A 482,591-nucleotide genomic window follows, 5' to 3' on the forward strand; every position below is an offset into this window, starting at 1 on the left:
GACGGTCAGCCTGCGGGCCAACATTCACACGCCGGTCTTAGTTTGGGATCAAGCAGAACCGGGTCGTCTCTACCTGCAGGTGTATAATCCCTCTATGAATGGAGGAATCTGCAACAGGGTGGCATCAAAAATAAAAACCTCACTGCTTCATCGACTCAAACGCCATATTTCAAATGTCTTCCAGTTTAATATTCTGTACAAAATTTAAAAAACAAAATCTTGTTTGGTCTAGTTTGTGGGGTAAATATCTTTTCACACTTGAAATAAGACAAAAGTAACTCAGAAGCAAGATATAGGAGCTTGTTTTTTATTAATAATTACTTAACGTTGATTTATTAAGCAAATCAATCAATAAATTTCTCTGTTTTAACATGAAAAAAATGTCTTGTTCCAACTGAGATAATCTGCCAATGGAGCTAAAACTTCATCAATATTAAGGATTTATTCACATAAAACTTTCTTGCTGAAAAATTACTTATAATTTACTTTTGTCTTATTTTCGGTGATCTTATATATTCCACTGTAACCTGGTTGTATTTGGTAACATTCAGTGATTTGCAGCGTCGGTAATAATAAAGTTTTTAATGAATGAATAACAAGCTGTGGATGTTTCTCTGCAGTGTGAAGATGGTTCTGCTCTGGACGGTCGGCGACGCCTTCAAGACGGCGTACTTCGTGATGAACGACAGCCCGGCCCAGTTCTGGGTGTGCGGTTCGGTCCAGATCCTGCTGGACGCCGCCATCCTGCTGCAGGTTCTGCTGTACGGCCGGGACGGCCGGGCCAAGCTGGGCTGAACCAGGAAACCAGGAGCTGCTGGTCCAGAACCACATCACATTTTAAACGCTGGAAAACCAAAGAAAATGATTTTAGTGTTTGGTGAAAGAAACTGAACATCTGCATTTTTCTCTATAAATGCATTTCTAGTTATTTTCTACTATTTATTGGAACCTTGAGGATCATTCAGGGAATCCTGGAGGGGAACGTCCAGCAGGAACCAGTGGAACCAGTGAGAACACTGGTTCCACTGGTTCCTCTGATGGACCAGTGGAACCAGAGCGCAGTCCATCTGTCTGACTGATGCGTCATCTGGACGGTTCTTGGCGTGTGCAGCATCATGCTGCGGGTGCCTGCAGCATGTTGATGGTTCTGTTTTCTGTTTGGATCCGGTTTGAATCCGGTTTGGATTCGGTTTGGATTCGGTTTGGATCCGGTTTGGATTGGGTTTGAATCCTGTCAAGAGAAGTGGAGTTTTGATGACTACACTGAGCCCTCTGTGAAAACTGAGGATGAAGAATCTGCATCTTCACATGCCAGACGAACTTCTTCTCTTTCTAGGGGATGAGGACGGCGAACTGCAGGAGGGTGATGGACTCCCAGCATGTGAAAGGTCTGACCTCGTGGAGGGGGTGTCAAGAAAATCCGAGCTCATCCCACTTCCCCATGCTGGAGATTTTAGTTTAACAGTAATAATAAATAAAGTTATCTTTAAAATGAATCACTCAAGTGACATCAAGGCCCAACAGTAGACTTAAGTGTCAATAAAATAAATCTAGTGTGTGTGTTGTTTTTGTCTCAGCAAACTTTGCTTTATTCTACCTTTTTCTATCTAATCATAAGAAATCATAGTCAGTCAGAAGAAGTCATTAAACAGGAAAAGCAGGTTTCCTGGAAAAAGAGGAAGTTTCCAGCCTGCAGATTTATAAAAATAGCTGAGACTATTTTAAAGCATGAAAGTTTTAAAAATTAAATCTAAACATTTTGATAAGATTCAAAGTAAAATACTTATATTAATATTGATTTACTTGTAATAATACACTTATATTTGTGAGAACACCTACAAGAAAAACAAGTAACTGTAACTTTAGTAGTAAATAATTAGAATCATGTATTATTCTTGGTTTCTTTTCAGAAAAACATCTGTAATAACTCACATTAAGATCATAACAAGAGTAACTAATAAGTTATGGTTATAAATCATAAATGAATGATAGATCAGAGAAGCTAAAGAAAATAAATGTGATATAAATGTGATTTTGACATTGAACTTGAAATGGTGTATAAAGGTTATAAAACTGCAATTAAACATCACTGATATGTTGGAGGTAGATGGTAGGTGAAAGGTGACAGGAAGGGAAAAAGGGGAACTAACAGGAGAGCAGAGATGATCAGCACCTTATATGGAAACAGGAGGTTGAGCAGCCCTGAGACATTGGCACAGACATCATGACATGATGTCTCTTAAGACAGTGACGGATATGAGATCATCTGTCTAAGCAGACAGATGAACCCTATATAAGGTGGGTGCAAAAGAGGAACCGTTCGTTGGATCCTCCGGGCAGCTTCGAGCCAAGATCGAGATGGACAAAGAACTCTGCAGCTGAAGAAGAGCCGGGGCCACGGAGCCGGAGACTGTCCTGCACATGGAGACCAACCCGTCTGGCCCACAATCTGTGGCTTCGAATCGCACTTCTCTCATCGGCTGGGTTCTGACCCCAAAGACAAAGATGAAGACAAAGACAAGGAAGAAGAACTGGTGCCTTTTTTCCTGCCAGCACCAAGTCCTGTGTGACCTCAGCATCCATGCAGAGAGGAGGCTCATCAGACCTGCGGAGATCCTGGCCTTCATCGATCAACATCTTCCTCCTGTTGCAACACCTTCTTCATCATCAAGCCAGGTCTGGGGTTCGAGGCGCCAAACTCCGTCCGTCTCTCTCAAAGGTTCCCTTTTTTAGTTCTCAGTGTCAGCAGTAGGGAAAGATAGACTAGATGATTGATTTTACTTATTTGATTATTTCTGCTACTGAATTAAGCTGTACTGACCCTTGCAAAAATGCCTTACTAATAAAATATTTAGCATAAAGAAAATCTAAAAGATGTTGTGGACATTCAGTTAATGAGTCGCCTTAAAGTTCTTTGATGGTTGTAAATAGCTATGATGTTTGATTCTGGAGAGGAAGAGGTGGAAAATGTTTTTAGGTTGCTGGTAGCCCATATTTAAAACATCATCCTTGGGACTCGACCGAGTCACTAAAACCTACCTGGTTCAATAACAAATGCAAGTTGTAAAATAGAGAACGAGCGGACCGTTAACAGGTGTGCTCTGTGAAACTAGTTGGCTGTAGGCTGCTCAGTCTGGCTAATTCACAGGGGAAGAAGGGTGGGACACCTGGATGTAGGCCGTCAGATAACCAGGCGAATCGTTTCTGGAAACCAGCTTAAACAGAGTTTACTTCAGTTCTGGACAGGGTAAATCCCAGCAGATTTAGGAAACTCAACGGACCCGTTAGACGGAGAGCTGGTAGCACATCTCCCCTCTCAGAAGAGGAAGTACGAGAGTGAGAGAGTAGAGACAGAAAGGAGGGGGGGGGGTGTTGCGCAACAACAAGTGGCGCCCAACGTGGGGCCCAGTCCAACGGAGTAGGATGGCCCTATGGCCAAGTTAGTAAAAACAGATGTGAGGATCTGAATAGCTCACTTGGCTTGTTAACTCTTAGGGAATAGAGTTAATGGTGACTGATAAGGCCGTCAGTCACAACCCTTGCAGTAACTGTATAGCATACAGGTGAGGGAAAGCTTCTACTGAGGATAAATCCAAATCTACTGAGGTTTGGATCGGGTTTGGATCCGGCTTGGATCCGGCTTGGATCCGGCTTGGATTCGGTTTGGATTCGGTTTGGATCCGGTTTGGATCCGGTGAAGGTTCGTCCGTCTGCGGCTCAAAGTTCAGAGAATAATTCAGGGTTTTTATCACAATCACTGAACATTTAACATTATTTTTAGTTCCAGGATTTAAAATTTTATGCTGAATTTAAACGTTTTTTAATCTTCGTGGCACTGATATTTTTCTGTTTTAATATTTCATATTTTTTATAGCTTGAAACAGAATTTGGACAAAGTTTAACGGAGTCGGTCCGACTGAATTTAAACCGAAACAAATCAAATCAAAACATTTTTTGAGAAACTGCAACACAAAAACAAAATAAAATTTTAGAGAATCTGAAACTAAAGTATCAATCTGATACTGACTTGGTATCAATAGTATTGATATTTGGGATCGATCAGCTCACCTGTAGCTCTTGTTCTGCGGATCATAAACCGTTTTAATTAGCAATAAAACCAAATCAGAAAACCGTCGCTGTGTGAAGGCAGAACCATCTGTAGCTTTTTGTTTTTTTTAAACTTATACTTTTATTATTTTTATAGAGCGTTAATACATCAATGGTACATAACACAGATGTTCCCATCTGTAGCTTTAAAAACCAAAGCAGTGGAAAATGTTGAAATAAATATTTAGCATGTTGTTTACATTTCTGGGCCATTTGTAGTTTTTCTGTTATATTTCAGTGAATATATTTGTTTAATAAATAATGCTGATGGTTTTCTAAACAATTTAGATTAAAATATTTGAAGAGTTGAAGACATGGCAGCACAATGACAGGAAACAGACATTAATGTTGTTTTTCTCACCTTTCCTGTTTGTTTCCATGGTAACCACGCCGCTGTACTCTGAAGCTATAGTACTGAGTTACCTAGATCTATATCCGCTGTGGGCATTAAAGACGGAAATAATATATTATTAATAATCAGAAGTTCAGCACGTTAACCTCTGACCTGATTTTCTATCATGAGACGATTTTTTATATTTATCAACTGAAAAAAAACCCAATGAAAATGTAAAATATGGTTAAAGTTTATATTTGATGGGTCATAAATTAGGTTTGACGGATTCAGTCACTCGTCAAACGGCGAATCAGCCGCGTGTTTCTGACGCCTCCAGCTGATAAACAAGATTTATTTTTATTAACTTTCAGCCTGAACCTGTGAACTGAACGTCAGATTTAACAGCCAGCAGTTTATTTTTCTCTTGGTGAAAACAGTTAAATATTCCTGAGGAGAATAAAATGTGTTTAAAAAGATTTTCTGAAATCTGTGTGTTTATGGTGTGTTTCTGTCCCTGTGTGTGTGTCCCTGTGTGTGTTTCTGTCCCTGTGTGTGTTTATGGTGTGTTTCTGTCCCTGTGTGTGTTTATGGTGTGTTTCTGTCCCTGTGTGTGTTTATGTCCCTGTGTGTGTTTATGGTGTGTTTCTGTCCCTGTGTGTGTTTCTGTCCCTGTGTGTGTTTATGGTGTGTTTCTGTCCCTGTGTGTGTTTATGGTGTGTTTCTGTCCCTGTGTGTGTTTCTGTCCCTGTGTGTGTTTATGGTGTGTTTCTGTCCCTGTGTGTGTTTATGTCCCTGTGTGTGTTTATGGTGTGTTTCTGTCCCTGTGTGTGTTTATGGTGTGTTTCTGTCCCTGTGTGTGTTTCTGTCCCTGTGTGTGTTTATGGTGTGTTTCTGTCCCTGTGTGTGTTTCTGTCCCTGTGTGTGTTTATGGTGTGTTTCTGTCCCTGTGTGTGTTTATGGTGTGTTTCTGTCCCTGTGTGTGTTTATGTCCCTGTGTGTGTTTATGGTGTGTTTCTGTCCCTGTGTGTGTTTCTGTCCCTGTGTGTGTTTATGGTGTGTTTCTGTCCCTGTGTGTGTTTATGGTGTGTTCTGTCCCTGTGTGTGTTTATGTCCCTGTGTGTGTTTATGGTGTGTTTCTGTCCCTGTGTGTGTTTCTGTCCCTGTGTGTGTTTATGGTGTGTTTCTGTCCCTGTGTGTGTTTATGGTGTGTTTCTGTCCCTGTGTGTGTTTATGGTGTGTTCTGTCCCTGTGTGTGTTTCTGTCCCTGTGTGTTTATGGTGTGTTTCTGTCCCTGTGTGTGTTTCTGTCCCTGTGTGTGTTTATGGTGTGTTTCTGTCCCTGTGTGTGTTTATGGTGTGTTTCTGTCCCTGTGTGTGTTTCTGTCCCTGTGTGTGTTTATGGTGTGTTTCTGTCCCTGTGTGTGTGTGTGTCTGAAATTCCTTCATTTAAACGAACGAAGCTGAAAATAAATCGTGGAAACGTTTGAATCGGCTCAGACGGTTCTGCTGTTGGGCTCCAGAGGGAAATGGAAAAATGTGACACTTTAGTCTGCAGCTGCTGGTTAAACTGGTTTAAACTGGTTACAGTGGGAGATGGGAGGCTCTCTGTGGTTTATTGATGATTTATTGGACGGTCTGGAGCTTGAATTGTTTTCCTACATCAGCTGGTGTGTCTGCAGAAAACCTGCAGCTGGTCTGGTTCTCTGCTGTGATGAAGTCCGGCTGTTTCAGAGGAAACCTGCCGGAGTCACTTCCTGTCCATCAGTCAGCTGATCATCCAACATGGCAGCCGAACGGCGGCCTGGTTAATGATGGATGAGCTGGACGGAAAAAGTTCACCTGCTCTCCAGGTCTCTGGTTGCTCCTCCATCTATTAATAATAATTTTATCGTTTGACCAACATGCAACTTTCCTCCTAATTATAGAGGCAGAATCTTTTTAAATAAAGGAGTTTTTCTCAAGCAGACGCAGCAAAAACCTGCCTGGACTCTCCTCTCCTCTGGAAAAATCGATGCGTCATATTTGATAAAGACTGAAAAGAGATCGCCTCTGCAGTTCGGTTTGATGTTTGTCATCTGTCTCCTAACTGAGCTGCTCACAGCCGACTGACTCAGGCTTTCACATGTCGCCATAAAAAGCTTCAGTCGCAGAAAAATGTTGCTAAATTTGTCGCTTTTTTAACAAAAATACAGGGTTTGAAAAGTCTTTAAATATTGCAACATTGCTACTTGCCCCTCCCCTCATTCCCATAATAACCACGCCCCCAGGGTCTCTTGACTCCGCCCACTTTGGTGGGATATTAGTTTGGGGGCGGAGCCAAACTTTAACTGCGGGGGGGGGGGGGGGGGGGGGGTTAGTTACACTTTAAACATGTAAAAAATAAAAAAAACAACTTTTATTTATTAACAAATATTTCAATTTAAATTCCTGGGAAATTAATTTCTGTAAATAATAAAAGCTAAAATATTTCAATATTTTTCATCCTGAGTGAAGATAAAGATGTCAGAAGATCCTGGACAAACATCGAAGGCAACTTCTGGTTGTAAATGTTGCACCAAATCAAATAAATTAAACCAGAGTTTACTGTTAAATTGTTCAGGTTGTTACCAATAAAACAATCGTTTCTCCTTTTCTCACTAATTAACCCATTAAATTTAATACTTTTTTTACCTAAAAACGTCTAAAGAAAGGATCCTGCTGACGGACGTTATGATGAATTTTAGTTGGTTTTAGTCAAATCTTCAGAAGTTTTCTTTGAACTCCAAATGTTTCAAACTTCAGCTATGAAATAATTTATAACTTTAAGACATTTTCAGTAAAGTTTCACAGTTTGATGTGAAAGCAGCTTTTTACTGGACCCGACTGGAGCTGCTACTCCTGCAGCCGAATCATGGACCGGCGCCGACCCGGCAGAGATTCTGGGTCACAGGTTCGGCTCGGTTGGAGTTTCTCTTCCTCACAGCCGATCGGCCGCTGCTTCAGAGAAAAGTATTTATTATTATTATTATTATTAGTTGATCCTCCCCACCACAGAGGGACGGATTTTTACCATGTTTGGATCAAGTCAGTCTGTTCTGCGTTTGGATTTTATGGAAGGTTTTACTAAATGTTCCTGATGGTGTTAACTTTCTGATCCGGGCCTCCAGGACCTCCACCTCGCCAAACAAAGCTTTAGCTGCTAGCGGATTAGCGAGCGTTTACTGAACTTGTGGAGAAAAAGACAAATGCTGAGGTTGATCCAAAAACAGTCAAGCATGGCGGAGGCAGCATCATTCTGAGGTGTAAAGTATAAGTCTGCAGCGTCGATTTTTAATGGCTGCTGATGTTCTGCTGGTCCAACTGGATCTCAGTGCCGCTTCAGAAGCTGCTGGCTGAAACATTTTACTGCATTCATTTAATTTCATGAAACAGGAGCAGAGATGTTCTTCTGGGTTTCCTGCTCCGCGGCTCTAATGGTTTTTCCAGAACCTGAACTGGTTGCAGATCATTTCCAAACTGTTTGACATGTAAAAACTTTCTTCCTCTCTGATCCGACCGTCTGAATGTCTCTGTTTCCTCTGCTGTTGCCAACAAGTTGATGAAATGCATAACTTGTGTCCTTCAGCTGCGGTAATGAAGAACGTTTCTCCAAAACTAAATGATGTTGTATTTATACAACCTGGCAGTAAAACCAACAGTCCAGATGCGTCTGAAATGTTTCTGTTCGGCCCTGAAAGGTAAAGCTGGGCAGACGACGGATCCATCTGAGCTTCAAACGGCTCATTTTCTTTCATCTATAAAGATATGCATATGGCCGTTCAATTCTTCTCCTTTATTGAGGATTTAATAAAGTGCTGATAGTCGGCCAGAGCAGCAGGGAGGTCAGAGTCATTTCATGTGAGAATCCAGCTCCAAAGCCTGCAGATGGTTCTGAATTGAGGGAAATAAAGCAGCCAGGTGAAGCGTTTTACTGCCCATATCTCACTTTAACACACCTGAAATTACCATTTTACAACTTTTATTGACTAAAAATCCTGTAAAGGCTGTACTGAAACCCTGTAGGAGAAATAAGAAATATAAAACAGAGAGATTTTAAAGTTGGTTTTTCTCCATCCAGACATTTTTTTGGCGGCGGCCATCTTCCTCCTCTGCTTTGACTTCCTGTGTTTTGTTTACGTCTCCGGTCCACTGGAACCCGATTCACCAACCCAGCATGCATTGCAAAGGTGAAAAACCATTTTTGAACTAATTATGAGTGTTTATGTATTACAAACAACAACTTTTAGATTAATAGGAAAGAATATATTTAAAAGATTTCTTGTTATTCGTTATGGTATTTAGTAATTCTGTTTTTCTTATAAAATAATTGAAGCCAAATTGATTAAAATGTGAATGTTTGATGTTTCCTGTGTGTGAATGTTGGTCTGTGTGTGTTTGGTGTGTGTAGATGTATTTTAGGGATTTTACCAGGAAGCAGGCAGATGGTGTGGAGGCTCCATGCGGAGCGAAGAGGAGGACGAACCCGTCAGGATGAAGGTCCAGCTCCTCTGACGGATGAACCGTTTGGGTCTGGCTGCACTTACAGGCCATGCAGTAAATCACAGCTAAACGCTGAGCAACATTTCATGCAGTAATTACAGCCCAGTTTACTGCTGCAGGGTCTCCTGACTGAAAAACAAGCTCTGTCGTCTTTACTTCACCAACTGCTCCCTGTGGAGAGCGCCGGCTCGGCTCTCACTGGCCTTTTTCCATCTGAAGGCAGAAAACCACAGATGGCCAAATGGCTCATTCTTTTTTATTTTCATGGTTCATTTTTATTTTGGATCATTAGCCAAGTAAAGACGACAAATTCTTTTTTTAATCACAGCACAGGCAGATATTTTCCCTCGTTGTGCATTTAGTTAAAGTTCCTGCATCATTTCTATGTACTCTGTGTGTGTGTGTGAGTGTGTGTGTGTGTGTGTGTGTGTGTGCGTGCGTGCGCGCGCGTGCGTTGTTTTTCATTGAATTTGAGGTCATTTAATATTATGTAAAAAATGTGATTTAGGAATTTAAAAGGAGAAATTAATTAAAAATTAAAAATACAAGAAAATTGGGAAATCAGTTTTTAGAAAATGAAAATATTCTGATATAATTTGAGTCATGAGTGGCAGGAATCAATTGATATTTTTTAATAAAGTTAATTACTTTGTTGGGAAATAATTAATGGCATTAGCATGAAGTCTGCTGCTGCTACATGGTTAGCATTGAGATGCTACTGTAGGTTAGCATAGCTTGAACACAGCAGTAGTTCTTTCAGTAGCCAATCAGGTTTATGAAGCAGAAACTAAACAGATTTACAGCGAAAGCTGCAAATCTCCTCCAGGTTCTGGTTCGTCCAGGTTCTGGTTCCTCCAGGTTCTGGTTCCTCCAGGTTCTGGTTCCTCCAGGTTCCTCCATTTTGAGTGGAACCGGATCTTTAATGGGCCGATTATCTGAGCCGATTATGACAGGAGTTCATGGAGGATCCAATCAAAACGTCTCACAGTGCAGGACGGGTCGACGGTGATGAACATGAGGATGATGAAGATGCTGAAATGGGTCGAGTCTCTCCCAGCCGTCGGATCCAAAGCGGTTTGCTGGGCCGGCCGGTTTCCGCTCCATTACTGCGGCTGACAGGTATTGACCTCTCAGTCATTTGCATGTTCTGGTTGATCCATCAGCTTGATTATCTCTTGCTTTATGGCACATTGCAGAGCATCTGGATCTACGGGGTGAACTAAAGGTCACTTGTTGACCTGCGTGCCAAGAAACTTCAATTTATGCAAAGCTTCTCGGAGTCAAGAGTCCAATAATCATTAGTTGTTTATAGGAGGCAGGAAATGAGCTCACCTTGAAATTAAAGTTACCTTTGACTGGAGGGGAGAAACGCTGAGTGTCAAATGTCCGACTGTTACCTTCAGATACTTTGCTGCTGGATTTAAATGCTTTAGATTCAGCAGGTTCAACTCATTCAGGGGAGGAGCAGAAATATATGGAGGAGAGGAGGGGAGAGGAGGGGAGGGGAGGGGAAAGGAGAGGAGAGGAGCAAAAGGGAGGAGAGGCTCATCAACATGAGGCTGCACCACAGATGGGAGGACATGAAAAGTGACAAGGATTTTAAAAAGACTCTGGAGTTCAGCAGGAACATCTCAATATTCCTCAATGTGACGAAGAAAAAGGTGATGAAAATCTTTCAGCATTTCCATCAGTAGATTTAATAAACTTCCTCCTGGAAAAGCAGAGACGGCGTAAAAACAGCCGTCAATCTGCAGCTTCATGCAGTTACATCTGTTTGTTTTCACATTCCCTGTTTGTTTGTTGTTTCAGTTATTGAGACGTTTTTCTGCAGATTATGAATACAGACACATCAGACTCAGTGCTGCTCTGCAACTCCAGTAACAATTTCAGATGATTTTAAAACTTTCTTCATACTTTGAAAATATTTCTGGAAGAATAAAACAGTGACTTCCTGAAAAACAACCCAAAGTTACAGAATCACGTCTTATTGGACGTCTGCAGGTAAAATCCTGCAGGCTACAAATAAAACATCATTAAGTACCTGCACAGGTAGAAGTTACATCACAATATATCCATTGTTTTACCATCAGATTAATAGCTGCAATGTTCAACTTAATAATTATGAGGAAAAACATTCAGTACCATTTGGAAAATTTACCATCAGAGAAAACTACTGATGGTTTATTTTTCAAAGTCAATATTAACCTAAACATCTCATTAGCTTAGCTCAGCTTGTAGTTTACTAACTAAATGTTTAGCTCCAAACTGAATATTTAGTTAGCTCAAAGCTAAATGCGTAGCTCTGAGCTAACAGTTTAAACCCAGATATTTAGCTTGCTAACTAAATATTTAGCTTCAAACCTCCTGCAGTCGTTCTTTCTGCTTCGGACCTGCTGAAAGTTGAAACCTTCCCTCAGACCAGTCATGTTTTTCTGTGGATCATCTGAACAGCTAAAAGGCCATGGAGGAGCCCAAACATTAGCTTGATTTACAGCGGTGGCAACAGCAAAGCGGCTTTCCAGCCTGATCCTGATCAGGACAAAAACAGGAGAGACGATGTTTTACTGTCAGAGGGTTGGAAGGAGAAATGCTGAGTCATGGAAACCATCGTGAGTTACAACCGTTACACAAATGTTCAAAATTACATATGTAATTATGTAATTATTGCTACAAGAACATTTCACCGTGTCAAGTGAAAATAGTTCATCTCATGATTCCATGAATCCAACATAAAGCAGTGGAAATGCGGCGCCATAGTTTGTATTAATCATTATTTTATTACCAGGAGCAAAGATATGCATTAAATTTACTGCAACTCATAAATGAAGACAGAAAATTTCTGCAGAGCAACAAACAGAGATTTTCTGTCCAAACACATTTTATGAAAACATGGATCCACTTATAGATTCACTAAGAGACACATGAAGCTGTGTTACATAGGAAAACAGCAGGCTGAGTCACTGCACACACACACACACACACACACACACACACACACACACACACACAGTGACACGGGGGATGTTCTCCTCTGGTAAACAACCCGTCGACCTTTTTCCAATCTCACATCCTCTGTGTAACTTACCTTCCCACATGGAGTGGTATAAACACGCACACACACACACACACCCCTACATGTCCCCTCCCCCTCACACACACACACATTGTGTCTTTCTGCCGTCACAAGGACTTTGCTTTGACTTCCATTCATTCTTCATTTATTTGTGAATCCTAATGCTGACCTTTAACCTCAACCTAACATGAACTCATTTCTTCAGGTCAAAGTGCTTCACACCATAAAAACACAAACAATAACCAATAAAACAGCAATAAAAATTTTATTTTGTCAAATTAAATCATCAAAGATAATCATCAGATATATTGATTAATGTTATTATTAATCACAGGCAGGTGACAAAAGGCCGACTTTGTTATATTATTTAGTCCACAGCTAAATATTTAGTTGGTTATATGATGTTTATGATGTTTTTTATGTTTTCACTTTGAACTGCCTTGTTGCTGAAATGTGCTAAACAAAGTTTAATATTTAGTTAAATATTTAGTTTGTAGACCAAATATTTAGATTCAAACAAAAAATGTATCTTACAAATTAAATATTTATTTTAATAAATGAGGTGCAACGCTAGATATTTAGCTTTAGTACATATTTAGCCAAATATTTAGCTGAACATTTAGTTTGTAAACTGAATATTTGGTTTTAAACTTACATTTATAAATGAACAAAATGTGAAAATATTTGAAAATGTTCTAGAAAGAGAAAATGCAAAAATCATAATTTTAATCATTATTACAGAACATAAGTTAAAAAACTTACTGAAATGATTTTTGATCCTTTTTCTGATTGGCTGGTCGTCAAATTTAGCTGCTTTAGCTGCAGATCAAATCAAATGTAAAAGATCCCGACTAGAAAAAGGCAAAAGAAAAACTTTTTACCAACTAAAATCAGAAAACATGAGGATCAATTTATACTAAACGAATGTAATAATTACTGAATGGTGAATAAAAGTAAGAAAAAACATTTAAAAAGTTGATGTTTCTTAACAGAGAAGCTAATGTTGTTTGATGTGAGTTTGATTGACCTGAAAACATAAAGAACAGGAAGTAAACCTGCAGACAGATGTTTCTCTGGACGTTTACTTATTTTTTTGCAGCATAAAACCTGATAAAGTTTCATCTGATTAAAGGCGTCGGGGGCAGAAAACCTCAGCTGCTGATGTCATTTCCTGCAGTTGTTTCTTTCCGTTTCTGCAGGTGAAACGGCTGAGTGAGGAGGAGGAGGGCAGACCTTCATCATATTTTCCTGTTCGCAGTGAAATGTTGTGAATCACACATTCTGACAAACTGTGACAGCCAAACGTTTTCCATGCTGCCTGTTGGACTTTTGATTAATTTTGGTTAAAAAAAAGAGACAAACAGTTAAAACTGACAAATTCCTCCGATGTTTCAGTTCGTTCAGGTTTTATTGGTTCCATTAAATGTTTTTATTCAAAACAAAAGGATCCAGTTTTACAGCAGAAAGACACAAGAGGCATTAAATTAACAACCTTTAAGCAGGTAATAAACATATCTCACTAATCCACTTTTCTGATTTTAAAATAGTTTTTTTAACCTTTTAATTTGAAATGCCATGTTCTGATTGGCTGAGTGAAGCAGACGTTTTGTTCCAGGTGGAAATGATCTGATGATCAGAGGATTTGGAGGGATTCAGTCACAGAGCAGGAAAATCCAACATGTGAGAAAAATGCTGGAAAAACTTCAACCTGGAAAAGAAACGGCAGCGTTTGATAAAAAGAAAGAAAAGGAGCCGGTGAGTTTTAAACCTTAATGTCAGACAAACGCTGACATGTTTTCACTCTGGTTGAAATAATGTGACTTAAAATTCCTGTATAGCGGTACATTTATTAAAGTTGAGTTAAAATGTGCATATCTTTAGACTTTAAATACGTTTTTACATTTGAGTTTTTTTGCTGCATTATATTTGATTTCAGGAATAATTTCTGGTTGTTCCAAAGGTTTTTAGAGTTATGTGACAAATTGGGTCACATTTTCCTGAACTTTGTGTGTTTTATTGTTATTTTCATATGTTTTGGTCTTGACAGCTTTCAAAATAAAAGCTGGTCATTGAGTGAAATTCAAAATTGCATTAATTAAATGGAGGAAGGTTCAGATTAGACCCAGAAGGAAATGAAACGCTGCAGCCCATATCCGGGTCAGTACCAGGCGCTTCGGGTCTGAATGAACCAGACAGGAAGTGGGTCAGCCTGATGAAACCTGAGGCCGCCGGCCAAAAAAAAATAATAAAATGAAGAGGCCTGGGCTCAGAGCGTGTTGTTCTGGTTCTGTTGGACCCAGGAGGAACTCGGTGCAGCGCTGCGTCTCTCCTCTCTGACTCCCGGATGTTTGAACGCCGAGCTCTCCACAGGCGGAGGTCAGAAGGTCACGCTTCAAACGGGAAACGCCTCCTCGGCTCGCTCTGAGAACGCATCCATTGTTAAAATAATAAATAAAAAACCACAAAGCTTTTAAAGGGGCTGGATGAGAAAAGCACTAATAAAAGTCCAAATCAAAGGCTGGTTGGTCAGAACAACAGACTATTTTTAATGTTTATCTCACACTGTTATTTAAGTCATTTAGCAATTTTTCAATTGTATCAATTTTCTTTATCTGTTTATCTTGTTCCTTCGTTTCTCCCACACAGGAAACTCTGACCTCCATTCAGCAAACCTGAATTTTACTGATATAATCGGTCAATAATCTGTCAATAATCTTAACCCGGAGAGGTTGGGCAGTAAAATATATTTTTGCTGACTGTCTCCTACATGTGATATATTGAAGTAGATAACATGACCAAATGTCTAAAAGTTATTTCTAATTTTGGTTTGATGCTTTTTAGAGACACTCAGCAGCTAAGGAATGAAAATGAGTAGAAAAGTAAATTATGTGCATGAATTTTGAGTTGAATCTAAACATCAGTTCAGATGGCAAGAGAAACGTAATGAACATGAAGCTGTCGACTCTCAGCTTTTAAAGAGGATTAGAACATCATTCAAGATGTTTGCTTCATTTTACAGATTAAATCTTTATTTTTGCTTAATTATGATAATTTTCTGTTTTCAAAGAAAACAACTTAAAGATGAAATTATAACATCAGACAATAAAAATCCTGTTGGTACAGAAACGTGGAGTCAATGAATTTAGTGAAAATCACTACATGTTACTTGGTTTCAATTTGTATTAATATTTCTACCAATGACACAAATTATGACAAGAATTTTAACCTTAAACTTTTCTAAGTTCCTGCAGCAGATAGCTGTACTGCAGTGAACATCTTAGCTTGTATGTAAACATTTATTTTACAACCATAACTAAAACTTTCTGCTGCTGGTGAGAAGTTGCGGTTAAGTTGCTGTTAAGTTGCTCTGTTGCCGTTGTTCCAGGACTGACCTGCAGATTCATGAAGGTGAAACTCAGATCCGTGTTTTTCCTGTTTGCTTGTGTTTTTCTTTCAGCTCCATTATTAAAAATCGATATCGCAGCGTGGAGGCAGATGCAGGTGAGATAAATTATTCAGTTTGTTCAGGAACTCGCTCTGCTGCACGGCAGCTGATCCGTCATGCAAACGGTTAATTGGTGCCCGTTCTGCTCCAAAAGCTCCAAAAAGAAACGATCCGATTTTCTCTTCTCCTTGCTGGGGAGACGCGTCTCTCCCTGCTGGTTTCACTGGGAGCAGAGGAGGGAATTAATCAGAGCGAAGACTTGAACTGAGACTGACTGCCGGCCTGCAGAGGGATCTGCATCCCTGTACTGAGGAAGTTTATAAAAATGAGATGGAAGAGGATGAGTTGTGTGTGTGTGTGTGTGTGTGTGTGTGTGTGTGTGTGTGTGTGCGTGTGTGTGTGCGCGCGCTCTTTCATATGAAAGATGCATAAACAAACACCGGCTGCAGGTTGACGTTTGAGGTCCGGGTCAAATGCTTGATGACATGAACACGTTCTGTTCATCCTTTATTCCTCCCCAAGGTGAGTCCAGGCATGAAGATGCAGGTGTGTGTTCAGGTGTTCCGCTTCGTGTTCAGTGTGTGTTCAGGTGTTCGAGTGTGTATTCAGGTGTGTGTTCGAGTGTGTATTCAGGTGTGTGTTCAGTTGCGTGTTCAGGTGCGTGTTCTGTGTAAAGCATCATGCTAACACACAGAATATCAACGTTCATTTCAAATGTTCCTAATGAACAAAGTTTTGTTAAATTAGTGATTAATTTTCAGACTAAGAAATGAAAACTGCCTCATTTACCCCATGCTGACTGGATCCCACCACCACCAGTCTAAAAAACTGGTGTCAAACGTTTCTGCTGTTTGTTGGTTTGTGCAGTAAAAAATGTGCTTGTGCTGCTATTGTTTTATAGATATTATTAATATTAGATCATTCATTTCATCAAACCAACAAACAGCAGAAACTGAAGTTTTTCCTCTCTGATCGGAGGTTTTCTTGAGGCTCGGTGGAAATGCTCTGACCTTCACTGACCTGAGCTGCCACGTTTCTTTGGTTTGTCTGAAACCGTTTCAGTGACCGATCGATCGATCAATTGGTTGATCGATTCAGGATTCCCTTCCTCAAAGTCGATGGTTCCCTGTTTTCTTCCAGGTTTTAAGAATCTGTTGGACTTTTCTCGGCCATATTTTAGGTATTTTTTCTTTGGTGCCACAGATTTGACCGTTCCTAAGCATTTTCTCCAGGACCAGAGGATGTGGACCTGGCAGGCAGCAACTCCAACAGGAAACTCATTTCTGCTCAGTTAAATTCAGGCGGTGTTTTTTTTTTTTTTTTTTTGGCCTGGCGGAGTATTGTTATGATTTATGGGACATTTTTTCATGTCATTGAAAAACCAATCTGTGCTTCAGAAAGTTTCAGCCTCGGTTTTTCCTCCATCTTGTTTCCTTCCTGTTTGTGAGGCAGCTGCGCCTGACCAGCAGGTCCAGGCCAAACCAGCAACGTGCCAAGATGAAGGGAACGGACCCAAACTGGTTCCGAGGAAACGTTTGATCCCTTCCTCTGCTTATGAAGTAACTTCTCGACTCTTCAGATGGTAAAACGGAGGCAGCGTCGTTCGATGACTCACCAAGTTGCTCTTTTTGTTGGCGCCATGGAGGCGTTCAGCGAGGAAAAGGCACAGGATGTTGGAGCCAAGCTGTTGATGATGAGGCTGACGGGGGAAAGACACACCAGCCACACTGTTGTCCTAGTGAGACAAAACCAACAAGCTGCTGGGATCAGCCTCACACCAACCAGCTGGGAGTTTACGCCGCGCCGCTGGGCCATGGAGGGATTTAATCAGCCAGACCCGACATCACTTCCTGTTATCTGCTCTAAAGTCCAGCTGAACGTTTGTCGTGTTTTGGTTCAATTAAAATGATTAATTCAGTTAATTTCTGGGTCGGTAGTTAATCAATCACAATCAAACTATATATTGACTATATATTGATAAAATAAGCAACATTTTGAATTAAAAGCCTCCTTTAGCTGCTGAATCATTCGAAATGTTTTTAATCTGTTCTTCATATTTATCTGCAGAAATGTTGCTTTTCCTTTTGTTAGCTGCAAGCAGACTGTTGTAAGGATTCATTTGATATTTTCTCCCAGATCTGTTTAAAGGAAACATGTTTGCTTTTTTATGATGATCATCATCTGTTGATGAACAGAAAAGGTCTTCCTGCTGCTGCTGGATCCGTTCATCAGGATTCCCACCTGGAGCTGCTGCTGCCTGTAACAGGATCTGTGAACCCGAGTCGGTGAGGATCCAGTTTCCTTCCTGTCAGCTGGCTGCTGTTCTGTTTGCTGTGAAAAAGAAACCTTCTGGACCTGATCAGAGCCGGATGGACTCTGAACCCAGATGATAACCTCTCCGGTTTTTCACCATTAATCCAACAAGAGACGGAAACCAAACCTGTTTTCAGAATTTCTCTTTTGTTCTTTGAGTTTTGCAGCAAATATTTAACTAAAACTAGATCTTTAAATCCATAAAAGACACTTTATTTTATTTATTTATTAGTTTATTAGTTCTTCTTGACAGGAACAGACCCACAATAACACAAACTGAATAAATCAGCAGAGCCATGGTGTATTTTGGTGCTAAGAGGAATTAAACACAGCCGACCGGCTTATAAACTCACTGGTTGCCATGGTTACCCACATTTATCCAGCTGGTTTAACATTAGCTAGCATGTTGTCAATGAAGTACAACTGTTTATCACAGCGTGATAAAACAAGTTCTGGTACCAACCTGACATTAGTGAGCCGTTAAAGAGCCGAACGCTGCATGACGGTCAGTGGAGAAATGAAGCAGCTGGACATTACTAGCAATAATAAAGCTAATATTGCTTTTTAATATTAATAACTTTTCTTGATAGGAAAAGTTGGCTAGCTTGACTTTACGGGTTGATGCTGTAGAGAGACGTTTGCACTACGAGAAGCTGCTGCCAAGAAACACAAATTGACTCCAGAAATATCAGTCTGGCTAAAGCTACTAAAAATAGTCTCTGCTAGCCACTAAGCTACAGTTCTAGCAGTAGCTTAGTGCTACTGCAGAATGCTAACTGCTGTTAGCATAACAAACTGACCAAAAGTTCTCATTTCCCTGGACAGTGCTGTAGCTTAGCGCTGCAGCTAGCACTAAGCTAAAAGTAACATTTGTTGCAACATTAACCGAGAAGTTTTGTAGATTTTAAAAAGTGGTCAAGCTTTATATGAAACTATGGAGGTAAAGCGTACAGAGTAAAGCAAGGAGCTCAAAGGGAAGAGAGCCACAGATGCAGCGATGTGATTAACAGGGAAAACGATTAAAAGTAGGAACGTTAAAGAACTTCAACTAAAGTAAAAATGTCACAAGATCTATAGTTAATCTCACAAGTAGCACCATTACTTCCTGTGTGTGTGTGTGTGTACTTAAGTCTTAAATTTGAGTTGGTGAAACCTGCAGAAACCTTCATAAGAGGACATTTCCTTCTAGGTGAGAAATGTCTTCAAAATGAAACGATGTCGTATTTCAGCTTCTCACATTTCCTCCCTCAGATGTCAACAGCTTCCTTTATTGCCATAAAGACTTCCTTGGATGTTAGTCTCTTGTAAAGTGCGGACCCGGTTCTTTGGCTCGGCTCAGAGTGAGGGTTGAGTCGGCTTCCTGCAGAGAGCCTGATATTCCTCAAAATGAAGCAGCTCATTATAGCTCCTTTTATTTTAAAAGCTTTAAAAATATCCAATCAGGAGTCACTGCGTTTGCTTGAGGCTGGAATCTGCTCCTCATGTTCAAATCTGAATCAAATATTAAAGTTGCTTTAATGCGGGGAAATCTGAAATCTTGCTGCTGGTGTAGAAGTTGTAGAAAATGAATGTAGTTGGACTGAATGAGACTTGGCCTGGCTGAAACCCCTGAACCGCGTCCTGCTCTGCCCACCTGGTGGCCCGCGCTACAGGATTCCCTTTTATGCTGGAAGGGATTTTGAAGTCGGTTGGAAGCCTTGCTGATGTGCTGCGAACCTGCTTTGAATACAAATGATTCCCCTCTGAGCAGAGTACACAACGCCGGCTCATTCTGACTGATCCTGCACACTGCAGGCTGCGCAGGTCCTGAATGTTTTTACATGAAAATCCATTCAGATTCTGCAAATCAGCCGGCGCTCGTTGTTGTGAAAGACGAGAGGGTTACGACTTTCTGTTTTTATTGCCACCGGAGCGGCAGAGTTATCCAGTCCAAACAAAGCCGTAGCCAAGCCGGAGTTTAGTTGTTTTAGTTTTCAGCTCTGAAACCTGACGGCTGCCGAACAAACGGAAAATTCTGTTTAGTTTTAAACAACGAAACTTCGACGTTTGTGTAAATATTCTCATCAAGCTCCGGGATGTGTTGTTGAGCTACAGGATGATTTTACAAGCTTTTGACATTCAGTAGAATCACCACCTTAACATGGAGGACATGTTCACCTCATTCATCCTGGAGATGTTGCGCTGGGCTTTGACTAGGTCAAATGGCAAGAGGCTTCAGAGGTTTCACCAGCAAGTCGATTTTTAGGTTACATTCACACTGCCGCCTGAAATGACACAAATCAAATTATTATTTGTGACCTGTATCTGAGTGACTTAATGAAGAACTTTGGATCCTGAGAAATCAGAGAGCTGCTGCTGGAGAGCCTGTTGCATATGGAGGGAGAGCGGCTGAACTTACCTGAATTTACCTGCACCTTAAATCAAAGGCGATCAGTTTCTAAGTTTAGTTCATGACGTTCCAACATGCTGTCCAAGGTGAGAATATACCTGATTATCAGAACCAGCCGGTTTTCAGACACGTCTCTCTGAGTGACAGAAGATGGGTTTGCAAAACAGACGAGGGGTAAAGGTGAACCTGGATCATCTGCATCATATCATCAGGATCTTCCACTGGAACCACAGAGAGTTTCTCATCCTCTGGATGAAGCTGGAATCAGAACGGGCCGAGGAAGCGATCAGAGACCCGATGGGGATTAGGAGGTGGAGTCTGGTCAGCTTATCAATCAACCATGAAATCTGCTGTCAGAGGGAGGTGGAGCAAAATGTCAGATCATCCAGAAAACACAAACTAAAGCTGAGTCAGAACTGAGCCTGGTGACATGACGATGGCATAAAACATCCCAGTAGATCCACCAACGACTGGGACTGAAGAAAAGTCCAGATCTTCCTCCTCCATTCCCTTTATTTACCATCTGACTCTGTTCTTCCCTAAAGGTCTTTGTCTCTTCCCGGACTCCTGTCCGCTGGAGGAAAGGTTCAGTTTTCAGGAGAGAATCAGTTGCAGAGAGAGAAAACTGCTTCACACAGAACCAACTGGAGACACGCTGCAGCAAATGATGAGTTTTCAAACAGCTGAGTAAGTCTTTTCTCTGTGGCTCAGCAGGCCCCGGGCCCCAGGCCCCAGGCCCCGGCTGCTCTCATCCCGTCTCTGCTCCTCCTGCCTGTGAGGGATTAAACCGTTAATCCGCCGGGCCGGCCCCCAGATATCTGTATTTGCTGCTGCTGCAGCTGTGTCAGCCTGATGCAGCTGCAGGCGTGTTGGAGGCAACTTGGGGTTGCAGCAACTCCAAGATCAGAACGAATTCGCTGGTTCCACGTAGGGACGCACAGATCCCCGATTTCACTTCTAATACCGACATCTGAGCTTTATTATCGACCGATCCGATAATCATACAAAATGATTTATTTGTGTTGCTCATCGCTCTCACTTCCACCTGTGAGCCGCTGATGAATGCTAACTGCTGTTAGCATAACAAACCGGACATGTCCGGGTTTTCACGTTTTGCAGGCGACCAATCAAGTCACGTCTGGAAAGTGAAAATTCATCAGTTAAATTTACTAAACATGAAAAGAGAAACTAAAGACTGGAGGTTTTTTTAGCCTGCTGCTTTATCAAATTTCGATTTTTGTGTTTTTTGTCCAGGTTGACTTTAAAAAATGAGTTATTTTTGTTACGGATTAGTTTTCTAAGCTACAGTAAAGTAATTATTAAAGATGCACAGATATGAACATTTGGGCTGTTTTAGCAGAAATTATTTTACTTTTATCAACTTTTTTATTCAATCAGTCGACTAATCATCAGAATAATCAATTACTTAATTGTGAAAATAAGGGTAATTAATAGTCCAATATAGAATTAAACTGAATAGATCTGCCCTATAGATCAGGCACACTGTCAGTGATACCCGATCATTTTTCAATACGGGACCTGATACAGGTATTGATATCGTATCGGTGAATCTCTGGTTCCATGTTTGTTCAGCTCTGAGTGGAAACGCTGTGGCTGACCTGCTGCACTCTGGGTTAATGATGGATTCAACGAGCAGAATGGATATTTTGTTAGAAAACACTCTCATGTGGAGAGACCCCCCACCTGGCAGCTGGGTTTCCATCTCCTCTAACGGTCCGCCTGCTCCACCTGCAGCCGTCCGGGTCGGGACAAACTGTTAGCTCGTCGTTTCTCCCTGAGGCCTAATGAGCTGCTTCTCAAGGACAAACTCAGAGAAATCTGCAGCCCGGATCTCTGGGGGGTCTGCTGAGTTATGGCGCCCGGCCGTGTTTGGTCCGTGGCTTTTCAAAGTCAGCCTGTGACACGGAGACGTGCTGTGATGCAGCTGTGCAGTCAGAAACGCAGCTTCCTGCATCTGAACCAAGATGTTTCTCTCTCAGTGGGAGGTCTGGTGCTGTTCCTGTTTTACAGAAGAGGAATCCCTGAGTACGGCTGATTGCTGTTAAATAAGATTTATGTGGAAAAAATCCCAAAACTGATTTACCAGGACAGATGGGAGAAGAAGACGGATGGAGGACATCGGTCGGATTTTTGACCTGTAATTCTGCACCACCCAGGTTACAGTGAAAGCTTTATACAGTCAGAAATGTCTTTCTTTTTCAGAAGCTACGTCTGGTTGTTTACCACCAGGAGCCGCTCTCTGCTCAGCTTTCTGACCGTACAGTCAGAGATTTAAAGAGCAGCAGCTAAAGCAAAGGAGGTGGATTAGCAGAGCTACTAGCAGCTGATGATGTCATCATGTTACTGTGGAATATCGACTCTGCTGTCTGGATGTTGAGCTGTTAGCATGTTAGCATGAGACTGTCATACAGCAACAGTCTTCAGTCAGAGGCTTATTCAGATACGTTGGAACACTGACTGCTACTGGAGCTCCTTCCTGCCCACCATCCATTCTTTGAAGATAATTGCATAATATGTTACATATCTATTAATTGAAATGAATTAAAGAAAGATCTGCATTACAGAAACTTTTTAAAGGTTTTAGTTTTCTGTTGATGATGGGAACCAGCACCGCACTGGGGACAAGAGTGTTAGAAGATTGATGGATGATGGATGATGGATGGATGGATGGATGATGGATGGATGGATGATGGATGGATGATGGATGGATGATGGATGGATGGATGATGGATGGAGGATGGATGGATGGATGATGGATGGATGGATGGATGGATGATGGATGGATGGATGGATGGATGATGGATGGATGGATGGATGGATGGATGATGGATGGATGATGGATGGATGGATGGATGGATGATGGATGGATGATGATGATGGATTGATGGATGGATGATGGATGGATGATGGATGGATGGATGGATGGATGATGGATGGATGGATGGATGGATGAGGAGGATGATGGATGGATGGATGGATGGATGGATGATGGATGGATGATGGATGGATGGATGATGGATGGATGATGGATGGATGATGGATGGATGGATGGATGGATGATGGATTGATGGATGGATGGATGATGGATGGATGGATGATGGATGGATGGATGGATGATGGATGGATGATGGATGATGGATGGATGGATGATGGATGGATGGATGGATCATGGATGGATGATGGATGGATGATGGATGGATGGATGATGGATGGATGGATGGATGATGGATGGATGGATGGATGATGGATGGATGATGATGGATGGATGGATGATGGATGGATGATGGATGGATGGATGATGGATGGATGGATGGATGGATGATGGATGGATGGATGGATGATGGATGGATGGATGGATGGATGGATGATGGATGGATGGATGATTGATGGATGATGGATGGATGGATGATGGATGGATGATGGATGGATGGATGGATGGATGGATGATGGATGGATGGATGATGGATGGATGGATGGATGATGGATGGATGGATGGATGATTGATGGATGATGGATGGATGGATGATGGATGGATGATGGATGGATGATGGATGGATGGATGATGGATGGATGGATGGATGATGGATGGATGGATGATGGATGGATGATGGATGGATGGATGGATGATGGATGGATGGATGGATGATGGATGGATGGATGATGGATGGATGGATGGATGATGGATGGATGGATGGATGATGGATGGATGGATGGATGATGGATGGATGGATGGATGGATGGATGGATGATGGATGGATGATGGATGGATGGATGGATGGATGATGGATGGATGGATGGATGGATGATGGATGGATGATGGATGGATGGATGATGGATGGATGATGGATGGATGGATGGATGGATGATGGATGGATGATGGATGATGGATGGATGGATGATGGATGGATGGATGGATGGATGGATGATGGATGGATGGATGATGGATGGATGATGGATGGATGATGGATGGATGGATGGATGATGGATGGATGATGGATTGATGGATGGATGGATGATGGATGGATGGATGATGGATGGATGGATGGATGATGGATGGATGATGGATGATGGATGGATGGATGATGGATGGATGGATGGATGGATGGATCATGGATGGATGATGGATGGATGATGGATGGATGGATGATGGATGGATGGATGGATGATGGATGGATGGATGGATGATGGATGGATGGATGGATGGATGGATGGATGATGGAGGATGGATGATGGATGGATGGATGGATGGATGGATGGATGGATGGATGGATGGATGATGGATGGATGGATGGATGGATGGATGGATGATGGATGGATGGATGGATGATGGATGGATGGATGGATGATTGATGGATGATGGATGGATGGATGATGGATGGATGATGGATGGATGGATGATGGATGGATGGATGGATGGATGGATGATGGATGGATGGATGGATGATTGATGGATGGATGATGGGATGGATGGATGGATGGATGGATGATGGATGGATGGATGGATGATGGATGGATGGATGGATGGATGGATGATGGATGGATGGATGATGGATGGATGATGGATGGATGGATGATGGATGGATGGATGATGGATGGATGATGGATGGATGGATGGATGGATGGATGGATGGATGATGGATGGATGATGGATGGATGGATGATGGATGGATGATGGATGGATGGATGGATGATGGATGGATGATGGATGGATGATGGATGGATGGATGGATGATGGATGGATGATGATGGATGGATGGATGATGGATGGATGGATGATGGATGGATGGATGATGGATGGATGATGGATGGATGGATGGATGATGGATGGATGGATGATGGATGGATGATGGATGGATGGATGGATGATGGATGGATGATGGATGGATGGATGGATGGATGGATGATGGATGGATGATGGATGGATGGATGATGGATGGATGGATGATGGATGGATGGATGGATGATGGATGGATGGATGGATGATGGATGGATGATGGATGGAGTGGATGGATGATGGATGATGGATGGATGATGGATGGATGGATGATGGATGGATGGATGATGGATGGATGATGGATGGATGGATGATGGATGATGGATGATGGATGGATGGATGATGGATGGATGATGGATGGATGGATGATGGATGGATGGATGGATGGATGGATGGATGATGGATGGATGATGGATGGATGATGGATGGATGGATGGATGATGGATGGATGATGGATGGATGGATGATGGATGGATGGATGATGGATGGATGATGGATGGATGGATGGATGGATGGATGATGGATGGATGGATGATGGATGGATGGATGATGGATGGATGATGGATGGATGGATGATGGATGGATGGATGGATAGTTTCCTGTTGCCTCCTGATGTTTGTCTACATTTTTATTGCTACTGATTGGAATTTGAGAGGAAACTGCGCCCCCTGTTGCGCGCAACGCGCTGAGGGTAAAACCACCGAACCAACACCTCCTGCGTGTCCTTGAATTTCACACAATCCACCCAGAAGCAGATTTATCCCGCGGACTCCGGAGCCAGCCCCACTGGTTCGGCTGGTTCCGCTGGACCCGTCCACTGGATCTACGCTGCGTGCTGCCGTGACGCTTCCGGTCACCTTTACGCAAACTTGAACTTGGTGAAGCTGCCCGGGGCAGCGCACAGCCCCCTCCCTACGCCTCTTCCTCCTCCTCCTCTTCCTCCTGCTCCCGCAGTACCGCCGGCTGGGCTGGAACTGGACACTTTGACCGAACCTTTACCTGCTTCCCGCACCGCTGCTCCGGACCGCTGCCCGCCTTCCGCCGGCTGGAGGCTGCGGACGCCGGGGATGCTCCCCCGGGATGAGGCGGCTGCTGGCGGACCGCCCGCGGTGGAGTTGAAGAGGTTGCGGTGGGATCACGCAGACAGAGGGGGGTTTCCTTCGGATCTCATCCGGCCATCTGGAGAGGAGTGAGGGACACAAAACGGTAAGCTGCTCCATAAGTTACATCCCGCTGTCCGCAGAGAGGATTTCTGTTGCTTCACCTTTACATTAAATATTCACAACACTCTGGAAAAACCCAGGTAAGGTCAGACTCACTGTTTTATTGAGGAGCAACACTTTAAGGGGGACATTTAAATGTTGAAAGAGTTAAATGTTGTCATTTGGTTTCTAAAGGAATCCCTGTATTTTCTCTGAAGCCATTAATCATAAAAAGTCCTGGAAGTGATTTGTGTTCCAGTTGGTTTCCGTCATTTCTCATTTTTTCAAACTAAGTGATTCGTTATTTTGCCGCCTTCCTTCCAGCTGCAGGTTCCAGCGGATTCTGGGTTTCCTGTGCAGTTTGCTGCAGTTTGCTGCAGTTTGCAGGTTCTTCCTGCACCGCTGCTGCAGCAAACAACCAGAAGCTTCATTACCGTCATTCCTGCAGCCAGTCTGACTTTCAGTGACCTGCTGAAGTTACAACCCATCATCCATCAGCTCAGCTGTCCTTTTACTGCAGTACCACTGACATTATATATGTTCAAAATAAATGAGCACACACACACACACACACACACACACACACACACACACACACACACACGCACAAGAAAACCAAACAATGTTTTGCAACATCAGAATAATCAAAGTTGTTGATTTTCTTTTATTCCCATCTCTTTATGATGCTCATTGTTCTTCAAAATGCTTTTATTTTAGATATATTAGAACAAGTGTTTATTATATTAATAGTTTAATAATATATATCCTTGTGAATTAACAAACTCTGAAAAAACATAATTTTACGCTACATTTATCTAAATCCTGTATTTAACTATTTATCTATATTCTTCATCTTCCATATAATTATTTAGCATTTGTTTTTAATTTTTTGTAAAAATGATATTTAATCTTTAATTCTGTCCTCTGTGTGACCCAAAGGAGCCTAAAAATGGCTGAGGATCGTCTTCCTTATTTAACTTTCCAGTAGAAAACTTCACACAGAGAATCAATGAATATTCTGGTCTGAGTTGGAAACCAGGTGATTTATTGGCTCTCCTGGATCTGAACCAGTGAAGTTGCTTTGTGGTCCATTCCCACTCAAACTCAGCAGATTTGTGTTGATGTAACTAAAAAACTCGTTTATTCTGCAGGTTCCTCCTTTTTTCCCTTCAGTTTGTAATAAAAACGCTGATCTGAAGCTTTTTATTTTCCTGTGATGTGAATGTTTGACTTGCATGGACAAGAGGAACCTGCAGGACTGTAAGTATCTCAGACAACTTGTCTGGGGACTGAGCTGGAAGAGGACAGGATGTTGTCTCCATCAGTTGTGAGTCAGGAGTCACAGTGGCAGATGAGTGTTGCTTTCAGCGCAGGAAGAAGTGCATGAATTTTTAAAACCAGGCATCAGTCTGCAGAGAAGTTCAAGCCAAATTGTTGCACAGCCTGACTTCTGGTTCCTAACTTCATCCTGTTGTGTCTGCTGTAGTCGGTCGCTAAACCTTCCTCTTGACAAACTGGGGAAACAGCAGAGAATGAAATATTAAAGAGGTCAGAGAAAAAGTTTTAAATGTATTTAAAGTTCCTAGAGAGATTTATTTGTTGAAGGGGATTTCTGGGTTGATGTGCAACAGTTGCAGAGAGCAACTCAGGCAATATTTAAGTTATCTGTAAAATATGTGAATGAAAAAACAATTCTTCAGGTTAAAGTGCAGCCTTGCTACAGTAGGTATGTAATTAAAGATAACATTCATACTTTGTGACCAATAACAGTTTAGAGCTTTTTTACAGCCAGGGAGTCTGGGCAGCTGAAACGGCGAGCCGTGCCAATAAGTTTCAGAGCGTTTCTCTTGGCAGCAGAAGAGTTTCTGATCTGTGATTCAGTGTCTGTCTGCAGGAAAGCTGCCACTAATTCACTCTGAGTGTGAACTGCACTAATGTTTGTTCATTTACCAGCTGTCTGACTAAACAAGTCGGCCTGTCTTTGAAACTGATTGGTGTTTAAGTGAATTAGATGTAATGAACTATTAATAGCCGATGCTAACCGTTAGCTGGACGTGACCGTTTGTCTTTCTGCTCGTTCCTCCTCCAGCGCCTGCATGATGCCGCCATGTTTCCCTGATCCGCCTGGCTGGCAGCCATCAGCCTCCAATCAATAACCAATGAGCTCCGAAGGAACCCAGATCCAGTTCTGAACTTGAACTAAAGTCACGAGATAAACAAAAGTTCTTCAGAGAGGCCTTGGCCTCAGACTCGTCCTGTTGTGAGCGGACCGCCTTCCTGATGCCGCCATGCCCATCATCAGCAACACCAACCACGACTTCAGCAACCTGTCGCTCAGCGACGACAGCAGCCTGGACCGCATCTTCACCGAGATTCCAGAGACTGAGACCATCAAGGTGAGCTGAAGTCTGAGTTAACATTGCAAAACACAACCACACACTCCAGTGACTACACTGGTCACACCCATTAGCCAATCACACGACAGCAGCTCAAAGCTGATTGGACTGTCCAAGTTCAAACTGAGCAACAGAGGAAGTGACACTGGAGGCATCGCCTGACCTGCTGGGATTTTAACCCACAACCGGTTTACAGAGAATCGTCTGAGTCTGATGTAGGAGGGCAGGAACATTTCTGATGTTTACGGGTTTTGCTAACTTTGAAAAAGTTTAGCGCTCTTAGTTTCCCCTGAATTAATTTCTCCATTTAAATTCTTAAACAATAATTTACTCGTCTGTTTTGTAAACTTTCAGTTGAATAAAGTTCAGTGTTTGTTTTGAAGTTTTGGTTAGTAACTGATAAAAATTCAAGTGGTTAGATGTTTATATTCATGCTCTTATTTTGAAGTCTGTTCATGCAGCAATTCCATTTCCTCTCCTTGGATTCACTTTTTTTTACACAAACTTTATTGAGAAAGTGGCGTTTATCAATGATTGATCCAATTTTTAGTCATTTAATATAAAAAAAATTACATCATCAGACAAAACAAAATATAAAGTTAAATGTTGGTAGTTTAAGGACCAAAATGATGAAAATTTGCTTAAGCAGCAAAAAATAACAAAATCAGGCAAAATAATAATTTTTCCAAATCAGTTTCTTTCAATAAAAAACTTCCAAAACTTTACCAAAAACTGCAGCTCTGAGTCTGAGTCTGGTGAATTTCAGAGTAAAACCTGTTTGTTTTTTCATCCAGTGGGTAAAAAAATCCAGAAATTTTACTCAAGAGCAGAAATACTTCAAAACAACATTTCTCCAGTGCAGCGCAGTAAAAATACTCCTAAAAGTAACTTTTTTCCAAAAAGTTACTCAAGTAAATGTAATTGAGTAAAGTAACTAGATCCAACCCGACTCTGCCTGCAGCAGCAGATTTCAGCGGGTCGGGTCAGAACTCGGTGTTGTCAGCATGGAGGCTCATGCGTGGCTCTCTCTCCAGGGTGTCTACTACCAGAGGGCGCAGTTGATCCGCAGGCCGGAGGACCTGGTGTCGGTGGACCACGCCCTGCTGGCTGTGATCAACGTGGGGGGAAACCGCTACACCTTCCCCTGGACCACCCTGCAGCAGTTCCCCCTCACCAGACTCGGCCGGCTCTGCGGCTGCCGGTCGCTCGAGGACATCGCCAGCGTGTGCGACGACTACGACGAAACCAGGAAGGAGTTCTTCTTCGACCGCTCTCCGTCCGCCTTCAAGGTCATCCTCAACTTCCTGGCGGCGGGAAAACTGCGGCTCCTGCGAGAGATGTGTGTTCTTTCCCTTCACGACGAGCTGAACTACTGGGGGGTGGAGATGGCGTACATGGAGCGCTGCTGCAAGAGGAAGATGTACACCCGCATCGAGGAGGTTCACGACAAGGAGAGGCGGGAGGAGGAGCGGCGGCAGAGAAACGCCATGCAGCGCCTGCCGGTGGAGGAAACCCGGTACAGGAAGGTGATGAACTGGCTGAGGGACATGGTGGAGAATCCTCAGTCCGGCCTGCCGGGGAAGATCTTCGCCTGCCTGTCCGTCATCATGGTCGCCGTCACTGTGGTCAGCTTGTGCATCAGCACCATGCCTGACCTCAGAGAGGAGGAGGACAGGGTGAGTCCTGAGCTGCGGTGGCCCGCCTGGTGCTCCACCGTCTTCCATCGTCTTCACGTCTTTATTTTTGCATTTTGTGAGTTCAGTGCAGTGGTTGGAGGAAAGGTTTAAAGTTTAAAGATGAGCTAATATTTTTCTGCCTTATTTTACCAGTAAACAAAACATTTTTATGGTTATAACCTCCAACAAACACCACATGATCTAACTGGGGGGGATGTTTCACTGAGGAGGGAACTGGGATCAACCGATCGATCAAGTTTATTAGTGCAGCACATTTCAGCAACATGGCAGCTCAAAGTGCTTTACGTCATAAAAACAAAAATACTAAACTAACCGTAAACAGTAGCAGCAGCGCTCTCCTCTCTGGACGGTTTTTCAAAGCAGCAGCAGCTTCTTCACTCGACTCTTCCTCTTCCTCTACATCTTCCTCTTCCTCCATTTTATCTTCATTTGCCAAATTGAAATTTCTGAATGTTACTTATTGTGCAAAAATTACTGTTAGCACCGTAGCACTTAGCATTCGTCATCTACCCAGGATGCATTGCAGCGTAAACAAGAATATGTGCGTCTGCCGATGCGAGTCGATCAATAGCAGCAGGGCGTAATGAGCCTGTCCGGTCTCTGCATAACAAACCGGGCTTATTGGACCTTTAAAAAGAGGATACTCACAAAACATGCATCACCACACACACACACACACACGCACACACACCTACATACACACACACACACACACGCAGTTCTGTCACCGTAACCAGTAAATCTCTGAATATTGCACAGATTCAGAATCTGGCTGTAGACTCAGATTCAGCTGCTGGTTTATGCTTCATGTATTTTCATTCTGTCCCATAATTAGAAAGTCCTCCATGTTTTTAGCCTCTCCGATGGAAACATGTTAAAAATCTTCGTCCCAGCAGGAAAATGATCATGCAGGTCTGGGATCCTGTTCAGGAACAGCCTGAACCCAAACTCTGATCCCTGATGGTTCATCATAGTTTGGTTTGCATCTGGATGTTTCCTGAACTTTACAGCAAACGTCACATTTTAGTGACTTTCCAGATGTTTTCTTTAGGATAAATATTCACATATTGGAACTCTGAATATTTAAATGCGTTTGCATAAATAAAGCAAGAGTTGAATTTAAAATGAGTTTTTGAGGGAAGTGAAACAACAAATGACCACAGCCCAGGCATTATTCATGGCTGCTCTGGTTTCTCACAAACTTTCAGATCAAAATGTTTGGTTTTTAAATCTCAACAATGATTTTAACTTTCTGCAGCTTTAAATCCAGATCCTGGCTTAATTTGCTCTTCAGAAGCTAAATGATGCAGCTTGTTGCCTCCTGTCTCTTTAAGCATCACAATTATTTCTTCCTGTAAAAAAAGGAAAGTTTTCTGTTTTTGTGCCTCGCCTCTCCTTTGTTCTGCTGTTACATAAGAAGAAATCTCACTGCAGGTGTCCTCAGAGGATCTGATATGAAAATGATCACAAGTACAGAATAATGGCTGAAAATAGATTCACTAGAATCTGTTCCAATAAAGTATGTCATGCTTTTATTCTCACTGAAATGAAAACAAGAATTTCAGAGCCATTAGTTCCAAATATTAAGTCATTTCTGTCATTATGAAGCTGAATTTTCCTTTTTTCAGCCTGGTAAGCAGCAAAGCTTTAGATATGTAACGATTCATAAACGCAGCGTCTGCTTCAGAAGTCATGATGCAAGTATTGATCCGAGCTGCAGGAGAGCGAGAGAGAGCGATGCGATGAAGCACTCAGCCAGACGCACCAGAAAACGTGACGACTTTTAAAACTCCGGCAGGAAATGCCCAGAACTTCCTGAGTCATTAAAATAAAAGCTTTGAATCGGCGCCAGGACTGGGCGATGCTTTTTGTATGAATTATGAATAAAACTGTGGATTAATGGACAGAACTTTGGGTTGGTCGATGTGTCACATCTATTTGGGACAGTTGGTTTGTTAGCAGAAGTTTTCAGGAACAGGAGCTGGTTTGGTAACAGACCTCAGAATAATTAAAGTTGTTTTCATAACTTCATTATTATCATTTTCAAATATTGTTTAGATTTACAGTCTGGATTCTTCTGCTGCTGAATTATGACACGTCTCAGTGAAATGCAACATGAGCGTTCAGACTGCAGACTCTGAAACAATCAAATCTGATTTAGTTCCACATCTGGAAGTGACACAAATTGGGTTTACTGAGGGCTGAACATCTGATCTGGGTCGCTCCACCTGCTGTGGGAGCCGCAAGAAACACTCTCATTATTTCTGTTGCTGTTTTTCTGCTGGGACAAAACCAGTTTACCTCCACCAGCCGAGGAACCCAAACCGTTCAGAGAGGTTCTGCTGATGAAGGTCGGGTCAGAGAGGTTCTGCAGTGCAGGTCGGGTCAGAGAGGTTCTGCTGATGAAGGTCTGGTCAGAGAGGTTCTGCAGTGCAGGTCGGGTCAGAGAGGTTCTGCTGATGAAGGTCTGGTCAGAGAGGTTCTGCAGTGCAGGTCGGGTCAGAGAGGTTCTGCTGATGAAGGTCGGGTCAGAGAGGTTCTGCAGTGCAGGTCGGGTCAGAGAGGTTCTGCTGATGAAGGTCGGGTCAGAGAGGTTCTGCAGTGCAGGTCGGGTCAGAGAGGTTCTGCTGATGAAGGTCGGGTCAGAGAGGTTCTGCAGTGCAGGTCGGGTCAGAGAGGTTCTGCTGATGAAGGTCGGGTCAGAGAGGTTCTGCAGTGCAGGTCGGGTCAGAGAGGTTCTGCTGATGAAGGTCGGGTCAGAATCCCTCCTGAGATGCAGGAGCCGCTGGTGAATTTAGGATTTTTTTAGCATAGAAATGTTTCATGCCTTGATGGACGATCAAATGTTTGTTGTTGGAAACTTTTCTGTGTTTCTGCGTAACGTTTCGTTTGCTTTAGAGAGTCAACAGCAGCGACTCGGTTCCAGAGCGACTCGGTTCCCAGGGCGACTCGGTTCCAGAGCAACTTGGTTCCAGAGCGACTTGGTTCCCAGGGCGACTCGGTTCCAGAGCGACTTGGTTCCCAGGGCGACTCGGTTCCAGAGCGACTCGGTTCCCAGGGCGACTCGGTTCCAGAGCGACTTGGTTCCAGAGCGACTCGGTTCCCAGGGCGACTTGGTTCCCAGGGCGACTCGGTTCCAGAGCGACTTGGTTCCCAGGGCGACTCGGTTCCAGAGCGACTCGGTTCCCAGGGCGACTCGGTTCCAGAGTGACTCGGTTCCAGAGGGACTCAGGTTCCAGAGCGACTCGGTTCCAGAGCGACTCGGTTCCCAGGGCGACTCGGTTCCAGAGCGATTTGGTTCCAGAGCGACTCGGTTCCAGAGCGACTCGGTTCCCAGGGCGACTCGGTTCCCAGGGCGACTCGGTTCCCAGGGCGACTCGGTTCCAGAGCGATTTGGTTCCAGAGCGACTCGGTTCCCAGAGCGACTCGGTTCCAGAGCGTTTCCTCCCACGGAGCCTCAGAGACTCGTGTCTTCACGTTCTGACTGTGTCAGTAGATTCGCTCTCCTTCTTCCTAATTCCTACCTAAGTACTGGGAGTGCAGTATCTCTGCTTCACGGAAACCTGGCTGCACTCGCTTATTCCGGACTACAGCGTGGAGGTTCCTGGATTTTCCTTGGTGCGCAGGGACAGGGACTTTTCCAAGAGTCGGAAGAAGAGGGGCGGCGGGATTGCACTTTATGTGAGTGAGAGGTGGCGTAATCCCGGCCATGTTAACGTGAAGGAACAGATTTGTAGCCCGGACATTGAACTTCTGGCTGTGGGAATGCGGCCGTGTTATTTACCGAGGGAGTTTACGTCCGCCATTTTGATCACTGTTTACATTCCCCCATCAGCTGATGCAGCGGTGGCCTGTGACGTCATCAGCTCTGACACAGCCAAACTCCAGACTCAACACCCAGACGTTGTTATTGTGTCTTGTCTCTATGCAGTAACTGCGAAGTAATTTCCCTGCTGGGATGAATAAAGTACTTCTATTCTATTCTATTCTCTTCTTCCGCTTATCCGGAGTCGGGTCGCGGGGGTAGCAGCTTCAGAAGGGAGGCCCAGACTTCCCTCTCCCCGGCCACTTCTTCCAGCTCCTCCGGGGGAATCCCGAGGCGTTCCCAGGCCAGCCGAGAGACATAGTCCCTCCAGCGTGTCCTGGGTCTTCCCCGGGGCCTCCTCCCGGTGGGACGTGCCCGGAACACCTCACCAGGGAGGCGTCCAGGAGGCATCCTGACCAGATGCTCCTCAACTGGCTCCTCTCGATGTGAAGGAGCAGTGGCTCTACTCTGAGTCCCTCCCGGATGACTGAGCTTCTCACCCTATCTCTAAGGGAGAGCCCAGCCACCACTATTCTATTCTATTCTATTCTATTCTAATTGAGTTTGATGACGAATTGAATTGAGAGTTTTATGTAGAAATGCCATAAATAAATAACCAGCATGTGGACCAGCAGGAAAAGACGCTGGGAGGCTGCAGGAGGCTGGGAGTTAGATAAGATAAGATAAGATTTATTTGTCATTGTCATCAACAGATTACAACGAGATTGAGATTTGCTCGACTTGAGTTAAGGTGCAGGTTATGTGTATATACGTATAGTTTTCTCAGACCGGAGGGATGTTACTGAACCGAGATCAGGCAGCAGCGTGAGGAGAGACGGATCCTCGGTCTGAACTCCAGGAAAATCAGCCGTTTTGTTGTTCATGTCCAGGTTAGACGTGGTAGCAAACAGATCGTTGTGATATTTCCCGCCTTCCCAGGGGAACCAGAAGGATGAACATCTTGAATGACGTGAAATAAGAAGAACATGAGACGTAAATCTACAGGATTACAGAAACGTTTCCAACCTCAGATACTTCCTGGTGGCTGACCGATGCAGCAAACAGCGACTCACTGCAAACGCATGGAAAATACAAACTAAACCCAATAATGCAAAACAAATAACGCTGCAATTATAGAAAATATAAAACCCAACAACAAACAGCAAACCAGCTGTAACCACAGGAAACGGGAGGATTATTTATTCAACTTGCTAAATAAATTCTAAATATTTATCTTGGCAGTAACTATTTAAAGCTAAATATTTAGCTTTAGCTGGCTCACTAAATGTTTAGCAAACAAAATGTTTTGTAAGCAAAAATTAATATTTAGATCCAAAATTAATATTTAAATAGCAGGCTTGCTAATAAAATATTTAGTTCATGCTTGTTGGCAAAATATTTATTCATATTCACATTTAACTTATGAACTGGATATTCAGCTTGCTAATTAAATAGCCACATAGTTTGAAACATTTTCTAAATGAATAAATAAAATGGAGAAAATATGACTTTGAAAAGTGAAGCCAGTTTTTCTCTGACCCAAATTATTGCTGTTCATTTTTAACTTTTGCTTTACAAAAGGAACCCTATATACAGTATTTCTACTTCATGAAAACATGAAGCTAATAAATTAATCGGTTCCAAAAAACAATAAAAACCTCCATCAACTTAAAGTAGCTTCAGTTTTTTGGTTACTAATAATTGTTACTTATGATGTATTTCTCTATACTTTCTTAATCTGAGAGTATCCTGCTGGATTAAAATACAGATTTTTTATAGATCATTTTCATAGATGCTACCTTTGACTTTGCCGGTGTTGCAGATAAAGTCTCTCTCTCTTCATTCTTGTCTTCATCAGGAGTGGGCTGAGTTATCGCCTCAATCAAATTACAGCTCATTTAAATTATGCATAACAGCAAAGTTCATTCATTCATTATGATCACACGGCTTGTAACGAGGAGTTTGACTCCTTCCAGGTTAATCACTGTTTAATGGGGTCAGAGGTCAGCCTGGTCATGATGGAGGCTCACTGCAGGATTTTATAAAGTTACTGAACTAACAGAGAATATCGATGCTTCACCATGACGGCGGCTGGAAGAGGAAGTCGCTGGTCTGATCAAATCTCAGCAGAGTTTCTGTTTATGGACGCATGTGTCCCGCTTCTGTAGGATTCCATTATCAACAAGGCAATTTTTAAAAATGACAGAGAAAAAAAATGAGCCATGTGATTTGCTACCCAATCTCTCTGCTGCCTGGACTTGGCAGCATGAATGAGCGTCTGCCTGCAGCAGAGCAGTCCGACCTGAAGGAGTGTGTAGCGTTAGCGTTGTGTTAGTATAACGTTAGTGTTGTGTTAGTGTAGCGTTAGCGTTGTGTTAGTGTAGCGTTGTGTTAGTGTAGCGTTAGCGTTGTGTTAGTGTAGCGTTGTGTTAGTGTAGCGTTAGCGTTGTGTTAGTGTAGCGTTAGCGTTGTGTTAGTGTAGCGTTGTGTTAGTGTAGCGTTAGCGTTGTGTTAGTGTAGCGTTAGCGTTGTGTTAGTGTAGCGTTAGGGTTGTGTTAGTGTAGCGTTAGCGTTGTGTTAGTGTAGCGTTAGGGTTGTGTTAGTGTAGCGTTAGGGTTGTGTTAGTGTAGCGTTAGGGTTGTGTTAGTGTATCGTTAGTGTTGTGTTAGTGTAGCGTTAGCATTGTGTTAGTGTAGCGTTAGGGTTGTGTTAGTATAACGTTAGCGTTGTGTTAGTGTAGCGTTAACATTGTGTTAGTGTAGCGTTAGGGTTGTGTTAATGTAGCGTTAGCGTTGTGTTAGTGTAGCATTAGCATTGTGTTAGTGTAGCGTTAGGGTTGTGTTAGAATAACGTTAGCATTGTGTTAGTGTAGCGTTAGGGTTGTGTTAGTATAGCGTTAGGGTTGTGTTAGTATAGCGTTAGGGTTGTATTAGTATAACGTTAGCATTGTGTTAGTGTAGCGTTAACGTTGTGTTAGTGTAGCGTTAGCTTTGCGTTAGTGTAGCGTTAGGGTTGTGTTAGTGTAGCGTTAGGGTTGTGTTAGTGTAGCGTTAGGGTTGTGTTAATGTAGCGTTAACATTGTGTTAGTGTAGTGTTAGGGTTGTGTTAGTATAACGTTAGCGTTGTGTTAGTGTAGCGTTAACATTGTGTTAGTGTAGCGTTAGGGTTGTGTTAATGTAGCGTTAGCGTTGTGTTAGTGTAGCATTAGCATTGTGTTAGTGTAGCGTTAGGGTTGTGTTAGAATAACGTTAGCATTGTGTTAGTGTAGCGTTAGGGTTGTGTTAGTATAGCGTTAGGGTTGTGTTAGTATAGCGTTAGGGTTGTATTAGTATAACGTTAGCGTTGTGTTAGTGTAGCGTTAACGTTGTGTTAGTGTAGCGTTAGCGTTGCGTTAGTGTAGCGTTAGGGTTGTGTTAGTGTAGCGTTAGGGTTGTGTTAGTGTAGCGTTAGTGTAGCGTTAGCGTTGTATTAATGTAGCATTAGCATTGTGTTAGTGTAGCGTTAGGGTTGTGTTAGTGTAGCGTTAGGGTTGTGTTAATGTAGCGTTAGCGTTGTGTTAGTATAACGTTAGCATTGTGTTAGTGTAGCGTTAGCGTTGTGTTAGTGTAGCGTTAGGGTTGCGTTAGTGTAGCGTTAGCGTTGTATTAATGTAGCATTAGCATTGTGTTAGTGTAGCGTTAGGGTTGTGTTAGTGTAGCGTTAGCGTTGTGTTAGTATAACGTTAGCATTGTGTTAGTGTAGCGTTAGCGTTGTGTTAGTGTAGCGTTAGCGTTGCGTTAGTGTAGCGTTAGCGTTGCGTTAGTGTAGCGTTAGCGTTGTGTTAATGTAGCATTAGCATTGTGTTAATGTAGCATTAGCGTTGCGTTAGTGTAGCATTAGCGTTGTGTTAATGTAGCGCAGTGCTTCTCAATTCCAGTCCTCAGGCCCCCTGCTCTGCATGTTTCAGCTGCACCCCCATCTCAGAACAGCTGATCCAAATGATTGCATTACCTGTCCTGCAGCCATCAAGTGCTGCAGAAGCCTGTTAATCACTCATAGATTCAATCCAGGTGTGTGGCAGCAGGGAAACACCTAAAACATGCAGGGCAGGGGGGCCTGAGGACCGGAACTGAGAAGCACTGGTAGCGTTAGTGTTGTGTTAGCGTAGCATTAGCGTTGTATTAGCGTTGCTCTGTGTGATTCACATCCACACCTGAGTCTCAGGCCGTAACAAAGAGAGCAAAGGCGTCACAGCGAATCCTCTGATTATTGGTTTGTGTTCATCATGTCTTCTTGATGAGCTGCTGAATCCTGGAGACAAAACAGAATCATTCATCATAGATCCGCTCTCAGGCTTTTAGGAAAGGAGCTGCGAATAAAATCATGTTCTAGTTTACACTTTCTGTATTTGCTTTATGATACTGCTCTAATTAATCAAACATAATGTAGTAAAAGTTTATTTAAATGTCAGGATATTTGCTTCAGCTGAGGCTCACTGTAGAAGAGATTTTATTCCAGAGAAGTTAGATTGTAAAGGAGGAAATGAGAGGAAAGCAGCAGAAAAGCAGCAGATGGTGAAATATGGAGAGTAATAAACCAACTCATGAATAACTGGGTATATATTTCCCATTTCAGCAACACTTCTGCTCACATTTAGATGTGATGCGGCTCAGTTAGCTCTAAAAGGCCTTTTGGGTTTTGAGGAGAAAACACTGAAGGTGTATGGCAAGCTGTTTTTACATAATATCAGCTTCACCACATTTCCATTTCAGATGTCTGGAATTAGTTTAGCTCGACAAATTAAATAGAGATTTCTTAATTAACCGACTATAAATGACGCCAGATTTACTGTTAAGTTTTACGGAAGTTTCAATTTGATTCGATAAATTATTATCTGAAACGTATTTCAGATTTCAACAATTAAAGTAAATCTGAGATATGAGCTTTTCTTCTGTCTACTCATAATTCTAATTAAAGATATCTGGAATGACACCAGTATTAAATGTCATTATGCATCAGGAGATGTATAAGATTTGACTAGTGCAAAATAAATTGTAGATTTCTTGGAAGCAAAACGAATGGATATGTGATTTAGATATGTGGATATCTAGATTTTATATGTAATTCTGACTCATCAAAATTCATTTTAAGAAAACCCAAAATGAATGAGATGTTTTTTATTAACAAGTCAATATGTGTTGGTGTCTAGTCAAAGCTCATTTTTAGAATTCTGGAATGTAATTAATGTAGTCAGACGAAACAGATTTTATGTTAAAACGGCCTGCCATAGAAGGTCAAGAGGAATGATAAATTTAAACAGTTTTGGTATAAAATCTTCTCCCTATGATCTAACAGCTCATCCTGCAGCAGCCGGACTGCAAACGGTTTCACAAACACTCCTATATATTAAATTAGGTGTCATAAAGCAGAATGCTTCCCAGCCGTTAATTAGCATTCAGATGGTTTTCTGTTTCTGTGGGCGTAGATCTGTAGCAGCGCCAAGCAGATTCCACGCCTGTTATCCGCTGCCTTCATCTGCCAAGCGGGATTATTGAAGAGGAGCAGAAATGAGCTGCTCATCATGGCAACGCATCCCGGCAGAGCAGAAAAAAATCACTCATTTTTAAAAACTTTAGAGTCCCATCACATTTCAATTGTTTGTTTTTTCATCATGCTTGAAAATGATGTTTTTACCTAATGTCTTACTATACAATAATCTACATGTTGTGATTTTTGTGAAAAGGTCAGTGTTGACTTTTAGCTTTCTTTTAGTCTGCTTGTGTTAAAAGAAACAAAAGAAAAATCGTTTTTTATCTGAAAATTAGAACAGATGAACAAACGGTTTAGAGAGTGAAAAAAACCTTGAGTGAGACTTTAACAGAACTGTCCTCTAAGTTTCCATGTTCATTTCTGCTGCATCTCAGTTCTCAGCTGTAGAAACATCCATGATGCCTCTGATGAACCCAAACGGGCCCTGAAAGCCGCAGCTTTCTTCTTTTCTTGCTTTTTACATTTTTGGCCACAGTTCTTGTCTTGCTTTCCAATCTTCTGGTGTCAAATCTTCAAAGAAGCGAACTCCTTCTTCAAGTTTTAGTTCTCTTCCAGATGTCGTCTCTCAAGGCTCGTCTCACAAACAGAATGATAATCTGTCTGTCCCTGTTATGCATCTTTCGACCCACTCTGTCGACAACATCAACCTCTTCATCCATCTTTGAAGCCAAATCAGGTGCAATTTTGCCCAGAAGCGCCACAACTTCATCTCGGATGTTTTCACTAGAGTTTTCCTTTTATGCCGAGGCACCAAATCTTTTATGTCTTTCAACTGCATGTTCTCTTTGGAGAGTGTGTCCACTTGTTTCTCCAATTCTATTATTTTCTTTTTGCAATCGTTTAGCTCCTCTGAGTTGAGCTGAACCGATTTAGCAATAGCCGCTAGCATAGCACTGTGCTGCTTCATTTACATGCCAACTTCTTCCATGCGGTCATTTACTTTCTGTCCTAAGGAACTTATAGCTCTTAAAATAGCCTCAGTGTTCATTTGATCCTGGGACGAACCTTTGGTTCTTTTTTCCATGTGTGTGTTTTTTTCTGGAGTACTGGTCGAGGTTCTGGTCGGGGTTCTGGTCGGGGTTCTGGTCGGGGTTCTGGTCGGGGTACTGGTCGGGGTACTGGTCGGGGTTCTGGTCGGGGTTCTGGTCGGGGTACTGGTCGGGGTTCTGGTCGGGGTACTGGTCGGGGTTCTGGTCGGGGTTCTGGTCGGGGTACTGGTCGGGGTACTGGTCGGGGTACTGGTCGGGGTTCTGGTCGGGGTACTGGTCGGGGTTCTGGTCGGGGTTCTGGTCGGGGTTCTGGTCGGGGTTCTGGCTTCCCTTTCCCGTTTGCTAGCTGCAGCTGACCTCATTTAATCTCAGGTCATCTCATTTAATCTCATTTAATCTCATGACCTGATCACGAGATCATTTCAGAGTTTTTAGAAAGCAGAGTCTTGACTGCAGGTGGCAGAAACTTGTTGCTTTTCTTCATACTTCATACAAGCTGAGTATTGATATTACCGATATTTACTAGTAGTTTACTTCATAATTTAACTTAGAGACTCTTAGGGAGCTCAGAGAAACTTGAATACCCTGTCCGCCATCTTCCCAGAGCTTTCTGCTCATCAGCTTCCTTCGTCTGCTGACCGTCTGCTGACCGTCTGCTGACCACGCTTCGCTCTCAACAACCTTAAAATCCATCCAGAGGCGGCGTCCATCTTTACCGCCGTAAACAAATTTCTGAGTTTTTCCTAGCAGATTTTTTTACTTTTGAAACACAGAAATCTCCTTGTCTTTTTTTCTTCTATAATATTGCAGTCAAATAAAAATTTCAAAAATTGAAAAAACCTGAGATTGAAAAAAAAACATGGGATAAATGTTTGACTTTTGAAACATTTTTCTAAATTAATATTTTTGTGCATTTAATTAGTAGCATGAAAACATATCAGAACCTGCTGAGAAGTCGCTTCCTGAAGAAAATGATAAATGTTTTAGTTTCATGTTTTAAACATTTAACAAGTTCTAAAACATGGATCATTTCTTCTCAAAGCCAATGTTCTTTACTTTAATTCTCAATATTCTCACTATATTTGATGACGTCAGAGAAACGTGGCCTTTTCTTTTCCGTGTTGCTTCGCCTGGTCTACCTGTTCAGGACAGACTGATGATCCTACCAAACCGCTGGTTGCCATAGAAACCGCAGAGAAACCAACAGCATGGTAAACAGGTCTGTTAATATTCAGAGACTAATTAATTACCGTGAACAGGTGGGAACGGCGCTGCAGGAAACGCATGGGGACCCCTGGTGGCCTTGTGGGGAACAACAGAGGAAGTGACGTGATGGTCTAAGACTAATTACTCTCTTAAACACAATGACAGCAGCTGCTCTGCTTCTGGAGGTTTCCAGCCAGCAGTTACGTCACAGAGACAAACACACACTGCCCTCTGCAGGTCGGAGTCAGACGCTGCAGGCTCCCAGCCAATAGGATTGCAGCACCTTTTATTAACACACCTGTACCTGCAGACACACTCGCATCCCAACAAACACAAATCAAAATACGACTTGTCGTATTTTTAAAACTCAACTGCATCTAATCACTTGTTCCAATATATTGATCTATTGATTGGTGCAGTTGGTCTTAATGTACTCAAGAGTTCAGATACTTAGATACATTTTCCTGAAATACAACTAAAGTTATGACTAAAATGTTACTTAAAAGTAAAATGTGCTTCCTCAAACTTTGACTTTAAGTAAAAGTTTTAGTTTTTTAAAAGTTCAACTCGTGGATTTCAGAAACTAAATGAGAAGATTTTGGTTCAAACTGTTTTATTTAAAGGAGCGACTTTATAAATAAAACATGTTACATCAGGAATATTTTGGAGGCATTTTGTGACATTTTACTGGGACATGAATCTTCTCTGAGGTTCTCCTCTTCCTCAGAACCAGCAGTTCTGATCTTCATCCCTTCCTGTATCTAATATGTAGGTAATAAATCAATAGTATTTATCGTTATAGAAATTAGATCATTATCAAAGAATATTCAATAATTTCACTAAACTCTGATCCAGAGCCGCACAGCATTCTGGGGGATGTAGGCAGAGGAAAGGCCTACACTACCTGGGTAGCGTCAACTAACTGGCTCACTCTTTGGTTGCCTAGCAACAACCCGTTGAGTAGCTTGCAGTAATTTAAGGTTTTGCCACGATGTCTCATAACTGTTTAAAAATAAACCATGTTCTGGAACTGGAAACGTCACGCCAACAGTTTCAGGATTTCAGAAAACAAAAACTAATCAATAATCATCGATATCCGCTGATGAAACGTTTATATTAAGATACGTTTTCAGTCATGTGGTCCAGCCCTGGCAGTGAGAACCCAGAGACCAGCCTGGGGTTCAAACCCAGGACCTTCTTGTTGCTAGGCAACAGTGGTACTGATCACAGCCCAGGCTTTGCGTCCTGCTGCATGAATGATGGAGGCATGAGAAGGAATCGCCTCACCTCAGATATCACCACAGGCTTTCCTCCTCCTGTTGCTGCTGCTTCCTGTCTGCAGACCTGCAAACCTCCAACCCTCGACTTCATCTCAGGTCATCTCATTTAATCTCATTTCATCTCATTTAATCTCATTTCATCTCATTTAATCTCAGTTCATCTAATTTAATCTCAGTTCTTCTCATTTCATCTCAGTTCTTCTCATTTCATCTCAGTTCATCTCATTTAATCTCAGTTCATCTCATTTAATCTCAGGTCATCTCATTTAATCTCAGTTCATCTCATTTAATCTCAGTTCTTCTCATTTAATCTCATTTAATCTCATTTAATCTCAGTTCATCTCATTTAATCTCAGTTCTTCTCATTTAATCTCATTTAATCTCCGTTAATCTCAGTTCATCTCATTTAATCTCATTTCATCTCATTTAATCTCAGTTCATCTCATTTAATCTCAGTTCATCTCATTTAATCTCAGTTCATCTCATTTAATCTCAGGTCATCTCATTTAATCTCATTTAATCTCAGTTCATCTCATTTAATCTCAGTTCTTCTCATTTAATCTCATTTAATCTCAGTTCATCTCATTTAATCTCAGTTCTTCTCATTTAATCTCATTTAATCTCCGTTAATCTCAGTTCATCTCATTTAATCTCATTTCATCTCATTTAATCTCAGTTCATCTCATTTAATCTCAGTTCATCTCATTTAATCTCAGTTCATCTAATTTAATCTCAGGTCATCTCATTTAATCTCATTTAATCTCAGTTCATCTCATTTAATCTCAGTTCTTCTCATTTAATCTCATTTAATCTCATTTAATCTCAGTTCATCTCATTTAATCTCAGTTCTTCTCATTTAATCTCATTTAATCTCCGTTAATCTCAGTTCATCTCATTTAATCTCAGTTCTTCTCATTTAATCTCATTTAATCTCCGTTAATCTCAGTTCATCTCATTTAATCTCAGTTCTTCTCATTTAATCTCAGTTCATCTCATTTAATCTCAGTTCTTCTCATTTCATCTCAGTCAATCTCATTTAATCTCCGTTAATCTCAGTTCATCTCATTTAATCTCAGTTCTTCTCATTTAATCTCAGTTCATCTCATTTAATCTCAGTTCTTCTCATTTAATCTCATTTCATCTCATTTAATCTCAGGTCATCTCATTTAATCTCATTTCATCTCAGTTCTTCTCATTTAATCTCAGTTCTTCTCATTTCATCTCATTTAATCTCCGTTAATCTCATTTAATCTCCGTTAATCTCAGGTCACCTCATTTAATCTCATTTCACCTCATTTCATCTCATTTAATCTCATTTAATCTCAGTTCTTCTCATTTAATCTCATTTCATCTCATTTAATCTCATTTCATCTCATTTCACCTCATTTCATCTCATTTAATCTCAGTTCTTCTCATTTAATCTCATTTCATCTCATTTAATCTCAGGTCATCTCATTTAATCTCATTTAATCTCAGTTCATCTCATTTAATCTCAGTTCTTCTCATTTAATCTCATTTCATCTCATTTAATCTCCGTTAATCTCAGTTCACCTCATTTCATCTCATTTAATCTCAGTTCTTCTCATTTCATCTCATTTAATCTCAGTTCTTCTCATTTAATCTCATTTCATCTCATTTAATCTCAGGTCATCTCATTTAATCTCAGTTCTTCTCATTTCATCTCAGTCAATCTCATTTAATCTCCGTTAATCTCAGTTCATCTCATTTAATCTCAGTTCTTCTCATTTAATCTCAGTTCATCTCATTTAATCTCAGTTCTTCTCATTTAATCTCATTTCATCTCATTTAATCTCAGGTCATCTCATTTAATCTCATTTCATCTCAGTTCTTCTCATTTAATCTCATTTCATCTCATTTAATCTCCGTTAATCTCAGTTCATCTCATTTAATCTCAGTTCTTCTCATTTAATCTCAGTTCTTATTTCATCTCATTTAATCTCAGTCAATCTCATTTAATCTCCGTTAATCTCATTTAATCTCCGTTAATCTCAGGTCACCTCATTTAATCTCATTTCACCTCATTTAATCTCATTTCACCTCATTTAATCTCAGTCAATCTCAGTTAATCTCATTTCATCTCATTTAATCTCCGTTAATCTAATTTAATCTCCGTTAATCTCAGGTCACCTCATTTAATCTCATTTCACCTCATTTAATCTCAGTCAATCTCATTTAATCTCCGTTAATCTCATTTCTCCTCTGTTCAGGTGTTTCTGGTGAACCAGATGAAGCTGCGTTGTCTTAATGTTCTTTATCTCACCTCGACACCTGCAGCGTTTTCTCTTATTATGTTTGTATCTGGTAACTGGAGAGCAGCGAAGTGACAGATGAAGTTGTCACTTGATTCTCGCTCTTTAATAACACATGAGTGGCTCGACACAGAAACACAGCTTCCTGTTTCCCCCCAGCCGTCCTCTGGTCCCGCTCCGTCTTTCCTTTAATCTGAAAAACAGCGCAGGGAAAACCTGAGAGGATTGTTCAAGGTCTGCTGCAAAGGAAAACTCACTGAGAAGCGAAATGTCATCATTTCTGTTGTTCTCGTTTCCAGCCGGGCTGCTGAATCATCGCAGCAGGTAAAAGAACGAGACGGTGAGGTTCAAGGAAAACTGCGACGGAGACGACAGGAAATTAATCTGGAAACACTAAAACAAACGCAGGTCAGCTTCAGACTGGAACCGCTGCGCTAACGCTGCGCTAACCGGTCAGAGGATCCATGAACAAAACGTCCAGTTCACACAGAACCAGTTCCTGATCAAACTGGTCGATCCAGTACTGGTTTACTGCTGCCAGGGAGGAAGCTAACTAATACTTAAAAATCGATTATTCTGACGATTTATCAGATCACAAAAACTCCATTCTGCAGATTTTTCATTTGAACCTTTTTTTGTTAGAAATACATTAAAAGATGCAAATAATTAATTAACTTTTTAAATGAAATATTTTATTGCTAATAAACAGAATTTGTTTATTAGACTCTTCAGGCTGCAGCTGCAGTCAAATGACCTTTTTCTGAGTCTCCGTTCTCCAGTTAGCAATCGATTATTGATCATCTCAATAATCAATTCATCACCATGAATCTGAAGAACCTTTCAGTTGTAATTATTGCATGTTTGGATGTAAATAAGGAGAGAAAAACTCGACTGCTGAGAATAAAACATGAGAATGTTTTAGGTCAACCTTTAATATGATGTTTGTTTCTGAATCGTCTGTTTTACAAACTATGTTATTATTTTCTTGTAAGTTTAAGCGTAACAATCCCACTCTACTTGTTTTTGCTGTTAAAATGTCTAAATATGTTATTTAGGGTTTTTATGTTGTTAGGTAAATTATAGTTCTGCAATATTTTCGTAGTGCTCACAATAAAACAATAAAATTGTAATATCACACCAACAAAGCCATAACAGAACCAGAATAAAGTCTTTGTTTTCCCAGACACCAAAAATAACAAAAAATTAAAATGAAAAAATGTTGAACATTTTGTGAAGTTAAGCTTCTGCAACAAATAAATATTTCAGCAGGACTTTAAAATGTTAAATGATTATTTCACAGAAAGAACCAGAAGGACTGAACTGTCACCTCACATCTTAATAAATCTTCCCAAACTCCTTTCTCATTAAAATCACTTTTTGCCCTCATAATTCTAAGACTTTTATGCTAATGTTGTGACTTTATTCCTGTAACTTAAAAAATCGTTTTTCTCTTAATCTATCCTTAGTATGTCTAAACAATATTTATTACTAAAATCCTGCAGTTGATGTAAAGAAATGCATCATTTGTTGTGTCTTTCCTAACGTTCTTCCCCTCCTGGTGGTTTTTGTCTTAATTTGACCTTCACACCACACAGGAAGCTGCCTGGATGAAATGTGATGTCACTTCCTGAGGGATTCATCCAGGGGCGAGAAGCTCAGGGTTTGGGTTTGGTTATCATCTCTGTGGTTGCTTTTATTTTCAAACTGGACTGAAAACAGCTGTCAGAGGTGACGAGCTGCAGCCGTAACAAAATGGCCGCCTCTGCAGAGGTCAGGCAAAGGTCAGGCAGCCCTGATGGGGCCTAACGTCAGCAGCAACGAGGGGAATAAATGAAAACGTCTCAGATTAATAGGACGACCTGGCAGAATGTCTGAGGAAAACAACCCAGGGAAGATTGAGGAGCAGAGGAGTAAAGGTTAACAGTTCGGTTTGATTTATGGAAGAGGAAACTATGGAACCTTTAAACCATCGAATCCGTCGCCGTTTCTAAACTAAATATTCCCCAGTTGGTTCCTCTGGAGAAATTTGTTTAGATCTGGTCCGTTTTTCACTCGGTGGGCAGCAGAACCCACAGCGGCGCGTGAAGCAATAAATCCACCCTGACACACGAATGAATCAGAATTCAACTACATTAATCTACAACAACAATTTCAAAATAAACTATAAATCTGTTAATATGAGCAAAGATCAATGTTTTTAGACCGCAGCTGGAAACGTTTTCTGTTTTCCTGTCACCAGAATAGTTTGAAGGCAGTTTTAATAATTCAGACGCTGTTTTTGTTTTGTTGTCATTCATAGAAAAATGATCAGTGTAAATAATTTCCTGACATCGGTGGGGCACTAATAAGGCTCTCCTTCCAGGGCGCTGATCCGTCTGGGGGCAGCATGAGGTGGAGATGTTCTGCTCTGTTCAGTCCCTCCAGGTTTTAGCATAAAATCCAGATTTTTTATGCTAATCCATAATTGTGAGTTTACTGCAAATTTTCTGGAAAATGGTCAAAATCATTGAGTTTTTGACCATTTTAAAAACTCAACTGTTTAAGTTAACAAAAATGTTTAATCTTTTCTGGTTCTGTTTGGACGTGGAGTCGGACCAGCAGTGGTGGGTTGGGATGTGATGCGTTCACTGACTCAGGCTGCTTCCATCACTTCATTATCATCATTTTCAGCCGTAGTTTAGATTTACCGTCTGGATTCTTCTGCTGCTGATTTTGACGCATGTTGGATAAAATGCGACGTTCAGACTGCAGACGCTTTGGAAACTATCGGATATGATTTAGTTTCACATCTGGAGGTTGAACAGATTGGATTTTTATTTGGTGAAAAGGTCAGAATCAGTCCGTTTCTGCTGCAGTGAGAACATTTGCATAAGCAAACAGCAGGCTGGCTGTACCTAATAAAGTGGCAGTGAATGTATATTTACATCCAAAGTTCCCAGACCAGACGCCAGAACAAGAGCGTAAATCCTTCAGAGGTGGAGTGTTAAACAATGTCCTTCGTCCTGTTTTGGATGAAATGTGACGTAACTTGATGTCGTTTAAGAAAACAAACAGATTAATGTCAGCGTTCTGCAGCCATGAGTTGGTCTGCAGAGCTGCAGCAACCGCAGCGTCACATTGAGACGAGGAAACGGCACAGAGGACGAGAGCAGGAGGTGTGAAGAGACGTCTGTTTTACAGAGTGATGGAGGAGAGTGGGCGACCGCAGAGCAAACAGAATGAGCGATGGAGAGGTGGAAATAAACGGAGGGGAGAGGGATGGAGAGAGACGGAGGAGAAAAAGACAAATGCAGGCTGAATGCAATGACAAAAGGGCAGGAAATGGAGGGAGGGATGAGAGGAGGATCTCAGGAAAAAGATTTCAAACTGTGCAGATTATTATTCATATTTTATTTAGAGAACAAACTTGCAGCTAAAAGACACAAAAGATCAGATCTCTGATTATTTTCAGGGCGGCGCCGTGTCTCTGACCCGGTTCGTCATGGACCGGACCTCAGTGGCCCTGAGTGGCCCCTGAGCAACGTAACCCCCGTTGTGCCTTGAATAAATGTGTTTTAATGGGTGAATGTGGCTCCAGTAGTCGTTAACCGGCGCATTCAGACTCACAGAAAGGCCATTTTCTGAAAATAGCAACACATTCAGAGCAATAAGCCAAAGCTGTACAAAATACATATGCAAAGAGTTGTTAACAGGTCCAGTATCTAAAAATAAACTTTACTTATAAGAATGAAAAAAGCACAAATATAAACAATTATAAAACCTAAATATTTACGCTCTGTAAGTTCTTCCACTTGTCTTTAGTTTCTTAGTTTTTACCAAACTGGTGAAATCAGGTTGCAGCAGTGAAGCATTGTGACAAAGTGTAACAATAAATGCAAAACTAGAAACTAGTTTGATGCTTCAAAGCCTAAAATCTTTCATAACTGATGGATTTTATTATTTTGTTGCTGTTCCATGTCAGCAGTCAGAGGGAACCTGACTGGTTGCTGCAGCTTCCACAGACGGCTGCATTAATCTCTGAATTCTTCTCAATTACATTAATGACGGATTGTGTGGGTGTGATGTCTCTCTGCAGCAGCAGAGCTTTGGTAACTCATGATTTATTAATGGATGATTATCTGACCTCAGGACTTTTGTCTTGCTGTGCCCCCTCCATCCGTCTTCCTCGCTGTCGTCCCTGGCTCCGCTCCTCTTCCATCTCTGGATCCTCAGGGCGAATGTTCCTCCAAATGCTACAACATGTTCATCATCGAGACGGTGTGTGTGGCCTGGTTCTCCCTGGAGTTCGTCCTGCGCTTCGTCCAGGCCCGCAGCAAGCTGGACTTCCTGCGCGGGCCGCTCAACATCATCGACGCCATGGCCATCCTGCCCTACTACGTTTCCCTGGTGGTGAGCGAGGAGGACCAGAACCGGGAGACGGACCGGCCCGGCGGAGGTGAGACGGGCCGCCGTCAGGAAAACTACCCAGGAGGAAACCAACAGCCATAATTGGTTCATTTAGCTTTTCTGAGAAAAACATGTTTATTTTTCAAAGTCGCATTTTCATCATCTATAAAAGTTCAATTAATAACCTAAATATTTAATTGACAAACTAAATATTTAACTTTCAAATTAAATATTTAGTTAGGAAGCTAAATATTTAGTTTGCCACCTAATATGTAGTTTCCTAACTAAATATTTAATGAACAAGCTAAATGTTTATTTATCCTGGGAACTAAATATTTAGATTGAAATATTTGGTTTGCAAACTAAATATATTAAATCTAATATTGAAATATATTAATCTAATATAGATCTAATATTTATTCAATCTAAATATTTCAATCTAAATATTTCGCTCAGACTTAATCATTTAGTTAAGAACAAAATCTATAGCTCCAAATTAGATATTTAGTTTGGAACTCAGAAATTTATAAATGTAAGAATAACATGATGCAAATATGACTTTGGAATAATATTTAGTTTCAAAACTAAATATTTAGTTTTTTAAATATTTAGTGTTGTCACTAACATTTATAAAAGTTTGAATTAAATGGTGAAAATATGATTTTGTAAAAGCAGCAGTGACACTTCTCTCTCTAATGGACTAAATAATTAGTTTTCCCTGCTACCTTTCCAAACGGCTCCTCAGGTAAGGGCTACCTGGACAAGCTGGGGCTGGTGCTGCGGATCCTGCGGGCGCTGCGGATCCTGTACGTGATGCGGCTGGCGCGCCACTCGCTCGGCCTGCAGGTTCTGGGCCTGACGGTTCGCCGCAGCACGCGGGAGTTCGGCCTGCTGCTGCTCTTCCTCTGCGTCGCCGTCACGCTCTTCTCCCCGCTGGTTCACCTGGCCGAGAGCGAGCTCACCGGCCCGCACGACTTCAGCAGCATCCCCGCCTCCTACTGGTGGGCCATCATCTCCATGACGACGGTGGGGTACGGCGACATGGTGCCGCGCTCCATTCCCGGCCAGGTGGTGGCGCTGAGCAGCATCCTGAGCGGGATTCTCATCATGGCGTTTCCCGCCACCTCCATCTTCCACATGTTCTCGCGCTCCTACCAGGAGCTGAAGATGGAGCACGACCGGCTCTTCAAGGAGGAGGTGGCAGCTGCAGCAGCCGCCGCCGCCACCGGGGGCGCTGCGGAGCCGCAGGGGGGGGACGCGAGGTCGCCCCCTGCTGGGCCTCCGGACCAAACCAAGGAGCTCTGCATGGAGGCGCTGCTGCAGGAAGCCAACAACCACAGTCTTCCACCTGCGGCTTTCTGAAGGTTCTTCACGAAACTTTACAGCTGCAGTTTGCAACTTTAATAAATTTTTTTAAAAAAGGCTTTGATATATTTGATAAAACTGTCTCCATGTTGTGACAGTAGCTGCGTTTCTATTCCAAATATGAGCTAATTTTTGTCTATATTTTGCTCATGTCGAAAAGCAAAATTTCTCTATTTCTGTGTTTTCATTGAAGCTGCAGTTTGTAACTTTTACATAAAATATTTTATTTGTTGAAACTGTCACCATATTGTGACCATTTCAGACAGATAATCTGTGAAATAATGAAGCTCCTCTGTTTTCTACCAACTTGAAACAACCAATCAGAGCCAGGAGGCGGGTCTTAATGCTGTCAATCACAGTCTCATGTCAGCAGATCCTAGCATAAATGCTAATGCTAGTTAGCTTAGCCATTGATAATGATGGTGCTGTAACTGTAAGTTGTTTTGCCATTAGCACATTTAGCATTGATTGGCAGCGCTAAGCCCCTCCTCCTGACTCTGATTGGTTGTTTTTGGTTAATCTCTGGCAGTAGCAGGTCCGGGAGGAGATGGATCTGTTCAGATTATCAGTCTCATAAACTGTCACGACACGGAGACAGCTTTAACAAATTAAAAAACATTTCTTTATAAAAATTATATACTGCAGCTTTAAATAAGAAATTAAATTCAAATCCTCCACGAATAAGCTTGTTCATGCGATTAGTTGTTAATGGCAGCGACGGATGTAAACACATGAGATATATTCATTATTCAGCTGCTAGAGCTCATCATCTATCAGCCAATCAGAGGAGATGTCGGCGTTTTACTCAGCAACAAGCCCCGCCTACTCGGGAGTGGCTACTTATACAACGTTTTGGGGAAAATTGTAGTCGGCTATTTTACAGGAGAATTATGGATTCAACATGTTGGAACGACTCGACTTTTTATGAACTGATGCTGTTATGCTCTAGTGGAGCTGGCTGCACAAAAACAAACAAAGAAAACCACTTCCTGTTGTCTTCTTTGGCGTTTCTGGCAGTAGTAACATCCGGCTGTTGATCATGTTTTGATACGGCTGAATAGCCTCATCATCCTTGTGCAAAAACGTTTCAGCAAAAACTAGCCTTAGCATTTATGGCTACATGGTAGCATAGCAGAGTGAAAGGCCGAGATTGTGAGCATGAGGATGATTGACAGCATTAGGACCCGCCCCCTGTCTTTGATTGGTTGTTTCTGACTCAGCAGGACCAAATCTTTTTTTTTTTTCACAGATTATCTACCTTATACAATCTGGCAGTTTTAACAAATATGTGAAGAACATATTTTTAATAAAAGTTACAACTGCAGCTTTAAAACACAGCAACTACCAAGGCACTAATACCCCCAAAGCCTAACTGCCCAGTTCTGGCATTCACATTATTTTGGATACAAATAAAAGTTTTTCTTTTTTTAAAAGTATTTCTGGTTTTTGATGCATTGACTGGAAACGTGAAGAGAGACTGGAAACGAACCTTTATACCGGATGGTTCCTGTGAGACCTGAAGGCCTCTGCAGCAATATTCCAAACACGCTGCTTCCATAAACCTGCAATATTAAACCCAAAGTCACTTCTCCTTCCACTGTGAACTGACTGCAACATTATCCGAGTTTTCATTTCTGTTCAATGTGCTGCATAAAGTATGAACTAAAACTGTTTCATACTCAACCTTCCTGCCATGAATGCAAAGAAGTTCAGCTTGTAGTTTATGCATGAGAAGCTTCAAGCCATGTTCTGAGCAGAACTGATAAAATCATTATAACCCAAATGTAATGTATATCTGTTCTCTGTTTATCTGATAAATAACTGATGGAAACATCTGGGTTCAGTTTGGACAGTTACACTGTAAAAAGTTAACGGCAATAGTTTGGAAAAAAGCTCATTGATATTTGTTATAGATTAAAACTAAATATATGATTCACCATTTAGCTTATGAATTAAATATTAAGTTTCTAATTATATATTTATAAATCAATGAATAACATGATGAAAATATAACTTTGAAAAATGAACACCCATTTTTTTATGACAGACTAATTAAATCAAAATATTGCTGTTAATTTTATTGTGTAACTTTACAAACAGCGCCCCATACTGTTGGGAAAAGGTATTTACTCCTTTAAAGGTTTGTTTTGTTTCTGCTTTTTTGTCACAGTTAAATGTTTCAGATCATCAAAACATTTTATATTGAAGATAACCTGAGGAAGCCAGAAAAACGTCTCCTAGACTGCAGGTGAGCCGTCAGTCTGTCTTTAAATGCTGTTCGTTAGCGACGCGACGTTAACCAACAATCTGAATATTTTTATCGCCTCTTCATCCTAAACGATGCGACTTGAGCCGGTTGGTGAGAACGGTTCTTTGTTTTTTATGAGTTCGTTTTTAAGCAGCTCACTTTTTGCTACATTTTGTTTCCATGTTACAAATATCACCAAAATGTTACTAATGCACAACCTTTGTAAAAAGCTACATGATATCTGATGTTTTTGTTTTGAGGTTTTATTTATTAGCTCATTTTTTTCTGGAAGAACCTGCTGCGTTTTTTTTTACTTAATACTGATGATGATGTAACATTTTTGTGAACTTCTTTCACAACAGGAATTGATATAAACGACATTTATTAAGGATAAAATGGCTTTAAAAAACGGATCATTTGAAGTGACGGTTCGGATCCCAGAAGGCCCGCCGGTACCGGTAGCTTTATGGACACACCTTCCAGAAACACTTTCATCTGAACCGTCCAGAGAATATTTTCCTAGAAGTTTTGAGGATCATCTGGATGTTATTGGACAATGTGAGACGGGCCTCTGGGTAGTTTGGGTCAGCAGTGGTTCTGGTCGTGGAACTGTCCCATGGACGCCATTTTTTCCATGTCTGTCTTTATTTAGATGTTTGTTTAAAGCTTTAGATGTTTTTCTGGGTGGGTTGTTGATGATTTCTTACTGTTTGAGATTATTTAACCTACTTTGTGTTGTCATTCATTTCAACTAATTAATTCAAAACTTTTAATATATTAAAAATTTATTAGTCAATTATTCACCTTTTTTTCTTACTGAAGTCCTGAGTGGAACCTTAGTATTTGTGTGTTTCTGGTACGCCCGTAAATCTGGGGCACAAGCTACATCCGCTAACAGTGATGGGTGACGAAGCCGCTTCTCTGGGTTTATTTCTGCTTCTACAAATGATCTGATTGGTTGCTGGAAATGGGGTTTAAGTGGAAAATGTTGCTTGTTTTTTGCTGATTAATTAATTACAGACTGCCTTTAACCTGATTAAATGTTTTAATGGAATCCCTAAACTATTTTCTCGGTCTGACTGTAATCCCGCCTGGGTGAGGTTGGTGAAATGAAGCCATTAAATTTGGTTATTCTTAGTTAATTTATGAATGAAAAAGGAGCAGATTAGTTCTGATTGCTTTTCTCTTAATTAAACCGTTTTTTTTTCTGTCTGGTGTTAAAATGTGATGATCTGAAACATTGAAGTGTGACTAAGAAGGAAACTCAGCAATCTGTAAGTAGATTTCCTGAGCTCTTTCCTGCAGGATGATCCCTACTGTAATTTTGTAATTAGGGATTAAAAGGATGGAGATGAAACAGGGAGTTTTTGTTTTAGACAAGGAGTGTGCGTGAGCACCAAGAACCATGAAATGTACTTTGCGATGCTCCAAATAAAAGCTCTCCTTGTAATCTGACAGAAATCTGTTTTCTGGGTTCTGGTTGTTTTTTTTCTCAGAGTTCGGAGGTTTAATCTTTTGGCTCGCCGCCGATGCTCACTCACATTCCTTCAGCTGGAAAAGAAGAAAGTGAAGCATCTGGCACGCCGGGAGTTCAGTTACATCACCGTCTGGTTCTCACGCAGCGGGTCCGTCCTGCTGGCCGCCGTCTCCAGGGTTTATGGGAAGCTTTCTGTGCCCTGCAGCCCAGTAGGGGGTCCGGATCGACCCACCGCTGCCTTCAGGCTGATCAGATGATTCTGTTTTTCTCCTGAGCGCTGCAGAGCAGGAAGACATGCCAGATGTGGCTGTAATCTAGATTAAAGTTGGGATTATAACCCTCACATGCTCAGGTTTTATCCTGAAACTCGGCTTCATGCTTTTGTTTTGACATCCAAGTGACTTGGGTCCAAACACTGCGGTGTTGGGTTTCATTGGCTCAGCTGTGATGGGATTACTGGGAGCAGTGGTGCAGCAGCTAGCATACGGCACAGTGACGTAATTCAGCTTTTCATGATCAAATGTGACGGATTACAGACTGAGAGTCGGTCTTCATGCTGGACAGTTAAACTATGAAGAGTTCACTGAGGCGCTCAGATCAAAAGGGAAATGAATGATTTTCCGGGTAAAAAATGTTTTTATACGTTTGTTGAAGCTGTCACCATGTTGTGTTGTATGAGACAGACAATCTGTGAAAAAATGAAGCTCCTCTGTTTTCTCCCAGCCAACCAATCAGATCCAGGAGGCGGGTCTTAGTGCTGTCAGTCACCGTCTCATGTGGCGCTGCTAGCTTTTCCCCATTAGCCAATCCTGACTGCTAAGGCTAGTTAGCATAGCCACAGATAAATGTTTTTCCTGTTATGGTTGTTCCACCATTAGCTCATTTAGCAGCGCGTACATGAGGATGATTGACAACGACCCTCCTCTTGGTTCTGATTGGTTGGTTTTGACGGGGCGGGGTGCATTTCCTGGTGACAGTTTTAGCACATATGTAAAAACATATTTGTATATTGTTTTATAGAAGTTAGAACTTTAATAATTGTTCTGTTGTTTAATGTAGTTCTACTGTCACACCAACAGGGGGCAGTAACAAGCAGGCTCTATAAAACTGCTGCAAGTTTTCTTTTTATTGATGATAACGGTAATTTTTTGAGCTTTTTGTTTTTTTAAAGTAAATAAATACTGATATTAAATAATTCATAAATTTATGAAATAAATTTCTCCATGAAAGAAAATAAAACCTTTAGTGAAAAATAAGGGAACCTGTTTAACAAAATAAGCTCCCCCTTAAGTTTTTAAAATATGTTTATTTTATTTCATGGATACATTTATTTATTTAATGGTGTATTTATAAATTATTATTAGCATTTATTTATTTCAGGATTTGTTTATAAATTTCATAATATTTTATTTTGTGACATTTATTTTGTAAATCAACTTAACATATTTTAGTATCTTTTACTTTTTAACTCTTAGATTTTCTTTCAGGCTCGTTATTTAATTTTCTCATATTCAAAAGAGAGTTTTCTCTTTTTGGGTGAGTCGTTTCAGTTTTCATTTTTTTCATTTTTATTTGATGGAAACAAATATTTATTTGAGTATTTCATTATTATAATATTTCTTTATGTAATTTTGAAAATCTCCACGTTCTTGTGTACATTTTCTAATGAACTGCTTGGTTCCTCAGAACCAGGCAGTTCATTTTAAGTACATCTTAAGCTCCTGCTGTTAAAGTTCTGCTTGATGTTAAAGTTATTTGTTGATTTCGTTAAATGGAAAAGAAATTAGAAACTAATTTTTAATCTATGAAAAATTGAATTTGATTTAAAATCTCGTATGTTTCAGTTTTAATTAAAACTATAGTAATGGTATTAGTTCATATTAAAAACTGTTCAGATCTCATTGGGATGTTTTTAGTTTTCCCAGCAGGTCCGACGCGACTCGGCTGAAACGACATCTTCACTTCCTGACCAGAATGCCGCCGACATCCTTCTGGTACTTCAACACAGATTCCTTTAGGTTGGTATTTATTTTCTTTTCAAACTTTTTATGCAATTTAAATGACCGCTGAGCTGGAGCTGTGAAGTCGAGTCATTTATCAACGAGTCAAACATGGCTGCACACATTTCAGCTTCTGTTTGTTGTAGCAGAGTTTAAGAACATTTTCCTCTTTCAAGCTGAATGTCTCACATATTCAGTTTAGTGCTGCTGCTGCTGCACGCCCTCACATTTATGATGCTGATGTTTAGGTGGGAGGATTTCCTGCTCATCGAGACTAGAGGTCAGAGGTCACAGCATAAATATATAGTTCCTGTAATGTGGGTGTAGGGAGGCCCTCTGATTAAGGAGATAAACTTGCACATGTTTGTTGCTTCCAGAGAGTTCCTGCGGTGAAGAGCTGAGCAAACACAAATCTGTAACTGCTGAGTTGATCTGCAGCTGCACTGATTGGCTAAAAGCACCGGCGTCCCTCAGGGCCGTGTCCTCTCCCCTCTTCTGTTCTCACTGAAGGCAAATCAAATTTAAGACTAAATATAGTGGATGATGGGGGATTCTGACAAAAGTTGAAAAATATTCAACTTTCATGTGTCGAGTTGTTAGCCTGTGTGTGGAAGTTAAAACTCTGCATGAATGTCATCAGTTGCTCCATAGCTTAAATCTCCATGACCTGGATCTGCTGCGTCTGTCGCACCACTCAACTACCACAAATCATGACATTTATTCTTCCTTGAGTTTTAGCTTCTCATTGATCTTGTTTTTCTTTTGTCCTTCCTATTTTGAATGCTTGTTGATTTCTTGGTGTTTTTAAAGTGCTTTATGAAAAAGGTGGTACTTGTGGAAGATCATCAAGGCTGACTTTCTCTCCATAAAACTTTTTTGAGTGTCCTAAAAAATCAATCTATATGAAAAGGGAGCAAACATTTCTGCAGACCCCACATATGCTGGACATGAACTGTTCAGATTTGAGAGAAGAGGCAGAGTTTAGCAGCATGGCATGTGATCATCAGGATTATTATAGTTTACTAAAACTAATGAAATAACAAAAACCGAAATTGAGAAAATATTTTCAACTGAAATAAATAATAATATAACTAACTGGAATCAAATTGTGCGTTTATAAAGCTAATTTTTGAAAAAAAAATTCTCCTGTTGAGTATTCATTACCCAATCGATGTATCACAATGTAATACTTTGAGCTTTTTAAGTTCTGCACCTAAAAATTAGCCTTTAGTATGAAAAAACTAAACCAGAACCAAACAATGTTTCCCTAATAAAAACAACCAAACAAACTCTAAAAACTAAAACTAACTGACAAAAAGTTACAAGGAAATACAATTAAACTATAATGAAAAACCCAAAGTTATTACAACCCAGGTGTTTAAAATATTCCCAATTAATGCCACTTTGATAGAGTATAGATATAAAAAAGAGGGAGACAGAAAGATCTGCTGCTTTTCTGAACATTTAGGAACAAAGTGAAGTTTGGTTTTGTGCCGCCTCAGAAGGAGCAGCTAGCTCCTGCGCAGTGTGTCTCTCTGTGGCATACTAATCAGGGAAGGCTGTGTCATCTTTTCCAGCCTAATGAGCATCGACACTGCTTTATTCTCCTCCCTGCTAGCTTTTGTCCACACCGTTTCAGATTTCAACACAAGGTCACAATTATGAGGAAACATCAGAAATGTGGATCTTCACCCAGATTTTAGAGCTTTAGTGTAAACATATTGTGGAAGTGTGTCGAGTAATCTGTTTTTTGTCTGTAATTACTCTTTGAAGTGCTGCCAGTCTGCAACAATCTGATGTCCCAGGAGGAGCGAGAAGCAGCTTTATGCTCAACGTTTAAAATTCACAGCCAGCTTGTCTTTCATCCCGTCTTCCTGGTGGCGGTTCATCTGCAGCAGCTCAGTCTGATCTGAAGGATTCACAGTGAGTCCAGCACTCGACGTTAAGGGTCCTTCAGCCCTGACCCCATGACCTCTGGAGGGAATCGGCGAACGCGCCTGAAGGGAAACGTAACGAAGAGCAGCTGCTTCGTTCCTCCTCAAGGTTTTCTTCTGCTGCTGTTCCAGTTAATATTCAGATGAAACAATAATCCTCAGCAAAATGCAGCTTCAGTGCTGAATTTATACTGGGAATATGGCTCTACACACTAGGAGGCATCACCTGGGGGAGGCATTAATGAAACAGCGTCAATTAGACCCAAACAAGCAAATCTGGTCAGCAGGAAGCAAACCCAAAATATGGTTGCTAATGATGCTGAAGTTTATTCTAATGAGAATAATTATGATAAACTCAAATTCAATCATTGAATTTAATTTAAAATATGTACAAAAATGATCTAGAATGATGTAGAACACAGCTCTAGCATCAAACAGGTTGATTTTTTGTTACTTCTTAACATTTCTAATATACAGTAAATCCTGTTTTATCCATTTTAATCAAACTCCAGTTTGGGGCGGTCTGAATGCTAATCGAACCAACAGAGCGAACTCTGCTCCGCCTCCAAACCTCGGTCTGGGTTCAGGAAGTGAACTCCGGTTCAGTTTGAAATCATGTGAATGCCAAGCGGACCAGAGACCGCTTCAAAAGCAGGAAGTGGACTACAGAGCAGGGCATTCTGGGTAAATACAAACAGAGCTAATGGACTAGCCTAGTGCTAGCGGGAGAAATGGCTTGTGTTTTTTTTGCCTCCAACCGCTAAAATCTGATGCTACTCCATTTTAGTTTACATTTCAGTCAAAAATTAGCAATAATTAGCCTGAGGCTAAATATTTAGCTATCTGACTATATAGTTTCAAGCTAAATACTTAGCTAGCTCACCAAGTAAATATTTAAAAACACGATGATAAATTACCATGGTGCTAATTGGTGAAATTTAAATCATTTAAACTCCTGCATGTGGTTTTCCAAAGCAATAAATCCGATTTTACAGGTGAAAACGATTTCCCCTCGTCTCATGTTTTTCATCGGGAAATGTGTGCAGCCAGGCTCGTTTTGTCCTAAACGTCCTTCGTTTCCTCTCCTTGTTGTGAGATACGATCAGTGTTTGCTCTCCTCTGCTGGCTTTGCACTGGACGCACACCACCAGATTCCTGATTAGATGAGGATCCAATTAAACCACTCAGACACTGACTGTCAGAACAGAAATCCCTACAGAGACCATTTAGATCCAGAGCAGGAGGCTTAAACCGAAATGAAGAATTTACTCAGTTCAATGAATCTCACAGAAAAGCAGGAACGGCCAATTTAAGGAAGTGAAATGAAACGAGAGCTTGACACTTCAGTCCAGATGTTGTGACGCTCCTGCAGCACCAATTAAGAGGAGAACAAAGGAAAACAGTGTCAGAGTTCAGGGGAAGATGTGCAAGTTTGGTAGAAATGTACAAGAACTGAAGCTAGATCACTATAATCTGAGAAATGAGGAGAGGCTGCATGGATTAGCTATCAGGCAGATAAAAGAGGCGGACGGAGTCTCTTTATCTGAAAACATCTGAAGCCAGGAGAATTTTTAGCTCTGTAACAGGATGCATGATGCGTTTGGATTCAGATCAGCTGCTGGCCACGATGGTTTCTCTCTGGCAGCTCAGTTATCTGAGCAGAGAAAACAGAAAGTTCATCTCAACATGAGCAAAGCAAGACATCCGTTATTAACGCTAACAAGCTTGAACAAGAGGATAGAAATGACGCTCAGTAAATGGTAGAACCAGAGAAACTTACAGAAATGGACTGAAATTAGCTTTAGAAAATTAGCCCCTTAAATTTCCTGTGATCTTTATGATGAAAGGTTTCTTAGACGTTTAGACACATCTGAAGGGAATTTTAAAGCTGCAGATTATGTTGGATTGGAGACGTGAAACTTGTTGTGGACCAAATATTTTACTGGAGCAGATTAATTGGACCCTTGTGATTACAGAAGATTGATGTGTAATATGTATTTGTTGAGATTCTGCTGGGTTTCTCTGATTGATTTCAGAGCAGAACCAGATTAAATTAAACAGTTTACTGATGAGGGACATCTGAGATAATCTGTCGGTTCAGTTTTATTAAAAAGTATCAGAGTAAAGATGGAACAATTTTCAGTTTTCACTTGAAAAGAATAAAAGAAAATATCATTTTGTTTTCACTCTGCACTGACGCTCTCTGTATTGATCTATCATACAATAAAATAAAATAAAAATGTAGATAAAAGTTCATGTAGCCCCATCTGTGTATGAATATAGTGGCTTGTTTTTGTTTTTGCAGAATATTGCAGGACGGCTTTATTCTGATCCCTGAAGAGTTAAAATGCTCTCAGCGCATCTGGTGTTATTATTATTCAGTGTTTTTAGCTCCAACATGTTGTCCTTCACCTTCCTTCCTGTTGCCCCTGATGGTGGTGATTGTTAGCAGAAAGACTTTTATTGTTCTGCGGTACCGGAGGGAGAGGACGTCGGGTCGAGGCGGTCCCAATGTTGTTTTCCTCCTACAGCCGAGATAGTAATGGGTTCAGCCAGGTCACTCTCCAGAACCTTCCATCTGTGAAAGGATCTGTTCTCCTTCCATATTCTTCTTCTGGTATTTTATTATAACATCTCATGCAACCAGTGTTTCACCTCCAGTTCTGCTGTTGAGCTCAGAAGCAATTATTGTATTCAAAACTCAACTTTAAACAGACTGATATAGATAATGGTGAAAGGCTGGTGTTTCAGCTGCTCTCTAAAAATATCACAAAACATGAATGTATGATGAGAGGAAACATTTGATTCAGTTTCGAAATGATTCAATAAACTTACTAAAAATAAATATAACTGTGATAAAGAATCACAAGAACAGAAGACAAAACGAAGATGATCTGTAAAATATGATAATTCAGCAGACGCTTCGCGCCGCCACCAATCAGAGACGACGTCCAGCCGGCTCCAATTACCGCCTCATTGTTCTTTAAATCATGACCTTGAATCATCACGCAATCAGGAGACTGATGGTGTCACACACACACACGCACAACCCCACACACACCCCTACACACACACACACGCACACACACACACGCCTGCTTGTTAGTGTTCACAGTAATTATCAGGTTGCTGGAGACTAATAGAGTCGGCCTGTTTGGGTTTGTTGCTTTGAGCTGGTTACATCCTGCAACATGTCAGCATGTGACGTGTTGCTGCAACTGTAAATCAGACAAACATGAATCAAAGCAACGCTCCAGGTTTGGTTTTGACAACCAAAATGAGTCCAAATGTTTTCCTTCAACAAAGACGGGGAAGTTAAATGTGTCTTCTGTTGGTAGTTTTCTCTTTGTTGTGCTGTTTTCCACGTGTGCGTACATTAAAATACCGTCTCCAAGGCAACCTCAGAAAGTTTTAGGTTTCACACAGGAGATCACTTACAAGTCATGTATATTTGTAAATGTGAACAACCACAGAAAAAATAAATGAATTTAAGTGAAAGTCTGAAGTGAGTGTTGAGGCCTGCAGTATGAAAGTCACCTCTGATGCTTAAATTCATTATTAGAAACATCTTTGTTTCTCTACCTGTCACCATTACCCATAAATCTTTAATTGGTTCAGACATCTGTCAAAATGTTTCTGCACTGCACCTGCATCAAAAGCAAGGTTTCTTCTTCTGCAGTCAAAATGATTTAATGCAGCATGGAAACGTCCATGTTGTTCTGAACAATGCAGAGAAGGAGGATTGATTATTTTATCCTGTTTTCCTCATATTTCTGTGTCTGAGTTTCTCTGAGATCTAATGGCTAATCTGAGCCGCCAGACTGATGAATACTGAGACATAAAGTCACTGTTAAAACCTCCATAACGCCGTTTTATGGTCTGTTAAATAGCTTCTTAACAAAGAGAGAGAGAGACATGAGGATTGATGCTCAGTTCTGATTTTCTGCTGAAATCCATTTTTTCTTTTGGACGTTCATTCATACAGCGAATCCAATTCAGTAGCAATAATTGCTTCTGTGAGAACGTCAATGCTGTAAAATGCGACATGAACCGTCAGACTGCAGATGCTTTGAAAACTATCTGATCTCATTTAATTCCACACATGGAAGTGGTGCAGATTGGATGTACAGCCTGCCTTACAGCTCGGCCCCTCTGGCCCGGTTCTGAGCTGCAGAACTGGACCGCTTCCTGTGGTCGGAGTGAAAAGTTTGGGTGGAAACGTGTTGCTGTGGCCGGTTCCACAGCAACATGGAAAGCTAGTTTCCAGGAATTTCTGAGGGCTGTGGATAGATAAAAACACAGAATTGAGTCTTTATCTGTAATATTTAATATGTTCAGCAGAGCATAAAGAACAACGTGCGGCCCTGAAGCTGCTGACTCGGGTTTACATCCAAACTTTGCCCAAAACCTTTGAACTTCTCATAAACTCACCAATCCTGGTAGAAAACACAGAAGTTTGTTGTCAGTTTCCTCAGTGAACCGTGACGCTCCGACAGCAGGACGTTCCAGATCCCAGTTAATGTCTTATAAATGAATGTAAACATGAGAGGAAGGCCATGAACCCTTCAGCTTCCATGAAAATCTGGATCAATAGTTCAGATCAGAAAACATGTTTATGATTTTCTGAATGACAAAACGGGAAAAATCCTGACCAAGGTTATGAACTAAAAATAATAGCTAATAAAAAAAACCAAACTGAAAACATTTCAGTCAACTGAAATAAATAAAAACAGTAATTAATGGTGAAAAACTAAAACTAACTGGAACTATATTGTGTGTTTTTGGAAACCTAACTAAAACATACTGAAGTTATAATTTTTGTTTTCCTGTTATTTATTTATTTTTTAACATTTTGAACTGATGTGAATCTGATCTTCTTTTGAAAGGAGAAGTAAAAAGGTCAGATAAACTAACTAAATCTGTTTTATTTACCTGAACTGGGGGAGAAATTAATCTTTACACTGTAAAAACACAAAAGTGTTTTTTGTTGGGTTTTAGTACAAATATCTCAATACACTTGAAAAAGACTAAATCAGCTTTCAAATAACTTCAAATTAGGTTAATAATTCCTTAATATTGATAAGTATTTTTTTCATTGGCAGATTTTTTTCACTTACAATAAAACATTTTTCCATTTTAGTACCTTATCAATATTAAAGGATTACAGACCTTAAACAATCTCCTATATCTATAGCTGAAAATATATTTTTAAGTTAAATTTGTCTTATTTGAAGTGTACTCAAATATTTACACCATAAACTAGACCAAACATACTTGGTTAGATTTAGTGTTTTTGCAGTGTAAAGGTTGACCTTAATGATGAGGTTTAAACTTTTAATTGTTGGAGCCGTCAGAGATGATAAAACCTCTTTCTCTTGATGTAGACCGTGAATCACACGCTGACTCAATCACACAAGTTTACTCAGCATCTGATGGGACTTTGACCTACGCCTGCATGTTGACAGACCCGGAAATCCTGGGAAAAATGGGGTTCAAAGGTCAGACTTGGCTCACATGTTACATTAGCATTTTATTTAACCGAGTTGTTTCTGTCGGCTGACATGTTGCAGCTTCGTCTGGGTGAGAGACTTCTCTGTAAGCGGAGCCAGGCGCCGAACACCGAACCTGGAAAGCTGACTGCTGCAGGAGCAAGATGGCCGCCAAGTGACTCAACGCCGCAGGTAACCAGGTAATATGCAGATACAGAGTATAAATCTCTCCAATCAGCAGTTTAAATTCTTAATGAAGAAACTCCGGTGCATTCCAAGCTAAATCTTAATTGTTCTCTCTTATTTATCTAAATAAATCTGAATATGCATCTCTCCATTTTCAATTTGGTTTATTTCTGTAGCGCAAATTCACAACAAACGTCGTCTTGAGGCACTTTGCAAAATAAAAAGTCATTCCAGTCAGTGCATTAAGTTTAGTTTATTATTTAAATTAGTTTAAAAAGTTTCTATCTAAAGAAATCCAGCAGAGCATCGAGTCTAAACTTTGTCTATATTCTGATGATGTAAAAAAACAAAATAAATTGTAATTACAGCGTTTCCATTAAATCCGAAACGACATTAAAATCGGATGCAAATAAGTCTGTTCATGTGATAAGTCATTGGAAAAGATGCAGCGCCATCATCCTTTAACTACTTCCTGTCTTCTTCTTCATGGTTTGCGCAAGTAGAAACATCCTGTCGTTGATCATGACGGTTCCCATTGCAGTTTTGTGAAATAAATCTGCTTTAGTGCCAAAACTTTTTTCCAAAAAAGAATGTTTTTTTTTCCATTAAGAAAATTTATCTTTGAAATGTCAAATTGAGCAATTGTGTGATTAATGGAAACGCAGCATTCACTCCTCCTGGACCAGACAATTGCTTGAGTTGTTGTCAACTTTACAGCAATTCCTCATAGCGAGCATGCACAGGGCGACGGTGGAGAGGAAAAACTCCCCTTTAGTGGGAAGAAACCTCCAGTAGAACCAGATCACGGGTCAGTACCGGTGGCCGTCTGCCTGGAGGTCAGAGAAGTGAGAACAGACAGAAACAGAAGAACTGAACCAGGAGAAGTTTCTATGTTAAAAAAGTCAAATGTTAACAGCAGGAGAGGAAGAACGATGAGCTGATGGCAGCAAACAGAACGTCAGACCAGGTGTAGCTTCAGAGAAAACAGCAGAAAACATGAAGTTTACAGTTTAAATAACAACCAATGATGCAAGTTGGAGAGGAAGTTTGTCCTCTAGCAACTTAATGACAGGATAACTTTATCAGAAAGGAAAGTTTTAATCCTAATCTAGAAAGTATTCAGAGTGTCTGTTTGTAGAACCTCCAGAACCAGAAGTCACCCATCTGGTACCGGCAGGTTCTGGAAGTGTAGTGGATAGAGAAACACACTTACTGTTGAGAAACAGAAAAACATATAATAATAATTAATACAAGCCCTATTTTGAATCAGAATTGGTCTTGTCTTTTGTCTTCTTTTTTTTTATGTATATAGTGGTGTTTGTTGTGTGCATGTATCTTCTTGCCAGAGGGGGCGCTCTTGTGCCGCTGTGGGTCTAACAGGGAGAATGAGTTTCCTGGCTCTGCGCATGCACGGCTCAGAATAAACGAGCTCTTGCCAGAGTAACATTGTTTCAACTCGCTTCCTCTGTGATACTCAGATCTTGGTTGCACAGGATTCATCTGCCTGTGCGCCACTTGGTACAGATCAGATCCCACTAGTTCTGGTGCCAGTAACAATTGGGGGCTCGTCCGGGATCCCAAGTGTCTTGCCAGGAGAGGTTGATGTGGAGACGACCAGAGACGGTTCCTGAGGCTTCAGGAAAGGCTGCATTGAGGTTGTCATCCAGAGAGCCAAGGCAGCTGGTGAAACGTCAGCATGGCTACCATCAATTCACGGCAAGAACTCAAATTCAAGATACAGAAAAAACTTTGTACATTGAGTACGGAGCAGCTGCAGACAGTTGTGACCTCGACTGATGATGGAAGTGCCATTCATGTTCATGATTTAAGTGAACCAGAACTGTATGATGTGATTGTTGACTTTGTTAGAAGTGAGAAACTGAAAGCGTCAGAGGATGAAGTCATGGCTCAGCTCCTCCTTTTGGATGAACTGGTTAGTAACCTGCTCGCCGCTGATGTTGGTGCAACTGGAGATGACCCAACCACACTTTCAAGAACTGATAATGTGTCAGCTGGTCGGACTGGTTGTCCTGCCTCTCTTCAGCTGGACCTCATCTATTCAGGTCTGCAGACAGCTACTCCAGAAACAGACATTCCCTTGCAGCCAACACAGACAGCAGGAGGCTCCACTGCTGACATACCACCGACAGCCAGTGAAGTTGGTAAGAGGAGCCCCTCTTCCAGTGTAGGAGACCAGGTGTTGAGGTTAAATGATGTTGCAGTTTTATTTCCACGCAGAGAGTTTAAGCTTCATGGTGGACAAATCTCTGATTTTGGTTCTGATGTGTCATACAGTAATCTATGCAAACAAATAGATGAAGGATTACAGGAAGATTTTACCGAGATGGAGATAATTCGCACAATCTTCAAGATAATGACGCCAGGTACACTCAAAGGAATGTTATCTAACAAATGTGATACCAATATTAGTCAGAACCGCCTCAAGGTAAGATAAGATAAGATAAGATAAATCTTTATTGTCATTGTCACAAGGACAACGAAATTCAAAGGGTGCCATCAGTCGGTGCATATGCCCAAAAACAAAAAATAACTGTCTCACAATTCACACACAACGCAAGAATCAACAAACAACTGGCAAAAAAAAAAAACCTGTCCTCTTTTAGGCAGTAATGTAATTGCAGAGATTATTAAAAGCAACACAGAAGAAAGAAATGGAGCTGATATCACTGCATTACTTAAAGACTCTAAGTGTTACTGACAGAGCAGTCGAGGCTTTGGTTTCTGCCCTCCAGATCTCAACCTCTGATGAGGCTCCCCATTGCAGTGGCAATAAAGGTGTGATCATTCCAGCAGGACATATTTGTGGAGTGGAGTGCAGAGTTGGGGAATGGAAAAGAGGTGGTTCAATGCTATGTCGAGAATAATTGCCCTGAAGGTCTAGAGCTTTTGTTGAGATTCCCAGTGGGTTAACAGCTGTTGTTAAAATCCCCATTCAAAACCCCACTAAACATGACATCTACATTGGTAAGACACAGTTATAGGAACAGTTATGAACCGATTAAATCCTCAAACCAAACACAAAGACAGAATGAATGCCAGAATCATGACAATCTGACAGTTGAGCAGAAATATGAAAATTCTGACGAGGAAGAAGAGCACAGCTATGTCCTCAGAACTATTCCTGTTTATGAAAGGAGGAAATAATCTCCCATGTTCCTCAGCCAAATGTCCAGGGTAATCTCAGAGCAGCAGCTTCAGAGTTCCAGCCTGCAGGACGTTTAACACAGACTGCTGAAATGCAACAGCAAAGTTCAACACAGTTAGTGGTTGTTCCAGAATTTGTACCTCCAGTGGCACCACTAACTGAAGAACTGTGTGGAGAACCATCAATGGAGAATGAGGTGGGATAGTTGCAAACCTGGCATGCACCACCAGAGGAAGAAGTGCTGCCAGTAAGGAGGTCAGCCAGAGCTGTAAAACCTAGAGGTCTTCACATATGACCACCTGGGTCAACCATCCTATCAGCCATTGCAACCTGGAATAAATCTGATGATTGCATGTCTTCCTTGCCTCATACTGTCTTACCGAGCCACATCTGACTGTAGGCTGATATGGACATTTTAGAGCAATGACACTTTGACAAATGACAGACATTTCAAGCAACAAACCTGACTTTTCATGGTTATATTTGTTAGTTCTATTCCAGGTGTCTGCAGACATCTTTTAAAACAGGGGAGAGTGTAGTGGGTTGAGAAACCCACTTACTGTTGAGAAACAGTAAAAAAAAAATTAATACACTCCCTATTTTTGAATCAGAATTGGTCTTGTCTTTTGTCTTCGCTTTGTTCCTCTTTTTGTCTTTTGTATAAAGTGGTGTTTGTTGTGTGCATGTGTAACAGGTGGTATCAATGAGTCTCACAAGTCGTTCAGGTGGGTCTCAACCAGATATTTTATTTTTTTATTCTGGGGGAAGAAGGGAAAACAAATGAACAACCTCCTCAACTCCTTCTCCCTGCACTCCGACTCCACAGCAGCACAGAACACCGCTCTGCGGGAAAAAGGGGGGGCAGAAGAGCTACGAGGGCTGGAGTAAACTACGGAAGCCCAGGAAACACAAACGAGGCGGAGAGCAGAAGGGCGACCCCCGCAGGCAAAAACAACAAAATAAATAAAAATAACTGAATAAGATAAAATTCACAAATTCTCAATATAAAATGAATAAGAAATAATAATTTAACAAAGAAACACATTTGTAACTCTGTTACACTCACCCCCACTGAATTTTATCGAACACGAGCATCAACCACACAGTATACATCATCGGAAATAACATAAATCACAGATCACCTGGGGTCAGCATTAAGAACACAGACAACTAACGTATCCCATAAGGATGAAGTGGTATGAGGGTAGCGCTTATCCCCCAATCCATCAACTGCCTACAGGGTGCCTTGTACACCCCACAAAACCCCAACACACAGTGTAGTACAGGCTCATCACACAATACAAAATGAAAATATCATGTCCAGACAAAACAAAAAAACGTCAGACCCAAGAAGATTATAGTTTAGCTGGCGAAGAAATCAATCAGGAAAGGCCTGGAACATTGATTTGCAAACAGCTTTAACATCGAACTTGTTCTGAACGACATCCTGCCTGGACATAGTCTGTATGAGCCTGTTCACAGGTTTGACTAGGCGACCAAATCTGGACCTAACTTCCGTCTGTGCAGTATAGTCATCACAGTGCACAGTCGAGGTCTGGTCAACAGTATGCAGAATGTCAGAAGCATCATCTGTATGGCCCACAATACGAACGCTGGGATCTGGGTCCCTTACATCCACCGGGACGTTCACAGCGGTCAAGGCAGCAGAGTCACCTCCCACAGATTGACCTGTCGTGTAGCTCACGGGCAAAACTGAGCAGTGTTTGGGACTGGAGGTCATACTCCGTAAGTCAGCTACCTCCCCCACTGATGAATTCGGCTCAGACAGCTGTGTTATCCATTCAATGGTTCTCCTCTCGGAATCCATAGGCGTCGGATCAGGCGAAGGGTTCCCCACCCCTTCCAGAACACCAGGTAAGTCCCCAACACTGCCACAATCAAAGCCAGCACTTGTCTCATGCATGGTGTTGTTGTAGCTCTCATGCAACGTTTCCTCCTCTCCTCCAAAGTCATCTGCGTCTGGGACTGAGGATGCATTAGCAGAGAGTGAAAAGGCAGAAGCAGAATCAGATACTTCACATGTGGGATCCACTGGGAGGAAACTGGCCAGCATCAGCATGTTCCTGTGAACCACTTTTTTCTGTCCAGTGACTGTGTCACAGATCCTGTACGTATGTGTCGTTGGATTAATATCTGTCACAGTGTAGATGGTTGATTCCCATCGGTCAGCAAGCTTCCTCTTACCCCTCTCTTTTTTGTTGGCTAAGAGCACTCTGTCACCGACGGCAATGTCAGTGCCCTTAACTTTCCGGTTGTACAACCGAGCATGCCTTCTTTGTTCTTTTGAAGCATGGTCCTGAGCAATCGTCATGGCCTCCTTCAGGTCGTTGGTAAGACACGCCACATACTTGTCATAGTTCCCCACAGCAGAGTCATCAAGGACAGCATGAAAGAGGACATCGACAGGCAGGCGAGGGACCCGGCCAAACATGAGGTAAAAGGGGGGGTAACCTGTTGTCTCATGAACCGCACAGTTATACATGAAGGCTAGTGTCTGTAAACGTCGTGGCCAGTCAGCCTTCTCTTCAGGGGACAATGCACGGATCATGCCACCTAAAGTGCGATTGAACCGCTCCACACTTCCATTCCCCATCGGATGATATGGTGTTGTGTGTGTCTTTCTGACACCTGAGACCCTGAGGAGCTCACTTATTAGCTGACTTTCAAAATTAGCTCCTTGATCACTATGAATTCTCTCAGGAAAGCCAAAGACACAGAAATATCTGTCCCAGAGAACCCTCGCCACCTGTTTAGCTGTCTGGTCTCTACATGGAAATGCCTGAGCCATTTTTGTAAAGTGATCAGTAATCACCAAGACATCAACAGACCTGTTTCTGGAATCTTCGGCTGACCAAAAATCAATACAGACAAGCTCAAGCGGTCTGGTTGATGTTATAGACTCCAATGGAGCTCTGCCCTCAGGCTCAATGGTCTTACTGACAATGCATCGCTGACAATGTCGAACATGGTCTCTGACATCTCTGTCCAGAGTCAGCCAGAAAAACCTCTGCCTTGTCAAGCCGAGGCTCCTGAACTGAGCCTGATGACCTGCTCTGTCATGAACTCCATGAAGTACCTCGGTCTTGAGCGAGTCAGGTACAATGTACTGGAATCTTTTCGCTTTGGTATTCTGGTCCCGAGAAAGCCTGTACAGCACACCGTTTCGGACAGTTAGTTTATCCCAGTGCTTTAGATACTTTGTCACAGAGACAGACTCTGCAAACCTCTCTCTCCTAGAGGGTCTTCTACGCCTCTCAACATAGTATAGAACACGAGAGAGAGTTCTGTCTTCCAACTGTCTGTCACGGAGTTCACATTCAGTGTAAGCAGGTAAAGTGTCTTGACCAGATGGAATGAGCTGAGGCAGATGATGGACCATTTCAATGGCACGGGTTCTCGCGCCAGCATCCCACTCCACTTGTGAGTGTAACACAGCAGACACATCCTCCATTGCAACAGACTGGGGAAACAGTTTTAGTGGGCTGCATGTTGACTGAGCGTTAACACTCACTGAGGAGGGTTCTTTCTGACCACTGGATGATCGAAAGGCAGTCTGGATTGAGGAGTTTGACACATCTCTAACTTCAGCGAGAAGATTGGCATAGGGTTCAGCGAGCAGCCTGCGGCCAACAGTCTCTCGAACAAATGGCTCACGACTCAGTGCATCGGCCACAATATTCTGCGGGCCTGGGATGTACTTGATGTCAAAGTCGTAACTCGCCAATTTAGCCACCCAGCGCTGCTCACAACAGTCCAGTTTAGGCTTAGTCAGAATATGAGTCAATGGATTGTTATCAGTCCAGACTGTGAATTTATGGCCTTTCAACCAGTGGCTGAACTTGTCACAGATGGACCATTTCAAGGCCAGAAACTCCAACCTGTGAGCTGGGTAGTTCCTTTGTGACCGGGACAAAGACTTGCTGGCAAAAGCAATGGGCCGAGCACGTGTCTCACCCTGCTGAACCTGAGACAGAACAGCGCCTATGCCATCCAGAGATGCATCAGTGGATAACACAAAAGGACAAGTGAAATCTGGGTGAGCCAACACAACGCTTTGCGTCAGTGAGGACTTCAATTGTTCGAAGGCTTGTTCCTGTATCGTAGTCCAGTCAGAGGCTTTCAACTTTCTGGATGGCAGTTTATTCTGATGATGTCTGCCTTTCCTCCTGTCACCCTTTAACAGATCAAACAGTGGCTTGGCGATGGCAGAGTACCCGGGAAGGAAATGTTGGTAGTAGTTTATCATCCCCAAAAAGGATCTTATCCGCTTCTGAGATGGAGTCACGCCATCTGGTTCCATAAGTTGGGCCGCAGTCATGTTGGCGATGATCTCAACCTTACTTGGGTCCGTTGAAACACCATGTTCGTCAACAATGTGGCCAAGAAACTTAACAGATCTCCTCAAAAAGAAACACTTTTTGGGAGCCAGTTTCAAATTGTGGCTTTGCAACCTAGCAAACACCATCTCCAGGCGCCGTAAGGCAGATTCCTCATCAGGCGCAAACACCAACAAATCATCCAAATAGCACAGTAGACTCAGATAGTTCTGGTCTCCGAATATGCTGGTCATCATGCGCATAAAGCTCCCAGGACTATTGCAGAGACCCTGTGGCAGACGATTGTATTCATATAAGCCCATAGGAGTAGTAAAGGCAGAATACTTCCTGTCGTCCTCGTGAAGTGGCATATTATAAAACCCAGAGGTCAAATCCATGGTACTGAACAGACTGTTTCCCCCCAATGCTGCCAGACAGTCTGCCTGATGGGGAAGGGGATGGGCATCTCTCAGGGTTCTCTTGTTCAACCAGCGAAAGTCTGTGCAGATACGGAGATCTCCATTTTTCTTCCACACGAGAACTAGAGGTGATGCGTACTCGCTTGTGGATTTTCTGATAATTTCCTTCTCTTCCATCTCACTCAGGACTTGCCGCAGTTTCTGATACTGGCCAGGGGGCACTCGCCTGTATGGAAGCCGGAAAGGTCGGGTGTCGGAGAGGTTTATACGGTGCACAAACCTCTTTGCTTCTCCACAATCAAGATGGTGGCGGGAAAATAAACCCTCATACTGCAAAACAAGGTTAGCCATTCTTGTTCTGCAGTCCTCAGAAACTTCACAAGACTCGATATCAACATCACCGAGCCCGACTGATCTCAGCGCATCTGTGACCAGACTGGCATCCGCAGTAGGTGGCATTATAGATTGTCCAGAACTAGCAAGTCGAACCTCTGAGCACTCTGCATCATCCATGTCTTCCAGCGCCACAACGGGGTAGACATCAGCTAGCTTTGTGTTGCGTCTCAATAACACAGGTCTTTCGGACATATTGATGAGCTTTAATGGAACCCACCTGTCTCCCCACAATGTGGTCACAAGCTTTGCAACCAGAACACCTCGGGGTGCCGAGCGGGATGACGTGGGCTCTGTCATGATGGTGCTGCCTGGAGAGACAGAAGTGTTTCTGGGTAGTTTTCCCCACACAAGATACTCTCGTCCAGGCTCAAGGCAGGTAGCTGAGTTACACTTTACAGTACCGATTTTATCAGGAGCATTTCCATCCTTCCATGGATTAAGACCAGACAGCATGGACAGGAAACGTTCAGTTTCTGGATCCCCAGAAGGACACGGGGTGGACACCGTCTTCCAGTAGGAATCACACTGCTTGAATTGATGCAGGATGTGTTTTATGACATTAGTGCCCAGTATCAAGTCATCATGCTGGCCTGGAACAACGAGTGTTGGCACCACCATTTTACAGCCATACACTTCCATCTCCACATCAAAAGCACATTTAGGCTTAACACGAAGTCCGCCACATCCAACAAGAACCACATCCACATCAGATATGTTTTGGTCAGTTAACACTCCAGCTTCTTTCAGCTTCATTTCAGCTGCTTCACTGATGCTGCAGGCCATTGAACCACTGTCCAGCATTCCGCCCATTTTAAATGTCCCACCCACGTTCACAGAAGTGTAGAAAAGACTGTTACTGCTGCTAACTCTGTGAATATTCTGATAAATAACAGCTCCTGAGCTACTACATGAGTTCTTCTCTGAAGTGTAAACAGTCTCAGCATCTGACATGTCATCAGTTTGGGAGTCGTTAGTGTGACCTGCACTGCCTCCCTCCGAATACAGGTCCTTTAGTTTCCCTCCGACTGGGACTGGGAAGGATTCTTCATGGGGCAGTTCAGTTTGGTGTGGCCAGGGGCAAAACAGACAAAACACAGCCTCTCAGACATACAGTGTGAAGTAGTGGTGTGACTTGAGTCATTACAAACTTTGCAACCTGCCACTCTGTTGCTTTGTTCACGAGGCGCACGCTGGAACCTCCCACCCCGGGTAGGATGAAAAGTATTGCGTTGCTGCATTCTCTCCATCATTTGCTGAAACATGTCGACCATTCGAGTGAGAAGCCTCTCCTCTGATTGCTGAATATGTTGTGTAACAACTGGCACTGAGTCTTTGTTTCTAGTATCCTGGAGACCACCCTGACAGGAAACTGCTGGAGACTGGCACGAAGAATGATGCTGAGATTGGAGAAAGGAGGGTGAAAGTAATGAGCTAGGAGGAGAGTAACAAGGCTCATAAGCTGCCAGACCAGGTGACACCGGGGTAGGCAGCTCTGGGCTGATGGCAGCAACCTGGCTTCTTAGCTGTGGAACACCAGTTGCTCTGCTAGCTGCCCTCAACTCTCTCTGGTAGTCATCAATCCTTAACTGAACATCACGTGAAGTCCACTCACGAGCTGGCTTGCACTTCAAAATGCAGGATAACTCCGGGTCAGGGCAGTGTTTGACGAACATGAGAGCCACTTCATCATTCATGCTTTCCGTCTGTTTCCCACGCTTACGCTGACCCTCAAGAGCTAAGTCTGCTGCCTTGTTTAGTCTTATCCAATAATCAACAGGGTTCTCCCTGTGTCTGGGCAGAGTAGCATAGAAATCGGCGAGGGGGAGGCATGATGGGGTTTCACTGAAGTAATGGAGAAGAACATCATATATCAGTTCAGGATTCTTTGTAACATCAAGTGAAGGATCACTGCGCAATGCAATCTGCACCACATCCTTTGCCTTGCCCATTAAGTGGCACATGATCTCCTCTCCTTGACCACAGGTAGGTATGTCTTGTTTTCTGAGGTGCATTCTAGTCAAGTCAATCCAGTCACGGATTGAACATTTGTCAGTGTGGTCACCTCTGTATGTCTGAAGTACCCTATCAGGTCTAACATGGACTGTCAAATGAGATGGGTCATGTCTGTCACTGTCACCACGTGAGTTCTGAGTGACACAAGAAGGCTGAGGTTCACTGTTCATATTTACAACACCAGCTGACATTAGTTTAGAAACAATTGATTCACCAATTTGTGCACCTAACTGGCCAACCATGTCTGTAAGGTGATGAAGGGGATCAACATCACTGCAGGGTGTGGAAGTAGGGGGATTCTCCCTCATGAACCCATCAATAGCAGTACAACTTTGGCTCTGACCTAGCCCTGATTCTGCACTAGCATCATATGTGAGTTTTGAATGTCCTACATCTCCACTGTCAGCAGTACGGCTGAACCACACACCCCGACCTTTAGGTAATTTAGGAGTAGTAAACTGATCCATCTCTGATACACCAGTTACCTGTAACCATAAAAGGCACCACAGTATTGTTTCCAATCAAAGAAAAATACCAAAGCAGAACAATCACTTAAATTGGATTAAAAAAAAAGTAGCACACCATAAAATAATTGTTTTTTCTTTTTTTTTTTTTTTATATTTACTCAGTGATCGTAAAAGAAAGTGTTGTAATTCCAAGTCTCTTATTGACCTGACCACAAAAGGATCCCGAACTGCAGATCAGGTCAGGTGCACAGCAACCACGGCGAAGAGCGTCGAGCTGATCTGTAGATCCGAAGGGTCACGGCACCAGTGTAACAGGTGGTATCAATGAGTCTCACAAGTCGTTCAGGTGGGTCTCAACCAGATATTTTATTTTTTTATTCTGGGGGAAGAAGGGAAAACAAATGAACAACCTCCTCAACTCCTTCTCCCTGCACTCCGACTCCACAGCAGCACAGAACACCGCTCTGCGGGAAAAAGGGGGGGCAGAAGAGCTACGAGGGCTGGAGTAAACTACGGAAGCCCAGGAAACACAAACGAGGCGGAGAGCAGAAGGGCGACCCCCGCAGGCAAAAACAACAAAATAAATAAAAATAACTGAATAAGATAAAATTCACAAATTCTCAATATAAAATGAATAAGAAATAATAATTTAACAAAGAAACACATTTGTAACTCTGTTACACATGTATCTTCTTACCAGAAGGGGCGCTCTTGTGCCGCTGTGGGTCTAACAGGGAGAACGATGGCTCTGCGCATGCGCGGCTCAGAATAAACGAGCTCTTGCCAGAGTAACATTGTTTCAACTCGCTTCCTCTGTGATACTCAGATCTTGGTTACACAGGATTCATCTGCCTGTGCGCCACTTGGTTCTGGCTCAGATTCCCCTGGGTCTGGTACCGGTAACAGAAGGAACATCTGGACCAATCAGATCCTCTGATTTTATCCTTTAATTTGGTCAATAATTCTCATCCTGGTATTTATCTAGTTTAATCGTCTATTTAAAGCATCTAACAGCCTTTGCAGCGGTTAATGATTCACCTGGCGTAAATAAAGACGTTTTATTTTGAAATGATCGTTTCCTCTCGCTACGTTTTGCTGCTTCAGCAGAATCCACTTCCTGTTTACACGTCCGCGTTTTTAGCTTGTCTGTAAACTAACTGCCAGTGGAAGAGTTCAGATTGTTCCTGGTGGAAAATTTAGATCTGCTTCGAAAGAAAACCACCCAGGAAAAGAGGAAGAAACATTTTAATGCCAGATTGAATCTCTACTGTGCAGGATAATGACAATAAAATTTATCTTATCTTACTGACATTAATTACATCAGCAGCAGGTTTGAGTTTAAAAATGACTCAAACCTGCTGAATTTGACCATATTCACACATTGATTATTGAGATTTTATGTGACAAACCAATAGAAGGCTGCTCATACTTGTGAAATGGAAGTAAGTGATCCACATTTTTTTATTTTAATAAATAAAAATCTGAAAAGTGCGGTGTATGTTTGTATAGAACCGCCTTTAGCTCCAGTTCTGGGTTCGTCTCCACCAGCGCTGCATGTCTAGAAATCAACTTTTTTATGGATTCTTCCATGCAGAACCGGTATGGACAACATGTGGAGATAAATATTCAAGCCTTGGCTCAAACTCTCTGTCAGCTTTAGGTCTGTACTTTGACTAGGCCCATTCCTCTGTCTCCCTGGCGCTGTTATCGTTTTTCTTTCTGAGGTTTCTGGTTGGAACATGATGATGATGATGGTTTGTGGCAAGATGTTTTGTTTTCAGAGTCTATTACATTAAACATGTAAATATTTTGACTCGAACATCCCATAATCAGCTCCTTGCTGCTCTGCAAACACTCCTGCAACAACACCGTTATTCTGATTACCGTTGCCTGGGAAACCCGTCCAGCTTTTGGAGATGCTCCTGCTGGGTTTAGGTTTGTTTCCAAACAGACAGAAAACACTCGGATCGGCTCTGTGGAGGCTTAACTCTCATTTTTATCTAAAATCTTTTCGTTCGGAGCTGATTCTGTGCAGAACTCAGTGAACTGATTCACACTTAATCTGATTGCATAATAACTCTGAGGTGAGTTCAGAGATCCAGAGAGAGACGGGAGGTGAATGAAGTTTGAAAGTCCTTGCAGGTCATACTGCTTTTATAAATACCAGCCTGGAGGCGGTCCGGTCCGGTCCGGTCCCGCCCCTCGGCCCGCTGGCAGCCACTCATGTGTTGCAGCCTGGCTTGTTGGAGAAGGTGTCCGCTTTCTTCTGCCCCGTCAGCGGGGCGGTCAGATGTCCCTGACAGCCTTCCTCGCTCTTCATTCATAGCTGATGATTTAAAGTTTCTTCTGACACATGGCGACATCCAGAGGGACCAGAAAGGGCCGAGGGGCGTGAGGGGGACACTTTCCACTCAGCGTATTAAAATATGAGGCTGCTGCACAAGAGATGAAGAAATAACATCCAGTTGTTTGTGTTTATGTGTTAAAGTGTTGCAGAAACCCCAGCTGGTCAGCATGGATCCTGCGGAGAAGAGAGGGAAGAGGTGGGACGCCGCGGCGCCCGACGGCGGCTACGCCTGGCTCATCCTGCTCTCCTGCTTCTTCGTCTTCGGCCTGACCTTCGGTGTGATCAAGTCCTTCGGTGTATTTTTTGTTGAGATCCAACAGTACTTTGAAACCACAGCAGCAGGAACATCATGGATCACCTCCATCACCGTGGCGACCATTCACATGGCAGGTAACTCTCCTCCAGCTCCTCGCTTTCCTCCAGGAAACCACTGAAGTTTTCATCATCTGAAAATAGAGGAAAGAATGATGGAGTATTAGGGCTAAGATAGAAAACTAAAATAGGAAAAGGACATTTCTGCCAAAAAACTCAGAAATTTTTAGATTAATCTCAATTTTCCAGAAAAAACTTGGAAATTTCTGAGTTTCAAAAGTCAAAATTTTTTGTCTTTTGAAACTCAGAAATGAATCCCAAAATTTCTGAGTTTTTTCTAGCACATTTTCTACTTTTCAAACTCAGAAGTGTCTTCTTTTTTTTTAAGTTTCTTGGTGAGAATTTACTCCTCCTTTGTTTTCCTGTCTGCAACGTCCCTCAGAGGAAAGCACTGAGGTTTTCATCAATAAGGTCTGCAAATAGAGAAAAGTACAAACGTTTTATTCCATTGTCAACAGAAAAATAGAAAAGGAAGAGTAAAATTCTGCCAAGAACTCAACATTTTTTAGATTTGTCTCAGAAATTTCCTTAAAAAAAAAACACACAAAAAAACAAAGAAATTTCTGAATTTAAAAAATTAAAAGAAATTGATGGAAAAATCTCAGAGATGTTTAGATTATTTTGCAGAAATTTTCTAACAAAAAACAGTCAAAATTTTTTACTTTTAGCACACTAAACGTATTACTTTAGTACACTTCAACAAACGTTTTGCTAAAAGAAATTAGCGAGTTAGCAAGTTGTAACTTGCTAACTAGGAAAATTAGCTCCGCTATTTTAATGTTAGCGGATTAGTTAAAAATTGCCCACCACTACATGTAGTGGTAGTTTATGATGATAAACTACATGAAAAGTTTGTGAGTGAATGAGTTCTTTAAAAGTCTCTGAACACAGAGTTTAACAGAGTCTGTCAAAGTCTAATTTCGGTCTCTTGAAAGTTTTCTCTTCTTGTTTTTTAAAAAGAAAAGCCCAATAAATTTTCTTTAAGCAGAAAATCTCACTGCATTCTTCCTACTATTGAAGTGTAGGCTAAATGTTAGCGTGTTCCTGTGTTTCAGCCCCGGTCTCCTCCGCTCTGAGTGCACGCTTCAGCCATCGCGCTGTGGTTATCTCGGGCGGCCTCGTCTGCAGCGCCGCTGTCGTATTCGGCGCTTTGGCCCGCAGCCTGACTGAACTCTACATAACTGTGGGTTTCCTAAACGGTGAGTGAAGCAAACACAGAAAGATGAGGCCCTGCTCTGGTGGGCTTGGCTCCTGATCCGTTTGATTGCTGCAGGTTTCGGCTACGCGCTGACCTGGACCCCCGCCGTCACCATGCTGGGCATGTACTTCGACAGGAGGCGCCCGGTCGCTAACGCCTTAGCTAGCGCTGGAGAATGCATCCTGACATTCAGCTTCACGCCGCTGTTCCAGCTGCTGATCGACAGCTTCTCCTGGAGGGGTGCGCTGCTTATCCTGGGGGGGCTGCAGCTCAACTTGTGTGTGTGTGGCATGCTGCTCCGGCCCCTGAGGGCCCCAAGAGATGCTAATGTTATCAGAAAGGTCAAAGAAGAAGAGGAGGGCCTCCAGAAAGGAGACCTGGAGGAAACCAAGCTGGGCTTTCGATTGGAAAGTGAGCAGAACGTCCTGGAAATGTCCGATCAGGAGACGGTGAAAGATTGTGTGGAAGTTCCTGATGAGACGTCCAGTGAGACAGGGAACTCTTCAACCGGTCCAAAGAGGACCCAACTGAGGACTAGAGTCCAGCACTATGTCGACTACACGCTCATCACCAATGGCCGCTTCATGGTCTACTCCACCTTCGGCGTGTTTGCGGCGCTAGGGTTCTTCGCGCCGTCGCTCTTCCTGGTTCCGTACGCTCGCAGCCAGGGGTTGAGCGAATACCAGGCGGCGGCCCTGCTGTCCATCTCTGCGGTGCTCGACCTCTTCGGCAGAGTCTTCTTCGGCTGGGTGGCGAACCTGAGGCTGATTCAGACGGTACGCTCAGCATCATGGGACACAAGCAGAAACAGATCGGGGAGGGGGGACACTTTTTCAAATCACTTCTTATCTGTAAACCTACAGAAACTACACTAAATGTTTAGCTCCAAAATAAATGCTTAGTTATAAAGATAAATATTTAATTTGTAGCTAAATACTTAGCTCATAGCTAAATATTTTGGTATTTTCTAACAGCCTTGTCCCCAGTGGGGTCAGGAGGTCAGGAGGTGCTGCTGCCTCTCCAGCTAAAGTTCCGGGCGACAGGCGGGGTCACCTGGACAGGTCGCCAGTCTGTCGCAATGTAAATATTACATTGTGGTGGATACAATGTATATATTTCACACCCGAATGTATGCTCTTATTGTGAAGGGGAGAAAGGTGAGGTGAGAAGGTTGTCCTTCATGGTTATTTGTTATTTGTTCGTCTTTTTCTGCTAAAACAACATATTAAATATTTTATATTTAAATACTAAATATTTATCTTAAAACTAAATTCATAGCTCTAAGCTTAGCTTACAAGCTTAATATCAAGTCTGAAACTAGACCAAGTATTTAATTTTAACTTTAGCATTTAGTTAGCAAGCTGAATAATTAGCTCTGAACTAGCTAAGCATTTAGTTATTCCTGAGCCAGCCAAACATTTAATTTGCAAGTTATATATTTAATTTATAAATTAAATATGTAGCTTTCTCAGAAGATCCAGCTATTATTTACAGTAGCATACTTCCTATTATTGGCAAGTGAATTTGCACCTTACCTAAATATTTATATTTTAGCTAAATATGCTAGCTACATATTTAGCTTGCTAGCTCTGAATTTATGATAAACATGGTGAAAATATAGACCCTTCCTGTTGCAGATTTTACCTTCACATTAAAATGTTTGTATGTGTTAATATTTGCTATAGCTAAATGTTTAGTTAGCAAGCTAAATATTTAGCTCTGAGCTAGCTAAATATTCCACTTCCGGTGTAGCAGATTTTTCCTTGACATTAAAATATTCCTGTATGTTCATCTAAGCGTCCAGCATCATGACAGTAAGTTGATGCGCCTCTGCTTTCTCTCTGACCAGGTCCAGCAGCTCACCGCCACCGTGGTTCTGCTCGGCACCGTGTTGCTGCTGTGCCCGCTGGCCTCCACCTTCCCTGAGCTGGTGGCGTTCAGCGCCGCCCACGGCCTGGTGTTCGGCGCCACGGTGGCCGTCCACCTCACGGTGCTCCCGGAGGTGGTGGGCGTGGAGCGGCTGGGCAGCGCGCTGGGCTTCTTCATGCTGATCCGCAGCAGCGGAGGCCTGCTGGGGCCGCCCGTCGCTGGTAAGCCCCGATGGTTGTCTCCTTCATATCCGAGCTAAATAGTGTTACCTAGTTAGCAAGCTACGTGTTTAGCTCCAAACTATATACTTAGTCATCAAGCTAAATTTTAAGTTGAAGCTAAATATTTAGTTTGCATGCTAATATTTATTATCATGCTAATATAATATTTAGCATAATAATATGTATTATTATGTTATATTTTCATAATAATAAAATAATACATATTTAGCTCTGAGGTAGCTTTTATTTTGGTCGTCCACTTCTGGTTTGGTTGTTTAGCTTCAAACTAAATATTTTGTTTTGAGCTAAATATGTAGTTGTTTAACTTGATATTTAGCTAGCTAATTCTGACATTTATAAATGAATTAACATGGTGAAAATATAACTTTTAAAAATAAACTGGAACGTTTTTCTTGTCACAAGCCAAATAACCTAAATTACTGCTGTTATTTTTTTACTGTGTACCTTTACCAACAGGAACCATAGCTCATCTCCAGTTCAACGTTTAAAGTACTTTGGTCAAACCTTCATTCTTTTACACTCTTTCATTACGTTTTGATGGAGTAAATAAAAGGCTTCGTCCAGCTTTTAGCTTCATCGTCCAGTAAAACTCGATCCTGTCGCAGCTCTGACATGCAGCAGCGACTTTTACTTCATGATTCTGTCAAACGTCTCACAGGATCACAGTTTGAAATAATCAAAAGCTGCAGTGTTAATTTCATGGCTGTTGGCTTTCTAAATGTTCGCTCACACTGCTAAATGGATTTTCCCTCCAACTAACCTTATCAATTCCTTTAATTAGAAGTAAAAGTTTAGTTGGGTTTTTGAAAATATGAAGCAGAAAAAAACGGATGAAACATAATATAAAGTTGTTTACATCCAATAATAACAAAGAGAACATCTCATTGCTCTATTGGAGCAGATTTAATGATATTTAGTATCTTTGTATCTCATTTGTGTTTATGGAGTCACTTTTTATAACTTTAAGCAACTTTAAATTGACCATCTGTATATTAATAAGAAAAAAATGACTTATGATCAACTTCTTCTGCACAAACGCTCTACGCCTGCAGCATGCCGGCCTTACAGAGCAGAAAGTATCTGAATCAAACAGCCGTCATCTCAGCCGCTTTCAGCTGGACTTCCTGCAGAAACGCTTCTGCCTCTCGTCAGTTTCTCCTTATTTTATTGTTTGCTTTGAATTTTTTCAGAAGTGCTGCACACTTTGATATTTTATTTGTGTCTCTTTTGGGTTAAAACTGATTTCAGATTAATCTGATTCTGAAAGACTACAAATATAGACAATGAGTTCCTATTTTTAACTCTGTCTGACACAGAGGCTTGTACTTCTCAGACTTCGAAGACAAGCTTCAAAGTCCTCCTCATTAAGTAGGACAGCTTCCATCTGTGTCCTTTTCCTGTTGGTTAGCAACATTATGCAGTAGGTATATTTGCATTTCAGGTTTAAATAATTTCTCATAAACTTCTTATTTCTGGCCCTTTTCTGCTTTCCGTTCAGGTTTCTTCATTGACAAGATGGAGAACTACGGGACGGGCTTCCTCATGTCTGGAGTGGCCCTCATCGTCTCCGCTCTGTTCCTCCTAATTCTGCACCAGATGAACCGGCGGAGTCAGGAAACGGCCAACGATGCTGCACTCACAGAGAAAAAGAGCTGGAAAAAGTGTTTCTGTTAGAGGGAAAGAGCCAGACATGAAGAACTCTGACTGCGGTTCATGTTCGGCTCTAATCTGCATCCAAAAATCAGCCGGTCAGCAGAGGTCAGAGCCAGTAAATTAGGTCAAGCTAATCATAATCTGCAAGATCATCTCTGTGGTCGGGAATAGAAGATGAACGCTGCGTGAGTCGGTAAATGTTTGGGATTCTTATAAACTCAGCATTTTCTTCTTAGTAATCAAATACTGGAAAGTTTTCATGGTCATAACGGCACGTTCACATGTTTCCTAGTAACCCTGGCTCCACTTAAAGAGAAATAAAGTTACTACAATGAATCATCATTACAATAAAATAATCTACCAGGATGAGTTTATAGCAATACTGTTTCTAAAATGTAAGATCTAACATCAACTTTCATCTGTTTGTAGTTTTTATTAAACAAGTCAAGTTCCCCCTTGAGTTCAAGTTTAAAGAGAACTTAAACTTTTTTCTGGAGCTGAAAAAAAAAAAAACATTTTTATGCTAATTTAAAAAAGAGTTTTGTTTTCTGTCAATTTCATTAAAAGTATACACTGTTTCTTAAAGTAGTTCTTCCTTTGTTGCTTCATGATGGTCGCGGTTTACTAACGTTTGAAGCTTGTCTGTGGCGCCCTCTAGCGGCAGTTCGCTGACATTACAGCATTTCTAAAAACAAAGCTGGAATAATCAAATGATGAAACTCTGATGATGAAATAATCTACTGTACAAAGCACATCAAATTAGGAATATTTCCCATCTTGATGAAAAACTTTATAGATATTAAAGAAAAATTGGATCCTGCTGTTCTGTTTTCAACATCTGGAAAAGTTTAACTTCTTCATCTGATGAAGAGTTTAACATCTTGTAAATACTCTGACCAGGAAAAAGTCTGGACTAGACTGAGCTGCAAACGGCCATGATTTCCTTCTGGTAAAGAAACATAGAAGAAATGTAAAAAATGCTTAGAAAAGATCTGCAAGTCTGAAGATCAATACTTTATATTTGAAATCAATTCAGTTTATTTCTATACTGCCAAATCACAACAAATGTTGTCTCAAGTCACTTTACAGAAAAAATAATTCCAGTTGATTACTAGTTATCAATCAGTGCAATATGTTCAGTTTGTTATTCAAATTAGTTTAAAATGTTTTTAAGGAAACTCGGCAGAGCATCGAGTCGTTGACTAGCAGCGTTCATTCCTCCTGGCCAGCAGGGGGCGACAGCAGACAAAAGTTTGTATCGACTTTACATCAATGCCTCATACTGAGCATGCATGTAGCAACAATGGAGAGAAAAAACTCCCCTTTAACAGTAAAAAGCCTCTAACAGAACCAGAACCTGGATCAGTAGCAGCGGCTGTCTGCCACAACTGACTGGAGGTTAGAAACGACAGAGCAGAGAAACAGAAGAGCTGAACCAGGATTATTTTCTATGTTCATAAAAAGTAAAAAGTTTAAACCAAAACATGTTGAATCTACAGGAGTCGGTCACTGTTGAACTTTGAATGGTGTCAATCCTGAAGGAGAAAGTTAGTTAATGTTGGCTAAAAAACAATACAGCACTGCAAATGTTATAACTGATGAGATGTGAGAAAAGACAAACAGGAAGCTGATGTTTGGAGATAGTAGCATTAGCACACACTGAAACCCTACGAGCTTTGGAGACGTTCCTTCTCTGCAGCTCAATGTTTGCCACAGTCAGCAAAACTTTCATCACTGAACCAATCAGAAGACCCAGAAATACAAATAAACACATCTCTCTGCATAAATGTACCATCACAAACAGTGGCAGGAGGTTCACAGACAGTAGCCCTCCCCCCAAACACACACACTCACACAGATTCATCATAAAGCCAAAGTATTCACTGCAAAAGAAAACCACATCAAAGCCCACAAGGCTTTGATTTATCAGACCGGAACAAAAACGTGATCCATGTTTCATCAAGGCTCTACAGGAACCCCCCCCCACACACACACACACACACATGCACACACACACACACATGCACACAGTGAGCATGCAAGGTTACTGCCTGTTTGAACAGAGAGTTTTTACCTCAGTGAATCTGAGTTTTCATCTCATCTCTTTAACCCAAATGATTCAGAACCCTCAGAGATTCAGGATGTTTCCCTCCTGCTGGTCCGGTTGAGTCGGTTCTATTAGGATCAAACTCCATCATCTGCTCCACCTCCAGCTGCTGTGGTTCTTTTTCTCTTTGCTCTGAGTCAAACCAACCTGTTCCCCTCCTGGCCTGTAGGGGGCGCTGCTCCAAGAACCACTGAAGGCAAATTACATGAAAACCTCTGAAGACACTGAGGCAACTTCCTTCTTCACCAGATAGAAACAAACATGGAGGCGTCAGATTTTAGCGGTTGGAGGATTTCTACTTAGTCTTTGGCTAAAGACTCTGGCTAAAGCTAAAGTCTTTGGCTAAGGATAAATCTGCTAGCGCTAGGCTAGCACGTTTATTTTGGTTGTTTTTACCCAGAATGCCCTGCCCTGTAGTCCACTTTCTGTTTTTGGGGCAGTCTCCAGTCCGCTTGGCGTTCAAACCTGTTTTGGTTCGATGATGTATTCACACCTCTCCGAACCAACGGGACTTTTCTAGGCAGACGGTCTGGAGTTGAGTTATCGCGGACCGAACAGGGCTGGTGTGACTGGTGCTGTCTGAGGCTGAGATTTAAACGAATCAAGGAGTTGATTTCTGATTGAACATTTTCGGTTCAGATACCAAACAATCATGCTATCGTTGCTTCCTGAACAATAAGGCTAAAGAAAAAAATAGGGTTGCAGTCCTTCAGTAGGACTTCATCACTGCATCTCGCTTCTTCCTCCCAAGCTGCAGATAAATTCTTCAAGTCTTTGCTCAAATCACTCCCAACTTCCTCCACTTCTGTGTTACCATCAGCCTTAGCTGTTTACGGTTTGTCTTAGCCACAAGATGGCGCCGGCGTTTGACCTACAGACAAAAACTGACAATCTTCAATTCTGTTTAATTTATGTTATTGTGTGAGAAATACTTATTATTAAAATCCTTTGTGTGTACAGAATGAAAGCACAGCAGTTCATCTTTTTAAATTGTATAAGTGGTTTTTTGTGTCGGAGAGACTTTAGTTGAACTGATTGAAGGTGAACTGAACCGACTGCATCACATAAATATGATGAATTAATTGTTGTAACACTGATCATGGTTTGTTCTGGAGAGTATTTAAAGCTGGATCATGGGACTTTTTATTGAAAAAATATGTTTTTACATATTTGTTGAAGCTGTCACCATGTCGTGACCATATGGAATGAGACATTCATGACAGCAGAGCTGGAAGGGTTTCCCGTTTCTCCTGACCTCCAGGGGTCAAGCTGAGGAATGTCACGGTTACCTGAGTCCAAAGGTAGCAGAGAGAGAGACAGGAGGCAGCACAGTAAGCTAACGCTGAGCTAGCTCGACCGCAGGCCCACTTAAGGAAATCACAGGAGTAGAATCTCAGTTTGGACTTTACCGCCACTGACTTGTGACTTCATTATTATTTAAACTTTTCAACTTGAAAATGGTTGAATTTTTGTCCCATACAAAAAGTATATTTTTCAACATATTTTTTTTGCCATTTCTTGAATCAAATAATGTTAATATTTACTGTGAAAACACTAGTAAATATTAACTAGTGTTAATATTTACACTACGGCCTGCGGTCTTTTAAGGATAAACCAAAACCATCCACAAAGTACGAAGGAAGACCTGCTGGGAACGAGAGCCGCTGAACTCTGCAACAAGTGCCTGGCAGAACAAACGAGCGGACCGCCTCCGCAGCCGAGCCCCGCTGCTCCAAACACAACCGGCCGCTGAAAGACTCGCTCTGAAAATGTTTGTGTTCTGGGGGTTCTGGGTGATTTTTCAGAGCTAAAATAAATAACTTGAGCCAGACTTGGTTAAAAGGTTAAAGAATGTGCAGACGTGGATCCTGTGTTAGTGAGAGACTGCCAGCTCAACGTCAACACTTTCTGAAAAATGGCTTTAATTCTAAAACAGCTGAAAAAGCTGCAGGGTTTTTATCTTAGGATGAAAAATGTGTAAGTGGTTAATGTTTGTTCTGCATTCATTTCATATTTCCTCTCCCAGTTTGCAAAAACAAGTCAAAACACGTCATCAGCTGTTCAAACTGCCTGAAAGTCATTATTACACCAACCAGCTTCAGAGTTTGCAAATTAAACCCAAAGCTGTGAATTTATAGGCTGTAAAAGCAGATCTTTATTGTTTTATTACAAACTCTGAGCATTGACTCAGCTGCTGGTTTCAAATGGATTTGAGACGCTGATGGAGAGGAAATGTCTCTGTTCTCATTTTAAACTGCAGCTAAATTCAGAAACTTCCACAAACTTTATTTAAAATTGTTTGCATTAAGTTCTTTTTAGCTTGTTTAGTTTTGGTTTTGGTTTCTAGTGCAAATATTTTGTTAAACTTGAAAAAAGACAAAACTAACTTACAAGTAACTTTTCATCAAAATATAGGAGCTTGTTTTCAGTCAATAATTCCTTAATATTGATGAAAAAAATAACTGGTTTCACTGGAAGATTATTTCACAGGAAAATGTCTTGTCATAAGTGAAACAATCTGCCAGTGGAACTAGTTCTTTTTTCCATCGATATTAAGAATTTATTTATTTAAAACAAGTCTTGATGAAAAGTTTCTTGTAAGTTAGTTTTGTTTTATTTCAAGTTATTTGTTCTGGAAGGTAGACCAAAAATAGTTGGTAAGATTTTGTTTTTGCAGTGCATTCATTACAACCAATCACTGCTTTTCTCTGACCCTACTCTGACCTTTGACCCCTGCTGGATTTGAGAGGCTTACCTCCAGTCTGCTACCACAGAAGCTGTTAAATCCTTATTTGGTTTGCGTGTTAGCGTTCCAGAATAGCGGCAGCATCATGTCAGACCGATTGTTTGGTTTCTGCTTCCACTCAGAGGAAGAAGCCATTTCTCCAAAAGAAACATAAAATCACTGCAACAGGTTACAGTTTACACCAACACTGTTCACACAGCAAGCACACGTGATTCACGTACTACTCTTAACTTGAAAATATTTTGTTGTAAGTGAAATAATCTGTCAGTGTTACTAGTTTCCATCAATATTAAGGAATTATTGACCTAAAACAAGTTTTAATTTGCTGAAAAGTTCCTTGGAAACTATTTTTGTCTTATTTCAAACATATTTGCACTAAACATATTTTAGTGTAAATATCCAGTTCCAGGTTTAACCATTAGGATATGAGGCTGTAATGTTTTCAACCTTCAAACTGTCTCATACAGATTGATGCATTAGCTGCTGAACATTTTGACACATAAACCTCTCTTGTTATGTCCGATAAATAAATCCCAGCCTGCTTTGTGGTGCGGCGGCCATGTTTTCTGTGATCCACTGATCTGGAACCCGCTGAGGCCTCCAGACATTTTGTTGCTGGAGGAAAAGCTGCGATGCGAGAGGAAAAAACTCAGCTTTCATGTTCAGTTTGTGAAAAGATTTTCCATCTGCAGCTTTAATCTCTGAGGCGTTCCTTTATCTCTTCTGTTTGGCACAGAAACCTGGCTGGCAGCTTCCACTAAACTTATGTCTGTTACTGTAAAACAGACTGAATGTGATTCTGCCATCAGCTCATTTCCTGTTCATAAACTGCTGATCTCAGTTTGTCTGAAACCCAGCTGGGATCAGGAACATCAGGCGTGACTGGAATGTTAGCAGGCTGGGATGTTAGCCTGCTGAGATGTTAGCAGGCTGGGATGTTAGCATGTAGCCTGCAGAAATGTTAGCCTGCTGGGATGTTAGCATGTAGCCTGCTGGAGATGTTGGCATGCTGGGATGGATGGATGGATGGATGGGTTAGCAGAGTTAGCATTGAGCTTCATTTCATGTTTGACATGAATTTTCTCATGATAAAACAGTTTAAAGCTGTAAATCAACCAGCAGCAGAGCAACGTTTTCTGCAGCAGTCATGAACCTCAGTTACCCCACCCCACCTCTTTCTGCCCCCTCACCCCAGCCCCACTCGGTTAGTGGGGGTGGAGCCGGGGCCTCCCAGCAACAGGAGCCCGGCTCCTGGAAAGCTAATAATGACCGAGATTTGTGCAGGCTTACATTCCTTCCCTCCTTTCAGAGCCATTTACTGAGAGCAGAGGGAGGCGGTGGGGGGACAAAACCGAGCTGTGGGGGTAAGAGAGGGTGGGGTGGGTTGGGGGGCTTGTCCTAGTTTTTTAGAAGAAGCAACTTCAGAGATACTAGAGGAGGGAAACCCAGTGAGGCCCCTTCCTCTGAAACGCAGCACATGCCTCCGTTTAGCACGGGTCACTGCAGCTAACCCCCCCATCCAAACACGTTACACAACTGCATGTGTTACCACGGCAACATGCATGTTTTCCTACATATAACTGCCTCTAAATTAGAGCTGTGGATATTTTATGACACAAATCTGGTACATCGGCACAGGTGGAGACAAAGTCTTTATTTTTAAAAAACTTTTCTTTGCTTTTCATTTTTAGAGAATAGCAGCAGATTTTCCACTTTTAACACTTTGGCTCTACCAGGATTCACACATTCCTGTTTTTCTAGAAAATCTCTGAGATCTCAGAAACTTCATTGATAAAACTTTAGGACTTTTGAAACTCAGAAAATGTTGCCTCTGATTTACGCATTCCTTTTTCTCCAAATATCTCCAAGAAAATTTTGAAGTTTTATTGAGTCAATTTCTGAGATTAATTTAAATATTTCTTCTTTTTTTGGTGGAAATTTAATCCTCCATTTTTTTCTGTCTACATTGGCTCTAATGTGCTGTTTTGTTGGAGTTTGTAGTTTTGTCAGTGCTGCTTTTTGATGGTTAAAAGTTAAAAATGAAGACCCTATCTCCCTGGAGACAGGCGTCCAACACGCTGAACTCATGATGTGTCTCCAGAAGCAGCAGCGGTGGGGCGGGTCGCAGTCGCTGCCCCTCCCCAGGTCGCTCCCCCCACTGCGGCTCTCTGATGCAGACAGCTGCTGCTTCATTTCCTCCTCTCTCTGTCTGGACTTTCCCCGTCTCTGTCTCTCTGTCTCTCTGTCTCCGCTCTGTGATTCGTCGCTGCACTCAGGACAGGCTGCAGGCAGCGAGGCCGGGATCCGCCGCTTCGGCTGGAAATTTGGGACGAGGAGGAAGAGGAGATAAATGCATGAAAAGGAAGAGGAGGAGGACGGTCTGAAGAGCAAGCATGCCGGGCGCGTTGGAGCTGCTGCTGCTGTCCCTGCTGGTCCTGTCCACAGGAAGTGATGTCAGGAAGAAGAGAGGACTCTCCCAGAAGGTAAGACAGTAACATCTTGATGAGTGTCACATGATCAGCAGGTGAAAGGTCACCGCACACTGCTGCCTCTGTTCGCTTCACACTTCACCATTTCTCTGCAAAGGTGAAAGGTCAGGCTGACCAAAAAACGACAGAAAGGGTTTTGAGTTGCAGAGATCTGGTTCATCTCAGAGTGAAGACAGGAAATCAGAATCAGGACGAAAAATTCATAAAAGAATTACATTTATTATTTCTTATTTTATTGGAAATATTGCTATTTGTTTCTTACAAACCTTAGAAACCTGTTCATTACCTTTGCCACATATTTTCAGTTGTCTGGACTTTGACTATGCCGTTGTAACACAGTAATAGAGTTTGATCTGAACCATATTTTGGCTGATTTTCTTGCTGGAAGCTGAACTTCCTCTCCAGTCTCAGTTCTTCTGCAGGTTTTCTGCAAAATTCATCTATCTTCCATGTCCCGCAGCATGATGCTGATGCTGCCTGCAGCATGATGCTGTTGCTGCACGCAGCAAGATGCTGATGCTGCACGCAGTGCGATGCTGCAGCATCTGCATCATGCTGCCACCATGATTCACCATGGGAATGATGCTGTTAGTTTTCTGACACAAATAGAGATTTAGATGCACAAAAAAACGTTGTAACTTTTCATCAACATAAAGGAGGTTAATTTAACTAAATAATTCCTTAAAATTGATTAAAAAGTATAAGTTAGATTATTAATGTAGTTAAACAGAAATGCCTGAAGACATTTCAAAGTCAGTGGTCTTAGAGAATCTTTTTCCATGTTTTCTGTTTTTTCTCCTGATTTCTGCAGTTTATGATCAACAGCTTCTCTCTTTAAACTGCATTTAGAATCAGATCTGTATTTTACAAACTAGATGACTTCTGAGTTATTTTATTTCTGTTTTTCTAATAATAATTTACTAAAAATAAGAACAATGTGAGTTTCTATTTGAGTTTTGATGAGTTCAGTGTGTCAGGCTGGAAAAAGCTGCAAGTTTTTGAGTTTCCGTGTGAGTAGCTGAAGAGCAGTGTGTGTGTGTGCATGTGTGTGTGTGTGGATGTGTGTGTGTGTGGATGTGTGTGTGTGGGTGTGTGTGTGTGGATGTGTGTGTGTGGGTGTGTGGGTGTGGGCTTGCGCATGTGTGTGTGCCCTGCTTGTTAGCTCGGCTCATTCTGGCTGATTGATCATCTCTAATAAGCGCTCACTGTAGCGTGCCGCCTTCTCTCTCTGTCTTTCTTCTCCTCTTTTCAACTTTTTATTCCTCAATGTTCTCACTTTCTGACTGGTTTCTGCCCTCGCTGGCCTAGAAAACTGAAAATTTGCCCCTTTGCTCTCTTTTCTGCCCCCACCCTTGGTTTTCTGCTCTCAGCTCTCCGTCTGTCCTGCTGCTTTCAGAACGGACCGGTCCTCATTAAATCTTTAGTGCAGCTGGCGTTTTCTTTATGTTATAATCTATAAATGAGGAAAGTGTCAGTAACTCTAACTCTGAAAAGAAAGAGACAGAAAACTGTAGCAGAAAATTTATTAGGTAACAAAATAAAAGCATTTGTTGCATTTATTTTATTGAGATTATCAGGCAGAAAAGCAGAAGTGTGTTTTATGAATCAGTATTTCTGTTATGTTTTTGTCTCTAGTTTGACCCAGTCAAAAGCAGAACGGTGAAGTGAAGATGATTTCAGTCATGAAAAATAAAATGAGTAGCATGAGAGTAACAAACTAAAATCTGGAGCTCTGAGAATCCAGAGACTAAAAGTTGCTCCCGGTTTCATTTCTGGAAAAATCTTATATTTTTCTCCAAATGTTCAGATTGTTCACAAAGAATCTCAGAGCTGCTAATGAGACAAAATGTTGAGCAGATGACCTTTAGTGACCCTTAGAGAGTCTGAGGCAGGAAAATGGCGGACAGGCCGACAGGAAGCAGAACCTGCCAGCAGCAGGTTCTGCTCCGACTGCCTGCTTTTCCTTTATTTCATGCTGGTTGTTTTTCCGGATAAGAAAAGTTTATGCAGGCAGCCAATCACAGCTGAGCGTCTGCATTAATATCAAACAGATGACAGTAACACGACCAGCAATCTGTCCTGGTTTTATATAAAAATCTGACCAAAGTGGAGATTTGAGAAAACTCCGTGTTTATGTTTGCATGTATTTAGCGGAAAACTAAGATTTATGGTCAAAGATGAATAACAGGCTAATAAATCCACCAACTTGCTTTGACTTGATTCTAATCATCATCATCTTGAGTTTTATTAACTTTATTTTCTAATACAGTATTTAACTTAATTACCTCTCCCCACAAATGAACCTGCGGCGCCATGATGGCAGACATCATCCATCACGATGTCTGCAACAGGATACACAACACAATCCTGATGTGTATCACAACACTGCCCCCTATGGGCTTGGCATGATTAAAACGACCTGCGGGTTCATCTGGATGCAAGCTTTCCTGAAACCAGTCAGGAGTGTGTGATATTTTTTAAACTCTGTGGGCAGGTGAAGAAAATGACCAGGTAGCAGGTGAACTAATCAGAGGCAAAAATCACAAAAAACCCTGAAACTAAGGGAAAAGTCACTGATCCAAGAGAAAGAAATCCAAATGTACGAAGAATAAAACACAAAATAAGACACTAAACACAAAAGAATGAGCTAATAAAACTAAAACCGTAATGGCTACAAATAACTGAATATGTTGAGACTGTTTCTAACATTAATAAATATAAAAATATTTAAAAAAAGAAGACAAAAGAAAAGCACCACCACACATTTCAGGATTACTTAAAGACGTTACAGAGACATTAGTCTCAAGAACGGAGAGCCTGCAAATTAAAGCCCAGTCCAGAAAACTGAAGATAAAGTTTAGTTGTTTTTTTAATTTAACATCAGACCAACCTGCGGCCTGATGTTAAACCTCCTGCAGGCGTAGCGCCACCTGGCTGAGGGACCTGCTGCCAGCGTCGTGGGTTTTCCTGAGCATTCTGACTCCACCTGGTATGAAGACAGAGGACCTGCAGACAGAAACAGAAACAGTTGTGCCTCCCTGTCTTTGTCTGACCAGCTGTGAATCTTTAGCCTTGGGCTAAAAACACAGAGCAGAGAGAACTGCTGGCACCAACAAAGCATCCTGACTCTAACAAATAAATCCTGAATGAGACTTTCCAGGAATCCAGCCTCACTCTGATCTGACTGATAAAACCTGCAGATGAATGGAAACAGACAGATGCTTCAAAGCATGTTTAAAAGTTCCTGATATTTCTAAATATTTTCTCAATCAGGCTTCACAGATTTTTATATTCAAGGAAACCATCTGGCCTGCAGCTTGACAGAGAACTGAGTTATGATGGATGCAGAAGTTGGAGACGTTCCATATGAACTCTCTAAACTTTCTGATTGTTGTCCATGAAATGGTACATGATTGGTTACAGTCCAGTAATAAACTGGAAACATTTAAAAGACTGCAGTTTGTCTGTTTGGAAGTAAAAACGTACAAGAGATGACTGTAGACTGTTGAACTGTTCTCTGCTTTTAGCAAATTAATCAGACTGATAATCTGGATTTTCTCCTTCTGGAAATTTGAAACAAAAGAAAACAGGATTCAGTTCTGTAGTTTTGGTTGTGGCTGCAGTGGGCGGAGCCAACTAAAACATGAACTGCACTAAACCGAAAGCACTAATGATAAATATTAGTATAATAAACAACAGTGGTCCACTGACATTTAGCAGAAGCTAACGGCTCTGTGCCACTAATTCTCTAAAATAACAAAAGCTAAATAATAAAAACATAAAAGTTCTGGATCACTAAGGTCACATTTCTCCATTTGAAACAAAACAGCCTTATTTGTTCATTTTCAAACTTTTTTGATGAAAATAGTTTTTCATATCCGTCCAGAATATTCTTATATAACAAACCCTGGACTGTCTGCCTGTCCACATTTTTAATGACTGTTATATTTAAACTGTGTGTTTTTTTGATCTATCAGTATTTTTGACCCGTTTATCGTAACTCCTTTCTGTTCGGTTTTACTGCTGACCTTTAGCTCTCTGGAAATCTGGTTTCTCTGTAACTGGATGCAAAGGAGCAGAAATTTAAAGCTGCGCTTTTCCTTCTTTAGTGCGAGAAAATCTTTATCTTCTGGTTTAATTTGATTGACTCCGTACTAAACCTTTTTCTTCTTCATTGTTTTTATCCGTTGCTTTTTCAGTTTGATTTATTGTAGGGTGTATTGTGAGATGGATGAATGAATGAATGAATGAATGAATGAATGAATGAATGGATGAATGAATGAATGCAGAAGGATTCCTGCTCTTCCACAAAGGAAGCAGAGACTCTTATCTGTCTGAGATCTCGAGTTGGAATCACAAACGATCTGGAGCCAGTCGGGCTCGGAGGAAAGAGAAAATGACCTGCGGAGATCAAATGTTACAGCAAACATTATGCTGCTGCTTTTAAGAGAGGATAAAAGAAGCTGCAGACGATGAGGGACATGAAAACTGAACAGTCCTGCTGGCGGGGGACGATGAGAGGGCAAGTCGGCAGAACGGAGGGAAAGTAAACACTGAAACATCAGAGAGACGGGAGCCGGATTGTGTGATAAAGCTCCGGATTAAAGCATGGTGGCCCATCTGGCATCCGGCGGCAGGAAAGCCCAGGGAGACACAGGACAGGAATCTTCACAGAGACGTTTAGGTTGGAGGACGGATAGCAAACATGTTTAAAGAATGATGATGTTTCCACAAATCAGATGTTGGATGTGCTGCATGTTGGCAAATAAACACAAACTCCCATAAACAGGAAGGAAACACTTGAGCTTCAGGAAGAAACGGAGAACTGATCGGATGTGAGACAAGCAGAGAGGTCAGAGGTCGTTAAGTTATTAAGCAGTTAGAGCAGATTTTACAGGACTCACTCATTCATCAAACCGCGGTGGTTTCCCAGGGCTTGAAACTGTCAGTGGAGGCTAATTATCAGATACTAACAGATGGTTAGAAGTTATTTTAATATTTTAATTGTTAGTCAAGGAAAACAAACCAAATGTAGCTTATTGATGCTACAGCGGGCAAATGAAATATTAAATAAATCTGATTAAACGTCTAATAGTTAAAAACTGTTTATTTGGTCTTTAGTGTAGAAGAAGCAGAACGCCTTCCTCCGATCCGGATCTTACTGAGACTCCTTCTGGGTTCTGGACCGCCGTTTCTTCACTTCCTGTCTGATGAAACATTTATTTCGACCAGAGACGTTCCTGTTAGCTTCTCTTGAAATCTGAGGTCACTCAGTGTCAGCCGCTGATGGAGACCTGGCTCAGGAAATTTTTCATTTTTAAAAGTGTCACAGTGTGATACAGGAATAATTCAATAAATATGGAATTAATTATAAGGTTAGCCAGTGGCCGGGGCTAACGTAGATCCTAGCTAACACCAGCTAACGTTCTCTGGTAAATTTATTAGAGATATTTCAGACCAAAATAAAGATTTAGAGACTGGAGTTCCTCACCCAGTTTGTGATAAATAAATTAGAACAATTTAAAGAAAAAGAAGCAACCGCAGGTCATAAGTTATTTATTTATTGTAATCTGGCATGTTTTTCCCTCCATATTTAGAAGGTTGTTAAATTAATAAAACCAAACAATCTGATCACAATAATATATCTAATAAAATCCAGATATTTAATAAAGATACTTATAATTCTGTATTTATTCCCAGCTAAAAAAAGTCACATTTTAAAAATATTTCATAAGTTATTTATTTGTTGTAATTTGGCCCATTTCTCTCTCCATAGATAGAAGATTATTAAATTATTAAAAAGATAAACCAATGTGATATCATTTTATCAATTTGTTACATTCTGGATTCATGTTAATGTGCATTTAAAGACAAAACTAAATTAAAAAAAAAAAAAGTCTAAATAAACAGGACTCTGTCTGTCGACCCCGCGGCAGAAGGTCATGACCCCCAGCAGAAGGTCATGACCCCCATGTTGAAGACCTCTGAGGGGTTTTCCTTCAGAACCGAACGCTTCCTGGTTCAGAAACTTCAGAACTTCGTTCCCAAACGATTTCAGCTGTTGTTCGACTTCGTTCAGCATTTCTCGCCTCATGAGTTTGTTGCATAACAGTATGTTTAGTTTCTTACAGCTTGCAGTGGTTCGGGGTTCTGGGATAAACTTTTACCAGCTGTGACTCGGCCACACATGGCTGTGCAGAGGAACCTGAACCTCCTGAAAGGCGCCGGCCCGCTGAGCTGTCAGCTGCCAGGCTGAACCGGAGCTGAACCCACGTTAGAGTCCGTGATGCCGCCGTCGGCGCCAAACCTTTTCATTTCTCTTCGCGGTTTCTCTGGGATGGCAGTTAGTTATCCTGCCTAATAAACGACACACTTTAACGATGGTCTGCAGCCCACAGACTAATTACATAATTACATAAAAAACTAGGATTTCTCTGAGCGAGTTTTTAGGGACTCTCAGTGTCCAAACAAAGGAGGAAAATGATTTTTAATGATTGTTCACATATTTTTAAACAATTTTCCCACCTTACAGCCAAAACCTTTAATTTATTTTTCAGGGATTTTATACCTGAAAAGTGTGGTGTGCATTTGTATTCATCCCCTTTTTTATTGTTTCTCTATCAGCTGAAGTTTCCACCTGTTTCCGATTTTTTAAAACAGCTTCAGCTCAGTTTGGGTGAATGGACAACATCTGTGAACATCAGTTTTAAGCTCTGCTACAGATTCTCAAAAAGATCTAGGTCTGGACTTTGACTAGACCGTTCTTAAATATGAATATGATTTGGTCTAAACTAGCAGGTTTTAGCTTCTCATAAACTGACCGGTTTTCTTGTTCCTGCTGTAGAAAAATCAATTACACAGCATCATAGAAGCATGAAACGTATAATAACAGATTGATTATTTGTTATGCATTAATTTCCTCACCATAATCAGTGGAGACTGACCTGATAGAAACACATTTCTTCTGTTTTAAAGCAGCCACAGTTTCTGAGGTGAATATTTTCAGCAGTAAGAGGCTTGACTCCCTCTAATCCAACGCCTTGTGCTTGGTGCTGCAGTACAAGTCGTCTATTGTTCTGGATTTAACACACATCAATTTTTTAAACCCTGACTTCACTTTTTCTCATGTATTTTTTCAGAAGGTGTCTTTAAATTCATGGAAAAATCTGCAGCATTTTCAAATTTCCATTTTTTCTCCGTTCCATCTTTTCTCCTGTTGCTAAAACAAAAAGAGTAAAAGTTGAAAGTGTTCCTGGTTCCTCACTGGTCTGGTTTAAACTTTATTTCACATTTACAGCCACAAACCTCCAAATGTGCTAAAGTGAGTCTTTGCTTTGGTCCAGGTGTGTAAACAAGTTTACTTTATTTCTCCGCTGCCTTTTGCTGCCCTCTTGTGGTGTAAAGATAAAATGACCAGAGGTCTGAACTGTGGAGCTTTTTATATTTAAATAAAAAATAAAGGAGTTTTGTTTTGTATTCGTCCTCTGTACTCAAAAGTTTTATGTTTTATCTTTATTTTGAAACTTAAAAATAGAAATAAATTGTTGGTTTTAGAAAAATAGTTTTTTTTGTTAAACTGTTTTGTGGCTCTGAATTTGTTTCAGTAGATGGACCGAGAGTCCAAATGGTTGTTTGGGTTGTAAATGTTGCAGATCAGGGACAGTCCGATCCTGTTTGGGTGAACAACCGCACTGTCCCTCCTACACCTGCTCCCTGCCCCACCACCAGGGGGCGCTGACATGCTTCATCCGCCATACCACATCCTCTAAATTAATTTTAATATTTACTTTGAAACAAGTGAAAGAAACTAGAATAAAAGTATAAACACCCACAGACACAAACATATTATATTATGAAGCTAAAACGGTATTTTTATGTTTAATTAACTTTTTTGAGGTTTCCTTCATGTTGGGTTTCCCTGATCACAAACAAACCTGCAGCGCTGCCTTGATTTTTTTGTGCATGTTTGAGAAATCCTTTAATCTCCATGGCAACCATTCAGCTGTGTAAAAACTCCTGGGTGGACCTAGCCCCGTCTTCGAGACGCAGCTCCTCCCCCACTCAGCTCCTTCAGACTAGCCAGCACCAATTAGCAAACAGCTGCTGAGCTCATTATAGGAGCTGCTGCTCAGAGCAACGCTGGTAAAAACGTTAAAGGGTTAAAGAGGAGCCATGTTGGGACGACTTCCTGGAGGCGGAGCTTTCAGAAAGAGCAGGAGTTTCTTAAAGAGACAGAGGCCCAATTTCAAGGCCGTAAGTCATGAAGTCAAATTTCTCTTGTCATATTTGATATATATTACATGTTTTAACTGAAGGTAAAATAGTTACTTAATTATGCTGTAAAATGGTGCATAAAACTGCCTCTTTAAAAATATCCGCTGCAAATACAAAAAATATAAAATCTAAAAATAACACAATTACAATAATTTATTTCTAAATTTAACCAATAGTCAAATATTTATGAAAAGTATACTACCGTTGTGGTGCTGATGTTTTTAAGTGGGCTGTACTGGTACTGAGTTATCAAATAAATTTGTATTTCAGTACATTTATGTTTTAAAAAATAATGGTTTGAGTCAGTTCAGCAGTTTTTCTGTATCAGATTGGTAGCGATTACTAAACTCAGATATCGGTATCAGAAGTGAAAATCGGTGCCGCCCATCAGAAACCGCTACTTCCTCTGACCTAGGGAGGTCAAACCCCGGGGTCAAGGGTCATCATCAAAGACACACACAGCTTCTCAGTCTGTCTGTCTGTCTTTCAGGACTACGAGTACCCGAACCACCCGCAGTCCGCGCAGCACCAGAAGAACGACCGGTGCCCGCCGCCGCCCCAGATGCTGCCGGAGCGGGCCTGCGACGTTCCCGGCTGCCGCTCCGACTCCGAATGCGAGCGCCACAAACGCTGCTGCTACAACGGCTGCATCTACGCCTGCCTGGACTCCGTCCAGCCCCCACCGGGTCAGCATCCTGCAGCTTTCAGCCGGTTCTGATTCACAGTGGCGGGTGATAATCAGCTGTTTGTTTTGAGCAGTTCTGGACTGGCTGGTTCAGCCCAAACCTCGATGGCTGGGAGGAAACGGCTGGCTGCTGGACGGACCGGAGGAGGTTCTGCAAGGTGGGTCCAAACAGGAACACCGCTAACCGCAGTGAAAGCTGGAAAACTGCGTCTGAAACTAACACTCTAACACCTAAACTAACACTCCGTCATGTATTTCAGCTAATAATTTAACTAACAATGTCTTTGCTTTGAGTGAATATATCTGTGGGTCTCATTCACCAGATCTGATTCATTTTTTAAATCACTCTGCATGTATTCTCAAGTAAAAGCTTGTTTTGTGCGTCTGTCCGCCAGCGGAAGCCTGCAGCACCACGGAGGACGGAGACGAGCCTCTTCACTGCCCCACAGGCTACGAGTGCCACGTCATCAACCCCGGGAACCCCGCCGCTGGCGTCCCAAACCGGGGCCAGTGCATCAAACAACGCGCCAACTCCGGTACGACTTTACTGCCCCCTGCTGGCTGGACGGTCGAACTGGACCGTCCAGCCAGCAGGGGGCAGTAGCAGATAACGATATATCGACAAAATAAGCAACATTTTCAACTCAAAAACCAGTTTCAGGAAGCCCTGATCATTCATGGAGCTTCTTTAGAAATGTGGACTGTGGATGCTGACATTAGCATTAAATGCTACATATTTAGCATTGAGATGCTATTGTTAACCTTTCCTGCTCAGTCTTCTGACCGTGGTCGGAGGACACAGGGCAGTTCTTCCTCCAGGGCCGAAGTGAAGTCTACTTCGGGGTTAACTCCTTCATACGCCTTGAACATGAACCACACGGTGGCTGGAAGTTAACTTTTAATAGCGCCAGCTTACAGTTGAAAGTTAACAGACGTTTTTCCTTTAGCCACTGCTCCGGTCGTCGACTACGCTCACCCCCCACATACTGTCTCTTCTTCGCTCCCCCAGCATCCCGGTTCTTCTTGTTTACAGCACGCAGCGCCCCCCTTCGGACCGGAGGACGGCTGCCACGCATCTCGCTCACCTACACTCAACATACACACCACTTACTGAGCTAATCATCTCATACAGTGGAGGCACTTTCCGCAACACTATTTTAGGCTTGAAGCTTCACTGATAGGCTAACTGCTTTTAGCACAACTTGAACACAACGACAGTCTTTTCCAGTCAGATCATTTAGGAGCAGAAATCAAACCGCGGTGCTTCCAGAGAAGCTGCTTCGTTGTCCATCGCTGTTGTTTGCTTGTGTGTCATCAGATTTACGGGTGTACCAGAAACGAGTGAATACAAAGGTTCCGGCCAGAATGTATGAAAAAGATAAAATAAAATAAAATGTGTTAAAGTTCTTAATGTGTTAAAATCTATGTAATTAATTAATCAAAATTAATGCGCTAAATCCTGGCCCTACTTACCAGCTGTTTCTTCTTCACTGATAATAAACATCGTAATTTAAAATGAACATTTCAAAGTAAAAGCATACAAATAAAATCAGATAAAAAGCACATTATGCTTGGTGTTGTGGAGCAAAAAGTTGTTGTTTCTTCTTTTAAATGCATCCAAACTGGAACAACATGGAAAACAAACAACAAGATGAGCTGATGATTGGTTTCCAAAACTGCTGGGAGAAATTTAAAATTCTTGTTTTGAAGGAAAGAACCCCAATATTTCTAATTCTAGTCCAGTACAGGTCATGAATAGAAGACATTTAATACGAGGTTTTGTTTTTGCTGTTTGCCTGCAGATGGACGACGTTTGAGGCACAAATACTTTAAGGACTACAAGGACTACTTGGGTGAGACGACTTAGAGAATTGGAACAAATTCAAGCCGAGAAATGAAGCCGACCTGCAGCTGAATGTTGTTTTTCTGACAGGATCCAGTTCCAACAACGCAGTGGGCTACGACAAGCATAATCACAAGCATCTCGGATGAAGACACGTTGGATTTTATCTTCTTACAGTCAGCATGAAAAAGCTTAGGACCAGGAAATAAAATTACAGTTATTAGTTTGTTTATTGTAGCCATGTTCCTGAGCTTCAAAATGCAGAAACACAAAACAGAGAGAACAAAATACTAAGACCTGTTCATCAGCTGATCAGAGGTTTAGTTTTAAAAATCTCCACATAAATCAGTTGTAATATCTTCTGCTGAAGCGATTAATCAGATTTATTGCAATGAATTTATTATTGAAATAAACGTTAATTGATAATTAACTGGAATAAATAGACTCTAAAAAAGCTGCTTCCTGAGAGAACAACACAGTCAGAGCAGAACTGTACAAAAATATGAACATTTTGCATTAAAGATTAAAAATACTTGCTTTGTCTATAAATCTGTTTTACCCAGAATTCCTCGAGTTGCAGTTTTAGCTTCACCTGGTTCAGATTCGATACAAATATTAGAAGGATGTTTTAGTGATGCATCCTTTGCTACATATGATCAAACGTTTACTGAAGGAATGCTGTTATTGACTTTTAGGTAATAAAATATAGATTTTCTTATTTAAAAAAATAATTTAATTCCTTGCTTATTTTCAGCTCTTAAAGTATTTCTAATATTGTTTAAAATAAGCTTAAGAGGTGAAATGAGAAATCTGCTGATTGCGACTCGATTAATCAAGTGAAACAATTCCAAGAATAAAAAACCTGTGAGCAGCTGATGAACATCCTGTTTAGATTCTGCTTTTTGCAGCTCTTGTTTCAGCTCTGAGATTAAAACCTGTTTATTCCAACCATCACCTCCTCCTGCTGTTAAAACAGGATGTTTGTCGTCAGATGGACTTTAATACGACCTCAGATGCTGACCCGGTCCAGTTTGATCTCCTCCAACCTGAACCGAGACAGATCTGAGGTTTTTTACTCCGCCTGCCTCCTCATCAAGCCGTCTCCTGGCGTCCTGCTATCCAACCAAAGAAATGCTGAAGGTGTTCAGGAAAACAAAGGAGAGGCCCGATGTAGACCAAAGCTGTTCATAAAAAACTTTTTTTGTGTTTTCTCATTTTTCCCCCCCAAAAATCCAAACAAACTGGTCATCAGAGAAAACCAGGACCATGTGGCGCTCGTCCTCGTTCTGCTCAGTTTGTAAATCTGCGAAGCGTTAAACTGACAGCGAGCGAATAAATCCAGCTGCACGGCTGATATTTCTGCTTTACACCCCAAAATGATCTGAGTCAAAATGATTAGCAGAATAAATCCCAGATGAGTTGGAACAGAACAGCTGGGGGTTTATGTCAGTTATTAAAGATTTTTGGGTGTAGTAAATAATAAAATATGAATTAGAAACATGCATGAATAAAAGTTGGCATATATCCATAGTTTTGTTTTAAAAGAAAGTAGGTTGAATTAGTTGCTAGATCAAAACAAGCTGAAGTAATATTTTAACAAACATCTGATCAGTTGTTTACGTTCTAGCAAGGATATTAAAGCTGATATTATTTAGTAAGGTAATAAAACTTCTGACAGTGTTGCTCCGAAATGATGACAGAGCGGAGGGGATTTCCAGTAATAAATCTGAACATTTATTTGCTTTTATTTGCAAACTGAAGCAGCTTTATGCTCTTTTCACATGGTGCTCTGGTTTTTACAGAAGAATAAGCTGAAAACAAATCGAATGTTTCTCTCTGACTGGTGCTGCGTTTTACTTTAATAAACCTTATGACTCAAACTTGTTCCTTTTGTCCTCCTCAAGTTAAAATTAAATCTGTTTTTTCACCTGTTGATTACGTCATTTCTCCTAACAGGGGATCTAAATGTAAATCATATCATCAATCAGTTGTGATGGGCAGGAAGTTCACAGCAGGAATGTCATTTAAAATGAGTAAAACCTGCAAATACCAGCATCTCTGTAAACTTTTTCAGATTGTTGGGAGCGATGATAAGAGTGCTAGGAAGAAGGATTTGTGGAAAAACTACAAGTTGTTTTTTTTTTTTGTATATTATAGTTACAGGAAAAAGAAAATCTGAGCAAAATGAAAGAAATGAAAACAACTTCCTGGAGTTGCTGTGAACAGAGATGGTTATAGAGCTATAGAGGTATCACTCCTTTACTTTCTCGCATGACATCAGATGTTTTCTCACCACATTAGCGTTTATGTTTATAATAATTTGAAAACTGAATGAATAATAGGAGGATTGTGAAAGCCAGGACCTCCTGCTCTCCTGCTGCGGCAGCATGCGGGAAGCATAGACCCCGGTGGGGGGTGGGACTCTCTGTCACACCTGCGTGCACCTGAGCACCTGGCTGAAAGCTGCAAGCTGCGTCAGAGTAAAGGTGAATCAGTATGAGAACGGGTTGCTCACTGCGCCGCTGGGTTTGGGTCCAGCTGCCCGCCGTGTGCCGGTTCTGGTGTCCGGGTTCACCGTAGCTGCGGGTTACCACCATGAACACACCGCGCAAGACAACAGAGAAAAGGTCAGGCGGTTTTTACCTCTTATTTAAGGTTTGTCTTTAATTGGAGGGTGGGGGAAAACAAACTGTAAAACTTTATGCTGATATGAAAATAATTGAAGATGGAAATAATTGTGTTCATGTTAGAGGCTGCTGAACTCGAAACTTCTAGCAATATTCTGTGGTTCTTGAGATTACTCAAAAAATGTGATTTATATCACTAAACTGCTGCATTTAAAGTTTTGGAATTTACTCAAATGTATTTATACTTTTCTGGAATAAACAATGCAGACAATGTAAAAAATTCTGATCAGGCTGTCAGTTTTGTTTTCTTACTTACCAAATAACTCAAATATAACATGATGATAAATCAAAATTCTTATGATATGATTTTCTTTTTCACAATAAATGATACGCTAAATGCTCAATCCTGGTTTATATTAATAACTGAGTCCAGAAGGTGTCACTGTACAAAAACACAACTAAGATCAGTTATGACTCAAAAACTCTAGATGTTATTTCTTTGTTGCTGTTTATTTATTCCAGATGCATGTTATATATTATATATTATACAGTACTAACCACGGAGAGCAGTTTTTCTCTGTAGTTTCTAAAATATAAATATTGTTTCTTAATTCATGTCAGTAAAAGCATGCAGAGACAGTTTTAAAGCAACAGGTTTTGAATCAGTTATTTTATGTTTGCTTCACTGAAACATATTCACCGTATTTTTTGCAAACTCACCGTATGCTAGTTTTTCTTTACAGATTTTCATCAAAGATAAGTTATAAAAAACCAATTTAATTAATTTATTAAAAATTGACCTTGTGTGAAGAAGTAATCACCCAGTGGTGTTTACTTTTTCTTTTCAGTCCACAGAAAATTCTCCCAGAAGTCTTTAGTATTATCAGCATGTTGCTTTTTAGACTGGCCTTTGTGTTCTTTTGGGTCAGCAGCGGTTCTTGTTTTGGAACTCTCCCATTGAAGCCATTTGTGCCCAGTCTCTCTATTTTATGGTTAAATCATGACCTCTGACCCGGAACTTGACCGAGCCTTAGATGTTGTTCTGGGTTCTGGACCTCCTGGATGAGTCGCTGAGCTGATGATTGGTGCACCAAAACATCGATTCGCATAAGGATCCTGATTATCATTTGCTGCAATTTAGAATCAACATAAAATGACCCAAAATTGATGTAAAAAAGTAAAGAAATCCACTTCTTGAATTTTATTGGCATTTGGCAAGAAATGTTTAGGTTGCATTAGAGCCACCTGCTGGTATAGAGTGTGACTCAGAATGTCTTCATTCATACAAGTACTATCATATTATGTCAATCAACTTTGATATCCAAAAAAACCCTAAAATGTGAACACTTTTGCTATCTGAATATTAGAGAAATCCGCTGACTGTCGGCCTCCAGGACGTCTTGACGTCGCCACGCAGCCCGTACAGGAACGTGCGCATGCGCGGAATGCACCACAATAAAGCGGAAACTTAAAAAAGTGACAGATTCCACATTGAGGCCAAACATTTTTTTTATTATCACTTTTATTTTTTTAACCAATTTCCCAGGAAGACCGAGTTCAGCATGAGCTTCACCGTCTTCAAGGTTCGCAAAATGAAGACTGAGCACACCGCTAATAAGCTAATAGCTTAGCTGCGCTACAGCGGAGCTAAGCTAACGCCGTTGCGTCGGTACGAGCTCTGGGGGGCGGGTTGTGATTGGTCAGAAGTTGGTGGCAGAAATTAGCTCAGATAGCAATGTTGACATTAGCGGACAAGTTGTTTGTTTTTAGTAATCTCATTTAAGCATGAATTAATTAAGAATGTATTTATTCATTCATGCATCCATCCATTATCTTGCTGTCAGACTGGTTCAATTGAAGTGATTCATTAATTCTGCAGGGTAGGTAGGTAGTAATTAGGATTATCTGTAACTAGCGAAACAATGCAGTTAACCACTTCTAGTTAATGATTTAACAGGAGGGTTGATCACGTTTTCACAGAGGGGACTTCTGCCTCCTAATAAATAAAATCAACATTTGAAGAGTAGATCTTCTTTTTTACTCACATTATCTTTGATATTAAATTGACTGATTATCTGAAACAGTTGCTTAATTAAGTGAAACTATGGTTTACTTTTTCCTCAGGAATGCCTCCAAACACAAACTGGAAAAGCATTTAAAGGAGAGAAAACTCACATTTCCACTGCTTATCAAGGTACTGAGATTATGTTTTTATATATTTCTTTGTTTACTTCTTCTACTTCTTCTTTTTATTGTTGCCTGTCAAACAGTTTATTCATTATTATAAATTATAGAGGTTGGCATGTTTTTGTGATATTCGTCCCCAAACCGACCAACTCTATTTCCATCAGCAGCTTGTAAAATAAAAACATTATTTTTATGATTGTGATTTATTAGGGACATGTGCTATTCCTGCACCAGTAGAGAGTGGAGTCAGGTTCCTGTTTCTCTCAGAGAGCAGAGAAGTTATGCTCTCTGAGCCCAGGGGTCCTGAGGCCCATGCTGTGAGGGGTCCTCTCCTCTGACACCCAGGCTAACCCGTCGATGAGTCTTCCTGGAAAGTACCGCAGCTTTCAGCTTGTCACTAAATGGAGAAACGCTTTGCAGCAGCACTCATGTGTTTCTAGTAGACATAGACATTAGAATATTGCACAAAAGTTAAATATTTCTAGACAGTCGTCTCAGAAAGTGAGCCTCAGGGTGATTTACTCCACATTTCTGTTTCATAGAAAATGAAAATCCAAAATTCAGCGTTTTAAAAAATTAGAAAACTGTGAAAAAGTTCATTAATGGAAACTCATGGTGTCATTTATTAAGTGAAAACACCTGCAGAGGTTTCCTGAGCCTTTAAACTGACTCTGAGTCAGTCAGGGGAAGACTGCTGACTGGACAGGTGTCCAGAAGACAGACATGGACGTCCTTCACAAGGAGACACAAAGAAGCTGGTTGCTTCACATTTCTACAGGATAAAGGATTAATTCAGGCATAATTAGTGCTACCTAGGTCATATTTTGTTTGTGTGCAGTGTTAACAATTACATAGGGAAAAAATGTTGCAAAGCAATAAAACCAAGCTCTGGCCTTGGTGCTGCTCTGCTAAACTTATAATCTATCTGCCATTTCTATCCTTTGGTCGCTGGCTGGAGGAAAACCTCTTCAAACACACGTTCTCTTTCATTAACCTGAGAACTGCAGCCTGCCTGAGGCATGAACTGAAGATGGTAAAGTGCTCAGAAGTCCTTCCTCACTTTCTAAGTTGGGACATCAATGCATCTGCGTCTTCACAGCATGAAATGCAAGCAGCTGCCTTGAACTGAAGCATCACACTCCTGAAACAATTTTTCTTTGTGTTTGTTGTTATGTAATATGACTCACTGCTGAAACCCACGTTCAGCATTTTAACACCACAATAGGCATAATTCCCTGTTTCAGGACCTGTAGGTATTTTCATGATTTCAACTAATCTTTAAATGAATTTCTTTTTTTCCCTCATTAATTTACATTATAATTTGTCTTAATGCTTCTAATGATGTAGCGCTTATAATGTTTCAGTATCTAATCTGTTTTATGCCCAAAGGGAACGAAGTGAAGCACATTTCGCTAAGCATTAAACATTATACAGTCTCTTATGTTGCCAACGCAAGGGGTGAAAAATTGTAGTTGTATTAACCAGTGAATAAATCCAGATATCGTTCAAGCTTCAAGCATATAGCATGCCGATGAGAGCCGGTCTTCATCATAACATTATGTTCAGTAATGAGTGTATATGTAATAAGCTAAGTTCACACAGCAGATCTTGATGCTTACATCTGACTTTTTATTTTTGTTGCTGAAATCCAAGTTTTTCTGCTTGATTGTTTATGCTGCTAATTAAATGAGGCGGCAGTCGGACTTCTGTGTGAACGATTTCTGACCCCAAAGCGACTCACAGAAGAACGTAAGCGTCCCCCATCAGCGCTCTACTTGTTGTAGTAGTAATGGCTGCCGCTATCTATAAGCAGATGTTAACAATTAATCAATTATTGAAATAACCGTATACTAATTTAGTAATCAATTAACTGTTAACTGGAGTATCCAAACACAAAATGGCCATTGCTGTAAGATCAACACACTGAGCAATAATTAAACCAAAACTGTACAAAAAATTTATATATTTTGCATTTAAGATTAAAAAACTCTGTAAATTTGTTGTATGTTGAACTCTCCAAGTGACAGTTTTAGCTTCATCCGGTTTAAATTTTGTAAAAGATCATTTCAAAAATCTCCTAGTTAGCACCGTTTTCTATTCAGATATTAATCAGTAAATCAATAAAATAATTTACTGATAGATCATTTCAGATCATTTCTACAGTGTATTGATGTTAAGAGAAGCTGAACGGCCTGAGATTTTCACATGTTGATGTAAAGGATTTATTAGCATCCTTGTGTTCTCTACAGAAATGCTGTTATTGCATTTTAGGCAATGCAATGTTTATTTACAATTTAAAAAAATTAATTGAATTATTTGTTTATTTGCATTTTTATCCTATTTATCGATTAAGAATAATCGATTACTAACATAATGACCTATAGTCATGTTTTGGGCTGTGGGAGGAAGGAAGAGTTCCCAGGGAGAGTCAGGGTGGGATTCAAACCACCGACTCCGTAGCTCCAAGCTAGCAGCGCTACCATCTGTTTATTTTTGCAGGCAGCGCCGAGGCCAGCCTCTTGCCCCCCTGACGGTGGCGTGTCGCCCTGTTATTTTGATGAACCCTGGCCTGATAGAGTTACTCATCACAGCTTTGTCCCACGCTGACACCGGACCCTCCGAACTGAAGCGGGTCATTTAGAGGGAGCGTTCGCCTCTGCTGACACACAATCACATATCGGTGTCACCGAGGTTACCGTGGCGACCTCACCGCCCATCAGGGGCTTTTTGTTAACCAGCGACGGGCCGCTGCAGCCGTTAAATCACCTTTCTCCTCATTCCTGCGTCAGTGTGTGTGTGTGTCACAATTTCAAATTTTGCTATGTGATAAATTGTCCCAGAAGTTATTGCGATAATTGATAATATTGGTGTTTGAGACCATTTCTAAGCAATTTAACAGTAATGGCATAAGATTGCAGGAAGACATTCTCAAAGATCAGTAATATTTAGATTTTAATAAACATTTAACTTTGGAACTGGAAGACATTTTAAATATCTAAAATAAATAAACAACAGAAACGAGAAATAAAATGAATGATGAAGTCTCCGTAAACAAACTTGTCCTTCATCAAAAGGGTTAGTTGATACAAAATCCCCCAGGAGACATGAGGGGATTTTTTTTTTGTTTTAAATACCTGGCAATAAGTTTGCATTCCCTTACAATCCTGTCAGTATCTTGTCTTTCTGCTACAATATAATGTTTTTATAAAGTTTTTCCATGTATGTTATTATCTTGTTAGTGAGAAATAGGAAGATTTCTATCTATTTTTTAGGATACAGATGCCATAAACTTATGTGCAAAACTGGTCAGTCGTGTTCTTCCATCTCGTTTCATTCCCTCTAAAACAGAAACAGAAGGAAAGAAAGAAAAATGACATCCAAACTATTTGGAGTATTTTTTTAGTTACTTTCGTGGAGTAATGAAATCATCTGACTGTTTTTATTGTCTTTTTTATTTTGGCAGGCTGACTGGTTAATAAAGGGACGTTTCATGAGCAGTCTCATCTCCACCTTACACAAACAAACGCAGTTAGCAGATCTGTTTCCAGTTTCTGCACCAAGGAGTTGGGAATGTAGAAACGTCTCACTCAGGCCCTTTAAAGGTGCAAATATGTGCAATTTTAAATTGACATTTGTTTTCTCTATGACAGTAGACAAAATAGACCAGGCTGTATTTGCTAATTTATTGCAAAAGAAAACAATCCCCATGTCCCTTAAGGGGCTCCGTAGGTGGAGACCTCAGCACCAAACTGAAGACTTTTATTATCCAGTTTTTGGTAGATAAAGAAAAACAACAAATCATGCAAATGGAAATTACTGAGCTTCTTTTAATTTATTATGCGATTAATTGATTGATTGCCTATTCTGGCAGGCCTTTGTGTGCGTGTGTGTGTGTGTTTGGCCGTGGGTTCAGTTTTAAATAAATTTGTGAGCTGTATTTGTGCCAGCAGAGACGCCTGTGGCTCTATTTTAGCGCCGCCCTCGGCACCGTCAGCGTCGTTTAGTGCGACACCTTCAGGTTGCCATGGCGACTCGAGGACCCTTTCAGCTTGACAAACATTAATTGGGTGTGAGAAGAATGCGGTTTGGACAGCCACCCAGGGAGTTGAGTTAATGAGTGGCTGGCTTCAGGCCGTCGGTTTTTCACGTACTCCCCCATCGCTCTCTCTCTCCATACTGACTCAGGGGCGTTGTTGTGTAATCTGGTCAGATCTAAAATACAGTTATTATATAAAAGGAGCTGACTCAGTTCACTGTGTTTCGTTATTTCCTACAGCATAATTTAAGACTTAACGCTTACGTAACTGTTTTTGCACCTTAAAGCTGCAGTAGGTAACAATTTTACTTATTTGTTAAAACTGTCACAATGTTTTTATGATGTAAAGCATTTGAACTGCCTTATTACTGAAATATAAAGATGCCGCCCTGGGTGGTTGCCCATGTCAGCCATATCAGAAATTGGTGCTAAGCTAAGCTAAAGATAAGCTCTGCTGTTGGTGGAAGTGTCCAAATTATTAGATATAGTGTTTGACCTTTGACATTGTTTCTAACCTAAATAACAGAAAATTATAAATATATTTGTTGCAGAGCTCCTATGTCTATTTATTCAGTAATTTAGAAGTAATGATTTTTGGATTGAAAATGTTGCTTATTTTGTCGATTATATAGTTTTTGATTGACTCCCATCTCTAGTGTAAATTAGCGAAGGGGTGAATTAATCCTAAAAAATAAAACAGATTATTAATTATGGCATTCACATGGTTTAGTTTACATTTACAGCCTGAAATCTGTTTTTAGTTTCAATAATTCACTAAAAGTAATTTCATTTATCATCCTCCCGAACATTAACAGTCTAAATATAGTTAATTTAAAATTGCAGCTGGTGACATTCTTCATGTCTCATACGAAGCAGTTAATATTTCAGTAAAATGTTGGAATAAGATTTAGAAAGTGCTTCCTCCTCCTTCTAGTTGGGTTGCATAACCATGATGAATAATCAGGATTAACCTTTAAGCCGTGCATGGGGGCTCTCCGGCTGGAATTAATTAGTATTTATCTGCAGCATCGCTCTTCGACCCAGAAGAATTTTAGTTTTCTCTTGTTGTTTACATCTGCATCAGATAAACAGCAAGAACCTAAAGCACGCTGCCTTTTGCTAACGCTTCGCCCAGAGACTGTTAGCTTGATGTCCTCTTTGCCTGTGATGGAAGGTGATTGGTTGACAAAAGGCCTTATGAGTGGAGATGAGGCTTAAGATGCTCATGTTACCTGTGTGATCTGGCCCACCAGGTCATCACCCCAGTAAGACCAAAGAGACTGGAAACTCTTCATCACTGGGTTGAGGAAGCAAAGAGGAGGTTAGGGAGTCTGCAGGCTTCAGCAAGTCAAATTCAAGACCTTTTAGACCATTTTAATGCCACCATCAACGAAATTTAAAACAGAAAAAACATAAATGTTGGGGGTGGTTGGGGAATCTTGCTGTATTACAATTAAGCAAAGCAAAAATTGTGAAGGTGAAAGTTTTTCCCACTTGCCTAACCCAAACCCAACAACAACAGCAACAGAAGTTGAACAGTTTTTGCGTTGCGTCGCTAGCCCATGTGTTCAAGTTAATGTGTACGAGCTCGAAACTTCACAGCAAGCAAAGGGACAGGGAGAGCGATGGTCGCCTCATCACAAACGTATCATAGAGACATCGGCTCCCGTTTATCAAACCCTATAAAAAACTAGCTAGCTAGCAAGGTAGCTACCGGTACTGGCTGCTAATATTAGCCTCACCTGACTCGAGTCACAGAACGTAAAGATGTCTGATCCGTGTGACTTAGTCTTTTGCCTGACAGAAATGTCCCTCAAGAAAATCGTTTATACAAATTTAATTAGTTCTCTTGGACAAAATTTAAGACATTTGATTTAAGGCCAATAAATCTTTTTATAAAATTAATTTACAACTTTTTAAGGCCTTAATTTCAGATGCATGAATTTAAGATCTTTTAAGGGCTTCAGTGTTTTAAAACTGCTCAGCCACCCTGTGCATGAGGAATCTGGTGACCCCAAACTGGCCACCAGGGGGCGCTGAGGGGCCTCAGAAACTTGAAGGGAAAATGAGGAAAAGGGCAAAAATAAAAAAAATTATCAAATACATTTTTGATTAGAATTTCTTTTATATCATAAGATATAAACTGTTGTTGAATCATTATTATTAAATATAAGTTAAAAGAACTTGTGTAATAAAATTCATCAACCTGCTTTGATCCTCAAGCAGAAGGAAATGAAAAGTTTCTCACTAGAAAAAGAGCAAAGGAACGTCCAGCAGCAAAATGCTGCAGAACCCCTAAAACCTGAAATCAGAAGTTATAAGGCAAAATAGTGAATAAACGTGAGAAAAAAACAAGTTGATGTTTCTGTATTTATTGTGTAGCGTTGTCTGCGTGTTTGCAGTGAGCTAATTCAGTTTGGGAACCCTGAGGCTGAGATCGTTCTGCTTGGAGCTTCACATTCTGTTGAGGCAATATTTTAACCATTTGCAGAAAAGCCACGGCACATGAGACATAGCAGACATGCCGCGTTGTCATCACCCACAGCGGCCTGCTGATGCATGCAGTCACCTCCATCCTCAGGTTCTGAGGCCAGAGCCGGGGCATTCAGGTCAACACCTGCCCCGCTCCCAGCAGGTGCTGCAGCTGCCACTACTCAGCGCATTTGCAGCAGTTAAACTTTGCTTTCTACACGCGCACCTGCACAGCTCTAGCTCTGAACGGGGTTCAGCTTTGTGACGGACGGGTTCTCTAGAATCACGGAGACATTCTGCGGCCGGCTGACCCAGATATGGGTCCCTGGATCCAGTCTCATTCCAGGAAGGGAAGGCAGCAAAGCCTGGATGAAAGAATGATTAATGAGGTAAGACTCTGATAACTGTAAAGAGAAATACAGCTGACCAAAGGTCAAAGTTCGAGTTGTCCAGGAACTGCCTGCTAACCTTCAAAACACTGAATATCTTCTTGTCAGTATTTCACTTGATTTGAACAGAATATGACTAAATATGATCGTTTAATTTAGTCATGAATTAGCTGCCGTGTTTCAATGACAGCAAACTGTTAGAAATCCTCTGTTTCCATCTGCAGGTTTTTTATTGCAAGATGATTATTGTTGCTTAAAATATTCATGTTTTTAACTGAAACCTTTATTACAAGTAATGCAATTTTCCATAAAACTTAAATATATTTTAAGCTGCATTAATAGTTCCCCAAATAATAATTTACTCACACTGACACTGGATATTTTTTATTCTTATGAAAATGAGGCATTTTATGGTGTAAATATTGACATGCACCCGTCCTAAAGCAACCAAACTATACCAAAGTCATTTTAAATGAATTACTCTACATGAACAGTGGTACTCTGTAAATTATCCTTCCTTGTCTACTAATTTATTTTTAAATGCTGCGTTTAAGTACTCAGGCATTAAACTAACTAAGGAGTGCATAGAGTTTTAACTGGAAATGGCTGATCATATATTTCTGCATCTTTTTGCAAGATGCAGAAATTCATTCTCTGAGCAAGTGACATTTTATACCAGCCTTAGATTCATTTTTGAGTCCTATTTTTATTTTTATCGTCCAGCCATCTGGTAATCAGGGCCACATGAAGCGACCTGTGGCCCAGTTCTGGTTTTTCTGTCAGTCTGGGTCTGAAACAGGAAGCTCTTCTGTGTTCATGGATTTTACTAAACGTGGAATGATGAGTAATGCATTATAGAGAGGATTATGCTCTCTATGTAGGTGGTCCGACGGGTCAACATGGCTGACACAGATACTGCATGTAGTAGTAGGTCAACCTCTGTCTCCTGCCGCCTCCCCGTTTTATAAAAAATACACAAATCCGGTCGGGTCGTGATTTACCTACAGACTGAGAACTGGGTCCAAACAGAGAGAGCAGTAATACTGGCCAGCCGAGTTTATCCATAACACCGCTCAAAGTTAAAGGTATTAATGAGAAAATGAAGGAAAGAATAAAAGTGAAACTTCAGCATCCCTTAAAAGAGAAACATCTAACAAAGTGAGGCAGCGCTTGGTTGCTATTCTCCTTAGATCTGAAACAAACTCCCTGAAAACCTGAGGTGTGCAGAACCTGATGGTTACTGGAAACTGTACAGTTCACTGCAGCTTTCCCATAAAACTCAAAAATTATTTTATCAGATCATTTTATATCAAATCTTTTAGAGGTGCAGAAAAAAAATATTCTATGGACATCCAGAAGTTCTAGTCCTGGGAAATCTGAATCGGCTGAAATCGATTTTGAAGATATGTTGAAGTTGTATGTCTTTGTTGCTCCTATTTGCATGTCGTATTACTCGTCCAGTCAGAAGGGCGTCTCGCTCATCGTATGTATTCTGACTAATTCTTTAGGAATCCTCTATCCATCTGCGATATTGATATTTTTTATTTAAGAAAAAGTCAAGACAGCTAAGCTAACCTAAAACTTGCAATTTAAGTTACAGAGTTGGAATAAAATATAAACTGATGTAATTTGACAGAGAACTTTACAGAATAGTTTTGAATAAATGTTCTGCTTGCTAATACCATCTTTTCCTCTTTTCACATAATTTAAACTGAATCTTTAGACCGTTTGATTAGAGGAATTGTCTCCGAATTGAATTGTGACCTTAAAAATCAGAATTGAATCGAATTGCTGGACACTGAAAGATTCTCTTTGCTTTCCGTTCTCAGTTTTTGTTGCTTCTTGCACTGCTTCGTCTGTACGTCAAACTGAATCTAACGGACTGATGAGCTGCTGTCAGATTACAGGCAGATAAGCAGCATACTGCAGAGAAATTCCTTCATTCCCCTTATTTATCAAACTAACGTCAAACTTTTCTCTCTCTGGTGGAGAAACCATTCCTCATGGGTGCTAGGAAAAGTTGTGGCTTAATTTTCAGCTGCATCCTAAACGAGTCGCAAATTCGCTCAAAATATCCCCCAAAAACCAGACATAATCTCCCACTCCTCCGATGCTGAATACGATGATAACATCTGGGTTTGCTTTAAATTAGGCTGCTTTTTAACAACTTGTCAGACGTTCTTTTGGATTATATGAGAATCTGGGTTGGTATCAGTTTCTATTGTTGCAGGAGTCCCAGTTCCGTCAGTTATTTCCTCACAAATATAAAGTCCAACTGATTATAAACCACTTTGAGGAGAAAAATTAACTGGTTTCCAAAGTGGAGAGAGGATTATTCTTCAGTTCTCTAAAAGGCAGTCATGTGTTTTCCAGGCACATGGTGCCACTTTATAGCAAAATCACATAACTGTGTCACCCACAGTTATTACAAAATTCTGTATGCATAAAACATGACTTAAAAAATGTGATGCCTTGTCAGTGGTGACCAGGCCAGTAAAAATAATGGGGGGGCAGATTTAAAAAAAAACAACTTTCATATGTTGTTAGCTTTTTTATTATGTAGCTTTTATTTATTATGTCTAAGGATTAGTAGCACTGAACTGTTAGCTTCTGTTAACACTTCTGTTGGTATAGCGTTTGTACGTTAGCATCTGCTAAATATTGTTTTGGTAGAGTGCTTAATCTCTCTGGGGGCGCCATTGCGCTTTCTATGAGCAAGCGTTTAGGCGCCCCAATGGCTGCCAGTGGAGATCAAAGGATTCCACAAACATGCATGAAAGAATCAAGCAACACTCCAGGTATGTTTTTGGTTAGGAATGATATTATAGCATGATGTAAAGCTCATCAAAGCCAATTTTACCCCCTCTTTAGACCTAGTAACGTTTTTGGCATGTAGAAACGGAGTAAAACGTTACCATAAACACTGTGTTGGCCTAAGTATAAGAAGCGCCATTAACATGCGAGTCACAATTGATCCTGGGAGTGCGTGTGAGTGTGTCAACTTGTGAACTTGACCTACATCTCAGATGGTGTAACGAAGAAGCTGCTGGGCCTCTAAATGTGCAGATGGTGCAGAACAGCTTCCAGGTCAGGCTGCCCGGCTGCTCCCTGCTGGACAGACGCTGGTCGGGTGGCAGGTTTGGCCCCTGTGACACCTGTTGGCCCGGCAGAACCGCTCCCAGAAGGCTCATCTGGCCCGACGCAGCACGTCCAACCACCTGCCGCGCTGACCTCCTGGCTTACACTCAAGCTTTACTCCTCTCATCCAGGATGTGTTGTTTTTAAAGATAAGCAGTGACAGCATAAAGGAGGTTCTGTCCTACAGCCTGCCGGACCCGGCTGACCGGGCAGTAATGAAATACAAAACACCCTCTGGGGCTTCATGCTACAGAAATAGCAACATTTTTCCTGTCACCAAAACATGTTGATTTACAGATTATATTTTTGGTGGCTGGGTGAAACTGCCATGAGCAAAGATACTTGTGCTTATTTCTGATGTGTCAATTGCTATCAAAACAACGTGTTAAATATGAAGCGCTGCACTTTAATCTGCCCAATAACTGGAGGTTAAACAGACAAGTGGCATTTAGTCCCTTCCAGTTTGTCATTTATTAACCAGCTGAGAATAAAGCTGTAGTGCAGCAAGGGCCGAACTAACAGGATCTGGTTTATTAGCACATTTCAGCAACATGCCACTTCAAAGGACTTTACATGAAAGACATAGCAGTGAACAACCAAAAAAAGAAAACATTACACAACAATGAACAGAAGTAAAAAGTTGTAATCCAGAATAAAATTAATCAATGTTCTAGTTATTATTATTATTAATCTAAGGCAGCTAAAACAGGTGGATTTTTGCATTTTGCGTCCAGGCAGCTAAGCTAACCTAATGCTGGTAATTTAAGTTACAGAATTTTATGCACAAACATATTTTTGTTTAAATATAAACTGATCGAACCGTGTAGAATTGTTTTAATGTTCTATTTGTTTACAGTATTTTCCTGTTGTCAGTTATACATAAACTATCAAGAGTATCTTGACAGTTTGAATAGAGAAATTGGTTTTTGAATTGAAAATCATTTATGAATTGAGTCATAACCTTAAAAATCAGATTTAAATCACTAGACACTAAATCCTAGTTCACACGGTACAATTTTTTGTTCTGATTTTCCCGTTCCACCAATCTTAATAATAATCACTTAAGATGATCATAATCGATCATCCTGACAGTCACTCCTGATCGTCCTAATCCTAACCCTTGTATTGGAACCAGAACTCCATCATCTGCTCCACCTCCAGCTGCTGTGGTTCTCTTCCTCTCTGCTCTGAGTCAAACCAACCTGTTCCCCTCCTGGCCTGTGGGGGCGCTGCACCAAGAACCACTGAAGGAAATGACAAATAGCCTCTTAAGACACAGAGCAAATTCCTTCTTCACCAGATGGAAACAAGATGGAGGCGTCAGATTTTTTAGTGGTTGGAGGATTTCTCTTTAGTCTTTGGCTAAAGACCAGGAGACATTTCTGCTGCTAGCGCTAGGCTAACATGTTAGCTTTGGTTGTATTTACCCAGAATGCCCTGGGCTTTAGTGTACTTCCTTCCTTTAGAGCGGTCGCCAGTCTGCTTGCTTCCTATATGGATTCGAACCAAACCAGAGTTCATGTCAGCCGAACCCAGATCAAAGTTTGTAGGTGGACCAGAGTTTGATTAGCATTTACACCTCAACAACCCAACAGAACCCAGATCAAACAAACTGGAGTTTGATTAAAGCAAACTAAACAGGGCTAGTGTGAATGCACCCTTAAAGAGTCACATCTCTGCTATATACAGAAAATATAATCTAAATGTAACTTCTGTGCGGTTTAAGCCTCACAGTGCCGGTATGAAAGGTGTAGGATGAGATGAGGAGAAGCATGCAGGGGGCGTAGCGTCCCACTAGCTTTGTCTCCAGGATACAGTGGCAAGTGTGAAGGAAGAGGAAAGTTTCAGGCACGTGTTGAGCCACACGGGAGCCCCATTAAAGCAGAACCTCCTCCCTGTCTGACTTCCTCCGCCCCAGGAGGAGCTCACCTGGGAGAGTGATGGGATCTGCACTCCCTCCTCCATCCATCCACCCTAAGGGAAGTACCAGGCCCCTGCTCCTCTGTCTCCGGCTCAGGATGGCAGGACGGGTCCCCAGCTGAATCCATACGTCAGCAGCAACCGCCAAGACGAGAAACACTCCCTCACTGCCACCATCGCTTCTCCTTTTTGTCTGCTTGATGCCAAGCCGTCCGCCTACATCCAGAAACGGAGAAAAATTGTTTGCAAAGGCGCTGAGATGTAGGTATCTATAAATAGACGGTGCAGATGGAGAATCCCAGGAAGTACTGAGGTAGGATCTGCTTCTGTGAAGAAAAGGAGGAGGGAGAGCTTTGTTACATGAAGAGAACCAGAGGAGCAAAAGTTAAATCTCGAAGGAAAAAAATCTGGCCTAAGATTTCGATGACCCAGATCCCGGCTCTGCAGACAACCAGGTGTTTGCTTTACTTCCTCCCCTCTGGCTGGAGATGCTGTTTGGAGGTTGACGTGCCTCTCAGGCTGCGTTGGTGACAGAATGGGGGAGACCCGCCATGTGGGACGACGGGACCTCACCTGCCTGCTGTGGATTTAGGCTCCTCCACTGCTGCTGTCTGGGCCGGAACAGGAGGGTCCAACCGGAGGTACGTATGAAGGCCAGTCCTTATCGCTGAACCAGTTCTTTTTATAGGGAGTTTAACAGCTTATAATCCAGCAGATTCGGTTCTAACTGCTGTGGTTCTCTCTCTGTTCTGAGTCAAACCAACCTGTTCCCCTCATCGCCTGTGGGGGCGCTGCACCAAGAACCACTGAAGGAAACGACACAAAAACCTTTAAAGAAGAAACTGATCAAAACTTCCTTCTTCACCAAATGGAAACTAAATGGAGGCGTCAGATTTTAGTGGCTGGAGGATTTCTCTTTAGTCTTTGGCTAAAAACCAGGAGCCATTGCTGCTAGCGCTAGCATGTTTGATTTGGTTGGATTTACCCAGAATGCCCTGCACTGTAGTCCACTTCTTGATTTTGGAGCGGTCTCCGGTCTGTTTTGTATTCACATGCATTCAAACCGAACCAGAGTTCACTTCAACTGAACCCAGACCGAGGTTTGTAGGAGGACCGGAGTCACTTTTTGGTTTGATTTCTCATTCAGCTGTAGTGAGATGTTTGTTGTCTGCAGCTCCTATCATTGCTGCTCAGGGAACATTTTGCGCTTCCTCATTTAACACGGGCTGCGTGTTACGTGGCTTTATTATATCAGAAATGTTTTTTTGCATTCTGCCTGCAGGGAGCAAAAACACTCCATTCAACCGTACAGGTTGGTGCATAATGACAAATTTGACCCTGTTGAGGTGGATTTACTACGTTACACATGCAAACAGAGAACATGTCTGCATGTTCTCTGTTAAAGACCTAGTGAAGTCCGGATCTGGAACCGGACCTTCTTGCTGCAAGGCAGCGATGCTTCAACTGAGCTGGAGCCGTCTGTTATTAATTCATGTCAGTATAAAGATTTAATTTAGTTTTTATTAAGAAACTTGTGTAATTTACCTGTAGCTGAAAGGTGAAGGAGGAGGGGATTTGTTGTTGCTCATCCCTCAGTGTGACCAGGACGTTACATAACCGCATCATCTCATCAGATTCATCTGCTGCTCCTACTAATCATCACTGAGCTGTTTTCCTCCTGCAGATACAGATTAGTCACTTCAAAACAACTTCTTCCATTTATGTAATGATGTTGGAGTGAGTTGATTGTTTTTCTTGTTTTCTTGAAGCCAATTAGATAAAAGCTGCAGATTGAAAAAGTTCAGGGTTCTGCAGAAAAAGCTTTTCTACTTCTTGGTTCCAGAAAATCTTGACGTTTTTTGCAGCAGATAATAATTATGATGTGGAAGAATTTATATTCAGCCAGCTTTACCTTGATAAATATAAATGTAACAGAATGAAGCAGTGTGTAATTTAATGGCAGTCGAAGCGCAGCTGTTCTGTTTCTGGCCTTGGAGAACAAACTGCGTGTATTTAAAGCGTTTGGACGCAGCAGGAGGATCCGATGAGATCCTCACAGGTGGAGGCTGATTCAGTGATCCGTGCTGCTGGATTTCCTTCTACGTTATGAAACGACAAAATTCTGCTAAATATAGAACATTATGAGTGGTGGAAAACCAACGTGTCATCTAGAGACGGTTTTAGAAGAATAGATCTAGAAAGTAAAGTCTAGAAAAGGTGTTTCTGTTCTATTTTCTATTCTTTCTATTGAGTCTGAGTGCTGACGCATGTCAGGCTTTTAAGATGTTTGTGTAAAAATGTTTTAAAACAATGTATCTTTTATATGGGTTGTCATTTGTAAAGTTATATATTCACAAATTAAAAGCAATAATTAGGGTTATTTAGCATGTACTAAGAAAAAAGGGGGATTTATTTTTCAAAGTCATTATTTCATTAATTTATAAAAGTAGTTTCCAAGCTAATGATTTAGTATTAATTAGTATTTTATTATGATGATTATTATATTTTATTTAGTTTGCAAGCTAAATATTTGGCTAAATAAAAATGTATTTGGTTACAGAATGGTTAGTTAGAACGCTAAATATTTAGTTTGTAAACTTAATACTTAGTTTAATAACTGAATATGTAGTTTGAAGCTAAAACTTAAGTTAGAAAACTAAATATTTTGTTTGGGGCTAAATTTTTAGTTAGCAAAGAAAATATTTAGCTACAAACTAAATATTTAATTTGTAGGCTAAATGTTTAGTTACTAAACTAAACCAAATGTTGAATGTGGACCTAAATATCGAGCTTGCAAATTAAATATTCCGTTTGAAACATTTATGAATGAATGAATGAATAGCATGGTGAAATATGAATGGAAAATGAACCCCCATTTCTTCTGATTTCAGGCTAAATAACCCAAATTATTGCTGTTAGTTTCTGATTGTGTAACTTTACAAACGGCAGCCTTAGCTTTGCTTTGCTTTGTCCTTCAGTTCTGCTTCAGTTCTTCATAAAACTCCCTGATTTTTGCGGTTGTAACTTGATGCACCAAGAACTGCATCCTTCCTCATTGACGTTGTAAGTTCACATTACAACCATTTAAAGATTTTGAAATCAACTCATCGTGTTGATATTTAAAATGTTCCATTTAAAACATGTTTTTACAGCTTTTCTTCTAGTGTGACCATGGATTCAGTTTCCTCCACTGAAAAACATCCAAAATAGCAACAATTTCACAGAGAACGATTAGATTTACAGCTTGACTACATGAGACGCCTTGCTTGGGTCGGAGGCTCTCAGTCATTTTGAGAGCGAACTGTCTGCGTGTTATTTACTGTCTCGGTGCGCTGCGCTCCGTTCCGCGCTGCGCTGCGCTCCGTTCCGCGCTGCGCTCCGGCCGTGCGTCAAGCTCTCCTCTCTCTCACAAAGCGCCTCGGTCATAATAGGCTGGTTGGAGGTGGACGGACTTTTAAAAACAGACCTATATCGGTCCATCCCCAGCTGTCAGCGGGAACCCGAACAGGTGGCTCCTCCAGGCACCCGTCGACAGCTTGTCGCGCTCGCTAATCTCCGCTGTGACGACAGCGCATTACCCGGTGCGCGTAAAACCGGGAGTGCGGGAGGTTTGGGTTGGGATTCTCATCAGTCACCAGGATTTTACTCATCGCTGCAGATTCACCACAAGGACAGATTTCTGGAAAGTTTGCACCTGAGCTGGAAATAATGACTCTTTATTGGATTTTATAAATTTTGAGCTGCCAAGTCTGAGAGGAAACAGCATGTTACCAGAAATAAACAACAAGGTGAGGTACAGTTTAGAACAAACTTTCATGAGTATTTCATGAGAATTTTATGTTAGCTGAAAAGAATAAAGTGGATAGTTGATCATTTAAGAAATATTCCACACCTCTTTACTAAACCTGAGTGGGATGTGGACTGTTTCTGCCTGGATACAGACCCGAACTTTAAATTAATTTTTAGATTAACTTGAAATGACATTACAGCTGGAATTGACCTCTAGCTTTATATTGATCTGATTTGTGGGTTTATGAAGTGAATTCTTGCAAAGTTTGAGAATATTTCTGCTTTCTCCTTGTCGTCCAACCTGCACCCAGATTTCCAGCTTCTGCCTCTTTGCTCCTGAACGCATGCCAAGTTCTGATGAAAAATCGGATCCATTTCTATTTCAGTCGTTGTTTCGCCCCATTTATTTCAGTGTTTGTTGTGCTGACAGATTCCATAAGTCTAAATGTGTTGCGGTGTGTTTTTCACTCCGTACATGGGGACTGATTAAATTTAACCGTTGCTGCTTCGGGATCGCAACGGACTAAAAGTCGTGGTAATTGCTCAGCTTTGTGTTTTTGGCCTCCTGGTTGGCAGGTCAGATCTACAGCAGAGATGACAGGATGTTTGGATTTTACCCTGATAATTAACTGTCTGACAGATGAGGGTGTGAGCGGTTTACAGTTTGTTGATGTTTACTCTGGTTGCTGTTTTATTGCCTCGGTTTGACCCTCTGACCAACTGACCCTCCTGGAGATGAAGCTCCTCTCACACATTTGCAAGGATCAAGCAAAGCCCTGTAGCTGCATGGACAAAGTCAGTGTTACTGCAGGCTTCGGTTGCACTTGTTCTCCGTCGGCAGCTGTGCATCACACACCTGGAATCAGCAACTTGATTTGTTCCAGTTATAAACTCTGAGATCGTTTTTCACTGCTTTTAGCTGCAGACCTCACTTTGGACCGATTTGGTGCTAATGAAGATTCATATCAGCTGATATTTGGTCAAGTTTGATTCACCTGTGACACGTTTTCACCTGTCTGGTGCTCATGAACTTACGGCTGATCTCCACAGCCGGCCTGCCGCAGTGACCTACATGCTGCCACACACTGAACCTGAGAGGTCAGAACGCAACCAAACCGCATGAACTTTAACCTCCACAATTAATTACAATAAAACTAAAATCATACAGGAAAACTCATTACTAAAAAACATTTAAAAAGTGCCTTACAGTCCCTGGCTGTTTTATTAAAGATCCAAACAAAATCACACATCAGAGTGAATGCAAATATCAAAGCTTATTTATTTACAGCAGATTTATAGGACTTACCCATCTTTTCCTCAAATGGAGGTTTGAGTTATAATCTGGTAGTAAATCATAAACAGTTTTCCTGTAAAATTCAACACAACGTCACTTTCTGTTTTCTTCATGTCAGAGACGTCGGGCCGACCACCCGATGAAACGAACAAAATGGCCGCCTGCAGCGTTTAGAAAAAACAACATTATTTCTGTTCAATGTTTGGCTCACAGCTGGAGAACAATCAGCTCAGAAAACGGATTTTAGTTCAGAAATGTTACCTTATGTTTACTGACCACACAAAGACCAACTCTAAGTTAGCTGGTACACACAGTGCTTTATGCCAGTATAGTAATGGAAAGTTGAGTGGATGGAAAAAGTGTGGATAAAAATTGTGCACATGCTTTCATTTAAAACTGACAGAATGAAGAAACAAATCTGAGTTTATTGACGTCTGAATTTTGGATTCATTAGCTGTTAGCAGAGCACCAACTACAATTTTTACCAACATTTAAAAACCAAACCTGCCGATTCCAATTGGGGGTTTTTTTGTTTTTGGTCTGAAAAATTGCTAAATGCAGCCGTCAGTCAACCCTGTGAAACAGCAGAGCAAAAGGAGAAAATCGTTCCCATTTCTAAAGCTCTTTCTTTAGGACACCAGTCACATTAAGAAATGAGTTGCTGCACACGGTGGCTGTATTTCCAAATTTATTGGTATTTGTTGATACTGTAGTGGTGATTGTTTGTCAAACCAAACATCCAATAAAAGTTCCATCAGCCACTATGAGGCACTGGGCTCAAGATTCTTCACGCAGGCAAAAGAAATTTAATGTCCAAACTTGTTGACTGTCTTGGTTGCTTTTATTTTCCTTTTCAGCAATAAATTACAGAGTTCAAACTTTCCTTTGTTTTCCTGTCTACTTCTCTTGCTCTGGTAAAAACCAAAGGCCCCAAACCCAAATGCCTGCTGGTCCTTTACTAAGTGTAGGGACACTTATAGAAAGTGGACTGACCCACATTACTTCCTGTCTTACTTAGAAAACGTAAATCAGAAAAATTATCAAACAAAAGATAAATAGAATCAACAATTATTAACCTGCAAATAAACTCAGTTAATTCTTAAATTTATATTTTTCTTATAATTTACAAACAAAATTCAAATGGATAAAGAAAAAATAGCTCCAACAGATACTTTTATTGAACAGAGGAGAAATTTAATAATTAATTAGAATTGATAACAATAAATCAAAATCCATTTCTGAGGTTATTTTCTGGTTTAGCATATGGCGTCCAGTTTGCTTCGCTCCGGCCTCCAGTCGGTCAGAAATGCTTTGAGATTACAATGTGGAAGCTGCACCTGCAGCCGGCGCAGCACTCATCCTGCTCAGCGCTGGACGGGCTTTACAGCAAATCTGCACCTGAAGATAAGCTGTTATTCAGCCGCATGTTGTCACCCAGCAGAGGCTGATTAATGGAGCAGGTGTAAGCTGGCTGTGCCCTGCATGGCGGCCTCAATCATTCAGCTGTGACCACAACAGGGCTAAACTCTCATTAGACTTTAGTTTTATTATGTTAAGACGTTTCGTCTAATTCATTTAGTTTTAGTTTTTAGAGTATGTTTGCTAGTATTTATTAGTTAAATATGGTTTAGTTTTTACTTAGTTTTTATTATAATAGTAGTTTTAGTTTTTCACACTTAAATTCAAAAAGGTCAAAATACTGTATTATGATTATGTGTATGTCGATTGGGTAATGAAAATATCATTTTCTAAAAATATATTATTGTTGAACTGACTCGTTTTGCGGACTGGCGTTTTGTCGCCTCAAGGTCTGAAATACTTCCAGATATTTTTAAACTGCATCAATAAAGTCTAACTTAAAATACTACTAGTTTTAAGATGACCTATTTTCCTAGACAATGTTATAATTATCTAAATGAATCATGTCATAATTTAGTTAATACATTTTAAGTAGAAAATTGTGTTGGACTTACCGGACGGTTAGCTAGTAGCCACCGTCAGTGCGCCCTCTGGTGGAGTCATGGCGTACAAAAACCCTTTATTTTTATAATATTTTCATATTTTATGAGATTAACTAAATGTGTTATCAGACTGTGTAATGCTATATACCATGTATATTGTCTAAAACATGACAGGAAGAATACGATGTGCCATAATTTGGTAACTGCTGAGGTAAACTGCTTGTGTGGGAGAAAAAAAATCAATTTTACATCAGTTCAAAATGCTAATAAGTAGATTCATAAACACCAAATTTCACTCTGTTTTAGTTAGTTTTTATAAACACATGACATTTTTCCAGTTCCAGTTTTTCTTAGTTAATTACTGTTTTCATTTATTTCAGATAATGAAAATGTTTGCTCGGTTTTGGTTAGTTTAGTTAACTATAACAACCTCGTTGTGCTGCAGCTTTTGTTTTCTGGGACGTTGGGAGTTTTTTGCGTCCTGATCTCCATTGTCCTGCGCCTCCTGCAGGCACGCGGACGCGCACACGGGAGCGCACCTGCAGAGAGGAGGGAGCACGGAGAGCGCCGTTGTTGCTGGGTTTTTGCAGGAGGAATCTATTTTCGGATCAGTGTGCATTATTTTTACTAGCCTGGTTATAACCCAGCTCAGATGCTCAGAGGCTGTGGGTTGCTAAAGAGGCTGGAGAACCGAGCCAGCACAGTTTAAATATTATTTTACTCAGCTGCTTCCAGCACTTGGATTTAGTTGAAAACAGGCCATTAAAGTCGCTATAATGCATCATTCTGTGCAAAAGTAAAGCGATAAAAGTCACATTTCTTTTTTTTCTTTGCTTTCGTGAACATTTTCATGAAATTTGTTCCGTTTCTCCTGCAGGCGTCCCGGCCTGAGGCGTTCCCTCACCCCCACAGACTCCCAGTGGAGGGCAGCCGAATCGGACCAAACCGACTCTGCTCACAGGTCAGCTGCTGCAGCGACGCATCCCCGCCTGATGCTGCTGCAGCGATGCATCCCCGCCTGATGCTGCTGCAGCAACGCATCCTCGCCTGATGCTGCTGCAGCAACGCATCCCCGCCTGATGCTGCTGCAGCGACGCCTCCCCGATGCTAACTTAGCGAGCCAAATACTTAGCTTCAAAATAAATAGTTAACAAAATAAATATTTAGTTTAGTTTAATATCTATTTAACAAGCTATATATTTGGTCAACCGACTAAATATTTAGATTTAGTTGAATGAATTTATAAATTTTTAGCATGAATCTAAATATTTATTTACCATTATGCATATTTAGCATCATGCTAAATATTTAGTTGGACATTAGAAATGTTGAGCTAATATCCACATTCACTTGCTGAGAACCAGAAGTAGACTACCAAAATAAAAGCCTGGTATTCCAAACCTCTTTACAAACTTCATAAAACAGAAGAGGAGCCGTTTTGAAGGGAATGGAGGCGATTTACCGATGAATCTGCAGCAGGAGTTTAACGTTACTAAGAACCTGCTTTTATTTTGATAATGCATTCTGCTTAATTACAAACTAAATATTTAAGTTTTAAACTAAATACTGAGTTAGCTCAGAGCTAAATATTTAAATGGGAGCCAAATATTTAGTTTTAATATATTATCCTGCTATCTAAATATTTATCTTGCTAAATAAATTAATATATATTTTGTCTGAAACTGTGACATTTATGAATAAATGAATAACTTGGTGAAAATATTGTTTCTCTCTTACGACAGGCTAAATAAATCAGATTATTGCTGATATTTATTTGCAGTGCGGCTTCACTGAGGGCGGCCGTAGCGTGGAGATGTGAACATGCTCACGTCTCGCTGCCTCTGATTCAGCAGCATCATATTTAAACGTCTTGTTCCCTCAGTCATGTTGCCTGTTGTGGCATGTGCCTGTGGCTATATTTAGCCTTATTTCCATGCATCATAACCAAGTTAGCAGATCTGCTACAGCAGATCACATCAAATTTAATAATATAAATATCTACTTTATAGAAATGAGTGACTCAGAGCAAAGTATGCAGGAGTTTACTACAACCGCAGACGTTAGGAGGTTTCAGTGTCGTGGGACAGACAGGAGGTTAATTTTGTCCGTCATTGTAGGAACCGAGCGCCGCATGGCTGCAACACGTGTAATCGTGCTGCGAGAGCAATCAGAGTGTCAGGCAGAGAAAAGCAGTTTGCTTCCCCACAAAGACACTGCAGACAGGCCCTGTCAACGCCCGCCGCCGAGGCCCCGTCCTGAGCCGTAATTCCAGCCGCTACCTCCGGGGGGTCCAGGACACCTGAGCCGCCATGACGGGGGTAGAAACTGAGAGAGAATTAACTGATGAGGAACAACCAGAACCAGAACCAGAACCAGACTCCTTATAGAGAGAGAGGAGAAATTCTACAGTGTCTAAAAACAACTGCATAGAGTTTTTCATTTATTGGTCAATGTTTTTAAGTTTTTGCGCTGCGTAAAAGTTTCCCACCATCCCTTTGTTTTTTTGTCACAATTAAATGTTTCAGATGATCAAACTAGTTTTAATAGACAAAGTAAAGGTCAGAGGTCACAATTCAACGGTAAAAAAGTGAGACCAGTCAACAAAATGAGTCGGTTTAATGACGATACAGACATTTACAATTTTACCGACAGCATCAGTTCACCAGCAGGAGCTTGTTAATTAAATATCTAGTTCAGTAAAAGTTTAGTCTTAAACAGTCAGAGTTAATCCCCATTTTTCTTCCTATCAGAGGCCAAATAACTCAAATTATTGCTGTTAATTTCTGACTGGTTCCCAGTACAGAATGAGTTCCAGTCACCGACCAGTGATTCAGTTACAGCGAAAGCAAATCCAACCCATCTGAAGTTTGAGTTGTTGCATTTTTTCATATATGTTATTTTCACATCATGTCTGTTCCTTCTTTTCTGGAACTGGTATAAATGTTTGATTCCAGTGATTCTTAAAGTGAAACCAGTTTTTCTGTGAATTGCAGAAGTTCAGCTCTGGTTTGGGGTCCCTGCCGCAGCTGGAGACCCCCGTGGTCCAGGTTGTCGTCAGCAACGCCAAAAACCAGCTGCAGCAGTCGGACAACATCCTGCCGCAGATCACCAACAAAGGAGGTCAAAACAACTACCAAACGGTGAGCCCGACATTCACAGCTTCACCTGCAGATGGCAGCAGCAGATCCGCTCCAGCACTTTCAACTGACTCGCAGAAAAAACAGAAGGTTTTCTCCTTTTGCGGCAGGTCGAGAGGTCAAAGTCAACTCAGCAGTTCACGATGCGTTACGGCGCAGCGACGGACAAGGCGGCCATGTCGCGTAGCGGGAAGGTTCTTGGAAACAAGATGGAGAAGGAGCGAGCGTACGAAGGACAGCGGCTGCCCATGTCGCCTGCAGGTGAGTTAGCTTCATTAATGTGTAGCGCCGGGTGTCCAAACTGTGGCCCGGGGGCCATTCGCGGTCCCTCTACTGCAGTTCAAGAATAATACAGATTTAGACCCCAGCACAGATGGGAGCTTTTTATTTTTAATTAAAGTGGAACTATTGGAGACAAATCTTTTACAGGGCTGCACCGATTGGAGTTTTCTGGCCGATCGTTGATAACCGATCTTAAAATAACCAGACCTGCCGATTCCGACTTTGGCCAATACTGATATTTTTCATCTGAAATGTTGCCTATTGTTGACATACAAAGATGCAGACATGACCTGGTGGGCGGGGCCACCCCGGTGGGCGGGGCCACCCCGGTGGGCGGGGCCACCAGTCAATCCTCTGTCACAACAGAGTGATTGTAAAAACCATAAACAAAAATCTCACCATGTAAGATATTTTTCTGGCCCTCAACTCCTTTTGATTTGATGATTTTGAGCCATGAGACATAAAGTTTATGATTTTAACGTAGCTCTGCCTCCTCCCGTTTTCCTTCCTCAGAGGCGCTGAGTAACTTCGGGGAGCGGCTGACGGAGTTCGAGCAGCAGGAGGTCAGCGACTACGCCGAGGTCTGGTTCCTGGGTCTGGGCTCGCAGAAGATCGAAGGTTCCCAGGGAGCAGCGCAGAACAACGGATACGACGACGAACACGGGAGCTACGTCCGGGTAAAGCTACCAAAGCTTCGCTAAAGGGTCGTCCACAGGTCAATATGGCCGACAGGTTAGGAGGTACCATTCAGGACGGCGCCTTAGTGTTGGCACAGAATACTGAACGCCGCTCTGAGGCGAGCCTGGAGTCCTGTCATCACACAGAAATCTCGGTTCTGTCCGGCTTTGCTTCTGGATGCAGAACGAGCCTCGCTGAGGCCGAGCGGCTGGACGTGTGACCGACAGCTGGAGCCGCCTGATGATCCGGACTGAACCAGCTGACCCGCTTTGATTTACACTTTCAATGTCAACTAACGTCTGACAGCGAAGCCTGAGAGCCGTTTATCCTGCAGCTGCACCGGCTGAACATGACATTAATATCACTTTACACTTACAGGCTGGAATAAATACATTGTTCTTTGTTTGCTTTGCAGGTTTTGATAAGATTCTGTATGTTTGTTTCAGTGCATAATTACAGTGAAGCTGCAACTTCCATTGATTATTTTAAAAAGCAATAATTCTGAAGATTAAATGATTAATCAAATTTAAAAAAGGAAAAGACAAATTCTACAGATTTTTAATTTAAGCCTTTTTATGCAACAATAAAAAAAATAAAAATCTTTTAATTTCCCTGTGGGATAAATAAAGTATTTTTGAATTTGAAATAAGCAAATAAGTCACTTTTTAAATAAGAAAATAAGCATTTTATTTCCTAAAATGCAGCAACAGCTTCCTGTAGTTTGACCTGCAGCTAATAAAATCCTCCCAACCTGAACCTGTGAGACGCTGCAGCTTTTCTGCTGGACTGAACGCCGGTGGACCGATCTGCTCATCATTTTTATTGATAAAGGGATTGAAAGGCAGCTTAGAATATTGTCTTTGCAGAATCAGAACCAGGAGAAGCTGCAGCTGGAGGATTTCTGGTTAGAACAGATTTACAAACGTTTCTCCTAAATGTAAAATGTTTATATTTTTGTGCAGTTTTGGTTTCATTAATGCTCTGAGCGTGTTGTTCTCTCTGCAAAGGGCTTTTTTAAAAGTTCTCCAGTTATTGATCGATCGTTGTCGCCTCTGCTGCCTCCAGGTGCTCCATGACCACATCGCGTACCGGTTTGAAGTTCTTGAAGTGATCGGAAAAGGTTCGTTTGGCCAGGTCTTAAAATGTCTGGACCACAAGAACAACGAACTCGTCGCCATCAAGATGATTCGCAACAAGAAAAGGTTCCACTTCCTGCTTCTGTTCACTTCATTTCATTTCTGTTTTATCTACCAAACATTTAAAATCCTCTCCTCTCTGCGCTGCAGAATAAACGTCTTGAAGCTAACCGGCAGCCATCTTTTGGCATTTATTCAACATCTGATAGCGTTGTAATATCCTGCCACATGCTTGCACCGTGATCGGTTTACATTTTACGAGTCTGCCAATTTGTTGAGACCAGATTTAGCCTGCTGGAAGTCAGCGCTGCGTGGTGTTAGCTTACCTTCCCTTCCCCACTGAGAGGCACCGTTGGATATAAATGCCTGTTAGTTAGAGCCGTGAGTCTTTGGGGTTTTCCACCACTTCAGTGATGCAGAAATCAAAATGGATGCAAAGTTCCGCAGATTTCTTTCATCAACTTTATCCTAAAACATCCGCGTTCAGGCTCTGCAGCGTTAACTCTGAATAAAACACATTTTTATTTTAGTTTCGGGGTTTTGACAGATTTCTGCTCTTTCCTTTCCTGCAGATTTCATCACCAAGCTCTAGTGGAGCTGAAGATTCTGGAGGTCATAAAGAAGAAAGACAAAGACAACCTGCACAATGTGATCCACATGAAGGAGCACTTTTACTTCCGGAACCACCTCTGCATCTCCTTTGAGCTCCTCGGGTCAGTACCAGCAGCAGATGATCAACTCTGATGAATAATTGATCCTCTAATTGGAGGCATGTCACCTTTAACACATGCAAGCCCCAACCTTGAACCCGACTCTCTGGATTCCTAGTTTCACTGGCAGCTGGTCGGACGGAGGAGCTGAGAGATTTCCTTTGTGTGTAAACCGCTGATCTGCATTTGAAGGGATGAAGTTTTATGTGTGGCTCAGTCTGAGTGACCTTTAGGGGACGCCTTGGACTAGCACCTTGTCTAACATTACTGTCACCGTATCCTTTAGTTAAAGCCTAGATCAGGGCCTGTCTCTTTCCCCATCATGCTTCATGGTGCGAAGGATCCAGTTGCATTTACTCTGAAGAGGTTTATGCTTATCACAAGAAGCAGGAAATAGCAGCAGATCCAGTCTGAGAGGACGATCAGCTCATTTCCAGGCAGGTTCTCAATGTGAGTCCAACAGAAATCTTCAGTTCAGCTTATTATTCAAATTAGTTTAAAAAGTTTCTATCTAAAGAAATCCAGCAGAGCATCGAGTCAGGAGCCGCGTTTCCATTATACATAAATCCAACATGTTTAAGAATAACAAATTGGTGTTTTCATTAAATAAAAATGCCATTAAAATCACTGATGAATCAATCAACCAATTAATTAATCAATCAGTCAAGTTTATTTGTAAAGCACATTTTTGTGTCATGGCAGTAAAAAGTGTTTTACATCATATAAACGTAATGCTAACTAGCCTAGCTGTTAACGACAGGCTATGCCAGCTGCAGTGTAGCAGAGATCAAGGGGTGGGAGCGTGAGTGGGCGAATGATTGACAGCACTACGCCCCGCCTCCTGGCTCTGATTGGTTGTTTCTAGATCACATGGCAGGTGGTGAGGAGCTCCAGTTTCCTTTTACAGATTATCAGTCATTAAGTGTCACAACATGGCGACAGTTTCAAAGTGAAACATTTAAGTTCTTATCTGACTCGCTCCAGGAAGGAATCGCAGCCAATCAGAACCCAGACCAGGTGCAGCTTCTATTGGGACAAGAAAACTGAGAGAAAACATAAAGTGAGCAGCTTAAATAACAGCAAATAATGCAAGTTGGAGAGTAGCAGGAGAAGGAAGTGAGGAAAAGTGGTCAGTTTGTCCTGCAGCAGCTTAACTACAGAGATAACTCAGGGAAACCTCAATCCTCTACATGAGGCATTGTTAACTTTTTACATTCTTCTTTCTGCAGCAATGACGTAAAAAATCTAATTTAAAGAAGTGATTTAATAAATCCTGTGAATGTTCTTCAGCAGCCTGATGAATCCTGCCTTGTCCCGTCTGACAGGGTGAACCTTTATGAGCTGATCAAAAAAAACAACTTCCAGGGCTTCAGCCTGGCGCTGATCCGGCGGTTCGCCCACTCCCTGCTGCGCTGCCTGCAGATGCTGCACCGGGAGAAGATCATCCACTGCGACCTCAAACCGGTACGGAGCTGCTTCACTGTTCAGACGGCTGGGTCTGCGGTGAGCTCCCTCCTGTGGACAGCAGCGGTACTGCATCCATCTGAAGGGTGTGAAAATGTTTCAACAGGAAAACATCCTTCTGTCTCAGCGAGGGCCGGGGAACATCAAGGTGGTCGACTTCGGATCGAGCTGCTACGAACAGCAAAGAGGTAAGAAAATAAAATAAAACATGGCAAAGATCAGAGACACAAACTATTATTTAAACTATTTAAATGGTCACTAATTTATTAGAATAGAAAATAATTGATCAGAATCACTTTATTTCCATTGCCAGCAAACAAGTTCAGAGGCTAGGAAATTGTTTGATATAATAGTCAAAATGAATAATAACAAAATAAAAATATACAATAAGTATACATGCAGCAGGTGGATAATGTGGTTGTGGTATGCCAGAGTCATTCATAATGAAATCTATTTATTAAATTATATTCATTCATATTAAATATAGAATTAAGTGTAATTAACAACCAACATCCCACAAGGATGCAGGGAGTTGTTTTCTGGTTGAAGCAACCAATCACACGCCAGGGTCTCCATAGCAGCAGCCAATCGGATGTCAAGGTCTTGACAGTTTATAAATTAATTCACAATGAGCTTCAGCACAGGAACATAAAACAATTTATTAAATAATTAATGCTAATTTTTAAAATGAAAAAAATGGAGGCACAATTCTATTTTTAATAAATTATTTCTGTATTTTCAGTTTTAATAAATTAATTAAACATTTAAATAATCATGTTGTTTATTCATTGTAATCTGGCTGCAATGTGTCGTTTCTTTCTCTTCTTTCCTCTCTGCTGTCGCCATCGTTAGTCTACACCTACATCCAGAGTCGCTTCTACCGCTCCCCAGAGGTCATCCTGGGTCACCCCTACAGCACGGCCATCGACATGTGGAGCCTGGGCTGCATCCTGGCTGAGCTCTACACCGGCTACCCGCTGTTCCCCGGGGAGAGCGAGGTGGAGCAGATCGCCTGCATCATGGAGGTGGGACCCCAGAAACTAAAACTCTCAGACACGCAAACAAAACCTTTTCACATTTGGGACAAAACTTTCAAACCAGCTTTCACTGATGTGGAAAAGATTTTCTTCTAAATTTAAAAGACAGAAAAACCTGAAAAGGAGGAAAATACTTCAGAACTTTTTACTTCTTGTTGACGTAAAGAGTTCTGGTTTTTGAACTCGCAGGTTCTCGGGACGCCTCCCAATGATTTTGTCCAGTCGGCATCAAGGAGGAAGTTATTCTTTGGTAAGAATTGTATTTCCTCTTCAGTTGAGTCTGTTTTTATTCAGCCAGCTGTCTGACCTGTTCTGTAAGTTATGATGCTGCAGAGCCATAATTCACAAAGCTGCACTGTTTGCTACACTTTAATGGTTGTATTTTGTTTATTGCAAACATTTTCACATTCATACACCTTGATACGTAATTACTTAACAATTTGTTTGAAAAGAAGGCAGGCAAATGTGGAAAATATTAAATGTTAGATTTTTTTTTAAATTCTCCTATGAACTTAAATAGTACGGAAGAAGATTAATCTCAAATTGAGACTTTTTTCTCAGAACTCTGAATTTTGATCTCAGAAGATTAATGTCAGAATATGAAATTTTCTGACTTCAGAAAGTTAAAATCCTGAGAAAAAAAGTGTTTTTTTTTCAGTGATCCTAATCCTCTTCTGTAAAATAGTCACTAGATGAAACAGAGTGTTGGGAATCAAAATTTGCATCAATGTTTGGCTTATGTAATTATCCATCATTATAATTAGTAATTTATTATTAATTAAATGATTAACAATTAGCTAATGTGACATTAACATGTTACTGTGGAATGAATATTGAAATGTTATGAGGGTCTTCAGTCAGAGGCCTCTTCAGACTCCTTGGCAGACAGACTGCTACTGGAGATCCATCCTGTCCACATCATCACTAATGATTTAACTTACCTACAGGGATAAGTGAAGTTTTTTTTTAATTTGAGTTAATTCCATGTAGGAGATGCTTCCTGCTTTTCGTTAAAAATCTAACATTTATCATGAAAATGCAGCTTTGTGAATTTGCAGAATTTGACAGGAACATTCTAGAACGTTGAGAACGCTCCTGTTCACAGTTGATGATAAGTGAAAACAGTTAAGAGCACAATATATAGATAACTATCTTCAGAAATCTTCTCTCCATTCTTAATGTCATCAGCCACAAACAATCAACATCTCTCACAAGAGAAGTTTTCTGTTGCGGTGAATCTTTAGGATTTTTCCAAGTCTGTCTTTTGCAGTTGCTTTTCCTTTATTTGTCCGTTCACCTTGACTGAATCCTGTTTAATGAGTCTGTGTTTTTAAACGCACGGCTGCATTATGACTGCAGACTCCAAAGGAAACCCGAGGAACATCACTAACAGCAAGGGGAAGAAAAGGAAACCCGACTCCGTCGAGATGTCAGCGGCGCTGAAGACCAACGATCCGTTGTTCCTGGACTTCATCCAGCGCTGCCTCGCGTGAGTTTAAACATTTCTGGACTCCGCTGAGCTTCTCTTTGTTCTCTAGATGCGACTCTTTGCTTTGCTTTTCAGTTGGGATCCAGCGAAGAGGATGACTCCCGATGAAGGGCTGCAGCACCAGTGGATCCTGGAAGGAAACTTCAACAAAGTGAGATCCAGAACCAAGCCGACAGCGAAGAGGGGCGCGGAGAACTGCAGCGGCGCAGACAGACAAGCAAACAGCAGGCCTGGTGAGAGGAACGCACTCTGGGGAATAAACGCAAAGAAATGCATCAGGTCACGTGTTTACCGACTTTATTAAATAGTAAAGACTGAAACTGAGAAATCATTTTCATTAAATGAAATAAATAAAAACTAACAGGCAAAACTAAAACTAACTGGAACGACATAATGAGTTTGTAAAAACTAAAACAAACTGAAATTATAGATACAATTTGCTGTTTTTGTGTTTTTTGAATCTATTAGCCTTTCAAACTTTTCCCAACACAGTTTACGTCACAAGCGCCGCCGTTATCCTCCTGGCGGCGATCAGTTCACAAAACGGTCAGTTGGTTGTTCAACAATAATTATGTAGACTTTTTGAAAATGCTATCTTCTGTTGAGTATTCATTACCCAACCAATGCTTCAAATTTATTTATTTTATCTGTAATTTTTTAAAACTTTTCCATACACAAGTCAAAATTAAAGAAAAAAATACACAAAGACGAAATTAGTACAGAAATAGATAATCAATATTTAATGTCCTGTTGTTGTCAAGAACACAAAGTATGGACTGAAAACGTTTAGGTAGATTATCAAACCTTGATTTTGTAAAACATAAAGCAAAAACAAAACAGCAGAAACTTTTCTAAAACATGTCAGGGAATTTCAGCTGAGTCAGAAAACAATCTGTAAAATATATCTGTAGAATAACAATCTATGTATACGTACATAATCACAATACAATACTTAGTGAATCAAACAAACTGAAACTACTAAAACTATATCTAATGAAAACTAAACTATATTTAACTGATAAAACTAGGAGCCACACTTTAAAACTAATTAAAAGTGAATTAGACAAACTAAAAGTTACAATGAAATAAAACTAAACTATAATAAGAAAACCTGGAGCTGTAATAACCGTGGAGTTTGCACTGTTTTTGTGTTTTTGCACAGCGGAGAAGGTCGGCGCAGAACATGGCAGCAATGACAAGCTGAAGAGGGACGGCTCCGAGGCCGGATCAAAGATGGCGTCCGGCGAACGCCTGCGGCCCCTCGGCGCCTCGGCGGAGGATGAAGTGTGTGAAAGCGAAGGCGGTGAGCGGCCGGTCCACATCATCATCAAACCACAAGAAGAAATGAGCACAGAGCGGAAAGACGGCTAGCAGGCCTGGAGGATCGGGATGCGTTCAGGGCCGCTGGGAAATACGGATGTTCTGGTTCGGACTTACAGGAAGAAACCCTGAATTCAGTGAAATGGGTTTTTTCTACATGATGAGAAAAAACATCAACAACGAAGGACATCTTCTGATTTTAGTAGCTGGTCAAATTTAAGTCTTCGGCCGAATTTTATAGAAGTCGTGATTCAGTTTCATGTCATCACATCTGAAACATAAAACTTTATTTGACGCAGGATTAGATTTACAGCAGCATCTGGACCTGCCTGATCATTTCTGGAATCAAGTCTTTGCTGTGCATCGAAAAAATAAAAATAAAAACAAGCTTGACTTTTTAGCTTCAGAAGAATTAAAGCTGGAAAACGTAGAAAATCTCCTGCTGCTTTTTGTTCATTTCTCCTCATGTCTGTGTGAAAATGCTGAAATATTGAGTCCAATAACGGCTGAGCCAAATGATTTTTATCACGACATCAAAGAAATATTTATCAGAGACGTTTTAATCGATTAAGTTGATGTTATTATTTACTGTGGAATAGTTTGTTTCATTGAACTAAACCCTGAAATGTGGATTTTTAAGAGAATCTATTGTATATATTTCTGCTGTCTTATAAATATGTAAAACAGAGCAGATTTTAAAATTAGACAAGGTTCTACTTGTTGTGTTGTTACTGTATGATCACTTTGTATGTCTGTTATTCCTAATATTTTTATATTAGAAGCAAAAAGACAATCCTCTTATTGATAGTTTGTGCCTTGCAGTATTAGAGATCCAGCACTTTATTGTTGTTTTGTTGACATTTCCTGTCCAGATATGATTTGAGCCGTTCTCCCAGGATCCCTTTTATTTAACAAAAAGATTCTCCAACGTTATTGGTTGCAAAGAATTCATTTAAACTGATTTTATTTGTTGTTGTTTTTTACAGATCTTGCTTATAGAAAAGCACATATCATCAAAATATGTAGGCTAAATAATTTAATCCTTAGATGATGTATTGTAGCTGTAAATACAAGAACTCAAAAGAAGTAATTTCTATGTATTTTATGCTGAAATAAATATTGTTTAAAGGACTTCTTGTTTAAATAATTTCACATTTTTCTAACTTGCCTCGTGTGTTTTGCGTCCAGGATTCAACCTGATACCAAATTAAGGTATGTTTCTTTTTCTAGTCTAAGGTTTCCAGGTACTGACTGTAATATTGATGACAAATAAATACATTTATTCAAATAAAACACATGAAAGTGGTGTCAAAAATAATAGAGTGGTGCAAATGTTGCACTGCATTTTGACTAACTGGATCAAAGAAAAAATGCTGTTCTTGTAAAATATGCATTTTGTAACAAAGCCTTACATAAAGTAGAGAATTAAAACATAGTGTACTTTTAACTACAAAGAAGTTTTTTTCCTGTGTTGAATCCAAACCCTTTATGGAGTTGAAAACTTGAAACTGAACAATGTCATTCATTTTGCAGTTTTTTGAATAGTTGAGAAACAAACACCCGTGTTTTAATGGGGCTGTAAAGTCACTAAAAGCTCCAGGTCATCAGAATTAACTGACAAAATCATTTTTTTATTTGGGGTCTGCATCATTTCCACTTCGTTACACGTTATGTAAGCGGAGTCTGAGCAATATTTGGAGCTCAAAATCATACGCAACATCTCCTGTCACATCGACCAGATAAAAACATGAGAACAGTTAAGTGAATGAATAAAAATAAGTCCTAAATTAATGCTAAACACCAGTAATACACTACTAAATATGCGACAGCTGGGTTTGGCTCCTCGTCTCACTTAATTAAAGACATAACCAGCTGTTTGTGTCTTTATGTCTCCCTAACAGATTGTCCCTGTTTTTATGCGACTCTCATTACTCGTGGTGAACGTTCATTCTTTTCACTGATGTATATTTGATAAAGTTTTGATCTATATTACCACTAACTCTCCCGCCGGTGGACCAGAATGGAGCGAACCCCGCATTTGATACGCCACAACATACGATCATTTCATTTTGGCCTACGCGGTTGCCGTACTCGGAAAGATGGCGACCGTAGTGTTGGTTAGCCGTCCTGCGGGTGTCCTTTCAAAGATTTCAAGTGAGTAATGTCACCACAGCATTTAGAGGATTGCACACGCCGTGCAGCTCGTAATATTTGATATGTATTCACGGACCCCGCCGCTTTAGCATGAACGGGCCGGCAGAAAGGACACCCGGCCGCAGTGACCTTGCTAACATCCGCTAGCTGAGCTGGAGCTAATCTGGATCTTTATGTTTTTGGCTGAAAATGCTGCTTTTTTACCCGAGGGCTTACGTAATATAATATAATACAATATAATATGATACAATATAATATAACATAATGTAATGATCCTGAACTGCGCTGGAGTGAAGGCTTGTTTGTCCGAGATTATTTTTCTGCCTTCGGTAGAAACAGATCCTTGTTATTGTCCAAATAAAATTTATTTAGTTAAATAATCGGAGCTAAACTACAGCTCTTATTCTTCAGGTTTATATTACCAATAAGAAGTTTGACCAGCAATATTTTTATGAATATATTTGTTCGGAACAGTTTGTGATTGAAACATTTCAAGTCCAACGTCAAGCTTCACTTTATTCTCCATTTAAACATTTATCATTTAATATTTAAAAGATTCCTCTGTTAAAATAAAATATATAATCTGGAAGAGCAGTTATATATTTTAAATGGTTCTAACACTCCGGTGCTGAGGTTAGAAATGAGGGAAGCTTTCATTCAAATTCAACAAAATAATTGTATTAAAATTCTTATTTAAGATAAAAACAAACACATAATTTTATCACCAGATTTGATCCTTTAACTCAAATATTAAAAGCACTGTGTGAGGTTGCATAGAAATAACAATGTTTCTGATTTGATGTATTTTTAATATTTTATAATACCATGCCAAACTTGTCATTTTTTAGTGCTTTGTAAGTAAACTGGATTCTGAGATCATCAAATATTTAACAAGTCTTTTATTTTCTCTTAAGGTCGTTTTTCCTGCTGTAGAATTTAATATTTTTATCTTGGCAGAGACAGAAAAAATATTCTGCCAGGAAACAAAGATTTTCTCCACATCTTAGATAAATTCTGTAATTGAGATTAAAAGCCATTTATGATGAAAAACAACAATTGTGAATTAATTAAACATCTTTGATTGTTGGGTGATTAAAAATATTAATAACAGATTGTTGGTTAGTTTAAAAAATGTTTTTCGTCTTAAATGAAAGACAGCAAATGGAAATTAACTATAAGAACTGATATTTTTGTATTTGATTTTTAATGCTTTTGTACTTGGTCCTTGTCAAATACATAAAATATAATAAAATAGATTAAACAGTTTTGTTGGACAAAAATGAATTAATAGGAATGAAAAACAACCAATAATCAATAATGCTCTGTTTACTTTATCGTTAGAAGTTGTGTAAACTGCTTCCTATAAAAGAAAATGTATAAATGCATAAATTTCATGATTATGCAGCCTTCCAATACTTTGACTGCAACTATTAAGAAAACAATAAAAAAGTTATTTTAGTGTGTAATGCTTGTCATTTATCCCACCTTCATGTTGGTGAAGGTTTGTTGGAATTCCTTCATTTCCTGTTGGATTTAAATAAGAAATAATAATAAAAAAACCTGTGATGCATTTGTCTCTCTTGTGTTTTTAGTCCTTAGAAAAATAAACTTGAAGCTTCAAACAAAACGCTTCAGCATCGGCCAGTAGAAATGGATTTGGGTCATTTACAGAAATAAAAGCTTGTCTCTGTTGCATTTCATTGATTTTTGCATTATATCATATAGTGTTGATACAGAACCGCCGGCCTGATTGGTGATTGGTTTTCTGCTCCTGTTGACAGGCAGCTGCAGCCAGGCTGCATCTGCAGCTGCGTGCGTCGCCGCAGCGCAGCAGAGGAAGCTGCACCATGCCGTCATCCCCAAAGGGAAGGGAGGACGCTCGTCCTCCAGCGGGATCGCCGCCACCGTGTTTGGAGCCACGGGTTTCCTGGGCCGATATGTTGTCAACAGGCTGGGTGAGTTCGGACCTTTTCATCAAGCTCTCGTCATTTTTCAACATCACAGCTCAGGATTTCATGAAGCTGAATAAAGACACGTTGCAGCGAGAGGCGCGCAGCGTCCCTGCTGCAGGATGAAAAATCCTGCCCACCAACGCAGATGTCTAACATTGGTTTTAGCTGTTAAGTTGTCAAAATAATGAGCTAAATCTTTAATATACACTTGATATACAACGGGAAAAGGGACGAAGTTCTGTGCTATCAGTTGTCAACAATATTACAACTAGATAACAAGGCCAGGAAAAAAAACATAGCAAGGGAGAGGAAAGTAGGTCAGCTATGCTAGCTTGACTATGAGAACTTAACATGTTGATGTTCTGCAGGATTTGATGTTTCGGTTTAATTAAAAAAGGCAACCCACACACCAACTCATCAGTAGGGCAGGTGTTTAAATTAGCTAATGACCATCGCTGTGTTAGCTTAGCTGATAGCAGTAACTAATCTACCACCGCTGTGTTAGCTTAGCTGATAGCAACAGTAGCTAATCTACCACAGCGATCACTTATTAATAATCACAAAATAAACATCAAGCCTGAAAACATGAAGCTGTAACCAACTGAATGTTTTGTGTGGGAAATGCTCGAGTGTGTTTTTTGGTGTTGAATCCTGACATATTAGTGCCGTTGTCTTTCAGTTGCTATGGCAACAAGTCTGTGTGAAGCATAGCCGACACTGAGAGCGAGAAAAAAGGAGGAAACAGGTGGTTCTAAGTTGTTATTTAATGTTTTCTCAGCGTTATTTTTCCCTTTGCTGTGTTGCACTGAACTGATATGAGCTACAGCTCCAGGTTTCATTTTGTTAACAGGATTGTTCTACAGCGACATTCAATGAATCGTCTTTTACCCTCCAGCAGTAAATCTCCACATTTAAACAATGACCTGCAACGTTGATTTAACGTCCCTGAATGTCGCATGCTGCAGGTCGGGTTGGCTCCCAGATCGTGATCCCTCACCGCTGTGACCAGTACGACCTCATGTACTTCAGGCCCATGGGTGACCTGGGCCAAATCATCTTCATGGTAAAAAACTTCTAAACACGCTTACAGGTTTACAGGCAGGATCTTTGGGCCTGAAACTCTGCTGTTTCTGCGTGACAGGAATGGGATGTGAAGAACAAAGAGTCCATCCAACGGGCCATCGAGCACTCCAACGTGGTCATCAATCTGGTGGGCAGGGAGTGGGAAACGAGGTGAGTTAACCTGGAAGAACCAGTAACCGCTCAACTGCACGTTCCAAATCAAATATGCAACAAGTCGGCAAAACCAGGAACAAGCGGCCAGAGCGGAAATGAAGAAAAATAAAAGCCACCAAATTCTGGGATTTTTGATTGTTTATTTTTTTGCAAACTATTCTACCGTAATATCTGGACTATAAGCTGCTGCTTTCTGACATGCTTTGAAGAAGCCGCATATTAGACCATGCGCCTCATAAACGGCTTTTTACCAAGACAAATGACTGGGCCACGAAAGAGAGGAAAGAGTCTGAGGCCAGGGACGCACAAAGACTGTCAGCACCTGATCACACAAATATGTATGGAAAGACAACAGTGCCACAAAACACAACTTTTACCAAGCGTCTGAATAAACACGGCTGAATAAATGGTATAACTTTCAGCGTTTTTTGCAAATGACAGAAAAATTCTACAAAATATAAAGAAGAAACATGAATTTCAGAATGTTTTCTTTCTCACTTTTATTCACTATTCATAATTATCACATGCTGCCTCATACCTTCATCCAGGACATTTTAGTGCTTTTTAAATCATTTTCCTCACCAGTGTTGCTGCTGGACGGTTCCTTCTGTGTTTTTCTGGTCAGACACGTTTCCATTTCGCGCTGCTAAGCTAACTTTAACAGCAAAGCAGCTTCATGAATTTGACTGGCAGCCAGTTGGGGAAATTTTACTCAAGTAGGAAAAATGATACTTCATGATCAAATTAGTCAAGTAAATGTAAAAAGTACAGCGTAGTAAAAATACCCCTAAAAGTAAATTTACTTGTGAATGTAACTAGTTATTATCCAGCTCTGATTAATGGAAACACTGTAAAATTGGATTCTTTCGACATTAGTTGAATATAATCTTTGGAGATGTTGGTATGGTTGCCTCCTAAATGGTTAGGAGCCTTTTTATTGTATTTTTTATTCTTTTATTGTATGAATTGTTTTTCTTTCTTGTAATTTGGGCTTTGAGTCTGTAATGAAATCTATCTGTAAAGTAATTTTTGTGCTCATTTACTTGAGTTTGTTTGTTTTTCTCGTTTTAAAACCAGAAACTATCGCTTTGAGGACGTTTTCGTCAACATCCCTCAGCAGCTGGCCCGGGCCACTAAAGAAGCCGGAATCACAAAGTTCATCCACATGTCGCACCTGAACGCCGACATGAGCAGCCCCTCCAAATACCTGAGGAACAAGGTGAGTCGGCACTTCCTGCACAAATCAAGCTGGCATGCGGGGCGTGACACTGATGGCTTGCTCTGCCACCGCAGGCTGTGGGCGAGGAAGCGGTGAGAGAAGAGTTTCCAGACGCTGTAATCATAAAGCCGGCCGAGATGTTTGGCAGGGAGGACAGATTCTTCAACTATTTTGCCAGTAAGAAGTTAGTGATGATGGGAATCAGCTCAGCTGTTTGTGGGTTGATAGAAACTTTCCTGGGATTCTTTCAGATATGCGCTGGTTTGGAAACGCGATTCCTCTAATGGCGCTCGGGAAGAAAACGGTGAAGCAACCTGTTTACGTAAGTTTTTAAAGCAAGAAGCTCATTTTTGTTTTAATTCTCCTTTACTGCCAGAAAACTGCTGACTTGGCTTTAAGAAGTTAAAGATGTCAATTACTATGGTAAATTATATTGTCATTTTAATTTTCCACCAATATGATAATAATGACATATTAATGCAAATACGTCCTAAAGATCAATGAAGATCAATGTCGATGTCACGTTTACACCGTGTTCCAAATTATTATACAAATTGGATTTAAGTGTCATAAAGATAAAATGTTTTATTGTGCTATTAAATGTATAGATGGTATAGTGATGGTGTCAGGGATCGTTGAATCACTATAGTTAATTTCAGAGAGCTGGTTGATTAGTTTGTCTGCTGAGCTCAATTAAAGAAAATCTACTTTCTGTTAAGATGTTTTTGATTGAAATAGCTTTTGATTTTAGTACATGTGATCACTGAATGCTGCACATTCAAAGAATGACCGTTTTCTGTTCTTTATAGTCCATAAAATGTTTAGAAAATCTGCTGTGCATAATAATTTGGAACATTTTGCATTTTGAGTTTTTATTTTTGAAAAAAATCCTGTTCTCTTTGTTCAGTAAAATTTGATTTATACTATAGTAGTTCATGACTTGAAAATTATACTGACCATCATTTGCATCGAACATTTAGGAGAGAAAATATCACTTGCATAATAATTTGGAACATGCTGTATTTATAAAGAATTTTTAAAAACGGGTTAAACTGCTGCAGAGTTCTGTACAAAGACACAAAAACTATGAAATCACAGCAGAACAAAATGACAAAAACTAAAACATCAGAACAACAGAAAAGTTACAGCATCAGATCCAACAAATAAACTAAAATCAAAAAACTTTAATAAACATTTAGCACTGGAACTGGAAAACATTAAAATATCACAAAATCAATCAATCAAAATAACTATAATTACAATTGATTATGAAGTCTGCTGCAAAAATTAACAATTCATCTTCAACAGGGAAAACAGGCAAAAGCTCAAACTGCCTACTTTATATAGGAGGCTAAATGTTTTTTAATTTCCCAGGTTTTTAACTATATTAAAATAAATAAACTCTCCATCAAACTCATTTTCATTTATCAGGTGGATAATTGATTTATTGCTTCTGATGACAGGCTTACAGATACTGACATTTGTTTGTGCTAATGCATAATTGATTTTATTGATTTAAGTGATGCTAACTCTCGCCAGCAGGTGGCAGTGTTTCTACACTGCTGCCTCAGACTTAATAGATGAGAAGTAATATTTTATCGATCAATATGGCGAGTAAAAAACTCAGGCTTTAAGTTCTTTACAGAATAAAAATGTTTAAAATCAAATTTTCTACATGTAGATTTTGGAAGCAGTTTAATGAGGAAAAAATATCCCAAAAGTATCTCCACAAAATCATTGATTTTGACTGAAAAATGATCACAGAAATAAACGGTGGGTTTCTTCCTCAGGTGGTGGACGTTGCCAAGGCAATCGTCAACGCGGTGAGGGACCCAGACGCCAACGGGAAGACCTTCGCCCTCGTTGGGTAACATAAACAATCTCTAATATGTTCAGCAACGCACCAAAATTTGCACTTTTGTTCATTATTTGTTGCTTATATTGTTTTATATGTGTTTTGGGGGAAATGTGCCTTTGGCATTTATTTGGTTCCGTAGTTCTGGTTCAGATTCTCAGAACCATTTTGAAGAAATTCTGCTGCATTAGCTGACGTTTTGTTTGGTTCAGGAACTAAAGTGAAAGCAGATATTAGTATTTGAGTAATTTTTTTGTGATTTATGTTGATCTTAAATTTAACTCTGAACGTTGCAGAGTCTCTGATGTGGGATGAAATATGACGTTCTGCAAAAGTTTTCATATATCCTGAATTTTTCACTTTTTGTCATTTTAAAACCACAAACTTCAGTTTATTTTTGGCAAACGTGAAAAATGAAGCTCTGCTCAGATCAGATCAAAATGAAGGTTTTGCTTCAGAAATTATTCAGTAAATGTGACAACAAGTGGAAATATTCTTGGGTATGAAAATCATACTGAAATAATTTATGTCCAATAATTCAGCACATAAGCAGAAGCTCCATCAACTCAGATTTAAATCCAGATTTATGATTTCTTCATTGTTTCATTTTAGAGGAGTAATAAGGAAATAATAATACATAAAGTTGATGAGGCAGTTCTTCTGGTCTAAATTAATTTTAAATGAACAGAAAGTAATTCTGCTGTTGACTGAAAACTAGTTTTACCTGATATGAAGGTTTCCTTCTATACAACCACGCTGTTTTAGCATAAAATCAGTTTTATTTTACTGAATGATGATTTAAGATTTCTGCATTTATATTCTGACTAGTAAGAGGAAAAATTGAAAAACAGTCTAAATTTACAAAAATAAATTCTGATATCTAATTTATTTGGAGAAAATTAATTTTTAGTTGTCAAAATTATAGTTCCATATATCTTTGTTAGTTTTGACAAGTTGTTGCACAAGTTGAATTGTATATATCTCCCATCTAAAATACATTTAATATATCTTTAATTTTAAATGTACTTTATCTTTATAATTTAATTATCTGAAATATGTTTCAGATAGTCAGTAATTCTTTGCAGGCATCTTGAATTGAAGCCACTGTAGATCCTAATGGTAAATCTGATGTCATGTATAGTCAGAATATAATCAGAGAAGCAAATTTTTCAGTGGTTAGTGATTCAATTCTGATTTTTAGGGTCACAATTTGATTCAGAAACTATTTTTAATTTAGAGCTATCTATAACTAGCATTTATAACTACTGTATGTTGTAAACCAATTTTTCTATTCAAACGGTGTAGAGATTCTGTGAGGAGGGAAAGAATGTAAACACAGAAAATTTATTTAAAACAATTCTATGATTCCATCAGTTTATATTTAAACAAAACTAAATTTGTGCATAAAACTGTAATTTAACCAGCATTAGGTTAGCTTAAATAAAACAATATACAATAATTATTAAAAATACATTCTGTGGTAATGCAATATGCAAATAGGAGTGTGTATTCTGAACACATTTTAAAATACTTTGACTAGAGAAATTGTGATTCTCTAGTCATAAACTCATTTCATGAATCTGTAACACAAGTGATGCTGATTTTGTGTTAAATCGGTTTGCCGTAGAGGCTGTTTTGCAGCTGATTCTTGTTACCTGCCTGTTTGACCTGCAGGCCGAACCGATACCTGCTACACGACCTGGTGGAGTACGTGTACGGCGTGGCGCACCGGCCCTTCGTGCCCTACCCTCTGCCGCGCCCGCTCTACCAGTAAGCATCCTCATTCTCCTGTTTGTTTTGTCTCACTGATCAGAACAAAGGCTGACATGAAAGCATGAATGTCTTCATTGTTGATGAACTCTGCTGCTGTTAGCGACTGACGTAGCGACTGCTGTCTGCTTTCAGCCTGGTTGCCAGGATTTTTGCCATGAACCCGTTTGAACCCTGGACGACCCCGGACAAAATCGACAGGGTGAGACGATGAAGATGTTTAAACTCAAAGTTTAAGTTGTTTTTTTTTCTCTCATTTAAATCAGTCTTCCTCCAACTGTGGTCCCCCAGCAGTATGTTTGCATTATACTGCATGTAAATAACCATTTATTTGCCGTGACATGAGCTCAAAATGCAACAATTAGCTTACTAAAGGATTGTGTTTAAAAATAATAATGAATAAGTAGCTTAAAACCAGATTACTCCAAAGAATAGCTGAAGATACTGATGGGAAGAAAACAACACCAGGAATACTTATAGACACGTTGCATGTTGTTGTTTACATCCGGGGATTTCGTGCCTGGGCTCAACGCTGGAGGCAAAAACAGATTCTTTATACGGCGCTGCGGCTGTAGAACCTTAACTAAAGAAACTTGGAGATGTTATTAATTCAGGGCAGCAAAGGGAAAATAATGCAGGAAAACAGGTGAACAACACAAAGCCACTTTTTTCTTCCTCTGTCAGCCACGCTATACCGACCCGTTGCCTTAGCAACGGACTGACAACAACTCCACTAGTGTATCAGGATTAAACAACAAAAAACACTTCATTTCCCACAAAAAGAACAGAACATTCAGTCCGTTTTATGTTTTTAGACTTTATGTATATTTTGTGATTATTAATAAGTGATAGTGGTAGATTAGCTGCTGCTGCTGTTAGCTAAGCTAACACAGGGTGGTTGATTAGTTAATTTAAACACTTGCTCTAGTCAGTGTTTTGGTTGCCATTTTTAATTTTTTTTAACTTAACCGAAACGCAGAGAATTCCACGGCACATCTACATGTTAAGGTTGTCATAGTCAAGCTAGCATAACTGACCTACTGTCCTCTTCTTGGTTCATTTTTTTCTTAATTAAAACTTTTTTCTGACATTGTTGTCTAGTTGTCATGGTGTTGACAACTAGTAGAAAAGCACTGCGTCCCTTTATGTTTCATTTCAGGCGTGTATTTAAGAATTAACGTATTATGTTGACAACTTAACAGCTAAAACCGATGCTAGTCATCGTCAGCTAGCAGATTTTTGCCCCCCAGCAGGGAGACGGGGTGGGATTTGTTCAGGTGACGTCACGCTGCAACATGTCCGTCTGATTGGAGGAAGACATCAATAAGAGACTTAAGAGACTAATGTTTTCATTCAGGTGATATTGTGTTATTTTTAGTTAGGAGGTTTGTGAGTGTTTAAATGAAAAGGTTTGGGAAACACAGGTCTACATCTTTAGTAAGCAGAATGCTCTTTGGTTTCCGTCCAGTTTCACACGACAGACATGAAATATCCTGGACTTCCTGGTCTGGAGGATCTGGGCATCACGGCTTCCTCTGTGGAGCAGAAGGCGATCGAGATCCTGCGCCGCCACCGCCGCTTCCGTTACCTGGAGGCCGATCTGGACGAGACCAAGCCGGCCAAGACGGTCAACTACTGAGCCACGGCGCCAAGGCTCGCCTCGTAATTCAGCTTCCTTCAGCGGTATTCTGTACATAAATAAAGAACTATCCTCACTGGGTGTTTCTGCTTCATCACTATAATTCACCTGGACACGTAACTCTAGTTTTTGATTAATAACTTTTGCAGAATTACAGAATTTCACATGAATTCGATTCACAATTAACACAAAGGCATTTTCAAAATCTATAAAAGATTTAAAATGAGACTTTCCTTCTTGTTTCCTGGCATTAAAGCTGCAGTGAGTAACGTTTATGATAAAAATGTTTTTACATATTAAATGTTCTGAGGCAGATAATCTGAGAAGATTGATCTCTTGAGCTGCTATTGCTGTCTAAAGAAATTAACTGACCAAAAAAGCTGTCAGGTCTAAATACCTATTAGAGACAATTTTACACAAACACAGGAAAGACAAGAGAGTTAGATTCTTTGTTTCTCGCGAGGAGAACGGACAGAGATGTGCTTTCAGTTACAAATCTCCAACCGCTCTAAAAAACACATCTCCCGCTCCTCTGTTTTATTGATTTTAGGAACCCTGCCACACGGGGCGCTGCAACTCTAGGGGATGGGGTCAAAGCATTTTAGTTGCAGTGCTACAAGACAATCACTAAACTAAACACATGGTATCTACAATCTAAATCCCTCCTGCTCCAGGCACGGCGTCGAATGGGACACGTTGTATAGCTTCAAAGCAACGGCTTTGTAGCACAAAGAACAAAGCAGAGTTTCCTCCAGGGTTGTAAAACTCAGCTTGGAACCTCCCTCTTCCAAGGAGGGATTAGGAAGAAATCAGAATTAATGAACACACAGAAACATTATCTAAATGTAACTACAAGGCTACATAATGCAACAAATATTTGATAATACTAAAAATATAATTTACCCAACATTTCCCTCCTGTTTATCGAATATTTCGTTGCATGCCCCTTATCCCTCTAAAAACAGTCACTTCAAATGATTTTCAGCTGGGAGATCATGTTTTGGAAAGCAAACATGTATACACTCAGAGGTCACACCCAGTCCAAAAGCCAGGATCTGGATACCTGTCAGAAGAATCCTCATCAGAGTATCCTTTGTCAACGTCAGATTATTTCTCTAATAAAGGATACATCTGTGCCTTCACCTATCACAAGTTGTTAAAACAGACATTACATCATCGACAGGAGTTTTCATTAGCATCATAAACATAAGCACAACACAACATTCTCTAGTGTCATCGTCATTATCAGTGTCAGCATAATCAAACAATGGCTTAACTTAAAGAAAGTAAATTTGCTTTGTCATTTTCCATCAAGGGAATTACTTTAATCCTTTTTATCAAAGAAGCAGACCTTGAATGAGACCACATCCGCAGGGCACCAGGAACTGCAAAATTGTTATGACAAAACAGAGATCAAATTATCCAAAGGCATCAATTCATTCGTGTAGTCATCACAAATATCTTCAATTCACTGTGTCCGAGTGAATTCTCCAACGCTCGTGGCTCTGTGGCTGCTATCGTCAAAACAAGTGTGCAACCGCTTCTTCAAGCAGTGGCACTCTGCCTCAGAGACAACAGCTTGTGTTGCAGAGTTCAGAGTCAGGCTTGGAGCTCAGAACTCCAAGCCAGTCTGTATGTAGTTAGCCATGAGCAACTCATCACGTGAAGCCTTATCTCCTACTTTGTCCAGTTCTGCTCATTAAATGGTGGATGTGATCTATTCAATCCATGCTTCAATTATATATATATATCACAACTCCAACCGATGGAAAATACCAAAACCCTGTAATCACCGGCTTCAAAAGACACGTTTCCAAAGTAATGTTTTGCCAAAATGTTAAACATATGCAGATCTTCCTCTTAAACCAATCTTATAAAATAGAACTAAACAAACAAAACAAAACAAATAAACAAAAGCTTAAAATTCGCCGCAGTTGTACAGTTTACATTTATCATCAAAACAATGAATATCAATGTGAATTAGACAAACTGGATCTTACTGGTTATTTGTCTAAAACATTCAACATGCTTTCCTTAAACAAAATTCAAAAGAGTTAAACCCGGAGAAATTATAATGTCAACTTAACAAATCTAGACATTTTCAAAATCTACCAATTTTACCTAGGTCTTTTACTTGTCGTTGAATTTAAAGTTTTATTCAAAATCGTTTTAAATGGATATAAATCAAAACAAAATCAAGTTTAGAAAAATCACCATAATCCCACCTGAGTACTTTTACTGATTAGTGATAACTTTAATCAATAACAGATTCTTCAAAACATTTCTTAAAACATTCTTGCTCCATTAAATTAATGCTCTGAAAATGGCTAACACAATAATATTTTTAATTTCTATAATTATTTTCCCAAGTTAATTTACCAAAATATGCTTCATTAATCGCTATAAATTTGTTATCTATCGTTTCAAAATACTTTAGCCCATTGTCAAAACATCTTTCAATGGAGAACGACTCAAATCCATTCAAAAGAAACATATTTCACCAGACCATATCTTTCCTTTCACTTTTTTTTATGTATAACACAGATCAAACATGTTCTTCAAATAAAAAATTTTATTTAAGTAATATAAAAGATAAACCTATAACATATTCTCCCCCCTGATGATGCATTAAGTTTCTAACGCATCACAATTTCTACTACTTTAAATAACAATGTTTATGAAACAGGTTTATGATGTTCTCTGAGAAATTCTACCAAATTCAATGCTGCCTTTTTCCCAAAAGGGAAACTCGTCAAAACAAACAAAACAATTTATTTTAGCGTGCTTTAAATCTTCAAGATTACTATTTTTCCCAAAACACTTCACATTACAGTTTTAAAGCTCCTTATCTCATTTTACTCTTATGATTGTCAGATAATTCATTTTACAAACTCCTCAAAAATTTTCACTAGTGTTTGACAAAGCGTGTTTACCAATTAAGACTCTGTGAAGGTTTTGCATAAACCAGCCAGAGAGACGTTGAAGAAAATTCAAAATATAGTCAATAAAAAAAATCCAAAAAATGATAAATTGGGCCCATACTGAAATCAACATAACAAAAACACAATACAGGTAGTAACAGAACAACTCAAACACAAACTGACCTAACACAGACATGAGGGGACATTAGATAATGGCTGATCAGACCATTAACACACACTAAGGGGTAATTAAACACACAAAACCCTAACAAATACTGGTCAGTATATGACTAAATCTACAAATGAAAGAAAGTAATTAGTAATATTTAACAAAATAAAAGCACTGATACTTAAAGTTAACTAAATGAGTGCCCAACAAATAACCAACCAAAGAGTCAGACCAACGAAAACAATTCAAAAATAAAAATCCAAACTACTCACTACTCAATGAGAATTAATAAGGATTTTAGGAGGAACTCTTAATTTTTCTACTGCTTTATTAGGCTTTGACACTCGAATCATCAGATATGTTTTAGTTTCTTCTAATTTTAAAATTTGAACTTAAAAACCTTTCGGCGTTCCACCACTAAAATTGTAACTTATATTCTGATATTTTGTCAGGAGGTACTTTTAGATGATGGGAGAGAAAGTGATTTACATCACACCTTCTCGTTCTGTCTTGCAGAGCTACTGCAAGTGGGGGGAGGCGGGTCTTTACGCTGCCAATCAATCTCATGTAATCGTTGCCAAATGTGCTAATGACAGAGAAACAACTTACCGTTACAGGAAAACTTTTATCTGTCGTCATCTGTGGCTATGCTAACTAGCCTTAGCATTCCTGGCAGATTCTTCTATCAGGAAGATGCTAGCAGAAAGGGGGAGCAGCAGGTATTCAAGCATGATTGACAGCGCTAAGATCGGCCTCTTGGTTTTGATTGGTTGGGTCTAGTTAGCACTGGGTGCACACAGAGGAACTTGATTTTGTCTCATACATGGTGACATTTTCAACAAATATGTAAATATTTTTTTTATAAAAGTTACGTACTGCAGCTTTAACTACTGTAGTTAAATAACATGTACGATAAAAACCTGATCTGTTCCTCTGCCAATAAATTACAAGATTGTGAATAGTTAAACCTATAATTAATAACCCTGGAATAAAATTCATAAACCAACTAAGGAGACTGATGATCATTACTCAGATCTTTATAATTAGTTTCATTAAAGATTTTTGCCCATTTTGATTGAAATTCTGTTAAAATAGAGTAACAAAAATATAAGATATAATCAGAAACAAACCAGGTTGTTTTTACTCTCATTAGATTAATTATCATCTCTAATGGTTTTTCTAAAGTTTCATTTGTCAAAAGCCATATTAATTTCATTCTCTGTAATATGAAAGTTTAAATACAAATTGAAAAAACTCAGTGACATGAAAGTTTTGATCGTGTAAAACCAGTTTTTCATAATAATATTCGCTCATCAAAAACATCAGGAGCGTTTCTGTGATTCTTTCATCCATGTTTGAGAAATCCTTTAATCTCCATGGCAACCATTTGGAAACAAAAATTACAGGTATTTGTTCATATGAGACGTTTGTCTTTAACTGAACATTTTAAAGCTGCAAACATTGTTTATATATAATGTCATTTTAATCATAATTTGTCCTGTATTGTGTTAATGTGTCTCGGCTTTTTAAATATTTGTTTTTTCATCCTGGAAGAGCAGAACTAATCGAGAAACATGGAATCATGTAAATACAGACTTTACTCTAAACCCATAAAACAGTCATCAGTCACATTTTGAGAACATTAAATCTCAGTCCAGGCTTTTACAGTTGCTAATGTTCCCAATCCTGGTTTGGTTGGCAGAATGTAAACAACTCACTGAAAGTCCATCTGCAAGTTAATATTATCTTTCAGATAAGACGCGTTTTATGGTCTGAACTGGAGCTGTGCAGCTGAGGAGTTCCTGCATGGTGGCCAGAACAGAACGACTCTGACTTGATTTTTCATCTGCAGCAGCTATGAGGGCTTATTTTAGAGTAGGAGTGATTGGAGCTTTTTTATTCTTCGTGTATCTAATTATCTTCATGACTGGGTGGTGGAGAGAAGAAAAACCGCGTCAGAAACACGTCACAAACCAGGAAGCCATGAACCGAAAACTGGACAGGATTCAAGAGAGTCTAAACAAGCTAGGTGAGAAAAGATTTTAATTATTTAACAGAATTCAGTCAGTTAAAGCTGCAGTGAGTAACTTTTATAAAAAGATTTTTATTTTACATATTTATTAAAACTGTCACCATGTAATGGCAGTTTGCTGTGAGACAGATAATCTGTTCCTCGGATTTCTCCCAGCACTAACCAGAAACAACCAATCAGAGCCAGGAGGCGGGTCTTAGTGTTGTCAATCATTCTTTTTCTGTTGCGAAGGTTAAGGCTAGTTTGGCATAGCCACCAATGACAGCAGATAAATGGCTTTTGTAAAGGTGAGTTGTTTCTCTGCCAGTAGCACATTTAGCAGCCAGTACATGAGCTTAATTGACAGCACTAAGACCCGCCTCCTGGCTCTGATTGGTTGTTTTTGGTTCATTTCTTCAGATGGCAGTAGCAGATCAGGGAGGAGGTGGAGGAGATAAGAAGAAGAATTACTTTATTCATCCCAGCAGGGAAATTATTTCACAGTTACAGCAAGAATTTTTTATACACAGATTAACACACATGACAGGAGCTGCGTCTGCAGGCAGCCAGCTGAGCCGGCGCCATTTTTGAAGGAGGACATGCGGCAAAGGTCGTCGGGACCGGGAGTCGAACCCACGACGTCCGTGGGTCTAAGGCCTCCAAATGTGCGATATTTTAACAGATTATTTGTCTCATGACAAACTGTCACAACATGGTGACAGTTTTAACAAATATATATATAAACATATATTTTATTAAAGTCACATTCTGCAGCTTTAAAGAGTAAATCCGCAAAGCTCCTTTCTTTGTAATTGCTCCCACTTGGTTTATGCTTAGAAAACATTGCGGTTACTGCCTGACGTAACCTCTAAAGGAAAACTGTGCATACCTTCTGCTGTCTCTGAAATTAAATTATTGTTTTAAATTTCCCCCAAAAAGCAAATCTACTAGAGAAACCTGAAAAGAAAAACTCACCAGAAGAACTTTCTCCAAATGAAAACCAAAAAGAGCCCAAAAAGGCGGCGCAGAAGTTGTACCCAAACTCTGAGCTGTTTGTGAAGTGGGGCGACGGCCTGTCAGAGGAGCAGCAGAAGGAGGCCGTAGCTCTTTTTCAGATTTATGGCTACAACGCTTTCCTCAGCAACCAGATCGCCCTCAACCGGGAACTTCCTGACATGAGAGATCCCAGGTAAGAGTCGCTGAAAACAACAAACGATGACACATTTCCTGATGGAGTCACAGATCTTCTCCAACCAAACACGCAGATGTCTGAAGAAGAAATACCCCAGCGCCCTGCCCAGCGTCAGCGTGGTGCTGATCTACGTTAACGAGGCGCTCTCTGTGATTAAGAGGGCGGTGCGAAGCGTCATCACCAACACGCCTCAACGCCTGCTGAGGGAAATCATCCTGGTGGACGACCACAGCACCTACAGTGAGCCCAGTCCAACTTCAGACTTTTTAAAGTCAAGTTCACAGACAAATGTTTAAGCTTGTATTTCTTGAGATGTTTGAGGCACAGCATCTGAATGAGATCTGGGCTTTGACTAGGCCCTGGGTTTTTCCCAGCCAGTTCTCTGTGGATCTACTGGAACGTTTTGGGTCATCGTCATGTTGCAGGGCTCAGTTCTGCTCCAGATTTTCGTTTTTTTTTTAATAGTCTCATGTTTTCCTCTGATAGAGGGTAAAACTCATGGTGGTTCTGCTGCAGTAAATCACCCCACAGCATGACGCTGCCACCTCAGCATTCTCCGGCCTGGTTCACACATAGCTGGATATCTGGGAAAACAAAAACATTTTATTTGCTTTTGCATTTCATCCACTTGAAAACTCTGCTTAATATAGGGTGACCATATTTTACTTTGGGAAAACCCGGACAACCTGCAGCGGTGTGTTTGTGTCGGGGGTGGGGGGAAACCACAACACGTTGGAGCGGGGGGCTGGAGAGAAAGTCTAAAAGCGGGAAAACTACATAACTGTGCGCTTTCTGATTAAGAACAGAGCTGCCCGCACTGACGCGGCTCAGGGATTACGTAATTTGCAGTTGACCAAAATCCCGGACCAGCGGCTGGGAGCATGCCACTGGAGACGTAGTGGCCATTTTAGATGCTCACATTGAAGCTACAAGAGGATGGTACGCACAAAACACAAAAATCCAACATCTTCTCCTGCTGAGCTGTTTAAAACGTTTACTTTGTTATTTCCTCTGCAGGGCAGAACCTCTGCTGGCCCAGATCAAAGCTGACAGAACCGTTGTGGTGTCTCCTGTGTTTGAAAAGCTCCACTTTGATGATCTGCATGTGCAAAGACACATGTCGTTTGCTCAGGGCTTTGACTGGGCCCTGTGGTGCATGTACGAGTTCTTCAAACCAAACTGGAACGATGTGGATGAATCACAGCCTCAGAAGTAGGTTGGAAAGACCAAACCAGTAATTATTAGATTATTAGATTAGACTCTCAATTATGTTAAGACATGATGAAACCTTTTTTTTCCACCAGAGAGAAGTAAACTATACCAGTGAGATGAAAAATCAAAGAGCCATGATCTTTGTTACTAATTTTTAAAAATGTAACATTTTAAATTATGTCCAAAATGTAAGAAAACAAAAATAAAAACACAAAGAACTTCAGACAGAAATTAGCTAAATGTAGCAAAGTGCTACTAAAGGCGTTTATCAGAATCTGAACCGACCGGATCATCAAAACTTTGACTTTGATGATTTTATTGGTTCTGAGCGGTGAACTAAAGTTAGCTGTGCTAACGCTAAAGCACTAACCATAACCATGCTAATGCTAAAGTAATACACACACGGAACAGAACTTAGCAGAAGCTAATGCTAAAGCACCGACATACTAAATTCAACCATTTTGATACCTTTTATTTTTCTATGTAGAAAAAGAAGCAATTAGTTGCATAAAAATGCTTAACATGCTAAAATATTTATAATTAATTCATCAAAATGAATGTTTCTGACGTTCCAGCCCTAACATTAGCAGGATCAGGTTTCATTTCCTCCAGGAAGCGATTCTTTAGAGCAGATCTTTCACTCATGGTTTCAGGTTTGTCATTATTGATATTTGTTAATTCTGTTGCTAATTTGGTTAACTGACCACAATATGGCTTCAGCCAGGACATCAGCAAATATTTACTGTGGAAGTACAGCAATGCATTCTGGGTACAAAACAAACTTAATTTCCTGCACTTCGTTATGGAGAATATTAGGAGAGGAAACAGAACTGCAGCGTAACGATGTGGAAAATAACTAAGAACATCAAAAAAAAGGTCTAAGTACTTGAAGAATTATTCACAGTAGATAACCAAAACTTACTAACAGATATTAAACTTTAATCAATTGTAAGTTTACAAAATAGGCAAATAAAAATCATTAGAAGTAATTTAGAAGAAGCTAGATGCGCTGAACATATTCAAAGTTAGTAAAAATCCTAAATGGAAAAGTTGCTATGCTATTAGCGGATTGTTTGATTGATCATTACTAGCTGCAATAATAAGGTCATCAACCCAAAAGATCACTCTCTCATGTTCATTTTCTTTACTGTAAACACAATAGTCAGCAGGGTTCTGCACAAAGTTATTTTCAATAAGGAAATCATGTAACATTTTATTCCAATTTTGTCCTGACTGTTTCAGACCATAAAAAGACTTATTGAGCTTACAGACTAATTTTTCTCCTGTCTCTGTTACCACCTCAAATCCTTCAGGTTGTTCTAAAAATATCTCACAATCGATAGGGGCATGTAAATATGTTGTTTTTCCTTCGTCACACCGGCATTTCCAGCCCTTTAAAGATGGCAGCGTCAACAAGGCTGGTTTTTCTCAGACTCTGATCTTTCGTGCAGGAGTCCGTCTCTTATGGGAATCTTTGCAGCAGACCGAGGTTTTCTCGGAGAAATTGGAGGACTTGATGGAGGCATGACAGTTTATGGAGGGGAAAACGTGGAGCTCGGGATCCGCGTGAGTGTTGGAGGCAAAAAAACAATGGCTGACTGGATCAGAGCTGAACTTTGACCCCTGTGTTGGCTGCCCAGGCGTGGCTGTGTGGAGGAAGCGTGGAGGTCGTGCCTTGCTCCAGGGTCGCTCACATCGAGAGAGCTCACAAACCGTACGCACCAGATCTGAACCCGTCCATGAGGAGGAACGCGCTGAGGCTCGCAGAGATTTGGTTGGACGAATACAAGAAAAACGTTTTTATTGCCTGGAACGTCCCTCTGAAGGTCAGCAAAGGTCAAATTCACTTCATTTTGGTAAATTAACAATATTACAGAAAAGAAAACAAAAATACTTCTTTAAAATCCTATAAGTTACCAAAAAAGAAAGACTTTTCTACCATATTCATAGACAAGTACACATACACACATTTATATTTAAATATGTATTTATATACATGGTTACACAACACAGATAATACGTTTCAATGCTCTTTTAAAGCTCACCAAAAAAGCACATAATTTGAAATCATCACTCAATTTATTCCAGTTTCTGAAACTCATCTAGATTTTATTGGGCTTTTCTCTTTAAAATGTTCAAATATTAACAAACCTCATAAATATATTTATTCTCTCTCAACTTAAATCATTTCTGACGACTTTTGTTTAGCGTTTTATGCATTATTTCCAGTATTATTATATGAATAATGTCTCTAAATTTTAAAGTATTACTTTAAATAGTTTATTAATTTGTTCGCAATATCAAACTTTATTAATAAGCATAATTGCTTTTTTTGTAACTTAACTAATATCCAAATAGTTCAGATAGGAAAAGCAAATAAATTTCTGAGCAACATGACAAATAGGCCATAAACAAAGAGGAATATAAGATTTATTAAATCTTATATTAAGCAATATTGGAATTTTATTTCTAGTATATTCAATACGAGGCTTCCAGCTAAGTGTGTTGTCAATATGAGTGAAAGAGAAAAGCTTTATAATTTAGTCTCTTCATGGATGTGTCCAACACACCTGGACACATCTGGACCAAGTTAATGATCTGAAACACACCAGACGACCTTCAGGGTTTCAAACCCCCAACTTACAGTAACCTCAATAATTATTGCCACTCCCGTTAAATTAAGTGCACATATTAATGTTATTTTAGTTGTTATATAAGCTGTGTTCAACCTTTATTCTTTCAATATACACAGATGCATCAGTTAATGTGCTAAAATCGTCATTTACAGCCAGGCTGGTTTACACGTGTAAATTGATCAGGTCAACCAAGGATCCAGCTGTGACAAATATCTGACCCATAAATAACCGATAAAAGGCGTCAGAGGTCTGCAAATATGTGACAACAATCATAAATTTACCCAATAAAAAAACACCTGCACACGTTTTTATCTCTGTCTGAAGTTAATCAGACCAAATTGTTTTAAGTCAGTTAGAATCACTGAAATTATTTCTCTTTGCTCAATGTCAGAAAATGTAGCAAGACTTTCTTTTGTGATTTTTTAAAAACTTTTTTCAAATTCAGAAATTGCAAATTGACTTTATGGTTATTTTGCTCTGACCATAAAGTTTTGCAAATTGAAATTAAAACAAATAAATTTAGAAGAAACTAAAGTTTTTTGATAAAAGTTTCAGCGCTAAGATCAGGTGGGTAATTTAGTTCAAATGAGTGTATTTAAAAAAGCTGCTATTGAAATTTACACTTAAAGTTTTATCAAGATATTCTGTGGTACTATTGTGAAAATGATAATAGTAACAACAATAAATATTAATTACTCATTTATTAGCTAGCACAGCAAACATGGCTCCACAAATGGAAATATTAATTCATTTTATTTAGTTAATTAAAATGAATTGTTTTATTTCAATCAATAAAGTATTTTTGAATTGAACTGAAATGCAATATGTTTCTTAAGGACACCAATAAAGACTCATATTTTAACAAGGATGTAAATAAATGTGTTGAGAGAGTTTTACCTTTTATAATCTGGACTGGAACCGATCCAGCTCTCGCTGGATCGGTTCGCAGCCGAGTGTGAAGCGGCCGGGATGGGGATCAGTGCCTCCAAATCCGAGGCCATGGTCTTGAGCTGGAAAAGGGTAGAGTGCCTTCTCCGGGTCAGGGGGGGTGTCCTGCCCCAAGTGGAGGAGTTTAAGTATCTCGGGATCTTGTTCACGAATGGGGGAAGAAGGGAGCGGGAGATCGACAGGCGGATTGGCGCAGCGTCTGCTGTCAAGCGGGCGCTGTACCGGTCCGTCGTGGTGAAGAGAGAGCTGAGCCAAAAAGCGAAGCTCTCGATTTACCGGTCGATCTACGTTCTCACCCTCATCTATGGTCATGAGCTTTGGGTCATGACCGAAAGAACGAGATCGCGGATACAAGCGGCAGAAATGGGTTTTCTTCGTAGGGTGGCTGGGCTCTCCCTTAGAGATAGGGTGAGAAGCTCAGTCATCCGGGAGGGACTCAGAGTAGAGCCGCTGCTCCTTCACATCGAGAGGAGCCAGTTGAGGTGGCTCGGGCATCTGGTCAGGATGCCTCCTGGACGCCTCCCTGGTGAGGTGTTCCGGGCACGTCCCACCGGGAGGAGGCCCCGGGGAAGACCCAGGACACACTGGAGAGACTATGTCTCTCGGCTGGCCTGGGAACGCCTCGGGATTCCCCCGGAGGAGCTGGAAGAAGTGGCTGGGGAGAGGGAAGTCTGGGCCTCCCTTCTGAAGCTGCTACCCCCGCGACCCGACCTCGGATAAGAAGAAGATGGATGGATGGATGGATGGATGGATAATCTGGACTAAACATTGAATTTTAACTCTAATCTTTAATTAGTGGATAAATAATAATCAAGAAAAAAGGCAAAATGTAGGAACATTAGCTTCACTCTAATGATTAAAATAATTATTCACCTGATTTAGTTTCATCTTCTAACATGAATTTTACCAAGTGTAAAACTGTAATATCTGATGTTTATTGTAATCAGGACCACGGTATCGATATCGGCGACGTGTCCAAGAGGAAAATCCTGAGAGAGAAGCTGGAATGTAAACCTTTCAGTTGGTACCTGGAGAACGTTTACCCGAGTCTGGAGCGATGGGACGACATCCTGGGCTACGGTGTGGTGAGAACCGTTTCAGGAGTTCAGTTACTTCACATTAATATGCTTTTAAAAATACATGAACACAAGACGTACACAAGTCCAATTTAAGACTTTTTAAGACCTTCTTATATCAAAATATGAGTTTTTCTGTAGAGTGCTTCAAGACAATATTTTTTGTGAATAGAAATAAACTGAATTTAAGTTTTTAGTCCCACCTTGATTTAAGTATAAGACTGAAAAAAGCTATAAATGTAAGGATTGTTTGAGGGATCCTGTTGTATGGAAGCATTTAACTGGCAGAACTTGGAAATAAATGTGGGAGCAGTATCTTGTTAAAATGAGAAAACATTCTCATGATAATGAGATTTAAATGTCATTCATTTATTAATCTCATTATTAAATCTTATTAAAACCACAATATCTTCTGTTTTAACTGAGAGAAGTCATAACAGTAAAACAGCAACAACTCAGGGGATTTTTAGACGTCCAGAAGAAACTAGAGTCTCAAACGTCTCAAGCCAGAATGTAAAGCAGACGTCAGCGTCCCACTTAAACCTTTTCTTTACAAAAAAATCCTCCGAGACAAAAAAAGCTACATAAACAAGATTAGCTAATTCTGCCACGACCAAATTTAAGACGTAAACATTAAAAATAGTAATTAAATTATCGCTTTTAAGACCACTTAAACTTTCCTTTGAGTAATTTTAAGACATTTTAAGACCTTAGCTTTAGATAAATGAATTCAGGATGTTCGGAGGGTTTGGTGACCCGGATCTCTGCTCAGCTGCAGAACAGCCTGGTAAAGCAGCAGTGTGTGGATCAGGGAGACGTTCCTGGCAGCATCCCGGTCTTATACGACTGCCACCTCGAGGAACCGCAGGTATCACAGAGAATCATTAACACAAGCTCATACTGAATTAATACAAAACGTGAGCGTGTTTCCGTCCCTGCAGAAATGTTTCTACAACACAGAGGGTGAAATCATCATCGGTGGCCTGAGGTCCCATAAATACAGCCGGAACCGCTGCCTGGTGGATCCGGGCTCCGGAAGCATTCCCACTCTGCATGAGTGCAACACAGCAAGGCTGAACCAGTTACACATGAACTGGGACTTCAGGCAGGTGAGCTGGGAGCAATGGGAGCCATGGGAGTGATGGGAGCTATGGGAGCCATGGGAACCATGGGAACCATGGGAACCATGTCAGTGCTTTCTGTCTGTGATCTGAAATTGTCTCACAAATGAAAACTGAAGTTTTTATCTTTGGACCTCAAGAGGAACAATCTAGAGTCAACACACAACTTCAGTTATTACAGCCAGAAACTAGAGATCAGGATGACCTCTGACCTGAGAATTCAGAGCCACATAAAGACAGTTACAAAGTCGGCCTTCTATCATCTGAATGTCTCAGCAACATCTAGAGAAACTCATCTATGCATTTGTCCTCAGTTGTATTAATTACTGCAGTATCTGTGTTTCCATTACAAATGTGCACAAAACTGTTTCAATATTTTGCTAATGTAAAAATAAAAAAAGCAATTTTGCAGTTGCAGTGTTTCCATTAAACAGGATATGAAATTAAAATCACATTTGAATAATAATAATAATAATAATAATAATAATAATATCCAGCTTGTTCACATAATAAGTTTTTAAAAATAAAGGCAGCAACAGATTTAAACACATGAGCTATATTCATAATTCAGCTGTGACGCCAGCGCTCATCGTCTGTCAGCCAATCAGAGGAGACGTTGGCGTTTTGTTCAGGCATTGGAGCAACAAGCCCCGCCTACCTCGGAGCGGTTACGTATGAAGCGTTTTGGGGAACTTGTAGTCGGCCATTTTACAGAAGAATGTCAGATTCAATACGTTGGAAAGACTCACAACGTTTTATGAACTGATGCAGTGAGAGTTCTGGTGGAGCCGGCTGCACATCCCATAAAAACAAAAACAAACCATCATCCTCCTCCACTTCCTGTCCTTGTCTTTGTCTTTTCTGCCAGTAGTATCATCCGGTTATTGATCACAATGTTTCCATTGCAGTTCAGAAAAATACATCTATTTGAAAAAAGACTTCATCCCTTCACAGAAACGTTTAATAAAAAATCATGAGATTTTTCAAAGTTGCCGTGTTTCCATGAAGTAAATTTATTTTTGTCATTTCAATTTGCTCAATTCTTTGGCAGCTGCTGAGTTCCTTTAAATCCAGACTGAACGCTGAAACATGGACCGACACATTGATAATTTTATCAATGACACTTGACAAAATGTCTGTTACTGGTTTTCATCATCGTTGACTCTATGATGTCTTGTTGCTGAAATGTGCTGCACTAATAAACTTGATTGATTGATTATTGTTCGATCAAATCTTCACAGGGTCGAGAAATAAGGAACAAAGCTACGCGGCGATGTCTGGAGATCGCTCCAGGAGAATACCTGGACTACCAGCTGGTCATCCAGCGCTGCAGCGGCCAGAACTGGACCATCCAGAACCTCGTCACCACAGCCTAGCGCCACTCAGCCACAGCTGGGGCTCACATCATAAAAACGTTTATGATGCAGCAGGAAACGGACAGACGGTTCAGGACGTCACCTGCTTTAGATTTACTGCATCATCTACCTTCACCTGTAGCCAGAACCTAAATAAAGAGGCGAGATCAGATGATCAGATGATCAGATGTCTGCTGGGGACACCAGAATGTCCTGGGGGGCGATGTGTCCTCTGGACGGACGGATGGACGGACGGTGTCTCTGGTGCTATAGTTTTATATTTGTGGTTGTAACTGAGAAGTTAAAGTTGTAGAGAAAAATCCTGGAAGAGTTTTGTAACAGCTGTTCCACTTCTTCTTCTTCTTCTTCTTCTTCTTCTTCAAATTCTTCAGTAAGACACAAATTGTTTTCTTTGAGTCACTCACAGTTTTTCCCCAAATGGTGCAAAACAAATTCTCACATGTCAGAAAAAAATAACTTGCAAATATTTGTTATTGTTTCCTATGTGGTCAGATGCTGAACATGACCTGCCAAATCCTTATGTCATAAAGCAGCAAACTGTGGAATTAATGTGAGTGAAAAAACTCCATCCATCCACTTTCTTTCCACCCTTGACCCTCGTGGGGTCAGAAGGAGCTGCTGCCTCTCCAGCGAACGTTTCGGCCGAGAGGCGGGGTCACCTGGACAGGTTGCCAGTCTGTCGCCGGGCAACACAGAGACAGACAGGACACACAACCACACACACACACACGCACGCACACACACGCACACACACACGCACACACACACACACACACACACGCACACACACACACACACACACGCACACGCACACACACACACACACACACACACACACACACACACACACACACACACACACACACACACACCTTGGGAGAATTTAGAGAATAGACTCATCTAAAGACATTTACTCTTTATTGAACATTAATATTGTGAAGACCAATGAAGAAGATGGAAAATGTTGATTTGTTGTGTTTAGCTGTTTGTCATGTGGCGTCAGTGATGGATTGTGGGTAAAATTTGATCTTTTCAGTGAATTGCTTGTTTGTTTTACAATGAGGCGTTACGCTGCTATACTTTGGCACTTTGTTTGTTATTTGTGAAATGTTATCACATGGTAATAAATGTTTGATCCATAAATTAAAAGTGGTGTAATTAGTTAGTTAATTTATTTAACTACACTGTGTGGAGATCTTTGTTTCATAAGTCAAACTAAAATTACTGCTGCTAAATTAATTGATTAATCATTAATTCATGAGTGAAGCAAAGCAAAACTCAGTGATTGTTACTCTAAGTCAGGTTGAAGCTGCACAATATTTTTGAAAGGTTTTATTAAAGACAGTTAAGCTCTATTTATAAAAACATCTCAAAGTCAGCATAATGAAATACTTTTAGATTTATTTATACTCAACATATCTAAGTTTCGAGGGAACTGTTGACACTAACTGTATTAAGTAAATTGAACAAGTAGTTTTTTGAGTGTAAATGGATATGTCATCATTTTTAGATTTTTATGAGTTAAAAGCATAAACCTGAATGTCCAGCGGTATGAATACTTGTGGGACGAACCCGTCGCACCTGTTGCTTTCTGCGTCATCCTGATTGTTAGAACTGGAGAATGTTCTGCATTATGTTTGTGTGAAGTTGACCAACAGGTTCCAGACGTTTAATTATAACGACTAGGCCACGCCCTACTTCAGATGACGTCACTGTTTATTAGACACACCTGCGCTCCGCAACGCTTTACTGCCAGTCCAAAGCAGCAGCGAGCACCTGCCGAACCTGTCGGTGCAGGAAGCTCGCAGGTTTTACTCGGTGCTGCAGGCTGGATGCTTCCAGTCTCGGTTCGGTTCAGTTCGGTTCGGTTCCATCATGAGAGCGGTGTCCTTCAAGCGGGGGGTGCTAATCGCGGGGTGCGTGGGGCTCCTGCTTTACCTGGGGATGTTCCTGCGGACCGGGCATGAGGCCGGGGAGAGGACCGGGAGGCAGCTGGACCCGGACCGGGCCGTCGGGAGCTTCTCCAACCTGGAGCGAAGCCTCAACAACCTCAGTGAGTTTCTCTCCATCCGCCGGGTTTTCCTCACTGAGGCTGCGCACAACATTCAATCCCAACTGATGACTGGACTTTTTACCTGCTAAGGTGCTTGGAGAGGATTTCCACTTTTTTTTTAAACATCCCATCTCTGAGCAAAAATTACTTAAAAGCACAACTTGGGTATTTTTTGTCTGATTTCTAAAACTGGACTGAAATTAATGTAAAACAGGACTGTGTTCTAAAGAAAGGCAAAAACAGCTTTTTCTAAATCTTTAAACAAAAATGATGAGTTGGATAAATCAGAAGTTTGCCATCTAACTTGTTTCCTTTTCTTGTCAAATGTTTGTAGAAAAAGTTGGTTTTACTACTTTAAATAGTTTTTAGAAAACGACCTAGTTTTAGATTGATTTCAGTCCAGTTTTATATTTCGACCCAGTGCTGAGTCTGCTCTTATAAAAGTTAAAAATTATATTATTTTATCTCCGGACTCTAATAAACCAGGCTGGCGTTGAAATTCGACCGGGACTTTGGTCAAAAGTGGAACCACAATTTTAAAACAACTTACAGGAAATATATATTTATATATATATATAGTTTCTTCTACAATAAAAACGACTTCCTATGTATTTAATAAAAAAACAAACAGTCAATAAACGTTTACTAAATAAGTGTAACCAGTGTAACCAGTGTAACCTGCCTCGCTTGGTTGTCACCTTCTTCAATGACAGAATGAATCACTCTTCACAATGTGACCTTTGACTGCATGGTGGCCCCACAACTGGAAAATAAAAGACTCAGTTAGTGTCGTGACTTGGTGGTCAGCCGCCAACTGGAGCAGCTCCCACTCAGAGGGTCAAAGTTTTCAGCCCAGCCACGTGGAAACTTTACAAATTATATTCGTAGATGTTCTTACAGTATTTTGTTAATTGTTGAACTATAAAAATATGACCCTAAGTAAAAAACAATGTAGTGAAGAGCTGCTTCACTCACAGCTTTCCTCAGGATCCTGGTGGGGAAGCCGGGAGAGCGCCTGAAGGACCCGTTGCATGCAGCCACTTCTATATGCATCAATTAAAAGTCTCATTATAAATACATACTATTATTATTATTATTATTATTTTGGGTAAAATTCACATGCACACTTTTTCTCTGTTACATAAGCAGCTTGGAAAAATCAACCAAAAACAATATTAATATAGACATGGACCAATTGCATAATAAAGTGAATTGAATAATTGATCTGTTTTCAGATCTTAAGAAGTTATTATCATCTTAAAGAAAGATGAGATGCCAACCTTCCTCCTCCTCCTCCTCCTCCTCACTCCGCCATGCGTTACGCTGTCCCTCTTTTACAACTGCACCACCTCAGTTGACTCTGTCCTTATCTGCAACTTAACAGTGATAAACTTTATAGCCCTTTTTCTGAGAATTCAGAGTTATGACACAAATAAAATTTAAAAATCTACTTAAGGAAATCACAAACCATAAAAGAATAAAATGGCATTTTAAATGAATGTATTGTTCTGGAAGACTGGAAATCATTTCCTGTTTGGCCTCATTTGTTTTTTCTAAATTTAAATGAGTATATTTTACATAAAACAGAAGAGGAAGAATTTGAAATAGAATTTTCTTCTGTCTTATTTTGCATTGCTTCTTATTTTTTGCCCTTTACGTTACAGGAATTTCTTTATAACTTTAATTTAGACAGATGAGTTGAGGTAAATGTGCGTTGTGGTTTTCTACGTTTTTTTCCAGCCAAGATCCTGAGAGGATTTGAGCGCAGACAGGATGTGATGCAGAAGATCCTGGAGGAGGACCGAGACACTCAGAGGAAGGTTGCAGACGTCCTGCAGCAGGCCATGCAGATTCGGGTGGGCCAGAAGGAGCAGCAGCACGAAGACGCTCCCGCCCCGCAGAAAAAGTCCAACAAACTGTTCCCCAACTCGCCCCTCTTCAAGGACTGGGGGCAGAATCTGTCCGAGGACGAGCAAAAAGAAGCCCAGGCTCTGTTTGAGAAGTACGGATACAACGTTTTCCTGAGCGATCGCCTTCCTCTGGACCGACCGCTGCCCGATACCAGAGAAAAAGGGTAAAACTGACTTTATCTAGCAATATTAGACGACCAGCCCTGATGTTTTCTTTCATTTTGAGAGTAAAATCAGAATAATATGAGAATACAGTGAAAATAATACAAGAATAAAGTCGTACAATAGTTGAAATACGAGAATAGTCATTTACAAAAATAAAGTGAAAATAATGAGAACAAAATTGTAATAATGGCAGAATGAAGTAGTAATTTTATTATATTTCCATAATAAAATTACGTAATAAAATTAATAATAAAACATAATAAAATTAATAAAATCTCTCATTTATAAGAGAGATATCTATTCATAACACAAAATGTACAAACGCCGTAACAATACAAATGATAAATAAATCCAACTCAATTATTTAAACTAATTAAATGAACGCTGTAAAAGGTTTAATGAAACTCTGCTAAAAACGAGCAAGTTTCATAAAAAATTCATATCTAATAAATACAATAAGGAATATCAAGTTTGGTATTGGTTTTAGAAAGAAGGAAATTATTATTTTTTTAACACATCAAATTGTTATCAGCAGCTGGATTTTGAAATGACAGAGTATTTCCAAGAAACGCATCAAATTTTTATAGCTTTCAAATCTTTTTTGAAAAATTGAGTTTTTTCCTTTAATTTTACGATTTTTTTTCTGCTAATTTTGCATCTTTTTTGGCAAGTATCATAAATTTCTTCTCTGGCCTTAATACTCTGTTCTTTCCACCTGCAATTATTTGACCTTTAACCTTTCACCCAGTTTGCTCACATTCCACTTTACAAGTTTATCAAAACAAACTTTAATAAAACAGTTTGTTGAACACGATTCTCCACCTGAACAGGTGTTTGAAGAGGACGTATGAGAAGGACCTGCCGACGGTGGGAGTGGTGCTGATCTACCTGAACGAGGCCTTGTCCATCCTGAAGAGGGCGCTACGCAGCATCATCAACCGCACGCCCAAACGTCTGCTGAAGGAGATCATCATGGTGGACGACAACAGCTCCAATGGTGGGTTGGTTTGATTCCAGGTTGGGTTGGTTCCGGGTTGGGTTTGGTTCCTGGTTGGGTTGGTTCCAGGTTGGTTTGGTTCCTGGTTGGTTTGGTACCGGGTTCGGGTTGGTTTGGTTCCATGTTGGGGTTGGGTTGGTTCCAGGTTTGTTTGGTTCCGGGTTGGGGTTGGTTCCATGTTGGGGTTGGTTTGGTTCCGGGTTGGGTTGGTTCCTGGTTGGGGTTGGTTCTGGGTCGGGGTTGGGTTGGTTCCAGGTTGGTTTGGTACCGGGTTCGGGTTGGTTCTGGGTTGGAGCTGAGTGGGGGAGGAGCTGGGCCTCGTAGGGGGACTTGGTCCACTCAGGTGTTTTGCAGCTGAATGGTTGCCATAGCGATTAAAGGATTTCTCAAACATGTGTTAAAGGACTGAGTTGGCCACCACACCTTCTTCAAATCAGACAAAATTGCTGGTTGGTGCAGTAAAAACGGGGGTGGGGCAACTTCACTCAGGTGTAGAAAAGAATCATAGAAACGCTCCAGGTTTGTTTCAATGAGAGAAAAACATTAAAACATGATGGGAAGATCAAAAAAGTCGATTTTACACAATACGGCTCCCTTAAAAATAAAATATCCTGCTCAACTTTCACAGTTGTATTGCTGTAAAAACTAAAATAATTCCTTTCTACTGAGTTTTACGAAATGCCGCCTGTTAGTTGATGCATGTTGAAAAGAGAAATGAAAGCTTGTTGCATGTCGGTAAACTCTGGAGAGACTAGAAACGGATTTGTGAGGAGGAACTACTGGGTTTGCATGCCTGTCCTGACTATGTGTTGTGAAAAGTATTAACAAACAAGTGGTTGATTCATGTCTTGCTGTTTGTTCACATTGAAGCGTCATTTGTGTCACTTGTTTTGAATCTGGTTTGCATTCCAGTTCCTCCATTTTCAAAGCTCTTTTCTGTCCACCCTGATTCCTCAACACTCTGCTTTCATTCCAGAAAACCTGAAAGGCGACCTTGATGCGTACATTAAGTCACTGGAGGAGGAGAACCCGGGCCTGCGGATCACCAGGGTGAGGCACACGGAGCAGAAAGGCCTGGCGTTCGCCAGAGCGTCCGGCTGGAGGGCGGCCACCGCCGACGTGGTGGCCATCTTGGACGCTCACATCGAAGTCCATGAGCTGTGGTAGGAACCAGAACCCCAACAGGAAACCACTTTCTGCAGCTGGTCTGCACAGTCTGATAGGCTGTAGTTCTGAATTAACCAACCAGAAGCCTAGAAAGACATGACATCATCATCTGATTTTGTGAGAGACTAAAAATGTTGGGTGAAACAGAAGCTGTTCATCTTTCAATAACCAGCTTTTACCTTTCAGTTACTTTTACTTTAAATCAGACTATAATGAACCAAAATCTGCATTTAATTATTTTATTAAGCTTGACGAAATACAACAAGTATTTCCAATGAGAGAGACCCAAATACTGTTCTTGTGATGAGAATGTACTCAACCTTTGAACATATTTTTTCCAAATAAGTCCCCAAAAATATGCAAACTGGTTTTCTTCCTTTTAATGAGGCAAAAATCCTTGTCAGGTTTAGCCTGAACGTTGCTTTCCTTAAAAAAATGGACTACAATAAAATATTGCACGCTTATTGTTGAGCAAGAAAAAAAACCTGGCAGTTTGTAACTCTTATTTCTAGCTCTTAAAACTGTTATTATTTTTGCCCCATAGGTATTTTTGACTTTATGATTTTGGTATAATCATATGAGAAAAACGTTTTAATATTTCCTGAACAAAGGAGATATCAGAAGTTATTGTAATGTAGCTATTGCATGTAAAATATCAAAATAAAATGAAATGAATGTTGAGCATACGGATAAATAAATTCTTCATTTTTAATCACATCAGCATCAAATTATTGTTAGTAGCAGGATATTTCTCATTAACTTTTAACATCAACATTTATTCTGCCAACATTAGGACTATAATCTTGTAATTAAACAATAAAAATTAATTGCAGATGTAATAATCTGTTCTTCAATGCAGAGAAGGGAGGATAAAAGCCACTTTTTAAACAACTTCTGCCTGTTTTGGGTTTTTTTAGGAAAATGAGGAAAAAAATAGATCAAAGTTGGAAATCGGATCTGGTGTGATAAAAATAAATGTTATTTTTAAGCCATGTGGCCCAGCGCTAGGTCAGAGTGTGCGGTTGTATAACTGCGACTGTTTGCAGCCATTTTTATGTGAATGAAATGTAAATGATTAGCAGAGGGGGCGTGGCCAGCTGCAACTTATTTGCATAAAAGTAACAAAGAGGTGAAAACAGGAACTGAGCAGGTGAAATCTGATAATCTCAAAGATTTTGCATAAAAAATGTAACGAGAACGTTTTGTATCCCATGGTGTCCAAAGAGTGGCCCGGGGGCCAGTTATGGTCCCTGAATGACACAGATTGGTCCCACCGGAGCAGGAGGTTGATGCAGACGTTCTGAGCCACAAATTAAAATCTTCTCACAAATACGTCACAATTTCATGAAGCAGACTTTGGTACACCCAAATCTGCTTTTAACTACATTATTAAAACTTGGCAGCAAGTATTAAAATAAAGAATGACTTAACTTGTGTTTTTGTTGAGAGAATAGATTCAATCTTTTTACATTTTTTTTCAATCAAGGCCAGAGTAAATAAGTGAAGTAACTGCCTTTTTTTGTTAGATAATTATACTCTTCTGAAATGTTAAATCTAGAAAAATTTACACATTCCTTTCCTACAAAAAATGGAATTATTTTGTGTAAAATATTTTATGCTAAGTTTATTTTAGCATGAAGCAGGTAAAACAATTTCAATAGAACTGTTTTTAGTCTTTAAAAAATGTAAATGTTTTGGCCTGCAAGTACTCGTTGGAGTCATATTGGAAACGGTTTGGACCTGTTTAAAGGAACCTTAATGGGTCCTTAAGAACCTTAATGGGTCCTTAAGAATCTTAATGGGGGGGCGTGCTGTGGTGGCGCAGGGGGTTAGCACGCCCCACGTTTGGAGGCCTTAGTCCTCGACGCGGACGTCGCGGGTTCGACTCCCGGTCCCGACGACCTTTACCGCATGTCTTCCCCCCTCTCCTCACCCTCCTTCCTGTCTGCCTACTGTACAAAAAATACGAGCCGCTAGCGCCGCAAAAACTCTTCGGAGAAAAAAAAAAAAAAAAAAAGAACCTTAATGGGTCCTTAAGAACCTTAATGGGTCCTTAAGAACCTTAATGGGTCTCCTCTAACAGTAATTTTGAGGTGAAACTTTCTGCATGAACCTGGTGAGAGGATTTCGTGCTGGAAAGAGTCCAGAACTCGGTTTCATTCAGCATCTGTGGGGTAAAGTAAACACACCCTGTTATTGCCGATGCTGTTGATTACATCCTGACCAGTTCAGCTTCTCTGATCCGTTCAGCTGTTTGTAATGTAGGCGCGGCTCCCACAGACTGTTTCCACCTCTGTTTACCGACAAAGAAAGGCAAGGCCTGCCTGCCGCAGCAAGGCCTGCCTGCCGCAGCAAGATCTCTGCTGCAGTTCCGTCTCTAAAAGCAGAACTATGAAGAATCTGCTGGAGAAATGTTTTTTATGTCTTATTCCGTCCGCCTCTCAGGGCCGAACCGCTGCTGACGCAGATCAAAGCCGACCGGACCACGGTGGTTTCGCCCGTCTTCGACAGGGTGAACTTCGACGACCTGAAGGTCATCCAGTACCTCCCTGCGGCGCACGCGTTCGACTGGGCGCTGTGGTGCATGTATGAGGGCTTCGCCCCCGACTACTACAAGCACAACGACAGCTCCCGGCCCGGAAAGTGAGTTCATCCTTCAGCTCTGCTCTGAGCTTCCAGCAGGATCCAAACTCCTCAACCTCAGAGACGCCTGTCCTCTTAACGGCCGATTCGGAGTCTGTTTATGATCAGAAACATTATAGAAAATGTTCAAATCAAAGCACTAATTCCCAACCTTGATTTAATGTTTCTTATTAACCTCAAAGAAACGGCTGCTGAGGGCCTCCACACCACCAGGGGGCCCCAACAACACCCGTTACTTTGAATAATACAACCTTATTACACATGGGAAAACAATTTCTCTTATTTTTATAGTTGTTACACAGATAATAGGAAAATCTCTTCCTGCTGTTTGTTGCTGCCACTGTTGGGGAAATATAAAATATCAAACTAGTTAACTTGTTTCAGCTGCACTGCAAAAACACAAATCTTACTAGTGTTTAGTATTTTTGGTGCTTTTTCTAGTGTAAATACAATAATACACCTGAAATAAGACAGTTAACTTAAATATCGTTTTAGAAAGATATAGGAGCAAATAATTCCTTAATATTGATTTTATAAAAAGGTACTGGTTTCATTGGAAGATTATTTTATAACGAGATATTTTCCCCAAAACTAAACTACCAGTGGAAAAGTGGATTTTCTTTTTTTAAAATGTTACTGAAGGTAATGCAGAGACTTGATTGTGCTATAAAATGGTTTTGTGTGCCTGGGAAACACATGCAGCCCCTTTAATTAGTGGCATGAAAAGCCTGATTTCAGTAAAGCGGCTGGACTTGAGCATGAAGCCCAGAAGGAAGCATAATTTCATCTGCGGTTCTGCTGTCTTCTCGCTGCAGGAGTCCATCGGTCATGGGGATCCTGGTGGCCGACAGGAAGTTTCTGGGAGAAATCGGAGTCCTCGACGAAGGAATGAAAATTTATGGAGGAGAAAACGTCGAGCTTGGAATTCGTGTGAGTAAATCTAAAAAGTTTGACTGGAGGCGTTACCAGGCTGCAGCGCCTCCTGCTGTTTACATCCAGTAATAATGATCAGCAGATGTGTTTGCTTTCTGTTCTGCCGTTGAAGCGCCGCGTCCCTCAAACCAAACATGAAATCTATAAACTCAACAAACATTTCCACTGATCAGAGACGGGAAAAAATTAAAGATGACTCACTAGATGTTACCACAAGTTACCAAAATAATAAAATGTATTAACCTTTGAAAAGTGCTTCAGTTGAGATTCATAAAACTTAAATATTAGATTCATCTGTATGTCTATTATTTTATACTGCTATCATGTTCCAAATGAATAACCTAGCTAGATAAAATATACAATAAAGTTAAGGGACAGTATCGTGTAAAATTGACTTTTTTATTCTTCCATCATGTTTTAATGTTTTTTACTCATCAAAAATAAACCTGTGGTGTTGATCTTTAATGTTTGAGAAATCCTTTAATCTCCATGGCAACCACTCAGCTGTGTAAAACATCTGGATGGACCTAGCCCCGCCTTTGAGATGCAGCTCCTTCTCTACTCTGTTCCTTCAGACTAGCCAGCAGCAATTAGCAAACAGCTGCTCAGAGCAACGCTGGTAAAAACATTTAAGGGTTAATAGAGGAGCCATGTTGGGACGACTTCCTGGAGGCGGAGCTTCAGAAAGAGCAGGAGCTTCTTAAAGAGACAGAGGCCCAATTTCAAGACATTAAATTAGTAAGGCAAGTTTATTTAGTAATATTTGATATACATTTAAAGTATTTTGATAGCTGACGTTAACATGGTCACATCATCGTTGTGCTAGGGTTGTAATGATACACTCATCCCACGATACAATATATATCACAATATTCAGCAAACGATACGATTTGGTAAATTTTTAAGATTTTTGGAAAGATTTTAGAGGGACAGAGAGATTTTGGTGACATTTTGACTGTCCCATACACTTGGATTTAATTAATTGAACTGATGGTGTAATACTGTAATAAATGTTTTTGTTATACATTTGCTTTGTTTAAATGTTATTTTTGTGGCTTCATGTATTTGGTTATGCAGAAAGTAATGTAATTTATCTTTTTCATTTCATTATTTAATTGTAACTGATTTTTCCATTACATGACATTTTTAATGTACATGTGCAACTGGGTAAAAAACAAAGAGTGATAGTTGTCATCAATTCAAAGTAGGATTTAATGTATCGATACTCACGGATAAAAAAATCGATACTTTGAGGAAAAAAATCAACATCGTGGAATCGATCAAATTCCAGCACCAAATCCCTGGAAAATACATGATACTGCCCCTTTAATAATCTTCTAATATTAAAGAATTAATAACCATTTTTATTAAAATCTGTTTGAGATGATGGACAAATGCTTCTCCAAAGAGGAATTTTAGTTTCCGTATTAAATGAGGATATTTAACGCTTTGAGCCAAATGATCTTTGTTCTTTTTTTAAGATGAAAGAAACTACTTGAGGGCGAGGATTGTGACGTATTTATATCTACATTAGCTTGGTTAGCTGTCTGTCATAGCTGGAGACTCGTATGAACAGCTGCACGACTTTAAGGTTTGGTGTTTAGCTCGTTTTAAATTGTTAATGAACTGAATTCCTCAGAAGCTGCTCTGCAGCAGCAGCAGTTCATATTTATCTTCAGTCTTGTTATCTTAAGTTCAACAACATTATCGTTCAGCTTGACGTTTACAGGTCAGTACCAACTCAAACACAGGCGGTTGTTAAATAATTTTTATGTGTTTGCATTAACGGGTTGAGTTTTGTTTTACAACCTGCAGAGGAAAACTCCCAAGGAGTTGTCAGGATGTTTGACGAGGCAATTTGCAGGTTATTGTTGCTGTTTTCTTTCATTTATGCAGATTCTTCGTTAGTTCTCCTGGACTGGTGGTGATAAAATATACTGCAACGTTCAGAGACCAAATACCAAAAAATATCAACTATAGAGCTTCAATCATTTTTTAAAATGTTCTCTTATCCTTATCTTCCTGATTTAAATCAAGAAACAAGCTGTAAAATGTGTGACATCACGTTTTCAGCGCCGGACTCGCCCAGCAACGCTCAACTCATTGTTAAAGTAGTGATGGCAAAGTCTGCAGCTTTCATTTCACTCGAGAAAATTCTGATGATTTTTTCCACGATAAGCAGGAGGCCATGAGAAATGTTGTCTAGGAGACCTAACAAACCACCACACTGTGATTCATTTAAAAGCTCTTTCATTCCTGTTTTGTTCAGGTTTTCTGCTCTAATATAACAAATGGATTATTGGCATAAAGAAAAATAATTGCACTGTATTTAAAACTGCTTGCATTAGAAATATTTTGTTTGTATTATAATTATTTAAATAGACTAAAATAAGAGTATAGTTTAGAGTAGTGGTGAAATCTGTGGTTGGGCTTCAAGAGAGAAATAATGCAAGATTTTATAACGATTTTTATTTTTCTGGTTGATTTTAGGTGTGGACATGTGGCGGCAGCGTCGAGGTCGTTCCGTGCTCAAAGATCGCCCACATCGAGCGTTTCCACAAGCCCTACCTGCCGGACCTGACGCCCGCCATGAAGAGGAACGCCCTGAGGGTCGCCGAGATCTGGATGGACGAATACAAACACAACATCAACCTGGCCTGGAATATTCCCTTCGAGGTGCGAGAGCCGCAGACAGGAAGCAACGCATGAGCGTAAAGCAAACGTCTCAGAATCATTACACAGATACATTTTATTAGCAATGACTGACAGGCCTTCATTACCTGCAGTCTGACTGGATCAGGTTCGGTTTTCAATTAAATTTTAAAAACTACGTCGTATTAAAGTATCTGAAGAGACGTTGTTCGAAGAATCAGAACCAGAGAACAAACTGCCACCATGAGCAGCGAGTTCTGGTCAGTCCTGCCCAGATTTTATAATATTTTTTATTTTTTGTCCCCCAATCAAAATCACGTTTTGTGTTGCCAGTTTAGAAATATTTGCAAGGAATTTTGCATTGTTTTGCATCCCATCTAAAATCTACATAAACAAGAAAAAACATATAAAAAAATAAGCAGACAGATTGGCCACGTTTTCATTTTTTAAAGGACTTCAGCAGCAGCAGCCTCCTCTTCTCGCCTCGCTGATGACGGACTGTAACTGTGTGTCCAAATGTTTCGGCTCAAAATGTCACATTGCAAAATTTTAATTGTAGTTGCAAAAACAGTTATAAATTGTGAAATAAATAAACATACAATATTTTAATTGAATAAGCAAAGCAGTCAGTTCTGTAGTTCTTTGCTGGATAAAAAAAAAAAGCGTATCCTAAATTTTTTTTCATCTTTTTCTGGAAATGTTCCATTTTATACAAAATGTTTTTTTATATTTAAAAAAAAAAATTTAATTATTTGCTTATTTGCATCTGTTAATGTATTTCTAATAATGTGTAAAATAGATTTAAGTGGATAGATATAAAATATGCAGAATGTGGCAATTTTAAAATCCGATTAATCGTCAGAATAATTGATTAATAATCGATAGTCGGAGCCCTGATTTATTTTTTTTACTTAAACAGGTCAGATTGCAGTGAGTAAAGATTTCAGGCAGACGGATCCGTTTTGTTTTCTGTGCAGAATCACGGTATCGACATCGGAGACGTTTCTGAGAGGAAGAAGCTGAGAGAACGACTGAACTGCAAACCGTTCAAATGGTACCTGGACAACGTTTACCCCAAACTGGACCCCTGGGACAACCTGCTAGCTTACGGCGCGGTAAGCGGCTGCAGCTGTCCTCCGGCAGGATGGAGCCGTGCGTCTTCCTCACCCTCCTCTTCCTCTGTTGGCAGCTGAAGAACCTGGACTCTGAGTTGTGCATGGACCAAGGTCCGGTCCCCGGCGACACGCCCATTTCCTTCGACTGCCATTACTACGGACCGCAGGTAAGAGAAACGGTCGGTACGGGTCACAAACAGCGCTGTGGAAAAGTATTCACTCCCTTACAGATTTTCTTTTTGTTGCTTTTAAATTTTTCAGATCAACAAATAAATTTTAACACCAGAAAAAAAGAATCTGAGTAAAAACAAACATCAGGTTTTTATTAAATGCTATCAAAGTCTTGAGGATTTTCAAGATGTTTCTGGTAAATGTGAGGCGAGTTTTTATGTTCCTTTGGGTCAGCCGTGGTTCTGGTCCTATGGAGGCCATTTTCCCACAGTCGCTTCATGACCTTTGACCTTGAGAGACGCAGTGAGGCCTGCAGAGTTTTCAGATTCAGAACTTTAAAGGGCCCCTATGACATTTTACTTCTATTTCAGTTTCTACTGCTTCTGAAAACAACCAAAGTGCTTAAAAAAGCACCCAGCCATTTTTTGTAATGAAATGTTTGTTTTTGGTGCCTGGAAAATGAGTCCTTTCAAAAACATCTAGAATGTAACGTCACAAATCAGCTGGTTACCTAGCAACTGCAGCAAGTCCCAGCCCGTCTAGCAACCCCAGGAGTTACTCTCGTTACCTAGCAACCCAAGCAAAGTTCCAGCACATTTGTTCAGCTGGTTTTACCACCATATGCGCTGTACAATGGCTGCTGGAAAAGACAAGAGTTTTGTTGTTGACTCACCATCCAGAAACCACCTGCTGCATTCTGGTTGATTGTGCAGGAGATGTCGCTTCTGCTTTTCAAAAATGTACGGTTGTATAACTCCTCATCTGTTGGCAGCCATTTTCCCATGTGTTGAATTTGGGGGCGTGGCCAGCAGCAACTTATTTGGATTTAAAGTGACAAAGGCCCTTAAACAGCTCACAATAGGCAGAACTGAGCAAAGTAAAATCTCATTGTCTAAGAATGACTTTTTAACCCATAGACCGATCCTAACCTGATCAAGGAGCATAACACCTTTAAATGACGGCGGCGGCCATCTTTACAGAGCGCCGCAGGGTGACGGCTACGTTCTTCCTGAGGGTCGGAAACCGTTCAGTCGCATTTAATTAGCAGTGTGAACAACAACGTAAAAAAGAAAAACGGTTTATTGTTTCACAGCGGGGTTAGTTACACTTTAATAATTTCATTACTTAAAAACCACATCTTATTTTTGTCTAATAAAATTAGTTTGATGATCTGAAACATTTAATACTAAACATTTCATCACTGATCTGGTCCTCTCCGTTTCTCCTGTCTTTATTCCAGATGGCCTATTACCGTCAAACTGGTGAGATGTACATCGGCGGCATCAAGTCCCACAAGTACAACGACAACCGCTGTCTGACCGACAGAGGGGAGAAGAAAACCGAGCCGGGTCTGTTCAACTGCAAAGAGGCCATGCAGAAAGGAATGGGGATATACTGGGACTTCACCCAGGTTCGACTTCAGAACCAGTTCAGACTTACTGCACCGTTCAAACGTAAACTCTTAAGTTTTATTGTTTTTGACCCTTTTTTAAATTTTGTTCCAGGGAAAAGAGCTGAAGAACCGTCAGACGAAGCGCTGCCTGGAGATGGTGAACAGGGTTCTGGTGATCCAGGAATGCACCGGCCAGCGGTGGAAGATCCAAAACCTCATTAAAGACTTTTAAACCGACCTGAGGTGCAGCTTTCTGCTCAAAGGCCAACGGGTCATTAAAGCTCTATGCATAAAATGTTAAAGAAAATAATATATATATGTTTTATGAATTTATTTTACTGAATATGAAATGGAAACATTTTGTAAATTAGATGAAGGGAGATTAAATATTTATTTTGTTTTCACATCAATAATGTGAGCGTTGGTGCATATAAAACCCAACAAATGTCCATTTGCAGCTTTTCTTTAATTAACAGCTGGTTTTTTAAGCTGCTGACGGTTTCAGCTGGTTTCAGCGTTTTAAAGGAGAAACCGTTATTCTGACGGACCCAATGAAGACTTTTGTTACAAAATGCTGTTAAAAACTAAAAACAACCAAATACTGTTTGGAGAAGTTAAAGGTGAAAACGTTCGTGCTTTATTACCTGAGATGATGTTGATGGATAAGAAATCTGGCATGTTTGCTTCAAATAACCTTTGTACCTATGAGAAATTTAATTTGGATTTATTTTTATAAAAGCTGTCCCTGATCAGGAACATTTAAATGTCCGCCTCTTTTAATGTGTTTTTGTTTTTTTTATATATAGAAAATATGTCAAAATTTAAAAACTGTAAAGTTGCTTACATGGTTCTGTTAGTTTTGGGTTTTTCTTCTGTTCCTGTCTGGCGGCACAGTGTGGCTGAAAGTTCGGTTCAAAATTATATTTTAGTTCTGTGTGAAAATAAAACTTTAAAAGTTACAGTTTGTTTATTTTATTACTAAAATGACAGCAAAGCTGCAGTTGTTTCATTTTGGAGTGAAAAAAATGTTTTCACAAACTTCAGTCATATGTTTCTGTAATATAATAGTTAAATTGACATTTGTACATTTTTAAGAATTATCACTTTTCAAGAAAACTGAAGTTCAGATGGTGAAAAGACATTTGTGAAAAAAACTAAAAAAATAGGAGGTTCTGATATCAATACTGAAATATCAATGCACATTTCATAGTTGCAACTTAAAATTCAGAAAAATGTTTATCAGAAATATGACTGAAAAGATTCAGAGATATTCTTTGAAAATTTTTGATTTCATATCAGAAAATATTGAATCAAATATTGGAAAATGGATATTTTTCTCACAATTTTAAGACTTTCATATTAGAAGCTTGAGATTAATTTAATTTATTTTCCTGAAATGAATGGAAAATTCTGTTTGTGTTTTTTTATTTATTTTTATTCCACTAATCTGACTTTTAACATCAGAAAATTTCATGTTTTTTGTTTTCTCGATTTTTTTAAAAATCTCAATCTGAGGGTTTTGAAGAACTCATTATAAGGAGATTATTGCCAGTTAAAATGTATTTGTTTTAAGATCAATTGATGGCGATAACAAAAGGAAGTGGGATTTCCAAAGTAAAACATTCAAATAAATGTGCATAGAGAATAGTTGTGAAATTTTTAGGAGTTAAAAAATGCTCTACTACCAATCAATTCAAAACAGTGAATAATAAATGGAATAATATTGTTTGCAGCTTTAATTTAATGTAGACCGCCATGAAAAAATATTTTTTATTTATTGAAAGGGGTAGGTTTTTACTTTTTTTTTTTTCTTCCGGCTCCTTTTTGATTTGTGTACGGTGAGTAATTTAAGAGTAAAATCGGTTAAATCAAGAGAATGAGCTGATGAAATGAACTTCTTCCTTCCTCCAACTGTATGAGTTCTTCCCACACCTGAAAACCGGGAAAACTGAACTTTTACGGTGGAAGTTTTGAGATGTTGTAAAACTCTCTGTCACCCCTAGTGTTCAGATTTGGCCTCGTTGCCCCTCACAACATGGCGGACGCGTAACCGGATACAACGGAGAAGCTGCGGCGTCGTTTTCCGTAAGCTCGTGAATCTCTTGTTACCTAGCAACCAGTTTGTTTTCAGTGTGAGAGAAGAAGGTGAAGGCTGCGTCCGAGTCAGAAATGTTTCAGGTGGAGTTGCCTCGCGAACGAAAAGCCAGAGAGAGCGTGGAGCGGCGCCGGAACTACGAGGCGGACAGGCGGGAGAGGATTTTTAATGATAAATTCAGGACTATTGGGGTGAGTTTCTGCTAGAGCAGAGGATAAAATGGCACCGACGCTAAATATTGACCGTTTTATGGCTTACTGCCCAGGGCCAGAGGGTCTAGGGGGCGCCACAAGCGCAATAAAATCATCTTTCAACTACCAAGAGTCTTGGATGACTTCTGGCTGATAAGGCTGAGTTCTGCTGTATCAAAGCTCCTTATTTGATGCAAAATTAAAAGAAAATTTAACTTTAAATTGACCTTGAAGCTAAATATTTATAGCATTGGATAGCTACACCTTAGATTAAAATCTGGATTAGATTATCATTAACCGCAGGAACTTTCAAAGCTTTGCTATACGTCAGTGAGAACAATGGTTGTTTTTGATGTGTGATGATCCACTGATCCGGTTCACAGGTGGATAAAGAAGCTTTAGATCTGCAGGTGATAGAGAAGCTGAGAAGAAAAGCAGAATTAAAAAATCAAGAAGACGCTCACGGTGAGTAAATGACCTGCTTCAGCCTTTAAAGCTGCAGTATTTAACATTTATTAAATAGTTTTTGCATATTTGTCTAAACTGTCTCTGTATCGTGACGGTACCATGAGCTGCTCTGCCTTCTCCCATGGCGAACGAGAAACAACCAATCAGAACCAGAAGGAGGAACTTAGCGCTGTCAATCATGCCTGTGTGCACTGCTCCTGTGTTTCTCCACCATTAGCACATTCAGCAACACGTACACGGGAATGATTGACAGCACTATGACCTGCCCCGGGCTCTGATTGGTTGTTTTTGGTTGCATTTCTTCAGACTGCCTGTTCACAGAGTATCTGTCAGATGGGGATGATGTGGACTTAATATTTTAAAGATACTATTGATAACGTTAAAAATGATGTTAAAACTATTCCTTATTTCTTAGGTAAGTGTATTAATAGCTGAACAAACACAAATATTGTTCCTGAAAAAGCTCCTGTCTGAAAGAGGCTTCTTCCTCATAGAGTGGTTGATGTCACTAAACATTTAATCAAACATTTAATCATATTTTCAAATTTACTGATATTTTGATGCTCTGGTGGAACAAAAAGTGAAGAAAATAGCAAAAATTAACATTTCTGATCATACTGTCACTGGTTTTTAATTTATTTATCATAACTGAAATTTATCATGACAATGATGAATCAGAATTATTATGATTAATTATTCACAATAAATTAATGCCCCCCATCATCACAACATGGTGATGGTTTTAATTATTATGTAAAATCAGAGTTTTATATTGCAGCTTTAATTAGAGCATATTTATGAAAAATGATTCAATTATGACAGTAACCTTACGTAACGTTTTTGTTTCTCAACAGATGCTGATGTGCAGCAGTACAACCGAGCAGCGTGCCTCCTCCAGAGGCGGCAGGAGAAGGCGGACCGCTCGGCGCACCAGGCCCGAGCCGCGTTCTGGCACCAGAACCAGAATCTTCAGAGCCGCCGCGACTTCGACCTCAACGACCCGGACGCCCTGAAGAAAACCGAGTCCCAGATGGTTCTGCCGGGCCTGTTGGGCGAGGACCCGGAGGCCGGCAGCCGGCAGCAGAGGCAGCAGGAGCAGCTGAGGGACTGGCTGCTGCAGCAGAAGAACGAGCTGCAGCAGAAACGGCTGCAGATGAAGATCGACGGTGAGCGGGCGTTAAGCTGCAGGAGGAAACTTTCAGAAACAAAATACGTTTTTACAGATTTGTTAAAACGTTCGCCATGTCTGGACAGTTTAATAGAGACAGATAATCTGTGAAAAGAAAGATCTCTCCTGAGCTACCGTCAAACAGAGCCAGAAGGAGGGGCTTACTGCTGTCAATCAAACATATATACACGCTGCTAAATATACTAATGATGGAGAAACAACTCACTGTTACAGGAAAACCGTTTATCTGCTGTCATTGATGGCCGCGCTAACTAGCCTAGCATTAGCTGCGCTGCAACCCAGAGGAGAGCAGGAGGACTCACAATAGTAACAGCGCAGCACTATTCTGCAACAGCATCACAAATGATCAATAATGCGTTTGGCAACAGCGTGTCACTATTTGGTGACGTTATCAACATGTTTGACAACAGCATCATAATAATTTCCAATATTGTCACAATATTCTGCAATGGCATCAAAATCCGTTTGGCTGCAGCGATGCAACATTGTTGGTAAGCGCTGCAGCATTCAGCTATTCAGCTGCAGCGCAGGAACAGCGTTGTGCTATTCTGTGGCAGGAATTTGATTGACAGCGCTAAGACCCGCCTCCTGGCTCTGATTGCTTTATTTCCACAGATTATCTGTCTTATACTGATAGTGACAGATACAACAAAAATGTAATAAGATATTATTTGTAAAAAGTTACATGCTGCAGCTTTAAATTGTGCGTTAGCGCGGCGACGTTGACGGTTCTGTTCATCGGTTAGCGCTGCTCGACGACCAGAACAGAGAGGAAATGGGCCGCAGAGCGATGGAGCTCCAGAACCTGGAGATGGCGAAGAGAAAAGCCGACCTCATCAACGACGCAAACTACAACGTAGCAAAGGTCAGACGTCTCCCCTCACTCATGACCAAAGGTGGAAACGATTAACTGTGATTAATTGAATATTAATCATCAACTCATTTAGTCATCGATTAATAATTAACTGGAGTAATACAGACTAAAAACGGCCATTTTCTGAAATACTAAAACAGTCAGAGCAGTAATTAACCAAACCTGTATAAAACTATAAACATTTTGCACTTAAGATTAAAAAACTTATTTTTCTGTAAATCTGCTCTACCTGGCAGGTTTAGCTTTAACAAATCTAAAATTAGTCACATTTTCATCCTTTAATATATTCCTTAGAGTGTATTAAAAGGCTTTATTGGGTAAATAAAAAATGTGCAAGAAAAAATTTCAATTGTTCAACCACTTGAGCTTATTTATATACATTAAGAAAATGCTAACAAACAAATAATTACATAACTTTTTAAACAAGAAAATAAATATTGTATTGCCTAAAATGTAATAACAGCATTCCTTTAGTGAACGTTTGGTCATTTGTAGCAAAGGATTCATCTGCAGAAAAAACATCAACATGTGAAAAGTTCAGGCCTTTCTGCTGGACTGAACATCAGTACAAATCAGAACTGATCTGGTGATTATATTTTATTGATAATTGGATGGAAAAAGGCGCTTAATATGAGATTTTTACAGAATTTGAACCAGGTGGAGCTAAAACTGTTTTTTTTTTCATCTTAAATGCAAAACATGTAAAGTTTGGTTCGCAGTTTTTGTTTGAAAGTTTCAGGCGGAGTTACTTCTTTATTTTCTGTTTTTCTCAACAAGCTTGAGGAGAAAATGAACCGGGAACGGGAGCAGCGTGAGGACGTCGCTCTGAGCGCCCTGAGCATCCCCGCCCTCTATCCCGGCGCCAACAGGAAGGATCCTGCAGAGACGCAGCAGCAGGTCACCCAGTTCCAGCTGCGGCAGGTTCTGGAGAAGAAGGTAGGAACCCGCCTGAACCCGATTCGTCCAGCTGAGGACAAATCGGGTTCAGGCGGGTATCGGATCCGGAGTTAGAACGTGCCGATCCACGTTTTCACTTCTGATATCTGAGGTTTAGTATCGGATCCGATAACAACGGATCCGTTTCTTTGGTCTTAACTAGCCGTGTTTTGAAGAATAATATTGTTTACATTATTGTAATATTGTAGACTTTATGATTTACTTTATTTATTTTGGATATTTAAAATGTTTTCCAGTTCCAGTGTTATATGTTCATTAGAATTTAAAGTTTATTCTTGACAATTTGTTCTTGCATTATTGTGCCCTTTTCCTTAGATTACTGCAAAATGGTCTCAAAAGAATATAATCATTTATCGTAATAACTTCTGGAACAATTTATCGTCCAAAAAAATGTGTAATTATGACAGGCAGAAAGGGAATGTTATGTTAAATCTACATTTTTTTAGCTTCAAGTCAAATTTTAATGTTTTTTCCTCATCAAAACCAAACCTGGAGTGTTGCTTTGATTCTTTAGTCTCCATGGCAACCATTCAGCTGTTCAAAACGCCTCGGTGGACCTAGCCCCGCCTTCGAGGCGCAGCTCCTTCAGACTAGCCAGCAGCAATTAGCAAACAGCTGCTGAGCTCATTATAGGAGCTGCTGCTCAGAGCAGCGCTGGTAAAAACGTTAAAGGGTTAATAGAGGAGCCATGTTGGGACGACTTCCTGGAGGCGGAGCTTCAGAAAGAGCAGGAGCTTCTTAAAGAGACAGAGGCCCAATTTCAAGGTGTTAAATCAGAAAGTCAAATTTCTTTTAAGTCACATTTGATATACTTAGGATTTTTATAAGAGCTGACGGTAACATAGTTTGATTTTGCTATTAAGTGGCTCTATGTGCCTGGAAAACACGATCCTGCCCCTTTAACATCGCGTGGGTGCGTCTGTGCTGCAGAGGCTGGAGATGGAGAGGAAGCAGAGGGAGGAGAACCAGAACCGGCTCCTGCTGGACTCGGCCCGCAGCGCCCTGCTGCTGGAGCGGCTGCAGGAGAAGCAGAACAAGCAGCTGAGGAAACACCTGGACAGCGTCAACGCTCAGCTGGCCCAGATCCGGCTGCAGGAGTTAGTGGCGTCCGCAGAGCCGTGACCGGCGCCTCCTCACCGCAGACTGACGCTTTCTCTCTCATCTCGTTTCCAGGACGCCAGACCTGAAGAGGGGGCGGATCGACGACGTCTTCTTCACCCAGTTCAACACCTGCAGCAGATGACGCAGGATGACATCACAGCACCGCGCGACGATCAAACATTAAACTCAAATAAACTGTTTCCAATTTATTTTCACACAAGAACACTCCACAAAATGTTTAGATCAACTTTACTGCTTTGCAATTAAATAATTCAACTATTCAACAAAATCAGCAACAAAAGAAATTTTTTCTTGCTAAATTACAGATGGGATCTCAACAGCAAAGATACTTATAGTTTTTAATTTGTTCTTCAAACATCAGAGTGGAGAAAAGTTCTATTCTAGTCATTCAGCTTTCCAGAGTTTCTCTGATCATTCATGCAGCGTCTTTAGAAAACCTAGCATAACGTCTCTGACACTCCAACTGCTTTTAGCACAACAATAATCACGACCAGAAAAACCCTTAATACTAAAGTGGTTGAAGGAAAAATCATCAGCAGTGTCAGTGTAGGCCTGTCACAGCAACCAGTCAGTAAACAGCTTGATAAATTAAAATGAGCTTCTTCTGTTGGACAAGAATCATTAAAGATGTGCTGCATCTGACTCCCAGTACAACGTCCATTTTTTCTTTTTACAAAAGTGTTTCCTGCCACTTTTGCCTGTTTTCCCTGTCCCTGTCAAATTCATTAACATTTTTATTTAGTTTTTAAACTTTTACTTTACCAATATAAAAACCCGCTGAGATTTAAAACCTATTTTTAAAGGAGAAGCAGATCTGACACAAAATGGTTAAATGATTCATTTTTCAAACCCAATTTGGGCTACAGACATAATTCATTTTAATTATTTCCTTATTTTTGATATTTAAAAGTTCCAGTGTTAAATGTTCTTCAGAAATTTTACTTTTTCTTACATTTGAGAGGATGTACTTGCATTAATATGCCATTATTACTATAATAGTTGAAATGGTTTCAAAATGACAATATTATCGTTTATTTCTTTTAATTAACTGGAAAATTAGTTTTTGTGACAGACCTAATTAATCATCAGAATAATTGTTTAATCGACAACTAAAATAATCATTAGCTGCAGCAATAGTGCCGGTCCAGGGATCAGATAATCAATAGTTTCACATTTTCTATTGAAAATAATCAATATTTCCCCTGATTTAAATGAAGCAGCAGCTGTTTGGGTTTATTTCTGTAAAAAAAAAAAAAGGATGAATGTGTTGAGGATCATCTGTTTCAGTGGAACAGCTGGAAAAAATTCAATGTGACAGAAAAACGTTCTAGTTGGTCTTCAGAAATGAGTTTTTAGCCACGAACTCGGTCCATCTTCTCTGCCACAGAACCAGCGCCTCTTCCTGCTGCGTCGGAGTCAAAGAGCTGAACCTGAAACAGAGACGGGAAAGTTCAGACCCCGACCGGCAGGCCAAGTGGGAACCGTCCGGGCGGAGCGCCACCTGATGGAGTTCACGGCCAGCTGCTTCAGGGAGCCGATGTGGGAGTTCAAACCGCCGAAACCCACAAACGCCTCGTAGAAGTCGAAGGACAGCGCGCAGGAGCCGAACATGGCCGGGTCGTCGGAGCTGATGACCAGCGGGTGATTCTCCATCATCAGAGCGGCGGCGGGGTGATTCCGCAGATCCTTAACCAGCTTCAGCACCTGGAGGGGTCAGAGGTCACGGCATCAACAGGAACGAACATGCTGTCTGTCTGGAAGCCCATTTCAGAATTTAGAGAGTTAAAATCTTAATTATGAGCATAAATGTCAGGATTTCGAGTTTTAAAGTCATAATCACAAGAATAAAAGATAATAATTACAACAATAAGTCATAATTACAAGTTTTAATTCTTGTAATTACATGAGTTAAACTCATAATTATGAGAACAAAATGCATAGTTATTCCAATAAAACTCATAATTTCAAGTTTTAATGTCACAATTGCAAGAATTAGTCTTATTTTTGTAATTATGAGAGTAAAAGTCATAAGTTTTATTATTGTAGTTATGACTTAAATAATCCAACATCAAAATTCCTGATAAATTTTTCTTTTATGGTTTTAGTTCAGTCAACAGGAATTAGGTCAGAAAATGTATTAATTTCCCAAAAATAATTAATATTTCTGTTCACAGCCTAACCTAAGGTGACCTGAAATCTGATGACAAAGATACTAAATTCACCTGAAAAGAAAAAATTATACATCAATAACCTTCTAATACTATTTCTGTCATTTCAGAAACAAATGTAATTAATTTAAATATCTCAATCTAAAGAGAACTTTGTATAAATTTATTACATGCAGAGATTTTAAGTTTGATTTGAGTAATTTGTTTGTATGACGTTTAAATGCCTGATGTTTTCATTTTCTGACAAACTGAATTTTATCTAATCCTTAAGCATCAAATGTAATCATTCTGTGTTACAAAGCTGGATTATAGGACTAAATTAATCTGAAATGATAATGTGACGTAAAGAGATGCATTGTGGGAGATGTTCAGCAGCAGTACCTGGTTGGAGATGGGACACACCTCCACAGCCACGCCCCTCTTCCTGGACAGATCTTTGGCCACCGGGTGGCGCTGCAGCGCAAACCCGTGGCCGATCCGCGACGTGTTGAGCAGCAGAGCGTCCAGCAGGTTCTGATCCACTTCAGTTCCCTCAACGTCTGCTCACAGCACAACAATATTTCAGTTCCTTCCGCTCTAAATGACAGATGTACCTTAATCTGGACCTGAAGAAACATTCACTCTGAAGTTACTGAATTATTTAAGAAGAATCTCATTTGATCCCAAACTAAATTACAAAGTCAATTACACAAAATATTATTCCAATTATTTTAATTGCTGTATTTCTTTTTAAATGAAATTAAACTTTGTTTTAAAAGACATCAGGTTTTATTTTCTACTTCTTTTTAAACAGCTCAGGTTTATATTAACATGCATGAAAAATAATATCTGCAGGTCAGATTAATTACTGTTTATTCAGCATAAATGAAGTCATAAACCAACCAGCTTCTTAAAGGAGCTTCTCATTTCAGCCACACTAAAAACGTCTCAGATCATTAATAACTATTAATATTGGATAAGAGTGAATAATAAAAGCAGTTTTCAGTCCTAAGATAAAAAAAGAAACCAACTGAACATGTAATCAGCTCTTGATAAATCATGAAATAACTCGTTATTCTCCATTTTTAATAAGGCTGAGCTCAGTGAGCAAGCTGATTATCTAGTTATCAAACTAAACCTTCATTTCAGGGCTAAATATTTTTGATCTAGTAAAATATAACTAAATATTTGGCTCTACAAACTAAAAGCTGTGAGTCAAATATTTAGTTGACAAGGAAATAATTTAGCTTTAAATTAATATATTTAGCAAGTGGCTCAGTGAAATATAAACTAACAGCTACATCTGCTAACTGAAACTGTAGCTAAATATGTAGCTTCAATATTTAGCTAAACATTTAACTTGCCAACTAAATATTTATGTTGAAATTGACCTTTAAAAGTGAATGAACAACATGGTGAAAATAGAAGTGAAAATTTAACCCCTATTTGTTTTGCCCTCTGAAAACAGATTAAATAACCAAAAGTATTGCTGTTAATTTTTGACTGTGTAACAAACTTTACGCCTGTAATTTAGAAACTGCTTATTTACTCAGATTATCTTTATCTATTATTACTTGTTTGATGAATGGAAAATTTTAGCGCAACAAAACAAAAGAAGAAGAAGAATCTGTAAGTGTGGAAATACTTTTTGCACCACTGTAGTTGTGACAACAATTTGTTCGTCTGAGCAACTGAACTTATAAAAATAAACCAACATTTATGATCTGGGTTAAATGAAGCGCAGTCTCGGTTTTCTGATCGGGACTCACCCGTCTCTCCGGCGTGGAAGAAGTACGGCAGCGTCACGCCTTTCTCTGCAGGCAGCGCCAGGGCATCCCTGAAGTACCACAGCGTCCTGCCTTGGTCCTCCCGGCCCACCTGGACACGCAGACATTACAGAACCAGAACCAGCAGCTTTACACTCGGCGGCTCCTGTTGGACCTCACCAGGTCAAAACCGGCCAGGAAGTCAGGAAAGTCCTTCTTCAGCTGCATCGCCTCCTTCACAGCTGCAGCTACCACCGACAGCTTAGCGTGCCTAAAGAGAGAAACACGATCAGCGACAGCAGCAAACGCTCTGACCTCTGACCCTTCAGACATGCTACAGAATATGGAAAATAACATAGTCAATAACTATTACATTTATTTAGCATAAATGCTAACCTCATACCGTCTGAATTTAGCCATGGCTGGAAAAATGTATTTATTAAATTGAATTATTTATTATTATGAGGTAATAAATTATTCTACCAAAAACTGAATGATAAAAGTCTCCAGGCAGCTTCGGTCTCAACTAGCCATTTTCTATTTTTGTTTTCATTTTACTTGTAGTTTCTGTTGTTTAGTTTATTTATTTTAGATTTTTAAAATGTCTTCCAGTTCCAGTGTTAAATGTTCATTAGAATTTAAAGTTTATTGATCTTTATAATTACCCTTATATTACAGGAAAATAACAATATTATCGTTTATCGCAATAACGTCTGGAACAATTTATCGTCCAGCAACATTTGTTACCTACTGGCTGCTGTGCTGGACAACTTTGAAGACTTGCCATGAAAAGTTTCAGTGCCTGGTTCTGGACCTGACGGGTCAAACCTGATCGGTTCAGACTCACCTGTGATTCGTGAAGATGATTCTGGCTCCGTAGAAGTCTGGGTGAGTGGAGACGAACTGCTTGGTGAGGTCCTGGTAGGCCTGCAGGGTCCAGGCCTGGTCGTGGCTGCGGCCGTCCAGCTCGTACAGCTGCAGGTGAAATACCTGGTTAACACCTGGCTAACACCTGGCTGAAACCAGGCTAACACCTAGCTAACACCTGGTTAACACCTGGCTAACAGCTGGCTGAAACCAGGCTAACACCTAGTTAACACCTGGTTAACACCTGGCTAACAGCTGGCTGAAACCAGGCTAACACCTAGCTAACACCTAGCTAACACCTGGTTAACACCTGGCCAACAGCTGGCTGAAACCAGGTTAACACCTAGCTAACACCTGGTTAACACCTGGCTAACAGCTGGCTGAAACCAGGCTAACACCTAGCTAATACCTGGTTAACACCTGGCTAACAGCTAGCTGAAACCAGGCTAACACCAGCTAACACCACCTGGTTAACACCTGGCTAATATCTGGTTAACAGGATGTTAACCACCTGGTTAACACCTGGTTAACACCTGGCTAACAGCCAGTTAACACCTGGTTAACAGCTGGCTGAAACCAGGCAAACACCTGGCTAACAGCTGGTTAACAGCTGGTTAACCATCTGGTTAATATCTGGTTAACAACTAGCTAACACCTGGCTAACATCTGGTTAACAGGAAGTTAACACCTGGTTAACACCTGGCTAACACCTGGCTAATAGCTGGTTAACAGCTGGCTAACATCTGGTTAACATGATGTTAACACCTGGTTAACACCTGGCTAACACCTGGCTAACATCTGGTTTACACCTGGCTAACACCTGGCGGAGTAAGTCGCCATCATGGCGGGCCGGTCCGAACCTGAGGGATTAGCGCGCGCAGCTCCAGGTACATGACATTGTCTGCGTAGAATTGGTTCAGAGCCTCGATGTAGTAATCCCTGAAGACGGGGGCAAAGGTCACCAGCCCCCACAAAGCCCCAAAGGCCGCCTCGAAGCGGTTCCAGACCGCATCCTGGCTGGGGAACTCCGTCTCCGGATCCCGGTCCGTAAACAGCGTCAGGTTACCTCTGATGCTGAACGATGAAGAGGAGAATGATGAAGAATCGATGAAGAGGAGAACGATGAAGAGTCACCAGAGCGAAGGTCCGTCTGGCCCCCGGTACCACCCAAATAAACCCGGTTTATTTGCAGCTGGAATAACTAGAATATTAATGAATATTAACTAATCTACAAGTTAAAATATTTAATGTTTATGTGGCTCCATAAACATTAAATATGTTTATGGAGCCACATAAACATTGAAACATTAAAAAGAATTTTTTGAGAGTAAAATTCTCTCAAAAACATCAATTTGAGAGAATTTTACTTGGACTGGACCACTGTCCTGTTTAAACATGTCTGAAATGAATATTAATAAACAATACAGTTTGTATAGGAAACTGATTGCCTCTTAGTTCTTTTGCTTGTTTCATAATTGATGACCGTACAACGTTTTTATGAAGTAAAGAAATACTGAAATGTTCTATATAAATAAACCTGAAAATAAATGGTAAATGTTTTTTAAATTAAAGTAAAATTTCATTGTCAAATTCTCAAAACAGAAATCCTAACGCCAATAAAAAGAAAAACTGAACTAAAAATATTCCACATTGTTTCTTTCTCAGAAATGATCAACAATCGGATATAACAATAAAAATTATAAAACTGATTAAATTGGAGCAGCATAAACCTAACTGTGAAGTTTTAGCACATTTAACCACCTGATAAGTAAAAATTTTTTGTTTCTAACCCAGTAGGTGGCGCTAATCTGACAACTCCCAAAGTTTTCTGAAAAATAAACATTTTATAGGTCTAGAAACCTTTAATTAGTGATCCTGACTTCCTGCTTCCCTGGGACTCAAACATATTTGCATCCAAATTCTCTTACCACCTCCTAATAACGGGAAAGACAAGCGAACATGTTGTTCAAGTCAGAAAATGTTTGTTAAACTTCATAAGTAGTTAAATCTGCAGTCATCAGAGCATTAATAAAACAGCTTCAACCTCCACCATGTGCAGTCAGGACGTAAAAAGGGAAAGAGAGACGCCTGGTGGTGGGAGTCGGTACTGCCAGTCTGTTTCTGTCACAAACATGCAGCTCAGATTTTGAGCTTCAGGCAGATTCTTCTTACATTGAGACTTCTGCAACGCTTGTTGGGTGAAAAACAGCAAACATAAGGAGCTGCTAAAACTCTGTTAAAGCACGATGGAGGACCTGTGGTGCTGCGGGTCCCTTTTACTTCTAGAAACCTTGTTCAGAAAACCTGTTTTCACCATCAGTACAATAAAAATCCAGCATAATCTGGCAGTAATATTGATCAAAAACATCCCATAATCACAGCAACGGTTGGACAGACTCAAAAACCAAGAAACACTCATTTCTAAAAATTAACTTCTGTAAAAAATCTGTAATAATCTGCGGCAATAATTTTGCCACTCCTGTCTAGTAGCATTGTTTATTACCGTTATCTAACCTCCAAACATTTATGAAACAACTGAAGATTTTAAGCCACTTTAATGGAAAAATATCTGAAGCTAAAAAAATAGAAATAATTTATAGGTTTTCCATCTTTTGCCTGGAATCTGTTGGAAGTCGTGAGTCACCTGTTGTCCAGGTCGGTTGCGTTGCCCGTCTCGGAGCGCAGGCTCTCCAGCAGGACCCAGGGGGAGCAGCGCTCCACAGGTTTGGGCCCCTGCGACGCGAAGACGAACCGGACGGACGCGCTGTCGGTGAAGCACATGTAGCAGTGCGGGCGATACGTCGCGTTCTTCACCAGCCACTCCGCGTCCACCATGGCGAAGTCATGGACGTGAAGGACGCCGCCTGCCAGGTTGGATTAACCATTAATTAGACCAAAGAAACTGATTTTTCATGTTATTTTTATATGCACACATATATTGATTGTTGAATTTACTTTTGAGAGAAGGGGTGGATTATACAAGATTGTTTTCTTCAAACTATTCTTTCTCAGTCAAAATTGTTGTTGATGTTCATTTTAAACTGTAAATGAGTTAAATAAAACACATAAAAGTTTGTTTCTGTTTAGTCGTTAGTTTAGTTTCAGCTGAAAGTAAGTAACAATATTAATCTAAGTGTTGGTAGGATTTCTCCTCTTATGCTGCTGGAGGATAAACTAACCACCTTTCCTCACTTTCTTCTCCTACTACTCTCCAATTTGCATTATTTGCTGCTATTTCAACTGTTAACTTTATGTTTTTTCTCGGGTCTGCAGTTCTGATTGGCTGAGGTAATGCTGTCTCACTCTCCTGCCAGTAACTTTCTGCTTTACCACAGAAAGTTCTCCTGGTTCAGTTCTTCTGATCTTTTCTCTGTTCCGTCTGGACGTTTTTGTAAAATGTCTTGAGATGACATCTGTTGTGCTGTTGGCTCATTGTTCTCATAGCAACTGCCTACCAAGATGGCTGTCAGTAACAAACTTGTGAGTGTGACATCACAGGAGAAGTGAACTTAATGCACTGATTGATATTTCACATCCAGTCAATTGGAATGGATGTGATTGAACTGAAATGAGTTTTTTTTTGTAAAGTGCATCTTGACGATGTTTGTTTTGGAATATAAAAATAAACTTTTTAGGCTCAACTGCAACCAGTTTACATGCAAACCTAACCCACTGTATAACATTAGGAACAATAATTAAATATCGATCTGCTGCAGAACTACCAATGCACATCAACCTTTTGTCACTGGGAACATAAAATCTGAGAACTGACATTATTTTCTGAAACCAGATATGAACAAACACTGTAAAAACTCAGCAAGTCGTTCTGAACTCGTTCTGCTTTTTACCTTTTGGCATCTTCTGCAGCAGCCTGAAGAGGGGACTCGCCTGGATGAGGCGCCGGGCCTTGAAGAAGTGCATGGAGGGAGGGAAGTCTTTCCTGGACATCTCGTCCTGCTTCAGTTTGGCCAGCAGAGCGTCCAGCCGCTGCTCAGCGTCCGTCAGCACCATCCCGCCGCCCGTCTGCATGGACGCCTCCAGCTCCATGAGCTCCTTCCGCAGCCTGGGGTCCGGGCCGCACCGCACCCCGACCAGGCAGCACAGAAACAGGGAGGCCGCCGCCACCAGCCGGACTGCCATCCTCTGACATCCGGAGAGAAAAAATTTAAATAGAAATACAATAATTTCTGTATTTATTGAAGCATTTCAGAGTCAAACACATATTTAGCTTTAACCCACCAGACTGAGCAGAGCTAACTCACAGGTCAAGTCTGCAGGTGTAGCTCCAGTTTTACCCATCAGCCCCTTTGTGGTAAATTTGTCTATTTAATGTCTATTTTAGTTTCAGTTAACTTTTTTTAATCAATGAGTAAGAGCAAAATAAGTCATAAGTAAAAAGATTTTCTACGTGAGACATTGCTTTTATCTGGGGAAAACAAGATAAATGTGTTGCACAAATGAAACATTTTGTTATGCAAATGTTTCACTGTTACAATGACAAAAACATTTCTATTCTGGGATTTCATTAAAAACTTACATTTATCTCAGTAATCTATCCACGGTACTTCACGACCTATTTTTAACCTTTTCCTTTCACTGAACTTTCCTCTCCTGTGCATGGATACAGCACTCTGAACAGTCATCTTCTTTAACAGTCATCGGCTTTAGCTAATATTCTGATCATTTTGTTTTCATTGCCAGGGAGCCACAAAAGCAATCAATAATTAAAATACGTTGTTATTATCAAATTCCAATCAATCAAATTTTATTTGTTTAGGACATTTCAGCAGGAAGGCATTTCAAAGTGCTTTACATCATAAAAACACAAAGTCATGCAACATAGAATCAACAATCAAAACACGACATTAAGTCAAGATCCATCATTACATTCGCAACTGATTACGTTTCAGAATCAACTCTAACCAGGTGGGTTTTAGTCGAGGTATAAAGGAAGTCAGTGTTTCAGCTGTTTTACAGTTTGTTCCAGATTTGTGGTGCATAGAAGCTGAAAGCTGCTTCTCCTCGTTTGGTTCTGGTTCTGTGGATGCAGAGCAGAACCAGAACCAGAACCTGAGGGTTCTGGAAGGTTGATGCAACAACAACAGATCTTGAACGTAAAGTGGTTCTAAGCCGTTTCTTATTAATGTTACTATCATCATCATTATTATTACTGTTTATATTAATATTAATGATATTTATATTATTCATATTCATATTATTATTCATTCTTTTTTCAGACGGTCAGGTCACATTAGTGGGTTTTATTGATCTGGACTGAGGATAAAATGTCTGTTTAACAGTAACGGCAGCAGAAACAAACAGAACCGCTGCTTGTGTTTACGGAACTGGACTCATCACAGAAAAGTTAAATTCTCCTCACATGCAGCAAATAACCAGCTTAAAAGCAGAATCAGCCGATAATGAACAAGTTCAGAAGCTGGAAAGCTGGAGGAAAACGTCGCTGTTTAAAGACACAAAGGGGATAAATAAATGTGACATTACCTGGTTGAGTTAGCGGCTTCTGTCGGGCAGCAGGTGGGGGAACTGAAGCTCCGCGGGAAGCTGTGGGTCACTTCGGCAGTAAAGAGGATTTACCCACGGACACGGCGACGGACAAAGCTGTTTTCTCCACTTTCTGACGAGCGGCCACAAATAAACACGCTGCTAAACCCACAGCGGGCAGAACCTTCGCCCTGAGCACTGACTTCCAGGCATAAAGCCCCGCCTCCTGTGCTGTGATTGGCTGAAAGAGGAAGTTGCTCGCTATTTAATTGGTTCATCTGATGTAAAAAAAAAGACAACGGCAAGAGGAGTAAAAGGAAATCATTTTTGCAAATTATTTTTGTTTTGGTGGGTTTTATTTATCTTCTTAGGTTTTATAATAAATAAAACTGAAAAATGTTTTACATAAAGAGGATATAAATTTTTCAGCACCTGAATGTATCAATTGTGTTTTGTTCGTCCTTTTAAACTGGTTAATTTCTGCCTGGGTGAGGTTTTAACAGGGTGCTGTTGCCTTTTTGAGTCAGACATTTGTACCCACTAACAGCCACTAATGTGACCCGATCCTCTGAAAAAAGAATATTTATAATTATTAATAAATAGGACATTTATTTTATTTTTTTAAAGAACCAACAGTTTATTTCTGTCCTTTGGTTTTATTTAAAAAAAAAACACCAATGTTTTGCAAAAAGAGGATGGAGACATTTTCTTCTGTGATGTCACTGGAAAATTATGTAAAAACAAAAGAAAAATATCAGTTTTCAACTTTATTATTTTTAGCAAATACAAAACCTGCATTTCTTATCAGGGCAGTGTTGTAATTGGTAACATTTGCTTGAGTAACTTTAAGGTTAGGAGTGTCTTAATCTTTTTACTTTTGAGTAATATTATCTTGAAGTATCACTGTACTAAAGTATCACTTTGGTGAAAAAACAGTTAATATAGAAACATTTTAGAATTTTAATGAACAAAATGTGTTAAAGTTTTATATATTTTTGATTATATTTAGAATTGTTTTACAAAAAGGTTTTCACACCTCTTCCCTGTTTTCTGTTAGTCTTGTGCAATATATTATTATTATTAGTAGTAATCTTGTTTTTTGATCAAATAAAAAAACTTTCTCTTAACGTTTGGGTTTTTGTGTGAACCTTTTCATCCGTTTCTGCTGACACACCTTTTTCAGGACAATGACGGCTGTTTATATTTCTATTTCTCTTGATGTTTTTCATTTTTTTCCATGTAACAACTGAACATTTCAATGTGTTCTAAGACTTTTTGTGGGTCACCTGCAGATCTACCTGGACATGGACGTCCACCTGCCTGACAGGCTGGGGACAGAAAGCATGTAGAGCGATCAGCTGGAAAATGTTGCTAAGTTTGAAGCTAAATAGAAAATATTTAGCCTAATAACCACATTTTCAGTTCAAACCTAAATATTTACCTTGCTAACCAAATGTATGGCTTCCTAATTAAACATTTGACATCAAACTAAATATTTTTGAAGATTTAGCTTGCTAACTAAACAGAGGTGGGGACTCGAGTCACATGACTTGGACTCGAGTCAAACTCGAGTCGTTAAAATCCAGACTTGAGACTTGACTTGAAAAAATGCTCAAAGACTCGGACTTGACTTTGACTTTCATGCCATTGACTTGGGACTTGACTCGACTTGAAGCTGTTTACTTGAAAAGACTTGATATTTTTTACTCAAAGTCTTAAAATTTAAAACACATTATTTATAAAGTTGCGTCATTAATTAATGTCACTCATTCCGTATCAATATGCGCAGACCGTCACTATGGTTTTCCTCTCTCCTTATGTATGTATGTGTACGTAGCTGCAGCACAACCAATCAAATTAACAGGATTTGGACGTTTAAAAAAACGCGGCTAAGCTACAGAGCTCAGGGAACGAAATACGAAATAACCGCTCGAATATGCTTCCGCGAGTAATTTCTTTTGGCTACGTAGGTTATGAACTTTCGACTAAAAACCGAACTGCAACTTGTAAAACATGCAAGAAGAGAATATCGGATGGAGATGCCACGACGTCCAACTTTGTCCGGCATTTGAAGCTTCACAAAGATCGGTAGGTGGCGCTTTTCTTTTGCTGTAAGATAGCTGACTTTAGCTAACTTCGTGTTAGCATGTGTACTCCGGGTTAAATTGGTGATGATTTACCATAAATCCGGTCCTTCAAATGCCTCCACAAATAATGTGCACCGTGTTAGCTCAGGAAGCCGGTGGATAGTGAGTGGGGCTCCGGAACAGAAAGCAGATTCTGGACCTGAACACAGGGAACAGAGTCTCTCTGTCCCATCATGATGATGAGCCGGGTCTAGTATCATCTAAGGATGGTTGGTGTATTTGAAGACATCTACGTTGGGAAATTATATTGACAATATATTGTTTTGACAGGTGAGAGAAAAGAGGAAAAAACTGCTGTTATGGTTCTTTGTATTGTGCTGTGGAAATGTCAGCATTTTCCTCTTTCTTATTGAATATCAAGTTTAACAGAACTGGGCAATAAAGTGGTCCAATTTAAAAATGTTTTTTATACTTTGTGTTCAGCTACACATGTTCTATCATTTGAGATAAATACATATTTTAAAACGAACAAATGGTCTATTATTTGAATTTTATGTATAATTGCAAATTATAAAAAATAAAAACGACTCGAAATGACTTGAAATTAAAGGTTCCTGACTTGAGACTTGACCCGGACTTGAGGACAAAGACTTGAGACTTACTTGAGACTTGCAACACAGTGACTTGGTCACACCTCTGTAACTAAATCTACTGTAGAGCTAAGTATTTAGTTAGCAAGCTAAATCTTTGGCCTCAAACTAAATATTTAGCTTGTAAACCCACATACTTATCTTCAAACTATTTAGCAAATACTTTGTTTAAGTTCGCAGCTTTAGCTTGCTAATTACATATTTAGTTTGAAACTGACATAAATGAATGAATAAAATGCTGAAAAATGAAATTTCTTTCCTTTTATGACAAAATTACTGGTGTTAATTTTTGACAGTCTTTACAAACCACATTCTCACATTGAGAGGCTAGAAAGGAGAGTTTCTGTAAATTTGTGGTCAATACTACAGAAACCTGCAAAAACAGATAAAACAAACTCTGAGTTGAGAAACGTTATTTATTTCTAAGACAGTATAGAAAATAATCCATTCCATTCCCAAAATAATCCGTGTCAGTCAGATAAGAACATGTAAACTCCACTTTAGAAACAAAAAGGTACAAGACTTTTTTCCCTCCTCCAAAAGCCGCCAGACGACGGTTTAAAAACGTCACAGGGAAAAAGTTACATTAAAACAAGTCCAAAAATGTACAAAAATTCTTTTATGGGCAAATAAATATGATTCACATTTAATCACGCCTAATGGGTTTGTCGCTAGTGCAGAGATGACAGAAGAGGGAGAATCGGTTCCAGTCAACTGGCGGCCAGTACACACACACACACACACACACATCCACCCCCACACACACACACCCACACACACAACCTGTTTAAATGCTACCTGCTATTTTTACATTTCACTACTTTGATAAAACATTGAGGGAAACTCTCTCCAGTGTTTCCAGACGTCGCATTTATTAAACGACGTGGGTTCAAATGGACTCCGAACAGACTGGAACCAGATTTCCCATCATGCATTGGGATTTAGAAGAGATGGTACACTGATGGGGGAGTCTGGGAGGAGAAGAAATGTACGCCAGCCAGCAGCTAGATGAGGTAGATTCAGATCATTACTAAACCGCACTAAAGACTAAACCGCCACAAGTCACAACGAAAAGCGAGAAAACTAGAATTATCATTTATTTTTATCCAAAATGACTTTTAATCAGCTGAAGAAGAAAGAAGAATAAGAATCAGAAGAAACTAAAACACATTTATGAGAAAAACAAGCAGAAAGTCGGCCGGTTGGGGATAATAGAAGTTTCGACGTGCTGCTCCTTCCTCGAATGATTCACAAAAATACCCGTAATCTGAATCTGTACACCCTGAGGAGAACCTGACCACTAACAGCAGGAGGAAGAGGAGGAGGAGGAAGACACCTGAAACTCTAAACACAAGAAGCTTCGTTTTTGCTGCGTGTTTGACGGATGCGTGTGCAGCGTACCGGCGGGACCTCAGTAGTACAGGACAGATATCTAATCATTTCAGAGGTTCTGAGGAAGGCCACTCAGTTCTGGGGAATCTGGACTGACTGAACTCATAGTGCATAACAGAGAATCACGGAAGCAACCGCTTCCTGTCAGGACATTCGTAAAATCAAGGCAGCGCTGAACAGGTGCATACTGAAGTTTAGAGACGCTTTTAGAGTTATGGGTAGAAATGGCAGGAATCAGAGTCCCTACATGTGCAACTGCAGAGCTGCGCTTGTCGTCTAAAAAATTAATCATACATTCACAAAGAGGAAGAAGGCATCAGCAGGCGGCCGCTCAGGATCCGCCTCTCCTACACCTGAGATTAAGAGACAACCTGCGGCTGCCCGGCGTCCCTGAAGGCAGCGTCGCCGGCGCTGGTCAGGTTGACCTAGTGGTTAAAGGGGTTCCCTTGGTTCCAGGATAAAAGCTTCAGCGTAGGAAGAAACAGTCAGGAGGAAAAGGTTTGATCTCTGTGGCTCAAAACTATTTCACATTTTATTCTGTGTGCTGTGGCAGCTGGTCGGTTGGAGCCTCCCAGCAGGAAACAGCGGCAGTGACTGGGACGGACTTCCTGTCTGTCCCAGCAGTTTGTTGAATCCGTACCTGAAAGGCGAGAATGAAGGTCAGTTAAAGGTCAACTTCAGCAGGTGTTTATAAATTAAAACGAGTAATTTCCTCCATAAATCTCCAGATTGTCGTCAGGTTTTCTACTCACTTTGATCTTCACATTTTTACAGTCCTTGTTTCGCTCCAGCACTTCCAGGTGTGGCCATCATCTGCTGCCTGGAACCATGTGAACTTTGATTAGGACCTTTTGCTCCAGCAAACAAACCGCACGTTAAAACATTAAAAATCACTTTAATAAACTCAAGTTACACCTAGATTTGCTTCTGATTGGTTGATCAGTCCCTCATGTCGACTCCAGGAAGCTGGAGCTACCGAGAGGAGGTCTGTCTAGAATCCTGGGCCCGACCGAGTCAGAACCAGAACCAGCCACCCGGTTCGAACTTCTGTTTAAACCTTTTTTGTTCAAAGCACTTCACCTGGTTTAAACCTAAACTGAGGACTGACTGGCAAACAACTTAGTGGAACATTACTGCCACCTACTGGTGAGAAGTGTGGACTGAACGTCATCGAAAAAAGCAAAACTTCCCATCATCTCAAAACTAGAACGTATTTCTATATTACAGTCTCGTCTTGGCTCAACCAATCATTGAATCTACAACGATTTAAGGAAAGTAAATGATGATGAAACTAAAATTAAATTAATCATCAACATGTTTGATTGAACCTTATTTAAATCCCATCATTGTAATGCTCAACTATTTCATATTAATTATTATTAATGTGGCAATAAACTGTGAGCTGTGATTGGCTCTTGTGTAAAGTTGTTTTTATCTGGCCTTCCTGCATAACCGCCCCGATGAGACGGGGTCCCACAAGGGCCTCACCGGGGGCCTCTTGATAAACCTTTTATAGATTAATAAAGTCAAATTAATTAATTCAAGTCAGATTTATTAATTAATACTAATCCTCAACAAGTTGACAGAAGTAATGAAAGTTTCAGGAGGAATAAATACCAATTTACTTTAAATCTCAGAAACCCTCAGAATGTAGAAGAAGCGGATTAGTTACCCCGGGTGCAGGAAGCGCTCTGGCCCCCTCTGCTGGACCATCATGCCTTGGAAGTGCCCTGCAGCTCTGGGGTGTCGGTACAAGGCCATGCGCATTTGCCCTGGGGGGTAGGGCAGCTGGGGCCGCTGCAGCGCCTCCATCAGGTGTGGGTGGGGCCTCTGGGCAGAGTAGCGGGGGTCCGGGTACGGCTGGCCGGGGTACGGCGTCCCACCGCCCGCCGCCTGGGGCATCATGTGAAGCGGGGGGGCGCCGCCCTGCTGCATGCCGGGGTGCAGCGCTCGGGGGTCATACATGAACCCTGCCGGATGGGTGTGTCGCAGCGGGAGAGGCGGCGCTCCCCGGTGGCGGGCGGCGGCATTGTGGCTGTCCAGGTCCAGGATTTCCTTCGGGCTTTCCGGAGGCTCTGAGCTCTCGGCCGTCTGGTTGCTGATTGGACCGGTTGGCGCCTCGGCGCACCCCCCCTCCTCTGAGCCAGCGGGAGACAGCAAGGCGGCGCGGCTGGAGATCGGCGGTGATGCAGCGCTGTCCTTGAAGTGACCGTTGGACCTGGCGGCGCCCACAGGGAGGTAGGCGTTGGGAGCGTCTGGCTGCTGCGGCCGGTAGGGGGGCTGGTACCCCTCCCTGCTGAGCGGCGGGCCGTAGTAGGCCGGCTGCTGGTACTGATGGGGAGGGAACATGTTCCTGAGCGGAGGGGGCGGCTGCTGGTAGGGGAAGGCGTTGCTGCCCCCCTGCTGGTAGGCAGGGTGGGGCGGGGCGTTTAAGGACTGGCTGGGAAACGGCGCCTTGTTGTAGTGTGCATGGAGGGCGCCGCCCAGGCCGTACTGGGAGGGGGGCGGTGCCGCAGGGCTGTAGCCACCTGGCCCCCTCTGGGCCGCGTTGCTGCCTGTGTTGTCCCCCATGGAGCCCCCCATGGGCGGGGTCTGGCTGCTGAACTGCTTGTACATGCCGGGCGGGGCGGACAACAGGGCCTCCGGGTCGGGCCTGCCGACGGCCTCACAGGGTCGCTGATTGCCCGGCTCCGCCGCGCTGGGCTGGGGGGGCAGCAGCGTGGAGGGGTGGCTGGGCGGCAGGGAGCTGAGTGTGACGCGCTGCGGGGACGGCGGGGGGGAGGCGGCGTGAGGCCGGGCGGAGCCCTCTGGTGGCCCGTCTGCCCCCTGCTGGCAAATCTGGGAACTGGGTGTCCGCTCCGACCCGGTGGGGCGGCCCGATGGACTCAGAGCGGCAGCCAGTTCCAGCCTCATGGCAGGAACGCTTCTTTGTGGCGTTGCTTCATTACGGATGTTTACGTCATTTTTGCTGTTGGACGTTGGACCTGATGGACAGAAAATAGACGAGTCAGCAGAACGTCAAGACAAACGCAGATCAACTTCAGGGCTGAAATTATTCCTCAAAGTCTCATTAATTATCCTGATACCAATACTGTCAGACTATTCAGCGCAGTGGTCTGGCCTGGAAGCTTCTGTTACAAGACAACGCTCTCACTTCGCTAACGGTGTTGATGAGTCTATGCTAAGCTAATGTTGTTTTAGCTACGTAGCATGGCGCTGACCTCAAACGACGTCACTGTTGCCTGGATGTTCGGACAAACAAAGAAAAAACTAAATGGTGACATCTGAAGCGCGTTTAATGTTGGAAGATGTAATAATGCAAAAACACATTTTTAAAGATGAATATACTTTCAATTACATATACATAATAAATAAACAAAACAAAAAGAACAAATAAAAAGAATTATAAAGTCTGTGTAAACAAAAGTATCCCTAAAAAAGGGCTTGTTGAGACCAAAACACCAGACTGACGACTTATTCAGTGTTTGGTAGAAAGAGAGAAAGGAGAAATCGGTAAATCATACAATTGGAAATTATTGAACGCAATTTAATTCAATCAAATAAAACCCCAATAAAATAGATTAAAGTTGGTGATTTTAAAGTGAATACATTAATCGTCAGAAGCTGTGAAAGAAAGCTGGGGAAAATAGGTAAATATTGATGACTATTGATTGAGCGACCTGCTGTGAGCGATAACTAAACAAAGCAGAGGAAGTTCATTCTTTCAGCGTTCAGACGGAAAACGTTCGATTTCATCAAACAGAAATGGAAGAATGAAAGGTCGTGTCTACCTCTGGGCTCCGTGTCCGCCTGGCCGTCTCCAGTCGGACCCAGCAGCTGAAGCTGTTTGGAGGGAATGCTGCCAAACCCTGATGGGGCCCCCGGCTGATGAAAGCCGCCAGCAGGGGGTCCAGAGGAGGCCGACAGCTGCTGCAGGGCCAGCATCTCTGGGCTCTCCAGCATGGAAGACGACTGAGTCCTGCTCGCCGGGTCTGACTGCAGCACCGGGGCCCGCGAGGCCGGTGGCCCCAGGGAGCTGGACATCTGATGCGGTGCGTTGGGGGGGTGCTGCGGGTAACCGGCGGCCTCTGGCCACGGCTTGTGTCCCATCGGCGGAGGCATGCCGCCGTAGCTGAAGCTGCGCTGGTTGGCAGCGTTGGGGTTCAGCCGGTCCTGGCCGTTCACGCTGGGCCAAATGCAGGAGGATGAGCCCAGGCCGGGGGGCCTCAGGCCGGGGTAGGGGAGCTGAGCGGGTCCCTCGGGGCCGGGAAATCGGCTGCCCATGGGGTGCAAGGAGCGCCCTTCGGGGCGCTGGTGGGACGGGTACATGCTGGCTTCGGGGGGAGGGCAGGGCTGGAGGGCCGTGGGGCGCGGCCCCAGGGACGGACCGTGAGTCGGACCGATGTAGGGCCGCTGCTGTGTAGGGCCCCCATTAGGATTTGGCCCCATTGGATACCTGGGGCCCATGTGATGTCCATCAGCCAAATGAGTCTACATAACACAAAAACAGTACTGGGTTAACTGGGCTGACTGGTTTCCATGCACAGCAGGTTTACTGGCAGAGAAACAAAGATTCCTTAAACATGGGGATCCAACATGTCATATTTTATACAGTTTTGTCTTTAAAGCTGCAGTAACTTTTATAAAAAATGTTTTTTCATGTTTGTTAAAGTCGTCATCAGACCGATTGTTATGAAATATTTTGTGAAACAAATCCATCTCCTCCGCCTCCTCCCTGTTACTGCCGTCTGAAGAATTGCACCAAAAACAACCAATCAGAACCAGGAGGAGGGGCTTAGCGCTGTTAATCAACCTCATGTACTCGCATAGTGTGCTAATGGCAGAGAAACAGCTTACCGTTACAGGAAACGGTTTACTCGTTGACATCAGTGGCCATGCTAACTAACCTAGCGTTCAAAACAGGATCTGCTGACAGGGAAATCTGTAGCATAGCAGAGAGGAAGGTAGCGCCAGCTAAACCCCGCCTCCTTCCTCTGATTGGTTGATTCTGGATATCACTGGGAGAAGGTAGAAGAGCTTGATTTTTTTCTTAGCGACGGTTTCATCAAATGTGTAATATATATATTTTTATAAAAGTTACATACTGCGGCTTTAAATACAGATTACCATGAATCCAACATGTAACAAATTGATAATGAGGTGTGATCAAACTGTTTTACTTTATTGATAATTCCATAGGAGCAAAAAAGGGGTGAAAACATGTTGAATTGAGGTGTTGTACCGAGTTACACCACAGGGTGGCGGTGCTTCCTGTGAGACGTTTGGTGCATCCAGGGCCGGATTTACAAGGATGTGGGTCCCTGGGCTGGAAACCGTTTTGGTGCTCTATCCACTAAAGAAAAATTAATTTGCTAATGTAAATTTCATTACATTACATTCATAGGTGAAGTCATACATAACTGATAACTGATGATACCAACTGATGATGGTAAGTTCAATCATCCTTTCACCACTAAAAAATGCTGTAACTCCATAATTTTAAAATACTTCAGTAATGTTTATTTTCATAAAAATCTAAATATTCTTACAACTCACCTGACGCGACTCTTCTATAAAGCACGATGTCTCCAAAACATGCATTTGTCAATAAAATAAAACCTGCGGGGCCCTGGGCTACTGTAATTTGCCCTGATAATTTCTTATTCTCTTTCCTAATTATTGGACAACTGCACATACATGTATTGATTTTATTTGTTTATTTTATTTATTTAAAAAAAATAGTAGTCAAAGCAGTTTAGCTATGAAACCATATTTATCTTTATACTATTTTTAATGCTTACAATAAAACAACGAAAAAGAAAAGAAAAAGAAAAATACTTTTCAACACGTGTAAATGAGCTGATGGTACAGATGGCGTATTGGCAGGGAGCAAGAATTAGAGTCTAAGTCTCACTTTTATTTAACTTTAGGATGGAAAAGTCTATATTTATGATTCCCATAAAGTTTTTTTATCATATAATATTTTTTATTGCATCAACCACTCTTATATGGAGTATGTTTTAAGAGTGTCATAACTGTTCTACTTTACCAGCATTTTGGTGTTAGCATGCTAGCTGCCCCGCTAGCTTAATGGCTAACTGCTAAACAGTTAGTGGTGATTGTACGGGTCGGTATCTGCCACATTTATACTGCATTAATGATGTTTCTCAGTCAGAAAGTTACACTTTCAGTGAGCAAAAGTCTTTAAGTTAAAGGTTCTGCATTTTAAGTAGTCGTGAAAACAAATTTTCCCAGAAGCCCCAGAAGTTATTGCGATAAACAATAATATTGTTTTGAAATGATTTTCAAGTAATATAATGGCAATAATGCAAGATCAATAAACTTTAAATTCTAATAAACATTTTACACTGCAACTGGAAGACATTTTAAATATCCAAAATAAATAAACAAAACAGAAAGACAACAGAAACAAATAAAAAGAATTATGGGTCTCTCTAAACAAAACTTCCAATCAAAAAAGGTTTAGTTGAAACCAAAGAACCAGACTGAAAACTTTTATCATCCACTTTTTGGTAGAAAGAGAGAAAAGAGGAAAATCACTAGATCATACAAAGGGAAATTATTCAGTTTGTTTTAATTTATCATGCAATTAACGTATCTACTGTTTATTGCAGCAGCTTAAATTTTAAGCAAAATAAAACAGTTTGTTTTAGTATTTTGTACTTTTGTATTCAAGCCGACGTTTGAAATTAAAAAACTGAACTAAAGCTGTGTTATTTGTATTGTGCACAGTAATAAAACATGTTTTATGCATATCCAGCTCTCTGTCAGTTTGGAGATCCCAGGCTGAAAAAAGTCAAAGACCTCTGGACTCAAAGTTTAAGTGTAGTCTTTATTATTTTGTACCTGCATATTAAAACTGTGAGGGTAGCGGCTGAAGTTGGGGTCTCCAGGCCTCGGGATGTGGACCGGGTAGCTGAAGCGAGGATCCATGGCCATCCTTTGAGCGAACATCTGCGGACCGGGAGGACCAGCTGGAGGACGGAGCTGACAATAAGACATGGAGACGTTAGTTTTGTTTAGTTTCAGGCTCAGGTGCAGATTCAGGCAGGTGGGGACGGGTCCAGGATGTTCTGTGATCACCTGCTGTCCTGGATGGAACATGTGCTGCTGGTTTGGAGGCAGGTCATGAGCCGATCCATGAGCCGGGCCTTGAGCCGGGCCGCTGGCCCAGTGGGGTGGGAGCTGCAGTAGGGGCATCCGGCTGTCCTCTGCCTCTGCAGGAGCGCTGCCTTTTCCCTGCGGAGTCCTCTTACGCTGGACCTGCTCCGTCGCCCTGATCAAGCTCTCCGGTCCTAAATGTTTACTGGTCCGGTTTCGCTTCTTGTCCTTCCGCTCTCGGTCCTCCCGGCTGACGTGGAACTCCTCGTCCGTGTCGCCATCCTCCGACGGGAAGTGTTTCAGCAGCGCCCGGTTAAAGCAGCGCTCCAGAGATTCGGCCATGACGGTGTATTCTGCAGACAGAAACCAGCCGTCGTAAAGAACACCAGACCTTCTGAACCGCTGAACCTTCTGGGAGGCGTCACGTCTCCTTTCATAAAAATATTCCAGAATAATTTCTAATATCTAGCAGCAATCAATTATTGAAACAAACAACTGGACTCAAAAAAAGGAAGTTTGCTGAAAGAACGGCAAACTTGCAGTAAATAAGCCAGCAATTAAACCAAAATTGCACAAAAAATCTAAACATTTTTGCATTTAAGATAAAAAACAAAAAAATTTTTTGTCTGTAAATCTACCTGTCTATCTTCTCAGTAGTTCATCAGAACCACCCAGAACTCCACTAGAGGAGTACTGGGTGGTTCTGGTGAACCACTTGGTTTTCCATTGGTTCATGTGTGGATCATGGTTCTGCTGAGGTTCTCTGGAGAACCAGAACCTTGGATATGGATCTGTAACTCTCTCCAGACTGATAGATGTTTTCTTTAGAGCAGGACATGATGTGTTGCTGTTTGAGCTCTTCAGGCCTACTTCATGCTGTCAGCCGGGTTCTGGTAGTGATCTCTGGCTGTCATCAGGTAAAATGTAACCATAAGCCTCTTGTTGATGAATTACTCTTCGATACGGGCTTGGATGTCTAAACTCATCATGTTTTTCCTCAGGTTCTCTTTGTCAGATATTTGAATGAGTAAAACAGGGGTGAATACTTTTATACCTTCGTCATCACAGAGCGTATCGTCACTGACCAGCTGGTCTGCTGCAGTCCGCTTCTATTTGTCCCAGCGACCAGGTCAGAGGGCGTGGGTTGGCCCCGTTGGCCCCCCCTGCCTCAGGCCCTGCAGCATCTCTCCTCCCCCGCCGCCCCAGCTGGATGGACGGCTCCAGACAGAGCGCTTAGGGCCTGGAATGTTCCTGTGGCTCTGCAGAGCCCGGGTCCCCTTCAGCACAACTCAATCGCTCCCCATTAATCACTGTCAAGGCTGCCCTCCAACACAGACCCCCTCCAACACGGACCCCCTCCAACACAGACCCCCTCCAACACGGACCCCCTCCAACACAGACCCCCTCCAGCACGGACCCCTCATCACCCCCCGGTCCTCCAACACTTCCCCCATTTCTACAGCAGCTGCAACAGTTCTCCCCTGAGAAACACATCGACACGTCCTTCTCGCTACAAACATGAAACGAAACTGATTCTGGGGCCGGGATTAACTTACTAATGCGTTAATTTTGATTAATTAATTACAAAGATTAATTAAAATGTTAATGCAACTAATCACCCCTTTTTATTTTTAACATATAAAAGGAACCTTCGCATTGCATGTTTCTGGTACGCCCATAAATCTGACGCACCGATGACAAAGCTGCTTTTCTTTTCATACAGCAGTCCCTCATAGCAACAATGCATGTGGCGACAGTGGAGAGGACAAACTCCCCTTTAACAGAAAGAAACCTCCAGCAGAACCAGAACCAGAAACAGGCTCAGCACCAGCGCCCATCTGCCACGACCAACTGAAGGTTTAAAAGAAGTCATTTTCTCTCTACCATCACGTTGCCGTAGTTACACCTAAATCTGCTTCTGATTGGTTGATCAGTCTCTCACGTTGACTCCTGACCAAGAAGCTTTAGCTACTGAGAACAGGTTTGTCTAGATCCTGGGCCAGACCGAGTCAGAACCAGGACCAACTGCCATCTGATTTTTAAAGGGCTAGTATCGAGTCTTTTCCAGACACATCGTGGAATTTTAAAGCACAATCAAGTAACTATGTTAGCTTCAGTTATTATAAAAATGCTATATGTCAAAAATGACGTAAAAGACATTTGATTTGGTAACTTAACACCTTCAAATTGGGACTTTATCTCTTTAAAACTCCTGCTCTTTCTGAAACTCTGCCTCCAGGAAGTCATCTCAGCATGGCTCCAATGTTAACCCCTTAATGTTTTAATCAGCATTGGTCAGAGAAGTAGCTCCTACAATGGCTCAGCAGTTCTCAGCTAATTACTGCTAGTTAGTCTGAAGGAGCTGAGTGGGGGAGGAGCTGCATCTTGAAGGCAGAGTTAGGTCCAACCAGGCCATGGAGACTGAAGGATTTAAAGAATCAAGGCAACACTCCAGGTTTGTTTATGATGAGATAATAACATTATAAGATAATGTTTAGCTCAGAAAAGTTGATTTTACATAAGAATGCGCCTTTCATGAAGTTCTGTAGGGCTCCATTTTTGTCTCTGAATTATGTTTAAACTACAGTCAGTATGATAACGCAGTTAATTGCACTTTATTATTATTTTTTTACATACAAAAAGTCCCAAGCCAGAAGCTTTGCATTGTGTTTCTGGTAAGCCTGAATATCTGACGCAACAGCAACATCGCCAGCATAATTACACAAATCAACTTGATTAATAATTGTAATGGAGTCCCACCACTAATAACTAATAACATGCATGTCTGTGAGGCTGATGGCTTACCGCTGTCTTCTCCGTTGTATTCCACACAGTTTTCAAACATGAGCTTCACGTCTGCAATAAACTCCTCCTTGGCGACGTATTCCCCGTCACCCAGCTTCTTTTCAATGGTGGAGAGGTCCATGGGAGTCTGGCAGGATGAAAGGTCAAAGTATTCAACTAGCCTATAAAAACATCATTAAAGATAAATAATTAACATTATATAAATGAATTTACCTGGATAATGTCATGGTAATTTGGGGCGTAGGAGTCGTCAACAGGCTCTAAGAAAGGCCAGGCGTCTTTGTGAGCTTTCAGGGCCTCCAGCACTGAACACAAGTGGGATCGGGTTAAACTCTTCGGCGCTGATGGGCAGCAGATGAGCTGCATTGTCATTTTATCAACGTACCTTTGTAAAGAGCGGTGCAGTCATCGTCAATGTCGTAGCTGTAGAGGCGAAGATTGGACATGAGAAACACTGAGTCAGATACATGAGCACAGCGCCTTGTTAAACAATGGAGAGAAATGGAAGGAAAATGGAAAAAACTCAAACATTTTGGCAAATAACAATCTGAAAAGTGCGGCAGAATTCAGCCTCTGTGTGAATATGTTACAGAATCACTTTTAGCAGCGAGACGTTAACTTTTTAACCAGTTTTCTAGAAAAAGTTAGACCAGTTTTCTTTCAGTTTTGCTTCAAGCTGAGTCAGACTGGGAACACCAGCTCCAGTTTCCAGTTTGAGTTGGACTTTGACTAGGCCGTTCTAACACATGAAAATGCTTTGATCTGAACTATCTCTGCCTCAATCTAAGGTCTTAATTTTTTCTGAGTTATCCCTGTAGTTATGCTGCAAACTGACCACCATGACTCGCGCTCTTCTCCTACTGCTCTCCAACCTGCATTATTTGATGTCATTTCCACTGATAACTTTATATTTTCTCAGTTTTACGATTCATGGAGGTTGACATAATGCTGCCATCAACTAAACGACTCCATCTGCTGCTGTTAACTTTTTACTTTCAAGTTCTCCTGGTTGAGTAATTCAGAAAAAAATTTAATTTTGAAAACCCTTCATTTTTCTTCCACTATCCCATAATACTTCACTTTGTGATGTTTTTATCAGTCAAAATCTTGATTAAACACATTGAATTTTGCAGCGGCAACTTGAGGAAGAGTTCGATTTGTGTTCTCACAATTCTTTGCTCTTCCGTGTCCGCCTGACGGGGGAAGACGGCTCCAGGTTCAGGAGTTCGGGTGGAAGATCTTTTCCCTGGGAGAGCAGCCAGGCCTTCTCCTCACGCATCTTCCGCCTCTTCGCTCGCTCTGAGGGAAACCAATAAACACACAGTTGAATCCGTTGACCACTTTAAAAACCCACCGCACAGCAGCTTCAGGAAAACGCAGATTCCCCAGGCTTTGAAGTTCAAGTTTAAACCGTCTTTGAGGCAGATAAAAACCAGACCTCAGCTGCCAGAGAGCAGCATCAGCGCCTCCGCTTCAGCTTCCAACATGAAAGGCCGAGCGGCCCACCAGACCCCCTGCTGGGTGGATTAAACATGTCTGACGGAGAATATCTACAGTCCACAGATCCTACTGCTCTACGGCAAGCCGTTTTAACATAAAATCAGATTCACTTACATTCTACATTTCTGAAATGTGATCAAGACTAGACACATTAGTTAATTAAGATATATCTAATCACGATCAGATTAGTAGACTAGTCATAATTCTAATTAAAAATATGTTAAATGTATTTTTAAATTAGAATGGTGCACATTAAGTTTTGGATATTTTGAAAGTAAATAATGACTCAGTAAAGCTAGCTTAGCGATATCTAGAACTGTAATTTTGACTAGTAATGATTCTTTTTAAGGTATGCCAAATAAATTAGAGATATCTGGAACTTTGATGGCTTTACTAGATATGGCAGGCCGTTTTAACATAAAATCATTCCAGATATCTAAACATGAGTTTTGATCAGAGACTATATTGTGACCAAGTGGAATGATAATTCAAGATATCTGCATTTACATGTTGACTAGTAAGACGAAGAATTCAAGGCATCTTAAATCACATTTTTAGGGTTAGGCCACCAAAAATTAAATTTTCAGATATCTGAATTAAGAAATTGGGCTCAAGTCCTCTGGCCTTGTCACTGAGCTGTCCAAACAGTCAGCTGCAGTATTTTGGGTTTCCTGCACTAGAAAAGAACAAAAAAAACAACAACAATAAATCATGCAAACTGAAATTATTGAGCTTGTTTTAATTAATGAGACTAACTGATTTATTGCTTATTGTGACAGGCCTAGTTGTATCTATTTGAAACTCAACCTTAGATATCTGCATTGTAATTACAGATGGTCAGAAAAAATCTATCTTATGCTAAAACTGCCTGCCATAGCTGCTCATCCATAGAAACATCCCTGAAGTTCCTCTGCTGGAGAACAATCAGCAGTTCGTTAAGCCCTGATAGGAGACATCAGAGGCAGGAGGGATCCTCTGATTAAAGGCTTTTCCATCCTGTTCGTAAATCATAAAGCTTCTAGAGTCACTTCGCCTCTCAGGGAGCAAACCACAGCAAAGGAGATGTGAAAGAGTCTGTCACTACAGGATCACACCTGCTGCTGGCAGGTTGCTGATGAGACGATAAAACAGTATCAACGTTCAACAATTACCACCAAACCCTGTTTATCTCAGATACTGTAGAGTCCAGCTGTGAGAAACATCTGGAGCAGAGAGCAGCTCCGCCTGCCCAGCCTCACCTTCCACAGCTTTCATCTTCTCCAGCTTCTCCCTCTGCTGCTCCTCCTGCAGGAGGCGCTCCTCTTCCCGGCGCTGCTCAGCCAGCAGAACCTGCCGGTCCAGTTCTTCGTCTTTCCGCCTCTCCTCCTCTGATCTGGCCTTCAGATTGTCCTGCAGGCATAAACAGGAGAGTCTTACTCTGCGGCGTCAGGAAAACACGCCATGCTCCATGTGTGCATGTCGCACCTCTTTCTCAGGTTTAATGTGGTTTTCAGAGAACCACTGCGAGGTCCGGACTGGCGCCGGGTCCAGTAACTTCTGCTTCTGCTCTCGCTCCTGAAGAAAAGAAAAGCACAAATTTAGTTCTGTTTCTAAAACTCAGACAGGGAAGATTCATTTTGCTCTGACTTTAACTGAACAGTATCACAACTCCTCCTGTTTGCTGATTGGCCAGGATGAAATTAAACCTGGAGAAATCGATCTCAATAGGAGAAATGACAGACAGAGCACTGAAGGGAGATGAGAATCAAGTGGATTTGTGTAGGAAGACGCCAGAAAGGCCAGCATCAAGTGAAACTAAAGTTAAAGTTGCCGGGGTTTTCCTGTGAAAGGGGAGTTTTTCCTGCCCACCATCACCTGCGCTTGCTCAGTTTGTCAACTGAACCCAAGGGTGGATGTGTATGTATGTGTGTGTGTGTGCAACACACGAGCGTATGTGTGTACTTGTTTAGCCAACTAACCAATGTGGAATGAAATAATTATTAATCGATTAATTAACTGGAGTACAGACTAAAAACAAGTCAGAGCAGTAACTAAGTCAAAACTGTACAAATATAAATGTTTCTGTTCCACCCAGAATGCCTTAAGTGGAAGTTTTAGCTTCACTTGGTTCAAATTCTGTAAAAATCTCATATTAGGCACATTCTACGTTCTAATTATGAATTGAAAACATAATCCCCAGATCAGTCCCACACTGTACCGAGTTGAGCAAAAAGGGTCGAGCTTTTCACCTGTTGATGTTAGAAGAATTGTTTTAGCTGCAGCTGACCAAGCGTACACCAATGGATTGATATTTTAGCATTTTAAGCAATAAAATGTTTGTTTTCTTATATAGAAAAAAAGCAACTTAAATATTTGTTTATTTCCATTTTTGATGTATTTCTAATATACAGAAAGACTTAAATTGATTAATAAAAAATCAGGAAGATCAGGCTTAGACTGTACAAATTAATGGAAGTCAATGCAGCTCCACACAAGTATAGTGAGACAGGTGTGTGGGTTTGTGTGCGGGGGTGTGTGTGTGTGCATTCATAGCTAGAAAGTAAAGAGAAGAAGAAAGAGGTGTGAGGGAAAGAAGGAGGAGATAAATGACAACGATGGAAAGAAGAAGAAAGGAAAAGGAAAGCCGTGTTCCCCATGTGCAGAGCAGCAGCCTCTTTAATTCTGACTCATTTCAGTCAGAAACACTGATGAATCCCCAGGATCGTCAGCTCCACCCAGACCAGTTAAACGGCTGCTGACATGTGGAGGGAGAGGCTTCAGCAACCTTAAAGGGCCAGTAACATGTGTATTACAGGTACGTAGTACCATTTCACAGCACAATCAAGTAACAATAATGCTTTCAGATGTTGTAAAAATGCTGTATATATTAAATTTGACTTCCTGATTTAACTCCTGATATTGGGCCTCTGTCTCTTTAAAAACTCCAGCTCTTTCTGGCTCCTCTATTAACCGTTTAACAACGTTTATACCAGCGTTGCTCTGATCAGCAGCTCCTATAAAAGGCTCAGCAGTTCCAGGTGTTTGCTAATTGCTGCTGGCTAGTCTGAAGGAGCTGAGTCTGGGAGGCGGGGCTAGGTCCACCCAGGCTTTTGCAATGCTGAATGGTTGCCATACAGATTAAAGGATTTCTCAAACATAAAAGAATCAAAGCAACAGTCCAGGTTTGTTTTTGATGCCGTAAAGCTCAAAAAAGCAGATTTTACATAATACTGCTCCATTAAAGTTTCAGTTACGTATGTGCTACTCTATTTTAGAGATTGACACTGAAAAACTACAAATGCAGAAATGCATTTTTTCTGAAGTGACTTCAAACCAATTTGAGTTTGAAAGAGATGGACATCTGAACAGATCTGCTTCTTGTTGACTTGGGGTAAATTGTTCAGATAAGGTTCTGCAGAGATTCTCTTCAGTTATCAGCCTCTGAAGCTAAATAACAACCAGATGAGTTTCTGTCAGAGGAATCTGCAGTAAGGGAACCGTGAGTGGTGCCGACGTGTTTCCAGCTCTGACCTTGTGCTCGATCATGCTGCTGATCTCAGGCAGGAAGTTCTGGCTGATGACGCGGTAAAGATGGCGGTCCTGTGGGGACGTTCTGTCCTTGATGCTCTCCGCCAGGCTGATCCACTGCTCCTCCGTGTCACACACCAGAGACCAGGCGCCTCGCTGACGGCCTGCCAGAGGCACAGCGGGGGTTTGATTCAAAGGCAGACATGATGATGGCAAATGGACAGGTGACCTGATCTCACCTGCGCTTGGAGGAAAGTCATCCAGCCCGTTGTCTGACTTCGCATCTGCCCCCTCACTTTCATCTTCACTGAGCAAAACAAATGGAAGGAGATAAATAAACCAATAATCTGCTGGAACGGGGATCTACAACACACCTGGATCAAAAGGCTGAGTCAGCAAATGCTGCCAAGGCCTGGTGATTACAGCTGCACATGTCATGACAGTATTTGTTTTCTTCCAGTGCTAACTAGAAACAACCAATCGGAGCCAGAAGGTGGATCTTAGCGCTGTCCATCATGTCCATGCGGCCACTGCTAACCTCCCCCATCCCGGTCCTGTCCTTGCTCTCTGCAGCACTACAGCTTGTCCCCACCAATAGAGGCTGTTATAAATGCTAAATCTAGCTAGCATAGCTACCAATGACAGCGCATAAAGTTTTCCTGTAACGGTGATTTGTTTCTCTGTCATTAATACATTTAGCAATGTGTTCATGATGTTGATTGACAGCACTAAGACACGCCTCCTGGCTCTGGTTGGTCGTTTTGTTTTTGGTGCATTTCTTTAGATGGCAATAGTAGCTCAGGACGAAGGTGAAGGAGATCAATCATTTCACATATTATCATTCTCAAACTGTCATGACATGGAGACAGGTTTAGAAAATATGTTAAAAAACAACATATTTTTCATAAAAACTACAGATTGCAGCTTTAACCATTCATCTCATTGGTTTTCAGGTAATTTTTATGATTATGTCTAAACCTTGCAAGAAAATCATTAAAAAAATATGAAAGTTCAGCCATGTAGAATGTTTTTAGGACAACTTTAGAGATGAAAATATGTTTTCACAGGTTTTTGTTTCGTTTTATAAATATAACAGACCAGCCACTGAGTGTAGAATCTACTGTTCATGGATTTATTGTTCAGTAGGTCCACATTTCTGGATTAAACCCCTTTGTTGCTCTGATGTAATGTTGAAATTTCATGAAACTGAATTCTGGGTCTGCGATGGACTGGCGACCTGTCCAGGTGTACCAGGCCTCTCGCCCGAAACGTTGGCTGGAGATAAGCACCAGCACCCCTCCGGACCCCGCTAGGGACAAGATGTAAATGGATGGATGGATGCTGGGTTCCCATTCCCTGTAATCCAGTTAGTCTGTGAGAATGAAGCTACATGATTTTGATCTGAATTACTGGAATAAATGTTGATGATAGGATTGATTTCTGGCAAGTAATTTGAATTATTTTCAGACACAGTGAAGGTTTTCCTTCAGGGAAAAACTCAGAGAGTGTAAGAATGATTAAAAACACGACCAACAGCATTTAGAGCTGCTGCGACAGTTTTAAAAAAAGCAGCGCTACATGTGTGCAGAACACGATACTGTTCATATTTACCTTAGATTATTGTCTTCTAGCTTTCGTTTCTTTGGTGGTCTTCCCCTCCTCTTCCTCTCTGGTAATGTTGGATCAAATTCACTGGAAGAAGGAGGAGTTTAATTAGCTCCTGAATGCTTAACGAGCCTGTAAACACGTGTTAACGCCCTTTTCCAATTACACGCTTCAACATCTACCATTAAACCAATGGAAACCTGACTGCTAACGTCTAATCTCACCTGAGACTCTCAGCTTTCCTGTACAGTGGCTCCTCTTTGTACATACGAGTGCCATAGAAGTACCAGTAGAGGGCGCCGTCTCCATCTTGCCCCAGAGGTTCTACCCTCAGGCTGTCTGCATCAAGCCCCTGCAGGAGGAGGCGAAATTCAAATCATATGTTTTGAGCAGTTAGTGATTAATGCCATTCAGTCCTTTGAACAAACCCATTTATTAATCCCGCAGAGACAGGATGGAGTTTTATGGAGAGCAAAGAGTGTCAAATTACAAAAAATAAATAACTTCTGAAATAATTACTTAAATGTGTGATTAATTTTTTAAAACTGAAAATGAAGAAATTATTTATTAAATCATGAAATAATTACATCTGGGTTTTCAAAAAGGAAATCTATACATTTAATTAAGACATGTAATTAATGCAATATTAAATAAACAATTTCTGTATTTATTTCAAGTTTCAAAAAATTTATGGCATTAAATAATTATTTCATGAGTTATTGGTTGTATTTTTGCACTCTTCACTCTACATATTGTCTGTCTGAGAAAAATAATCATAATAAGCCTTTTGATATTCTTATCTTTTATTTATTTTATCTTTTTTTGTTAATTTATTATTTTCAATAAAAATATTACATTTCTTAAATTACATTTTCTTATTTCTGAATACTTTTAGTATTATCTTAGATATATTTCATCACCATAGGCTCCTGAGTCTCTGAATAGGGTAGGGAAGTACAAGTCTTGGCTCCAGCCTGATAATAACCAAATTATTGGTTTGTTTTGTTTTCTACTTTGTAATGTTGTTAATTTACCAAAACAAAGTGAGTCAGAAATCTGAATATCAATACCGAGTTCAAACATAAAAAGAGATCCATTGGAATTTGAATGATTTCAAACTGACCAACTGCAAACATTTGTAGATTTAAAAATAAATAAATAAATAAATTTAAGTTAATGAGGAAAGCCGTTTTTTTTTTTAAACCACAACATGACTGAACGTTTAACGGACCTTCAGCAGGTCGAAGACGTCTGCAGCATCCAGGCGGTAGTCGCAGAGCCTGTGCAGCAGCTCCACCTGAGTGCGAGGGTGGAGGCTGTCGAACGGCCCGTCCCGCAGCGGATTGGGCTTCCCCTCCTCCAGCTCCCACCTGTAGCTGATGATGTCATCCAGGTAGCTGCTAAACGTCTGGGGGCTGAACACAACGGAGGCTACGTTACAGTCTGCCCAACAACTCTACAGAAATATCTAAGCTAGATAATATTCTTCAAATTTATGATGATTTATATGTGATGCATGTTTGAGTTCCTTGTCTTTATTAATATTTAGATTTAAAATAGAAAAAACTGAAAACAAGGAAGGCACAAAACTACTGGTGGACTTGATTAAAAATTTTAACTGAGTTACTTGCAGGATATGTAATTAATTTATCACATTCTGGTTGAAAACTACATAATCACAAATTAAGCAATACTTTCAATTACTGCTAATTAATTGAATAAACAGACATATGATCTCAACATCAAATATATTTATATCTTTTAATCTGTTTTTCAACCATCAGGTTGGAACAAAGTGTTTTTCTATCCATTCATCTTCCCCCAGTTTCTCTGATCATTCATGGAGCTTCTTTAGAAATCTGGACTGTGGACGCTGATATTAGTGTTAGCTGCTACATGTTTAGCATGCTATTTTAGCCTAGCATAGTTTGCTGATAGGCTAACTCCTTTTAGCACAACAGTCTTTTCCAGCGTCCCATCAGATCGTTTAGAGGCAGAAATTAAACCGCAGTGGGTTGAGAAAAGCAGCTTCATTGCTGCTGTTAGCGGATGTAGCTGGTGTCAGATTTACAGGCAAAATAGCAAATGACTGGAAGGAAGCCAAAAAATATTCAAGCTGAGCACTTTTGCATCAGTAGAAACTTTTATGGGTATTTTTAAAAAGATGCCATTTGAAAGCTACACATGCTTCAGCTAAAAATGTAATGTCAGTTTTGTCCTATGCTGAATTGTTTTTACTGTTTTATGATTTCAACTGTGTATGTTTATTGTTATGTATGCTGCTTGGACTTTCTATGTGATCTTCCCTCCCTGCCAGGTTGTTATTGTTAATAAGTATTTGTTTAACCAGGTGAGTTTAGTAACTCACCTGGTTAAATAAAGGTTAAATAAATACATTTAAGACCAGTTATTAACATATTTAAGACCAACTTGCATTTTTTTCTAATGAATTTAAAATATTTTAAGGCGTTGATTTCAGGTACATGAATGTAAGAGTTTTTGAGGATGCGCAGACACCCTGTTAAACTTGTCATGAGAGCTGGGTTTCTGCTGCTGGGTCAGGTATGAGAGATAAACCGGACTTCTCCTCTGCTGTCCTTGGGCTGGGTTTTATCTGAGCATCTGTGAAACTGCAAACAGAAAAAAGTGGCTTATCTTGACAGAACAGCGTGCGTTTTTCACACCGCTGCAGGCTTCCCCGGTCCCTCCTTTCTGCCCCGGCGCCTCCCGCCCCGTGCCCCTCCAGCTGCAGCTGAGCGTTTAGCGCGTGCAGATGAAAAGGGCAGCTCTGTGAAAGGCCGACCCCAGGATGCCAGCGCCTGTCTGCTCCAATAAAGCCGCCTGTCTTCCTGTAACCGGCTGCCTGGGTGGAAAAACTGGATCGGCGCTTGTCGCGGCTCCGCAGCGTTACGCTACTTTCTAACGATGGAGAGGAGTAGGAGGATAACAGATGGGGAATCCCCCATGAGCAGCTAAAAATATCTGGATTTGAATACCAGTCTCTGCTTATAGTCACTTTCTCCCATCATGAGAACACAGGAGAGAGAATGGTTTCAGTGGTTTTGCTGCATTCATGTAGAAATCATCCTAACACCTCACTGTTGTTGCTCTGGTGACTCAGACTTCCTGTGGAGCTTCCTGAGACCTCTGACTAATATAACGTGACATTTACATATGATGACTCAAATTTATCAAAATGTTTATATGTTGTTTTCTGCGAGCCGGATTGCTTACACACAAACACCATGAAAAGGTTAAGACCTCTGACAGATTTCTTCTGTTCTTACGTTTAATATCAGCCAAAAATGGCACCAAGAAATACAAGAACTAGTTTTTAAATCATGATTTCATCTATAAAGAGAGAAAAAAATATCCAAATGTGAAAAATTAAACCTCATAATGAGGTTTTATTATCAGCGTGGAGCAATTCTGGCCGACTCTTCTTTGCAGAATTGTTTTACTCGGCCATCTTGGAGCATTTTCCAACACAGGCGGCATGTTTAAGGTCATGCCACAACATCTTAAAATATGTTTACATCGAGACTTTGACTAGGCCACTCCAGAACTTTAAGGCCCCATTAACACAGAGCTGGTTTTCAGTGAAACTGACATTTTTGTTGCAATCCAGACGCTTGATTACACATCTCCAGCTATCAGAGTCTCTGATACAACCAACTAATAAAACATTACATTGAATAATTTAAAGTTTTATGATTTAGTAGAGGGCTGCACAGTGGCGCAGTTGGTAGCACTGTTGCCTTGCAGCAAGAAGGTCCTGGGTTCGATTCCCGGCCGGGGTCTTTCTGCATGGAGTTTGCATGTTCTCCCTGTGCATGCGTGGGTTCTCTCCGGGTACTCCGGCTTCCTCCCACAGTCCAAAAACATGACTGTTAGGTTAATTGGTCTATCTAAATTCTCCCTAGGTGTGTGTTTGTGTGTGAATGGTTGTTTGTCCTGTATGTCTTTGTGTTGCCCTGCGACAGACTGGCGACCTGTCCAGGGTGTACCCCGCCTCCCGCCTGGAACGTAGCTGGAGATAGGCACCAGCAACCCTCCCGACCCCATTAGGGACAAGGGTGCACGGAAAATGGATGGATGGATGGATGGATGGATGATTTAGTAGAGCCCAGAATGGCATTGACGACATTCTAAGACTATAAAAAACTTCTTTCAAAACTTTATTCAGAAGCAATTCAAATAAAAAAAACAACTATGAATTAAAAGAGAAGGGTTTGTTTAGGAAACTAAAAGTCAGAACAAATATTAAAAACAACTGTACTTAGAGGGATTCATGTGTGGAATAATTGTATTAATGAGTTAAAAATTTGTGTTTTTTTACTCTCTATATTAAATCAGGTGATGAAGATGCGCGGAATGCAGCTGATACCCAATTCTGCTAATTTTTTCTGACAAAAACAGCCAGCATGGCCCCATGTCCGAGTGTTTTTCAAAAAGCATGACGTAACAGCTGATCCTTAACTTCTCCACTCACGTTATATCAGTGCGCTGGTAGCATCCTTGCAACAAGCAGGCAACGAGGTCACCGAGGAAGTCCAGGTCCTGCTCTGACAGAGCCTTCTCCAGCTCCTGGAAAGAAAAAATGGGCACGTTTAATTATAGGTGAAGTACTGTAAATGCAGCAGGGTTCAGCTGCAGCAATAACACTCCCAGTCAGAGAGTGGCGCTAAACTCAACAGCAGCTAAACAACGGCCAGATCAGAAGCAGAAGAAGAAAAACAACAACGCTCATTTTAAAGAAGTCTGGATTGTTTTATCCCTCAGGAAAACCAAAGAGTCAAACAACGCATCCGGCTTGCTAGCGCCCCCTATGAGGCTGCAGGGAAACCTCTACATCTCTGAGGTGAATGTTTCCAGCTGATCTAAACATCATGGGAGCAGAGGCAAGGCCGTCATGTAGACTGGAGCGGTCACAGCAGTGTGTGATTTTATTCTGTCCTGTCGGTAGTTTGACCCGATTAGGGTCACCTGGTGTCCGGATGATCAGATCAATGACGAAGGCAGGATTTAGGTCCAGTTGCTCAGGCGTGATTTAAACACTTCTTCACCCTCCATCTCGCTTTTTATCAGGTTTCTATATCAGAGGAACCAATAATGAACATAGTTTTAATGTTTTTAGAACTTTATAGAGTCAAAGCAATCAGTACTTCCTCATGTAAACACAGAATAAACATCCATGAATCTTGTGTTTAGGGCGGCAGCTAACAAGTATTTTAGTAATTGATTATTCTATTGATTATTCTGATGGTGAATTGCTTAATTAGACAAAAAAAAACACACTGTTGCTTTTTCATTTAACATCTTAAGATTATTTTAATCAACATACATAAGTAAATTCAAACAAATAATTAAATATTTTTTTAAATAAGGAAATTAAGATATTATTGCCTAAAATGCAATAACAGCATTCCTTTTGTGAATATTTGATCATCTGTAGCAAATGATGGATCTGCAGATGAAAATCCTTCAAAATCAACATGTGAAACATTCAGGCCTTTTTCTGCTGGACTGAATATCAATACAGGCCAGTGTCAACATTATATATATATATATACTGTATATATATATATATATATATATATAATTGCACATTTTTGGTTTAGTTATTGTTCTGAGGGTGTTTCTCTTTAAATAAATTACATTTCTTAGACTCTGTATACTGCAATTTATTTAATTACTAAATTAATGGCCAATTATTTCAATTAATCACAACAAATCCGATGAATTGTTTCAGCCGTAGCGTACTTGTGACAGCATGTTGGTGCGGAGCCACCTCTAACTGACTCATCAAACTTTTACCCAGTTGCCACTAAGCCTTCACGTAGCGTCCATCTTGAATCATCTGCCCGCTCCCTCCCTCCTGCTGACCAGAATTTACTGTATTCTGCAGCTTTGTGTGAGAATGAAAACAATCATGTGGAAGAGAAAGGGAAGCTCAGGTAGGACTCTGCAGGTGGACGAGGCGTTGCAGTGGCATGAGTCAACATCCAAACAGCTCTCTGCCACATGCAAACAGGAATATGAAAACTGGATCCGATATGGAAATCACATAAACACTGCAGCAGAATAAGGGTCTTATTTAAAGTCTGGGCAGAGAGAGGCATAGCTGCAGTCTGTCAGCTGTTCAGTCAAACTTCCTGGTTCGCTAGCCGCCGTCGGGCTTCAGAAGCAGCGCGACCTTAGTCGTGACCCCTCTCCTGCTCAGCATTGTGTTTCAGCCTTTCAGGTTTTATGAGGCAGTAGTAACTGGCCAGGCAAACTATAAAAGACCCGAAAGCGCCAAGGAACGATGGCCGGCAGCAGCCATATCCCCCTCTGCTGACCAACCCAGACACATGGCCTCCCAGAATGCACTGCTCTCCTCAACCCAGCCCAACTGGACAAAGGGGGCTTCATCTGAGTCGCCGGTTAGATTCCTCAAATACACAACTGAAAGACAAGGCTTCAGGTTCAAGTCCAAGCAGCTGTGCAGTAAAAATTATTCACCCCCCACAGACTGGATCTTCTTTTGCCGTTTAGCCGTTTTAGCATCAATGTGGATGAACTTTGACTCTGTCTGGTTTGGAGAACGAATTGATATTGAAGATATTTCTAGCATATTTAAGTTCATGCAATATCTTAGCTGGATTTAACAACAGACTTTGAATAGGCCACTCCAAAACCTTCAGTTTGCTATGGTAGCTTTAAACCAGATCTGACTGGATGCAGACTTTTCAAAACTTCCCATTTCCCCAATAGCTGTGGGATTATGGAGTTGAAGGAAAGTTCTCTGCTGTTAACGGTTCTCACTTTGGTTCTCTGGAGTCCAGAAGCTCTAGAAAAGACTAGATCTGAAGTTATAAAAACAATATTACCAGATAAACTCAAATATGTTCTGATAAGCTGTTGCTATTGATATGAAGGTGACTGCTTTATGGTTAAGTTTGGTCTGAGATGCTGGGAGGTTGGAAGGATCATAATGAGATAAAGAAGAGAAAAATGCAGATTTTCTAATATAATATAGCCATAAAACAACCAGTGCTTTTAAATACATTGAAATAAAAGCTTTTCTATGACATGGAAGCATGTTTAATTATTATGCCGTCACATGCGTCTTTGTCTGCCTCTCCCTTCAAGGACCGAGCTTAACTCAGAGGTCACCAAAGGTCAGCATGCACACCTCCGGGCCACGGAGGCTGACGGAAGCCAGGAGCCAACAAGTCAGCACGATGAAAAACATGATGATGAGGAGGAGGAGGAAGAAGAGGGGTTGAAAAACAGGATAAATATTTCTGCTGGAGGTTAAAACTGAAAAAAAGCACAAAAACTATAAACTGATCCTCAGTCAAACTTCTGTCAAATATAGCAGGAGACTGAATGTGAAGAAACGTTTTGCTTTTAGAAAATGTAACCAAATCAGCCACTCCTATCTGATCTGATGAAAATTTAACATCACAGAGAAAGTTACAGGTCTCTGGTGCCAAGTGCAAAACCTGCCCTGATGACAGGAAGTGAGGGAACTACTTCCTGTTTGATTCAAACTCACTTGTTGAAAAACTAATGATGGAGTAGATCTGTTACAAACAAAGATTAAAGATTAAATACAATCACTGATTTATTTGCTTCTGAAAAATCATATTGGAAGTCAATCAAATATTTAAATAGCATTTTCCAACAACACCTTGCATGGCAAGAACTTCACAACAAATACAAAACACAATAGAACAGAAATATTTCTAAGTAAAATGCTAAAACATACAACATTAAAAGAAAGTACAGAAAATATAATGAAGAGAGAGAAGTCAGTCATCAGGTAAAGACCTGCTTCAGTGAAGCTCCAGGGCCCGCACATACGGAAGGCCAACCAGGTCAAAAACACATGACTTTAAAAAATTTTTAAAAATCAGGGTACTGACAAATCATTACAATTAGTCATAACAACTAGTACAGAGTGATATGGCTTAAAACATCATAATACAAGCAGTCAATAAATAAATATTGATTAGTTTTTATTGTTGAAATCCAAAATGTGGCCTTTTGTTTTTCATCCACTGGTTTGTTTCGAGGTGTTGTTCTAATTTTCTCCTTTCACTCTACCCTGACCTCACAATATGAACAAACTCTGACAAATTCTAGTAGTTTCCTCCATTTCTGGAAAGTTGACCAATTTTCTCCACTATATCTAAACTGAGACTCTAAAACTACTTTCATAATTCTTCATTTTCATCCTACCTAAACACCAAAGGTTCCTTTAGTTTCAGAAGGAGTCAGTAAAGTTTCACACAACCAGAAATAAATCTGCTTTAAAGAGCATCTGAATCTGTTCGCCCAGAAATGGAAAACAAACCATAACAAAGAGACAGAACAGCTCCATCTGCTCACTCTGCATTCCCTCATGTGTTTCCCAGCTGCCCGTAAACTTTGATCTGAATATCTGCTGCGTATATCTCTGCCAGCAGGCGCATGTGCAGAGGATGCAGAGATTCTGCACGGCGCTCTTTTCTTCCTGCAGGTCCCCCGCCGGCCAGCCTCTGGGTCACAGTGGACTCATCCATCAGGGGCTGGCTGCACTTCGAACACGCTCCAAAAACGCTGGGGCCACAGCCAGGGACATGGCTGGGTAAGGCGCTGTGCTAGCAGATCGAAGGCCCCTGGATTAACACCAACCTGCTCCAGCAGTCAGGTGGAAAGGTGGAGCAGAGTTAACCTGCTGGGGCTGCTCCATCCTCACACACGTGTTGCACCTTATTCTGCGACCACCATATATTGTGACTGTAGGAGGCGCTGTTGCAGTTTTTCGCCACACCTTGCCATATCTACAGTCACAGAATATGATAGCGCTTATTGTATATTGTGGCCACTCTGTAACTTATAGTAAAATACTAAATATTTCAAATAAATATGTGACCACCAATATTAGGATGTTGCTTTTTATTAATTGGAGGAAGGAGAGAGTTTGCAAAAAACAGTTTGGTTTAAATATTTAGTATTTTAAATTACAGTTTGGTGACATTTTATGCTAAGCAATATTATATTCTGTGTATAGTAATACATTATACTGTATTATTAGTGGTTGTGATGATTATTCAAACTCGGAACAAAAAGAGAACTTTGGCTGTTTGGCATTAATGATCAATGGGGCTCTCAGATAAGGCGGCTGGAGAAGTGATAAGCTATTGATTATAAATCATAGCTGCAGCGTCATTTTCTGGTGGAGACAAAGCGGCTTCAGACCTGCTATCAGCCATTCACCCTGCAGGCGTTTCTCTACCCAGGATCCCTGCTGCTTCCTTCCCCCGGCTCTGCAGCCCAGAACCTGACTGGGCCCCCGACGACACCCTGAGCACCCCACCACCCGCCCCCTTTCCTCTCCCTGTCCTGATCTGCCCTCCATGCGTCGTCCCGGTCAGAGGCGGTCAGTAGCTGACTGCCGTGGCTCTCCTCACATTAAAACTGACTTATTCTGCCTTTTAGTTCAGGTTTCCCTCAACAATTCATTTTCTTCTCCTACTACTCTCCATTAAAATTATTTGCTGGTACATTGTAATGTACCATTACGTGGTAATGGTACATTACATTCGTGAAAAGAAAAAAATAGAATTGTGGGTTGATGATTGAATATTGTTGCTTCCCTTTTATTTTTTAAAAGAAAACGCTGCAAACATTTGTCACTCAGTGCAAAGTAGCTAGTTTGATTCTTTTTTTTTTACTGAAGTCCTGCTTGCCACTTTTGCCTGTTCTCCCTGTCTAAGCACAATGATTCATAATTAATAATAACACAACTTTGCCTACACATGAGTTTTAATTATTGTTGGTTTTAGTTATATTATTTATTTTTGATATTTAAAATGTTTTCCAGTTTTAGTGTTCTTTTTTTTTTTTAGAAATTAAAGTTGTTTGTTTTTTTTTAGACGATGTACTTGCATTATTATTATTACTATTATTATATTGCTGGAAAATAGGGCTGCACAGTGGCGCAGTTGGTAGCACTGTTGCCTTGCAGCAAGAAGGTCCTGGGTTCGATTCCCGGCCGGGGTCTTTCTGCATGGAGTTTGCATGTTCTCCCTGTGCATGCGTGGGTTCTCTCCGGGTACTCCGGCTTCCTCCCACAGTCCAAAAACATGACTGTTAGGTTAATTGGTCTCTCTAAATTCTCCCTAGGTGTGTGTGTGTGTGTGCATGGTTGTTTGTCCTGTATGTCTCTGTGTTGCCCTGCGACAGACTGGCGACCTGTCCAGGGCGTACCCCGCCTCCCGCCTGGACCGTAGCTGGAGATGGGCACCAGCAACCCTCCCGACCCCATTAGGGACAAAGGGTGAACAGAAAATGGATGGATGGATATTGCTGGAAAATGGCCTCAAATTGTCGTTTATCCCAATAATTTCTGGGATGATTTATCATCCAGTAAATCTTATCGTAACAGGCCCGGCTCTGAAACGGCCCTGGAGGAGAATATTGGATTAGATGAGTTAGAAAACTAAAACTAACTCTCCTGTTTATAACTGTCTACTATTTGAACATAGAAAGTTCTCCTGGTTCAGTTGTAACGTTTCTGTTTGTGTCTCTGCTCTGTGTTCTCAAACCTCCAGTCGATAATGCCAGACAACTGCTGGTCCTGAACCAGGTTCTGATTCTGGCTCTGGTTCTGCTGGGGGTTTCTTCCTGTTAAGGGGAAGTTTTTTCTCTCCACTGTCGCTACATACGTGCTCAGTAGGAGGCATTTCTGGGAAGTCAACAAATAGAATGGATGTGTGATTGAGTTAAAATTACTTATTTTCCTCTAAACGAGACGTTTGTTGTGAATATAGAAATAAACTGAACAGAATGAGTCGCAGCAGGACAGACTAACCCAGCGTCTCCACAGAACAAGCTGAACTGTCTCTTTTGTCCGTATAACAGTGTGAAAAGTAGCAGGGAGATGACTCCACAGCCTGAACCGCTCCCTTTCTCCTCCTCACAAAGCCTGTCACACCTAATGCTCCCCCACTAACGCCACCAGAACTTCTCACGGCCCAAAGTCCTGCAAATGGAAATCTGGACAGTCATGTGAATCCACCTTTTTTTTTTTACTGTATTGTACTTTAATCACAGTTTTGATCCTAACGTATTAAGATCCAAACCAGAACAAGGCTGGATGTTTTCCAGATGCACAGTTTGAAAAAACTCCATCCAACACTTTAATATATCTGAACTATTAAATGTTTACTTTCAATATAATTCTATGGTTTATGTTTGGCTGACGGAATATTAACCTACAAAGACCCTGAAATGAACCTTTAAAAAAAGGATAAGTGAAAAGAGAGACAAATATTAGCTCCAATGTAAAGTTTGAATGTTGTTCTACTGGTCTGTCAGATGAAATCCCAGTATAGTGCAGTTAGTGGTGACTAGTCAGGATGAAGACCAATTTATTTATTTATAATTATTTTTTTATTTAGAAAGTATGAAGACCAAATTAACGCTGCATCGTCTCTGTTTTTTATCAGACTGAATCAACAAGCATCAAACCTCAACCACATCTCTGCTGCAGGTGGAAGCCAGGCATCATGGGAAACCAGCTGCTCTACTCACATTAACCACTGAGAGCACTTCACACTACAGCCTCATTCAAACATGAACATATTCATACAGACACAAACGTACTCATACATCGGTAAGTCAATCAATGGCCGACTTGGCGTTAATATATCAATATGTGGTAAAAAGAAGCTGGAATCAAACTCACAACCTTCAAATTTAGCTCAAGATTAAATGTAATTTTAATGAAATTTTATATTTTCAAGACCAGACATATCCACATGGATCTAAATGAGTCATTTATTTGTGTTTTCTAACTCAATGGTAGGCGGAGAACTGGAACCAGAACTGGATCCAGAACTGGAACTGGTTGGGTTTGGTCCCAGTACAGAACAAACATTGCAGCTCTCATTTTCCTTCATGATAAATCCATCTTGACAGCTTGCAAATGATGACAAACATGATTATATTTAACTGGGAACCATTTTGCACTCATTGCATCTGAAACATCATCAGCTGACAAAATCGTACATTAAAGCTCGCATTATTTGAATAAATATAAATGTTTTAACCCGCGATATGATCTATGGTACATGTCAACAGTCTGTTGCTAGCCATTTGTTTGCTCTGAACAATGCTTGGTGGTGGCAAACTTCCCAAATAAAGGAAATTATTTGAGTATTTCCAGACAGAGATCCAACTGTTTTGCATCAGAAAGCACAGGATGAGGGATCATCATGAAAACATGACAAAACCATTTATCTTCCATGAACATGGTGTCAGGACTTTTCATTTCGATGACAGATACTTTCATTGACATAAATACTTGCTTTTGATAAATGAACGATCCTTTTTAAGTAGGAAGCGCACTTCCCTGGGTTAGCTAGGTTTTGCAGTTTGTACTGTTTTAAAAATGCAATAGATGTTTTGCAGATGTTATTGATGTGAGGAATGTACCAAAGTGACTGAGAAAAACTGTAAAACCACAAATACTGCAGATTGTCTGCACTTTAAGTTACATATTATTGTAGATAAACGAACCAGAGTTTTATTAAAGTGGACTAAACATTGCCGGTATGAATGTGACCAAACTCCAGCCCATTTGCCTAGAAAGTCCAGTTTGTTTGGGGAGGAATAAATGCGAGATTAAACTTGTTGATTGAGGAACTACAGAAGAAAACTAGCCTTTATGACTAACTGGCATATTATGCGATGCACATTGTCCCCTTTGAAATAAGCAAACAACTACTACTCTGATGCAGACCAAAAAACAGGAACTCTGTTTGAACAGAGACCTCCAAACCTCGGTCTGGGTTTGGTTAAACTGAACTCTGGTTCGGTTTGAATGCAGATGTAAACGCCACGTGGACCAGAGACCGCTCCAAAAGCACGAAGTAAACTATAGAATAGGGCATTCTGGGTAAATACAACCAAAGCAAATGTGTTAGCCTTGCGCTAGCAGGAGAAATGGCTCGTGGTTTTTAGCCACAGAAAAAAGAGAAATCCTCCAACTGCTAAAATCTGAAGCCACTCCATGTTTGTTTCCATTTGGTGGAGAAGGAAGTTGTGCTCAGTGTCTTCAGAGGTTTTCATGTAATTGCCTTGAGTGGTTCTTGGTGCAGCGCCCCCACAGGTGAGGAGGGGAACAGGTTGCTCAAAGGGTTTGGCTGGTTTGACTCAGAGCAGAGAGAAAGAGAACCGCAGCAGCTGGAGATTTAACAGATGGTGAAGTTCTGGTTCCAACAGAACCGAGTCTACCAGACTGTCAGGTGTGAAAACAGCCAGATTTTCTTCAGTCTACATTCCTACAGTGAGACCGTTTCAGGTCCAGATTTACAATATTTCCTCTTTTAGAAGCTAAAGGTTGTTCATCCCTCAGTGTCTCTGTCCTGTAAAACATGATAAATATTACATTTTGGCTCATATAATAACAGAACCAGCATGTTTATGCAAACAACCTCTGATCTTCAAAGAAGGCTGATAAACAAAAGCCAAATGTACAGCACAGTAAACATGACTCCTGTAATCTTGTGCAGTGCAACATAATTTTGTAGCATTATGGACCAATTATACTCCTACAAAGCTTTAATTCCTCTGCTGCAGTGGGATTGTGGTGAATAATAGGCTCACTTCTCATGTTTGATACACGAGGACCACGCTCTCCAACCACCACGAGACGATTTGCTTTAATGAACCGAGTTTAAACTGATTTGACACCTTAAATTTTCTTAGATCTTTTTTCCTCAAAACTCTTAAAGAAAAAAAGAACAGGCTAATGGAAATTATGATGGAAATATGATGAGAAACAGACACATCCAAAGGAAATTTCAAAGGTGTTACGCAGCAGATGATGTTGGATTCTGGACTTAAAACTTGCTGTTGACTAAATATGTTATTGGAGTAAATTAATTAGACCCTCATGAAAGTAAAAATACAATTTTTGTTCTGCTGGCCTTGTTGTTAATGATACAAGGCTTTGGACGGTGAGTTGGGCATTATTTCGCGTTCCCGTCTGTCCTGTTTTGACAAAAGCGTTTACTGTGTCTACAGTTATCATTTATAAAGACGCACTTTTTTATTTGAATTTTTAGGCATTAAAATAAAGGGAAACACAAACATTTGTATAAAGAGCATGGCTGCAACTGGATGCAAAATTTTGTTTCAAAAAATGGAAGCACATATTTACAGTAAAAAACCTAAACACATATAACTGGTACTTTTTTTGTTTTGTTGTGGAAATTTAATGCAAATTATCCCATTAAAAAAATTTTCATTTGTTATTATACATTTATTTAAAATCAGCTGATTTTAGTCAAAGTTATCAAAGATCCATTGATCGCTAGTGGCTCCGGAGCCTCAGGTTGCAAACCCCTGATTTAGATAATATACGAGTTTCACTTTCTGAGATAACCGACAACAAATATTGCACTTTTACACAATATTCACATTTTTTGAGATGTACTCATAAAATTAGATTAGTGACATAAATTTAAAAACTCATTACAGAACGGCATGAGACCTGAACATGCCTCTGATGAAGAGGAGATGAAGGAACCAGGAGGATGTTGCAGGTCTACCAGGGAGTCGCTGCTCCTCCACCAGTTGGAGGGCGTGATGGAGGCCGGCGGGGGATGGAGGGGCTGTTTGTTGTGTAAAGGCTCCAGTCTTCCTCCATCAGCCCCCCCACTGCCTCACACATGGTTCCTCCAGGAGCCATCATCTGACAACACCCCCCAACCCCCACCAGCAGCCGCCTCCTGCCACATGACAAAGCCAGCCGTGAAACCACAGGAAAACGCCCTCACATCCTCGGGATGTGCAGATCATCTGATCAGATGCTAACGCTGACATCTCAGACTATTGCCTCAATCATCTGACTAACAGCTCCAAACTACAAGGTTTTCACTTTTCAACACCAAACATCTGATATTATTCATTTCATATTGTTTTTTCCGTCCAGCTGTTCCCCGAGCAGCAATCAGATCAATCTGAAGAGCTGCAATCATTTATTTACAAAATTAAATGGAGAGATCTAGAAGCATGATCACACTAAATGCAACACACACACACACTCTGCACTCATTCCACCGTCCAGCGGTTCCTTATTAAGTCAGGATCAGGTGGGACAGGTGGGGGGACGTCAGGACGCTGGACACATCCAAACAGTCCTCAGGCTGGATCAATCACGATGAATTGATTATTGAAATAGTCATCAACTAATTTAGTAATTGAGTAATCATTAGCCAGAGGATTCAGACGCTTAAAAAGGCCATTCCTGAAAAACCCCCCTTGGAGCAGTAATTCATGTTTTAGTTTCACCTGATTCGAATTCTGTAAGGAAAATCTCCTGTTAAGCACTGTTTAATGTCCAATTATGAATCAGTTAATCCAACATAATATGTCTTCTACATTTTTATTTTATTCAACAATAAACTAAAAAAAGGTCATTTTATTCAAATTAACAAATTTGTCAGATTTGTAAATCATTGTAGATACAAACTGCATTTTTCAGAGGGTTCCTATATTTTTGGGGTTGATTGTTTTCTTATTTGAGAATAAAATTTGCTATCAAGGAAAAGGAGGTCGATGTTTGTGGTTCTAATTACTCCAAAATGCAATAACTTTGTTACCCTGAAAGACGAAAAAGGTCAATTCGCTTCCACTACGACTGCAGGCCAGATTCACTCCATTCTAAAATTTAGCGCAGAGGGTCGCCAAAAATCCTTCAGAGGGCTATAAATGGCCCCCAGGCCGCACGTTGGACATCCCTGCTACACTGTGTTGATGTTCAGTTCAGTTCCACTTTGAGGAAACTGCATCATCATCTTCCTCAAATAAAGCCCACTGGATACACTTTAATTTAAAAGAAAACGCCCAGCTAACTTCGGGAAGACGTTATAAACAGGATGTTGCTGTTATTTCAAAGTAAAAGTTTTTTTTGAAACTTTATTTAAGTTGTAATGTGAATATTTCTGTTGGCCCTTTGAAGTCCGGCTGGTGTGACGAGGTCCTGACTTTCCCAAACAGCACAGCAGCTCCCCAGACGTCAGCCCACATGAAACCCCCCCGGACCCCAAGTCCAATTCATCCGAATGGGGCCACATTGTTGGTGCCAACACAGAGATCTCAAGCAGAAAACCCATTTTTATTCTGATCTTTCTCATTCTACCGTAGATGCAGGATTTTCCAGCCAAATGGATTCTGATTTTACCCAATTTTTATTCCAAGTATTAGGGGCGGGTAATATCCCCACACAATATATTTCTTTAAACACCGCAGTAACAATACCACAGAGGATATTAGACATTTTCTGTTTCTTCTTTTTTAAATTGGATTTTGCCAAACAAATATGTAACTTAAAAACTGTTTTTGTTTTACTTTCCTTTATAAACTGTCACCAAATAAAAATATATTTATATCTAAATTTACACAAAAATCACACAATATGTTTAGTGCATCAAAAAATGAAATAGATAAATAAATATAAATGTAAACTAAATTTGGCCAACAAAAACAATCTGAAATCAGCTACTAAACGTAAATACAGTAAAATACTTAAATACACAAATGAGACAAACTGCTGTGGTTCAACAGAACATTAGTTTTACTAGATGTTAAAAAGTGTTTTCCCCTCATTGTGTGCAAAATTAAGAATATTGATTCAATATAAAAGGACATATTCCTTTCATAAATGCTCAACACCAAAACATGTGTCACATAAAAACCTGCATAAGGTAAAATCTTGTGTATGTTCCTAATGCTCAGGATCTTCGTTCATTTTCATTTCTTCCATCTGTCACAGACGTCTCCGTTAAAGTAATGACTGTCAGTGTTTTTATTTTTAGCCTTCATGTTCTCGTTCTCCTTAAGTTTTTTTTTTAAATCCAGCATACTATTAAAAAAAGGAATGTTATGGAAAGTCAACTGACCCTCTTCATCCAAGAGAAAACTTTTTTAAAAGATGGCAGCTTATCAATTAATCGTTAGTTGATCAATCAGCTTTAGATTAACTCATGAAATTGATAACTTGCATCCCTATAAATCACTCAGTGATAAGAGTTTCTAAAAAATAAATGACCCTTTCAATAACACTCTAATTTATTGAATATGAACAAACAGCAGCAAATCCGCTAAGCTAACTGAGCGGGAAGCTAACCGTTAGCGGCCGGCTCCTCCCAGATGTGACCTGGTGAGCATTTCATCACTTCTGGTCTCTGCTTCACATCCAGCTGCAAAGGGCCTCCCTCCTCCCAAATGCCCTCCACCCCCTCAGACTGGAGACAGAGAGTGGGAACCATGGGGAGTCACCACAATGGGTCTGGCAGAAAAATAAGTGCATGCACCACTCTGCCCCCCCCTGCACACACTGCCTATGTGGAACCATCTGATGCATGTACTGCTGTCAATCAGATCAGGGGGAGGGGCGGCATGATCCTCCATCGCCCCCTAACTTAGCATACAAGTGACAACGTATTACAATAGACTTGCAAAAAACTGTTTGATCTTTAAGGGTCCTCGTGGCTCCGGGGTCATTTAAAGCCTCCATGTTTGAACTTCCTCCCTTCCTGCTGCCAGTTCAGACCCATAAACCATTTCATGTTCATGAGGAAGAGTTTGTAAATGTTTGCTTGATTAAACTATATTTCAGTTGATTGTAGGTGTGGTCGCATTTGGGCCAGTTGGCTCGATGGTAAAATAACAGACTAAGAACATTTCACTCTCCCAACCACAGTGAAATGTTTCATAAATAACAAACTGCATTAATCAAATCTGTAATAATACTCTAATTGCAGGTTCAGGATTGACGTGTACATTTTTTTTCACTCTTACTGAATTATATTGGTTTGGGAATCTGAAAATGCTGTTTCTGTAAGGAGACCAGGTCAAAACCTTAACTTTTATGTATCTGTGTAGAGCTGAGTAATTGATATGAAGGTGTTAGATGGTTGGTTGGCGCCCATCTCCAGGGGTCACTGGGCAAGACGCAGGGTCCGCCTTCAGCTGGTCTCCAGTCCAACGCAGGACATTAGGATCCATCACTGAACCCAACAGTCGTGTTTCTGGACTGTGTTAGGGAGAAAATCCACGCAGACTAACTCCATGCTGAAAGATCCCAGGCCAGGATTTGGGTTCGCTACATTTCCACCATTATGAGCTGCATCTACAGACCCAGCAGAGGGAAGGAGGCGCTGGGCCGGGAGGGAGCAAAACTTCAGGCTGCATCTCTTTCTCTCTGGTGATCCACTTGCTGTTTAGACAACAAAAACAAGGATGTGCTCACAGACAGGCTGTTCTTCCTTTTCTGCTACATCTAATAGGACTAAATCTTCTTTCACTATCATCCTGGTTAAAATGCACACACACACCAGGAGCCCCCACACACACACAGCAGCAGCAGCTTTACCCAGTCAGAGTGAGGAGCCTCCACCCTCCAGGGGGAAGCCAAAGAAAGAGCCACCATCTGGGGTTTAGTCATGGTGATGCCAGGGGCTGGGGCGCCAAGCGGGGAGCGGCAGCCATCGCAGACATAAACAGACACCCCCATGCAGGTTCTGCTTCCATCTTCCGTTTTAAAATTCAGGTCAGAACTTATATTCACTTTGTTAACTATAAAATATTATCTTTCTGAACAATCCAAATTGCTCTAAGATATGGAAGATATGGATCTATTATTATTTTTCTGGCTCCCATTGCAGAGGAAGAGGTCATCATATCAGAAGGTCCTTGATAGAAAACAACACCAGTTTGTGGGTCTGCTGCTGATAACAGTAGCAGACCGTAGCAGACAGTAGCAATGGGCATGGAGTCCGTCACGACTCCATGCCCATTTCACCCACTCAACGTCCTGAACACAGAAAACATTAAAAGATTGAACCGAGCCCAAAAGGTCACAAATTCCCGTTTCTGAAACATTACAATATTTTTTAATCTCCAACTCCAGTCCTTCAGGCCACCGTCCTGCAACTTATCCCTGCTCCGATACCATTGGATCAAATGAATGTCTACATTCACACAACACAAGGTTGATGCAACACATATCCAACTTATTCACTGCAGTCTGATCAGCTCAATTCTGATCCTTTCATCCAAAATAAATCAGCTCTGTTCCACTTCCACATGTGGAACTAAATCATCAAGTGTCTGCAATCCGAAAGTCGCATTTTATCCAACATGCGTCAAAATTCAGCAGCGGAAGAATCCAGACGGTAAATCTAAACTACGGCTGAAAATGAGAATAATGACGTGATGAAAGCAGTTTAAGTCAGTGAACGCATCACATCCCAATTGATCACTTCTGGTCCGACTTCATATCCAAACAGAACCGGGTCAGAACTGGGTCAGAGGCTGCAGCTCCACTAGAAGCCGCTGCTGTTAGCTGATAGCTTTCCGTTTATCAGCTTCCTTCGTCTTCTGACCGTGCTGTCGCTCTCAGCAACTTCACAATCCATCCAGAGACCGCGGCCATCTTTACCGCCATAAACAGAGCGCTGCGGCGGCCATCTTTACTGCCGTAACAAAGAGCTGCTGGGGGACGACTGCATTTGCTTTTGGGTTGGAAACCGTTCACACAGAAGGCTGGCTGCAGACTTTAGAACTGCAACAAAAAAAACTAGATAAAACTATATGCATTTCCACAGGTCCAGTGAATATTTTATCCTCAGAGTCGTAGAAAACTTGAAAGATGTTCTTGAGTTGCTGTTGGAAGCAGCCAATCAGACGTTGGGGGCTTCCATAATCCCACCCACTGAGTTTGAAAGGTGAAGCTGACAGTTTAAATTAATTCATGATGTGGTTCAGCAGAGGAACCTAAAATAATTTATTAAATCATGACAAAATTATATTTAGTTTAAAAAAATAATAATAAGACATTTAATTGAGGCAAATATTTAATTCTATATTTAATCAATTATTTGTTTATTTTCATTTTTAACAAATTAATGGCACATTTAAATAATTATCTCATGAACTGTTGATTGTAATTTGGCATTCTTCACTCTTCATAGTAGCTGATTCATTTAAAACCAAAAACTGTTCCTCAAATCCAGTGATCTGTTGTTTTGTTTAAAGATTTTTTTTCTCCTTTATGAAAGAATTTAAATATTTGAGTTTACATCTTTGGAAAAGAATTAAAAACATAAACAATTACAGTCATAACCTTTTAATGATTGCAGCAAAATGCAAGAAGCTTGAAACTAGAATTAATCCCAAGAACTAAACCCAATTGCAGCGCCGCCTGATCTCAGAGGGACGATGACAAGCAGCTAATTAAGATGCGTAGTAAACAGACAACCATGTGCCAAACAAGCTGTCAGCAGGGCCGTACTGACAAGCCCAGGACAGAGGCCCCTGGCACCAGGGCCCATGTCTGGCAGAGAGCGGCGCCCCGCGGAGGACGGCGGGACCTCCAGCATCATCTCACTGATCCACAGCCAAAAGAAACACCAACATGAGACAGAAAGTAAGGGGCAGCGGCGCGCCGAGTTGACCCTCTGCTCTTCCTCTGCATCACTCACCAACACTAATGTGCTTCAGCTTCCTCCCTCTCCTAAGCGCCGTCTCAAGGACACTTCCATCCCCTTCCTCCTCTGCCCTTCCCCTCCCACTCACTGGTTTTCCTCTGCTCTAATCCTCCGGCTCGCTGTCTGGAGTGGGAGGAAAGTGGAAACCAGTGACGGTGAAGTGTGTCACAAACAGAACAATGTGTGAGGGGCTCCTTTGTTGGGAAGCCTGGGTAGAAACTGTTACAGCAGAGCTGCTGGACTGGATCGCTGAATTTGTCAAAAATCCACTTTGGCTTCAGTTTCAAAGGTCAATAAACACCGAGTTCCCAGATGAGGGATTTGTTCATGCATGAGGGGAAAACAAGGGCCTTCACTGGGCAGAATGCTCAGCGTTCAGGGTCACTTTCACTTCCTCACAGATTTATACAATAAAGGCTCCGAAATAGCAGGTTAACATCATTTAGCTTTAGGTGACATTTCTAAACTATTATTATTACTTCATATCGATAGTGTAAAAGCTGTAGCCAAATCCAAAGAGTGGCAGAGAGAGCGCAACAGAAACCTCACATCATTCGCTCCAACTCGCCAACCCGGTTTAGAATCAGTGGGATTAAAATAATTAAATATAACATCAGGAATAATAACCATCAAATATATTTATCAATGTTCTAGTTGTTATTAATCTAAGGTAGCTCTAACCAGGTGGTATTTTAGTCTAGATTTAAATGAACTCAGTGTTTCGACTGTTATGCAGTTTTCTGGAAGTTTGTTCCAGATTTGAGGTGCATAGAAGCTGAATGCCACTTCCCTATGTTTGGTTCTGGTTCTGCTCTGCATCCAGAACCAGAACCAGAAGACCTGAGAGGTCTGGAATGTTGACACAACATCTTTAATGTATTTTGGTGCTAAGCCATTCAGTGAATTATAATGTAGATATTAAGTAGGAGAGGCCCAGGCCTGGTTCCCCACATGTGACTGATGTCTGCTCCAATGAGAGGTTACCTATTGACACGAAACCAAATATTGTATTTTTCTTTTTTTTTGCTGAATTTATGGCTCTGGCAAATTTACAAACTGCAAGATAATCAGAACCCTATGACAAACCTACCTGGGGATGAAACTAAAATCACAAAAACATAATCTGTTTAATTAGTTATTAGGGTTGTGAGCATGATTAAAACAGGCCATCTCTAGATTATTACCTGTGGAGGCATGAACGTCCACTCCCACGGACTCACCGGACACCAGAGGGAAAACCAGAAAGCTGCTCAATAAGGCAACACCGACAGGATTAAAGCTCTTTTGGTTAACAGTGATTCCCATCAGATTCCAGGTTGCACGAGTCCCAAAGACCAACAAGGTGAAAGTTGATTTTTCCAGCAGCGAGGTGCCGTGGTGCCTCCTGTATCAGCACCAGAACTTTTCCTCACTTATCATTTCTCTCTAGCTAACATATGTGGGAAACATGATGTGAATATTTCTGCGTTTAGATGATTTATATGAAAGAGGAAACTGGCCAGAATAAGACAAACAGCAGAATAAAGTGAAGAGTGAACGTTCGCTGGCCACTTCCTGCCTACTAACCTGAACACTTTCCGCTCTAAAGCTGGAGCTGAGTGGCTTTACCCAACTGATCCTTCCAGAAACGAGCTGAAAATATGTGCAATGGGAATATGGAGGAGCAGAAACTGAAATCAAGTTCCTACTTCCTAATAAACTTTCACAACTACTATCTTATTCTCCAAAACGCTGGCAGTAGCCGTGACGAAAGCAGAAGTAGATGAGAGTGGCCAGGCCGGCTTGTCTGGTTGCTGCTATGTGGCATTAAGCAAAACAAACATGTCCGCATGCAGTTTCCTCTCATTTCTGTGACACAACGTCCTCAAAAAGTAAACATGCTGGATCCAAATGTTCAGAATCCCGAAGCTGCTGTGAAACAGTTTGTTTGCAAAAGAACAGCAGGATAAAATAAACAAGTCAGTTTTTAATCATTAGTTCAGCAGATCATGAGTCGTTTCTATCAGTCCTTACTAAGATCATCCTGTTACCATGTTCTTACAGTATCTAAAACATGATATCTGTCCAAAAGTTGGCTTTCCAGACCAAGATATAATAATGCATAAGGGGTAAAAGCAGAACTGTAATCATTACTAAGAAAATGCATTTCATATTTACCCAAACGTTTAACTTTTAAAAAGCATTTTAAAGCATTTAGAGCACCTGCAGCTCAACATCAAGAAGGACTATAGTGGATGAGATTTAACCAATGTTCAACATTTGTTACATGTTTCTAACAGAAATCCCTTATGTTGCGTGAGAAACTACCAGCACTCTTTCCCAGTTCCCCATTTAAGTTTCTGCAGGGGTGCACAAACTATTCTCCAAAGCACTAATCCGTCGAAATGTTTCCATTTGGATCAACAAAATGTCTGTCTCCAAGCTTCACCTTCTTCACATCACAGCTCAGCTTTAAGTCAGAAGTCCAGACCAGAATAAAGAACGAAGCATGACTGAGGATTTTATGGATTCAAAAACTACCGGAAGATTAATCCAGAGCCGAAACAATTCATCAAATGATTCCAAGCAGAAACTGAAATCAGGAAAGAAATGTGAAATGTTTTATTTCTCATCATTTTTTGCACTTGGAAAAAAAAAGTTTTTTTTCATACTTCAAACTTGAGATGAAAAGTGATGTTTGAATTATTTTGCATTTAAGCAATAAAATGTTTTCTTATTAAAAAAAGGAACTGAAATGTTTTTCACCAGTATTTATTCAATTACAAAGCTAAGTTTAAAATATCCCTAATTACTGAAACTGAAACTATTGAAAAATGATACATGTTGGACTTTAAGATTATTAGTAACACAAAGAATTTGCTGTTCAGAAATCACATTGATTTTTCTGACTTGGAATTGAGGAAGTCTAATAACTGAGTCCTTACTTAGCATTTAACTCAGACGCAGAGATACCATTAGAGCGCCATCAAACCGACGCAGTTTGAAAGCCATGGATTCAAATAATCGGCTGAAAGAAACAGAGTTCCAAACTTTTCCAGATATTTCCAGAAGTTTTTGAGACTCACTTTTTGCAGATTTTTCCAGAGACAAATGATAGAGAGGCAGCCACCATTTTCCCACCCAAAAGTGTTTTAATGCAAAGCAGAAACATCTAAACTGCATGCAGAAAAACTGCAGGACCTTCTTCTTTCTTTCTGGTCTCACCTACCAGTTCCAACTATTTCCATTATTCCCAAAGAACTACACCAAATAAAGCAGAAAATGTTGAAAACAGTTTGGAATCCAACTGGAAATTAAACAATTACACATTTATTTAGTCTCCCTAGACTCTCCATTTTAAAAACTGTTGTGAGTTGATGTGTTTATAGACTAGAAGTTGTGGGACTTGGGGGGGGGAACATTGACATCAGACAGCTGTTTACTGTACAGTTGGTAATATAAATGCAACTGCTGGTAATTAAGCGGAGTACCAAAGAGTTATAACCTTGAACACCCCTGCATCTAATTAAGACGTCAAAGTGTGAGACTTCTGCATCAATCTCAATGTGTCCTTGCATCCAGCTGAGGGTGTAGCCACACGTGTGATTTGCTTAGTGATGCAGTTCCAGATGAATGGATTATTCATACTGGGCTGCAGCAGCAGAGCAGCACTGGCAAAATGAATGACTCAAACCATGCCTGACCTGCAAAATGAATCATAAAACTACAAATCAAGGCACTCAGGTGAATAAGAGATGCAGCCTTATGGACTAGTGAAGCTAATTATCTTCATCCCTCTTTCATTCTGAATACAGTCAAATACGTATGAATACCTCAAATGTTAGATGCTACCTGTCTCCATCATACTAAATATATGAGCTTTTACTGATAAACTAATAATCTTAACTCCTGAGCTGGGTTTGCAATAAAAATAAATTTAGGCTTATCTATGTATTCTACTCATGATATGTTAATATAAACAACATGTTTAATTCTAAAAACTATTTCTAATTTTGAGTCTGAAGCTTTTCAGCAACACTGGGCAGCTAAGGAATGGAAATGAGTAATACTAGTATTGATAAGTAGGGCTGGGACTTTAATGCATTCATTTTGAGTTAAAAATCTTAACAATTACATTTTTTCCACAAATCCTGAGCCAGCTCCTTTGTGTTGTGTTTCTGGTACGCCTGTTAATCTGACGCACTGCAACATTCACAAAAAACAGCAATGAATGACAAGTAAGTACATTTTAGAAGTAGTATATACCGTGCATATATTTTGACTATACAACTTTGAATCAAATAGTTACTTGAAACTACAATATAATGCATTCATAATTATGAATACATACTTATTTACATAAGTACATACCCTAATACAACATTTTTATTGTGATTCATGAGATAAAAGATTCTAGGAGAGTACAGTAAAAGGATCTTAATTGATTGAAAATATGTGTTGAAATTCAATTAGTAAAACTGATTTCACATTGTGAAAAAGGGAACTAGCAGCTCATGATACTGTAAATACAGTGGAATAAATACAGAGTTGTACTTATAGCACTGTGATGGTTGTTGTAAAATATTTCAACTAAATTTCAAAGTCTTTTTTGAGCAATAAACAGCATCACTACAATAATCAACATACCTACACTGAAATGCCTGGTGGATCTAATTAGCATCATACCTAAAATTACTCTAATGGTAGATGTAATGTCCACATTTATAATCTCCAATTAATTTAATTTGCAGTAAAAGTTAAAAAACAAAAGTGCAATTAGATATAAATTCTGGCATTAAGTGGATATACATTGAGATATCTGACCTAAAACAAAGTCCCATGTGAAGGAGCAAAAGCAAGCAACAATATGGACCCTCAACTTTCGTGTAAACTGGGCGCAACGCGATCCCCCATCTGGCTCACACTTCGTTTAACAACAAAGCCACTGCCTACGTGTTTTCCTGCTGAAGGGGGTGGGGACGGCTGAGTGATGGAGGCTGCTGATGGCTGATGTTGACCCCACCGATTTCTTTAAAAAGCAATCCATCTCTGCTGGACAGAGCAAACCATCTCCATTAACCAGAGCTTCCTGTTCATACTGTACTGTTGGGCGGAGGGTGGCGAGTGGAGGGGGGCATTACAGTGAGCAGGAGTGGGAGGGAGGAGGAAGAGGGGGGTGGACACCGATGAAGTTGTATTATGAGATAATAACGTGGTAAATCAACTTTTTTTTCCTCGACAAAGAAGCGGGAGCACGTGCAGGACGTTGCCTTGGCAACTGGAAGTGATCGACCTGCGGCGTTTTTTAACGTTAAAAGTCGCCGTTTCTGGCAACAACACGGGGCTGGAGCGAGCAAACAATGCCTGAAAACAGCATCTGCCTCCCTATGGCTACCCGAGCCAGATGGCTGGGAGACAATAAACTCCGAACCTCACACCGTGAACTTAACTTTAGCTCCGGATACGGTGGATAAACGTGGAGCAACTCAACGATTACTGCCAATATTAATACAATATTTCCACATAATGGCGGGTTTAGTTCATAACGTTTTAGAAAACGATGGTTTAGAGTAAATGTTCATGTTCTGGATAGTTTCTCCTCACTTCTCCGTGCACATTTTAACCAAAACGTTGCTCTTTAACGTAACCTGGAGCAAATAACAACAAACATGACCTCTAGTTGTTACTTCTTTTGGTAGGTGACTGTAAATATGTTACAACAGACATGTAAACAATACTAGGAGTAAATGAGGTAAACTTCTTTAAAACATTTTCCAACTTTAAGGAGCCGGGAGCAGCACCTGAAGCTGCCTCCTGTTAGCTAACAGGATTGCCGTTAACGGCTGAGAAGTTCAGAGAAGCCTCCATAAGCTGGTTAACCGAACCCGGCCGGGCTCAAATGCGACCGACCGATCACGTAAGCAGAAAGTGCTGACACAAACAGCTCCTCATTTCCGGATTAAAGGACATCCGTGTGGCCGCAAGCCGCCGCGAACGAACCCTTACCTCTATTTCAAAGTCTGGAAGCCGGAACGCCGTCCTGAACAGCGAGCAGAAGTGGGCTATGGCGGGGACTTCCCACCAGGACTGGACCTCTTCCACAGAAAGCGGACATCCCTGGGACATTTTGGGATCACTCAAAGTGTGTAACGATCCTTCCTCACATAGGAAAGTAGCTTCTTCAGTGACTCGGAACTCCTCCGGAACATTACAAACAAGAAGAAAGTTGTCGCTCCCTTCCTGTTGGAGCGGTTGCCATTGCGACCAGCGGAGCGCTATGATCTGCTTCAATCAGTGTCTCAACGGAGCCGAACAGATGGAATGGACCGTACCATTCTGGCTACAACAGGGGGGGTCGACGAGTCAACTCCAGTTAATAAACTACTTCTAAAGATATGAAGACACCAAACCGGCGGAAGTGTTTTTACTAAACCAGTAACAAACAGAAAAAAAACATATTTACATTTAGATTTGCTTTTTAAAATAATATTAACCGCGAAAATATGACCGGACCCCACCAATTAGATGGTGTGCTCCTCGTTTAAAGGGAACGATAGTAAAACACAGAATGACGAAGAAACTGAAAAAGTTACGCAATGCCTGACTGGTGATTCATTCTAGTTTTTTTTTTTTTTCTTCGGATTTGGTTTCGTCTAAACTGTTATTAAACTTGTTAACGTACAATTCAACAAACGTTACTCTTTTATGGTCTAACTCTGATTTTCTGTTAATGGTCGTTTACTAATGTTTAGGGAAATTCGTTCTGTACAGAATAAGATTCAATAACTTCGGGTACAGGGAGATTTTGTGAACAACAGAAGTGTTGAGTGAAAGTTAAGCTACGCAGGGGCTCCCCCTACTGTTGCTATTAAGTATTGCTCGATAGACAGAGACAGACAGACAGACAGACAGACAGACAGATAGACAGACAGATAGATAGATAGATAGATAGATAGATAGATAGATAGATAGATAGATAGATAGATAGATAGATAGATAGATAGATAGATAGATAGATAGATAGATAGATAGATAGATAGATAGATAGATAGATAGATGTAGGAAGGGGTCAGCATCACTGTGGCTCCAAGCATCCAAATAAATAAGAAAGCAAAACTAACTGTTATTATGTTTTATTAGGAATCTATTACATTTATTTCACTTTTATATGCAATAAGTAGAAAAAGCAGAAGGTTAGTTTTACATTTAAAGGTGTGAACAGTTCTTGTATGGCAGCTTTTGTATAGACTTTACCACTCTAACACTTTGGATGAAGTGTTTTAGATTACTCTAGTCTATTCTGTTGTTTGTTTTTAATATTATTATGGTTCTTAATGACAAAACTGTGGCAATCTGCGATAGGTTTTCTAACAATAGTATCTTTATATTCTACTTTGGGAAAATCTTGATGAGTGCAGACACACTGAATTTTTTCACTCTTATTTCGAATTAAATCTTTTAAATTATTTTTTTGTATTTATTTGAAAACTTTTACAACGCTGCAGCTTTGCCTGTTAGCATTCAGGTTGGCCAGCAGGTGGCGGTAGCTAGCCATGTCAGTGTTCGGCCATCTCTGTTGCTTCAGATTCTGCGGTGACAACAGTTTTACTCTGACCTGGAAGGCAAAAGAATTTAATTTGTGAGGAAACTCCTTCGTTTTTGTTTTTGGCTGAAAATCTTATAAAATAGAGTTAAATTTGTACTTTGGTATACTATTTATTTGCCACAAAGTTCTAATGTTTAGTATATTTTGATCCAAGTACCTAATAAGGTGAAGTCATTGCCTCATGTTTACATTTAATATAGCAGGATAAAAATTACTTTTACTACATACATTTGCATTGAAGTATTTCCTCTATTATAAACTTTCATGAATCAGTAGAAGTCACAAGTCCCAGCGCTGCGTGTTTCATCCCAGCGCTGCGTGTCCCGAGGCCGAAACATCGTCAGTGACCCCTCACACCCCCACCATGGACTGTTCTCCCTGCTGCCCTCTGGAAAGAGGTTCTGCAGCATCCGGTGCAGGTCCACCTGGTTCCGAAACAGCTTTTTCCCACTTGCCATCAGACTGCTGAACTCTTAACTGGACTGCACTTAAAATCTGGTCTCCACTTTATACCTTGCACATGTACAGAGCTAAATAACTTCTATTTCACTGTCATTCCTGCACTTTATATTTTATGTTTATATTTATATTCATATTTTATACTGTATTTTATTTTATTCTGGAGTAACCTCACAACATTGGAACCTCAAACATTATCCTGAGCCGTATGCAACAAAATTTTGTTCTGTATACAACCTGTGCATGCAAAATGACAATAAAGTCAGTATAAGTCTAAGTCTAAGTCTAAGTCTAAAAGTAAGAGTGTACTGTAAATACAGTTCAATTAACTAAAATTAAATAATTTAATTTAATTTAGGTTTACGATTGCAAATAGATTGTAAATCGTAAACCTACCATTGCAAACCAAATAAGACCTTTAAAATGTATACTTCTATAAGCTTGAAATGTTTTGATTTAGTCCAAAGAAGTATTAAACTAGCATGCTTTATAGTGTTCTGCAGGTAAATGATCTGTAGTACACCTGCAATAAATGTCAGATATACTTAATAAAATTAACTTTGACTATAAACATATGTTCTTTATTAATAACCTCCCTGCCAATGTCCAGGCTCCAATTAACCTATCAGAGGACTCCAAACCCATGGCATCACCCTTTGGACTTTCCCAGTTATTTAAAGTGACAGTAACCATACTTCTGATTCTGAAGGCTAATATAAAAAAAAACTCACTAATTCTTTCTCACATTATTTTAAAATGTATCAAATAGAAATAATTTAGGTAATTTTTTTAATCTTTATTGATTCCCAGAGAAGCAAATTTGACAAAACACTCACAATATCATAATGCTAATTCCAAAAGAACAAAAGTAGACCTGTGCATTAAAATAAATAAAACAACTGCTACAACTCTATTTCCTAGGGAAGGATTACAATGTTATGAAACACAAAGCAGAAAGTAATAATAATAATAATTCTTCTTCTTCTTCTTCTTCTTATTATTATTATTATTATTATTATAAATAATAATAATTCTGAGCTTCCTGACCAACTGACAGCAGAGAGTTAGGGTGGGAAAACATACATCCACTGCCCTCAGCCTTAGTACTGGTTCTCCACAGGGCTGTGTGCTGAGCCCCCTGCTCTATTGTCTGTACACATACGACTGCACCTCTGCCCACCACAGCAACACCATCATCAAGTTTGCTGATGACACCACAGTGGTGGGGCTCATCTCAGGAGGCGACGAGTCCGCCTACAGGGGAGAGGTGGAGCGGCTGTTGCAGTGGTGCAGGGAGAACAATCTGCTCCTCAACAACTCAAAGACAAAAGAACTCATAATAGATTACAGGAGGAATAAAACGGACATTACACCACTAACCATTGGGGGAAAATGTGTGGAGAGGGTAGCTGATTTCCGTTTCCTGGGGGTCCACATTGAGCAGGGCCTCACATGGAACATGAACACCTTGGAGCTGATAAAAAAGGCCCAGCAAAGACTGAACTTCCTGAGGGTTCTCAGGAGGAACAGCATCAAGGAGAAGCTACTGGTGTCCTTCTACAAGTGCTCCATAGAGAGCATACTGACCTACTGTATCTGCGTCTGGTATAACAGCAGCACTACGGCTCAAAGGAAAGCTCTCCAAAGGGTTGTGAATACAGCCCAAAAAATCATTGGCTGCCCTCTCCCCTCACTGGAGGACCTGCACAGCGACCGCTGTCTAAGAAAAGCACAACACATCACAAAGGACACTTCTCACCCCGGACCTTCTCTGTTCACACTGCTGCCTTCAGGCAGAAGATACAGAGCAACCAGAACCAGAACCAACCGTCTCAGAGACAGTTTCTACTCGATAGCAATAACAAAACTAAATGCAATCAAAAACAACCATTAATCATCATAAATGATGGATGTGAGAATGTGGCTGTTCTTACTTTTTTTTTCTGCCAGTTGTTTGTTGATTCTTGCGTTGTGTGTGAATTGTGAGACAGTTATTTTTTGTTTTTGGGCATATGCACCGACTGATGGCACCCTTTGAATTTTGTTGTTCTTGTGACAATGACAATAAAGATTTATCTATCTATCTAGATAGAAATAAATAATTAAAATATACAAACTAAGAACATAAAAATAAAACTGGATGCTCTGAGTTAAATTTTTTGGCTGTTTTTTATTTTATTTTATTTTATATGTCACATGTTGCATCCATTCAGTCGTGTAGGGTTGGCCAGTCCTGATAACCAATAACTTTTCTGATTCTGACCGAAAACAGGAGAAGTTTGATCTAATTTAACTTCAGACAAAAAGAGAAAAATTAATATATTTAAGCTTCTGGTTCCATCTGTGTATTTTTATGTTTGGGTAAACTTTTGTACTTTGAACTTTTGTTCCCTAATAAAAATAAAATAGGAGCGCACGTTTGGTCCCAATTGGAAGTCTGTGAACATTGTGGCATTCGGTGGGTCTGTGTGGATATTATGTAACGGCAGGAGAGTTGCACAGTGAGCTCATTAGTGATGGAAAACCTCCATTGTTGGAGCTCAGCTTGTGCAGTTACATTTCTAGATGAAATACACACAGAGGTCCAATTATTGACATCAGTCTCTGCATGTCTGTACACCACAGCTTCTGTTGGGATGTGTTAGTGTAGAGCCGGTAGCTGTGACACACACACACACACACACACACACACACACACACACATGTACCCCCCCACACACACACGCACACAGAGAGAGAGATGGGGGGAAAGAGAAGGAGGGAGAGAGAGAGAGGGAGGGACTTCGGCTGCAGGACAATGCTGGTGTTTGTGCAGCGGCCCCTGAGTGGTGGCTGGCTTTCTCACATCGCTCTCGCTTGACTACCAGTTGCTGAGCTGAAAGGAAAGCGGACATCTTCATCCTGATGAACTGACAGAGGAAAGGTAAGATTTTTTCCCTGAACGTTGTCTCACTGCTGTGCATTTAGGATTCTCTAGTGCAGTTTTTTGTGGGAGCTGGATGTTGGCTTGGTTGAGGCACCCTTGTCTGTGTTTTGGCAGAGTCACTACTGTGTGTGTGAAAGGAAAGTTTCACTGAAAGAGGCTCAGTTAAAGGCTCCACTGGAAAAGACTGAGTTCAGCAGAGAACAATGATTATTATGGTAGTAAAGTTCCTGAAAGAGGAGGTGGCAGAGGCGTTGGGAGGTGATGCAAAGTGCTTGTGTTACTAAGGGATAGAGCGAAGGTTTACGGCGGTAAAAATAGACAGAATGGAAGTGGAAGGATTAAGAGAGGGAGATTAATGAGTGTGAAGGGAAAATAGAAATCAGAGAAACAGATGAAGATAAGAAAACAGGAGCAGATGCTTACTGTCTGCCACGCATTTATTTCTCAAAAAAAGTCTTAAAAACTAACAAAACATGTCCGACTGTTTGTTTAAACCTTTATTTACATGTCCTGGTTGGTTATTTGTTTTAGAAAGTGCAGTTAAATGACAGCGACACACCTTCCATTGCAGCTCTGCCCTCCTTCCCAGCTGACAGATTAGAGACACTAAAGATACTAAAGTTTGACAGGATTTGCAACTGAAGTCGTATGAATGAGTTTCAGAAAGCATAAAAACCTGACGGTACAAACCTGCAGGTAATTAACGGCAGGGCTTTGCAGAACAATAAGTGTGTGTTTTATGTAATCCATGTGACTGATTGTGTTTTGTGCGCCCAGACAGAGAGAGAGAGGTCTGAAGTTGTGGCCAGCTTTTCTGCACCTCAAACCAAATTCAACATCCAGCTGTGGAGCAGCATAAAGGAGGGCGTCCACCCAGACTGCATTTCTCAGCTGAATAAATCAGCTGGGACGGGATTATAGCAGGTGAGAGCTGAAGAAACACCTGGAGGACGACAGGAGGAGCGTTGGAGCTGGGCAAAGAGCCCCGAAACCACCAACATGGGAGACAAGAAGGTCAGGTAAGAAGCTGTCTGCTTTACTCACCTTAGGACAAAGTCCCACAGTGTTTTCTGCAGAAATATACCAAAATATAGTTTATTTTTTCTCAACAATTACAAACTCTATTTCAAAAATCTTGGTACCAAAATAAAGCAAACACGTAGGAAACTCCACCAGAAGTCACCATCACAGCAGCTGCTATAGTTCCAAAGAAATGAGGATGAAATATTAAATCATTTGGATTTTTTGCATTGTACAGTATGTAAACCTTTTAGAAATAGCATAAAAACAGTACAAACGTCTGGAAACCATACCTGTGCAAACACTGATGCAGCTGCGCTAAACTGAAGCAGATTTACAGACGTAGTAGAAAGAAAAGCGTTGGCCTTTTTATCCAACAAAACTGGGGGTTTCATGTGATTTTCTTATCACACTTAATTCAAATTCAAAAATATTTTATTGATCCCAAAGAAAGGGATTCTGTTGTGGCTCATATTAATTCAAATTATTCAAACAGTTATTGCAGATAGTGATGGCTGTTGGCAGGAAAGCTCTTGTGTTGTGATTTATTACAGCAAAGAAATAAACTTCTTTTTACATGTTTAAATTTGTTTTTATTTTTTTCTTAAATATCCACATTTATTTTTTATCCAATTATAAAAGAACACTAAAAACTATTATGTCTGACTCCAATTCAAGTGTATTTTTTAAGAATCCAAAGTAAAGAATAAAAGGAGAAAAATTATAACTAATTTTGGCAAATTTTACTGAAAATAAATTAGAACCAACAAAATATGTACTTTTTTGGCACTACCGGAGCTCCACACGATGTCTTTTGATGAAAGTTACTGATGTCTGTCAGGCAACCCATAAGTGCTTCCTGCTCAACTCAAATGCTCAAAAGGTTTTTATCAGCTTCTAGCCAAAAACCTGTCGTTTCCATGGATACCGAATGTGTTTATGTTCAACTGAGGGAGATGAACCAATGAGTGAAGGGAAAAAGTTAAAATCTGCCCCTGGAACTGGCGGCGTGGCCAGTCTTAATGTTTATACTTTGGATGGTGCCGTCCAAGTTTTTATTTCATTTCTGCATCTGTGTGCGTGTGTGTGTGTGTGTGTGTGTGTGGTTGATCCCTTTCAGTCTCCCTGCTAAGCTGATTAACGGGGGCGTGGCGGGCCTGGTTGGTGTCACATGTGTGTTTCCTATTGACCTGGCGAAGACCCGCCTACAGAACCAGCAGGGCGTCCAGGTCTACAAGGGAATGTGAGTGGGATTTCCTCCGCAGCCGTAATCTGCTCCTGTAACTGATCCGCCCAAACAGACGGAGATGGGTCGCCTGCTTTTACCCAACGGGATGATTTAGTCATTCATTTAACACAAGTCCTGATGTTAAAACAGATCTCTCTTCCTCCAAACATTAACAATATCTGAGCTACATCTCCTCAAAATGATGCCAGACACTTGTGTAAGTTTATAATCAAGCTTTAATTAATTATCAATGTGGATGCCTTTCTGGTAAAGAGGCAAACATGCAAAATACTTTGTACGTTTTGAATTTACAGTGATTTATCCATCGTTTTAAATATTTCACGCTAAGTTTAGTTTTTGTCTAGTTTATTGTGAAGCAGGAAAAAATCAGAGTATAACTTCAGCATTTTCAGTTTAAAAAAGAAACATTTTTGGTCCTCTGGTAGTGATGTTTGTAAAGTTATTCAGTCAAGCATGAACTGATGATTTAGGTTACTTAACCCATCATAAGAGCAATAAAATTAGGGATGAATTTGTCAAAGTCATATTTTCACCATATGATTAATTCATTTATTTATAAAAGATATAAAACTGAATATTCGATCACTAAGCTAAATATTTAGCTTAGTGTGAAGCTAAGGATTTAGCTACTAAATCCAGGACAATCCTGGAGTAAAAATCTGTTAGACGCTGCAGAAGAGCTGAGACTCGGGTTTAGGTTCCCCTTCCAGCAGGACGACCACCCTGAGCAAACAGCCAGAGACATTATGGGACGGTTTGAACCAAAGCAGATGTATGGGTTAAAATGGCCTAGTTAAAGTCCAAGCGTATATCAAATGAGAATCTGTGGAAACTCCTGAAAATTCTTTTAAATCCAGTCTTACTGAGCTTGAGATGTTCCTTCTTCTGTAATAATTCTGTGTTCACAAACACATTTCTGTTTTTATTTCCCAACAAATGTATTTTTCACTGATTTGATTCTGAACTGATTTGATTGTGAATCTGAAGAATGTGTAAACCAATCCTCCGTCTGCAGCGGTTAAAGCTGGTGGAGGTCAGTTTCTTCTGTGGGCTCTGCTACAAATACATGATTACATTCAGGAATTTACTTTGGCAGCAAACCAACAGGTAAATTAGGACAAAACTGTGACTTTTAAATTTAAATCTATTTACGAAAATGTAATAATTTTTTCCCAAACTTCCTGGTTTTGTTTAGTTGTCATGGTGACTGAAACCACATCTATTTAATGACTTATACTCTAAAGCAGTGGTTCTCAAACTTTTTTCAGTGATGTACCCCCTTAAAAATATATTTTTAGTCAAGTACCCCCTGACATGGGCAAAACATTTTTGGAATTAAAAAGGGGTACAGTGCTGTAAAATCACTGTCTGATTTATTAAAGCCAAACAACTTATATCAGTGAACCTGACAAATACATCCATATTGCAAACATTGCATGGTTAAACAAAAAAGAAAAACAGAAGACGGTGACCACCAGGAAGGTATAAAACCAGTCAAACCGTTTTATTTTAAAGGATATTGAAACTAAATACTGAATATAAAATTCAGTGCATGAACACACATTTATATTTTATCGAACTTTTTACAAAATAATTTTTCCCAAGACTTATTATGAGGAGCCTACTGATTTTTTAAAGATATTTTGAAAAGCTTCACGTACCCCCTGCAGTACCTCCACGTACCCCCAGGGGTACACGTACCCCCATTTGAGAACCACTGCTCTAAAGTATGAACTCAAATCTGCTTATATTTGCTGTATTAAAACTTGGCTAAATACAGGAAGTGTTTTCAAATGAAGACTGACCCAAATCCTAAAGAACAGATTAAATAAATGTATTCAGTTTTCTTCAGTTTAGCCCAAAATAATAACTGGACGTCTTTCATTTAAAACAATCCAAAAACTATTTGAAGCTACAATCCTGTTTCTGCAAAAAACAAAAAAATCTTATTTGCTTAATCAAATAGTTCATGCTTGTTTTATTGTTGAGTAGGTAAAAATTCACAATATTTTTTGATGATTGCACTTTTTAAAAATGATATTTTGAGTTGACAATTATGGCTCACATGACAAAAAGTTTGGAAATCTCTGAGGTTTGTGTTGAAGTTTCAAAGGGAAGCTGCTCTAAACTTGGTCAAATCTGTGTTTTTATGATGATATTAAGCTCAGATTATTTCATATTCTCTGATATTATCAGAGGTAAAGATGAGTAGAGAGATAGAAAAGCAGACTCTGTGCTGTCCTTAAGCAGCACAGAGACCCAGAGGTTTGATCAGCTCACATCTGCTGGCCGGGCGTGGCCGTCCTGTTTGTGCTCCGCAGCCTGTGGGTTTCCTGTGACTCATACATGGAAAATATCTGGGATAACTTCTCTGCAACACAGTTAGACACCATTTTCACAACTTCTTCACTTCAAAACAGCCAGGATTGCTTGAAAGCTACCCATAAACCCAAATATATCAGTATTTATGAAGGACTAAGATTGCTAATTCACCCCTTTGCAGAATATATTGTAAAATAAAGTGATGAGAAATTTAATGGCTGTTTTTTGTTGTTCTAAAGGTTTGACTGTCTGGCAAAGACGGTGCGAGCCGAGGGTTATTTCGGATGCTACCGAGGTATCTAATCCACAAAACTACGATGTTGTTGTCCTGCAGAGCTTAAATCTTTTTACGTTGATAACCGGTGAACCATCTGTGCTCTGTGGTGACACCCTAAGCTGCTTTTTAGGTCGGTTTCTATTTGTGGAGACAAACGTTAGCCTGTTTGTTGTTTCCAGGAGCAGCCGTAAACCTCACACTAGTTACACCAGAAAAAGCCATCAAACTGGCCGCCAACGACGTCTTCAGACAAAAACTTTCAAAGGACGGGTAATTTATCTTCTCCTCGTCATTTGATGCATCAACACTGAAACGTTTGAAGGGAATTAATCAGATCAGTTAGCAGGACCTGGAGAAACTGCAAATTTCTAAATGTTGCTTGCAAATTTTTTAATTATGTAAATCTATTTCTGTGGAAGCCCAATTCCACCATGAAAGACAAATAAAAGGAAGTCATAATTACTAGAATAAAACTCATAAGAAGAACTTTTATTCTTGTAATTAGAACTTTAAACTAATTAAAGTTGTGACTTTTATTCTCATACTGATTAATTCTATTCACACAATAAAGACTTTAAAACTGGTCATTGTATATTTTATTCTCATAATTACAACTTTAAAACTCTGAATTTTGACTTTTATTCTCATATATAACTTTTATTCTTGGAATTATGACTTTAAAACTCATAATTATGACTTCCTGATGGTCTGTTGTTTTTTTCTTTCATGGCAGAAATGGGCTTCCATACTTAATGCATGCAGGTTTTGTGTAATTACCAGTCTAAGTGATGTACTAGGAATGTGGTAACCCACTGCTTTGCCCCAGGCATTTGGCCCTGTGGGGGGAGGTCCTGGCGGGGTGCGGGGCAGGGACCTGCCAGGTGGTCGTCACCACTCCCATGGAGATGCTCAAGATCCAGCTGCAGGACGCAGGACGGCTGGGTGAGGCTTTCAGGATTTTCCCAGAATCTGAGGAATCGGAGCCCAGGAGTCTCTGCTCCCTGACCTCGGGTGTTTTCTGTTTCCAGCCGCACAGCGACCCGTGGCGGCTCCGACCCAGGCGGCTGCGGCTCCCGGTCCGGCGCCGTCGCTCGTGGCCCCGGCAGCGCGGCGGCCCTCGGCGACCGGCATCACGGCGAACCTGCTGAAGACCCGGGGCCTGGCCGGCCTCTACCGGGGCGCCGGCGCGACCTTGATGAGGTCAGAGAAAACACCTGCAACGAAACGCTGAGGAAAAGTTTTCACACCCTCACAGATTTCTGCTGCTGTTGCTTCGTTGTCGCACAAAAAAACTGTAAAAATCTGTAAATCTGTTCTTTTAAAGCAAAGTTTACATTTACAGGTTTGTGCAAAATTATTCATATCCCTGCAGATTTAGGTTTAGAATAATCTTCTAAATCAGAGGTCTCCAACATGGGGGTCGCAACACATTGGGGGTCGCAGAGGGACTGGAGAGGGGTCGTAACTGTGAGATTTCTGATTTAGAAATAGTTATGCATTTATTTTGTAAATTCAAAGAATTGTCTTTAAATACATGAAACCAACACATAACACACATCTAAAATGACATGAAATGATGAATTTCAGTCAGAAATTAAGCAACAGTCTCTTCATTATGTTAAAAGTTCTGTTTTTATGCAAAATAAAACAGTTTATGACAGTGTCATTAGACTTTTGAATTCAAACTTATGTTTAAAAAAAACACAAAATAAAGAAGCTGTGAATTACTCTCAAATAATGTAATAAATATCTATAAGCAAATTATATTTCTTATTGTATTTTTTTTCAAACTATTATTCTCTGAGCATCATACAGCTCTGTTGTTACTAATCCAGTTCCTCACTATCTAACTCTGACTGGAATATTCTCTGACTGATCAACCAATCAATACAGATCAATGGAGTCCTGCAGCTATGTCTGCTTGTTACGCTGCTGAACTGGTTCATCTCTCAACTCTCCATCTTCTCCATCGTTTTTTTTCCCAACTTTTCTAATGTTTCTTTGCAGGGATGTACCTTTCTCTATGATCTACTTCCCTCTGTTTGCCAACCTTAACGCTCTGGGCCGGGAGAGCGCAGGCGGCCAGGCGGACGTTCAGGCCCAGGCGCCGTTCTGGCAGTCCTTCGTGGCCGGCTGCGCCGCTGGCTCGGTGGCAGCAGTGGCCGTCACGCCGCTGGACGGTGAGCAACTTTACGCTTCAGTATGCTACATGGACACATATAGAGCATTACAACTTTAAAGCATTTTAATAGGATTTTATCACAAACCAGGTGTGAAAAAGCACATGACAGAAAGTGAAAGGAAAATTATGTTATAGATGAAAATCTGAAAAGTACAGTGAGTATCCATCCCTCGAGTCAAACTTGTACATTTTAATCACTTAAGTACATTAATTACTTGCCTATGTAATTAATTACATATATTTTATTAATGGCATTTCTTTACATAAGAAGGTTCAGACCGGAACTCTTATATTCGAGAGTTTCTGGTACGTCCGTAAATCTGACGCACCAGCTAAATCCTCCAACAGCGATGGACAGCGAAGCTGCTTCTGCTGGACCACTGGGGTTCATTTCTGGTTCTAAACTGAACAGATGGGAAACATTATTGTTGTGTTCAAGGAGTTAGCCTATCAGCAAAGCTCCTCAAGCCGAAAATAGCATCTCAATGCTAAACATGCAGCAGTTAATGCTAATGTCCATGAATGATCAGGACTTCCTGAAACCCTGGAAAACACTTTGCTCCAATCTGATGGTTGAAGAACCTAAACACCAGATTAAAAACTATAAATATCTTTGTTGTTGAGCTCATTTAGCTATTTATTCAATAATTTAGCAGTAAAAACGTTTTCAGTTTAAAATGTTGCTTACTTTGTCTATGTTTAGTTTTGAAAATGTTCATTGTGATTAATTACAAACCCTTAGATTCAAAATGAAAAATACTTTATTGATCCCAAAGGGATATTAACTAAGTTGATTCAAAACTGTAATCAAGTTTCACCATTAATTTTGTGTATCTGTTTACAGATTTTGCATTTTTAGAGACATTTTGTCCATTCTTCTTTGGAAACAGGTCAAGCTCAGTCAGACTGGATGGAGAGCGTCAATGAAGATCAATTTATAGATCTGTAGATTTTTATACTGCAGATAATATAAAACAGAGATTTTTCCTTTAAATGTTCACAGTGATAAAGACTCGTCTGCAGACCCTGCAAAAAGGCGAAGGGGAAGACTCCTACAGAGGAATTGTTGATTGCACAAGGTAAGACTGCAGAGCAAAGAGCTTCACGACTCCTTCCTGCTTCTCTCTTAAAACGGAAGTGACAGTTTCAACAAATATGTAATAAAAATCTATGTTCTCATAAGTTATACACTGCAGCTTTAAGTCGTCCTTTCTATGAATCTTCCAGACGCATCATGAGGCGGGAAGGACCGTCGGCGTTCCTGAAGGGCGCGGCATGCCGGGCATTAGTCATCGCTCCCCTTTTCGGCATCGCGCAGGGCGTCTACTTCCTCGGGGTCGGGGAGGCGGTTCTGGGTTTACTGGGATAACAGCGACTGGCAGCGGTGAAGGAGAACACAAAGGAGGAGAATCCCAGCTTCATTCTCCAGAAAAATTGAGTTTCTCTGGTTTCACCGCCTGGCAGCGAAGTTCTGATGGGTAAACACAGTCCGGATTAACTAACCCGAGTCCAGGTGTTCCCTTCACCTGAGGGAGGTTTCTCCCGCTGGCTGTAAAGAAAGAACTGCTGGATATTTTTACAGCTGATAAACTAAAATGCCTGACAGTATGAGCGTTTGAATTTCAGGAAGTGACCCATTTATTTCATATCTGAAACGACCTGATGCTTAAAGCAGCAGCGCCATTACGCATTCCTCCCACTCCTTCCTGTAGGTCACAGTTGTAATCTGGCCTTCTGCTGGACTGGGAGCCAATCTCTATAAGGTCATTTGTTAATCTGATGGTAATTCCTTTAATCCCTGTAATAGCGTACATTTCAATTTACAACACAGCTCACTTCCTGTTAAAAGGCCACAGGTTAGACTGCAGGACAACGCGCCGCCTTCCAGGGTTTTCACTTTCAATTTAAATAATAATAAAGATAAATTTCCCTCCTTATTTATGGTTTGCTTCAAATAATATGCGCACAACAACAAAGGACAATGCAATCAACGCCTTATCGATCCTGTTAGTTTTAAACTTTACATCTTATAAGATGTTAAAGGATTTTGTTTTTAAAGTGGGATTCTGTACAGAAAATAAAGCAAGTCACTATCTAACCTTAGGACTTTGAAGCTAAAAGCTAATCTGTGGAGTCACAGGTAATTTATGCCATGATGAAACATTTCCAGCATCAGTGCAGTTCTCAAAACCTTCACCTAGCTGGACAACTGGTGCCAAAAAATTCATAAAACAATTCAACCTGTTTTTTTTCTCACCGACATTAAATCTGAATATTTTTTTGTTTTAGGTCAGTTAGGATTACCAACATTATTTTTCTTTTTGCTAAATGTCAGAATAAGGAGATAAAACCAATTACTTTAACAAATAAAGCTGTTTAATTTGGAATGGAAACAGAGCTGCTGTCATCATCCACTTCAAAATAAGAGCATGAATATAAACATTAGTCAACTGAAAGTTTACAAACAACAACCAAATAAATGAACATTTAAAATTTATCCAGAAAGCACTAAACAAAACTAGCTTCATCCAGTTCTGAAAGATCAACTCACAACATTTCAGTTTAAATGAAGGAAAACCAGAGGACGCATTTTAAGGCAGCACCTCAAACGCTCTGCTTCCTTGTTAGACATCAAAAGAAATCAGGAAAAATGTCAGGAAAAAAATTGTGTTTCCACATATCTGGTTCATTGTTGGTCCAACTTCCTGGTGTCTGAAGGTTCTCCTGTTCAAACAAGTATAATCAGCAAAGAAATTGGATGGTAAATATTAAAAATATGCCTTATTTTTCTATCAGATAGCAAATAAAATGTCATTTTGTTAATCCTAACAGATAGAAAACAGGGAAAGTTTACACAGATTAAGTGTCTTTTTACATAAATACCTGGTTTTTACTGTAACGCAAACATGACTTAACCTGAATTAACTCCATTCCATCAAAGTGAAGATACTGACTGCTTGTTACATCTCAACAAAACCCCACTTTAAAACTACCCCATTAGCTGGAAATGGTAATATTTTGCTAGAATTCAAATTTAGACAGGACAGTTTTAAATATTAGACAGAAGCCTGGTAGTAAGGCTCCTCGTCTTACCAACCGCCAATACTTAAAGCCACAAGGTGGCGCCAAGAGGTCGTTTTGTTTTTACATTTTAAAACCAGACAGATGTTTCCATAGCATACTACCTTTGTCCTGTTTTGTAGAGAGAAAATAGATGAAGAAAACGGTTTACACACTGTAAATAAAGAGATCCAACATGTTAAACTGCCTCCAATTTATTTCTTTTGGCTGTTAAGCATCAAATAAAGATAAAAATATTTTCCAACAATATCAGCAGCAGATTTCACGGTTTATGCATCACGTGTCTGCAGATCTCTTTGCGTGAGGTAAGGAGGAAATAAGAGCTACTGCTGGGCTACGTTTAAGTCCAGACGTTTTCTGAAAACACTGATCAGAGTTTATGAAAACTTGAATTGCTCTCCTGCGAGGAAGGTCAGGGGTCACCTTGACGTTTCCAGCGAAGTTCTCCTCAAATTAATCCAAGAATTTGCGGTTGGGGTTGGAACCGAATAACATCTCTCTGATTTCAGGCATCATCTGGAAGGAGAGGGTGTCGCCGTTTCCCACGGCAGAGAGTCAGAAACCAGAGAAAACACTTCAGTTTCTCTTTGTGCTTCAGTAACTGCATCTAACCAACATCATGTGCAAAACACTAATACCAAACAATGAATCAGACACTTAACTCAGAGTATCAGGTTCAGACTAAGAAAAACATAATGTTAATAAAATAAAGATCAGAAAAAAGTTGTAAAATTACAAGTAAAAATGTTTTGAGAAGAAAAATGCTGATAGATTTGTTAAGGTCTGATGTGATTAACTCAGCAAGTCTGCGGTTCTTCCTTCAAAACAGAGAAATTGTTTCAAAATCCTGCAGCTAATATTTTAATGTTAAAGTACCAAAATATAACTTCACAAGATGCTCAACATTTCTCTTTTTTAAAATTATTTTTGTGTAGGAGTTTGCATAAAATTACTACGTTATTCTCCCCAAATTATGATTTTCTTCTGATTACTTTTCATGTTACCAAGACTTTATTCTTGTATTATTATTCCGATTATATTATGACTTTGTTGTCATTTAATTGCTACTTTATTCTACTATGAGTTTTTCCTTGTGTTATTGTGACAGTATTTTTATCATTTAAAAATTAATTTCTTAGCCTGGTTAATATTCCGTCATATATATTCTTCGAAGTTTCTAAAGTGAACGTTTCCAAAACTGTTCGACTTCATCCAGGCTTCACAATATTTTCAACTTATTTTAGAAACATTTTGCAGCTTTTGGGCCAAACAGGAACCGGGTTTCAACCCAAAATGAACAAACATTTCAAAACGCAACAACCTGAAAATGTTCCAAGTTTTCAGGTTTTTCTTACTGATAGTTATGCTGCCCCCTGCAGACACATAACAGGAACTGCATGCAATGATTTTACAAAGTAATCCAAATTTCTGCACTTTGTGTAACGTATTATACCTGCTGTGCTACCAGATCCAGTCTGCTCTCCAGGGTGTTGGAAACCTTAATCTTTCCATTACTGTTGTAGATTTCAACGCCGCCGCAGCTGCAGAAACGCAGGACAGATTTACTTTAACCAAACTCATCTGCAGCAGCCTCTGGTCCGCTGGTCCAGAGGCTGCAGGTTTCAAATCTGCTTCTGAACAGCTGAATTACATGAGGAGATAATTTAATTAAAACTGTGATGGATTTCACCATCTTACATGTCTGATGGAAGGAAGTGGTCCTGGTCAACCCGGACAGTTATGTTGCTCTTCAACGTCTCCTTGTAGATAGAGATGTTCTTATTAACTGCAGCCTGCCGAGTCATAGCACACAGCTTTATTTCACCAACCCAAACCGTTATCATGGAACGATTTGGGTTTTTGGTGAAGCAGAAAAGCTAAATGACCTGAACCACGTCAACATCCTGCTGCCGACAGCGGATGGTGACTTTAGGCTCCAGCAGCTGGTAAAACCCCTAAAATGTAGAAATAAATTTAAAAAACACCTTTCAAAAAAAACTAGAAAATGTTTTGGCAGTGGTGGGAACACTTATGCTAATCTGCTAATAGCCAAGCTAACTTTTTGCTTAGCGCTTTAGCTAACTTCAAAAAGGTTTAGCACACTTAACTTCCTATAAATTAGTTTTCCTGGATAAATTCTAAGTTGCTAATTTATTTGGCTGTTTAGCAAACATTCAGTTGAATAAAGTTCAACATCTGTGTTGATGGATACATATTGTAAGACAGAATCACACTAAAAAACACCAGTGGTATTATTTTAGAAAAAGTCTTGTTTTTCTTTATTTTAAAATCTACAAACAGAAATAAAATTTGGTTCTTTAAAAATAACAACATTTCTGCTATCAAAAAATTTACTTCCCTTTTTTTAACAGTCTTGAAGCATTTACAGCCTGGACTGAAGGTTGTAGACGCCTTTAGCATTAGCAGAACCAATGTTTAAGATTAGCGTTTAAGGTTAGCGCTGCTAACTTTTTTATCTAGGGTCCACTGTTCTTGGCGAAGCTTTTCTTATTATTGTCAGCTTACCTGAAGCACCAGACCCTCCAGCAGCTTGGCGTACCTGTCCGGGTCTTTGACGATGTCGGCGATTCTTTTTCGAGCCTCATTCAGCAGATCCTGAGCATGAACACAAGTTGAAGGTTTTCAGACGCGCTTATCGGCAAATATTGTAACTCAAGCGCTCCTGCACAGGGTTTTGGTGTGAATCCGTTTCTGCATCGGTGTAGTACAGTTGTTCTGATTTGCCGTGAGGTAAGCTCAAACGCAAACAGTTAGGTCACACAACGATGGTGTTGAGAAGTAATTATGGATGAAATCGGGTCACTCAAAAGAAAAACTAAAGATATCGGTGGAAAGAAAACATTGGCAGAAAAGTCAGACCTGCTGAGAGTACTGATGTGTCCTTCACTAGAAATTTGATTCTTTTGAACAGCTTCTATTGCTCTACTCGCACTTATTGTTATTTTTATTTAATTAAAAGTGATTTAATCAGCAAATAAATACAATTGATAAAAATGGGTGTCTAATTTTTATATTTAATAGTACAGAAGGTTTTTGTTTCTGCCAAAGCAACTCAAGTCTATTTTTATTTTACTATATTTCTACATTACAAATAGCCCTAAAATGTTATTAATGCAGAAAAGAGGATTTCTCTTTAGATTTCCATGTGTTTGACGGAACTGAATCCACACTTTCAGAATCTGCAAATAACTGAAAACGCTCCCGACTTAATATTTGCAAAGGTGATTGGCTGTGTGACAAAACAGCATCAGCCTTCTCATTAGGATGAACAAAGAACACAACAATAAGTGAGTTAAGATAATAATTTAATTTCAGGCTGCATATATTAAGATGTTGTGTTATTGCGGGGCAATTTAAGGCTAGCTGAGTTTCTGTTAAATGGATTAAATGGCCCTCAGCCTGAAAAGGTTTTAGGATCTGACCGTCACCATGTCGTCTCGGGCCATCAGCACCTTCAGCCTGGCTTGGTTCTTCAGTTGGGACATCTGGCTGGGGAGAGACGATTCCTGATAAGAACATCGCTCTGACCTCCAGGAGCCAGATTAGAACATAAACCTTAAAAACTCACATTTTCTTATGTTGTTCAATCTGCTTCTCCTTCTTCTCGTAATAATCCATGATTTTCACCCGGTGGGTTTGCACCAGGCGGCCTTTCTCGATGTTAAACTCTTCTTCTCCCTGAAAGCAAACATCCCGGTCCGTTACGGGTCGCTGTGATGGAAGTGGTCGGCCTGAGCTGAACGTCCGTTACCTTCGCTAAGATCTCCTCGACTCGCTCGTTGGCCTCCTGCTCGATGAAGGCCACCATGTGTTTGATCTGCCGCCACAAGACACAAAACAGCTGAAACTCACACAAAGGTTTAACCTCAAGTCTGAATCTTTCATTTTATTCCAGTGTTAGTCGAGTTAATTGAAAACTATCAACGAAATAAGCAACATATTCAATTCAAAAATGCTATTTTTTTCTGCTAAATTATTGAATAAATAGACATAAGAGCTGAACAACTGAAATATTTATAATGTTTAATCTGTTGTTCAGGTTTTTCAACCATCAAATTGAAGCAAAGTGTTTTAAATCCATTCAAGTCCTGATCATTCATGGAGTTTCTTTGGAAATGTGGACATTAGCATTAGCTTCTTCATGTTTAGCATTGAGATGCTGTTTTAGCCTAGCACAGTTTCGCTGATAGGCTAAATCCTTTTAGCACAACTTGAACACAACAACAGTGTTTTCTAGTTTCAGATGAGTTTAGAAGCAGAAATCAGCCGACAGAAGCAGCGTCCATTGCTGCTGTTAGCGGATGTAGCCCTGCGTCAGATTTATGATGTACCAGAAACACGTAGCGTTAAAATTTCTTAATAAGTTAAGGATCTGTCTAATTAATTTACCTAAATTAATGCATTAAATCCTGGCCAAAGTTAAGTTTATTTTATTTGTATTTCCATGCACATCCTGCTCCAGATGGAAACAGGGCGAATAAAAATGTCCTCCAATCTGTTCTCACCCTGCAGAAAGTGAGAAAAAAAGATTTGAAAAATAGCAGAGTCTGAATTTTTCTTTCCAACTCGAACATTTACTGAATGAACTGGAAAATGCAGCATAGGATGACTGTTTCCTCTGGATTTCCCTCAGAAACAGCAGGTCTAACGTCATCAGAGAGGAATAAAGTCAAAGAATCAGACTGGAGGAAAAGTTAATCTTACTGGTCTGGAACCAGGAAGCTGCTCCTCTCTGGGGTTGTCATCATTTAAAACACATGTCAGAGAATTTCCTTTTCTGCATTCTTTCAGTATCTTTGTGTTCAAACTGATCCCTGACCCATCCGAGTATTTATCCTGAAGACACGACTCTGGTTTATACAGTAAGTCTGAGGTGTTGAGCGTGAAAAGGAACGGTGAGAGTACCGTGCCCTGTGGTGCTCCTACGGCGAAGAAAACTCAGGTAAAGTGATGTAGTTGTTGTTTCATTCTTAACGACCTTCTCACCTTCTAAAACCTTTCTTGTTGCTTTGATCAAATGGCACCAAAAATAAAAACAGGCACAGAGAGCCTGAATGCATCGTCTGGAAATGATTAGTCAGCGTTTATTGCAGTTTTTTGGGATCTTCATATTGGATATTGTGATGACAATAAATTTGCAAAGCATAGACCTCATGTGATGTCACACTTCCGGGAACTTTGTAGCTGACAGCCATCTTGGTAGGCAGCCGCAACTAACTGTAATGAGAGTTGATATGGAGTTGCTATAAGAACTCCATATAAAACAGTTGTTATAGTTGTTATATCAACTAGTTCTAGCTGGTTCTAATTTATAAACAATATGAGAACATTACGACTATTACACATTACAATTTTTGAGTACTCTACCAATCCCTGTATAATACGAAAATAAGTATCAGTGATACTTACTGTAATACTCACTGTCAAACTAGTAAAATTAGCTTAGCTAATGTAGCTTTTATCTGCAAGCTAAGGCAGACATGCAGCCTACCAAGATGGCGGTTCTTAGGGAACTAGTAGCTTTTCTATGATCTGAGGTCATATTGAAATTGATTATTGGCTAATTATAATTTTTTTCTTTAAAGTATTTTAAGTATTTTTTTCCCATTTTGTCCCATTTCAGTCGGACTTTCTGCATTCACTCATATCTTCTTCTCTCTCCAATAAACCTTTAACTTGTCAACAGGTTGGTTTATGTGACTCTAAACCTACCAGTGACTGTACAGAAATATAAATACAAACAAAACGCGGATTATTTTGATTATTAATATTGGACAATTATGATTTAACATAACTGTACTGTTTATGGATGAAAATGTAACTTGTAGCATTCAAGTGTCCACATCCATGTAAACAAGTCCTGATAAATAAAACAAAAACTTTCAGAAAAACTGGAAACGGTGCAGACAGCTGTCAGATTCTTACGGTGATCTGTTATGTTGCAGGATGTTTGTGGAGTAAAACACATTTAAAATGGGCCGTTTCATCCTCACCTGTTTCTGGACGTCGGCGTCGGTAAGCGCCATGTCTCTCCTGTTTTTTGGTCAATTTTGAGCCTAAAAAAATATTCACGACCAACTTCTTTACAGCAGAGAAGGAGGCACCGTTACGAGCCCAACTAACTTTTCTCCTCGAGTTTACGACACTGGACTTCCGGTCAAACTTTTTAAATTTGGCAACACAAGTAGAACGCGTTTATGCCCTTGTTTTAATTAAGGATTTATCATATATTTTCCCCCTTAAAGTTTTACATGTTTTCCTTTTAGAGCAACACAAACATCTTTTTTTCAGCAAACTCTCCTAAAAACTAGTTGGAGGGCGTGGCCTTCATAGAATAGAGCGTTAACCTGACGGCCATATTGGGAGTGGCATCTTTGCTGAGTTCTGCAAAAATACAGTTATGCTGCGTTCCATTTACCTCGGAAGTCAGAATTTGGTACCTTTCCAGTTAAAAAAAGTCGAAATTTCAACATGGTAGCACCTATAGATCTCTTCCGAGCACAATTTTAAGCTTTACTTTCCTTATATAGACACCTCTTTTAATTTGTTTAGTTTAGAGTCGCAGGAACTTTCTTGTTAGATTTATTTTAGACGCACTCTTACATGTGTCTGGTAAAACACCTTTCCACCACATCTTACTACTGTTGATGCGAGGAGCAGCCATTTTGAAAAGGGAAAAGCCTTACAAGTCATAATTGTAGGTGGTCGGAGGTGCTCCCAGTTTCCCACTGGGAAATCCGACTTTGGTCCACTTCATTTTTCAGAGACCTTTTTAGGTTATGTACAACTGAAATGCAGCAATTATATGAAGCTAAATTGGGGACATAACGTTTGCAAAATAAAAAAAAATACAACATTTTTAAAAAATAGCAAACAATCTTTGAAATTGAAAATTTATCACACAATAGATAATTTAGCAGATCATCTGTTAAATCATCAGTAACAGATGATTTTAAAAATCCAATATCCAGTGATATAACTAATTACAACTGAATTCCTTACAATGGCTTGAAAGAAACTATTCTTGCAACTTCTAGTATTGTTTCCTTATTTCTATAATAACAACAACAATGACAATAATAATAATAAGAAGAATATTTTGATTTTATTGTCATACAAATACATTTTAATATCTAAACATCTGGATTTTAAAGGGCTTTGTCATCCCTCATTATGAATTTATTATGCCTATTATTATTATTAAGATTACATATCACTAAGTGGTTTGGTATATTGTAAGAAAGTATGAGTGAATTTTAAGCACATTAGTTTTTGTCATTAATGTACTCTCCTATCTAAATAGAGTATTCTACATAAAAGCAATTTATCAAAATCCCTTGAATGTAAATTGAAGTACAGCATATTTGGGTAGCCAAATTTCCAACCAGACTTGTCCAGGTTGCCACTCACACAATGGTGGACGCCCTGACGCGTCTTCTAAATGGGCTCTTCTACACAGCGTTTTAAGGGTCGGGTTTTCACGCCAGGGCGCATTCACTCAGGTCGGAAATATGTGGTAATATAATTTAAAAAACAAAAAACAAAAACACACTGACCTACCAAAGAGCTTTGTGACACCTGATGATGAAAATATCACATTTCTTTTACATTCAGTAATTTAATCAGTATTATTTATGTGGCCATATAAATCAAGCTGGCATCAAAATTCAACACCAAAGATAAAATTGCATGACGTAAATTTATTAAAAAATTAAACAATTCAACTAATAAGAGCAACAAGTCAATGTCTGTTTGAGCTGTACAAAGCTTGGAGTTTTAAGCGTTTCAAAATGAAGACGGTTGAATAGATATGATCATCACTGTTTTCAGATCTTTATTTGTACTCATTTGAATTCCATATAAAATCCCAATGGATACATTGAAACTTGTTGTTGTAATTTGACAAAATGTGAAAAGTTTAAAAAATTCCAACCGTAAACCTAGTTAAAATGGTTAATAACTTTATTTATGAAGCACTAAGTAGGGTCGTGGTGAAATTGAATGGGAGGAAAAGTCGATTCATGTATTTTAAAAGCATTTAAATGTGGATAGTCTAGTGTACGAGATGTACCTGAATGCATCGTAAGGCCGTAAAACACTCTGTAAAAGGGCGATGACATCAGACGGACAGAATAGGTGGGACATCTACACAACTGACATTCACCGGGACCAAACGGTCCGAAAGATCCTCTTTATTTCCACGCATTTCCACATATAAATACAAGCCATACACGCTTTTTTGAGGCAAACGGAAGTTTTATCTTGAAGGATTTCACAGGAAGCCCGGTGTTTTATTCTCGCGCGCTTGTGATCCATTCGGAGCACATTGTGTCCTGGAGTTTGTTGCTGCTGCTGCCAACCAGCGGTGGTCCGCTCACTTCAGATCCCGCTGCTGCCAGGGGTTGTGGCGCACAACAGCGTCCAGCCTGGCGGTTGTCAGCATTTGGTTTCCTTCAGGACAAGGACGGTGAGAAAATGGCTCCCGCGGGACCGTTAGAAAGTTGCATTGAAGTTTTGTAATTTCTTGGCAGTTTAAAGGTGTAACGTTAAGCTAGCTAATGTAGCTTCCAAAGAGACTCCGGGGTTCCAGCAACGTTTGTGTACTAAAAACGTTTTTTTCCTTTAAATATCAGACCTGAGCTGTTTGCATGTTGTTCACCGGATAATATTGATCTCTTATTTGCAGTTGAAAATATTTTACACCACCGTGATCCTGCTGTTTAATGACAACGTAACCTGGGTTGATGTTGCTATAAAAGCTGTGTGTAATCTGAATAAGTCATGTTTTTTAATGTCTAACTGAATTTGGGCAGCATAAAGCAGCATGAGGTTTATTTTGACAGTTACACCGGAAGTGTTGTTATAGTGTAGTTGACTTGCCTTATTTTACCAGTCCGCGTGGTGCCACCTCATTTGAAACTATCATGTAGTTAAATAAGCAATTAATTACACGGCTTCGGAAATAAACATATAAAAGTATGCATTAAATAAATTTGTTAAATAATTTATAGTTATTTAAATGTCCCAGTGCTTTTCAAAAATAAATAATTGTGAAAAAAATCATGCTTTAATATTTAAACTCATTAAATGTTATTTTAAAAAAGGACTTAGCTCATAGCTCAGTGTTGTATTTCTGGATCTGGTGATAATTTAGCTGAAATGATAAACTATCACCATTGGCAAAATAATAAGATGATAGGATAAATATATTGAAATTTGGACGTTTAATAACGTAAATGAATTTGGAAAAACATAAATAAAATAAATACCATATGTGTATTTTTTTTAATGTTTCAGATATTAGCAAATTAAACAATAAGTGAAAATTATTTATATAATTTAAAATTTTTCAGATTATTATGTATTTTTATTATTAGTATTATTTAATTGTTTTTTTTAATTCACCTATTATTAAGCGTAATAAAAATCGTTTCAACGTCTTTTTTTATTTTATTTCAGAGTCCTTTGGTAAATTACATCAATCTCCATGGATTCTTGTGATATTCATGCAATAATTTAAATAAAATTGTAATAAATATGTGAAATTGAGCAACAATTAGATTAATATGTAAATCATTTCTTTAATACAAAATGTCAATAATAATACTTTTTAAACAACCTGTAAACTAATATGTCTGAAAATGTAACTTAATGATTTAAAAAACTTATTTAAGAATTTAATTTAAACCTCTAGTCTGATTGAACATCCTGTGGTTCCTCTCATTGAATTTAGTGGCTAATTCTTGAATAATGTTAAATAATTTTACCATATAAAGGATACAATTTTGAATGAATTATAAATATCCTATTTAGATTTTTATGTAAGTTTCTAATAAAACATTTAAATCATTTAATAATCACATGGAGCTTAAGTAAACACACATTTAAAAACAAACATCTTCTGTGGATTCTTTTCAAATTTTAGACCTTTTTGTTACTGTTATTTAAAACAAAACATGATTATTCAGAAGGATGTATAACTTGGTCTCCATGACAACTTAAAAACGGTTTAATCTTCCCCAGGCCAGTCGTCCAGCTTTGACAGTAAAACTTGATGTTCCTGTGAATGTGAAGCGTTGTGATCATGACGTCCTCCGGTGCCTCGGCCGCTGTGCCTCCATGTTTCCACTACGAAACCAAATACATTGTGCTGAACTTCATCAGAAAGCTGCCTGTCTACAGGTCACGGACTGTAACCACAGAGCTAGGTGAGAGAAACACTTGCTTGTGACATTTATCTTAGTAAACAAGTAATTTACTGACTATTCTGACGAATCAAATGAAAAATAGTCTTGTCTGTTCTGTAGTTGTGACTTAAGCTAGCAGAAGAAATATTTAAACATAAAATGTTGTCAAAAAGCAAATCAGCTCCTTATTGTTTTGTATTTAAATAAAAAATAATTCTGTTGTGTAAAATGCAAAAATGATTCAAACGTTACTTTAAGTCTCAAGTTTCAAGTAGGAAAAAACTTTTTAAAGTTTACAAACAGATGACATAAAACTTTTACATTAACTTTTAAAAATAAAAAGCAAACTTAAATCGAGGCAGTGTAAACCACTCTGCCTTCTTTATTACATTTCACCTTCAGTCTCAAATTTGAAGTGTGAAAACGTATTTTTATTAAAGAGATATTTCTAATCTATTTTTTACTGTTTTTCATCATTACTGATCAGGAAGTACATGCAATGTCAGCCAAAGTGTATTTCCTCGTATAACATGTCAGATTCTGTACTATGAAACAAATGAACTCAATGTATGTAGTGGATGTTTCCCAGACTTTAGGTCTCTAGACATGTTGCATGTTATTGTTTACATCAGTAAATATGAACGCTGGAGGGCAAAAAGACCATTTTTGCTGCGGTGCTGCTGTAGAACAGATCTGTAAAATGAAACCTGAGATGTTCTTCAGTCAGTGCTCTGCGCCGCAGCAAAGGGAAAATGACACAGAAAACAACCTGAGAATAACTCAAAACCACTCGTACTCTTCTCTTCTGTTCTGTATGTGTTGGCTACGCTACACACAGACCCGTTGCCATAGCAACTGACAACAACACCGCTAATGTATTAAGATTTGACACCTAAAACACTCAAACATTTCCCACGGATATACTGTCCGTTACAGTTTCATGTTTTCAGGCTTGATGTTTATTCTGCAGTCATTAAGATTTTACTGTGGTAGATTAGCTTCCGCTGCTATTAGCTAAGCTAACACAGCAGTGGTTGATTGGCTAATTTAAGCACATGCCCTACTGATGATCTGCCAGAGTTGGTGTGTACGTTGCCTTATTATAATTTTTTTTTTTAAATGAACTGAAACACACTAAATTCTGCAGCACATCTACTTGTTAAGGTTTTCATAGTCAAGCTAGCATAACTAACCTACTTTTCTCTCTCTCACTGTTTTTTTTCTTAATTAAAACTTTGTCCTGACCTTTGTTATTTAAATCAGTGTTTCCCAACCCTGGTCCTCCAGACTCACGGCCCTGCATGGTTTAGGTATTTCCTTGCTTCAGTCCAGCTGATTTCAATTGATGACTGATTAACAGGCGTTTGTTGAATCAGGCACAATAAATCAGGGAAACCTCTAAAACATGTAGGGCTGTGTGCCTTGAGGACCAGGCTTGGAAAACACTGATCTAGTTTCTGTACTGTTGACTATTGGTAGCAAAGCATTGTGTCCTTTTTTCTTCTAGATATCACGCATACATTTAAGATCTAGCTCGTTATGTTGGCAACTTCACCGCTAAAACTAATGCTAGTCATCATAGCAGAGCAATTTTTTTGCCCCCCAGCATGAAGCACGGGGGCAGGATCTTGTGTGTGTGACATCACACTGCAATGTGTCTATATGCCGACCTGAACTGATATTTGGGCCGGGTCGGGCTAATAGTGCTTAGCATTCGTCAACAGCAAGGAATTTTAATTGCAGAATTTTCTGAATCATTGCAGCCCTGGTGCATGCTCATGTAGCAGCGTGTAGCCACCTGTCCTCCAGCCCAGTTTAGCTCTCTGGCTTCGGCATGAAACTGCATTCAGTTGACATCTGAGACACTTTCAACTCATCTGTATTCTCATTTAATGTCCAGACTGACAGAAAAGTCTGCTTTATTTATTGAAATCATACTTTGGGATTGCAGGAGTTATTTCGCCCCATTCCTGCATATTTGAACCCAAATCCTTAATTTCCCACTGATGTTCTGGTTGTGGCGCTTCTCCACGTTAAACTGCAGTGAAAGAAACACAAACAGCTGCTTTTATTTTGCTTTAGGTTCATAAATCGAGTAGAAGAGAGGCGGTTTTGAGTTGCAGCACGTTTGAAAAACTCCGAATGACCGACTGATCCCTGCTTTCCGCTCGACCCGGTCCAGTTTCTGACAGCCTGTCATGAGTAATCATCGTAGGATTACTCTCACACCAGTAGACGGGCAGACAGAGCGGTCTGACCGGCTGCCTGCTGAGGCAGCAGAGCAGCCCGGCCCTGAGCCTCCAGGCTGAACGGGACAAAGGGGAAGTAAGGGGGCCGCTTCTGAAAAACAAAAAAAGACAGATTTTATTTATCTTTAGTTTTTATTTTAATTGGTTGCTATTGTCCTTTTGTGTTGGTGGTTCTGATTGGGTCTGTTTTTAAAGTTTTGTTCATTTTCTGGTTGAACTATTGCTGTTTGGACAATTATTATTGGGAAGGATATTTGGTGTGAAACCTCCACGCCTCGCATGGTTGGTTACACCTCTGCTATTCGCCTAGAATAATTCACTCCCACATGAGCTGCGCTCTAAAGTCATTCTGATGGGTTTTCCTCTGTGTTTTATTAGGAGTCAGCAGCTGCCTGTCGAGGTTCTCCTGCCTACAGAAAAACTCACAATATTTGTTTATCAAACTGAGTGTAAAGTGTAAAATAAGGGTGCATCCATCAGGGGCTTTTCCTTCCTACAGAGCTTTGCCAAATGATTCGTCCCTGTTTAAACTTTAAACAGGCATGAATCTCAACAAAATTATTGATTATAATATGAGGAAATGTGAAGATAAATCAGTTTGTCAGACAAAATAATGGAGCAGAAACGAGGAATAAGAGGATTATTAACACTGACCTAACCCCCCTTTAATATTCAGATAAATGTAGGATAATATTTTAGTTGGTAGAAACAGATTTAAAGCTGGTCCAGCTATGATGTGTTAAGGAGACGCCCAGGATGAGTGGGAGAGAAGCAGACGAATGAAGCAGCAAATCGACGAGGAGCTGAAGCAGCTGCAGCAGGAAGTCAATGACTGTAAGTTTCTACTGCCTGAGTGAATTAGGCCCCGCCCCCTCCGCCATCACGCCTCCTACAGATTACATGAAGTTGGTGTCGAACATTTGTTCTACATTTGTGCAGCAAAAATTTTAGTTTTTTGCTCATTTTGAAGATGTGAACAAATGTTTCCAGAGGTCATCAAAGGTCAACCAGCCAGTCCAGATTTACAAAGTCAGATTGAAAACGGTGTCAGTCAGCTGTGCTGGTTTGTGCAACGACAAATCTTTGTTTGTGTCGTTATAATTTTTAAGCTTTTTAAAAAATAAAAGTTTAAAGAAATCAACTTGCCTCTCCACATTAAGAAAATTAATTGTTATGTTTGCGCAGCTAAAATTTTAGCAGCAGAGTTGTATGACACCAAACTTGTTTTTTGTAATTGTGGGGGTGTGGGTGACTGGTTGACCTTTGACATCTAAAGACATCTGAAAACATTTATTAATATCAACACTTTTTGCACCAATTTAGTGGTTAGGAAACTTCTCTCAGGTGTTTTCAATTTGAAAAAATGTCTGAGGTGTTGAACAACTCATTTCAAGTTTTTATTTTTCCTTAATTAACCTCCTAATTTCTGATCAAAATTTCCAGTTCTGCGGCTTTTTCTTCTCGTCTTTATAGTGTTTCCTCCTGTTTTCAGCGTTTTCCGAGTTGGACTTTGACCTGCGCCAGTCGGTGGTGTTCTCCCCGCCGAACCCGGACAACTCCGTGGAGGAGAGCCTCGCCGCCATGGGGCACGGCGTGTCCCGGGAGCTCGGCCTGCACCTCTCCGCCGCCGTGGAGAAACTCCTGTCAGGGTGAGCAGAGCTGTGGAAATATTTACCAAGTAGTTTCACACGGTGAGCTTTCGTTATCGCTTCGTGCTGCTGCAGATAAATCGCTCAGCTCACAGCCAGACGTGATCAGCACAAAGGCTTTAGCTCGGCTTGTTGACATTTTTCAATATTTTTTATGTAAGCATTTATGAGGTCAGATACTGATGTTGGACAAGAATGCAGCAGCAGCTAACAATTATTTTATCGATCGAGTATTCTATTGGCACTGTGACAGACTGGCGAACTGTCCAGGTGACCCCGCCTCTCACCCAAAACGTTCGCTGGAGAAGGGCAGCAGCACCGCTCCTGACCCACTAAGATCCAGGGTGTAAAAAAATGGATGGATGGATTAATCTATTGATTATTCTGACAGTTAATTGGATAAAAAATATTGTACAGATTTTTCATCGAACCACTTAAACATTTTTAGAAGTCCATTAATGGTCCAAATGATAATTCAGTTTATTTTTTAATTTAGGAAATAGACATTTTGTTGCCTAAAAAGTAATAACGTAGCATTCATGTAGTGAATTTGAACTGAGTGAAGCTAAAACTGCCAATTAAGGAGTTTTGGGTAAAACATATTGTTTTTATTTTTTATTTTATTTGTTTCAAACAGGTTTACAAAAACAAGAAAATGACCAAGAACAAAATAATTATCTTTCCACTACTTTTCTGTTTCACTGAGGAAGCAGTGGAACAGTGAACCCTTATTTAATCCATTTAGTCTAAATAGAAATTGATATGTATTGTACAGTTTTGGCTTAATTACTGCATTCAATATGTTGTGTTTTTTTTGTGTGTATTCTCCAGTTAATGATTAATTGATTACAAAATTAGTTGAAACTATTAATCACAATTAATCTGATTAATCGTTTCAGCCCTACTTCTTTTCTTTGCAGCCAGATTTAAGTGAAAATGCTGTTTGGTGTTTGTAAAGCTGAACGTCTGCATGTTTCAGGCCTCTGGACTACCAGAGGTTTCAGAGCGCAGCTCTGGATCTGGCTAGACACACAGAATCGGGCTGGAACAAGGTGAGCCTTTGGTCAGTGCTGCGTCTTTACCTTCCTGTCGTCATGTGACGCAGCTTCCTCACCTTGTTGGTTGTCTCTGACAGGTGTTGGTGTCGCTGCTGCTGCTGCAGGCCCTGCGGTTCGAGGGGAAGCCTCTGAGCACGCTGCTGCAGCTGGGGCTGCGCTGCCTGCAGGAGGACGAGGCGCAGTTCATCATCCAGCAGGGAGGATGGGTGAGTGTTCGATCGCAGAGGGGAAAAACATCTGGAAACTGACCCAAAGGGATTCCCGTAGTCTGGATTTGTGTTGCATTATGGGATGCGGTAGAGGAAATGAACTAAGAAGAGATGGCAGCGAGTCGTTTTCGTAAAGCGTAAAACTTGGAGGACGTCTCCTCCGTTAATATTACCGGAAATAAAATCCAGAAAAATGGTTTATTCCTGATGTTTGACTGATTTTAAAGTCAGAAAACGTAAATGTGTTCTCCAAAAACTACTTCAGTCCAAAGTAGGAGAAGGGCTGTGACCTTTAACCTCCATCATCTGAGACTGAAAACATGAAAACAGGACTTTCTGCATGTTTACATTCAGACCGACATGCAGTTGCTAAATTAGCCACATGAGAGCAGCAGTGAGTCACGTGCTGTTGGTGGAGGCGCTGCAGAGAAAGAGCTGCTGGATTAAGATGCTAAAGCAGGTTATTATATTTTCTGCATATTCTCTTAAACAGATGGAAAGGTCCAACCTTTAATTTGTGATTTAAAATGATTGAGAACCTCTACAAACCATTTCCTCCATCAAAATTGATTAATAAAATGAGCTGCAGTAACTGAAACATTAAGTTGCTGCAGCTCAAATTATTGCTTTGAGTCTTAAAATAATGTCAGGTTCAGTTTATTAACTCAATCGGTAACAATCACTCTGTCTGAGTGTAGTCAATGCTGCTATAGGAAATCAATCAATCAATCAATCAATCAACCAATCAATCAGGAGACATGGAGTAGTTTAACTTAACTTATCACTACAGGAAGTTAAATAAATGTTTGAAAGTTTTTTTTAATCACACATTGGATTCAAATGATTAGATTCCCAAAGTCTTTATTTACCTTTTTAATGGAGTTAATTACAAGGTCTATAATTAATCAATCACATTTTAATTGAAGACTATATGTCAACAAGATAAGCAACAGTTTAAATTCAAAAGCATTATTGCTGCTAAATTATAGAACAAATATCCAAACAGGATCCGTTTCTCCCGTCATTCACAGCAACGAGCAGCTCTGGGCAAGATGAAGAACCTGAAGATTTATCACAATATTGTGAGAACAAGAAAACTGATGGCAAAAACTATTAATCTGTAGGTTTTTAGGAAACTTATTGCTATGACATCATGACTCAAACACAAATCCTGCTCCTGAAAAACATTCCTATTGGTAATGTGCATCTTTAGGTCACCAGTCACATAAATAGAATAGAATAGAATAGAATTACTTTATTCATCCCAGCAGGGAAATTATTTCGCAGTTACAGCATAGAGACAAGACACACAACAACCACCACTGAGTAGCAATTGTAGACAAGATAAAAATAAAATATAACATGCTGTCAATATAAAAAGCAGCTTAGAGCAGTCCTTGCAAGAATTCAAAATGCAGAACAGAATGTATGTAAATATATGTACAGCAGTGTGCCACAGTGCATTGTGTGAAATTGGACTGATTAGTGCAGAACAATGATTTAGCTTTTATTGTACAGTGAGATGGCATGTGGCAGGAAGGATTTCCTGTATCTGTCCCTACGACAGCGGAGCTGGAGCAGCCTATGTGAGAAGGAGCTCCGCTGTCTGTCCACTATGTGGTGGAGAGGCTGCTGTTTATTGTCCATAATAGACAGAACCTTCTTCAGTGTCCTCCTCTCCACCACAGTTTCCAGGGACTCCAGCCTTAGTCCCAGTACAGAGCCAGCTTTCCTGATGATTTTGTCTAGTCTATTAGAGTCACTGGCTCTGATGCTGCTTCCCCAACACACAGCAGCAAAGAAGATGGCGCCGGCAACAACACTGTGATAAAAGGTCTCCAACATCTTGCTGCACACATTGAAGGATCTCAGCTTCCTTAAAAAATAGAGTCTGCTCATCCCCTTCCTGCACACAGCGTCAGTGTTAGATGCCCAGTCCAGTCTGTTGCCGATTACAACTCCCAGGTATTTGTAATCCTCCACCTCCTCCACCACTTCCCCTTTGATCTTTAGTGGCCGTGAAGGTATCTTCTTCCTTCTGAAGTCAATCACCATCTCTCTGGTCTTACTAATGTTGAGCCTCAGGTGATTCTGGTCAGACCACTCCACAAAGCCGTCCACCAGTGTCCTGTACTCCCTTCCCCTCCATCCCCTATACACCCGACAACCGCTGAGTCATCAGAAAACTTCTGTTCCGTTCAGTTCCCTGTGGAGCTCCTACGTCACTGACCACCACATCAGACAGGACACTGCCCAGACGGACAAACTGTGGCCTGCCTGTCAAGTAGTCAGTCACCCAGGAGATCACTGAGTCGTTGACACCCATCCTCCGCAGCTTCTCACCCAGCAGCAGAGGCTGGATGGTGTTGAAGGCACTGGAGAAATCAAAGAATGTGATTCTCACAGCGTCTCCTCCACCATCCAGGTGCGACAGTGCTCATTGCAGCAGGAAGATGACGGCATCGTCAACTCCTAAGTGGGGCTGGTAGGCAAATTGCAGGGGGTCTAGAAACGTCCTCACCTGAGGCCTCAGCTGGGCCAGGACCAGACGCAGATAAAGACGTGTGATTTGTCACTGCATTTAATCCATATTAAAATTCACAGCTATTGATTAAAAACAGTAAAATTAACAATCCCAGCAATATGGACAGTTTTTTTTTAACATCATTAATCGCGATAACAATAAATCAAAATTCTTATGATGAGAAACTGATAAATTATAAACGATACGATAGAGGCCCACACCCACAGAAGTAAGATTGGAGAAGTAAGATTTGGAAGATGTTTTATTTGTTTTAGAGGCTACAGTTATTTAAAAATCGGACTGACTGGTCGCCATCGATGGCGAACGCTCCAGGTCTCGTATCGACACCGTCGTTTCAGCTTTTACTTTAGAGCAGTGAGGGGAGCGCTGCTGGCTGTAAACGAGGTCACTGATGAGGAGTCACGTGACTCGGCACGTTAACGCCGCTTCATTACCGCAGACAAAGCTGCATTCTCCCACAGCGCTGCGTCACAGCTGAACAGATGACGGGATGTCTGATGAAGGGATGAAGAGGAGGGAGAGGAAGGCGGGGAGGGGAGGGCCGAGCGACCGACAGCAGCCAGTGGGAGTAAAGTTGCATCTCTTCCACTTTGACGGCTGCATGCTTGCGCCCGGCTCACTGACTGCGACCTGCGCTCCGTCTTGTGGCTCCTGTCCTGCTGGATCTCTGGAGATTTGTGCGCTGAGGTGCGATCCGGCGCCGCAGGACGTTACGCCGAGGTGAGACGTTTTCCTGTGAAGCGACAAAAACCCAAACTCATTTCCAGATGATGAGAAGGTCTCCTCTTCCTGGCAACATGGCCGCCGCCTCCTGTGGTTGTTTAGGCTTCTTTTTAGGGATGAAACTAACGATTGTTTTTGTAATCAATTAATCTGACAATTAATCAATTAATTGGATAAAAATAGTTGCATTCTACAGATTTTTCATTGAACTATTTAAGCCTTTTTAGTACAATGTTGGAAATGTATAAGCAAATCATAATTTAGGAGTTTTGACTGAAACATACTTCATTTTTGTCTTAACTGCCAAATCTATCTTATTGTTGCAGTTTTGGCTCAATATCTGCTCTGAATGTGTTTTTTTTCCAGCAAATGGCCTTTTTCCTTAGTCTGAATACTTCGGTTTACGATTAATCAGTTACTAAATTAGATGACTATTATTTCAATAATTGATTAACCACGATTAACCGTTTAAGCCCGACTTTGTTTCTCTGCATCGTATTTATTTTTTCGCCCTCCAGATCACGTATTTTCTCTGCCAGGCCGTGGTTAACGTCTCTGAGATGAAACCCGAGCAGGATGCTGGGTTTTGGAGCGGAAAACAATGAGGTTCATTACGAGCCTAATGTGGCTCACAGTCGGTTTGGCAGGAACAAAGCCCGGGTCGGGTTCTGCAGGTCCAGTGGCGCGAAGAATCAGCCGGCCGTCCTTCTCCCTCTGGAAACTGCTGAGCTCAAAGTTGACGTCAGCCATTTTCTCCTGCGGTTTGAGTCGTTTGAATCCTGGAGGATGAAGGTGAAACGCTGTGAACCCGACAGCTGATAGTCAAAGCAGGATATCTAGGAACATGTAAAACATTTCTGAAGCTCCGTTTGTCCTGCTGCAGCCGCCTCTCGCTGCATCGAGCTCCCTGACTTACATAAGCGATTCGCTCACCGGCTCCAGGGTGGAATACGTTCATCACGACCCGTCGCTGTGGTTCTGGATCAGCAGCAGAACCGAGGCGGCGCAGAGCGGGAACAACACTTTTAATAAAAACCCTCAGCAGAGGCTTCACTGGCCCTTCACAGCGGCACATTAACAGTCTGCTGAATAAAGCAGAACCAGAACAGAACCAGAACCGGGCTGATGTTTCCAGTGTGGACAGACCTGAAAACATATTAATCCGTTCATTAAAATTTTTAGTATCTATTCAGAAAAATGAGCTGAGGACTCCGAGAATCTCAGTCTGGAAAAACATCAAATCCGTTCATGAGCATCCAGTTAATGATTAATTTACTAATCAATTTTTGACAATTAATCAGATTTTTAAAAAAATTTCCGTTCTCTTATGTGATTTAAAAGTACATAAAAAATCCAAATAAATACATAAATAATTTTTTTTAAATAAGAAAATTGGGACTACAGCTAACGATTATTTTAGTAATTGATTATACTGGTGATTAATCGATTAATCAGATAAAAAGTCTTTGGTTCTGAAATAATTCAGGTTTGTTATTCTGAATTATATTTTTTAAGAGAATTTGTGACTTTACTTTTCAGTTGAATTTTCAGAACTTATTTGCTCGCGGTGCCAAGATGGTGAACGTATTGATGCGACCCGATCGCCTGGAGCCCAATTAGTCCAATAAATGTTGATTATGTGAGTCTATGAGAACTGCAATTACCAAAACAATGCTAACATGTTTCGTTTTGATGAGTTTAGGGATTTAATTTGGTAATTTCACCCTGTTTATCAACCATCTTGGGCCAAATAGAAGCTGTGGGGGGTTTTGTTGCCCTGCCTGTGCTGATCTCAGGTCAGATTTGAATTTTTAAATGACTGTTCAGTTAGAGTGGAAAACTGAGGCGGCTCTGGCTCCGACCCAGGAATCTGCCTTCTGGGTTTGTCTTCAGACGGGGGCGGAGATCTGAACCTGGCAACAAAACCTAACTGAAGGTTAGTTAATGTTTGGCAGCTGCAGCACAGGTCAAGGACAGCAAAACGCAAATCTGCACGACCGACCTGAAGGTTAGTGGGGATAAAACGGTAAAGCTTCGTGTTTGAAACGTCTCATCTGTGGCTCATAGTGACTTTCTGTTGTTAAACTGCCTTTAAATGTTCGTTAATGTGGGTGAAGAGCAGCTGACTGGCGTTGGGAAGGCCGTTCTGGAGGATTTTGAGAAGTGCTCCTGCTGTTCCACATGTAAAGCAGCTTAGGGAGAATACGGATGTTGGATAACGCTGGAGCGCTCCCAGATTTAATCTCTCTGCTCTTTCCAGCTGACATGCACAGAGAATAACCTTCAGTTATTTTCTTTTTGCAAGTTCTGGATCTTCTTTGGCTGAAAATGAGTCACTCTTCTGTCAGACGCTTTCTGTCTGCTGTGTCGTCAAACCGTTCGCCCTTCCTGTCAGTCAGACGACTGACGCCGCCGGTTAAATCCTGCTCACCATCCACACCGTGTTCCAGGTTTTTATCATCTGAATTATGGAGCAGAAAATATTCACAACCCCACAACTAATCAAAGACTAGATATGAGTTATGACAACATTGAATTTAACTTTGAGCTAAATAAAGTATTTTTGAATTGAACTACTATTTACATGAACGTCATGGTGGAAACAACCAGCGTCTGAAATGAACGTGTTAACCAGACTGAAGCTCTTCTGGATCCTTCACAGATTGAATGATTTCTGTCCTGAACCTTCTCCTCATCTGGGCATCGCTAACTAAAACGTTATCTGTGCTAAAGCACTAATCATAAACATTAGCTGTGCTAAAGCTAAAGCACTAATTAATTAGTGTCAGGAACGGCCAAGCAGAAAAAATTTGTATTTCAAACCAAATCAAACTGGAATTGGGAATCAGAACCTGCAGTGTGAATGCAGTCATGATTTTTCTGGTTCTCATTTGTGTCCGCCATCTTGTCTTCCTGGTTCTGTCCGCAGGGTAAAGTTCTGAGCCTGGTGCAGAACGAGAACGAAGACGAGGATCCCACGGCGGCCGTCGCCGACGACAGCAACGACATCTACATCCTGTCAGAGGAGCAGCAACCCGGCGCGCTCAGCACCGGCGACAGCGGCGAGCCGAGCGCCTGGCAGACGGACAGCCTGCCGGTGTCCCTGGGCGGCCACGAGTCGTGGGCGCAGGTCGACCCGATGGACCCCGAAGACGTGAAGGACCTTCACGGCGGCGAGGGCGTGGCGCTGGTCGAGGAGCGCAGCGAAAACAACTCCTCCAACTCCGACATCGTCCATGTGGAGCGGGAGGAGGCGGAACTCATGGAGGAGGTCGCCGACGCCGACGGCGACGGCATTGAGGAGAGCATGATGAGCCTTCTGATGACCGAGAGCGACCTGGCGGCGCTGCAGGCCGAGTTCGGAGACCCGGTTCTGCACACAGAGCCGCCGTCGTCCCTGGTGCTGCCGGAGGAGCCCGTCGTCATGGAGACGCCTAAGAGTTTGTCCCCAGAAGCAGAAGCCCCGCCTCCTGTTCCTGCAGTAGAACCCGACCCGGACCCGGAACCCGAAGCCACGACTCAAGCCGAGGAAGTCCCACCAGAACCAGCAGAACCTGAAACCCCGCCAGAACCAGCGTCCATCCCAAAGCAGAACACTGAGCCTGAACTGGAACCAGAACCAGAACCGGATTCCTCTGTGACCCCTGCGCCAGAGGTCCTGGCTGAAGAGGCCCCGGTTCTTGAGGTCCCCAAAGAGTCGCCTGAGGCCCCGGCGAAACCAGAACCAGAACCGGCGGAGGAGTTCCCGGTTCTGCTGTATGGCGGAGCGGTTCTGGTTCTGGTTGCCGCGGTGACCTTCGGCTTGGTTCTGTTCAGGAGGAGGAGGTAGAAATATGTCCAGGTTTAAATAAATGTTCTATTCTTGATGTAAAAGCTCCTTGGTGCCGGGTTTCTCTGGTCGGCCCGGTCCAAAAGAACCGGGCCCTGAAGCAGGATCATCTCCTCCTCACTCTGTCTTCTGTCCGTTTCTGTCTCACCTTTCATGATTTTTCTAACTTTTTCAGCAGCAAAATGAGATTTAAACTTTTTGAAAAATGAATATTGATGAAATATTTTATTTTCTGAATCCAGGCAGGAAGTTCTGGTATAAAAATTATCTGTTGCATGTTTTACTGCACATGCAACGTGGTTTTTGTTTTTTATGAATAAGATATTAAAGTTTTTTCCTCCCTAGAGACGAGTGGAAATATTTGAATATGAAGGTTTAATGCGCCGCTTCATGATGCTGCTGTAAAACAGGAACTGAAGGCAGAAATATGGAAGACAATTCCTGCCGTGAATGAAAAAAATAAAAGAACAGGAAGTTGTAACAGAAAATTACAACTTTGAGTTTTATTGATAAAACAGACAAATTTAAAGTAATATTTACAAAAATAAGGTACAATTTTTAATTTTAAAGGATAAGTCACATTTAGAAGAATTTGTCAAATTTGAGTTTGTTGTGTCGTAATTTTTAATTTTATTGATAAAACTTGTGAATATAGTTACAAGAATAAGTTATTGTAATTTTGAATTTTAAAGTAAGTTGTAATTACGTGTTTTAAGTTAGAAGTTCAGACTGACAAAACGCTGCCAGCGTGGGGTCTAAATTATGGGATATGTTGTTACCATGGTGATTAAAGAGTCCTGCTGGCAAATGAAATCAACCCTCATTGTGGATCTCAACCATATTCTTGAATATTATTTACATCACAATCCTCTGCAAGCTGCAGTTTCTGTCTTTTTTTCCTTCCACTAAACTTTCCATGGATGTACTTGCACATAGCGCTCTGAACTGACAGCTTGTTCAGCAGTAAACTTGTTTTGTTTAATTACTGAAATAAATTATTTTTGAAACCTTAGACATTTTCTAAATTTTGGGTATTTTTACTCTAGTTGATCATAACTCATAATTTTACTTTGCTTGGCTAGTTCACTTCCTAAGAAATCTTTTTTTTAAGATGTGATTAATCTGGAAAAATCCCAGAGTTGTAACATTTTGTTACATAACAACCATCTTCCATGCAGAGCCTTCAAAGTAAAACCAAAAGTCTGAGCTGCAAACTTCTATCTTCTGCTAAAAATCTGAACCTGGAACAAAAACAATGAAACCGTCAAGTCAGAAGTTGATCTCTGGTTGTTTATTATTTACATGAATTATAAAATATGAGCTCAATGCAGACGAGAGCTGAGATTAACGTTCAGTTCTGGGTGAACAAGCCTTAATGCACAGACAAAAACAGTTTGATCATTTAATTCAAGTATAGAATATACATTGGCATGCATATTTGATGCATGCTTTAGTAAACAGAAACATGTAAACAAATTCAAGTGTTAACTTTCAGTTCCCTCTTATGAATAATTCTTCAGTTTCCTTTCATCAGTAACGTTCCTACGAACGCAGCTGGGTTGAGGGGGCGGGGCAACACCCTTCAGTCACTTCCTGTGCTGCAGGATCTGGTCCACCGATTGCAGATGAACCGGACGGCCATGTCGAAGAGGCTCTTCAGCAGTCGCGGCGCCTGGATGCAAGCGCCCTTCACCAGGGTCAAGGTCAGGGCCAAGACGACCTGCTCCTGGGGCAAATCCTTCAGAGAAGCCTCCCTGAGCAGCCGCTCCACCTCGTTCACAAGATGGTTCCCCAACTGATGGGCAGCAGACCAACAGAACCGGTCAGAACAGCAAATCAGTGACAAACAAGCAATTAATCATGATTAATCAATTAGTGAAATAATCCACAGCTGATTTGGTAATCGATTAATCGTTAACGGGAGACATACTGACTGGAAAAAACAAATTGCTACAAGAACAACACACTGAGCAGATCTTAAGACAAAACTGTACAAAAATATAGACATTATGCCTTTAAAGGGACAGTAATATGTGTTTTCCAGCCACATGGTGCCGTTTTGTTTATATTTTCTTATTTTAAAAAGGAATCTTTTTATGTATTTCTAAAATTGTATAAAAAGGGTCTAATGAACAATCTGCAGAAGGTACCAGTTCTTAAATCTGATTAATAGTCAGAATAATTGATTAATCAATAACTAAAATAATCGTTAGGAACAGAATTCCCAGATTTCTATGAGTTTTCATTTTAAACTGTTAGTTCTGATTGGTGCGGTGCAGAGCTCACTTCAGAAGGCGACTCGGAGACGTTGCTGGCCAGGTTCTGCGCCGCCCGCACCACCACCTGCAGCTCAAGCTGGGCTGCGATTTCTCTCAGGTCCTGAGCAACGGCCTGCAGGTTGATGACTTCCTGCTGGCCTCCTGCAGAAACAGATAAGAGTCAGGGCATCAGCGCCATCACTTCCCTCCACAAACTGCTGAACGGTCTGGACTCTAATGGAGCTCAAATACCCATCAGGGCTGACGGGACGGCCGTCTGCAACGCCGTTTTCCTGCAGGATCTCCACTAAACTCTCAGGTTTCCTGTGATTTTTGACACCATGTTGATAAAAGCAAAGCTGAGAGGCATTCAGAGCGTCTCCCAGACGCTGGATTTCACTAACATGGGGAATTTGGAAGCTAGTAGATGAAGTCAAACTGGTCATTGTGCTCCTCAAACTATCTGGAATTTTTATTTCCTTACTTGTTAACACTTGAGCAATCTGTTCAACTAATAAAATCATGGAGCAACTATGAGGCAAAAGAAGAAACAGTACAGCATATTTTTGGAAAATCTGGATATTTTTTCTCACAAATGCACTTGGGTTACTCTAATTCAGAGTGATGTCATCGCCCAGGGTGGCCATCTTGTTTGCCAAGCGTGTTTATTAGGACTTTGAATGCAGGTCAACTCTACGACAAAGTACATTTTTATTTATATTTTAACTACCAGAATATAGTCATAACATCAGGATAATGAAGTAGTCATATTATGAGAACTCCAACATGAAAAACAAAAAGCTAAAATGTGGAATGTTGAGAATCTTATGAAGATAATACTTATACAGATAATCTATTTTGAAGAAAGAGCCACGGGAACCAGGTTGGTCACATCAGATCGCTGTAAATCCATTAAAGATTTTTTCTCAAGAAAAAACTTTTGTCTCATAATTTTAAGATGTTTTCTGGAAAAAAAGCATCTCTATCCAGCTAATATTATTACTTTATTCTCTAATAAAAAAAATTTTAAAAAACAACTTGTACCTTTACTCTAATACTTCAAAGTCAGATCCTGGTAGATTTTTCTCTTTAAATGACCTCTGAAAAATTTTCTGTCATTTGTAATTCCTTCCACATGCCCATTATGTTAACATAATTGTTAGTGGTCATAATGTTCTGCCTGATCAGTGGACGTTCTTATATCACATGAACAAAAGGTTTAGATGTAGAACTGAAGGGGAAGTCTAAAACTCCCAACACTATCAGTGTCTGATTTTACTTTCAGTTTCCTGGTTTGTTGTTGTTGCTGAAAATATCGGCTGTGATTCAGTGGAAAGATTTCAACCAGCCGCCATGGGCGGTTCTACACGGGGGCCAGAGCCCTTTTCTCATGAGATAATACTAAATAAATGTATTATGATGATATTAAGTGGCACAGAAACAATAGCTAATTGCTCCTTTTTACTAATTTATTTTTCCCTTCACAGATTTATGTTAACTAAATAAAAACTGAGGTTCTGCAGTTTTAGTTTCAGCTTTGTTGAGACAAGATCAGTGATCTGCAGCTCCAGAGGAAACATTATCATCTGGAGGATGATATATTCTCTGGTGGAAATATTATCCTGTTATTCATTTATTTTATTTTTCTATGCCCCCCTCACCATGAAAAAAGCAGCAGGCCCCAACCTGGCAACCCTGGTAAGTCTGGTCTAGATCCGCCTCTGCTCTCCTGTCTATTGATCATACGCGTGAAAAGCAGCTCTGGCTGTGAAAATTAAACTTATCCTCCAGTTTTTTTGTTGCTATTGTGTGTAAAATTTGACGTCCAGACAGAGCTACTGACCCGGCCCAGGGAGCTCCACCAGCGGCAGGATATCCTCCAAATACCCGGTGATGTTTCCAGGCAGATGTCCATCCGTCTGTAGCTCCCCGTGTTCCTCCGCTTCTACATTGTTTCCATTACCGTTGATCTCCCGGGATGCGATCAGTTCGTTCCCTTTGGAGCAAAGCTCCTTGTTGTAATTCAGGTCTTTGGAGTCAGGTTGGAGGAAGAAGAAAACCACCAGCGCGGCGCTTTGCTGGTCAGCTAGAAACCCCAGGTCGCCCATTGATGACCGGTCAACATCCGCGCTTTTAATAACAGCGAGAACCAGTGAGTTTGAATTGAATGGATGAACCAACTAATTCTGAACACAAGTGAGATTAAATCGATGACAGGCGTTAAGGAAAATCCAGTTAAACTGTTAAAACTTTGATGCTGAATGAGGAAAAACAAGTAGCTTCATGCTAACTTTGATTAGCATCAAAAAGTTGACTTTAACCTAAGCTGCTAACTGCTAACAACAAAACACGAAGCTTCATAAGAGAAAAAAGACTCACGCGCGGCTCCCTGTTGCCTTGAAAACATTAAAGTTAAAAGTTAAGACGGTGATATTAACCGTGGGGCTGTTAACCCGTTAACTTGTTACCGCATCAGCCTCCAGTGTTGAACTGTGGGCCACTTCAAGTCAACAATCTTTAAATGGTGCACGAGGACCAAGTATTACGGTAGTCAAGTTCCAGGCGTAAAAACATCTTTATACGTTTTTCACCCATCCAATTAAGAAAAGTTTATATTTTTCCATTTTGACTTATTTTAATAAAAAAAAAAAAAAAATACAAGCAGCAATATGTCACCTCTAAAGACTTTGTTTTGATCTGGATACCGTAATGATTAGTATCCTACGCTATAAAAAAAAACAAACAACGCATGACTATCAAGGTTGAAAGTTGGAGGGACGCATTCACTGGGCATAGGACTTCTTCCAACCAAAGAGGGAGGCTTGTTTATTTACTGTAGTTTTAATCGCCGGTTAGCTATTCAAATACTAGTGATTATCTAAGATAAACGAGGTTGTAGTTTGAGCTGGGGTGGTTTAAGCAAAATTGTAAAAATGGACCAATATGAAAACGTTGTAGGGAAATAAAAACTAAAAAGAAAATTAAGCCAGAAAAACAAAGACAAGAAAATGTCAAAATATATTTTTGCATGAGTTGTTACTATTTAAAATTAGGTCTGTTAGGAAAAGTTATAGAAATGACTGATGTCAGTGAACTGCCTAACTCGTGACTTTACAGCTGGATGGCTCACACTTCCTAAGTATTAGAACAACCTCTGATAAGAGAAAAATCCCTCCCCCTGGAAAGTCCCTTTAAAATAATAAAAAGCACAACTTGGCAACAAACAAAAAGTGAAATTAAAATAAAAATTCCATGAATTAGAAAGAAATTAAAATGTTTATTTACAATAATAAAAAAAAAGTTTAAAAGTCAAAGACCAGCCAAGTATGTTGGATTAATGCAGTTACAGGAGGTGCAGGAAACAAATGAACCTCTGTGGAGTTTCAGCTCCACAAAAACAGGCAAGACTGAACACGCAGCCATTTCTGCTCACATTCCTGTTACATTGCTTCACTTTGTATTTAGAGCCACAACTTTTAATGGATACATTTCTCCAGATCATCACAAATGTCAGACTCCGCACCCTGGACAATCGAAGCTGACAGATCGAGCAGTTTTCCTGCCAACGAGTTTTCTCCCCGTTCTTGGCACAGAGCTCACCTTGCTGGGAGGTTTCAATGCAGCAGAGAGGTTCTGCTTCGGGGACAACGCCGCCTGCCGCGCCTCCTGGAGCTCCCTACGTCAAAATAAATACAATTAATGAGAAGCATAAAATAAAAGCTCATTTCATCCTAAATTCATGCATAAAAATATATTCAGATTTATCTCTAGCGCCCCCTGGCTACAGTCTGCATCACTTCTACCTGACGCAAACTATGGAAGCCCATTTGCACCATGAGAGAAAAAAAAAAGTCAAACAGGAAGTCGTAATTATGAGTTTTGAAGCCATAATTTTAAGTTTTGTGTGGAACTTGCACAGTTTGTAATAACCGTTATGTATGTTTACAATTTAATTTTATAACCAACTTTAAAACTTGAAATTACATCTTATTCACGTAAATATGAAAAATTCTTGTAATTATAACTTGAAAACTAAATTATGACATTCATTAGCACCTGTTCAGTTTGAAATGACAACTTTTAATACTTACAACTTATTTTCTTGTAATTGACAATTACTTCAATACTCAAAATTATGACAAAAAAATCTGTTATGATTTATTCTTGTAATTACTTTAAAGTTTGAGATTATGACTAAGACTTGGAGTTTTGACTTTAAAGCTTAGTACATCCATTTTTTTAATATCTTTTTCTTTAGGATAGAAAAGCACCACAAACCTGTGATATCAACAGAAACTTTCCATAAGTAGGAAATAAATAAAAATACATCCAAACAATTTGGACTATTTCTGAGTTATTATAATAAATCATCTGACAGTTTTAATTGTGTCTGTTGTGTTCTAGTCTGAATGGTTTAAAGGGCTTTCAGTGCCGTTCCATTTCAGCCCTAACAGACATAAACATGCAATAAATACATTTATTTTCAAACAGTTTTTTGCACCAAACAGTTAATAATAATAAACAAGTTTTCACTGAGGCTCTGCAAGAGCCTTATGAATGAAATAAGTAATTATTGATATGACAGGAGCAGCGGCTTTGACACCTGGGTGGTGGGCGTGTCGATGTGGGCGTGGCCTCACCAGGTATGAATGTGAAGGTTACTGACCTGCTGGCTTTGTGTTTATGAGGAAACGGTGAGCGGGGCGGTCAGTCCTTGCAAAGTTTGGAGCATGATGATCAAAATGGAATAAATCGATAATTGGGACAGAACAAAGAAATGGTTTGGTGTTGATTGATACACGGACAGATGAGATTCCCCGAGTTAACCCAGTGCGGCCCTCTACCATCATTAGTTTGTTGTGTTTTATGATAATAAAACATGTTTATTATTAAAGTCTTTGGTGCAAAAAACTGGTTGAAAGTCGATTTATTCACTGCATGTTTATGTCTGTTAAGGTTGAGATGAAACTGAACATGAAAACGGCCTTTAAACCATTCAGTCAACCAGCAACACAGAGACACAATCAAACTGTCAGATGATTTATTATAATAACTCAGAAATAATCCAAATTAGGATATATTTTTATTTCTTTCCTACTTATGGAAAGTTTCTGTTTATATCATAGGTTTGTGGTGCTTTTCTATCCTAAAGAAAAATGATATAAAACTTCAGATATTTCACAAGGAGATATTAACATTTATGGAAAAACCTCACATAACCTTATATTAAAGCAGAAAATACGGCAGCCACCGTAAGAAAGGCTTACAGGATTCAATTATGCCACATGAACTGATCAGTACAGCATTGCGAGGGAACGCAAAAGTAAATTTTTCCCCATGTCCCCTGGAGGGATCTGTAGAACCACATTTCTCCTCTGTAGTAATGCCAAATCTGACCAGAAGGTGGCAGCCACCCTGCCTCCTTACTTCTCCAGCATGGCGGTCCTGAACTTCTCCACGTTGAGTTCCCGCTGCAGCTGCGCGTTCAGCCGCTCGGTCCGCTTCTCCCTCAGCGCCGGGTGCCTGCAGAGCTCTCTGGCAGACGGACGATTCACCGGGTCCGGGTCCAGCAGCGACTGAGGGGACGAGATAAAGAGACGGACCAGGGCATTTCGACAGGTGGAGGCTCCAAATTCAGCCAGAGCTGAAATTGTTAATCTGATTCATCGTGATGAATCGATTATTCAAATAATATTAAACTTATTTAATCAATTAGTTGTTAACTGGAGCACACAGTCTAAAAAAAAAAAAAGAGATTTTGCTAAAAAGCTCGACCGGATGAGGACAACTGACTGTTGCGTTGTCACTCAAATGAACAGAGAGAGAGATTTCTAAATTAACATTTAAAATAAAATGAATTCCTTTAAAACTTTAAATAATACAATATAAAAACCTGGAAAACTGAGAATCTTAAAACATGTTTGGCTTGAGAAAATATGCATAAAATGGCGTGTTTTGATATGGACAGTTGCCCAGGGCAGCATCACAGAAGGGAGGGAAACCCAAGAACTAGAAAATAAAATGCATCTCATCTGTCAGTTGGTTCTTGAATAAGTCTGCTTTACTTTTATGAATGTGCAGAGGAGTAGCTTTCCCTTAATTGCTGTTGAGTCTTGGGAGACTACATTACCTGCTCTCTCCTGTAAAACAATAAGATCAATCAATAGAATAATAGATTACTAATACCTGAAGTAAGCCTCTGAAAGCGGGAGAAAGCTGCTGCGGCAGCAGGGGCAGCTGCCCTTCTCGGAGCCGGTGCCACTCCTCTCCATTAGGGGGCAGCGGAGCGGCGCCGGCCGCCAACAGCACCGTCAGACCCAAAGCAAACATGTCCGCCTTCGGCAGGTGGGCATAGTTCTGAGGACAAAACAAAACAGGAGCTTAATGGGAGAAAGAACTTCTGGTTTATTGGCTCCACCGCAGCCAGGTTCCCATTACAAATGTTCACAAAACTGGTGGTATTCTGCAAAAAAACAAATATTTTGCAATTGTAGTGTTTTTATTAAATAAGATGGCCGATTAAAATCATACATGAATAAGTTTATTCAGATAAGTTGTTTAACAAATAAAAAACCGAACGCGCCATCGTCTTCCTTCTACTACTTCCTGTCGTCTGTCATTTCAGCTAGTAGCAACATCCTGTTGATCACATGACTATGGTGATCTGAAAAAAGTTTTTCCATTGCAGTTTTGCAAAATAAACCATTTTCTATGCGGCTGACAAAAGATTAAAAGATTTTTATGGTCATACCATTTCGCAATTTTTACTTGTGGTACGAGAAACCACAAGCCTGAGTTTTTGTTTTTTTATAGATTTGTTTCTATAAAGCAAATTTATTTTATAATTCAAATTCATGCAGCTAGCGAAGCACCAAGAAGTTCTTCACCTCGTGCAGAACCTCGTTTGCCAGAAAGCGGCTGTCCCCCTCCTCGACCCAAGGCCGGCTCACTGAGGTCACATGACCCAGGTCACCTGCAGGAAACGAGGACGAAACAGAAAACAAAATCATTAAATCAGAGCTTCCAGTCAAAAAATAACTCATAGTCCTCGCCTTAATGTCAAAGATATGGGGCAAAAACATGGATGATATTTTTATATAGACTGAAAACTCCGTAGTAGTCAGAGTTTTTTTTTTTTAAATTGGCCCACTTAAAGCGCCACATTAAATACCAATTTTATAGAGGACTCTGGCTGAAGAGTACTCCTCATCTTCCTCCTCACTGTCTCTCCCTGTAGCGGCGCTGGCCTGCTGGCAGATGAATATATTACCTAGAGGAGAGAGCAACAGCTTTAGGGAACAGGAAGGCTGTATGTAAAGAGAGAGCTGCAGGTTTGGGGAACAGGAAGGCTGCAGATCCCAGTATGAAGACAGAAGCAGACAGAACGAACTTGGTTTGATGTCCAGGTGGACCAGACTGTAGCTGTGGATGAACTTCAGGCCCATCGCCACCTGCAGCAGCAGATCCTTTAGCTCCGCCTCTGTCAGCAGCTCACCCTGCGCTGACTTCTTCACGACGACGTCACTCAGACTTCCACCTTAAATAAGAAAAATCAATTAAATATTGATTACAGTAACTCCAATGAAAGCAAATCTTGTTTTCTGTAGATTCTCCCCACACAAAGTGGTTTATTTCTGTTTATTTTGAGGATTCAGGCAATAAAAACCCAAAATTCTGTTTCTATCTCACATCAGACCAATAACAGGATTAGCAGTACAGACCGAACTGAACTTTATCAGGGCTTCTTTTGCATGAAGCCCTAGAATTAAATTTATTCAAAACATTGATTCTGTTTTTCACAACAATGCACAACTGAGAGACTATTGTATATGTTCTTCAAAAATGAAAAACCTGGTGTGATACTAACACCAACCCGCAGGTGGCAGTATTTCCTGTGCTACTACACGGCTGCCTCAGCCTGACTTGATGTCCAGTTAGTTTGTGATCAATGTGGTGAGTGACAAATCAAGCTATTTAAGTTCTTTAAAGAATAAAAATGTTTTTATAAAATCTGTCTCCTTGTTGTTTTTTAAATCTATATATGGATTTTGGACAGGTGTTTAATAAGGAAAAATAATATTGTAAAATTCCTTGCAAATATTTCTAAAGTAGCGCCACATAAATCTGACTGAGAGGAAAACAGTCTGTTTTATTTATGGATGTATGGATGTATGGATTAATGTCAAACTGTAGTTATCTAAGGAACTGAATGTTGTCTCTAACAAGACATTTATCACCCCCAGCTCCACATCTCCGACCTCTGACCTCCATGTTTAATCATTCTTGTATTTCCTTCAGGCTCTCACCGTCACAGTATTCGTTCTGGATCAGCATGTGGTCGTCTTCTGCCCAGGCTGAATAATATCGGACAACATGAGGGTGGTGGCCCAGCACGGCGTGAGCGTACACTTCCTTCAACGCCAGCTGCCTGGGAGGAAAACCAAACATGTAACGCACCGACCTGACCCGACCCGACCCGGCGGCGAGCCAAACTCACTCGTTGGCGGAGCCGGCCAGGGGTCGCCTGGAGCGCTTCACGGCGTACAGGCAGCCGTCCAGCCGGTTCACGCATTTATAGACGACGCCAAACTCGCCGACGCCGACGCGCTCCAGCTGCAGGAACTCGCTCTCATAGCGCGACAGCATGAAGGCCTGGACCGCTCGGCGCTGGTGGGACCAGAAAGAGCAAACACTTCTAAAAGCAGCAGAGTATGGAGGGAAAATGGGGCCGTAAAGTTTGCTCCAAGTACAAAAAAAAATACAAACTGAAAAATTTGTCTGAAACTGAAAAAGACACAGATTTGAATCTAAAGATAAAATTTAAATCTTAAAATGAAATTTGAAAAGTGAAAAAAGCTTTGAAACTGAAAAAAACCCATTTTGAAACTGAAAATAAAATTTTGTTCTTATTTTATATTGTAATACTTTTTTACAGTTTCAAATATTTGAGACTGAAAAACGAAAACTACTTTTCAGATTCAAGTTTTTTTTCTTAAATTTTTTTCCCCCACTTTCAAATTAATTTAAGTTTCAAAACTCCCCCCTCCCCCAGTTTCAATTTTTAGGACAAATTTTATGGTCCCAATTTAGCTCCATACAGAGCATCATGCAGAGGAAGTCCTGGATTCTCTTAGATCTCACCAAATATGGTGCTACTTCCTCCCTAAAACAACAACAACAACAAAAAAAGGTGTCTGACAGCATTCAGTTTTCATTTCCCTCAGAGGAATCCCGGAAACAGAACTGGCAGAGAGTCATTTTGGACAAAACGAGGCGCCAGCTGACGATGACGATGACAGAGCCGGTGATGAAGGCACAGCGGAGGAATCTGATAGGCTGGATTATTTTCAGCCGTGGGCATCGATAAAAATAGTCGTACCTTTGGTGGGAGGAAGGCTTCATCATCCTCTTCAGATGACGCCAGGCTGTGCTTCAACCTGAAGGATTTTTAACAGAAACCCCCAACATAATAAAATGAAAATTAAAAAAGAGAAATATCACATTTGTTCCATTTTATCGGTCCCTCATCAATCCAGATAAATCCAGAATATAATTCCAATTCTCCTTGTCACACATAAAAGCCATAAATAACCAGCTCCATCATCCATCACAGATCTGAATGTTCCAGATATTCTTAACTGAATACTCATTTTCATTAAATGATAATAAAAATATGAAAATAACTGCAAAGATTAAAAGAAAAACATGTATCCCATCCCACGTTATAAACAATTCAAATTTTGTTGTGACACGACTTTGTTCTGTGTTTTGTCTTAAATGTATTCATTTTAAAGTGCATCTCTTCTTTGCTTATTTTTTTAATTCTTCGTTCTCTTGATAAACTGGTTATTATTTTGTATATCAATACCTGTTTGTTAGTCTAGAAAAGTTGTTTTACATGTACTAACTGGTGAGTTAATAAAGAAAACTCAGGAGAATCATTTCCAATTCTTCATGGTTACTTTATTTTTTTTCAGAATGTGAAGCTTGAAAACTTTTCCAGCTTTGATGGTAAAAATCTTTAATGAAGAAAAAAAATAAGAATTTTGTCCCACATCAAGATCATGATTGTTTTAAAAGTGTTAAAACATTAAACTGTTAAAAAAATAAATAGCTATCACTAAATAATATATGACATCTTCTCACACTGATCAGTCCCTCCAGGATTTCATGATTGCTTTTGTGATTTTTTTTTGCAGTAAAAATTTACTTTGTGGTAAATTAGAAATATATGTGAGAAATTTTGCAATATTTGACTTTTTGTTAAATATCGCATGTTTTAAACTATGCGATAGGTTTTTGTTACTTAATGTATAACTTGACATCAGCTAAGGATACAGAGAACTAAAAGTAAGAAATACTGCCACCTACAGGTGGAGGTTAGCATCATTTAAACCCAAAGTTTTTGACAATTTTTTGAAGAAAATTTGAAATGAATAATTATGCATTAGTGCAAAAACATGTGGGGATTTACTGAGCCACGATCGCCAAAAACTGGACAGACTTATTGATGTAATTTGTCAGTAAAGAGTTAAAAATGGTTTTGATTTGATTGATAAAATATTTAAGAACACAACTGTTATCTTGAAGGTTATATTTATACGAGGCCATTTCCTTACTTTCTTCTCCTTCTGCTCTCCAATTTGCATTATTGTCTGATATTTCGGCTGTTAAGGTAAGAAAAGGTCATTTTATTTATAAAGAACATTTTCAGTAACAAGGCCGTTCAAAGATTTTTTCTCTCCATAGCAGCTACACCTGGTCTGGTGTTCTGATTGGCTGGGATTCCTTCCAGTAGGAGCGAATCAGCTGAGATAATGCTGCCAACAACGAAACATTGCTACACTTTTACTTCTCATGAACATAGAAAGTTCTCCTGGTTTGTTTGTGTCTCTGCTCCATCGTCTCAAACCTCCAGTCGGTCGTGGCAGATGGTTCTGGTACTGATCCAGGTTCTGGTTCTGCTGGAAGTTTTTGTTATACTTGACTTTTTCCTCTCTACTGTCGCCACATGCATGCGCATTATAAGCCATCAGTTATTCCTGCTGGCTTGACTCCTTCGAAATAACATTTATGCCATTATTGCACATCGGTTTATATTTTTTATATAATTAATGTGTTGTCTTTTAGAACACATAAAAAAAGAAAATAATTGCACATCCCTTGAATTATCTGTTGTTTCTGATAACTGCACAGTATGTTATGTATAATCTTGTTTTTTAATGTTTTTATGAGCTTTTACCTCGATGCTGTTGTTGCACCTGAATTTTCCCCGCTGTGGAAATATGTCTGCACTTTAAAATGTCTAAAAGATGAGAGATGTCCTGGTAAAACACCTGTTGCTGTAATCGTGGGCCTCCTCTTCGTCGCTCCTCCACAGCACCTCGCTCTTTCTGCGGACCATTTCCGGAGTGAAGGGATTCACGTTGACTGAAGGAGCCTGGACCAGGCAGGCGGCAGCGGAGGCGAAACGCAGACTCCTCTGGTGGTGACGGACCTTAATGTTGGAGAACGGCTGGGAGGCTTTGGAGAGTAAACTCTGCAAGAAGAGTGAAATAAAATGATTCAGGTTCATCAGAAGGAGCCGTGGAGGGAATTCACCTAATCAATCAATTATTCAAGTTTACTTGTGTAGCACATTTCAGCAACAAGGCAGATCAACGTCCTTTAAATCAGAAAAACATCATACAGTCACCAACGAAACTGGTAAACATTACATCAAAATCATCAAGACATCAAACATGTTGGTCAATGTTTCATTTATTATGGTTCAAATTCAAATCTATTCAGTGATTTATAAACTACCAACAATGTTTTAATGTCTCTGAGCTCCAGGGAGCCAGTGAAGGACTGTAGAACTGGGTGATGTGCTCCATCTTCCTGGTTTTGGTGAGAACAGCAGCAGCAGCGATCTGGATCGGTGAGGACACTGTTGCACTAATCAATGCGACTAAAGAGGATTCATGGATGAGTTTCTCTAGACCAGTGGTGCCCAAAGTGGGTTCTGGAGGGCCAGCATCCTGCAGGTTGTAGTCTCTCACTAACTACTAACTGGTGGTAGAAACAACCTTTCCAGCATGTCAATGTTCAAAGGTTCTTACCTTGGGAGTGTTGGGCGTTTCGCAGAGTCTCAGTTTCCTCCAGGAGGCGTAAGGTATGGGGCTGGCGCTCTGCAGGGGGGATGAGGAGGAGTTGCTCCTGCTGCTGTGGTGCTGCACCCGGGGCGCCCTGCCGGCCAGGCCGGGGCTGCACACCGGGAGGCCAGTGCAGTCATCTGAAGTGTTGTCGCTGCTGTTTCCCTCCTCGCCGCAGCTGGAGAAGTCCAGCTGCTGGCTGATCTCACCAAACAGAGCCGCGGTGCCCGAAGAATGAGGCTTTGGGAAGGTTTCCTTCATGTTCCTCAACTCTGACCTGAAAATCAAGCACGCAGGCTTAAATACAGGCCTTCTCCTATTCCCCAGCCAAGTGATGCTCAATATCGTTGATTAATACAAACGTTTCGGTTTTATTCATATAAAATGTGACTTTTTTGAGAAATAAAAATAAAACCCCCATATTTATGTAAAAGGCCCCCTAGAAAAAGTAATGTTTACTTACAAACAACACGCCCCGCGCTCCACCACTAACACGCGCACATTTAGCGCCAGGTATGTAAAATACTTCCTGTTTAAATCAATTAGCGCACCGGGGTGAACGCAGCGAGCGATCTGATTGGCTGATCATTTAACCGGTTTTTTCTTTTTCTTTTTATTTATTGAAGATTTAAAAAAAACAATATGACAAGGCATACATAGAAACACAGAATACAATTTGACACGAGAAACTGAGCAAAAGAGAAAAATAAATCAACTTAAGAAAAGAATAGACTTTGAGAATATTACATAAAAACAAAACATGGTAAAAAATAAAACAGAAAATATTACCAATATTTTGAGTCTTAGATTTAGTTCTTAACATATTGATACAAAGATGATTTCACATAATCAATAGAATGAATCTTTATTGGCATTAGAGCAGTCAAACCTTTATTATTTTGAACATTTTTGACTTTACATGTAAATCTGCTACACAATGACAATAAAAGTATTAACCAGTGTAAAAAAACTCATTTAAAATATGAATCATAATATCTTCAGAACAAATAAGAACAATTACAATATGCTAATAAGAAAACGTAAATGTGGGCTGCTAACACGCTAGCCACTTATTCACAAATATGTGACCTTTAACCTGATCTATTAACACTAAATCAAAACTTACATTTAGTAGAGGAAGAACTAACAATTATTATGGTCATTTATCTGATTTTGTTTGTGAAAATGAAAAGTATTTGTAATATTTTAAATGTTATTTTCTATCTTTAATCTGACAAACAAGTCAAATTGGAACGCAGATTAAAAAGAAAAATATTTTTTATAAAACTGTATAAAAAGACTTAGAAGGTAAAACATCAAAGCTGTAATAAAACACTGATTTATGCTCAGAGATGCTAAATAAACAAAAATTAGGTCATGCTATGAAATAGTAATGAAGACACGTGGGCGGAAGTCAGCTACGTCATCACAACAGTAAAAGCAGCCAGTCCGTGGATGTGACACGCTTACAAATCCGTGGAAAACAACCTACATCAGCAGGGAACCATGATCCGGCCCCAGCAGCGTGTTTAACCCGCTCCCTGCTCCAACACCGCCGGATCCTTCGCCGTTCCTCTCCCCGCACCGAGTCCGCGGAGCTGCGGCGTCATGGTGGAGCAGTCGGACCGAGCCCCGCTGCTGGACTGGGAGGAGATCCCACCGCCCGACCCGAACCAAGCGGCCCAGCCGCCGCCTGAGCCGCAGCGGGAGGACGACACCGCCGCGGCGGACAAACGGACACCGATGTCCGGTACGGGGTGGAGCGGCGCCGTCCCCACTGTCCCCACCGCCGTTACCTACAGCCCCACACGGAACATCACAGCTGTGGTTGTGAGCAGAGACAAGCCGACCGGGTGCGGCTTCGCTCGCCCGCAGCCTCCCGGGTCGAACCTGCCGTTCCCCGGGGTCACGGCGCGGGGTCAGTGGGAGGAGAAGGACCAGATCCTGGCTGTTTTTGTGGTGACTTTTGATACGAGATCAGGTGAGCAAGTGGACCATGAAACGACCGTCATGTGATCTCTGCGCTTTAAGCCACCATTTACCGGATTTTATGTGTTCAAACAAAAACATATTGATTAATTTTTATTCAGGAGAAGGTCAGGGGTCAGCGACCTTTCAACCCAAAAGTCAATTTCACCTTCAGATTTATAGAGGCACAGAAACAACATGACTAAAGCAAAGCAGCTTGTTTTTATCATTCCTATAGGAAATTATCTTAGATAGAATTATATAAATTAATTTAAATTTAAATTTTCTCCAATGGGGCATCAATTGTTATTTTTAATAGAAAATGAGGCACAATTTACAGAATCAACCAATCTTCAAAAGAGGATTACGTAACAAGAAGGCAATTCCTTCAACTACTGTATTTATTCTTTCTGGAAATGTTCTGCATATATGCAAGGCCGGATCTAGAAGGAAGTGGGTCCCATGGCCAGTGGTGTCACCAGAAATCTATGAAGTTAAATTGGGGCCATAAAATTAGTTATAGAAATAATAATAATAAAAAATAGAAACTTGAAAAAAATTTCAAAACTACTTTTCAGATTAAAATGAGTTTTTTCAATTACAGATTTTTTTCAGTTTAAAACCTCCTGCCATGTTTGACGTGGGGCGGGGCCTGAAGCACTAGGGGCGAGGTGTGAAATCATAACTCACAGCTCAACACAGCAGCTGTTATATTCAGGATACATGGGAACTGGAAATGTTTTTAAACATCATCAATATTTGATTGGTTTTGAAAAATAACATGCTTCACCGATTTAATCTGCTTATGCTAACAGACGACAAAAAAATATATTTAAAACTCCGCATAGCTATTATTTTTCAAAACTAATCACACAAACATAGAATATCACTTTTTTTCCCTTTAGTTTAAAAAAATGCTCTTAAGTATCAAAATTTTGTGTTTTGAGATCAATTCATGGCCCCAATTTAGCTCCATAGCTCTACACCCTGAAGTTTTGGATCCACAAGTGGCTCATTTAATATGTTCCATGATGAAATATTAGCCTGTTTTGTGTTGTTGTTGTTGTTGTGCTGTGGCCCCACCCAGGCCCCCTGGTTAACCGCCCCTGTGTCTGTGCTATTTTTAAAAATGGTTTTGTGAAATCCTGCAGCAGAAATCTGAACCTTGTTACTCGTTTGGGCTTTTTGTGTCGTTGGACACTTTTGTTTGAATCACCTCTGGTTAGTAGTTTTAATAAAAAACAAGCCATTTCTCTAAAATGTATTATAATGTAAATTAAAATCCAACAGAGATAAAGTTTGAAAAACAGCAGCTATAAAATCATTAAGACTTTGCTTCTGGTTAATGTTTACTCAAAGTCAGAATCTGACTCAGCCTTTTCGTCAGAGGTCATGAACTCTTGAATTTATGAGGAACGTCCAGAATTAGAGGAAGTGTCCCAGATGAAAGTGGAGGCAGGAAGGGAAGTGACATCACTGTCTGTGTGTGTGAATGGCAGGGAATATGGTGGAGTGGTGTCTGCCTCATGACGTCAACCTGGACGGAGTGGAGTTCAAGTCCATGGCCAGCGGCTCCCACCGGATCACCAGTGACTTCATGTAGGTCCAGATCCGATCCCGTCCGTCAGAACCGTCCCCCCTTTTCCACCCCGGCTGATTGTTTCTCTTCTGCTCAGATATTTTCGTAAAGGGAAATACTTCGGGCTGGCCTGCTTTGCCAACATGCCGGTGGAGAGTGAGCTGGAGCGCGGAGCGAGGATGAAGTCCGTGGGAATCCTGTCTCCGTCCTACACTCTGCTGTACCGCTACATGCACTTCCTGGAGAACCAAGTCAGGTCAGGCCGTGTGTGTGTGGGGCGGCGGGGGGAGGGCGTGCACATGTGTGTGTGTGTCAGTGGGTGTGTGTGGGGGTGTGCGTGTGTGTGTGTGTGTGTGTGTGTGTGTGTGTGTGTGTGTCAGTGGGTGTGTGCCTAGGCCCCAGCTTGTCTGCCTTCTTGCTTTATTTAACTTTTTCTTCTCTTTGTGTAAAATGTTCTCATCCATTAAACATGAAGCCAGCGCCTCAGTTAGTGTCTGTTTCTCCAGAGTCTCAACACAAAGCATCTAGAAACCTTGACAGCATCTTTTCTCCTCTCTTCTATAACTCAGATCTTCTTCTACAATAACTCGACTCTCGCTGTGTAGAAATAAAAACAGCTGCAGGGATCCAGCTTCCTGCCTCTCAGTGGTTATTCAGCTTTAGTTTTCTGCTGCACAGGTCCACTGTTGTGTTTTAGGCATCAAGCTGACGCCTAAATAAGCCGTCACAGTCAACGATAAATCAATTAATCGCTTGATAAATTAAAATGGGAGCAATTACTTCCATCTGCATCATGTAGTTCGCTTAATTTTTAGAGATGCTGCCATTTAATATTTTTGAAAAGCAGCCATTTTGAGAAATGCTGCAAACATTTGACACAATGTGCAAAGTAGTTTCCACTTTTTTTGTTTTTAAAAGTCCTATCTGTGAGTTTTGCCTGTCTGAGATGGAGATATGTTTTGTTTTATTGAGACTTCATAATTCAGCTTTTTTATTATTTCAGTTGTTTTGTTCGTTTATTTTGGATATTTAAAATATCTTCCAGTTCCAGTGTTAAATTTAGTTAGGAATTTAAAGTTTATTGATCTTTGATTATCATATCAGTTGAAAATGGTCTCAAGATGACAATATTATCGTTTATCACAATAAACAATTAGCTTTGTAATTGTGGAATGTTTTATAATTTTAACCAAAACAAATAACACACCTTTAATTCTGTTGTAAATCATTATTCTCAGGTCAGAGTGAAATAAATTCAGTCATAAATTCAGTGAACTCTGGACTTTATGAGCTAAAGGTTAACCTGCCTGTTAGCCAAGATCAATGAGGAAACTGGCATCAATGTTTAAAGATGCAAACAACATGGAAACACTCAGGCATAAAATAATAACTGAGACTCTGATAAAAGAATAAAAACCAAATATTCAGAAATGGATGCAGAAAAAGTATTTATAGCCTGAACCTTTTCAAATCACAATGGATTTTCTTATAATTTTATACAACAGACAAACTCAAAGTAAAGTCTGGCTGAAGTGGAACAAAAAAAGGTTTTCAAGCTTTTTTCCAAATAAAATTTGTGATATTCATTAGTATTCAGCTGCACTGAGTCAATACTTGGTGGAATCAGCCTTTATCATTTAGCATTTCTAGTATCTTTAAATATAAATATCTATTGATTCAGTATTACTTTGTGCTCGTTCTTAACAACAAACCATCCAATAAATACATAGACATTTGTTAAAAAATGAGAAACATTTCAGTACTTTTACAGGCAGAGTGTTGCACCATCCGAGTGGGACATAATTTATGATACATTGATGCAAATGAGCTTTGAAAAGGAAAATGATGAAACATTTGAGATAAAAACAACTCAAAACTGATGCAAATTTTTAAGTGTGAACAACTAAAACTTAAAAGACTGAAAAAAGGAAAGAAGCAAACAGAAATGTCTTGTATTTGTAAAATCTAATAGAAAGGGTAGATAGCTGCTGCAGGAAGTAAAACAACACAAACACAAAACACTTAAGATTAAATCTGGAGAAATCCACATAAAAAGATGTGCAAAATACTTTAAATTGTGCAAATATAACCATCAGTTATCTTTTTTCAGTTGTTCTCAGAAGATTTTGTTAGATGTCTTTTATTTTCTCTTCCAGCACAAATTAGTTTAATAAAGCAAACAAACACTTCAGTGAATCATTTTCACACCTACGGCTGTTCGGTGTGACCAGATGCTCCACCTGTGAAAAGATGAATTATTTAACAGCCGTTCTAGCAAGCTTGCTGTGGCTCATTATTTGAATCTGGATGAACTTTGACCTGATTACATCATTTGTTTCCTACTGTTTGCCTTGTAGACACCAGCTGCACTGTCCAGGCCAGTACTCACCGCTGGAGGCCTTTTACGAGGATAAGAAGGCGGTTCTGCCGCCGACAGGAAACGGTTTGGTTTCGTCGTGCCCAACCTGGACCGTCTCCGCTATAAACCGCTGCATGCACCCAGAGATGAAGGTCTGAAAACACCTAAACTCACTCATTTTACCGGAGAAGCTGCTGCTAGATGCATAGTAAGAGAACCTTTTTCCCTGCAGATCACCCACCCGGCTGGCTGCATGTCCCAGTTCATCCAGTTTTTCGGCGAGCAGATTATGGTGCTGTGGAAGTTTGTTCTGCTCCGGAAGCGGCTCCTCATCTTCTCTCCTCCACCCATCGGCGTGGTCTGCTACCGGGGTGAGCAGCTAGAGCCTGAAAACAAGGCCTTTCATGGCCGTTTGTGGTCACAGTCTAAACCTACTTCCTGTTTTTAATCTCTGTTCATCACTAAAGAAATGGTTTATAAATGTGAAAATATAGATGTTCTGTACGGGGTGACATTTGTAAAGTTACACATCAAAAGTTTGGATTATTCTGCATAAAGTAAGAGGAAAAAAGTGGTAGTTTATTTTTTTTATAAACCCCCATTTATGAAATGAGGGTCTATAAAAACCTGTCACAGTTTCAAATTAAATATTTTAATTAGCAATTAGCAAATGCATTATTTAGCCTCAAAACAAATATTTAGTTAGCAAGCTAAATATTTAGTTAGCAAGCTAAATAATAGTTTGTAAACTAAATATTTATTGTGCTAAATATTTAGTTTGGAATTAAATATTTTGTTCAAAATTTAAATAGTTAGCTTTGAACTAAGTATTTAGCTTGAAAGCTGAACTAAATGTTTCACTCCAAACAAAATATTTTAGTAGCAAGCTAATTTAGCTTCAAACTAAATATTTAGTTACCAAGCTAAATATTTATTTTGAAGCCATTTAGCTTGCTAATAAAATATTTAGTTGGCAAATGAAATATTTAGTTTAGAACTAAATATTAAGTTTGCTAGCTAAATACTGAGTTAGCAAACTATTTAGTTTCTTCTCATATGACAGGCTTAATCAGCCAAATTATTGCTATTATGTTTGAGTCTGTAACTTTCCAGTGCTTCTGCTCTTCGTGTCCTTGGATTTGACTGTTCCCTTCTGCTCCTCCAGTCTACTGCTGTTGCTGCCTGGCTAATGTTTCGATCCCTGGAATCGGTGTTTCTGTGCCTGAATTACGGCCGTTTTTCTACATCAACATTGCTGACATCAGCACCCTGGAAACAGAGTTTTCATACGTCGCTTGTGAGTTTCGCCACAATACATTTAAAAAATCCTCTGTGGTTCTTATGTTGTATAGAAATTAGCAGGTTTTTCTGTTTTTCAAGGCACCACAGAGAAGATTTTTGAGGACAAGAAGGAGCTGTATGATGTCTACATTGATAACCAGAATGTGAAGACGCACAGAAGCCATCTGCAGCCGCTGCTCAGGCTGAACGCCGCGGATAAGGAGAAGTACAGGAAACTGAGTGAACAAAGGTACTAAAGTACTTGCTACACAGCTGGCATGTGAAAAAAAACCATTTATTTTTCACCAGAAATGGCTTTCTTTTCATTTAACAGAAAAATTTAACTTCTGTCTAGTTTTTACAGTACTTGAATTTTATGTTTGGAAAACACTGAATGTACGGATGATTTTGGTGAATTTTTCCTATTAGTTGCCATTTTAATTCATTTAATTTCCTGTTTCTCAGACATTTTATTTGTTTTTGACATTTTCCAGACAGATGCTGCTGTACTCTCAGGAGGTGGATGAAAACTGCACAGCGAACGAAGAGGATCTGTTCATTTTGTGAGTCCAAGGAATGTTTTACTTTTCATGAGCAATTTAAGTTAGAAAAGTTTGATAGAAATGGCTAATTTCAAAACAACTTCCTCATTAAAAAAAGTTTTAATGCTCACTTGTGTTGGTTTTTTGGCTTTTCTGAAAAAGAGTCGATGCGTTAACGGGGAGATGGAAACATATTTGGCGTGCTGAGGACTCTCTCCATGCTCCATATTTCTCAGCTATGTGGTTTGCAACCTCTGTTTCCTGTTAAAGGGGCAGTGTGATCTAAAATGGACTTTTTTGAGCTTATCATCATGTTATAAAGTTTTTCCCTCATCAGAATCAAACCTGGAGTGTTGCTTTGATTATTTCAAGTTTGTGAAATCCTTTAAACTCCATGGCAACCATTCAGCTTCGGAAAACCTGTTGGACTTAGCCCCGCCTTTGAGACACAGCTCCTCCCCCACTCAGCTCCTTCAGACTAGCCAGCAGTAATTAGCAAACACTTGGTATTCGCTCATTACAGGACCTACTGCTCAGTGAAACTCTGGTAAAAAGAGGAAGAGTTCTTAAAGAGATAGAGTCCCAATTGTAAGGCATTAATTACAAAGTCAAATTTCTTTTATGTCAGTTTTTAACGACTGAAGTTATTATAGTCACTTAATTGTTCTATGAAATGTCTCTATGTTCCTGGAAAACACGTACATACTTTGAGAACAAATCTTAGATATTTTAATACTGATGTTGTCTCAAAATGTCTGCCAGGTTCTTCATGGAGCTGAACAACCGGATCTTCCAGACCCTGTGTGAGGTGGCGGGCAGCTCTGATCCCACCATCACCGCTGACCACATGAGGGCCATGGGGCTGGACCCCCAGGGGGACCGCTCCTTCCTGGAGGACCTGCTGGAGGTTTACGGCATCGACGTCACGCTGCTCATAGACAACCTCTGCTGCTCCTAAACCCCCCCACCTCCACCCATCGCCTCCAGGGCAGCAGGCCCCCCCACACAGAGCAACACACTGGAAATGGAAACACTGCCCCCATCTGGAGGTTTTAATCCGTTCACCTCTGGGTTTATGGACCCGGCCCACTGTGGGTGGTCTGGACACTCAGTGTGGGGAGATGATTGTTGGATCCTGGTTTGACGGTTCTGAAAGTCTCAGTCGCATTTGGGGGAGAAAAAGTTTCTCCCCCTTTGGAGTTAATTTGTCTACTTGGATTCATTTCATGGGAAATTAAACGGACTCGAACCCCCTCAACGTGCTGAGAGCTTCTGGTTCTGGTAAATCGACTTTATTCTGCGTTTCAGAAAGGAAGCAATACGAGAGTTAAAAAGCTTTTTTTGTAAGCGAGAGTTGGAGAGGGAAACGAATGAGACTGAATCTGCTTTATTACTGGAAGACGTGAATATTATGAAGCTGAAGCACTGATGAGAAATTTGCATTCAGTCATGAAGAGATGAATATTATTGTTTCTGGGCTTTTAATGATGTTTTGACCTGATTGAAAATACAAGATATAATTTCTATTATCTCTGAATATAAAGATTTATTGAGTTTTCCATCATAACACGTCTACCTGTTGAGATGTACAGTACTCCTCTTTTATTTTCCCATCTTTCCAGTCAAATTTAAAGTTGTGGATTTTGGAGCAGAACTAAGACTAAACATAAAATCACATTTTTTTGAAAAAAGATTTTCCGAAAATTACATAGTCATAAACAGAAAATTTGATAAATTGATTGATAATGGTGTTCCAGATCAATGGCTGAAAATCTGTGAAATACTTAGAATCTGGTAATCAATCAACTTGAATGATTTCTACCATATTAGGAAGGAGTACAGTAATTCAGATTCAGTAATATTTAATAACATTTTTAAAGGAAAGCTAATTGTAGCCTCTGACTGTAAAACTGGTATATGATAGTCTCAATATCCATTCAGCAGCTCTGCTAATCCTCCTCATTTGCTTTTGCCGCCTTCTTTAAATATCTTACATTGGAGTTATGGTTTATGATGAATGAAATATTTGGTTTGAACTTCCTCCTTTTTATTTCCTCTTGTTTCCACAGTTTTCTTACTAAAGGCTCTAAAACCAACAATTAGCAAAAGGACTTCAACCGAAATACTATAATTTTTTCAGCCTGTTTAAAAATGAGAAATTCATAATAATTTCACTTTTATTATTAAAAGCCTCAAATTAATATGACCTTCATGACTGTATGTAAACTGCTGTGTAAGAAAGAGAGAGGCTGTTAATAAAAAATGTAAACTTTATGCACTTTCACCACAGGCCGTGTCTGCTGGCCTCTCTCTGATTATCAGACAAAAATGATGGGTGCATTCTGGGAAATGTAGTTTTTTTTTTGTTAAAGCTTCACATTTGTGATATTTGTAGGTTTTCAGTGAACATGCACCACATAATTTGAATGCTGTGCTCTGTCAAACACTGGATTATTTCCTCACGCCCACACACACACACTGTTGTGCTTAACTAACCTTTTATATGATGGGTTTATGATTTAAACTCTTGAATTAGCTGGTTTCAGGTGTTAACCAGATAATCTAACATCAGAACCTTCTTCGCTCATCCTTGTTTTGGGGCTGATGCAGGAACTTTGGCCGCCTCTCCTCCAGCTCAGTGACTTGGACCGGGCTTCGGAGACGGGCTGGAGGAGCTTTCAGTTCTTCGGTCATTTTGATAATTTCAGTGATTTGTTCCATGTTGGAACACAGAAGGCTCAAAATCTGCTTCCAGAAACTGTATTCCAGTGGGATTTCACACTTCTAACAGTCTCGCTATAAACTGTTACAAGCATCGCTTCTGTATTTCAAATATACTGTTTCATTTTTTTAACCTTTATGTGGGATTTTGAGTTGGATAAAAAGGAAATGCACTAATTGCTTGCAGCAGTTAAGCTTTATTTCAAATTTGGGGCCTTAAAATGTGTTTTTTTCACAGAAATGCTTGTCTGTAGTTTTAAATTTTAATTGCTGAATGTCTCAACACCGTGCTTCACGTTAGCCATCAGCAGATTTCCTATAACTGCTTTTGCTCTACAGCTTTAATGTAAAAGGGAATGTATGCACACACACCATGCCACTGAACACATCGCCTTTTTCTGTGTGGAAACCTCCACAGCTGTGGACTGTGGTCAACAAAGCTAACCGTCTCGCTCTCCTGAATGTCAGCAGAGGTGTTGCTCCAGCATCCACACAGAGCTTTTCTTGACTGTATTGTAAATCAGGAGTGTTCACCAAGTAGCAGTGAAGCCTCCACCAGTGTGAAACACACAAAGCCCTGCAGCATGATTACCTGTCGGTTCCACTGTAACACAAGAAAATACTGATTCTGGTTCAATGTTATTAAATCCCACAAGTCTCCCTCTCAACAGTTTGTCGTATTTCTTTCCATAAAGCATCTGATGATAAATTTAGCACAATAAACTCACACAGGAGATACAATAACCTGCTGTCAAAATAGTACCAGGTGTTAATTCGTAAAGGTTCAGTCAAAGATTAACAGCAATAATATTCAGAGAATCTTTTTAAAATTAGCCATATTTCTGCCATGTTATTTATTCATTTATAAATGTTAGTTTCAAACTGAATATTTGGTTAGTAAACAAAATATTTTGATTTAAAAGGAAATACAGACATTTATAATGGATCTATAGTGACCAACAGGAGGTTTTATTATTATTTAGCTAAATATTTACTTTGACATTAATAGTTACCTAAGTAAATATTTAGTTTGGAGCCAAATATTTAGCTTTCTAACTAAATGTGTACTCTGACGCTAAATATTTTGCTTGCTCACTAAATATTTTGTGGGGGAAAATATTAGCTTGACACTAAATATTTACTTTTAAGTTAAATAGTTATCATGCAAACTAAATGTTTAATTTGGAGCCAAATATTTAGTATTTAGCTTGCTGGCTAAATATTTAGTTTGAAGCAAAGTATTAAGCTTGTATATCTTGTTTGTGAGTTAAATATTTACCCTACATTGATAAAGAAGAATAGTTTTCTATTTATCTTCAAATATTGTGAAGCTAAATATTTAGATTCACAACAAGCTAAATATTACATGGACAAAAAATGAACACAGTAAATATGAACCATATCTGGCAGGTAAATAAATCTGAGATCTGCCATCATTAAATCACCTTTGAGCATCACTTTGTGTTTCCCTAAAGAGACGGACAAACGGACGCCTGCAGCGCAGCCTGATCCGACACCATCTGTCAGATCGGATCCGTCCTGCCAAGTGGCTCCTTCTCATCCAAGAGTCGCATTCCTCCTTTCCTCTCTTATTTCAGCCCAACTCCCTCCCAAACAAAACCTCTTCCTGTGTTATCATTTAAATCAGATTTGAACTGAAAGCTTTTAGAACCATCAGATGGACACAAAGATCCTCACACTGAGCTGACAGGGAGACTTTTATATTAGAATAATAGCTGTAAACTATTCTGCAAGACATGAATCTGGGGTACAAACACTGAAAAGCCTTGGTCCTTTTAGATGCAACAGATTTTCATGTTGCCATGGTTACAGTTAGTAAAGAAAACCTCTGAAATAAGGAGCTGTTTGATATTCTGTCCTTTTTTAGTCTTCCTTCTGGGTTTGTTTGTCGTCACTGCGGCTGTGAGATGAGCTCCTCTCTTCGCTCGGCGCTGATGAAGAAGCGTAGTTTCCTAGGCAACAGCCGGACCTCTACGGGCACCGCCTCGTACTCCTCGTTGTCGATATTATAGAAGCCGGCGGCGCCCTGCAGGAAGCGAGGCGCGCGGTTACCAACGGATTTCACAGAGCAGATCAACTAACACACATCTGGTGAGACTCCCTCACCTCCGGCAGCGTCAGCCGGCAAACACTGGCCTCCAGCTTGGTCGAGTTTTCAGTGAAAAGTGTCGGATCCTTCACTTTTTTATTCCTAAGAGAAACAATGTAGAGTAATAAACGTGGAAGTTCATTTAATCTGCTTTTGATGAGGAAAGACACCGACCCGACAGAGATGAACTCGCCCACAGTTTTGTTTCCTGGCTCAGCGCAGATCATCAGAGAGTCATTTATCCGCTACAAATACACACATGAAAATAAGATTTTATTATATTTATAAGAGCAAAAAAGATTGAAAACATTAAAGTAATTTTCTTCTGACCCGCTCTGCTGGGTTTTTGTTGTGGGTTTGGATGTAGAGCTCTGGTGTAGACAGCTGCTGCTCCTCCCACTTCTCTGGCTCTTCTGGTTTCAGAGGCTCTGAGGAAAAAACCAAAACTTGCTCTGTTAAAAACACTAATTTATTTAAATATTTTTTAAAAACACTTATTTAAGCCAGTGGTTTTCAAACAGCACCCATGCCGCCACCAGGGGGCGCTGTAGTGCGCCTCAATAAGTTGGTGGAAAGGTGAGAAAAATCTTAAATTTGTCATCACAATTTTCATTTTGTTTTTCAATTATTTTAAAATAAAATTCAAGTTAAAATAATTGATTATATGTTATTTCTGATGCTCATTTTCTGATTGGCTGCCAGTCAAATTAAAGAAGCTGCTTTGCTCCTCCAGCTAAAAAGAAATGGAAAAGTTTCTGACAAGAAAAAACAAAAGAATGAAACACAAAAAAACAGAAAAACTGTGGGATTAAAATAGAATTTGATGTGATTAATATAAGATATTTTTTATTTTGTAAGGAGATTGCAATGGAAACCATTTATTATCTGGTAATAAAGTACTAATATATCATTATCTGATGATAAACGTTTCCACCACAGAACTCATTGGCGTTAAAACCAGACGGTACAAAGTTAGCATTTATACAAAATGAATGCGATAATTATCCAAGAGTGAATAAAACTATTCTAAAAGTTGATGTTTATTTACATATTTTGAGACATTATCTGTGGGTTTGGAAATGGGGTTAATGTTCTTTTGGGGTGGGAATGTTTGTGAACCCCTGATTTAAACATGAATACATGAAAACTTGCCTTCAGCCGGAGGGCTCCAGTAGTTTTTCAGTCTGCGGATGATGCGGTGCAGCAGATTAGGCCTGGGGGGCCTCTGAGGGTCCAGATCAGGGGGCCGAGGTCTGGGAGCCAAGAGGGACACCGAGACGTCGTGGACCAGAGGCCACTCCTACAAAACATGAACACAACTAAACATGGTGGTGGCAGCATCATGCAGCTCAGCTGATGGGAAGATGGGTGGAGCCAAATCCAGAACAATCACCTTCCAGCAGGAAAATCAGCCTAAACACAAAGCCAGAGGCATTATGGGTTTGTTTAGATCAAAGCTGTTAATGTTTTAGAACGGCCTAGTCAAAGTCCCAACTTAAATTCAATGTAAAATCTGTGGTAAGAGTTGAAAATGATGAGCTTCTTTGTCTTTGGTAGCCATGAAATTCCAGTAAAGTCCATTAAAGGGGACCTATTGTGCAAAATTCACTTTCTGGACATTTTTATTTTTCCATTTTGGTCTCAACTGCATCTGAAAACTAAGTGACTAAAAGAAACATCCAGTCTGGTTTTTTTGGCAATAAATTAATGTTTTTTTGTTAGGACAAAACCAATTGGCGCTGTACGGTTACCTAGCAACCCAAGCTGAACTCTGGCACATTTAGTCAACTGGTTTTGCCACTGTATGCAAATTACAATGGCTGCTGGAAAAGACAAGGGTTTTGTTATTGACTTATTATCCGGAAGCCACTTGCTGCATTCTTGTTGGTTGTGCAGGAGGCTCCACTTCTGCTTTTCAAAGATGTACAGTTGCATAGTAGTTGGAGTCATTTTCTTGTGTAAACGTTGAGTTGGGGGGCGTGGCCAGCCGCAGCTAATTTGGATTTAAAGTGACAGAGGCCTTAAAACAGCTCATTATGAAAGGACCTAAAAAAAGACTAAAATCTTATTATCTAAGAATGATGTTATGCAAAAAAAAAAAGTTTTATAGCCCATAAAAGCATAATAGGTCACCTTAAAGGTTTGTGGTTGTAAAATGACAACATGGGGAAAGTTCAAGGGATTTGAATACATATGGACATGAAATAAAAACACAACCCGGTGAGTAATGCCTAGTTTTCTTCAGCAGTGGTGGAGGCTCACCTTCAGGGTGTGGAACCAATGAGCTGCGTTCGTCTTCAGGGGTCCGAGGTACCAGTATCTACTCGGAGAGAAAAGCTGTCAGGAAACCGTTCCTTATTACCCAAACTCAGAATCTTTTAGTTTATTTAAATGTCTGCATCATTTTACTTGCTGATCTTTGCGGCGACGTCTCTGAAGGCGCCCCAACGCAAACCAATCAGAGCAAACACCGGCTGTTCCTTCTCTCCCTGCAAACAAACAAACATAAAAAAATGTAAATTTACAACAAGAATTATCACTGCAATGTTAAAAAATAAGATATCTTTAATAAAGATTCAACTGGTTGTTTTACAATAGAGTAATATAGCAAGGCTAAGAAAACATTTTAATAAGAATAAATTCTTACAGCATAACTTAATTGTTGTATTATGACTTTATTGTTGTAATTCTACTTAATTCTCATATTTTGACGATTCTCCTATTATTACAACTTTACTCTGGCCAATTTTACGACTTTATTTTTATAATATTACAACTACTTTCGTTACGTTACGACTTTATTCTGGTATTATAATGACTATATTTTCATAGTTAATTTATGTCTTAGAATGACCCTAAATACTCCGTTGAAGTATTTGACCCAGAATAAATTCAGATAAAGTGATGGAAGACGTTAAACTGAAAGACTTCCTCACTTTGATTTGAAGCACGTCCACAGGGACCGTCTCTCCTTTCAGGATGGACAGCGTGGCGGCCGTGATGTCCCTGAACGTTTCACAAGAGGCAGGAAGTTGGAAAAAATGTAGACAAAACAAAATGCTCCACAAGCATGGACAGAAATCAAAGTTGATCTTTTTCCTAACATGCAACTTTTTCTTCTCCACTAAAATTAAATGTTTTTAACATTCCTCCGAATGAGATTATAGAGCTGCATGGCTGCTGATAAGTGTGTAAGGAGCTGAGCATGTATTTCTAGCATGAAGACAACAAGCTCGCCTCTGCAGTGCAGCAGGATAGTGGTGCCACTTACTTGACTTTGTTGTCACTGAGGAAATGAAGAGATGGACTCAGAGAATTATGGGAACCCAGAGGAATGAACCCTATCGGTGTGCTACTGAAGGCCGCCTGGAGTCAGATGAATCATTTCAGTTTTTTACTTAGTGAGGACAGATTTATTCTTCTTCTTATTTTATTAAACCCACTTGGTCCGGCCTCCGCAGTAAACCTGTGATGACCTCCTGCAACGTGCCGTCACCTCCAGCCACGATCAACATGTCTGTCTGCTCCATCAACTCCATCAGCTTCTTCGCCTGACCCTCATAATCTGTCTGGAGTTTGTAACCGGAGAGTTAAACATCTGCTGACACCAACATGTAAAGGCTACTAATAAAAGCTGAGAATGATACCTTCACTACTGTGATTTCCACGCCAGCCAGGTGTAAAATAGGAGCTGCATTCTTTTCAAATAAGTTGTTGGCTTTCCTGAAGAAATTAAATTAAGGATGTTTTAAATGCAGAGTACAGATTTGATTTATGCAATAAAAACTGCGCGGGAACTCTGACATTCTTACCCGTTGGAAGCTGCAGGATTCAGAATCACGGTTGCTTTCTTCAATCTCTCCTGAGGTGCGATCTGCTGGCGTCCAAACTCCTGACGGAGCAACGACACTTAAGGGTTTATGTAGTTGGTTTTGGTTGAGAATTTCAAAGATATTATTATGAAGAAAACTTACTCTGGCCAGTTGGCAGGCCTCTCTGCGCAACACGCTGTCACTAGTAACACACAAGTTACAACCTTTATGCATTTAATTAAACTAAACTCCAGCAGAACTTATGAACGGGTGTGAAACCCACCAGTGTTTACCATACAGCCAGTACCCTCCGTAGGACAGGACACACGCAGCTAACGTGGATTTCTTCCAGTGGTTCCTCAGAGTCCGAAACACTTTAACAACCCGAGCCATGATGTATCAATGAGGTGCTACATGGGATTACTTAAAGGCATGATTGACTGTTTTAACTCAGCGGTCACAGATTCACCGCTGCATGGACATGATGGTGTAACGCCAAAAGAGTACGGACGAAAACCAAGCGGAACTAATGTCACTGAATCTTGTTGCTTGATTTCTATATTCTAACACACGTTTTGTTATTAATAAAATACATTTGACAATAAATAATTATTAAAACACGATCGCGTAAAATAGTATGCCAATTTGAACAATTTTCCGACGTTTAAATTCTATAAACTACAATTCCCTTAGAAAGCCTCTGGGAGTGCTTTCAAAGTATGAAGACCCCGCCTGAAACTTTTAGACAGTAAAACAGACACTTCTGAGATACTCAAATAATGCAGTAACTGAATAAATATTTTCCATCATCTGTCACAAGAATTTTTATTCAAATAATTAGGAGAAAGCATCGCATATTTTCATGTCATATTTCGGACAGGCACAAACAGAAAACCTGCTTTCCGAACACTTCTTACTGCATCATGGCGGTGCCGATGGCGGTAAATTCAGGTAATGATGTTTATTTCAAGAAATTATTTAGTTATGTCTGTTTCTCTAAGCCTACATTTTTATGTCGCACAGTTAGGCGCATAAATTCAAGATTCAGCTCATTGTCTGTTTGTCTGAACATGATCCGCCTGGATGGTTCTGACTGCTAGCCTAGCCTAGCCTAGCTAATGCAATTGAAAGCTAAATAACAGAGTCTTGGAGGATGGACACCAATTCTGTTGCTTTTTCAAAAAATAGATATTGTAGAAAATCACTGTTTTTCTAAATGAAACGTTTTTTCTCAGCAGTGTCGGTTATTGCGTTTGCCTACTTGGGAGTAAAACTGAAACTAACTTATAATACTGTGGTTTACAGTAATTCTGAAATTCACATGAATTTCTAATCTTTAGCAAATTAGGAAGACCTTTTGAATAGAACCGAAATCACGCATGTAGAGCGAACAAAAAACTATTTATATCATTTTCAGATACGAAATTCTGGGGTAATTTATGGCATTAAAACCTGTACAAACTTGCAATCTAAAGCCAAAATATTGTTTATAAAAACGAGAACATTTTGTCCGTTTTTTAATGCTGCAATGAAACGTTTGCTTTTGTTTTTGAGAAATTGCAATAAAAACATTGTCAAATGGATTTCTGATGTTTCTTTATTCAGCAAATGGGTTGTTATTGTTAAAAAATAACATTTTCATTGAGCAAAAATGTTTTTTTATTGAAACATCTTAAAGAAACAAGATTGTTAAATTAGAACAAAAACATTTTAACAATTGGTGTCAAAGTGTTTGAAAATGATGTGTTTTGAGGATTAATGCATAGCTGCAACTTTCACTGCTTACACCTTACATGAAGCAGTAGCTCTGGTTAGACATCAAATCAGTGAATGTTTGATAGAAAGATGCTTTAAAATACTAACATGTTATTAGGTTGGTTTAAAAAAATCTTACCCATTTTAAGATAAATCAAGCACTAATGGTTCGACCTTGTGCCCTGTCACTAATCCAAAGTAAACAAATAGAAACCAAATTAAATCTGGATGTGTTTAAGTTTTGTTAATGGGGATTTTAGAAGGGATTTAGTTCCACATCTGGAAGTCTAACAGATTTGATTTTTTATTTTTTGGGGGGATGGGGTGTAAAGATTGGGCCGTTCTGACTGTTGTGAAAAAAGCCAGATATGTTTTGCTGTCTGTGTGAACGTAGCCATAGAGGATGAACAAAAACGGTGTTTAGCATCATTAAGAGAACCAGCATGTACAACTCAGTGATGAACCTTTGTGCTCACTCAGGGGCCAGTCTGTGGGGGCCACTTAAAGAGCTGTGGGAGACGGTAGACGGCGCCATACTGAGAAGACGGTCAGAAACCGTCCACCTTCTGGATCTACAGCTGAAGAAACACAAACCTCACTTTCTCTCCCTTTTTAAGAATCCGGTGAGGAAATGTCCAAGCGCAGCAACTTTAATTAACCTAATCAGTTTCTAACCCAACAGAAAGTGATAAAATATGTTTGTTTTTAGCCAAAAAGTCCAGAACAGAGAGAAAAAGTGCGTAAAGCCAGCACAGAAGGCATCGCCATCCAGGGTCAGCAGGGCTCCCGGCTCCTTCCAGAGCAGCTTCTGACCGAGGCCTTCATCCTCAGCGATCTGTTTGACATCGGAGAGTTGGTTGCTTTGGAGCTTCTCTTGGCTGGTAATGTGAAAGTTATGTGACCACGTTAACTTAATTGTTGAACATCACTAAAGCATCGCTCCATCTTCACCAGGTGAGCAACAGCAGCCTCATTTTCCAGGCCTGACGCGAGGCCTGGTGGCCGTTCTGCTCTACTGGGACGGGAAGCTGTGCGTCGCCAACTCTCTGCGCACGCTCATCCAGTCACGACATGGCAAGACGTTCACCCTGGATTTGAGGTGAGCGCTGATTGTGATGTTTAATGCTTGACCTCAGGGCAGAAACGATTAATCAAATTATCCTGATGCATCGATTCTACAAATAATTGTCAACTAATTTAGTAATCAGTTAACTTATTAACTGGAGTACACAGACTCCAGTACACACCAAAGGAATGCTGAATTATTCCTTTTTTAAATAAGAAAATGAACATAGTATTCCCTAAAATGCGATAGCAGCATTCCCTTAGTGAGTAAAGGATGAATAAAAATACAATCATCAGAATGTGAAAAGGTCAGACATTTTTACTGGACTGTTCTTCAGTACAGTGTCGTACTGATCTGTTTTATTTGTTGGTGGATAGAAAAAGTAGCTTAATAGGAGATTTATTTACAGAATGTGAAAGAGGTGAAGCTGAAACTGTCACTAAAGAAGTTTTGGCTGAACTACATCTCTGCAAATGACTTCTGTATTCTCCAGTTAACAATTAATTGATCACTAAATTAATTGATAATTATTTTAATAATCTATTGATTGCGATTAACTGTTTCAGCCCTAAACTAAAGGAAGGCTAAGTTACTGCATTTTAGACAATAAAATGTTTATATTCTTATTTAATAAAGGAATTGTTTTTCATTTGCATCGTTTACTGTAGTTTTAATATTGTATAAAAAAGTCCTAAGTGATTAAATAAAAAATCTGTAGAAAGCGGCAATTTTGTTATCTGATTAGTCGCCAGAATAATTGATTATTTAAATAACTGATTCACTCATCTTTTACCTGGTTGTTTTTGTATGACATGCCGTCCATCGTATCACAGTGAAGAGCTGGTTGCCTTGACGACCCGTTTCACAGACGAGCTGATGAGCCAGGGACTGACCAAACGCATCCTGACTTTGGTGTCAGACATAAGTGTGACGCGGGAGTTTGAGCGGCTGCAGAAAGAGCGCGGCTTGGGGAACGAAAAGCACAGAAAGGAGGTGGGAGCAAACATCCTGGATCAACCAGCAGCATCAACAGTTATCCAGCTTCTTTATCCAGATTTGAGCTGAAAGTTTTGTTTTGCTTCAGGTTTCTGACCTCATCAGAGAGTGTCGCCAGGCTTTGGCAGACAGCTTGTTTTCGTGGACCTGTCAGTCGCCGCTGACCAGAGACGACACCTTGGCTCTGATTGGTCACCTGGAGACGGTGACGGCTCAGGCCGACGGCTCATTGGACAGCGTAAACCTGGCTCTGGTCATGGCTCTGCTCTACTGTTTGGACGTCAGCTTCATAGAGCAAGGAACAGAAGACAGAGAAGGTGATGCATGCGCAGCTTGAATGCGACCTGCTGTGGTGCTGCCGGCCTGACCGTGTGACGGTTTGTCCCTCAGATCTGCTCCAGGCTCTGCCGCTGCTGACGGAGAGGCAGTACGTCTCGGCGGTGCACAGCCGCCTGATGGACGGCCAGCCCTGGAAACTCCCAGGGCTGCAGGCCGTGTGCCGGCTGGCCTGGGCTCTGGCTCTCAGGGTTCTGTCCCAGCTGCCGCAGGGGTCAGGTGAGCCTGCCGCGTGGGTCAGGGGTCGGGTGAGGCTTTAAGATCTGGGCTCAAAATGGCCGCTGGTTCCTGGAAAAACGAGGAGGTTGAGAGGTTTCAAGTCTGGTTTAGACATGTTGCAGCGTGACGTCACACACACAAGATCAGCCCTTATTTCTCTTATTATCCCTCCGTCCGTCCCTTATTATCTGTTCGTCTTTTCTTTTCTCAGCTCGTTATTGTGAATTTTTCCATCTTTAATTTTCTGACAACCATTAAAACTTTTGCTACAAATTCTTGCAGAACATTTTGTATTTCTGTTTAAAAATTAGCTAAAAAGCATGAATCGTCTGCAGATGATTGATTTTAACCAGAACGCTCTCCATCCTCAGTCTGACTGCTTGGTGGATGCTGGTTGTATTTCCGTGAGGCTCCAGATTGACCTGATGTGTGTGTGTTTTCAGCCCTGGTTGAATTCACTGAAGCGGACGAGGCGCTGGCCGACCAGGCTCTGCTGGGAGACGTCTTCCTCTTCATGAAGGAGGGGATTCTGGGATGCAACGCTTGTGCCCAGGAAGAGTTTTACGTCCGCCGCCTCCATTCGCTCATCACAGACTTCCTTGCTCTCATGCCGATGAAGGTCAGATGTTCCTCTTCAGACAGTTGTAATTCAGTTTATTCACTAAATAATAAATTTTATTTTATTTATTTCTGCCTTTTTGTGCGTCTGCAGGTGAAGCAGCTTCGTAACCGCGCTGATGAAGACGCCCGTCTGGTCCACATGTCTCTGCAGATGGACAGCGAACTTCCAACTTCACTGCGGAAAGATTTGGATCACCTCATGGTTCTGGTGAGTCGTTGCAGCTTTGCCTGATGACAAATTTGGCTGGACAATAAATTATCCATTAAATAATTGCAATAAACCACTATATTGTTTGACACCATTTTCAAGTATTATAATGATAATGGCAAAATAATGCAGGTAAACATTCTCAAAGATCAACAAACTTTAAATTCTAATGAACATTTAACACCGGAACTGGAAGACATTTTAAATATCCAAAATAAACAAATAAAACAACAAATAAAATGAATTATGAACTCTTTGTAATCAAAATGTCCCTTAAATAAAAGGCTAGTTAAAACCAAAGCACCGGAATGAAGACTTTTATCTACGGTGCACCGATTTATCAGCCATCCGATTTCCTTAATTTTGGGAGATCGGTGATTGGCCGATATTTACGTGTGAAGCCGATCTGATCTCTCTCAGCAAAAGTCTAAAAATCAACCACTGTCTTCTTATTTCTTTCTATATCTAACAACATTGAAAATTGGTTTCAGCCAAAATTGGAATTGGCAGGTCAGAGTTTCTAAAGATCGGCGATCGGCCAGAAAACTGTAATTGGTTCAGCCCAACTTTTGTCATCCAGTTTTTGGTAGAAAGAGAGAAAAAAAAGAAAAACAATAAATCACACAATTGGAAATTATTGAGCTCATTTCAATTTATCATGCCATTAATTCATTCATTGCTTATTTCAACTGGCCACTTTGCCATAAACATATTCATGCAAATCTCAATCATCCTTTCTGAATCCTGTCTCATGTGTTGTGTGTGTCAGATCGGGGAGTTTTACACTAAAGACCCGTTTGGACTGGAGCTGGGTCTGGAGTTCTGGTGTCCCACCGAGTCTCTGCAGCACACCTCGCTGCAGGGCTCGTACCTCGGCATGGCGCTGCAGCGGCCGCCTCATAAACAGGTCAGGGTTTGTTCAGACGCTGAGCTGCAGCTCAGCAAACAGAGTCCTGCTCATGTTGCTCTGTGGTGCAGGTGGTCCTGTCAAAGTTTGTGCGTCAGATGGGAGACCTTCTGCCCTCCACCCTCTACATTTCCTACCTGAGCATGTTGAAAGGCCTCGCCAACGGCCCGCAGTGTGCTCACTACTGCTTCAGTCTTCTGAAGACCAACGGGGCTACACATAGTAAGAAAACACATTTACAACAATTATTACTCTTTAGTAATAACAACAGGTCTGAGACGGCTGCTTTTCAAAATGGAAATCTGTAAAATTAGACTTTGAAGTTCATGATGGTGTAAACAAACGAGCAACGAGGCTGAAATAAATAATAAAGTTAATTCACTTGAACTACTTTATGAAGTATTTCTACTGTTTCCTGAGTGAAATTTCTGGATGCTTGATCCACCGTGGGTAACTTCACTGAATGAAGGACAAACATTCACCAGACACAGGCCTGCAGCTTTTGTTAAACTTTCATAAGTTTTATATTGAAACATTTATTTTTTGCCTGCTTTTTTTATTTTGCAATTATTTATCCTGATTTTTAAAATACCAAAATTTTAACATAACTTTATATTTTGGTCTGTTTGATGATGTAATTTTTAGCTATTAAATGATTGGTGTTTTGATCAGTTACTCAGTACTCGAGTCACTTTTTTATCAAATACATTTTTACTCGTGTAATTTTTTTGGACGGACACTTTTTACTTTTATTTGAGTAAAAATATGTTGGAGAAGTGCTACTTTGACTTGAATACTATTTTTGGTTGCTTTACGGACTTCTGGTTCAAATAAAACACTTTTTGTTTACTTGATTGCTAAATAATCCAATCCAAATCAATATTACATTTATAGACAATGAATTAAATAAACAACTGTAAAACTATGATGTTAAATGTGCAGTGCAGCCAGAGCAAAAAGTTAGTTTAGTTTCCTTCTGCTCTTCTCTGCAGAGTCTAGAAAAGCATGAAAGTTACTATTTTTTGGCTTTTAGACATATTTTCCCAAAAAGAGAAAATAAAGAGTGTCTGATCTTTTTTTCTCTGTCCAGGTGACAACATCCAGGGAGCTTCAGGCAGTCCGGTGTCCTGGGAGCATTTCTTCCACTCCCTCATGCTGTACCATGAGAACCTGAGACGAGACCTTCCCAATCCGGACTCGGCCCACTACCGCCACCCGCCGCTGCGGGGAATCACCCAGCGAGAGCTGGATGGACTCACCGCCTTCCTGCAGCTTCTCACCACTATCATTACCTGGGTACGACATGACAAGCAGCCCTAAAGATGCTCCTGTCCCTTTAACTGTGAAGCAGCAGGGTTCTCTGCTTCCTTCATCTGTTAGTGATGATTATCTTCCTCTGCAGAGTGAGAACGCTCGACTGGCGTTGTGCGAACACCCACAGTGGACTCCGGTGGTGGTGATGCTGGGATTGCTGCAGTGCAGCGTTCCTCCGGTTCTGAAGGCGGAGCTCCTTCAGTCGCTGGCAGCTTTCGGGAAGTCGCCAGAGATCGCCGCGTCTCTCTGGCAGTCGCTAGAGTACACACAGGTAGGACAGGAAACACACAGGTAGGACAGGAAACACACAGGTAGGACAGGAAACACACGGGTAGGACAGGAAACACACAGGTAGGACAGGAGGAAACACACAGGTAGGACAGGAGGAAACACACAGGTAGGACAGGAGGAAACACACAGGTAGGACAGGAGGAAACACACAGGTAGGACAGGAGGAAACACACAGGTAGGACAGGAGGAAACACACAGGTAGGACAGGAGGAAACACACAGGTAGGACAGGAGGAAACACACAGGTAGGACAGGAAACACACAGGTAGGACAGGAAACACACAGGTAGGACAGGAGGAAACACACAGGTAGGACAGGAAACACACTGGTAGGACAGGAGGAAACACACAGGTAGGACAGGAAACACACTGGTAGGACAGGAGGAAACACACAGGTAGGGCAGGAAACGGTGCGGCTATACTGACAGCGCGCTTTTACTCTGACACGCCGAAGGAATGTCCAGAAGCCTTCAGATGTTTCCAGATCAGAACCAGAGCCCAGTTGTGTTTAATTTAATCTGCAGCTGTTCTGGTTCTGGCCCCAGAGGTTCTTTAGACACTCCCTCCCCGGTTTCTTGGTATTTTATATATTTTTATGATCACAATGATTGATTTTTATAAGTAAAGTCTTTATTGTCATTTGTACATTTTGTACCCATCACATAGAAATTGGGGCAGAGTTTTCTCCTCTTTCTGCTTCATTTAACGTCTTGAACTTCACGATGTTTTGTATGTTGAACACTGACTATAACTCGACATTAAGTAAAGCTCAGGCAGCAGTGGAGTAGAAGCAACAGATTCCTGCAGCTCTCCTTTCATGACTCTTGTGTTTTCCAGATCCTCCAGACTGTCCGAGCGCCGGGCCAGAGGCAAGCAGCCGGGATTGAGGTTAGTCTTTGTCTGGGTTTTCACCCCGTCATCAGATCTGGATTCGTCTGATTCTGGTTGTGTTTGGCTCTCAGGTGGAGCTGAATGAGATCGAGTCGAGCTGTGAGGAGTATCCTCTGACCCGGGCCTTCTGCCACCTCATCAGCACCCTGGTGGAGAGCAGCATACCTGGTAATTTGGGGGCGGGGCTTCGCGTTCCCGGCTTCCAGCCCTACCTGAACTTCCTGCGTGATTCCGTGTTCCTCCCGTTCCCGACCCGAGCGTATCGCCGTCCAGCTGAGAAGGTAAACTCACGCAGAGCGTTTGGACGGAGCTCCAGTGTGCAGACTGGTGCTTGATAATTCTGACTGTATAGTTTTGTAATAAAGTGCAATCTAATGTTTGATAAAAGCCTAAAACTGGAAAACATTATTTACAGTTCATATTTTTCTACACCTAATAAAAATAATTTTTTTCTCACCATCTGAAGTTAAATCAGACTAAACTTCTCTTGTTTTAAGTCAGTTAGAATCACCAAAATTATTTAGTTTTACTAAACGCCAGAAAACTTGGTGAGAAATTTTTTTTCAAGGTTTAAAATTAAGGCCTTAAATGGTTTTAAATGGATTAAAAACAGTAAGTTGGCCTCAAATACATAAATCACAAGTCTTAAATTTTTTCTTGGCAGGACAATTTAATTGTACATATTCTATATATTTTATAATTTTTTCACTCTTGGCATTTGAGGCTACCATTAGCTGACTACTAACATACCCTTGCTAGCTTTCTAGCTTTTTTATGTTTATCATGGATAAGTACAAATGTAATATTCATATCTAATATACAATTTTATTGAATTTGGGGGATTTTTTGTTGAATTGGTGTTTTGTAAAAGGTGTGTGAGAGAGAGAGAGACATCTCAAAACAACACTTTGCTGTATTTTATTTGATCTTGTCCCAGCTGTGGAATGTAGAATATTACCACAAAATAGTTACTTACAAAGTAATAAATTATATTAAAACATTCAAGGATTTTTACTGTCTCACCAGCTCATATTTGCATGTTTATGGTATAAAACCTGATAAGTGAAGAGTATGAATTGGTGTATTTGAAAAAAACAGTTAATGTGTAATGAAGCTGTATTAACAGTGGTTCATTTGTTTTTATCTCCAAAGTGTGATAAGTTGAAAACTTACCTTGAGAATGTCTGATAGGTTCTTTAATTTGACTGTGGGGTCAGGATACAAACCCGTGTTTCTTCTTCTGTCAGTGGGAGGTCGCTGACGGCGTCCTGGAGGTTTTCCACAAGCTGCTGCGCGACTACGAGCCGCAGCCTTCGGACTTTGTGCAGGAGACGGTGGAGCTGCAGGGGGAGCAGGTCATCGCTCACAAGCCGCCCGGCCACAGCATCATGTTCCACCTGCTCAACGACTCGCCCATGCTGGCGCTCTGCCTCAGCCTGCTGGAGGAGGGCGTCCGCCAGCTGGACACATACGCTCCCTTCCCCGGTGAGGAAACGCTCTCTGCCTGCCCAAGGTTTTTTTTTTAAAAGAAGACATATTTTGTAAAATTCACATTTTGCACGTTTTTGTACTTCCATATGGGTTTCTACAGCTTCTAAAAACAAAGTGCTTAAAAAAGCCACCCAGCTGGTTTTGGGAGATAAGTTAAAATTAGTTGCGACTGGATTTTGAGCCATTTCCAAAACCTCCTGAATGTAACGTCACAAGTCAGCAGGCACCGCCCGTCACCTAGCAACCCAAGCTGAGCTCCAGCACATTTGGTCTGTATGCGCCTTACAATGGCTGCTGGAAAAGACAAGAGTTTACTATCCAGAAACCACTTGCTACATTCTTATTGGTTGTGCAGAAGGCTCCAGTTTTGCTTTTCAAAGACAGGTTGCATAATTGCTCATCTATTTGCAGCTATTTTTATGTGAGAGTGCAAACATTGAGTTGGGGGGCGTGGCCAGCAGCGGCTCATTTGGATTTAAAGTGACAGAAAACTTTAAATCAGCTGAAAATAGGCAGATCTGATCAGACTACATTTTTGTTATCCAAGGATGATTTTGTGCAAAATATGGACATATTTTGTATAGCAAGTAATCTCTTTGAACCCACCACAGCAGTTGAGCTGATTTAGAAATAACTAATGTTTAACATATTCCTGCTGTGAAAATGCACAAGTTTGTTATGGAATACTTTCATTGCATAAAAATGTTTCTTAGATCTATTTTTCAGTCTTTAGGTTTAAAAGTATGGTTTTTTTGTTTGTTTTGTCTTTCATAATTTTCCACAAATGTCGACATCCCACGGAAAAAAATTAATTTATTATTTTACAGAGTTTTCCGTTTCATGGTTTTTTAAAACTGACAAACAAATTTCTATAGCATATATTTATCTTTTTTTCCCAAAAGGTCACATAAGATTTTCAGCTCTAAAGTTTTGTTTCACTGGACTGAGAGTAAATTTGGCTCTTTAGAACTTTTATAATTTGGAGTTTAAAAGGCCACATAAAAGCGTATGGTGGGCCACATTTCGCCCCCAGGCCTTAAGTTTGACACCTGTGCCTTACAGGTAAGAAGCACCTGGAGTCCGCTGTGCTGCACTGTCTGTGCCTGCTGGACCTGGCGCTGCAGAAGGAGGTGATGTTCATGGACCTGCTGCGGGAGAGCCAGTCGTCTCTGCTCGTCTCCCCCCTGGAGCAGCTCTTCCAGGGGGTCAGTCCGCAGACCAGGAGAGCCGACCACATCGTAAACATCGCCAAGTACGCACCCGGATGTCAGCCCAGTCGCTTTATGTTGTTGCAGGTTCAGATTTTTGACCTCATGATCGGTTTTTGTTGCAGGTATCTTTACCACAGCAGCTCAAACCCAGAAGCTGCTTTCCAGAGCGCCAGGATTCTGCGACGCATCGCCAACTACCCCAACATCCAGATTCGGCTGGTGGGAGATTTCGCACATGACCAGGTCTGCACAGCCCCAGCATTAGATAACATTAGATAAATGTTTTAAAACTTTCAGCTGTAATTTAAATTTAGAGGGATCCATGACTAGTTGAACATGTTGGCCTATATATGTTGTAATCTTCCTCTTAACCTAGAAGTTGTTATTTGTGATGCATAAAAACTCATAATTACTTCAAAAAGTTAGTATCTCTGTTATATTTTTCACCTCTGGAGGTTGCCATTTTTCTGTATTGTGCAATGCATGCTGGGACAACGACCCAGCATGCAGGTCAAAATGGACTCATGTCTATAAACAAAACACAATAAGTCAAAGTGATGGAGGCTGATGAGGGACCACAAAACATCTGGATTGAGGAAAACAGCATCAGAGTTTGCATGTGTTGTTTATATGTGAGATTTCTGCTCAACATGATTGGCTCCTGATCTGATGTTTATCATAATAGCACTTTAGAACTTTAATTATTGTACAAAATAATTACTGCTCTGACTGGATGAAGCTAGCGCTGTAGCACCTAGCATATGTAATCTACCCAGGTGCATTTAAGTGAAAACAACATGGCGGCATCCGGGTGACAATATTTTATTTAAAAAACAAAACAGTCTACAGTATTTTCACTGTAAATATTCTCAAAGTCTGATGTTTAAACTAATGATGGATACTTATGATTTGTTCTCTCTTCTCTAGTTTCAGGCAGAAATCTTTGTAAAGAATTTCAGGTTTTATCTGTTTCTCTTTGTGGTTCAGGCGGTGAGTGCAAAGCTGATGGCTGGATTTGTGGAGTGTTTGGACAATGAAGAGGCAGAAGAAGGAACAGAAGGAGAAGATGGTGATTCATTTCTGTTTTCTAATACATAACAGCTAAATCTGTCATCAGAACTCATTTTGCTGGATGATAAATTTTCCCAGAAGTTATTGCTGTAAACTATGACATTGTTGCTTTGAGACCATTTTCAGGTAATATAGTAATGATATAATAATCCAAGAACACATTGTCAAATATCAATAATCTTTTTCTAATGAACATTTAATGGAACTGAAAGACATTTTAAATGTCCAAATTAAATATACAGAAACAACAAATAAAATGAATTCTGTAAATTAAGTTGTTTCTTCTTAAAAGCACCAAACTGAAAACTTTCATCATCAAATTTTTAGTAAAAAGAAAAAACGATAAATCGTGCAAATAGAAATGATTGAGTTTGTTTTAATTGAAAATGTGGTTATTTGATGATAGGTTTATTTTATGTCCTAACCTGCAAAGAATCAACCAGAGACAAAGATTTACTTTTCTGCAGAAGAGGAGAATTGAAAACAGACGCGAAAAATCGCTGTCAAACACTGTCTGGAATCAACTCTGCCAGATCTTTCTTTGCATTTCTCTTTATTATGTATAGAAAAAGGAGGTTGGGCTTCTTCACACAGTCACACAGAGAATTGACCAACGATCTTTATGTTCTGGAACCTTCTGTGGACATGCCCTTACAAGGGCATGTGGCTGACCACAACTAATCAGTTTCACAGGAAACTGATAACACATGAATGTTTTAACGTTTTTAGCTTCCAGGCAAACATCCTAAACAAAGTTAATAATGTACTACAAAAGAGAGAAGTTAAGTAAACATAAAACAGAATAATAATATAAAAAGAATAATATGAAAACATAACTCGTAAAATAAACTCATAAATAAATGAACCTGGAGAATAATTTTTCTAACATTTGATTTATTGCTTATTGCGACAGATCTAAAAACAGCCATGAGTCCATTTTAAATTCTGTGAAAGATAAACTGGAGGCAGTCAAACTGACCAATCAGAGTTGTTGGTCTTTAGATGTTGATCGACCAAAGAAAGTGGCGAGAATCCGACACGAAACCCAGATCCACATCCTGAACCTGCTCATCACCTCCTTGGAGTTGAAGGCGCCCAACCTGGCGCTCTACCTTCTGGGTTATGAAGTCAAGAAGCCGGTGGCTTCCACCAACCTGCAGGATCCAGGTGAGTGCAGCGGGTCGAGCTCACCTGTTGATGGTTGTGACCAGGTGACGTGAGCGTCGTCTGAACTGCTGCAGGTGTGCTGGGGTGTCTGCGTAGCTGCCTGCACGCCATCCTGAGTCTGCTGCAGCGAGGCACAGAGAAACGGTCTGGACCCGTCCTCACCCAGCAGGCGCCTCACCTGGCGGAGCTCTGCTACCAGGTAACCTTCGTCACTGAAATGTTGTTGTATTGAAATGTTTTGTCTGAGTTGCACAGTTTCTGTGGTGCTTCAGGTGATCTACCAGCTGTGCGCCTGTCCCGACACATCTGGACCCACCATGCGCTACCTGAGGACCAGCCAGGACTTCCTGTTCTCCCACCTGCAGCACCTCCCCTTCGTCCTGACAGGTGAGTTCAGACAACCTGCTGAGATGATCGCAACTTTTACAGCAGTGAAGCACAAAGCTCGTTCAGACGACTGGAGCGCCCCCTGGTGTCAGGAAGCAGATGCAAAATTTTGCTTCTGGATGGACAAACGACTCTCATCAGCGATTAAACTCTTTAAACTTTAACTATTTTTGAATAAAACAATATATTTTTTTTTTACATTTTAACATGCAGAATATCATAAAATGTTTTTTTTAAAGAAATAATTAATTTTCTTCAACAGCACATAAAATTTTTATTGAAAACAATGTCAGAAAAAAGTGCAAATTTGACATAAAAATGGTTCAGAAAAAAAGAATATTCCTTATACTGTTAGTCCATCCATCCATCCATCCATCCATCTTCTTCCGCTTATCCGAGGTCGGGTCGCGGGGGTAGCAGCTTCAGAAGGGAGGCCCAGACTTCCCTCTCCCCAGCCACTTCTTCCAGCTCCTCCGGGGGAATCCCGAGGCGTTCCCAGGCCAGCCGAGAGACATAGTCCCTCCAGCGTGTCCTGGGTCTTCCCCGGGGCCTCCTCCCGGTGGGACGTGCCCGGAACACCTCACCAGGGAGGCGTCCAGGAGGCATCCTGACCAGATGCCCAAGCCACCTCAACTGGCTCCTCTCGATGTGAAGGAGCAGCGGCTCTACTCTGAGTCCCTCCCGGATGACTGAGCTTCTCACCCTATCTCTAAGGGAGAGCCCAGCCACCCTACGGAGAAAACCCATTTCGGCCGCTTGTATCCGCGATCTCGTTCTTTCGGTCATGACCCAAAGCTCATGACCATAGATGAGGGTGGGAACGTAGATCGACCGGTAAATCGAGAGCTTCGCTTTTTGGCTCAGCTCTCTCTTCACCACGACGGACCGGTACAGCGCCCGCTTGACAGCAGACGCTGCGCCAATCCGCCTGTCGATCTCCCGCTCCCTTCTTCCCCCATTCGTGAACAAGATCCCGAGATACTTAAACTCCTCCACTTGGGGCAGGACACCCCCCCTGACCCGGAGAAGGCACTCTACCCTTTTCCGGCTCAAGACCATGGCCTCGAATTTGGAGGCACTGATCCCCATCCCGGCCGCTTCACACTCGGCTGCGAACCGATCCAGCGAGAGCTGCAGATCACGATCTGATGAAGCCAAAAGGACCACATCGTCTGCGAAAAGCAGAGATGAGAAATTCTGTCCATGAAAGTGATGAACAGAATCGGTGACAAAGGGCAGCCCTGGCGGAGTCCAACTCTCACCGGAAACGAGCCCGACTTACTGCCGGCAATGCGGACCAGACTCTGACACCGGTCATACAGGGACCTGACAGCCCGTATCAAAGGGCCCGGTACCCCATACTCCCGGAGAACCCCTCACAGGGCTCCCCGAGGGACACGGTCGAACGCCTTCTCCAAGTCCACAAAACACATGTAGACTGGTTGGGCGAACTCCCATGCACCCTCCAGGACCCTGCTGAGGGTGTAGAGCTGGTCCAGTGTTCCACGACCAGGACGAAAACCACACTGCTCTTCCTGAATCCGAGGTTCGACTATCCGACGGACCCTCCTCTCCAGGACCCCTGAATAGACCTTGCCAGGGAGGCTTAAGAGTGTGACCCCTCTATAATTGGAGCACACCCTCCGGTCCCCCTTTTTGAACAGGGGAACCACCACCCCAGTCTGCCAATCCAGGGGAACTGCCCCCGATGTCCATGCGATATTGCAGAGTCGCGTCAACCAACACAACCCTACAACATCCAGAGCCTTAAGGAACTCCGGGCGGATCTCATCCACCCCCGGGGCCTTGCCACCGAGGAGCTTTTTAACCACCTCGGCGACCTCGCCCCCAGAGATTGGAGAGCCCAACCCAGAGTCCCCAGGCTCCGCTTCCTCAGTGGAAGGCATGTTGGTGGGATTGAGGAGGTCTTCGAAGTACTCTGCCCACCGGCCCACAACGTCCCGAGTAGAGGTCAGCAGCACACCATCCCCACTATAAACAGTGTTGGTGCTGCACCGCTTCCCCCCCCTGAGACGCCGGATGGTGGACCAGAATCGCCTCGAAGCCGTGCGGAAGTCTTTCTCCATGGCCTCTCCAAACTCCTCCCACACCCGAGTTTTTGCCTCAGCAACCGCCCGAGCCGCATGCCGCTTCGCCCGCCGGTACCCATCAGCTGCTTCCGGAGTCCCACAGGCCAAAAAGGCCTGATAGGACTCCTTCTTCAGCCTGACGGCATCCCTCACCGAAGGTGTCCACCAACGGGTTCGAGGGTTGCCGCCGCGACAGGCACCGACAACCTTGCGGCCACAGCTCCGATCGGCCGCCTCGACAATGGAGGCACGGAACACGGTCCACTCAGACTCCATGTCCCCCACCTCCCCCGGGACGTGTTCGAAGTTTTGCCGGAGATGGGAGTTAAAGCTCCGTCTCACAGGGGATTCCGCCAGACGTTCCCAACAGACCCTCACAACACGTTTGGGCCTGCCAGGTCTGACCGGCTTTCGCCCCCGCCACCGGAGCCAACTCACCACCAGGTAGTGGTCAGTGGACAGCTCCGCACCTCTCTTCACCCGAGTGTCCAAGACATACGGCCGCAGATCCGATGAAACGATGACAAAGTCGATCATCGAACTGCGGCCTAGGGTGTCCTGGTGCCAAGTGCACATATGGACACCCTTATGCTTGAACATGGTGTTCGTTATGGACAATCCATGGCGAGCACAGAAGTCCAGCAACAGAACACCGCTCGAGTTCAGGTCGGGTGGGCCGTTCATCCCAACCACGCCCCTCCAGGTCTCACTGTCGTTGCCCACGTGAGCGTTGAAGTCCCCCAGCAGAACAAGGGAGTCCCCAGGAGGAGCACTCTCCAGTACCCCCTCTAAGGACTCCAAAAAGGGTGGGTAATCTGAACTGTCGTTCGGCCCGTAAGCACAAACGACAGTCAGAACCCGTCCCCCCACCCGTAGGCGGAGGGATCCTACCCTCTCGTTCACCGGGGTAAACCCCAACGTACAGGCGCCGAGATGGGGAGCAACAAGTATGCCCACTCCTGCCCGACGTCTCTCTCCCTGGGCAACTCCAGAGTGGAAGTATGTCCAGCCCCTCTCAAGGAGACTGGTTCCAGAACCAGAGCCATGCGTCGAGGTGAGACCGACTATTTCTAGCCGGAACCTCTCGACCTCACGCACTAGCTCCGGCTCCTTCCCCACCAGAGAGGTGACATTCCACGTCCCAAGAGCCAGTTTCTGCAACCGAGGATCGGACCGCCAGGGTCCCCTCCCTTGGCCGCCACCCATCACACAGTGCACCCGACCCCTTTGGCCCCTCCCACGGGTGGTGGGCCCATGGGAGGGGGGGCCCATGTTTCCTCTTCGGGCTGAGCCCGGCCGGGCTCCATGGGTAAAAGCCCGGCCACCAGACGCTCGCCATCGTGCCCCCCCTCCAGGCCTGGCTCCAGAGTGGGGCCCCGGTGACCCGCGTCCGGGCGAGGGAACACCAAGTCCAAGGTTTTCCTTCATCATTGGGGTCTTCGGGCTGCACTTTGTCTGGTCCCTCACCTAGGACCTGTCTGCCTTGGGTGACCCTACCAGGGGCATGAAGCCCCAGACAGCATAGCTCCTAGGATCATTGGGGCACTCAAACCCCTCCACCACGATAAGGTGGCAGCCCATGGAGGAGTATACTGTTAGTTTCATTCTTTATGGAAACGTTAAAGAAATACACATCTAAATCTGCTAATGCCAGCATGTTTTTATTTATTATTTTAGCATTTTTTGCTGACATTATTTGGAGCCACAGCGGCCGGCTGCACACCCCGGATCTGAACCATCCCATAATAACCATGCTAGTGAATGTTGACGTTATTTTCCTGATTGTGATCCGTTTGTCTGCAGAGAACCAGATTGCGGCGCTGTCCCAGATGTCGTGGCTCATGAAGACGGCCGCCATCGAGCTGAGGGTGACCTCACTGAACCGGCAGCGCTCGCACACGCAGCGCCTCCTCAGCCTCCTGCTGGACGACCAGCCGCACCCGCAGCACGCAGGTACGCTACTCCCCCAGTCTGCTGAAGATTAAAGCACAGCTGCTGCTTTTCTTCTTAGTCATTAAAGGAAGTTTTATTCAATATGGTGATTAAAAAACAAAAAGTCTGTTTTAAAATGTTACAATTAGCAGTTCTGTGCTGCATAGTTGACCTCAGCTGTGTTTTTTTCCAGCCGATGGAGAGTCTGGCATGGAAGAAGACAGCAGATCAGTCAGCGGTTTCCTCCATTTTGAGACGGTCTCTAAAGGTTTGTTCCTCATTTCTCTCATTCAGTCTCAAAAGTGAAGCCGAGTCATCTTTAGGTAGATCTGGCCGATGTGGCTTAAAATAAAACCTCTGATGTTTTTCATACCAGATAAACGACGGCGTTTTAGGGCGTTTGGAGATGGAAAGGGAGTAAATTTATACCAAAATCTTCTAGAAAAACCTTGAAAATCGGAGTTTTAAAAGTTGAAAATGTTTAACTTTTGGAGCTCAAAGAATTTCCAGATTTTTCTAGAAAATTTCTGACGTCACTGAACTATGGAAACCGAGGCAGGCGTTCATGGAAAATAAATCCTGATTTTCAAAAAATCGATTAATTCATAAAATCAATTTGACGCCCAGCCCTATTTTCAGGCATGTGTCAAAGTGTGTGAACCTCAGTGAATTTTACTCCTCCTCATGTCGGAGTGTGTGTGTTGGTGTTTTCCTCCATCAGTGCGCAGGAAGCTGCTCAGCGTTCTGGACGCCATCGACTTCAGTCAGGACTTACCGGAGCTGCTGCAGCTGGACTTCTTTGAGCGCGCTCAGATCGAACAGGTGATCTCCAACTGTGAGCATGTGAACGAACAGGGCCACACCGTCTGCAACGTCAAGGTCAGTTTGAAGATGGAGGACGACGGCTTGCTGGTTCGCCTGCTTCTCCGTCTGGATTTCTTCCAGTTTCATTCTGGTTTCCCACTTTGTTCCCAGTTGCTGCACAGAGTGCTGGTGGCCGAGGTGAACGCCCTGCAGGGCCTGGCCGCCATCGGACAGAGACCGCTGCTCATGGAAGTAAGTACACCCCCCATACATCCATCTGATTGAACATCAGTCTATCTGTCCATCCGTCTTAAGTTCTGAACTTTTATCTTTATATTCAGTATAATTTTTCTGACTCTGTACTTCGTTGCTGCGTCGTTTTGTTTTTCCCTCAGGAGGTGAACTCCATCCTGCAGCAGGTGGTGGAGCGAAACCGCGTCCGCCGCAGCCTGAGCGCCAAGCGGCACGCGCTGCAGTCCTGGAGGAGCCTGGTGGAGACGCTGCTGACCGCCTGCCCAGCTGACCTGATTCCTGCTGACGACCGGCAGCTCATCATCAGAGACCTGCTGCTCGACCTCTTCGATAAGGTCACTGACTCGTCTGCATCCGTTATGTTGGTTCAGAGTTTGGTTCAAGGCTGGAAATCCTTGAAAATGCTTGAAAGTCATTTAGGTGTTTTCAAGGTTTTGATTTTGAAGTCCTTGAAAGCGCTGCAGAGTTTTGTAATTAAGTGAAATCAAGTATTTATTTAAAAGCCTAAATTTGGAAAACACTATTTACAGTTGAAACCAGATATTTACATACACCTAAAAAAGACGGAAACATTTTTTTCTCTGTCTGAAGTTTAATCAGAATAAACTTATTTTATTTTGTATATTTAAAATATTTTCCAGCTCCAATGTTAAATGTTTATTGGTCTTTGAGAGGGAAAACTTGCATTATTATTCCATTAACATTATTATTTTAAAATGGTCTCAAAACAACAATATTATCGTTTATCACAATAATTTCTGGGACATTTTATCGTCGTTATGGTGACCGGCCCACTCCTGCTTCCCGTTCCCCAGGTTTTATCAGAGGACGCAGCAGGAGAGTTGATGTCCATCGTTGCCGGCGCCGTATTCACTCTGACCGCCCAGCTCAGCCAATCGGTGCTCTCGGAGCAGCAGCAGGGCGTAGGATCAGAAGCGTCTTCAGGCTTCGCCTCCATCGCTAACTCCGCCCTCCACCTCATCCTCCGCAAACTGCTGGACTTCATCCTCTGCACCGGTTGGTCGTTATTTCCTCCCTGTTTTCTATCGGACAGGAAGTCTGTGATTAAAACGCCATTTTTTCCCTTCTGAAGGAGGCGGATACCAGCGGCTACGTGCGCACCTGTACGGCTCTCTGCTGTATTACCTGCAAATGGCCCAGAAACCAGAGGAACCAGACACTCTGCAGACCGGTACAACTCCAGCTGAAGTTATTGGCGATCTTTGAAGGGAAAGGAAAATTGATCAGAACTTGTCTGTGTTTCTGCAGCTGGAAAAGCCATGTGGGAGCGACTCACGGCTCCCGAAGACGGATTCTCCAAACTGCAGAGGGAGAACCTCGCCATCATCGAAAGCTACGGCAAAACGCTGATGGAGGTCGTCTGTAGGGACGCCTGTGACGGTCACGAAATAAGCAGGGTGAGAGAACTCGCTCCTGAACTCCCACTTTGAGTCATTTTTACCTCAGTATTCTGGTTTTCGACTAAAATGGATGATTCAAGGGTTTTTTCCTCCTGAGAGTCCAGCAGACTGGGTTCTATTAGAACCAAAGTGAAAAAGTGGATCGGTACATCCCACTTTTGTTCCATCTCCAGCTGCTGTGGTTCTCTTCCTCTCTGCTCAGAACATGTAATTAGGATTTCTAGGTAAAGAGTAAAATAAATAATAAAGCATGAGGTGGCTCATATAACAATAGAAATGGACTGAATAGATCTGCCTTATGTTTCAAGCACTTTGCCACTGATACCCGATCTAGAATTTTTGTGAATATTGGGACCGATACAGATATTGACATCAGATCGGTTCAGCTCTAACAAAAACCTCTGAAGACACTGAGAGCAACTTCCTGCTTCACCAAATGGAAACAAGATGGAGGCGTCAGATTTTAGCAGTTGGAGGATTTCTCTTTAGTCTTTAGCTAAAGACCACAAGACATTTCTCCTGCTAGTGCTAAGCTAGCATGTTTGTTTTGGTTGTATTTACCCAGAATGCTCTGCACTGTAGTCCACTTCCTGCTGGTCCGCTTGACGTTCAAAGTAAACGAGTTCATTTCAACTGAACTCAGGCTGAGGTTTGGAGAGCCAGAGTTTGATTTTTAAATTCTTTAGTTGATTACTCATTCACACCTCACAAACGAGCCGGACTTTCTAAGCAGACGGACTGGAGTCGGATTAAAGCGGACTGAACAGGACTGGTGTGAACGCATCGTTAGTTGTTTGTTTCAATAGGATTTGAACCGACTCGTTGTGTTTGTGGCAAACCAACCCGTTTTGAAAGGAACTAGTGAAGCGCTAGCTTATCTTAGACGAGCTGTTTGAGCTTTTCTCGTCCGGTAGCGATCTGCCGCTGATTTCTGGTTCTGTTTCCCTTTGCTTTGGGTCAGATGCTGGCTCTAGCCGTTCTGGACCGCATCCTGTCCATCGATCGTCAGAATCAGTGGCTGCTCTACGTGTGTAACAGTGGCTACCTGCGCTCTCTGGTGGAGAGTCTGCGGCAGGATGACGCCGCCCTGCAGAGCCTGCTGGCGCCGCAGCCGCCCCTCCTCAAGCCGCTCTACATCTACGAAAGCAAGATGGTGAGCGCCGTCGTTCAGACGCTCCAGTTGTTTGCAGGAGAGACTAACAGACTCTGTGGCTGCAGGCTCTGCTGACTCGTGTGGCGAAAAGCGGGCAGGGAGCCGTGGAGTTGCTGCGCTGCGGCCTGGTGGCGCAGCTGATCGAGTGCCAGGTGTTCGACATGGTTCCCGACTCCGACTCCCACAGGTACCGAGCTCAACATGCCTCTGGTACTGGAATAGTTTACTTTACGTTTTTGAACATTTAACACAACAAATGGGCAAATCTTTATAATAAGCTATTTTCAGAGTTCATATTTCAGGTGCTTAAAATGCTTGAATTTCCGGTGGAGGTTTTCAAGGTTTGGAAAGTGCTTGATTTCTGTTTAAAGTCCTTGAAAGTGGTTAATATTCAAGCCGCACAGTTTAGTAAGACTAAATTTGCAAAACATTATTTTACCAGATATTTTTATACACCTAATAAAAATACATGCACTATTTTTTTCTTACTGTCTGGAGTTAAACTAAACTTTCCTTGTTTTTGGCCAGTTATGAATTATAAAAATGATTTCAATGTGATTAAAGGTTAGAAAACCTGGTAAGAGAATTTTTAAAGGTCATTTACCTGAACAAGATTTGCTTGGATTGTTTCAATGTAATGAATATTTTTTATTCCTCATGATTTACATTTTATACATAAAATAAATTATTGAAATTGGGGGATTTTTTTTGTTTGTGTTTTGTTCTGCTACCATTCAGGTGAGAACGTTTTTTATAAGAGACACTTCTAACAATAACATTTTATTATATTTAAATAAAGTTTGAAAATACTTGAAAATGTTATTGTGTAAAAAGAGTATGAGCCCTGATGTCAGCTCAGCGCTAATCCTAATCTGGTATCTCACTGTGTTTGTTGCCATGGTAACTCAGGATGATGAGGGATCCGTCGGGCTTCATCCCGAGTCCGATAGATCGCTACAGGCAGATTCTCCTACCAACTCTGAAGCTTCTTCAGGTCATACTGACGTCTACGTCCATGAACCACCAGCAGGGGGCGGCGCAGGTAAACACAACTCTTTATAAGACGTTAAGTGTTGAGGAATAATTTTAGGGCTGCAACTATTGATTCTATCTGTTATTCTGACAATTAATTGGATAAAAAACGGCAAATAAGATGCAAATAACAAATAATTGAAGTCCTTTTTTAATTAAGAAACACTAGAAATGCTGGAGTTAGTCCATTTTGACATAGGCTAGAGATAGGCCAAATGACCTGAAGGATTGCTTTTGTTCTGTAAATAAGGCCATTACCTTATAAGTACCCTGGTAATGGCCTCAACGCATTTCACAGTTGCACAATTGTTCCTTAGACTTAGACTTAGACTTAGACTGGATAATGCAGCACAACATCATGGATCAGCTGCAAAAGGTCACATCTCTCCAAAAACACTTCATGTATGCTTCAAAACTAGACTGAAGAGCATTACCTACAGGAGATCTGATCTCCTGTTGGTATCATAGATACCCACCCCCAACATGGACTATTCACACTCCTACCTTCTGGCCTGACGGTCAACGACCACATTTACAATTGAAGAATGGATGCTAATTTGAGCCATCAGTCGTTGGTTCTTTTGGCACTGTTTCAGTAAGTCTGGGGAGAAATCGAAAACCTAGTACTCCTAGTTAAGAAAATGAACATTTTGTCGCCTAATATGCAATAACACAGAATTCCTTTAGTGAACCTGAACCAGGCGACGTTAAAACTCACATCAGGAGTTTTGGCTAAAACATATTTACAGACGAAGGTGTTTTTATCTCAAATGCAAAATGTAAGTATTTTTTTTTGTACAGTTGCAAAAAAACTGTACAAATATAGGAATATAGCCTCTATATTCCAGTTAGCAATTAATTGATTACTAAATTAGTTGACCTCAATTTAATAATTGATTCATCGCGATTAATCTGATCATTTGTTTCAGCCACAAATAATGTAAAAGATGCAGCTCTATGTTACGGAAAGGCCTGTGTGCGTGTGGGGGTGTGCGTGTGTGTGTGTGTGTGGGCGTGTGCGTGTGTGTAGGTCCTCCAGTGGCTGATCGTTCATGCAGACACGGTTCAGTCTTTGCTGCGCTGTCAGGATCTGAGTTTGGGATCTTTGAAGGAGCTCTCTCTGCTCACGGCCATCATCAGTAAAACCGCACTGCCAGGTAGAAAAACCTCAACCGGAGCAGAAAAGACCTGTTGGATCTTTTTATTAACTACATTGTTCTCATTTCCCTTTGATTCAGCGTCTAAATGAGGTTTGTGTTCTGCTAGGCGTCCTGGAGATGGGAGGAGACATCAACAGCGCCGCTCTGATGGAGTTCCAGGGTCACATCACCAGATTTCAGGTGAATCACGTCAATCATGAAGCTTCCTGGGGTTCTACCTCCTTTCTACAGACACTAAATTATTTCCAGGTCTGGATGAATCTGGTAAACTGTTTGATTTGAAACAAACTGGCTATAAAAATGTCAAACGAAGCAGATAAATTTTAAAAAGTTTCTAATCTGTGCTTGGAAGCATTTATGTTTCCATTCAAGGTATTTTAAAATCCAACAGAATCTGAAAACACGAAGCCAGTTTCATTTCAGAAACCTGCTGAGAAGCAGAATCAACTATTCAGGCAACTTTGCAGCCAATTCTTATTTTTAATTTTGTCATTAAGTTCTATGCTGGTGTCTGTTCATCTTTAAAGTCTTTTAAATTCATCTTACAAAATGTAAGTGAAATACAGCGTGACTGGGCCTGCCACTGAATTTATTGTTGCTTTGAGATCATTGATTCTGGCATCACAAGTTAAAACTCTTTCAAAGACTTATAAAATCTAATCTTGTAAAATTAAATTATTAAGTTAATAATAATTTTGAATTATTAAGATTAAATCTTCTAAAACTGAGACATATTTTAAATATCCAAAATAAAACACAACAGCTAAAAACAATAAGTAAAACTCAAATAAAACCACACATTATAGAAACCATAAATAAAAAAGAGCCTCAAACAGACCTAGAAATGTCAGACTGGCTAAAGTTCCCCAGGAAAAGGTCGCCGCTGCTGTTACGGCTAGCACTAAGCTAACAACAGCATGTTGTGCAACCAGATGGTGCTTCATGAGGTCAGCACCAGTCGGATTTTGGGATTTTCTTTTGTACATTTCTGTCATGATGCAGGTCTTAAATTTCATTGATAAAAGTCTTGAGTTGTGAAACCCGTATAAAAACCTGCGTCGCAGTAACTGGTGTCTGGTTTCTCAGCGGCTGTGCCTGTCCCTGCTGGGTCGCCTCGCAGGAAGCGAACGGGAGCGGCTGCTGAAGCAGGCGGACATTTCTTCACCCGGAGACTCGGCCGAACGACGGGAGGAAATGGAGGCAGCCATGATGCAGGTCCGCTGCCTGAAGCAGAGTCCGCCTCCTGTCCGGTCTGAGGCCATTCGCTGCTGACGCATGTCTGCTCCATCCTGCAGGTGTGCGCTAACATCATGGAGTTCTGCCAGACGCTGCTGCTGCAGAGCTCCTCCCAGGCCCAGTTCAGCATCTGCCTGTTCAGTCCGTCAGGCAGCGAGCCGGCCGGCCGAGACGGAGCGCGCTCAGGTGGGTCACATCGCTCCACTCACTCTGTCGAGTGTTTGACTTTATGAAATCTGTGCCCGAATCGCTTTATTTTGCTTAAAGAGGCTCTTATTCTTTTTTTTACAGATCTCTCGTCCTCTGTGCCGTCCATCACTCACTCGCGCGTCCCCAGCCTGGGTCTGGTTCTGTACCTGCTGAAGAACAGCGCTGCAGATTTCTTCCAGTTCCACCAGAGCCACAGGCAGAGCCTGGGCAAGCTGCAGAGCCTGGAGCAGCTTCCTCCAGAGGAGCTGAAGGAGGTCAGCAACCAACCAGCTTACAGGCTTACATCAGATCACCGGGTTTCAAACCAAATCAGGGTCAGAAACAGGAAATGCAACGTCAGCCTGTTCTCTGCCAGAACCTTGTCAACTTATTTATATTCAATTATTTAATTCCAGAGGGGAAATTTAACTTATAATTCACTAATTATCCTTTAAACTGAAGGTTATAAATTCAGATACCAGCCATTAATAGACAGTACTTTCATAACAGAAAACAGCAAATTTCTCTAATATGAGCATTGATATAATAAAACAGTCACAAAAGGTGGTGAAGGGCGTGCCGTGGTGGCGTAGGGGTCAGCGCGACCCACATTTGGAGGCCTCAAGTCCTCGACGCGGCCGTCGCGGGTTCGACTCCCGGACCCGGCGACGTTTACCGCATGTCTTCCCCCCTCTTCTTCCCCCTTTCCTGTCAGCCTACTTTATGAAAAGGGACTCTAGAGCCCACAAAAGACCCTGGAGGGGTTAAAAAAAACAACAACAAAAAAACAAAAGGTGATGAAATGAAAGTCAGTTATGGCAAAAATGTAATTTAAGCTTTATAAAATGGAAGAAATCTGTTTTTTGTTGTTGTTGTAAAAAAATCAATTTGTGTTGCTATTTAATAGATATTTTTTCATCTTCCAAAATCTACATGAGAAAAAAAACAAACAAGCAGACAGATCAGACACATTTAAATGGCTCAATTTATTTTCTATACATTTTTTACTCACTATATCTTGGACTTTAACTGGATAGCAATTGATTAAGTAATTTTGTTGAAAATTTACAATAAAGTCACATTTATGAGTTGGTGTGATAAAAATTCAGGGATCTGTAGATTTTTCACAAAAAATTGAAGAGATAAATAAAAATTTAGTGCCTTTTTCAGAATGTTTAAGATGCTACTAAAAAAATGTTTGTAGCCTTTTAAAATCATATTTTCCAGAGTAGCTTTTGTAGCTGACTGTGTGTTTGCGGCTGTGTGTAGCTGTGCCAGGGCCTGGTGTCGGGTCCGGGCGGCGTGGAGAAGATCTCGTCGGTCCAGAGGAGTCTCCTCGCCAGGCGGCGGCTGGTCCAGTTCATCAACAACAGAGCCAAACTGCTGGCCTTTTGCTCCTGTATCCTTCTGGCTTTAGTTCTGTTCACAGAGGAACATTTAGCCCCCCACTACCAAATTTAGAAAAATACAACAAAATGGGCGGAGCCAAGATACAATGAGGGGCGTGGCCAGGCAAGCGCTGTTACAATAGCTGTTAAAATAGTTCCCTCAAAGACCAGTTTAGAGTTCATCATTTGTGAGTTTGGTTGCAGTTTAAATTGAGGATTGTAATATAATCTGAATGATGTGAAATGCTGACATGCAGAACAATCAGGTGATGTCAGAGAAACAGAACTGCTCATAATCTTTTGGTGTAGAAATGCCTTAACTCACCTCTTCCTCAGATGTTATTGAGACCTGCTTGTTTGTGTTGTGGCGCCATCTGGAGTACTACCTACTGCACTGCACTCCCAGCGACCCAAAAGACTCCCTGTTGCCTGGAAGCAGTTTGTTCAGAACCCGGCTGGCGGACGGTGAGACGGCAACATGATCGTTGTTCTGATGTTTTGTTTTAGATTCTGGTTGACGGTTTTGAAATGTTCTAGAAAAATGAAGGTTTTAACTCCAGGGGAAGCAGGTTTTTGTTGTTTTTGGTCGTGTATTAAACTGTCTGTGATTTAATAGACGCTTTAATAAAGGCTTGTTGCTCCGTTTGCACTCAGAGATTTCTGCATCTCGTCTGTTTTTCAGATTCGCTTGGCGCGCTGCAGGCTGGCGGCGGCCGGGGAATCGGACTGTCCAGAGTCAGCCAGCAAGATCTGGATCTGGTAGGAAACATTTAGATCTTTCATATTACTATTATTGTAATGCAGTTTTATTTATTTTTTTATGTATTTGCAATTTTTCTTGCTGTCTGCAAAGCAAATTTCCTCTTGAGGACAATAAAGTTTACCTAATCTAAGATATGGGAAGGTGATGTGTACTTAAAGTTTTATTATGAAATATTGTTGTACAATTGCAATAAAAGTAACTGACAATAAGAAATATTTATTGCATCTTTTTTAGGTATTTTTTTAGGTGACTGTGTGTCACAGCAATTATAACCCCACAAACACAAAAACATCTCTTACAGATCATTTGCATGTAAAATGCTTTAAGGTTTAGGTTTTTTTTCAAAATGATTTGTATTTATTGCTGAACAAACTGGAGAAAATACTAAAACTACCATTTGGAACCATAACTACAGTTTTTGAACATCATTTAGTGTAATTTATTGTGACAAAGTATAAAAATTCTTATAAATGTATCATGGTAAATGATAAACGATACGATAACATGTTCATGACTCCGTTTTTTCTGTGCTGCAGCTGAAAGGTGACATGGCTGCAGGCTTCGGTGAGGCTCTGCAGAGGAAGCTGCTGGAGGTCGAAGGTCAATACAGCCAGGTCCGCTCCCGCTACACCTTCATCCAGGCGCTGGTCCGCAGGATCCGCGGTTTGCTGCGGCAGCCCAAGAGCTGAGCGCTCCGGCGCAAAAGACTGACCCGATGTTTCTGATGCAGCGTCGCTTTGTCACGATTCTAATAATGTCGACGATTGTTTGTTTGAAGAATGCACCTATATTTCTACTGACTAAGAATTTTGATATTCTTCTGGTTTGTCAATGTTTTTCTTTTCTGAAAATAAATCTTTCCTAAATGTGTAAAATAAAATGTTACTTATATTACACTTTAAATTTGAACATGAAAAGAAAAATACATTTTTACAGTGATTAAGTTCTGCTGGAAAATGAAATCACAAAATTGGTGTCAACTCGACTACCTTTTGCAGCAAAACTTTTGTTGGTGCTGCTTTGACTTTGAAGATATGAATGAAAGTTTAAAGGTCAAAAGGTCAACCATTCCCCACCCCACCACTTTTGCAAAATCAAAATTACCTTTAAAATGTCATTCATATCTTCAAAGCCAAATGTAGTCGAGTTGATTGACACCATTTTTGTGTGATTTGAAGGTGGGGGGGGAACTTCACTCGTCTGGGTTGAGTCACTGTGAAAACCCGACAGGAGAAGCAAAACGGGGAACCAAAACCGTGTGAAGCAGCCTGACAAACTAAACAAGCCAGAAATGGCTTTTAAATAATACAAGATCAGCACAGACCACTGGATGTCTTTTATTTTCTTTGCAGGTACACTTTTGTTTCTTTCAGGGTGTAAAGTGCGTAGATTCTCAAATGTTTGGGAAGGCGATGAAGACAGAAGTATAGATTTACATTCAGATTCATCACAGGGTTTGTGCTCTATTGTTTTTGTTTATTTGAATACTGCAGAGGGGAACGGTTCAGAGATGAGCAAAAATAAAACAATTGGCACATTTCCCCTCAAAGTCAATGTTGGCGGCCATTTGACCGGTTGGTTGCTTTCCTCAGCTGACTGCGAAGAAACAAGTTTGTGCTGCATTCAACAGTCCATCATACTCTATAAATTACTTTAAATAAAAAATAACTACAGCAGTAAAAACACATTTACACTTGTTTCATCGGCTGGCTGTGTCTGATTGTGCTGCTTCTCCATCATCACACTGAAACATTAAGACAAACCATTTCTCTCCCTCCAGCCGTGGTTAAAATACTAAACTGCTATTTTGATGCAAACGGCAACATACATTTAAATCAAATATGTTTAATAGTTCTGATGATTTCCCTAAAGGACTTCCTGTCATTTCCTGCCGTCAGTAACGTGGAGATATTAATTTCCGCAGACGTTGCGTCATATCCGGTCAAACGAACGTTTGAGCTAAATCTGAATCGGAGAGACAAACAGGAAAAATGACGTGATCTGCAGAGGTCTTCAATGAGTTGATATTTTACGGTATTAGTTTCAGTGTTAATCTTTAAATAAACATTAACATGAATCCAATAAGGGAGCGAAAAAATATTAAAGTTATGCATTTTATGTGGTTTGTTTACGGCAGTGGCATCATTAGGCTTTTTGTATTCACACTTATGTTTAACATGCAGCCGGGACTTTAACGCGTTAATTTCAGTTAATTGATTACATATATTTGTGCTTTAACATTTTAACGTAATTAATCACTGTAAGGTTTTACATACAAATGTTCCGAGCGGAACATATTTGGTACGCCTGTAAATCTGACGCACAAGCAACGTCCGCAAAACAACAGCGCCAGAGAACAAAGCCGCTGTTCTCGGTTAATTTCGACTAATAAACTGATCTGATTGGACGCTGGAAAATACTACTGTTGTGTTCAAGTTGTACTAAAAGCAGTTAGCCTGTCAGCAAAGTTATGCTAGCCTGAAATAGCATCTCAATGCTAAACACGTGGCAGCAGCACAGACGCAAAGAAAACCAAATCTGATCAGATTGTAAATCTGCATAGATCATAGAGATTAACATGTATGTATAGCTCATACATGTTGAGTTATACATACATGTTAGCTCATGTCTATTTATTCCATAATTTAAGAAAGATTTTGGAGAGCCTGTCTAGTGTCAAAGTGTTGATGTTTTACTGTCTTATCTTTAAGATACACCTCATTAAACGTAAGTAGTGATAGAAAAATGGGAGATTTTACAGTAAAGAAGCTTTTGATTGCAGCAGAAATGTTTATCCTAACATTTTTTCACTTGGATTTTTAAATAAATACAACGTGATTACATGCTTAACGTGAAAATGAGACAAGATTTTAACAACAAAAAAGAATCCCATTTATTTTGCTAATGAAGGTTTAATTATTTAAAGCACAGGTTTACCATGCTTCAAATAATGTGTAATAAATATAGTTTTTAATCTGCATCACATAATTTTTATGTTTGTCTCTTGTTTCAGCAGATTGAGTGAAGAGATGAGAATCCAGCTTCATGTTCTTCGTTTTAAAACCGTCTCCTCTGGCGCTCCGGTCAGAGGGAATACTGTGAATATTTTCGATGATGTTTAGATGTTCCTCTTTTTCATAACAGAAAAGCTTGAGACTGAATTTTTGTACATAAATGAAAAAAGTGTTGTTTTTTTTATATATAAAAAAGCGTTCTGTACAAGAAAGAGATTTACAGCACCAGCAGACGTAGTTTGAGTCCCATCTCCTGAAAGACTGAGTCTGAATGTTCCTTTATATAGTGCTGCTCATCGAGGCAGGAGGTGCGTCTCGAAGCCCCCTGCTCTAGTGTTGATTGTACCAGAAACGTTAGGAATCCAGCACAGATAGCAGGAGCAAACCCTGGAGACGGCAGCTTATCCCGTCGTCCCGCTGCGTCCTGGAGGACAGGACAGAGGACGTCTTTGGGTCCTGGACAGTCCGGCAGCGGGTTGGACACGGAGGAAAGTCCCGCAGTAGGCCGAGTGAGCGGACGACCCTCCTAGGTGTCGTCAGGATTAGCTTCCTGCGCGCCGCTGTTCTCGCCGCCGTTGGTTTCGGGCCGCGCCGGCATCTCTCCGGTCACCGCCGCTCGGATGACCTTCAGCCAGCGCTGCTTCAGCTCCTCGCTCTCAGCAGCAAAGGTGTGGACAAACTTGGACTGGGACAGGCGGAAGCTGGCCGGCGTGTCGGCGTCCTCCACCGTGTAGCCCAGCAGCGGGATGGTGCACAGGGCCTTCACGTCCTGCAGGAAACGCCACAAATATGATGTCATCCAGGGAGAAAAAAAATGCTGTTTTATGCACAAATGCTTTACTAATAATTGACTTCATCTGATCGAGCCGATGAATCGGTGAGAACCAAATGTCTTTGTCTCCAAAGTTAAATTTGCCCAAAATAATTTAATAAAATGCTTTATTTATGATATTAATGTCTTTTTCTTTACAAATGTGCACAAATTTTGTCTATACTGTGCCAATTAAAAAACAACACATTTTTACAATTAAATTAAAAATAAAATCACAGGTGAATAAACTTGTTCCTGGGGTAAGTCATCAGATGTAAAAAGCAACAAAATACAAAAAAAATCTGCCATTGTTGTATCAACCTTCCAGAACCTCTCGGGTCTCCTGGTTCTGGTCCTGTTCTACATCAGAACCAGAACCAAACATGGAGAAGCAGCATTCAGATTCTATGCACAACGAATCTGGAACAAACTTCCATAAAACTGAAAAACAGCTGAAACTAAACTAGATTTAAACTCAGAGCTGCTTCGGGGAAGCCCGCTAAATGAACCATATTAAATGAATCATATTTAATGTGTATTGATGATTTTGATGTAATGTTTGTCCCTGGTTTCTCACTTGTTTTCTTTTTCTTGTGTTTATTTTGTAAAGCACTTTGAACGGCCTTGTTGCTGAAATCAACCTACATTGTTGATTCTATGGTTAAGGGAACTATGTGTTGTTGTGTTTTTGTCACCTGTGGGGCTCCGTACAGGTAGAGCACCAGACACTCTTTCTCTGGGATCACACACCAGACCCGCTGCCACAGCTTGCCTCCTTTCTCAGAGTGCTGCAGGAAGCCTGACATGATGCTGCTGTCTGTGAACTGAGCCGCCTCGATCTGCACACAGGAGGCCAAACAGCTGAGAGTAATCTCACTGAACAACATCAGAACCAATCGGATCCATCCATCCTTACCTCCAGGATGCCCTTCCTTCGGCCCTCGGTGACCCCTTCTCCTGTCAGGATGGAGTAGCAGTCTTTGCAGACTTTGTTCACCTTGTAGTTGTCGTATTCAAGGTGTGCCTTGTTGTCTGAGCATTTCCAGCAAACCACCTGGAAGAACAGATCAGATCTCAAAATCGCTCTAATCGTTACAGTTTATAGTCCCAAACTGCTTACTTATGACATAATGTATCCATTTAATTAGCATTTTGATTCAGAATTTGAAGGTAAACTCAAGGACAGGACTGGATAAACCGAAAACTTTTGTTTTGCAGAATATTCTCTGTTAAAATTTTGATTATTTGAAATGGAACGAAGAAGAAAAAATAGCAGGAGGGAAGCGATAGATGTTTTTATTTTATGCACGACTGCGTATACTCGACTAATAATTTATGTCATCTGAGAGCAATGGAGCTGACGAATCAGCGCCATTGCTGCAGAAACTGTCCAGAACCTGGGCAAACCGTTTAATAGAACCACGTTTCTGCCTTAAAACTCCTTTTATTGTTTCTAGTTCTGAAGAAATGAATTTGGGGTTTTTAATTGCCTGTAAGCCAGAATCTAAACGCCTCCTTTGACTTTGAGCCACTTCTAAAATAAAAACTTTTTCATCTCAGTTTATCTTGAAGATCAGCGGGAAGAGCATCTGTTAAAAATAACGCGCCTTAGCGCTAACTGGAAGTGAAACAGTGACGTTTATCACCAGTCGATCTCTGACACCAGATAATCAGGAAACATTAAATGTTCTTTAACTTTTCCCCATTAACAGTTGAGCTTACATAACCGCAGGCTCTGCAGTGATGCCGCCGCCGTGTGATGGCGTTGAAAGGCTCCCTGCACTTCATGCACATCGTCACTTCATTGTCACGAATCCAGCGAGGCGCCCGCTTCCCCAGCTCAGCTTTCTGCAAAACAAAGCAATCAGCATGACAACCCAAAAATAAAAAAACAACAACAAGGCGTCAGTTCCTCTGAGAATGCTTTCAATGCTGCGCTAACCGAAACTTCCTCCACGTCCTTCAGAGCGTTCTTGAATGACTCGTTCTTCTGCTGGAAGATATCGATGGTCTCCCGGAAAGCCTGAGGGATAAGACAACAAATCAAACGCGAGTTTTAAAAAAGTTAAGAAGAAATAAAGCGGATGAGAGGCGTGTCTGTACCTTGATCCATCCCGCCTTGTCTTGCTCTGAGCTGAGGGGAAGAAAACAGGACAGAATATGTCAAACCAAAGCTGCCCAGAGTCCACAGTCAACTTTATTCATTTTGATATTAAAAACTCGGTAATTTATAGCATATATATGACAAAAACAAACGTTGAACATTTTCACAATATTCAATTATTTTCAGCTAAAAAAGCAAACTTGGAAAGAAGGAAAGACAGAAACGTTGAAGGACAAAATGAAAAGGCAGAAGAGACCAACAGTTTTTCACTGAAATAAAAAAAACATTAATTAACTAGTTGTGAGTTTATTGTAAATTTTCCACAAAAACAGTCACACATTAGACTTCAGTGCAATCTGGTTTAAGCAATGTCATAGTAAATTATGGCTATATAAAATATATGTCTGTGTATTCAAAAAGTGACCCTGACCCTCTATATAACAACATATTGTCATATTCTGTTATTCTAAAAACAAATTATATAATAATCTGAGCAAAAAGGATTTAGTTAGAATGACATTAATAATTATTTTATCAGCAGTGAGAATAAATGTTGCTTTAGGTTTTAAACAAAAGCAACAAGACCCCTTTGTACATTTCCACGATTTGCATTAATTATCATTATTATTATGTAATTACCATGAGATGTTTTTGCCAAAAGGTAATTACACCATAATTTCATGGCATCTCTAAAAATGTGTAAAGGTAACAACCTTCATACATGCAATTCATTAAACCCACATTCCTTATTAGAAATAAAGGCCGGATTTTCACTAATATTTTCATTTACTGAATTAATTACAGCCTGTGTGAGGAGCTGAAACGTTTCGCTCACCCGGCCTGGAGCTCCAACATCCGTTCTTTGCCCGACACCTGGAAGGTGTGAGGATGATCCTCGTTGCTCGTTTCCACAACCTTCATGCCGTCGATCCCGATCCGGGTCCGCACCGTGTATTTGGGTCCACCCAGGCTGAATTTAGGCACGCAGTACAACAGCATGTTGTTGAACTGGAGGCATAAAACACAGATCCAACGTTTCCACTCAGAGTGAATTATTGTTTTGCTAATAACTGCTTCATATCAATAACAGGAACATTTCTGCAGGTTTTCCACACACAGAAAGGAGAGGCTAGCACGAAATAATTCACTTATTTACTTTAAAAGGAGAATATTTTCCTGTTGTACCCATTTTCTAGAATAAACACAGACAGTTTTTCTTTTGTCATCCACTTCATTTAAACAGAATCTTCTGAATGTGTGAATAGAAAATTGATTAAAATCAGAATCAAATCTCTAGACAATGAAAGATTTACATCTCTACTGTGTTTGTGTGTGTGTGTGTGTGTGTGTGTGTGTGTTTCCTCACCAGGAACAGGTATCTGTCCATGGTGGAGGTGTTCCTGGCGGCCAGCTTCATGATGTGGCCCTCCTTGATGAATTCGTTGGACGGATGAACGATGTCCTCCTCTTCACCCAGCATCTCGTAAATCTCCATCAGCTTCTTCAGGTTTTCCTGGACAGTTAAAGGAAATTTGCTTTTGCTCCAAGCTGGACAGATTTTCTACCTGCAGAGGCAGGAAATCTGCTCCGCTACTTACAGATTTCCTAATGGCGCTGTTGGAGTGGGTGGCTGCTGTGGCGATGATTTCTAATGATTCTGGAAAACAAAACTCGCATTTCAATATTTCCTTCTTCTTCAGAAACACATTCATAAATGGCAACAAGGTGGAAGAAACATCTGCTATTAATATTGACCCAGTGTTGGCGCTTCTGCAAAGAACCAATCAGCTGCGACACCAGATCACCTACGGAAGGCAATTAGAGCCACCGAAAAAAAAGACTTTTGATTTTTGATTAAAGTCTTGAAAAAAATTAACATTTTGAGAAAAAAAGTAAAAAATTTGATTTGAAAACAAAATTTTGAAAAAAGCCTTATTCTTGAAATTGTGACTATCTGATAATTATGACTTTGAAAGTTTAAATATTGACTTTAATACTCACAATTAAGACTTTCCATCTTATAAACAACTTTAAAACTTAAAATTATGATTTTCAAAGTTGAAATGATGACTTTTCTTGAAATTATAATTCCAGTAGGCCTTTTATTTTTTCATTTATGGCAGAAATGGGCTTCCTTAAAGAAAATTACTCATCTGGCTGATACCAATATGAGTGCAGATAAAATGCAACCATTGCTTAAAATAATCCTCTGAAAGTGAATAAAGAATCCAACAGAAAAATGTAGAAACACGACCAGAAAGTCTGAAGTTCTGCTGATCAGGACGAGTTTGAATGTTTGTTCACTCGAGAAGATTCCAGCTGATAAATGTGGATTTTAACGTACTTTCTGCGTCGCTGCGGTCCGGGTCGTTCTGAGGAAGTTTCTTCAGGTAATCCTTCAGCAGCATCTCGTATCGGGGAACTCTCTGCACCGGCTCCAGCATGTGATGCTGCAGCGTCAGGCTGCCGCAGATCTCCTGACTCTGTCCACAAACCGACAGGAAGCTTCTTAACGTCAGACAGAAACGTTTCCGCCCAGAGCGGAGCGGCGCAGGTTTACCTGGATCTCCTGAATGATGGCCTTGAACGGCGGCGAGCGGTCGGTCCACTGCTTCAGCAGCTCCATGGCCTTGTCAAAGTTCTTCACGTACTCAGCGTACATTTTGAGGAAGGGGGTGAGTTTCTGCAGGATGTCGCCGATCCGCGGTGTGGACGCCCTGCAGCGCAGCAGGAAGGATCAGATTATCTGACATCATTCAGGAGAACAAAAACTACCCAGAGTTTCTAAAACCAAAGCATTTCCCCCCTAAATTAACTAGATTTTAAAATTGCCAAAAATATGCAAAATTATGTTTTCATATTATTACTTAGTGAAGCTGAATTTCGCTCCAGATCAGATCACACTCAGAGTAATCGAATATATGTTGGTTTGTTTTTTAACAGAAAAATCTGAAGGCCGCCTGTCATTTTGACAGATTACAATTCACACCCCCGACCACCAGGTGGAGACATTTTCACCTTTACGCGCTTCGCAGACATAAATAAATCCGGCGTCATAAAAACTAATATCTCCACCACATTTTGTAAACAAGGGTCTTCAATGTGTGGAGCAGGGGCCATTTGTGACAAAAACTCAAGCACATTTTTTAATTGAGTGAGTTTCAGGGTCTGTAATTAGTTAATCACTTTTTAATTGGCAAAATAAGCAACATGTTCAATTGAAAACAGATTTTTTCTGCTAAATTATCAAATAAATAGATATATGAGCTGAACAACAGAGATATAATTTTTAATCTGTTCTTCAACCATCAGACTGGAGCAAAGTGTTTTTCTATCCGTTCATCTTTACAGAGTTTCATGGAGCTTGTTTACAAATGTAGATGCTAACATTAGCATTAGCTGCTACTTGTTTAGCATTGTGATGCTATTTTAGGCTTATATAGCTTCTCTAACAGGCTAACTCCTTTTAACACAACTTGAACACAACAAGCAATTCTTCCGGCGTCCAATCAGATCGTTTGAAACAGAAATTAACCCCCTGTGGGCCAAGAGAAGCAGCTTCCGGTGCGTCAGGTTAATATGCATACTAGAAACACACCAATGCAAAGGTTCCAAGATGTAAAAAAAAAAAAAATAAGAAAAAAGAAAGGTGATTAATTGCGTTAATATTTTAAATTCCTGGCTCTTGCGTGTCCAGGTCTGTTCAGTTTCCTGTTTTTACACGTTTAGCTGGAACCTACCATTCCCCCATGCGTTTCTCCAGATCAGGAAGCAGAAACTGGCTGTGGAAGGCGTGGATGGAGGTGATGTTGGAGAAGATGTTCTTCACCACATCCAGAGGGAAAGTGCCTTTATTCGCCTCCTCCATCATCTTGGTGCAGAACACCTGGACAGCCATGCACGCGGTTAGGGATCAACAACGTTTTTCTCTCTCGACTGAAAACAGAAGTGGGACGGAGATTTGGGCGAGTTCCTCACCTGGTCCAGCAGGTTGAGTCGGGCCACGTACGCCTTCTCCGTGTGCAGCAGCTCGCTGGCGATCTTAAACAGCTTCTGCTCGTTCGTCTCCTGAGAAGAAAGAAGACATTTTTATTAATAAGGACAGTTTAAACATCACATCCCCGCAGGAACCAGGAAGTAGAATCTGTTTCTGAAAGCGTTGCTGTGAGCCTACAGAACTGAAAGGACCGCCGGTCTCTCCAGCTGAGCTGGCTGCACTGATCAGCAGCCCAATGAGTTCTGGTTCTTTCAGAACAGGAAATGAAAACAGGGAATAAGGGAAATGACACCAGATAAAACAAAAACACCAGTTAACAATGAGTGAGAAGTCAGCTGCTGTCACAGACAACAAGAGAGGCCTGAATGGTGTTGCATTCTGGGACATGAGATTTCATAAGATGCAGAGCCACAAAAGGAACCATCTTCCTTTTAAATGTTGGCCAGAAACCTGAGAACAACGAGCCACACACTTCCTCATAACCACTGGTCTGTCATGAACTCTCCGGTCAGCTCAAACACATTTTAATAAACATATCAGCTGCTGGTTTTATCGTTCAAACAAGACAAAACTGCAGCTTTTCTGCCGTGAAACAGCAACAACTGGGACAGGTTAAGAGTTTTCACATTAAACATGAAAAATATTATCAACGGTCTTATGGCATCACTGCTGTTTATCCTGCTTTGTACATAAATAATCAAAGCACTTCATTAAACACAGCAAGAAATGATGTTGCTAGTTGTTCAGTAAATTCTTGGTGACTTGGCAAATTTACTTTAATAGTAGTAAAAAATGTTGGCTTATTTTAGTGATCGATAATTCGTCACAGTTAGGACGGTAGCAGCATTTCCTCCTGATGTAACGATGGTCATGATGTCCAGACATGCATGTCTTTGTTTCTGTCGATGAGCTGAAATCTTTCTGTGATTCTTTTGGAGTGAGGGATTCTTCCTTCCAGTCAACATCGTTTCTCTGTGGATAATCGACCAGCTGTCTGACCAGCTGCAGCAGCTTCTTCACAAAGTTTTAGCCTTTTGCTCTGAGGTCAATCTGGGGTCACAGGTGGCAGTGAACCTATCAGATGTCTCCAAAGCCATGACATCATCATCCGGGCTTCGCTTTGTTGTATTAAGAGACGGTAATCATTCTGAAGATGTTAAATAAATCTTTCATTATTGTGAAGTTTGGTCTAATTAAACTTCAGACAGTGATAAAAATGTTTCTGTATCTTTTTATATGGTTTTTGTACGTAAACGCTAAAGTTCAGCGCCTGCCTGTGACGTCTTTCACTCATCTGCATCTTTTGGGTGACTTCTCGCCTTTCTGCTTTCACACTTTTTAAACACATTTCTTGTTTTTATACTTAAAAAATACATTTAACCACCATAAAATACAAGCTTGAACAAAGTAGAAGGAAATATTAGAAAATATGACTAATACTCTATGAATTAGGCAAGAAATGTCATCAGTTTCAGAGTGAAATCTGTGTCTCATAATTAACTTTAGAGCCAAGCGTTAACCCAGTGAACATTGATTGACCTCTTGGCTTGGTGCTAACAGGGCTAAACGAATTAAGCCTGTTGTTTACTGTTGCTGCTCAAATGCTTATCTGGTATCACTTCCACACATCCAGGTAGGTGAAGCATGGAGTCTGTTCTGCTGTGAAACCCAGTGAGGTTACTGGTTTCAGGAAGGTCTCCACATGAAATTCACTTTAAATTCACTGGAAAATTCTTCCTTTTACTTGTAAGTCAATCACAGACAATCCTCCCACAACTGGCTCAGATTTGCAGTTGAAATAGTGAAAAATCAGATTTTTCTTCCATAAAAATCTGAATTTCTCCCCATTTTGTATAAAATCAACGTGTTTAAGTTCAAAAGGGGCATCAGTGGAGGAAAACTGGATTAAAGTGAATGTAGGATGTAGGGGTGTAGTATTGTGACAACAATAAAAGAAACAGTAAGAATTATTTCTTACTTATTTTTTAGGTAATTGCAATCACAGCCTCACAAACACAAATACTATTCATGATATGCTTCTTTAGGACACCAGTCACATAAAAAAGTTTGATTTTTTTCATTAAAATGCACAAAATAACAGAATTTAATCATATTTTCAAATGAATTTCTGTTCATTGATACAGTTTTATGGAAAAAAGTGGAGAACAGCAGTAAAACAATAAAAGAACAGTTTTATAGGGTTTTAAACATCAATTGAAATTAATAGTGTCAATGATAAATCAAAATCTTATTTTAATAAGAAATTTATGATGGTTGTTGTTTACAAACGGCCGGTTTGCTGGGATTTTAACCCACAACCATCTCAGGTTTACAGAGAATGAGAACATTTCCAACGAGGTGCAGCTGAGTGGAAGAAAAACGTCTCATTGAGGTCAAAGGTCAGAGGAGAATGGGCCAATCAAGCAGAACCTCTGAAGTTACAACATGTGGAGCCTTGAAGCAGCTGAGCTACAGCAGCTGATGACCTCACTGCTAGCGCCAGGCTAACAGGTTAACAGACGAACACGGCGGGATTTTCAAATCTGAGACTCTCAAATTACAGGATGATAAAACAAATGTTGGTTTCGAGTGACGATGGTCTTCTGCAGAAAGAAGCTCCAACAATAGCAGAAATGAAACAGAGTTCAGCATCGAGTTTTATACTAAAATATGTTTTACATAGTAAAAAAGGAATTGACTGTAATGAAAGAGTTAGCTAACAGAAAGCTGCACTGTTCAAAACAGAAACTGATTTAGGTATAAAACCTGAAAACAGCAGGAACACTTTGAAAAACAAGGAAGCTGCAGCTAGTATAATATTTAACACATTACACTGAGAGTCAAGACAGTAATTATATACAACTTATTTCAAAATGATCCGAATCACTGAACTCAGGTGTTTCGATTGTATAAATCCAGCCTCCAAACACGCAGACGGATCGCTCAGGTCAGAACAGGCAGCAGCACCAAAACTGTTTGAGTTGTCAGACATTTGACATGAAGACCATGAAAACATCCAGAGTAAAGGTCATAGGTCACAGGCAAAGCACTTGGAACCAGAAACAACGAGTCGCTTTGAGGAGCTCAGGATTAGGACCACCTGTCCAACACCTCCAGAAAACAACTTGCTTCTCAAATCGGCTGTTTGTGGTTTTATAAGGAAGAGGAAACGACTGGGTCTCCTAAAACCACAACAGCTGGGAGTCGGTAGCTGCAGAGCTGCAAACGTCTGGATTAGCTCAAGGACAGAGTGCAGGTTTCTTAACAGAATGGATTAAGATGCAGAAAGCACTGGCCTGTCTGCAATGTGTAAAGTTTGGTGGAATGAGGATCTGTTCTTCAGAGCTTAGTCTCAGACTGTTAGTTCCAGTGAAATGAACTCTGTCCAAAAAGTTTCTTCTTGCTGAAGCTTTCAGTTTCATTACAGCTGCCTGCCAACAGTTCAGGGATTCTCTTTCCTGTTCCAACGTTACTGAGCAGCAGAGCACAAAGCCAGACCCTTCAAGACTAGTGAGTTTGAAAAGTTTAATTAAAAACGTTTCATTTTTTAATATCCATCCATCATTTTCTCCTGCTTATCCGGGGTCGGGTCGCGGTGGTAGCAGCTGAAGAAGGGAGGCCTTTTTTAATAAAAGAAATCCATTTTCTTTATCCTTATTTTAAAAAAGCTTGTTCAAGAACATCTTCTAATGAAAAACTGTTCTATTTTCTTTATAATATTATTACTTTGTACTTGTGTCAGCAAACCTTTCTAAAAGAAAAAACTATTATTTTTATTTATTTACATTTTAATGTAAGAACCATTTATTAAAAATATTCTGTTTTTCCCCTATTTTTTATTTTATTAATTTTTAAAACTTGTTTCAAGAACTTCCTTAATGAAAAACAAATTGTATTTTATTTATTAATATTTGTTAACATTTTGGTCAAGAATGCTATTTTAAATATTAAATTTTTTAAAACTTATTTTTAAGAAACAAACTTAAGTTAAAACCTTTTTAATTAAAAAAATACTTTAATTTACTATTTTTTTAACTTGTCAAGATCTTTTAACCGAACAACATCCTATTTCTTTCATTTTCTTTATTTTTTATTATTATAAACCTTATGAAATAATAATTTTTGTTATAACTTATTTTTATTTTACTTTTTAACGTATATCAATAACTTCAACAGGTTGAAAAATCCTGACCTGAAACTGCTAGAAACCAGAGGGATGAATTAAAACTGAGACTGTGAGCCTCATCATCCCACATCAGTGTCTGACCTCATGAATGCACTTCTGACAGACTGGTCGCTCATTCGCCTCATGGAAAACCTTCCTAGAAGAACTTATAGCTTCAAAGCAGGAGCCAACATCCTCTGACCCACTTAAAAAGTTCAATGTAAAGTTTTGTTTAGGCAGCAGAGAAAGAGACGCCTCATATTTCTGCAAAATGCTGAATAAAAAACACAGGAAAGCCATTTAAATACTTAATTATAACTAATTCTGCTCAGATTTCTCAGTTGTGTTTATCCCTGAGCAGCAGATATTTTTAATCTCCTCAGATAACTGCAGGTTCCCGGGGGGTTTGGTTGCCAGGCACAAACTCAGCAGCTCAAATGTTCGACAAAGCAGCCCTTCACCAAACACCAAACAGGCAGCTTCCCCTCAGTCAGAATGACTGACTGTCTGTGCTTAGTTTGTAAAAACAAAACCTACCTTTTGCTCAGAGTGTCCCTCTTCACTCTTCTGCTGAGTTTCTGTTGTTTTCTCCCTGCCCTCATTCTCAGCACCGGTCCTGTCCGAGTGCTGTGAAGCTGAATGATCGTCCACCTCATCTGGTCTTTCCAAATCTCCGTTTACAAGCTCAGTAATCTCTGTCCTCACGCTGTGGTGCGTCTCCTCCTCCGTCTCCTTGTCCTGCTCCATCTGTGCTAGCACCCCGTTGGCCGCTGGCCTCTTGGCATCCTGCGCCGCGGCTGCCGGGGACGAGAACTTCTCCTGAATCTTGCTGATGTCGGTCAGCTGGCAGACGCGGAGAGCCGAGCTGGAGCTGGACACCTTGCTGGTCTGTTTGAGCGCCGAGCCGTCTCTCTTGTTGTCTGCGCTGCTGGAGGAAGAGAGCAAAGGCGAAGGAGGAAGTGTGTCAGAGCGCAGAAGAAGTTATAGAAGGACTTTCATTTAAATAATACAGTCAAAGGAGCCTGTAGACGGCTGTTGGTAGCTGACATTTTCACAGCCAGTGTGGGGCCCGGCGGCGAGCTGCATGAGTTCACACGTGGGAGTCAAGAGTTAAAAATAAATCCAGGAGGTGCACTAACTTCTTGCGGTGGCAGAGGAAGTGTAACAGAGGTACAGTAATAAAGAGGTGTTCCCAGGAGGTACAAGCTGTCCTACATCTACACAGGAAACCTACTTTCCTCTGAGCTCAGAAATAAATGTAGAAAAGGTTTTTAAAAATGTTTGAGTCCAGCTGCTCCACATCCTGCAGCTGCTTCCCTGCCTGAATGAATCACCTGCAAACAACTGCTAAAAATCTCTTCAGATGATCTCAGCTCCTTTTTAAAAACTAAAGTCGCTTTAAACTCCTTTACGTGCGACATAACCTTTACCGATACAACAGTTTCTGTGTTGCAATGAGCATTACTGCTCATGAAAACAGGAAGTGTGTATAAATAGAGGAACAACAGGCGGCTGGTGAGCAGTCTGCATGAATCAGTTGTGTGCTGCATGCCACCTGAGATCTACTACAGTCTGACAGGGTGAAACCAGAGACACAAAAATAAACCAGAAGTATCTGCTGTGGGAAACGTGTGAGATTAAAACATGAGCTCCTCTGCTCTGTGTTTCAAACTGTGGGTGACGGCACCGAAACAAACAAAACGAGAATGAAGTTTCACTTGTAGGTGTGTTAAAAGCAGGTCCGGCCGGCAGCATGTGAATCAGATTAGGACATTAGTGGCTAATTCTGCTCTGAGAAGTTGTGGGTGTTTCCTTTCTTTGTTCTGCAGCGCTGCAGGTAATCCCCGCTAGCAGCAGTGGAAACTGAGGTGATTAACTTCAGGAGCAGAGAAGGTCTGCTGATGTTCTCATAACCTGCAGAAAATAAACAATAAGAGTGATTCATTCTGAAGCTCGTCTGAAAACTACAAGACAGTTACAGGAGAATGAAATGCAGGGTGCTCAAACTGTGCTGCATGTACCAGTGGTGGCACGCAGACTCACGTTAGTGGGACCAAAATGAGGTTTTGCCATTTATACTAAACAACTAAAAAGGTGAATGCAAAACTAATTAATGGTGAAATATTGGATTGGTAATTGTGGGCTGGATACTTGCACCACATAAAACTGATTCTTCAAAAAGATACGGTCTCACATATATTAATAATTTGACATTCTTGTGGTGTAAAATCTTCTTATTGCATCAAGGTGTAGCCCAGCACTGCCCCTCCCCAGCCTGTTGCTGCACAATCCCAACGTTTTACTGTTTCCTCAGTGGTACTAAAGGCACGGTTGATTAATTGGAAATCAGGGCCGGGACTTTGAAGCTTTATCTTTGATGAATTAATTACAGAGATTTAAAAGCGTTAAAAAAACACATTTAGCCATAGTTTGTTTTTGTGTTTCTGGTACGCCCGAAAATCTGACGCACAAGCTAACAGCAGTGATGGAGCAGTGTTAGTAGCTAGCTGCTTCTAGCTACTAACACTCACTCTTTGGTTGCCTAGCAACAACCTGTTGAGCAACTTTGCAGCAGCAATTTCAGGTTTTACCTCATTACTGGTTAAAAATAAAAAACTTAAAAACAGCTTGGAGCAAAAACTGTGGAATAAACAGAAAAACGCCACCAGTTTGGCAGCATTCAGATATTTAAAACAAAAACTAATCAAAAATTACCGATATTGATCGATAGGAAAGGTTTATATCATGATAAATTGTTAACAGTGCAAAGAAAAAGTCTAGATTGGTTTTATGAAATCCAGTTTTCCTTAGGTTCAAAGACATCATTTTTGTCTTTCAGGCAAGTCTGCAGCTAGAATTTAACGGTAATTTACCAAACGCTGGACGTAGCAAAAACTGAAGTCGGAACCAAACGGCCGTTTAGCAGCTACAGCAGCTCCTACCTTCGTCTCCTGGGTTTAATCCGGCAGCAGTGAGTCCTGCTCTCCGCCGGCTGAATGGTGACCAGAGTTTCCCCTCGCCTGAACAAATCTCCTCTCATCCCCTCGCTAACGCTTCGCCTGTCACACAGACTAATCTGCTGCCGTCTGAGCTTCACTCATCCAGACAAGCTCAGGACTTTCATCTGACGTCGTCTGCTTTTCCTTTTCTTGAAATAAACTCAGGCGTTGGGAAAGAAAAACTCTTCTGTCACTTTGATTACGACAGCAACACTGAGGGTTTTTATTACAAAAGCACCAGAGGGGCAAAAATGGAGTTAAACAAGAAGAACTGAGCAGCATTTCTGCTGTTAGATCAGGAATCTGAGGCATTTATTATCCACAGAGACGTTTTTATCCTCATTTTAACTACATAAACTCCTTTAGAGCCACAAATGTTCCCTGATTTATGAAAACTAACAAGACCTTTGGAACCACTTTACAATACCTTATGAATGGCTAGTAAACAGTTCATAGCTGTGTTTTATTTTTTATTCTGTAAACAGTTTATAAAGTATTAATTACAAAACTGTAATTAAACATCTCAGATTAATCTGTTAGCACAATGAGATGTAAAGTGAGGCTGAAATTTGAGGTAATGAAGAAGGAAAACTAAATAGAACGTGTGAAGTTCGCTGATTCCAACTAGAAGATTCACATCTGTGTGGAAACGGCTTGGTTCAAAGGTTTTCTGTTTATTTTGAGCAGATTGAGCTGAAGAAACTGTGACAGATAAAAGATTTTCCTGCTTTATTGCTGGTTTGTTTTTCAAAGTTTTGTTATTATGAATATGTGTGAAATTAAGTAACAGATCTAACCAGTTAAAACAGGTTTTAATTTGTCTGGTGCGACTGGATCAGGAAGCCTTTCGTTCAGACAGTCTTCACTCCTGATCAAATGTTCCCCGATTGCCAAAGTTTGGCTGAAGAGGCGTTTTTAATTCCAGTTTACAGTTTACAGAGCGAAGATTCATCCTCCAGATCAACAGCAAACCTTTGAGAGATTTCCAGTAGGAATTTGAGACGGTGCGTTCAGGCCACAGCAGCTGAAATGTTCATAATTTAATCGTTTATTTCATTGTTATATGTCACTGAGGTCACAGTCAATGTCAGCGCAGAGAAAAAGTTACATTCATTCATCTGCCTGATGTGATGGCACAATGCTGATTCTCATAAATAAATATCAGTTTTACGTAGAACAAAAAGTCTCCCTAAAATTAGCTGTGGATGTTTATGATGGACAACATTTTATGATAAAGTCCTTTGTTTACAAAATCTCACTGTGCTGACAAGGTAATAACTTAGTAAATGTTGAATACAGCAACTGTTTGCCTCGTTATTTGACAAGAACATTTTATTTGGCTCTTAATTAATGCATTATTAATGATTATAAAGTGTTTACAATTTAATTAATAACATATCTGTAAATATGTATTAGCCATTTACAAAGGGTGCTTTATTAAATATCAAACATTTTCTCCTATTTTTAGGTTTTAAATAAAAAAAATACTCAAATCGTTTTGAGGATGGATATATTTTCTTCTGTTGGATGTTTGTGGATAATGATGTAAAAAAAAGGAAAAGCAAGTAAGAAAAATAGATCAAAATTAATATTTCTGGTCCTTTTAGTGTCATAAACTGGTGGAAAACCAGTGAAATTATTCCATAGAACGAACTGGAAAACTGATAAACCTGTATTTGTTATTTAATCTATATTTAAATCATTATTAAGAGGCGTTTTGGTTCCTCCCCCCATGTTAGGGCACTTCCTGTTGAAGCCCAGAGAGAGCAGCGAGTCAGTACCGGTTCTCCTCAAAGCGGCTGATCAGGTCCGACACCTTGGACGGTTTGACCCTGTCGCGCGGCGTGGTGGTCGGCTTTCCTCCTCCGTCCTCCATGATGAATCTCAGCGGGGATTTCTGGACGCTGCCCAGTGGCGGCTGCAGAGGAGACACTGGACTCAGCAGGTGCTCCGGCTTTGGCGGCACTAAAGAAACAACAACAACAACAAAAAAACATGCCTGAGTCCTGAAGGATGCATTCGTGATTTCCACTGGAGGAAATATGAAGCTGCAGTTCCACTCTGAAGCTGAAGAGGGCAGCAAAATCTACCCTATGAGACGACGGGCCTTGCCTCAGATTCTTTTCTGTCTTTTTTTTTTGCCACATTTTAAATACTTCAAATCAAATCAAATTAATTTTAATGAGACAAACATCCAATCCAATTAATTTTATTTACAAAGCACATTTAGAAAACAATATGTTTACCCCAAATGCTGCACATTAAGGACAGATAAATGTTTACATCCATGCTGGTGTTTGCAGAATCACCTGCTGTTTTTACTCATTTTTAAATAACATTTCCACTGTAAGAGCACATCTGTACTGTAAATAGTGTTTTTTCTATGCTTAATATACATGAACATTATAAGCAATTTTTAAAACGTGATCCGACTCAGTTGCCCATCATGAGTTGTATCATGAGCCCCATATGCCAATTTCTAAAAACTGCACAGTACTTCCTGTTACTATCTGTATCTGTACTTTCTGTCTATTATTATAGCATTATTATTACTATTATTATTATTAATAATTTTGTTAATCCTATTTCTTTATATATTGTTTTTAACACTTTCTGTGCTTTTTGTGTGAACCTGTATATCTGTTGCTACACCTGAATTTCCTCCTTTTTATTTCTATTCTAGATACCAAGAAAATAACTGTAAAATAAAAATATTAGCAGCAAAATAAGGTGTACTAAAAACACTAGAGAAATTGTAAAAAAAGAAACAACAAACAAACACACATTGTATGAACAGCCACTGAAATCAAGTGAGTTTTTAAGAGACACTTAAAAACAGCAACAGAAAATGTTTGTCTAATATTTTACTTTAAGAAAACTGGAGTAAAAATGAGAGCAGTTTTCTAATGATAGTTTCTTTTATTAATGGAAAACAAATTTATCAAACCAACCTGTGTTAAAAAGTGTTAAGAAGTTGGCCGGCCCCTCCCTGAGGAGGCCGGCCAACCTGAACCACTCCAAGATCCAGGGCTGGATTTACAAGAATCTGGGCCCTGGGCTGGAATCTGTTTTGGTGCCCCAGTAAAAGAAACATTATTTTGTTAATGTAAATTAGTTTTTGTTCTACAACCAGGTTTAAACTGATGATACTAATTGATGACGGTAGGTTTAATCCGTCCCTTGGCCAGTAGATCCACATTTTTGCAGAATGTCTGCAAAGGACGCATTAAAAAAGAAGGATAAAAAAATCTGTGTGCCGGTTTCTAAAGAGCTCACCAACAAACCATTGTTTATGAGAAACAAAGACCACAATTAAATTAACCAAAAAACAAGGTTGGGTTGGTTTAAAGTTTTTCCCTTAAAAGATTAAATTATTTGAAAACTGATTTTTTATTTACTCAGGCTACTTTCCTGTGATATTAACATTTATTCGAGGATCTGTAGAAGTCAGTTATGAGACAGAAACTATTAGCTCTGTTCACAGGTTTATAATTAGGTTTACAGCAACGAGAAGAAAGAAGTTCTTCATTGTTATCTTTGCAGAATGATTAACTGAAGTCAAACAGAAGAGGTTCACCGGTCTCACGGTTCACTGATTGAAGGACTTATTACACAAACACACTCTGGACTGGAAATCCTAAATCATTCAGCATGATTTACGGACGGCATGCCGACAGGTACCTTGTGGTTTAGACCGTAGCAGAGTCCTGCTTCCAGGTACTCTTCCATTGACCCCTCCCCTCCTCCTGTCAGCTGCCCCCCCAATCGCCCGATTCAGACACTCCTGCAGGATGGGCGAGCCGCCGCTGGCTTTCCTCGGCGAGCTGCAGCCTAGAGCTGAGGGACAAAGAATGCACATCCATCAGGACTTCCACAGACGGTCACACCAAAACACACGCTCATCATGGTGAAGGTGGGCAGTGGTGCTGCTCCAGATGACCACAGCAGCACACGAGAGAAGATTCTGTGATTTATGTTACAGCAGCTTGAGCTACTCAGATGATGCTGAGGCTGAAGAATATCTGCTGAGGTACTTTAATCTCCTGAACTGGTCCAAAGGTCCAGAACCATTATCTATCTTTTTATTAAATCTTCCCACATCTTAAAAGCCTCTCTAATCGTTCTGATTTGTTAAGAAATCTTGACTGTTAGCAGCACACTTTAGCTAATCCGCTAATGTGCTAATAGCAGAGCTAATATTTTGTTTAGAGCTGTAGTGTTTTTGCTACAGCCCTGGTTGTTAATGTGTTTTGTTTTTTGTATTTTCATTTGTTTGTTGAACACTTGCTCAATAAAGTTTCTTCAAAGAAAGACAATGAAACAGAACAAACGTCAAAATAAGAGCATAAACGTCTAACTAGTTGAAGAATTAAAGTTGTTAACTGAAACTTCAACACAGATATCAAACTTTATTCAACTGAAAGTCTACAAAACAGCCAAGTAAATGAGCAAAATTAGGGGAATCCAAGTGCCTTAAACTAAAAAATTATCTCTGCTATTAGCGCATTGGCAGATTCAGGGGAAGCCAAGTTTGATAAATATGTTTCTAAACTTAGCAGAAACATTAACGAGCTAAACTAAAACTGATCTCTGTTATTAGCGCATTAGCAGAAGTGATCCCACTGCTGCATGGAAATACACAACAATGAATTATTTGGAGAATTTCCTCACATTCTCCATGCAGAGAACATTTATTCCATAATGCATCACTGTAGAGGAAATCCTTTCAAATCTTTACGTTCCTGAATGTTTTCACCTAATTTCACCTAAAAGCCTCATTTACAGAGTTGGGTGATTAATGTTTGGTGCAGCTGTACGTTGTGATACTTGTTCTCTTTGTCTGCATTTGGTCTTCATTATTTATTAAACTTTTCTTTAAATGTTGTAAATATTAATGAGCAACATCACAGCTGCACCCTGGGCAGCATTCAGCTCTCCTCTTTGTTTATTAAAACTACTCTTAATTTGTAGAGGAGCTAAAGCTAAACTTTCTGTTAAGATTTCTCAGAGGTATTCTGGATTTTTCCCGTCTGACTGTGGAGATGATGCATTTCTGCCTGGAGCTGTTTGATGGATTCTTCTCCAGGGTTTTGGGTCATTTTTCTGACTCTGGTCGTCTTGGGAGGCATTGATTCTCACGGCCTCCTCAGTTGCAGGAGGGCCTTGAGCAAACCGGATCTTTTTTACCGAACACAGCAGGTGTAACAACTGAAAGTTTGAAAATGACAAACATTTACTGCTCCGCTACAGCCACAGACATGAACCAGATCAAGACCAACAGACCAAATATTGGCCCGATTATCTCACCAATAATACATCTGATGAGACTTTTCCCGACCAGCTGGTCCCAGACGGGCCAGCAGGACTGTTTAGATGGAGCAACAGACACAGACGGGCAGTGTTTACTGGAGACTAAACCAACCTCACTCTGACTTCAACACACACCCCCGCACACACACACACACACACACACACACACACACACACACACACACACACACACACCCGCACGCACACACACACCCACACCCACACACACACACACACACACAGACACACACACACACACACACACACACACACACACACACTACATGTGGCTTTGTCAAGCAGACTAGCAAAGAAAATGTCCTAATAAGGAGTCACATTTCCACAAGCTCTAAATAGTTCCAAACTATTAAGTTTGTTCATTAGTTTCCATTTAAAGGGCCACTTCGTTCAGGCTGGACGCAGACTGTGAGTATCTGATGATGATCAGCCTGAAAAGCCTATAGGTTGATTTCTGCATTATAAATCTATGACTTTGTCTTGTGCATAACTACTCAAAGAGGTTTGTGAAACCGATATGCATTTTCTTCCATTCTTTGTGCTTTATTTAGTGAAACACTCACCGTCTAAACACAGACTACATGAAGAGCTTCTTGTGTTCGCTCTACGTGTGGAGCGCCTCTCAGGATGAAGTTTGTTTGCTAAAAATTGCTAGTTTGGGCCAAAATGGTGCTTACAGTACCATATTTATTTTTCTTAACATGATCTTTATCTGGCCAGCCCTGAAGCATAAAGAGGGAGAAACAACCACAGAATCACATAGTCACAGTTTTAATTTCATACAGTCTGCCCTAAATTAAAGGCAGTAGCTGGAGGAGCTGTCTGCCTGGCAACGATCCCACGCTGCGTTCGGCACGACCACCTTCCTAAAATAACCGATTAATTACCAACACGGCCTTGACAAATTTCTCTTGATAAGCTGGTTGGCTTCCCCTCGCAGCCACATGAAGCCATCACAAGAAAACAGTCAACAAGTTGTGTGTCATTATAGGAACGGAGCTCAAATTCCTCCTGTGAACAGATCGTTTTCATCCTGGAGAACTGCAGGAAATGTGTCCATCCTGAGACAAACCGGAGCTCCAGGAAGTCAGCTTTAGTTTGGACTGAAATAACTGCAGCTGCTCTGATTGCTGCTGCAGATAAGACCAAGGCAAAGAAGTGAAAGTGTCAAAATGTCTGATTATTTTAATCTATCAACATTACAATAATTCTCTCTCCTAACTGGAGTTTGGTGAAACCTGCTGCAGCTCCTGGTCTCACACTTATTCCAGACCGCTGCGTTCAGAGAATTACAGGCCGCCACGCCGCAGAAACGCTTTGATTCTCTGACAACCAGAGGAGGAAAACAGCAGATCCCAGAGAAACGATCAGTTTTCATCTACAGACCTAAAGAGGAACGATCAGAATCAGCAGCAGCAGCTTCAGTTGTTACAGACAGAAACTAGAGAGCAGCTGGAATCTGCTGCAGATCCGAACCTTCAGAGTCACATAAAAACAGTTACAAAGTCGGCCTTCTGTAAAGGATCAGTGAACGGCTCAGAACCTCAATACATTAAAGACCAGCTGCTGTTGCATCAACCTTCCAGAACCTCTCAGGTCTTCTGGTTCTGCTCTGCTCTGCATCCAGAACCAGAACCAAACATGGAGACACAGCGTTCAGCTTCTATGAACCACACATCTGGAACAAACTTTCCTTGAAAAAGAATATTAGCTATCACATTTATTAATAATTTATTTGCATTCATTTTACTTTTGGAGTATCTTTAATCTCAAAAGCAAATCTTGCAGAAATCGTTTTTATTAAGTTTTGTTTCTACAATGATTTACTGATTTGTTTTGTTGATTTCAATAAAATTGTAATTTCATTTCCTTTAATCTATTATTGAGCAGATAAAATAAAGGCTTTAAAAGCGTATTTTAAAAATCTCCGTTTCTCATGGCTGGTTGGTGGATGTGATCACCGCATCCCGCCGCCTCTCAGAGCCTGCAGGCGTCTGCCGATGTTAAAGCTCTGCAGCAGATCTGTGATTTCAGTGAACGGCTTTAGGAAACACTGACGATTAAAATTGTTGCAGCAGATGCATGAAATGTGCAGATCTCAAAGTAAACTTTGTTTTCACAGCTATTATAGCAACCGCCACCACTCTTAGAAACACGGGCCTATAAATACAGCCACGGTTAGAAGGCGCCCGAATATCTGCAGCAGTTCTCACACTGCCAGTAAAACCAGTAAAGAGGAATACATCAGCCCAGCACAAACATCTATTTCTGCAACAAAAAATAAACAATGTCCCTAAAAATAGAGAATTATCCAAACTAGAGCCTGAAATAACCCGCTGAGCCTGCAGAACCTGAGAGCTAATGATCCAACTGATGTCACAGAAGTTACAGTTTCAGTTTTCTAACCAACTTTAGGGAAAAATGACGTTTCTGTTAATAAAAATCTATAAATTTTGATCTTTAACGGCTTTAAAGGTCTGTAGTGACGCTGGCTGGACCCTGAGGATGGTCAGATCGGTTCCTCTTTGCACACAGAGTCCATGTCGCTGCTATCATTTTATTTTTAAGAGCCTGAAACGGTTTTGTTCCTTATACCTTAATCTATGCATCTGCAGCTAAAGATCACATCCTCTTTTGTTTTCTTGCATCTGAGGAAGTTACAGAGGAACCTTCCGTGGTTCAGACATCATCTTGAAATAATTTCAGTTCAGTAAAACATTTTGTTTTCTTTTTCTGACCTGAAATGATCATGTCTAAAGTGAGTTCATAAAGATAAATTTATTCATGTGACATTTTAAAATTCTTCGTCTTTAATGTGAACACCTGCTGGACTCTTAAAGATTTTAATGTTTTGTCATGTTGCAACTTTAAGAAGAAGTTGAATGAAATCCTAAATGTTTTTAAGAATAAAGATCTGAAAAGTGTTTGTATCCAGCCTCCATGAATTCAAACTGCAGAAAACCTTTTAGGGTTCATCTCTACCAGCCGTGAAATCTAACATTTCTACCAAAATGTCAGTTTTCAAGGCCTGTGACAACTTTTCAATTAGATTTATATCTAGACTTTGACTAGGCCGTTATGTGATTGGATGTGCTGCACAGACACAAACTGCTTTCATAATTTCATAATTATAATTTTCAGCCATTGTTTATGTTCATATTTAGCATGTCTGCCTTCTTCTGGTGCAGAATTATAACGAATGTCTCACATCAACGACGTAAAAGTCGGATAAAATGTAACATGACCGTTCAGACTGCAGACATTTTGAAAACTATCAAACACGCTTTATTTCCACATGCAAAAGTGGAACAGATCAGATTTTATTTAGGGTGAAAAGATCGGAACCGGGCTGTTCAGACTGCCAGGAAAAAGTGGGATATGCCACGGCAAAAATGTCCAGTTAAAAACTTCAAAATGTCTTCATTTAGGGTAAAGAAAATTTAAAAAGCAGAGAACAGTTAGAGACCAACAGAAAACTGATGTTTCCCTGAACTATGCAGGTGGACAAGTTTATCTGAGACTCCCTCTCAGCCAGAACATTTTTCAGATACTTCTCTCCTCCCCACCAGAAGGCCAATCATTTCCTTCTGGTAAAATATGTGCTGAAAGTTACGTGAGCGAGAGAAGCGAGTGAAAAAACAAAAGACACACCTGTGTGAGCCGTGTGGCAGCCCAGCGCCGAGCCCAGGAGTGTCAGAGCCTGAAACTAAGGCGTTGTGGCCCCACAGGAATCTCAGGTACAGATTCTCCTCCTTCTTGACAAACAGGTGACTTTTACTCAGTCACAGCAACTTTAATCATAATAGAGTTAATTTGGGCAATTTACACGCTGCCGACAACTGTTTACATTTAGACTGTTTACTATCCAAAAGGGTGAGACAATATCAGCGTCTCATAAATCATCAGATAACATATGAGCAGCAAACTGTGTGAGATTTCTGTTTTCTTTCCAGATACTGAGCAGGTAGTCTGCTGCAGAGCCCAGCTCAAACACAAACGGAGGAGAAAGAAACGTTCAACAGAGAGAATCCCAGTAAATTCACTCACCGCGGGTTTCAGACCGGCAGGACAAACAGATGCAAAGCCATTCTTCAGTAAGGGGACGCTGCCGTTTGCTCCCACAAGGAAGCTAAGTTTAGGCTCCATGCAATCTTCCCAGGCTGAGTGACTCAACCCAGCAGGGAGGCTGAGAGAAACGCACTAAACTCCTCCCTCACACACACACACATACACACACACACACCCCCACGCACCCCCGCACCCCACTTAGGAAACTTTCACAACGACCAACACAAATCAGGAGCTCAAGACACAAACATGATCCGACTGATGGGATAACAGCTGTTCCACCTGCAGACAGACTTTAGACCCAACAGGATGTTAAAAGTTGGACTTTGTGTCATTTTGATGAAACGAGCAAAAAATCTTTAACTTGAGGCCCAATTAGATCAATGCCAGGCAAACAGGACAGAACACTGCAAAAACTCAAAGTCTGACCAGGTAGATTTTATCCAGTTATAGTCCAAATATCTTATTACACTTAAAACAAGACAAAACTAACTTACAGATAACTTTTCAGAAATACTTTTTCACTTATAACAAGATATTATCAAAGCATTCTGCTAGTGAAACTATCTATCAATTAAATTTATTTTAATAGCACATTTCAGCAACAAGGCAGCTGGAAGTGCTTTACTTCATAAAAATACAAAAATTAAAACCCATAAAAATAACATAGAGTCACTATTTAGAGAAACTGGTGGCAAACATTACAATTTATTGAGTGTCAACATGAAAATCATCAAAATACATCAAATATGTTGGTCAATATGCCATTTTCAAAAGCAGCTCTAACCAGGTGGGTTTTAGTTTTGATTCATAGAAACTCAGAGTTTCAGCTCTTTTTCAGTTTTCTGGAAGTTTGCTCTAGTACTTAATAATCATTATTAAGAAATTATTGATCTAAAACAAGCTCCTACATCTTCTTAAAAAGTTACTTGTAATTTAGTTTTGTCTTATTTTAAGTGTAATAAGATATTTACAGTAAGATTTTATGTTTTTGCAGTGTAAACCTGACCAGAGTACATCAGAGCAAACAACTAAAACGGTTTCTGTTAACTTTTTAAATGCTGAATCATTATTCTGTGAAAATCTAACATTATGATGGTAAAAACCAGGGCCAGCATGTACCTTTAACCAGCTCTGACCTGTCCATGTTCTGCAGCTGCTCCTGGTTCCAGTCTAGTTACACATTTATTTAGATAAATTGCCAGCAGACATGGCAGTGCGTTGCCTCTGAGTGTTTTACGAATAAAAAGAAGAAGCAAACCCAACAGCGACGCCCAAGCCGGAAGATTTCACGTCAACAGAAACGACGGGACAGAAAGACTTGTTGTGAAAATCAGCTGAATGAACGTCAGAGGTGTGTGTTTATGCTGCTGAACATTCACATGAATAGTTTTGACACCTGACTGTTCAATGAGGAAGGAATGACATCTCGCTCTCTCAGGGAACCAGTCGGACCAGAATGGATTCCAATCATTAATTTTCCGTCTGAAACCAAAGCACAACGGTCACAAACAGACGGGTGGTGAGGACAAGCAGCTGCGTTTCAAACCTACGGCTTAAAATAACAGAATGATTGAGCATTATTTACTAAAAACACATCATCATCCTCACAACTGTGTGAAGCAACAACACAGAGGTAGCAAAAGTCAACCCTGCACATCCCTGCAGCCGTGCTGTTCTGAAAACAACATGGGTTGCACTTAATGGAGGAAAACTAGTAAAATCACATCTGACATTTATTACAGTTTGAGAACATTTACATATTTTTTCATTAGCGTGACTTAATGCATCATAGCGGTCCACAATAATTAAATTGAATTCTTATATTCAAATCTATCAACATTTATTGATGTAAACAATAGAAAAAAGTTAAAAACAGCAAAAGTAACATTCTAGGCCATTTTGGACTCACTGTGTTTTAATTAAACATAAAATCTAGACTTTTATTTTAATAATTGTTGTTCATTTTAAGCACACATGAAGCACCAGATCATAATAATAGTTAAAAGGTTCAGGTCAGTCATCGTCATGTCCACTGTCGCCTCATGCTTGATCTAAAACAAGCTCCTACATCTTCTTAAAAAGTTACTTGTAATTTAGTTTTGTCTTATTTTAAGTGTAATAAGATATTTACAGTAAGATTTTATGTTACTTTAGTGAGTTGCTTTTTCTACATGAGCAGAAAACAACTCACTGCTCTTCCTTTGATCAATGATTAGATTTTTACCTGAATTTGGATCCAACTGAACCTGAATTATTGTTATTTTTACAGTGAAATTAATAAATATCCCTCGTATTTTAGAGTAAATTTTAAATCACCAGACACTACAGATGATTAAACCTAAACCTGAACCGTTGCGCCTGCATGCTCTGGCTCAGCGTTTGTGTGAATGAGCGCTCAGGCAGAGCGCGGTGGATTGCTGCGACCCGGTCGCTCAGAAACAGAACGCGGCCCAGAGTTTGAGGATCCGCCAGCTGCGGCGGGGCTGTGGTCTGCTGGGAGCGTGGGACACCTCTCTGGCTTTCAGGGCTTCCTATGATGGCTAAGGTGAGAAACTGATGCAGACGAGTAAATAATATGGCAACCTGATGCACAGGACGAGTTCAGGGCAGCTTCAAAGTTTAGAGCTGAGCAAACGTTAGCAGAGGAGCTGCAGCCTGTGTGTGTTCTGCCTGCAGCAACATGCCCAACACGTTGGCTCAGACACAGAAACATCACCCAACGTGTCACCTGACAGCTAGCTAGGCAGCAGCAGCCTTTTAAACAACCTTTCAATGGAAAGTCAGGGTTTCTTCAGGTTTAACCAACTCAAATTTAAGACTCTGTTAACTGATTTAACAGAGTGAAACAGACACGCCCCCTATAAACACACACCTTTGTGATAAAAATAGAGCAGGAACTTGCAGCTTCTGCTTTATTTTTGCAGATGGAGGCAGAACGCCTGGGAGACGAACAATCCTTTCACTTTTCATCCTGCGTTTTTCTCTTATATTCCAGGTTTTAATACAAACATGCCGCCCCCTCTTCCTCTGTGGTGATATCATAAGAGATGCATGACACAAAATAAAGCTTCAAACCTCCCACACTGCAGAACAGATAGAAACTGCAGGAAATTCTCATCGATGTCAAATTTGCATAAAAGTAGCATCTGCATTGCTGAAGATTTCTCCATCTGTATCAAATAAACAACAATTGCCTGCTAGCAAGTCAGGCCTGAAAATGGTTCTTTCAGGGATCTTTCACTGCTTTTTGTGCCGTTATATTCTCAGTTTCAGCTCGTATTTTCAGTAAACTTTAACAAGGACTTCTGCTTTCAGCCGTCTACAGAGCCGGGGGGTCCAGCCTTCAATCACACTGAAGGTTTTACAGAGTTCATGCTCTGAGGCAGAAATAGAAACAGCCACCTTGGATTGTTAGCAGATTTTAAGGTAAAAACAAACAAGGCGATGCTGCTGCAGCTCCTTCAGGACAGGCGAGGACACAAGCAACTTAAACAAGAAGCCTGGAAATTCCTCTAAAGTTTTCTCCAGTCACATCCTTCTGTGGAGACTGTGGTGATTTTATAGAAACTATAAAGCCTAATCACTGTTATAGAATCATCAGATATAGCTTTATTGTAGAAACTCTGTTTTTAACCCCTAATTCTTCTAATTCCCATAAATCTCTCAGTTTTCTATCTGACGGAGGAAGCCTGCACAGCAGGTGAGGTAAACAGAAGCAATGCTTCCTACCTCTGGACTGGTCGATTTTCACCGCTATGCAGGCCTCATCATCAGGACTTCTGGTCTGGTAGCATGGAGTTTTGCCTTTCCTTTCTGCAACAAAAAAACGCAACAAACAGAACAGAGTCATTTTTTTCTTTGTGAAACGTCAAAAATCTTTGTTCTGCAAACAAGGAGCTTAGGACCAGCACCGAGGCTGGGAATAAAGATGATGAGTGAGGAAGGACATCAGAATATAAAACTGACAAATTATAACAGAGAGAAATCTGATGCCAAAGCCTCCAGACTTTCCTTCCAGCTGCATTCATTCAAACCTGGAGCAGACGTTGCTTTGTTTAGTAAATGGAAAGGAGCCTGGCGCCCCTTGGAGACATAAACCCTAATTAGCCTGGATGTGATCTGTGGGGAGACCCAGCAGCCTTTCCACACAGTCGATTAATACGCACATAAAGGATTAAAGAGAAAACAGTAGTGGTCGTAAAAGCAGTGATGAGACTCCACCAATCACACGGCCCTTTAAAAAAAGCAGATCCTCTCATACAGATTAGAGCTCAGATACAACAGAGTGAAGTGGGAAACACCGGAGCTGAAACCAAACGTGTGACAAACAAGGCAGAATCACACATAAACCATTTAACATAAAAATAACTGAAACCGCAGTCCAGATCAAAACTTTATTGATCTAATTTAATCTCTGTTTAGAGGAACAGTGGGCTATCGTGTGCACACTTCTGCTAATCCATTAATAGGGCTTAAGCAGCAATTTTAATTTAACGCTAAAACTGCCTTGGAAATGTTTAACACACTTAACTTCCCCTAAACTAATATTTCCAGATACATTCCTAAGCACTAATCTTATAAATATTCAAATTTTTTCTCACCACCTTTATTTTAGCATTACCGGTATTTCAATAAAAGTCACAACCATTATTCTGAGCTTTCACCTTTTACACCAACAACAACATATAAAAGCTATTTCAGGACATACCAGGAATTAATTACCCAAAAAATAATTGCAATATCAGTTCAGTGTCTTTAATTTGGGATAAAAGTAAATGTTTATCCATGTAAATTGTTTCATTTTGTGTTAGTATTAAAGCTATTTGGTGTATTTGGCAGTGATGTTCACATGTCAACTGATGTGCTAATAGTAGAGCTAATTTTTTGTTTAGCACTTTTCCAAACTTTTAAAAAGAAGCTTTATTGATCAAATGTTCAACTATAGAACTAACAAATTAATGAGCTACACATCGTAGTATACAACAGAACACTTACATGAGATAATACATGCAAAATTTACATATATTTATTTATTTGAGATATTTTTGTTGATACTTTTCACGACATATGGTTGAATTGAACGCTTTAGTATTAGCTTCTGCTAAATATGATGTTGGTATAGCGCTTTATTGTTAGCGGAACTGATGTTGTGCTTTAGGGTTAGCGCAGCTAGCTTTGCAGCTAGCCACCGTTGGTTATCAGTGATACAGAAACTGAACTCTCAGAGCAACATGGCTAAGGCCAGCGGTGAGTTCACATAAAAATAGAACTAATATTTAGCAATAATAATAATGCAAATGCATTTTGTTGCTTTTTATTTCAGACTTGATCATAAAAAAACTTCAGCAACATGATTTGATCTAAAGCAGAATATCTGGTTGGATGTTTCAGCTCGTTGTTCCACTGTAAGGTGAACCTCACCAGGCTCAAATCTTCTGCAGACCGACAAGTTTTCCTCCAGGATGGTCCTGGATTTAGCTTCGTCCGTCTTCCCATCAACTCTGACCAGCTTACCCATCTCTGCTGCACACATTCAGTACCTAATTCATGGGAGGGTCATGCTTTTCTTGACCTGAGCTAAGTATTTAGGACGGATCAGTACGGATGTAACGGTACAGTAGAGCTAAGCTCAATGCGTCAATGATGACATTTAAAGGGAAAGTTGCCTCTCTACCTGGGGGCGGGGGCAAACTGATTCAGTTATATTTGTGTGTGTGTGTGGGCGTGTGCGTGTGTGTGAAGCGGGGGTAGGGGAGGTAATATTCTGGCTCAGGGATTAAAGGAGGGCTTTCTCCACACACCATCTGGAGTCCTCATGGCCGGCCTGCTGTTCCTGCATGCAGACACACCCACATGCAGACATACAAACTCCTTTTATACACAACTCAAACCCAGAAAATTCCTTTTGGACACTTTAAAATATGGAAGCAGCTTATAAGAGTCAGTTCAGTCCAAACCAGACTCAACCTGCCACTCCCTCTCCTCAGATGTGATTCCTCACATCCATTGTTTCCACAACTGGGCTCTGCTTTTCTACGGCTGTACTGACCAACATGCACGCATGAATTAATAACATAAAAAATATCCGTGACACTATGTTTGACGAGCTGCTTAATGATGAGCGATGCTGAGAATCTCCATTTCCAGTGACTCGGCTGACCCAAAAACTTCTTCTTGTCGATTAACTTACTCTTTTTTGTTTTGTATTTTTCAAAATATAACCTCAGCATTTCAATTATCAGCAACGTAAAACAGTGAAAACTCGAACAAAAGGAGAAACTTCAGACATCACGTGCACAAAAGGTTTGAGATGTCGGTCAACATTTACTAACTGGAACAATTTGAGTTTGTCACCTTATTCAGTCGCAAGAAAGAAGGAAAACCCCAGATAACTCCATGGTTCGCAGAAATTTCTATGATGTACGGTAACAAGAAAACACATTTATTCACACTATCAATAGAGGAACTGAAACAATTTTTTACTTTACTGCTAAAATGTCAAGAAGCAAACTGCAAATATGGAAGTTTGATAAGAGGGATGGATGGATGGATGGATGGATGACCAGAAAACACGTTGGACATCAGTAGATTTTAAACTCCTTAAAGTAGAACTACAGCAATGCATTCTGGGAACAGAATAAACATCATTTGCTGCTGCCTTCATCCATTTCAAAATAAGAGCATGCATACAAACGTCTGTCTACTTGAAGGACTCTTAATAGTTGGTAACCAAAATTTGAACACAGATGTCAAAATTTATTCAAATGGGTCACAAACAGCCAAGTAAATGATCATGTTTTAATTTATCCAGAAAAATGAATTTAAGGGTTGCTAACTGCGCCAAACATTTTCAAAGTTAAAAAAGCTAAAGGAAAAATGAGCTCTGCTATAAGCACAATACTTATCTGCTGTCCTGATGCAGCAGATAACTGGAGGTTTTCCCACTTTATTCCAATATGCCTGCACTATACACAACACAAAAAGACACGTCGCTTCACAAAAATCTCTTCTTTTTCATTTGCTTACTCCATGTAAAACATGCTGTTACATGTGTGAACATACGTGTTCAGAGAAGAACCTTTGTGACAGAGGAATCCAGCCTCTTAAACCTTTTATAATGTCTGTTCCTGACAAGTGGGAACAAAAACCGAAAGTTAAAACACACCTCAGCGTCTAGAAACCCGACTCCAAATGTTTCATTGAATTCCTCTCAACATGTACGTCCATCGTCGCCGGACTTCCATGGTTACCGTACAGATTGTTTGTACAGGATAGTCGACAAGTCGTGACTTGTATGAGACTTATTGGATCCTCAGGAGATGTTTGCATGAAACATATTTAGTTTATGTTATCTCATGATCAAAATGTGGTGTGAAGGAATTATTTATTGCAACACACATTCTCTTTGTGGTTATCGGCGACATTTATCAGATTTAGAAGACGGAAAAGTGCGTCTGACCTCCAATCAGCAACATCTCAGATTCTCTGAACTGTAACTTTATTGATGTGCTGAAATTTGTTGAAGCAGATGAATAAAAAAAAAAATACAAGAAATAAACTCAAACTAAATAGTGCATTTTTATTTGGGGAATAAAAAAATGCATCAAACTGACAGTCATCTTGCATTAGACATGGCAAGATAAACAGGCTGCATGTCTAGGATGTTTTACAGGTGACTGCGCTCACATATACCGCCTCACCACTGTGGGATATTTTTAGTTCAGAGCATTTCCGTCAAGATTATTTTCTCACACGACCCTACTTGTGGCACAAAAATAAGAAGTTTTCTGACTCTGTTTGTTTGATCCAGCAGTAAAACAACAAAAAGAAAGCAAAGGAAGTATAGCTACTGTACCTGCATGCCTTCTCTTCAGATCACAGGGTTTCCCCGTCCTATCATCACCACAGCTTTCTTCCATCACATAATCACTTTTTGGCTCACTATTATTAGGAACTACAAGGAAATCGCTGCTCTTTCCTCAAACCCAAGGTTCCCTGTTGGCTGGCAGGCTCAAGTCTGTGTTCGTCATCCAGACAGTCAGCGTATCTGAACGCTGTCACTGCACAAACCGGTTCCCTAGAAACCAGAGTCGCCAGGTGAATGGCAGGGAGGGAGGAGGGAGGCTTTGTCCTTGAAGATGTTGCTGATGACAACGCCTTTATAATGTTTTTTCTTTTTCTGGGGGAGGTGGAGGATTTGCCAGGATTCAAGGGCATCGTCCCCCTGAAGTGGGAGGATAATGAGAAGACGAGGTTTAAACACTGTAATTTTACTGGTGAGGAGACGATGCAGGTGCAACAACAGAGAAGTGAGAGTGATGAATATGAACCAGCCATAGCAGTTAATAACTCAGATTACAGCTGTATTTTCTGTCTGTTCATCACAACTCTGTCTCCTACATATAAACTGTCATGAAGGTCCAGTTTCAGCCGAATCTCAGTGGAAGATGTGGAGACTTTACAGTTACACAAACTAACTTAACTAACTCTTTCTATATAATAATAGACATATTTGCCAAAAATCAAAACAATGCCGTCAACTATAAGCACTAAGAAAAAAGGCTAATTTACCTCTGGTTCATTTGCATAGCTCCCCTGGTTTGAGATAACTGCCATTATTTATATGAAGGTATCATATAAATAATGTATAAGTGGGGGTTGAAGTATTAACATGCTCAGTCACACCCCTTTAATCATGCTAATGTGTGTGTGTAAGCACACGACTGAGGCTTTTATGGTTGGCATTGAAAACATTGGCTGGTCTCAGCGTCCAGATGCGTCTGTCTCTGTTCATTCCTGTCCTTCCAGAAAGGATCATTACCAACGACTGATGGCTTTCTGTCACAACACGTAATGAATCTGTCAGGAAATGCGGGTGGTGAGAGTGGTGAGGCAGATGCAGCGGACCCAGGTATGATGAATTATGATGTTTTAATGAAAATAACTTAGTCTAAACAACGAGCAGGAGTAACACACACTGAACACGAAGAGACTAAACATTGACGACAACAAGGCTAGACATTGACGAGGACCCGACGACGAACAAGGAACACAGGTGGAGTTAAATACACGGGAGGGTAATCACAGAGACGAGACACACCTGGGAACAATCAAGGGGAGGACAGGACAACGAAGAGACTTAACGACACAGAAAACTCTAAATAAACAAGGAAAAACACAGATCATGACAGTACCCCCCCCTCAAGGGCGGCTACCAGACGCCCAAGAAAAAAAAAAACAACCAAAAAACCCAGCAAGGGTGGGTGGAGGGGTGCCGGACGGCGGGCCAGAGTCCAAACCAACAAAAAAAAAAAAAACAACCCACCATCGTGGGCGGAAAAACAAGAAGGGCCAAGAGTCCAAAAACAACAAAAAACTACCCACAGGGTGGGCGGAGGCAAAGGAGGCGGGAACCACGGAGGTGGTCCGGCGGTCGTCCGCGGCGGCGGGAACCACGGAGGCGGTCCGGCGGCCGTCCGCAGCGCTGGAGGCGGGAACCACGGAGGCGGTCCGGCGGCCGTCCGCAGCGCTGGAGGCGGGAACCACGGAGGCGGTCCGGCGGCCGTCCGCGGCGCTGGAGGCGGGAACCACGGAGGCGGTCCGGCGGCCGTCCGCGGCGCTGGAGGCGGGAACCACGGAGGCGGTCCGGCGGCCGTCCGCGGCGCTGGAGGCGGGAACCACGGAGGCGGTCCGGCGGCCGTCCGCGGCGCTGGAGGCGGGAACCACGGAGGCGGTCCGGCGGCCGTCCGCGGGGCTGGAGGCGGGAACCACGGAGGCGGTCCGGCGGCCGTCCGCGGCGCTGGAGGCGGGAACCACGGAGGCGGTCCGGCGGCCGTCCGCGGCGCTGGAGGCGGGAACCACGGAGGCGGTCCGGCGGCCGTCCGCGGCGCTGGAGGCGGAAACCACGGAGGCGGTCCGGCGGCCGTCCGCGGGGCTGGAGGCGGGAACCACGGAGGCGGTCCGGCGGCCGTCCGCGGCGCTGAAGGCGGGAACCACAGAGGCGGGACCCCAGGAGGCGGTCCAGCGGCTGTCCGCGGCCCGGGAGGTGGCGATGATGAGCCCCCCGAGGCAGGGTCTCTGGTGGAGCACAGGGGGTCTCGGTGGGAACGCCGGGGGTCTGAGTCGGAACACTGGGAGTCTTGTGAGGAACGCAGGGGGTCTTGGTCCTCGGGGTCTCGGGAGTCAAGGTCTCGGGGGTCAGGGTCTCGGAGGGAACGCAGAGGGTCAGGGTCTCGGAGGGAACGCAGAGGGTCAGGGTCTCTGGAGGAACGCAGGAGGTCAGGGTCTCTGGAGGAACGCTGGAGGTCAGGGTCTCTGGAGGAACGCTGGAGGTCAGGGTCTCGGGTGGAACGCTGGAGGTCAGAGTCTCGGGTGGAACGCTGGAGGTCAGAGTCTCGGGTGGAACGCTGGAGGTCAGGGTCTCGGGTGGAACGCTGGAGGTCAGGGTCTCGGGTGGAACGCTGGAGGTCAGGGTCTCGGGTGGAACGCTGGAGGTCAGGGTCTCGGGTGGAACGCTGGGAGTCTGAGTCGGAACGCAGGGAGTCTCGGTAGGAACGCAGGGAGTCTCGGTCGGAACACTGGGGGTCTCGGGAGTCGGGGTCTCGGGAGGAACGCAGGGAGTCTCTGGAGGAACACAGGGAGTCGGGGTCTCAGGAGGAACACAGAGGGTCAGGGTCTCAGGAGGAACGCAGAGGGTCTCGGGAGTCGGGGTCCCGGAAGGAACGTAGAGGGTCTCGGTTGGAACACAGGGGGTCTCGGTCGGAACACAGGGGGTCTCGGGAGTCGGGGTCTCGGAGGGAACGTAGAGAGTCTCGGGAGTCGGGGTCTCGGCGGGAACGCCGGCTGATTCGGCCTCGGGTGCGCCGGCTGGAACGCCGGCTGATTCGGCCTCGGGTGCGCCGGCTGGAACGCCGGCTGATTCGGCCTCGGGTGCGCCGGCTGATTCGGCCTCGGGTGCGCCGGCTGGAACGCCGGCTGATTCTGCCTCCGGTGCGCCGGCTGGAACGCCGGCTGATTCTGCCTCGGGTGCGCCGGCTGGAGGTGAGCCGGAGCGGAGCCTCGGTCCGCTCTGCTTTTTCGGAGGGAACCTCACTCCAGCTGGGTCCATAATAGCGAGCCTCACCGTTCGGTCTGGTCGGGTCCTTCTGTCAGGAAATGCGGGTGGTGAGAGTGGTGAGGCAGATGCAGCGGACCCAGGTATGATGAATATGATGTTTTAATGAAAATAACTTAGTCTAAACAACGAGCAGGAGTAACACACACTGAACACGAAGAGACTAAACATTGACGACAACAAGGCTAGACATTGACGAGGACCCGACGACGAACAAGGAACACAGGTGGAGTTAAATACACGGGAGGGTAATCACAGAGACGAGACACACCTGGGAACAATCAAGGGGAGGACAGGACAACGAAGAGACTTAACGACACAGAAAACTCTAAATAAACAAGGAAAAACACAGATCATGACAGAATCGACCTTTTAGAGATCTTAAATGTTCAGAACAACCAGATGAGACTCTGATTATAGACGGGTGCATGGCTCGAAACAAAATCATTTTGATTGAAATTGATTGCTGTTTGATTTTTGCTTTAGTTATCTAAATCCAAAAGGAATTAGAGACATGTTAAATCGTTGATTTAACATGTAGCTATGTTAGATGCGTAATCAAACTCAACAAAGTGAACTCAGGTCTGCCTACAAACCTCGGTCTCAGTTTGCAGGTGGAAGTGAACTCTGGTGCGGTTCGAATGCAAATGTAAAAATATTCAAGAGTTTTTTTTTGCAATTTTTGTTTTTCCAATTTAGTTTTAAAACTAACACAAAAGAAACAAGTTATTCATTTTTTGCTGTTTTATTTTAAAATAATAAAAAAACCCAATATTGAATGGATTTCTACACTATATCACATACTAAAATATCTGAATACATTAAAATGTAACACCCTTAAATGATTTAAGGGTATGATTATGATTTTTACTCTCTGGGCTACAGAAACTATGAAGGACGTCTGACTGGCTGCTAAATGATGCTCTGTGTTTCTAGACGTCACTAATTCTGCCTTCCTTTGTTTCTTGAGCAGAACCTTAAAGGAATTTCACAGCCATGAATCACCTGCTTGTTTGGAGTGCAGACGGTATTAGACACTGATTGAACAGGAGCAGCAGAATCAGGACATTCTTTTGCAAATGTAGCTGAGAAAACATTTTGCCTACAAAAAATCTCATAAAATATGTAGCTCTAGAGCAGATGCCATGCATTTCCTGAGTGGTTACCAGCGTGCTTCTTTCACCCAGCTCAGCATGAGAAGATAAACTCTTAGCATGATCTGAGCATGTTCTCTGGCCCGTGTCTAACAAGGGCAGGCCAGTGGGGTAACTGCTTTAAACAGAGGTGCTGTGATCTTGAACATGCTGAGTGTCTCTAGAAAAGCACCGACACACAGCTGCTGTCCTCCTCTCTCCCTCGCCTGGTTTTCTACCAGCATGTCTCCTCCAACCACGCTGATCAGTCCCTCCACCTTTTAAAACATCACAGCTGCTGGACAGGAGCTCCCATATGTGTCAGTCAATATGCTGTCTGCCTAATTATCACGTCTGACTGAGTCCCAACGCACCGGTGCGTTCACAAACGAGCCACTATGCATTCACAGCAGGCGTTTACTTTAGGAGGCGAACCTGCTCTGGATGAGTGACAGAGACGCACAGATGATACTGATATTTAACAAGTTAATTCCTATTAATTGCATCAATTTAATGAATTTATTATTATTATTATTATTATTATTATTATGTTTTTGCACACAGGTTCCATTGGGAACCTTTGTATTTGCCGTTTCTAGTAAGCCTGTTAATATGACGCACCAGCTACTTCTGCTAACAGCAATGGTGGAAGCTGCTTCTCTCTGGTCCCACTGGGGTTCATCTCTGCTTCAAACTGGTCTGATGGGACGCTGGTAAAGACTATTGTTGTGTTAAAGTTTTGCTAAAGCAGTTAGCTTATCAGTGAAGCTGTTCAAGCCTAAAATAGCATCTCAATGCTAAACATGTAGCAGCTAACGCTAATGTCAGCGATTCTAAAGAAGATCCATGAATGGTAAGAGAAACTCTGGAAAGCCGAATGAATAGAAAAACACTTTGCTCCAACCTGAAGGTTACAGAACAGAAATAGCTTTAATGTTTAGCTCTCATGGCTATTTATTCAATAGTTTAGCAGGAAAAATACAGTCCCACCGTTATTTCTTTCAGATTTTACATATTCCTGACGAAATGGCAGAACTTGAATGTTAATGAGGTGTTTTTTGCTTACTAGCATCTTTTAGCTGTTTACTTTAGAAACTGTTTTTTTAACCCAATACTTCTGCAGAGTATTTTAAATAAAAGCCACAGGTTCTATTAAAACATCCTCTTTGTTCTGGTTTCTGCTAATTTTGCCCTTTTCTGTTTTCTACGTTTTTTTGCACTGGAGTTTTTCTTAAATCTGATCAAAAGCCAGTTTTCTCTACAAAAACAAATAATATCTACGGCTCCTACATGCTATTATCAGTTTAACCTGTCCTGTCACATTAGAACCAGTAGCATATCAAGTTTCCAGATAATAATGTATAGTTAAATTAAAGCACATGATTTATTTGAACATTTTTAAGACTGTCATAAACAAATATTTAAATATAATTTTAAAAAGTCACAGATCTGCCAGGATGTGTGTTTGGTTTGTTTGCAGGAGTCAAGTGGAAGCAGCAAAGAAAGGCAAGTAATGCGAGTATGAATTAGGTAATCGGTGAATGGAGGTAAAAAACAGAAAAACTGAAAATAAAAATAAGAGACTGTACGATAAGAGCAAACTCACAACAAAATGAAACTGTACTGTTGTTAAAAAAGATTCTCAGTTTAAAGTAAAAGTGCAACTACGTAGAATTATTTAAGAAATATGCAAGCTGTGCATAAAGAAATGACAGCAGGCTATTTGCACAAGATGGAAGAACTGAAAATAACAGCTGGGACTTTTGGAGCAGTGGAGGTTCTGGAGGAAGGATCTGCCATAAAGCTTCTTTGTGCACCGGGGATGCAGCTGTCTGTCACTGGAGGAGCTCTCTGGCTCTGCAACAGTGTCATGCACATGGGAGACATTGTCCAACACTGATGCTACAAGCTAATTTTGGAAATGTTTGCACTACTTTATCTAAGTTATTACTATATTTCTATATACTATATACAAATCACAATGACATCATTTTAAAGATATTCTTTGCTGACACAAATGACATTTATTTCAACAAAAGAAACTTAATTATGTGCTGCACAAAGCAAACATTAGCTCTACCGGCAAACAACTGTTGGAAGACTAGAAGAAATGTTAAAGAAAGAGCTTCAAAACAAACTAAAACTAAACCGAACTTTCTGCGTGTTTCTTCAAATATCTCTTTTGTCTCGAGTTGATGAGAGAAAATTGGGATCAGGAGAAATTCATAAGATCTGGCTCACTGCATTACATCTGAAGTAAATGGATGAGGAACATAATGTCAGTCAAACTGCACAGCAACTTCGTTCTCAAACAGCATCTTTGTGCTCAGCATGAATGAGGCCTTCTGACTGAGAGCTGGAGCCATATTCTCAGCACAAGCTGCCAATGCAGCGGCAACCCCGCAATCCTGAAAGTAAGCCTGCAGACGGCTTGATGCCAAGGCTGGAGCAAGCAGTCAGGCAGAAAGAGGACAGCAGCCAATGATTAACATTCAGAACAACTCAAACTTCCTCTACAGCTAAATGTGACCTCTTTCTTCCCCAATTTGGCCTGCAGAAAACAATTTGAACAACTGAAAATACACATGCAGTCAACTTTCATCTTCTGTTCTCATGGACACAGCAGCTAATCTGATAGTGGAATAAAGTGTCAAGCAGCATCAGCATTCCTGACGTGTCAGACACTCGGAACGACAAACCTCAGCCCACAGAGGACAAAATGACAGCATGATCAGCCGCCAAAACCTGAAGGGCAAACCAGTCAGAGGGGGAATAATGAAAACACGTGAAACAGACAAAGTGACGAGGATGAAAACCGACGATGAAGCTGCTGACGGGTAGAATCAATAAAGAGAAGAGATGCAGCTTTCATCGTCAACATCATCCCATAACATGGATATCTGAAACGTCTCCACAGCTTCCTGGAAACAGATGCAGAGACGTTTATTTAGTTGTTGCGAACTGAGCAGTGGTTGTGTCATCTCTGCAGAGACGAGTAAAGGTTTCTTTAAAGGGTGACAGTTCAGACTTTGTGAACAAACTGTTATGATCTGAGATCCCCATAAATCTACCTGTTTGTCCATCTACCTGACTCTCTTACAGGTGGTTCCTGCCGATTACAGCTGTTATTTAAAATCAACTGTACAACAATCCATCACTTAAGTGAGAAGAAATGCCCTATCACAGTGTTATCCTGTTAAAAACAATGAAACCTCTGTATGAAAAAGGAGGAAGTTTCTTAAACGGAAACTTTGCTGGTATTTTTCTCAACCTTTTCTTGAGCTTTGAGGAAACACTTAGCAGAAAACCTAATAGAATGTCAACTCCATATTATTAACATACAAGATAATAACTGGGATGTGTAAGAAAGTAGTGGTCTCTTCCCTGCCTGTGGGGAAAAAATAAATCAGAGGGAAACAGAGCAGAAGAAGCAGCACAGCGATTCGTAAGCTGCTGGTAAACGCTCAGCTGCAGAGACAGGTATTAACCTGAGTAAGTTACAGTGAGGGAATATGAAAAGTAGGGATTCCAGTGGTGGGCAAGCTTCTGCTAACAGTGGAGCTAACTTTTCATTTAGCTCTTTCTTTGAGTAGAAAAAAAGAGAGAGGAATATTATAGTTATTGTACTTTTCATTGTTTTTCCCTCTTATTCCACGACATTGTGGAATAAAATAAAAATTGTGTCAAAATGTCCTGTATGTAGCCCACATCTGCGTGCGTCTGTGGGGGTGGGCACATGTCCGTCCTACTCCTAAATGTTATTGGTCAGTTTACTTTTATTTGGCGGCTTGGCGCTCTTTCTGTAAGTTAAATGTGACTGCAGCAAAGCTAGCTAAAAACTGATAAGCAGACTTTTAACCCCCTGGCAGTTTTTAGAGGGGTGAGTGGACCCCGCTGCTTTTACAAGTTGTTTTTTTTTTGCCGTTTAGTAACTGAACACCCCATCGCTTCTTCGTTGACCGACCGTAACACCTGCCGTGCTCTTCCCCACCGTCACTCTACACTGGAAGAGTAAAGTAGTTCATTCTAGTCAAAATGTTTGTCAAAAAGAGCAGAAATTAAGCAAACATTGTTGCTTCATTTCCTCCTCTGGACGTCTCAGACGCCACCTGAACCTGGGAATCTCTGTCCTCATCCTCACATCACAAGGGTAGGATTTGCTTTCTTGTCTTTATTCATTAGCGGAGCTAACGTTTTAGTTAGCGATGTCCACCACTGAATTCTTGACCACAAGAGAAAAATCCATTTAATGACATATTTAGAAATATCTGGTTCTAATAAAATAACTGCCGAGTAATTTTCTTTGCTTTTTAAAAAGACCAGGAAGTTGCATCCTTCTCTGGGAGATTGTCTGGCTGTTTAAGATGACAAATTGACTTTTAAAATCATAGTTTTGTTTGTGAAAGATCAACGATTAAAGATTGATCCACAGCATTCACACACACCCGCAGAAGCATGTAGCCAAATACACACACATATTTTCCAGCAGCTCAGCCCAGCTGAGGTCGATTACACCAATCGAGGCAAACAGAGTTAACTGAAATCACCAGCCTCTATGTGCAAAGATATGTGGGCATGTGTGTGTGTGTGTGTGTGTGCGTGTGTGTGTGTGTGTGTGTGTGGGCATGTGTGTGTTGCAGCATATCTTGAGATCGACTGCAGCTGATTCAATATCGCCTTAAACAAAATGAATAGTCCTCTCCCACCGGTGCAGAGCTGCAGCTGAGAGGACCCACAGCGCTGCCACAGACACCCACGGCCAACAACGCCACGCCGCGCTGCAGCACCTGCCACATCTGTGGAGAGATCAACGGCTTGTCTTTTGTCTCAGGAGTCCCTCCCTTTGTTACCCTGAGCAGGTAATGTGTTTCTCAGTGAGCAGAAAGCCAAAGCCGACACTTTCTCCCTGTGCAGATGGGGAAAGTAACACCGCCAGGGTTTGCATTGTGCGTCTCCTGCAGCTCACTGGTGCTGGTGGGTGAACAGACGGAGGCACTGACCTTAGCGGAGGTTGAGTCCAGTTTGAGTCCGGAGATGAAACAGAAATCCTGAACCGAGGAGATCTTCCTCTCTCTTCCTCTGCCTCTGTCAGCGTTCTAATGCTCAGGCTGGCAGGTTCAGCCTCATCATGTTAAACTGCTGCCTCACCGCATTGGTTGCATCTTCCCTCCCTCAGACTGGCTTCACACCCACACACACACACACACACACACACACAAACACACGCCCACACTTCAGCAAACTGATAAAGTGACTCGCCCTCAAGCTCAGTTCCTCGCTGGCTTCGGTTTTTCTCTTTATGGTAAAGAGAAAACGATCACATTCCAGTGGAGACGCGGAATAAGGCGGAGGACCCTGGGTGTAAGCTTCCTCTGTGGGTGTGTGTGTGTCTGAGAGTGTGTGTCGCATGGACAAGCAGACCCATTGTGTTGGATGAAGGGGAGGGCTGGGGAGAGAGGAAGTGGCCAATGGCCGAACTCTACAGAGGATCTCGGTTCTGACACCGAGCAACCCCCCCTCCAGGAATAAAGCCGGGTGGGGAGCAGAAGAAAGGCGACGCATCTGGCCAGAGACGTGACAAAGAACTGGTTTCTTTCTCAGAAAGAGAAGCACTGGAGCAAGGGGCTGAAGAATCCCAACTCCGCTCTGGTCATTTTTCAGTCACATCCGGAGCCCAGAAGCCGGTTCTGGACTCTACGGGGATCGAAAGACAAAGTCGCCCACTCTTCTCACAAAACAAATCAGAAAATGTTTCCAAAACAGGAAGGGAAACTGGGAAGTTTTATCTAGAGGGGAAATTTTGAAATCATCATGTACACGACAAATCATAACTCATAACTGCATAAAAAAACATAAATGAACCTCTTTAGTTTATCAAATTAATATTCACAGTGAGCTGTGTAGAATGGTCTCAGAAGGTTTAATATTTGTTGATACAGTAAATTTGACTCTTTCCAGGATCAAGAAGCTGAAACTTTCTTACCCCACACTAATGATGACTCAGCACTTCTCTGTTAAGCTGTTTCTCTTTTAGGCAAGGCGACAGTAAGAGCTGCAGAGGAAACCAGACATTTACATACTCTGTAAAAAGACACATCATTTAATTTTCACTGCCTTGACATTTAATCAAAGTAACCAGTTCCTGTTTTTAGGACAGCTGGGTGTTAATGTTCTGTCTTAAACCTCCAGTCGGTCGTGGCTAATTGCCGCTTGTACCGAGCCACGTTCTGGTTCTGGTCGGGTTCTGCTAGAGGTTTCTTTCTGTTAACAGGGAGCTTTTCCTCTCCACTGTCACTACATGCATACAGAGATTCTGCTGTTGCTACATCCAGGAGGTTCTGAACACTGCCAGTCGTGTTTTCATCAGCAGCAGTTTCCATTACAAATCAGCACAAAACTTTGTTGATATTCTGCTAATGTTGAAACAACACGGTTTTTATTTCATGTTGTTCCCATTAAATAAAAAATAGTTAAAATCATCAATTTATGCAATAAGTCATAAAGAAAACGTGTCACGCCATCATCTGTCTTCCACTTCCTGCCGTCTTCGTCTTTTTCACCAGCAGAAACATCCGGCTGTTGATCACATGACAATACAGCCAAAAAACACCTCACAGCACAAAAACCTTCTATCAAAAAATGTTAGCTTCTTTTTTAAATGACATTTCCATTAAGCAAATAATTTTTTTAATTCCAAGTTGTGTAATTTTAAGGTCAGAACTGGTAGAACTGGGTCGGTTTGCAGGTGATCACACCTTTCAGTGGCTGAGAAACTTTCTGACAGACTTTGACACTTTTAGTCCTTCAGCTGCTAATCTGGAGCTTCAGAAACTAAAATCTGGAAAAAAATGACAGCCAACATTCACAGATAATTTCTCAGATATTTACAGAGACAATAAAACATTATCCACCCATATTCAGTTTAAGACTGAATATGTATCAAATTTGCACCTCTTGCCACATCCCCTAAGAGCGCTTCATTTCAGGAACTAACTTTTTTTGGCTTGATGACATGCATATCTTTTTTAAGTTTCTGAATTCATTTGATAAGAACTCAGATGTTATCATTAAAACATACCCAAAAGTAAAAGTTAAGTAAAAATAAAAAGCATGCAGGGAGGTTGAAGGTTGAGTCTAGTGATAAATAGGTGAGATGAGTTTAAAATACAATGAGCTCATCTGAATCATAGTGCTTGTTGTGGGTGACAAGGGAGGGTTGGTTGGTCACGATGTGTGAAAGAACAGTCAGCGCTTCTTTCCCCCAGCTGAGAAAATGACCTGCAGACATCGGTGGGTGCTAAAGTAGAAGGAAATGCTGCTTTCACAAGCGTCGGTTGAATGTGACGCACTCAAACTCAAACCATGGTGGGAAAAACCCCCAAAAAACAATGTTTAGATGTTTAAACAGACTTGCACCCAAACATTAAGTGATAGCATACAGAAATCGCAGGGTATTAGTAGATCTACTAGACGTTCTTATTTTACGGTTCCATCCAGAAACACTTTAGCTCAAAGTTTTCTATCTGAGAGAGGATCTGCACCTGGGAACTCACTTCCTGTCAATTTAAAGTCTGTAACCAGTTTCAAATGTTCAAAAAACAAACAACTCTGGAACTGTATGCTTAATGTTTTATTCATGTTTTTATATTTTATTGCTTTATATGTAGGATTATGAATATGTAGTCAACATTATGTTGTATTATTTTAAATGACTTGATTCACTTTCTAATATTTTTAGATGTGCTGTTTAAAATTACCTCACGCTGCAGAAACTGTGATACCAGCATGGAATGCTGTTCTGTTCAGTCTGTTAGTGTCTGTTTATATCAAATAAACCGAACAAAACATGCAAATGGTTTCTACTGCAGAAAGGCACCGTTACAGTCCTGACCGTCCTCTGCAACATTTTTATGTTGCAGCTCTCTGCTCTCGTTTTTCATTTTTCACCTCAGCAAATTCAACGTGGATCCAGCGACTCCCACCGCTGCCTTTGTTTGGCCGTTAACATCTAATATTTTCCAGCAGCTACATGAAAGGACTTACTGACTCCCTTAATCTCAAACACACCTTGAACCATGCTGTGAGTGTGGCTAGACCTCACTATACCACACACTAATTAGAGAGTGGAGGGTCTGGAGAGCAATAATAAAACCCCAGCAGCACAATGTGCCATGCACGTGCCGAACTATTCCTGCTTGTTAAGCAGAGAGAAAGAATGCTTCATGCTCAGCTTCCTGTAAACTTTTAGGAGGAAAGGCTACAATTCAAAGTACTTTAGAGGAAAACAAAGAAACAGGAATAAAAACACGAAGCTTCATTTAAAACAGATTAGCTGTCAAACCTAAGACACATAAACATGGTGGTTAATTTAAAAAATGCAGAAAGTTGCTTTTGATGGTAATAATTACAGGATGTATAATAGTCAATTAGTCGATGGATTAAAAGTAGGAAGTGTTCACTTAGAAAAGCAGATTAAAATGTTCCTACTCATGCAAAGAATGGTCATATTTTAAGAGATATTTCAATTAAATTTAAAAGTAAGCAACTTTAGTGATTGTATATAGGATATATTAGGACATTTAATGAATAATTTATGATATTAAACTGTTTTATTAACTCACCTGCTCAGGGACTACAGATGGAAACTAGCTTAAGCCTTTTATTAATGTTTTTTGCACATTGTCCCTGTTTTAAATAAACTTACAAAAAACTAAAGAAGTCATATTTTGCTTATCAACAATAACCCAATAATAAAATATATTAATCTCAAGCCACTAAATGGACACACTGTTTGCTTTGATGAAGGTTCACTCACCACATCATACTAACTGCTTGAAGAGGCTCCAACAGCAGCGCAGCATGACCTATTTTCTGATTAATTCTGATAATAATAAGGTGAAGGGACTTACAGGCTCAGTAATTAACATCTCATCCTCGGATGGTGCTCTGAATATAAAACCTTTCATATATTTTGTGTTTTGTTTTCTGATATATTGTCTGTTGGATTCAAATGTCTGTCGCCTAAATTCAAAAATAGTTCACTGTTTCTATTGATTTGTATTAACAAGACAGTTAGCTTGGTTCTAAGCAGAGTTTTAGGAGGAGCATGAACCAAAAGCTGGAGGAAGATGATGTGAGGAAGATGATGTTGTGATTTTCCTCCGGCGATGATGGGGTGATTCAGCTAAACATCCGAACCCAACATGACGGGTGGGCTCTAATAACACAGAGCAAGTCCCTCTCAGCTTCCAGGTTCCAGAACATGCTACAATATTAAATAATTTATGCCACATTAATGTGACGCCAGGCGGCTTTTATGGGAAGAACCATTAAAAAACAAATTGGGTTCCAGAAACGTGTCGGGCAGCTGGGGAAGGAGAGCACTTCAAAAATAATATTGGCAATAATATCAACTTATAAACCAAAATGCTGGTTGATTGCTATCTGAGGGATGGTCTGTCGTTTCCATGGTGACACTTTTTCATATCTACAGTATTTATTCACAGTCCAGTCTGCAGCGGGAGCCTCATGCAGAGACCCTTTTGCATGGATTACAGGCAGGCAGGTAAACATGCAGCTTAATATACTCATGCTGCGAAGTCCTTAGTGCACACAATAAGAGGAAGGAAATCACACCTGCTATACGATAAAAATAATAGTACGTTTAATAAACATGATGAAATGAAGATGAGGAGGAACAAAGGGATGAAGAGGAGAGTCGGTCAGAAAAGCTGGAGTTTGGTTGTTAGAACTCCAGTTTCTATCTCAAGCTGTTTACAGTTAGCATCAAATCAGAACATTATTACATTATTATAACGGTTTGTTACAAATATGCTTCACTTTAAACATTCATTCATTAACTTCCAATTTGTTCTGATTTCACTTTAGCTCCTGCTAATGGTGTTAGCTCCTGCTATTGCTGCTAGCTCTAGCTAATGTTATCAGCTGCTGTTAGCTCCTGCTGGTTCAGTAAACAGTAGATCACATTAACTTGACGTTTCGTGTTTAACGACACATGGAGACGTTTTGTGGGCGGCGCTGATCAGCCTCCATCACCATGACTACTTCTTTTGTTTACAGACTCTGGTCCACCAGCATGCATTGCACCAGTGAAAAAACAGTGACCTTTGTAGGTGAAAAAATATAAAATATATATTTTATATATATTTGATATATAACTCGTTTCTGATGTAATTATGAGTTTTTAAGCATAGCAGACAACAACTTATAGGTTGATAGGAAAATATATTTAGGCCAACATATTTATATGGTATTTAAAGTCATTATAAAACATTTGCAGAAGTCAAAATTAAAATAAATGAGAACTTGTTTAATTGACTATTGTTTGCACAGAAACATGAAGCAGACAATTGTGCACATAACAGGATGTTTCTGTCAGACATTTGATTATATGCAGAGATTTAATAGAGTCAGATGCCTCACTACCTTCCTCCCACACAAACACACAACCAGTATCACACTTTTTTCTACCTCCTCACAGCCTCCTCTGTCTCCTGTTTCACCAGCCTGTCCACCTCTTTGTCCTCCCACTGGACGAACGTCTGCAGGCCATGACTCACCACCTCCTCATCTCTAATGCACAGTGAACGCCCCCTGCACCCGCACACGCCCCCCACCCACATTAATTAAACCCAGATCATGTAAACTGCATGCACACAATGCATCAGAGCCCTCGCTGTTTTTATTGACTCTCATTACCGACACACATAATGAAATCCAGCGCTGAAGGATTGGTGTTATGTGCCGACACAAGCACGTTAATGTATGCACAAGTGAGATCAAAAGCAATAGGAATGTAACAAACAAGACTCCAGAGGCTGAATCAGTCTGTAAAGAACATTTAAGAAAGGAAACGAGTCAGCATTGAAGTCTGAGTCACTGACCCTAAAATCACCGATATATTAAATAAAACCATGTCTACCTGCTAAAATAAGCGTCAGCTGAATAACGACACTACAAGAGGAATAATGAAACGGCTGGAAGGAACCAAATTGAGTAATTAGTTTATTTAGGGTGAGAAAAGTGCCTGGTCCATTATCCGCCTCATCTTCTTCATCTTTCCTCGAGGTAAACACACAAAACTAATCCGACATTAATCCAACCTGAATTAATAAAATGGCTGATGAGAACCTCCCAGGCTCATTTCAACTGTTTCAACAGTTTCATGTTAATGAGGAGAGACATGAGCGCAAAACATACATAAATATTTGTTGATCTTCTGAAAATCCAGTTCATTAAGTCAAGTGTTCCTGTGATCTACTGGTAATTAGAAAAAAAAAAAAAACAATCTCTGGGTTAGATAATGAAGAGTGTTGTGTAAGCGTTACGTGTTTCCTGCACAGAGTCAATTATCCTGTCGATGCTTCAGCGATCACATGCTGCCTATCAGGATGGATGTTCCTCTTTACATTATGAAACACTTCAGCAGATCTGGACAGGCGCTGTAAAAGGCTGAGGTGTCATTCTGAAGGATTTAAATATAGTTTTTGGTACGTAATCATTTTTGAAGAAGAGTTGGAGATGATATAATAATAGTAACACTAATAGAAGCATTTAAAACGGCTGCATAAATCAGAACACGCTACAATGTCAAAACTGCAAAGGGAGAAAGTTATACTGTTCCAGTTATTAATAAATTAGCAAATCTAATTATTGATGAAGCGACAAAATAGAAAATCTGATTCATATAACAAACTAAAACAAACTACCTGGAAACCAGGTCCATATTTTCAGATGTTTTTAAAACTGAATAATCAGTCAGTAAGCAAAACAACAACAACAATGAGCACCGTGTTTTTTAAATGCACTTTGTTCTGAGTTTAAGGCTGTTTTCACAGTCCAGTCGACCCGGTTCTACTGGATCCAGAACTTCACCATCTGATCCACCTTAAGCTGAGGGTTCTCTTCCTCTCTGCTCTGAGTCAAACCAACCTGTTCCCCTCCTGGCCTGTGGGGGCGCTGCACCAAGAACCACTGAAGGAAACGACATAAAAACCTCTGAAGACCCTGAGAGCAAATTCCTTCTTCACCAGATGGAAACAAGATGGAGGCGTCAGATTTTAGCGTTGGAGGATTTCTCTTTAGTCTTTGGCTAAAGACCAGGAGCCATTTCTCCTAGCGCTAGACTAGCATGTTAGCTTTGGTTGTATTTACCCAGAATGCCCTGCTGTAGTCCACTTCCTGCTTTTGGAGCGGTCTCCAGTCCACTTGGCGTTCACATACACATTCGAACTGCAACTGAACCCAGACCGAGGTTTGTAGGTGGACCAGAGTTTGGTTTTTTGGTCCTCAGAGTTCGATCACTCTCCCCCAAATGAACCAGACCAGACAGATGGACTGGAGGTGGAATAAAGTGGACCAAACAGAGCTGGTGGAAACGCTCTCTGAAAAAGGGCCTATTATTCCTTTTTCAGGCAGCGAGGACAAGTCAAAACATGTTTGTTACATTTTTCTGCAAAAATCTCAGATAATGAGATTTTATCTCCTCAGTTCTGCCTCTCTTGAGGTCCTTTCAGAATGAGCTGCTTTAATGGCTCTGTCACTTTTATGCAAATGAGCTGCTGCTAGCCACGCCCCCTCAACTCAATGTTTACACTTTATGCACATGAAAATGGCTGCAAACAGATGCGCAATTGTACAAACTTTCCAACCTTTGACCGGCTGGGTGTTTTTAAAATTTTTTTAAAAATAATTCTGCTCCATTCTGAAATACTATGCATGTTGCAGAGAATTTCTCAATATCTCAAACAGCATCTGGTCAGACTGTAGCCTGGCATTGCCTATAAAAGTCTCATCATTACAAACTCACTCTTACGAGCTTATTAAGTCGCTCATCTCTAATTACATGCAGTAATTGTTTGTACAAGCTGCAGATTAACAGGTTTCATTGCATCTAACATCAACATATTTTAATCAGCCAAGAACGGGTAATTTAAGAAACAATCTTTCACCTAGAGTGGAGCTGAGTGCATTCTGCAGGCCATGCAGGCGTCACCCTGAACGGCTGCAGATTCTAACATTAGAACCTGCTAAAAATCTCAGTATGTGTCGCTTAACCTGCTCACTTAAAAACAACAACAACAACAAACAAAACTAATATATTTATGCTACATGTCAAATGAAGAACGGGACATTTTTTCTATAAGGCTTCTGAACTAGAGGAGTCTCCCCCTGCTGGCCTAGAGAGGAATCACTCCTCAAATTCTGGTTCTATGAATTAATCTTTAATTAAAACAAAAATCCAAGTCGTTGTAGATAAATTTTTGTATAATTACAGAAATAGAAGCAAATTAAGAAACTTTTTATGTATAACTGCCTGTATGACAGGTAATGAGCAAACAGCCATCTTTATTGGAGCAACACATCGCAAACTGTGTTCCTGTTTGTTTATGCAGCTCTTACATGCATTAACTTTTAATTTACGAAACCCTGCAGAGGATTTCACACACCTGGAACTTTAACCACAAATGGTATTTTAATTGATTGAGATTTCTGTGAAGTGAGAGGAAGTGATCCAAGGTGCTAAAACAAAACGACCACAGGAATAGATTTTGCACACCTGATTCCTCACAGTGACCAATGAAATCACTTTGAAGTGCAGTCACATTCACCCAGGGGTTTGCTTTTTTTATGAAACACATTAATCACTGAAAAATGTAAGAAGACGTTTTTCACAATGACGTACTCAACTAAAATATATTTTTGCACAAAAACAGATTAAAATGCTTGACAATCAGCTCAAAATCAGCTCAACACAGAAATAAAATTTACTGAATTTTTTTACTTTTCAAGATGGTTGTCATCAAAAATTATTTTTACACTAAAATTGCCAATAATTGTATCTTGGTGTCACATTGTACATATTTTGAAGCATAGAAATTCTATATATATATTTTTTGATCTTCTATGTCCTTTTTCTGATGGACATTTTTTAAAATAGCCGCCATGTTAGTAATGGAGAATAAGTTCACTAAAATCAGCAGGAGTTACTAGTCATATGTAACCAAAGAGTTATGTTCACCAACCTGCTAACCTGCAATCTTAGCTCAGGTATTGCTAAACACACAAAAAACCAGCAACAGAACAAAAATTGCAGAAATAAACACAAAAAATACTTAGCATAAGCAAACGCTAGAGAAACCAAAAATTATCAGACACTACCACTAACCACATTAAAAAGAAATTGGCTGAATGACAAGCTAACCATAGAAGACGACAACCTGCGTCACATCTTGTCAAAAATCTCATCAAAATGTAATGTTTGTCACTCCTTTCTGAAATGTCGACTCTATGTTGCTTCTTATTTTGTGTTTATATGATGCAAAGCACTTTGAACTGCCTTGTTGCTCAAATATGCCACACAGATAAACTTGATTGATTGACTGATTGATCATCTCCTTGCAAAACAGCAAAGTCCTCAGTTTCGGTTTTGGCATCTAATTTTTTTAAACATATTATTACTTAAAGTTGTATGAACAGGATAACCAAAGTCAAAAACATATAATGCGACACAAAATTAATCTAAGTTTTGAAAATGGGTAACAATTTATGGCAATAATTAGTTTGAAAGGATGAAAAACGACAGCCATCTTGAAGAATGGCCATTTAGTGGCTAATGGGAAATATAAAAATATGACCTGAAGGTTGAACATGCAACTTTTTATACCGTCTCGAAAGATTTTTACAGTAATATGCTGCACCATCAGCTGAGAATATCGAAACTTACAGAAATAAACAAAAACTTCATACATTTTTAACATTTCCTCACATCAGAGGCAGCTACAGTTGGTTCCTGTAGAAACAGAAAGCCAACCCAACTGGAACGGCGCTGTGTTGGTCTCACGCTGAAACAATGAGCGTGGTGAAAGGACCCGGGCCTTTTCCTTCCTGCCAATCAGGAGGGAGCAAAAAGTTTCACTCCGTTTCCTCCTGCAGGCAAAGGTTGATGCAGCCTCCTTCACCAACGGTGCAAAGCATCTCAGACAACGTAAACGGCTGAAGGCTTTAAACGTATGAATCGCTGTCTCCACTGCAGCGCAGCATGAAAACAGTAAATGGGCCACTGGGGAAGCTGCCAAAAGGCCAGAGCGGTCTAAGAGGGGGAAACGGTTCCCAGGCCTCTGAGAACAGAACAGTCTCTCTCTTTACAGCGTGGCGGATTTAAATTCTTTCTCTCTTGCTGCTGAACTCCAACGATACTGAAGCAGTTTGCTAAATCCACATTGGCTCCCGGGAACAGCCACTGTTTGGGAAAAAAACACAGGCATGCTTCTGCTGCACTCCCTAAAGATGGTAAGCTTTCTACAGCGGGGGCATTTACACAAACCACCAAGCAGCAAAATTAATGGCTTATCAGAAGGAAAGCAAGATAATAGGATTAGAAACTTGATCCAGAAAACAGATGAGCTGAAAGCCAGACAGGGAAGGATGAAAATGCATTTCTGTAGCATCGACTCACGCTTAAAAACAAAACAAAACAAAAAACGAGGAGTTTCCAGATCTTACCATAACAGCAGAGCAGACACATCTTTGAGTTTTTACCTTTCCGGCTCCAAAACTTGTACTTGCGTCGCCGTTTCATAGTCAGTCCACTCAAGGTCAGCTAATCAGTGAACGTTAATTCATTATGAAGTCCAGAACTACCAGCTTCTAACCTACTCAGATGGGAATAAAGGTAGTCCATGTTGTGTCCAAGAGGAGAAGTGAAGGTGTGTGAAAGTCCAAAATACTCCTGTGTTTAGTGAACTGGACTTCCTTCCTTCCTGTCAGAAGAGACCTGCTGTTCTGCTCCTCAGATCAAGTGAAGAGAAAGAATCATCCATCCTGCAGCGTCTTTAGATCTGTCTGTCTTCTGGGGAAGGAATATCCCGGATTTCAAACAGACAAGATTTCTCAATCAGCTTGAGGAGTTTCACTCAAACTTCCTTCTGAACGTGCATCTTGGTCTTTAGCTCAGCTGGAACTCAAAAGGTAAAGGAGAATACGGGAGGTTTCTGGGAAAAGCCTCGCTATCAAACAATGCCAGTCAGGAGAGGGAAGCAACACACATCCCAGTCAGGAAGCTGCAGCTGGCGAATGGAAAGAAAAACAAGTTTCCTTCTCACTCTGCGGCTGAAACAGAGGATCATTTCTGCACAAAGGTGAGCAAAGTATCCAAAGATTTTACTCAAGTTAGGGTGGAACTGCGTCAACAAATATTTACCTACGCAGCATGATAACTAATGTTGCTGGATGATAAATTGTTCCAGAAGTTATTGCGATATTGTTGCTTTGGCAACATTTTCCACTAATATAATGGAATTGACATAATAAATCAGTGTTTGCAGTTTTTAAGATTTTATAGTTGGTGTTCAGGTATTAACCTTCCAATCTTTTAATAACACATAATTATCAAGTAATATTTTCAAATTTCCTGTCAACTTTAAACATTTTTTAACTCAAAAACACGGCAGGCTGCTAGATGAATGACGGCTCTAGAGCCCAACCAGGGAAACCTTGATAACGCAAGAACATATGCTCAAAGATCAATAAATGTTTGTTAGAATTTAAACTAGGATACATTTTAAATATCTAAAATAAACAACAAATAAAATGAATTATGAAGTCTCTGTAAACAAAACTGTCCTTCAAAAGAAAAGGTTGAATTGAGACCAAAACACCAAACTGAAAACTTTTATATCCAGAAAGGAAGAAAAGAGAAAACTATAAATTATGCAAATGGAAATTATTGAGCTTTTTTTAATTCATTATGCAATTAATTTATTTATTGTTTATTGCAACAAGCACATAAAAGAAAAAAAAAGAAATATTTTAATTTAAAAAATTACAAAATAAGCTTTAAGCTGAAATACTTTTCTAAATCTATTTTTTTCAATATGAAATGTATGAAACCAATATATAATAAGTAACATATCTTATGTTATGAAAAGTACTTCAGTAACAACAGTGTTTTATCTTGAAATGCTACAATAGACTCAACAGACAGGAAATAGCAACAAAGCTTGTGCACAAGCAAGAGGTCTCACTTCAACATAAACTGCAGCTGAGCGTCTGTAAGAGGCACATTTTTGTTTGAGAGTAGAATTAATGATAAAATTAAAATATAGAGTACAAAGTAGTACAACTGCTTCTAGAAGTATTTTTCCTTAAAAAAAGTTACTCATGTAAATGTAGCTAGTTTCTACTCAGCTCTGTTTTAGGAACAAGTTAGATAACATTTTAAATCAGACAGACACGACTGTTTTATAGAATGTCTCCAATATTGTAAACTAATAAAACAATGCTTTGCAGCAAGTGAAGTGTTGATGTTTGATTTCGACAAAACTAGAAATAAACTAAAAATTAAGACATAACATAAATACATTTAAAAATGTAATCTAAAAAAAGAAAGAAAAAGTTTCGCATTTTTAAACTTGGGTTCATTTCAGCAGTAAGAAAAAACAACTCTTGGTATTTGTCTCCACCTACTGGAAGTTCCTGGTACTGCTACAGCAACGCCCTTCATCTGTCAGTATTTCTGCATCTTCTGGGTTTTATTACTCAAACAGGAATTCGCCATATCCTGTTACATGCAACTAAAAACCCCACCGATGACCAACTGAGCAGATAAATGACGTCATCTTCAGGTTACACAAGCAGCATAGCTTGAAATATTCCTGCAGGTTGTATAAAGAGAAGAAAAAAAACCACTTCTGCTTTCCTTCATCTAATAATCTGTTATATTTTATAGCTAAAGGTAAAAACTACTGAACAGCTGCTGATTTTATTTATGGACACTTTGAAGATAAATACCTTAAGGAAGTGAACTGAGTGCCTGACCAGAATAGTTTTATAGGTTTGTTCATTTTTTCCTTCCTGGGTCATTTTTCTTCTTCCAACACTCCCTGTGACCTTTAGCATCGTGGCTGCTATCACCTGAGCCAGGTGTGGATATCTATTGAAACTCCATTAAGGAGCAGCTCAGGTATTACATTATGCAAGAACGAGACACCTGGATTACAGTAACCCTCAGTTCACTAAGCCTGAACGCTGCGGTGTGATTGGCTATTTGGCTACTGCTATTAAACTGTTGGACTATAACTAGTTATAAGGTGGCTTGTGAGGATAATAAATGATTTTAAAATGAATGATTTTAAGAGGAAAAGCTGAGAGGAGGAAGTTACCGTAATCTAATCAAGAAGGGACATTGATGAGGACGGCTGTTCTGAGCAGAGAGACGGACGGAGACGGCTGTCGTTCCAAAGACAAAATATTCAGACGGAGGAGATCCCAGAGATAAAGTGCTATTGATGATCCCACAGGGAGAAACTCTGGAATGACTTTAAAACGGTCATATCCTGTTATCTTGGAGTTCCTCGTAGTGCAAAATGAAACTTTTACAGAAATAAGGTTTCCCATATTTGACATGATGGTATAATATGAGACAGATAATCTGTGAAAAGATCCACTCCTGGTCAAGAACAAGCAGTCAGAGCCAAGAGGAGGGGCTTAGCGCTGCCAATCAACCTCGTGTTGATTGGCAGCAGAAAGACAGGGGGAGGATGAAGCAGAACATACACAACGGTGATTGACAGCGCTAAAACCCTTCACCTGTCTGATTGGTTGTTTATGACTGAGTGATGCTTTACTAAAGTTAGTACTGGGAGCACTGGGAGAAGGAGATGCTTATATTATACTGTCACAACATGCAAATGTAAAAAACATATTTTAAATAAAGCTTTAAGGGAGTTTTGACAAAAACATAATTTAATTTCACAGAGGGATCGGAAAGGAAAGATGGTGGAGAGACAGCTGGGTGTCATCTGCAGAGCTGTGAAAACGAACAGCAGATTCTCTGAAAATAAGACCAACTGGGAGGAGATGGATGAAGAAAAGGACCAAGACCAGAACCTTGAGGAACACCGGAGGAAGACTGGGCCTCGACCAAAACCACCAGGGAAACTGACTGTTATTTGCTGAGATGAATTTTTGAACAAACCGAAGCTCAAACACGGAGATTAAACACGTAGCATAAGATTGTATCTATGGTAACAATAAAATGATAAAAATTGTTCTTAAATTTTATCTCCACTGAAAACCATCAAACCAAATTCAACAATATTCTCAAGTTAAAAAAAATCTAAATATTTTAGAGCTAAGGTGTGAAATTCAAACATTTACCCTGACTGTTAGGAAGCTGAATGCAGCGGCTCGGGTTGCTTATGCCTCGGGCCGGCTCGGGTTGCACGTTTCTCACACAGATGAATTATCAAATATAATCACTTTTCAAAGACGTTTCCATCTTCAAAATTAAAATACTGGCACTTCAGAGCCACTTGCTCTGAAATGGTTCAGCAAAGCGGCTGTAGAAGTGAGACACAGAGGCGGTTCTGGTCCAGATGAATGAGCGACAGTGGAGGGAAACAGCAGGCCACACAGCTCCTAATTCATACAGTCCCACTGCTCCTTTCTGAGCCAACAACAAGCAGCTCATTGTTGGAAAACAGCCGACCGTCTTCACAGAAACACCAGCACTAAGCTACAGTTCAAGATCCAAATTCGTTCTCCTGACGTTTCCTGGAAAAACCTGGAAACTCTGAAGATGCTTCAGTTCTGCTCCCCAGGACTCAGAACGCCGGGATATTTTAACACTTTACAACCACAAAGTTCAACATATTTCATTGAAATTTCATCTGACAAATGAAAAGTGGAAAGAATCAAACCTTTCTGGAATCACCTTCACGACGATGCATGTGGCGACAGTGGGAGGAAAAACTCCAGTCTCATCTCTGCTAGTTTTACAAGTTGTGTGAAATTTAACTTCTTTAAGCATCTTAAGCTCAGACAGATTAGATGAGGAACATCTGTGTACATCAGTTTTCAAGTCATGTCACAGATTATCAGTTGAATGTAGGCCTAGACTTTGACTAGGCCATTCTAACACATGATGTGGTTGCCTGAGGGACGGTGAACTTTGACCCCAGTCTCAGCTCTTCTGCTGGTTTTCTTCTAGTATTTAGCTCCATCCATCTTCCCATCAACTCTGACCTGCTTCCTCACAGCATGATGCTGCCTCCACTACCAAACCCAAGACTTTTTATTGCTGCAAGGCAACAGTGCAGCCATCAGCTCCACTTTTCTTCCACTTCTCACTGCTTCTAAAAATACCAAATAAAACTAAATCAGACTGTGGTGAAGTTTGAGGATCATTAATATCTTTATAAAACATTGACTGATCATTATAAAGAATAAAACAAAATTTTACTTTAAAAATATAGCAAATCATTCCTATCTTGATGTCTTACGACTACAATGTTCATTTAGTTACAAACTGCTGAGAAATAAACTTCCAAACATTACAGATAATTTCTGAACAATTCCTGTTGGGAAAATGGGATGAAGACAAAAAACTCCAAACATAAAAAAACGTCTTCATTATAACATAGAATCCAATTAAAGCTTGTTAAACGTAGAGCGGCGTACGGCTGCAGACGATGTCTGTGTCTGAAGGAAAGCCGGATCATCCAGCCGTGATGAAAGCTCTGCATCGTTACGAGGCGCAGCGAACCGAGACAACGACTGCAGCAGAACCCAGCGCTTTGATCCAGGAAGTTCAGGAACGTCACAGAAACATGATCCATTTTATCTACATGGAGGCACAAGAACGCTATGAAGATAAATCCAACAACAACACTGCATGAAAAGAGGGACTTGAATCAGTGTCCAGAACGAACAGAAATGATTTAGACGTTCAGATGTTATGGATTCCTGCAAGTTCTGGAACTGAAGGAACTGAAGTAGCTGATATCAGAGCTGCTGCATGTCCACAAAACCAAAACAATGACTGAACAAAATGACTGCTTAAGATTTAGATCCATAAATCAGAGATCCACATCTTTTGGTCAACAACAGGGGCGTCAATAGCTTCTAAGGACACATGGGGGCCTGGGCCCCAGAATATGAACAGGATGTGAGCAAACGTAAAAAATTCTCAAACAGCAACAAAAACAGACAAGTTACTTTTCCAGTTTTAAAATATTGTTTAGGGAAATACAAAGATCTTTCTACAAAATATTACAAAATAATAATAGCAGTTATTTGCTATTATAAAACGGTTTCCTAGCAAACATTGCTTAAATAGTTATAATTTTCTATGGCTGCACTTTTGAAGAACATTTGTGCAAAGTTTTAAGCTTCCATCATCTTCCAAGCAATTCCAGCTATATTTTATAACCATTGCCCAAAATATTATGACATGAAGTAAAGGGAACCTGGAACATTTGCTATCAATTTTGAGTGAAAAATTATAGTTTATATGATTTTTTTATTTAAACTTCAGCCACATTATTTTGAATTTGTTGGCAGTTTTTTGTAACAACAAAAAAAAAACAAAGAAACCCATTCCATCGTCCATCTTCATATTAGTAATACGGTAATAATAATAATAATAATAACAACAAAAAACCCCACCAAATTATTTAGGGGGCTTGAGAATACTTTATGGAGGCTTCAGCCATCATAAAGTATTCTCAGAGGCAGATAAAAAACAAGCACAGAGTCTAAAGTACCAGGCGTATTACATGCTAATGGTGCAAAACAGCAGCTATGCTGATGAACGCTCACATCGGATGATTCAAGGTGCGACTCTACCTGGGAGTGACCCGGAGTCTACCTCACTTCCTGAACCAGTTCATAACCTGTGACTGGAGCTGACTTTATGAAACCGCCACCACTATTATATGAGCTGAAGTGTTACCTAGTGTGAACACTGCCCCCACCAAGCACAAAGAAAAGTTCAAGTCTGACTGAGAGCGCGGCTAAGTATCCCCAGCAGCGTGTTTACACAAGTAGCATTTCCAAGATAAAACTCTTCCTGCCTCAGACAGTCAAGCCCAAACAGAGCAAACAGCCTGAACATGGAGCGGGTTCTGAGAAGACTTTCTGACTAAATCTGCAGCTGCATGTTTGCAAAGATCCATTATGATATGGAGTGCCATTTGTGACAAAAACAGTCAAAAATTACCCAATAATTTGGGTTATGTAGCCTGTCAAAAGAGAGAAAAAAATGAGTTCATATTTAAACAAAGCTATTCATTCCTTAATAAATGTCAGCTTCAAACATTTTAATTTGCAAGCTAAATATTTAGCTCTGTGCTAGCTAAATAATTTACTGGCTCAGAGCTAAATATTTAGTTTGGAATTAAATAGCTTTTTGATTTCATATTTTTTGAGCTAAATATTTAGTTCAGCAACTATTTAGCTCAATTTAACTAAGTATTTAGCTTCCTCTGAGTCACATATTAAGCTAATATGCAAATTCACTTGCCGATAAACGTTAGTGGACTATCAAAATAAAAGCTGGTTCTTAAGAACTTCCATATAAATTCCAACTAGCAGATAGTCACTGTTGAACATCTGCATTGCCTTAAAAAGCTCATACTTTAATTGTTTTGAGCTGAAATGTTGTACAAATGGACAAAAAATCCTAAACAGCAACAACAAACAAAATATTTAATTTGTAGCTAAATAATATTTAATAAAATATTTAGTTTATTAACTAAATATTTAGCAAACTAAATATGTAGCCTGCTAAATAAATATTTTGCTTCAGGATAAATATTTTCTATGAAACCTGATCATTTATAAATGATTGAATAACATGGTAAAAATATGACTATGAAAAATGAATCTACATTTTCTTTCTCTTCTGACAGGCTAAATAACCCAAAGTGTTGCAGTTAATTTTGACTGTGTGGCACCCCATATATCACAGCTTTGAACTGATGTAAACTGTTGGATCAGTTTTGATAACTAAGGCTGAAACAAAGAGCTGCAGTAACAGTTCCTCCAGTAGAGCCGTTCATCTCCTTTACATTGGAGGAAAATGTTGCCCTGCAGCCACCGATGCAGCCAGCAGGCTGGGACTTGTCTCTGACTTGTCTCTGACTTGCCTCTGACAGCAGCGATGATGGGTAAACAAGGCCTGCAGCTGTCTCCAAGCTTTCCCAATCACTTTGAGGGAAACACGTGAGCGCCAACCCAACATTAAAGCCATACAATGGGATAAAACTAATTTATTCTGGGGGATTTTAGAAATGCAGTTGGTATAAAACGCATGAAACCAGAGCAGAGAGGCAGAGTGAGAACATGCCCATGAAACCCACCTGTAGCGCGTCCATGCCCCATGTCCAGACTGCGCTGCTTCCTCCGAAAGGCGACCCGGTTGAAGCTCTCCATTTTCTCCTCATCCATGACCCGCTCAATCATTCAGACTGACCGATTCTGAGGATTTCACTGTAAGGTCGAACAAAGACCGAAAATAAAAGTATGTTTTCAGAATCGCGCTCCCTTTTCCCCAGCAAATCCAAAGCCGAGCAGCGGCGGCTCCATGCGCGTCCCCGTCACTGGTCCGCGGTCCGTTCGGGTCCGCCCGGGTCCAACCAGCGGCACTCAGGAGCTCAGGGAGCGGCTTCCAGCGGGCCAGCTTGGTTCTGGTCTCCCTCCAAAGTCACCTTGATGGGGGTGTAGCTGTGAGCCCGGCCCGCCCCTCACTGGTTTCTGTTTGGGAACTTTTCCAACATAAATAATCAGAAGTAATTACTGAGTCTGCAGGCTTTCTGCTGAAACACAACAGCTTCATTAAACTTCAGCCTGTTTTTCTGGGGTTTGAACTAAATTTAAGGTTAGAGTTGTTGTTTTTTCTTTTTAAAAATACATTTAAATCAGGTTTAGCTCCCATTTGTTACATTTCTTTCAACTGTAGTGCAACCTGTCAACTTTGAAACCGCATATAGGGAAGTTTAAAGTAGGTTAATAAACTAGTGGAGGTATTAGATGATAATTTTTAATTTAAATCTAATTGCCAGATCTGTAATTAATTGAATTTTAGTCGAAAGTTATAAATAAGCAACATTCTCAATTCAAAAAACTTCCTTTACTACTAAATTATTGAATAAATAGAAATGTGAGCTCAACAATAAAGATATTTGTTGTTGAGCTCTTTTGAGCTTTACTTTTTTCCTTTTATGGGGGAAATATTAGAGTCAAATATTAGTGCTTGGACCACATCAGCTCATTTTCTATAGCTGAAAATAACCAGGAAGGCAGAACCAAAGGAGAAATGTTTTATTTGCTTGTGTATCCAGTTTAACACTGTTTCAAATGGTGGAGAAACTGTAAAACCCACAATATCCCAGCATACTGCAAGCATTCCTGTCAAACCACGGCTTGTTTTCAGGAACCCGGTTAGTCTCTCCGTTCAGACCAGAAGTTAAAGAGCCAGCACAGATCCAGCTGCTGCCTCTTCATCACTCTGTAGTTGCAAAAGTATCAACCTGTGGTGAACCAGTGAACACACACGCTGAGCAGGACGTCCACTCAATGGTGTCCTTAAACACACCAATACTGGCTGTGGAGGTTCAGGTTTTAAATCTTTAACTTGGGACATAATAATTATGAGAATGTTGGAAAGGTGCAGAAAAATGAAACTTTCCTTGCAGTTGCCACATTTTCTGCATCTCAAAAAGAGACAAAACTTTAGTTTAGTAACAGAAAAGGAATTCTTCTCTTATCTGGAACTCTCTGTTCCTTTAACCTTCCCACACAGTTTACTGGCAGAAATGTTTCACCCAGATCAACCTGCGATTGCTGCTGCTGTATTGCTCAAACGCATAGTGCAGAATTGTGCTTGTGCTGTACTGCATTCTCTCTGGGGAAGCAAAGGGAGACGGCAACACGGAGAGGCTGCGTGGGGAACCGCTTCTAAAGTTACTGTCAAAAATTAACACAATTATTAGATTTATTTAGCCTGTCATAAGCAAAAAAACATGGCTGTTCACTATACAAAGTCATATTTTCACCATGTTATTCATTCATTTATAAATGTTAATATCATATATTATTTAGCAAGCTAATTATTTAGTTGACTAACTATACATTTAGCTCCAAGCTAAATATTTAGTGAATTCTTTAGTTGAATATGTAGTGATCAAGGTGCATATTTAACTTAAAACTAAACTAAATATTTGGCTTTAAAGTAAAAACTTAGGAAGTAAGGTACACATTTAATGTAAAACTAAATATTTTGTTACCAAGCTAAATATTTAATTTCAAACTAAATATTAAGCTAGCTCAGTGCTAAATATTTAGTTTTGGGCTAAATATTTAGCTTGCTAATTAAATCGTTATTTAGCAAGTTAAATATTTAGTTGTCTCTGACCTAACTATTAAATTTGGAACTAAGCATTTAATTTGTAAATGTTTAGTAACAGACTAAACTAAATGTTTAGTCTGGAGCTAAATATTTAGCTTCTTAGTTAAATATTTAGCAAGCTCAGAGCTAAAAGTTTAGCTCCAAATTAAATATTTTGGGTTAAGCTAGCTACCTATTCAGTTGTAAGCTAAACATTTAACTTGTTGGCTAAATATTTAGTTTAAACTGTGACATTTGTAAATGAATATATAACACGATGAAAACAAGCTGGTAATATTTGACTGTGTAACTCTAAAAATGGACCCCAAAGTGTGGAGCTGCAATGCTTTTTTCTCTCTGTCACAATGAGGAAAAGAATCAGTAGCATGACTGGTTTCTACCACAGCGAGAAAGTCTGAAAATACTCAACGAGGAAAATACAAAGAGTAGATAACAGAGACCTTAATGCAGCAGTAAGAGTTCATTTAAACCTGTAAATTCAAAATGAAAAGCAGCTCAAAATCAAATCCACTCAGTTTCTGAGAGCTGAGCTGCAAGCATCACCAGGACCCACTGTAAAAAATGTGTCTAATAAATAAACAAGTGATATAAAACAGTCTTTGTGTATCTAATTTAAAAATGTTAAAATAATTCATAAATAAGCATTGCAAGAAAAACCTGTGAAAGAAAATCAGCTGAAATCAACCGTCACAAACACGAAACCTTTTCCTGTTATTAGTTCACTGGAACCGCCGTGCCAAAGTGTCTAAGAGCTACTGTGTAAAAAAAACTCCATACATGATTTATTTGGTTGTTATTCTCACAAAATTCTATATGGTTTAACTAGATACGCTTTTTTCTAGAAAACGTCTAAATCAAATGTTTATTTTTGTTGAATTTTTGATGGAAGAACAAAACAGACTGTGTTGTGAAAGTGAATCTGTGAAACCGATTACTTCGTCTCCACAGCAGGAATGAATTCTTATAAAAAAACATAAGACAGAAGAAAAACATACAAGGATTATTAAATCCTGTAAATAATAAATAGTCAATAAATTATTAATAAATAACAGTAAACTAATGGAAAGATTCCAGTTCAGCGTCAGCAGCATTTCTGCCGGTCAGTCCTCCTGCAGGAAGTCGCATCCAGAAGACGGGGAGCGCGTCCTGCCTCTCTTCTACGACCCAGGTAGTGGGAGGCCCACCAGAACCGGGCCAGAACCGGGCCGGGTCCGGCCGGGGTGGCGGACAGAGTCCAGTGAGGGAAGAGGAGGCCCCTCCCTCATCTACGGAGTGTCTGCCTCTGCATGGCTCCTTTGGGTCCGGGCCGGGGGCGGGGCTAGGTGCCGGGGGCGGGGCTAGGTACCGGGGGGGGGGTGGGGCTGGTGGGCCATGCAGCTACGCGGGTCGCACGGCGAGAGAAGGCTGCGACTGCTGGACAGGGCCGCTTGGTATTCCTGGAGGTCTTCCAGAAATTTACGACTGAAAAAAAAAAAACGAGAAAAACTTTTACTGAGCAGAAGGAGGATAAAAACGGAAAAATGTGACATATTTAAAAAAAAGGAGCAGTTCACTCAGGAAAACTGAAACATTTTGGGAAAAAGAGTTTAGCTTTCCTGTAAAGAGTTAGTTTGCTTGCAGAAAACAAAGTTGCTGGCAGCAGCTGGGTTTGCTGAACAAAATAAAAATCAGCAACGTCTGCAGATTATTAACACAAATCTGCACAAAATGCTGAAAATAAACCAAACCTGAAGCATAAAGACAGAACCTCAAAGCATTCAGACCCCGCGGACATGAAGAGAAATTCATACCAGGTTTGCTGTATATTTTTAAAATAAAAATCTAAAGAAATGTCACATGCAAAAGTATTCAACCCGCTTAACTCAGGCTGACCTCTATATTTCTCCTAGGGTCAAAGTTGACCTTCCAGCAGGATGACCCCACAAAGCACACACCCCAAAAATGACCAATAAGAAGCTGGTTCTGCAAAGTATCAACTCAAAGCGACTTAATGCAGATTCACAACAAACTGTAGTTTGTTTCTGTTCTCACAGACAAAAAGAGGAGTGAATACTTTTGGAAAACTCAACAGTGAGGCGGTTAGTCAGACGTACTGGCAGCATCATGCTGAGAGTTGTGCCAGATCTTCTCCTTTCAATCAGGAAAAGAAGCTGAAAAATGTGTCTTTCTAAAATCAGACATTTCCTTTAAGCATCGGAAACAATAAAAATCTGCTGCATCCATCAGAACCCAAAATCATTTGATAAAAGTTTAACTTTAAAGCAGGACTGGAAAGAAAAAACAAAAACACAACAGATACATACATATAGAGGCCTCAGCCGTTGCCTTGGATACACAAAGTAAATCCTCTTTATAAGGTTTCATCAAACGACTTTTCACGGGGCGTGTGCCAAAAAACAATTCTTGATTCTCCTTTATGATGATTTAGAATCAATTTAAAATTTTTTGTAAAATTTGCTGTCCATCAGCCTCCGTTTTTGTAACTAAACAGGAAGTTCTGACATCGCCATGGAGATGATACTGAGACGTGTTCATGCACAGAAAGCACCACAATATCGAGAAAACTACAAAAAATGAAAGCCAGAGATTCAATGGGCTCCGTCTTCGCTGAAGGAAAACATTCTGGTTTTTCCCGAATTCCCAGGAAGTCTAGCTGGTTTTTGTATCTACAGAGGCGACATGAATACGGAGCGCTAATCCAGCCAGTGAGGAATTATCAGTACATAACTATTAAAACACTGTCAATTGGCTAAAAATTGCTGGATGGAAACTGAAACGCTGTCGTTCTCGGAAGAGACTGTCTGCAGAAAGGGGGCGCTCTCTTTGTAAAAGCAAAACAAAAGATGCAGGAAAGGAGTGATTGTGTCTAAGCATGGATTAATATTTAAAATGTAATAAATGTTAATGTCTCCATTTGTCTTTCTGCCTTGCAAAGCCAACTGGAGTAGATGATGAGGATCAGAAATCAGTCTAATTCATAAATAATTGCTTTGAAAATCAAAAATCGGAATCGAATCCTGAATGGGAGGGTCAAAGATTCCCATCACTGTTTTTAACATCACAAATGAGTAAATTTAGTTTCTGGACAAATGTAGACTGTTGAGTCCAAACTCCAAGTGAAACAGTAAGCATTTAAAGAGAACTGCCATGCAAAATTACACATGCAAAGAGAGAAAACCTTCAACCCTAGAATGAAAGGTGGATCATTTTGATGCTGTGTTTTATTCATAAACTGTTACGTGACGGAAGTGTGACTACAGAGAACATGCAGGACCAATTATCTAGATGCAGAGGCGTGAGAAGGTCAGCAGGTTCTCTAGCATGTTACCTGCGGGCTAAGGAGGCTCTCCCTCGCCTTAGTTGTGGGGAGAATGTCGGTACTGAGGCAGAAGGCTGCTGACAATCTACAAAAAACTGATAAATTAGACAGATATATAGAGTGGTGACACTCGAGGTTAGAGAACAAAAGCAAAACAGGAGGATTAGTTCACACTGAACACTTCAGACAAACATTTATGAAACAACTGCTGCTTGAATAAAAGCTTCAGCATGAACTGGAACCAGTTACTGGCACACAAACAGCTGATTCTACCCTGCTTTGGAATAAAACACACAAAGAAGACATAATCCAACACTGCCATCTAGTGGTGCAGATTTGTTACTCTGGACCAGGACAGACTGAGGAGTCATCCTCAAAACAGCAGATGAGCCATGAAACACATGGTAGTTATAATTAACATAAGTTATGTTGATGTGAAATAAATCATTTCTGTTGTTAGTTCCTAAATCTTCCTCAAGGAGGTGCTGTGAGTCACGAAACATAAACTGCTTCTGCAGCCATTTTTAGTTCCTGGTTATGTTTTCAAATATTGAGTATCAAAATAGGGCTGCTCAGTGGCGCAGTTGGTAGCACTGTTGCCTTGCAGCAAGAAGGTCCTGGGTTCGATTCCCGGCTGGGGTCTTTCTGCATGGAGTTTGCATGTTCTCCCTGTGCATGCGTGGGTTCTCTCCGGGTACTCCGGCTTCCTCCCACAGTCCAAAAACATGACTGTCAGGTTAATTGGTCTATCTAAATTCTCCCTAGGTGTGTGTGTGTGTGTGAATGGTTGTTTGTCCTGTATGTCTTTGTGTTGCCCTGCGACAGACTGGCGACCTGTCCAGGGTGTACCCCGCCTCCCGCCCGGAACGTAGCTGGAGATAGGCACCAGCAACCCTCCCGACCCCATTAGGGACAAGGGTGGACAGATAATGGATGGATGGATGGAGTATCAAAATACAGAACAACATTCAGGCTGAAAATACTGACATGTAGAAAATACTGATGATTAAGATGAGAAAGTTCTTTATACCAACTTTCTCATATTTGTCCCTTCACAATAATGTACAAACTGTGAAGTTGAAAGAAACACGTCATAGTTGGCAATTTTTTTTTTAATTCTGAAGATTTTTTTCTTTTTCCTGAGTCGATACTTTGTAGAATCACATTGTTGCTGCAAGTCTGTGGTTCTAACTTAGCAAAACAATAAGGAGGCATGATAGCCTTACTAATGATTCCTTTAAAAAACATCTAGCTGTGGTGGCCAACGTTCACTAATCCAAAAATCAGAGATAACGTTTCATTTTTTTGATGGCACTTAGCTTCTGATAAATTAATTCTTCCAGATGAATTCTGAAGTGCTAAATTATTTGGATGTTTAGTAAAGTTTGTAAAGTGCAGTTAATTTTGTAGCTAGCTGTGCTCTAGGTTCAGCTTTACCACGGTGTCAGTGTTTCTCTAAACAGTTGCAGAGAGACGGTCGTAACAGAACTGACCCTCAGGTGCAAATCAGAGCCTTTAATTTTTCCCCCACGTGGGGTGAAATTAAAGGTATACACATGACTTACTTTGGGTGGGCTGCTTCTTATCTTGGGCACTTTGGCGCCGCGGCCGCGGTGAATCTGCTCGTGGTCAAACTCCAGGTCCTCCAGCCGCTGCGTCAGGGCCAGTTTCTGCTGGATCGCCATCCTGAGGAGGGAGTTGAGCGTCTTCTTCTCGTCCTCTGCTGCGGCCAGCTGCCTCTGCATCTCGTCCAGCTGGGTGACATACTCATCACACCTGCAGACAGACAGAAGGTGAGGAGGTTTGGTCCCTGCAGACCAGGGGAAGCCATTCCTCTGCTGGAGTTCCTCACCTCGTGGCGAACATGGCTCTGAGAGAGGAGAAGGTGGCAGCGTCTTCCTTCAGAGCCTTCAGTTCGTTCCTCAGCTTCATCATGGTCTCCGTCACCACTGACTTTTCATTCTCATACTTGCTCTTCAGGTTAGCCAGGGCATTTTCTGCTGTCTGCAAGAACAAATATTTATAAATTTCACTGAAGAATATATTGAACTCATTAATTCTAATTGTTTTGCAAACATTCAGCTGTGCAAACGGCTGGGTGGACGTAGCCCCGCCTTCAAGGTGCAGCTCCTCCTCAGAGCTGCAGGTTCTGAGCTTCTGCCTCACAGAGCAGCTCTGCTTCACTCAGCTCCTTCAGACTAGCCAGCAGCAATTAGCAAACACATGGTTACTCATTAAAGGAGCCACTTCTCAGTGAAATGCTGGTAAAAATGTTGGGCTAATAGAGGAGCCATTTTGGGATGACTTCCTGAAGGCAGAATTTCAGAAAGAGCAGGAGTTTTTAAAGAGACAGAGGCCCAATTTCAAGTCACATTTTTTAAAGTCATATTTCATATGGAAAGCATTTGTATAACAACCATTTTATGCTATAAAATGGAACTATGTCCCTGAAAACTCATCTGGAACAAACTTCCAGAAAACAGCAAAACAGCTGAAACACTGAGTTTGTTTTGATTGAGACTAAAACCCACATGTTCAGTTACTTTTGAATCATAATAAATGGAACATTGATCAACATAATTGATGTTTATTGATGATTTTAACAATGATGCTGTACAAAATACAATGTCTGTTACTGTTTTTTTGATTGTTGACTGTATGATGTTTTCAGCACTTGACCTGCATGTTGCAGAAATGTGCTTTGATTTACAATACAACCACTTAAAAAAAATGACAAGTCTTTTTAATAGCTATTCATAAAAAAATGTTTAGCTTTACTAAATGAAGGATTTTACCTGTTTATTGGCCTTGAGGACGAGCCGCAGCGTGGCGATCTGCTCCCTCTTGGTGCTGAGCAGCGACTTGAGCTTCAGGATTTCCTCCATGCACGACTCCTTGTCCTTGTCCAGCATGGTGGCCATCTCCCTGGCTGCAGCTCTCTGCCGGGACAGCTGCAGCGAGCGGTCCACGGCCCGCTGCAGATGCTTGATCTGGTCTCGGATGATGGCGTTCAGGTTGTAGATGTTCATGGGCTCCCTCCGCAGGTCGCCACCCGCGTCCGACGGCACCGGAGACGGGCAGCGGGATATGCTGATGGAGGGCGACCCGCTGACGTTGTGGAGGGGGCTGCTGTGGCAGGACGACGAGTCCGTCACGTTGCCCGCTGTGTTGCCCACCATGTTGCCCGCTGCGTTGCTGTGGTGGGCGTCTCTGGACGGGGAGTCCATTGGGCTGCGCAGGGAGTCGGACGAGCAGGCCGCGGATGCGGCGGCGAGGCGGCGCGCCAGGCGGGGAGACAGGAGCGCCCGTGGATCCTCGGGGCCCTTCAGGCTGCCGCTGCGTGTGGTGCGGCTCTGCCGGTAATAATCCAGCATGACGCGGTTGGGCGTCTCGTTGTTGCAGAGGCAGACGTGGTGGTAGAGCTGCGCCAGCTCCTCGCTGAAGGTCACCAGCTCGTCCTGCGCTGCGTTCAGCATGCTCTGGCTCTCCGTCGCCGTGTTTGATGCGGCGCGCAGCTCGGCCTCCAGGCCAGCCACGCGCTCCCGGCTCTCACGGTAGCTCCGCTCCAAATGGGAAACCTGAGTTTAATTAAGAAATTGGTGAGATTATGGTAACACCAGAATGGTAATTGTATATATGCTTTACGGCTGCAACTATTGATTATTTTAGTAATCGACTTTTCTGACCATTAACCAAATAAAACTGGCACATTGTCCAGCCTGTCAGGAATGCTAAAGTTAGCTAACACAGCCACTGATGATGGCGGATAAACAGTTTTCCTTAATGGGAAGTCTACCAATACAACATTTAGCAGGGAGTACAGGAGGCGATTGACAGCACTAAGCCCCTCCTTCTGGCTCTGATTGGTTGTTTTTGGTGCATTTCTTCAGACAGCTCAGCTCAGGCAGAAGTGGAGAATATTTGATCAGATGAAGAAGTCAGTTTGTGTCTGAGGTAGCGAACCTGCTCAGTCAGCGCCTGGACCCGGTCGTCGTTGTGGCGGTCTCCCTGGCCCTCCACCGCCTGGTTGTACTTCTCCTTTAAGGCTTTGAGCTCGGCCTTCAGGTCGATCACCTCCGTCACCGCCACCTTGTACTTACACTCCAGGATCTCAAACCCGTGGATGTCAGGGTCGAGGCGGCCGTTGGACGACGGCGACGGGGAGCCGCCGTCTGGCTTCTCGCTCTCCTGCGGGTCGTCCAGCTCCTTGTCGGCGTTCAGGTGTTTGAGGGCGTTGACGTGTTCGGTGAGGCGATGGACGCGCTCGTTCTGCTCCGTCAGGGCGCCCTGCGTGTGCTGCAGCTGGGTCTGCGACTCCTGCAGGGTCATCAGCAGACCCGCCTTCTCACGCTCCACCTGCAGGACGGAGGTGGAGAAGGAAAAGTTATAACTTCTAAAATGCTAAAAATGTGTAACAATAAATAATTTGTTGCACAACCTGAAATATTGACTGCAGTTCTTTGTTCTTTTTATTTACCTTGTTTGTCACGGCTACAATTATCTTGTTCAATGAATTACTTCCTTACTGTTTTGCTGTTTATTTACACAGAGGCAATGTACAGCCTTTCATAATTTTTAAAAGGAGAGATGTGTAGTTATGCTAACTTCCACCTGCAGTTACTGGACAGGTTGATGTACGACGGCGTGATGGGGCCGTTGTAGACAAAAGAAGGAATAAATTTACAACAAAAAACTCTGAAATTTTTAGATAAACTTCAGAAATTGTCTAGAAAAAAATTGGAAATTTCTCGGTACAAAAAGTCAAAAATGTGCAAGAATAATTTCCAACATTTTTTGATTCATCTCAGAAAAAAAAGTGAACATTTCTGAGCTCGAAATGTCGTTTTTCACATTTGAATTTCCAAAAGTTAAAAATTGTCTATCTAAACCTTTTCCAGAAAATACGTCAAATTAATCTCAAAATTTCTTCTAGCAAATGTTTAACTTTTCTAGCTTGGAAATTTTTTTTCAAGAAATTTTCTGAGAGCAATTTTATAGAGCCCCCCAGGAGACCTGGGGAAGTTTTTTCTTATGCGTTCCCTCATAATAAGTTTTGCGTTCCCTCACAATATGCTTACTGCAATATTTGCTGGTCTATTGTACATACAGTCTAATGTCAATTTAAAATTTGACATTAGACAACATTAAATTTTCATTTTAAACAGTGAAAACATGTTTATTCTTAACTATCTGTTGCAAAAAACGGATTGAAGATCAATTTATTCACTGTATGTTTATGTCTGTTTGTGTTGAGAAGGACATAAAAACGACCCTAAAAAAGACACAATCAAAACTGTCAAATGATTCATAACTGATAATAACTCAGAAATTGTCCAAATAGTTTGGATGTATTTTTTTCTCTTTCCTATGGAAAGTTTATGTTTAAATCACAGGTGCATTTCCATTCTAAAGAAAAAGATATAAAACTTCAACTATTTCACGACATATTAAGATACATGGAAAAACCTCATGAAAACCTTATAAAATAGCAGATTTCCACTTGAAGAAAGGCTTACAGTATTCAATTATGAACTGATTATTAAGTTATTGCGAGAGAACGCAAAAGAAAAAAAATTGTGTACAATCTCAAAATTTGTTTGTTTTCTAACAATTTTTTTACTTTTGGAGCTCAGAAATTTCCATGTTTTTTTAGACTATTTCTGAGATTAATCTCCAAATCTCTGAGTTTTTCTACTAATTTTACTCGTCTTTTTTGTCCTGAAGGCCCTAATAAACCGTCATATTGATGTAATCAAGTATGACCTATCAGATTATGAATTGGTGAAAAGCCAGATTAGTTATTCTATCAGCTTGTTGTCTAAAAACTGGACTACAACATTTAAAATGATGAACTCATGTCTCTCTGATCTGCTGCTGATTTCTCCGCCTCAGCAAAACTCCATCATTTAAAGTCACATGACTCACCTGCAGCAGCTGCTGCTTCAGCTTCTGCATCTCGGACAAGTTGAGCTCACTGAACAGGTCCGGCACCAGGCCGTCCGCCTTCCTGCCGGCGCGGTAATCCCCGCTGGCCTTGGCCAGGACGGGGCTGTGGTGCAGGTGGCCGTTGCAGCGGTTGCTGTCCACCATGTTGCCGTTGGCAGCAGGGATGGCGCCGCCGTTGGGAACGTTGCCGCTGCCGGTCTCCTCGGAGAACTTGAGGCCCTCGACGCCGGTGACGGTGAGCGCCAGGTGGGCCCCGGCCCCGTACACGCTGTCGCTCAGGCTGATGTGGTGAGCCAGCTCCTTCCTCAGGTTGTTCTTCTGCTCGCGCTCCGTCTTCAGGGCGTCCAGCGCTTCCTCCAGCTGTCCCTCAGAGATGTCCTTCAGACGCAGAGCGTCCTCCAGCTGGCTGTTGAGGAGGACCGTCTCCTCCTCCAGGACTTTGATTTCGTGTTTCAGCCCCTCATACTCCACCTGCGGCGCAGCAGGAAGGATAACAGTCACTCAACTGGTCCCACTGGTGGGTTCCCAGTCACTCTGACCACAAATTAGTTTTCTACCTTTGTGTCAAAATTTCAGATTTCCTAGAAATAAAAACTTCAAAAGTCTCACAAAAATATAATTACAGAAAATCACATTGAATTTAAGAAAATCCCTCCTGGACGGATGGATGGATGGATGAAGAAACAGGCGGATGGACGGATGGATGGATGGATGGATGATGGATGGATTTATGAATGGATGGATGAATAGATGAATGGCTGGATGGATGGATGGATGGCTGGATGGATGGATGGATGATGGATGAATAGATGAATGGATGGATGGATAAATGGATGGATGAACAGATGGATGAATGGATGGATGGATGAATAGATGAATGGATGGATGGATGGATGAATAGATGAATGGATGGTTTTCCAAACTTATCCAGATGGAAAATTCTCATAACTTCCAGAATTTTCCAGCCTGAACAGAAACTTTGAGGAACCAGTTTCTCTAAGCTTGTGCTTTTATTCTGAAATCTGAATGAATTTTGTTTCCTGTTGAATTAACCCCTGACACACCGGACAGCGTCGACCTCAGGACTTCAACATAAAAGCATGCGTTAGACAGAAAGGATGTGGTCCAGGTGGAGGTTCAGCGCTGGGCTGAAGCTGCAGAACCGTCAGCAGAAAGAGACCAGAGGAACTAAAACGAAGCAGCTGCTTCTTCTCCAAACTGATGACCAGTCAGCCAGGATCATATTTCCTCGTGGCGGGTAAAGTGAGAATGCATACATGTCATGAGTGGGTGAAAAGTAACACCGTAATGACGTGCAAACTCTAACCCAATAGGAGAACAAAGTGTTGATGATCATCTTTGTGACCTGGCTCTGCTTGAGTGTGGAGACCAGCTTCTGCAGGGTGATGTTCTCCTCCTCCAGCTCGCTGTAGTCCTGGAGGAGACGCGTCTCCCTGAACTTATACTCCTTGATCTCCTCCCTCATCCTGCTGCGCTGCAGGTCCAGCATCTCGTTGCTCTGCAGCAGAACCGGAACCAGAACGAGACAGGAAGGCAGACAGAGGAGGGACAGAAGAGACAGTTTAATAGTCAATACCTGATTAAGAACCTGAGTGAAGTTCAAATGATGCACAAATGACATTTTTTACTACACAAACACAAACGACACCAATTTTGTTAGATTTGTTTAATATGGAGGGACTGGTTGAACTTTTAACCTTTGAACTTTCATTATCTTCAAAGCAAAAGCAGCACAAACGAAACATTTTACTGCACAAATGTTTGACAGCAATAGTGTCTGATTTGAAGAAGTTGGGAGGAAAACGTCACTCAGCTGACAGAAGAGTGAAGGAATACAAACTTTACAAAAAACTACATTTCCAGACGTGTTGTTAGTGGAGGGCGACATGGACTTAAACTTTTATCACAATATTTTTCCGCACTGTTGAGATAACAATAAAAGATAAAAAAAAATTATTTCTTTTTTTCTTTAGTAACTCTACAACTGTGACTGTAGCTGGACATCAGCTGATTATGCATGGAGTAAATAACTGAGCAATTTGACATTTCAAAAATAAATTCGCCTAATGGAAACACGCTAATTAAAAAACTCACGTTTTTCGATAAATAGTTTAGGCACTAGAAGGAGGGTGTCTATTTCACAAAACTGCGATGGAAACACTTTGTTTTTGTTTCCGTCACATGATCTACAACCGGATGTTGCCGCTGGCGCAATCCACGAAGAAGAAAATGACAGGAAGTAGTTCAATTATTGTGGTTTTTAATGACGTGAACAAACTTATTCCATTAACCATTAACTTATTTAATAGAAATACCACAATTGTGAAATTGTGTTTTTTCGACATTAGCGGAATATAAGGTTTGCGCACATTTATAATGGAAATGCAGCTTGTGTGTCACAGCAATTGTAGTCCCACAGAAACAAAACATTCCCATTTGTAATGGACACCAGCCACGTAAAGAAATGTGATCTGTATTATCACTAAACTGCACACAGTATTTTAAAATATATTGGTATTTATTTATGTTTTTGGACAAATTGTGGAGAAAATATTAGAACTACCAATCTGACAAAAAGACAGATGGAGGAATAAACACATAATTAATTGGAATTTATTGTGACAATAATACATCAAAATTCTTATCATGATAACACATTTATCACAATAAAAGCCCAACCCTACTACCCTAGTGAAATCATAAAAGCACATTACCTAACCACTCTTTTATCTGTAGATAAAGAATTAAAGCTGAAAGCAGCAGATTCATTTTTACTGAAAAATGGCTGAACATATATTCTAACATGCAACTTTTGATAGATTTTATGTAAAGAAAAGAAAAGCAAAAAATAATGAACTTTTTCCAGAATATGTGAGCATCTGTTTCCTGTTTTTGCCGCAGAGCTGCCTGCAGCTCCCCTGCAGCCTCTGTGCATAAAGTTAGGCAGAAATGCTGACCCAAAGACAGAGTGAGGAGCCCTGAAGACATTTACAGCGCAGAGACCTGATTAAAAAATCCATAATGTCTATGTATCTACAGAAAGCAGAAGTTTACATACACCAAATCAAACACGTTTAAATCAAACTTCTCCTGTTTCAGGCCAGTTAGAAACAACAAAAATATTTCCATTTATTAAATACCAAAACATTGAACTAGTTCACCTGAAGCCGTTTCTAACCTGCATGTTGAGGCTCATCGTCCAGCTGCAGGTTAAACTTCCTGGTTGGTGTATTTAGATGTTCCTTAAATATTTCTGAGAATGTTTTTTCGTCATAATGCCATCTATTTTATGAAGTGGACCAGTTTGAAAAACAGCCCCACAGCATGATGCTTCCACTAAACTAAAACCAAAGGAGCAAAGCAGAGCAGAGCAGCTTCAACATCTGCAATGAGAAAGTTGATCAAGTTTAGCTTCACATGATGTGGCTGACAGTCGTCTCCCGCTGCAGGTTCATTCACAGAACGAGGGGAAAAATCTGGGTAGAGGAAACTGCGGCGGTTGTTGGCAGCAGTTGTTCTGATCCATTTAGTGAATGAGTGAGGTGTGTTTAATGGGAGCAGCCCAGTTCGCCCAGTCGTTGCACAGTGCCGAGCTCAGGGCATTTCACTGATTCCCAGCTTAGCACCGGATTTGCCCCCCACAATGGGGTCGTTGCCGTGGCGTCTGACCCCAGCTTGAACTCCTGAGCCCCCCCACGCCGCGCCTGCACGCATCATGTTTCCTCTGTGACAAAGGTTGGAACGTTTGTCCGCGTGACCTCTTGACCTTTGGCAACTTTTTGACCCATTTAGTTTAACAAAGATCTGATGGTATAAAGTTTGTTTTAACATGAAACACAAATACATATAAAATATGTAAAATATATAAAATCATAAGGAAGATTTTTGTCCACTTTCAGCTACAATCAAATCGCTATGCAACTAATGTTGATTTGAGTCTTTTTGCTCTACATAAAAAACACGTTGAATACTTTAAACTTCCCTCCAGTGGAACGTCAATTTGTGGACAGTGATGGTAAAAAGTAAGTACACCTCATAAGTTATAGACTTTTAGAGACAGAGTGAATATCCAGGGATGTTTGAGGCGAACTCGGTTGGAGGGTACCCAGGTCAAGCTGGGGTTATAGTTAAGGAATTTTGTGGAGTTTTTTTCAGCTATGAATGTTTAAAATATATCAATTAGAGTTTTTACTCATATGTTTTGGTAATTTAACAAATACATTGTGGTTCCTTCATTATTGTGAAAGAACTTTGCTTTTTGTTTATATGCTAAAAACCATAAAAATATTTTTCTGATTTCCTTTGCAGATCTTTTCAAAAATAAAATACCAAAACATCTAAATATACAATTTGATTAAAGAAATATGTGAGAATTTTAATTCATGATGTTGTAAAAATTAAAAAAGGAATATTTAGCTTTTTTTTTTGGAGAAAATATTTTCATGTTGTTTACAGAAAGAAAAGTTAAACTATATTTAGATCAACTAAAATATGTAAAATATTTTCCTTAAGTGATTATTTACATTTTCACATAAAGCCTTATTCTAATTAATTAAAAATCAGGTTAATATGTAAGCAGCACTTGTTCAGATGATTTTAGTAAAACAAACATCTACAGCAGTGATTCGGTTCTAAATACTTAGTAGTTAGTTTCAAAATAAATATTTAGCTTCAAACTAACAAAATGTTCTTCTTGTTTCTTTTCCTCGTTACATTTCAGCTTCAAACATGATATTAATCATTTTAATGGCAATACAGACGTTTACAGATGGATCTACAGCAACGACAGCGTCCGCTCAACAGCAGGAGTTTATGTAGAGTTTGGCCAAGCTTTTATTTTGATAGTCCACTTCCAGTCATCAGTCATCATTCAGTAAATTTGAATTTTGGATTTTTTTTTAGCTCTCAGCTAAATATTTAGTTTAGAGCTAAACGTTTAGCTTTTAACAAAATATTTTTGTACTAACTAAATAATTAGTTTGAAACTGGGACATTTACAATAATTAAATAAGATGGTAAAAATATGACTTTGAGAAATTAGCCCATATTTTTTCTCTTATGACCGACTAAATAATCCAAATTATTGCTGTTAATTTTGTAACTTATGTTCTATAGTAAAACCTGCCCACTTCCTGTGCCTGCGTGAGGCCGGTTGCCTGAACCTGCCAAAGGTTTGCACCTGAGTGAAGTTGCCTCCCTTCACCAAACTGTGTCAAACGTTTGTTCAGCAAAAATATTCATTTGTGCCGCCATCATTTAAAAAATATCAATAAATGTTTCCAGAGGTCATGAAAGGTCAACCAGCTACCTCACAGTCACAAAATGAAAATAAATCTGCCATTAGTCCAGCTCACCTCTCGCAGCTCCTGCAGAAGCGTGTTGAGCCTCTCGTTCTCCGCCTGAGCGTTGGACGTCACCGAGCGGCTCAGCGTCACCTCCGTCTGCAGCTCCAGCAGCCGGCCCATGTAATACGCCTCCTTGGAGGCTGACTCCTGCAGCAGCGTCTCCTCAATGGTCTCTCCATCCTCTGCCACCTTGCGCTGGTTGGTGTAGGCCTGACCGAACGCCTGGAGAGAGAGAAACCACATGATGGACCTGCAGCTCCGCCTGGCCGCCAGGTGAAACTGGGGTCATCGCCAACATGGGCGACCTGTTGGGCCGTCCATGGCGGCTGATGTTTCACTGATCAATAGATACACTGTTCCCATTTTCCTGACACAGGTTTTCACATCACTGGACGCTGACTGAAGGCGCCGAGGCTTGATTGAAGAAACCAAAGCAGGCACCAACAGAACAAATGGAGCCAATCATGGAGGCGCCGCTTCGTCAATAAAACGAACAGAGACTCAGACGGAGCTGAAAATCCGCCGCCGTCAAGTCGTCCCACACAAACGCCGACTGGAAAGGATCGAGAGGAAAGTAGAGGAAGGCTCAACTTAATCCATCATCTTCATTAACTGACCTCAGAGATGCTCAATGCAGCAGCAGCAGCAGCAGTTTGAAAACCTTCCAAACAAACTCAGCAAAACTAATAGTTTTAATTCATTTTTAATGATGAAATTTTAATTCATGAATGTGTCTGTTTTCTCTGTAAATAGTTACGTGATAAATGAAGAAAATTAAATACGGTACTTACTATATATAAAAAAACATTTTAGTAAATGAAAGTTAAAAATGTGAAGTCTTTAGTAAGATACATTTATTCTAAAAAACAAAAATGTATTTCCATCAAAACCACTTTCCCATCAAAATCAACCATTCTATCTTTCTTAAAATTAAAGAATCAAAAATAAATAAATTATTTTTTCAACATTTATACAATAAATTAATGTGCTTTAACTCATACGCATAATAAAGAAAGACCGATTAAATGATCCACACCAAAAATCTCAAACCAGCACCAGATGAGTAATACAAACAAACACACACAGCAGGTTTTATGTGCTAAAAATAACAAAACTAAAACCTAAAACATAAATAAACTATTTATCCTCCTTCATCCTAAGAATGTTTTCTGACTGCAGTCAGACGTTCATGAATAGAAAATGGATTTCTCTGTGAAGCAGCAGCCTGGTGGTTCGATCCACTCGGACCCCTCCCCTGTTCTCAGCGCCTCAGCAGAACCGGGCCGTGGTGCCGCTAGCCTCAATCAATCAATGCGGCTTCGTCTGGAGTTTTTTATGCTCAAAATTAACACATGATGTAAAACTGTAAACAATTCAAGGTCAGAAATACTAGAAGGCTTTAAGGTGCAGGTTCTGACTAATCAGGCAGCCTACATGATAAACAGAGAAAAATGTATAAAGATTATAACTAAACCCCTCCTTCCAAAAAACGTCCTCTTCTCTGTTCATTATGAATAATTTATGATATATGAGTTTCCATTATTTTCCATTAGACATGAATCCACTATCTGATTTTTTTCTTCCCACAACGGATCAGTTTTCTGTTTCGCTTTTGTTCAAGAAATCTGAATTATTCATGTTGGAGAATATTTTTCTCTTATTCAGTGAATGTTTAGTCACTAAAGTGACTACAAATTATTTCTCCACACTGTTGGAAATGAATGGATGGCATTGCAGGTGTCATGATGTCAGACAGGATCAGTTGAGGAATTTCTCTGTTTAACTTTGTGAATCAGAAAGCAGCTCAAAATCTGCTTTTAGTATTCACTCACATCATCGTAGTCTGATATCACAATTTTTTGATGGAAGCAAAAACTGAAGAAATCTCTAAATATATAAAGCAGACCACTAGGGGGCTCCACTCACAGCCACAGGACAGGATGTTTGTATGGAAGTTTATAAAACAGTCAAGTAAATTAGCGCGTTAGAATTTATCTGGAAAATTAATTTAGAGGAAGCAAGTGTGATAAACAGTTTCCAATTTAGCAAAAACGCTAAAGCGAGAATGTATGTGATTAGCACATAGCTAACGTGTCCCCAACTGAGCAGCTGAATATTCTGAATACCCTAAAAATCTGGATCAGGACATGTCCAGGTTTAGACTCATGCAGTCAGAGGTTGACGTCCCCACAGCACATTTAACTTCAACAGAACATTTTATTTTGCCTGTGAAACACAAAGTTAGAGTTAGCATATGAAGTAAGTGTGAGTAATAATCAGTCAACTGAAACAAATGCAAACACAGAACATCCAAGCCTTCAGGCATAAACAACCTGCTCAACGTCCACTTCTAATGAGTAAAATCCAGTGATGCACAAACAGTAGCTCGATTATTATTATTATTATTATTATTATTATTAGTCTGTTCTCCAGTTTTTTCTCTTTTCCTTCAGGTTGTCTCGCCCGTCTCCCTGCTGTCTTCCCTCGCTCTCCTGAGAGCAGCGGTGTGGTTGCAGTGAAGGACTTGATTAAAAAAGGAACAGCATGTGAACAATAAAAAAAGCTCTGCTGATTAATTCAAAGCACGGGGAAACTGAACGAGCCGGATTCCCACATCGGACGAGAACAAAACAGCCGAGGCCAGGAGGTGGGACACGAGAAATCTGGCAGAAGAGGAAGGAGAGGAAGGAGAGGAAGGAGAGGAAAGAGAGGAAAGAGAGGAAGGAGAGGAAGGAGAGGAAAGAGAGGAAGGAGAGGAAGGAGAGGAAGGAGAGGAAAGAGAGGAAGGAGAGGAAGGAGAGGACATCGCAGGACGGGTTGTGGGAGTTTCTGCTCCCTGCCAGGTTGGAAAGCAAAGGGGAGAGATTTCACATGACTGCTGCTCCCACACAAATAAAGCAGCACTGAAGCAAAAGTAATGAGTGAAAGTTTTTTTTCAACAGTTTTTAATTCAATTTTCTTAAATTTTGCTCTTAACTCAAACTGACTGGCTGGAAATGCAGAGATGGAGCCAAATGGAGACACAGAGAGACACGATGTCCCAGTTAGAGACAATGAATCAGGAGCCGCTCATCCAGAGAGGGATCCTAACGAGCAGCAGATGGTTTTATAACAGGCCTTCTTCCTTCACGGACACACTTCCTCTCCACTTACAGACAATCACACAGAGTGGCAGTGATGGACATGCAGCGCTGCTGACACATGAAGAGGCTCAGGAACTTCAGCTTCATGCAGAACAAACTGATGGTGGTTTGATGGTTAAATCAAACTTTTTTGGTTGAATGAGCTAGAGCTGAGCAGAGCTAGTTTAACACCTGATGATGAGACCATAACATGTTACTGTGGAATATTGTCTCTGTTTTCTGGACATTAAGCTGTTAGCATGTTAGCATGAGACTGAAGACAGTAATAGTCTTCAGTCAGAAGCCTTTTTAGATTTGTTACAACGTTGACTGCTACTGGAGGTCCTTCCTGCCCACAGCATCACCGTCCACAATGACTTAGACATTACAAAAACACAACAGCACTTCAGTATTTCCAGGTAGGTGGAATATGATCCATATCCAACTTTTTCACGGCAGTTTGAACGACTCAATTCAGATTTTTTTCACTGCACAAAAATCCAAATGTCTCTGAATTTGCGCCACTTCCACTTCAGATCCAACTGTCCTGTATGTTGTCCTCTTGTTTATTCTTATAATTAAGTTTTATTCCCTGCAATAAATATCCATCAAATAAATTCTGCTTGCTCCATACCTGCATTTGGATCTTCTTACTTCACAACCAAACATGACTGGGAAAATGTAAATTTTAGTCATGCTAACTCTGTTTTCGGCTAACTTAAGATGGTAAAGATCATAATATATTCTTTTGTTCAACTCCAAATTGTCGTTCTGCTTGTGAAACCCTTTTCCTCGTATGTAAACTGTCTCATGCACACAGTGGGGCATTGATCAAGGCAGGAAAAGAAAAGAGTTTTATACTTTTAATTTCTCAATGCAAAATCAGAACTACCAGTTTTACAAGCCTGGATAACTACATCTTTACTGTAAACTGTTATAGCTTTTCACCATTTTCATAAAACCGATTTAATCTTGGAGTTTCTCATTGAACACCTGTTCAGTTCTCTGCAAAGAAAATCATTTAATGTATTCAGTCTTCAGGCATCTTCTGCCTTTTGTGCTTCAGTGTCCAGACAATAGAGTCCCAGGCTGTAGATATTCATCCCTGGGGCCAAACCAGGAGGAAGATGAGGAGGAGGAGGAACACTGCACCATGTTAGAGAAGAAGGAGGAGGATGAGGAGGAGGAGGAGGAACAGGGTGCGACCCTGAAATCTCTCCCATTGTGTTGCAGCCCATAATGAGGAGTCAGGGGACAGCTTTAGGGTGTGAAATCCTGTATTTTCTGGGAGTGAGCATGCAACAGAAATCTTTTTGCACATGCAGCATTAAGGGATGGCTTAATCTGCGATGCATACTGGAACAGGAAGTTTACTCATTAGAAATGTAAAGACAGGAAGGGATTTACAGCAGATTTGATCAGATTTTCATGGTCAGGGCTTAGTGCAGCGGCTGCAGTTACAGTTTCAGTGCAGGGATGCAGACACAACCCGTGTTTTTCAATTCAAATTAAGGATTTTATTCCCACAGTCTAATATCCTCATGACTGATTACTGTGAAAATGAAAAATTATAACCAGAATTTCATGCAAGGGACCCAAACTACAGCAGGAACCGTGGAACATTTCCTGAGATCCATTTCTGTGTTTAAAGTAAAACAGGATTATAAGGATTTGACTGGAGGCAGGTCATCATCACAGGTCCAGCAGACAGGAAGCTGCTGCACTCAGTTTTCCTCTGACGGTCACCCATTCAGCACAATCACTCAGTTAAAACAAATTCAGACTTGGTCTTAAACAAATGAAGCATATCCCATATCTGAACTCAATGCTCTCATGGTTTCCTTAGACAGAAACTTTTAAAACTAATTTGTATAATAAACTGAGCTTAATGCACTAATTGATTACTAGGATCAATCGGAATCATGTGTCATTGAATTGAACTGATTTTTTTCAACATTTGTTGTGAATTGGTGCTATATGAATAAACTGAATGGAAATGATAAAAAACCATCAGAAATCCTCCTCATTAATAACTGTGACCACGACTGGTGTCAATTTTTAAGGGCCCAAAAAAACTAGAAGGAAGAAAACTGTCAGTAAAATGTGGGTAAGTTATGATTATTATTATTATGATTATTATTATTATTCATGTTTTCCTAATAAAAGCTGGAAGTGACACCAGTTGCTGATCTCAGACAGATAAAAACAAGATTTTTCTTTCGTTTTGTCAGTGATGGATGAAAATGTAAAAGTACCATCACATCACCGTATGATAACCGTTGTGTCGCTTTTCCAGCTCTTATCTTTACAACACAGCAAATATCATTTAATTAAAAGCAAAACCAATCAACTCATAAAGGACGTAAAAAGACACGTCCACAGGAAGACCAGATGGACGTCCAGCCAGGGACACCAGGGCTTTCAGAACCATGGAGAGAGACGACCAGGACTGCTGAGAGACAGAGGGTGTGTGTGGGTTTGTGTGGGGGTGTGTGTGCGCACGCGTGTGTACACAGGTGGATGAGCAGCGCCACACAGAGGGTGACTGGCAGCGCTAAGACCCTCCTCCTGGATCTGATTGGCTGTTTTTAGTTAGTGCTGGGAAAAGGCAGTCAGCTTGATTTTTTCAGATTATCTGTCTCATAATAAATTGTCATGACAGTATGCATAACAAATATGCACAAATATTTTTGATAAAATTTACATTCTGCAGCTTTAATGCAGCTGCAGTTATTGAGCATATTAGCTGCAGATCAGGCAGCCGAACAACATCCATGAAAATATGAAAATAAAACTCATAATTCAGTAAACGCAGGAAAATCACTAAATATTAATAATATATTTCATTGCATCTCATCCAAGCATTTTAATTTGGTTTATCTGTTCATTCTGAGTAGGAAGTCTCTGTTGACGGCTACAGAGTGAGTTGCAGTTTTCCATGATGGGTCTGTGATGAGGCGGATGGAGCCATATTTAGCCTCTAACAAGGACGCAGAAATGTCGCCATCAGCTTCAGGAACCAGGAAAAGTGCCAAGTCAAGAGATGTGAGGCCTGTAAGCGAACATGTCGCCAGCAGGCAGGGGAAGCTGAGTGATCACGGCTGCACATCCACAGAAACAGCAGAAATTTTTAATGTCCACATTGGCTTTGTCTGATTTTATTAAATATAATCAATAAGTCCAGCTTTAAAGGAGATTGAGGCCTGCTCCTCACCTGAATCAGCAGAGATGTTTACAGTTTATTTGTGAGAAACTGGCGCGTCGCGCTGCACAATGACAATCCTGTAGTTTCATTTCCCCGCCTGCAACGAAGCTTTACAGCAGAAACATGGAGCTGAGATGAAGCTTTCAGGGATAATAACGGAGGGAAAGGGGATCTGACGCCTGCTTCCCTCTGATTATGCTGACAAAATAAAATAATCCATAATTTATTACAGATTACCAGCAGGAGAAAAAAACTAACATGCTTTATATTGAATAATTCCCAGACAACAGAATGGGGACAACACCGCCTGTGGGATGCTCTGCTTCAAAATGTCCCAGAATCCTTCATTCAACTTCCATTTTTATTTTCCAGTTTCCTGATTTAAATCTGGGAATTCAGGCAAAACAAACCCGATACGATCAAATCAAACTGTGAAATATTTACAGCAGCGGCTGTGTCATTAATTAATCAGTCCAGTTTATTGATGAGGTGGAGACGAGACGAATCCACCAGCCAATCAGACGATAGGCTGTGGACACACACACATACACGCCCCCATACCTAGACACACACACCCCCACACACCTAGACACACACACACACACACACACTCTTGACTTGTGTCATTCACTTAAAGAGGCAGCAGCAGGAAGGAAGGAAGCTCAATGATTGGATGAACGTCTTCAGACCGACGGAAGAAACGAAGGAAAAATGATGGAAGGAAGAAAAGAGAAGGAAGAACTGGACTGAAAACTCAGATCTGACCTTATTTTGTAGTGTAAAACAAAAACTATTCTCCCACATGCAAAAGCTTCACATTAAACATCCGAGGATTATAGTAAATATTAATTTTAAGAGATTACAGTGACATTACAGCCTCTGACTTCAGATTTAATGTCAGAAAACTGAAGAAAATGATACATGATTTAATTTTTTCTCCTTAAAAAAGCAGCTCAATCTCAGCCAGATTAGATGCAGAACATTGTGGAAAACATTTCTTAAACTCTGCTGCAGATTTCCAACTGGATCTAAATGTAAAGCAGGGTCTCCAACCTGCGGCTCCGGAGCCACAAGTGGCTCTTTGAACCCTTCACAAAAAATAATAAAGAGCCAACTCATGTTTGTAATAACAGATTCGGGTTTCAGGAGTTTATTAGTTTTTTATGGAGTAATTGCATTGAATTGAACAGAATGAAAACAAAAGTAATTTTCTTTTGCATCTATGTTTTTGTACTTAGGTTGGAAACTATACACTTTCTTTGCATCAATTTCCACAAAAGAAAATGTATCTTCGCACTTTTGGGCAAAAGTTTGAAGTTTTTGTTTAGCTTAGGATCCTGGAAGGGGCTCGTATTTGGAGAATACCACTACAACAAAAGACACACCGCTGGCTTGACTAGCATGCGCTCAAAACAAACATCTCAAAGCCGCTGGATACAAATCAAGCCAAAGTTTTCAGAGTTTATTTGTGAAAAAAATAAAAACCAAATACTTTTTTTTATTTCCCCTCCCAATTAGCAAGAAATGCAGCTGATTATCTGAAAGTCAAAGCTGAAGTTTTTTCATCATACTTGCTGCGTACAGAAACAGGAGAACAATAAAACTGCCTTAAATGATGTATGTCCGATTTTTGATTATTACCTGAAGATGAGTTTTTATTAAATTTCTAATAAACTTATAAAATAATGATGTATTTGTAGCCTTTCAAGCTGTAAACAGTGATATTTGAAAACTCGGTTGAATGTTTTGAAGTTCTGTGTTTTTCTTAAAGCCCAAATGAATTTAGTTCTGCCATGAAGTAAAAGTTCATCCTTGATCAACAAAGTAACTCACCAAAACTGAAAACTACATTCAGATTAAGACATACTTAATCATTTGATATGAATTACTCTTTTAATGCATTTTCTCTTCTAAACCACCTGAACCATCCCTGCATCCGTAGCTTGGAGTCTCTGGAAGATAATCATCCTGAAGGACAACAGCCTGATTTCATGAACCTTGAAACTGAGGAGCCTGGACTCAGTCAGAACGAGCCTGGATCGGACAACAGTCAGGTCACTAGTGCAGGAAGAGTGAAGGCATGCAGCCATTGTCTATGTGTTTTAGTCATGGATACTAAACAAACCAACAGAAAGGTAGTTTTGTTTAACAGGCAAGGCAAGGCAAGGCAAGGCAAGTTTATTTATATAGCACTTTAAAACAGTACCACTGACCAAAGTGCTGTACAATCACAAAATTAAACAAATAAAAACAAAATTAAAACACATCAAAACCAACAATGCAGTGACGTAAAACACTCTATATAATACATAAACATACCCAGATAAATACAGAAAAGCAGCATCTCAAACCGAATCAAAGGCCAACCGAAAAAGGTAAGTCTTAAGAGCAGATTTAAAAATTGCTAAAGAGGGGGCCTGTTTTACCAACATAGGTAAAGAATTCCAAAGTTTGGGAGCTGCAACAGCAAACGCCCTGTCTCCTCTCTGCCTCCTGGAAGTCCTCGGCACCTCCAGGTTCATTTGGCTCGCTGATCTAAGAGCTCGAGGAGGACAGTGTATATGTAGCAGCTCAGAGAGATAGGAGGGAGCAAGGCCATTTAAAGATTTAAATACAAATAAAAGAATCTTAAAATGCACTCTGAAATGTACTGGCAGCCAGTGCAGAGAATATAAAATCGGGGTAACATGTTCTCTCTTCCGCGATCCAGTTAAGAGCCGAGCAGCCGCATTCTGGACCAGCTGAAGACGGGACAAAGAAGACTGGCTGACACCCACATATAAGGAGTTACAGTAATCCAGTCGTGTTGTAATAAAAGCATGGATTAATATTTCAAAATAATCCACTGGTACCATATTCCTAATCTTAGCAAGCCGCCTCAAATGGAAAAAGCTCGTTTTCACAACGGCACTGATTTGTTTATCCAACTTAAAATTTGCGTCCATTACAAAGCCCAAATTTGTAACAAATGGCTTTACGTAATGTGATAGCGGACCCAAATCCACAGGAGTGGACTTGCAGGTAGTACCAGGGTCAAAAATAATAACTTCCGTCTTTCTTTCATTAAAATTCAAAAAATTCAGAGCCATCCAAGTTTTTATGTCAACAGCCACAATAAAACTGAGAATGTAAATAACAAATGACTCTGAGGGTGACTGGACGCCTGCAGCGGTCACAGCCAGACAGACAGACAGACGGAGCCGCGACAGATTCAGGGATAACGCTGTCCTCTTTCTCTCCTGATGGAGGATTCAGACAGACAGACAGACAGACAGACAGACAGACAGCATGTTGGGCCTTTATGAACTCTTTTTTTAGCTGCAATATCTTTAAATGTTATATTTACAAAGAAATTGCAAGTAGGCATCACGCTGAAAGTCTCTCTTTAACAGCCTTTGAGTTGTAGAAAGTAAACAGTTTCCTTTTAAACAGCTCCCTTCATCCCTGCTCCTCCTCTAACTCCATCTCTAACAGCTCACTGAAGCTGAAAACAGCTTTGATTCTCCTTCCCTCAGTAAAAGCATCTACACAGAAGGGCTCTTCACTGTACATGTTTGTGAAAACTGGTGACTGAATGGACACACACACTGTCACTTCCAGATGCACAAACTAAAATCAACAACAAGGAAAAGTATCTAAACTGAAGCTCTGATTTGGACAAAATCTGAAGGAAATATGCTGCAGCCTGAAAAGTTTCCTGTTCTGGTTTAAACAAATAAAAACTGGACTGGATCTCTGTAAACAGGCATAAAGTGAGAAATGTCAGAAGCACATCAGCTTGTTAGAGGAAGATTTTTCTGTTGTGAAACCAAAAGTTTTCCCGAAACGAAGACTGTCTGAATTTTTGCTTTGCTTTCAGAGTTTGCAGCAGACACAGCTAAAGTCGACTAATCAATACAGCTTCCTGCAGGCAGGGCTGTCCTGCTCCTACTGGGTTTCACTGCAGCAAAACACAGCTTTCTGTGCAGCTTCTGGCTTGTATGGAAATGTCAGCTCCAAATGAACCAAAAGGAAAAATAAATGTTTCAAAGCTGGATGGGTTATGATGACCAAACTGGGCTGCATCCCGGAGCTTGTTGCTATGGTCACAGGTTGACATCACCAGAACTGCAACTCAATATTTAATCTGTGTACTTAGCAACAATAAAACGAGTGCAGGCGGAGTGGGTTGGTTCTGTTCTGACCCGCGCCTGGACGCCTTTCAGGAGACGCTACATGTCTCCCAGACGGCTTCAGCTGCAGATACGCCCACTGTTTGGTCTGATGCACAACCGAGCCGCGCCGTTTGCACCAGCATGCACTGATTTCCACTATGCATGCTACGCTACACACAGCGCTGCTCTGACATGATACATTTTCACCAAGCAGAGCAGAAATCGATGGATAATTACCACTTCACTCCAGGGGAGGGCGGAGGAAAGGGGGTATGGAGGTAACAGGAGACGGTGAGCTGATGGTGCAGAGGTGGAAAAAATAGAAAGAAAAAAAGCACACCATCTCATCATGGATGAATTTAGCTCCTCCAGACATGTTTCACCATACAGAGGAGAGAGCAGAACGACTTACAACCTGTCTGCCTCTTTTGTTACTGAGGGAGTTTATCTTAAAAAATGCGAGCGGACGTGGCCGAGAGGGCGATGGATTCTGCTCAATCCGGCTGCTCACTGATAATCAGAAACAATTTACCTGCAGCAGCAGCAGAGATTATATTAAACACTTTGATCTTATTCATCTGCAGCAGTTTGAACAACACGAGATAAATGTTTGTCGACCTCAAGAATATCTAAAAAAACCTGCAGAATGTGACATTTTTAAAATTTGATTAATTGATTAATCATCAGAATAACTGATAGAACTACAACAGGTTCAATAAGTAAGAATTACTGGCTTTAGATCAAAAGCCTAAAATATGAATGGAAAACCACAAATGCAACAATTCAATCATAAAAATCTATTGTTAATCTCTTTATGTCAAATAAATAAAACATTATATAACTTAGTACCATAATGGGGCCTTCCAGCAAATCATCACAGTCACTGTAGAAACACAAACGCTGTCATTCCAGTAAAGATTTTCATTCTGATTATAATCTATAATAAATCATTTTCAACACGCCATTTAAAAAAAAAAAGAAAATATAAATAAGAACAGATCATTTCCTCCTTTGACGTTGTTTTATTAGCGCTGGTTCTCATTTTCAAACAGAAACAAAATTATTGGTTGAATCTATTTCTGAAATTGCCATGAATGAATCGATTGAATAAAATAATTATTCAGATCATAATATGGAAGGCAGTTTGACTATTAAATGGTAATTCATGGCCACTTTAACACACGGCCATGACACTTCTTCTATGCTCTGCTGTGATGGCATCTCCCTCTCCAGCCTCTGATTTCCTCCCATCAGACTCTGATCTGCCCGGAAACAGCGCTAACAAGCAGGACCACAGGAGTGTGTCCGTCACTGCTTATGCAGCCATCCAGAGTCAAAGAGCACACACACACGGGAAAACGAGGGACGAGAGCGGGACTGGGCCGAAGGGCAGAAAGAAAACAAAGAGAAGTAAAAGTATCAGAACAAAGAGCGAGAGCAGCCTCGGTTTGCTGCTCTGCTTCTGCCCTCAGGCAGCAAAGAGATGCAGACATTTGCTTCACAAGCAAAATAAAAAACTAAATTTGTGTCTTTTTGTTATATTTCCATTTTAAAAACAAGCAGGTGAAAATTGACGCCAGTTCTAAGAAGCATCCTCTCCACCAGCTGTGATCTGGATGGTCAACCAGAGCAGCAAGAACTGCAAAAACAAAAAATATGCAAACACAGCAGCAGCAGCAGCAATGCAAATGTGGAAATGTAGAACACACGGACGGATCTTTGTTATTCTTTGAGATCGAACCTGGAGATTTTCTAAAGCTTGTAGCAAATCCAAACTCATCCATCAACATTCTGTTTCAGTTTAAGACTGACCATAAACAGATGAAATAATTATCCCCATTTATGTATACACACATTATGACTCTAAAAAGCCTCTGATTTTTACTAGAAAGTGCATCAAATAACAAGTTTGTTGCTGAATTTACGGAACAGGATGAAGCTCTTCACTTGTGATGTGTTGAAGGGGACACATTAGGCAGGATTCACATTTTGCACATTTTTGTACTTTCATTTTGTTTCTACTACAAACATCCAAAACGCTTAAAAACATCCAGCTGTTTTTTAGAAATAAATTAATCCTTTTGGTGTCTGGAAAATGAGCAGTTTCAAAAAGTTTTGGAATGTAACAGGCCTGTTACCTAGCAACCCCTGCGAAATCCAGTCCGTTACCTAGCAACCACAGTGCAACTCCAGCATGTTTGGTCAGCTGGTTTTATCTGTATTCACTGTACAACGGCTGTTGAGAAAGACGAGTGTTTAGTTGGTTTACCATCAGAAACGACTTGCTGAATTTCTGATTGGTTGTACAGGAGGCTCCACCTCTGCTTTTCAAAGCTGTACGGTTGTATAATTGCACATCTGTTTGCAGACATTTTCATGTGCGAATGTAAACACTGAGTTGGGGGGGCGTGGCCAGCAGCAGTCTGCACATGTGTGGTTAACAATAATTGCCAACTTAGTAACTTTGTTCCTATATTTAGCAACATGTTAGACATAAAAATTGGTTTTGGCTAAATGGGAGCAGTCAGGCTTCTTAAAGAACGGTTATGAGAATTATGTTTAGTTTCAGCTAAATGTGGCACGGTTACTTCTGTGAACAGAGACCAAATAATGAAATTATTTTAAAAGTGATGTCAACAGGATTCTTATATAAAAACGAAGACGTCTCTTCCTCCACAATGATGAGGCATTTCTCTGCTTTCAGGCCCAGAGGCGCCTCGGTTTTCCATCTGCAGCTAACTTCCCCTGATAAGGCCGCTCTCCTGGGAACGTGGAGCGGAGACATGATGTTATTGTGGTGGCAGGTTTGCACTCTGGCACTCACTCTCACAGTTACAGAGATCTGTGCTGCGGGCGCAGGAGGGGCGGCGTGTTTTGCTGGGGGCCGAATGATGCAGGCAGAATATTCCCTCAGTCAGAGCCGAGCGACGGCGCGCAGACGGACGAGCAGCTGGAGAAACGCTGCTGCTGACGACGACAACAAACCAGAACAAAGAGAACGGCTTTTTAAAAACACCCAACAGATCTGAGTGATGAAAGTCAAACATTAGCTACATGTTGCATATATGACTAAGTAACTAATAATTAATCAGTCCTCATTTTCATAATTTTCATTTAGCAACATTCCTTTTCTTCACTGATTCTGTTTTAACTTATTTCTCAGTTGAGGCTCTTAAAGTACGATCATTTAAAGTAAAATATCCCAGTTTCATGCTAATTGCAAAATAGTTGCAAATCAAGATTTAACCTTGATTATTACAGAAATCCACATGGCTTATTTATTATTATTTTGATGTTTTCAGACTTACGTAAAAAACACAGCATAAACACACACTCCCATCATTGGTCTTCAACCTGAGGCTCCGGAGCCACTAGAGGCTCATTGGCTCTTCATAACTTTGCCTAAAGTCACATAATGATTTTAAATATAGATATAGCAACAAATGTAACCTTTAAAAGTTTTCAGTTAAGTTCAATTTCCACAACAAAAGCACCATTATTATTTATTTAGATTTTTTTACTTTGGAAAATGTGTCTTTTTGTTCTTTTTCTCTTTCACATAATTTTTCACCCAAATGATCTTTCATGATCTTTGTGTAAAAGTTTAAGTTTTACTTTATTTTAACACCTAAAAACAGAACAAAATGAATTGTTCTTTTAAAAAATGACAACAAATGTCATTTATTGGGTATGTATCAAAAATATAAAGTTGCTTTGTGGCTTTAAGCCGGTTATTTTCAGATAAAGCTCTTTGGGCTTTAAAGGTTGCAAAGTCCTGCACTTCTTAAGCAGATTATTGGACCTTTTTGTTGTTTTAACACAAATCAAACTGCTGCTGGATTAGTTTAGTCAACAGGTGTAGTTTAAAAAGTTCCTTTTAAAAACATTTGTTTATAATTTGGCAGGAAGTGGAGGAGCATGGTGGATAGGAGTTGCTGCAGAGGAAAGAAATCATCACAACAACTCAGCAACACAAATCTGTTCAATCAGCTGAAATTTAAAAGTGATCATTTTATCAACTGTTACAGAAAGGAAATGCAATTTATTTAATATTCTTTGCCAAAATGAACAACTTCTTCTTAGTTATATTTGTTGACTATTGTTAATTTTTTTCCTTTTTCTTTATTATGTATATTTTTTAAAATTGTGTCTGTTTTTTATTCAATTATTTTGCAAAAATTTTATTGCAAAAAATAATAAAAACCAATATGATTTGTGTTTATTATTTTTTATATATTATCATCCATTGGTTGGAAAAATGTGTTAGTAATTTAAGAGGAAGGATCTGAGTCAGTAAACATTGGTCAGTGGTGGCACATTTCTGCTAAAGCGCTAATAATAGCATAGCTAGCTTTTCATTCGGCGCATAAGCTAACATTGAAAACATTTAGCACACTTAGCTTCTCTAAATTTATTTTTCTGGATACATTTTAAAGCACTAATTTATTTGGCTGTTTTGTAAAGTTAAATAAATTTTGACATCTATGAAGAAGTTTTGATTATCGATTGTTCGATTTAGTTAGCCATGTATATTCACGCTCTTATTTTGAAGAGGGTGAAGTCTGTTTATGCAGCAGTTTCATTTCCTCTCCTCACCTTCTCTCTCTTTCTCCCGATAACTTTAATTAAAGCAAGAAATATACATTAACAAAATAAGGCAGGACAGTAGAGATCAAACATAAATACAATATCTAAAGGTATATAGAATTGGTGAATCACAATGTCAAAATTAAATTGGTGCTCCAGGGCTGTGGTGTTTTCCTGTGTTTTTCATAAAAAACAGGAACATTTTTTGAGATGAAGGAAAAATCCAGAAGCTTTCTTTCAGCCAGTTGACGCCACAGAGCAACAAGTGAGGGAGGGGGGATGATATGACACTCTACAGAAAGCGATGGTCGATCTTATCATAACGTTTCACTAAATGAACTTTCTGTTGGTAACCAGGCCACTGATCTCCAACACCCTTCAACTTTCTGTCAGCCAGCCAACAATAATCCAAAATTATGAGATATTAGCCAGACGGTGAGTCAGTTTGTCTCCTCAGCTTAACTTTACATGCATGAATGTACACAGGATGACATCTGCATGATGTAACCTGCTAAGTGCTGCCTGAAATACTGCACAGGCTGAGCAAAAGATGCCATCATGATTTTTTAATGCAGAGAGGCAGCTGCGCAAGAATGTCACACAGAAAAAGCTCAGAGATACATATTTAATGTCTTCATCCTTCAGTGGTCAGCATGTAACCATAAAGAAGAACCGTCTGGGACAAATAAACATATCTACTAATCACCTGCTCTCGGTCGTCTTAGTCCAAGTAAGCAAAGGTCAAAAACGATAAGAAGCAATTAAAATTTGACTGAAAGAAGAAAATGATTGTGATGTATGAGGAAAACATACAAATCTGATTTTATTCTTAAATATTCAGGATAACAAAAGGTCCAAGAAGGTTCAAATCCCAGACGTTACAACCTGGCTAAGTTTTAAGATTAAAACTATTTTTAGTTTTAATCTTTCCTAAACTAATGGTAAGATTAAAATGTCTGACTTTATCATATTGACCAGTCTGAGCCCAACGCTCCTAAGAACAGTTGTAAATGGCATAATGGACAAACACTGTTGTGACGACATGTCAGAAAGAGCAGCAGCTTCTTAAAGAGACATACACAGCATTTTCATAACAAATTACCTGATTGTATTATAAAATGCCTGGAAAACACATAATACTGCCCCTTTAAGACACAGATGCCATAATGAGCAAAACGGGATGCGTTGAGGCTAACTAACACGGTACAGATGGTGGCAGCATCATGCTGTGGAGACATGGAAGCTGGTTAAACATGGTGGTCAGTAGATGTTCAGATCTGGAGGAGACAAACAAGCAGAAGGTTTTTCTGCAAAGTTCAGCTGAACAGAAATGCTTCGTCTCGCCTTATTGGCTCTCCATAACCTTGAGCTCAAACCTGTTAGCATCAGGGTCTCATTGCTGTACAGATCCATGATGCAAATGGACCAAATGTATAATCAGTCCAACAGAACTTCTTCAGCCACTTTGGCTCAAGGGTGACGGATTCTGATATATTGGATTTTACATGTTCTCATGTTTTGGTTTTATCTCCATAAAACCTCATCCAACAGTTTAATAAGTGTGCCGAATGTGAAATTAATTTAAAAGTGTAGATATTAAGATGAGAGATCCCAGCAGCGGGTCCAGATTCCTACAGGATGTATTATTTGTTGGGAGTTTGGGTTTGAACTGGGCCTGCAGGCTTCAGTTTGTGCAGCTTATAAACTATCAGCTTCCAACATTTTTTTAATCTCTGTTCAGTTTGAAGGATTTCCAGTTTCCAGTCATAGATTAGATCAGATTAGATAACCAGCCCAATTATTTTCCCTTCCCGGAGGGCAGACCCTCCCAGATGATTCGCTCACAAGTTTAGCAGCAGCTGACCGCACTGCGCTCCCGTCCCCGCGGGTCCAAACGCTCCCACTCCGGAGCCTTACCTCCTGTAGCTGCTCCAGCTCCTTCCGGAGGGTCTCCTGGTCGGTTTCCAGCTCTGCATATTTCTGCTTCAGCGCCTGGTTCTCCTCCAGGACGGCCAACCCGCACTCCGCAGCCCGGATCTTCTCCCGGTTGGCCTCGGCCAGTTCCTGCGTGAGCCTCTCCACCTCGGCCCGGTACTGATCCACCGATTCCCCGCATCCACCACCGGCGGCCATCGCCCTCTTTCCGCAGTGTGTTTTTCTGCCCCCCACCCCCTGCAGGTCTGATCCAGCGCCGTGTCGGATGGAGGCAGAGCCAGAGAGGCGGGCGGAGGCTGAAGGATGCTGAGTGTCCGCCCTCCTCCTCCTCCTCTTCCTCTTCCTCGGAGAGGAAGCAGAGGACAGGAAATATCCGGGAAGGAAATCACAACATGTTAGCTGCTCTATATAGTATCAAAAATGAATAACTATGACTAATGAAACCTTCCTAAAACAAGGTCAGTGTTGATGACACTCAACTAAACGGAAAGTGTCATTTTTGCCTATTCATGGGTTGAAGGGCGCCACCTTCTGGTTACTTTAAGACATAACATACTTTGTCAGGCAGCCCTAAAGTATTCACACCCCTTCTCCACAAAGTTACTCATATAAATGTAACTAGTGACAGTTGAGATGAAAAAATATGATGAATCCCAGTTAATAACAGGTTATATTTTCTCACAAGCCAGTTTGATTTAGATTCAGCAGCTTTTCTGATAATAAATTAACTCATCATCTAAAAACTGCTTGTTTTTCTTCATTATTTGATGATCAGAGAAAAAAAAACAAAAAATGTTTACACTACTGTTATTATTTATACCTAAAATCATTCTGTAAAGTTGATCCCATTCATGTTCTTATTGATAAATTCATGCTATTTCTGGTTTATTCTTTTTTTATTCAGAAATAGCTGTCTCCCACTGGCCATCAGATTGCCCAACAATCCCATCACAAAAACTGTCTAATCCTGCTCGAAAAATACTAAGTTATATATAATTAGCAATACATTATTTGTTTATTATGTAATTATAGACACACTCGTGGCCAAGCGATGGCATTTCATTGCCAATTTTACTTATGTTTCTTTGTGCAATGACAATAAAATAAGTCTAAGTAAAGTCTAAGTCTTTATGTGTAACTTGTTTTTTTTAATTATAAAATAGCTATTGTGGGAGGAATAAGAAATTAGATTTTTGTCCCATAAACATATTTTGAGTTTGGTGTATTTGAGGACTTTTTTTCCCTATTTTTTTATGTTTTCTTCAGTTCAGGTGAAAAGTTTCTGCTGCACAAATTGATGTTTCTCACTAAAGTGTCAAAGTACTTTGCAGGAAATGATAAAAAAGAAAACAGGAGTGGCACTGTAAAAAATGGCAAAGTCAGATAAAATATGAGAAACTATAAAATAATTTCTAAAGCTACATGTTTTATTTTTGCTTTTAAAAAATCAAAGCATTTGATGTCTGACAATTATCACTGATTCATTTTATCGCCCTCATTGTGATAATTTGCAATTATACAACAGTGGTCAAGGTTTTTTGTGCTGCTCCCTGCCAACTATTTCTGTCCTCTTTAATTCTGTGAAGCAGTAATAAATTTCTCACTCAGGCAGTAAACAAAAGATACAGCCGGGGTGAGAAGTTGAGCCGTTCTCATAAACCTGTAATCAGGTTGCTGAATTGATCTGCAAGGTGGTGTTTTGCTATCTTTCTGAGGACTTGTAATTATTACATAAAGCAGAATTAAGAACTGTTTAGATCATTGCACAAGCAGAAACTTTTTTTAAGCTTGACTTTCTAAAACAAAGTGGCATTTGTAGAAAATACTCTGTAAAGAAGCAGAACTTTTCCAGCATTAACATGTGAGCTCCTAGCTGTAAAGATATTTCACTATGTGATATTTTTGCCTTTGGACTGATTTGACAAGCCCTCCAAATCACTGAGCTGACCTGTGAATAACCTCGTCTTACAAGTCCAAATTAAGATAAGGAGAGGTTGTCAGAAAGTCAAACAGATGAACTTTTCATGACATGGGCTTATCTTATCTTTCACAAGGAAGTGTGGTGTCATGAAGAAGGCTAAATGCTATCCCCCATAACAACGCCGCGGTTTCTGGTGAGAGACATGTAGAGCACAGCTGCTTTCAAAGCTGAATCTGTACACAGATTTATCTGCAAAATTTAAAGAAAATGCAAAAATCATTTCAGAAATTCGGTTTATTGGAAAATGCTAAACATTTTTAGTAGCAAGCGCAGCACACAATGTGAGATATTCTGAGAATTAAGGTTAAATTTCAAAGAACCTGGTTCAAAAGTCCACCATTTTTTTAAACATTTTATATAAAAAAGATTTTTAAAACTTTGAACGTTGTGAGATAATGAGCGGGGCTATGGTTCTGTCCCGTACAGGTCGGAGCAGAGAGTCCTGTGACTGTGGCAGTGTGTGCTGCCTTGTGTTGGAGTGGATCTGAAAAACAGCCTGGATGGTTCAGGTGTCCAGCAGGTCAGCCAGCGCAGCGGGTCAACAATCGGCTCCTGGAAGAGACAAAATGAAATCCCAGTGATTTTACAACCTGAAAACAACCTGCCTGGATGATGAGTCTCAGTACCTCATAATAAATCAGAGGATGAGTGGCTGAACATATCCGCTGCCTGGTCATCACCTCAATTTCCTTCAGTGTTTCTGACTTTCTCCACTTTGCTCGGCGGTTCTGGAACCAAATCTGAAGCACAATAAAATTCATTTTTATTGGGACATGAAATCTGCAAAGCGATGTAACAAAGCTGTAGTCAAAGGCATTAAAAGGAGAAAAGTTTAAGAGACGCGGAATTGCCTCCGTCAAGGTCAACAAGCCGTTTACGACCGGTTTCAGTGAAATTAGCAGCGATAAAAAAATAAAGAAACAGTGCATTTAAGATTAAAAAATTCTATTTTGTTTTTATCCCACATTACCAAAACATGAATTATTGAACAAGTATTACAATTTTACTTCAGTTAAGCAATCTGTTTGTAATATTACTTGGTTTTACAAGCATTTTGGATGAAAGTATGCTTGATTAACAGTGTTGGGCATATTTGTGCCAGTGCGCTAATAGCAGAGCTAATTTTAGCTTAGCGCTTTAACACTTTGCTAACTATGAAAACATTTAACATACTTAGTTTTCTGGAAATTAAATTTTCTGGATAAATTCTAAAGCACTAATTTACTGTTTCATAAACTTTCAGTTGAATAAATCTAGACATCTGTGAAGAAGTTTTGGTTATCGATTGTTAAGAATTTTTTCAAATAATTAGCCATTTATACTCATGCTCTAATAATGAAGAGGGTGAAAACTATATACACATCAGCTTCCTTTCTGTTTTTTTAAACCCCATTAACTTTATTTCAAACAAGAAACCTACAGGAACAAAATAAAATACAGACAATATAGAACAATTAGCAAGAATGTATTTGCTACACTGAATGTTGCCTTTGTGTTAGCAGCAAACTGACCATGTCTTAATGCCTTAAAGGATGTTTATAATGTTTTTTTTTTATTATTTCACAAAATTTCTTTTAAACACATGAATTAATTTTTTATTTTTTAATGTGAATTTTATTTCGTATGCCTGCTATTTTGAACATCATTTTAAAGACGCAGCTCAAACAAAAATGTCTCAGAATTTCATGAGACATTTTTGTCTCATGAACAAAAATGAGTGAATGAAGAGATGGAGAAAGAACCTGCATCCTTTCTCCATTCAGAAAGGAGAAAAACAAAAAAGTATCAGATTTTCCATATCATTTAGCGCCTTTGGGTTAGCACAGCTAACCTTTCAGTTAGCGCAGCTAACCTTTCAGTTAGCGGTGCTCAACTCTGCTGATTAGTTTTCTTAACATACTTTGGGGATAAATTACTACTTACAATAACATTTATGCGTTTTCATTTCTGCTAATTATTTTTGTTTACATCCAATGCAAACATTTAAAATTAGAAAATTACTCTTAACTTGATTATTTAATTTATTTCTTATTTCTAAATGATATTGGCTACATTTGATCAGGAAATAAAGGCATATTATTATTAAATCAGACCAATAACAAATATTTTTAATTGATAAACATGGGATTAATTAAAAGGTTATTTTCTACAGGTTAATCTGATAAATGGAAAGGACATTACAATTTATTAAATATGACTGTTTACATATAGATATCATTATTTGGAATTGTTTGCGTCCTTTTGGTCATGGACCCTCAGCAGCAGCCCCACCAGCAGGTGTTGTACCTGTATTCGTCCCTCCGTCAGCTGCAGGCGGCCGGCCAACTCGTCTCTGGTGTTGACGTCTGGATAGTGAGTCTGCTGGAAAACCGTCTCTAGCTCCTGAACCTGGAACGGCGTGAACGTCACCCTGGTTTGCCTTTTCCTCTTCTGACCTGCAGGTGAACAATTTCTTAAAATCTCTTTGCTGGTTAAATAAATGCCACATTTACAGAGGTGACCCAGATAGTTAATAAATACTCACTTTTGGTTTCTGTGGCAGATTTTGGAGATTCTTCATGATTTTTCTGTGAGGAATCTATGAACAGTGACAAGCTTTAATGGAAAAACTTATTTCCTGGCTACATTTTAAATCAAACTGTTAATTAATGGTAGATTTAAAACCTTACCTGTGTAAGAGAACTGGTTAGTGTTTTCTTTAATAACAGAGCAGTTTCGATGAACTCTTTCCGCTTTTCTGATCGGTCTTCTTAGTATTTCTTCAATTGAATGGGAAATGTGTTTGTGCTGCCGTGATTCCCTCTCTTCATCCACACAGAATTGTTTTTCTCGCTCTCCTTTTGTCCACATATCCAACAGTTTATCTCCCATCACCAGCAGGCTGGTCATTGTAGGTAAAAACTGATCAGAAATCTTCTCAGGGTCTCCGGTATCAGGAGCTGTGAAGGTAAACAGAGTGTGCAGTGTTTGCTCAGTCAGAGGAAGACGATGTGGCGTCCTCCCTCCACTGGCAGTCTATGTTTGACCTGCATCACATGGTCAGCATGGAGGTGGAGCATCAGTGCTCAACAGAATATTTCCAGGAAACTCTTAAAAATCAGCATGTACCAATTAGTGACAGAACTGGTACAGATTTGATGTCAAATCAGAGGAATCAGAACTTCTTACTCTGCAGAACAAACTGCAGAGAAATTATGTACAAGCTACACATCTGGTCTGAAACCTGGATAATATTCAACTATTTGCTTCTCTTTCTTATCACCTGGTTTACTGCACAGGTAATGTTTATCACCTTGGCCTTGATGCACCTTCTGTTCTCCGCTTCCATTCAGAAACTCAGGAGAATCTCATCACGTTAAAAAAAGACTTTTGGTTGAGGAATTTGTCTCCCTCTAGCGGCCTGCGCCGGCAGCTCCTCTCAACCTTTCCATACAGTTTATCCAAGAACCAGCAAGACTTTTCCAAAACGGATTTTCTGTTCTAAAGCATCATTCTAAATGTGTGTTTTACTTCAGATTATAACTAATAATACAATTAGTTTCCATAATTACACAGATAATACACAGCTCTGCATAATATCACCAGGTAACTCTGAACCCATTGATTACTGTAACAGTGTCTTCACAGGTCTGACTAAAAAAATAAAAATAAACAAAACAATTGTTGTATTAACCTTTCAGACCCGTCGGGTTTTTGGTTCTGGTCTAATTCCCAGAATTAGAACCAAACATATAGAAATAATTTATGCTCCTCTAATCTGGAATAAACATCCAGAAAACAGCAAATGTGCTGAAACACTGAGCTCCTTAAACTAAAGGCTGTTTAGCTGCCTTTGATTAATAATCACTGGAATTTATTGATTTAATATTACAAATTTTCATCCCTTTCCTGTATTCTGCCAGTGCAGAGCATCCTTTTTATGTTTTCATAATTTAAAACATGTTGAATTTTTCTGTTGCTGAAATGAGCCAAACAAATAAACCTGGCTTACTCTTTTAGATGTTTTCTGGTGTTAGCTCCATATTACTGTCTGCTTATAATTACCTTGTGAATAGTTGATGAGTGCAAAAAGGCAGGCCAAGTATCCCCAGAGGTAATCGTACCATGATTTGAGAACCTGAGGTAAAAATGAACAAATCATATTAAATATTAGTTTATGCTGCGTCTGGAAAAACAGTGTTAGTAAAAAATGCTTCCAGTCTTCAGGGTCAAAGTTCAATCAAAGTATTTTGATAATCTGCTCAACAAATTTCCCCAGAATATTGAACCTAAAAACATTTTAAAACATTTATTCAGGAATCTAAATAATTATTAATTAAACAGCTAAACTCTTGTTGCTCTCAGCAGAAAGGCTGTTTGTTGTGATTCACGTCTGTATGCAGACTGGGGAGTCATGAGCAGCGAAGAAAAACACAACAGAAGACAACAATATAATCTACACGAATAATATAATTATCATTAACAGCAAGTTTAAATTTAACTAAAGTTAAAGCAACAAATTGGTCAAGAAATTCTATTAACCAGTTTATGATATGGAGATTTATTTATGATCCATTAAAATGTTTTTTCAGTCCCATTCGAGTCTCCTGTGGGTCTAACTGGGACCTGAACACTTCCTGCACTGTTTTGGAGATCAGCTGATTTAACTCTTCGCCGTTCCAGCGTTAAATCCTTAAAAGAGCCTGAAAGCAGGAGATTCCTTTAATGAGACAGAACTGAAAGCGGCGGCCGGGCATGTGAAGGCTCAGCCCGTCACGCCCCCCACTGACCGGTTGGAAACGACTCAGCTGTTTGAGGCGGATTCATAAACCAAATGGATTTTTTACAGACGTCGTCACAAGATCCCAAAACAATAGCTGCTGACCGGCAGGACGGGAAGCAACAAGGGACATTTCCCAACGAGAAACAGCAGAGATAAAGGAGAAATGACCTCAACAGGAGAATTTCATTTGGTGATTATGACATGAGATCAGGCTCTGCTTCCTGAAGAGTTTTAACATTTTACAAAAGAAGATGAAATTCTCAACCACAAGCAAAAAAAGTATAAAATTTTCCATATAATTTTAACTTTTAGTTTCAATTTCTCACTGAGAAAACGTTTTTATTTTTCACACTGGAATGAAAGCAATAATGAAGCCAAAACTGCAAAAAAGAAAAAAAAAAGCTTTGTATTTAAGAATAATAATAAAAAAGGTTTTTCTGTAAATCTGTTCTACCCAAAACTCAAGTTGCAGTTTTAGCTTTACCTTTAAATCCTGTAAAATAATCTCCTATTAAGCACCTTTTGCTATCCAAATATTAATCTGTTAATCCAGAAAATGTTCTCCAGATCAGTCCTGCACTGTGCTGATGTTCAGCCAAGCAGAAAGGGATTTTCACAGGATGATGTTAGAAGGATTATTTTCTCCCAGGAACTTTATTCAAAATAAGAAACATTCAGGAACAAAATAAAAAACAAGATAGAAGCATCAATACAATATGTAAGGGCATTATAGAATATGTTATGTCAAGATTAATTTGGAGTTGATGGTTGTATTCTGTGAAGGGCAGATATGATTTGAATGGCTTTAACATTCAAACTCAGCTAATGTCTGAGCTGCGATCATTCCCAGAGTTCACTTTGTTATCATATTCATATTGGTGGTGCAGAAATGTCAGAGGGTTAAATGTGACTCCTATATTATATTTAAATTAGTATAAATGTTATTGTTCAGTTCATGTTTTAGCACAAAAGTTTTACAGCTGAGTTGATGAAAAGCGTCGCATTCGGACCGAGCCGACCTCAGAATTGCTGCTGCAGGTTGTGAGCCTCATGGGATTTCTATTTCCTAAAATCTATTCTGTTCATGTCGCCATCGTTCAGGAGGACTATTGGTGTCGACAATCATGTCCAGACAAAACTATGAGTAAAAACACGCAGAAAAAGCTGCATTTTGGCAGCTTTATCTGCGTGTTTTTACAACTTCAATGAAACCAAAGAAGAAAATTTGTTGTTTTTTCACGTCTCTCCTCCATGAAGCTGTATTGTTGAATCATTTGCACCTATTATAGACTTCAGGTTTGGAGTGAAATGCTATTTGCTACATACACACAGTTTATTTCTGTTTTATGCACATAAGTGTCTTCAAGCAGTCAGCCTTATGAGGTGAGATAAGCATTTTCAGTATTGAAAACTGCAGAGATTTCCATGCCAGAAGTGTGACAGTAACTTTCTTCCTTCTGGACTTTAACTAGGTAGGTGTGGGCTGCTATCAAACTCTCAATTTACACTAATAATGTAATTGAAGCTAATGGCATTTGGAGGGAAATAGAGAGGTACGGTAAATTGGGAAATGAAGTTATGGTTTACAGCGGCTCATGAATAAGCCTTGTGTTGTGCGATACTTTGCCAGCACGTGATAGTCACAAACACAAATATTTGTTGTTAAAATTAGAAGGGAACTGGAGCAGTTTGAGGAAAGCTCACAGCCAACAGATACAAAAAGCTAAAAACAAGATTTACTCAAAGTGGAACAAAGTTAACCACAAAAACAGCAATAATCCTGAAAGGAGGTGAAAACAGGATCCAGGCTGCAGAGGTTCTGGCCTCAAAAGTTTCTTCTTATGAGATTAGGGTTTGTTTTACAGTGAAAAGGACAGAAAATCTCCAGCTTGCCAGAAGCTGGTTGGTCAGCTGCTGCTTCTGTTGTAATTCGGTTCACATGAGCGCTCGGTTGGAGCCATTTCAGTCAGCACGAGCTGCAGTCCCATGTCTGAAATTTGCTTTTTCTTAGCAGGCTGTCCACCCTGCCCGCGCTCCCGCCTCCCGGCCGCTTCCTTTTGTTTGGTTTTCTCTTCTTTCTTTTCTGTTTCTTCTCAAACTTCTGGAAACTAAACCTGAGCCAGCAGGTTGAAGCTGACATGACCTCCGAGAAGGAAAGCAATGGACTCGACAACTATGCCTTTGCGGTGAGTTTAATGCGTTGTTTTTGTTTGATAACTAAAAATGACATATCTGGAAATCTGGGGATGAACTTCTTTACTTATTAGATCTAATTAAACGTGTTGGGTTGGGATTTTTTCTTGTCTTTTCTACTTAATTAAGCTTTACATGCTGTCAACATCTGGAACTGAAGAAAATACAAAAATCAGTTTGTAAATTACCATTTTTCTGCCTTAAAGATGGAAGTAAAAGCCAAAGTACTTTTTTCCCCTCATTGAATTTTCAGGACCCAAGTTCTGCAGGTTCTTTGTTCCTTCACAGCCTCAGGTCTAAACAAATGAAAAATCGAATTTCTGTCAAAAAGAAGAAACATTTGATTTAAATTTTCTGTAATAATTTATGAACTTTGGGGGTGTTTTGTGTCCAAACCTTCACTTCTGCCTCTTTTCTGACGTCTTCCTGTGTCTGTCTGTCGAACTGAAGCTGGAAGGACGTTTCTGTGATCTACAAGAAAAAGAAGAAGACCTGGATTCGTCTATCGATGAAGACACAAACAAACTGGCTTACTGCGTGACAGACGTCCCGCCCTGGTACCTCTCCATCCTCTTAGGCGCTCAGGTTTGTCAGGAAAAGCTTTGAAAGTCGTCAGTTTTCATGCAACATGGAGTCCAGAGTTACATAACAACATAAACAAGAGGCAGGATTTGTTTCAGGCATCAGGTTCTGAGTTTATGTTTCAATAAGTTTAGGGCTGCAACTAACAGTTATGTTAGTAGTAGAATATTCTGATAATAAATTGATTAATCAGATAAAAAAATGTGCCACATTCTGCAGTGTTTTCATTTAACCACTTAACCTTTTTATAGATGCATTGAAAGATGAAAATAATTTTTAAAATAAGAAAATAAACATTTTCTTTCATAAAACTCAACAGTAGTGAAGTAAAGGAGGCATCTGCAGCTAAAAAGGTGAAAAGCTCAGTTTATTCTGCTGGACATCAGAACAGTGTAGGGATGATCTGGTCATTATTTTATGGATCAACTGATCAAAAGTTACTGAATAGGATTTTTTTTACAGAATTTGAACCAGGTGAAGCTAAAACTAGAGAAGTTCTGAGTAGTATTTTTTTTAATATCTTAAAAACAAAATGTCCATATTTTTGCACAGTTTAGGTTTAATTACTGCTCTGATTGTGTTGTTCTTTCAGCAAATGATCATTTTTATAGTCTGTACTCCAGTTAGCAATTAATCGATACTAAATTAAATAAATTTCACTAATTGATTCATCATTATTAATCGTTTCAGTACTAAATGAATTCATGCATTAAAAGTCAAACTGTTTTATCCTCCATGCTTAATTTGAAATGTCCCTCCTGTGTTCCTGTAGCACTGTTTGACTGCCTTTGGCGGCATCATCGCCATCCCCCTCATCCTGTCGCAGGGTCTGTGTCTGCAGCATGACGGCCTCACACAGAGCCGCCTCATCAGCACCATCTTCTTCGTGTCTGGAATCTGCACCTTGCTGCAGGTCACCTTTGGCATCAGGTAGGAACTGATATGAGACGGATCTGATTTCCTGCTTATGACGGACTATTAGCATGGATTTACTGCCTGTGACTGATTTTATTAGTTGTTGTTGATTAAACACAGCAGTTCAACAGGGGAGTGAATCAAAGTGGAATTAGCCAATCGTCTCCATTTCAGGTCTGAGTCGTTTTCAGATGAAATCTGGAGCATTTGAAGAAAAAAAAAAAAGAGGACTTTATGACTTTTTGTACGTTTTGTCAAGCAGTTTTACACTTTTAGGGATCACATTTTTTTAAAATCATGATTAATCGATTATTGAAATAATTGTTAACTAAAGTAGTCATCGATTAATCGCTCACTGAAGTATAGACATAATAAAAAAGGCCTTTTGTTGAAAAACCAACACAGTCAGAGCAGTAATTAAGCCAAAAGAGTAAAACATTGATAAACATTTTGCATTTAAGATAAAACAAACGTCTGTCTGTGAATATTTTCTACCCAGAATTGCAGCTTCAGCTCTGGAAAATAAAGAAAAGATCATTTTCCTTTATGTTTCCATCTCCCGTTCAGCACATTAACTTTTTTTTGTTGAAAAAAAAAACAAACAAAACAAAACAAAAAAAAACACCTCAAGCAAGCTTACAAACCTTTTTGAGAAATTGAGAAAGTTATTTCAAATTTCTCAGTTTTCACCAACCATTTTAACATCATATTTCAAAATGTGCATCAAAAAATATTGATGGAAATGTGACTGCTGACATCTATCAGTCAGGAAACTGTTTCTAAGGCCCAGAGAACCTCAGTCAGAACCACCATCCACACACATGGAAGCTAAACTCAGCTAAGGTCAGAGGTCATGATGGCAATAATGGCCTCCATGGGGGAGTTGTAACATGGTCCTTCTTAGGAATATATTCTGCAGACATTTCTGGAAGGGTTTGGGTCTGTTTCATCTGGTGTGAAACTGGCACCGCTTCCCAGAAACAGAACATCACCTACAGCCAAACATGGTAGTGGCAGTGTCATGGTCTGGGACTGCTTTGCTGCTTTTATATCTGAACAACTTGCTGTTGCTGCTGGAACCATGAATTCTGCTTTCTTGCATAAAATCCTGAAGCAAAACATCCAGTTATCAGTTTGTTGCCTTAAACTCAAACACAGCAGAACAAAGAAGCTGAAACATCCAGTTATCAGCTTCAGGGGTTTTTACTTTTCCACACATTGTCTGAGTGGTTTAGAAATGTTTTTCTGAAACCAGCTTTTTGTATTTCTAAATGTGTTTGATGATCTGAAACATTTCAATGTGCTAGAAAAGCAAAAACTGGAGAAATGTTTGACCTTCTTATGCTCTGTGAACAGAAGTGAGGATCCTGTTAGTTATGCTGAGTTAAGGTGATATTAAACTTGGTGTAAAAACTGTTTTTGTCTTTGAAAACCATAGATTTAAAATGTGATTTCAGCTCTGAGCGCTGCAGCTCAGCCTTCCTGAATCCTGTCGTCACAGCTGGATTAGTCAAGGAATTTCCATCTCATTATGTTCGGAATCTGGTTTCTGCTAAAACCCGCATTCTCCTTGCTTAGCACCACTGATGCTTTCTTGTCCTTTCCTAAACATTCAGGCATGAGCTGGCAGGAAAACATCGCCTTCAACAAGTTCAAGTTTTTCTTTCCCAAAGCAAACGTCTGCAGCCATTTTCTCCTCCAATAACTTCCTGCATGATGCTGATTTACATGCTTCACTGGAACGTCTGATGTGCATTGCAGATAGTGAGCAGCACAGAGACAATCATTAGCAGCTGATTGCTTTAACCTACTTAACCTCGAGTCTGTGTGTCTAATAGGAGAGTCACTCTCTAGCTTCACATGATCTGAATTAACTGTTTACATATGCACCAGATGGAAACTGTATGTTTAAACTTCCTGTTTATGAATAAATCTGAATGATTTCAGATTTTAGTAGCATTTTTCTTACCAGCCCATTAATGACTCGGCCATCTTTGCCTCCAGGCTGCCCATTCTTCAAGGCGGCACGTTCACGCTGCTGGCTCCCTCCATGGCGATGCTGTCCATGCCAGAATTTAGGTGTCCTGCCTGGACCCAAAACGCCAGCTCAGTCAACACGTCGTCCACAGAGTTCATAGAAGTGTGGCAGAGTCGGATGAGAGCTGTAAGTAAACTGTGAGCATTTAACCATTTAAAGTACGGGTTGGACCTCCTGTTTAATTTCCCTCTGGGATCAACAGTATTTTTTAATTGAATTAAACTAACAGCTGGTCACATGACTCCACCGGGTTTTACCTCCAAATTTAGCAAACAAAGAGAAACCAAACACTTTTTGTAGTGTTCTGAAAAATAAATTGGGTTTAGCACAAGCCATGGCAGCTGTGCACAGAAATGCTGGAGGTTTTAGCAACATGCCTCAGTGACAATGTTGTGATGTTTGGAACTCAAAGATTAACATCAATATTTGAGTTATTCAGCCTGTCATAAGAAAAAAAAGGGAATTCATTTTTGAAAGTCACATTTTCACTGTTATTTATGCATTTCTAAATGTCACAGTTTTCAAACTTTATAGCCCATTTAGCTCCAGTGAGCAAGCTAAATTATTAGTTTGAGGTTAAATATTATAGCTCCATACAAATACATTTAGCTTGCTGGCTAAATATTTAGATATCTAAATAATTAGCCAGCAGGCTAAATATGCAGTTTAACCACAAAATATTTAGCTACTTAGCTAAATATTCAAGTTGGAACTAATATTTAGCTCCAAACTAAACATGTTTAGTTAGCAAGCTAAATATATATTAAAACTTTGACTGTTTTCTTAGTCTCAATGAATTATATTTTTTTATTAAAGTGTTGCAATCATTGTTTTGTTTTTTGTTGTTGTTGACTTTCGTCGTTGTGATTATTTTATGTATTTTTGAGGTTTTAATTTCAGCAATAACCAGCCAATGTGCTATCAGATAGAAATAAAAACTCTTAAATTATATAATTTCACTTAGAATCGTTTTATATATATTTATAGACTAAAACTATCCTAACAAAATGTCTTAAATAACGAGGTGGGGAACTGTTGTGTCTCTACTGTTCATTTCGGTCTTAGCACAGGTTCACGACACTCCCTCTTGTGGCAGACAAGAGTATTACAAAAACAAAGACGAAAGTGAATCACATATTTAGAATATTTTATTCTTAGAAAATAAAACATCAGATTTTTTCCTCCTTTTTTCAAATTAAGTTTCCGTTGCTTGTCTGTAACTGAATGAGTATAATGATTGATGCCTACCAGTTGTGATGTTTCTGACTCTAGCTGCAGGGCTCCATTATTGTGGGCTCCATCTTCCAGGTGTTTGTTGGATTTTCTGGCCTCATCGGCCTCTTCATGCGCTTCATTGGACCTCTCACCATTGCTCCCACTATTGCTCTTATTGGTCTGTCGCTGTTTGATTCAGCTGGGAGCAGTGCTGGAAACCACTGGGGCATCTCTTCAATGTAATTCTTTGGACTATTTTGTATTTTTACACAAGAAAAAAAACACCAAACAGTGTTTATGTCTTTGAGGAAATCTGTTTCTAAATCTGGTTCTTTTTCAAATTCAACAAGATTAAAAAATGTCAATGCCTTCTTCTTAATGATAATCCTTATGCAAAGAAAGACTGTTATAGTTTCTGTTCAGAATCTGTTTTCTCCATCTTCTGTTTAAATTTCAGACTAATTTTCCTTCTGTCTGCCTCTGACAGGACCACAGCCCTGATCATCCTGTTTTCACAGTACCTCCGTCACATAGCCATGCCCTTTCCTACATACAGCAAGGATAAAAAGCTTCACACTTCTCGAGTCTGCATCTTTCAAATTCTCCCTGTATGTAACTGAAGAAGTGATTTATGTTTTATAAATAGAGTAAATTGTGACAGTTTTGTTGTTGTTGCCCGTTTCGATTCTCAGGTCTTGTTGGGAATCACAGTTTCTTGGCTCATTTGTTACATCTTGACGACGTATAATGTTCTTCCTGCTGAACCAGGGCAGTACGGTTACCTCGCACGCACAGACCTAAAAGGAGAAGTAATCAGCCAAGCTCCCTGGTTTACCTTCCCATACCCAGGTAAGATGCTGCAGTATCAGACATTAAGATTATATCGGATTTTGTCAGAGTCTGAATATATATCAAAGTCATGGAAAATGGAGATGTGTCTATTTAAAGCCAGAGGAGATTTGTGCGACTGTAAAAAAATTGAGGCCTTGACATCATTTCGCATTTTTTTCACATAATAATGCAACATTTATATTATGCAATTTATGTAAAAACTAACAAATCTGTTACAGGATGTAATGCAAATATGAAAAAGCTGCAACAGCCTGGTTGTATTTCCCAAAACACATTTTTCACTTTCAGGCTAAAGATATTTTAATCTGGCAAACGAGCCTTATTCAAAGGCATTATTTTAATTCTGAATATAACTGTATGCAAAAAGCATCAAACGGAGACGATCTAGGAAAACAGTGACATCATAAAAACTGGACGTTATAAAAAGACGAGACAGAAACTCACTGGGTTTAGTTTGTTGACTAGAGTAACAAATGAACAGCAATTATCTGGATAATTAGCGTAGCTATTATGAAAACGGGGTTTATTTTCACCACATTATTCATTCATTTATTAATGTCACAGTTTGACACCAAATATTAAATCTGCAAAATAAATATTTAGCTATAAGCTACATTTTTAGCTAACATGCCAATGCGAGCTTACCCTTAACCGGAAGTGGACTGCTAAAAACAAAAGCTGGCTCTTACGATCCTCCATGTAAACTCCTGATAACTAGACTGCGTTACTACAGGCTAATTCTCTGTTCGCTGACATTTTCTGTTTCATTTTGCCTTAAACCAAACCCAGGACAGTGGGGGAAGCCCACGGTGAGCCTAGCCGGCGTGGTGGGGATCCTGGCCGGGGTGATCTCCTCCATGATCGAGTCTGTTGGGGATTATCACGCATGCGCAAGATTATCTGGAGCTCCGCCGCCACCGAGACACGCCATCAACCGCGGCATAGGCATCGAGGGAATCGGCTGCCTGCTGGCTGGAGCGTGGGGAACCGGAAACGGAACCACTTCCTACAGCGAGAACGTCGGCGCGCTCGGTATCACCAAGGTAACAGCCTTCTCCATGCGACCGCATCAGATTGAAAGAGCAAACAGTTCAGCAGGATCTCCTGACTCTGCAGGTCGGGAGCCGCGTGGTCATAGTGGCCAGCGGGGTGTTCATGGTTGCCATGGGGATACTTGGTAAAATGGGTGCAGTATTTGCCACCATCCCCTCTCCGGTGATTGGAGGCATGTTCATGGTCATGTTTGGTGTCATCTGTGCAGCAGGAGTCTCTAATTTGCAGGTAAACACCTTAAGCTAAAACAGGGAAGTTTCCTGAAAGCTTCTAAAAGATTTACGATCCTGTTCTGACTGGAAGATTTCTGCTCATGTTTTCAGTACGCAGACATGAATTCATCTAGAAATATCTTCATTTTTGGCTTCTCCATGTTCTCTGGTTTGGTCATTCCCAACTGGATATTAAAGAATCCCAAAGCTATTGCTACAGGTACATAATCAGTTTGTGTTACTTTGTTAATGAACTTTTAAAAAGCATCAGTCCGTCGTTTCCAGGTGTGGTAGAGTTCGACCAGATGCTGCAGGTTCTTCTGACAACCAGCATGTTTGTCGGCGGTTTCTTCGGCTTCGTGTTGGACAACACCGTCCCAGGTGCTCTCACACATCAACACGACCTCAGTGACATAGTAGGGCATAGGGCTTTCTGCCCAGGGCTGCACAGCATGGGAAGGCAGTGGGGGGCCACAAGGCCAAAAATAATAATATTTTGAGTAACAAAAGTGTTTTCAGAAGAAAATGTTGTTGGTCTAAATGTTGTTGCTCTTCCTGTGTTTTTAGAAATATTGACTGTGTTTTCTTGGTTTTCTGCAGGATCGAAGCAGGAGCGCGGCATCCTGGCCTGGAACAAAGCTCATGAAGACGATTCATGTGAAACTCTGGAGACCGGAGAGGTTTACAACCTCCCATTTGGCCTGACCTCCTACCTGTCCTCGTTCTCCTGGCTGCGCTACGTCCCGTTCTGCCCGCCGGGCCTGTCCAGCTCCCTGGATCCCAAGCAGCCGCTGGGAACTCCAGACCCGGGCCAGATCATGATCGGAGTTGGGTTGTGAGCCACGGTTTCATGTCACGGTGCCGTCATTTGGGATTTTCCAAACACACCCCCACCAGAGGCAGCTCAGGTTCTGTAACATCTCAGAGACAGTGTACTGTAGCAACAGTGTTTGGATCTTATAATAATTCATCTTTCATTTCGCAGCATGTTTGGACTGCTACATTGATTTTTAAATGAGATCAAGTGGGGAATTCAGAAAATAAGGACATGAAGGAGTAAGAAAGTAATCTCTTCCATTTCTTAGAAATAAAAAGGCGACTGCAGAGCTAAGATACTTTGACTGGACAAAGTTTAGAAATATGCAACAGCAGGCGAATGCAACCCATATCCGACAGCAGGATGTGGGTCGTTATTATCATTTACATCCAGATTTACCGTCTGGCTTCTTCTGCTGCTGCATTATGACACACGTTCACATCAATAACGTAAAAGTCAGATAAAATGTGACGTGAGCCTTCAGACAGCAGACTGTGAAAACTATCTGATACCATTTAGTTTACATATGGAAGTGGAACCGATCAGTTTTTCAAAGGGGGTGAAAAAATTGGAATTGGGAAGTCCAGACTGGAGTACAAAAAAATAAAAAAATCCATCCATCCATCTTCTTCCGCTTATCCGAGGTCGGGTCGCGGGGGTAGCAGCTTCAGAAGGGAGGCCCAGACTTCCCTCTCCCCGGCCACTTCTTCTAGCTCTTCCGGGGGAATCCCGAGGCGTTCCCAGGCCAGCCGAGAGACATAGTCCCTCCAGTGTGTCCTGGGTCTTATAAAATAAAAAAATAAAAATCTGATTTGGGTCGTATTTGCCTGCTGTTGAACGCAGTCTAGGCTGATTGTCATGAACCTCCAAGACTCGAAGTCCTGATGTTTTGTTTCTGATCTTTTTCATGCAGGCTACAAAGCAAAAACTGAATTTAAAAAAATCTTTGGCAGGATTTGTAAAAATGTAAACGTAACTGTTTCTGCTTCTCACCTTTTACCAGTGAACAGGAACTGGTAAAAGAGGAGTGAAACATGTCTGCTGATCTGCTGCTGCTGGATACATTTTTGGAAAGATATTTAATGCAGTGGTGCTTTGCTTTGAAATCCAAGATGATTTATTATTTACAGTGGATCCTTAATGACAAGAGATTAAAATTAATCCAACATAGACACTCTTATTAAAGTTTTCAGATATTTTTCACTCATATTTGCATATCATTTTCACTCTGTTGTGTTGTGACTCATTTAAAGTTGTTCTGTTTTCGGTCTCAGATGTCAGTTACATGCAGGTGCTAGTAAATCAAATATCCGATGTAAATACGATGTAAATATGGGATTTCACAGTTTGATCGTCTTTTGCTGAGAATATTTCAGTAATTTCTTCATTTTGATTTCGGTTCAGTTCATTTCTGATTCTCATTTCTTTCAGTTGCAACATCTAATATTGAATTTTTAAAGTGATGTACATTAAACTTAAACATTGAACCCAAAACGTGGGTCGGTGCTCAGTTTGTCCGTGCCAGGTCTCTTTTTATAGCTTTGTATAAACCAACAAAAGATTCTCCCCACATTCCTCTTTGGTGAACAGAAGCAGCGCTGATCATCTTCTGGGTTGTGTACACCAAAGTCATCAAGATTCGCTCAAAATCCTCCTGATGCAGCGAAGCGCTGTGCTCTGACAGCTCAGCTATGAGCCCAAACACGTCCGTTAGCTTCTTGGGAAAGATTTCCTCACAGATGAAGTTCAGATTTCTGGTCTGATGGAGCGAAGAAAGTTCAGCGTCGTCGACAGAAAACTCCCCACTGGGCTCAAAACGTACGCCGGCCATCAGGATCTGTTACACAGAGAGAAGAATGGGCAAAAATGCACATTCAAAGATACTTCTGGGTCACATTTATTTTATTCACCTCATATAACAAATGGACATCATTCATGGTTTTGTAGAACGTTGGATTTCCAGCTGCTGAAGATCCTCTTTTCACTTTGGCTGCAGCAGGAAACAGAACTTTGTGCAAATATATAAAAAGAAAACAGGCACAAGAATGATTTAAATAAGCTTAGCTTCACTATCAACTTTACTTCTATATGCACATGTTCAGGATTAATGCTGCAAACTCTCAGAAGCAGGTAAATCTTTGTGTCAAATGAAAAAACGACTTTATCTTTAATGGAGGGTTGCTGCTCTGCTGCACCTCATGAGCTTCAAACTCTGACCTCTGACCTTACAGACAAATTCTGTCTGCAGACACTAAACCTCAAAGGTAGAAGGAGAATCAAAGGAGGAGCAACACATGGAAAATATTACATGTTTAAATCCAAATGATTTCAACATGCAACGTATGGTTTAAGTTTCCCCAACTTTACGTTGCAGAACGATCACAACAGGATGTGTGCAGCAACGGAAACGATTTAAGATTTAATCCTGTAGTTTAAAATAAGAGGAGCCAATCTGCTGCTGTGGTTCTTCACATTTTATAAAGTGCAAAGCAAAGATTCATAAAAAAGATCAACGGATTAGATTAAATAATATGGTACAGGATTCAAAACTGATTTGGGAAAGGATCAGTTTCTTTATAATAATCTTAATTAGTCTAAGCTCAACAAGGATAAAAAAGTGAACAGCATTAATAGTCTGACGAAGAAGTCAACTCTTTTTTCTCAGTATTCTCTCTTACATCACTTTTATTTGAACACTTTTTCCTGTAGTGGTTCATAAATGTTTCAGCAGATCAATGAAACGTCACATAATGGATACAAATCAAAGCTCTCATTTTAAAGACGGCCAAGTGATAGAGATTGGGATCCAGCTTTTATTTTGGTAGTTCACTTCCTCTTATCAGCAAGTGGGTTTGCGTGTCAGTTAAATATTTAGTTAGAAGCTGTTCTGCTCATGGATCTCCTGTAACGTTTCTGTTTTCATTATTAAACCTTAAGCAATGATCATCAAACTCCTGGTCCAACTTTAAAAATCACGTAACACGATCCGCTCAGCCTTCCTATTATCATCTCGTCTGAATTAACAGATATGAATCAAAAATGTCAATTTCCAGATTCCCAAACTGCTTCTTACACTGGGTCAGTGGCAGAAGTTTGAATTTTGGAGTCTGAGCTTGACGCCTGGTTCATCACAAGTCAGAATTTATTCTATTTTTTAAGAGTCAATAAAATTTTTGCTACTTATTATTCACAGTAATGAAGAAAATACTTTATGTTGCCATATGTTTAAAAGATTATTTAGTCCAAGGCTTTTATATTTGGAGGATGATGAAAGAAACTGAAACGGTCTTGGATCCATGTTGTTTTCTGGCTTTGCTGCTGTAAAGCATACTTTAAAATACAATATGAGCAGCCATGATGAAGATCATAAACTGGAATGGCGTTCATAAATCTCTCTAAATGGTGGGCACCATCACATGCCTGGCCGCCACGCCTGGCTGCAGGCGATTATGTGGAAAACGTCAGAATGTCCCAGAGTCGCAGACTGAACTCAGATGTTCAGCAGCTGAAAATTCACCAGGATTTACTGACTGACTTTCCTTCATAACATTTTACGTCCCATCAGTTACAGTTGTTGTCAGTGGCTTTGGTGCATTACTCACATCACTATTGACTCAGACTGGAACTTTCATTTTGATTAATTAGTTACATCAATTTTAACACGGTAAGCATTCTACCACGATTAATCACTCTTTTCCCCTTTTACATGCTTAAGTTCTGACTGGAACTTTTGTATTTGCGTGTTTCTGGAACGCCTGTAAATCTGACGCACAAGTGCTAACAACAGCAAAGACGACAAAGCCACTTCTCTTGGCCCTCTGAGGGTTAATTAAACTATTGTTGTGCTAAAATCAGTTTTACTGTCAGTCCTGCACTTTACATTTTATATTTATATTCATATTTTATACTGTATTTTATTTTATTCTGGAGTAACCTCACAACATTGGAAGCTCAAAACATTGTCCTGAGCCGTATGCAATGAAATTTCGTTCTGTATTCACCCTGTGCATGCAAAATGACAACAAAGTCAGTCTAAGTCTAAGTCTAAGTCTAAGTTAGCCTATCAGCAAAACTGTTCAAGCTTAAAATTGCATCTCAATGCTAAACATGTATGTATATACAGTATATATACAGTATATATTTTAATTAAAAAGATATAAAATCAGATATAAAATTTAGAACAACAACAACATACATTTTTTGCTATTATTAATAGCTGAGCAACAATCCATCTTACCTCTCGTCTGGGACTTGGTGACCCCGGTCCTGATGAAGCAGTAGAAAAGTCCAAACATCACTATTCTCCAGGAAACCATGGCAACCGTATCTAACTGAGGATGGAAACCAGGCTGAAGTTTGTCTTGGTGAAGACTCCGTGTCCTCTGCTTTGGTTTGCCTCCTGGTTTTATTTCACTATGTGTCTCTGCGTCCTCTGGTTGTCTTTGTCTCCTGTGTCTCTGTCTTCTGGTTTGGTTTGTCCCTGCAGCTCCAGTCCAGCAGCTCCGTGTTTCACCATCCAGTAAACTTTCTTCACTGCTGTCCTCAGACTCTCTTTCTCTCTTCCCTCCCCTGAACATCTGATTTCTCTATTTTGTGTTTCTGCAGCTGCATTTAAACGTGAGGATGGTTTCAGGTTCACACTCCTGCTTCTGGTTTATTTTGGTAACTTTTGTGCCACACTTTCCTTTTCCTCTGGATAAAAAATTAATGTTGTATTTAACATCCTGTAGTGAAAAAGAAAGATAAAAATGTCTAAAATGTTACTTTCAGCTTCTGTTTGCATGTAAGAAACTTAGGAAAGTCTTGGAAAAGTATCCTCAGCCCTTTAAGGGAGTTTTATGAAACAGACCAACACAAAGTGTGTATGTATGTGAAGTTGAAGGAAAATTATTCATACGTTTAACATTTTTGGTTGCCGTGACTACAGATCTTTAAATTCAACCCATTTACCAAGTTACCCAAATATGTTTAACAAATAAAAATCTGGAAAAAGCTGGAACCAAAAGTTTACATATGGATTATATATATACATAAAATTAATAAAACAATGTTAAGTTGCACAAAATTCGAGACCAAACTTCAGCTTTAGAAGAGAACAAACAGCTTTAATTAACATTTGCAAATGGAGAAAACATACAAAGCTCACATCTCGGTGAGAATCGGATGAGTTCTGACTTGGGGCTGAACGTCCCCTCATTTACATAGGTTACATCACACATTACTTAGCCACACCCCCTGGCTCAAGTGTCAGGTAAAAATCTATACGTTACTTATCTGTCAGTTCCAGTGGAGCAGAGTTGCATACACATTCACAGCTCAACGTAAGGCATTTCTCCAAAAAGGCCTCTCTGCTGATGGCTAAACAGATACTAGAAACTGAATTTCTACAATCTAGGCTTATCACCTTAGCCATGTCTAACATGTCTAACCGCTGAACAGCCTGTTCTTCATTTATCTGAAGAGGGTCAGAAGAGCATATGTCCTGTTGAGCTGCAACTGAGTGCAAACCTTTAATAAAAACATCATAAAGTGTACATTCAAATTTATTTAAACATTGTTACTAAATTTTTCCTTCACAACAATCTCTGTCTGGAGTTAAATCAGTAGAAACTTTTCTTTTTCAGGTCAATTAGAATCAACAAAAAGCCAGAAAACCTACCAAGATTTTTTTTTGTAACTTTCTTTGAATTCAGAAGTTTACATCCAGTCTCAGACTGTACGACTTGGATCAAACCTTTAGGGTTTTCTTCCACAAACCTCTGACAAGTTAGCAAACACACCTGAGTTAATTAGAGTCTCACCTGCATGTGTGTGTGTGTGTGTGTGTGTGTGTGTGTGTGTGTGTGTGCCTTAAGGCTACACACACCTGGAACCCTCTGCTTCCTGGTGTGATGAAAACGTCAGCAGAGATCCAGAGAATCTGGGAGCTGCTCCAGTCTGGTTCATCCTGGGAACAATTTCCAGATTCTTGAAGTTCATCTGTTCAACCATATACATGATAGGAACGTCCAACCATCATGGCGTTCAGGAAGGAGACGGGTTCTGGTCCAAAATGTGCAGATTGAACCCAGAACAAAAGTCAGCGACTTTGAGACAAAATCATTATCCACAGTGAAACTGTCTGGTTCTGACATAACCGAAAGGCCGATCAACTTTACTTTCTTTCAACAGCAGCTGTTTTACTCTTTCATAAACACTGGATGTCAAAATGCTTTATTGAAATTAAGACAAACCAGCATCAAACATAAAACATGGAACAGAAAATAAATAATAACAATAATTGTTAGGCAGCTACAGTAAATTATAAGTGCACACAAAAACAAATTAGAAAATACCAGACAAACAATAAAAACACATTAATATTCTGGAAAGCTGGAGCACTTGAACAAATTAGCCAAAAAACAAATAAATACACATAATAGTTAATTTATTATTAAATCTAAAAGTAAATACAGTAATGACGAACATAAAAACAAATTAAATATATTTTTGTATATTTTTCAGCTGATCAAAGCATGACTGAAACAGAATTACGTCTCTTAAATTACGCTAGTTATTGCCCATAATTAGAAAAATGAAGCCAAAAACCTCATACAGAGAAATTTTAGTTATTATTTCAACTTATTTGATGCCTGAGAATCAAAACATTTGCAGAACCCAGACAGCCGCTTCGTTCACCGTTTAGCACAACTTCTCCTCTCCAACAAAAAATTATAACGTCAGGAAAACTTACTGTACCCAACGTGGAAAAACATGAAACTCATTTTATTTTCCTTCTCTTATTTTTTACTGTGAATCTGAACAAAAAGTCGTATTAACTCTGTAAAACCAACAAGGCTCAGAGATTAGATGCTAGAAAAGATTTTTCTAAATGTAAAATAAATAAAGATGTTATTGTGAGATGAGCTGGATTCTGAACACTTTGCAGAGGAAGAAAAAGCCCATAAATAAAATATAATTTCTTTTTAGCTTTTTACAGTGACGTCAGCTGTTTTACAGTCAGAACTGTTAATGTGAGATCACAGCATGTCAGACATTACTGCAGCTTTTACAATGTTTACCGTATGAGTTGAAGTTAAGCATCTAAATGAGTTTTAATTTTTTTAATGGAAAATGTTTCATTGAATATATAATTTATTATTATTTGTAAAATTATTTCATCATACATATCGGTAATATGCAATAAGTTATAATTTTATTAATATTTGCATTTTTTAATTAAATAATTAGTTATTAACTTGCTAGTTATTGACCATAACTAGTCAATAACTAGTTAATTATTAACTAGTTATTGACTAGTTAATAACTAGTTTAAATGATTACATTAATTATTCAAATTAAAATGATTAAAATAAATAATTATTATAATAATTCTGAAAAGTGTTCTTCTCTAAGCTGGAAAGTTTGATTATCATTCAGGCTTTTTCAGCTGAGAGTTTCTGATTTATGTTTCAGACGTGTCATCATATTCCTCCAGTTTCTCATTCTCTGGACAGAAATCGTGCCAAAACACAGATCATAAATAATAAAGACTCCTGGAGCTTTTTACACCAACTGAGAGATTCATGTGGAATATGGACCGGTTGGACTCAGACATTTAATAAAACGCAGCCTTGAACAGTGAGACCCGAGTGTGTGGAAATGAAAATTTAATGTGAAAAAGCCTGGAAAGAGTGTGTATGATTTTATGCATTTTATCTTGAGACCATGCTTTTCAAAAATGTATTTTAGCAAGTAATTTATTATTCTTGCAGCTTGTTCAGAGGCTAAATCATGTGGCAGGCGGACAAACTCTGGAAATCAGGATAGTCTGCAATGGAATACATTTAAGTTTTTTTTTTTATGAATGCACACTGTCCCAATTGGACAAATAAATAAATAGATAAATAAATAAATAAATAATTTTTTGATTTTTTTTTATTGAAACGTTTGACTTCTGACGTCCAACTTGACCTAAAACAGCAATAATTCATGGAGTAAAGCTGAATTATTTGTCTAATCATGAACCATTTTCTCAAGCAGTTTGATGTTATTAGAACTAATTTACAAAATGTTAACATCCCAGATTGCTGTCGAACAGGTACTTTGATTGTAGTACACGTAATAAAAGTATACATGACGTATTAGTGTCTGTTAGTTAAAAATCACATAAGCTGTAACCTGTAGTAGCCACCATCATCCACCAGATGTCAGTATTTAACCACGTTAAATGGAATCTGATTCATTTCCTGAACCTCCTGCAATAAGATAAACTGCTATACGTCTATAAATAATTCATCTGATTAATTAACCAACAAAACCTGTCATTAAAAAAATGCATTTTGATAAATAAGGAAACTGTGCAAATATCTCCATATCTGAGTTCTTCCAGAGGTAATTTCTACGTTTTTTGCTCGGCGATCCATCAGTTTTTTGGCAGCCAGAGTTTTGGAGATGCCATCAGCATCATCCAGACTCTGGATGGTCGCCACTTCACAGCCTGCTACTGCAGCTTTTCCACAGGCCATCTGTCATCACTACACTCCTCTATTGTACGCTGCTGTTTGCAGGCCAAACCCATTTTATGATCCATTCTCCTATGTTTTTAAAGTGATAGTGTATTTTTCTGTCTGGCAGAGCCCTTGTGACCACGTTGTTAGCTTGAACCGCATTACTTTCTGTCAGACTCAGAGTGTTTGTCAGTGACACAGAGCAAAGCCATGCTGTAATTAACTGCATTACAGTTACAAAAGCTCAGCAGAAAATGGCTGAAATGTGATTTTCTGAGATGGTTGACGTCCGAATCACAACCAAGATTCTCGCTGTGGAAACTGAAAAAACTCTGGATTTTACAGTGAATGCATATTTACCAGATTTAGATGAAGGGCTGGTGTTTTTACATTTTTGGTTTGACACAGATATTCACGTAAAGACAAAATAACCTTGTCCATCATCATCCATGGTTTTATCTGCCTGTTGTTACAAAATGGGTCATTGGGTCGGGATTCAAACCCAGAACCTTTTTTCTGCAAGGCATCGGTGACACTGCGCTGCTCAGATTGAATTCCACCTAAATACATTCAGACTTCCAGTTTTAGGAAGGCCTGATCATTCATTAACATTAACTGCTACATATTTAGCATTGAGATGCTAGTTTAGGCTAGCATAGCTTTGCTGATAGGCTAAGTCTCTTTAGCATAACTTGAACACAATAGTCTTTTCCAGGGTCCAATCAGATCGTTTAGAAACAGAAATGAACTCCCAGAGGAAAAGAGAAGCGACCTTGTCGTCCATCGCGCTTAGCGGATGAAGCTGTTGTGTCAGATTTACCTGCAAACAAAAGGTTCTTAAGTATGTAAAAAATAAATTAATGTGTTGAAATATTTGTTAGTAATTAGTTGTGAAATCACTGAGTTAACGTCACTGTCTCAATATTTTCTGTCATGTTAGGTGGAAATTTTCTAAGTTCAGGAGAGGATTGAAATAAAAGATGTTGATGTTTCTTTGAGGTCGTCTGTGAAGAAGAAGAGCTGATAAAAATGGTGTTATATTGTTTTCTATGGATCAGTTCTGAGGAGTTCTGGTGGGTTTTTGGGTGTTCAAGTTGGGTTTGATGGAGCAACAAGAGTGAAATATGAGCAAAGCGCCATGAAGCTCCTTATATCCTGACAGCATGAGGAGGTTCAGGTGCAGCTCGCTTGGCCCCGCCCTCAACAGGTGGAAACCAGCTGCTGAGCTGAAAAAGAACTAAAACAAACCCCCAAAACTCCCAAACCTCAGAACTGCGGTACCACCAGCCTAAACCAAACACTGTTTCTTAGTGAATCTGTGCAAAAACATGAAGCTGACATGCAGCTTGAGTCAGCTGCAGCAGGGTGAGTCTTGTTTTTCCCAAACAGAGCCACATATTTACACTGAGGAGAAGCATCAGCTGCTCAGAGGCTGCAGAGACCAACCAGCTGCTCTCAGATCAGTTTTCGCTCTCCAGAACCAGAACAAGCACAACAGAGAGGAAATGTCACAGTTCCCCCTGGGATCCTTACCGGCCTCATCAAGTATCCTTCACAAACCGACACAAAGGAATTCCTTCAGATCATTACATGGAAAATAAACTCTGATAATACCAAAAAAACAAAACAAGTAAAATAGTTTAGTTTGGTGAAGTTGCTAATTATTGGAATAGTTTCTAACAGGCCAATTTACTTTAATAATGTTTGTGTATCGAAAATGTAGATTATTAATCATCAGTAAAATAGTTGGAATCTAAAGAGCCTGATTATTTTTCTACACCTGGAAGAAGCCGGAGTACCTGGAGAGAATCCCCAGAACCAGAACCTGGGTCAGTACCAGGGCCTCTGTCATGACCAACTGGATGTTCAAGAAGAAGAAACAGAAGAACTGAACCAGGAGAACTTTCTATGTTCATGAAAAGTAAAAAGTTCATTTGTTATCTCAGCTGATTTGCTCTTCCAGGAAGGAATCTCGGCCAATCAGAACGCCAGACCAGGTTCAGGTTCTACTGGGACGAGAAAACTGAGAGAAAACAAGAACATGAAGTTAGCATTTAAAATAACAACAAATAATGTAAACTGGAGAGTAGTAGGAGAAGAAAGTGAAGAAAAGTGGTCAGTTGGTCGTAAACACAGAGATATCAGGATGAACTAACACATCAGATAGAAGCAGTTATCATCATTTCACAGCAAATATCATCTGAAGGTGTTTTACAAAACAAACAGATCCAGTTTTTATTCAGAAACATCTGGCAGGTTTAGTCCAATCATATCAACAGATTCAGTCAATTCTGATTCTTCCAGAATTTTTCTGTAATATTCAATTACAATGCAAAGTGATGCTAAGTTATTCTTGATGTATGGTTCTACACACACAGTATATTGTTGCTATAAACGCCTGACAGCTGCAGCTCAAACGTCCCGTTTCCAGTGAAGTTTCAGTCTGATGTCTTGATGAATGGAAATCAGTGAGAGATTCTAACTTGAGAATAAAGTTAGAATATTATCAGAATAAAGCCGTAACATTTGGAGAATAAAGTAGTCGTCTTATGAGAATTCTTTCACAAAAAATGAAAAGGAAATAATTCATCTTTTAACAAATCAACTTCAAATTATCATCAGCAGCAGAACTTTGAAACGACGGAGCAAACAACTATGTTTATTTAAAGAATCACAGATTCTAAATCTAAATCTTTTCAAGCTTTTTGTCATCAGAATGAAGTTTTTATTGTAATTGAATGATCCGTTTCTGTTCAACACAGGAGGAAAACGGGGAGCAGGGGTCACACAGTCAGCTCTGCTCATGTCCTGGTTTGTATCTTTGACACACCATCAGTCACGCTGCTGACCTTTCACCTGGAGACTGAATCTGTTACAGTAAATATTACACACCTAAAACATGTTCTTAAAAACAACTAACATCATTTACATTCTTTAACTTGTGGAAACAGAAGATAAACGTTAATTTTACTCATACTCCAAATGGAATTCAAAAAATTGTTTCACAAAGTGACCCACATTTTATTTAATTTGATGACAAATCATTGGTTAAACCACAAAAACAAGTGAGCCATGCAGCGTTCCCACATGCAGGGAGCCTGTTTTGATTGAACTTGTGTTGCATGAGAGGCTGAAGTTTTTCCAGTCACTGTTTAAACTTTCTTCCAGTAAAACGCTGCATTCTGGCATGAGAGCCATGCAGTCATCTGTATGCAGGATTTCCTTCATTAGTCATGTTCGCTGGAAACTTTCTGAATCTGGGAGGTTTTACTGAATGGAGCATTTATACAGGAGTAATCTGAACGCTTTTTATTCACCATAAATTTCTAATTGGACCTGATTAAATCTGGAATCTGCATCTATCTTCAGTTCTACAGTTTAATCTTTAATATTATTAAAATATTTTGCACTCAAACAGTAAACCAAAAGAATATCATAGCATTAAATGAAATGTGTTATTATTGTGTATTATTATTATTATTATTATTATTATTATATAACATAGTATAAGATAAGTCAAAATATGATAAGAGTAAATTGTACTAAAATAAAGTCAAAATATTACCAGAATAAGATTATAATATTGTGAGAATAAAATTGTACGACAAAATATTGAAATATTATGAGGAAAAGCTGCAATGCTACAAGAATAAAGAGGTACGACAATGAAGTTGAAGTAATACCAGAATAAAGCTATTATAATGAAAAAAGGTGAACAAATAAATGGGAATAAATTCATAATTTTATGAAAAAAGCTGGATTAAAATGAGAATAAAGTTAGAATATTATCAGAATAAAGCCGTAATATTTGGGAATAAAGTAGTCGTCTTATGAGAATTCTTCCACAAAAAATGAAAAGGAAATAAATCATCTTTTAACAATTCAACTTCAAATGATCATCAGCAGCAGAACTTTGAAACGACGGAGCAAACAGCTGTTTCTAAATCTAAATCTTTTCAAGCTTTTTGCCATCAGAATGAATTTTTTATTGTAACTGAATAACTTTCTTCTGGTAACGTTGCTTTTTATTGAACTGTTTCATAATTGAAATATGCTGAGCTCTTAGTCTGGCTGTAGTTCTCTGTCAGAATATTTAATCTCCGTCCCACAGACACTGAGCTCATCGCTCTGCTGTGATCCAGCCTGAGTCTGTCTGGGTCTCATTTCATTACAGACACTTAATTCAATACCAACAAGTTAAACTACTTTAGACCAATTACTCAGTGACAGAACTGCTGCTAACAACATTAATCAACGCCTGCTAACCGTCTCCACTGCAGCTGAAGCCGCCTGGATCCCCTGAAAACACAAAGTTCCCTCCTTACATCATGTTTTCATCTCCTTAGTCATTTCTAATTTTAACAACATTACAATTGCACTCAGTTAAAATCAGAAGGTTTGGAGAAGCATTATGATAACCAAAAGTAATAATAATTGAATATTATGTCATATGCTTGTCATGTTTGCATGAAAAGCTCAGATTGATATCAGCTCCTTACTGTAGCAGTAAGAAAACACCAACATGAACATCTGACCAGCTGCTTAAAGAAAACTGGAACTAAATTAGGAGAAAATATTACAAACTGAAAAATGATAAGCATAACAAAATGATTTACATTAAATGAAGAAACCAAGACAATCAGATCATATTTTATTTAATCCCAATAACTACTCAACATTTAACAAAGAAAACGCCATAATGTGAAAACAGATCCTTCCGCCTTCATCCATTTCCTGGTTGAAGGGGGGAACTAATAAAATGTGCACAAGGCCCTGGGGAATGTTTTGCCTGCGCACACCTCCTGGGAGAGGGAAATGCAAAGGTAAGCATTCACAAGAACTGAACGGTCATATTTCTCTCCTTTAAAATGTTTTGATTTTACACAATTATTATCAAAATATTTTAATTAAATACTGAAAAGTTAATAAGTTTACTTTGTCACAAAAAATAGCAAGGTGAGGACTAATAAACTCCTACATTGAAAATAATAATAATAAAAAACAAACTGAAATGAAAACTCAGACGATGTTTTTTCTTGTTTTTTATGGACCATGATTGTGTCTGAATAAATAGGATTGATTGATTAATTGATTGACGTGTTGTTTTTTAACTGTCTGTGCATGAAATATGAATGAGCAATGGCTCATTGTTACATAGGGATAAATATTTACATACTGTGTAGCATTGGGTGAGTTTCAAATGGAGTCGCAGCCCAGAAGCTGTTTGGGGTTCGTGGCATGAAAAAGTTAGTCGCTGCTCTGCACTATTAATAAAGTCATTTATTTTCTCTCACTGAACATAAATCTGCAGAGGTGATAATAAAAGAGAAACAGACAAATAAAAAGTTTCTAAATGTGTTAAAAAGGATGAATGATGTCATGAAGCTAACAGAGACAAGCTAACTGCAGCATGAGGAATGTGGATAAATATGCAGTTTTTTATTAAGTTTTATCATCACAAGGTTTTGATTCAGTTTTTATTGCAGCCGCATGATTTAAGTTCATTTATTGAAGCGAACTCCTGCTCCTAAAGCTCCTTCTTGTTTCTGACAGTTACTTCATCTTCTCTCGCAGATCTTCAGAATAAACATAATCATTTCTGCAGCCAATTGTTTTTCAGGTTTTGTGATATTCTGCAGTAATCTTCCTCTGCTGTGCTGAACTCAGTTACACATTTCTTTCAAAACAGGATAGTCACATTACTCTTAATTAGTCCTAATTAGACTTAATTAAGACTAATGTGGCTTCTCTTGTCTGTGGATCCTCCATCCCTCTTTTTGATTCAGTTTTCCAGTTTTAATTTCTCTGTCCATTTATCTGCATCCACTTTAAAAAAACATATTTGTTTAATAGTGATACAGATCAAATTTCAGTAGTAATTTATTATAAGAAAATGCATTTTAAATAAGATTTTGGAATGGGTAAAACAGACTGTACCTGTAAGACTTTATACAGGCTGACTCAAAGCTCTGACCTTTGACCTTGTTGGATATTTAGGGCTTGCAGTATAATAACTAATAATGATATTTAATAATAAAAAACCTGTCAATTGTTAAAATAATTTTTTATCCACAATTAAATAAAATGAATTGAACATAATGTGTGTAATTTTTAACTATCTTGATTTGTTACATATTTATGTATTTTTTATTGTATTCTGTTAGCCTAGCTTGTGAAAGTCAGAGGGCGGGGCTCGCACTGCTGTAGACGATCTGATTGGTCGACAGCCGAGTCGCTATGCAGATTTAGGACCTGATCAGACATAAAGACAGGAAATATGAAATAAAGACACTATGAACTAAAATTTTAAATATTTATTTCAGAGATTGACAAATTAAAAAAATAATAGTGTTGTTTTTGTATTGTATTATAATCCCGTACAATTTAAGTTTCTTTGCAGTTGTATTTATTTACATTAGAAATATGTTGATTTAACAGATTATTTATTAATTGGTTTCTATCCTCGCCTGAACCATACATCAGATTTATTATTTTAAGGATATTTTTGTCTTATTAATTCCAACACAAGCAACAGATTTTATGGCCTGCAGCCTGTTTAAAAGCACAACAGAGTCTTGTTCCCGTTTGGGTCTGTGTCCTCCTGCTTCCTTCCTGTCCCTGACCTTTAGGGTCACCAAGGCGTAATGAGCTCCGTCTCGGGTTTCTCCTTCGCCCCTCTGCTGTCCTGTCACCGAGTATCTTGCGAAAAATCACAGTCTCTGCATTGTTTCTCCTCTGTTGCTTCGGCCTGGCCCAGTGGGTGTGAGGTTTCCACTCGAGTGGAAACTCAGGGACCAAAGCAGGTACGACACTGACTTATGGTGGAGGCGCTGCAGAAATATCTCTGATTATTATCAACAGAAACACGCAGCTCAGCCGTTAGCCAGCTCTGAAACAGTAATATATCATTGTCCTCTGGGTTAATGCGCTGGACTGTGCAACAAAAACATGCTGTGCTGAGACTGACGCCTTATTCCAAAGACTTTATTACGTCTCCACTTTTCCTCCATCTTCCCCTTTGGGTGACATAGTAAAGCTTTACTTATTAGCAGGATGTGGAAAGTGGAAGGTGAGATCAGTAAGGTCTTTATGTGTCTGTCTGTCTGCATGCAGGCAGTGAGCAGGTCCTCCATGTTGTTTTCCTGAGTCACTTTTGATTTAGAGCGTAATCCATTTTAATGCTTGTTCTCAAAAGAAAACTGTTTGCAGTGGTCAAAACATCACCAAGAGACAGACGTCATCATTTATAACACACTTCTATTTTCTCCCCCTGCTGCACACAGGTTTGGTAAAAAAACAGCTTTTGGTGATAAAATATGTGAAAAGTTTCTCACAGATAATATGACAATCTGCTAAAAGAGATGATGATGGTTTCTACATATAAACAGGTGGAAAGTTACACAGTCAAAAGTGAGCAGTTATTATTTGGGTTAATTAGACCTGTCAAAACATTTGGCTTCATTTTTCAGTCATGTTTTCACCACATTATTAATTCATTTATAATTTTAATTCACTATCTAAATATTTAGTTAGCTATCTGTTGGCAAGCTAAATATTTAGTTTGAAGCTGAGTATTTATTCAGAACTAAATATGATGTAAATAATATGTAGCTAATATTCAATTTCACTTGCTGATAACCGGAAGTGGACTATCAAAATAAAAGCTGGGTCTTACAAATATAAGCTAAATATTTAACTTACTAATTCAATATTTAGCCTAAAATATTCTGGCTATTAAAGTTATATATTTAGTCATTTCCTGCGACGCCTGGAGGTTGAACCTCAGGAGAAAACGACCACAGATCATGATGCTGCCACCTCCATCTTTCACACTAGTTGAAGTATTTTCAGTCGTCCCATTTTGAGCGTAACCTTTCTTTAAAAATTGTGACCCAATGGTTTCTTCTCTACAGAAATGAAAAATATATGAGACATGTGAACATCTTGTGAAGAACTGAATATTTCCTGAGTGTTTCTGTCTGCAGCTGTATGTAACTTCAGTCAACAGGTGGAGTTTATTCGTCTGAACTGTAAACACGCAGCAGCAGAGAGACGCTGTAAATCCTCAGCTATAAGATCATGCTGGGTGGTAAGAAAAACATGCATCTATAACTCTCATTGTAAACATTGTGCAAAATTAAACCTGAGAAGATGGATGAGTGGTTTCTACATCTAAACACTGCAATGGCTGGAATGCTTGTGTACAAGTCTCCTATATCCTCCCCTCCCCCGACTCCCCAGGGAAACCGTTTGGTCTCTCGGTGACCCTGCAGACTTTGGTTTTTATTCTCCTCCAGATTCTGTACCAGCAGCTCTTTGCTGTGGCTGCACAGCCTGATCCTGCTGCCAACGCTTTGTGGCCTGGTTGAGGAGGCAGCAGCGTAGCGCACTGTAAAAGCCATTAATGAAACTTTTCATTTCTCCTTGCGCTGTGATGGTGGCGATGCAGAGGCCTAACGGGTCGGGCCAGGACCACATGCTGAGACGTGATCAGGGTTAGGTTTGGGATTGCTCTGCAGCTTCTGGACAAAGTAAAACCCAAAGACAATGCTACAAAATCTGTAAAGAAGCATCAACTTTTAGAATGTTTTACTTTTATTCACTTTGCAGCAGCGCCCCCTACAGGAAGTCAGTTCCTTCAGTCTTTTTCTTGTCAGAAACTTTAATGTTTTGCACTTTCTAGCTGTGCTAGCTTGATGAGAAACAGCTTGATGAATTTACCTGGCAGCCAATCAGAAAGATGAGTGTGACAAAAAACATCTCAGTAAGTTATTTTAACTTATGTTTTACAATAATATTGAAAAACTACGGAGCGCCTGAAGGGCGAATACGGAGAATACTCTCTTTTGAATTTTCCTCTTCCATGTCCCTTTAGAGGCTCTATAAAAAACCACATTGAATTATGTAATATAAAAAGACCTTATAATTAAAATGTATGATTAAAACAATCAAGTTATTTTATTTTTGCGTTTTTCTCTCATCACTGGTTCTTTGGTGCACCTCCTAAAAATAAATAATATACATGGATCACATTCAAAATAAATAAAACATAAAAGTAACTACAAAAATAAACAAATACAAAATAGAGGCAATAAATCAAAATAAATGAATTAAAGTACAATGAAAATATTCTACAAAATTTATTACAATACAAGATTAGGAAGAATCATTTAATGTTGCTTCTTTTGTTTTAAATTCATTTTTCTGATGTTTAACTCTTGATTTGTTTGTTTTGAACTTATGTTTCCTGTGAGAAATATAATTTAAAAAATAAACTTGATGCAGAGATAAACAGCTAAATTCACATCACCTGTCGGTGGTCATGATGACTGATTCTGCTGCTCCGGACACGTTTAATCAAAAGCAGAACAAGAGCAAGTTTCTCTTCCCATCCAGAAGTGATCATGAGCCACTTTCAGTTTTCTGTCTGCACTTTGTAACTCTTCGTTCACTCCGCTGGACCAAAAGGTTCGTCTGGCACCACTTGTTCTGATAATGAGGAGAAACTGAGGGGAGCGGAAGCTCTGAAAGGAAATATCGCTTCCAATGTGGCTCCTGGTCCCCAGCCTGGCCCCCAGTCCTCAGCCTGGCTCCTGGTTCCCAGCCTGGCCCCTGGCCCCTGGCCCCCGGTCCCCAGCCTGACCCCTGGTCCCCAGCCTGGCCCCCGGTCCCCAGCCTGGCTCCTGGTTCCCAGCCTGGCCCCCAGTCCCCAGCCTGGCCCCCGGTCCCCAGCCTGGCTCCTTGTTCCCAGCCTGGCCCCCGGTCCCCAGCCTGGCTCCTGGTTCCCAGCCTGGCCCCCAGTCCCCAGCCTGGCCCCCGGTCCCCAGCCTGGCTCCTTGTTCCCAGCCTGGCCCCCGGTCCCCAGCCTGGCCCCCGGTCCCAGCCTGGCTCCTTGTTCCCAGCCTGGCCCCCAGTCCTCAGCCTGGCTCCTGGTTCCCTGCCTGACCCCCGGTCCCCAGCCTGGCCCCCGGTACCCAGCGTGTCCCCTGGTCCACGGCCCGGTCCCCATTCCCCTCTGCAGAGAGCAGGAAGCTGGGCCGGGCCGGGGAGCCCACTGTCTCCCATCCAAGGCGAGTGGGTTCCAGAAAGCTGCCACTCTCCCCCCCCTGAGCCAGAGTCAAACTGACAGCCATGTTTCTCTGGAGAAATGACAGAGTCTGAAAACACTGGGGTGGGAAGAGCAGCAGCAAAACTGAACCTTTACACTTTATCACATTACCTTCAACTCTGGCATGATTTTTTATTTCAATCACTTTGAAAGGATTGTTCATCTTATTCTCTAGGATTTCTGGTCTGAAAAACTTAGCAGTAAAAAGACAAAGACTGACATGAGCAGCTTTTTGTCAGTCTTTATAGAGAAGCTAAATGTAGTAAGCTATGTTTGAGCTGGATTCATGTGATTGAAAACACACTGCTCTCATGCATTCTTGTGGCTGGGAGGAGGCGTGTTTTCAGATGTTAGCCTCTCTGTTTTAGCCCCATGTGGGCGGGTCACACATGAATTATGGTGAAGGAATCAGATTGTCCAGTCGGCTGCAAACATCTTTAGGATGCTTTTAGCCGCAGCACCAACGCTGAACTTTGACATTAGCTCAAATTCGATGTATTGAGTTTTATGTTTTGTTCAAAATGTTTTAAGAAAACTAAAGATTTAGTCATATTGAGTAACAGATCACTGAAGTTTTTTATGATACCTTGACATTGAAACATAGCATATATACATAGTCTTTGTGTTTGATATTTTGTCCGATTCCATGCAGTGACAGGGTAACAGAGGTCTTAAATACAAAAACATTCACATAAATTTAGAAAATAGATAAAATTTAGAAAATACATCATGTAAGGAACATCTCAGGCTCTGGTAGAACTGAATCACATTAGCTAACAACTTTGATATTTTTGCTACTGTTAATTTCTCTACATTGCTCATTACTGCTGTTAATGTCTTGCCATATTAGATTATTGCTCTTTGTGTGTTGTTTCTGATTTCCTGTTTTGGTTTATTCTGTTGTGATTAGTAAAATCATTTTGTGTCTCACTTCAGCTCCCTCAGGTTTCCATTGTGCTGAAGTTTATGGGAAACTGGTGCAAACATGATTTAAACTCCTTTAAATTTATAAGGCTAAACTCCATGTTTAACCTTCTAAACAGAATGAATTGGATCCATAAGCTCCGTGTTCATCCAGTCATATCTGCTCTATAAATGACCATATTTACAGCAGGAGCTGCTGTTTCCTGTCCTTCCCTTTTCAGAGTGGATGTTTGAGCATCCAGAGGTTTCTGAGCGGTTGGGCTGAGGTGTTGGGTTCTACTGGATGCTGAGTAGATCGTCCTCTAAATGGGTCGGTGGGGAACTGACGATCCTTTGGGCCGTTTCAGTTGCTCGCCGCGGCCGCTTCCTGTCCGCCGGCGCAGGTTGAGCTCCCTGCTGTGCGGCAGCGGTCAGTGTGAACTCTTATTGTTCAGCAGAAACATTCAGCTGCTCCTCTCACGCTGCAGACTCTCTCCACTTGCTCATTGTTTATCCTCAGTGCAGGAGGATTGTCCTCCTTTTCCTGATGTTAAGCTGCAGCTGAAACAATGAACAAGCAGTCACCATTCACCACTTCATCACAGAGTTCATACATTCACAAACATAAACGCCGAGTCATGTAAGATATCTTTTTAAGTCACATTGCCAAATATTTAGATAGCTTATTGGATGTAAAACCCAGAAACACACAGCCATAATAGTTGTATCAATACTCCAACTGCAATCAATTAAATTAAAAAAATCCTTAATAATTTATTTGTTGCATAGATTGAAAAGTTGCAGACTGGAGCCATTCAGCTTATACATTTCTAATCTTGTTTACTACAAATAAACAGTTTCTGTTAATATGGCAAAACACATATTAACAAAAAACACAGAATCAACAATTAAATCCAAACAAGACAAGAGAAAAAAGGAACAGATTAAAAAAATAAATCTTCATCATGAAGGATTCAATCAGATTTCAAATATTCTTTTCTGGTTTTATTTATGGTTTAAACTGTTTTGGTGTTAAAGATTTTCAGGTGAATTATTCCACAGTTTAACTCGACAACAGAGACACATTTTAACATATTTATAATTGGTTGATTTTAGTTGGGTTTCTGTGTTATATTGTCCATCCCTTAAACTATTTTTGATTTTATTTTTTATTTTTTGCTTTGTATATTAGCTTTAATACTCCATGTGTTAGTTATATCCTATTTGCAGAATATAAATAAAATATAAGTATTGCTTTCTGTTCCACAAAAATTATGCTTGCCATATATTATTAATTTATTATGATTCTGTCATAAAAGCGACGAATTAACAATGAATGAATGTGTTTGGAGTCTCTGGGGATTTAAAAGCATCTTTAGAGTTTCTATCTCCTCCTGTTGCAGCCAAACATTTGGACCGACCGGGTTTCTGCCCGCAGGACGATGATCAGCTCTGACAGGAGAAGAGCAGGCCGACTGCCTCATGACAGACAAAGATAATAAAGGAATCCGTCTTCATCTTTATCCCTGCAAAGAATAACTGCTGGAAGAGATGAAAAATGAAAAATACTCGTCTTGATACAAACTCCTTCAGCAGAGACAAGAAAATCTGACCATTTATCAGTGAAATATGTGACAAAACCCGGAACAAGTGTTGCCTTGGGATGTTTGGAGTTGATTCAGAGTGAATTCTCATCTTTCTAAAACAAATCTGAAGAAGATATGTTAGATATGTTAGAACTCAGCAAGCCAGATTAGGGAGGAAAGAGGCTTCAGAGTTTCAGAAGAAAAATTATTGGAAAAAATAACAGAAAGATGTGAACAGCTAAACAAACGCCGGTATGTTAACCAGCTGTGAGTTTACTCTACATCCTCTAAACTCAAAGTTTACCATTTTAAAACTGTTATTTGAATCCTGGGATGCTTTCTCCGTGACTTCAGCCAGTATATTTAGCTGAAAGAAAAAGAAACCAAAATCCCTGTTTTCTGTGAAACTTTGTCTTTTTCTGCCCTGGTGACTTGGATGTTTCACGGCACATAACAAAAAAGTACCTAATGTGCAAAGACATGAAAGCTCTCAAATATCTGAAGTTACAAAAATCTCTTTGTAAATTGATTTTATCAGATAAGTTGGGATCTTTTTAATGTGGAATCACGACTCTGATCCAAATAAGAGGAAGTTTTAAAATAGACTCAGCTCTCTATTTGGAATGTACTAACCAGTGCATAACTATCTTTTCTAAACATAAAACTTTACACAGATTAGATAATAAATGTAATTAATGGATCTATTATTTAGAAGATTCTCTATTTGTGAGGTCCAGCCGCTGTAGACGGCACAACATCAACGGTTGGTTAGGAAGTTTTGTGAGTTTTCATAAAAAGAACATAATTTTCGGGTGAGAGAAAAGAGAAGAGCAGGATTCCAGCTTCATGAATCATTTCAGTCGGTGATGGATTGTTGTCTGTGGGAAGCAGGATTATGTGGATCCTGCATCCTCTCCATCTGACTCATCCTAATATTTGAAAGCTTCTTCCTGGCAGACAGGCTTCCGACCGAACCGTCCCGCTGCCGGCGGTTTTATCCAGGCAAACACACAAATATGGGTTAACTAAAACCATTAAATTACGCTTTTAACTGTTTGGATCAAACGTTGAAGTTTGATAAATCATCTCACTCATCACCCAGAAGATTACTGGTCCTCACTGCTAAACAGATGGTTTGTTTGTTCCGCTTTTCCAAACTTTACGGTCATAAAACCTCCGCAGGGACAAATATTTACTGACAGCGCTCCCACTCAGACTGCAGCAGAAATCACAGCTTCAGCAAGAGGAGCTGCTGTTGGGAAGGAACTCCTGATCAGAAATTCAACAATCCTAACGAAGGTCATTGGTCAGATTTAAAGCATGTTTAGAAAGTAACAAAGAAAATTAAACGTTGCATTAAGATCATATTTCTGTATGCCTGACAGAAAAGTCCCATGAGAAAAACCAGATTTAAAAGTCCTGCCAGACAAAATTTAAGACTCATGATTAACATATTAAAGGCCTTTTTCCATGTTTTCTAATGAATTTAAGACATTTTCAGACCTTAAGTTTAGATACATGAAACTTAAGATTTCATGTATATAAACCTTAAATACTTAATGTTCTAAACTTAAGTTTAGAACATTAAGTATTTAAGTTTAAGGTAAGGTTTAAACTTAAGTTTAAGGTAAGGCACAGATTTTACTTAAAATCTGCATTTTAAGTAAATTCACAGATATTTAATAATATTTTAACACTTTATTAATAGTTTCATCAATACATTTTGCCACAACTGGTCCTTTAAGGCCCAAACTGAAAGTGAGTTTGACGCCCCTGACATGATGTGTTTCAAATACTGAATGTTTCCTGAAATAAATAAACTTTTCAATTATTTATTTGTTCTATTATGAAAAGTTTACTTTCTGCTTGTCGCTTCAGCAGCTGCACCAGAGACTCCAACACACCATTAGCTATGAGGACAGCAATATGCATCGAGTCCAGGTCAGAGGGAGTAGATTGAAATTTATTTTAGTTGATTTTTGATTGATTTACTGGCACTGTGTGCATAAAGTTGAAAATGTCTGCACTTGTTGCACGAAGTGGTCAGGAGTGTGACTTGTGATCGCTGAAATTGATAGATTTTGTTGTTAGATTTTTCTGTTACCGTTTAAAAGAAACCAGTTACAGATGGAAAATATTCTGTGAAAGTGACTGCAGGAGAAGATCGGGTTAACAAAATATCACAAATGAGTTTATTTGAAGTCTTTTCACAGTGTAAAAAGTTGGAATATGTTTTCTATCAGCGACATCTGCTGAGGTTATTTTAGAGATTATGCTTCAAAAGTTCCATTAGTGTCCTGATGACTCCTCTGCTGCTGGGACTGGCAGTCAAATAACGTTAAATTATTCCAGGAGGATCCATCATCGCTGCCCAGGCAGGGAGAGCCGCACCAAAAACGACCCTTCTCTGCCAAAACTGAAACGAGAACAAGCCATAATCTAATGAGGGATAAAAGGGCAATTTGGTTCAAAGCCCGTTTCTAATAAGAAGCTATTCTAATTATTTAAACGTCGTCGTACCAAAATCCCCACAGGGACGCCATGAAAGAGGTGGGGGGTCATGTGTGCCGCAAATCATTCTGCAGACTCGCAGCTGTGCTCTGCACAAAAACACACACACATTTATGCACAAAAACACACACACATTTATGCACAAAAACACACACATTTATGCACAAAAACACACACACATTTATGCACAAAAACACACACATTTATGCACAAAAACACACACACATTTATGCACAAAAACACACACATTTATGCACAAAAACACACACATTTATGCACAAAAACACACACACATTTATGCACAAAAACACACACATTTATGCACAAAAACACACACACACTTATGCACAAAAACACACACATATATGCACAAAAACACACACACACTTATGCACAGACACATCTGTCATTTGGCGCAGTAATAGCTGCCACCTACACGCTTTGTTTTGATGTTTGGCTCAGCCTTAGATCTGCAACATCAGAAGTAAATGTGGACTTCATAGAGACTCAAAGGTTCAGCTTTGAACTGTTTATGGGAAAAACCAGAGGAGATGAAGGGCGCGGTGGAAGCAACATGGAGAAGCACTTCCTGGAGTGTTTTTTCTTTTTTTAATTTGACGCGGCTGCTTTCAGTCAGGTAACCGGGAGGAGGGAAGGTCTGTGCATCATCAGGTTAAAAACTGTAATTTAAAATAACACCTTAGTAATTTTAGAACTAAAGTAGGATTTAAAGTTGAGATCACAGGCAGTGAGGCTCACCTTCACACCCTCCAGCTTAAATACGATTATGTTGATGCAACTTTAATGTGACTCCCTTACAGTTCAGCTAAAACACAAATTTACACGGTTTTATGATCTCTGTTTGTTTACCTGTTGAAAAATGATTAAAACCGAAACATTCCAATAAAATACGATATTTTTGTAAATATGTGAAGCTTTTAAGACGTTTTGTCCACAGAATGAAAGTTTTTTTTTTGGTTCTTTTTACATTAATAAGCTTCATAAAATCCTCATGAACTACTCTCCAGATTTTCACCTAGAAGTCCAAAGCAGCGGTTCCCAAAGTGGGGGTCGCGACCTCCAAAGGGACTGGAAGACACCAAGTCAGGGCGGAGGGTAAAAATATTTACGGGAGGTTTATGGGGTGTCCACTAAATTATATGTATTAAAAATGCATATAAATTATTGGTGGCTCTTTAATTAATTAATTGTATTTCAAAACACATATCAACAAAATAAACAACATTTTCAATTCCAAAACTTGTGTTGTTGTTAAATTGCTGAATAAATAAACACATGAGCTCAGCAACAAAAATTGACATCAGCGCTAGCTGCTACATTTTTAGCACTGAGATGCTATTTTATGCTATAATGGCTTCTGATAGGTTAACTCCTTTTAGCACAACTTGGACACAACAGCAGTGTTTTCCAGCATCCAATCAGATCATTCGAAGCTGAAATTAACCCCCCAAAAAACAACTATTGAACGTAGAAAAAAAATACATTTTTATGCATTTCTCTGGCAGTCTCTTTTGTTGAAACGTTTTTCTGGTCTAATCTTCCACTCGTCTCCACAGCTTCTGTAAATGTGGCAGAAAGTCATCAAATGGAGAGAAACTGTGTCTGAAGTTTGATTCTGCTCTGGTGAAGAAGTTGATGTGATGTGATGTGATTCTGGCTTTGAGATGTTTGATGAGACATCAAAGAAGCTCCTGTAAAACTGGCCCAATGTGAACATTATATGACTTCCCTCCTGCAAGAAAGCGGCGTAATGATGGAGACATAACAACCTTGGTGGTTTTGGTAAATCTGTTTCAATTTTGGACGCCTTACTTAAAGTCTGTTTCATTCATTTTTATTGAAATCTTCTTTTTAACTTTTAACACATGTCAGGTGTGTTTTTAACTCAGAATGTTATCCTGCTAGATTCTTAAAGTTGCAGCTGTTTGGTGTCTTTTTGTCAGGACGACCAGCTTCATCAAATAAAACTGCTGCTGCATCCCAGGTCCACGAATCTCTGTTGGGACTGAAGTTTCTCTAAAAGTAGGGTTAGATCATTTCAAAGAGGAAGAGCCCGTTCTGTTTTAGTGTTTCCCCAGATTTCTCCAGGCTGGAACGAAGGAAACAATAAATGAATTAAAGGCAAATTCGCAGATATTACAACAACTTGTACAGTCAGCCGGAGGGCCTGTCTAATAATACTCCAGGAAGAAGCTTCGCAGAGTGTCTCTGGTGTGTGAGATCTAATTTTTACTCAGCTGCATGGTGGGAAGGCAGCCGGAGGCTCAGACGTCTCATAAAGCTCATTAATCAACAACCTGCAGTCCCTCCGTTTTCTGATGATTGATGGCAGCGAGAGGACGGCGAACAACGACAAAGAGAAGCCTCATGTCGGTGTGTGTCGGCACGCCGGTGTTAAGATTTAACACTCGCTCATTACGGATGACCCTGCAGCCGACGGCGCAGTGTGACTCTGCACATAGTTGGCATGACTAACCAGGAGGGAGAGTGGAGCTCGCCACCTCCAGGCAGACGGGGATTCTGTTAACATCTGTGTCAGGTGGCCCCCGCTGTTAAATAAATTTCCCCCTAAGCCTGGGACATGGCCGTGTTCAGGAGCGTTAACATGCCATCGGATCAGGCTGCTCTGGAAATGCCATTAGTGTTCCTCCTTTGAAATACGCCAAGCAGGACGATGCAGGACCGGCTCCTAAAAGCAGGTGTGCTGGTTTGGTCCTCATATGTAAAAAGTTAGGGTTTGTACTAATGACTGCAATGTTCCCCTTCTCTTTGTAATGCTCATAAAATCAATCATCAAAGAACGCCCGGCTGCAGGTAGAGTTTAATGTTTCTTATTCATGAATCTTGTCCTGAGGTCTTAATAAAACAGAATATTCACAGTGGTGCACTGAAACAGCCTATAATTGCACAATAATGAGCCTTTGGAAAGAGCATATTCATCTGAGGTTAGACTGTAATTTGTCAAAGGAGTGCTGCATTTAACAGAAAAAGCCCCAAAAGGCCAGACCTCACAACCAACAGCGTTTTGCTTTGCTTTGCTTTGTTACTTCAACATTCTTCAGACACTGAAAATATTTCAGTTTGGCTTTAATGAGCCAATTTGCTCATTTTTTATCTCATGTTTTTAGATACAGTTGCTTCTGACCAGCGGTCGGCACCGATTGCTAAAATTATACTTATGTTAACCTGCTAGCTAAAATCTTACTTGTTCTAACTCTAAAACACAAGTCATAAAAAGTAAAGCTATTAAAGCGCTACCCCCACATGGTATTTAAGACGCTAATGCTAAAGCGCTAAATTCAGTCATGTTGACACAAACCACGAGGCTCACAAAACAATTCAGAGCTGAATGTTTGCATGTATTTGTTTAATTAACAGTAAATTACCAAAACTTTAAGACAGATGTTGAACAAAACAAAACAGTCAAGTAAATTAGCACTTCAGAATTGATCTGGGACATTAAGTTTAGGAAAAGCAAAATGCGGTAAACGTTTTCAAAGCTCTAAGCTAAAAATTAGCTCCACTATTAGCACACTAGAGGAAATTTGTCACTTTTCACAGCGCAGATGACAGTAGTTTGTTTTGTCTGAATTGTGCCAGAATTAGCACTTCTGCTGTAGCGTGGTCCCGTTCTAAAGCTTCGCTCCGTACCAGGAGTGCCTCAGGGCTCTAGTCTCAGTCCAGTACAGTTATTAATCTGCATGCTTCCCCGTGTCTCTGTTTTCTGGATGAAATATGAATTAATTCCCCTTTTCTTGAACCACAACTTTTATGTCTTCACATTCCTAAGTTCTCTAATAAGAAACCTAAGAAAACTTTGTATTTTGGTGTTTTGTTTTGAAATGTAAAAGTAAATTTAGATTAATTACTGAATCGTGGTTTATTTGCTTTTTATGAAATCCATTGAACATTGTTACAGATATAAGAAATCTGCATTTGGATCTGTAGTTCTGTGTGCTGTGAGGAAATATGCCGGGGATCGGGGTGTTATTCTGGGTTATAAATCACGCCGCTCATTAAATCACGCCGGCGGTACTCTTCTGCCCTTTCGCATCTCAACGGTTTCACTTCATGTTTATTCAGTTAAGCAGATTGATGAGACGGAGTCCGCCTCACAGGTTGACGTTAGGTTCCAGGGGACTGAAATGTCACAGTTTGAAATGACAGACAAGAGACTCATTTGCATTGGACACATGAAGACGATCCACACTGAGCTCTTTATCAGGGTTAGCTTGATTTACCTGACTTTACTGCCACAAAGCAGCTCTGTTAACAGGATTTTATGACTTTTAAATTTTAGAGATTAGAAGGAAAAAGATTTCCAAATCAACCAAGTCCTTTGTGACAAAGTATTTCTGTGACTTGGTCAGCAGAGGCTTTGAGCTTCAAAACCTTCTGTTTGTGACCTTCTGGATTTGTCGTTAATGAACTTTGACTAATAGTAGGTTTAACGCTTTTTTGATGAAACTTGTAGTTAAAAGTATGCATGCCTGGTCTGGCATAAGCCCGTCGCAATAAGCAATACATGAATTAATTATATGATAAATGAAAACTATTTAGATCATGTCTATTTGATTTAGTTTTCTGCTGCCTCTCTTTCTATCAAAGACTGGATGACTGAAGTCTTCATTCTGGTACTTTGGCCTATTGACCACTTTGTTCTCTTGTTTCCAGAAACAACATCATCTATTTTATTTGTTGTTTCAGTTCCTTTATTTATTTATTTGGGATATTTAAAATGTCGTCCAGTCCCACTTCCTCTCCTGCTTATTGTTATATTTTTTTATCATAAAAAGTTCTTCTGTTTCTGTTTGTGCTTTTCAAACCACCAGTCGGTCGTGGCTGACGGCCGCTGGTACTGATCCAGGTTCTGGTTCTGGTTCTGCTGGAGGTTTCTTCCTATTAAAGGGAAGTTTTTCCTCTTCACTGTCGCCACGTGTATCCTCAGTATGAGAGACTGCTGGAAAATCAATGATTCAACACAAGCGATCGTTGCCCCCTGCTGGTCCAGGAGGAGTGAACGCTCCTTTATAAATGAATTGAACTTAAAGGGCTGATTGATTGATTGATTGATTGATTGATTGATTGATTGATTGATTGATTGATTGGGATCAACTGGAACGGATGTGTGACTGAACTGAAATCACTTCTTTTGTAAATTGCCTCAAATCGACAATAGTTGTACAATGTTATAAAAAATAAACTGAATAAAATTTTAAAAAAGCAGATTTCAGGAAAAATGCTGAAAGGATGTGTGATGCTCATAATGCCCAACACAAACAGGTTCTGGTTCTGTTGGAGGTTTCTTCTTGTTAGTCTTTCCTCTCCACTGTCACCACATACATGCTCAGAATGAGGGATTGCTTTAAAGCAAGTGACTCAACGTAGCCGATTGTCTGCTATCATCTAGTGATAGAAACTTTAACAAATATTTCACACAACTTCTCTTTACCTGTTAAACTTTAATTGTGACATGAAAAGCAAAGTCTAAAGCTGGACGGCCTACAGATTAAGAAAAATAATTAGAAATCGGAGCGTGAAGTCAGTCTGGAAAAGCAGACTACACGTCATCAGTCTGTCGGATCAGACAAGGTGAGCAGCCGCTGTGAAGCTGTAACAGAGCAGCTCATTCAGAAGGTCTGAACCCAAAGTGCCTCCCTGCAAAGGAAGAAAGGCGGAATGGATTCGGGAATGAGCGGAGCTTCATCTGTCAAACAGCGGACCACATCTGAATGGAAGCCCCGGGCGAAGCTTTGGAAGACTTCCTATTAGTCTTTCCATGAAAGCTGCCACAGAAATGTAAATGAGCCGGTCAAAGGAACCTGTTAGGTTAGAAATATGAAAATGTGAAAAGGAAAGAGGTAAGGGAACGGAGTGATTTAATACTTCATTCTGTTGCTAAGGAGAGCGGAGCACCTGGAGGGTCTTTCATCATTATTTCACCTAAAAAAAGTTGATTTTAAAGCCAGACTTTATTCATAGCATCGACGTTTCTGTAGAAATATGTAACAAGCTCTGGAGATGATGGTAAAGTGAAGCCTTCGTTCCTCCAGGAAGTGAAATTTATATCCATCGTGCAGCTCCTGGAACGCAGAGGGAATAATAAAAGGCTGATTATGGAGGAGAAAATGGGATTTTTATGGATGAATGAATCCATGCATGAGAACAGCTTCTGTTTACAGGAACACTCAGCTGGTCACTGGGAATTAAAACCATCTGATCCTATCATACTATAGGTTTAGTCTTTGACTAGGCCATTTCTATCACTGGAACGTGCTTTAAACTCAACCATAATGTCTCTAGTTTTATGTTAGGGAAGTTTGTCCTGCTGGGAGTTGAACCTCCACCTCCAGACCTTCTTCTTCTACTCCTGCGGGTCGCTTTGGGTTCATAAAAAATCAGAAGTCTGATTGCTGGTCGCATTAAATTAGTAACATGGACAACCAGGAAAAAAGGTCCAATTTAAGCAAAAGAATCACAATTGATCATCAAGACCTGCTGTGTCAGCAGGCGACTGCGACCCGTATCCAACTTCTTTATGAGGACGGCCCGGTTCTGATCTTATCGTACCCCAAATAATCTGATCTGTTCCACTTCTATATGTGGAACTAAATCATATCCAGTTTTCAAAGAATCTGCAATCTGAAACTTTGATGTCGCATTTTATCCGACTTTTACGTCATTAACATTAGACATAATTTAGTCTGAGTCAGTGAACGCATCACATCCCAAACGACATCCAAGCAGAACCGGGTCAGAACCAGGTCAGAAGCAGAACCGGGTCAGAAAAGGTCGTTGCTGTTAGCTGTTAGCTTTCTGTTTATCAGCTTCCTTCATCAGCAACTTTACCATCCATCCAGACACGGCGGCCATCTTTACTGCCGTAACGGGAGCACTGTTACGTTTGCTTCAGGGTCAGAAACTGTTCATAGAGAAATCTGCTGGTCATTCAATAGTAGAATGAGAACAAAAATCTGACTTCATTAAAAAAATCATGAAGACCTGCTGTGCCTCCAGAAATAACTGATGATTTTATGATTGTAGTGATTTTCCTCCTAATTTTGTATAAAAAATATGTTGATATTCTGAGTAAAGTAACTACTAGCCCAGCAGGAACAGTGAGATTCACAACTATCTGCCTGTGTGTGCGTGTGTGTGTGTGTGTGTGTGTGTGAGTGTGTGTGTGTGTGTGTCATGTTTTCCTCCTCCAGTTCTTTGCTCATATGAAAACAGATTTCTGCCGACAGTCTGTTTGTCATCAGCTCTCTCTGAAACGTTCCTCATGGTGTCGGAGTCAATCAGAGATTTTACCGTCATTATGATTTTATTGTGGTTGTTTTCATTCCTTTAATTATGATTTAATTAATATGATTTACCCTCCTGGGTCCTATGATGATGACATCTTGCTTAACTTTGTCTGTAGCAAATCAAACAGCGTCATATTTGATAAAGTTGTGCATTTTAATGCCTTTGAAAGAAAACTTAGAAATCTGTTTCCTCTTGGTTTAAATGTTATTCACTTCAACTCTAATTTAATCTTTTGAAAACACATTTTTTCAGTTTGATTTGAATATTTTTCATTTTGTTCTGATATAGTTCCTTCTGAATTTCATGTTTTATTGTTCAAAAGTCCAGAATATTTTCGTGACGTAGGCGTCTGTAAATCTCGTTAACAGAAGATTTAGTGAGAGGTGACTGAAAATTCAGATTATGGTGACTTTTATTGACAGATATAAAAAGTAATCAGGACTAAATTTGCAGCCAGTTTTCTTAAGGCTCCAGGTTCAGATAGAATCTGATATATAATTAAACTGAATTTATTTTTTCCTGAAAGTGAGACTACAGCTGTTGTGAATTTCCGCTATATAAAACTGAGTTAAAATGTAAAATTTTGACAATAAAACAGAAGCATGTTAATCTGTAAAACTGGCAAAACTTGTTTGTACTGTGACTTGAGATCAGAATTGGTAATTCCATGATTAATCTCACATATTGATTTGATTCCTTATCAATTCTCTGATTGGTTTTCGATCATTTAGGAAATAAAGTGCATATGGGTTTAGTTGCAGGAACTCTGATAACAAAAGAAGAAAATTAAAGCTGGTTTAAAAAATAAGAATTCCTTTGTCAAATCAGCATTTAAAGAGAAATACAACCACAATCAACTTTTGCTCATCAACAGTTTTTATGTAGAATAATTGGCATGTTTGTCATTTCAGGAACACAAAATTTAAAAAATCTTTGGTTTAAAGTTAATATAATGGTCATCAGACGTTACAAAATGGCATCCTCGTCTCTATAGAGTTTGGGAGCGCAGCGGGAATGAGGCAAGCAGTTTTTTCATCATAATCTGGAGGTAACTCAAGTTGGTTGCTCTCTGTTGTCATCTGACAGATGATTGACAGGAACAAACAGTCGACCAGAAACGCCATTGTTCCCCGGAGGAAAGTTTCCTGGGAGCCTTTTGGCAGACGTCCCTCAACAAGTCCTCACAAACACAGACAGGATTGTCCAGCGATACTTAGTATTCATTTCTCCTTCTGCATGATTGTCTGGTGGTGGGAGGCCATTGTTCGGTTTGTGTACTGTGGTTTTAGCCGTTGTGTGATGTGACGGTTATTGTCGGAGAAGCAGACGGGAAGCTTGCATTAAGGTTGAAAAAAAGGGAAAGAAATAACTACGTTTGTCACTGGAATGAAATGGTTCCAGTTTGAGTATAAAACCCAGATACTGGCACAGATTCCCTGCTTCTGTCTGTGTAAATATGCTGTAATTTTATTTGATCTGAAAATGACACACAGAAGTCCTTGGTGAATTGTTTATGAAATTATCCTTTATTTAGTCACATGAGACAAAACTCAGAGGAACAAAACAATCACACAAACGTCTTGATGACCGCAAAA

The 482,591-nt window shown here is 40.3% G+C and overlaps 23 protein-coding genes and 6 long non-coding RNA genes across 56 annotated transcripts; 17 read left to right on the forward strand and 12 right to left on the reverse strand.

The window, feature by feature from the left end:
- The first annotated feature begins 1,157 nt into the window (after window positions 1-1,157).
- On the forward strand, window positions 1,158-4,917 carry LOC114149988 (uncharacterized). Its single transcript, XR_003596646.1, has 2 exons — window positions 1,158-1,222; window positions 3,607-4,917. It is a non-coding gene; the product is annotated as an uncharacterized LOC114149988 (long non-coding RNA).
- Window positions 4,918-9,795: 4,878 nt separating this feature from the next.
- On the forward strand, window positions 9,796-11,943 carry LOC114152629 (uncharacterized). 2 transcript variants are annotated; one of them, XR_003597193.1, is made up of 3 exons: window positions 9,796-10,077; window positions 10,155-10,619; window positions 11,410-11,943. It is a non-coding gene; the product is annotated as an uncharacterized LOC114152629 (long non-coding RNA). The 2 variants fall into 2 exon arrangements; XR_003597191.1 differs by lacking the exon at window positions 11,410-11,943 and having other exon boundaries at window positions 10,155-10,920.
- A 772-nt stretch (window positions 11,944-12,715) lies between these two features.
- Window positions 12,716-54,812, forward strand: LOC114135372 (potassium voltage-gated channel subfamily G member 4-like). 4 transcript variants are annotated; one of them, XR_003593590.1, is made up of 7 exons: window positions 12,716-13,533; window positions 13,647-13,786; window positions 28,265-28,571; window positions 29,606-30,247; window positions 49,560-49,782; window positions 50,479-53,346; window positions 53,709-54,812. XR_003593590.1 is itself a non-coding variant. In XM_028002644.1 (6 exons), exons 3-6 carry the CDS (start codon window positions 28,464-28,466, stop codon window positions 51,093-51,095), a joined length of 1,590 nt encoding a protein of 529 aa, XP_027858445.1. In that variant the 5' UTR covers window positions 12,716-13,533; window positions 13,633-13,786; window positions 28,265-28,463; the 3' UTR covers window positions 51,096-54,812. The 4 variants fall into 4 exon arrangements, 3 of the variants coding, with proteins under 3 accessions (XP_027858445.1, XP_027858428.1, XP_027858437.1); XM_028002644.1 differs by having other exon boundaries at window positions 13,633-13,786; window positions 50,479-54,812; XM_028002627.1 differs by having other exon boundaries at window positions 50,479-54,812.
- A 1,883-nt stretch (window positions 54,813-56,695) lies between these two features.
- LOC114135422 (monocarboxylate transporter 13) lies at window positions 56,696-83,496 on the forward strand. Of its 2 annotated transcripts, XM_028002706.1 has the most exons (7): window positions 56,696-56,841; window positions 64,328-64,446; window positions 77,719-77,967; window positions 79,005-79,148; window positions 79,223-79,923; window positions 80,997-81,237; window positions 82,757-83,496. In XM_028002706.1, exons 3-7 carry the CDS (start codon window positions 77,745-77,747, stop codon window positions 82,930-82,932), a joined length of 1,485 nt encoding a protein of 494 aa, XP_027858507.1. In that variant the 5' UTR covers window positions 56,696-56,841; window positions 64,328-64,446; window positions 77,719-77,744; the 3' UTR covers window positions 82,933-83,496. The 2 variants fall into 2 exon arrangements, with proteins under 2 accessions (XP_027858507.1, XP_027858517.1); XM_028002716.1 differs by lacking the exon at window positions 56,696-56,841 and having other exon boundaries at window positions 64,069-64,438.
- Window positions 83,497-89,893: 6,397 nt separating this feature from the next.
- wfdc1 (WAP four-disulfide core domain 1) lies at window positions 89,894-102,939 on the forward strand. Its single transcript, XM_028043500.1, has 6 exons — window positions 89,894-90,247; window positions 99,018-99,213; window positions 99,287-99,370; window positions 99,608-99,748; window positions 101,015-101,065; window positions 101,146-102,939. Exons 1-6 carry the CDS (start codon window positions 90,158-90,160, stop codon window positions 101,202-101,204), a joined length of 621 nt encoding a protein of 206 aa, XP_027899301.1. The 5' UTR covers window positions 89,894-90,157; the 3' UTR covers window positions 101,205-102,939.
- Window positions 102,940-103,150: 211 nt separating this feature from the next.
- dyrk4 (dual-specificity tyrosine-(Y)-phosphorylation regulated kinase 4) lies at window positions 103,151-137,253 on the forward strand. 3 transcript variants are annotated; one of them, XM_028043475.1, is made up of 15 exons: window positions 103,151-103,682; window positions 105,807-105,876; window positions 125,746-125,829; window positions 127,862-128,008; window positions 128,116-128,266; window positions 128,801-128,964; window positions 130,031-130,167; window positions 130,674-130,814; window positions 132,137-132,275; window positions 132,382-132,463; window positions 133,128-133,300; window positions 133,502-133,562; window positions 134,672-134,801; window positions 134,877-135,034; window positions 135,964-137,253. In XM_028043475.1, the coding sequence occupies exons 1-15, from the start codon at window positions 103,651-103,653 to the stop codon at window positions 136,170-136,172; spliced, it is 1,878 nt and encodes a 625-aa protein (XP_027899276.1). In that variant the 5' UTR covers window positions 103,151-103,650; the 3' UTR covers window positions 136,173-137,253. The 3 variants fall into 3 exon arrangements, with proteins under 3 accessions (XP_027899276.1, XP_027899283.1, XP_027899291.1); XM_028043482.1 differs by lacking the exons at window positions 103,151-103,682; window positions 105,807-105,876 and adding an exon at window positions 117,307-118,465; XM_028043490.1 differs by lacking the exons at window positions 103,151-103,682; window positions 105,807-105,876 and adding an exon at window positions 121,135-121,612.
- A 907-nt stretch (window positions 137,254-138,160) lies between these two features.
- On the forward strand, window positions 138,161-148,023 carry ndufa9a (NADH:ubiquinone oxidoreductase subunit A9a). The gene is made up of 11 exons (XM_028002336.1): window positions 138,161-138,275; window positions 140,057-140,230; window positions 141,193-141,290; window positions 141,369-141,460; window positions 142,541-142,682; window positions 142,757-142,859; window positions 142,934-143,004; window positions 144,473-144,549; window positions 146,212-146,307; window positions 146,443-146,509; window positions 147,776-148,023. Exons 1-11 carry the CDS (start codon window positions 138,221-138,223, stop codon window positions 147,944-147,946), a joined length of 1,146 nt encoding a protein of 381 aa, XP_027858137.1. The 5' UTR covers window positions 138,161-138,220; the 3' UTR covers window positions 147,947-148,023.
- A 4,765-nt stretch (window positions 148,024-152,788) lies between these two features.
- On the forward strand, window positions 152,789-163,083 carry LOC114152213 (probable polypeptide N-acetylgalactosaminyltransferase 8). Its single transcript, XM_028030033.1, has 11 exons — window positions 152,789-153,065; window positions 153,987-154,236; window positions 154,313-154,532; window positions 155,096-155,178; window positions 155,257-155,451; window positions 156,903-157,017; window positions 157,092-157,277; window positions 159,983-160,120; window positions 160,884-160,979; window positions 161,053-161,220; window positions 162,474-163,083. Exons 1-11 carry the CDS (start codon window positions 152,894-152,896, stop codon window positions 162,606-162,608), a joined length of 1,758 nt encoding a protein of 585 aa, XP_027885834.1. The 5' UTR covers window positions 152,789-152,893; the 3' UTR covers window positions 162,609-163,083.
- A 1,273-nt stretch (window positions 163,084-164,356) lies between these two features.
- On the forward strand, window positions 164,357-178,766 carry LOC114149887 (probable polypeptide N-acetylgalactosaminyltransferase 8). Its single transcript, XM_028025991.1, has 11 exons — window positions 164,357-164,661; window positions 166,402-166,735; window positions 167,567-167,733; window positions 168,710-168,896; window positions 171,346-171,543; window positions 172,359-172,473; window positions 174,967-175,152; window positions 176,106-176,243; window positions 176,318-176,410; window positions 177,655-177,825; window positions 177,920-178,766. The coding sequence occupies exons 1-11, from the start codon at window positions 164,484-164,486 to the stop codon at window positions 178,037-178,039; spliced, it is 1,887 nt and encodes a 628-aa protein (XP_027881792.1). The 5' UTR covers window positions 164,357-164,483; the 3' UTR covers window positions 178,040-178,766.
- Window positions 169,809-171,211, reverse strand: LOC114149910 (uncharacterized). 3 transcript variants are annotated; one of them, XR_003596630.1, is made up of 2 exons: window positions 170,962-171,211; window positions 169,809-170,694 (listed from the first exon to the last, which is right to left on the reverse strand). It is a non-coding gene; the product is annotated as an uncharacterized LOC114149910 (long non-coding RNA). The 3 variants fall into 3 exon arrangements; XR_003596631.1 differs by having other exon boundaries at window positions 169,809-170,674; window positions 170,922-171,211; XR_003596629.1 differs by having other exon boundaries at window positions 170,922-171,211.
- Window positions 178,767-179,842: 1,076 nt separating the features above from the next.
- ribc2 (RIB43A domain with coiled-coils 2) lies at window positions 179,843-185,949 on the forward strand. Its single transcript, XM_028026012.1, has 7 exons — window positions 179,843-180,093; window positions 180,477-180,558; window positions 181,416-181,727; window positions 182,497-182,615; window positions 183,402-183,560; window positions 184,512-184,678; window positions 184,755-185,949. The coding sequence occupies exons 1-7, from the start codon at window positions 179,977-179,979 to the stop codon at window positions 184,822-184,824; spliced, it is 1,026 nt and encodes a 341-aa protein (XP_027881813.1). The 5' UTR covers window positions 179,843-179,976; the 3' UTR covers window positions 184,825-185,949.
- ada2a (adenosine deaminase 2a) lies at window positions 184,918-195,214 on the reverse strand. Its single transcript, XM_028026003.1, has 10 exons — window positions 194,986-195,214; window positions 193,332-193,626; window positions 192,128-192,347; window positions 190,344-190,557; window positions 189,464-189,591; window positions 188,797-188,887; window positions 188,620-188,728; window positions 187,253-187,410; window positions 186,205-186,407; window positions 184,918-186,133 (listed from the first exon to the last, which is right to left on the reverse strand). Exons 2-10 carry the CDS (start codon window positions 193,621-193,623, stop codon window positions 186,031-186,033), a joined length of 1,518 nt encoding a protein of 505 aa, XP_027881804.1. The 5' UTR covers window positions 193,624-193,626; window positions 194,986-195,214; the 3' UTR covers window positions 184,918-186,030.
- Window positions 195,215-198,118: 2,904 nt separating this feature from the next.
- cecr2 (CECR2 histone acetyl-lysine reader) lies at window positions 198,119-242,515 on the reverse strand. 2 transcript variants are annotated; one of them, XM_028025971.1, is made up of 20 exons: window positions 242,173-242,515; window positions 220,146-220,240; window positions 216,885-217,068; window positions 215,878-216,005; window positions 215,660-215,740; window positions 214,288-214,355; window positions 214,052-214,212; window positions 212,006-212,095; window positions 211,780-211,930; window positions 210,211-210,340; window positions 209,427-209,464; window positions 209,255-209,346; window positions 209,042-209,168; window positions 206,219-206,589; window positions 205,982-206,122; window positions 204,357-204,467; window positions 202,906-203,605; window positions 200,787-202,098; window positions 199,867-199,934; window positions 198,119-199,754 (listed from the first exon to the last, which is right to left on the reverse strand). In XM_028025971.1, the coding sequence occupies exons 1-19, from the start codon at window positions 242,290-242,292 to the stop codon at window positions 199,883-199,885; spliced, it is 4,152 nt and encodes a 1,383-aa protein (XP_027881772.1). In that variant the 5' UTR covers window positions 242,293-242,515; the 3' UTR covers window positions 198,119-199,754; window positions 199,867-199,882. The 2 variants fall into 2 exon arrangements, with proteins under 2 accessions (XP_027881772.1, XP_027881781.1); XM_028025980.1 differs by lacking the exon at window positions 204,357-204,467 and having other exon boundaries at window positions 242,173-242,512.
- A 4,495-nt stretch (window positions 242,516-247,010) lies between these two features.
- On the forward strand, window positions 247,011-257,471 carry slc25a18 (solute carrier family 25 member 18). 2 transcript variants are annotated; one of them, XM_027998881.1, is made up of 10 exons: window positions 247,011-247,154; window positions 247,935-248,176; window positions 249,298-249,420; window positions 251,988-252,043; window positions 252,205-252,295; window positions 252,852-252,967; window positions 253,054-253,225; window positions 254,033-254,205; window positions 255,211-255,286; window positions 255,435-257,471. In XM_027998881.1, the coding sequence occupies exons 2-10, from the start codon at window positions 248,157-248,159 to the stop codon at window positions 255,574-255,576; spliced, it is 969 nt and encodes a 322-aa protein (XP_027854682.1). In that variant the 5' UTR covers window positions 247,011-247,154; window positions 247,935-248,156; the 3' UTR covers window positions 255,577-257,471. The 2 variants fall into 2 exon arrangements, with proteins under 2 accessions (XP_027854682.1, XP_027854692.1); XM_027998891.1 differs by having other exon boundaries at window positions 247,939-248,176.
- On the reverse strand, window positions 256,566-263,558 carry atp6v1e1a (ATPase H+ transporting V1 subunit E1a). 3 transcript variants are annotated; one of them, XM_027998914.1, is made up of 10 exons: window positions 263,303-263,546; window positions 261,061-261,126; window positions 260,878-260,987; window positions 260,732-260,798; window positions 259,815-259,904; window positions 259,175-259,243; window positions 258,987-259,081; window positions 258,742-258,829; window positions 257,712-257,804; window positions 256,566-256,931 (listed from the first exon to the last, which is right to left on the reverse strand). In XM_027998914.1, the coding sequence occupies exons 1-9, from the start codon at window positions 263,333-263,335 to the stop codon at window positions 257,742-257,744; spliced, it is 681 nt and encodes a 226-aa protein (XP_027854715.1). In that variant the 5' UTR covers window positions 263,336-263,546; the 3' UTR covers window positions 256,566-256,931; window positions 257,712-257,741. The 3 variants fall into 3 exon arrangements, with proteins under 3 accessions (XP_027854715.1, XP_027854722.1, XP_027854707.1); XM_027998921.1 differs by lacking the exon at window positions 256,566-256,931 and having other exon boundaries at window positions 257,467-257,804; window positions 260,738-260,798; window positions 263,303-263,558; XM_027998906.1 differs by lacking the exon at window positions 256,566-256,931 and having other exon boundaries at window positions 257,467-257,804; window positions 263,303-263,542.
- A 1,867-nt stretch (window positions 263,559-265,425) lies between these two features.
- Window positions 265,426-280,246, forward strand: bcl2l13 (BCL2 like 13). Of its 2 annotated transcripts, none has more exons than XM_028035406.1 (7): window positions 265,426-265,776; window positions 267,333-267,517; window positions 270,490-270,579; window positions 271,238-271,394; window positions 272,374-272,446; window positions 272,530-272,658; window positions 278,859-280,246. In XM_028035406.1, exons 2-7 carry the CDS (start codon window positions 267,394-267,396, stop codon window positions 279,756-279,758), a joined length of 1,473 nt encoding a protein of 490 aa, XP_027891207.1. In that variant the 5' UTR covers window positions 265,426-265,776; window positions 267,333-267,393; the 3' UTR covers window positions 279,759-280,246. The 2 variants fall into 2 exon arrangements, with proteins under 2 accessions (XP_027891207.1, XP_027891214.1); XM_028035413.1 differs by having other exon boundaries at window positions 270,493-270,579.
- Window positions 280,247-281,027: 781 nt separating this feature from the next.
- Window positions 281,028-284,539, reverse strand: LOC114155511 (uncharacterized). Its single transcript, XM_028035425.1, has 3 exons — window positions 283,860-284,539; window positions 282,045-282,178; window positions 281,028-281,553 (listed from the first exon to the last, which is right to left on the reverse strand). The coding sequence occupies exons 1-3, from the start codon at window positions 284,122-284,124 to the stop codon at window positions 281,341-281,343; spliced, it is 612 nt and encodes a 203-aa protein (XP_027891226.1). The 5' UTR covers window positions 284,125-284,539; the 3' UTR covers window positions 281,028-281,340.
- Window positions 284,540-285,273: 734 nt separating this feature from the next.
- wee2 (WEE2 oocyte meiosis inhibiting kinase) lies at window positions 285,274-295,760 on the reverse strand. The gene is made up of 13 exons (XM_028030080.1): window positions 295,685-295,760; window positions 294,614-294,731; window positions 294,118-294,427; window positions 293,353-293,555; window positions 291,396-291,453; window positions 290,514-290,683; window positions 290,323-290,444; window positions 289,407-289,553; window positions 289,188-289,286; window positions 288,904-288,989; window positions 288,203-288,373; window positions 287,444-287,592; window positions 285,274-285,692 (listed from the first exon to the last, which is right to left on the reverse strand). Exons 1-13 carry the CDS (start codon window positions 295,758-295,760, stop codon window positions 285,527-285,529), a joined length of 1,875 nt encoding a protein of 624 aa, XP_027885881.1. The 3' UTR covers window positions 285,274-285,526.
- Window positions 295,466-305,268, forward strand: dennd11 (DENN domain containing 11). Its single transcript, XM_028039477.1, has 9 exons — window positions 295,466-296,131; window positions 297,618-297,717; window positions 297,795-297,953; window positions 300,055-300,208; window positions 300,289-300,427; window positions 301,222-301,353; window positions 301,437-301,587; window positions 301,832-301,900; window positions 302,642-305,268. Exons 1-9 carry the CDS (start codon window positions 295,759-295,761, stop codon window positions 302,835-302,837), a joined length of 1,473 nt encoding a protein of 490 aa, XP_027895278.1. The 5' UTR covers window positions 295,466-295,758; the 3' UTR covers window positions 302,838-305,268.
- A 1,037-nt stretch (window positions 305,269-306,305) lies between these two features.
- agk (acylglycerol kinase) lies at window positions 306,306-311,042 on the reverse strand. The gene is made up of 14 exons (XM_028039487.1): window positions 310,806-311,042; window positions 310,685-310,724; window positions 310,523-310,602; window positions 310,358-310,433; window positions 310,154-310,279; window positions 309,982-310,076; window positions 309,647-309,716; window positions 309,120-309,199; window positions 308,973-309,030; window positions 307,863-308,010; window positions 307,041-307,138; window positions 306,885-306,955; window positions 306,728-306,812; window positions 306,306-306,647 (listed from the first exon to the last, which is right to left on the reverse strand). The coding sequence occupies exons 1-14, from the start codon at window positions 310,913-310,915 to the stop codon at window positions 306,513-306,515; spliced, it is 1,272 nt and encodes a 423-aa protein (XP_027895288.1). The 5' UTR covers window positions 310,916-311,042; the 3' UTR covers window positions 306,306-306,512.
- Window positions 311,043-311,375: 333 nt separating this feature from the next.
- Window positions 311,376-338,765, forward strand: nup205 (nucleoporin 205). The gene is made up of 42 exons (XM_028001952.1): window positions 311,376-311,473; window positions 312,758-312,900; window positions 312,987-313,158; window positions 313,232-313,376; window positions 314,177-314,336; window positions 314,428-314,656; window positions 314,730-314,894; window positions 315,338-315,513; window positions 315,607-315,723; window positions 316,493-316,630; window positions 316,702-316,852; window positions 317,721-317,926; window positions 318,033-318,215; window positions 319,071-319,121; window positions 319,196-319,405; window positions 320,372-320,609; window positions 321,678-321,867; window positions 321,949-322,069; window positions 322,814-322,895; window positions 323,900-324,064; window positions 324,139-324,263; window positions 324,337-324,451; window positions 328,345-328,494; window positions 328,667-328,741; window positions 329,195-329,352; window positions 329,449-329,529; window positions 329,673-329,864; window positions 330,345-330,546; window positions 330,623-330,721; window positions 330,799-330,947; window positions 331,912-332,103; window positions 332,169-332,290; window positions 333,013-333,145; window positions 334,166-334,292; window positions 334,402-334,475; window positions 335,382-335,510; window positions 335,591-335,717; window positions 335,823-335,995; window positions 336,990-337,119; window positions 337,445-337,573; window positions 337,791-337,867; window positions 338,408-338,765. The coding sequence occupies exons 1-42, from the start codon at window positions 311,446-311,448 to the stop codon at window positions 338,558-338,560; spliced, it is 5,982 nt and encodes a 1,993-aa protein (XP_027857753.1). The 5' UTR covers window positions 311,376-311,445; the 3' UTR covers window positions 338,561-338,765.
- Window positions 338,766-339,188: 423 nt separating this feature from the next.
- fgd4a (FYVE, RhoGEF and PH domain containing 4a) lies at window positions 339,189-400,102 on the reverse strand. Of its 12 annotated transcripts, none has more exons than XM_028001965.1 (18): window positions 399,769-400,102; window positions 368,090-368,173; window positions 358,643-358,798; window positions 356,743-356,926; window positions 352,500-352,890; window positions 347,779-347,868; window positions 347,541-347,686; window positions 346,361-346,517; window positions 346,145-346,283; window positions 345,399-345,457; window positions 345,167-345,313; window positions 344,636-344,808; window positions 343,800-343,830; window positions 343,639-343,719; window positions 343,419-343,544; window positions 342,613-342,750; window positions 342,392-342,535; window positions 339,189-341,654 (listed from the first exon to the last, which is right to left on the reverse strand). In XM_028001965.1, the coding sequence occupies exons 1-18, from the start codon at window positions 399,869-399,871 to the stop codon at window positions 341,412-341,414; spliced, it is 2,592 nt and encodes an 863-aa protein (XP_027857766.1). In that variant the 5' UTR covers window positions 399,872-400,102; the 3' UTR covers window positions 339,189-341,411. The 12 variants fall into 12 exon arrangements, with proteins under 12 accessions (XP_027857766.1, XP_027857774.1, XP_027857795.1 ...); XM_028001973.1 differs by having other exon boundaries at window positions 352,500-352,887; window positions 399,769-400,097; XM_028001994.1 differs by lacking the exon at window positions 399,769-400,102 and adding an exon at window positions 392,168-392,340.
- LOC114135109 (uncharacterized) lies at window positions 360,488-364,898 on the forward strand. The gene is made up of 2 exons (XR_003593543.1): window positions 360,488-364,026; window positions 364,243-364,898. It is a non-coding gene; the product is annotated as an uncharacterized LOC114135109 (long non-coding RNA).
- On the forward strand, window positions 392,520-395,674 carry LOC114135103 (uncharacterized). Its single transcript, XR_003593540.1, has 2 exons — window positions 392,520-392,766; window positions 395,384-395,674. It is a non-coding gene; the product is annotated as an uncharacterized LOC114135103 (long non-coding RNA).
- A 612-nt stretch (window positions 400,103-400,714) lies between the features above and the next one.
- On the reverse strand, window positions 400,715-435,549 carry bicd1a (bicaudal D homolog 1a). Of its 3 annotated transcripts, none has more exons than XM_028044745.1 (10): window positions 433,433-435,549; window positions 416,457-416,669; window positions 412,448-412,600; window positions 411,061-411,552; window positions 409,099-409,491; window positions 407,931-408,713; window positions 406,988-407,139; window positions 406,701-406,911; window positions 405,145-405,230; window positions 400,715-403,277 (listed from the first exon to the last, which is right to left on the reverse strand). In XM_028044745.1, exons 1-10 carry the CDS (start codon window positions 433,646-433,648, stop codon window positions 403,154-403,156), a joined length of 2,823 nt encoding a protein of 940 aa, XP_027900546.1. In that variant the 5' UTR covers window positions 433,649-435,549; the 3' UTR covers window positions 400,715-403,153. The 3 variants fall into 3 exon arrangements, with proteins under 3 accessions (XP_027900546.1, XP_027900564.1, XP_027900555.1); XM_028044754.1 differs by having other exon boundaries at window positions 403,166-403,277; window positions 405,145-405,220; XM_028044763.1 differs by lacking the exon at window positions 405,145-405,230.
- Window positions 435,550-435,647: 98 nt separating this feature from the next.
- On the reverse strand, window positions 435,648-438,451 carry LOC114161473 (intestine-specific homeobox). The gene is made up of 5 exons (XM_028044776.1): window positions 438,101-438,451; window positions 437,956-438,009; window positions 437,718-437,866; window positions 436,058-436,171; window positions 435,648-435,983 (listed from the first exon to the last, which is right to left on the reverse strand). Exons 1-5 carry the CDS (start codon window positions 438,318-438,320, stop codon window positions 435,837-435,839), a joined length of 684 nt encoding a protein of 227 aa, XP_027900577.1. The 5' UTR covers window positions 438,321-438,451; the 3' UTR covers window positions 435,648-435,836.
- A 1,024-nt stretch (window positions 438,452-439,475) lies between these two features.
- On the reverse strand, window positions 439,476-442,859 carry LOC114150333 (uncharacterized). Its single transcript, XR_003596724.1, has 3 exons — window positions 442,783-442,859; window positions 442,575-442,682; window positions 439,476-439,548 (listed from the first exon to the last, which is right to left on the reverse strand). It is a non-coding gene; the product is annotated as an uncharacterized LOC114150333 (long non-coding RNA).
- On the forward strand, window positions 441,932-450,674 carry slc23a4 (solute carrier family 23 member 4). The gene is made up of 12 exons (XM_028026665.1): window positions 441,932-442,379; window positions 442,837-442,971; window positions 443,741-443,898; window positions 445,888-446,047; window positions 447,194-447,375; window positions 447,624-447,744; window positions 447,829-447,985; window positions 448,778-449,031; window positions 449,105-449,269; window positions 449,365-449,473; window positions 449,539-449,634; window positions 449,854-450,674. Exons 1-12 carry the CDS (start codon window positions 442,332-442,334, stop codon window positions 450,090-450,092), a joined length of 1,824 nt encoding a protein of 607 aa, XP_027882466.1. The 5' UTR covers window positions 441,932-442,331; the 3' UTR covers window positions 450,093-450,674.
- A 638-nt stretch (window positions 450,675-451,312) lies between these two features.
- Window positions 451,313-454,651, reverse strand: LOC114150324 (protein FAM180A-like). The gene is made up of 3 exons (XM_028026677.1): window positions 454,308-454,651; window positions 451,981-452,078; window positions 451,313-451,907 (listed from the first exon to the last, which is right to left on the reverse strand). The coding sequence occupies exons 1-3, from the start codon at window positions 454,645-454,647 to the stop codon at window positions 451,578-451,580; spliced, it is 768 nt and encodes a 255-aa protein (XP_027882478.1). The 5' UTR covers window positions 454,648-454,651; the 3' UTR covers window positions 451,313-451,577.
- Window positions 454,652-482,591: the final 27,940 nt, after the last annotated feature.

The sequence above is a fragment of the Xiphophorus couchianus genome, chromosome 2, assembly GCF_001444195.1.
Source record: "Xiphophorus couchianus chromosome 2, X_couchianus-1.0, whole genome shotgun sequence".
Taxonomy (NCBI): Eukaryota; Metazoa; Chordata; class Actinopteri; order Cyprinodontiformes; family Poeciliidae; genus Xiphophorus; species Xiphophorus couchianus.

Bases quoted from the DNA above. Each gene is read 5' to 3' on its own strand.
- cecr2 (XM_028025971.1), bottom strand. From the start codon at position 242,292: ATGTCCCAGGGATGTCCGCTTTCTGTGGAAGAGGTCCAGTCCTGGTGG. The intron at 217,069-220,145 runs GTGAGTGGAGAA...CGTTGTGTTCAG, and splicing joins TACCAGCGCACTGATATAAC to CCCCCAGACGTTTAGCAGCT. The intron at 202,099-202,905 runs GTAGACACGACC...TCTGTCCATCAG, and splicing joins GGCGGACACGGAGCCCAGAG to GTCCAACGTCCAACAGCAAA.
- dyrk4 (XM_028043475.1), top strand. From the start codon at position 103,651: ATGAACACACCGCGCAAGACAACAGAGAAAAG. The intron at 128,009-128,115 runs GTGAGCCCGACA...CTTTTGCGGCAG, and splicing joins GTCAAAACAACTACCAAACG to GTCGAGAGGTCAAAGTCAAC. The intron at 133,563-134,671 runs GTAAGAATTGTA...TTATGACTGCAG, and splicing joins AAGGAGGAAGTTATTCTTTG to ACTCCAAAGGAAACCCGAGG.
- slc25a18 (XM_027998881.1), top strand. From the start codon at position 248,157: ATGGGAGACAAGAAGGTCAG. The intron at 252,968-253,053 runs GTGAGGCTTTCA...TTCTGTTTCCAG, and splicing joins GCAGGACGCAGGACGGCTGG to CCGCACAGCGACCCGTGGCG. The intron at 255,287-255,434 runs GTAAGACTGCAG...TGAATCTTCCAG, and splicing joins GGAATTGTTGATTGCACAAG to ACGCATCATGAGGCGGGAAG.
- nup205 (XM_028001952.1), top strand. From the start codon at position 311,446: ATGGCGGTGCCGATGGCGGTAAATTCAG. The intron at 316,853-317,720 runs GTAAGAAAACAC...TTCTCTGTCCAG, and splicing joins GACCAACGGGGCTACACATA to GTGACAACATCCAGGGAGCT. The intron at 332,104-332,168 runs GTGAGCGCCGTC...CTGTGGCTGCAG, and splicing joins ACATCTACGAAAGCAAGATG to GCTCTGCTGACTCGTGTGGC.
- LOC114161473 (XM_028044776.1), bottom strand. From the start codon at position 438,320: ATGACCAGCCTGCTGGTGATGGGAGATAAACTGTTGGATATGTGGACA. The intron at 438,010-438,100 runs GTAAGGTTTTAA...CACTGTTCATAG, and splicing joins TAACCAGTTCTCTTACACAG to ATTCCTCACAGAAAAATCAT. The intron at 436,172-437,717 runs GTACAACACCTG...ATTGTGCTTCAG, and splicing joins TGACGGAGGGACGAATACAG to ATTTGGTTCCAGAACCGCCG.
- bcl2l13 (XM_028035406.1), top strand. From the start codon at position 267,394: ATGACGTCCTCCGGTGCCTCGGCCGCTGTGCCTCCATGTTTCCACTAC. The intron at 272,447-272,529 runs GTGAGCCTTTGG...TGTCTCTGACAG, and splicing joins CAGAATCGGGCTGGAACAAG to GTGTTGGTGTCGCTGCTGCT. The intron at 272,659-278,858 runs GTGAGTGTTCGA...TTCTGTCCGCAG, and splicing joins TCATCCAGCAGGGAGGATGG to GGTAAAGTTCTGAGCCTGGT.
- ribc2 (XM_028026012.1), top strand. From the start codon at position 179,977: ATGTTTCAGGTGGAGTTGCCTCGCGAACGAAAAGCCAGAGAGAGCGTG. The intron at 180,094-180,476 runs GTGAGTTTCTGC...TCCGGTTCACAG, and splicing joins ATAAATTCAGGACTATTGGG to GTGGATAAAGAAGCTTTAGA. The intron at 184,679-184,754 runs GTTAGTGGCGTC...TCTCGTTTCCAG, and splicing joins GCCCAGATCCGGCTGCAGGA to GACGCCAGACCTGAAGAGGG.
- LOC114135422 (XM_028002706.1), top strand. From the start codon at position 77,745: ATGGATCCTGCGGAGAAGAGAGGGAAGAGGTGGGACGCCGCGGCGCCC. The intron at 77,968-79,004 runs GTAACTCTCCTC...CCTGTGTTTCAG, and splicing joins GGCGACCATTCACATGGCAG to CCCCGGTCTCCTCCGCTCTG. The intron at 79,924-80,996 runs GTACGCTCAGCA...CTCTCTGACCAG, and splicing joins ACCTGAGGCTGATTCAGACG to GTCCAGCAGCTCACCGCCAC.
- bicd1a (XM_028044745.1), bottom strand. From the start codon at position 433,648: ATGGCCGCCGGTGGTGGATGCGGGGAATCGGTGGATCAGTACCGGGCC. The intron at 409,492-411,060 runs GTGAGTCATGTG...TCCGTCCTGCAG, and splicing joins TGAAGCAGCAGCTGCTGCAG to GTGGAGCGTGAGAAGGCGGG. The intron at 406,912-406,987 runs GTGAGGAACTCC...GTCTGTCTGCAG, and splicing joins AGAGCCATGTTCGCCACGAG to GTGTGATGAGTATGTCACCC.
- slc23a4 (XM_028026665.1), top strand. From the start codon at position 442,332: ATGACCTCCGAGAAGGAAAGCAATGGACTCGACAACTATGCCTTTGCG. The intron at 447,986-448,777 runs GTAAGATGCTGC...AACCAAACCCAG, and splicing joins GTTTACCTTCCCATACCCAG to GACAGTGGGGGAAGCCCACG. The intron at 449,032-449,104 runs GTAACAGCCTTC...CTGACTCTGCAG, and splicing joins GCGCGCTCGGTATCACCAAG to GTCGGGAGCCGCGTGGTCAT.
- LOC114150324 (XM_028026677.1), bottom strand. From the start codon at position 454,647: ATGTTCAGGGGAGGGAAGAGAGAAAGAGAGTCTGAGGACAGCAGTGAA. The intron at 452,079-454,307 runs GTAAGATGGATT...ATTTGCACAAAG, and splicing joins CACCAAGTCCCAGACGAGAG to TTCTGTTTCCTGCTGCAGCC. The intron at 451,908-451,980 runs GTGAATAAAATA...TCTGTGTAACAG, and splicing joins ATGTCCATTTGTTATATGAG to ATCCTGATGGCCGGCGTACG.
- fgd4a (XM_028001965.1), bottom strand. From the start codon at position 399,871: ATGATTGAGCGGGTCATGGATGAGGAGAAAATGGAGAGCTTCAACCGG. The intron at 347,687-347,778 runs GTGAGGAACTCG...ATGGCTGTCCAG, and splicing joins GACTCAACCTGCTGGACCAG to GTGTTCTGCACCAAGATGAT. The intron at 343,720-343,799 runs GTACAGACACGC...CTTATCCCTCAG, and splicing joins ACAAGGCGGGATGGATCAAG to GCTTTCCGGGAGACCATCGA.
- LOC114152213 (XM_028030033.1), top strand. From the start codon at position 152,894: ATGAGGGCTTATTTTAGAGTAGGAGTGATTGGAGCTTTTTTATTCTTC. The intron at 153,066-153,986 runs GTGAGAAAAGAT...TCCCCCAAAAAG, and splicing joins AGAGAGTCTAAACAAGCTAG to CAAATCTACTAGAGAAACCT. The intron at 154,237-154,312 runs GTAAGAGTCGCT...CCAAACACGCAG, and splicing joins CCTGACATGAGAGATCCCAG to ATGTCTGAAGAAGAAATACC.
- wfdc1 (XM_028043500.1), top strand. From the start codon at position 90,158: ATGCCGGGCGCGTTGGAGCTGCTGCTGCTGTCCCTGCTGGTCCTGTCC. The intron at 99,214-99,286 runs GTCAGCATCCTG...TGTTTTGAGCAG, and splicing joins CTCCGTCCAGCCCCCACCGG to TTCTGGACTGGCTGGTTCAG. The intron at 99,749-101,014 runs GTACGACTTTAC...GTTTGCCTGCAG, and splicing joins CAAACAACGCGCCAACTCCG to ATGGACGACGTTTGAGGCAC.
- LOC114155511 (XM_028035425.1), bottom strand. From the start codon at position 284,124: ATGGGCGACCTGGGGTTTCTAGCTGACCAGCAAAGCGCCGCGCTGGTG. The intron at 282,179-283,859 runs GTCAGTAGCTCT...CTGTTTCTGCAG, and splicing joins GGTGGAGCTCCCTGGGCCGG to GAGGCCAGCAGGAAGTCATC. The intron at 281,554-282,044 runs GTGAGCTCTGCA...GCTGCCCATCAG, and splicing joins TCTCCGAGTCGCCTTCTGAA to TTGGGGAACCATCTTGTGAA.
- agk (XM_028039487.1), bottom strand. From the start codon at position 310,915: ATGGCTCGGGTTGTTAAAGTGTTTCGGACTCTGAGGAACCACTGGAAG. The intron at 310,725-310,805 runs GTGGGTTTCACA...GTGTGTTACTAG, and splicing joins TGGCTGTATGGTAAACACTG to TGACAGCGTGTTGCGCAGAG. The intron at 306,956-307,040 runs GTCAGAAGAAAA...GTGTATTTGTAG, and splicing joins ACAAAAACCCAGCAGAGCGG to CGGATAAATGACTCTCTGAT.
- ndufa9a (XM_028002336.1), top strand. From the start codon at position 138,221: ATGGCGACCGTAGTGTTGGTTAGCCGTCCTGCGGGTGTCCTTTCAAAG. The intron at 140,231-141,192 runs GTGAGTTCGGAC...CGCATGCTGCAG, and splicing joins ATATGTTGTCAACAGGCTGG to GTCGGGTTGGCTCCCAGATC. The intron at 146,510-147,775 runs GTGAGACGATGA...GTTTCCGTCCAG, and splicing joins CCCCGGACAAAATCGACAGG to TTTCACACGACAGACATGAA.
- ada2a (XM_028026003.1), bottom strand. From the start codon at position 193,623: ATGGCAGTCCGGCTGGTGGCGGCGGCCTCCCTGTTTCTGTGCTGCCTG. The intron at 188,729-188,796 runs GTGAGGTCCAAC...CTGCGTGTCCAG, and splicing joins TCCTGGCCGGTTTTGACCTG to GTGGGCCGGGAGGACCAAGG. The intron at 187,411-188,619 runs GTGAGTCCCGAT...TGCTGTGAGCAG, and splicing joins CTTCCACGCCGGAGAGACGG to ACGTTGAGGGAACTGAAGTG.
- LOC114135372 (XM_028002644.1), top strand. From the start codon at position 28,464: ATGCCCATCATCAGCAACACCAACCACGACTTCAGCAACCTGTCGCTC. The intron at 28,572-29,605 runs GTGAGCTGAAGT...CTCTCTCTCCAG, and splicing joins CAGAGACTGAGACCATCAAG to GGTGTCTACTACCAGAGGGC. The intron at 49,783-50,478 runs GTGAGACGGGCC...ACGGCTCCTCAG, and splicing joins GACGGACCGGCCCGGCGGAG to GTAAGGGCTACCTGGACAAG.
- wee2 (XM_028030080.1), bottom strand. From the start codon at position 295,760: ATGACGCCGCAGCTCCGCGGACTCGGTGCGGGGAGAGGAACGGCGAAG. The intron at 293,556-294,117 runs GTAAGAACCTTT...CTCTTCTTGCAG, and splicing joins AAACGCCCAACACTCCCAAG to AGTTTACTCTCCAAAGCCTC. The intron at 287,593-288,202 runs GTATTAGTAATC...TCGTCCCCTCAG, and splicing joins CTTTCAGAGGCTTACTTCAG to TCGCTGCTGGACCCGGACCC.
- LOC114149887 (XM_028025991.1), top strand. From the start codon at position 164,484: ATGAGAGCGGTGTCCTTCAAGCGGGGGGTGCTAATCGCGGGGTGCGTG. The intron at 166,736-167,566 runs GTAAAACTGACT...CCACCTGAACAG, and splicing joins CCCGATACCAGAGAAAAAGG to GTGTTTGAAGAGGACGTATG. The intron at 171,544-172,358 runs GTGAGTTCATCC...TTCTCGCTGCAG, and splicing joins GACAGCTCCCGGCCCGGAAA to GAGTCCATCGGTCATGGGGA.
- atp6v1e1a (XM_027998914.1), bottom strand. From the start codon at position 263,335: ATGGCGCTTACCGACGCCGACGTCCAGAAACAG. The intron at 261,127-263,302 runs GTGAGGATGAAA...TTGTGGCGGCAG, and splicing joins ACGCCGACGTCCAGAAACAG to ATCAAACACATGGTGGCCTT. The intron at 259,244-259,814 runs GTAAGCTGACAA...TCTACATTTTAG, and splicing joins TGGAGGGTCTGGTGCTTCAG to GGGTTTTACCAGCTGCTGGA.
- dennd11 (XM_028039477.1), top strand. From the start codon at position 295,759: ATGGTGGAGCAGTCGGACCGAGCCCCGCTGCTGGACTGGGAGGAGATC. The intron at 297,954-300,054 runs GTCAGGCCGTGT...TTTGCCTTGTAG, and splicing joins TTCCTGGAGAACCAAGTCAG to ACACCAGCTGCACTGTCCAG. The intron at 300,428-301,221 runs GTGAGCAGCTAG...CTGCTCCTCCAG, and splicing joins CGGCGTGGTCTGCTACCGGG to TCTACTGCTGTTGCTGCCTG.